Raw genomic sequence first — 487462 nt, 5'->3', positions numbered from 1 at the left:
AGGAAATGTTTATAAGAAACATGAAATAAATCCTTATGTGGATTATTTTTTTTTTTTTGTTCTTTAAGGGCCTTTTGGATTCAAAAACATTGTATGAAATACAGGAACATTAACTGCATCAAGTTGCACCTATTGGGAACTAGTTGTGAAATTACATCTTTCAAGATAATGAAATTGATAACGAGCTGAGTAAATTGTTAAATTCTCATCCAATAATCATGTACAACTTAGAGAACATTCACTTTTTTGTTATTTGCTAAACACAAAGGTTTTTTATTGGTACTTTGTTGTTTTTTTTTAACTATCTAATATCACTTAGTATGTGTTGCCACTTAGGGTTTGAGTATGGGCAATTGGGGAACTGTTAATACACTTAATCCATGACATTTTTGTTCTCGTATATCTATTCTATAGACCAATTTCAATAATAGTTCAGAATTCTTTTTTGGCATAAAAGTCAGAAAATTTAGATGTTTATATCTGTAGATGTTGTATATAGATGTATAGGGATACATCACATGTAAATATATGTATATAGGAAATATATATATTTTTCTATTTGTATATATATTGTTTTAACAATCTTTATTTTTTGGTATGGTTTATAGGAGATGATAATATAATCTTTGTATGATTTCATAGACAAGGAGTGGTATATGAGACTAATTTGGATTTTTGCATTCATGCAGTTATATTGTTTTCCTTGCCCTTTAAGTTTAATGATGGTGGGTGCAGTGATCAGTAACATAGAAAAGTATTTTGTCTATGTCTATGCACCATGTGATTCACTTAGGAGGTGGAGCACTGCAAAGAAAAAAATGTATTTAAATGTGTGCTGACCAGGTGTATGGTGTGTGATCAAGAGCACTAGTTGCTCGAAACGCGTCGCCTGAGAGGTGAATAAAATCTACCTTACTGCAGCCTGGGGTCCGTGTCTTCTGTTGCAGGAGTTTGCGGTATTGAAGACTTGGTTTTCATATATATATATATATATATATATATATATATATATATATATATATATATATATACCAAGAAACTGCACAGCTGAAAGCCGTACTTCGCTTGGACCCTCCCGCAGCAACAGTGGTTCGTGCCGGGCAGCGAGCCCAACAATTCAATCAATCATACTCCAGTCCATTCAATCCTTGGACAGTATGAGGCACGAACGCAAAATAGCGTGTTTAAAGAAATTTAATCAGCCTAGATGGCAAAAAGCAGAAAGCATAACAAACTCGACGCGTTTCGGGGCTCCTCCCCCTTGGTCACGAGTAGTAAACAGAGTAATAGGAAACTGATACATATACTCAAGGTCACATGGTCCATGTAAAATAAACATAAACAAAATACTTTGCGCTTAAGTCGGCGCTGTGATAAATAATATTGATGCATTTAAACATAATCAGAATTCAGGGTTGAATGTTGTTTACACAAAGTACACAGATAAAGACCCAATCCATTATTAGACAGTACAGTAGGAAAAAGGGGTGGTTCTTGCAGGTTTGACATCGTAATGCCTGAGAGTGCTTTCTTTTATGCACATATATTTTTCAATTGGTTTCCCATTTTCTAAAGCAAGCTGAAGGTTGCATTCTGCCCATGTGGGCTACTGCGAATGCAAATTAAATGGAAATCAAAATCAAAACTAGAAAATTCAAACATTTGTTTGTCAAACAGAAATGCCCATGTGGGCAAAAAACAATATTGCATGTCGGGTTCCCAGTTCCAATGTCGTCTCATTGTAAATGTCTCAAAGGGTCGAAAATAGTAGATCAACACAGTTTAACACAACCAAACCCTGAAACAAGAAAAATAAAAAAGTGATCAGTGATAAAGAAAAAAAGGGACCAGTGAATCAAAATAATTCAAACTAGTAAGCTGCCACAGTGAATCCTACCAAACTAAATTGCAAAACAAAAAGAGGTTAAAAACAAACAAGGGCCTAAAATCTTGAACTATACGACATGTTTACATATTGGATCCCCGATAGGAATACTACAGGTCAAAACTACAGAGCGCTCAATGAAATCAGAATCTTGATATCACATTCAACCCAGGTGTACTTCCATCTCTTCATCACAGTTATGTCCATTCGGAACCAGTGTTTTGTGTTGAATAATCATGCGTGACTCAAGTCTCCTTAGTTTCTGTACGCGGTTCCCACCCCTCTCATCAAATTTGACTGTACATAAAACACAGAAACTCAATAGGTTAGCATTTTGGTTATGATGAGTGAAAAAGTGACGTGCTATTGGATAAGATTTATCCATGTTGTTGATAGCACGCATGTGCTCTAGCACTCTCAGTTTGGCAGGTTTAATCGTGCTCCCTATATAGGTCTTATTACAGGGACAGAATAAGGCATAGACTGCATGATCGCTGGTGCATGATGTGTGTTCCTGGATAATCAGAATTTTGGATGCGGATGACAGTCTTACTTTTTTCAAGTTGCGACTGTTCTTGCAAGCTTTGCAATTTCTGCAGGTAAAAAAGCCTCTCACTCCAGTAATCGTGGTTTTCTTTGGAATTACTGCTGAGCACAATTGGTCCTTTAAGGACCTCACTTTCCTGAAAGAGATTTGTGGAACTTCATGGACAAATTTGGCCAAATCTGAGTCGGTTAATAGTACTGGCCAAAATTTGTTCAGACTTTTCCTTAGTGTCCCTGCTTGGCTACTATAAGTGGTTATAAACCGGGTGTTGTTCTCTTCTTTATCTACAGGTTCACTAGGTTTCGGCTGTAAGAGTGATTCTCTAGATCGTTTTTCTACAGCTTTTATTGCATCTGTAATGGTTTTCGTGGAATAACCACGTTCCGAAAATCTTTTAGCCATATTGCATTGTTCCACCAAAAAGGCTTCTTCAGTACTGCAGTTGCGTTTGGCTCGTAACAGTTCCCCTACCGGGATACTTCTGATCAATGAATTGGGGTGACAGCTGCGTGCGTGCAGTATACTGTTCCCCGCTGTCATTTTTCTAAAGAGAACTGTTTCCAATTTGTCATTCTCGACTTTAACATTCAAATCCAGAAACTCAAGGCTTTCTCTAGACCAATTACTTGTGAATTTGAGATTGAAGTTGTTTAGGTTAAGTTCCTGCACAAAAGTATTAGCCTCCTCCTGGGTCCCCTTCCACACAATCAATACATCATCTATATACCGCAGCCACTTAATGACGTGGCTGCGGTACATGGGTGACTTATATGCTACACTCTCCTCCCAGAACCCCATATGGAGACCCGCAAAGCTGGGAGCAAAGCAAGTCCCCATAGAGGTCCCAAGGGTCTGTCTAAAGATCTTATTATCAAACAAATATGTTGATTATTTTTTGCAGCCCCTTGTTCAAAAACTGCCATCTTATGTCAGGGATTCAGGAGATTTCCTGAACAAAATCAGAACAGTGGCATGGGAAGAGGAATTTTCACTTCTTTCATTAGATGTGACTAGTTTGTATACTTCCATTCCCCATCAGTTGGGTCTCGATGCCTGCATGCATTTTCTTTCCACAAGATCTGTGTCGTATCTTCATCACACCAGAATGCTCATCACGATGATGGAACTTTGTCTCAAGCAAAATTATTTTTTGTTTGATAATAAGATCTTTAGACAGACCCTTGGGACCTCTATGGGGACTTGCTTTGCTCCCAGCTTTGCGGGTCTCCATATGGGGTTCTGGGAGGAGAGTGTAGCATATAAGTCACCCATGTACCGCAGCCACGTCATTAAGTGGCTGCGGTATATAGATGATGTATTGATTGTGTGGAAGGGGACCCAGGAGGAGGCTAATACTTTTGTGCAGGAACTTAACCTAAACAACTTCAATCTCAAATTCACAAGTAATTGGTCTAGAGAAAGCCTTGAGTTTCTGGATTTGAATGTTAAAGTCGAGAATGACAAATTGGAAACAGTTCTCTTTAGAAAAATGACAGCGGGGAACAGTATACTGCACGCACGCAGCTGTCACCCCAATTCATTGATCAGAAGTATCCCGGTAGGGGAACTGTTACGAGCCAAACGCAACTGCAGTACTGAAGAAGCCTTTTTGGTGGAACAATGCAATATGGCTAAAAGATTTTCGGAACGTGGTTATTCCACGAAAACCATTACAGATGCAATAAAAGCTGTAGAAAAACGATCTAGAGAATCACTCTTACAGCCGAAACCTAGTGAACCTGTAGATAAAGAAGAGAACAACACCCGGTTTATAACCACTTATAGTAGCCAAGCAGGGACACTAAGGAAAAGTCTGAACAAATTTTGGCCAGTACTATTAACCGACTCAGATGTGGCCAAATTTGTCCATGAAGTTCCACAAATCTCTTTCAGGAAAGTGAGGTCCTTAAAGGACCAATTGTGCTCAGCAGTAATTCCAAAGAAAACCACGATTACTGGAGTGAGAGGCTTTTTTACCTGCAGAAATTGCAAAGCTTGCAAGAACAGTCGCAACTTGAAAAAAGTAAGACTGTCATCCGCATCCAAAATTCTGATTATCCAGGAACACACATCATGCACCAGCGATCATGCAGTCTATGCCTTATTCTGTCCCTGTAATAAGACCTATATAGGGAGCACGATTAAACCTGCCAAACTGAGAGTGCTAGAGCACATGCGTGCTATCAACAACATGGATAAATCTTATCCAATAGCACGTCACTTTTTCACTCATCATAACCAAAATGCTAACCTATTGAGTTTCTGTGTTTTATGTACAGTCAAATTTGATGAGAGGGGTGGGAACCGCGTACAGAAACTAAGGAGACTTGAGTCACGCATGATTATTCAACACAAAACACTGGTTCCGAATGGACATAACTGTGATGAAGAGATGGAAGTACACCTGGGTTGAATGTGATATCAAGATTCTGATTTCATTGAGCGCTCTGTAGTTTTGACCTGTAGTATTCCTATCGGGGATCCAATATGTAAACATGTCGTATAGTTCAAGATTTTAGGCCCTTGTTTGTTTTTAACCTCTTTTTGTTTTGCAATTTAGTTTGGTAGGATTCACTGTGGCAGCTTACTAGTTTGAATTATTTTGATTCACTGGTCCCTTTTTTTCTTTATCACTGATCACTTTTTTATTTTTCTTGTTTCAGGGTTTGGTTGTGTTAAACTGTGTTGATCTACTATTTTCGACCCTTTGAGACATTTACAATGAGACGACATTGGAACTGGGAACCCGACATGCAATATTGTTTTTTGCCCACATGGGCATTTCTGTTTGACAAACAAATGTTTGAATTTTCTAGTTTTGATTTTGATTTCCATTTAATTTGCATTCGCAGTAGCCCACATGGGCAGAATGCAACCTTCAGCTTGCTTTAGAAAATGGGAAACCAATTGAAAAATATATGTGCATAAAAGAAAGCACTCTCAGGCATTACGATGTCAAACCTGCAAGAACCACCCCTTTTTCCTACTGTCTAATAATGGATTGGGTCTTTATCTGTGTACTTTGTGTAAACAACATTCAACCCTGAATTCTGATTATGTTTAAATGCATCAATATTATTTATCACAGCGCCGACTTAAGCGCAAAGTATTTTGTTTATGTTTATTTTACATGGACCATGTGACCTTGAGTATATGTATCAGTTTCCTATTACTCTGTTTACTACTCGTGACCAAGGGGGAGGAGCCCCGAAACGCGTCGAGTTTGTTATGCTTTCTGCTTTTTGCCATCTAGGCTGATTAAATTTCTTTAAACACGCTATTTTGCGTTCGTGCCTCATACTGTCCAAGGATTGAATGGACTGGAGTATGATTGATTGAATATATATATATATATATTTTTCACTGGTGAACACTGACGAAGCCTTCTGGCGAAACGCGTCTGTTGTGGGGCAGGGGCCTGAATTAAACAACTTTGGATACTAATGGTATGGTGTGCTGGTCTTCTGTCTAGCCAGATTGGAGTGGACTGTTTTTGGGATTCGTAAGCGGCTCACCACCGCGAACCAAGCATCCGGGACGAAGAGGAGCGACGGCGGTGAGGACTCTGTTGCACAAATTTTGATGGCCGTTTGCCCCGAAGCGAGGAATATTCAATGATAACGAGGAGCAGAATGGAGTGCTCAATCGTAAGGAAAAACGGAAAGTGAAAACGAGCGCCGCGGAACCCCTGGGCAACGGCGAAGGACTTGGACGCATCTGCTGGGATACGGCGGACGAACCGAGACACCCGCTTTTGACCTAGGTGAGTGAAGCGACGACGAAAAGCACGTTTATTTGTGAATGCGCTTCTGTCCCGATTCCACATACCAATGTGAACATTTCAAAGCCCCGCAAGTGTGTACAAAATCGCAAACACCGCCTCTGAGAAAAGAACTGTGTGCTGTGCATGCTGAGAACATATTAGATACAAACACGAAACACAATGTCTAACACAGGAGACTTGATGCTTGAGAGACAATCTGCGGCAAATATAATGTTCAAAACAAACAAAGAAAAACAAGCTAAAGCTGGGAAAGAAACCACAACTCCGGCACCGATGAGCAATTTAAGAATATTATTTCAAAGACTCGAGAAATTAATGGAAAGAGAAGTAAGAAAGTGGTGGGAAGCCACTTCCCTGCAACGCTATGTGGATTGCTATCGTGTTCCAAGGGGCCTCCGCATATTTACAGTGCCATCTTATGAAAAGGTAAACCCAGCCCTGCTAAAGGAATGGGCTAAGTATACAGCAGAAAGCGCCAAAGGAATGGTGAAGATGTTAACAAAATATGCCTGGATAGACAGAGATGACATTCTAAAAGAGATAGCAGACTTGGAACTAATAATCGCGAATGAAAAAGACACCAAAACTAGTGAAGATCTAAGAGCCACAACGATGAAAAGAGTTAAAGAATATGAACTAGGCATTAGAAAAAGAAAACAAAGTAAATTCTTAAGGGACGAACAAGATTACTTGTCTGGCAGAATTTTGACCTTTGCCCATAAGTTCGATGCGACCAGGAAACGCTTGGCACAAGGGGCTCCTGCAGTTAACGACGGAGAGACTTCGGAATCTGATATTTCGGATGAAGAACGAACAGGGGCTCATGGGAGCAGTATGAGAACCAGCGAAGCACAAGACGAAAATGTTTTTTTCGACGAGTTTCAAGTAATAAAAGAAACCAGACAGAGGCCACAACAACGCAACCACCCTCCAAATCAAAGAGGAAAACGAGGAGGGGCAAGAGGGGGCAATGTGGCCACCGCCTCACCAAGGGTAACGAGGAGTGCTTCCAGACGCACGAATTGGTAGAAGACAAAACCATCATCAACCTCTCTTCAAGAGTATTATCGAGAGATGAGGAAAGGATACTCAAGAAAGGTTTGAACTTCTGCCCTACGAACGATTTCAATTTGGTGGATACCAAAATCGATCTCTTCAAATTTATTAGGAAACTCAAATTCCAGAAAATCTTCGCCTTACATCCCACAGATCCAAACAATGGGACTGACCAAATGCAAAATGAAGTGGACGATAGTGTCACACTTACCCAATTTGTGGAGATACTGAATGATACTGCCCAAAACATGGTGAATGGCCAAGACATGGATGCACAAACTTCATCTAGTGCAGGGAAACAAATAAGAGATCCAAGCAAAATGAAAAAGAAATCGAGGAAACTTCCTAAAACACAATACGATGCAATTGACGTTTTCAATGATGTAGTCCTTATGGACCTTGAAAAACTGGCAAAAGAAAAACTGGATGTGAAAAAATCAAACATAACTAGAAAAGAATGGGAAGCGATAAAATCTTTAAGCAGTGATGAAACTATTGAAATCAAACCCTCCGATAAAGGTGGAAACATCGTCATTTTTTCTAAAGAGAACTATCAGGAGGAGGCCCTGAAACAACTGAGGGATAAAGACTGCTATATAACAATTAGCAGACAGGAATACAACAAAAGCATTTTGGACTTCAACAAATTATTGGTAATTTGGAGGGAGAAAGGGATGCTGAGCATGGACGAACTGTTGTATTTACAATGTGATTCACCTGTCCTTCCAACATTCTACCACTTGCCAAAAGTCCATAAGGACCCAAAGAGACCCCCAGGAAGGCCGATCGTCTCGGCGATTGGCAGTTTGCTGGAGAATGCCTCAAGATTCATTGATGGATATATCGCACCAATTGTCAAAGAACTCCTTTCCTATGTGAGGGATACACAGGACTTCCTTCGATTAATAGATAACATTGCTTGGGAACCTGGTTTTCTATTAATAACTCTGGACGTTGTCAACCTATATACCTGTATTGCCCATGAGAATGGTATTGCTGCAGTAAAATGGTTCCTTGAACGGAAACACGGTCAATATCGGGACCATAATGAAATGCTAATACAATTAACAACTTTTTGCCTCAACAACAACATATTTTTGTTTGCAGGCCAGCTGTATAGACAGGTCAGAGGAACATCTATGGGCTCGTGCTTCTCTCCCAGCTACGCAAATCTCTTTGTCGGCTGGTGGGAGAAGCACGAGGCTTGGGAGGAGGCCAACGACCATTGGACTGACAACATTCTTCTATGGACAAGATACATAGATGACCTGTTTGTGGTCTGGCGCGGCAGCAGATCCTCGGCTGAGGAATATATTGCCGCACTGAACAACAACATTTGGAACCTAAAATTCACCTGTGAAATCAGTAACACTAGTGTATGTTACCTGGACCTGGAGGTTTATGTGGACAATGGGAAGATACAGACCAAGGTATATAGAAAACCGACGGCCGGTAATGCTGTTTTACATGCAGCGAGCCAGCATCCCAAATGTCTCATAGGGAGCATACCTTATGGTGAATTCCTTCGCCTGAAAAGAAACTGCTCGGATGAGGAGGAGTACGCTAGGGCAAAGGAAGAAGCTAAAACAAGGTTCCAGGTCAGAGGATATTCTCAGAACGTATTAACAAGTGCAGAAGAGAAATCCAAAAATATCCAAAGGGACCAACTACTAGTGACCAAAGAGGTGTCGAAAAATGAGGATAATCCTAGAATGATTACCACATTTAATTCTAAATCAGGTAGGATAATGCACATTTTCCAAAAGAACTGGCACATCCTCAAAACAGATCAAATAATGAGCAAAATCCTTCCAGAAAGACCCATTTTAACATATAAACGGAGCCAATCCCTGGGGGACCATCTTGTCCATAGCCATTTTGTGTCAAAGAACAGGAAGTCTGTCCAAATATCAAAATCCAAAGGTTTCTTTCCATGCCGAGCCTGCAAGGCCTGTAAAAATAGCAAGATAACAAAAACTTACCCAGGCAAAACTGATGAAAATGAACCCGAGAGATGTATTAAAAAACTACTCAACTGTAATTCTGAGTACACCATCTACTGCCTCACTTGTCCCTGTGGGAAACGCTATATAGGCAGCACTATCAAGCCTACAAAAATGCGGATCCTCGAACATCTACGGGCAATAGTGAACAGGGATAAGGCGTACCCTGTAGCGAGACACTTCGCTGAGTTCCACAAAAGCGACAGGGACCTGTTAAGCTTTTATTGTATTGATCAGGTGGAACGCAGTGAAAGGGGTGGTGACAGAGAAAAAAGACTTCGTACTTTGGAGTCCAAATACATCATCGGGTTAAAAACCACAATTCCCTGGGGTTTGAATAATAATGAGGAAATGTGGGTACATCTGGATTAACAGCTAGATACTGTGTAACATCATACTACCTCCACATTTCTGAAACAGGCCTTGTTGTTACGCACTCTCATACATACTCTCCCATTTATATACTCTTCTTTTGGCTTATGCCCATCCAGGGCTAAATCAATTGTACTGATACAGTAGATATGTACTAGCCCATCCAGGGCATAAATTCAACTCAGGAGGATTTCCTGTAGGTGTAAACACTGGTATCTCAATACTATGAGATTATACTACACCCATACTGCAACAAGAAGAGTATAAATGTGTTTGACGAAACTCAAGTATGCATGCACTGTAGAGATATTAATTCATTGCTTACCTAATGTTTTTAAGTTGCACTGAGCACTTTATGTATTTAGAACGCCATGGAATGTATAGATTTCTGCGAATTTTGCATATTATAAGATGGCCGCCACGCTATGTATCTTGAAAATGAGAAACCGTCATTGATTTTCATGACGAGTCGGCTTTAAATGGCATTTTGCATTTTTTTCACTGGTGAACACTGACGAAGCCTTCTGGCGAAACGCGTCTGTTGTGGGGCAGGGGCCTGAATTAAACAACTTTGGATACTGATGGTATGGTGTGCTGGTCTTCTGTCTAGCCAGATTGGAGTGGACTGTTTTTGGGATATATATATATATATATATATATATATATATTATATATATATATATATATATATATATATATATATATATATATATATATATATATATATATATATATATATATATATATATATATTTTCCAAAGTGCCCTGAAGCTTTGAGAGGTCACTCAACAGCACTCTCACCATTCGGCATTAGGATGCAGCTCGCCTGAATGTTCCGGTCTTTACCATTTTCGCCGACGCGTTTCGAGGTACATTTCCTCTTCTTCCTGGGCTGGTAAAACAAACGTGCATCACGGCTCACATTTGGACATCTTTTATTTCAATTCCCTGCCCTCAGTGGGCTGTTCTTATTGCAAGGTTCTTACAGTGCATTATGGGGTACATAGTTCCTAATGCGAGTATCAGTGTTACCTCCAGTAGGTTGATGCACATTTGTATTTTAAAAACCAATTATTGTCCTTAGTAGGCACTGGAACATGATAGATGAGCTTACTTTGCATATGGAGTGCTGTGCTGACTCGGTGTGAAACGGTTTCACTCCACAGCCTCACAGGGTTCTTGATGGTGCTCCTCTCCACGGCACAGTCAGCCGTGTAAATGTTTTTTTCCCAAAGTGCCCTGAAGCTTTGAGAGGTCACTCAACAGCACTCTCACCATTCGGCATTAGGATGCAGCTCGCCTGAATGTTCCGGTCTTTACCATTTTCGCCGACGCGTTTCGAGGTACATTTCCTCTTCTTCCTGGGCTGGTAAAACAAACGTGCATCACGGCTCACATTTGGACATCTTTTATTTCAATTCCCTGCCCTCAGTGGGCTGTTCTTATTGCAAGGTTCTTACAGTGCATTATGGGGTACATAGTTCCTAATGCGAGTATCAGTGTTACCTCCAGTAGGTTGATGCACATTTGTATTTTAAAAACCAATTATTGTCCTTAGTAGGCACTGGAACATGATAGATGAGCTTACTTTGCATATGGAGTGCTGTGCTGACTCGGTGTGAAACGGTTTCACTCCACAGCCTCACAGGGTTCTTGATGGTGCTCCTCTCCACGGCACAGGCAGCCGTGTAAATATTTTTTTCCCAAAGTGCCCTTCTTCTTGGGCTATATGTATGTGTGTGTAAATATATATATATATATATATATATGTGTGTGTGTGTATATATATATATATATATATGAGGTATGTTGAGTTCCCAAAGCCGGCAAGCGCAGCGCATACAGCCACACAAACAAGCAGGAACCAGCGAGACCCAGGAAGGTGCAAGTTATTCTTTATTTAGATTTTAGCCCAGCACTATATATATATATATATATATATATATATATATATATATATATATATATTCCATAGGAAGGCTAGAGTAGCCGAAACGCGTAGGCCGTCCGTTTTGTGATGAGCTGCATCCTGCACATGGTGTGTGAATAAAATAAAAAGTTTTTTTAAAAGACTTACCTGCTGCTGTGCTGTGACTTCTGCCAAAAGTGAGTGGCAAGGAGAATCTGGGAAATATATATATATATGTATATATATATATATATATTCTCTCCAAGCTATGCTAATCTCACCATTGGATGGTGGGAGAAACACATAGCTTGGAGAGAAGAGAACGACCCATACACTGCCGATTTAGCACTATGGCTGCCCTTCATCGACGACCTCTTCTTACTATGGAAAGGGTCAAAGGAGAAACTGATTGAATACATAACGGTGCTGAATCAAAATGATGTGGGCCTGAAATTCACATTCAACATACAATGGAGGGAAATTGATTTTCTGGACACTAAAGTGTATATAAAATCCAATAAGATACACACTACAGTCTTCCGCAACAAAACATAGACAAATAGCATTCTCCGTGGAATGTGCTTCCACCCACAGTCTCTAAAACAAAGCATTCCGTACGGAGAATTCCTACGGATGTAAAGAAATCGTTCAGAATCATAAGAAATGGAGAGCAAATTCCTGGAAACTAAGACCCCCTTCGCCAGACGGGGATACAAACACAGTGATATCGTACGTGGAGAGGCGAGAGCAAGACAAAAAACAAGAGCAGAAACCCTCATTGTAAAAAACAGAGTTGACAAAACAACAAACAGGGAAGAAAAACCACGACTGAATATAACCTATTCTAAGTAGAGTTTTAAAATGTGGAAGACTCTTTTGATATACTGGAGTGTGATCAAGAAAGATCCAGACATTGGGCCCACAATAGGAGATCGACCTTTGATCTCATACAAAGAAGCTCCATCACTTTGTGACACACTCGTAAATAGTCATTTTGTAAATAAGAAAACAGAAACATGGCTACAAAAATGACAAATGGGGTTCACCAAATACATGACATGCCAAGCTTGCAAAGTAGGCAAAAATCTCAAAACCATTGAGGATCCCAAGGGTTCTACATTTGAGATCAAAGATACAATCAGGTGTGAAACACAATTTGTGGTGTACCTCATCGAATGTTGTTGTGGCAAATGTTACATAGGTTCTACAATTTGTCCATTGGAAAAAAGAATACTGGAGCACATTTGAGCGATCCAGAACAGAGATACAACCTAAGCTATAGCCAAGCATCTGCAAAATCATACTGGAAAAACATGGCAAGACATCAAATACTCAGGCTTGGCCACTGTCTTTGAACATGAAAGTGGAGGAAATAGAGTTAAAAAACTCAGACGCCAAGAGCCTAAACTAATAATTTGTTTTAAGACCAGAAGTTCTCTAGGCCTGAATGGGGTCGAGCAAATGCATGTACATTTGTAAATATTCTGAACTCTGAACGTTGTTGAACAATGTACAACAGTCACTTTGATTGCTCGTCTGCCATTACTCCTTCATGTACTGCTATTTGAAATCACTGTAAATATGAACACATGAATATGCTGGCAAATCAATGATGATATCAAGTGAAGTGTCACTGATAGTATACTTTTGTCCTCTGTTTACGTTGCTAGAACGACGGGATGTTTAACACTGGTGGCGTCTATAGGCACTAAGCCGAGACTTAGTTGACATTCAGTCAAGAAATTAGCATAGCATTCGTTCTCTATCACGAACCACAGCAATACACGGTTAATGTTTACGCAACAGCATAACATGGAACTGCTTGCCTCAGGCTCATTTACCTATATCACTTAGATTAAATGAGAGCAGACGCCAATACTGTTAGCCCAACACATGCGCTTTTAAAAATTATATTTGCGCGTGGTTTGGAGTGAATATCACTCTTTAAGGGCTTCTTTAAAATCACCTACCACTTAGGTCCATAGGTGACCATTGTAGCACATCCTTGTTGTGGTGGCAGTGCAAAACAGGGGAGTTGTAATCGCAAAATTTGCGCACAATGCAAATGACAAACTACCAAGCCCATAATGTCTCATTGCGGCAAAAGTGGTGTCTAGGGTATGAAAGGGTGAAATCAAAATAGGACTATTGTAACTACCGTGATCAAGAACTAGTAGAGTTCGAAACGCGTAGGTGGAGAGAAGGTGTAGGTCATTAAAATCTGCGTGAAACAATCCAAGACGAGTGCAGCGTTTTTCTTTTAACTTGCTTGAATTAATATATATATATATATATCAATTCCGCTCCAGAAAATGAACAAGTTAAAAGGCCTTATTGAAATGACAACGACGAGACAGCAGACCCAACTCCGGCCCCTCAGACCAAACCACAAAGCTGTGAATGTATTTGGAGGGTGTCAAACCATACCCCCAGAGCTATAATCCTATTCCATTTTAAGGGCATCACCCCTGTTGGCAGCACCCTTCCACTGAAAGATCAAACAGTAATTTCTTGCCTTAAGGTTTCGAGAGATACCCATGCTGGACCTCATGCCAAAATGGAGGATGGTTGGCTTAACCGTCCTGCCACTTATGCCACCAGGGGAATGAGACATTGCTCCACGCGTTATGCATCTGTCCTATACTGGCCCAATGAAGATCTCTATTAAAGACGGGAATTCCTCGACCTGAGAATAAGGTCATGTAGGTCTGCACTGGTGGAGTCTATGGACCCCTGCAACACAATGTTGAACATTAGACTAACCCAGTTGTTGAATATGTAAAAAAAATGATCAGCATATAGGGTGGGTGAAGAGTAATCTGGAGAGGGTTCCCAATTCTAATTTTAGTCGATGATAAATCTGTAGTTTTTAAGTTAAATATCACATAAGTAGGTAATCTCCAAGGACGGGCTGCTAGGGACCGCTGTTATTAGCGATTCCCTATCCCGCCACGCGCAGGTAATCACTTTGTTTATCTTGGCATTTTAATGACGCATAGTTTTGCACACATGCACCTCTACAGGGGGAAAAACCATGACCCATCTAGCACTACACATATACCCGCCTCAGTTTTGCACACGCACTTTAATTATTTATAGCGATTTACTTATGTGAATCCAAGTCGCTCATATGGCAATTTTACACTTTACACATTAAGGAAAGGACCAATCCCTGACCAGCCATTTTTGTCTATTCATTATCTTTATCTGACACCTCTACTTACATACTTAGGAAGAGAAGCTAAAGAAAGTTAAGGACTAGTGACAAGATGATCAGCAGTCAAAATAGACGTATGACAAATCGTTTTTAGTTTTTCTTGTATGCATTTCTAAACGATATGAATTGTAAGATCTTGCTTATGGTTTTAATTGACTAATAAACTATACTTGTCTCATACCCCCAAAGCTACGCCCCTGACCATCCCACCTAGGCCAGGTAGTTCTCCCTGAGAACTCATGACTACTGGCACATACAACACAACAGTTTGGAGTCCCTGACCTGGTATGACTTATTTGAAATGTTTATTCACTGAAATTCACTGCAATTACTCTTCTTTATCTCTGCTATGAGAAGCCTTGATTTTTTTTATTTTTTTTTTTAAATATATCCTTTATTAGTTTCACAGGATTAAAGAAAACATGAATTTCACATTATACAGTATCTTGCATCTCGTGGATGTTTACGTGGGTCTCCGAGCAAATCACATAGTACACTGTTACATCACATTGAATACAATGGCGGAATCATAGCTCAATCATTGCAGCCTCATTAGCATTAAGTAAAGGAAAAGTAATAATAGAAAGAAAGGGGGGGTTACTAAACTTGGAGGTGTGCGTTGCGTGTTGCGGTGGATGCATGTCGAGTCAATTGGGGGCTCAGAGGTGATATCTTGGCCTATCTGTGGCCGCTCTACTAGCTCGGGGAGGGCGGTCCGTCATCAGCGGTGGGCGTACGTCGTGGATGGGGCGGCGGGGTAGGGGGGTGGATCCCACCCTGCCGGTCAGGTGGGATTGTCATCAGCGGGACCACTATTAGCAGTGCCTGGCGTTGCATGTCTGTCCTCGTGTACCCTGCTTGGGGAAGTGTCGCTCGTGGGGGCTCCCTGTATCTGGCATTCCCTATGGAAGAAGTTTAGAACCTCGTCCCAGAGTGTCGCGATGGGGAACTGCCGCAGCCCTGCCGTCTCCTCACTGTGGAGGGAAACGCTTTCCGCCTTTGCCCAGTTGTCCAGGGAGGTGCGCCAGTGTTCTGTCAGGGGCGGTTCTGTGCGTTTCCAGTGCTTGGTGATTAGTCTCTTGGCCGCGATGAGGCCAAGGTCCCAAAAACGGGAAGGGACTTTGTTTCGTTTGGTCCTATGGTAGAGGCCTAATAGGCATGCTTCCCACGTGTGAGGAATTGGCATGGCCGTGCTCCGCTCGAGTATCACTGACCGCCAGTATGTCTGGATCCGCGGACATTGCCACAGTACGTGTAGGAGGTCCGCCCCCTCTAGCGTGCATCTCGGGCCACCTGCCGCGGCTCCTGGGAAGTATTGGTTGATTTTATCCGGGGAGAGGTAAGCCCTGTGTAATATGTAGAACTGGATCTGCTTGAAGCGTGCGTTGCGGGGGATGTTTTTGGGGCTCGCCAGTACCACTGCCCACTCCTTGTCCGTCCATGCTTTCCCTCTGTCAACCACCCACTTATCCCGCAGTGGTTGTAAAGTGCGTTGTGTGTGTGTTAACAGCGCTTGGGTCCACCAGTGCACCACATGTGTGCCATTCCCCATGACATGAAGGTATTGTAGCAGCTGGTGTGTGGGTGGTTCTTCAGTAATGTCTCCCCACTTTTGTGTGAATGCTCTGATTATGGAGGCGTGTTGTAAGAACTGTCCCGCCGGTAGTCCTGTGTCGTTCGCAAGTGTCACGAAAGGGATCAGGGCACCGTCGGCGTATAAATCCGCCATGGTGTCTACTCCCGAGCGTGTCCAGTGCTCCATAGCTGCCTCCGTGACCACGGCCGTAGTCTTGGGGGTGCCTAGGAGTGGGAGTGCAGGAGCATACGGTTTATTAGCTTTGGTAAGCCGTAGGCACCGAGAGTATCATTTAATGGCTACCGCTACATGTATTTGAGTGTGTTTCCTCGCGCTCGTCAGTGGGTGGAATAGTGAGTGTATCTGCAATGAGGATAGCGTAGCCACAGCTGTGGCTGTGTCTTCCTGATGTCTGCCTGATAGCCAAGCCACTACCCATTGTAGTTGTGCCGCCAGGTAATAAAGTTCCAGATTTGGAACCGCGAGGCCTCCATCGTTGACGGGCGTATACAATTTTGTCAGCGCTACTCTGGGTCTCCCCGTGTTCCAGATCAGATCTCTGATCATGGTTTCTAGTCCCCTGAAGGTGCGGACCGGGACGTATGTTGGAATGTTTGCAAAGTAATATAGGAGTCTGGGTAGGACAATCATTTTCGTTAATGTCACTCTGCTCGGCACATTGAGTGGGAGAATCTTCCAAAAGGCGATTTGGGATCTTATAGAAGTGATGGCCCGCGTCAGGTTCCCGTCTAGGATATCTGGGGGGTTCCTATATATATGTATTCCCAGGTATTTGAACGTGGTGTGGTGCCACGGCAACCTCTCACCACTATTCCTGAGCTCAGGGTCTGGGGTGTTGGGAGCAATTGGGTACGCCCCCGATTTGGCCCAGTTGACTTTTAGGCCCGACATGATCTCGAATGATCGGAAGATGTCCGATAATTCCAGTGGCAGATGATTAAGGTCTCTAATGTACAGGAGCAGATCGTCAGCGTATAGTGATACTATGTGTGTGCCGTCTGCTAGTGGGATGCCCCAGTGTGCGCCTATGTTACGCAACATCTCAGCGAGAGGCTCCACCGCCAGCGAGAAGAGCAGTGGGGACAGCGGGCAGCCCTGTCTGGTGCCCCCTTTGACTCTGATGGTGTCAGATAATAGCCTGCCCGTGCGCACTCTCACTTCGGGCCTCCTGTACAGTAATCCGACTAGTTTGATGTATTCATCGCCCAGGTCGAACTTGCGTAGCACTGCCAGGAGGTAGGGCCATTCTACTGAATCGAATGCTTTTTCGAGGTCTAAAATTAAGCAGCCCGATCCCGGCCAATTCTGTATCGCGTATTCCTGCACTCGGAACAGCCTTCTTATATTTTGGGAGGTGCACCTTGTTGGCACAAAGCCGTTCTGGTCATCATGTACCAGGGCAGGTACCAAGGTCGCCAGCCTCCGGGCTAAGGTGGATGCTAGGATCTTGTAGTCCGTGTTCAACAGTGCCAGAGGCCTGTACGAGCCCAGAAGTGTGCCATCTCTGCCCGGCTTAAGGAGAGATACCAAGGTTGCCTCATTCATTGACTTGGGCAAGGACGAGTCCTCTAGTGCCGCCGAGTATACTCTGAGGAGTTCAGGGATTAGGATATCAGAGTAGGCCTTGTAGTATTCGGCCGGCAGCCCATCTGGGCCTGGGGCCTTGCTATTTGAGAGGGCGAAGATGGCGTCACGCATCTCATCTGCCGTTAACGGCGACCCAAGGTCGTCCCGCTGGTCATCAGTCAGGGTAGGGAGCGTTACCTCTTCTAGGTATGTAGCGATATCTGGCTGCGGATTCTGCAGCTGCGACCGATACAGCGCGTTGTAGTGCGCCGCAAAGGCTTCATGAATTTTCGCCTGCGTATACACCACTGGGCCATCAGTTGGACGTATCGCCGTTACTGTTGAAGCACGGTCTTCACGCTGTATTAACCAGGCTAACAGTTTGCCGGGTTTGTCTCCGGTGCGGTGTGTGCGGGCCGAGTGGGCAGCATAATTGACATGTTTTAACCTTTCCACTAGTTTGTCATGCTCCGCCTGTGCTTCCAGTAGTTTGGTGTTTGCGCCCGCAGCTGCTTCCTGTTCTGCTTGCATTAGGTCTGTCTCCAGGTGCCTCAGTTCTGTCTCTATCTGTCGTCGGGAATGAGCCTGTGTGCCTAGACACTGCCCCCTGAGGACTACCTTGAATGCGTCCCATTCTATCTGGGGTGTGGATGCTGTGCCATTGTTTTCTTCGAAATATTGCATTGTTTGCGCGCCTATGGAGCTATCTAACAAAAGGTCAGGCTGTAGCCTCCAGGTGGGCACCGGCTGCCGTAGTTGCTCCCATGCTAGTTCTATAAGGTGTGGATTATGGTCTGAATGTGTGCGGCCCATGTAGTGTGCGTCCCTGACGATTGGTAGAATCTCGTTTGTGACCATGTATCTGTCGAGGCGTACGTGCAGGGCGTGTGCCCCCGAGTAGTATGAGTAGATTTTGGTGTTGGGGTTGCGGCTGCGCCACACGTCTTGTAAGTCCCATTGTGCAGACCAAGCCTGAAGGGCATGTGCAGCGTTCAATGCCTGTGAGTTAGGTGGTGGGGGTGGGATCGGTCTAGGGCAGGATCTAAAGTGCAGTTGTAGTCTCCTCCCAGCACCCACGGGGTGCCATGCCAGGGTGCCAGTGTGTTCGACAATTGCTCTAGGAAGTCCGCCAATCCCGTATTGGGTGCATATACCGAGGCTAGCACCAGTGGGTTCCCGTCTAATCTGGCTTTGACTACTACGTACCTCCCACTGGGGTCTGCATGAGATTCTAGTGCTGCCCATCGGGTGCCCGGCTTTACCCACACCAGCGTCCCCCTAGCGTAAGATGAGTAGTGTGTAGCATATAGTTGTCCCCGCCACCTGCGCCGTAAGGTGTTGATTTCCGACTCACAGAGGTGCGTCTCTTGTAAGAGGGCTATCTGTATGTGATGGCGTTTGAGGTATGAATATATCTGATATCGCCTAGATGGTGTGTGCAGGCCCCTCACATTCCATGTACATATTTTAATCGCAGACATTACAGTTCTTCAGCAGTACCCCATTCCCATCCCCCCCGACCGCCCCCCCGTGAGCTCCACAGTCCCTATCGAGCCATTGATCTCTACAATACTCATCAAGAGTGCATCCAGTCCAGCACACCACAGCATCAGAATGAAGGGGGGGGTAAGGAACATGGCTAATGGAACGGTTAGCCACTGAACGTGATGAACATATTGAATACCAAAAGGTCGGAGGCCAAACGTGCTCCCATCCATGCTCTCGAGGAGAGCAACAAAGTCTAACTCTAAGGGGGCTGCTGTGCTGTGCGCACTATAGCAATAGTTTTCAAGTTAGCAAAGTCATTCTATGAAGGCCCCCCACCTTCCCGGGAGGTATGTCAGTCCAGACCGCACTTGCAATACAGGGGATCTTTCATACATGTATTAAACACCATACATTACGTGTCCTGGCGGGTCGACTGTCGGGCAGGCCATCCCTGGGTTCGCACACGAGTCTTTGAGTTGTCCCCAGGTCGCGTACTCACTGAAAAGGAGTCAGATGTGCGCCCATCCCCCAGGCCCCAGCCAGAACCGGGTGTGCTGCCTGTTGGTGTGAGTTCTTTAGTCGTCCACTGCGCCGTAGCTCAGTCTGGCATCCTCCTCGTGGCCGGCACCGCGCTCCTCGGTGAGCAACTCCGGGGCATCGCATCCTACGGTACAATCAGCTGATGTAGTCCGCTGTCTGAGGTGTGACATCCGGCCCGTCTCCCGAGACCTGGGAGTCCGGCACCCCATAGATGGCCTCGTCATCGCTGGGAAGATCTCGTGTACTGCCTCCTGACGGTTCGCTCTGTGTAGGGGAGCGGCTTAGTTCCATCACGAGGCGGAGGGCATCCTGCTTCTCCTGCTGCGTGGCGCCTGCCGGTGGGGATGTCCCCGCCGCTCCTATCGTGCCTCTCTGCGCCCTCTGGCGAGGTCGACGTCTTCTTCGGTTACCGCCAGTGTGGTGCCTACCAGCGGGGTCCGCGGCCACTCTGGGACCTTGTCTGTGCCACTGTCCAGCCATGCCTCCACCTCGTTTGGGTCAGTGAAGAAGTGTGTCCGTTCGCCGGCCACCACTCTCAGTTTCGCGGGGAACAACAGAGAATATTGCAGGCCCTGTTGTCTCAGGCGTCGTTTCACTGCCAGGAAGGAGTGCCTCTGTCTCTGTACCTGTACTGTATAGTCCGGAAAGAACATCACCGACGCGTTCTCAATCCGCACCTCCTGGAGTTTGCGTGTTTCGCGTAGGATTGAGTCTCTGTCGCTGTAGTTCAATATGCGGAGTAGCATGGGTCTCGGGTTGGAGCCCGTTGTCAAAGGCCTGGTGGGAACTCTGTGGGCACGTTCCACCACGAAATGCGGCGAGAGTGACCCCTCCGGTAGTATATCTTTCAGCCATCGTTCCATGTGCTCTTCTGGATTCTTTCCTTCCCATTTCTCCGGAAGTCCGACCAGGCGCACGTTGTTTCTTCGTGCCCTGCCTTCCGCATCCTCGGCCCTGTCTTCTAGGAATTCCACCCTGTTCAGCAGGTCCTGTATGTGCTTACTCGATTGACCTACTTGGGGCTGTAGCACCTTCACATCACTTTCTAGGGACGTGGTGCGGTCCGTCAGTTTTTTATGATCCGCTCGTAGATGCGTGAGGTCTATGGCCACACTGTCGATTTTGGTGGCTAGGGAGGTACGAGTGAGTTGGATGGACTCCTCCAGTCTTTCCATGGCCGCTAGCATTGTGTCGAGTTTGGCCGCTGTCTGGTCCGGATCGGCGGCCTTACCGGATTTGTCCATCTTGCCCTTGGAGTTTGCGCCTCCGGTCCGTGTCCTGGTCCCGTTAGACATCAGTGCCCTGGCCCGCGTTCAGCCCCTGCAGCGAGATCTGCAGCGATTCGGCCACTGGGGGATGGGTCGGGGGCGTGAGTCCGTGGAGCAGTGGAGGCCGGGTCGGTGACTCTATGGTAGCGGTCAGCTGGCGGCCAGCGGTCTGTGTTTTCTCTCGGGTGTTGGCGAGTGGCAGTGCTCAGCGTTAATTAGCCACTCGTTCTAATCCGTGTGCGCCGTTTGGCCCCTGGGTTGTCTCTCCGGACTGGGAATTGTGCGTGCCGCTTGGCCGTGCTGGTTGGCACTAGTCCCTCCGGTTGCGTCTTGCCTCGTGGCGCTGCCAGTGGTGTGGGCTTCGCTCACCTTATGGCTCCGTTGCCGCCCCGCCTGATCGGCCCCCCGTCGCGGGTACTCCTGTGGCCTCGTCGCACGCCAGTGGCGGTCGGGTGGTCTATCTGCGGTTGCACACGGCGGTGCCGGCCTGCGGTTCGTGCTCCGGGCTCCGGCCCCCCTCACCACCTGGGTTGCCGCCGCTCACCCTCGCCTATTCTGCGCTGCGGGCGCCATATTGCATGTTGCCAGGGGTCCGGCCTCTGGCGCCTGTGCGCGTCGGTTCCGTGTGCGCTGTGTGGCCCCAGTGATCTCACTCCAGATTGGGTGTGTTTGTGCTATCCGATCTTGTGGGCTGCCGTTTGCCCCCTGGGTGGCTTCGTGCCCCGTGTCGTTGCCGATGGTGTGGGTTTCGCGCGCTTCGTGTCGCCTTCGCCACCCCGTCTGATCAGCTCGCAGGCGTCCTCGTGTCTACGCCGCACGGCGATGTCGTCCGGGCATGCTTTACTCGGCTGTGTCTGCCTGTGTCTGCGCGTGGTTCGCGTTCTTGGCCCCGGCCTTTTCCGTCACCCGAGCCTCCACCGCACACCCACCTCCACTCCGCGGTGCGGGCTCCGCGTTGCTCGCTGTCGGGGTCCGGCTCCGGGTGTCCGCTCATGGCTGTCCCGGGCCTCCGGTCTCAGCGTTCCTCTCCTCCGTCTCCTGACTGTCGGGCCCGTCTCAGGTCCCGCTGCACGTAGGGCACAGTGCTCACTCATGAGAGGGGACAGGTTCTGGGCGTACTGTTTGTGGATTCCCTCGTTCCGCAAGCGCTTGTCGCAGGCCGTACCTTTGGGCCCACCACTTCCGCCGGGGCCTCGGGGTGTCCTAGGCGATCACCGGGCCTGGAGGCGACGTGTGCGGCTGCGGCTCCACAGATTACCGTGGTGCGGTTCGACGTCTCCGATTGCCGCCAAAATCGGATGGGTGCTGGGTCTTGGTGTACAGTCACTGCGCCTGTGATTTTCGGTCGGTTGTGCAGGGTAATTTAGCGGATAACTACGCCGGGAAGGGGAGCTCGGCACGGAGCTCTACCCGCAGGCGTCCATTCCAGTCGCGTTCGTAGCCACGCCCCCCCTGCTATGAGAAGCCTTGATGGTAGATTTGCCATGTTTTGCCGTCTTCGCCTTTTACAGATCATTTTATCAATTGACTGATGGCTCTATGTACTAAGCCAGAGTCACATAATAGAGGTGGGCGCACCAGCAAGTTAGTATGACAAGCCGATCAAGAGCAGAGCAAATTATACTTGGTGGATCTCTTTATTTCACTATTATACTCAATACTGGTGCGGGACAAGTAACTGTAATTGCATTTGTATAGCGCTTTATACTCCTGAAGAGGTATCAAAGTGCATTATTATACCAGGATAACACAAAAGGTATTATTAAGGTTTTCTTTCCAGGTTAAATAAATCCCCCACTCCTATTAGCATCATTCCACATCATATTAATACATCTATAAGTGCTCCCACGTAATTCGTAGGTCACAGCATGCCTCATTCCGCAGCGTAACGGGATGGACCCAATGAAGAAGCATGCCACCAAGGGACAACCCTGGTGGGTGAGGGTTATATAAAAATACAAGGGTGTTTTCTTTACCTTGTGGGTGGTTATTTCACAATAAACTGAGTGGCTCCTTATATTTTGGTTATTTAACACAAAAATTAAACAAGTCTCATGCACACTTTATGTTGCTGATGCTGCCTCAATGACTATGGAGACCAGGAGTAGCTAGTGCTATTCCAGGAACACCAAAGATGAAGAAAGGGGTGATGGCCACTATCCATGCTATGTAATACAACAAAAGACCCAGTCCAAAGGCGTCAAAATATGTCAGTGACTCCAGGAAGGGGCAGTCAATATATACTGCTACCTATCACACTCTTATACGTTTTATAAAAAGCTATTGCACTGCACTACCGCCCACGTTGACAGACACACCTGTTATCCCTGACAGCGCCACAGAACAACAACACTAGTGACCTAAATAAGTTAGTCATAAGTGTCCACACAGTTGTGTTGGACTGAATTCTACTTAGAAAAAATGTGTGAGAAACAAGTGACGCCTCACGGAAACACCACCAACGGGGTAACCGGTATGCAATTTCCAGACAAGCCCCTGTCTCATCATCGGTAGTCACTTGCTTCTCAAAGAAAAAGAAGAAAGAAAAGGAGTGTCCAAAACAACAGAAATTGTGACAAACAGTGGACAGCAGTAGTATCTGCTGGTGACTAACACATAACATAAAGAAGTGCGTAAAACCCAGCATAAAGTTCCCTTAACCCACTTTATTTATAGGGAGATGATTATGCTGTGGTATTTAAAAAGGCTGGTAGCTATTCATGCCTACCATTACCTAGTACCAGTGCCGACATGTTTCACTGCTGTAACACTTCAAGCAGTTTCATCAGGGCTGCACTCATATGCCACCACTCCACTTTTGGACACTAGTTCTGTGTTTGCCAGAGTCAGCCACGTTAGTCATACCAGCCGCTCCGGGGTTGAAAAGGTGTCAGGGTACTCCAATCGTGAGCTATCACCTTTACTTATCTTTAAGTTTTCGTGATACCGTCGGGTAGGCGCTTTTCCTTTTAAAAAAAACATAAGACCAGTATAAGTGGGTGTGTTTTACAACATTTCCAAAAATAATTACCCTACTTTCTGTTAAAAAACAACTATTTATGAACAGTTAATGATGACGGGCGGGCATCCAGATAGAAAAGAAGGTTGTACTATTGTGGGAGCCCAACCCCTACATTTACTTACGGTGGCTCAGATCCGGCACCCTTGATTTCAAGTTAGGAGTCACCATCCACCTTGACATCAGGCCAACAAATTAACAGAGTAATTTAATAAATGACTAAGAGCACTAAATAACGGAGTTCTAGATCAATAAAAAGTTAAGGGGTTTTACAAAATCTCAAAATAAACAATACAGAAAATCAGAATGCCATGAAAGCTCAGATACAGCGTACATAATCAGAACCACAATCTCAAAGAGCATATCTAAATCAGCCCATTGCATCTGGGAAATGTGTGTTAATTTGTTCATCTCATACCGTTTTCCTGGATCCTCTCTCAATTTCAGAAAGTTATTAGTAAAGGAACACAACTCCATTCAAGTCAATGGCATATGCAAAAAATTCCCTCCATGACCTTCTCTCAAAGGCAATTCTAAAACTACTTCTTTCCCAACTTCGGAATCACTTGCGACACCTTTTGCCCTATTTTTAGTCCCTTTCTTTCCCTTTATTTGTTGTCCATTTCTGCCATTTTTGTTGATACTACGTCAAGTCATTGCAGTCGCTTGTTGTCTCAATTAAGGGGCCGATTCCAATGCGGTCAAAACATCTCCGACCGTTGGTCGGAGCCTTTCCGACCACATCGGAATCGGCTGTTCGGATTACTTTCCGACCGACCCATTTTGATGGTGTCAGTAGGAAAGGAATTCAAACCAGATTTCCGATTGGCTTGCAACGAGCTCGGAGAGCCCCTCTGCCATTCGGAAATCCTCCATAAATCCCTTGGGCGACTCTTTCAGGCCAAGGGATTACAATGGAGGATTCCCACAAGCTTTCTGTGCCGGTCTCCCTGACACAGAAAAACTGTGGGAATCTCACTTTGGGGGCCCCCAGCAGGGCCCCAAGGGCGCAAGTCTGCTGGATGGTGGCCTAGGGGGCACCTATGGTGCCCCCCCATTGATCCCTGCAGCCCGTGGCAGGCACCAAGGCACCACACTTGGACAGTTCCGAGTCTATGTGCAATTTCGAAATGCACACAGACACTTTATTCCACTGGTTATGTTTTAATAGTGCAAAGATGGCTGGAGATGCTATTAAGCTTGATGAAATAATGCCTACGTTTGCTCTGTGGTGCATGAATAAAGTTGCATGAAAGGCTCCAAAACCAGGCTCGGCAAAATCTTCTTTGCATGTTTTTGACGGGACCCTCTATTCCCATTACCGCCAGGTGCCTGCCACGGGGTGCAGGGATGAACTGCACCTCAGCTCTTTACCAGGAATACATGCTCCCATGGTAAAGAACAGGACTTCTACCGAACAGTGTTCGGTCGCATCCTTCTTCCTTGGTTGGGACTAACAACAGGAGGCCGTTCGGTCTCAGTTCCCAACTGATATTGGACGGACTTCGGTCCGTCCGACATCGGACCGAAGTCTTTAATATGCACTCGCAAAGTGATCAAACTCATCTCCTTAATTTCATCATGTAGCAAATCCATCCTGTAATTTTTTTCATATTCTTGATTTTGCTGATGTCAATCTTTAATTCACCAACTAATAATTTATCATGTGCTTCGTTTGCACATCTGGTTGCTTCTTTAATCAAATATCTAAATTCACCTGCATTGTAACAACAGTCTATTCAAATCAACATTTCCCTAGAGCATCTCAACAAATTCAATTTTTAAGATGGCAATATTAATTTGCATAGGAGCTTTTTCAACCACCACTGTTTTTACAGGTGTGGCAGCTTGAGCCTGTAGTCCAAGTTGTCTGTCTCTGCTTGTGCTAGGCACAACAGCCATCACTATCTCTGCAAGTGCGCTCGGTACTACCACAGTAGTAGTAGAACCCTGAACAACCATGCCATCATCTCCCCCAGCCCCTGTATCAGGTCCTGAGCCAGTCTCACTTGTTTCTTCTGATCATGCTTTGAATGGTGGAGGTCCAGAATCTAAAAGCTAATTAAAAAAATTATCCTCCACATTAGAATACTTATTTTGCTTCTCTTTTTAATTTGTTTCGTCTTTGTCATCATTCTCATGAATTATAGCAAGCAAAGTTTTTACACAGATGCATATTTCCTCCCTCTCGCTCTTCCTGACAATCCATTTTAAACTTAGCTGCTTTCTTTCTCCGTCACCATGTGATCCCATTTATTAAGTGCCTCAAACCATCTAGGTCTAGGCAGCGACATCATATCATATATGTTTTGTCTCAAGAAATCTAGCTTCCTTACCATAAAGGTACCATCTAATGAAAATTATAAAACATCATCCTGAGCAGTGTTTTTATTCCAATCTGAAAATCCAGGTACACGTATAGTACCTAATCTCCTTCATCTTGTAGGCTGGCATTCTTTCTGCAGGACATTTCTGACCCTCACTAGGTACTAGAGTAACCCTTGGTTTTACTTACAAACTTTCCATTATTTTTGGTTAAAAGGAAGTAAAATATCAACTCAAAATCACAACAAAAGAACTAGCGAACAACAACCAATCACAATGTGACTCTGTCAAAGGTCAACCTCTCACAGCACGGCTTTGTCAGCAACCAACAAATTAGTGCACTTATTTGTGATGACGTATCACCACACCCAGCATTGCTCCCTGGCTGACTAACCAATCACAGTATGATTTATCTGTGATCAGGAAAGAATCATAAAGCCTCTTTTATACCAAACTAAATAAAACCTTGTTTGTTAGTGTAGAAAGGAAGAAAAGTCAGTATATCAAGTGTGACAACCCATTCATAAACCATGGAACTACAGAAACAAAATCAATTCATAAACAGAAAACCAGAAATGATGCACAAAGTATTACTATCCACACTATGCAGACTCACGTCCTGTGGTGATTCAGCTAGTCTATGCGATTGGTCCTGTGCACTCAAGAACAAGAATCACTAACGTAAATTAAGTAAACAACCTAGAAAATTGAAACTCATTAGTGCATAATCCCTATTAATATTTAAGCTGTGCCTCGCCCTACACACGAGAATTAGAGACAAGTAAAACTAATAAATCTTTAGATCTTGGATTTAGACGAATCTGACAAACAACTGATAGAACCGATAAAATCAATAGAACTTGAAATGATCTTGAAATGTGTTTACAAATATGAATAATATATCAGTACAACAGTAACCAATCCACCAAATAAACCCACAATCATTATCGCATATCTAAACAATTCATAACAAATACAGAATTCAATTTCTCAAATACATGTCCACCATACATAACAAATGCATACACCACACACTATTTACACTCCAAATTGTTCAGGAATGCTCAACACATCACTTCATGGGAGTCTCCAGCACCACATTTGGCAGAGTTCCAAAAACTCCTTTCTCTCTCACACTGGGTATTAAAGACTCTAATATCACTGGGAAATCTTTAGGGAACCCCTACCAAAGAGGAGGTGCTCTTACATAATGTCATCTGCTACACTTTTTGTGAGAACTGAACCCCATTATTTACCTGCACCTCAATATTTTGATCACAATTACCGTCTGTGGCTCAGCTCTGGGATTCTTGATTTAGAGATAAGTCACCACCTTCCTTGTCAATAGGCCCAACAAACTAGTAGAGTAATATAATGAATGACGATAACCATTCATTACCTGAGCTCTAGATTAATAGGAAGGTACAGGGTTTATTACAAAATCTCAAAATAAACATACAGAAAATTAGAATGCCATGAAGGCTCAAATACAAAGTACATAATCAGAAATCAAAATGATTCAAAGTCCCACTGTGCAGCAAAAAAACCTAAGAGGACTGGACACAGTCCTGGGAGTTACAGGAAAGTCAGCAAATGGACAGTATCCCTAGTAGAACAAGGAAAAGTCTCTTGCCCACCCCCAAAACCATGGCTTTTTATACACATTTTATGATTAGGAAATAAGCAAAAACTGCAAATTCAGCATTACATGACCAGTGGTACCACATATTGGACAAATCAGAAGGATGATCTTCATAAAAATAATTATATAGAATATAATAATAATAATAATATGATTCTTTGCAGCGCGAGTGAGTGAAGGCTTTTGCCAGTGTGCCAGACCTCGGGGGAACTGCTTTTAAAATACCAAAACTGTTACTGCCAATTTTTAAAAAACTGCTACTTACACTGTTTTGGGGGCTATTACGTTTTTAATAAAATAATAAATTGTTACATAGCTTTTTCATTGCTATGATTTTTAAATTAGTGCACTCACTGTTTCATTGCTGACATCTTTGCCACACGCTCCCTCGATGCGCCGGTGTACTCGTCTGTAAGAGCGAGTCACCAGAGCACGGCCATCGTGGGTAGCACTCTAGTTGTTCACCGTCATCCTCCTACTTAATGGAGGCGGTGCAAGCGCGCTGTGCAAGCGCGCCAAAGGCAAGCCCGTCTGCCCCCGCCCGCACCCCGGTAGCACACAGCGCCAGCCATGCTGCCCTAAATGGCCCACTTTTGGTATACTCTAGAGAGGAGCTTGTTTTGTTGCACAACCAGAGCAAAAGGAGCTGTAGTACCGAAGTAGATGATGTGATGGGTAAGAATTCACTTAAGATCTCTACTGATGGGATTATTCGCTGTGGGCTGATTAATGCTAGATCTCTGACAAAACATTACACGGAGATCTGCATCTTGCTGGAAGATTATGATTTTGATGTCCTTTTCTTAACGGAGACCTGGACACAAGCTGACAGGGAAGTGGAGCTAGGCCTTGCCTGTCCTCCAGGCTATAAAATCTGCCATAAGCCAAGAAAGGACGGCACGGGAGGAGGAGTAGGGTATATATACAAGGATGTCTGGAACTTCTCGCCCTTGTGTGTAGAGGATATACCGGGGATTGAAGCATTGGGGTTTACACACAATGGCCCCAATGGTGTTCTCTGTACAGGTCTGCTCTGCTATAGGCCCCCAGGGGGAGCTACCTTTGTTTATCATTCCCTGATAGATATGATATACACGGGGCGTGGCTAGCAGCCGACGGAGATGGTCGCTGCCTAAAGCGGCTCCTGACCTCCGCCCGCTAATCCTGAAATATATCCGTCCCAGACGCGGGGATACCCCCTGGAATTCGGGGGGAGCCCCTGCTGGAGACCCCAGTGCCTGTTCTGCGGCGAGATTTGCCCCGGCGGCCGCCGTGCACCGAAAGTCGACCAACGGAGCGTCGAGGATCCGGGTGCGGGCAAGATGGCGACTCCCCCGATGTCCTAAAGGCCCGCCCGACTGTGCCCACTGCCCAAGACAGCAGCGACGGCGCTGCGGCGGAACCCTCCCCGGACCGAGGAGGCTTGGCTCTACAACTGCACGTCCTGGCCCAGGGCCCACAGAATTGGCTCCCGGCTCCGGGTGAGCCTGCCGCGGCCCCTGTCCGGCGAGACGCGCCTACGGGACACCCCGGCTTCTGGGCCTAGGAGGACAGCGGCTCCGGGGGGCGGCCACCCCCGACGCATCTCCGGAGGGGGGGCGGCGCGTGGCGCCCTGCCCCAGCGGGGCCCGCCCTACCGGCACCGCGGGGGAACTGCCGACGAGGAAGCGACGACCTGCCCTGGCTGTGGGGCGGCCTACTGAGACGCCCGCCTACGCGGCTCCCCGGCTTTGGGCCCGCGAGGGGTCCGGGCCATTCTGACTGGCGGAGCTCCGCTGAGCCCGGCTGGGCCCCCTGCGGAAGCCGGCGGGGCACTGCTAATGCTCCAGCCCAAGCCCGAGTCCTCGCTCTGGCGCCTGCCCGCCCGAGGCCCCCTTATCACCGGACCTACCTCGCTCCCGCGCACGCTGCTGAACGCCGAGGATTAAGGAAAGGCGGCGACTTGGAGTGTGCCGGAGCCCGGTGGGAGTTACAGCACATAACGGGACTCACCCACCGACTACCTAAGAGCACAGGCTGGGCTCTGTGGGCCTGGCCCTCCGAGTGACTCCATCGGGCGGCACGGGTCTCGGGCCCCCCCTCCGCACCAACACCTGCTACTTCCCATAGAACTGAGACTAAGTCACGACAGCAGTGGTCCCCTACAAGCTGCACGTCCTCTTGGTGAACAACGCGCCACCACCCACGCGCCCCGCCACCGATGCCGGCCCAGGGGGCTTGCTTGAACTGAACGGCAGGGGAGCCATGGGAGTGGGTCATCGGCACTGTTGAGGGGGGAACCTGCTGACGGCGACACCGGCCCAGCCCGACCGGGCCCCGTGGGAGAAGGGGAGCGGGAACCTACAAAGGCGAAGCGCCCCAAGTCAAGAACCGGACCAAAGCCTACCACCCTATCACCGACCTGATTGCCCACTGCAGGGAGTGCCTGACGGCTGTGAACCACATCGAGAGTCCAGACCAACCACCCTAAACCACGATGGGGAAGCCCAGGGGTGCGAAGGGGGATGGGAACCCCGCCGCGGAGACGCCCGAGGACGTTTCTCAAACCTCAACGGATCTACAACAGATGCAAGACCGCATCCTGGAAGCCATTGCAGCCACAAAAGATGCACTACACCAAGACATTGTGCAGGTGTCCACGGGGTTGGGGCTCCTCCGGGCAGATCACGTGAAGCTGGCGGACAGAGTCAAATCTGCGGAGATTACCTTGAAGGACATGGTGCCAGCTCACAAATCCATGGAAGGGCGGCTCACAGAAGCGCTGGACCGCATACAAACACTGGAGAGGCGGGCGGAGGACGCCGAAAACTGCAGTCGGCGGAACAATGTGCGCCTGGTGGGCCTTCCGGAGAAAAAAGAGGTCTCAGACATGGTGGGCTTCCTGACTGGCTGAAGACTGCGGTAGCCCCGGAAGGCCTCTGGCCCTTTTTCACCCTGGAACGGGCGCACCGAGTGCCGACCAGGCCCCCAAAACCGGGCCTCCCGCCTCGCCCAGTGGTCATCAAACTGCTACATTATAAGGACAGGGACTGGCTGCTGCAGCGGGCCAGTGAAGTGGGCCCATTTCAGGTGGACAATAGCAGAGTCACGCTATTACCTGATTATACGTTTGAGACCCAAAGGATGCGTGCCTCTTTCCTTTCCATCAAAAAAGAACTGCGAACTGAAGGCATACAGTATTCACTACTCTTCCCGGCCAGACTCCGAATAATGGTGGACGAGAAGTCGCAGTTCTTCGCTACTGCGGCGGAGGCATGGGCTTGGTGGGACACCTATAAGGCGGGCACGTATGGAGCACGGTTCAGAGCAGAGGAGGAACGGCGGGGACAGCCGGTGAGGAAATCGCAGAGGCTCAGGGGGCGCAGACATCGGACCAAGAGGCCAACGGAATCCCAGACGGAGGACGAGAGGCGGGCGGCGTTGCAGGCAGTAATGGACGTTTCGGGCTCGGCGCTTGCCCAATCGGGGAGAGCATCGGGCTCGGAGGAACAAGGAACGGGCTCGAAGACGGAGCTGTCAGAGCTGGGTAGCACGAAGGGGCCGGAAGTCACGCCGCAGACGTCGGAGGAAATCATCGGGAGCTGAGAGCGGGACTTGGTGCTCTCACTAGAGCGGCGGCTGTTGGGGCGGCCACCTTGGACTTTGGAGCTGGCAGATGTTGGACTGGATTACCGTGAGTCAATCTGCGTATTGTGGGGCGGAGGGTAAGGGGACTGTGGGTGAAGTTCTTGAGCCTAGCTCACGCTCCTAAGGGCCCATACGGCCTCCGCAGTGCAGACTGCAGATTAGTATGGTTTGAGAGCACATTTGCTCGCATACGGTTTGGATGGGAGTAACTTTAGCGAAGTTGGGTCCTGTTCTGGGGGGAGGGGCCTAGAGAGGTTGGGGTAACTCAAGGCACGGAGAAGAGAGGGGGGGAAGGGAAGTTTTTGCGGGGGGCGGGAACAGTGTCATGCCTGATGCCTGTATAAAGTGCGCCACAGGACTGAACCGAACACTATGGGACAATGGCTAATGCTGGATCGATAAAATGTGTGTCTTGGAATGTGAGGGGTCTGCATTCTATGGCAAGGAGACACAAGGTTCATGCTTACCTGGTTCGAAGGGGGGTACATATAGCGTTCCTGCAGGAAACCCACCTGACTAAGAAAGAGGGTATAGCGCTACAGCGTAGGTGGAGAGGGCACCTCTACAACACCACATATTCCGCCTTTGCTAGAGGAGTGCTAATCTGGATTAGGGCGGGTACTCCTTTCCAAGTGACCAGGCACATAATAGACCCTGAAGGAAGATTTGTGGCGGTTGAGGGCTCACTTAGAGGCCGGCACATTGTACTCTGTAGTGTCTACGCACCTAACGTAGATCAGGCATCATACTTTGCAAAGCTCTCTGGAGAACTGGCTAGCTATCTCACGGGTCCCGTCTTGATGGGGGGGGGACTTCAATTCTAAAGCAGATACGATGCTAGATAGATTGCATCCACCACTGCATACATCCCCGATACACAGGCTAGCAAGATGCAGATCGGTATGGCAGGGGAAATGGGAACTAGTAGACGCTTGGCGTGCACAACACCCAGCGGAGCGAGATTACTCGTACTACTCCAGCCTGCACGACCTCCATGTCCGACTAGACACCTTCCTGAGCTCCCAGTCAGTGCTTCCTGTGGTGGCCCGGACTGAGTATCTGGCGCGCACAATATCTGATCATAATCCTCTACTCCTGACATTAGACTGGATGACTGAAACATCGAGAATCCCGACGTGGCGGCTACAGCCGGACACGCTAGATGACCCTCCCTTTCGAGAGGTGTTAGCAGAGAGAATCTCACAATACTTTGCAGAAAATGAGGGTACCGGGTCTACCAGAGCAGTGGAGTGGGACACCTTCAAGACTGTAGTGAGAGGGCACTGTATAGGGAAATACGCGGGGTACGCATGACTCTGCTTGATAACATAGAGAAAGCTGAACGCACGCTGAGGGAGGCTGAACTGGCGCCTAACCGGCCCGAGCTTCAGGAGAGGGTCAGCGGGGCGCGGGAGGCTGTGGAAGTGGAACGCCTCCGTAGCTTTGATTATAGAACGTACCTCACGAGGTCACACGCTGAGGGAGATAAAACAGGAAGGCTCCTAGCTTGGTTAGCGAACCCCACGGACAGCCACCCGATCTTGGCCTTAGTGGGGACAGGGAGCCACATCTACAGCACGCAACCAGGTATCTTAGATAGCTTCAAATCATACTATGAGGTATTGTATCAGAGTGCATTGGGGAACCGGGGGGAGGCGATTGATGGTTTTTTAAGTGAATTACAGCTACCGCGGCTGGAACAGGAACAGGCGGACGCCCTGGGTCGTCAGATAGAGTTAGCGGAAATAAGGGGAGCAGTAAAGCGGATGGCGTGCAATAAAACCCCAGGCATAGATGGACTGCCCGTTGAATTCTACGGACGATACTTAGAACAATTGGCCCCACGGCTCCAAATAATGTACAATGAAGCCAAGGACAGGGGGCGACTCCCGCAGTCTATGTGTGAAGCCATAATGATCCCTCTGCTGAAGCCAAGAAGGGAGAGCACCGACCCGGCGTCTTACCGTCCATTGTCCATGTTAACGACAGATTATAAGATTCTGAGTACAGTGTTGGCCTCCAGGTTACTGACACACATGCAAGACCTAGTCCATAGAGACCAATCCGGGTTCATACCCACCCGTAACACGACGCACAACATCCGACGGCTACTCAGACTTATGGGCGACCCACCTCCGGAGGCGAGAGCCCCCCTCGTTTTGGCTGTTGACATAGAAAAGGCCTTTGATAGCTTGGAGTGGGAGTACCTCTTCAGAGTGATGCGGAGTTTCGGTCTAGGCGAGGAATACATAAACTGGACCAAAGTATTGTACTCCTCAGCGAGAACAAGAGTAAGGATCGGGACTCTGGTGTCACACCAATACGAGGTGAGGCGGGGTACCAGACAAGGACGTGCACTCCCTCCCTTGTTGTTCGCGCTAGCGGTGGAACATCTTGCAGTAATGGCTAGGAAAGGAGACTATTATGGGGGGCTGGAATTCAGAGGGACCCAGCACTTTATATCATTATATGCGGATGACATTCTCCTGTTCTTGGAGGATGCGGAGGGAGCAGCAGACGGTGCAGAAAGACTACTGGCGCGCTTCGGCGACTTGTCTGGCCTAAGAGTTAATTGGTCTAAGACCTGTCTCTTCCCCCTACGGAAGGGAGAAGAGCGGCCCCCAACTCGTCCGCAACTAACATGGGAACCTAGCTGCCTGACCTATCTGGGAGTGCATATCTACCACGAGAACGAGAATATGTTAGACGGTAATATAGGTCGCTGTATCCGCGCTCTGCAGGGCAGTATGTCCTTTTGGGCTACCCTGCCTCTGTCGGTGGCGGGCCGTATATCTCTTCTGAAAATGGTAGCCCTACCGAGACTACTATACTACTTCAGGACCCTTCCCATTGGGGTGCCTGGGGCGGTCTTTCGGAAGCTGAGGTCGATGATTATTTCCTTTTTATGGGGAAAGGGCAGACGCAGGATTGCATTAGGTACGCTGACCCGCCCAAAAGACGAGGGAGGCCTAGCAGTCCCGGATTTCTATTACCTGGCTGCCCAACTACAGACCTTTACGCAAGAAATCGCGAGGGTCTACCGCGGACCGGAACAGGAGAGAGACAAGGGTACCCCTCGTCATGTACTGGCTTACATTGCCCTGCAGCAAAGATTAGTGCTCAGAGACCTGTCCCAAGAGGAACGAACATTATGCTGGAACCGTTCGCACAAACGAGCAGGAATACGGCACCCGTATGCGCCCGAACTCCCGCTGGGCATGGTGACAGCACTCCCACACGGCGGAGACTGGACGGGACTATGGGTATGGGAGGAAGCAGGGTTACAGATGATAGGAGATCTATACGACGATGGTGTCATGACCCCGTACCAGACTCTGCAAGAGCGCTATGATCTCCCGAGGGGGGATTACTTGCTGCACGCGGCGGTGGTGAGAGCCATTCAGACGCATTGGGGGGGAAGGACTGATGGAACCGACGACATCACTGGCATGCCAATATGCCATGATGTCGGCGGGTACTTTTAAAGCAGTGACGTGCCTCTACTCGAGAATGCTGAGAGAGACCCTGCAGCCCCTAGCAGCACTGCAGGCCAAGTGGGAAACAGATCTGCAGATGGAGATCCCGGACACCACGTGGTCCCAACTAGTACGGAGGGCTAGAAGTAGCACTAGGAACGCGCGTTTCCAACTAATTCACTTCTATGTCCTACACAGGGCTTGCCTCACCCCGAACAAAATGGCGAAATACTTTGGAGTTGAGGACGCGGCGTGCCCCAGATGCAATAAGATAGGTGCGGATCTGATGATGATATTGGAGGGTTATAGGCAACACACTAAATGACGTGACGGATAGAGACCTGCAGTACGATAAAGCGGTCAGTATACTGCACTGGTTCCCACATACGCCCAGAAATAAAATATCTAGCAAATTCATAGACATGGGCCTACTCTTAGCCAAGAGGGAACTGACCAGGGGATGGAAAGCAAAAACGGGGCCGACACACCGGAGATGGCTGAACGAATTTCAAAAATGGGCAGCGGGTGAGAGCACGATCAGATACCAACTGGCCCGTCGCGGATCGGATGAGCGAGCCCAGGAGGCGGCGATGGCTTGGGAGATGTTGGTGCAGGCACTACGGGATAGCTAGGCTGTGGGGTTTTAGGTTTAAACCTATTATAACTGATAAAACCCCACTGAAAGAGAAATAGCCCTCACCAGTGAAAACATATAAACACTGAAAAAACACCTGCACAACCACAAACTAAATGCCATTCAAAGAAAGGAAAAAGAGAGTGAAAGAGTCATTTATTTCCATCCTGATGGGGCCAATACAATGTAACATTAGCAGTAACAAAGCTTGGACTAACATTATTCTGCTTGAGTTTTGTTGTTTAGGGATGCCACTAAAACATTGTTTCTTCATCCTTTTCCCTTTTTCAGTTTTGTGGTCTTTGGTCTAAAGATGCAGGGTTTAGAAGCATGTTTTAGGTCCCTTTTAATTATTTTATAAATTGTAGAGAATCAGGAAATATCAAAATCATATTTGATATTTTGGCTACGTTTGATTCTTTCACTGATCGGTAAAATGGCTTGTTTCATAAGAATCTTTCCTAATATGTGTAATCACATTTACCCACAGAGAATGGGTAAAAACCGTTAATACATCAGCCCACAGTGTCTAGTGGGTCAATATTGACAGTAGGTGAATTGCCAACACCTCAGGCTTTAAACATTTAATACAAGGTATAGTGACAAGTATATGTATAAAGAGTGTTATCACCAAGCATCTGGGATAGTGATGAAAACATGACACCAGACTTTTTGAAAACATGGAGTGCCATTTGGAAAGCTCATTAAAAAATGTTCTTTCCAAGTTCAACAAGGATTGGAGTGATATTGTTTGTATTTGCAGTGATTCAGCTACATATATGAAAAAGTTGTGTGGTGACCTGTCAAAATTGATTCCTGAGCTGAAGTGATTCCCTGTAGGAGATCCTGGCCACTTGTTAGACGGTATGTTGAAAGCATCTTTGCAGTCTTCAGGGTTAATGAGGGATGCTATTGACTTTTTAGTCCATTCTGGTGCACTGTTTCCTTATGCACAGGAACTAAAACGAAAATATTTATAATTTTGTGCTTTGTGTGGCATCAAAGAAAGAGTCATCTCAACTGTGTCCCTTAGCTGATGGTTCTCACTCCAAGGGGCTATGAATGCTATATTATTATTGTGGCAAGCGTTTACAGAATGTTTGCTGAGTAATGGTGCCAAAGGCAAGAAATATGAGAATCTCTGCATTATTACATTTTTACAGGAAAGCATAACTTCTGTAGTAGACATAATAAAAAAAACTAGAGTTTGAAAACACCCTTGTCTGCCAAGTGTTCAGCATAATTGGTGTAGATGTGAAACCTCTCCTGAGAGTAGGATGGGCGACACCTTTAGTGACTTTGGCACTGCAACCAGTATTGGCAGGGAAAGCTATGTCAGTGGCCAGAGTTAACAAATTGTGTACTGGCTGTTTTGGAGTTGCCCGTCTCAAGTGCCAATGTTGAGAGGGTCTTTTCACAGAAGTTTACATGAGAAGGAAAGGGCGAGCGCACATAACCAAAGACTTACTGAAGAAGTATTGTATGGTGTATTACAATAAGTTTAATTTTCAAAACTCTATTTGGACCTCATATATACTACACGTACATTGTCTATATATCATGTTCTATAAGTGCAGAAAATCAAGCAATAATAAAAGCAAACCGTTCCATAAACACCGGAAAAACACTTTTTCTGTGGTTTTAGTGGAGCGAAAATGTGTAACCACTGACAACAACTGTTTTTTAAGGTATTGAAAACACTGAAAAAACCCCACCAGAATTAACCAAAAATAGAAACTGAAAACAGGAAAGCCTAGGGATAGCTCAGTGGAAGAGGAGGAGGAGGAGGAATCAGAGGAACCTGAGGTCCGCACTGGAATCACCACGGGGACGATACCCTTACCAGACAGACACAGCCAATAAATAGCAAGAAGAAGCCTCTGTCTAACAGTACATAGACATGTTTTTCAGCGCAAGGCGTAGGCGATGACACTTGGGGAGGGAGGGGGGGGGTGTTCCCTGACTGGAACTGAATGAAACTGGATGATACAGCTTAGCGACATAAGGGGTTGGGGAAGTAAACTTAAAAAGCAGAAGGTAGATCAACTCATATCATGATCATAACGGTAAAACAATGTACTGAGGCACCATGAATATCGATGACGCCGCCCGACCTCCGGGATGTGGGCTGAAAGGCTGTGTAAAATGCATGTGAGCGAAGATACGAGGGCGCCGAACCCGTACAAACTGATCCCATACTGAATACTGTAATGAGCGTTTGGTTTCTGCAATAAAAAAAACGTTTAAAAAAAAATAGATATGATATACAGTTTAGCACACTCACATTCCAAACTAGTGATTCTCGGAGACTTCAACCTCTGGGAGAATGGTATTCTTGACACTGCCTTGAAAGAGCTTTGTCAAGCTTGTGCGAGTGTCAACCTTCATCAACTAGTATCACAGGCTACTCACCTGAAGGGACATGTCCTTGACCTTGTCTTTGCAGATGCAAAGGAAACAGCTGTTCAAAACATACTTCCTCAATGTTGGACTGATCACTTTTTGGTCCTCTTCTCTTTGAAGATAGCCAATTGCGGTCAAACAGTTGGCATTCCTTCAGTTGTCCGAATCAGTAGAGAGTGGTCAAGGCTATCTAGGTTAGCGCGCCTCCCCCAGCTTGTTAATGAGAAGTTTGCTATGCATGACTCGGCAGAGGAGAATTATTTGAATCTGTGTGATCAGATTCGCAACTCGATTGATCAGCATGCCCCGCTGAGGAAAGTTAAAACCAGTAAAAAGCCATCTGCCCCATGGTATAATGAGGAGCTGAGACTGTTGAAGTCCAGCTGCAAGCAGGCTGAAAGGAAGTGGAGGAAGTACTATTCTGAGGCAGATAAGGTAGCCTTTAAAAATCTGCTCCATTCCTATAAAGTTCTAATAGGCAAAACCAAGGCTAAGTACCTTGAGGAGATTATCCTTCTCGCCCCGAATAAAACTCAAACCCTTTTTAATCTAGTTAGAGGCTTATCCAATCCGGACTGTACTAAGGCCATTATCCCGAATTCACAAGAATTATGTGACAGCCTGGCAAGCTTTTTTAAGGATAAAATTAGTAACATCCTAATGGGATTGAAACCTGCTGGGGAAGAGGATGGGTATATACAAACTGATAATGTGATCGTATTAAGTAATGAGATAACTAATAAAGAACACACACCATTTCTGGATTATTTCCCGTTGCCTTCATACGAGGACTTCAGCGTAATTGCTGCCGGAGTTTCCTCTGGTTCCCCTAGGGATCCGCTTCCTCATAAGTTCTGGAAGCTGTTGGAAAAAATGCTCCTCCTAACAATGTATTTGATAGAATAATTAGAATTTAGACATCCCTGATGGGAGTCAATTTCCCTTCCGTATCAACAATTACCCATTAGAGGGGAATCGCCCATCCCTCTGTAAGTACTTGGTAAAAAAAGGGTCCCGACCTTCCCTCACAAGGAATGCAAACAAATTATATGCTCTAGGGTTTCTTTATTACATGATAATAGGATGACAAAAGAAAGAAAGAACTAAATATCACAGTGAACATTTATAGCAATCACCAGCACATACATATACATAGAACCTGAAAATAAAAGAGATAGTTAGATACCATAAGTACACCTGGAACACCTCACCATAATCTTAGGAGTCTTGTCATCTGAAGAAGGGTCCGTCTCTCTTCCCCTCTCTGGTTGGGTCAGGACTCTCTGTTGCACAAACACGTCTGCACCGTGATGTATCATCAGACCGCCAAAACACCAGACCAGCATCTCACCATCTCAGCATCTCTCGGACCCCCTTTCTCTAATGTAGAATGCAGCTCTCCATCGAAGTTTCTAGCTAACTCCGCCTACAGTTCTCATGGGAATCCTGTACCACCTCGTACCAAGAGCACAACAAGCAGCTGGCCAAGCGTTTTGCTCTGACTCGGCACGAAGAGAGCACATTCCACTCGATAAGAACCGGTCCTGTCTGGTTCACTACTGGTGGACAACACATGTAATCTAAAATATAACCTCTCACCTACAGAGGCTCAGAAGATGGCTGCAGTTTAGAATATGGAGTTGCTCAAGCATAGGCCTCTACTACTTGGAAAGGCAGAATGATATTAGACCACGTCAAAGCCAATAGGCTAAAGTCATAATTCACCTAACTCAAATAACACTATGCACTTAATCCCTCAGTATCCACTATGGAGCACATGTGTGCACCATCACCAACAACACTGCACCTTGACATCCCATACCTTCTATTCTTTGGCAACATTATTGTAATGCAAGACCATCCTACATTAAGGCTAAAGTAACATAGCACACTAAAGTCAGTTCACAATGGTGGTAATCGAGGGTCATCACAGATCCTCAGACCACTAAAGTGGCTCATTCACTACAAGAAGTCATCATTAGATCCTCATAATCCAGCTAACTACAGGCCCATCTCTTTGCTGCCCTACCCGGTTAAGATTCTAGAAAGGATAGTAACTAAATCCCTCTCCAAGTTTGTTGAAGAAAATCAGTTACTGGACGAGGTCCAATTCGGGTTTCGTCCTGCCCATGGGACCGAGACTGCCCTGGTGGTGGTTCTGGACGACTTGAGAATGCGGGCCGAAAGTGGTCAGGCAGCCTTTTTAGTGCTGCTTGACATGTCGGCCGCGTTCAACACAGTTAATCACCAGATCCTGATCGGGTGGCTGGAGGAATTGGGTATTGAGGGCAAGACCCGAGACTGGATCCATTCTTACCTCTCGGACAGGCAGCAGGCTGTATCTCTGCCTCCTTTTTGCTCGGAATACAGCAAAGTTGAACAAGGGGTTCCTCAGGGCTCGGCTATCAGCCCGATTTTGTTCAACCTATACCTTCGCCCCCTCATTGTTCTGATAAAACCGCTCGGAATTAATGTCATCAATTATGCAGATGACACCCAGCTTGTTTTCTCTGTTGAGGGCAATAATGCAGTGTCCTTGGAAAAGTTTTATGACTGCTTATTCCAAACGGCAGGCTGGTTAAAACTTAACTCCTTAAAATTTAATGGGGACAAAACGGAAGTACTGTACTGCACGACTGGCCGTGTTCAGCGTCTTCTTCCCACAGACTTCTGGCCCGACTCGACGAACAATTCTTTCCTGCCTACCAAAACGGTGCGCAACCTGGGGGTCATGATGGATAGTAATCTCCAGCTCGACTCCCAGGTGAATAAAACTGTACGCACCTGTTTGGCTTTACTTCGAGCTTTACGTAAGATTCTTCCGTTCTTTCCAGTTGCCACTAGGCCCCAAGTGGTCCGGAGCATTGTGCTAAGTAGAATTGATTACTGCAATGCAATGCTCCTGGGCGCCCCAGTCTCTTAAGAAGCTGCAGAGAGTGCAGACTATGGCAGCAAAACTTGCATTAAATCGACCCTGGGATGCGTCATCTTCTCTAGCCCCTAGGGACCTTCATTGGCTGCCAGTTGTTCAAAGGGTACAATTTAAGGCATTATGTATTGTCTTTAGGGCAGTACACAAACTTGGGGCTAGGGCTCTTCAGAGGAAATTTATTTGGTATGTGCCGGTTTAGATCTTTACGTTCTTCCTCCACATACCTTGTTTGTGTTCCTCATGTTAAGAAAGTGCGTACAGGAGGCAGATCTTTTAGCTTTACTGCCTCCAGTCTTTGGAACGCTCTTTCCCAGAGGCTCAGACAGTTGAACACCATGACCAGATTTAGGAAGGAACTGAAAACCAGCCTGTTCCCTAGAGAGTAGATCTGCCTTTTCTTTGCTCCCCGCTGTTCTGTAATCTAAAGCGCCAGGATACCCTTTGGGTGACAGCTGCTCTATACAAGTGTACCTTACATTACATTACATAACACAAACCCAGTTTGCAAAGGAGAGGAAATCTTCCATTAGCCTCCACAAGGACAACATAATATGAAACATTTTCAAATAAAGAATCATAGCACCAGTGTATTTTTTTCCAGAGTTTTATATAGCGCGAACTTGAATCAAAGGTATTAGAGCGCTTTACATGAGCACCAGTTGCATTATAGACAAACACATTAATTTTGTTAGGCACGGGGAGATTAAAATGATTTGCCCAGAATCACAGGATGTTGAGCGTCTCTACCGAGTCTCGAACCCAGTTCTCCAGCTTAGAGGTCAACTGATCTAGCCATAAGGCCTACATCAGGACTTCCAGCGGAAGTGTCCTGCAGAAAGTTACATTAAGACGACAAAGAAAGTTTCATTCACTATACAGTGTCTCTAAGGAAACTAACCAATTTAGTCAATCAATCAAAATAACTTTATTCGGTTTTCATGTGTAAAACCATAAACGTTTCCAATATTAAAAACAATACTTAATAGAATTTCCTAGAATCTTTGTCCAAATCATCACATGCAAAAACCAGACCTTGTTGAGATCTCAGGCAAATCATAGGCAAAGTACAATACAAAATACTTGGTCCCCTAAAGTAAAAATTAAAATAAAACAATGGATGGCTGACTCCCGGAATCCTATCCAGTAATTATGTCTAATTTGGGGGACTAGATTGAGGGTGGGCCCTCACAGATACTACCATTTAATCTAGGTAGGCTCTAAGCTTCACTGAAGACTTAAGGAAATTGAGGACAAATAGAGTAGAATCTTCATGCAACAACTGTAAATAAAATAAGAGCTGGGCGAGCCTGGCTGAATTTCATCCTCCTTAAGAGAGGGGCCATAATTTTCTTTTCGGGAGATCACATAAAACCTACAAAATTATATAAAATAAAGCAGGTCCTGTGGAGACTTAGCATCAAAGCCGCAAGGTGCTACAATCTGTCCTCTACTGCTTCTGCTTGGGAAAGCCAGCAGGAGTTGAAAAAAACCCATGCGAAACCTAGAAAAAAGGTGCATACGTACTAAAAGATCCCAGAAGGTATGGCTCGGTAGATAATAAATTTTTCAGTATTAAAATTTTTCGAACACTAGGGGCCCCATTAGGATGGCGGGCGGATCGCCCCCGCCGGGACGATCCACCCGCCATCCATGTTGCAAAGACCTCCCCCGCCATATTAGGATGCTCGGGGGTCCGTAGCGGACGGAAAAACCTTCCGCCGCTTTTCTGCCGGGTCGCAAGTCGACCGGGCGGAAAAGGGTTCAATATGGTGGCGGTGTCTGTTAGACACCGCCAGCCATATTACAATGGGGGCGGAAATATGCTGCCGCCACGGAAAGTCATGCAGAGTTTACTTGCAGGGGCCCGTTGCGGGCCCCCAGGGACGGTCCCTGGGTGGTGGGGGATGCAGATGAGGGGTACCTGTGAAACCCCCTTGCATTTCAATGAACAACGTGGCAGGCACCACGTGGTCCCTGTCACATTGTGCGTTGAAAGGCACGATCTGCCTTTGTGGCATTGCTGCAATGTTTCAAATGCGCTATGCGCCTGCCAGTGTTGTGGGCGCATCCTAATTGAGGGTGCAGGACCGCCGCTAGCATTGCGGGTGGTCCCGATTCCCGGGGGTATGGCGGGCTGACAAAGTACGCCTGCCATACTAATGACCCCATAGCTTTTTTTTAATTTCAGCTCTTCCCTCTCCAATTTCCTTAGACTGCAAAATCCTTTTCAGATACGAATTCTGGGTTAGTATATAATTCTGCTCTATATAGTCTTTCAAAGCTACTTTTTATGTATCTAAGCCAAGGTATGTGATGGGCATAATCAAGGGTCGTACACTCTGAAAATCAATTGCGTCAACGACAATTCTTTATTCTGCCATATTTTTAACCAAAATGTTAGTGGACGGAGAGCCAATGTATCACACGGACACGGTACCCCCAGTTCTTTGTGTACCACCATGTTAGAAGTTCCACTGGGCACACCTAATAGACGCTTCAGAAACGTATATCTTTAAAAGTGCCACTATTGGTCTTTGTCTAATTTAGAAGCAACATTAAATATGGCCAATTGAGTCACTGTCTTCTGTGCTCTGTGAAGTCTGTGGGAAGAGAAGACATGCAGGGGGGCATTGATTTGGAGGGGTAATGATCAGGAGCAAGACAAACAGAACACAAAAACAGCATCTCCTTTAATAAAATTGTGTCAGTATAGAATTGTGGCATAGCTAATCTATGTAAATAAACACACTTCTAAACTACTAAATAAAATTGTATCAAGTACAGCATTATTAATTCATTGGTAGCAACTATATTCATTAAAAAAATCAATAGTATTCAAATATAATTTGGCAACGAAAATTGCATATTTAAAAAAGTCTTCCACACTATGAGGCCAACAAGAGAGAGACAGACAGTGAATGGAGAAAAAAAATTCTCACTAGGGTGCCTGCTTTTTGAACGAATCATAAATGTGTGTGATTCTTTAATTAGAACATCTGATAGGCTGCTGAACTTTAAATGATGGAGTCAATTCAATTTTCATAATCTTTTTTCGATTTTAAAAATAAAATCATAAAAGCAACATCTTTAAAATATACAGATCATTTTCAAGAATTCCATACTTATTTTACAACTCTGGCACCGATAGGTGTCGATCCGATTTTAATTAACTTTCTGTATGATCTGCATAAATATCTTTCAGCCAGTGTTAGGTTTGGTCCTAACGGGGAATGCACAGAGCACTTTCAGCTGCGGTGTGGAGTCTTGCAAGGCTGTATTTTAGCTCCCTTTTTATTTATTTTTAAAATCAATCAAATTTAGCAAGCCTTGATAGAGCCTGAGTGCCAGATGTGGATGCCCCTAAAGTGGGAGGCTGCTCCATACCGGCCCTGCTTTACGCAGATGATACAAAAAAAATAATGATGGACTCATTTTAGGCTTCTTGGTGACAAAGACTTATTCATTTTGAGAGGTGAAGTAAGGGTGTTACCAGCAGATTTCTGGAGTGTGTCATGGTAATGGAAACTTGTTTTTTGTCTGTGGCTGCCTACCTTACACTGTGTGTAATACAATTTTTAAATATTGACTTGATAGTGCTTTAGGTTGTAGGCTGTGACTTTGTAGGACTATAAATACATGTCACCCACTGCCCCAACCAGGATTCAGTTCCGTGACTATCTGGTTACACACACAGACACCTGTCGTGATCGCATTAACCTATGGAACTTTTCTCATGTAAAAGAGTGCATTTGCCACTGACTACTTTAACTTGCATTTATTTTTCATTTAAAGTCTGTACGTTCTATTTTATATGTATTTACCGGAAGGTGAAAGGCTGACAAAATACTTGCAGGTATTTTGTTCTTTTCAGCCACGTCCCTGGTCCCACTCCACACACAGAGACCCAGCACTTTTGGTCTAAGGATCACAGTCTCCATACTTTTTTATGCACTTTAACTGCTTAATACAACAGTACTTAAGTGAACCTTTTCAAACGGCGTCATATATTTTTGAAAGAGATATCAAACAACGGTTTGTCACTGCAAAACATGGCCAAGGAGGAAACATTTTAGTCAGATTAACAAAGATTTGCAGTCCATTTGTTTATCATTGTGTTTTGGAAAGAACTCCACATACTTGTTCATTACAGTTTGGATAGGCAAGACTCACTCTGTAGCAACAATACAGAGCAAGGAGAAACCTGAGGTATACCTCAGGTGATAACATTTTGCTAGTGAAATTCATCCATCTTTGGATTGCCAAACCTCTGACACAGAGTACCTGAAACGGGGCCTAAAAGAAGTCTCTGCCAGGGCTGTGTTTGAGGGAAGTAGGGTTGGTCCTGTGATCCGAAGATATCAAGAGGACAGAAGCAAAGGATGAATCGCATGGATGGAGCAGCACTGGGCCGTAGCCTTCTGTGTAGCAGGGCAGTTTGGCACACATCAGGACTGTCTGTTTATGCAATGCTTAATTTGCACTGGTGTTTGCCAAAAGGGGAACTAGTACTTATTTCGTTGGACAGCAGTTTATTAGTCTTGACCCTCGGAACGGTCCAACCAAAGCTGCCATGTCAAGTGCTCCCTGAACCCGAACACAAGCAACCCAAGATCGGTTTCGCTTTCATTAGGGCTCCTCAGTCGCATATAGCTTGGTTCCAGTGGCACACTATGTACTTAATCCATGTCTGGATATACCCGACACACTTAAAGCATCATTCTGAAGTATACAAAAAATTGATGAATGGAATGCATCAATTATTCTCAGACACTGGTGATTTGGACTGGCCTGTTCCTTTTGGAACAGTGTCGAGACTGTGCAAAATGACGGTGGAATGGGATGTGACAATGCGTAATTACCAGTGGCTGAGATTAATTCAAGCAACTTATTTACTACATCACAGTGCTGCTGTGCAGTATGTTAAAAAAGCACCAGGGGTGGCAGGCTACACGAGGGAGGTGCGGGAGAGAAGGGAGGGAGCAGCAACAATAGACAGCGAGATTGCAGAAGCAACACCACAGAGGGGTGGGTAAAGAGGGTGGGAGCAGCAACAATGGCAGGGGGAAAAGCATCCCGAGGCAGGTGTGGGGGAAGAGGGAACAGCAATAATAGACAGCTGTAGGAAGGGGGTATGGGGAAAACAAAATGAGGGAGATGCAGGGGAGGATGCATGGATGGGGCAGCAACACGGAGAAAGGATGGGTGGGAGTTGAAAAAAGCCCCCCACGCATGGTGAGAGGAAGGTGGGAAGAAGAAATAGTACTTTAAGCACAGCACGGGCAGCAGGCAGGTACTAATTAAGCAGAATCAATCTGTGCTTGGTCCAGGCTCCATAGAACGGAAGTGATGCTTGGCATGCGCTGGCCAAGTAGGAGTCAGCAAAGAAGAGTGACAATAAGGCCAATGAATGATAAGCAATGAGTGGGCTTCAAGCCTTTTATTGTAAACAATATGTCTCACAGGTAAGAACTTGTGCAGTGCATGTGCTTTTGCAGGTTCAACCGAAAACCTGTGAGATATAAAAAAAATGGTTCTGTTGGATTCAGACTTATGCCAAATCAAAAAGTCTATGATTGCACAAATGCTCATAAAATAAACTCAAACATGGAAATTAATCCAAAAAACAAGTATGCCCAATAAAAATAAATGTCATATTTATCATAATTGCATGACAATGAAACATTTAGTACAACCATAAGGTGCTCCATAAGTGTTGATTGCAAATGTGCTCATGCAGTGAAACAAAAAATGACTGTACATATACATAAAATCACAAGATGATTCAGGTTCATTTAGCCAGGATGTCCATTATGTCAGAATATTATACTCTCTCTTTAATGGGCCGATAGTCATCAGTCCATAAAAGCCCAACCAGGAGTAGTTACAATGCAGGCAACATCTAGAATCGTCAACGTTTCACCCATTTTAAAGAATGTGTAATTCCATTACATCTAATTGGGTCTCCATCGGACTGGGTATGGAACAATGTAGAGAAGAAAAAACCACAACAAACCACAACGTAACTTTCAAATGTTAATAGATTCCATGGGGCTCAAAAAATGTAGGCAGGATATGCTAGTATCATGTAAGAAACACTTCACTGATGACTCCTAAATGATAAACCAGGTGGACATCTGCCAGCTTAGTAGCATTCAGGGTGGGATTCACTGACAGAGGCCTGGACGTCAGAGGCAGAGTGAGAAATCTTCCACACTGGTAAAATCCAGTGCTTTCAATTTTCCTGTGATCTTGAGGGGGACTTCACTCATAACTCCAAAGGTCACTTTAACTCTTTTATCAAGTTAGCAGCAGCTTGTTCTCTGACCTGCCAAGCTAAAAATTTCCCTGTGAAGTTACTTTCTTCATATATCTTCTGTGATTGTCGTCGAAAGACCTCTTCACTTTGGGCATAATAATTAGTACTGAGTTCCCTTCTTGCCTCGTCTAACTGACGTTGGTTCATGCTAGATGGGTTAAGGTGCCTTAAATTACTTAACACTTGTATTCTTTGCTCAAGAGCCTTCTTCTTAGATCTAACTTCTTTAAGGATAGCTGCATCCTTACCTATAATAATTCCGCGAATGAAAGCTTTTAAAGAATCCCAGATGATATTAAGCAGTGCCGAATCGATATTGCGAAGAACAAATTCTTTGATCTCTATCTTCATAGCACCAACCCATATTTCATCATTAAGATATTTTTTATTAAACAGCCAACGCTTAGGGACTCTCACAGTATTTTCTAAAAAGAACTCAATAACTAACATAGCATGGTTAGAGAATCCATTATTTAAAATCTTCTGATGAAAAAACTTAAGTTGTCTCGAAACCAGAAAAAAATCTATACGTGAAGGTGACTTAAATCTACCCGACCAACATGTAAATTCTGTTTTAGACTGATATTGTAAACACCAGGAATCACAAAGATCGAGAGTTTTTTTATAATTCATAATAATTTTCAGTGATTTTGGCTTAGGCTGTTTTCTTGACAGGGTAGAAGAATCCAGAATAGGGTTAAAAAGAATATTAACATCCCCTCCAATGATCACGTCTCCTATTACAGTCAATAGTGATTGAAACAGCTCTTCATAGGCTCCAGAGTTATCTTCTACTGGCGCTTAGAAGCTTACAAAGGTGACGGGTGTTTGTTTATGTTTAATTTTACATGTCAACCAACACCAACGCCCTGAATTATCACTCTCACGGTGTAAAATTTCTGCATGGATGTTCTTATTTAGAAAAATGGCCACCCTTCTCTTAGATTCCAAAATTGAAGAGAAGCCTCGATACGATGCCCATACCCTAAACATTGAAAACTCAGCCAATTTCATAGAAGAGATATGCGTTTCCTGTAGCAATAATACTGAAGGATTTTCAGCCTTAATCCACATCTCTATAGCCCGCATTTTCTTTTTGTTATTTAACCTATTAACATTAAATGATACTATTTTCAATTGCTCTTTTCTAGACATCTGGAGCATTTACCCAATTTTGATCCAACTCTCTCCCTTCATATTTTCCATTAAACCTGAATCTACGAAAAGGAAAACAAAACGAAGAAAGCACAAAGGACTTCATTTTTTTAATACTTTTCTCCCCTACACCATCCCCTACACCATCCCCTCCATCCTCCAACATGCTCCTGTACCTACCCATGTGCCCACCCATCCCCCCTCCTGTGGCCCTTCCTTCCTCCCCCACGCCAGCCACACAACCCTTCCCCCTAACACTTGGGTGTCCTGTTATTACACCCTTTGGGCCCTGAGACCCCTCTTCCTCACCTCCACCCCCTGTGGTACGTCAGAGTGGCTGCTCCTTTTTCAATCTTCGATGCCTACTAGACTCTTCTGACCAGGCAAACCTTCATCTCCTAGGTAACCATTTCTATGTTGGCGCTCCGTGGTTTTTAGCTCTATTCTATTTTAAGCGGTACAAAAGGGGGTGGTGATGGACGGAGCATCTGAACCAATCAAACACTCACACCCAGTCAAAAGATCAGGGTTTGATCCATCACCGTTCTTTAGCCCACTCTGCCACCCCCGTTCAGACATGGCTATATGCAAATCAGTCTGACCCTGTGCCTCATGGGAACAGTCCAGCCCGAACTGCCAAGCCATGCCTTCCCTGGACTGGAAACAAGCTTCCGAGGACCGGTTTCTGGCATTGCAGCCGTCTTCAGCCCGGCTTGCTTGAATCCAGTGGCAAAGTGAGCAAGGGACTCACGTCTGAGCATACCCTGCCACACTTATGGCAGCCAAAAGCGGTACAAAAGGGGGTGGTGATGGACGGAGCATCTGAACCAATCAAACACTCACACCCAGTCAAAAGATCAGGGTATGATCCATCACCGTTCTTTAGCCACCCATCACCACCCCCTTTTGTACCGCTTTTGGCCACCATAAGTGTGGCAGGGTATGCTCAGACGTGAGTCCCTTGCTCGCTTTGCCACTGGATTCAAGCAAGCCGGGCTGAAGACGGCTGGAATGCCAGAAACCGGTCCTCGGAAGCTTGTTTCCGGTCCAGGGAAGACATGGCTTGACAGTTCGGGCTGGACTGTTCCCATGAGGCACAGGGTCAGACTGATTTGCATATAGCCATGTCTGAACTGGGGTGGCAGAGTGGGCTAAAGAACGGTGATGGATTAAACCCAGATCTTTTTACTGGGTGTGAGTGTTTGATTGATTCAGATGCTCCATCCATCACCACCCCCTTTTGTACCGCTATTCTATTTTAAGGCTTCTCATCTATTTCCCATTCACCCCTATGCCCCTGTGAAATCTCATTCAGTAATTCCTGTGCCTCATCTACATCAGACAGCATATAAAATGTACCCTTTACCAGCACTTTCAATTTGGATTGCTGAGCAATCATGGCCTGGGCACCGTTTTCCTTAAATAAATGAAGGATTTTTACAAATTCCTTCCGCCTTTGCGCTGCTGCTCCGGACGTATACGAGAATATTCTGCACTTAATCGTCTCATTAACTGCAAATTGTCTTTGCTGAATTTCTTTGGATAAAATAGTTTCTTTTATGCGGGAGTCTGAAAAATTCAACAGGAGTGTACGTGGTAGCGTGGAGTTAGGGAAAGGATGGGCTGGTACCCGGTGTGCCCGGGTTATAGTTAAATCTCCTTCATATTCTGGAATTACTTTCTGTTTTAAGAAGGAAGTCACCCACTGAACTGTATTGGATCCCTCCAATCATTCTGGGACTCCAACTATTCGTAGGTTTGATCTTCTTGTATAATTTTCCAGATCGTCCAGTTTTGTTTCAAGCACCCGTCTGCTTTTATCGACCACCTTAACCACTTCTTTAACCTCTATCATCTGATCCTCGAAGGTCGAGATTCGAGTCTCTGCTTCTTGAAGTCTGAGTGGAAAACTTGAGACCCATTGATTTTCTTCAGTCGCTGATGGATCGAAGCTAGTTCAGCTCTTTGGAAACTTTTAAGCTCCCGCACCTCATCCAGGATTAAATTTAGCATATCCTTAACCGTCAACTGAATCTCACCAGCTAACTCAGTATTCATATCCGAAATGGGACTAAATGGATCGATTAAACACGGAGGGTGACCATCGGTATGAACATCGGTGTGAACACCATTAGCTGGTAGTATAGGAACGTTTTTTAATATAGAATGTGACTCTTTCAGTTCCTTTATCTGAATCTGGGTCTGTGTCTGTATTGCAGCTAGGGGGAGCCCGGATTTCAAATCAGAAGTGTTCACAGTTTGATTAGGACCTGATGATGCGGTTATATTTTCTGAACAGACATCCTCTTGCGGCAATGTAGAATGTTCATCATGCTGTAGAGCCAAGGCCGAGAGTAGTATAACCTTCGGCCCAGAATCACCAATCACAGAGCTATTTATAACAGGATCAGATACCACCGGATTAATTAGTGTTGTGGATTTATCTGGCAGTTGAGTAGTCCCTGGCTGAGTAACCCCTGGGTTACCTCCTGAATGCTGCAAATTTTGTGTGGAGAGTTGTAAGATGGGTGTGCGCTGGATTTTTTAGCAAAAAAAGGAAATTGCTTCGACCTTTTAACTGCACCCGCAGTTTTATCTTTTTTAAGACTGTTGAGCCCGGCATTATCTGGCAGCATCACTTCTGAGCTGACGATTGGCATATTCGCCTTATCCGATACCGAAACTGCTGCAGGGCTAGTTTGATTCAGCTGTTCGGTCAACAACACCTCTTGGTCATCTGCGCTCTCAGAAGACTCAGAAATCTCCTTTCCCGCCAGTCTAGCTGCCTCTTTTTTTACTTCTTTCTCCTGAAGCTTTCGGGCATTAGCTCTAATCCGCGCGTTTAGGAGCTTGCCCATTATCGTGTACACCTGGTCACACTTTCTTGTTTCCTTTCTCCCTCCTGATGACCCCACCTTTTGCCTGGGTATCACATGTATCAAGGGGCAAGTGTCCGAAAATTGAAAGTCAGTGTAATCCCCCAGTAGGAAATTCGCTATCAACTGTTTTCAGAAATAGTTTCCAATCAGGTTACAATAGCACTAAGCTCACTTGAAGCATCTGTAATTAATCACAGGTTCAACAATCCATTAACAATCCAACAATCCAACGATATCCATGGCTCTAAAAATAGTTCTGATATAGTTCGCCAAAGGGAGCCCGGAAAAAAAAAAAAACAAGCGGAAAGCCTTAAAATCCGGCACGCCAACAACAGCCGTCGCACAATTCCACGATATAATCAGAGTTTGTCAGACAGTGTGCTTTCTTACTCACTTCCACTACTGCACGAATACTTGACGTCCTTCAGTGAGTGTCTGCATATATCAAATGTGTCCAAGGATAAAGTGAACTGTGCAGGAATGTATCTGTCCAGGTTATTTTTTTTTTTTTAAGGTTAAACATTTTTTTTTTAAAGTTTGTTGCAGTTCCCAACTAGCTTCAAACTGACGATTAAATCAGCAGCTGCACCCTCTTCGCTCCCTTGTCTCCCTCCACTCTCACCTGCTCAACTCTTCCAGCTACCAGGAGAACCAGGGATGCAGGGAAAAACTCAGGGTCGAGCACGGGTGTGTATAACTGCCGCCTCAGACTCTTCACCACGAAACTGCCTCCCTGTTGCGGCTGCCACCGCTGTAAACGCGCTGCATATCGCGGCAAAAACGCGGCCGAAATTGACATCTCCAAAATCCACCAAAGTGCCTCAATTCGGCACTCGAACACCAGCCAGCCTGCACGCCATCCAGAACTCCGGCAGCAGCATCACCAGCAGCCGGCCATCAGCTGGGGGAGGGTGGAGCAAGGAGCTCAGGTGATCACGCGGAGACGTGGAGCTCCGCCGACATCCCCGTCGGCCCTCATTGCCTCTGAGTGTCTCACTCATAACTCCAAAGGTGAGACTTGTGTGATGAATTGTATGTGATGCAACTTTGTTCGAAAACGTTTTAGAAACTAACGTTTTATGAATACGGTTGTATTGATGTACTTGTATACTTATTAGTAGTATATAGTGATACCTTCACTTCAACTCTGGCCTTAATTTTGACAGCTCCGGCCAGGAATCCTGGCCTTAAAAAGTGATGGGTCTAGTCTTAATTATGACAGGCCTAGTCTTAAACTCCTGGCCGGAAATTTAACAGCTCTGGCTGGAAACCCTGGCCTTAAATTTTGACAGGGCCGGGCGCAGGCTGTTGGCCTTAAACAGTCCTGGCCTTAAAAGGGGGGTGACATGTAGGGATATTCCCAAGAAGTAACAGGCTGCAAAACATGTGGTAATTGTGTACATGTTTTAAAAGTGCATATGAAAGTGCGTGCAGGCTGGAAATGTCTGTGCATGTTTAAAACTGGGTGTTGCAGACAGCTGCAGGCTGAACAGCTGCTGAACAGGCCTGAGTCCCCAACCCTGTGTGTTGGGAGATGTTTTTTTTATGTTTGAAAAAAAAAAAAGGGGAGCTTTTAAATTGTAGCTGTTGGGAAACCCATAGTGTGTTTTAAAAAGCACAAGCCATGTTCAGCCACCCTGAGCTTTGAGATGTTGAAAAAGACAGATGTCATGGCAAGGTTTCCCCATGAGAACCTGAAATAGGATGCTAAGTGCTCGGCCGTAATTCACACACCTCCAAAGCCCCAGGGTCGAAACTGGACATGCTGGCCGGAATTGTGACAGTTTAGGCCACGACTTGATGACTCTGGCTGGAAAGATGACATGTGATGGGTTTAGTGATGGGCCAAAGGTCGGTTCCCGGGGGTCTCTACTTCCCAAGATAAGCCATTTTAAAATATGGCCCCAAGCACCCTACTCTTCCCCAAGATAAGCCATGAATGTAAGTAACAGATGTATACAGCGTAAACTGTGCAAGGTGAAAAAGACAGATGTCATGGCAAGTCTTCCCATGAGAACCTGAAGCAGAAGGCCAAGTGCTCTGACGTAATTCACACACCTCCAAAGCCCCAGGGTCGAAACTGGACATGCTGGCCGGAATTGTGACAGTTTAGGCCAGGACTTGATGACTCTGGCTGGAAAGATGACATGTGATGGGTTTAGTGATGGGGCAAAGGTCGGTTCCCGGGGGTCTCTCTTCCCCAAGATAAGCCATGAATGTAAGTAACAGATGTATACAGCGTAAACTGTGCAAGCATAGAAAAAAAGTTCCCATCCAAAGACCCCAAGACATTGTTCTAAACCCCCTCAAGTCATAAGGGGTGTGGGGGCTTCTAATTAGCATGCATGGACAGGTATAAAAAGGCCCCTCATGGAACACTGTCAAACACCCATTCAAAAAACTTCTGGGAGCGACTGCTGTGGATTGCTTTTTTTTTTGTTGCACTTTGAGTATTTCTTCACCAACAAGCCCTTCAACACCCTTGGGGAGCAAGTGGACTGTCTTGGAGTCACAGCGCCAACCCTTGGAACTTAAAGGCAAGAATGGACCCGAGCAACTTTTCCCAGATTGACGCCGCCTGTGAACATGTAGAGAAGGTAAATAAAGCATGGGCGCAAGGATGTATGTTTATGTGGTGTTAAAAGTATACAAAACTGTAGTTTTGAAAATGCTAAAGAGTACTTTGTAAACTGTTAATGTTTAAGGCGATGTGTTGTGTTTAATGTGAATAAAGGTGCCAATGAAGTTTTTTACAAGACGTGAAATGTAAATGTATTTAAAATGAATAAAGGCTGTGTTGAAGGTTTGAGTTTAAAGTTATGTGTGTAGACAATTAATGTTAATAGGGGTGGTGTTGTGGGGGATGGCGCAGAGTTTGCAGGCGTTTTTTTATTTAAGGGCATAATGTTGTAGGTCTTAGGAGGGTACATGCAGAGGGGAAACGTGCATTTTACAGTTCATAGAAACATTTAACTACACTGTAACGGTACCATAGGGGCTTTAAATAATATACATGGCATATAATTAAAAATAAATAATGCCTTGTTGCACTCACCAAACCGCTGTAGAGAGTTGGAGGGGTCCAGGGGGGCTCCGGGGGTCCTTGCTGCTCCTTGGTGGGGTCCTGAGGGCCTTGTATTTAAAAAATAAATAAACCCGGGGGCCAGTTGTCGAGGGGGGGCTCCTGGTGGGTCGCCATAGTCCTTTGGGGTGTTATGGGGCTGTCTCTGTGTGTCCTGGGGGTCTCTGGGTCCCTAGTGCAGCGTTATTTTTAAAACAATGCCCCGAGTCCGCTTCACCATGGCGCTGCTAGGGGTGCCGGTCTCCCGGTGTCCCAGGGCCTCCGTGGCCGTTCTTATTTAAAATAAAATGCCCCGAGCCCGCTTCACCATGGCGCTGCTCGGGGACTCTGGTGCCGGTCCCGGTGTCCCTGGGCCTCCGTGGCCGTTATTTTTTTAAATAAAATGCCCCGAGCCCGCTTCACCATGGCGCTGCTCGGGGACTCTGGTGGCGGACTCCGAGTGTCCCGCGATGCTTGTTTGCCGCCTTTCTTTCTTAAAAATACCCCCGAGCCCGCCTGTGTCTGGCGCTGCTCGGGGGACTCTAGGGGGGGGGGGGGGGGGGGGGCTCCGGGTGCCCGGTGGGGCTCCGGAGCCCGTGTGCATAATTGGGCCGTTTTTTAAAATATATCCCCGAGCCCGCTTGCATCGGGGCGCTGCTCGGGGGACTCTGGGGGGCGGACTCCGGTGTCCTTGGTGCTGTGAGGGGTCCTGTGGGCATTTTCCCACGGCCCCACGTGGATCCAGCAGCGGCAGCATGGCGGCATGAGCTTCTCCGGGGCTGCAGGGTTAGGGCCGCCCCCACCAGTGATGAGCTGGTGACATCACTGAAGGGGCGGGCCAAGCCTGCAGGCCCGGTGTGTGTTTTTTTATTTTATTTATTGAGAGATAGCGCGAACACGAAGGTGTTAGAGCGCTTCACAATAGGAACAGAACTGCTACATGAGAACATTACAAGTGAGCAAAATACAAAGGCAAACGTTACATTAAATGAAGCAAAATTACAATTGTGCGCCAACAGAGTATAAGAGGTAGTAAACGGTGCATTACAAAAGTGACAATCGTGAGTCAACAAAATACAAGAGGTAGCAAACGATGCATTGCAGGCGGAAAAAGTGACGTGTGCAGGTTACAAAAAGCGTACAAAATAAATATAGAGGTATAATACTGCAATATATGTGAGACTGAGAGTTAGCATTGGAATGTGTCAAAGCGCTTTACACAAGAGCCTTATGTAAAACATAAGGTCTAAGAATTACAGGTGTTACATAAAAGATACAAACAGAAAAAATACTGGTTGTTAGCGCAAATTACAAGAGCAGGCGATAAGTTACATGGACAAAAATTTCAATGGTGAGCAAACAAAATACAGGCGTTATCAAACGGGGCATTACATGAGGAAAAAAAAAGTGCAATGTGTGCAGGTTACAGGTAGAGGTATAATACTGCAATACGTGGTAGACAATGTGGCGTAATCAAGAGGGGCGCAAGCAGGGTGTTACAAGAGAAAAGAGGCGTGTACATGTTACAAAAGAGTGCCCAGCACTTAGGCGCAATGGTCGCAAGGTAGGATGTTGGTGGTACATTAAGTCATGTACCCAGAATTACAGGATATGGCGTAGGGTGCTTCTATTTATTTTAAAATGTTTGCTAACGCTATCCCCAAGGGTGCATAACTATTACAATACATGCTTTGCCGCTGTACAGTAACCCCTTTTTTTTAAAATGGTCGCCTAGCGTGTCACAGATAGAGGTTTTTTAAAAAATTGTGTGTTGTTGCACCCACCCTTGTAAATGTGTACCTGAATTGTTTGAAGTTGTGATACTTTTGTTTAAGAAAAGCGTTTACTAAAACCGTTTTTATTTCTTTTTTTAATTTAATGTTTAATGCAGATGCAAGACCCTGCAAATGCAACCGTCACCAATGTGCCCCCGCCGCTGGACCCAGCTGTAATAACTAGCAACGCTGGTCACCTGTCGGCCCCACAGCCAGGTATATATATATATATATTTAGAGTTATGTAGTTCTACGTAGTTTTGTACACCAGTCTCTCAGAAGTTCTCTTTTTCTAATGGGCTCTCATGTATGTATGCTTTTACAGCTTATGACCCTGACCTACAACAAGCTTTTGACGAGCTTATGGAGTACATCGAGGCTCAAGACGCTCTGAACAGTGTGCAAAACACTTCAGTTCCTACATGTAATTAAAAAGCCCCTGTTATTTTAAACTGTCTAAGACGCTGGGGAGTTGGCGGGGTAGGCCACAGTCCTGACCCTGATGGTGTATAGTGGGACTCCTCAGAAATATGACTAAGGCGGGGTATTATTTTTTCTTTACAGGCACCCCCACGTTATGCCCGAACGGCGTCGAGGTACAAGAGGCGTCGCGAGAATCAAAAGAAAGCCCTTTGAAGAGGAAAGCTTTACCTTCTAAAGTGGGACCACCGTCAAAGAAAGGAGTTGCAAAAAGACCTCTATCAGGTGTGTTTGTTACAAAGGGTGTGAAAAGTACTATCAGTGTTACAGACTCTCAAGCAGAAGGGTACAACGACTTGTAGCAAGGCCTATATAAAAAGGTGGCGGTGTAGAACTTAGGATTGTGTGTGTTCTTTTTATACTTTCTCTAACATATATATTTTTTCTGTTTATATTTTAGAAGCGGCTCAGAAACATGCTGCTGAAGAGAGGTCGGCGCAGCCCTTAAGGGACATAACAGCAACCGTCCAGAACAACAGAAGCGCTACAAAAGGTGTGAGTAGGCGTGTACGCCACGAAAAAGTCTCCGCGCACTACACACCAAACATGATGAACAATCCTCTACACCAATCTATTCTGCACAGGGGTGGAGTCAGCACTGGCGGAGTCTTGACAAACACAGATAACACAGGGCAGGGTCTGTGTAAAACAGCTACAGTGGGTCTGGGCCCTCTCATCGTATCAAAAGGGAAAGGTGTCTCAATCACTGCCGCCCTTAAGAAGAAACATAAGGACTCAGAGAACCTTCCCAACCCTTTAAAACGTGTGAAGTCCTCCAAGGTATTCACAGAGCCCCAAGCAGAACCCTTAAACTTAAAGAAGACGGCTCCGATGCTCCCAGAGGTCCAGGCAAAGCCCTTAAGCCCCGAGAAGAAGAAACCTAGGACCCCTGAACCCCATGATAGCCCCTTAGACCTATCTGTAAAAAAGACTGTTAAACCTTTGAATGAGGCCTATACACCCGTGAGCCCCAAGGAGGCGGTAGTTGTAGCTGTGGATGTAGAAGAGATGGCGCTGCCACAGCCCCCTAAAACATCGCGCCTCTCAAGAAAACATCTGAAGCTGAAACCGGGGGTCCCTAAGCTACAGATAGCAGCGTCCCTCAGCAACCATAATGCAACGCTGGATCCATCCAGCATCCTGAAACCCCAGACAGTACCAAATAAAATAACTGTACATGTAGAGGTACACGCCCCTGAGCAGCCCCCAAAGCCGGTTGTAAGTGTTCAGGCACAGCCTAGGGTCTCAACGGGTAATAACACGCAACCCCTAGAAGGGCCTTCTATCGTGAACACCCCAGCTCTTGAGCTGATTAGGGGGGTGGTAGACAGCCTAGGTAGAACCCCTGAAGCGGTGTCCCAGGGGTCTTTGAGCACAGCGGGTTTACAGAACCCAGCTAACAGGTCAGCACACCCTGACACAGGCATTTCAGCTAGGACCCCTGATTATAACGACAGCTCCTCACAATCCTCATACCCATTGTCCCCTAGTACCCCTCCGGGGGCATACGACCCCACCAGCCCTGCTGCCAGCCCCGCGCCCAGCCCCGCGTCCAGCCCAGCTGCCAGCCCCGTGTACAGTCCCGTGTCCAGTCCCGCGTCCAGCCCACCTGCCAGCCCCGTGTACAGGCCTGTGTCCAGCCCCGCTGCCAGCCACGTGTACAGTCCCGGGTCCAGCCCCGCGGCCGTCGTAAGCCCCACACAGCCCTCAGCAATAAGTGTGGATGACAAGACCACGGGGGCCCAGGGGGTACAGCCGCTTTTTCCATACAAAGTTTGCAATGTTCCATTCCTGTCCGCACCAGGGCGTTCGCCGGGGGGTCCTATTTCTAGAACACTATCGGAACAGGCTTTACAGAATGGTGCTAAGGCTGTTAGCAGTATAGATGGTCCTAAGACGTTGCAGCCATTTATAAGGCCTCGCAAGGTGGGGCCCTCTAAGCAGGCGCAAGAGGGGTCTGTAAACACATATGAGGTATTTGCGGGTCATGTAAAAGAGATGCAGATGGCTGTTCGAAAACTAAAACGCCAGGCGCTCGCCGCAAACCTAAAATGGGGGGTGGGGGTGAACAAGCCCCTGTACACAAGTATGGCCCATCAGAAGATCGTGGAAAGGGTTGGGGTGTGTAAAAAAGTGATCATCCAGGAGTGTCAGGCGGCTGTGGCAGACATACATGCTATACGGGCGTGACTATGGCAACACCGGCCCCTAAAGACCCCCACAGCCAGTGGTGCTCATAAGAGGCCCCCAAAATATACCCGTAAGGTCCAGAGGTTAGTGACAAAGTCTGCACGCTTCTTAAGACTGCTCAAGCAGCGTACATCTGATGCCTCACAACCCTTCAAACAAGAAACATCTGTTTCCCTCGACCCCTTCAAACAAGGGCCCATAGTTTCAAGAACAGCTCCTGAAACATATAAACCAACACTTTACCGCCGACAATACATAGGTGCAGGGTCAAACATACCGAGGGTCGGCCATTTGAAGGGGGTAGGGGGGCGGACTTTAAAACTCCAAACACAGCAACATTCAGAAGGACCTAGGGGTGGAACTGTAGCAGCGGCCTCCATGAACAAGGCGTACAATGACACCAACCAACCTGTTCAGATAGGCTGGGGCATGGTATCTCGAAAAGCCTGGGGTCGTAAAAGAAAAAAAAAGTGGCTTAATAGTACAAAGCAACGCAGGCGCTTAATAAATAAGCTGAAGAAGGCTAGAATATGCGCTACCCGCAGGTTTACAAGGACTCCTGAGACAGGTCCCACCAGGACCCCCCAAAATGACACAACAGAGAACACCTCCGCAATTCACACTCCTACTGCTGAGGGCCCAGAGCCCTTGTGTTTAGAGAGTGTTAGAAGTTACACTCGCAATGTAGAGAGGTTTAGGGCCGTAGAACACTATGAGGAGTTTAGATTTATTAACATCCATCAAATAACATCATCCGATCAGGGTGTTCTGGCTATACATCAGGCTGTGCAGGAGCTCATAGAAAGGTTGTTACACAATGTGGGGCCTAATGACTTTTTCCAACTCCGCTTCCAGGGGCAGGGTTTTGACACTCCGTTGTTCACCAGGCGGAAGGCCCGAGATGTTTTTGACGCTGTGCAATTTTTAGAAAACCTCTCAAGGCTTTTACAGAGTAAGGCAGAACTAGTCGCCTATGGCACTTTTAGTGTCATAGCCCTCATTGTACGGGGGCGTGAGGGTGGTGTTTCCAGACCTTTAAAGAGCATACTCTACAGTCAAATAATTGGTAAGAAACAGAGGTGGCTGCTCAACTTTAACAGCCCCTCTGCCAACACATGTCTGGCGGCCAGCATCGTGGGGCTGCTGATGGCTCGCAAGACCCCTGACGCTGTCATCATGTCTAGAGCTGCTGAAGCCCATGAGGTTCTTGAAATACCTCCTGACCGAATGGTCGGCTTTGGCGATATAGGTCTTTTTGAGAACTATTTCGCCGTGACGGTGAAAGTTCTTCATCACAACGGTTCCTGGAAGTACTTTACAACAGGGGGCCCTGTGAGAAACAAGACCGTATATGTCCTCCACGCCGAAAATCATTTTTACGGCATCTTGAACCTTAAAGGTTTTTTGGGTGTCAGGAATGTGTGCGCCCACTGTGACCATATATACAGCAATAAAACATACCACCAATGTGAAATGCATTGCAAGATGTGTCAGAGGGACGGCTGTATAGAAGACGCTACCCTGAAGGTGAGGTGCGGCACGTGTAGGATGTTTTGTCGCTCGCAAAACTGCTTGAGCATACACGAGAAATCTTTCACATGCGTCCCTAAAAAGGACTGCAGTGAGTGTGGGCGGTATGTGGCAACGGATCACAAGTGCAAAGGCATGATATGTCCCCGTTGTCATGTGTCTTACGAGGCAGGCACCAGCCATCAGTGTTATATGGTTAAAGGTCTACCTCAGACCAAGACCGAGGACTATATAGTGTTTGATATAGAGTGCACACAAGAGACGGGGGTACACCAACCTAACTATATTTACGCCCACCATCTAACTTCCGACGACAGCTGGGAGTTTGAGGGACGAACGTGCGTTGGTGATTTCCTGAGCACTTTCATTCAAGCCAAATTCCAAGGATATACCATGCTCGCCCACAACTCGAAAGCCTATGACTCCTTCTTTATTCTACGAGACATGATTCGTGAAAAGATACCGGTGGAACTCATAACACAGGGGTCTAAACTGATGTTGATGACGGTATGCCCTTTAAAAATACGCTTCATGGACACCCTGAATTTCCTACCCATGAAATTGAGCAAGCTGCCAAAGGCCTTTGGGTTCCCTGGGTGTAAAGGTTATTTTCCACACTTTTTTAACACCTGGGCTAATCAGAATTATGTGGGACCCATGCCTCCTACCGACAGCTACGGGGTGGAATACATGATGCCTGATGAGAAAGTGAGCTTTCTACAATGGTACTCTGAAAACCGTGAAAAGGCGTTTCACTTTCAAACAGAGTTGAAAGCTTATTGTCAGGCTGATGTAATGATCCTGCGGCAAGCTTGTAACATCTTCAGAGATGCTGTGGTGTCTATGACTAAAGAAGTAACGGTGTTGAAATCCAAAACCCCTGAAACGCGGCATGCGGTCGAATACATAGACCCATTTCAAAACGTCACTCTGGCATCCATGTGTATGTCCATCTACAAACACATGTTTTTAAGGCCCGAAACTATAGCTCTAGTACCGCCAGACCTCTATAACGGTAAACAAAAACGTTATTCAACCCCCTCTATCCAGTGGCTCATGCACGTCTCTGAGAAGGAAGACATACAAATTCAACATGCCTTACAGGGTGGTGAATACCGCCTGGGGCCCTATTACCTGGACGGGTTCTCTGTAATTAACGGTGTGCCGACGGCCTTTGAATTCAACGGTTGTTTTTACCACGGATGCCCCAAGTGTTACAAGCCCCACGAGTATAACAAAATGCTGGGGTCCAAATTTGAACACTTATACAGACGTACTCTGACAAAGGCACAGTATGTTGAAAACCAGGGCTTTGCTATGCGAGTTCTTTGGGAGCACGAGTGGTTAGACATGTTAAAAACCGACACAGACCTCTGCTCTTTTCTTAAGACCCGTGATTTACCCACACCTCTGGAACCCCGCGATGCCTTATTTGGGGGGCGCACAAATGCCATACAACTGTACAAGGCCGCTGGTGAGGGTGAGAAAATACACTACTATGATTTCACCAGTCTGTACCCTTTTGTGAACAAGATGAAGTTGTACCCGCTGGGTCATCCCACCATCATCTATAGAGATTTTAAGCCCCTATCCGAATACTTTGGGCTTATCAAATGTGAAATCTATCCTCCTAAGCAGCTTTACTTCCCGGTGTTACCATGCAGAGTCGATGGCAAGCTGATGTTCCCCCTCTGTCGAACATGTGCGATGCTTAAAGAAGTTGACGGTTGCAGACACACCGATGAACAAAGGATGCTCACAGGGACCTGGTGTAGCATCGAGGTACAAGCTGCCTTAGAGAAAGGGTACAGGCTAGGTAGAGTGCACGAAGTGTGGCATTTTAAGAGCACTACAACACAACTCTTTGCCCCCTACATTAATTTGTTTCTCAGAGACAAACAGGAGGCCTCAGGGTATCCTGAATGGTGTACTAGTCAGGATGCAAAACAGAAATACATCGACGACTACTACGCTCACGAGGGTATCCGTTTACGCCCCCAGCTGATAGAGGTCAATCCTGCACGCCGCCAGTTAGCCAAACTCTGTCTCAACTCCTTATGGGGAAAATTTGCACAGCGCACAAACCTTTCAAATACTACCTTAATATCAGATCCTGATGAACTGTTCAAGTACCTGTTTGCCCCATGCTACGAGGTGTCCAGCTGCGACTTTATCGATGACGATACCGCGGCTTTGTGTTGGAAATACGCCCAAGAGTACCCCACATCGAGTAACAACATAAACATTTTCATAGCCTGCTTCACGACTGCCCACGCTCGTCTAGAGCTTTACGGGGTTATGGATAAGCTCCAGGATCGCTGCTTGTATCACGATACAGATTCTGTGATTTTTCTGAGCAAGCCGGGGGATGAAGACCCCCCTCTGGGAGATTATCTGGGTAATCTAACCAGTGAGCTAGATAAGGATGAGTTTATAAAAGAATTTACGTCCTCCGGACCTAAAACATACAGCTACCGTACCAACAAGAACAAGGTGTGTATGAAGGTCAAAGGGATAACATTAAATGTCAGCAACACCCTAAAAATCAATTTTGATAGTTTGAAGAATCTGGTGCATGAATACGCTACAGCAGACGATTCTGAGAATGCTAAAACCATAGTCGTGAACCAGCCCTGCATAGTCAGATCCAAAAAGAAGTGGGAAATCACAACCCAGCCTCTACATAAAACATTGCGAGTTGTTTTTGATAAAAGGGTCCTGACCACCGACTATAAAACACTGCCTTATGGTTACTAGACCCATTAGAGAGACAGCCGCCACAGCATGGACACTAGGTTACAGCATCCGTTCTCCTGCGTGCTAGCAGGCCCCTCAAACTGCGGGAAAAGCTACTTTATAAAAAAGCTCTTAGAAAATGCCGGCTCTGCTTTATCACAAACCCCTAACAACATTGTGTGGCTTTATTCATGCTGGCAGCCTCTTTATACAGATTTGGGCCGCCGGTTCCCACATATCAAATTTATAGAGGGTATACCGGATAACCTCAACGATGATGAGCTACTACCCCCAACCCTTGTAAATATGATAATTGTTGATGATCTGATGCGTGAAGGTGGTGATCATCCCGAGTTAGAGAGAGCTTTTACCCAATATTCCCATCATCGTAATCTAAGCATCTGCTACATTGTGCAGAACTTGTTTTACAAAGGCAAGAACAGTAGGTCTATAGCTCTCAACGCTTCATACCTTGTTTTATTTAAAAACCCTCGTGACAAACAACAAATATCCGTCATAGCTAAACAGATGTACCCAGGAAACACACACTTCTTCACGGAGGCCTTTAACGACGCTACAGCAAAACCCCACGGGTACCTGTTGGTAGACTTAAAAAATGAAACTCTAGAAGACTATAGACTAAGGGCTGATATTTTTCCCCCAGAGCTACCAGTAGTTTACACCCCAAAGCCCAAGACCAGGACCTATAAAAAGCAACACTGATGTATTTTAGAACCATTTACAGCCACGCCCTTATAACGCACAGTGGTGACCATGTCTGCACACCTACGCCGCAATTTAGCCCTCCTGAAAATGCTTGTTAAAGCCAGTCCCCAACATCGAAAGGCCATCCTGGGCACCGCTTCTGACGATTTAGTGGCTGCCATTTCAGAAATAGCCCTAAACACCCTAAAAGGCAACGTCCCTATATCAAAGCGGCAGTTACAGGTTCTGAAGAAGAAGAAGGGGCTTATCAAGAAGCTCAGTAATAAAAGGGGCTCACTCATAACAAAGAAGAAACTGGTGAAACAGTCTGGAGGTTTTATAGGTAGCTTGCTGGGGATAGCTATACCTGTAATTACAAGCCTCCTCACGGGTGAGTGATGGACCACGCCACAAAAATGTATCTGGTTCCTAGGCAGCAGATGGAGCAAATGGGGTCCACCAATGACAACGCCTGGGATATCCGTAGAAATGAGACTCTACGCCTGGATACTGAAATTAAAGACATTTTGAGCAGGACTGATCTAAACCCCTATGACAAGGCTAACCTTTACAACAGCACTCTCAAAAAATTCTTAAATTACTACACCCAGTGGAATACCGAGAAGAACAAGTTGACTCTATATACCCCAGACTCTGAACAACCAGCTGCTCAGGCCCCCGATCCGCAGCCCCTACAACCGCCTCCCGATGGTGCGACAGCCTCAGATACCTTTGTTGGAGACCTCCTAAAAAATATAGGTCAAAGGCACAGAGGGGCTGCAGTCCCTTTGATGCTTGCCTGTTATCGAAACCAGTCCCTGATATTCCCTGATGTAATGCCCTGCTGCAAAACTGGGGGTGTAGGGTTTTGCAGGAATCACATTGCCCTCGTGGACCAGCGCCGCGTAGTTGATGTTGTAGTGTTTAAAATTGAAGGGGTTTGAGGCATAGGTGCCACTAAAAGCTGTATTGTCCACAAACCCTATGATGATGAGCTTTGGTAGCTGTCCCAGAAATAGATTCTGCTGTTGTGTTAAGCGGGTACCTGCAGGGATGCTGAATACCTTCAGAGCTACTCTTTCCACAGCGTACTTGGCGTTGGATATTTGCAAAGCTTCGGCGTGCGCTAGCCTGACGCTCGGGGACACTTTCACTCTCTTTACAAACAGGCTCGCGGACAGTATGTTCAGCTTGTACTGTTCCGCATCCCCGTTGATGAGGCAGAATGAGTCCTTGTTACGATTGAGCTTGATCTTAAGATCAATTCCGTTGATGAGCAGTTTATCTTGGAAGAAGAGGTCCGAATGTATGCGCCCCAGGAGGTCAAAGGTACGGCTGGCTGTAGCATGCCCCGCTCTTTTTATAAAGCCCTTATTATCACCATCCAGAGCTGTGCTTTCAAACTGTCCGTGTGTATCCCTGTGAAAGAGACCCGCTGAAAGTTGTGTGTCAAGGGCATCGCTACTGTAATTTAGAATACTCTCTATGTAGGCTCTGTAGGCGTACATGTTATCGTTCTGGGTGATGAGTCGGTCGCCCAGGGTGATGTCCACTTGATTAAACATGGTAGCTACAGGGTAAGCGATTGGTGCCACCTTAGAACCGTCGTCAATGTCGGTCCCATCCGCTTTTACGATTTTACACATAAGATGCAGCAGAGTGTTGTTGAGATCCAAATACATATCCGTGGCCCCTGACACATAAAACTCTATAGGTGCCAACGGTGTCAATGCTGCTAAAGGCGACACCTCCATGAAGAAGCTGTTTTCGATGCTTGTCTGTGTGGGCTTTAGACTAAACAAGTCCAACTCTGATTTGGCGCACTCTCCAGATCCACAATGTACGAAGGCCATGGCTGTGCTTACAAGGCTTTAAAAAATATTTACTTTAGAGCCGGTTCGCTTCTTTGCAGCTCTCTTCCGTCTTGGAGCTCTTCTTTTCTGAGGACGTTTTGAAGCGGTCCTCCTTTTTTTATAGGGGGCTGGGGGACCCCGGCGTCTGGAAACACCCCGTTTCCTTTTGACACTAGCGCGTGGCTTATACATCAAACCAGCTCCTTCTTGAGGCTGCTTGTTCATGCGCTCTGCAACCGCCGAGGTAACAGACCCCACCACCTCCTGGGCAATGTTCGAGGCAGCCGCCTTAACATGAGGTTTTGCAATTTCATAGCCTCTTCTCAGGAAAGGCATAGCTCTTCTAAACAGACTCCTAAAGAATCCTCCTAATCCAGCCCCGTACATAACGGGTGAACCTTGAAAGTACGGTGGTCCTCCATAACCGGCTTGACTTCTGTAATAGTCTCTGTACATAGACGGATCTCCGTAGGTTTTCATAACCACCATGATGGCTGCCTAATACCCTCTGTCGTGTCTAGGCCTTAAATGAAGCTTGACAATAACTTTCCCGTATTTAAAGGCCACCGGCTCAGACTGATCATCGTAGATCATAATTGAAATAGTGTCAAAATGGTTTTTAGAAACTGCGACGTAGTCGGGTTTGTTAAATTGTATGTTGACCATGGTATTATTATCACCCTGTACATGCACCCACCTTAACAATGGCGAGTAACTATCACCTATCCTCTGAGACTCTACAATATCGCTGTACACGTAGAGCGTGTAGAACCCCCCATTAATATCGGGGCACGTTTGATCTTGTTCCACGGGGCTTTTCACATGTTGTACTGTCCCTAAAATCCTTTTTAATTTACCTGAGCAGTTAAACAGGGTGTTTCGATTTATGGATTTAAGAAACACCTTCCTTCTCACATTATCTAGGGCCAGATGAATATTCGGATGTGGTTCTATAGCGGCTATGGATTTGTTGATGGCTTCGATAATGCTTGTAATGTTTGGGTAGTAGCCGGCGGGAAGGATGTGTGTATGCCCATGGGGTCCTGCTCCCTCTTGATGTGAAACTTGGCTTCGGCCGCTGTAAATGTATTCCATGTTCTAGGGTATTGTATTTCTGTTAGGGCAACCTCCCAGTCCCCCTTCAGGTCCACAGCCTTAGCCAATTTGACGGTGTAATTAGAAATCTGATTGCTGGGGAACATGTCCTTAGAAGCGTTGGATGGTAAGGTTATATAAAAGGGTGTAGTCTCCATCGTAGCAGCGGCTTTTAGCTCACACACCCTTCAGGGAGCTGGCCAACACCCAACTGTTAAATTTCTCAGGCCAGCCGCGCCATTTGACATATGCCTGGCTCTTAGCACCTGTACCTTGCCTTTTCAGAACCTTTTCAACCCTATACACACGGTTTGGATCATTGGGCACCTTTTGTAACTCTTCCTTGTAAAAGGATCCCGACACCGTTTCCCCATCGTAGTCCTTTAACCTGTAAATATACAGCCCTTCCTTAAGCTCCACACTTTCCACTATAAATATTTCATCACTAAAGGTCTGTTGGTAACCCTTTGTGAAGACTCCTTTCAGTTTTGAAATCCTAACGTGATCACCATTTTTAAATATAGACTTCTTCACCTTTGTCCCAAAGTTAGGACCATACAAGTTTCTCCAAGCAGTTAACGAATTACTAGATGTTACCTCTTCAGGTGCCATTTTGATGGTCCTATGATAACTGGCATTATATACAGCTAAAAAAGCCTGTAGAACATCCACGTATCTGTACGTATTGTTGGCCGTAAAATACCGCCACATCTTAGACTTTAAAGTTCTGTTAAACCTTTCTACAACCGCTGCTTTTACCTCGGTGTGTGTTACAAAATGTTGAACATTGTGCTGCTTTAATAATTTCTGAAATGACTTGTTTAAGAATTCTTTTCCTGCGTCTGTTTGTAGTTTTTGAGGAATACGTCCCTTATCGAAGATGGCTTTAAAAGCGGCCGTGACGCTAGCTCCACTTTTATCACGCAGCGCCTCTGCGTACGCGTATTTGGACAACACATCTATGACTGTTAATATATAACAGGCGCCGTCGTTATGTTTTGCAGTATCTTGAAGGCTGATTATGTCCGCCTGCCACTGATAATCTATACACGCATTAACGATTGTAGGACGCCTCTTAAAGCGTCTTCTGGCTGGTTTATGTAGTGAATACGCCTCCTCTCCTGATAACCATGTCTTCACAGCTTCTCTGCTTACCGACTTCTTTTCAGCCACAGCCCTTCTATATAGAGCGGCGCCGCTTCCAAAGCTGCCAACCCCTCTTGTATCATAATAAAGTTTTCTTAACAGGCCTTCCGACATGTTAGCAGTCATTAGAGTACAGGAAATGAAAGACGCTTGTTTTGTGTAAGAACATTTTATTAAAAATAATGAGTATTACCAAATCACAAAACAAAAAGGGGTTTCATATCTTTTCACAGTATGCGTAGTAAGTACGGTTTAACACATATACTTTTTTTGGGTGTAACATTCTACTACTTTACTTTTAAATACACGCTAGCACTTAGCAATACATCAGGACTTATCTATTATAAAATAGCCTTTGTGGTGCGATGGCCACTACTTTTCTGCTTTTTAGATACACATTACACATGCGCCTTTCTATAAGTCTTTCTATCATTTTTCTGTCACAGCACGCACAGGCGTTTGGCATGCCTCTTAGTTTTGCGCAGGGGTCGTTGGCATAGCGTATCTCCTTTACTGTCGCCATCAAGATCTTCAACATGTTAGGGTGGACAAAATTATTTTCATCACTCAGGCCGTGCACCACCCTTAGCAGCTTATACATCTTGTACGGATCAAGCAAACTACATATGTGCCGTATCATTCGGTCTCTGTATGATTCGGCTAGACACTCGTGCGCCTCCTGTTGAGGGTCCCTAATACGGTGGCCGAAACACATGTTGTAATAGTCCCGTTTGACACACGCGCGTACAACTATAGCTGCGAAACCTTTGACACCAGCTATAGTGTCTCTGGGGAACCACGCCGTTGCTTTTACAAACTCATCGTTCTTAGAACCATCTTCACATTCCATGGGCAGCGGTGAACTCGGCTTTGTGGAACTTCCAGTCTGGTTTGCACAGCATATACAGGACAGATTCAAGCTGCGACCTTTTGCAGTCTGCCCCTGGGCCTCAGTTCTTTTCGGTGTTTCATCCTAGGTTCAAAAGACAAATATTGACACCCCGTTAGCGGTAGAAAGACAACAAACTTTCAAGTAAAGGGTCTACGCCTAACATTTTTTACTTACCCACACACTTTCACCACCCTCTGCAGCGCCTCTGAAATCTTGAGAGTCGGTAACATCCATTGGGGACCCTTCATCTTCAACGCTTGTATCAGGCTGTTGCACAACTACCTTCGTAGGACTCATAGCCTTCTGAACATCCATGGTTTCATAGATGTGGGTATTAGGAGGGGGCATCGTTTCATTTTCTTTGTGCATTATGAAGTAAGTGCACCCCACTGGTTCTGCTCTCTAGAGGGTCACAAACAAAAACGAAATATTAGCGTTCGATAGTTGTAGAAATAAAATACATCCTTATGATAAATGGCTGCTCATAACATTTTAACTCACCCCCACATTTTCACCACCCTCGGCTGCGGCTCTGCCATCTTGAGAGTTGTTAATATCCTGCGATGCCCCATCAGCCGCGGTTCTGACATTTTGAGAGGCGGGAATAACATCCGATGCTCCCTCAGCTTCCACGTTTGCATCAAGTTTTTGAACAGGGACATTCTCAGGAAAAAGACTCTCGCGAAAACCCACGTCTTCATAGACGGGTGTATTAGGCGGAACTATGGTGTCCTCCGCATCCTCCGACTCCAAGAGCATGCTTTGCTCAACCGTCAAGTCGCCACTCGAACCCTCGCTAGAGCCGCTGCTGCTATCGCTCTTAATCGGGGACAGCGGACACCGCCAATCCTTGAAACCAGGGGCGCCAAAGCGCTTAGCAAACCCACAGCCAAAAGCAGTAACGTCGCAATCCATATCCTTAGGTTCTTCTGATTGAGCATTCTCGTCCATTACCAAAGGGCTTATGGTTCTGTAATAGCTAATGAAGGGGGTCTGTGAGCCACCAACCCCGTGTTTTCTCGCAAATGGGTTGTAGCTCTTCTTTTCTGCCATGGCGCTCCTTCACGTAGTCCAGCGGTTGCTTGCTTGCTATATCAGGCTCCTGACACCGGCTTATATGTATTCTGACGGCTCCGCCACGCCTATGTCTCCAAAACAAAACTACACACCCCCCTATGACTCAGCCGCCCCCCTTTTAAGGCCCGGCCCTGTTAAATTTAAGGCCAGGGTTTCCAGCCAGAGCAGTCAAATTTCCGGCCAGGAGTTTAAGACTAGGCCTGTCATAATTAAGATGCAGCCTGTTACTTCTTGGGAATATCCCTACATGTCACCCCCCTTTTAAGGCCAGGACTGTTTAAGGCCAACAGCCTGCGCCCGGCCCTGTCAAAATTTAAGGCCAGGGTTTCCAGCCAGAGCTGTTAAATTTCCGGCCAGGAGTTTAAGACTAGGCCTGTCATAATTAAGACTAGACCCATCACTTTTTAAGGCCAGGATTCCTGGCCGGAGCTGTCAAAATTAAGGCCAGAGTTGAAGTGAAGGTATCACTATATACTACTCTTATTTATTGACAATTTTAGGACATTTTTATCTGTCATATGTGTTGAAACTAAAAGTGTGCTATGGTTCTGTAAGAATGTATTTCTTGGAAATAAAAGAACTTGATTACATTTCCGTTTTGTCCTTGTGCAATAGCAAATGATTCTGATTAATACATTTTTTTCGGTTTTTGCTAAGCAATTGTAAACATAGAACGCAGTTGACTCAGCCAAACGTCAATTTTCTAGTTAATCTGAGTATCACGTTAAATCCAGAAGACTAGATGAGGTGAGCAAGAGGGGACATATACCTTAATTAAAAGTGGAGGCAGAATAGATCCCTGGGGTATGCTGCAATCCAAGGTTCTAATGGAAGAGCAGGAAGAGGAAAATGAAACTTGAAAAGTAGCTTAACTTAAAACAAAACAAAACAAAAACCTGGAAATCAGGTGAAGGCAGTGCTTTCTACGCTAATTTTTTACAGTATCGATGGATAAAAATGTGACTAACCACATCAAATGCCGCTTAAAGGTCTATAAGAATCACAGTGGCGGAAAGATGGTAATCCATGCCATGGTGCAATTTGTCCAGAAAGAATACTATTCCGACGTCTTTACTGAGGCCAGAGTGGCAGCCTACTAGGCTGGGCTGAAGGGTGGGGTGTTGAGTCACAATCATGTAGCTGATTAAAAACCGTCCAATGAACCAGTTTAGGTAGGAAAGGCAATGGAGAAATAGAACATTTTGCAATATGTCAGAGCTGTAGAGAGTTTTTTTCATGTCACCACAGCATTTTTCAGTCTCCACCGGATGTTCCCTGATAGTAGGTAGGAGTTCACAATGGCTGTTGAGATTCAGTCCTCTGATAATATGAGTTTTTTTATGGAAGTTGGCTGAAAGAGAGTCTAAAACAGAGTAACAGACCCTGACAAATATTTGAGGGCACTGACAGTCAATTAGAGAGAACTGCTGTCCGGGGGGAGCAAAGAAGCCAAATAGTCCCAGTAAGCAGAATTTGGAGAAGCCTCGCTGGGTCGCAGTTTATCATTCTGAAAGTTTGGTAGGGATCTAGTAATCATTGTTATATAAAAAAAAAAGAAACGTGTTTAATTTATCATCGGATGTAGTCTCCCTCCTGAAAATATTTTGGGGGATTTTGACATTTATTAATCACATTGAAAACAGCTTTGGAGATATTTGGCACATTAAAGATCTTCAAAGAGAAGTGGCCTCTGCTTTTTTTTTATAGAATCTTATAGTTCTGATTAAAGGTAACCCATTCTACATTTAAAGCTGGTGAGTAGTTTTGTAACCAGTGACGTTCAGCTGTACACAAAGACCCACTTTCTTTGCTAGAGAATCATGTGGTAGAAGAGTGAGAGCGCTTCAAAACAATGATTTTTTACGGGGCTGTACTGTCCAGTACAGACATTATCCTCGAATTGGAACTGTGGCTAGGTAGCGAAGACAAATGCTGCCCAACAGTTACCTTCCTCCAGGTTCGGGTTTCCATGAACAATTTTGTAGTAGTAGTAAGTAGGGCTTTTTGTATTAATCAAATGATTACAATAAAAAAATGAATCATCGCATATAGCATAAACAAATCTCATAGAATAAAAAAGTTCTAAAATTAAAACCTACAAATCTGGCTTACAATAATCAAATTAAATACATACACCTCCAAGTTTAAGATTCTGTTTCTGTTCCAACTTCAACATTAATATGCATACATTGTTCAACCATCTACCACTGTATTTACGACCATCTTTAACTCAGTCTATTACCTTTTACTGATATGATAACGTGCTAATATGCCAAGTGTGCAAAGTGAATACAATCTAATTTACCACGATCAAATTCGATACATACATCTCCAAGTATAAGATACTGTTTGTTTTCCAACTGCTACAGTAACTTACATACATTGTTGAACCATCTACCACTACATTTATGACCTTCATTAACTGAGTCTATTGCATTTTTACCAGTATGATAAATTGCTGGCGTGCCAGATGTGCAAAGCGCATACAATTCATTGCATTTGTGCAACCAGCTCGTTGTCTCCAAAGGAAGGTCCAATACTCTATTGAATACAATCTATATTGCTACCCTTTAAGGTTACTGGCAATCACGCAGATAATGCTTTATAGGCCTGATCTAAAAACGTTATTATTATTGCACTGCCTTCTCCGTGCCTAAAACATTATTTAACAGCATCCGCAGTTGTTCTTATTTTAGCATTTTTAAACAAGGAGAGTAAATGCATTTTCCTTATAGACAACAGTTTAGGACTAATATATATAATATGTATAAGAGATTTGACTGCAGCGCCACAGAGATGACAGGCTGTATTTCCTTTAAGAACTGGGTTCCATTTCCCTTCAAGCTCCCAGATAAGAATATACGACAGTCTAAATTTTATAAATGTCTTTCTACATACAATTTTGTATGTGTAGTAGTTTTGCTACCATGAGCAAGTTGAAATTGAAATAGAAAAGATATCTCCAAATTATCAGATCAGGGGAGTGGTAAAGTCAAGGAAGTCTGGTATTAGCACAAATTATATTGAAAGAATGTGCCGCACAGTGGGTGGGAAAAAGAGAATTTAGAGTTAACCCAAAGAAGAAAAATATTTTTGAAACTTTCTGGATTAAAGGAAGGTCAACCTTCTCAACATTCAAGTTTAAATCACCTAGAAGCATTAGATGCAGTATCTGATGCTGCATAGAAAAGTCCTGAGGAAAGTTACTTGTGGCCCACAGCTGCTTCCGGGGCAGGTAAAAGACAATAAGAGGGACCAGAAACTACCCAAAAGCCTTTTTGGGTTTCACATGCACAGCTCTTGCAGTTTGCTTGAGAAATCCATTGTATTCAATATAAACTTAAAAGGGGCTACCCCCTGCCCCTTTGCTTTTCATTGGTCCCTGTGCTTTTTGCTTACTTTAATCCATTTCTATTGGCTGTAGCATAGTTTCCTTTTACCAATGCTTGTTCCTCACCTGCTTCTCTTATCAGTTTCCCATCACAAAATTACTGTTTTCTTCCACTGTTGTGGCACTTTTCCTAGCTGCATGCATTTGGCTCGTATTTTATTTAAACGTTTTGGGCATGCATTTCAGGCGCGCTTCTGAACCCACACGAGACTCGAACCTTGCTCCATAGCTCCAAGGTCGGCAGTTCTGGCCCTCACGCCACATCCTCTGTCTGGCCCCTCTACTCTATTTTTTTTAATTTAATCGGTAGCACTCCAAGCAAGTCCATGTTTTTGCAGGCCGTTCTCCCCCATTGCGACCCCCAAAGTTGCTGGCATCTGTCTCCAGCTGCCTCCCCCCTGCCCTGGTCATTACTTTCACCCGCCACCCCTGCACCATCATTGCTTGTTTATCTAGCATACTTATTGCTACCGAGGGCCGCGCTCTAATACTAATATCACAGAGTGAAGAATTGCACTGACTTTGATCATCATGAGTTGACACAAGGGAAATTGATATTATTTGCTACAAATAACAACAAAAATATTAAGAATCACATAGGCGAGCCCTAATGCATTTACCAATGCTTGTGTTGATATGTGAAGGTTTCAGCAGCCTTACAACAACTGGAATCAAGCTTAGTGCTTTTCACTGTACTTTCAATGATTGTCATTAAACCACCTACTTTTTTCTAGAGCAATCCAAAGTGTTAACAAAATGTGGGGGAGTAAGGTCTTTAATAACATCATACATTTCATCAGAACACCACGTTTCATTTAAGCTAAGGATAGCTGCGTTAAGGCATTCAGCCAGATGATCCAGATCTAGAACAATAGAGCAGTTTTTTACTGCAGACGCGACATTGATAAGTAGTCTGGTAAGGGTTAAAAATGTAGATAAGGCAACAAAAGGAGAGACTGGTAAGGTGTTACTAATATTTTTAGATTTAGTAGTTCATTATAGGTCGGCTGTGCTTAGCAGTAAAAGGTGAATACAGTTTTGACAACATTTCCTTAGAAATGTGTCACATAGAGCAGTAATCCCCAACCTTTTTAGAGCCACAACCCACTTTTTAAAACAGCAAACTTTCGCTACCCAACTAGCTGTAATGGAAATGAGGTGGGCAATTTTTTTTAATGTAACTAAAGAATTCTTTGTAAACACCAATCCCTATGTTAAAAAAACAGCAATTTGTCAGACAACATAAAGTGACATTTGACCTCTGTCTTTGAAGCAAATGTGGCCAGATACATTCAGAATTTAAAAGTTTTTTATTTATTGTTTGGACTTTCACAACCTACCAAAAACTTGGCTTGTGACACTCACAGGTTGGGAAACACTGACAGAGTGTTCCTTACTGGATCGATTGCCAGTCATGCATCATTCTAGTCTGAAGGGCGCAGTCCGGGCATTGACTGTTGCAGAGAGGCTTGCCTTTGGTATCATTTTTCCATTGTTATTTCTATAATCGCACATTAAATATAGTAAGAGTGATGGATTATTTATTTAATTTCAATTTTCACTTTGGGTCCATAACACACCTTTGAGTCTGTACACTACTTGTCTCGAGCATGTGTGCTCCTACTAACCCACCCATACGCCTTTGTGCTACTTCATCATCCTCAAGCCTGTGTGCTACTAGCTCCCTCTTAAACCTGTGTGCCACTTGCCTGAAGCCTATATACTACTTGCCACTGTGGAACCAGTGTGCTGCTTGCACCCCCTGAGCATGTAAACCATCAATCCACCCTTAAACCTGTGTGCTCCTTGCCCACACTCGAGCCTGTTGCCTACCTCCCTGGAGCCTGTGTACTACTTGCCTCCCCCCAAGACTGAGGACTTCTTTCCTACTCTTGAGCCTGTGAACTTGCCCACCCGAGCCTGTGAACTTGCCCACCCGAGCCTGTGAACTTGCCCACCCATCCCTGAGTCTGCGTGTTTATGGCTCACCAATAGATACCTGTAAATCTAATGCATGTGTTGAAGAAAAAAACAGCAATAATCAGGGTTCAATGGGCCCCAGGCATCTTGGCCCTGGTTCCACTTCACCTGCTGCACCAATGAAGACTAGGCCCACTGATTATTGCTGTATTCTTTCATTCCTGTCTTGCCCTGGGAAGAATGACTGGTGATTTATTTGGGCCGGCGCTGTCAGGGTTTATTGAGAGGGAGAGAACCTGCACTTCTCTGCAGAGGTGCAATATTTTTAATTAGAGACTAACTGCATTTCTGATAAACAAACAGGTACTCTGGCATAGGGTAGCTTCTACTGCCAGTTCTTAATTTGAGCCAGTGGTTGCAGGTGGGGCCCACCACAACTCATGTTTTGGGTACAAGCACTTATTTTTCTTCATCATTAAGATCCAGAATAAGAATGGGAAATTCACACAAGGGGGGAAAAAGCAGGAAGAGGAAGACAGAAAATAATGTGACAGTGAGATAAAGCAGTGGTGAAAATAGAGCATGCAAGAATGAGAAAGATGCAAGGAGTGCCTGGTGGTGAATTAAAGAGGTCTGAGAGGTAGAATCAAGACTAGGTAGACTTAGTATTCGGCACACCGACATATAATAGCACTGGCCAAGGGCTTCTCAGCATAATTTAGGGCCTGCCACATATTCTTTTATAAATTAAGCACTGGCTTGCACTTCTCTATGATCGCTCTTCTGTGAATAGGATTTGAAGTATTTATGTTTATAGGGTACTTCTTTTGGATCTGTAGAGATTTTCCAGCCTATGTGTGTGATGTAAAAAGCCAAATGTTACATGCATCACTTCTTGTGATAGCACTAAGTCAAAGGTCATACAATGTTGCTTTCTTTGATTTGATGGGGATCCAAAGGGCTGGTGATGTCATTTCCTGTGATGTCACCCGGTCAAAGTGTGTGTTATGTCATTTGCTGTAAAACACACAAGATGATGGACGGAATGTTGCACAATGGCAAAACATTCACCCCAGACACAGCTCTGGGTTTAATCCATCGTTATTTTGCTCACCAAGCCTCCACAGTTCAGACATGGCCATATGCAAATCAGTCTTGGCCATGTGCCCCATGGAACAGTCCAGTTCGCACTGCCAAGCCATGTCTTCCCTGGACCGGAATCAAGGACCAGTTTCTGGCTATCAGTCGTCTTCAGCCAGGATAGCTTGACTCCAGTGGCGTAGTGAGCACGGGACCCACGTCTGGGCATACCCTTCCCACAGAGGGTGAACAGCCAAACACACAAGATGATGGACAGAATGTTGCACAATGGCAAAACATTCACCCCCAGTCACAGATCTGGGTTTAATCCATTGTTATTTTGCTCACCAAGCCACCCCAGTTCAGACATGGCCATATGGAAATCAGTCTTGGCCATGTGCCTCACACATGATGGACGGAATGTTGCACAATGGTAAAACATTCACCCCCAGTCACAGATCTGGGTTTAAACTTGCTGTGACATCATCAGGGTGGGTCAAAAGTTCGATGATGTCACTTCCTGTGATGTCACCAGGTCAAAGTGTGTGATGTCACTTCCTGTGTGTAATGAAGCAGGTACACTGGATATTGAATGAAATGTAATTATTTATTCAAATTAGCAATTCAGGTATCAACGTCCTATCCACACAGTGTGAGTAGCAGAAACTGTCCTGTGAGAAACCTAAACTGTAGAACCCTTAGAACAAAAACATTATGACACACAGGTCATTACACACCTTCCCCCTTTTAACCAAAAAATAAAACCAGATGGGAAAAAGTAGAACAGAGAGAGAGAGAGAGAGAGAGAGAGAGAGAGAGAGAGAGAGAGAGAGAGAGAGAGAGAGAAGAAATACAATCACACAACAATATCAATGAAGTACAAAATCATGCAGTTTTGCTGGAATCTTCCCAGTGCGAGAACTCGTTCGCAACACCAGTAAAGTTTTTTGAGCGATCACTCAATACAGGGTATGTTTTTTTTTGCATGGGAGCAATTATGTTCAAGTTCCAGATACGACCATCCTCTTACTTAACAGCATTCTGGAAAACGTTTTTTTACAACATAAGGAGAAGAAAACTTAGAGACACCCACACTCCTCCAAACAAGTCGTACACGCACCATGTCTCCTACTTTCACACGAGTGTGAGTAACGGCATGTCTTGAATCAAAATATTCTTTCCTCTTCACAATCTTTAAACTTTGCTCCTCATCAGGACCTGTCTCAGAAGGAACTATATTTGAACCTGGAGTAGGACATACATCAGCATCATCAGTTTTACTTTTGTTCCTCATCCAAGCTTGGAACATGTGTTAGGCTTCAGCCCACGAAAAAGCTCAAACGGGTCTTTGTTCGTGGTAGAATGAGAGGTGAGACGATATATATACACACGTTCTGTCACTCCAGACATCCAGTCTCTATTTTGAGATTTAGCAAGTTGAATGGATTCTTTTAACACCCAGTTAAGCCTTTCCACCATCCTGTTAGTTTTGGGATGGTAGAGGGCGCATCATTTGTGTTTTATACTCTTCTCGAACAAAAATTCTTCCATTTCTCTCGAGACCAGTTGAACTCCATTATAGGTAAGGAGACAGTCAGGGAAACCCTCTCGAGAGAAATCTCAACAAGAAATTTAGTGACATCTTTAGTTTCGATGCTGCGAGTGATCTTCATCTCTGGCCACTAAGAAAACATGTCCATAAGAACAAGAACATATGACTTGCCTGAGCTACTAGAAATAGGGTCCCAAAGATGTAGTGCATTCTCTTGCCATCATACAAAGTTGAAGGTCCCTGTTATAGTTGTGGCAGACTAGGATCGCTGAGAGAGAGCTAAAAGGGGTTTTGTTGTTTAGGTTTTTTAACTATTTATCAGTTAAACAAGGGATTAAACAAGGCAAACTACAGAGCTAAATGTAAACAAATTACTAAAGTACACAAGAGTAAATGGCACTGCTGCAAGGAATGTAAAAATATACAACATTTATTTTAAACCTCCCATCTGGGTCACAATCTAAAATATAATACAAAACCATTTAAAATACCATCTGTGGTGGCAACGTAATAAAATAAACAAATATACAGTCAAAGTTAAAAAAAAAGGTCGACGCGGCGTTTCGGTGCTAATCAATCTTGACACCTTCATCAGGACAAAAAAGACATTTGACTCCGTATCTGTATATTAAGTTGGGAGAGCTTTTCAATTGTTATCCCACTCGATGAACGCTTTTCGAATAGTTATCACCGTTGTATTTATAAAAAAGAGAACAAGTCTTCATATTAGAACTCAAACTTATCTATTTGCACGGAGGAACCACCGTTGATGATAAAAGAGGATCCTTTTTGGACAGTTTTGCTCATTCGCAAAGATTCTTTTCTTAGTGACCAGCTTGGTATGGGTTTGGTCTCTAGCTGCGGTTGAGATAATCTTCCCCGCCCATCCGGATACTTTTCATAGTCCGGAAATTCGATATCTTAAGCTTTGGAATCGGCCTCCCTGTTCCTCCGTGCTGTTCTCCTCCTCTCGATCAGAGACTTAGGTGCAACCTCTTGCCAACATCGAACTGGGGCCTCATGTACTACCATGGGTTGAGTTCTAGTTTTATAAATCTTATCAGAGGTGTTACACTCAGCGCAGTCTTTCACCATACGTTCAACTAGGAGATCAATTCCGGGCAACCAAAAGTGTGATCAAATTCTTTCTTTTGTCTTAGAGACACCTTGATGACCTCAATGTGCCTGTTCTTAGATGTAATAGAAAGGGGTGGAATGAGTTTAGTACCTCTCCAAAGTAACCCAGAAGAGACAGAAAGTTCATGCAGCACATTCCAAAATGTATGTGTCTCCTCATTCAAACTCTTAATGCCACTCTCCCAACCTTTAATCACCAATTTGCAAAGACCAATAATGACAGGATCGCTTTCAATGGCTGATTTCCAATCACCTTCACTCAGAACTCCCGCAGTAATCTCGCACATTTTATAATCATCATCCTCCCACAATCCTTCAGAGACATCTAGAGAGTGAGTGGGATCATTATTGACTAAACGAGAAAGACAATCAGAAACTTTGTTTTGAATACCAGGGATGTGAGGTACAACAAAGTCAAGTCTTGCAGTGCAGCAATCCACCTTGTGATTCTCGAACACACAGCATCAAGACCTTTTTTTAGTGAATAAATCCTTTAACAGTTTGTGGTCAGAGTGTACAGTGAAAGAACTTCCCCATAAAAATTCTGTACGTTTCTTAATCGCCCAGAAAATACAAAGTTTCTGTTTCCATAACTGAGTATTTTTTTCTGGACCCACCAAAGCTCATGACAAAAACATGATAGTGATTTCCTGACCATCTTTCACCTGTTTGAGAACAGCCTGAGGATCTTCGAGCTAGCATCAGTCATGAGGATGGATTTAGCAGAAGTATCAAAACTCTTCAGAGAGGGAGCTTTACTCAAAGCCACCTTAATATCATCAAATTCAGATTGACAATGAGGTGACCATGAGAACTTTACACCCTTCTTTAAGAGCGAGAAGCAAATTGTGGAACAAACTTGTTATAATATTCGGCCATACCGAGAAAAGTAACTAACTCATCCCTGGATTGAGGCACAGGAAGTTTCTCAATAGTTGACACTAAGTTGTCTCTAGGTTTAACACCCTCTTTGGATAACTTGTGGCCCAAATAATCAATTTCCGTGAGATTGAATTTACACTTATTCTCAAGTATAGTTAAACCTAGAGATTTGAAACGCTCTAGGACTGCTCTGAGCCTCTCATCATGTAATTCTTGTGAAGAACCATATATCAGAACATTGTCCTCATAAATACTGACGCCAGATAACCTTTGTAAAACATCATCCATAGCTCTCTGGAACACAGAGAATGCAGAATTGAGCCAAAAAGGGAGTCTGATAAATTTGAAAGTACCAAAAGTTGTTATAAATGCAGTGAGGTTCATAGAATCTGGGTGGATCTTAATCTGGCGATACGCGGCTCTAAGGTCCAGAGTAGAGAAGACCTTAGCTCCATCAAATTGTGTCAACCTTTCTGCAATGTTTGGGAGAGGATATTTATCAGCCACCACAGAACGATTGAGTGCGCGTAAGTTCACACAAAGCCACACCTCACCCGAGGCCTTGCGTGCAAGTACAATGGGAGCCAACCATTCACTAGCTTCAGTCTTGACAATTATTCCTTCATCAAGTAATTTCTGCAGTTCTTTCTCCATGGACTCTCTCATTGCCAATGGTACTCCACGTACTTTGCAAGATACTGGGACAGCTCCAGGTTTCAATGAAATCTTATGCATATAACCGGACAAACAACCACGTTTTTCACTAAAGACTTGTTCAAATTCAGTTCTTAGATCGTTGACATGAACAATGTTAGATAGTTCAGGTGTACTAGAATTGAAGGATGGTAAACACAGATTTTCCCTTATTACGATACAAGGATCTCCGCCAGGAACAAGCACGATTCCTAAATCTGCTTGATGGACCCAACTTATCAAACTGTCGCCTTTGGATGAGATATACATTTTCCCTGCAGTAAATTTATTCTTGTATTCTATGTAGCCCTCGAAATATCCAAACAACTTGATGGGTTGGCCTCCATAAGCAAGAGGCCTAATGTCGGGTTTAAATACCTTCACTTTACCTAATAAGGCAGAGTCATAAAAACACTTTGGAATCAGTTATCTTAGCCCCGTAATCAACAAGCATTTTGACTGGATGACCATTAATTTGAACAGTCTCAATTGGATTTTTACAGACATTTTTTGAAGATGAGGTTAAGATTTCCCCACAATGTAATTCTTCTTGGTCTAAGTCAGACTCATTCTGAATCCACACTTCTTTCACACGTTTGTTCTTCTTGAACATAGACACTCTGCACGCTTTAGATAGGTGACCTACCTTACCACATTTAGAACACTTAGCATATAAGGCAGGACAGGGCTTGTCATTGGCTAGATGACTGGGACTGTCACAGCGGTAACACTTTCTAGTACAATATTTTTTTGACCCAGAAGCTTGAGAGTCATTTTGTTTAAACGATTTAGATTGAGATTCTCTTTGTTTAAAAGTCTTAGGATTAGTTACCACATGAACCTTATCGTTATTTGTGTTAAGATTTAACATTTTCCTTTTTTATGACTTCTACGCAAGCAAGGGAATGTTCAATCCGTTTGGCAATCAAAAGAACTTCATCAAGTTTAGGGTCGTCCTTTTGCCTCAGTTCACCCTTTACCTTTTCAATTGCACAGCCGAGCATAAACTGGTCACGTATACTTTCTTTGAGTGCCGCCTCAAATTTACAGGTGGAGGCCAGTTTGCGTAGGTGAGTAACATAAACTTCAACGGATTCTTTTGGTTCTTGTAATCGTTTCCCAAAGTGATAACATTCTAAAATAGTGCTCACTTTGGGAAGATAATGTTTATCAAGTTTCATTAAACAGATTTCAAATTCGTTGAGATTGTTGGAGTCTGAGTCATCGAGGTCGGGTAAATGTTCGAAAACTTCTTGTGCCTCAGAGCCCAAACAGCAGTGTAAAAGCAAAGCTGACTTCCGTTCGGCACTTAATGATACTCAACACACCCTAGCGTCATTTAGGAAAACCTTCTTCCATTTTGACCATCATATGGAAGGCTCGCCTGCAATTTGTAAGAAAAATGGAGGAGGAGTGATGTTCTGCATTGTGATCAGCAAGAGGAATTTTAGAAAACAATACGATAAGTTGTATATGAAGGGATCACAAGTAAATTAAAAGAAATGAAAAGCTGTGTCCATCAGCGAAAGGATAGGCAAAATTGACAAGAAGCGCAAGACTTAGATTTTAAGTTTTTTTTTGTGTCTATTGGCGAAATCTCTCCTTTTAATTTGTATTGGAGATGGAGAGTAGGCTGACACACAGAGAAAATTGCTGTGTGTATCAGCGAAGAAATTGCAGCTCAATAAACGGCAAGGAACAGCTGAGTGTGTCCGCGAAGTAAATTGAAATACCCAAATCGAAGACTTGGCAGACACACAGGAAAAATTGCTGTGTGTATCAGCGAGGTATTTGTAGCTCAATAAATGGCAAGGAAAGGCTGAGTGCGTCAGCGAAGTAATTGTAGCTCAATAAATGGCAAGGAACAGCTGAGTGTGTCATTGAAGTAAATGGAAACACCCAAATTGAAGAGTTGACTGACACACAGGAGAGATTGCTGTGTGTATCAGCGAAGTAATTTCAGGTCAATAAATGAAAGAAACAGCTGAGTGTGTCAGTGAAGAAAATATAAACACTCAAGTCTGCACGCATTGCTGTGCGTGTCAGCGTAAAGAAATGACAACTTATTCTCATGGATTATTCTCCTGGATTTGTAGGTTGACAAAATAGAAGTATCAACAAGCAGGAAAGCTGTGCGTGTCAGCGCAGAGACTGGAAATAAAGTTTCTGCTTCTAATTTCCAATGGCTGCAGCGCAAATGCTGAGTACGTCAGCAAAAGCACGTTGTCAAGGAAACAGAGAAACAAAGCAGGAGAGACTGCGTTGAGCGACTTTGCTCACGTAGTGGGTTGCATGTCAGGAAAGTATACTTCATAAGCCTTAGTGATGAATGGTAGCCGTGACGAAGGATTCCTCGTGAAGGAGCGCGAGGTAAGTGAAGTTTAAAAAAAATAAAAACTCTCTTGCGGTGGCTGATTAAAACAATAATATGCCTAGATTCAAATGTCAACATAGGAGCAAGGAGTTGAAGTTCAATTTTAAAATCTTGAGCAGTAATAGTTTTTCCAAGCCTCGAGTAGTGACCGTAGAGAAAGCGCTCGTGAATTCCTTCTTAAAGAGATTAAATTGGGAATTCAGGAGGTATTGGCCAAAGAATAGTAGGGGAAATAACATAAATCACAGTACCTTGTATTTGTTTTTTTTAATATCTTTATTCACATTTATACACAAACCCACCCCTCCCCCTAAGACCAAGGTATTCTTCCATACAGTACAGGCAAAAGCATAAACAAAGAAGAAGAAAGAGAAGAAAAAATAAAAAAAACAAAGAGAAAAAAAAAAGTAAGAGCGCCCAATGAAAAATGAGAATACATGGAGAATATACATTAGATATATCCATAAATACATCACGATCTAGGTATTAACACACTACTAAATCTACTGAATCCAACAGATAAAGCTCCATCTCTAGGTGTGGTCTTGTACCCACTGTAGTAGTGGGCCCCAAATCTGAATACATCTTTTCTTTTTATTAATCCCCTTGGTTTTATATATGGCCACCTCGAGGCTACATATCGCTAGTAATCTTGCCCTCCACTGAGCAAAAGCCGGTGGATTTTGGTCAAGTCAAGATGAGGCTATGCAGAGTCAGTGAACAGCCATGGCCACGAAGATCAATCCCTGCATATGAAAAGGCCGCTGGTTTTTGGCTACTCCTAGCATTATTTCTTTGGTTGAAATAGACATTTTAACATGAAAAACCCCTGATAAAAAGTCAGATATTTCAATTAACAGATTAGATAATGTCTTTCATGAAGCAAACATGTGGATACTGTTGGCTGCATACAGTGAGCAACGCGGGCATGTTGTTCCCTTTCCTGATGCCCATTTTGCAATCTTATAAGGTGTATAATAAAGGGAAAAGAATGTTTTGTAGAATTGTGCCTGCAGTTTTATTGACATTAGACAAGTTTGTGATAATTCATGCGCAAGCTCGGGGGTTGATGGTTGTGTTCCTAATTTGGACTGCCAATCAGCTAGTTGTTTGTCCATGTCATCTGGGAAAGATTTACTTAGTGTTTCATACATTTCTCCGATTTCAGGGGTATTTTGCCTGCATATGGTTTCTATTGTGGTGGTATTTTGGAACTTTTCCCGTCCCCCCCACTTTCTTTAGCAAGAAATCCCTAATCTGCAAGTATTTAAAGTCCCTATGGCTGATGTCATATTCAGAGTGCATTTCTGAGAAGCTTTTCAGGCCATTTGGTGTATAAAAACAGCCTAGTTGGTTGATACCTGCCTCTATCCACCTAGTCATACAACTATCCTGAAAGATCGCTGGCAGATCATTGTTGTGGTTAACTGGTGTATAGCATTGGTATCGGCCCAACCCTATCAATTTTCAGACATTGCTCCAGACTTTAAAAATGCTAGAAATGCTCTTAAGTTTCACTTTTTTAAAGTAGTTCTCATTGACATGTCGCCATAAGCAACCCTCACACCCCGCCCCCAGGATAATTTCTTGCGGTGTTGGAATAGGGTCGTTGCTATGTTGTTTAGCTATAAGCATCGTACAGTATTTAATCACTGTTGCCCAGTAGTATAATTTAAAGTTGGGCATAGCTAGTCCCCCTCTTTCCTTAGGCAGCGTAATCCATTTAAGTGCACGGCGAGGTCTCTTGAAGCCCGAAATAAATCTGGAAAACATTGTCTCAATGGTTTTAAACTGCTGAGGAGTAAACTCCAGACATATTGCGCGGAAGAAGTACAAAAATCTAGGCAGAAATAGCATTTTGATGACGTTGCATCTTCCGCCGATTGTGAGATGTAGATTATCCAGTCTGGTCAGTTCTTTTCCAGTGCGGTTGATCAATGGATCAAGGTTTATACTCACAATGCTGTCTACCTTTGCACTTATATTGACTCCGAGGTATTCTGCATGATCTGTTACCCTGTTATCCCTCATCCTGAGTTTATCATTGATGACAATCTGGGTTTTCCCTGAGTTCAGCTTATATCCTGATACACTTCCGAATCTATGGGCCTCCTCCTCAATCACTTCCATAGCCTTATTGGGATCGCAGGTGACCAGCGCAAAATCATCTGCATATGCTAGGACTTTTGTGTCATGATCGAATACGCGAATAGGGGGGCAATGAGGGGTGATTTTCAAGTTTACGGATGAAAGCATCAATGTAAACCGCAAATTGGCGCGGTGAACAGGGACACCCAAGAAACCGCTAGGTGTTAGTGCGCTCTATAAATTGTTTCCAACTTCAACTTGTTCCCCCTAGTAATCGTAAATTTCTCAGACAGAGTCCTGTTAATCATGACGCTAGCTCCTGGGTCAACATATAATCCTTGGGTGGCTTTAATAAAGCCTCCAGTAATCCCGCACCTTATCATAGCTGCCCATAGAAACTTCCAGGAGACCATATCGAACGCCTTTTCTGCGTCGAGTAGAATTAGTGCCATAGGGTCTCCTGTTGTTTCCGTGAAGTCAAATAGCGAGATTACTCTTTGTACACGATCCGTTGTTGATCTCCCTGGGAGAAACCCATGTTGGCGTGCTGAGACAATTTTATGGATAATTGGCGCTAGTCGTGCAGCCAGGAGTTTCGAGTAAATTTTGGAGTCCCCATTTATCAGTGTAATGGGTCGGTAAGAGCCCATTTCAATGGGGTCCTTGTTTTTTTCAGAAAAACCATGATTTTCGCGGCTGACCATGAAGGAGGTGGATTCCTGCCCCGGAATATAGAGCTAAATAGTTCTAGCATAACTATTCTAAGCTGGTCCGAGTACTTATCATAAAATTCCGTAGGAATCCCATCTATCCCGGCTGCTTTGCCATTTGCCAATGAATTCAGGGAGAGCAAAATTTCATCCCACCTTAGGGGATTATCTAGACCGACCTGATCCTCTTCATCCAGACAGATACCCTCGCATTGGTCTAGATATTCCTCCGGGTTCTCCTGGTCTCTGTCAGGCTCTCTATATAGATCTTGATAGAACTGCTTAAATGCTAATTTCGGATGCTTCGGTTCTCAGCCCACCATCTATATCTTTAATGCATTTTATGATATTAGCTGTCAACTCCTCTCTTGTACGAACCGTTAGCTGGTGCCCAACTTGTTCGCTAAGCTCATAAGATTTCTCCTTGTAGATTGTAACTTTAGTAATAGCTTTCTCTATAAAGAACTCTGATACCAGGTTCCTAGGAACGGCCACCCGTGCCAGTTCGTCTGTTACCTGCCCGTTATGTGTAGCATTGATTAGGTCTGCCTCTGCATTGCTCAGGTTCTGTTGTAGCCTAGCTAATTGTGCTTTTCCTTCTCGGCTGGTCCGGACTGAAAACTGAAGTGTTTCTCCTATGATACCTGCCTTCATTGCGTCCCAGACCATCTCAATCGGGGCGCTACCCATATTTATTGCCAAAAATGATGTAATCCACTCCCTCATATGTTTACAGTAATTTTAATTTTTTTTAAAAAGCCCTTTCGAACGTCCAAGTCCTCAGTATGGAGTTACTTCTATTACATACTATATTTAGTTCAATTGGGTTATGGTCCGATAATACCCTTGGTAGCTTATTTATAGTGCAAATATCCTTCATAGAGTTAGAGATGAGCATATAATCCAGTCGCATATGGCGTGAATGTGGATAGGAGAAGAAAGTGAATCCATGGTCTCCCGGGTGTTTTGATTGCCAACTATCAATCAGCCCATGTAAGGCACACAGATCCGTAAATGCCCTGAAGACCCTAGGTTTCCTCCCTTGATATTTATATGTAGGGTCCGTAGACCAATCCCCTGGTAGATGTAAGTTGAATTCCCCACAGACGATTAGGGGTAAAGGACAGTGTACCAATTCATTAGTGATACTAATCAGGCCTTCTGGATCATCTCCCACATTGCCAAATACCGTACAAATCGTCATCTTATTTTCGCCGTTATTGTATTGGCATTCCGTGATGGCCCATCTTCCGAATTTCTCAGATACTGCTCTTGTAAATTGAAGGCCTCCCCCTTTCGCTAAGATAGCTACCCCTTTAGTTCTAGTACCCTGAGAAGAGGCAATTATAAGTTTATACCCAGAGTTTTTAAGATATTGTTGCCCCCCCTCTATATGTGTCTCCTATAAGCAGATTATGTTAGCTTCCATTGCTTGCAGCCCCATAGCTACCTTCTACCTTTTCTTTATGTCATTCAGACCACATATATTCACTGTTACAACTCTTAGCCTAGCCATCCTGTTGGTTGATCCTTCTTCGTATTTTTCCTATAGACATATTTTTGACACCTACTCTTCTTTTCTACCATCTTGTTAGAACTGGCTATTTCTGGTAGGCTAAGGCTGACGCCAAAGCCAGGCAGAAACCACCATTCTAGTCAGGGCAAAGGAGTCACACGCCAAGATAACCCCTGCTCACCCCCTTGGTAGCTTGGCACGAGCAGTAAGGGTAAACTCGGAGGCAATGTGTAAAGCATTTGCGCCAGCACAAAACAGCAACAACATCCTAGGCACACCACAAAAGGAACTCCACACAAGGTTATGTAAAAATAACTTCTGTATTGTCAAAATCACATCAGATAGAAATCACACATGTACATTGTGCCAACTGGCACAGGCAATATTCACAAGGGATTATTTACAAGACAGGGCCACATGGGCCACTGTCAGGATCAATACTTTTAGAAATAGAAATACTGTCAGAAATTAGAATAAAAGGATATAAAATCACTGTAGCACAAATTAGCAAGTATAGCACACAACCAGTAACTACTGGTAACAGGTAAGTACCACCTACGCAACCCTAACCACCTTAGGAAAATGTCACGCAGGGGACCAGGACCTCACTAGGACCACCTGTACTGGAAAGAACAACCACCTAACAATAAAATACATTTAGGGGTATCAGCAAGAACACATTACACATGATGCATCACAACATTCAGAGGTGTAGGGAAAAATGTAAACACATGATGCGGTGTAATAATAAGGCACATGATGCATCATAAACACATTCAGAGGTGCAGGGAAGGAAAAACACATGATGCATAAACCAACACATTCAGAGGTGTAAAATCAAGGAAGACACATGATGCATAAAAACATTCAGAGGTGCCAGACCATAACTCAATAGCGAAAAAAAAACATGATGCCCAAAAACATTCAGAGGTGTAAGATCAAGGTGCGTAATCATATTAAATGCATTACATTTCCTAGCACCATATCACATTGCACAAAACTCACATTAGGCAATAACCATCACATAGATAATCAAATTGCGCCTGAATAAAATCACATACCAGCCCCCATCTAATAAAAGGACTTAAAGAGCCCTGTGTCCAGAATGTCAGGGCGCACTGCCAATGCAGCGCCAGTCAGGGGTGCGCCACTGGCGCAAAACCTAAACGTTGCAGGTGCCCACTACTTGCTGGGCACCTGGGAACCACCAACATGACCTAAACGGTGCAGCTGCCCACTAATTGCTGGGCAGCTGTGAATCAAAACTGCGACAGGGTCCTCACTGACCCTAGAACAGAACTGCGCCAACTGTTGGAGCCACACAGGCTCTGAAAACACTTGTGTCACCTTGCGCAGACCGTTGGAGCCACACAGGCTCTTAAAACACTTGTGTCCCCCAAGAGCCTCACTGGACTCTAAACATAACACTCGCAGACAGGAGGGGCGGGCACCGGCAATGTGCCCCGACGCCCCCTCTAACTAAAAATGGCCCCCAGCGTCTTCTCAGGGCACTACAACAACCACGTAGACAGGGAGCCTCGGGGCTCTAAACAGAGAAATGCACCACAAGCCTCTCTGGGCTCGCAACACAATGCCCCCAAAACTGGAGCCACGCACGGGCTCTGTAACTAATTAATAAGACGTGGGGGCGACCCACTGCCACTCGGGGCCGCCCACGATGCACCAACACTGTTGGAGTGGCCCGCTGCCAAGTGGGGCACTCTTAGAACCAACACCCCCGAGCCCTCTCCTTACCGGGCTCCAGCGCGGGGAATTCTCTTCCCCATGCGTAGGGGACACAGGCGGCGGTCGCTGCGGGGCTCTCTCACCCACGAGAGTCCCATCTTCTCTGCCTGCTCATCTTCACCCGGTCCCCCATCTCGGGACCGGGACTTCAAGAGGGGGGGAAGCCAGCGAGTCTCCAGGCTGCCGCCTCCGTGCACCTTGTCATCCGCGGCGGGGGCCAGGCACTGGCAATGTGCCTTGGGCCCCCTACTGCTGCCATCACCACACTTGCGGGGCTCTCCACGCTCCTCTTCTTCTCTGGGGCTCCCTCCCTCACGGGAGCCCCAGAGCTTTCCTGACCGCACTGGCCAATCAGAGCGCGGCAGCAGGCGGGACTTCCTCCGAGAACCGGAAGTCCCACCCCACATCAGGCACTACGGTGCTGACTTCCTGGTCGCGGCGCGAGGGCCGCGGCGGTGATAACAAGGGGCAAAATGAGGGGTGGGCACCCTCGGTTGGCAAAATAAGAATAGAAACGGGGTGAGCACCCGTTAGGCAATTAAATAAATGGGGTGGCACCCATGAATAAAAATAATTAAATAAAGGTGCCGGGTGGGCACTGGCACTCGTACATAAAGCGCTCCCAAGCGCTAAAGGCCAATCCACAGCGCTCCTAGCGCTAGAACAGCAACCAAGCCCTTCCAGGCGCTTTAGGCTATAAGCCCTGGCAAAAGCAAGAAAAAGTTCTCTGAAGGGAAATGCAGCTTCTCCATGCTGCCAAAGGTCCCAGAGATTCCAAGGGGCAAAGCAAAGTCCCCCCAATCAGCCCAGGCAAGGCAGAGGGGTCCCCCAGAAGTCCTCCAGGCATCCAGGAAAGTCCATCAGGTGTCCAGGGGCTGGGCAGGGCCCAGGGATTCCCCTGGGCCCAAGCAGCAGCACGCCCCTGGCAGATTCAAGTCCAAAAACAAGAACATTTTGGAAGGGGACACAGCCCCTTTTTATACAGAGAAATCCTTTGTCTAAAGGGTGCAGGCAGTGTGAGAACCAGCTAGAACTGGTTATAGGGAATTCCTTTCAGTATCAGGGACAGAGGTGACAGTCGCCCAGCGGGGAGGTGGCGCCAGCATTGTGGCAGGCAGGCACAGCCTCATTCACTCCCAGGTGCTATCTCCTCCCACTTCCCTGGCAGCATATGCAGCCTTTCATCCACGGCCTGACTCAGACAACCTCCTGGGGGCTCTCCAGCCCCTGTCACCCTCAAACCAGACAGTCAATCCACAAGCAGGCCCAGGAACTCTTGGGCCCGGCTCACCAGCCAATCACACGCCAGGCACAAATTACACAAATATGCCAACCTCTAAAAGTGGCACTTCTACACTAGACACAATCATGCCGCATATACCATTACGCATCATTCAATCTCACGAGCTCGTACATACCAAACTCGACCCTGCACTCCCCACACATCCGGAACTACCATGGGCATACATATTCCCCATTCATTCCTATGGGAGGGCAGGCCACTCACCACACATACACAGAGAGCACACGCACTTTACACTGTACCACAGTGAAAAAGTGCGCAAAGGCCTAAAATCACCAACACCAGGTTCCAGAACAGGCTAGGAAAAAGCAAAAAGTTTCGGGGTGAACCTGCCAAAAGGGCCAGGTCCAACACATCTCCTTTCTATTGTGTCTCTTTTGATCCATTTCCCCCTTAACTGTTACCCACCTTGTTCTGATATTTATCCTACTTTGGTCTTCCCACTCTCCCCCCCAAGGACCCCCCAGGCCTCCCCCCCACACTCCACCAGTTTTTAAGCCGCCAAGCTCAATCCTGAGCTTGTGTGATAGCGTCTGACCGACCTCACTCCACCCTCCACACCCCTCCTTCACTCCTGTCTTTACATAAGAACCAATCATGCCCTGCCCAAAACCCTGTGTGAAGTATACATTAGATATGAAGACCAAAAAATCATTATACAAAAAAACATAAATCATAACAATATCCAAGTCCTCCTATTGAATTAAATCAATTGAGGAGTCTTCTAAGTCCTGAAGTTTGATAGTCTCACATAGTCTGAAAGGTCCAGGGTGAAAGATCCAAAAAACAAAGCTAGCAAAAGAAAAGCAACACGCTGGGGTTTAAGAAGAAAATGTTTTATTGCTTTCCGCTACCCCCGATCCCTCTGAGATTATATTCTTCAGAGCCTGTTCGGCCTGTATCTCTGAGGAGAAAAACATTGTACGACTGTGCGAAATTATCTTCAGTTTTGCCGGATTTTGTAGATAGGCAAGAACCACTGCCTTCTGGTTTTGCAAAAAAGGAGAATCCCTCCCAGTTCCTTTTTTTGTTTGGTCGGGCCAAATCCTAAACTGCTTGTCGCAACAAAAAGTTACCAAAGAAAATCAGGATAACTCTAGGAAAAGTTTGTTCCTTGCGGGGCTGTTTGGGTAGTGAGAGCGGAAATCTGTGCACCTGTTGTATCTCCTTGTCCCAATCCTACTGTGTTAGCTCTGGAAAGGCGTTTTTGAACAACTTGATAATAAAGGTACGGATATCACTGCCTTTGCTATTTTCTGGGATCCCAAGAATACGGAGGTTGTTCCGTCGTTGGCGATTTTCAGCCTCTTCAAGCTTCCACATGATATCGGTGACGGTCTTTTCTTGTGATGAAACCTGGATTTTCAAGGTGTCCACTGTAGCTTCCAGTATTTCTGTTTGGGTCTCTACCATAGTAATTTTTTCAGCAATCTCCGTACATGTTTTGCCAATTTTGCGCATAGATCCTTGAAGCTTCTTTGCTGCCACTCGGGCAACCCGGTTCTCGGACGTGACCTTATTGTGGAATGTACTCAGAGATTGTAAGATTGTAGCTAGAGTTGACTCGGGTGCTTGTAGAGGCTCCTTCTGTTTTTTCTGTTTGCCTGCCCCTTCTAAACCTTCATGCCCCTCCATTGGCAGTAACTGTGCTTCAGAATAATCCCAGCGGGGATCGGTTTCATCCTCGGTATCAGTCTTCTGTGCAGGTTTCCTTCTGTCAGAAAACCTTCTTTGCTTTTTAGGAGTTTTCTTGCCTTCATGCATACTGCTTGCTGAAGTATCAACTTCCTCATCATCACTACTGCTAGGTAGCCCCGAGGATTCGGAGCTGAATGACTCCTCATTTATCGAGAACATTTCTTCCGTGGGGGTAGGAGACTGATATCCTAGCTCTGTGGCTTCATGAAGGGTCGACTGTATGTCTTTAAATTGCTGTCCCATTTGGCCCTCTGAGGCACCTTTATCTCTGCGATCCTTACTCAAGTGTGCTCAGAGTATCTTTGGCCATCTTGTGCTCTGTCTGCTCCTCGGTCTTTTCCGGGGTTGTGCTTCCCAGGTCAGTACACACTACTGTCGTATCGCTACTTGCCCCCCATGATACGCACACCTCCCGGCTTGTTGTGTTATCCTCAAGCATCAGATTTTTAGAAATAAGCTCAATCAAGTCATGAGGATCACTTAAATCATCACCCTCCAAGCCTTCTGCTGCACTTGCCTTTACCAAGGGTTCTGGTGAAGGGGCTGCCGCCCAGTCCACATTGTGCTTTTTAGAAAATATTTTAGAAATGACCGGTTGCTTTTTGTCTGACATTGCCGAGCCCTTAGCCTGCTGGGATTTAGCAATTTCCCCCCGGATCTTTTGCAGTCTTACCGGGGTTGGCGCCAGGTTTCTGTTTCTCCTGCCCCGGCTTGGTGTTGTCCCTCTTCTCATGCCGGGTGACTGCTGTGGGGCCGGGCACCGTACTGCGATCCTTCTGCTGGGCTCCACCACGTGCTGCTGCCATTGTGCACGCTTCTGCCGGCTCCTTCTCCTTGGCTTCGTGGTTGCTTAGCAACCAGGACCGGGCTCCGACACTAACGCTCTCACGCTTGCTGGCAAGTGCAGTAAGCAGCAGTCTTGCGAGTGCCTCCCAGCACGATCCTTCCTCCGGCCAGCAGCCGATTCTCAACCCGCCTGCTTCGTCGACCTGGCTTCGTGACTTGAAGTGCCGGTGCTGCGTGATGCTATGGCCCCGATCCACGATCACTGCGCGCATCTCTCGGATGTCAGGACTTCAGAGCTCCGGAGCGATGTGGAGGTGAGTGACTCAGGTCCTACTCAGCCGCCATCTTGGCTTTCACAAAACCTTGATTTGGAAGAACGAGGCAATCCAACAAAACCGTAGGAATCCAAAACCTGAGGAATCCAAGTGTGTTAGGACGTCCTGAAATCGCAGAATGGAAAACGTTGCAGCCAAAGATTCTTCACAGCAGAGGGTTCGGCTCAGAATCGTCGCAAGTGTAATGAAGCAGGTACACTGGATATTGAATGAAATGTAATTATTTATTCAAATTAGCAATTCAGGATAATAACTATCAACGTCCTATCAACACAGTGTGAGTAGCAGCAACTGCCCTGTGAGAAACCTAAACTCTAGAACCCTTAGAACAAGAACATAATGACACACAGGTCATTACACTGTGACATCATCGAATAGGGTCAAATGGCATGTGATCTCAAATCTGCTACTCCCAGCATTTTGATGAATCGACGTCCATGCCTGAGAGCAGTGAGATGATTCACCCAGCAAGGAACCGTCGATATCAGTAGATGAAGTTGACATGGTGAGTAGGTATCTCTTGAAAACAAACAGATCAAGAACCCCTCGACTACGATTAATCAAATATTCCACAGCTAGAAGCAAAAGTTGTTTAGATACACAGTGATATGTGGTCATATGTATGAAAAGTATTCTACCTTAAAATGTTAGTATACTTTATATATGGGATAAAGTTCCATCTACTCTACATTATAAGGATATTGCAAGTTACCAATATGTGACGATGGGGTGGGACCCTATCTGAATTTGAGAATGACTAGCTATTGCCTTAGGTTGTTAACTTATTTTAGACTGAATTTATTCCATCAGCTGTTACTTCCTAAGGGACGCTGGACCAAAGTGTCTGAGTTACAAGCTTGTACTTGTGATAATATTTCCATTCCCCAGTACTCTATACATCGATTTGATTTGCCCCGATGCAATTGCTTACGCTATAGGCATGTCCGTCTACTACTCTTACCCTTGAACTTTAGACAGGCGAAACCTGCACTCCTGTTGTTACTATTGTTACAATCACTTAGGATATGCTACATGGTGTCTCGCTTTCTCTTTGGCATATTTCATTGGCGTTGAGTGTTCTTATGTGACGTTTAGACTGTAGTAGTATGAAGTCAATAACTTAGTGTTAGCTTTGTGGCACTTTGTTTCACAACATTTTACTATGTTTGCGCATATGCACGTTACCCTGATTTTATGTACTTGTAATCAGATATTGGTAGTATCTGTTTTTATTTCTCTCTTTGTATGTGGTTTTATTGTACTGCATGACCTTTAATGATTTTAAGAAAACATGTAATAAAGTTAATACTGACTGACTGGAAGGCAAATAATAAAAAGTATTTAAAGGGAAGACAAGAGTATTGCTCAGAAAGGAAGTAACTATTTGTTTTAATGGTTAATTGTCTGCACTGATTTGTCATCTAAAGAAAGATTTCAAAGTAGAACACTAGTAAATCAAATTTGGATGGAGGGTCATCAAAACCTCACAGAAGAAATTGCAGAGAACCACCAGTCAATCTTCTCTTATTTCCTAACCTCTGATTACAGGAAACAGTGCATCTATAAGGTGAGACTAAAGTACAATGTTTTCAAGATAAATGTCAAGTAGCTGCATATAACTTAACAGGGATACAAATGAAGCTGGGAGGAGAAGAGGGTGGGACCAGGAGCCAATATTTAAACAGGTCCTGCGATCATGACTCCAAGAAGGAACATGTGTACCAAGGGAAAGCAGTTCCTAAGGAAGAGGTGGGAAAGACAATTCTTTTGTCTTGTTGCCCTCACACACCCCGAGAGTTGTCATGCTTCATCATTGGGTCTTGCTCCTCATCGGGCCGGCGCTGCAATGCTCGACGGGCTCACCGTTTCCGGGGCACTTTATTGGAGATCTTTTTTTGTAGAAGCCGTATGGTGCGTGAGGGTAAGGGGCCAATGTGGGAAGTGGTGCACGTGGAAAAGTGGTCTAAAAAAGGTCTGGCTCAGTCCTAGGTGCAATCTATTTTAATTGATCAGCTAGATCCTGCCTGGTTAAAAGAATAGGAAGCCCTTGATGGATTGCAATGATCCAACCGGGCAATTACTGCTGTGGGGTCGACATGTTTCGTGCCCAATGTTCCTAGGGAATCGTTGGCACTTCTTCAGGACCTATCAGTGGAGTTTATAAAATGTATGTGCACGACGTAAGTGGACAAAACATAGAAAAGCAGGTGACAGAAATTTTCTGCGGGGACCTGGAGCACGAGTAGGCGAGACGGCAAGTTGCTGCGAGTCTTATAGTAACGGAGCAACATTGTGCTCCTGCTAGACCCCCGTCAGGCTGTAGCGCCTGTTACCGCGGGTTGAACATAGCCCGGTACAGGACTACTAGGCTTCATTGCAGGTCATATCCAGAAAATTTCTGTCACCTGCTTTTCTATTTTCTTTTCTATGTTTTGTCCATTTAAGTCGTGCACATACGTTTTATAAACTCCACTGATAGATCCTAAATAAGTGCCAACGATTCCCTAGGAACATTGGGCACGAAACATGTCGACCCCACAACATTGATTGCCCGGTTGGATCATTGCAATCCATCAAGGGCTTCCTATTCTTTTAACCAGGCAGGATCTACCTGATCAATTAAAGTAGATTGCACCCAGGACCGACCCTGACCTTTTTTAGACCACTTTTCCACGTGCACCACTTCCCACATTGGCCCCTTACCCTCACGCACCATACGGCTTCTACAAAAAAAATCTCCGATTAAGTGCCCCGGAAACGGTGAGCCCGTCAAGCATTGCAGCGCCGGCCCGACGAGGAGCAAGGCCCAATGATGAAGCATGACACCTCTCAGGGTGTGTGAGGCCAACAAGACAAAATAATTGTCTTTCCCACCCCTTCCTTAGGAACTGCTTTCCCTTGGTACACATACAAATGAAGCTGTCAGGGGTAACTAACATTAGTCGACGAGGACGAGACCAATGGCAACTTTCACAATATCTTCATGTGTAAACATAATAAAGATAACCCATTTACACATTATGTACGTATCCTCAAAACCATTCATGGACTTTTCCCTTGTGAATAAAAGTTGAGTATGCTGAAGTCTCCGTTTGGGAGGGGGGGGGGGGTCTCCTTAGTTAAGTGGAAGGACAACTGCCTTATTCCAGTATGTTTCTTTATGGAATGTTCTTTTCTTACATCCTCTGCATGTATGCCTTCTGTGTAGCATTCTAGTTGTGTCAGTTCAATAGCTCCCTCTCCTGTGTGAGATGTGGTGTTGTAACTTACATTATGGAATGAACCTACCATTTTAGCTTACCTTGGAAGTGACTTGGATGTTCCACTGGTGACAAGTTGTTTACAGGAGAGGGATCCAGATGTCTTCTTCAGACACTATCAGTGAAGGGTGCGCCTAGAGAAAAGCCATCACCAAAAGAGACCTACAGTGTAGTCTGGGAGAGCACTAAAGTCTGTCGCCCTATTTATTCACGGGTGGGTGTGGTCATACCTACCATTTTAGCTTACCTTGGAAGTGACTTGGATGTTCCACTGGTGACAAGTTGTTTACAGGAGAGGGATCCAGATGTCTTCTTCAGACACTATCAGTGAAGGGTGCGCCTAGAGAAAAGCCATCACCAAAAGAGACCTACAGTGTAGTCTGGGAGAGCACTAAAGTCTGTCGCCCTATTTATTCACCGGTGGGTGTGGTCATAAGCTATGTAGCATCTTGTTTTTGCTCCAGGGAGACACAGGAACGTTTCGATGATGTGCGATCTCATAATATGGTGTGGTGGCTGGTGATTGTTTCCCTGATTGCACTATTTGGTACAGTTGTTGTCAAAGTGAGCGTCCCATCGGAGTCATATATTCATGCTGAAGTTATAAGCGTGGCTGGCCCGCGCTCTCATCTTACGTGAACATGTGTTGTGAAGATCATTGTTCCAGGGTGTGCCTTCACCACCTGAGAACGCCACAAGCACCAAATTTTCATGCTGGTGCTCTTTGTTGCGCAAATGCCACGAAAACACAACGCTATCAGGACAAAGGCTATACCGTGTATCAGCTCAAGTCTAAGCCACATTTACTGTTTTTTTTGCTGTGGTGACATTATGAAATTGCCATTTTGAGTCACAAACACCTACACTGCTGGATAATTGGAGGCACAATGTTTATGTAAAGGTCTTAGGCACAATTAAGATTGAAACTTAATACTTACAATTCCAAGACACATTTTCATGGCCATACCTTTTAACAGTTTTGTCATCCTTCCACATTTATATATAACTTTTAAAAACATAAAATACAGAGAATCAATTCATTTATCTTATAGACTAGAGATTAATTCTCACCTCCATTCCCTAATATTGTTAGTGCATCTTAATATATAAGCAATATCTGCACCTCCCACTTTCTTGCATCCTGGACTGGAATGAGTAGAAGGAGGGCTTTGATGCATGCAATGAAGGTGTTGAGGGAGGAGGGACAAATCCACAGCCAAACGCAAATTCTCAAGCACAGTTTGGAGCTAGAAAGGAGGAGAGTTCTCAAACATTTACCTACTCCGGTTGCTGAAGAGGAAGAAGATGATGAAGGTGATTTGGATGCATTTGAAGAAGGCATAAAGAAATCAGATGCGAACTATGAAAAGAAGGTCACTGAAGTGGTAACCAGACACAGGTTTCTAGGATCGGGATATTTGCCAAGGGAATTTATTGATAACTATGTAACAAACATATTTGTGTTAGCTTTTAATAGCAATTATGGTGCTTTTCAAGAAACAATTATGAGATATCAGATGGTATATAGAACTAATAAATTGAGAGTTCAGATGAAGTTGTTGTTAATAAAGAAACTAACATGAGACAAGTGTAGTTGGGCATCTTGAGGAAACTGATTAGTGTAAATGAATAAGCGGGGAAAACCAAGTGAACGTGCAACAGATCAGTAAAGTAAATAAAATGGTGTAAACATTAATAGGCAGAAAATAAAAAACATGCACAGGAAAAAGAGATACCACGGCGGAGAATAAGTACACATGCTTTGGATGTGGTTTGAGTGGCAGTTTTGCAGAAAATGCAGAGGATAGGGACACTGCTAGAATTTGTAAGGTTATGGAATGAAAAGGCAGCGATAGCGGTGATGCTAAAATCAGAGAAGCAAGTGTGGATAGTGGCCTAAAAGGTGAGTTTATCTTAAAATCACACCAGTCTGGAAAACTCAAAAGAAAGATTTATATTGTGAACTTAAAATCAGACAGGGTTGTAGTGCCTGTCATGGTAGATTCAGGTGCACAATACTCACTGATTGGAGACATGTACATGGACAAATTCAAAGACAAAGAATTACTCCCTCTGGACATTAAGTTGAAAGGTTACAGAAACAAACTCACTAATGTGTTGGGGTATTTCAATAGCATTCTGCAGTATCAGGGAAAGAACGTTAATCCCAGAAAATATGTGACACAGGAAGGTTTGTGCCTGTTAAACTGGCCTTAACAAAGAGACACTTTATTCCAATCACCCCAAGAAGGTGTTGGGGTATGAGGATACTGTAAGGATAGTCATGGAGAGTAAGGAGGTGTGAGATTGGGAAAATAACTTTCAGGGTGTGTTTAAGGACAATCCGGGCTTTGTAAGGGTCTCACATTAAATTATCCTCCGAAAGGGTGTAATTCCCAAAGTTCACATGGTGAGAAATGTTCTTCTACTTGTGTGAAAGGCTTAAAAAGCAATTGCATACTTTGTTCAAAAAGGGGGGAATGGTGGCGATGGGATCTTGAGAGTAGTTTTGGTCTGGGCCCATGCGGAAAATACAGACTTTGTGTTGATTTGCAGGGCCCAAACAAGTGTGTCTGGGTAGATCGCCCATCCTGACTAAATATTGGTAAAATGTGGTCCAAGCCTGAGAGGGGTGGGGGGAAGGGGTGATGTGGGGGCTGAGCTATTTAGTACACTAGATTTATCATCAGTATACCATCAGATAGCATTGCACAATGAATCTAAAGCTATAACATGGTTTATTAGCCTGAAGGTGCATTTAGATACAAGGGAATGCTGACTGGGTTAATATCCGCTTCAGCTGTTTTGCCAAAGAGTTGTGCATCAGTTACTTAAGATCACACTGAATGTGTTGTAATTCCAAGATTATATCTATGTTTATGGAAAGGACAAGGAAGAACACAATGCTATGCTGCATAAGGTACTGTCTATATTGGAGAATGATCTGATGATAAACAAATGTGTACGATTGCTCGATACAGTGTGCAGTGTTTGGGTCACACTATCGGGAAGAAAGATGTAGCACCCAAAGCCACTTTGGTACAGGCTATAGTAGATGCACCAAATCGACAAGGGACAGCTGAGGTCTTTCATGGGGTTAGAGGATTAATATCTGAGATATATGTCCAACTTTTCTGATAAGACTGTAAACATGAGGAGGTTGGCAAACAAAAAAACGAAATCAATGAACTACTCTGGAGCAAAGCATGTCAGAATTAATTTACAGTGCTAAAGATGAGAAATGTGGCTATTGCTTCAAGGTTGTAAAGAGTTCCAGAGCTTTAATATGAAACAATTGAGAAAGATACCCTGGCATCTTATTGAGGAACTGAACATTATCGGCAGTATGTGTGGGGAACTATGTTTTGTGCTTATGGATCACAGTCCTGTATTTTTCGTTCATGGGGAACAGTAACACCAAGAATTGCGAAGTGGGAATTCAGGATGGAGGACTTCGATTCTGAATTTTCATATGTGACCGCTTTTAAGAATGTGATAGCTGATTGTTTGTCACGTCTGTCAGTTGATAAAGAGATACATGTTTTGCATAAGTTAGAGGATAAATGGGCGCTAATGTGTTTGAAGTTACGTTGAGGGGGATCATTAAAGATGAGTGCTTTGAGAGGCATGTGATGGGTTAGGTCGCTCAAGGGCGGTCAAGTGAAAGAGTATGAATAAAGCGGTTGGAAATTATACTAGTGTTATGAATTAGAAATGTTTATGATGGCTTGTTCTAGTTAAGAGCCCAATAGTCGACTAGAACCCTCTTCTTAAACAAAGATCACTTAGAAATGGTCTTCGATCTTAAACTCAATTGAGGCAAGTCCTGTTTATTCCTCGTCGAGGAAGGGTTTCAATTTCCTAAGGTAGCTCAGGTGGAATCTGGCTGATTTGGCCATTGAGTTGATGTGGTCATGCATGTTCAGCTGCTGTTGAGAGGGATTCCCAGGGAATTGGCCGAATCCACGATGGTCAGTGGGAAATTCAAGGCTGTGATAGCCTTAACCCATGACTTAATCTCAAGGTTGGTATTGGGCTGGGCAATGAGGAGAAATTCAGTTTTCTTTGCATTAAGTTTGAGTTGATTGGATGCGAGCCATTGGACGGTGTGTTCCAAGGCATCGTTCAGGAAGAGGATGTCTTCGAGAGATGAGATTTTGATGTAGATCGGAGTGTCATCAGCGTACATATAATAGGAGATATTAGCAGTGTGTAGTACTTTGGCTAGGGGTTCCAGGTAAAGGTTGAAGAGGATGGGGGACAGTGTTGAACCTTGAGGGACTCCAACCGTGACCCGGGATGGTGCCTATAGGTTGTCGTTGACGAGGAATCTCTGGGACCGGTTTTGGAGGAAGGATCTGAACCATTCTAGAACAGTGCCATCTAAGCCCCTCCTGAGTTTGAGGCATTCGAGTAGTTTTACATGGTTGACTGTGTCGAAAGCCGAGGTTAGGTCCAGGAGGATGAGGAGACAGGTTTTGCCTTGGTCAAGAGCTTGGAGAGCATCATCAACGATGTGGAGCATAGTGGTTTCAGTGCTGTGCCCTGGTCTGAATCCGGATTGGAAGTCATCAAGTAGGTGGAAGTTGTTGATGTGTTGACTTAGCTGCTGCTGCACACATTTCTCCATCACTTTGGCCAAGAGGGGGATGTTGGAGATGGGTCTGAAGTTGTCAGGGGAGGCTGGATCCAGCTACAGCTTTTTCAGAATGGGAAGGACTTGACCGGCTTTTAGAGGGTCGGGCATCGTTCCCTGTCGGAGAGAGGCGTTAATGATTGTAGTCCAGCTACGAATAAGGGATTGGGCGATGGCAGTTGGAAGGGAGCGGCTCATTAAAATGGTTATTGGGTTTTAAGGAAGATAGGATTTTGGACACCGAGTCGTCGTCGTAGAGTTTGAAGTCCATCCAGTGAGCATGGTTTTTGGGTGAAGTCTATAGGGGCGACGTGGCTGGAGGAGGCGGGTAGAGAGGTGTTTGAGGGTATGTGATGGATTTGAGTTGGTTTCCAAGGGCTGTGATTTTATCAGCTAAGAAGGAGGAGAATTCCTCTGAGGATATAAGAGACTTAGGGGTTTCTTTTGAAGTTTTGGCCAATTTTATATATTGGTGTTTGACCAGATCGAAGAGCTTTTGGGGTCTATTCTTGGCCTTCTCTAGTGCAGTTCTGATGAACTCTTTTTTAGACTTGAGTATGTTCCTGTTGTAGGCATTTCTGGCCTGGTGGAGGAGTTTTAGATGTACGGTAGAGGGGTGCTGCCTCTAGGATCTTTCAGCTTGTCGTAAGGTTCTCCACTCATTGTTAAGGGATCCAGTGAACCAGGTGTTTCTGTCTTTGATTTGGGTCCTTTTCAGGTTTAGTGGGGCAAGGTCGTCCAGGATGTTCGAAATGGTTACAGAGTAGTGCTCGTTGAGGCCGCTGACTGCTGTGATATGCGGGGGGTGGGGGTCTGATTTGCAGCGAGCCTCGAGTTCCCTGCGGTCAAGATTCTTAGTGTCTCTGATCCAGCGTTTCGGAATCACCGGTTGCGGTGCCCATGTCTTGTGGGTGTCAGGTAGGAGGAAGGTGATGGCGTGGTGGCCAGACCATTCGCATGGGTCTATAAAGATAAGCTTGACTGTTGCTTCTTTGGAGATAATCCAGACAAGAGTGGCCCCTTTTGCGTGAGTTGGTAGTGAGCAGGCTTGGGTCAGGGCTTGATCGGCCAGGAGGTCCTTGATGACATCTGAATCCTTTGGATCGTTCCAGTGCAGGTTAAAGTCACTGAGGGAAATATCATTGGCATTATTGGAACTCTTAGCTGTGTTTATTTCCATGAGGTGGTCAGTGAAGGAGTCGTTCATGTCTGGAGGGTGGTAAAAGATGTGCAGGCTGCACAGAGGGGTGGAGTTGCTGCGAATAGCGAGGGCGAGGTATTCGCAGGATTCAGTGGTGTCCGCCCGAAATTCCGTGACCAGAAGGTTAGAGCAGTATATGCAGGTGATGCCTCCTCCTTTCTTGCTAGATTGTCTGACTAGCCTTGTGATGTTGTAGTTAGGAGGGACTAGGAGGTCCAGGTAAGTCAACATTACTTTGCCAACTCCAATTGTTGAAAAGGTGCCAATGGTGGTGCCTAGACATACATTTAAAATATTGAACACTATGCTGCTTGGTGTGGGTTGGGGGTGGTGTAACATAGTGCTACCTAAACTACAGCTGCCAATATCTATGGGTAGTCTGAACATCCCTATGAGTATTATTAAACAGCATTTCAATTGCAATATGAGGCCAGGTTATATACGGACTGTTGCAAAGTCATCCTGTGCCCTGGGCAGCCCCCAACGTTTTGCTGACCGATGCTGGTGGTAACTGATTTTGACTGACCCTGGGCTCTGCCTAACCAGGCCCAGGGCCAGTGCGGAGCTGAAAGGAACACATTAGAATATAGATAAAACACCCAACATACACTAGGGTACACTATGGTATGGTGGGGTACCCATGTAATTGGCATGATCTACCCCATAGTTCCCTAGTATGTTATAGGGCAGGGTATTGAAACTACCTAGAAGTCCACAGTACCCTGAGGCATGGCAGTTTAGAGGCCAGTAGCTTTTTCTGCACTAGTATGCGTGCACTGCTGAGGCCTGAGGTCAGTTTAAAAGCAGCACTGGGTGCCAGGACTGCTTTTAAACAGTAAATTGTGCCCAAACCTGACTTTGGTGGTAGGGGCACTTACAAATGAAACACCTACAATGTTCTGGCACATTAGGGACCCCCAGGGTCTCACCTAGGTATCCCGGTGGGGGGTGGGGGGGTGTCAGTTATCTATAAGGTGCAACCTTATAAAATGAGTTTTTATGTGTCTGGGTAAAGTGACATTTCACTCCACACATTGTGTTAAAGTGCTGCTCAAATTCGACTTTGATGCTAGGAGCACTGGGTAAGGAGGATCTGCAATATTTCTGCAGCTTCAGAACCCCTAAAGTCTCCCCTAGTTGCACAGGGGGGCAGTGGTCCTGTAGAAATTAAGGAAAGTACTTATAACTGGTGCTAGAAAACTGGCCCAAGTCATGTTCCCCATTGCAAACCCCAATGCCCATCGGTTAACATGGTAGGAAGTTATTGATTAATAAATATTGATAGGAGAGGACTAGCCGGACCATTCAAAGACTTCCCAGAATGGTAGTAGTCAATCCAACAATATTCTATTGTTGAATTTATCCTAAAGTGTACATACAAGAAGGTATAAGACTTTCTTGTTTGTAAGTCCAAATTCAGCCTTTCAGTGGTCTGCCCTGATTGGTCAGAGTTAAGTGGATTAGCCAGGCTAGGGGGTGGACTCGTAAACCATGCTCTTCAAAGGCAGAGGGGAGGCCTGGGTTTCAGTTTCATTCTTACACTCTTGACCCAGAGTCAGGGCTAGGCTTAAGGAAGGGATATATGATTAAATAACTACTTAGTAAACCACGAATTCCCTTACCACGTAGGCTAAACACCGAACAATGCCAAACCACTATGTTTTTTACGACGAGTACCTAAACCACGAAAAAAATAAAATTGTGATTTGCTAATAGATGGCACTATTGCAATAACAATACTTCTGTGTGTGAAGTAAAATGTCCAATTGAGAAGAACTAATGAGAAGAAGGCAGCCCACACACTGACATAAATCCAACACACAAATTGACTTGTCAGACGGACCCATCTGGCACTGCCATATTGCCCAATACGCCTGTCTGACCTTGGCCCCAAACTGAACGGATGGCAGCAGCCAAAGTATCAAAGAAGGGGCCACTACTGCGCCATTACTTCCGTTGTCAGTAGGTCTTCTGCAACTGTTTTTTTAAAACATATTTTATTAACTTTTTGGTCACGGTCAATACAGTTTGGTATTATGAAGTGCAATAGCAGTTTTGCAATTCGGATTTACATATATATAATTTCCATATAACATCCAGGGTACCAGACAGACAATTTCCTCTGATATTTGTGATGCATTGATTCTTCGCACTGCACCATTATTTTGCCAGTTTTTTTGTCAAATGCTTTTTCTCTGCCCTCCTCCTCTAATTGACACCAGGGTGTTTATGGTAATAAGAACAAAGTCGCCACAGTTTAACTGTTAGCAGTTAAGCCCATCCAATGATACGGTAAAAGTACAAAGGTAGAAGGGTTCATCTTGGTTTAATACACAACCAAAATGTAATACCAGGAAAGCCAACTGTGACCTCCTGCACTCTTTCTCAGTGCACTTCAAAGGCTAATTATCAATTATGTTCTGGTGACAGGCGCTCCCGTGCCAGTTCAAAGCATAGATCACGCACAATAATTGCTCTGCTTCCAATGCCATGACCTTCGAGGAGGGGAGAGACTCGTTGTTAAGGAACGTCGTGGTTTAGAATTGTCGTTGTTAAGGCTTAGTCGTGGTTCAGGATTCGTTGCTCAGGTAAGTCGTTAAAAAAACTTCGTTGTTAAGGGTGTTTCCCTTAAGGAAGGTATGTGCAGATGGTAAGGGGAGAGTACATGGAAATAAGCCATTCCAGGGGGTGTGTTTAGCCAGCTCTTACCTCCTTGCTGGAAAATCAGCCATTATGGATTTGGAAGATTTGATGCACGCTGGGACAAAATAATGCCACACTCTACAGGATGTGGTCATAACTATGAGGAGTTACCCCGCTCTCATTGGTCAGAAGTGACCTGTTGCTTGACCCAGAGAATTTTGAATAAGTATCAGAGAGGGGTAGAGCCCTCCAGATCTGCTGCTGGAAATTTACTGAAGCAAGAAGTGCCCTGTTGAGAAGTTTTGCTGTCCAAAGATTTCCAAGTCCTGACCTCTGAAGACTGCACCAACTGAAACTGCAGCCCTTGCTGCAAAAGGAGTAAAGAGTGGACTCCCTGCAAGCTACAGGTTAACAGTGCTCACTTGGACATCCCCACAAAGAATTCCCAGCCTGGAGTACCAGTGTATTTGAAAGGGTTGTGTTCAAGTGGATTGCGGATTTGAAGTTTCACACTTTCAAGGACCCTCTTAGAGATTCCAGAACCTTGGATTGTGTGTTGGATACTTTGGGACCCGCAAGCAGAACTTCAGGAAGGAGTTCTAACTGGACCCCGCCTGCTGGAGAAGGCGTACAACATTGGTGAGATTCTCCAGAACCATTTCTAAAGGTGTCATTGTCAGAGAAAACAAAATGACTAAAAGCGGCACTGTTGGTTTCTAAGCACTAGAAAGTGACAAATCTTTAAAAATTCATATCTCTGGTTCCCTACAGTGGATTGTTTTCGTGTCATTTGAAAGATACAAATATTACCTATTTTTATAAATTGGTGTTAGATTTTTATTTTGTGTTGTGTCTTGATTATTTACTGAAATGGTGTTTTCAAATGCTTTACATACCTGTTTTGGAAGTTAAGCCTACCTGCTCGCAGCCACTTTACCAAGGGTTGAGCATAGGAATAATTTTCTAAGACCTATTCTGAGTCCTACCATGTGTCAGTGGCCTTATTGCCAGTGGCAGACCTACATTTGCCCCTGCCAATAACCCACTTTCCAACATGGACCCTCAGGCATAGGAACCCAAACACATAGCGGACATAGTGGAGGAAGTCAGATGGTACCAGACATGCTAAACAGGAATACTAAGTGAAGAGGTCTATCTAGACAATTAGCAGCAGCAAAGAAAAGCTGGAGTAAATACTTCTCCAAAACAAAGACTGTGGTGCCCTATGCACCAGAGACCCGTGGCTCTAGCTAAAATTCCAGAAAATGAATAAGCATGCTAAACCTGAATCATGGACAAGAGCTGATGTGGTCAGCCTTGGAGACAAATATGCCGATCCTACATTATTGGCATTTGAGGAAATGAGTCAGTCACGTAGCTTGCTAGCAGGCCAGTTTCTGATTTATCGTACTGCCTTTCGGGTTCTTAAAAATCTCAGGAAGGGTGGGGCTACCAAGCCAGATATGCATAAGGCATTGCAGGTGGTGTTAAAACTAGGAAAAGGCCAAAGGGCATCTATGAAACTATACAGTGCGATGGCTGAACAAACCAAATGCAGTCTTGCTGTGATACGTGAGCGGTGGAAGACAGACCTGATAAGACAACTCTCCAATAAGGAATGGGTGCAAATCCTTGAATACCCCTCGAACATCTCCAGAAATGCAACATTTAAATTAATCCAATATAAGGTGCTGCATAGAGCCTTACTCTCCACAGATTACACAGAATCTGTTAATAATTGCCAGAGATGCTACTGGTCACCAGCTGACTTAATTCAAGTTTTGCGGCTGTTCAGCCCTTAAGTGGGCATTGAAAGAGATTGCTGGTGAACTTCTTGTGATAACTAGAATAACCGGAGAGTTGACGCCTGAGAATTATATTCTGAAACTAATACCCAAAGCCTAAAAATACGAAGTTAGTGACTAGATTCACTGATCTGGCCCTGTTGATAGCCAGCCACAAACTTCCATGGCCTGGAAATCTGTGTATGCACATACACGTGAACTGTAGTTAAGAGAAGTGTACGAACTGACAACAATGCATTGCTTTCTGCCTTGGTGAAAGTACACACAGGCCCACAAATCGATTGAGGATTCTACACTATGGATACAACCTGAGATCAAAAAATGATGACTGGCCCCCTATGTTGATGGATCTCCACTTCACTATATATTGTAAGTATGCCTGTGTACCCTTATTCGGCACTGTGAGGGATCCGACTCATCGCATGCCTCCTCTTATGAATGTGTGGTGAGCAGAGTGACTTGCACTATGAATGGAAACATGTGCCCATAGCTCCTAGCCATGCAGTTTTGTAACCTTTGTAGAAGGTAAACTCTTGTTTTGTTCATTTGTGTGATTGTTAAGCCTGACTCATTAGAAACGTAACCTCGAAACTTCATGTCCGAGTTAATGTTTTTAATCTATTTTGACCAGGTGCTGAACCGATATACCTTGTGAAACTTGATGAGGAGTAATGCTCAATGGTCCCTTTATTTGATCAGTTTATGTCCTGAATATTGACGCTAATAAAAGTAATATAAAAACAAAATATGTTCAGTTTCTGTTATTTACCAGTGCTAATTGTGGAGATTTGTTTTCACATTGAAACAAATTATTTACTTGTTTTGCACCTGTTTTAACTGATAAGGCCTGCGATAACATGTGTTCTTTTAGTTTATGATCAATATTTTCAAACTTTTTCTGGAGTAACTGTCCCTACCCAACGTTCATTGTTATAATGTAATGATGTTTCAAAACATAAAAGGCAGGCATGTTTTGTGTAACAAAATATATATATTTTAAATGTATTTTAAATTCAAATCTCTTATAAATGTTTGTTTTCCTAGGCTTTTCTTCATTACAGCACTTCAACAAAACAGTTGTTGTCTAAAGAGGAAATGAAGGTTCAGACATTAGTCTGTGTGGGTTCCTCAGAAAGAGGCTAGAAGATATAGAATTCAAGCTTACCAGTTTGGTCGTGTTCAGAAGAGTCTGCTTTGTGACTTCCATTCGTTTAATAGCACTGGAGACTTTCATTAGAAAAGATCAGAGAGAACATAAGTTCTACAGAAACTAACATTATTGCCTGCTCAGAGTTGATCCAGGGAGCAGCTGTTCATAGGGGGAACAAATAGAAGTCAGGACACCCCACAATGTTTGTGTGTAGAAACGAATGGGACTATAGGACTTCATCTGCCTACCATGTATTAAGTCTGTTTCAGTGACCACCATACACAGCCTTCACGCAATCCACTCTTCAGTTCAGAAGACAACATCGTCTGATGTAATAAAACCTGAAAGTCTATTGAGACCTTTGGTCTACTATGCCCTTAGCTTGCGGGATCATAGTCTAAGTCACCATCTTGAACTGTTCCTCACTTAAGAAGTTATTAAGGTCTGTAAGTATGTACATGTGTTTGTGTTGCAGAGAGCAAGCCTACCTCGAGAGCAATGGAGCGCAGAACACAGACCATGGCTGTCCTAAAAATAATGATTGGGTTACGGTCAAGGGAAGCCTGTTGGGTCAGGGGCAATGCTCCTTGAAACTCCTATCATCTGACTCCCAACACAAATTCAAGAAGGGGTACCTGAAATGCCCGTGTGAGGATTCATTGGGCAGCAAGACACTTGTTGATGGCAGCCCTTAGACGGCCTAGTGGTGGTGTTCCCACAGAGACAGATCTGGTGTGCGTGGTGGCCTGCATTTTTGGTGACCACAGCAGGGACCAGGACTCCTCGGTCCAGGTGATGGCACGAATGAACGCAGGGCAAAAGTACTGCCATGACTATTAGGTTTGCAGAAAAAATGGGGTGTTTCAACAGGCAGACACTCTGGTGCAAAAGAAGCATATGGAAGGTCATACTGAGCACTTGCACTGGCCGCTCCATTATTTGAATTTTTATGGAAAATGATTTGAAGCAACACCAAAGAGACTTCCTGCAAGACGTGCTGTAAAATGTTCACGTGCCGGGACACTCTATCGAGTAGCTGAGCGTAATCTAAATGTATTTAAAATAACATAACATCTAACCCCCGGCAATGCATCCTGGTGTGCCTTCTGAGGAAGACTCCAGACCACAATGAACATGTAACCACATCAACAGTCTGGAGTTCTGCCAGCAAAATATGTTTGGAAGGCTCGTGAGGCACCCGCAACCATACATCTGAGGTCTACATATGATCTGGTAGACATATCATTTCCCCACAGGCTATTTCTACAACTTAAAGGTTCAACAGGCCAAATGGCAGGAGACATCTGTAGATCTGCAAGGCTGACTGAAGTAAGAAGAACAGGAAAAGCGGAGGGTTTAGGCTTTGCTGAGGGCAGGTGCACCATGAGGAAGGAGTAGTTTCTGTCCTGTAACTCCAGTTCTGTAGTAGGGGTATCTCAGTTATAGTCATAATCTAGTGAATAGTCCCGCCCATGTGCGTGGACCCCGGAGCAATCAAAAATAATCTCTTAAATTGTCAAAAAATGCAAACCTGCACAGACACTTAAGAGAGAATTTAAAGACAGATAATGCAGCCTATATCCACAGGCTACACTGTCCAGTACTTCAACTAGAAATTCCACCCAAAAAACAACAAACAGCACAGCCTGTCCAGCTTTCTTCCCAAAGAAAAGCTTTCCTTTAACAGCAAAAGCCTCTGGAATGATAGAGAGGAAGGAGTGGACAGACAGGCCCCATAGGCTGCCATTATGTGGCTCAGAACAGGATACTGTGCCTTTAAGAGAACTTTCCAGAACCCCCTCAGTATCCCAGAATGGACAGCAGGTCCCTTTTACTTTCAGTTCTTTTTGAAGGCGTAATACGCCAGACCTGTAGCATTCCTCACATGAATATCTTTCTCCACCGGGGAGGAGGGCGGGCGCTTATGACTATAACAGAGATACCCCTACTACAGAACTGGAGTTACAGGACAGAAACGACTCCTTCTGTAGTAGGGGATCTCGGTGTATAGTCATAACCTAGTGAATAGAATGGCAAGCCCATCCCCACACCAAAGCGGCGGTGGAGAGAAGAGAAATAACACAACTACTGTGCGAACAGATTTCGCAGCGAAGCCTGCCCAACCTGAGCGTCTGTCCTGGCATCAGTGTCCAGACAGTAATGCTTAGCAAAGGTATGACTTCCAAGTGGCCGCCTTGCAGATTTCCGCAATAGGAACATTACGAAGCAAAGCAGTCGTGGCAGCTTTGCCCCTGGTGGAATGAGCCTTAGGGTTACCCCCAAAGGTCTTATTAGCCTTCTGGTAACACAATTGTATGCAGGACACAATCCACCTGAAGATGGACTGTTTTGAGGTAGCAAGACCGGTCCTGACTGGTCCATAATTGATAAACAATTGGTCTGACCTACGAATATCTTTAGTTTTATCCAGATAAAATTCCAACACCCTCCTAACATCCAGGGAATGCAGAGACCTTTCCGCTGGAGATGTAGGATTCTGAAAAAACGTAGGTAACGTTATGGTCTGGTTAACATGAGAATCCGAGATAACCTTTGGAAGAAATTTAGGGTGAGTACGCATAACAACCTTAGCAGCATGAAATACAGTATAAGGTTCTTGGCAACACAACGCCTGAATTTCACTCACCCTGCGGGACGATTTAATGGCCACGAGGAACGCCGCCTTCCAGGACAGGTGCTGCAACGAAGCCTTATGAATAAGTTCAAAAGGTTCCTTCATCAATCTGGACAGCACCACATTCAATTCCCATGAAGGCGAAAGAAGCCGGACAGGAGGGAACACTTTCTTCAAGCCTTCCAAAAAATCCTTGATCACAGGGATCTGGAAAAAGGAAGTCTGTGAAGGGCATTTCCTGTAGGGAGTCAGCGCAGCGAGATGAACCTTAATGGAATGGACATTAACCCCTTCGCTGCGGGGGTTATTTTCCAGCTGTGCTGGGGGGGCGGGGCGCACAGCGCCCGCATGCTCATGACGAGCTGAGCTCGTCATGAGGCCCGGCGCTCCTGTGCTCATGACGAGCTCAGCTCGTCACAGGTGCATTACCTGCCGTGGAACGCTCAGCACAGCAGGGGAATTATCCCCGCATGCGAGCGTTCCACGGCTCATGATGAGCTGAGCTCGTCATGAGCACCGGAGCGCCGTGGCTCATGACGAGCTCAGCTCGTCATGAGCATGGAAGAGGTTAAGGCCAGACTGCGCCAAATGTAGAAGATATGGAAGGATGACATCTTCCTTACACGTCGTAGGATCAAAGTTCTTGGACTTGCACCAGATGCAGAATCTCTTCCACTTGTAAGCATAGGAAGTCCTAGTGGAAGGTCGCTTAGCCTCCTTCAGTATGTCCATACAGTCTTCTGGTAGATACAAATGGCAACACTGCACTATCTCAGGAGCCATGCCGCCAAACTCAAAGACGAGAGGTTGGGGTGAACCATCTGCCCCCCGAACTTCGTGAGAAGGTCCGACCGGCACGGCAGCCGTATGTGAGGAAGGAGAGATCAGTGAAGCAGATCCGTGAACCACCACTGCCTGGGCCATTCCGGGGCAATCAGGATCATCCGCGCCCGGGACTGGGCCAGCTTGATGAGCACCGCCGGAATCAGGGGAATGGGTGGAAAAGCGTACAGAAAGCTGTTTGACCAGTTGATCCATAGCGCATTCCCCAGCGTCCCCTGCTGGTAGTACCTGGAGGCGATGTCGCGGCATTTGCTGTTTTCGGTGGTGGCGAACAGATCTACGTCTGGAGTCCCCCACCTTGCGAAGACATCTCCTAGTACTTCGTCGTTTATGACCCATTCATGGTTTTTCTGATTCAGTCTGTACATCTGGCAGATGGGTAGCCGTTATCGTCAGTCCTCTGGCTAGAAGCCAGTGCCAGATCGCCTGAGCCTCCTGCGACAGGGTGCGCGATCTCGAGCCCCCCTGCTTGTTGAGGTAATACATCGTGGTCGTATTGTCCGTCTGTACAAGCAGAGAGTTGGTCCGGAAGGACGGATGAAAGGCCTTCAGTGCCAAGTGAACAGCTCTGAGCTCCAGGAAATTGATGTGATACGTGGACTCCGTCAGGGACCACGTTCCTTGTATCTGTAAGTCTCCGGAATGCCCTACCCAGACTTAGAGAGACGCACCCGTCACGATAGTCTGTGTGGGAATGTCCTTGTGGAAGGGAACCCCTCTGAGGAGATTCTCCGCTGAACACCACCACTTCAGAGACTGAAGAGCATGCAAAGACAGTTGTATCTTGTCTTCCCAAGACCCTTCCTCTGATCCCACTGATCCTCCAAGCACTCCTGCAATGGTCCCATGTGCAGCCGTGCGTGTGGTGTGAGGAAGATACAAGAGGCCATCGACCCCAGTAGAGAAGACACCGTCCTCACTGTTGTAGATGGAGCGGTCATAAGAGCCTGAGCCTTCCGAAGGAATGATAATCGTCTCTCCTCCGAAGGAAACATGCTTGCTGACAGCGTATTGATGGAGGCTCCCAAGTACTGTATGCACTGGACCGGAGTCAGGACAGACTTGGACATGTTGATGTGCAACCCTATCCTGTTCAAGAGAACGCACGCTTTCTGGAAGTGCGCTTGAGCTTCCGAGAAGGAGGAGGCCGTGATCAACCAATCGTCCAGGTACGGGTAGACACACACCTTGTTCTTCAGCAGGTGTGCCGCTACCACTGCCATGTACTTCGAGAACATTCTGGGCGCAGACTTCAGCCCGAATGGCAGTACTGTGTACTGATAATGATTGGCGCCGACTTGGAATCGCAGGAACTTCCTGTGTTTGTGTGCAATGGGCACATGGAAGTACGCATCCTGTAGGTCTATAGCACATAGCCAGTCTCCCTGTTGCAGCTGAGGATAAATCTGATGCAACGACAGCATGCGAAATTTCTCCCTGCGAATCCACTTGTTTGCTTGTCGCAAATCCAGAATGGGCCTGAACTCGTTCTTGTCCTTCTTGCGAACCAGAAAGAACCTTGAGTACAGACCTCTTCCCCTTTGAGACAGAGGTACGTCTTCTATCGGCCTTTTCCTTAACAGGATATCGGCCTCCGCCTGGAGCTCGCGCAGTTGAAACTGCGAGCTGACTGGTGGAATTGCTGGAGGCGGGCTGGTGAACCGAAGACTGTATCCATTGCAAACAATATTCAGCACCCACTTGTCCTGAGTAATTTTTCTCCACTCTGCCAGAAAAAATTGAACGCTTCCCCCCACAGGAGTGGGTAACGGATGCAGGGGAAGTAACCGCCTCTGCCCTTTTGGCGCTTCTGGAAGGGCCTCCGGAACTGCTGCTGCTGTTGTTGTTGCTGCTGTCCCAAAGCCTGGCCTCGCCCTCTGCCTTGTGCCCCACACCGCCACTGGAACAAGCGGTAGGTCTTCTTCTCCTTGGGCTTCTCCAACCCGACAGCCGTCAGGGTCTCGGCCTCCGCTTTCATGCGGGCCATCTCATCGTCCGATGCTTGCCAAACAGGGTTTCCCCCGAGAAAGGAAGGTTGACCACCTGCTGTTGAGCCTCTGGCTTGAGGGATGTAAGGCGAAGCCAGGCGTGCCGCCGTTGGTTGACACCATGCAGTACCCATGTGCCGCCAGAAGAGACACATCAGCAGCCGCGCTGATGAGTTGGTTTGACACCAACATCCCTGTAGTAGCTTGGGTTTGTTTAAGAATTCTATCTTCTAGAATGTGTGTTACTGCATTCTCTGCTAAGGGGTTCTCTTTGTGGCAGTTGCCAGATTCACTTTGTAGCTACAGTTGCCCTGCTCTGATGGTCCAGCTAATCTACAATAAATCAACGAACTGGCTTTGATCTCGTCTCTTCATTATTCAACTATTACATAATTTTGGGCGACGGATGCTGGGCCATCACATTGAACCCACAAGCGGCGAAATTCGAGTCAAGAAACGAAAAGAGAAAACGTAAGAGGAAATCCTTAAACATTTGAGAGCCACAGACGACGAGTAAAGTAAGGAAAACGTTTTATTTTACTTGCGGTTGGCTTCGTTGTGAAAGAGAGCAGGGCGGAGGCATTTTAACCTTAAACAAACGAAAATCGGGAGCTGGAACGCACGCAGGGGAGTTTCATTACGCATGCGTTCCACTACAACGTGCTTTGCGATAGAGATTGTGAGCGTTATGAGGTCATCTCGTCAAAAGCGTCCTTTTGCGGTCCAAAAGTGAAACGCAGCTCCATTTTCTTGACGTAACAATAGTCTTGGTTTTCTGAAGGATCAGAAGTTTCAACAAAGAAGATTCCAAGTGCGTCACAAAGGGAGCGGCAATTGTCACTGCAAGTACATTTATCTTGTGGAAAAGTTGGTCAATTGAAGCTTAATGAAGCTTAATGTGAAGTGCACTACATTATTCACTCATGTGAACAACACGCTGATGTGCACAGCATTATGTTCTATGGATGGTCCTAATAGCACGCTGATGTGCACAGCATAGTATATTATTTATCTCTTAACTACACGCTGATGTGCACAGCATTGCACATTTTGCTTAAATAAGTAAAATTATTTTCTTAAGTATTACGCTGATGTGCACAGCCATAATTACGATCTTTTTTTTGTTTGTAACTTTTTATTATATAAAACAAGGAAACAACACATCAAACATACAATCAAGGCGATACAGCAGCAATACAATCATTAGGCCTGCGCTCAATGAGGACGGGAGATACATGACAACAGGAGAAAAGATGTTTTGGATACAGATGAGGGGAGGGTGCCAGAGGTAGGATTGCATATAAACAGCACAATATACCAAAGCTAGAAGGAATGTAGGTCAGGGCGACTGGGAAGGGCTAGGAATCATAATGAGTGGGGGCGTACAAATATCTCCACGATATGAGTTCCATAGGAGTCCTTTTCGACGACCAGCTAAATTTTATGCCACACGCCAACCAAATTTCTTCCTCAGCCTTCCACAAACTGCGGCTTATAAAAAAAATCCTGCCTTTCCTGCCGGAAAGTGCCGGCAAAACACTGGTTAGTTCCCTTGTATTGTCGACCCTAGATTACTGCAATGCACTGTTTCTAGGTGCCCAGGAGAGAGTGCTTTGGAAAATGCAGGCCATTCAGAATTCTGCTGCCAGGCTTCTAGGGCGCATCCCCAAACATCACTCGGCCGCATCCACTATAAGACAGCTGCACTGGCTGCCAGTAAGAAGGAGAGTCATGTTTAAGTCCCTCTGCCTGGTTTACAAGGCTTTGAACAACGTGGGACCGGCGTTCTTTGTCCAAAACCTTATTCCTTACCGTCCCTCAAGAATGCTACGTTCATCTTCCCAGCATGACTTAGTGGTACCCCGAACCAAACTCGTTTCTTGGGGGGACAGAAGATTCATGGTAGCTGCACCCAAATTGTGGAATACTTTACCAGAGTCGATCAGAACTAGCCCCTCCCTCTGGATCTTCCGCAAGCAATTAAAAACATGGCTCTTCAACCAATGATCTCCTGTCTGATGAGGCTCAACACATTGCAGTAACTCTAGCGCCGAGATGCCCAAGGGCCTTCGTTCGCGCTCTATAAATGTTTTTATAAATAAATAAATAAATAAATCTTCCCCCATTTTTGGGGTCTGCCTCTTGCCATATACACTGTCTTCTCTCTGAACATGCACCAGTCCAGACTCTCCTTCCAAGCAGTCACTGTAGGCGGCCTCGGGGACCCCCACAACTGTGCAACATCCCTCTTCCCAACCATATTAGCAAGAGTCACCCACCGAAGCTGCGACACGTCATAATCATTCGGACCCCACACATTCAAAAAACATTGTCGGGCTTCCGGCATCATCACAACACCCGTTACTTCATCCATCACCTCATGTATACGTTTCCAAAATCGCACCACCTCAGGGCATTCCCATATGATATGGAGATAGGTGCCAAGGAGACCACACCCACGCCTACACATGCCATCCGTGGAGTAGCCCATATGGGTCAGACGGGGACCGGTGACATAGATTCTGTGGAGGATCTTGAGTTGGACCAGACAGAGGCGGGCCGGAATCGCCACTTTCCTGGGAGAAGAGATCGCGGACTGCCAGTCCTCATCATCCAATTCAATACCGTCAGCCATCCAAGCTTCACGAAGGCGCTTAAGCAGACTCGATCGGTCATTAATCATTTTCTTATAGAACAATGAGATAGTACTATCTGGCACATAACCGTCTAGTATATGATCCTCGAGGGGGGAGGATTCTGGAATATCACTACCCACTGGCAACACAGAGTGCAGAGCATGGCGTACCTGGACATAACGACATTTTTCCCTGTCACTCAGCTTATACTCTACTTGCAGATCCGAGAAGGTCTTCACATCTCCTTTAACCCAGAGATCACGCACTTTACTAATACCGATCGTGTCCCATTTATCAAAGCCCTTCGTCTTCCATAGGCCACCCAACTTCGCAGAGGCATAGAGCGGAGTTGCACCAGTTAGTTTATCCCTCCAGCCCATAGCCGCCGTTGCGCTATGCCATACCCGCACGGCTATAGCGGTAGGACCCGAGAGTTGTGAACGCGAGGGTCCCGAATAAAGCGTCCTGTAATAATCACCACCCGGGAGTAGCCACTTATCCATTTCAAATGCTGGATTCAACGGCAGGCCATACATCCCGTGGTTGATGGCAGCAAGGTGGGAGGCCCAATAATACCTACGAATATCCGGGAGCGCTATACCGCCATCATACCAGGGAAGTGTCAAATTTGGAAGAGCGATGCGTGAGCGTCCGTCCCATATTAATTGCCTCTGCAACGATTCTACTTCCCGAAAATATTTCGACGGGATGACATCAAAACTATTCTGAAGTGCATATAGGAACCGTGGTAAGGACATCATTTTAAAAAGGGTCGCGCGCCCCAGGGGAGATAGTGGTAATTTACGCCAACGCGCTACATCGGAGGGCAACCTTTGGAGTGGGGGGAGTAAATTGCGTTCATAGCGAACCGCCGGATCCAACGAGATAAACACACCCAAGTACTTAAAGCTAGACTGCGACAACTGGATGGGACAGCCCCGCGGCAAACGAGGGACATCACCCGCAAGGACATAAATGTAAGATTTCGACCAATTAATGATAAGGCCCGAGTTCTTCCCGAAGGAGTTAAGTACGTCAAACAATACGTTGAGCGATTTTTGGGGAGATGTAAGGTACAATAAAATATCATCCGCGTATAAGGAAATGCGATCTTCAAATTCCGGCGTCCAGCGTATACCCTTCATCGAAGGTTCCCACCGTAGCCAAGCGGCGAGTGGCTCCAACGCCAACGCAAAGAGGTGCGGGGGACAACGGACAGCCCTGCCGCGTGCCCCTCCCAAGAGTAAAAGGCACGGAGACACGGCCATTCACCACCACCTGTGCCAGTGGCGTTTCATACAGGAGTTTGACCCAACCAATAAAACCAGCGCCGAATCCAAATTTGGCGAGTACCGCCCAGAAATAAGACCATTCGATGGTATCAAAGGCCATCGTGGCGTCCATTGATGCCAAGATGGCCGGTTCACGCAGCGTCGGGGCCCTCGCTAGAACACCATGCAAACGTCGCAAATTTAATGCCGTGTTACGGTGCGGGATAAAACCCGATTGATCCGGATGAATCAGGTCGCTAATAACCGTAATCAGACGATTAGCAAGCAGTTTGGCGAGGATCTTAGGCTTCGCATTTAAGAGCGAAATGGGTCTATAAGACGAGCAACGATCCCGTGGTTTACCCTCCTTATGGATCACCACAATGGTAGCAAGACGCTGATCTCTGGGGAGGGAGCCATTGTCTCGCGCAGCTAAAAACATATCACGGAGATAGGGAGCTAGAGTATCAGGGCGTAATTTATACAGTTAAACTGGAAGGCCATTGGGACCCAGAGCCTTGCCGGAACGAATGGAGCGTAGCGCGAGAGCCACCTCATCCACCGAGGGCGTGGCATCCAAACAGTCCCGATCCGATTCCGACAAACATGGAAGTGCTATATCTCGAAGCAACAACTGCGAATCCTCCTCGGGCCTGTCGGACACCGAGGTATAGACCTCTCGAAAATAATCAGCAAAGCAATCAACAGTTCCAACAGGGTCCGTCACACGCACACCACCACATGTCTCAATCACCGGAACCACTCGACTCGCTCTCTCCCTTCTGTCCAGCCAGGCAATCAATTTATCACCCACATCATATAGCCGTCCCTGCTGTTCCCTACTCATTATCTTTGCCGCATCAGTAACCAAAGTTTTATATTCTAATTGTTTAAGGCGGAGGACATGAAATGCTTCTCTAGACACCTCTCGTTCCAATGCAGTCTCTAGGTCTGTGATTTCAGTCTCGAGCTGAACAATTGCCTCGTTCTTACATTTCTTAGCACACCCCACCAATGACAATGCCTGCCCCCTGATCACAGTCTTAAAAGCTTCCCATAACGAAACAGGCGAGAATACAGAACCAGCATTCTCAGTAAAATACAGATCAAATGATTTAATCAATTCAGTGTGAGTCTTAGGGTTAAGAAGATACCAGGGGTTAATCGGGGCCACCCTCCCTTCGGCGCCGATGCCAAGATTAAAATGAAACCAAATAGGGGAATGGTCTGATATACCCCGGGCCAAGTGTCTAACCTCTCCAATCGAAGGGGACAGGGCAGCCGGTATCAGGACATAATCCAATCTAGAAAGACTGCCATGAGCTCCCGAATGGAAAGTAAACTGTGTTTGCTCTGGATGCATTAGTCTCCAACAATCTATAAGTCCCAATGTGTCCAGGAAGTCACCCAACCAGGATTGCGCAGCAGGAAGATCTCGGGGCGGATAGCGGTCTATTCTGCCAGAAATGACGGAGTTAAAATCACCACCCAGTATCAAAACAGCCTCAGGGAGACCCAGAACCATCCGCCCCAGGTCCGTAAATGTCGTGGATTGTAGGCCCGGAGGGACATACACCGACACCAACGAAATTGGTTTTCCCTCCCACCGCCCAACAAGTGCAACATATCGACCTCTGGCATCAAGGATCACATCGTCAATCTCGAGGGGGAGGGATACCCTAAGCAAGATACCCACTCCTCTGGAACTAGATGTAAATCCAGAATGGGCAGCAAGACGATGACCCCGTCGATTAAGAGCGTGACAAGTGTTTCCTATCAAGTGTGTCTCTTGTAGCAAAACGACATCAGGCGAAAGGCGCCGCAACAGCTGCATAACCACCCCTCTCTTTATCCGATCACCCAACCCATTCACATTCCAGCATAACACCCTCAACCCTCTACCCCCATCCAGATCCACAATGAACTCCCATCGCAAAAAGAGCATCACACCAGTGTCAAAGATAATGTAAGTACCGTGCCTTGAAAAAGAAAAACAAACAATCCCAAAACATGGCCCTCCCTCCCCCCAAGGTTGCCAACACAACTCCCCCCCACCCTGCACCCCTGCACCGACTCAAAAGCCACCCCAATTTGCAGTGTGCCCGTCGCCCTAACAATTACAAACAAAGAACTAGTCTACACAAAGAAAACCCCAGAGGAGGAAAGGGGTCCCGCCATCCCCGCTACCTCCCAAGATACGAATGGAATGATCAAAGAAGTCAGTGAGCCGCAGCTGGACACGTTGAATAGTGTTCCGGACACAGGCATCATAATCATTCTTGGTCCATCAGTCCCCCCTCAGCACCACCAGCCTGTTCCTGGCCAGCACGGCAAGCCGGCAAAGTGTCCAACCAATCACTTGCTTCCTCAGGGCTAACAAAGAAGAATGTTCGATTGTCATATTCCACACGCAGTCGGGCCGGGAATAACATAGCGTATTTTAGTTCCATGTCTCTCAGTCGCCGTTTCACCCCTTGAAATCCCATCCGCTGTTTCTGGACTGATTGAGAAAAGTCCGGGTAAAAGTTCACAGCCGCGTTCTCGAACTGCGTAGGGCCGCTGGTCCGTGCCGCCTGCAAAATGGCGTCGCGATCTCTGAAGTTGAAGATCCGTGCAATAATCGGACGGGGGGGGAAACCGGGCTTCGCCTGTCCCCCTGGAACTCTGTGCGCACGTTCGATGGCAAAGAATTTGCTCAGGCCCTTGGGTGCAAGATGATTAAGAATGAGGTCCTCCACTTGAAGATCAGTGGCGAGTGAACTAGAATCTTCCGGGACCCCAATGATACGCATATTATTGCGCCGTGCACGGCCTTCAAACTCCTCCAAGCGACGAGCAAAAAAGCCATTAGCAGATCTAAGATTGCGCACTTCTGTTTGCAAGTCGGACACATCCGTGGTAAGGCTGGATGTCTTTAGGTCCAATGACTTCACCTTCTCGTTCGTCTTGGCCAAATCAGTGCGAATGAGATTGACATCAATAGCCACCGTGTCCAACTTCAGAGCCAGAGCTTCATACTGTTGGCCAATAGAAGACTGAATACCCGCAATGGCGCCCACTAACCAAGTGACCTGGAATGGACTACACTCCGTTGAATTCTCTCTTCCGGGAGGAGTCCCTCAAGGCTCGGCACTGTCACCAACTCTATTCAATCTATATGTCACTCCCCTAGCTGCCCTGATTAGATCCCATGGCCTACAATTGGTGTCGTACGCCGACGACACACAAATTATTGTGTCCATCTCACAATCCATTGATGCCACGGCGGAGTGTTTTAGGAACTGCCTGTCTCAGGTTAAGAACTGGATGAGCAACAACTTTTTAAGATTAAACACAGACAAAACTGAAGTCATCGAGTTCGGCCATAAACCTTCTGTCTGGAACGACCTATGGTGGCCCCCCGAAGCAGGAGCCTGCCCTCTCCCCGTAGACAAGGTCAGAAACCTTGGCTTTTTATTAGATAAAGAACTCTCATGTAAAGCCCAGGTGAACCAGGTGACTTCCACCTGCTTCCATAACATCAAATTGCTCAGGAAAATCCTACCTTTCATCCCAGACACGCTAAGAAAAACGGTGATGGGAGCCCTTGTCATGTCCTGGATAGACTACTGTAACTCCCTCTATCTGGGAGCAGGAGAAAAACAGCTGTACAAACTTCAGGCAATCCAAAATGCGGCGGCCAGAGCCTTACTGAACATCCCCAGACGCCACCCCACGTCCAAAGCCATTCGGGAGCTACATTGGCTCCCGGTCAGACGTTGCATTCAATTTAAAGCGCTCTGCCTGGTTCACAGATCTCTGTACGGCAAAGGACCCGACGACTTCAACAATCTACTGTCCCGATATGTGCCCTCACGCACATTGAGGTCAGCCACCCACGACCTAGTTTGCCAACCCAGAATAAACAGAGCCCGCTGGGGGGGAAAGTCCTTTTCCTACCAGGCGGCAAAAATCTGGAACTCGTTACCCCAGCACTTCGTGCCCAAAAATCTAAAACAAGCTTCAGAAAAGACCTAAAGACCTGGCTCTTTACCTAAATCGATCTGCCCCACTGCCTCCCTCTCCTCTCTGTATCTTTTAGCGCCAAGACGCCCCGGCATTCGTGCGCTCTACAAATATTTCAGTCAGTCAGTCAGTCATCACGTCCTTTAGCGTTAATTCCGCCAGTACAGCAGGATCGTCGACCGCCTCCTCCCGGGCCTTAGGCGCGCCACCAGGGGATCCTTTAGAAAGTGTGTAGCGATCCATGACATTTGTCTGGGTTGAACCTCCACGGATAGTGGTCTTGACTTTCCATTTTTCACCCTCGGGCTTGCCCGTCATGGCGAGCCGGGTGCCCCGGAGGGAGGCTTGGGATCTGGTCCAAATGGCTCCTTAAAAGTCACACACAGGAATACAGGAGGCGAAGTTGGGCCAATTTGAGTCCACAGCCAAACAGTCGCTAGTTCGAAGCTCAATGAGCTGGCATTCGAGCTCGTCCGATCAACAGACACACCGCAGATAGAAGACAGTGCGCTGGAGAAACGAAACCGAAAGTGAAGTGAGGCTGTGGTCTGATCCCCTCAAGCCGTTGTTGTTAAATTACGACCTGGGCACTGCTATAACTCAAGGTCCAGGCTGTTCCATGGAGAAGGCCGCAAATTTCAGGACGGCAGAACTCGGGGACCCTGCGTCCGATTCAGACCCAAAAACCTGCTAATACATCAGCCGGGTTGTGTCTTCAATGATCTTCCATCAAATCAGGATATTATACAGGATAAATGCGGGAGGCAGCGAGGGTCCTCAGGAGCCCTGTGCTCACGCGGCCATCTCGGATGCGCGCGTAGCTCCTCCCCATAATTACGATCTTAAATTGAAATGCTCCATTTTTTTTTTGCAAGACTCTTTGGTAGTTCTTTCCACGACATATTTATATTCATACTGTTTTGAGTTAAACATTTTGGTGTATAGTGTATCTATTTAAAACATTATTCCTAAAACGACACTGTTACACACAACATATTTAAAGCCTCTACTTATATTTAATGCCACACTGACATCTAGTGGATCTTTTTGGTAGTACCTTTATAAATTTATAATACAATAGCTTTTGTCCCGTTCTTGCCATAAAAATGCAGAGTGTAGCACCACCTTCACCATTTTTGGAGACACCTGGTGAACCACCTATAAAGTGGAGACAGTGGTATGACGGATTTGAGACTTATTTGGGTGCAATCGGTGCGTCAAGGTTTAGACCAGAAAGGAGGAAATATTTACTATTGTACTCATTAGGGTATGAAGGTAGAGAAATTCTTAAACATCTTCCTACTATTACTGTTGATGAAAATAATCCTTTGGATGAATACCAAGAGACTTTAAAAAAACTTGAAACAAGGTTTGACGTGCAACCCAGTATAGTTATGCTCCGTCACAAATTTTTCAAACGCAAACAACAAGCTGGAGAGAATGTAGACACTTGTATGACAGCACTTAGGAGATTGATTTCTGAATGTCAATTTGAAAATTTTACAGATCAATTAGTTAGGGACCAATTTATTTGTAATTGTGTTGATAAAAACATCAAACAGAAACTTTTATCACTTGGGAATTTAACATTAGAGGAATCTATAAAGGTGGATAAGAGTATCGAGACATCTCAGTTATCAACGAAGGAGTTGGAGGAAGAGAAGAAAGAATCTGTTTCTATAGTTAAAACAAGAGACAGTAAAACACAAGACAATAAAGTTTCGGAAAACAGGGGTTCTGATAGACAGAATGCATGGAACAATACTAACCCATTTTTTTCAAGAACCAATATTTGCTTTAGATGTGGTTTTAAACCACATTTTGGTGGTGCAAGGTGTCCAGCAGAGTCAGTTGTATGTAAAAATTGCAATAAGTTATGCCATTTTGCTAAAGTTTGCCAAACATTTAGGTACAGTACGCGTTCTAAACCTGTTCAGGTAAAATGTGTCACTGAGCAGAATATCCAAAGTGAAGAAGAAGACTGTGTTACGAGAGAGTTAAGCAACATGGTGGTTGTTGTCAGAGATGATGGTGTAATTGTGGGTAATCCAGAGTTATGTGTTGATCCCTATGTCGACATTTTGGTTGGAGATCGATACTTATATCTACTTGTTGACTCTGGTGCTCGTATTACAATGATTACTTTGGAATTATTTAAAACAACATGGCCCAATAGATCTTTGTTACCACCGGATAGAAAGGCAATAAATTATGAAGGTCGTGAAATCAACCTATCGGGATACATTGAAGACATCCTTGAGTTTAAGGGGCGCAGAATAGCTGGAAAGATTTATTTAGCCCACAAAGGTTTGAATATCTTGGGTTGGTTCCACAAGGGGTTGTTTGGGATGGTACTTAGACCAGGAGCAAAAAAACAAGTTCTGGCTATAAGGGACCATCCTGATCTGGATGGCCTTGTAAACCAGTATACTCATGTTTTCTCTGGGGAATTGGGTAAGATAAAAGGCTTCCAACATGAAAATATTGTAAAGGAAGGTGCATCTCCAGTTAAACATAAACTAAGGAATGTTCCTTTTAGTATAAGACAAGATCTAAAAAAAGAATTGGATTCTTTGTGTTCTAAAGGAATAATTGAACCAGTGGAGTCCTCTTTATGGTTGTCCCCTTTGGTTGTGGCTCGTAAACAAAATGGTGAGCTGAGAGTCTGTGTTGACCTTCGTTGCCTGAATAAGGAGATATGGGTAGATTCTCATCCTCTCCCAAACATTAATGAAATGTTGGCCACACTTAAGGATACTAAGGTTTTTACAAAATTAGATTTAGCTTCGGCCTACCATCAGGTTGAGCTTGCTCCTCATTCAAGAAATCTCACGGCATTTGTTTCACCATTTGGGACTTTTCAGTACGTACGCATGCCCTTTGGTCTCTCTTCGGCAGCGTCGGTATTCCAACGCCTAATGCCAGAGATGCTGAAGGGGATCGAAGGTCTTTCTGTGTTTCAAGATGATGTTCTCATCTTTGCTCATGACCATGCAACACATGACAAGATTTTGAATGCAGTGTTGTCCAGATGTCAAGAGAATGGTGTGGTGCTACGTAGAGATAAGTGCGTTTTCAGGGTTAAAGAGGTTGAGTATCTGGGACATTTGGTGAATGAGAGTGGTATTTTCCCAAAAGTGAGTTTAGTAGACTCAATCGTCAAATCTAAAGCTCCTTCAGAAAAAACTTCTCTCAAGTCTTTTCTTGGTATATGTGAATTTTACTCTCGTTTTGTGACAGATTTTGCGAGCAAATTGAGACCTCTCTCATGTATGCTAAAGAGAGGTGTGGTGTTTGAATGGAATAAAGAGTGGCAAGTTGTGTTTGAGTGGGTTAAACAACAGTTAACATCTCCTAAAGTTCTCAAACATTATGATCCATCTCTTTTGTGTACTCTTACGGTGGATGCTAGCAATGTAGGGTTGGGTGCAGTTTTGACTCAAAAGAAAAATGGAGAAGTTAGAACAATTGGTTATGCATCCAGGGTATTGTCTGCATCAGAAATTAAATATTCGGTCATTGAAAAAGAATTACTAGCATGCTGGTGGGCTGTTATGACATTTAGAAATTTCATTTGGGGACGGAGGTTCTGTCTCCAAACCGATCATAAACCCCTAATTTTTATTCTTAGTGGCAAGAATGTGAGGGCGTCCACACCTAGAATATCAAGACTTTCTTCAAAACTACTTCAATTTGATTTTTCAGCTGAATACATCCCTGGTTCAAAGAATGGGTGTGCAGATTTTTTATCCCGTTCTTCTGATATAATTGAAATTGAGACAGATCTTAAGGAAGAAGATAAAGAAGATTTTATTGTTGCAGCTGTAGATGTTCCTTATTTGTGTGCAGTGTCTGAAGAGGTGTGGCGCAAGACTCTTGCAGATGATTGTTCTTTAGCTAAGGTGATGAAGTTTGTAGAAAGTGGTTGGCCTAAAGAAAGGAACTTATCTTTTGAATTCAAAACTTTCTTGCAAGTCGCAGATGAGTTAACAATCGAATATGGGTTGTTGCTTAGGGGGGACAAGTTAGTTCCTCCGGCTACACTAAGGGCAGATTTGGTCAAGAATTCTCATGAAGGACATTTAGGAGCAATTTTGGCTAAAAAAAGAGTGCGTTATTCTTTTTGGTGGCATTCTATGGATAGTTTTGTTGATGAGTATGTAAAATCATGTGTTATTTGCTCCAGTTGTGATAAGGTTACTAAGTTACGCACTTCTCCACTGACTCCCATAGTGTTGCCGTCAGCCCCATGGGTTAAGTTAGGGTTGGACATTGTTGGTCCTTTTCAGGCGCTGGATTCTTCGTCAAGATTTGGTTTGGTCCTCATGGACTATTATTCGAAGTGGCCAGAAATAAAATTTGTGAAGGAGGTCTCTTCAAATACAGTTATTGTTTTTCTTAACGATGTGTTTTTAAAAGAGGGTTATCCTGAGTTTTTGATTACAGACAACGGAACACAATTTACTAGCTTGGAGTTTGAAACTTTTCTCAAAGGTTGTAGTATAAAACACTTAAAGAGCTCAGTCTATCACCCACAAACCAATGGTTTGGTTGAGCGTATGAATAGAGTGTTAGGCGATTGTATCCAATGGGCGTTATCTAATAAATGCATAGTTGCCAATTCAGTGAGGAGTATGCTGTGGTTTTACCGTACTACTCCTCATTCAACTACAGGTGTGTCACCCTTTGAATTACTTCAAGGACGAAAAGCTGCAACTTTATCGTGTCCTGTGTGGATGTCTAAGTGGGTGAAAGGGAATGTGTGGACTGATGAGAGTGTTAGAAGTCAGGTCGAATCGGTTCAGAATAAACAAAAATTGTACTTTGATGACAGAATGCGTGTGAAAGATATTTTTGTTAAACCAGGTGATGTTGTGTGTGTCAAGAAACCGATTCATGTTCTAAAAGGCCTTCCCAAAGTTGGTTCTCCATCTAAGGTCTTGGATGTGAAAGGTAATGCTGTAAAACTCAGCAATGGTCAATGGTGGAATAAGTCTCTTGTGATTAAAAAATCATCTCATTCATTTCCTGTGAGTCATGGTGTTCAACCAACAAGTTCAAATTTTACTCACTCAACTCTTGTGAATAATGGGGCTCATTCTGATAGTTCAAAGTCTTGTATAGATGGTGACAAATTGAGGCGCAACATGCGCGTTGTACGTATTCCTCTCAGATACAGAAAGTGATGTATACTTTTCTTACATTTTAGATACAGGTAGAGATGTATGTTTTTTTTAATTCTTTCTTCATCTTTAGTTGTGTTTTTTTTTTTTTGGACAATATGTAATTTTTCACATTTTTGTTGTTTTATTGCTTATGTTAAGTTTCCTTTTTGTTAGTATGTAAAGGTAGACCCATGTAGTAGCTTGAGGTTGTTCAAGGGTCTTATTTATTATAAAGGAAGACCCATGTAGTAGCTTGGGTTTGTTTAAGAATCCTATCTTCTAGAATGTGTGTTACTGCATTCTCTGCTGAGTGTTCTCTTTGTGGCAGTTGCCAGATTCACTTTGTAGCTACAGTTGCCCTGCTCTGATGGTCCAGCTAATCTACAATAAATCAACGAACTGGCTTTGATCTCGTCTCTTCATTATTCAACTATTACAATCCCCTCATTCAGGATCTCCTGAAAGTCCTCTTTCTTCTCTCGAGGAAGGAGCTCAGCGAACTGCTGGAGGGAATCCCATAGGGCCCGATCGTATCGCCCTAGCAAAGCCGTGGCACTTGCAGCCTTCATCGCAGTAGACGCCGTCCTACAGACCTTCCTACCCGCCGAGTCTAACCAGCGGCTCTCCTTATCAGGAGGTACTGTAGACGACGGGGGGGTGGCATGCTGCTTCCAAGCCGCTGTCACTATGAGTGAGTCCGGTATCTAATCCATCCTGAGAAACGCAGGGTCAGAATCTGGCGCCCGGTACTTCTTCAGGAGCCTGGAGGGAGCCGCCTTCGTCACCGCCGGAGTGAGAAACAACTTCTTGGCGGGCTCTACTAATCCCGGTACTAGAGGCAGCAACGGTCGAGACAGGTGCTTCTTATGGAGCGTCTCGAAAATCACGGACGTTGTGGGCGTGGGCACGGTCACCGTGATGCCCAGCTTAGCTGCACCCCTCAGTAGAACATCTTGGAATGAGACAATGTCGTCCACTGGTGACACCCTCGTCCCCGGGGATTCCGACAAAGTCGGCGAGTATTCCCTGGTCCTAGAAGAATCCGTGTGGGATCTAGACCTGTGCCACCTGTGGCGTCGTCTTGATCTTCTTGACGACCGATGACGACTCCGCGATCTACCCCTCCGGCCGGAGCGAGAGCGTGATCTCCTCGGCTTTGGACGCTCCACAGGTCTCAAAGGAGCAGGTGACTGCGGCCTGGCCGGGCGCCTCGGCTGATGAGTCCCCTTAGGCGGCGTCGGGTACCGTGGTAGTGAAGCCGTCCTGGGCGGAATCACAGGTGGACCAGGAGGAGGGTGCAGAGGATGGGAGTGCGGAGGAGGTGGTGGTGGAAGCGGAGGCGGAGGGGGAGTCCGCGGCGGAGGTTCCTTGGGCAAGGGCGGAGGAGGAGGAGTTGACCTCGGCTTAGGAGGTGTATATACCTCGGAGTACACAGAGCCCTGTGACCCCTTCTTCTTCTTAGGTGGAGGCGATGGAAAGCCTAACGGCGAATGTCGCTGGCGCGCCCCAGCGGACCCAGAGAAATCCCTGGCATCAGAACTCCTTCTGCACTTCCTTGGCATCGAAGAACGTCGTCTCGACGCGAGGAACGTCGCCTCGACGTCGACCGGCGCCGTCGTCTCGACGTTGAGCCTCGCCTGGACGTTGAACGTCTCCTCCGTGACGGCGAACGTCATCCTCTCGACGCCGAGCGTCTCCTTCTTGACGGCGACCGTCTCATCCTTGACGGCGAACGCCGTCTGGACGCCGAGCGTCTCCTCGATGTCGAACGCTTGCGAGTCCTTGCCGTCCTCCTTGACGTCAAGGATCCCCTCGACGCCGACCTCATCCTTTTCGCCGCCGTCGAACGGCGGTGTCGCCTTGACAGCGAGCGCCGACGCCGGGCCGAACTCTCTCCACGTCGATGACTCGACGACGCCGATGACTCCGTCGACGGCGATCTCGACGGCGGCCTGTTCAGTCCCCTCGACGTCGAACGTCGACGGCGCTTCGACCCAGAGCCCTGGGGAGACGGGGAACAGACTGCTGTCATCCCCCTCGACGCCGTCGTCGATGCTATCGATGCCGGCGGAGGATGGTGACGCTTGCTGGTCTTCCTGCCCCTGGGGAGCCCCCCAGAGGCCTCAGCATGGGCAGATGAAACATGCCCAGACCCACCTTGTGCCTGCAGTCTTCTATCTTCCAGGCCTTGGAGCCTGATCTTCATCCTCTCTCTCAGGGTCCTTGGAGAGAAGCCCTGGAAAAAATGTCACACTCCTCTGGGACACTCCTCTGGGACACCTCATGTGGGTCAGACTTGGCCTTCTTCCTCGAACACTCTGGGCATTTTTCAAACAAAGCAGGCATTTTGACAAATAAAAGAGCACTCAGAGACACACACAAGGAAGAAAACACTAAAGTACTTCAAATGAAAGCACTCAAACACTTGAAAAAGTGAAAAATCTCTAAATAAACCCTTAAAAAGGGAGAGCTCAATGCTCCAGGGTTCTGCTAGCAGGAGCCGGAAAAAAAAACTGAAAGTATAAGGTGGAATTTCTAGTTGAAGTACTGGACAGTGTAGCCTGTGGATATAGGCTGCATTATCTGTCTTTAAATTCTCTCTTAAGTGTCTGTGCAGGTTTGCATTTTTTGACAACTTAAGAAATTATTTTTGATTGCTCCGGGGTCCACGCACATGGGCGAGACTATTCACTAGATTATGACTATACACAGAGATCCCCTACTACAGAAACACGGGTCACTTGTTGCCAGAAAATAATTCATTGCTCTTCTCTTACCAAGAAAACAGAATATGCCTTCTCCCACATCACTGAGATCGGTTCTGCTATTAACTTGTTAAAGAGAGAAATGGGATCAGAGAACAGGCAGTAGTATCTTGCTCAGCTACTGCACTTTAAGCTCTACAACCTGGACTAGAATTACCAAAACATGAGGGCCTTATACAGTACAAAGAAAAACAAAGAGGCATATAGAGTTTGAAAGGAATACTCTTGTAAATTGTCTGAGCTACTTACATTTATACATAAGTGTTCATCAATCAACTGTAATTGATTCCTGTATTGCTTTGTCTCATATAGCTCAACAGGTTTTTATTTCATCCCAGGGCCAGTGTTAGAATTGAATGTGCCATTGCCCCATTCTCTGTGCCATATACTGTGTTATGTTAGCATTCATGTAGCTATTCTATATTGATCATTATTGCAAATGTGTGTGTCCAGCCCTTCTTACATTGTGTAGGCTAAAGTTAGTATCTGAGACACAATTTTCCTGCTATGAACCCACCATGTTGCGCTGTGATCGAAGCCCGACCTCTGTGCCCCCGCTCTCTGCTTGCCTCAGCAAAAGCTACTGTTCAGTAATTTGCTCCTATCGTATTCAAGGTTGAAACCCAGATGTACTAAATGAATAGTTTATTCAGCTTTGCATCCCTATCCCTGGACATAGTTATGCTCCCACACTAGAGAGGGCAGAGACTGAGCAAGATGACCTTGGAAGCCTGATAACATGTACCCATTCTGCAGGTGGTATCTCATCCCTCTCCCTTCTTCGTTCAATCTATGCCCAAGCTGTATTTTTCCACCAGGGGCAGGACTTCGGATGTGTTGGAAGGCTTATGTTGTGTTAACAAGTGTTCTGAAGTCAGTCCCTCTACAGCTATCTCATGAGGCTGGTCAGACCGGACTCCAATACAGTGTACTTTTCAATAAAGTGTTAGATTGTATTCGCTGCTGTCGTCCTAACTCTATATTTCTGGGAAGTCCAAGAGGTGATCGTGAGTGACCCGGGTGGCCCATTTCGGGTCACTTCCTTCAGCAGCACCTCCAATGCTTCAAATCACATTTCATAACATAGTTTACAGCAAGAGCTGCAATCTGTAAGGAGGCACTATGTAAGGTGGCACCACCATAGTTACGTATACAATTGAGGCCTGCGTATGCATTAAAAAGAGGAAGCAAGGGGGAGGAGCTTCGCGCGCATCCGAGATGGCCGCGTGAGCACAGGGCTCCCGAGACCCTCGCCATCTCCCGCATCTATCCTGAATCATATCCTGATTACGAGGACGGGTTATTGGAGATGCAACCCAGCTGATATGACAGCTGCTTTCAGAAATTGATTTGGACTACGGGAACTGCAACTACGACACTTTGAACTTTTGCGGCCTGCCCCATGGAGTAACCCGGGACTCGAGTTGTTAAAGTGCCCAGGCAGTAATTCAACAACAACGGCCGGCGGGGTTCCGATCACAGCCTCCAGTTGACTTTCGGTTTCGTTTTTGGGTCTTTGCCTTATTCTATCTTGAGACTGACCCAGTGGCCTGAGGTGCAATCGGACCCCGTGGATCCAATGTATGCTGATGGCAGCGTGTGTATGACTGCTGCGATACGACCGCTGAAATCTGCTTTTGGAGACACCGGTGAGGGAATTGGACGAATCATTTTCACCAGGTCTCAAACGCTCCTTGGGGATATATTGCCTAAAATGGCGAGCAAACCCGATAGCGATAAATGCAAAACCAAGACCCCTCACCGGAGGGGTGCTACTCAAACGAATGTTATGGATCGCTATACCCAACCCAAGGGGTCCCCCGGTGGTGCGAACAGGGCTCGGGAGAGGCAAGTGACGACCCTGCCGCGTTGGCTGATTTAACACTGCAGGACGTCATGGGCGCCATTGCTGGTATGAAGACTTCCATTGGCCAGCAATATGAGGCTCTTGCCCTTAAGCTCGACACTGTAGCCATCGACGTCAACTTAATTAAAAAGACTAACGAGAAGGTCCAATCCTTAGATTTGAAGACCTCCAGGCTCACGACTGATGTGTCTGATTTACAGACGGAGGTTTGCAATCTACGATCCTCCAACGATCTCTTTCCTCGTCGGCTGGAGGATTTTGAGAGTCGGGCAAGACGCAACAATGTACGCATTATTGGGGTCCCTGAAAATTCCAAAGAATCCCCTACAGATCTCCTTGTTGTAGACCTCATCCTAACCCACCTTGCCCCCAAAGGCCTGAGTAAATTCTTTACGGTGGAACGTGCGCACAGAGCGCCGGGAGGGAAGCCGAAGCCGGGTGCCCCACCGCGGCCGATCATCGCCAGAATTTTTAACTTCAGAGATAGAGACGCTATCCTGCAGGCATCGCGGGCGGGCGGCCCTATGAAGTTTGAGAACACCACGGTTAGTTTTTACCCGGACTTCACCCAGTTCGTCCAGAAGCAAAGGATGGGGTTTCAGGGGGTGAAGCGGAGACTGAGGGACATGGATTTGAAATACGCAATGCTTTTCCCGACCCGGCTACGTGTTGAATATGAGGATCGGACATTTTTCTTTGACTGCCCGAGAGGGTGAGTGACTGGCTTGATACTTTGCTTACGCGGCGAGATCGCACTGAACATTCTGGTGGAGCTGAAGGCGGCCTATCGGAGCAAGAATGAGAAGTGGTTTCCGGACATTGTGTACAACATATCACTGTGGTTCGATGACTTTTATATTTGCGAGATTTATGGTGGATACCTGGGGGTGGCGGAGGGAGTGGGACTCTTTCCTCCTCTGGGTTTCTTTTTGTAGACTAGTTTAATGTAAGGGCGACAGGCACACTGCAAGTTGGAGTGGCTTTCAAGTCTAACACAGGGGTGCAGGGTGGGGGGAGTTGTATTGGGGTTCTGTTGGGGGATGGAGGGGGGTGTTTGGGGGTGTTTCGTTTTCTCTCAAGGCAACGTACTGTTTTACTGCTGGATTTGGGTGTTGTGTTCGCTATGGGGTGGGTTCTGCATTCATTGCAGGGATGGGGGTAGGGGGTTGAAACTTTTATGTTGGAATGTTAACGGGTTGGGGGATAGGATAAAACGGGGAGTAGTGTTACATCTGTTGAGACGCCTCTCCCCGGATATAGTGTTATTGCAAGAGACACACTTGATTGGAAACACTTGTTACGCTATGAATTGGCGAGGATATCGCCTTGCTGTACACTCTGGTTTCACCACTGGTTCCAGAGGGGTGGGTATTCTAGTTAAGAACTCTCTTCCCCTGGAGGTAGACGACATAATCCTTGATGACAGGGGGCGTTATGCTGCCCTCACTGGTAGGTGGGAGGGGAAGACTATCTTGCTGTTTTCTGTATATGTCCCTCCTGGTCTGCAGACCACGACCTTTGCTGATTTGGAACGGGTAGTTCTGGGGCTTCCAGATGGTATCCTGGTGATGGGTGGAGATTTTAATTCTGTTGTCTCCGGTAGGGACGACCGTCATCCCCCCAGGGATCTTGCGAGATCACAGTCATGGTTGAGTGGCTTTCTAGAGACGCTGGGATTGATAGACTGTTGGAGGTTGATGCATCCAGGACAGGCGCAATACACCTTCCACTCGGGTGCTCACGGTAGTCTTTCCAGACTGGACTATGTCTTGATGCCGGCAGCGCATGCCTCGTCAATTAGGAAAGTTAGTCATCTGGCTCGGGGTATTTCGGACCTCTCCCCTCTGTGGCTTCATATGGATGCGAGTACGGGTGCTGAGGGACGGGTGGCCCCGATCAATCCCTGGTATCTCCGCAACCCCAAACCCCGTGCCGGGCTGGTCAGGTCTCTGGATCAATACTTTGCTGAGAATGAGGGGTCAGTGTCTTCTTCTGTTTCACTGTGGGAGGCATTTAAGATGGTTATCCGTGGACAGGCCTTATCCTTAATTGTTGGTGCTAAGAAAAGCAAAAATGAGGCGGTGGTCCGACTCCAGACCGAAATTACTGAGCTGGAAAGGGATTTGGATCTGGGTGTTACTCGTGACAAGGTTCATGTCCTCAGTCTCAAACAACTTAATTATAGGGTGTTGGTAACAGACGCTGCTAAAATAGAGAGCAGCAGGGACGGCTGTATGATGTGGGGGATAAAGCTGGGAAACTGATTGCGTGGTTGGATAGAAAGGAGAGTGCGAGTCGTGTAGTCCCAGTGATTGAGAGACCTGACCCTGTTGAGATTGTTGAGTGTTTTGCTGAACATTTTCGGGATGTGTATTCCCCAGTGTCCGACAGACCTGAGGAAGACTCCCATCTGCTGTTGCGAGACATTGCGTTGCCATGTCTGTCGGATTCAGATAGGGAATTGATGGACGCGGCACTTTGGGTTGAAGAGGTGGCTCTCGCTGTTCGCTCTCTCCGTTCAGGAAAAGCTATGGGCCCTAACGGTCTTCCCATCGAGCTTTACAAGTTAAGTCCTGACAAAATGGCGCCGTATCTTCGTGATATGTTCCTAGAATCGCAAGACATTGGCTCCCTTCCTCGTGATCAGCGTCTTGCAACCATCCTGGTGATTCACAAGGAAGGGAAGCAGCGGGATTGCTGTGCGTCCTATAGGCCTATCTCGCTTCTGAATGCAGAGCCGAAGATTCTCGTGAAGTTGCTAGCAAACCGTTTGATAAAGGTAGTCAGTGACTTGATTCATCCGGATCAATCCGGGTTCATCCCACATCGCAATACAGCACTGAACTTGAGGCGCTTGCATGGCGTTCACACCAGTTTGCACGCCAATCAAATAATAAATAGAATAAGCTTGTAAAACAGTTAAATCATGGTGTGCTTCCCATTCCCATTAATGATGTATTAGCAAAGAGCCCGTTTTTGGAATAGCACCGTCCAAGAAAAAAGTGAATTAACAGCAGAAACAATAGATCGTACTTCGTTCCACATGGTCGGGGAAAAACCGGAGTTCGTCTGAAAAGTCAGTGCTGGATTTTTATTGGAATTGAATTTCATAAACAGTGACGACGTCAAGACTGTAAAGGTGTTCTCATCACGATAATCATAATTTTTCTCACAAAGACTTTTGTGCAACACAAATCATGAACGATGAGCTCGAGTTTCCACCTGCTTATTCTAAATGCATTATGGGAAATGAAGTGTTTAGCATTTGAATAGCAGTCTCTACAGCATTCCCATTGGTGGGCAAGTGGTTAAAGGTTAACCGGGAAGGAAGAGGGCGGGAAAATTTGGTTTAAGTAAGGAGGGGGTAGTATGTGAATGACTTCCTGCTGGAACAGAGATTCGGATGGTTGATTTTAAACGCTCCTGGCAGGTACGGAAAAGGAATGCGTGGCTGATAGCTTGTTGAAGGTCGGAAGAAGAGCGGGTGATTGAAGTATAGCATGTGAATATATGAATCTGAGGTTATAAACGCCTTTAAGTGGGTAGTCAGAGGGTAAGATCAGAGGAGAGAGTTCGTCCGTGTTAAAGTTGGTGGGTAGGAATGTTGTTCAAAATAAGGGTGAAGGATGGAGGGTAAGTAAAGGAAAGGATTGGAGGGTAATATAAATGAGGGAGCTTCACTTTCAGAAGGGAAAAGACGATTGTGTTTTCACAAGTATAGGGAACATCTGGTGTAAAGAACTTGAAAAATATTGGTTTGTCAAGTGAATGATGGGTGGCTATTTAACATGGTTGATGTAGTGTTTGATTGAGGGCACATGTGAGAAAAACGTGATGGAAAGTGGTCATATGAGAAATGCAATTAGTAATATATGATGAATAACGCTTAATGTTAATAAGTTATAATTCAGTAATTAAAATCACTGTGTTATTGTTATTTCAGTGACCCCTGAGGAAGGGCGATTGTAGCCCGAAATGCATTGGGTATTGTGAATAAGCACTGCCTTCGACGAATTTTGCCTAAGTCGTGTTCATGTAAAGAGGTCCGGATGGACACATTCTGAGCATTAGAAATTTGGAAAAATGCAACTGTGTGGAAGGATGAAAAATATGAAGGAAGTGATAAAGAAGAGGAAAAGTAGCGAAGGAATACAAGAAATAGATTGATGAACGTCGTGAACAATGAATGCCAGGATGGCGCAGTTCGGTTGTGCAATTGGTCTGTGGCGAAAATACGCCACTTTATGATGTTCTCGCGAGAGCGGCATCTCTTCGTGAGCCGGCCATCTTGGCTTCCTTGGACGCTACGATGGCCTTCGACACTGTGGAATGGTCGTACCTTTGGGCCGCTCTTGCGAAATTTGGTTTTGGCCCTGGCTTCATTGGCTGGGTGAAACTTCTGTACGAGGAACCATTGGCGCAGGTTGTGGTGAATGGTCGGGTGTCCAAGCCCTTTGTTCTTGGGAGGGGTACGCGGCAGGGATGCCCGTTGTCTCCGCTTCTCTTTGCCCTTGCCTTGGAACCTCTGGCTGCATGGTTGCACTGGGAGCCATCGATGAAGGGTATTCAGTGGACCCCGGAATTTGAGGATCGCATGTCGCTCTATGCAGACGACATTTTGTTGTACCTCACGTCGCCTCAAAAGTCGCTGAATGTATTGTTTGATGTGCTTAACTCGTTCGGACGAAACTCGGGCCTTGTGATCAATTGGGCCAAGTCCTGCATATATGTGCTGACAGGTGGCATCCCTCCACTACCGCGCAGATGTCCCATTCAGGTGACGTAGATGGGATTCAAGTATCTGGGAGTTTTTATAACGTTGGACCCCGCGGTTAGATATGATCGTAATCTGCTCCCTCCGCTCCACCGGTTACGATCTGACGTTGTGGGATGGCGCAGGTTGGCACTATCCCCCCTCGGGCGTGCGGGTCTTTTTAAAATGATGTCCTTGCCGCGGTTTTTATACGCGCTCCAGAATACGTTTGACGTAATTCCGGCGAATTATTTCCCGGAGGTGGAGAGTTTGCAGAGGCAGTTGATATGGGATGGGCGTTCCCGTATCGCTCTCCCCAAGCTAAAGGTATATGTGGCGCGGGGCAGACCTAAGATATGGGGTAAAATTTGGGGTCAATGGAACACCTATCGAGGAGATATATGCACACCCTCCTTACAGAGATTCTAGATGTTCCTCTTCCCCCCTGACCTGGCATTCCAAGAATTGTTTAGCTTTTATGTTATTAGACTCTGGTTTCTCCCCTGCCGACCCCCCCCCCTCCCTTTGTATTAATGATTTTTCGTATTATATTGTACTACACGTTCCTTCCTCCCTGACCACGCATCTAACTGTATCGTTTCTATGCCTTGTCTGTTTGTTTTTTCTTTTACAATAAAAAAATTATAATAAAAAAAAAAAAGAGGAAGCAACTTGTCTCTCTTCTTGCTGGACTCTGTATTATCCTGGTGGTATGTAAGTTCTGGCATCTTTGAAATAATAAGACCTACAACTAGGGGATAACAAGCTTAAGGCCTGTGGTCTAGAAACATTCTCATCCCAATTCTCTGTTATGTTACCTTATGGGTATTTGTAGAGCACTCATATCGCTCGGGGCTATCCTAGCGCCTAAGCAGGAGCAACATGGTCAGACCTAGGGTTAAGAAAGAGGGGCCTATTCGTGGAGACACATCTTCAACTTTTTGTGGATCTTGAGACTTGAAGAAGCAGGTTGTTCCAGGCTCTATGAGCGATGTAGAAGGCCTGTCTTCCAGCCCTGCTTCTGTGGATGTCAGGGGTGTGCACAAGTGGGATCCCAGGTAAGGAGAGGTGACTGACGGGTTTGTGAAAAGTGATGCAGTTGTACTAATAGGCTGGGCCTGTGTTGTGTAAGTCTTTGAAAGTGTGTGATAGGAGTAAGACGTGAGCTTGTTTGTCTAAAGGCACCCAATATTGCTAAATGAGGTGTGGTAAGATGTGCATGTGTTGTGGAACGTAGTGTGTGATCTGAGTTCTGTATGGTCTGGAATCAACTGGCTAGTTCTGTGCTGATTCCAGCGTCGAGGATGTTTCCGTAGCCCAGTTTGCTTTGATGAGGGCTTGAGTGATTGTTCTGCGAGTGATGGTGGGGAGCTGTATGAATATCTTTTTCAGCATCTTTATGGTGTCGAAGCAGGAGGCGGTGACTGCCTTGAAAAGGGTGGTCACGTTGAGTTGGCTGTTGATGATAATGCCTAAGTTCTTGGCGTGAGCGGTGGAGGTAGGGCAGAGTTCGGCTGGCCACCAGGTGGAGTCCCACGGTTATGTTTCCTGCAAAAGATCACAAGTTCTGTCTTGTCTGTGTTTAGTTTGAGACAGTTGGCTTTCATCCAGTTGGCAATGTCGATCATGAAGGCGTCAAACTTGGTCCTGGTGGTCAGAGTTTATCAGCGAGGAAGAGTATGAGCTGAGTGTCGTTGGAGTAGGATAGGACGTGAATTCTCTGTGTCCAGATGATGCTGACGAGTGGGACATGTACAAGTTGAAGAGGGTCCAGCAGAGAGAAGACTCTTGCCGTACTCCACAAATGAAGCTGTGGGCTGCATGGGGCCAGACTGACTGCATTTGGCTTGACAGGAAGGAGCGGGTCCAATGGAGTGTGGGTCCTCGAATGCCGGTTTCTTGGAGTCGTTTGTCTCTTGGATAAAATAGGGCCAGACTTACAGATGCATACCAGGTATATGAAATGGACCAATGATATTTTGGCAAGAGCTTTGCAGCAGGCCAAGTAGGAGGTAAAGCTCAACAACCTGACACCCTCAAAGCTAGAAAAAAGCAGTAATGCCATGCATTAATTTAATGATAATGGCCTTAGGAAATGGGTGTGACTTTTCTTTACATTTTAGCAGAGTAACCACTGTAATGCTTGATTCTTTAAGTTTCACCTTGTTGGCAGAGGGAAGGGAATGCTTACCTTCAGCTTCACAAAGGCTTCTTAAAAGAGAAAGAGGTAAAAGGCGCGGACACCCTAGAAAACTCCAGCTGTCAGTGAATGTCCTAAACACACCAGAGTAGAGCCTGGGTAAGAAAGGCTAATGAGAAAGCATTATACTTTTATTATGATGCAGAGTGACTTCAACCTGGTGCCATATCTCCTCAGCTGTGTTGCAAGGTGAATGACTTCTCTATTGTTGATCCAAATGCTGGGGTAAATTAAACCCGGAGGAAGTCTCTTCACAATGCAATATGTGTCACTTTTACTTTCAGGCTCGGGTGCCCAGGTTAAGCAGGAGTCAAAACCCCAGAACTGAAGTATGGCCCAAAACATTAGAGGCACCTTGAGTGAGTGTTTTTGGCACAATGCTCTGATGCTTGCAGTCTTGTAAGGTTTCAACCCAGGTGTGACCATGGTGCCCAATCAAACATTCTCAGAAAAACTGACATTTTTTAAAACAAAATGGCCCAAAACAGAACTGCCTTTGCAGGTCCACTCCTGAAGTCGTACTCGTGCCCAGAGAATGTCATTTCTAAATGTTCAGATTCCAGTATGACACTTTGGCTTATTACTTTCATTAGCTAAGAAACCTGTGAGAACAAGTATTAATTAGAAATAACAGACACCAAACACTGAAGGGTGCAGATGGAATGTAAAAAGCAACTCAGTAAATCTGTAACATATTAGCTCTAAAAAACCAGAAGAAAAACCCAAAGACATGAGCTGAACTCTAAAACGAGAATATATTGTATTATTTGTGTCTACCGAAGTGCTGGTCTTCCCCCATGTCTTTCCCATACAGACGTTCCTGCATCCATCAGATAGTAACAGTAATTATTGCCAAAAGGAATGCGCTCTTTGGCTGGCCTGGTTAGGACTTCTGCGCCAGTAAGGTGGTGAGTTTGATCTTGCCGTCCATCGAGGCGGTGAGGCAAGTTCCACAGTCCATGGCCGTGCTCCAGTCTACCGTGACCACCGGGGCTCGGTGACCACCGAGTGAAAGGCAGGGCTCCAGGGCTTTCCCGTCACTGCTCAGCTACGGAGGAGACAAGGGACATCTTTTTAGAAGCATTCCCTTCTCAAGCATAAGTCTGCCACAGCAGGCGTGCACAGGCTCTGTAATGGCGCCGCCTGAACTGCTGCATTGTAATACTGAATATAACATTATAGGCAGAATGACAGAACCAGATCACAGTGTTTCTTTCCATCTATGATTCTAAAATGACATCTTTACAATAGTGACACAGCCAATGCTGAAGTGTCTCATATGAATGTGCTTTTAACTGAAGTACCACAGGTTGCGACCAAGGGACACTGGACAAGGGCTCCACACACTCCTTCGTCACCAACCCATCTAGCGCTCTGAACTGAATGTAAGGCACCATGCAGCGCTGTACAAAACTCAAATACCTGCTGTTCATGTAAAACATGCTTGAGACCAGATGTAAGCGTAGCTATGCGCGAGCTGAACTAATCACACAAGCTCTTGAATTTTAAGTTGGTTAACTTGACTTTAAGCGTCTTCATCTGACGAGGAGCATGGTATAAAGATGGAAGCTGCACTACAGAAGGAGCCAGCTTTGTTAGTGCAGTCATTAGTTCTATCTTATAGGTGCATAGTGGTACTGCTAGAAGAATTCTAACAAGAAAATGGGTCTTATGATCGAAGTGAGAAACCACATCACATATTCTACCGTTCTGCAAAGAGTGCTAAATAGCTGTCAGAACGCCACACTTATCCTTTCCTATTTTTGTGCAAAAAGGATTAGTTACTTACCTGTAATCCTAGTTCTCTTCCAGGGGTATCCTCATCAAAGTCATAATCAATAGAATATTCCCGCCCATGCGCGGGACCCCGGAAACACTATATCATATGTGCCCCACATATATATAGTCATATATATATATATATACATATATATATAAAAACATGCAATAGCAGCCAAATCACACCAGAGCTGGAATATGCTGTGAAGAATTTCCACCATACATGAATAAAATGCATTAGAAACATGAGAAATAACACAAAAGATTGTTTAGAAACTGTTTTAATGCTTAGGCAGCAGTAGAAATTCTTATAACACCCCCTGAAAGCATAGAAAGCTCCCAGGCTGCATTGCAAATACATAGTCTAAAAAGACTGAAAAGCTAACCTGTAGCTGTATACAAAAAAATGACACCGTGCCTTTAAGGCACCCATGAGCCCCGGTATCCCATCATGCCTCGGGGTGACAGTTAGGTCAGTTGTTCTTTTCGGAGACTGATGTGGTTCTGAAATTCTGGACCGTACCATTGTCCCGGTATCGAGGTCCAATACCCGTGTCCCGAAACATCAACGTACCATGACGAATTTGGTGTCGACGAACCGATAATGATTAGGACATCATTCCTATGCATTTGCGTCATGATCGCGGCATGCTAACACCCCTGAATCGTAGTTTCCGTCCCGACCCCCCAGACTCCATTTTGTAAACGGTATCCATCTTGTGTCTTGCCCTCATGATAAGTCAATTAAAGGTCGAGCTTGATCTAAAAGGACACGTCCACCTTCCCTGACTTCCCCCTGACCTGTCCCAACTGACTCCCTTGCCTCCAGCCAAACCTGTTTAGGCAGCTCCTCGCCCAGTGGCCAAACACGATAGCATCAATGCACAACATACCACAAACCATTCACCACATACAGATCATGTTTTCTACACACATACACACCTGTCCACGCTCCCTGTTTATGGCCAGTTTTATGACTAGGAGGTGCCTTCTTTTATTGGGGCTTCACCGATATCTGATGGGAATTCCGGGCCTGGCTAGGTAATCTATCACGAATTGGACATCTAAAATACGGGCTTGCCTACATGACTTCGCTCTTTTGTATTATTGTAAAAATATGTATTTAGCCATATCATAAACTCAAGAATTCTTGCTTGCAGCTATTATTTTTGTATATAAGGAGAAGGCTGGTTCTGTAAAAACGAACAGTCTCCTGAGAACACATGACCCGTGCTTGTCGTGCTTCTAGGACACCTGTTACTTGGTAGCTATCAATAAAACTTGATCTCTGACTGCGACTAGAAGACTCCGTGTTTCTGTGGTCCGAAACAAGGGGGAACTCAGAGGTCTTCGGGTGTTATCCCCTGACACCACCGGGTTCTTAAAAACCCGGCACCTCAGTTGGCGCCCAAGGTGGGGCGGTATCAAGCGGCGACGGTCCAAGCCAGATGTTCGTGAGGAGCTTCGTGTGAAAATTCCGGAGGACGGCCAGCCACTTCAGCGACCCCTGTATGTCGACGTGGTTCCGAAGGTCTTTGCTGCGAGGCTCCCCGCGTCCCGACGGCTACGAAGGACTGCTGCCCTGACTATCGCCTTGTTTTGGACCCAGTGATCCTTGGTAGAGCGAAACGATAGATGAGTCTTCTAGCGACGTCACCGATCTTCAAATACTTCAGTTAAGTATAAGTGGAGCATCTCCCAGTCCTTAGTTTGTCCTTAGTTTTTGGTATCCTTGAGATACGCTTTGATTTGGTACTTGCAAGCCCCAAAGCCGAAGGACTTGTGTATTCACGAGAAATATCGTAACAGATAATCCTTTGAAGTTTGAAGCTAGACTAGTGAGCAAAGATGCCTGGTTTTAGCAGACTTGGAAACTTGTTTTGTCTTGGTTATAGTAAGGACTCCCGATTAGAGGATTCCTGTCCGGTTCCTCCGATTGGAACTCCAACATATGAGCTCTATGTAAAGCACGGCGTAGGTCCTATCACATACAATGAAGTGTGGATAAAATACACCCGCAAGGATGGTGTTTTAAAATGGCCCCAATATGGTAGTTTCGACTCAGAAATATTAGATAACTTAGAGGTCAAATTATTCAAGAGAAAAGCCCGGCCGGCGATGTTTGACTCTTTCCGCTTATGGCGCAAAGAAGCCAAACAGAAGGAAATAAAATTAGCAAAAAAGAATAAAAGAGGTATGTCAATGGTGCAAGCTGCCGTTGCATACAGGGATAACGAGGAAGAGCAGGAAAACGAACAAATACTTCGGAGCAAGAAACTAGCAGTAGATAAATGCTACCCGATCTTACCAAATAAGGGACAAGGTCAAGAGGAGAGATCCGAGAAAGATCCATTAATGTCCCACTTATTAAGCTCACCTCCACCGTATGCGTTAGACGCTACTACAACGCCAAAGCGTTTTTCTATACCACGCCCCGGCGCACGAAACACAGCTCTTGCACACACGCCAGCTACTCTTCAGCTGGTTCCTACTTCTCCGGCGCAGCCTTCTCAAAGGCCGCCATCTTTGCTACATACTCCATCTACTTCTACGACTTTGCCTACAGCTCCAGCTATTGTCTATGATACTACGTCTGCGACTACTTCAACTTCCTCTACTATTGCCTCTACTTCTTCTTTGCCTCAGCCTGTTTTTTCTGATGCGTTTGCCCCTCTGCAAGCTTCTCCTTCTATTAGACAAAGAGTGACAGGTACCGTCACTGGTCTGCTTTCACCTTTCTTCGGGTCGCCTAAAACGACCCCTAAAACAGAACATAGACAGTTACGTAGTCAACTGCCTGATTACGAGGAAAGAAAAGTGCTGAATGAACTAGCCCGTAAATGGATTACGGATACTGTTAGATATGATGTTCAGTCTGTTATGGAAGTTTTCCGTCAATGGAATGCACCCACCCAGAGATACGTATTCGAAGAAATGTGTGTATATCTGGGCGAAGATGTGAAGACAAATGATCCCACATACACAATGAACGAACTATGGCGTACACGCTTTAAGTTCTATGAAGGTATGATTATAGGTGCAGATGTTGAGAAAGCGATAGAGTTATTGCTCTCTTATAGGAGTACGGGAAACGTCTCTAGATCATGTCACGAAGACGATGCATCAGGCGGGAAAAGAGCGAGACAGTACCCCATGAGAGAGGTTCCTCCGGTTTGGAGGGAAGGTGATGCGAATGCGAATCCGCCAATTTTGCCTCATTTCCAGCGTGTATGGGTACATGTCCCCTGGAAAAGATCCGATGTCTTAGCACTCAAGCAGACATTGCCTGATCCTCGTAAAAACCCGACTGGGTATTATAAGGAGTTATCGCAAACTGCAAGCTCATGTATAATGAATTTAGCGGATATAGACATGCTGTTTGGGAACGTTGTTCCACACCCTCTATGGAGCAAAATACGTCATACGAACCATGACCAAGAACTAGGTGACTCATGGGCGAACATTGCCGCTATAGATGCTAGACAAATTGGTGGTTCTAAACCTGAGCCGTTAATAGCTGAACTTCCCGGAAGAATTATCGCGTACATGAAAACGATAATGCCTGAAGTACGAATAAACTGGGACAAGCTATCTGCGTGCAAGCAGAAGAAAGATGAGAATGTGTCTGACTTTTTCACAAGATTTGAGGAGACTTTCACCGATCATAGTGGTCAGGATATGGCTACCGAGGGTGGTCAAAGATTGTTTGTAGACAAATTCGTACATAATTTAATACCTGAACTGTGTAATAAACTGAAAGATTCAGAGAGTGCTTGGGCTGTCTCTACGTCAGCTCAAATTCTAGCTACAGCCCAGTACTATGAAAATAGGCGCAAAGACGAGCTAGATAAAGTCGACAAAAAGACAAAAGATTTAAAAACTAAAGTTCTTCTCCAGCAAGCTTATCCGCCTCGTACGGCTAGTCAGCCCAATTATCAACCACAACAGCAGTATTCGAGAAACGCGCAAGGAAACGAGTTTTCCCATCAGCGTATTGCTTATGGCCCGAATCAATGTGCGTATTGCAAGGAAGAGGGTCACTTTAAAGGTAATTGTCCGGCTCTTGCGCGACGTTTGAGCGGTGCTTCAGGTGTAAGGGGAAGAGGTGTTCAACATGCCCCTAAAGGTAGGGGCCGTGGAAATTTCACCCAGAATACCACTTCTTTTCCGCCTCAGAATTCGATGAACAGCTTTGACCAACAGAATAATGCGTCGTCCAGGTCAGCTCAGTACTATGCTGACGACTATTACCCCGAACACGAAAATGAGGGTAACGATTGCTAGGACAGCCATGGACAAAGAGAGGGAGTTGTTTCAGTTCCAGTAGATCAGAATGGACCTTATGTCAAGGTAATTACGTCAGGAGTGTCAGAACCATTTCTGCTGGATACTGGTGCTACAAAAAGTTCTATCATGCACTTGAAACTTCCTGGCGCACCTTTGTCTGGCGAAATGAATGTTTCAGTAGGTTTCTCTGGCGCCCCTGTTAGAAACCCGATCTCCAGTCCTGTATCTCTTTCTATTGGCCCATGCGAATTAGAAGCACCCCTCATTTTGACAACAGGTTGCGGTGAAAATTTGTTAGGCTTGGATTTGCTAAAAAGGTTATATGTGACTTTGTACTGTTCACCATTGGGAGTACAACTTACTTTAGGTAAGAAAGTCATTTCTCCAATGTATGTGTCAAAAGAAAATATTGCAACTGAATTGTCGTGTCTTCCTGATGTACTCTGGGCAAACGGTTCTAATGATGTAGGTCGCTTGGAGATAGCACCGTATGTCATAACATTGAAAGCCAACGTTAGGTTGCCACGCATTCCCCAATACAAAATATCTAGCGAATGTGAAAAGGCGTTATTGACGATTGTTTATGACCTGATTGATAAGGACGTCATTGAAGAAACAACAGGAAATGTTTGTAACAGTCCAGTCTTACCGGTTTTGAAACGTACGGATCCTTCACAGCCCCCTGTGTATAGGTTCGTGATCGACCTAAGAGAAGTAAACAAGATAGTTATCCCACAGTTTCCAGTTGTCCCCGACATTACTGCTTTATTGACGATGGTTCCAGCGTCAGCAAATTGGTTCTCGGTGATTGACCTGAAGAACGCTTTCTTCAGCATCCCGATTGCTGAGGAGAGTAGAGATATTTTCGGATTTAATTTAGGAGGACGAAGTTTCCGCTTCAAGTGCGCTCCTCAAGGCTACTGCGAAAGCCCATCAATATTCAGTCAGGCCCTGAAAACACAACTAGACACGATTGTTCTACCGAATGGTTCAACTCTGATTCAGTACGTAGATGATCTGCTGATCGCTGCAGACACTGAAGAGATTTGCAAGAAAGCTACGTTATCATTATTACGTAACTTATGTGACATGAAGCACAAAGTCTCTCTTTCCAAACTACAATTTTGCCGACAAGAAGTAACCTACCTAGGTCACATCTTGTCGAAGGAGGGAAGGAGACTGACACCAGAAAGAATACAGGCAATTGCAGAACTGAGTGCCCCAAGAACACAGAGAGAGGTTCGAGCCTTCTTGGGCATTACATCGTACTGTAGATAATGGATGCCGAATTTCTCACTACTAGCTAAACCCTTGCTGGCACTACTCTGTAAAGACACGCCAAATCCTATGCCTTGGTCTGAAGATTGCCAGACGAGTTTCCACGAGTTGCGTGATGCATTGTGTTCGGCTCCTGTGTTGGGAAACCCCAACTACAGTAAGCCTTTTACATTATATGTCCATGAGAAGGAAGGTTGTGCCTTATCAGTTTTAACACAACATTTTGGGGACAGACAGCGCCCATGCGCGTATTTTTCGGCAACTCTAGACCCTGTGGCTAAAGCCCTACCAAGTTGTCTGAGGGCTACCGCCGCAGCAGCTGTCTGCATCCGACAATCCGCTGGATTAGTCATGAAAAATACTCTGATCGTTATGGTTCCGCATGCAGTAGACATTTTACTAAACAGGACGAAGACACAACACCTTACCAGCGCTCGACTATCCAGTTACGAACTTACGCTGCTAGCAAGTCACATCCACATAAAGAGGTGCGATACACTGAATCCCGCAACGTTATTACCCACTCCGACAGAAACAGACAAGATTGATAACCATGACTGCTGTTTTAGGACAGAAGAAGAGACAAAAGGGAGAGTAGACTTACAGGACACTCCCCTTCCTGAATGCAACGATACTTTATGGGTTGATGGTTCATGTTTCAAGCTGCCGAATGGTGATACCACTGCAGCATATGCCGTAACGACATTACACACCATTATAGAGACCGCGCGCATTTCCCATAATTCCGCACAAGCTGCAGAGCTAATTGCGCTTACCAGAGCATGTGTGTTAGCGAAAGGAAAGCGAGTGAATGTGTACACTGACAGCCAATACGCCTTTGGTGTGGCACAGTTTTGGGAGACTGTGGCGTGAACGTGGGTTTCTTACGTCACATGGTGCAAAGATACAACATGGTCAGCTAGTTAATGAACTCCTCCAGTCACTGACCTTGCCACTACAAGTTGCCATTGTAAAATGCAGTGCACACAAAACGATTCAGGATGATGTTGGCCGAGGGAATGCATTTGCAGACGAGGTTGCAAAAGAGACTGCAAGGAACACAATGAGTCGAATGTATGTTGTAGGTCCCGCTAGATGGATTACTGATGTAGGAATGTGTGAGGACACCATCGAAAGCGTGAAATCTATACAAGCCGAGGCAACTGAGAAAGAGGTGAATGAATGGAGAGAAAGTAAGGGTAGGTTAGATGCGAATGGTTGTTGGGTCGAATTGTCAGAACACCAGCGATGGCTACTACCGAACGCATATGTACTTGCAGTAGTAACAATGGCTCATGGATTTGCGCACATCAGTTCGAAAGGAATCTGTAAAGTATTGGCCCCAGTATGGCAAAACAGCAATATCCCGAAATATGCAGAGAATGTGGTCAGAAACTGTATGGTGTGTTTGAAGTACAATCCCGGTAGGGGAACCCCAACTCCAGCTGGTCATTTTGCGCCTCCAACGTATCCGTTCGAGGTTTTGCAGCTCGATTTCATTCACATGGAGAGATGCAACAATCTGAAGTATGTGCTCGTTGTTGTTTGCGCTTTCTCCAGGTGGGTGGAAGCGTACCCCCTTAAAGACAATACTGCCTTGTCAACTGCCAAAGCCCTTGTCAAAGAGTTCTTCCCGAGATTTGGCATGCCTAGAATCGTCTGGAGTGATAATGGAAGTGAATTCGTAGGACGCGTGATGAAGAGAGTGTGTGAATGTTTAGGCATACAACAAAAATTCCACTCTGCGAATCACCCCCAATCAGCTGGATTGGTAGAGTGCTACAATGGCACTTTAAAGCTCAAATTAGCCAAGATCCAACCCTGTACAGGTCTTAAATGGCCTGACGCCTTGCCCCTAGCACTCTTGTCAACCAGAATGTCAGTCCATTCCAGATTAGGACTTAGCCCCCATGAGATAGTGTTTGGCCGCCCAGCCAACGTCTGGGGCGTGCCAAGGCCAAACAAACTCAGCGAAATAGAGCACCCCGTACTGCTTGACTATTTGTGCGAATTGACAACTAAACTGCGTGTTTTACACCAACAGGTTCACAGTTCCTCTCCACCAGCCTCTGACGATCCAGGTCACTCCATCACACCCGGCACGTGGGTCTTGGTGCGGAATTTCCAGCGCACAAACAACGGACAGCCGAGGTGGACCGGACCTTACCTGGTACTTCTTTCCACGAGATCAGCGGTTCGGGTGGAAGGCAAAAAGAACTGGATGCACGGGACCCATTGTAAACGGGTCCCTCTGCCCCTTCCATACGACCGGTGGGTCAACGAAGGAATTGCCGACTCCGAGACAGAATCCATACCTCGTTTCATCCCTTTCAGCGATGCACGTTTAAAAGAAACTGGTACCGAAAAGGAGAGTGATCATATTTTACAAGGATTTGTGCCACAGTCTATGCAGTTGGACACTACCGAACCTGAGACATTGTTTGAAGACCACACCGTACCTGGGAAACAACAATATAATCTAAGGTCAAGATAAAGAGACTAATAAAAAAAAGAACAAACGAATGTGATTTTCCCTTCCCCCAAGAACTATTTTTGATTTTTCAGCTCTCTCACTCTCAGGAAACTTGCTCATTTTTGATTTTCGAACCGCCATCCGGTTCTGCTGCTAGGGTCGCGGTTGAAGGCTGGGGAGTGCAACTGGGGACGTTTAGGTCAACGGTTCTGGTTGGTCCAAGGGAGTTACCCCGGACTGAACAGAGCGCACTCCCTGGCAGAACCAACCTACCACCGCGGGCAGCAACTAGAGGATGGAGTTTCCTAGGGTAAAGAGACCTACCACACTCACGAACGTTGAAAGACAACTATGCACTGTACTGGCCAAAAGAAAGTTTTTGATAACATGTACTTTAATGTTGTGTAGCATAACGATGTTTTTGACTGGTTATACTCTATTCGTATTCCAAGTTACCTTTTCAAATGACACCCGGCCACAGCCTCCTCCTACTATCTCTCCACACTACTTTCACCCTCTACCCGAACACGAATCTGCCAGAAGACTCGAATTTGTAAATAACTCATTCATTCAACTCCTACACCAACACCAGTCCATCATGAACACATCGAACTGTTGGATATGTGGACTCATGCCACACACAACGGATAAGGGTATCCCATACTTCATCCTGCCATTCAGTTATTATGGTTCTCTGTGGGCTTTCCAGACCATGTTCCTATTCGCCCTAGAACCATACCCGACACGTTCTACTGAAAGTGATTCCAGTAACAAGGCACTAATAGCAGGGATAAGAAATATGAGTAGAGAGTTCGACACCTATCTTACGATTCCCAAAGATGAACTCACTCCGTACACTCGTTGGAACGTAACTAAATATGGGGTTTACCTGAGTAAGAGCCAGACAGCAAAGAAATCCCGCCCGGTTTGGATAGTACCCAACCGAGGTCACTTATGTTTACAAGGTATCGGCAGAGATCCCAAAGCACAATTAGGAAAGAGTATATGCACGGAAACCTATGTGTTCGCTTCCCGAACTTCCCCTATACTATTAGCAGCCAAAGGCACGTATTTCGTCTGCCATGACCAAGCTTACACCTGGTTGCCCCCTGACTTCTCAGGTACATGCTTTATCGCATTTCTGCTGCCTCCCACCTACACGGCCAGAGCAGATTACCATCGGACAAGGACAGCTAGAGGTGTCGTGAGTAAAGACGACACCGCGGGTCAGGAATTCGCTGACTTCGCAAAGGGTTTTCTGCCATTCTGGGGGCCTATGGTGAACAGCAGGAATATTCGCCAGTTATCGAGGATAGTTGAATCCGCTGTGATTACAACGGCCGGAGCTCTTGGCAATTTGACGACCGAACTTCAGTCGGATCGACTTATGACCCTTCAGAACCGAGTTGCCCTAGATATCATACTCGCCGATCGTGGTGGTGTGTGTAGAGTGATCCAATCCAGTTGTTGCATTTTCATCCCTGATAACGCACCGACGGTGTACCAGGCCATCTCTAAGTTACACAAGATATCTGGTTCCCTTCACGTAGAAAAAGGGGACTGGTCCTTGCTAGGGTGGTTCTGGGGACTGATCGCTACATGGGGATGGAAAACATTGATCTTCATTGGGATGATCTTAGCACTTCTGTTTATGTTTTGCCTGTGTGTACAGTGCGCTCCTGCACTGTGTGGCCTCTGTGCTACGTCATGTGTACGGAAGCCTGTGTCAAGGGACGAACTGAGCAACAGAATGATGCTACTACAGCATCTCCACGAATTCCTTCATACAGATTTAGACTCGGATTAACATGAATTATTGCCTTATATGAGGGCAAAAGGAGGGTCTGTGGTTCTGAAATTCTGGACCCTACCATTGTCCCGGTATCGAGGTCCAATACCCGTGTCCCGAAACATCAACGTACCATGACGAATTTGGTGTCGACGAACCGATAATGATTAGGACATCATTCCTATGCATTTGCGTCATGATCGAGGCATGCTAGCGCTGTACAAAACTCAAATACCTGCTGTTCATGTAAAACATGCTTGAGACCAGATGTAAGCGTAGCTATGCGCGAGCTGAACTAATCACACAAGCTCTTGAATTTTAAGTTGGTTAACTTGACTTTAAGCGTCTTCATCTGACGAGGAGCATGGTATAAAGATGGAAGCTGCACTACAGAAGGAGCCAGCTTTGTTAGTGCAGTCATTAGTTCTATCTTATAGGTGCATAGTGGTACTGCTAGAAGAATTCTAACAAGAAAATGGGTCTTATGATCGAAGTGAGAAACCACATCACATATTCTACCGTTCTGCAAAGAGTGCTAAATAGCTGTCAGAACGCCACACTTATCCTTTCCTATTTTTGTGCAAAAAGGATTAGTTACTTACCTGTAATCCTAGTTCTCTTCCAGGGGTATCCTCATCAAAGTCATAATCAATAGAATATTCCCGCCCATGCGCGGGACCCCGGAAACACTATATCATATGTGCCCCACATATATATAGTCATATATATATATATACATATATATATAAAAACATGCAATAGCAGCCAAATCACACCAGAGCTGGAATATGCTGTGAAGAATTTCCACCATACATGAATAAAATGCATTAGAAACATGAGAAACAACACAAAAGATTGTTTAGAAACTGTTTTAATGCTTAGGCAGCAGTAGAAATTCTTATAACACCCCCTGAAAGCATAGAAAGCTCCCAGGCTGCATTGCAAATACATAGTCTAAAAAGACTGAAAAGCTAACCTGTAGCTGTATACAAAAAAATGACACCGTGCCTTTAAGGCACCCATGACCCCCGGTATCCCATCATGCCTCAGGGGTGACAGTTAGGTCAGTTGTTCTTTTCGGAGACTGATGTGGTTCTGAAATTCTGGACCCTACCATTGTCCCGGTATCGAGGTCCAATACCCGTGTCCCGAAACATCAACGTACCATGACGAATTTGGTGTCGACGAACCGATAATGATTAGGACATCATTCCTATGCATTTGCGTCATGATCGAGGCATGCTAACACCCCTGAATCGTAGTTTCCGTCCCGACCCCCCAGACTCCATTTTGTAAACGGTATCCATCTTGTGTCTTGCCCTCATGATAAGTCAATTAAAGGTCGAGCTTGATCTAAAAGGACACGTCCACCTTCCCTGACTTCCCCCTGACCTGTCCCAACTGACTCCCTTGCCTCCAGCCAAACCTGTTTAGGCAGCTCCTCGCCCAGTGGCCAAACACGATAGCATCAATGCACAACATACCACAAACCATTCACCACATACAGATCATGTTTTCTACACACATACACACCTGTCCACGCTCCCTGTTTATGGCCAGTTTTATGACTAGGAGGTACCTTCTTTTATTGGGGCTTCACCGATATCTGATGGGAATTCCGGGCCTGGCTAGGTAATCTATCACGAATTGGACATCTAAAATACGGGCTTGCCTACATGACTTCGCTCTTTTGTATTATTGTAAAAATATGTATATAGCCATATCATAAACTCAAGAATTCTTGCTTGCAGCTATTATTTTTGTATATAAGGAGAAGGCTGGTTCTGTAAAAACGAACAGTCTCCTGAGAACACATGACCCGTGCTTGTCGTGCTTCTAGGACACCTGTTACTTGGTAGCTATCAATAAAACTTGATCTCTGACTGCGACTAGAAGACTCCGTGTTTCTGTGGTCCGAAACAAGGGGGAACTCAGAGGTCTTCGGGTGTTATCCCCTGACACCACCGGGTTCTTAAAAACCCGGCACCTCACTGAAACAAACCCAGTAACAAAATAGGTTAACAATATCTCCTTATTAAAGAATATCCTTTGCCCGGGGAGGCGGGAGGGTGGCTTATGACTTTGATGAGGATACCCCTGGAAGAGAACTAGGATTACAGGTAAGTAACTAATCCTTCTCTTCCAGGGGATCCTCATCAATAGTCATAAGCATTAGAATAGAATAGCGAGCCTCTCCTCATCCCTGCAGGCAAAGGAATGATAAGACAGTAATCTCATCAACAAGCCTGAGCAGGCTATAGGCTACCCAAACAGATTTCTCAAGGAGGCTTGCCCTACTTGAGTATCGGCCCTGGAATCAGATTTGAGACAGTAATGTCTCGTAAAGGTATGAACTGATGTCCAGGTTGCAGCCTTGCATATTTCTGACATCGGAATGTCATGTAAGAAAGCTACTGTAGCGGCTTTCCCTCTAGTGGAATGCGCTTTGGGTGACACCAATAAAGGCTTGCCTGCAAGCTGATAGGCCAATTTAATGCAAGAGACAATCCATCTGGAGATGGACCTCTTGGCCGCTGGAAAACCCGTCCTCATTGAACCATAGTTTACAAACAGTTGATCCGTTTTCCTGATCCCTTTAGTCTTTTCCAAATAAAACGTGAGCACTCTCTTAAGATCCAAAGAGTTCAGTGACCGCTCGGCTGGGGTCGTAGGATTTGGAAAAAACGATGGGAGGGAAATGGACTGATTTATATGAAAATCAGAAACCACTTTAGGCAAGAAAGATGGATGAGCCTTTAGGACTACTCTATTGTGGTGAAAAACAGTATATGGTTCCTTCGCACAGAGCGCTTGTATCTCGCTTACTCTGCGCGCTGAGGTAATCGCCACCAAAAAGGCCGCCTTCCAAGAGAGATGTTGTAAAGAGGCCTTGTGGATGGGCTCGAAAGGAGGTGACATTAACCTGGATAGAACCAGGTTCAATTCCCAAGGAGGAGAAGGATTTCGCACAGGGGGACACACTTTTTTCAACCCCTGGAGGAAGTCCTTAACCACCGGAACCTGAAAGAAAGAGATCTGATCAGGTGATTTCCTGTATGCCACTATGGCTGACAAATGCACTCTAATGGAAGCATATTTCAAACCAGAAGTTGCCAAAGAAAGGAGGTATGGCAGGATTACCTCCTCCTGCCCTTTAGTCGGATCTAAGTGATGATCCCTACACCATATGTAGAACCTTTTCCACTTGAACGCATAAGACGCTCTCGTGGACGGCCTCTTAGCCTCCTTTAAAATGTGCATACATTCGGGAGGCAGATTCAAATGCCCATATTGCAGGACCTCAGGTGCCATGCTGTCAGGTTCAGTGATGAGAGGTTGGGATGTAGTATCCTCCCGTTCATCTTGCTCAACAGGTCCGGTTTGCAAGGAAGACGTCTGTGTGGACACACAGACAGATGCAGCAGGTCCGGGTACCACCACAGTCGTGGCCAATCCGGAGCTATCAAGATCCTCTCCATGTCCGACCTGAGGAGCTTGGAAACTACCTTCGGAATCAGAGGCAGGGGAGGAAACGCGTAAGCAAATGTTCCCGACCAATCCATCAGGAGAGCGTTCCCCTGCGTCCCTGGCCGGTGGAATCTGGACGCGAAGGCGTGGCATTTTGCGTTTTCTTCGTCCGCAAACAAGTCTATGGCTGGACGACCCCAACAACGAAAAAGCTCTTCTACCACTTCGTCGTTTAGCACCCAGTCTGGCTGATCTTCGAAGTGCCTGCTGAGTGCGTCTGCTTTGATGTTTAACTCGCCTGGAAGGTGCACCGCCACCACTGAAAGGTTTAGAGAGAGAAGCCAGTGCCAGACGGTTTGAGCCTCCCGGGAGAGAGGGCGAGATCGTGTGCCTCCTTGTTTGTTCAGATAGAACATGGTAGTTGTATTGTCTGTCTGAACTAAGACTGAGTTGGACTCGATCGCTGGAAGTAAAGCTTTGAGAGCTAGAAACACCGCTCAGAGCTCCAGCATGTTTATGTGGTACGTCTGCTCCTGTGCAGACCACTGACCCTGAATCTGTAGGGGACCCATGTGCGCTCCCCAGCCTTGTAGAGAGGCATCTGTCACTATAGACTGGGTGGGTAGTGGCTGATGAAAAGGTACTCCCACCAGCACATTCCTCGTCCGAGTCCACCATTTGATGGCATCCTTTGCTGTCTGTGAAAGAGTGATACGATCTTCCCAACGCCCTGTCGCCTGGTCCCACTGGTCTTTGAGAGCCTGTTGTATAGGGCGCATTCTCAGCCTGGCGATCGGGATGAGAAAAATGCAGGACGCCATGGAACCCAGCAGGGAGGTTACCTGTCGGACTGTCGGAAGCCGAGACTCTAATAGAATCCCACACTTCTGCCTCATGGAAAAAAGTCTCTCCTCCGAAGGAAACTCTTTTCCCAATCTTGTGTCCAGAACAGAGCCTAGGTAGTGGATGGACTGTGTCGGCCGCTGGACTGACTTCTCCAGGTTCACATGGAGACCGAGCCTGTGCAACTGGTGTAGACAAAGTTGCAGATCGTGCGTCACCTGTACCGGAGACGGGCCCTTTAGGAGCCAGTCGTCCAGGTATGGGTAAATGAAGAGTCCCTTTTTGTGAAGAAAAACCGCCACCACTGCCATGCATTTGGTGAAGACTCGAGGTGCGGACTTGAGCCCGAAGGGTAGCACCTTGTACTGGTAGTGTTTGCTTCCTACGACAAACCTCAAGTACTTGCGATGCTGCAGAGCAATGGGAATGTGAAAGTATGCATCTTGCAGATCCACCGAACACATCCGATCTCCGGCTTGAAGATGTGGGCATATTTGGTGAAGAGCTAACATGCCGAACTTTTCTCTGACTATGACTTTGTTTAGGAGACGCAGATCTAGTATAGGCCTGAACTTGTCCTCCTGATCTTTTTTGGGGACAAGAAAATATCTTGAGTAGACTCCCTTTCCTCTTTGAGAGGGAGGAACTTCCTCTACAGCTCTTTTTTGTAGGAGGACTGTCACTTCTCTGCGGAGCAAGCTCAGCTGGTGAGGGCAAGAGGTCTTTGGAGGAATGCTTTTCGGGAGCGCACGGAAACGTAGCCTGTATCCATTGCGCAGTATATTCAGCACCCACTGATCTTTTGTGATGCTGACCCACTCTGTCAGGTGTTTTGAAGCACTTCCTCCCACTGGAGTGGGCAACGGCGCCAGAGGAAGCCACTGATCAAGCCTTTCCTCCTCTCGTGGTGGTAGAGGACTGCTGGTGACCTCCTCTACCTCTGTTGGATTTGCCTCGGAACTGGGATTTTCCTTGGTTCTTATTCTGGGACCACTGAGGGGTTTGAACCCTCTGTTGAGCCCCTCTCCCCCTGTTGGTCTTAAAGCAGCGTTTGAACTCTTTTTTCTTTTCCAAACCCACCGCTTTCACCGTATCCAGTTCAGTCTTCATACGGGTCATCTCTTCGTCAGCATGTTTTCCGAAGAGAGAGGAACCCGAAAAGGGAAGATTAAGGATGCGATGCTGAGCATCCGGCTTCAGCCCTGTGAGGCGCAACCAAGCCGACCTTCTGGCACAAACCCCATGTGAGTAGGAATGTGCCGCAAGCACTGCACCATCCGCTGCTGTGCTTATCAACTGGTTCGCCACCAAACATCCTTCCGTCATAGTTTCTTCGAAGTCCTTCTGGTCTTCCTTTGGCAGTTTGGACTTGAACCTCTCCATGGAGTCCCATAAGGGTCTGTCGTATCTACCCAGCAGTGCGGCTGCACTGGAGACCTTCAGCGAGGATGCAGCTGAATTGCAAACTTTGCGACCCCATGAATCCTGAGATTTGCTGTCCTTATCTGGTGGGACTGAAGAGGAAGCAGCAACTGCATGCGTCTTCCTCGCCGCTGCCACTCTCACAGAGCCTGCTGGAGGGTCAGATTTTACAAAAACTGGGTCAGAAGAAGCCGGTTTGTATTTCTTCTGTATGCGGGCTGGCACCGCTCTGATGGCTGCCGGGGTTAGGACAACGTCCTTGACCGGATCCATAATTCCCAGGACTAAAGGCAGCAGTGGACGAGAGATAGATTTTTTGTGCAAAGTTTCAAAAATGACTGTCGTAGTAACCTGGGGGACAGACATTTCAATGCTCAGCTTCTGAGCTCTTCTTTGCAGGACATCCAGATAAGTGCCGATGCCATCAACTGGAGAGGATCTGGAAGTAGGACTATCCGTCAACGTGGGAGAGTAATCCCTCTTGGAAGACCTGGTCGAAGAAGTAGAGGAAGTAGACGGAGTTCTTCGATGTTTACGGTGAGCACCGTGCCTCCTCTCACGTGACCTTCTTGGGTGCTCTTCCCTTCTAGGAGAGCGAGATCTAACCGGATCCTGTCTTCTTGGAGAACGAGATCTGACAGGATCTTCCCTGGGAGATCGGGATCTCACCGGATTTTCACTTCTGGGAGAGTGAGATCTGAATGGTCTTCTCACAGGTGATTTTCTGGGAGGACTACGCCTGTCCACTTCATCCACCAGTCTCTGGAGAGGAGATCTGTGCTGCGGACTGGCGTACTCATACATACGTTTGGTAGCTCCTGAATCTCGCCAATGGTCCAATGACTTATACCATCTGGGAGACAGTCTGACCTCCGCAGCCGAAGGATCTGGCTGACGCACAGGAGATCCGAGGACAGGACTTCTGGACCTTGAAGATGTTGTTGAGGAGCCAGAAGACTGTGAAGTAGAATGGCGAGAAGCTGACTCCGTAACCATGATCACAGAGTTGTTTGACGACGATCAAGCCCTTTCCGAATGCCTCGACGTCGAACGTTCTGGCGTCGTACGTTATTCTCTCGACGCCGAATGCTTTCGGGGAGTCGCCGGATCCAGCAATCTCGACCTCGAATGCCTCGACGGCGATCGATGCGAGGATCTATGGTCTCTCGACGTCGAGTGGTGATGACCAGTCGTCGGCGGAGCCCTCTGTCTCGACGTCGAACGGCGATGACCAGCCGTCGACGAAGCCCTCTGTCTCGACGTCGAATGTCTGTGCGACGACTGCGGAGGGGTAATGGTCACCCTCGACGCCGAACGTTGACGAAACGTCGACGGAGACTGCGTCCTCGACGCCGATCAACGTTTTGCTGTCGACGGTGGAGGGGTCTTGGTCCTCGACGCCGAACGTCGTTTTTTAAGTCGTCAACGTACCTGGTCTTCTTTTCGACGGACGGTAGTTTTGAAGATGAATGACCCACCGGTGGCTCTTTCCTCAGCGCCAAGCCTGATGCTGAAGCTGAAGGGTGAGAAGACTTCTCTTTTGAAGATGTTCTAGCCTTCTTGGAGCCCTTCTTCACCGGAGACCTTCCTCTGGATGACCTGTGAGCCAGGCCATAGATGCAAATTCTCTCCCTGTCTTTGAGAGTTCTTCCTGACAGGTGCTCGCAGTGAGGACAGGTGCCGGGATCATGTTCTTCAGGCAGACACAGGATACAAACGTCGTGGTTGTCTGATTTTGCCTTCTTGTTGCCACAAGAAGGGCATTTGTCAAAAAGTGAAGGCATTCTCAGCTGAAAATGCTCACTAAACTCACTAAAAAGTACAGTTTATTACTTGACTTGATGTAAAATGTCAAAGTAATAGAAAAAGTTGTTAAGAATGAAGTAATTTTCTGTCAGAAAACAGAAAAATAGTGGAGCTGTGTTACCAGGATCCTTCCTGAAGGAGCCGGAAAGAACAACTGACCTAACTGTCACCCTTGAGGCATGATGGGATACCGGGGGTCATGGGTGCCTTAAAGGCACGGTGTCAGTTTTTTTGTATACAGCTACAGGTTAGCTTTTCAGTCTTTTTAGACTGTGTATTTGCAATGCAGCCTGGGAGCTTTCTATGCTTTCAGGGTGTTATAAGAATTTCTACTGCTGCCTAAGCATTAAAACAGTTTCTAAACAATCTTTTGTGTTGTTTCTCATGTTTCTAATGCATTTTATTCATGTATGGTGGAAATTCTTCACAGCATATTCCAGCTCTGGTGTGATTTGGCTGCTATTGCATATATATATATATATATATATATATATATATATATATATATATATATATATATATATATATATATATATGAGTATATATATGTGGGGCACATATACTATAGTGTTTCCGGGATCCCGCGCATGGGCGGGAATATTCTAATGCTTATGACTATTGATGAGGATCCCCTGGAAGAGAAATAAGCTTTACAGAAGGAGCATGCGGACACTCTATGAACAGGAACTATTTGTGCATGTAAAAGCAACGCTGACCAACAAGGGCTTCGTCCTACCACCTTTGCTGATCATGGACCTATTCCAGATCCAACTTCCCCATCTCCAATCAGTTGCTCGTGTCACAGTTATTTCCCATTCCCAACACTGGCTCTTCGAATCAGCCACTTTCAAACCTAGTTTTGTATAGATAAAAAATTGGTTCCCACTCTATTCCAGCCAGATGTGTAGAACTGTCTCACTAAAGGCGGTTCACAGAACATGAGGCAATATTCACAGAATTGCTGCGATTAATTAAAGGGAAGCAGTCTGTGTCACAGTTTGCTGCTGGCCTGCTCCCTCCACGCCTCGTTCACCGGGTGCTGCAGCAGACGCCCCTACAACATATTCACCATCCCCACACACAGGAGGCACTGCACACTGGAAGATGTGTCGTGTATTTCTATAGGTTCTGATTCGATCCCCCTATTCCTGACCCTATTCTGGTTAAACTTACTAGCTAGTTAACTAACAGTCAGCCCATGAGGCAAGAAAACCCCCATGATGCAGATACCGTTATCTGACGCAGTCACACTACGGCACAGGAACGTGTTATCTGATTAGGTCATAACGCTTGAGATCTAATTAGACAAGCGACATTCCTCCAGCCCCTGATAAGGCATACGACGTTCTCATAACAAATCAAACCTATGACAACCTGGATAATCCGTGCGGCCATTGTTTTGATTTCACAGAGAACTTTAGTAAAGAATGTGCTAACGAGCAAGTCGTATGACATCTTTATTGACGTACCTATGTCCATCCTTACGTCAATCTCGGCACCTTTAAGGTATAAATATTGCCGACCTTGCCCTATGCAAACACACGCGTGGTGACAAGACGGAGCAGCCATACTTGCCGAAGCCGAGAGCAGAAGCAGACCCCGCAGGCAGCAGCCCCGCCTTCCTGACGCGCTGAGAGACGCGCTGCTATCTCAAGCCGAGAGACCCAGCACCGGCGCTTCTGGGCAGCCCTCGCAGGCAGCCTGGAATATCGAGAGCAGAGAAAGAGATACCATTCCTCATTCATCCTAAATTCCAGGTACAGAACTGAATAACCCCTCCTAGAGAATTCTTTAGTTATTCACTTGGCAAAAACAAACTTAACTTAAACTGTAACTTTCTATTCCCGCCCACGCATTAGACTTAGGTCAGGTACACGGGGTAGGCGTATTTAGAAACACCAGTTGAGTACGTTTAGTCAAAATGTATATGTATATGTAAATATATTTTAATCATTTTAAACATCATATGGCTCAGAAACCATATCAATGTTTTTACAGTATTATTTTATACTATTGCTTCTAATGTATGCACTTTACTTAACTATAAGTATTGCAATAATATCGATCCATTTCTCTTGTACGAGAAAAGAGACTGATCAATAAATAACATCTTTTATTGAACACGCCCGTCTCTTCCTTTTCTCTACATTCTGATGAGACTAAGAATGCACGTACTGACTGAGTAAAATAATTGCCTTGTGCTCACACGACTCTCGAGATTGACTCTTGATTAGGGGAGAGCAAAGTTGTCATGTTCTATGGTTGTCAGAAACTAAATCCCTTCTTGTCTAATCAGGGGAGTTAATCCTTCCTTGAACATTCGAGAAAGTTTCTAGCGAACTCTGAGCTTAGCTGGCAAACCCAAAAATTAAGTCTAGTATCGACAGTAGTAGACCTAGTTAACGTCTGGCCTAGGCCTTTACTGCTGTAGGTACTATTCCAATGCGCAGAGCCTATTGGGAAAATAGGAGCTACACTACATGGCGCCCAACGCGTTTGGAAAGGGCGATAAAACTAACGTAAGACATTTAGAGTAACTCAGTCGTGCTTTCTCACTCAGACCCCTTTTCCCAAATACTCCAAAGACGTCTGGAGTGGGTGAAAGGTTATAATATCCTCCAAAACCTCGCAGGAGGGAACTCCTATGTATGGTTCTTGGTCTAGTCAACGTTGAAGGATAAAACAGTTCCAGAATATTGTGCACCTAATCTCTGTTTCCATAAAGAAACCTGATCTGCAAACAAAAATAATACCATCCTGTCAGTAAAATGGGAGACAGCGATGGAGAAAGAGAGGCAATTAGATTAGCTACTGAAATAGCAGATGCTGATGCTACCATGCAAGCAGCAGACGCGGATATAATACTTATTCCGGTCATTAAAAGGAGATCTATAACCTTAAAACTTATAGAAAATGGACTGACACCTAGAGGTGGCACAGTCATATTCGTAATTGAGGCACACGAATATCGGCAGACAGAGGTATACTATACATGGATACATTTTCCAGCAGCAAATGCTGTAACAAAGTACTTCCACTATTACAAAGTAGAGGAACCTCCTGAAACGTACACTCCTTTCGAGGAGGTGGAAGTACCACTCAAATTCCAAGAGCATTTGCTCTTATTTGATGGCGCCCTAATACATAACAATCACATTACAAGGCTCGGTCCTTTAGGAAGACCAGGAGCAACGTGGCCGGTCCTAGCCGGATACACACCACATCCAGACATCGAAAGAATGCCTGCAGCAGAGCTGTTAATACAGCTAAAACAACTACTAAAAATCCACAGACAATTAGTTCAGTATGTAATGCGGACTTCAACAATTCAGCCAGCGATTAAACTTCCACAGCTGACCCCTCACCAGGGGAACACAAATAAAATTACACCACAGAACATCCAATCCTGCCTAGGTAAAGTTCCAGCTAAACGGGAACAAATACCATTCTGGTTGGCACAGAAAATTACCCAAATAGAGGCGGTGTTTCCTGACACCACCCCGCTGGAAAAACACAGGATTCTGACTATATGTCTCCCAATGGGAATCGCACCACACATTGAGGACTGTGACACTTGGGGTACAGTCTTTGCTTCCATCTATACAAAAACGCACGGTGTTCCATCCATTTCGGTAATACCAGATGTGCTAAAACAAATTCAAGATGAATACGGTCCAGAACCTGCTTTAACTCTTGGTATGAAATTACTGAAAGACTTCAAGCAAGTCTCGGCTATATTATTAGCCAACATAAAAGGTGAAGCAGCAAACGTGGCGATCCGCCAGAGGTTAAAAGAGACAGATATAGCAGACCAACCAGCTGAAATTGCCAGAATCATAGAAAAATCCTATGAAGAACTAGGCAGAGATAGTCTAGGTGGAATACCAGTAAAACCGCAACTGACTACAAGTCCAGAAAAAATATTTTTTAATAATAATTCACCAAAAAAGAACTGGGATGGAAATAAACAATCCAATCCTAAAGAAAAGAAATTCCAGTCCAGAGGAAGGTCTCCTAGGCGAAGAGAGAAATCTCCAAACCCGAGACAAAGGTCACCTCAGAGTGAACCCTCTGGGAATAGATATAACCTTAGAAATAGGGATAATATTAAAAAACCTGATAGATATCAAGACATTGATACACGTCCCTCTCAATCCTTTCAGAATTCCTCGCAGAAATCGGAAAGAAGAGGACGATCAGAAGAGCACGCCAAGTCCAAAGACAAGGAACCTGCTCAACTGAAAAAGAAATCACAATTTCCAAAAAAGAAGGTAGCCAGTATCAAGGTAGTTAACAATGCCGAGAATACTGAGGACACAACTGAAAAACGGAGAATGGGCTCAGACAATGCTAGACAGCGCAGCAGAGGTGAGCATAGCTCGCAAAGTCCTTATGAATCATCTGGAGACAGTGGACACGAATGAATACCTTCAAGTGGAAACTGCAGATACCAGAGTTAGCAAGCCCCACAAAATATACGAGATAACATTACGTATAGAGGGAGATAAGACTAGGAAAATAAGGGGACTATTTTGGGATAACCTATCCAAGGGCTATGACATCCTTCTAGCTGAAAAAGACTGGCCACCGGAGTTTGTCAGGGAGTGCCCTCATGGCGAAGAAGTAATTATGCCTGCCTTCTCGAATCAAATACCGATTCATAAAAAATATACACTTGCTAGAAAGTGGGCAGTGGCCTTAGCACCTGCTTTATATAAAAATCATGTAGGATGGGATGAGGATTCTCCTCCTCACAAAGTCCAGTTAAAATCACAACCTACTGCACAAAGGCAGTACCCAATTAAGCAAGAAGCTAAAAAACAAGTAAATGAAATACTAGATCAGCTAGAATACCAAGGGGTGATTGAAACTTGCACCTCACAAATGAACAATCCTTTGTTTCCGGTCTCCAAACCAGACAATTCATATCGTCTAGTTTTGGATTACCGACACCTTAACACATGTTGCAAAACTTTTGCAGTGCAAAACTCACACAGTGCTGCACTAATGAATAACATAGTGCGCAAAAAATACAAAACAACCTTGGACATCTCCAATGGATTCTTTTGTCAAAACATAGCACCAGAGAGCAGATATTTAACAGCTTTCTCAGTAAATGGCACTCAAAAACAATTCTGTCGGTTAGCCCAGGGGTACAAGAATAGCCCGGGGGTATTCTCAGCGAGAGTAACAGAATTACTACAACTATATGATGATGAAGCATTATCTTATGTCGATGACATTTACTTAACAGATGATGACTTGGAGACTCACTTGAAAAGAGTGAACACCATAATACTTGGTTTCGCTGCAGAGGGTTACAAATTCAACTTCAAAAAGTCCAGAATTGCCCATCTGACGGTCCTATTCTTAGGATATGAGTTATCAAGTGAAGGCAAAAGCCTGGCAGACAATTTCCTAGAGAAATGTGCCGTAATCCAAGCTCCTAAAACACTAAAAAACCTACAGTCAATTCTAGGCTTCCTAAATTTCGGAAGAACATATATTGCAAATTACGCAGAAAGGGTCAAACCCCTTTACGATCTAATTAAACCAGACTTTAAAAGATCCAGTTGGACTCAAGCACACACAGAAATTTTGAGATCCTTACAAACAGACATGCTAATTAAAACAAAATTAGAAACCCGTGATAATACACGCAACCTTGTGATCCGAGTCATCCCAGGGAGATACGGATTCACATACCTAACCTCTAATGAGGGAGATAAGGTACCAATTGCATTCAAATCACATTTGTACACAAAAGCTGAACAGAGATTCAACAACAAAGGAAAAATTGTTCAAGCAGTTCAAACCGCAATAGCTAGAGAAAAAGACATAGCTGACGGTAGACATATCACAGTCAGAACAGCAGAATCAGCCTTTGAGGCATTAACAACACCGTGTAATTTACCAACAACAACATTGGATCCAGAATGGTTACAATGGGTAAATTCAATCACAACGGACAAAGTATATTACTTCTTTGATCCAGAACTAGAAGAATTAAAAAATCTAAAATATGAAAAAACGTATCCTCTGCCAATCGACATTCTGCCTCTACGACATTACGCCTGTGTAATCTATACAGACGGACATGCTCAACCCTCCGTTTGGGGAGAACATGCATACAATCCCACATGTGAGATTACAAAAGAAGTGTGGCACGGAGGTAAACTAAGACCTCTATTAACAAAATCACACTCAGTAGAAACTAATTCAGAACTACAAACTGAAATAATAGCTTTGAAAATGGCGCTAGATAATGCGGATCGCGAATTCCCGACACTTATAGTGTCAGATTCATATTTCTGCGTCAAAGCATATAACAAGGATTTGCAGACATGGATTCAGAACGGTTACAAAGATGACACAGATGCACCAATAAAGCAGAGATTGCTCTGGGAACAGGTAGCTCTTTTGAAAAAAGAACTACCAAAGACTCACGTGACACACTCACTGAGTCATCAGCGTGATGGCGTTCACGTTGTAGGGAATTCATTGGCTGAAACAGCCGCAGCGGCAGCCAGTAAACCGGCTCCCGTAGATCGAAAAAAGCGTACATTAAAATACATTGACGGCGAAACATTGCTGGCAGTAAAAACGTCATCAAAAGGCGACTGCTCGGCGTTACCGATCAACTATCCACTCAATTACACATACATCATAGATGCAAACTCCATTCCTTTTGCTCGAATCCCTGGAGTGGGGGATAGAGTGATTCCAAACATGGACAGGAGAAACTTGTTAATCGCAGACGCACACATGGGCGAGGGTCTCAGACACCTTAAATTAAAAGATTCTCTGGAAGAATTACAATCACGGTACTGGTGGCCAGGCATGAGCCTGCACTTCACCATGTTTGTAAAAAACTGCCCAAACTGCAACAGAGATCGCAGTGGGGAGAGAAGCAGTTTAATACCTCGTCGTATCAAGGCAGATAACATCACCACTAAAAAGAATGGCTTGCGATTAACATATACAGGCTAGTTCCCACTTATAATGTAGATCCACAGCACTCGGCTGACGTCCGGACTGTTATACAAGATTTGCGAGTCTAATTGGCATATACGCTAAGAGCATGCTACGTTCGACCATTTTTTTTTCCTTTTCTCAGGCAATCCAGCCTGGGGGGGGAAAGAATGGCCAAATGAGCACAGCCCAGCGGGAATCTTCTCACTTCCTTCCTGAGGGTATGGGATGGTGTAAAGAAAAAACCAAGACAGAAAGCAATCTATAATAGAAAGGATATTAGGTTCGGGAGCTGGGTGGGTCAAACATCTAATAAGTGTCCAACGTAGTCTAAATAACTTGCCAAGAAATTCTCTGAAGGGATTCAGTCCGTACGAATTATTATTCGGAACTAGGATGTTGATCTCTGACCTTGATAGTCAGACTTCAGTGGTAACAGAAAAAAGCTTTGATGTCAAAGACCGCTTGGCTATTTTGCAGGACTTAAACAAAACAAGAAAAGACCTGAGCAACATACAGTTGAAAGAACAGCCAACGACCACTGAAGAATCACCACCTGTCCCAGCAAGACCTGTCTGGATTCCAAAAGTCGGGGATCTAGTCAGGGAGAAGATCGCGGTAAAGAAGGAATTTGGGCCTTCTTACAGAAAAGCAGTTCCTGTATTGTCTGTCAACGGGACAAGATCAGTTGTACTACCGCCACTTGCTGGAAAAAAGGAGAACCGAGTTGTATCCATCGACCTGGTAAAACCACAACATGTGGCCGATAACCAACAGTAGGCCAAGTGGACTCCCAATAAGTAGCAGAACACCAAGGTTTGCTACCAGTACAGAGGTCCTATCAAAGAGGCTCATCACATTCGAAACGCCTACAGAAGAACAACAAGGACTATGCAACAATGCAATAGAACTTAGACCTCTGAAAACCCAAATAAAGACATTTAGCAGAGACACACCAATCTATACAGAAGTACCAAGTGAAAATGCGAGAAACAAAAATCCTGAACCAATTGGAACAATTGACAGAACTGCATCCGGTTACTTCATCAACTTCGATGATTCCTCTGAAGGCTTCAGCGAACAAAAGACACAGCCATCATCAAAATCCTTTAAAGACAAAGCTAAGGAACTTTTGAAACAACTGAAAGAAACATATCTAGTTTCTCCATGGATTGAATTTTGGGTGGGTTTTGGTGCATTTATCCTCATACTTTGGCTCATCATGGTATTTACCTTGGGACGCTTCATTGAGGGAAAATATGCTAAAATGGACACAGCAAGTCAGAACATCAACTTGGTCCTCAAACCACACACATCTTCACACGTCGAGAAAAGAGAACTTTCTTCAGAACTTTCTTCAGCCAACTTCACAGCAATTCCAATATCTGGTGGGGTAGCCTGGGACAACACTGACTATGAAATTTATGGTCCGGTCGAGATCCTGAAATATCCACACCAAATCAAGATCTCCTTGAGTGACTTTGCAAAACCAAACTCATTTGCTGATGATTGGGACTTTGAAAGTATAAACAATATGATGTCTGACTTAGTAATGTCTGCTAAATTTACAAAACATGATTATTTGCAGGGTTCTACAAATTATGACAGCATGTACTGCTATAACCATTATGGTAACCATTTCTTGAATAAATCTGCACAACCTAGAAATGTTTTAAATTTTAATCAATGGGAACATTGTGCTACACCTCCAAAAGGGAGCTCTAGAACCGTGTATGGCAAATATTCATATTTTTCAGGTTTTAACATAACTAATGCTGAAACATTTTATTACAAATTGTCAAACAAGACAGGGATGAAAACCATGATAACCAACACAAAATTGATATATTCAGATTCTTTCTTTGAAAAAATGAATACTTTTGGATTTGATTATTGGGACAAACATGTTGATTTGAAAAGTGTTTGGGGTACAAAAGAATGGCAAGTACAGGGTATAGAAGCTTTGTTTAGAGCCTGCATGATCCCAGAACAAATGATATTTTTAAATGACACCGTTCAACAAACCACCTGTCTTGGCTTAGCCAAAATCAAAGATTTAAATAACCTGTCTATTCCAAAGCCAATAATGTTTAGCAATAACTCTGAAACAGATGAAGAAATAGACATAAACCATATACTTAACCAAAACAGAACACATCCTGATTGGAAACAATGGTTGATCTGGCCCACAGATACAAATAACTGTCAAGATAGATTCCTGAATAAAACACAGGGTTTCAAAATGACCAGGCCAGACCCTAGATATCCTCAAAGACATCACCCAGGGATAATAACAACCTACAGTGTGGGCAAATTATGCCTTCAATGGCTACAAACTTCCACACTGCCTGAAATTAAGCAACACCTAACTTTACTTACTGATGGTGCTGACTTGCGTGATTTCATAATGGGACCACGCAAACAGCGTCAAAAGCGTTTCATAGCAGCCTCTGTATATGCAGCATACAATGAGGCCTGGAAGGTTACTCAAATTGAGACAGCAGAGAGAATACGGGAAATTGACCGTATTAATTTGGAAAAATCACTTTCTGTAGTGGACAATGGGTTAATGACTCTGTCCTCCAGAATTTTTTCATTGGACAGCATTGTGTCTTCAGCAATCGATATATTATCGCAAGACTTACTGTTATTACAACATGGTCAGTCACAATTGCGTTCTATTGTACAGCTTGGCTGGACGTTACAAAATCTACGTTCAGGCTATGTGCCTTGGCGTTTAATCAACACAACGTCACTATTCCAAATCTTTAACCTTACTGATAGACAAATCGGTATGGCGCAGAAGGGTGCTGATTATACAATCTTGAGCATTGAAAAACTAGAAAGATTACCGTTGACAATGTCAGAACGACCTGTCAGTGAATGGATAATCCACGGAATCATAAATATTCCAATCTCAACCTTCAGGTTTCAATACTGCCAAAAATATATACAGGCTGGCATGTACGAGAAATTGGGAAAGGGGTACCTTAAAACAACATGGAACCCGCCCTATTCACATGCATGTGTCAGTAACAAAGGACAGAAAGTGTTTCTTAGTGGCAACAATTGTGCTATGTCACTAAGCGGCACGCTTCTGTGTAACGGTATTAGTTTGCACGGAGCCTGTGAAGGGAATTCATACAACCTTTCATGTCACCAGCAAGGCGCACCTGCAACTGAAATAGAACCATTCTTTCAAAGACTCTATAATGGGAGTTACATTCTTATTGTAGACCGCAGATGCTGTAGTCTTATGCCCGGGACTCCTTATCTCGTCACTACGACGGCGAAGGTCAAGTGCTGTGGACGTTCTTTGTTTCCCAGCTCCTTTCCAGACAGGGAGGCAAGGGCATGGCCCGGTTTGAAAATTACTTCTATTCGAATAGACACTTTAAGCAGAATGAAAACAGTGCTTCTTCAGACGCCTACAAGGCTCACGTCATCTAAAGAAACGTATGATCTACAAGTCGCAAGGACGACTGCAGAGATACATACATTATTATCAACTAATTCCCCCGTACATTTCGCGGAAATTCTGAGCGAAATCTTAAATATTTCTGATACCACTGGGGTCTCAAAGGTATTTAAGACAGTATTTTCGATGGCATTAACACCATTCAAAGCCATACTGGGTATTTTTCCAGATTTCGTCCATTCGATTTTTGGCGGACTTCCCTTGATCCTGGGACTAATTGCAGGAATCCTATTCCTAGTCCTTATTTTTCGTTATGGCAACCCATGTCACAGATCAAACTCTCGCGACAATGGAAGATACGATCCTAGCCATTGGATACCGGGACCGGATATCAAAAATCCTGGGACTATCCCGGCTTAGAGACCTAAACATGACTTGGTTTCTATCATTTCGACCAATGTGGCAAAGGTGTGTTTTACCTGTACTAAGGTGTCTGCTATGCGGAGAAGAATGCGTGTTAGACACCTGTCTGACGCTACAATCGGATGCGCCGGTGGATGCAGATACACTGTTGGTTCCTACCAAGGTTCACGCACTGTGCTGCCCTCAAAGGCTGCCAATTCTGATGACGGCATTCCTGGAATCTTCACCACTGCGATTGAAGAGTAGTGAAGTTCAAGATGAAAGCAGCATCGAACAGGTACGACCTTCTGTCAGCAATGCAAATCAGAATGTCAATGGAGACAATCATGCGCATGAATGCATGGTTACCCCTATTTCCGACTTAGAGGAACTTTCCCATGAAGCTGTTGACAGTTTTTTCGAAAGCCTGAATGATATGATGTTCTCTCCGGAACAGAAATAGAGACTTTTGAGTAAACTCGCACACGGCGTTCCCTGAATTCGGCCTTCAACTTTAAAAATAAAGTCACATGAACAATTACAATCCAGTTCACGGACAGCAACTTTTTTCAGCAAGCCCCTAAAATATTTTTCTATATATTTTTTCCCGGGACACTGATTTTCTGCTTAAAGTAAGAGACTATTCCTAGAGAACTAAGATTTCTATTTTAGATACTTTATAGACTTTATAGACTTTAGCTGCCCGCTGGTATGTTCGCAATAGATTTTATGTGATGAAATGGTTTCGACTTTTTTTCTGTATAGCCATATTAAGAGCCATTTCATGTGTATTTCTCATATACCAACAAGCAATAATGCATAACAATGCGTGTTTACTTTTGCATTTAATTCATAGCTTAAGTGCATACAATATATATGACTGCAATTTTTCAGTATATTTGAAAATTTCGAAATGCATTTATGTATTTTGGGGTGGTAAGGTATACACTATACTCTATAGTATGTTGTACTATGTTATACTATGCATAGATTAGTAGATATGACCATAGTTAGCGTGGAGTGGGTGTCGTGTATTTCTATAGGTTCTGATTCGATCCCCCTATTCCTGACCCTATTCTGGTTAAACTTACTAGCTAGTTAACTAACAGTCAGCCCATGAGGCAAGAAAACCCCCATGATGCAGATACCGTTATCTGACGCAGTCACACTACGGCACAGGAACGTGTTATCTGATTAGGTCATAACGCTTGAGATCTAATTAGACAAGCGACATTCCTCCAGCCCCTGATAAGGCATACGACGTTCTCATAACAAATCAAACCTATGACAACCTGGATAATCCGTGCGGCCATTGTTTTGATTTCACAGAGAACTTTAGTAAAGAATGTGCTAACGAGCAAGTCGTATGACATCTTTATTGACGTACCTATGTCCATCCTTACGTCAATCTCGGCACCTTTAAGGTATAAATATTGCCGACCTTGCCCTATGCAAACACACGCGTGGTGACAAGACGGAGCAGCCATACTTGCCGAAGCCGAGAGCAGAAGCAGACCCCGCAGGCAGCAGCCCCGCCTTCCTGACGCGCTGAGAGACGCGCTGCTATCTCAAGCCGAGAGACCCAGCACCGGCGCTTCTGGGCAGCCCTCGCAGGCAGCCTGGAATATCGAGAGCAGAGAAAGAGATACCATTCCTCATTCATCCTAAATTCCAGGTACAGAACTGAATAACCCCTCCTAGAGAATTCTTTAGTTATTCACTTGGCAAAAACAAACTTAACTTAAACTGTAACTTTCTATTCCCGCCCACGCATTAGACTTAGGTCAGGTACACGGGGTAGGCGTATTTAGAAACACCAGTTGAGTACGTTTAGTCAAAATGTATATGTATATGTAAATATATTTTAATCATTTTAAACATCATATGGCTCAGAAACCATATCAATGTTTTTACAGTATTATTTTATACTATTGCTTCTAATGTATGCACTTTACTTAACTATAAGTATTGCAATAATATCGATCCATTTCTCTTGTACGAGAAAAGAGACTGATCAATAAATAACATCTTTTATTGAACACGCCCGTCTCTTCCTTTTCTCTACATTCTGATGAGACTAAGAATGCACGTACTGACTGAGTAAAATAATTGCCTTGTGCTCACACGACTCTCGAGATTGACTCTTGATTAGGGGAGAGCAAAGTTGTCATGTTCTATGGTTGTCAGAAACTAAATCCCTTCTTGTCTAATCAGGGGAGTTAATCCTTCCTTGAACATTCGAGAAAGTTTCTAGCGAACTCTGAGCTTAGCTGGCAAACCCAAAAATTAAGTCTAGTATCGACAGTAGTAGACCTAGTTAACGTCTGGCCTAGGCCTTTACTGCTGTAGGTACTATTCCAATGCGCAGAGCCTATTGGGAAAATAGGAGCTACACTACAGATGAAAGCAACAAGATGGAACGGTTGGGCTTTATGGATGCAAGAGTGGGTGACCATCGTCAGTTCCAAACTCAATATGCTAAAAATCAATTGAACTCAGGGCGTCCACCCACCATCACCACTGGTCAAGCAGAGCGAGACGTGCAGCAGACACACTCGATCACTCTTCTGGCGGCTCCATCCTCACAATGGATGTAGAACTCAGGGCACCCACAACACATCAGCTCCGGGTCGAGTGAGACACAGGGAATAATCCCCACAAACACAGAGGCACGAGCAAAGCTGCCTCCACACATTGTCCACCATGGAGGTTGGCAACTGCAGCGACACTCCCTGGTCACTGACGGCTCTCCATCCTTTACCAGTCTTTTCCTTTTACTATTATATTTTCTACTGTATGCATGTATGTATGTGTGTACATACATAGGTATCTATGTATGTATGGTGTATAGTGTGAACTTAGCCAAAAGGCAGTGAAGTCTCTTCTACCTGTGTTGGGCGCCAGGTCTCATTTTCCACCCTCAAAAACACCATTGCTTTCCCTCAGTACACCAAAGTATACAAACGAGTGGATGGATGGAATGATTGAATTATTCTCAGAATCTGGTAGTTACTCGTTACTGCATCCCAGTTCATTGTTATTTTACACACCACACCATCTCAGTTTGAACCCAGCCATATGGAAATCAGTCTAGACCCTACTCCAAAGGGAACAGTCCAGCCCAAACTACCAGGCCAGGTCCTCCTTGAACCAGAACACAAGTAACCCATGCCCTTATTAGAGCTCATCAGCCGGGTAAAACTCTGTCCAGTGCACAGGACCCATATCTGGCCATCCCACTTACGGTGACACACTGAGATAGACAAACAAGTGATGGATAGAATGCTTGCATTAATCTCGACCACAGTACACCCAGACATGTGTTTCAAATGTTGGTTGATTTTTCTATATTATTTTTCTGTTTAGGTGATGACAAAACCAAAGTTGTGTGAGTTGTTTGACACATGAGGCTAAATTTACCTATACATCAAGTATAAAGCTTCAGAAGGATATCCAGAAGTTCTCAACTGAGAAAGTCTACCCATATCTTAAATCTGACTACCAGGCAACGACCACAGGTTACTCTTCAGATGAGGGGTCCACGTCCTCACGTAGAGGATCATCATCCAACAGTGACTCCAGCTCTGGTAGCTGGAACAATAGGAGGAATCGGCAGTTTCAACCTCCGAGGTATCCACCATATGGCACCCCCCATTACCAGGAACCCCCCTACCGTTAATACCCGATGTACCAACAAGGCCCTCCACCCTTCTTTCCTCCCAGGTCTGAACTCCCTTTTTTAGACAGAGGTTGGGGCAGAGGAAGAGGGCGCAAAAGAGTACAATGGCAAGACCAACCAACACGGAAAGTGGAAACCAAGAGCACCACCAGGGGAAAAAAAAATAGTCATAAACCATTCCCCTAGAGCTCTGACTGCCATTGAAGAAAGGGTACTACAGAAGGGCCTAGGCTTCGTCCCCACCCCCAAGAATGACACCTTTCGTGATGTGTGCGAGATTCAAGGTTTCTTCCGGAAAATTCGGCTCCAAGCCTTTTTCCAAGACCAGGCCCCCCCGACATCAATGACTCTGGGCTACATAAACCCTCCACCTTCACCCCTACAAATAGCATGGTCCCGAACGAGGTCCTGACTTTTGAACAAGCGGTATTAAAAGACCTCAACAGCTTGACGACCACCACTACTTTCCACAACCTGTCCAATGAGACTGCAGCCATTAAATCTCTGGCTAATGATTCCAATATCACTATCAAGCAGGCGTACAAGGGCGGTGCCACGGTAATCATGTCTACGCTAGATTACAATACAGAATGCCAGAGACAATTGAGTGATAGGAAGTACTACACGCCTATCACAGAAGATCCTACACCCAGGCTGAGCAAAGTCATCTCCACCATGGTCTTTGCTGCCGGGTTGGATCACTAAGAAGGAAGGGGACTTCCTGGTCACAAATGAACCTATAACTCCTTACTTTTACTGCCTTCCCAAAATCCACAAACAGACGTCCCCCATACCAGGACGTCCCATTGTTTCAGGGATTGGTTCTCTACTAGAACCACTATCTAAATTTGTGGACCACTTCATCCAGCCTTTGGCCAAAAAAAACCTGGATGAGATTCAATTCATTCAAATTATGCACTAATCAAGAGTAATATGGTGCCTGAAAAAAAAAGTTATAACATCCTGGAAAAAGCAAACACCCACAGGAAATGTAAGATTAAGTAAAGCATGTGAAATGTAAGAAGGAACAACATGGTAACCTAATGCTTTTACGCTCATTATTCAGAAATCAATGAGTGTTTTTGCCTGACAAATCAAGAACATGACCTCAGGGCCCGGTAGGGACAAGTTCCAATGACCGTGGCTTAAATGCATACAAAACGTAAGCAGTATGGTTTAAAAAGACCACATCCCTGAATACAGAGCCACAGTACACATTTTATAAACTAAAATAAGGAAAACAGCAGGTAATGATCACATTAAACATTTTCCACTCCACCCATCAACCAGGTATTGCAGTACCTCCAGGAACGGTGCACTTCCCCACCAAGGGAAAACAATGTTGCTCAAAGAAAGACGAGAAAACGAAAGCAGCTCTTTACTGGAAAACTCTGTAAAGTGGTGCTAATGTGTTTGGGTGTAAATAAAACCAATCTTGTCACTTTGCGACCATTCTGTCTTGCTTTATTTAGTTATTTTTCGTATTTTGAACCTATTTTTCTCTCCGTCCTTGCACTTTGGAATAGAAAATAGCAGAACAAGATGACATTTCCAGCAAAAGTGTTTGTCTTTTAGGGATCCATTTCACGGGGGAACAAATGAAGGAAAGGAAGAGAGGGTAAGAGCAGTTTCTTGAAGTCACGTTTTTCATTCAGCAAGTGAGAAGGAGTAAAACAGACAGAAAGAGAGGGAATAAGAGGAAGGTAAAAGAAAGAGAGCAGGCGGCAGCTGGCAGCGGCAGAGCAAGAGGCATGGACACTGCCCTTGTCTTCTCAGGGCAAGAAGGAAGAGACAGAGTCCGTTTCCTTCTCTGCCCACCCTGCCCAACCCCAAATGGCAATGACCGGCTGAGCCTTAACTATAGGCTCTGGCTATTTTTGGAGTCCTGGGATGCACTTTAAAATAAAAAAAGTAGGGGGACAGATTCTATTAAACTGAAAAAGTAAGGGCACGCTGTGCCCTGCCAATCCCGCTTACGTTGACCACTGGTTTTACTGAGCCAAAATATGGACTCATTATAGCATAGGGAATTAATATGCCAGCTGCAAAGCACAATATGTAAAGTGCAGATCACAGATTTGCATCTTATGTAGATTGATAAGTGGTTTATTGCTTTAAAGTCCTAACCACTGCAATACATTTTTGATCCTGAGGAAATGCTCTACCCCTCGTGTCTATTAGAGGGTCTGCGCGAAGGCCAGTATCGGTGCAGTTTTTCCTTTAGATAGGGAGGCATATTACCCATCAAGGACTTGCAGGTGAGAAAACAAATCTTACACAAGATACGATTTTCATGTCATTCCTGTCCTTGACCTGTTGTTGCTTGTTTGCATAATCGCTTCCTACAAGTGGTTTATTCTACAAGGCTTGCTATGAACAGGCGCATAATCACTTTCCTATGGAGAATCTTTTCCACTGGTGAGAGACAAAAAATAAGTCTCACACATGGCAACATGTGTAACTCTGTGACCCAAGAAGGTCACTGAGTGAGGTGGCGGTAACCTTGGTTATGCACCCTTCCAAGTGCTAGTGTCTCTACTCATGTGGGAAACATCAACTGTGCATATGTATGTAAGTAACAAGAGTCCCCACCTCTGCTGGGATGTCTGCCGTTTAAAGGTGCAAAGATTTACCGAGGACTTACAACACTAGTAGGAAATAAAAAGCTGTAATAACCCATCCATGTGGGAGTTTAATCAGGGATGCTGTAATGCACTGGGTCTGAGGATGCAGTTTTGTAGTGGTAGAAATATTTTTCTATTAAGGACACAGAGGCAAGCATTTTGCTTATCTTCTTACTTTACTACAGGCAGCAGTCATAATACCCATATGCTAACTAACTAAAAGTCAGGTACTGTAGGTTTCTATCCCAGACCATGAAGGTGATAACATTTGGACACAGATTTAGAGGGTGAGATTGTCTTGGCAACAGAGTTGTCAAGAATATATATTACAAAAGGTGTGACCATCCCAGGCCCTGTGAGTGTCACCTGCAGACACACAGCAGAGGTGTGAGGGTCACTTCCCCTAGGACACCAGCAATGCACGGCCACAGAACGGGTGATGGTCCTGACCCATACAGGTGGTACCTGTAATGCACTGGTTCAGAATGTCTGGTTGAGGGGCCTGGGTCCCATACAATGATATGACTCCTGCACAGGAATAGAGGTCTTTATGTCTATCCTTTAGCAGATTTAAAGTGTGTCTCGGATTTCAACACCTTCAACACCTCCTCTCCCCTCACCATCGCGTCACTCTGGCCCTGGACACCTTACCTTGTAAATGATGCCTCCAGTAGATGAGCATGTCAGCATGTAGTTTCCCTCTGAGTCAAAAGCAAAGAGGCGCCCTCGAGGGGTCTGGACCTGCTTGTACCCGCTGTAACCAGACAGTACGAAGGGACCCGTGGCATCTGACGGCAGAAAATAATCCGACACTTTCTGCCCACTTTTGTGAATGTTCCACTGGATGAACTAGGATAGAAAATAACAGGTACATGTTAAAGTGGATTCGATTCCAAGTTTCACAAACTCCACCGAAGCCGCTGTACCCAAAGCTTGTCTTATTTCAAATATCACCCAAAGTGCATCCTCCAGCCCTCAGTAATGTACCTTTCCGTCTTCTCCAATGCTGTATACGGTGTTCTCATCATAGCTGAACTCCACGGAGTAGACCTCCCCATCATGTGCCTGCCAGCTCATGGCACACTGGTGCTGCTGCATATCTGAGGGGAAGAGGATAGCCACAAGAGGGAAAGGGTGAATGATGAAAGGAGGGGACACTTGAGGAGGAGTCAGCATTTCTCATTATGTGGATCTGGAACTTTAAATATCTATCTGTTTCCCACAGTAGCCCCAATTCAGGCAACTGTACTTTACATCTACTGATCATACCCCGAAGGCATAAGCATCGATTTGGAAAAATGTATTGGCTTAATGTTGAAGGGGCATGGAACCAGGGGCAAGGGGACCAGGGTACTCCTACATGTAGCAGTTGAAATGGACATGTGGAAAGTATTTAAAAGCCCAATCTGGAATGTAGTTTGCTCTAACTAAATACATACCCCCTATCAAAGTAGATGGGATCACATCAGGAAATGAGCTCAGAAACAGTAAAAAAGCTGCCTTAATGCTCTCGTGGACTGATCACCATAAGATAATGCTTTCAAAGTCTATGTCCCTCAGACGGTTTCAAGAGGAATCCTTATTTTACCAACAGTTTCAATCTGAAAAATGTTTAGAATTTTCAAACAGTGGCCAGAGAAGATTACTTTGTTTATGTGTGTTAACTTTATATAATCTTTTACTCTGGCATTTGGATTTAACTTTGAAATGGTTGTTAACATATACAATAAGTCCACACAAATCTATGAATGCTGAAACATTGTGAACCTAACAATAAAATAAAAGCTAAGAGCGGAGAATGTATTCCTTTTCAATCCAATTTTTATTATAGCAAAAACTTGCGAAACCCATTTTTTCACAATTCTCATATGGCCATAAAGGACCACAGCGGGATCCACATTATCACCATCACTGGAGCAGGAATGCCTTAACTTAGCAATGCCCGCAAAGCATGTCATCACCACCTTCAATTGCGAATATCTCAGAAATGCATCAGTGTTTAACGATAGTGCTTGCTTTAGAAGTTGCAGCTACAGAAAGGAGGTTAAGCATCTTGTGAAGTCTAACTAAGTTGGACATGTATTACAGTTTATTTAAAGCGGTGGCACCATGAAACAATTTAACGGAGGATCGTGTACGGATGGGCACTGAAGTGTCCGATGTTCTCAAAATGGCTGCTGGTACTCTTTTCTCAAAAAAGAGAAACCAGAATGAATTATATGATGACTTCTAAATAAATACAGGAACATCCAGTCAACAATTTCGCTAAACGAATAAAACTATTTTTGTATTACTCACCACCGTGAGCTGCAAAAAGTTTAATGATTTGGGGCTCTCGATGGAGGGTTTGCTTATGGGGATGAGAGTTCACAGCATTTGACACTTTGGTTTAAACAGACCTATCAGATGCTCTTTGCACCCTCTTCTCGCTGATTTACCTCTTCTATCGATCCCCTGAGGAATCGAGCATATTGAAGTTGGCTATATTTAAGCTGGGAAATCATCTGTCACAGATGTTTGGGAGTTATGACTATAGCACAGGAGTAAAGTGTTGAAGTCCCTTTTGAGTCCCCCACTAACTGCACTAATGAGCCACGCTTGCATTAAATATTTGTACTATGTGGCACTGTTTTTCATGTATTAATAGAGTAAAACACCTTAATAGTATTTCAGAAATACATCTAAAATTAGTCCGAGTAGGGCAAGACAAGTTTAGAGTTTTTCACATTATTCATTAACATTTTAATTGTGAGAACGAATACTTGATTTCCACTTTTGAAGAAGAAGCTCTAACCCTTAATCCAGAGCTCTGTGCTCATCATCTGCCGGTCCATCTTTATAGCCACAAGTGAGCCCGTCTGCTTCTTGAGGTCTGACCTCGGCGTCATCTTTGTGGGGATAAAGTAAGGTTACCTAGCAGCTGAGGTATCACTACAGATGTTCAGCAATAGAGCTCTCTCCGCAATTATCAGGTGTAATATGTACAAAGGCGATTGTAACTGCTATATGCTCTACAACCATTCAACCACTGGTCTTTATGCAAAAGAATATTTTGGGGTGAAGGAAGAGTTCAAACTATTTGTCCAAAGGATCTTGGGATTTTCATGGAAGATTAATGTATTTAGATCTGAAATGGGGGAGGGGGTAATGGAACATTGAGTGTAAGTCTATGATCAGGCTTTGGACATTATATGCAGCAGACTTCCAGTGACAGAAACTTCTTACCAAAGAGTCGGATCACTCCATCAGCCGCACCAGTGACCAGAAGGTTCCCGTTGTGGTTGAAGGCCGTGCAATTGATGGCAATGGGTTCTGGTTCAAGGGAAAAGTGAAGCTGTGAGAGAGAAAAGGAAAATACATGCTTAAAGGTTTCTATTTAAACTGTACGTCCTCACCAACCCAAAGCAAAATCTCATGAGCCTCTGTCATGCTTGCATTCCGATTTCAATGATCTTATCTGTACAGATGAGACTATCAGATAGATTCATCAATCATTTTTGCGAGTGCAAACGGTGCGAATCGCAAAAATCGGCCGTTTGCGCCCGCAAAAATGGCATTTGGAATTCATCAATGGGTCATGAACTCGCAATTAGAAAAATCGCAAATAATTGCGATTTCTCAAATTGCGATCGCATTTAAGGAATCTCAATTTGAGATTCCTTAAATGCTATTCATGAACCTTTTAAAATGTGCGATTTCGCAATTTCTGGCCGCTATTTACCGCGAAGTCTGACTTCGTGGTAAATAGCGAAAACTTAGAAAAATGCACTTTAGTGCATTTTTCTAAGTGGTATGTTACACACATACATGTCCTTTGAACAGGTGTGTGCGCAACATCAGGCTACATTTCCATTTCAGGGGTGCTACAGGGTGTCCTTTGGACACCCCTGGCACCCTTGAAATCGCGTTCTTATTTGCGATTAGCAAATTGCTAATCGCAAATAAGGATTGACTCCCCATTCATTCCTTTAGGCCCATAGGAATGAATGGGGAGTTATTCCTTATTTGCGATTAGCAATTTGCTAATCGCAAATAAGGAGGCTGTAGGAATCGCAATTTATTTTGCAATTTCTACATGAATCCCGATTTGCGAGTCCTTAATAGCGATTCCTTAATAATCGCTATTAAGGACTCGCAAATCGGGACAATGATGAATCTGGGGGTATGTTGCTATAAAAGGGAAGGCCACTGGTTCAGTACAAACAGAGCAGACAAAAAGCAGAGTCTGGAAAACTACTGGCCCATTCACAAAGCTGTCTCCAACCTTGGGGTGACTAACTCCTGGAAATCCAGGAATACGTCAAGAGTAAGTCCTACACACTGTAAGGATAAACATATGTATCCCACCTCCCCAAACTCTTTTCTCAGACATCTAAAAGCACCTGGGCTGGCTCAGAGAGATAACACCTGCTGCCTATGTTATTTACTAGTGGCCAGGATCATGTTCAGATAACACTGAGCACAAAGAGATTTCTTACCCATTTGTCTGGCATGTTCGATCCTCTATGATACAGGGCCTTCAACATCACAAGTGTATCCGCGTTGTTATATGAGGCACAAAACACCCACCACAACTCACAACACCCACCACGTTTACATTTTGCTCAACTGCCTTTTTTCCAGTGCCCTTTGCAAATGGGTATTTTGTGTATGACAGGCATTGCGGGTTTGGCGAGCACTGTGTTTTTCGCATACCATAACGGATGAATTTCAGAACCATAACTCAGTTTAACTTTTTTCAGTGAATATATAATGCATACATTTCCAGAGGAGGAAGCTGTGTGCTGGGAGCAGCTTGACATTCATAAGCCAGGGGTCGCAGAATGGCTTACATAGCACTATCTATCCTGCAGCCGCAGACAAGTTATGAGCTGGGGAGGTTCACGGACTGGACTCAAAAAATACTCCCAATGGAGGGAGACTCTGCATACATATACACACAATTCGCAATGAATTGAAATTTAAGGCGATATACTTCAGCCTCTACCAAATGTATAGCTTCTATGGACCATTTGGACGATGGTCTTCCATAGGAACATCATCCTACTACCTACCATCTGTCCACCTCACCACTGGAAGACTCAGCAAGGCGTTAGCCTTTTGAGTAACGTAAGCATTTCCGTCGCATGGTCGGCAGCCCACTAAGAAAACTAATGACCACAACCTGCACCTTTCAAATTAGGACTAGGTCTTGAGGTCTAGGATGTGGACACCATGTGTACAGTATGCAAATCTGTAATTCCAATACACATCAAATAGTACAAACTGTTCATATAATCCTAAATCATACTCTTCTAACAAACACCAAGAATTTCACAACTGACCAGTGGTTAGATAGAGTATCCACCAGAAAGAGTATTATGGAATGTAAGTATCTTGTTCTTCTGATGGACACTTCTTTCTGTAGACTCCCCTTGAGAAAACAAACCTCCCCTTCTGAATTGATTTGAAAGCAGCATCTCCCCAGATTATGGGTTTGTGCAATAGCACTTGAAAACTGCCAGGAGCGAGCGGGTAAAATACCCTTACGCCGGACCTGGCTATCAAGGCAGTAGTGCTGCATGAATATATGGAGTGAGACCCAAATTCCAGCCTGACATTTGTCTAGAACATATAGCTCTACAATAATGGGGTAGACCCAGAGGCGTCACTAAGACCTGGGTGAGATACGGTACAGAAAGGGGAGTGGTCCCAGTGGGAATACAGTGTCAAATAAACGTCAACATCACCTGAGTAACAATAAACAGTAGGGCAGTGAACAGTATATACATCAAATGTGTACAGGAGGCCTGAGCTCCACGCGAGACGAAAAGCGTCTCTGAGCGAGAGCCACCTTGGAAACTCCAGCACGCAAACTGCTGATATTGCGCATTCTCTGCAGTGACAAACAGATCTATTGAAGTCTCTCCCCACTGTTGAAAAAGACCTTACACCACCTCCGGATGGAGACGCCGTTTGTGATCTGCTAGGGCATCTTCAGCTGAGTTAGTCCACTCTGGCATTCAAAGAACCCACAAGACATTGAACCACCAGGGATATGCCCTTCTGTTCCAGCCATGTCCAGAGATACCGGGCCTCTTGAAATAGAGTTGATGATCCTACCCCGCCCAGCGTATTGCAGTACCACATGGTGGTGGTGTTGTCTGTGAACGTTTGCATTGGCCTTTTCTGATGGAGGATAGAAAGACCTTCAATGCCAATCGGATCGATGGAGCTCCAACAGGTTGATGTGGAGACCAGATTCTGCTAGAGACCAGAGTCCTCTAATCTCCACCTCTCCTAGAAGGCTGCCCCTTCCCAGAATCTGTCACTACTGCCAGATCTGGTTGTGGAAGGGAGAGGGGTCTCACTGCAGAGCCTGCATATGCCAACTATTTTGCATGTAGCCAGGTTCTGAACTGGGATGGTGCAGTGAGCTAAAAAACGGTGATGGATCAAGCCCTGATCTTTTGACTGGGTAGGAGTGTTCTGCTTAATTCAGATACTCTGTCCATCACCACCCCCCTTTTTGAATCGTTTTGGCCACCACAAGTGTGGAAGGGTATGCTCAGATGTGAGTCCCTTGCTCACTGCACCATCAGGATTCAAGCAAGCCGGGCCGAAGACGGCTGTAATGCCAGAAACCGGTCCCCGGAAGCTTGTTTCCTTTCCAGTAAAGAATTGGCTTGGTAGTTTGGTCTGCCCTGTTCCCATGATGCACTGGGCCAGGGACAGACTAATTTGCATGTAGCCAGGTTCTGAACTGGGATGGTGCAGTGAGCTAAAAAATGGTGATGGATCAAGCCCTGATCTTTTGACTGGGTAGGAGTGTTCTGCTTAATTCAGATACTCTGTCCATCACCACCCCCCTTTTTGAATTGCATATGCCAACTGGCATGTGTCACAAGCAGGATGCAGGAGGCCATGAGACCCAGCAGCTCAGAGTCAGTCTCACCGATAACTAGGAGGCTGAAACATCATTATCATAGCCCAAATATCCTGGACTTGCCGTTTGGGAGGATAGGCCCTAAACTGCACTGCCAGAACAGCTCCAATTAAAGGGAGCATCTGAGAGGGAGTCAGGTATGACTTTGGGACGTTGACAGAGAACCCGAGGGAATGCAGGAGGTCTGCCGTAGTCTGAAGGTGGGAGACGACAGCCAGGGACAAGCACACCTTCAATAGCCAGCCACCGTGAACCGCAGGTGACGCCTGTGGACAGGTAGAACGAGAATGTGAAAGTAGGCGTGAAAGTCCAACATTAAGATCCAGTATCTAGGGTCCAGTGCAGATAGGACCTGTGTCAGAGTGAGCATCTTGAATTCTCCTTCTTGAAGAAGAAATTGAGAGAGCATAGGTCGAGGATAGGACAAAGGCCTCAATCCTTCTTGGGCACCAGAAAGTAGCAGGAATAGCAACCACGACCTACATCTTGACCCTGCACTCTCTCTATGGCTCCTTTGGCCAAAACAACCACCACTTCCTGGCAGAGAAGAAATAGGTGGTCCACCCTCCACCGTCAGCCTTATGAAAGTGGGTGGCATGGAGAGAGGGATAGTCTCGAAGGGGAGAGAGTAGCCCCTTCGGACAGTCTGCCAAACCCACCTGTCCCATGTTATGGGCTGCCAGTGTGGCAGATAATGGCAAATCCTGCCTCTGACTGGGTATCCATGATGATAAGTAGGCAGACTAGGAGGGTTTGGGGGTGGTGGGGGGGATATGTTGGGGGACTTACCCTTCCTATTCTTGTGTTTGTTCTGCCTATGGAGTATTTTGGTTTCACCCATGAGTTGCAGAGAGCTTGAGCTTTCCTGTGGACTGTGTAACTGTGCCAGGAAAAGTGTGATAGAGGGTATATAGGGAAATGCACTTTTGGAGTCTTTTGCGTGCACAGACAAGCACATCATCATGTAAGCACAGATACATGCACCCACAAACACAACACAATTACACGCATTGTTAACTCCTTCCGTGCTCATGATGGCTCCCGGCCGTCATGAGTCATGGTAGGCATGTGCTCATGATGGCCGGGAGCCGTCAGAACGTTGCCGCTCCACCCACGTGCGATTAATTCCCCGCCTGTGTGGGCAAATTAATCAGTGGGTGGAGTTCTGATGGCTCCCGGCCGTCATGAGCACACACCCACCATAATTTATGACGTCCGGGAACCGTCATGAGCACCACGGCGCCACGCAGACACCACCCCCCGCAACGCGGCGGAATTCGCGCCGCGGAGAAGAGGTTAAATGTGCACACATACACTTCACAGCCTCTGCAAATACACAAAGGTGCAAAACCCCCTCATTCTTCCTGGCATATTTCGCCAAAACTGAGGCACTTATGTTCCTGCAGAGAAGAAGTACAGATGCAGTAATCACTGTACTATGTAGAACATAGGGGAAAAGTTATTATAGGGCCAATAGTTATTCTTGTTGCTTTTGCTTCTGTAAATTGAGACATTGAGGTCTTATTAAATAACTGCAGTTCAAAGTGTTATGATTGACATGAGTTGACACATTACTTGTCTCATTATGTTTTGTGGGTAGGAGTGTAAGTAAAAAATATAAAATATTATACAAATAATTCAAAATGTACGTAAAAACAATTTTTAATCAGTTCATTTGTTTAATTAAAACTGAAACAATAGAATTTCAAAAATGAATAACAGAAGCCAGTCTCTTTTAATATTTTAATAATTTCAGCCTAGGAGCACAAAAGGAGCGTTCTGTGCACATTTTCAAACATATCATTGTTCTTTATAATTTCAGCGCTAAGAGCTTCTCTAGCCCTTATAGAACATCAAGGCAGCTAGAAGAGGGCACCCGTTTGTGGTAAAGTGGACTCTGTGACTTTAAACAGCCAGGAGACTACTTTAAATAAAAGCCAAAGTGCTTTGACAAACACAGATCTGGGACACCATAAACACCATTTTGGGAAAACAGCAATTCATTGTAGACCATTCACAACGTGGACATGGTTAAATATATGTGATATGTATACACTTGAATTTTGTGAAGAGTGCCCGGCTATTGTGTTTATGTTGTTCTAGAGCGATCAAGAGATTTGTTTTTCTCTTGTTTCTCCATTTGGGACATAGGGGATTGTGTCCTAAGCCCATTTGCACCTTTTTTCGCTGAATATTACTGGTTAGGACTTTAGGACTGGTGCAGGTATTATGGCATTTTTGTGTGCTTTACAGATCTGGGACACATAGCTATCTCATCGAAAACAAGCCTTGGCAAAGCCAATAGGGCCTACCTTTATAATGTGATTTGCTGAGATGTTGGCTTTGCCAAATTTTGTCTGTAATGTATTGTTAAAAAAAGTAAAGAAAAGATAAATCTCAAAATACTGGAGGAAAAACTAACAGATTTCGGATTGTTTCTCAAAAACTGTACATTGAATTAAGTACTTTCAATCTTTATAAATGGCATGGTTTATTTTTCAAAACCATTTCACTCAGGAAACTCTTAAAACATTTTAAAAAGAATCAGAAAATGTGTAAATTAAAAGGTAACATTTTAATTTATTTTCTACAGGATTCAGCCACTTGATCCTCTGTTTAAGCCCAGAGAGCAGATTTATGGACCTCCAGGAGAAGCGTTATGCTAAGTACGTCTTCTGCCTCAGATACCATCTGAGTGCAGCAGATGGCTCTTCTCCCAACGCCATAAGTCTGCTGGTACTGTATAGATATTGCAAAGGGTTTTAAAAAATAAGATGCGCTGGTATTGTTTGTTTAGCACATGTTTGGCATGCATACAATCAGCTGTTTACAAACTGTTGGATTTGTCGCATCTGAGAAGTGATGGGATTGCTGTGGACTGCGGCGCTATATTACAGAGAATAAATCTTTCTACTGACTTGCACTGTAAACCACAAGAAAAAGTGACTGCGATCACTGATGCGATTCTTCAACTGGCGTAAGGTTTGTAACTGCTTATATATTATGTGGCCATTTTTAAAATAGTGAGACATATTGCTTTGCCAAGTCTTGTTAACTATGATTTTTAAACAAATTGTTCAGTTTTGGGGTTTTCAACTGCCTAAAACCTAGTAATGATGACCTGAACTGCACATCACTAGAGTTACGACCGCTCATTCGAGCAGTGGCTACCAGCTGGTTTCTTGCACAGAGAGTCTTTGATCCTGTCAATATCTACAAGTCAGAGTTCAATATGTACAGTTATACACTACCTCATTCGAATTGTGAATGTTTACAAAATTGTAATTTGTGGCCAGGCAAAGCATATGAGAGACTTACCATCACCTATGGCCATAATAAAGCAATAGGGGACAGGGATGTTAGCATCCACCAGATATACTTCACTGTCTCTCATAAGTTCGCCAGACAGAAACAAGAGGTAATGGTGTTGGGCTATGAGAAGAACTAGTTTGCAGTATTAGGGAAATGTCTGGGAGGGCTGTTTCTTATAATACAAACATGTTATATACAAATCAGGTGCAATACTGTGATAAACATGAGACACACTAATGCTTTAGAGTTTGTTTGTGGCCCAGAAAACTACAAGTATTGGACGGTGATGATCACTAAGAGTGGACATGATCTCCAAATTATTTTAGCAAACAAATCAACAGTTGTGCTAACAAAGATTATAAACACTCAGCAGAGAGGACTCTTCCATTTTATTGTCTAGCAAGCTGTCTGTTGGTGATTAAAGTTGGTAGTCCACCCGGCCTCGCACAGAACAGATTTGTAAGGCCGAAGGAATCAAAGTTGAAAACATTTGTTACTTTTCAGGCATGTTTCTGATACAGATATGAAAGACTGCTCAACAACCCAATCCCTCGTCCTCTTCTCCCAATAGCAAATCACTGGAGAGAAGGAATTAAGGGACAAAGGATTTGGAAGAGACGGGCACACAGACTGATTACTTGAAGGAAGATGCAGAGAGCGATTATCCAACTGGAGGCGCATTCGCTTTCAAAGGTTTGTAGGGACAAGTACATGGTTTGGAACAAATAGTTAGAGAAATTACTAATAATACAGCCAACATAATAACCATCATATACATAGGTAATAGGTAGGGGGTTAGATTAATTTATTACAACTAGTAGGGATGAGTGATGTAAAATGCTTTGTTTTTTCCCACTCTTCATTTTATTCTAAATAATATCTGCTACGATTACCATAAATATTACCATTATTCTGATGCCTACGGTTTACATTCAAATTGTACATAGAAGTTACCTGTAAAATCTCAACAGCTGTGAATGTCTATAATTTCCGTAGTTCAATTTGTATACATTTATATATAATTCCTGTGAAGAAAAGTTTCACTGACCGGGTTTTCAGACTCGTACAACTCAGAATCTGGATATGCCCAACTACTCATAGACAAGAGTGGGAGACATTGGTCTGTTATCCCTTTCTCTGAAGGGGGTGTGAAAACCACTACAGCTTGTTGCCAAGGAGATCTTAGTACTCCCAAATGGGGAGGCTAAAAACATTTCAAATATTCAAACAAATAATCTGGATACAAATGTAAATCAGACTGATCAATCCAAGATCGATAGTCTGAAGACCCAATTTTAAAAATATTGTTTCATTCCGACTGTAAAGATACAATTACGAGATGGAAAAATGTGGCCTAGAGGACAATGAGAGTATTGCACTCTGCCACGCACATTACCCTGCATATTGCAAATGGAACTGGTATTAGGCGACGTCTTTACAGCAGATCAAAACCAACATCAGTACACCAAGGGCTTCAATAAGCGTCATGTCCTTTAGGCTAGTCCTGTCATGTATGCTCCCTTTTTACATCAATTGTCCCATCCACATGACAAGAATAGTTCTGAATAGGTGACATTTTACCTAGTAGTTTGCTCCTGTCTCTTCGACACCAGGCTCTTAGTATTATATCATAATCCCTGTACCTGACGTACATAAACATGTCCTCAGGTACTACATAACTATTCTGTATACGGGTCAACACTTTTTTCATCCTTGGCCAACAGGCCTGCTTTGCGAGATCAAATTGTTTAGAAAAACATTTATGATTGTTTTTAAAACATATAGATTCTAGAAGAAACCCTAATGTAAACACTCTAGTATATAAGACCCTTATCCACCCCCTGCAAATTAGAGGAGAATTCCTTCCACGCTTAAACAGGGTCCAGCATGCTGAATCTTCGACACGCAGTGGTCTGACATCCCTTGCGGGGTGTCTTCCTTGGAGCATAGACAGGGTCCTTCAATCCCTACCATCAGGTGAGGGGGGTTGGCTCTTCCCTAAGGGATTCTTGGCTATATAATATCATACATATATAGCTATACAAATATACATGCTACACCTACATATCTAGGCTAGGTACATTTTGTAAAATTTCGTAGAGCGCACATTATAGGAGTATGCAAGTGCTACTGGCTTATCTGAACTGTATATGTTCATCTTCGTAGCACTATGGTAGAAATTCATCTACTGTTTACTATATTAGTACTTGCGATTTCTATCGTATGCTACTGTCTCCTGATTGTCGCAGCAAATAAGTTTTACACAAGATTGACGCTGGATCAATAAATACTTATTGAAACGTCCTAACCGCCATCCTTTGTATTTTCTGAGGAAAAGTAAGCATGAGTGACTGAGCAAAAAGAACTGTACTGTTTTCCAAGATCCCTGAAGAATTGGGGTTGCCATGTTCAGTGGTTGCCAGACACTACCTACACTACTGTAAGATCCAGGAGGGTGGGAGTGGCAATGTAGAGCTAGCTGGTCTACTGGCTGACGTATCCCGTGGGGGTGTCCCAAGTCGGTTTGGAAACCAAGTCCTCAGTTTAAGTCATCCAAAATGTGCAAAGTCCTGGGGATTCCTAGGAACTATACGACATAAGCCAACTCATTAATAGTGTCTATGCTAATATGGTCCGAGCTAAGAATATTTAACAAGTATGTACCTATCTCTAGAGCAACGGAGCATTTACCAGAGACCCTAAGGCAGAGCGCAGTAATACCCATGAAGATTTCTTCCTTATTGAAGGCTCCACTTCACTGCAGTTGGGGGTTTTGGGACCTGATTTTTATCACTTGGGAATAGTGGGAGAGGTGTGGAGCAGCGGCTGGAGCAGCTGTCTCTGGAGGGTGGGGCTCACGGTTTGATCCCCAGCGGCATCTCAGCACCAGGTGACTCTGGGCAATAGCTCACTTAATCTCTCAGACGGCCCCCAGCGCCTTAATATAATTAAATAGTGGAATTTTTTTTATAGCAGATAAACTGGACTGACACAGTACAAAGGCAAAGTGCCATGTTCTATAACGGAGGAAAGCGGCTCTTAGAAAGCAAATATACTATACCTGTTGTTTCATGGTCTTCGTGTCCCAGAGTAACAGCTTTCCAGGTACCAGATTACTACCCCGCTCCCTAAAATCAGGTGCTGATAAGTCTAGTTGCGTAATCAGACTCGGAGATGCAGCAGAGCAGATGAATGAGGCACCAGTTGGACTGCACGCTAGCGACAGTATCCTATCCAGAAATAAACAGACTGTAAGCAAATGGTAGAAAGGAAAGCCCTCTCGAAGAACTGCACGCAACACTGGTAAGAAACAAAAGTCTATCAAAAGACAATGTAAACACAGTTATCAAAACAAACAAGCAACAAGTGAGCATACACGTGTCAACATGGATATATATATATATATATATATATATATATACAGATATAGATACAGATATATATAGATATAGATATATATCCAACCTTCTTTTGTACACCTTACTCTGTAAACTAGTATGGCACTAGAGGCCTGAGACTAAGTACATAATAGTTTAGAATAATATGAAGCATCATTAATGCCATCACAGATACAAGTCCCTTAGGCATAGCAAGTATGTGTTATGTGCAACATTGACCCTATACCATACACTTCACGAGTAGCCTAGGTCAAAATAAAAATCAACCACAGATATATGGGAAACCCTCATTGCACACAGTGTTCAATACATATACAACTGTTCAGAGAAAGCCAATTTCCTCAAGATACTCCACATCTGCTAAAAAATAATGCCCTACTACGGACAGCTTTTACCTGTATCATACCCCCTCACAGACACTGAACCTACATTGAGAAATGAAGTGGATATTAGAAGAAAAGAACGTACTATAAACAGGGTTTACTCTATGGATAGAGTAGACTCTTTACCACACTCTTTGAAGACAGTAGAATTCTCATGACACTATTCGATTAAAATAACTAAGGTCTGAAGGTGCTAAAGATACTACCTGCAGCCTTCATGCTGTGATGAAAACATTACAGATAGCCCATCTTCAGAAGCAAATGAAGTTCATGAATATAGGTTAGCAGTACCTGCTACACAAAGTCTTCCATGGTATGTAGAATTGTCATGCTGAGACTATTCAGTCTAATCACTCAAGGCTGTTTAGCATACTTAGTATTTACTACACAGAATGTTTGCCCTGTTGGAAACATTTTCTGCAGAACCAAAAAACTTGTGTGGAGCATACTGGACACAAGTCGTCAACTATCATCTGTACACAGAAAATTACTCTTCAATACGAAAATGTAGTGTTCAATACCTCTACATTAGAAACATGTGTTTTGCAAACACTTACACCCATTAACTGGACTCAGGCTGTACAAAATTAGGTATAAAAGTTATAAACCATAAAACAAACTAACACACTCATTAGATGATGTCATCAGTGAAGTCATCTGAGGTATCATCAGTGATGTCATAAATGATGTCAGAGAACATGTCATGAGTGATGTAATATGTGAGGCTATAAGCAGTGCATGTAGGGGGGGAGTTAAAGTTAGCGCTGCTAACTATAACTGGTGAATTTCTGTGTGATTTTTCAGTTCAAAACGTCAATGTTGTCACTGACATTCACCTTACTATAATGTTACCTTAACCTTTGTTTTGTCTAGAGAATATATATATATATATATATATATATATATATATATATATATATATATATATATATATATATATATATCCAGCTCACGGTTTCCATCAGACTTCCACGAAGGAAAGAAACCACGCACTCCGGGGGTCGTTTTCAGTTAGTTTAATTTCTGGTTTGCAACAGACGCGTTTCGGCGCTCCGCCTTCCTCAATGTTACAAACATTGATGGCGGGCGCCATGTTTTTAATAGCGTTCACTCGTGATCAGTGGGCGAAACAAACAAGGGACAACAAATCATTACACCATATTGGAAGGTGTTCACAGTCAACGACACGTTGTGAATTACTGTACAAAGTGAGGGCTATCCTACTTAATTAAGCCCCAGTAAATTAATTTAAACATATTATTGACGTTAGTGGTTTAAGCAAAACTTTGATTGCGCACAAATTCACTTTCACATTTCATGGTATTTCGCCGTGTATCGGCCTAAAGATCTCATTATGCTGGCAACCCATCAGCCATATTGAAGCGGCATGACATCATATTATTAAATCACCTAGTCAATGAATTACAACCCATTGTGTTAAGACACAACCATGCCGATAAAAAAGCATTTCGCCGTGGATCGGCAAGTCACCCTTGATTCATTTTTATGTTCCGTCCCATTGCTGAACAATAGTCATCCATATCATTAAATATTCTCAAAATTCACACTGTGGAAGTTCTACAAAAGAGCAAAGTTTAAACGAAACAGAATACTACTAAGTGAACCCATTATATCTGACTCCTAATTTTCTTAAAAAGGCTGCACAGATTATTCTCATCTACACGACGTTATCATTGTTTGTGAAAATTCGCAGGGACTCGAGCTGGATATATATATATATATATATATATATATACTAGCTTACCCGTCGCGCGTTGCTGCGATCTCCGAAGAAAGGAAATTCAAGGAAAATCGTTATGATAACATTCAATTTACATTGTGTCATTTTTATTGAAACTTATTCATTTTAATATGGAAAACATTTCAAAGTGTCGTTTTACTTCTATTTATTTATTCGAAGTGCTTGTGGATACACGATTTTTTGTTTTTCCGTCTGGTTGCGTACAGCAGTATTCGAAAGATTATGAGGGCCCTGGAAGGCCCATATTTAAAAACAATTTATGCCAGAAACCTTCGCTGGAGTGTACTCAACAACTTCCCAAAGTTTCCTGGTGATCGGATGAATGCTGTTTTAATTCTATTTATTTATTCGAGTGCATGTGGATACACGATTTTTTTGTTTTTCCGTATTGTGAGTACATCAGTATTCGAAAGATTAAGAGGGCCCTGGAGGGCCGATATTTAAAAACAATTTATGCCAGAAACCTTTGCGAGAGTGTACTCTACAACTTCCCAAAGTTTCCTAGTGATCGGATGAATGCTGTTTTAATTTATTTATTTATTTGAGTGCTTGTGGATACACGATTTTTTTGTTTTTCCGTCTGGTGCGTACATCAGTATTCGAAAAATGATGAGGGCCCTGGGGGGCCGATATTTAAAAAAAAATATGCCAGAAACCTTCGCGGGAGTGTACTCAACAACTTCCCAAAGTTTCATGGCGATCGGATGAATGGTGTAGTAATGCATAAAGGACAAACAGACAGACAGACAGACAGACATACATTCGTTTTTATATATATATAAATATATACACACACACGCACACACACACACACACACACACACACACACAGTAGACATTATTGCAGTTCACAGTTTTTCTTAGAATTCTCCTTATTTATAGGGGTAGGTTAAACTCACAGGGGGAATTCAGCACATTGCACTGCACACACTGATTATTTGCAGTGGGAGCTTGTTCCGCGTTGTAAAATCAACGTGAATGGCAGCATGCAGTGCTCCAGAGGGTGCTGCTCCTTTCTGCCGCTCGGTTAGATGTTCTACTCAAGTGACAGCTTTCTCAACATAAAAGGACGTGACTTAAAACGAACCGGCGCAACCTGCTGTGATTGTCCGAGTTAGGGGATTCTGAGAAAATCGTTCTAGGGGACGCAAATTCTGGCTCGCCAACTTAACGTTGGTGAGCTGTGCACGAGAAAAAAAACTCTGCAAAAACAAAAAGTTTATTGCCCATCCCTATGTATTTATAAAGTGCACATACAACATATCTTTTTTACTAAAGGACAAGTAAAAATCAGTTTTTCATGATTAATACTACAGTTGAGTGCTAGCATACCAAGATAGTGAGTGCTAAATTTGCTATCAATCAAGGCCTGTTAACCCCCCTGCGGTAGGGGCACAGGCTGAGGCAGGTTAATGCTCTCCCTCCTGATATAGATATTATCTCTTCTGCGAAATTGTTGGACCTGTTTATTTCTCTTGCTTTTAAAGTTATCTTGTCATGTTGGAAAGATAATTCCAAAATTTCTACTCACACTTGGTGGAACTTTGTTTGTGATGAACATAGGATTGCTATTGCTTCGTCCTATTCTGTCCCCTTGAAGATCAAATCTGATCTCCTCTGGCTTCCCTTTACCACTTATCTTTCCTCCACATCTCTTCTTGATTGATTCTCAGTTTTCCCACTTCTCTTTCCCTACTCCTTCTTCTCTCTTCCCTTTCCTTCTCTTGCCTCTTTCTTTCCTTTTGTTCTTTCCTCTATCCTCTCTTCTTTTCCTCTTCTCTCTCCCCTTTCTCCTTTCTGTCTTCTTTCTCGGTTCCTTTCATTCTTTATTTTATTACTCATTGCATATGTTTTAGTACTTCTTTTTTGATATTATCTTATTTCACCTTTCGTATGACATATGTATTGTATTTCTTCTAAAATGCTAATAAAAATTTCTTAAACAAAAAAAAAAATGCTCTCCCTCCTGCGATCAGTCCCATTCTTGGGACAACTTCAGTCTTTTCGGCCATCTGAAAAATCAGACCAGATCTCCTTAAGTTCAGAGGCAAACCAGAGGAAATTACACTGTTCCTGAGCAAGTAAAGTGTATTTATTTATTTATTTAATGAGTTTTATAGAGCGCTGGCTAGACCCGGATTGCTGTTGTACTCAGCAGATGAGCCTGGAAAGGAAATACAGCTGCACCAGACCTATGAGGTTTTAATAGGCATAACTGAGGGTGTACCAGGCAGAATGAGGCAATAGAGGGCAGACCTGGTGCTGCTGTCGATATGAAAGTGGTCAAGTGGAGGCTCTGGTATATGAAGCACTACTGAACCTCTGAGACTGAACTTGTGAATATGATGACAGTCCTAAGCGTATTGCCCAGGCAAGGCACAATGTGCCTAGACAATAACCCGTTCCCTAAACATATAACGTTGTACTGGGAATGCCAGGCTCCTCTTGAGCTATCCTGGGGTCCTGGCCCTAAGTATGAAGCACTTCAAACCCTCAGACAAGTCATTTCCTGAGCTACAGTGGTGGAATTAAGATGTTAATGGCCTGTGTGTTTGATAGCTGACATAGTGATAAACTACAAGATGTGGGGGATTAGCAGTTGGATAACAACATTTCCTAAAGAAGCAGGAAATACAAATGTTACTTCAAAGTGCTTTGGTAAGGAAGGACACTCAAAAATTATACGGGATGAACTACAGAAGTTACCTAAGGACATCAACTAACGTGTCAGGATACTTAAAGGTATCTTGGAAGGATTTGCCATGTTTACCTGGGCATGTCGTCATCAATGTTGATCTCACAAAGATTCTTTTTGGCTTCTGTGTCATAGAGGCGGACTGTACCAACACCACTGCCCAGTAAAAGCTTGAAAATGGGAAGAAAAAAGCAAAGATCAAGTAGAGACTATTAAAATAACACTGTTTTAAGGATGATCTTAAACTGCAAGATGAGCCTTAGGTAGCCCAATAGGGAAGGCACAAGGTAAAATGAGCAATGTAAGTGAAAGAATTAGTTAATATGCAAAAGACAGTATACAATTTTAGATCATTAGGGACAGAGAAGAAAAATCCTGTGAGGAATGGTTTTCAAAAGAAGCATGCAATTGATGCCACATAAAGGAAGATGTGGAGTTAAAAAAGGAGAAAATGGACATTGTACGGAAATACATGGGAGGTTCAGTTTACTGATTAAATGTTTTTATTCAAAACATACAGTATAAAAATGCCACAAGCCTCAACATGCTGGCAGGGTGAAATTGAACATAACAATATTTTACAGATTTTTATGCCCCAACTAACACCCACCGTCGACATTTTCGATCTGGCACATCCCTAATAAAGGAACACAATAGGTGGAGAAAAGAAAGTGGGATTTGGAAAGGAATAGTACTGAAAGGAAAACGAATTAAAAGGAGGCTTAGGGTGGTAATGTGGGGTTGAGAAACAGACACCACTGATAGCAGACCCCCTAAAAATAGAAATACAGTGATCCACAAGCTCCACCACACACTGGATGTGTCAAGGGCCAGATTCAGACAATATGCTAGTCACAGAGATCTGCATGCAACCCAATTTTCCCAGCAGAGTAGAATGCAGTTAGTCTTTTCTTTATTCTCCTTCAGACAGGCTACTATTTTCAGGATATTTTCATGCCAGTCAGAGTTTCAGGGAGTCTTTATGATGTATGAATGTGCTTCGGTGTGGCTCTATGAGCTGTTCTCGAAAGCATTTCAGCAGATGAAGTGAATCGGTCTGGAGTCTGCCTTGGAGATAATGGTGTTGCCTCAATATTACTTAGACTTCAACACTGAGCGAGTTCTGACATTTTTCGGCCTAGTGATATTGCTTGCCAATTTGTGCGAGTGATCGCTCACAGGAGATCTTATGGTGTCAACATAGGATACTGTCCAGTTTCTACAATACATGTTGCATTGGTTGCCCAAGTATATGCTGTGTTATGCCATTATTTCAGGTCTTGAGCGCATATTAATGTTTTCCTTAAATGCATGCTTAGTTTACATTCAAGTCTTGAATGCTAAGTTTTCGTACACTTTGAGTTCTTAATATTGCACAAGGTTTGCAGTGTGTGGGAATCTCGACTGTGTTCCTGCTGTGTTGATTTATGTACATTGTAGGTGTCTTTTCCTACTGAGCGCTGATTTCCTTAACGTGTTGTTGCTGCTGTGGTGACATATTTATTTCTGGTGTGAGAAATGTATTTCTGGTGTGCAAGTTCTCTGTAAGTGAGTATCGGCATTTATTTTTCTGTCATCTCTGATTACTACATTTCTGCATTTTTCACTACATGCCCTTACACGACAGTTTACTGAATGGGGTGTGTCACCTATTTCTACATTTAGCACTTCATGCTTACACAAGGGATTACTGTATAGGTGAAAATCACCCATTTCTATATTTTAGTCTACATGCCCTTACATGGAGGATTGCTTTATGGGTGGAAGTCACTAATTTCTACATTATACGCTACAGGCCCTTACAGGAGGTATGGCTGCATGGGTGAAAGTCACCCATATTTACGTTGTACGCTACAGGTGCTTACGTGAGGAAAAGCTGCATCGGTGTTATCCACCCATTTATACATGGTTTGCTACATGTCCTTAAAAGTAGGATGACTGGATGGGTTGGGAGTCAGCCATTTCTACACTTTACGCTTTATGCCCTTACTTGAGGGATGGTGGTTTGGGGTGGATGTCACGCGTTGATACGCATTACACTATTTGCCCTTGCTGGGGGGTGTTTGGTCGGGTATATTTAACCCATTACTTGTGTGTGATGATGTGTTTTCATTGATTTAGTTATTTTACTTGCAGTTTTCTTTCTGTTGTGCCATACTGTGTCATGCCACTTGTCGTGTTTGTCCGGCCAATTGGTGTGGTTGAAGGTGGTGGTAGTAATAGGAGTGACATTGTTTTTTTAAAGATTTGTATGGTGTTGTAGGAGGTTCTTTTTCCGTTTTTTTGTTCAGCAACTGGTGACTTTAAAAGTTAATGCTGTTTGACCAGTTTTCTTCGGCTAAATATTATGTGTTTTATAAAGAGAGAGGATGTGAGATATCTTATGTATTTATTAATGCATCTTCTCTATTTTATCATTGCATGTTCATCCATGTAATGTTTCATACTATCTTGCATTCGTTGATTTTTATATATTTTTATAGAGGGGGAGAATATATTATATCTAGCGTATACAGCTATACATCTTCGCTGTTGCTTTGGCTCTTGCCGCTCAGCCAGTGGGAACGTGCTGTGTGGAATGTTGGAATGGTGATGATGAAAGAAAGGTTTGGGTGCCTGTGTGGTGAGGTGTGACCGTTGGAGTATGGGCTGAGCAGCAGGCAGGCTGCTCCTGGTGGGGCTGTTCTAGGGACAACCCTGGACAAAGCTATGGATGTAGTAACCTGCAACTAAGACTCAATCAATCATCTGAAACTACACCTCGGCTACCAGACGTTTATTACAAAAAATTCCATATGCTGTCTTCTGCAAAAAGAAATAATGAAAGGGAGGAGGAGTCATAATGTAATATGAAAGAGGTTGCATCAAGCCGATTTTCTCCAGAACATAACATTAGCAGTTCCATCACTTGAAGATTAACTGCATCTTGTACGTCATCAAAATCCTCCATTCTGTTTTCACAACCACAATAGCCTTCATCATCTGATGCCTGAAGTCTGAAAAATCCTGAAAATGTGACTCCAGTGGCAGTCTTATTTTCAGTCTCCTGTAGCCTCTGTTCAATCTAAGACATCGATAAATTGGCACCTGTCATTCCAGGTTGCATCATTTCTAAACTTTTTCCTAATAGACATCAACAGATCAAGCAGGTCTAACACTTCCATTATCTCGCGCGCTCCTTGTAGCAGGTCTCCAGAGAGGACATCTCAGTTCTCTTCCCTTCCTCCTCTGCCTCCTTGACATAGGCTGAAAACAATTGTGAGCTCATGTTGCGACTGCTTCCCTGTCATTTCTCTGTTTCAGGAGCGCCCAACCCCATCACTCACCAGTGCAGACTAGCCAGGTCCAATATGAGCACCACTCTGGTAGGGGAGCCCTACGTCTGTCGCAGGTATCAATAGATCTGTATTGGTCTGGGTTTAATCATCACATAATACTGTCATCATAGGGTACTTTCTTCTTCATTTCTGGATGGTACCACAGCAGGACAGACAATCGTGGGACAGGCCCACTCGCAGCTCTAGCCTGTACCTCTGGAGCCTCAATTTGCTCCATCTGCCATGTTTCTCTAGCCACAAGCTGAGGGGGTTCCCCTCTGCCGCCTCTATCCAAGAAGTGTACCTCCTCCGACCCTCTGAGTAGCAGCCGCTACCACCCCAATGAAAAATTGAGAAAGGTGGGCCTGCTTGCAGGAGCCTAAGAAAGAGTGGTTATGTTGTGCACACCCAGGCCCCATCCCTTGAGAGGAATACCATTTAAAAGTAGCAGCATGAGAGGGACAGTTTAAACTAATGAACATGAAATACAGTGTGTAAATAAAGACAATGATGAACAGCGTAAAAATCAAATGACTGAAAAAAACACTATTTGAATCTGGATGATATTGTGAAAGACAGTAAAAATAAATCTCTAGCACAAGATGGATATTATAAACTAAAGCAGTGCCTAAAGACCTTCATTATACTGAAGCACAAAAAAGACTATTTTAAAAGACCGGGTACAAAGTAGAATACACAATAGAAACATGAATGACAATGTTTAGATGTGTATTATAAAGTGGCGTAATGCAAAAAAACAGTAATCTAAGGATGCAGCATGCAAACGACCCCCACAAATACATTATTGTTGAATAATAATGAGGTTGTCCAAGGCCAATACTGATAAGGTCTTCTGTAAACAATGGTGTTGGGGTTTAAATAGACCAATTGGCCACTACACTGTTCAAACTGTCACCCACAATCTTATTAAAAAAAAGGCTGATTCATTCTGACTAGTATGACTGAACAGCCTGCCCTGAACTGTGCAGGAATAATAAGGACTTAAAATTGAAATGTAATTGATTCTGACTTGGAAAAGATTTTAAACTTTTTAAAGAAATCTGGCATTTTGTCTTCCCGCAAACACTACCAAAGAAAAAACACAAACCCCCTCTCCACCCCCCAAGGCCAAACAAGGACTTGGTGCTTGTGACTTTGAGAGGGTTCCACACATTGTGTAATGAGGATATTTGCCAGGGACAGGCGATTTGGCGGTGATTGTCCTCTTTAAGAACTATGAACAAACCATGGGCAGTGAAGAACGTTTTGTTGCTGTGAGGAAATCAGAAGAGTTATTATTTATTTATTTTTGGAACTTGTAGAGTGCGCGGCTACCCCCAAAGGGGGTGTCCCGGCGCTGAGACTGTAAGCTAGAAAGGGAGTTGAGCCTATGACAATGAAAATAGCCAAGTTTTGAGACGGCTACGAAAGAGTGTTTCAGAGGAAGCAAATCTGAGATCTAAGGGGAGGCTATTCCATAATTTAGCCGTCATAACTGCAAAGGCTCTGCCGCCCATTCTGGAGCGACGGAACCGAGGGACAACAATGAGGCGCAGATTGTTGGACCGCAAAGATCGGACTGAGTGGGATAATACTAATCTCTTACGTAAATAGTCCGGTCCTATCCCATTGAGGGCCCGAAAAGCAAGAGTTAGCATTTTGAACTTGATGCGACTGGCGATTGGGAGCCAGTGAAGTTCTTTGCGATATGCTGCAACTGAATGTCGAAAAGGGATATTGCCAATCAGCCTCGCTGCCGCGTTCTGAACGATCTGTAGGCGTTCAATTTGATATTGGGGGGCCCCGGCATAGAGGCTGTTGGCATAGTCCAGATGTGATGTGATTAAGGCCTGCGTGACCGTTCTGCGAGCATCTAATGGCAAAAAAGGAAAGATCTTTCGCATCATCCGCAGTTTCCCAAAACAGGCAGCAGTGACCTTGTTAATTTGGGGACTACACGACAGAGCATCGTCAAACTGAAAACCCAGATTGCGAGCAGTGTGAACAGGAATGGGGGGAGGATTCAGTACAGTCGGCCACCACAAGGTAGAGGGAATTGTAATTTTTTAATTAAAAAACAAAACCTCCGTCTTGTCAGTATTGAGTCGGAGATGGTTAGATGCCATCCAGGAACATGCTTCGCCCAGGCAGTGGCGAAAACTGGCGAGGCTGGAGTCAGAGTGATTTCTAAAAGAAAACATGAGCTGTGTGTCATCAGCATAAGAGATCACTCTGACCCCAAATGACTCGACCACCTTAGCCAGAGGGGCCAAATAAACATTAAAAAACAATGGGCTCAAAGCGGAGCCCTGCGGCACTCCACAGACAAGGGGCTTACATTCCGATTGGAAAGGTCTAAGAAGGACCCTCTGCGTTCGACCTTGAAGAAAGGAGCTAATCCACGACAGAGCAGAACCGCCCAATACAGTCTGCTCCAATCGATCTAAAAGTATCTTGAGGGATACCGTATCGAAAGCGGCGGATAGGTCGAGGAGGACCAACATGGCCTCCTCTCCCCTATCCACACACTCTCGAATGGTCTCCGAGACTTCCAAAAGTGCTGTTTCTGTACTAAAGCCAGTGCGGAAAACTGATTGGGAATCATGAAGTATAACATTAGTCTCCAGATATTCCGCGAGCTGAAGTTGAACGGCCTTTGCTAAAACCTTAGCTGGTTTAGGAAGGAGGGAAATGGGGCGGTAATTACAAAATTGCGTAGGGTCTGCATTTGTCTTTTTCAAGATAGGAACTAGCATGGCTTCTTTCCAGGCAGTAGGAAATTGGCCCAACTGTAGTGAGGCATTCCAGATAGAGATGAGTGGCTCTATCAGGAGGGGAGCTAGGTCACTCATAACTTTGGGGGGAGCAGGGTCTAAAGGAGAACCCGATTTACACTGAGTAAGCAGTTTAAGTGCAGAGTCAGTAGTAAGAACTGCCCAGCAATGAAAGAAACAGGCCCTGGAAAGGAAGGAAGAAATGACAGGATCCAGATGAGTGGAGTGCGGCGGGAGTTCACCTAAAGTGAATGTGCCATCCTAAGCCCACAAGATCCTTGCAGATGAGAATCAAAGCTCAATGATCTACAAAGATCATCATCACAGATTTCTATACGAAGTTATACACCTCTAGCTCCTCCTACGAAACAAACACACTAAATGATTATTGGGACACAATACAACTTGTCCGGTTAGACAGGGCACACAGAGCTTATCTGGATGTATAATTTACCGCGGACTATGTCATATAAGCAATTCAAGGTATGCCAGTTGAAGGCGATAAAGCTTCAGGCTTGATGGCCTCACAACCTCATTGTTTAAATCATACGCTCTGCTATTGGCCCCACAATTACTTAAAGTCGATCAGGAAGCCCTCGAGAAAGGTACACTCCTCCCGTCTATGTGTAAGGCGTTAATAATTACATTTCTTAAGGCTGGCAAGCCTGAAAATAAATGTGATTCTTACCGCCCACTATCCTTGATAAATGTAGATAATAAAATATATGCAAAACTGCTGGCTTCCACACTACAGCCACTTCTACACCTAATAATTCAGCCGGACCAATCCGGTTTCATACCTGGACGGTCTACTTCTCACAACCTAGGCACACTATTTGCAGTGTTACACTACTTGCATCCTCAGGTGTCCACACTCGCCTCCCTGTTAGATGCTACAAAGGCCTTTGACACCTTGGAGTGGTAATATTTATTTGCACTATATGCCCGTACTGGGCTCAGCTCACAAGTCATATGTCAAATATGCCTGCTGTACACAGGCCCCGTGGCACAGATCAGGTTTAACAATGTCGTATCAAGACGATTCGCAATTTCCCATGGTACGCGACAGGGGTGCCCATTGTCACCCCTGTTTGCTATAGCAATGGAACCCTTTGATGCAAGACTCCGCCACCACCACGCACACTGAGGCTTGGGATTTATGACCAGAGGACTGGTGGCATCCCTATATTCAGACGACATTACACTATACGTTAGTAATCCAAAAGACAACTTAAATCCCATGATATGAGAACGGTTAAAAATTGGTCAGTTCTCAGGGATCTAAATCAACTGGTCCAAGTGTTTATTGCTTCCCCTCACAGACAACGCAGACATTTATGTTAGACTACCCACTACAGTAAGCCAACAGCCCAGTTAAATACCTGGGCATCTGGATCAGCAGACACATAAAATAACTATGAGAGACTAACCATGGCTGAGTGATAACGTGGCTAGAGCAGAGAATTCCCATATGAACAAAACGGCCCATTTCAATGGCGGGTCGAATAGGAATTGCAAAAAGGATTGTTCTGACTAAGCTGTTGTATTTGTTTGTTAATTTGCCCATACCCTTAACCCTGGCATTTTTTTTAAATGACTCAGATCCAACATAATTACCTTGGTCAGGGTGGGAAAGCAACCTAGATAGCCTGGGAAGTTCTGACACTACCACTTCATAAAGGGAGGCTGGGAGCAACAGACTTCACCCTGTACGCGTATTGTGCACAAGACCAGTTTCTGCCCCATTGGTTATTCCCAACTGCATTCAAACCTGTCGCTACAGAACGGGATAGCGCTGCCCCACTCCCACTTTGCACTGCCCTATACCAGGAATAAAAGCACCTGGAAAGGGAGGTAAATACGGTGGAGACTATGAGGTGGGTGTGGAATGGATTGAGGAAGAGAGCGGGCCTCCCCAGTTTAAATGCCCCATCCATCTCACTCGCACGAAATCCCCCCTTCCCGATGATATAGGATAATGGTGCAATCAGGTGGCCAAGCAACCTTAACATCACTAAACTTGCAGATCTCTACCCAGACGATAAAATTAATGGCTCCCCCTGAACCCAGAGACGCTGCATGCCGCAATATATCCGATACTATTCTTTATTACCAACTGCAGGCCACTTGCTGTAAATACATAACACATTCCACACCCTCACTCACTACATTGGAACATATACTGTCAGAGCAATTACCACACAAATTAATCACACAACTATACACTGTTATGCAGCAAGCGCATCCGATAATTTATCCACGAGCAATAGAAGCTTGGAGCTCTGATATCACATTCCTAGTCACAGCCGAATAGTGGCTCTACTGCTGTGGCCAATTGGAATTTCTGTCCCCCAATTGCAGACTACGACTCATCCATTTCAAGTTCCGACACCAAATGTAAAGAACGCCTTTGCAGATCTTTGACATGGTTCTAAGGGCAGACATCAACTCTTGGAAATGTAAGTTGCTCCCTGGTCACTTAGCCACTATCCCTAAAATCCACTGGGTCAGAATCGATGGAAGATCATGCTCATATCTTGGTGCTAAAACCTGGAATCAACTTCCACTGGCACTTCAGGCTACCTCGGAACTCGAAATCATCAGGAAGAAACTAAAAACCTGGTTATTTAGGAAATGAAGTATTCCGTCCAGTCTTGGTGTGCAGTCAACCTGATAGCGCCAGGACACTCCTCTGATTAGCCGTGCACTCTACAAATGCAGTTTCATTCATGCCAGATGCCACATTTCTCCATCTGGCATGGTACTGCCCACTAATAGCAAGACACTTGGTCAAAGTGTTCAACACTGTGCGAGATATTACAGGGGTGGATATCGATCACACACCATTAGTGGGACTCCTGGGATATGTCAAAGAAATTGCCCCCACTGATCGCTGGCTGGTCGCAATGCTACTGCTGTTGGCCAAATGCAGACTAGCAGTATACTGGGGGAAAGACATTGGCACCTTCACTGACTCCTGGATTAAAGATGTCGCATTTTGTCAAGAACAATCCTCATTTTGGGAACACATGCCCCCGTGTCTAGCCCCAGGAAATTTGGGCTCCATTTGTGGCTTGGCTCAGACAGAAAGAATCAGCCACTTCCACCCCGCCAGCATCCCCTGGAGGCATATCTGGTCAACGCACCCCCAGTCTAGGCGACCCTGTAGTGCTGCTTATTTCATAATTTATAACCCTCCTGTCCTCTAAAAGTGGAAGGTGTTGGTAGCTGCCAGGACGACTAGTACTGTCTGTACCATCAACTTGATATTATGTGTAATGTACACAGATGTTACTGTGTTGTGCCATGCGCCCAACAATTTGTAAACTATGCAGTGGCGTCTAGGACCTGGTAAAAAGGATGTCCATAATTCCCGCTACACAATTGTTGTTTTTGTTTCTTCAGTTCTTTAAGTCATACAGTTAAAGTGGCCCTGTAACAATGTGTAGTACAATGTGACTTTAAAATACCAATAAATAAACGTATAAAAAATTATCTGCAAAGATACTTTCCAAGAAGACCTCAGAGATGAGACTGCATAATGCCCAACGTCTCTGTAACATTGATGCCCATCATGTTTTCTCTTCACCCTAAGCTTTATGATAATGTTTCGCTGGCAGAAGCCACTTGCCCTCAATGTACAACAGTTTGAATAGTCTCTCTGAACCTTATAGATCTGGATATAATATTGTCGAAATAAGGCCAGTGGGTGTTGGCACTTCTGTGGATTCCTCTCCAACTGGAAATTGGAAAACTTAAAAACTAATCCCCTTATATTCACTATCTGTAGGAACACTTCTGTGTATGTGTATTCACTGTAGCTTTTGTCCTGAATCAAAAAGACTAAGGGGCTGTGGTTCCTTGTTACTTTTACAGGAAATGGATTGCTGTTCACTTAAAGCCCTGTTCACAGTTTGGGAGGTGGGTTTGGGAGGTGGGTTTGTGGTTAAAGTTTTTTTCTTTTCACTAGGAACTTAGTTTAATTTTGAATACAATAGACAATCGGCCCATGTAGCAACTATCTGGGATACTTTTAAAGCTTGCTTCAGGGGCGAAGTACTGAGTTTTGGTTTGCATCAGGTGAAAATCACTAAATTAGAGCTACAGGAACTATACTCTAACTTGAGATCGGCTGAAGAAAAATTGACTCAGGGGATAGCACAACGAGGAAATATTCTGGACCTTGAGAATGAGGTGGCTAGATGCCGGGCCAAAATTAATGGGGTATGGAATAGGGAGAAAGCGAGAAAATATTTGGTATATAAAAAACAATGTCATGAGTATGGGGAAGCAGTTGGTCGCTGTCTAGCGCTACGGCTGCGTATGATAGAAGCCTCCCAACGTATATTGGAGTTAAAGGATAATTTAGGTGTACCATGTCAAGACCCTCAAGGGATTTTGGCAATTTTCACCAGTTTACAGAGAATTATATACACATCAACAAGCGGTGGATGAGCGCAATTATATATTTATAGGGGGGGATATACCACAATTAGACCTAGATGAGGTGGAGCATTTGGATCGCTCAATCACTATGGAGGAATTGGAAATGGCGGTTAATAGTCTGGCGATGGGGAAAGTCGCGGGTCCCGATAGTCTCCCGGGAGAGATCTACAAGGTATTTTTCAATCAGATTAAAACTGAAATGTTGGCCACTTTTAGGGCAGCACAGAATGGGAAAGCTCCCAAATCATGGGCACTATTGTGGTCTTTAGGAAGAAGGGGAAAGCACCTGATTTGCCTGGATCATATCGTCCAATATCTCTGCTGAATTTTGATGACAAAATGTATTCGAAAATCTTGTCCAATCGTTTGACAAAGATTATCTGCCCCTTAGTGTCAGTGAATCAGCATGGGTTTATACCTGCCCGTGGGACGGTTACTCATGTGAATAAGGTGGTGACGCTTTTTGATATAGCCCAGGCTGAAAGGCGGGCACTATGGCTAATTTTATTGGATGCTGAAAAAGCATATGACCGCGTGCAGTGGGATTATTTGTGGAAACTGATGTATCAGTTAGGATTTGGTAAGGGGTTTATGACTGCTCTGCAGGTGTTGTATACTACACCGGTCGCTAAAATTGCTGCAATGGGCTTGGCCTCAGAGCCAGTGAGGATTACTAGAGGAACTCGACAAGGATGTCCTTGTTCCCCACTGTTGTTTCCTCTCTACATAAACCCGTTCGCAAATATGCAGGGAAATAGCCCCTTAATTAAACCTTTTATTGTACAAGAGATCCCACATTCCGTTTTCGCATATGCGGATAATATAGCTATTACTACGGTTGACCCAATCCCTGCACTTCAGGAGATCGAGCGCCTAGCCAATGAATTTGGTCAAGTATCTGGTTATAAACTCAATGTTACTAAAACGCAAATGCTATGTACGGGCAATATCGTGTCAAATGATACTAGAATCGTAAAAGAAGTCACTTATTTGGGTATCAAAATTAGAACATCGATGTCAGAGTTGGTTGAGGCTAATTGGATGGTTATATTAAGTAGCATTACAGAATCGTTAGAAAGATGGGGGCGATTACATTTAACAACGGTTGGCAGAGGTAACATCATAAAATTGAATATTTTACCGAGGGTGCTTTATTTGTTCCGATCCATCCCCCTTGAAGTGATGAGGGCCCAACTTCAACAATTACAATCTTTGTGTGCTAAATTTCTTTGGGCCCCAGGCAAACCCAGGCGTGCTACAAGATTTATGACATTAACAAAAGAGAGAGGGGAGGGTTGGGTGATACCCGATTTTATTCTTTACTATTATGGTTTTTTTTTAAATTAAAGATGCGAGTATTATTGACCGAGGAGGATGCTAGCAATACAGCAGAGGCTCCTTCAATATTTCAGTTGATGTTGGGTTCGGAAGCAAGAAATTGTTTATTTAAGGAAATTGATGGCAGCTATTTCAAGCGGACACACAGGTGTGGAGAAACACACGGAAGCTACTTTTGATGGAAGGGTTAACATATTATACCCCCACGAATGCATTAAAGATTCTTCCACCCATTTTTTGGGATAGGGTGGCATTAAGCTGGAGGAATAAGGAAATTTTACAGATAGGAGATTTTTATGAGGCTTGTGGGTTATTTCCAACGTATGAAGACTTAGACAATATAATTTGCCTAAAATGCAATTTTTTTAATTTCTCCAAATCCGTGATTTTCTTGGTTGGAAAAATTTGAAATTGACATCAATCCCACTCATTGAGGCTGTAAGACGGCAGGAGAAAATTGGGGTGCTATATAAGATGCTATTATCTTTTAGAATGGATGATTTGGCAGGGGTACTTGGGGAACATAATATCTCTATAGAAAAAGCTATTGCAATGTCCAGGGAAACTCTCCTTTCTGCCAATTTGAAATCTCAGTGCTTTAAAACTGTTTTTAACTTATATTATACTCCGGCACGGATGCTTAAATGGGGGAGGGAGGCATGATGGCAAATGTTTTCGTTGTGGGTGGGATAAGGCGGATAGTCTACATATTTATTTTTAGATGTTGTACATTTTTGAGATATGTGTTGGATATTGAAACATTTTTGTCAATGATTATCCGGATATCTATTAAAGTCACTCCAGCTATAATGTTATTAGGCATCGGGCAGGATTTAGAAAAGGGGTCCCCTATGTTTAAACATTTAAACATTTTATTGCAATGGCTGTTGTTCGATTATGTATTGCTGCTGACTGGCTTCAATTTGACCCTCCTGAGCGATGGCGTGCAAAAATGTATAATTTATTTCGCTTAAAATTTAGTTTGTATTCGGTAATAAGGGGCAAAGGAAACTGAAGATTGGTATGCTGATCTGGGGGGGGGGGTTTGTGATCATATGAATGTATGAAACAATTTTGTCGTAATGTTTTGTTTTGATACTGTGAAACGAGCTCAGGTTTGAGACCCTGCAACTAAGAAACAAAGACAACAGGACACAGGTCAGACACATCATATCCATTTTAACTGTGTATCATCTATGTTCCACTGCAATTTAGTTACTAACATTGTAGTGACAATCTCTTAAACCAGATTTAAGTCCTGAGTCATAGACTTGCAATAAAGTAACCTGCTTTGCCTTGAAAAGAACACCTGCCACAGGAACTGGTGCAATTTGTTTCTGTAGAACCTAGTTCTTAAATGCTGATAATTCATCAGGGTTTTATTGCGAACCCAGAAAATGCTATAACCTTTTTAGTTTGTGCCATAGTTTTAAATACCCTGCCTATTATTAAAGTCTAGTTCTACATATAACATACACACTGAGTATTGGTGTTATCATGTGATATTTCTGTTTTAGACCCTGTAAGCTCGGGCAAGAGTAAGCCCTGAATACCTAACTCACTACCCTTGAAAAGGTAAGCATCCAAGTGAAGTAACTTGGTTATCATATCTATCCAAAGGCCACAAGGGCATTTAGGATACTGGCCATCAAGCCCAGGACCCCGGAAAATGCCTTATGGGGACTTGTGAAGAGAACCACCAACCCTTCTAAAAGTCACATGCAGAAAAAAAGCTTACTTTGTAAATCTTAAAATGAAATTGTTAATAAGGTTATTGCTTCTCAATAGGATTAAGGTGTCCTAAGGTCACAAGAAGACACTACAGTCACCTAATCTTGATATAGGATTTTTAACAAGTAAGGCAGACAATCTTAACTTCTTAGCTTAAAATTGATCATGGTGAAGACTAGAAAAGCCAAAAGCACTGCTATTTAAAGCATGTGGGGATCATAGCTACGTACCTTACTTATTGTGCAAGGCTATCGCACCAACTGAATGAGGCTCACAGGATGAACAAATTATTTATTTATTTACTTCATTTGTAAAGCGCTCTGTCACCTAACAGGCATCCTGGCGCTGGCAAACTCAGAGTACAGTATAGGAGCGTGCGAAGAGAGGCAGAAGGCCACCTAGACTTTGGGGAACAGCCAAGTTTTTAGTCTCCTCCTAAAAAGAAGGAGATCACTGACTTGTCTCAGTTCCAGTGGCAGTCCATTCCAAAGACTAGCAGCTGCTACCTCAAAGGTTCTACCACCCGCTTTAACTTTCCTGAACCTCGGAGTCTTAACTAACCTCGCCGAAGAGGAACGAAGGCTTCTAACTGGAACGTGCCACTCAAACTTCCTCTGTAAAGAAACAGATCCCGGCCCATGCAGGGCTTTAAACACTAAGCAGAGGGACTTAAACTGAATTCTCTGTCCCAGCGGGAGCCAATGCAACTCTGCCAGGGCCCGAGAGGAAGAAGACCTTCTAGGCCAGCCAGCCCAAGGCCAGTTTGGCTGCCGTGGACTGAATCCTAAGAAGCCTATCCAAAAGAAATTTTGGAGACTCTAACAGAAGGGCATTGCAAAAATCTAATCTACTTAGAATAGTGCTCTGTGCCACTAGAGCACCCGCCTGAGGAGGCAGCAGGGGAAAAAATTTCCACAGAGATCTGATAATAGCTAGACAGCTGCCCACCGTTCTAGTAACCTGAGCCTCCATTGTCAACTTATTGTTAAACATGATGCCCAAGTTACAAACCGCATCAACTGGTCTAACCACAGTTGACGTATCGCTTGGCCAGAAGTTACTGGGCAACACAGAAGGAACCCTATCAGCCAAGCAGTACAGTACCTCAGTCTTGCCTACATTAAACTGCAGTGAATTTCCCTTCAGCCACATAGCCGTATCACGCAAGCAGCAATGGAACTCTTCCAATGAAGTTGACTGCTCTCCCTCCAAGGAGAGAATAAGCTGCGTGTCATCAGCATAATTTACGATGTTAATATTATGCTCTTTGATGACCGCAATCAGGGGTTTCATGTAGATGTTAAATAAAATAGGGCTGATTGCCGAGCCCTGTGGCACGCCATGTGTGATGTTAGTAAAGGCAGATTGATATGGGGGGAGGGACACTGCCTGGTCTCTATCCGAGAAAAAAGACTGGAACCACTCAAGAGCACAGCCCATTACCCCCACCTCCCTCAGCCTACTCAACAGAGTTCCATGGTTAACCGTGTCGAAGGCGGCAGACAGGTCAAGCAGAATAAGAACAGCTGCCTGATCCCTGTCTGCCCGCATCCGAAGCTTGTCCATCACAGTCACCAAGGCCGTCTCCGTACCACGAGCAGGCCGAAAACTAAACTGAGCCTCCTCCAGCAATTTATACTGCTCCAGAAGATTAGAGAGAGTCCTACTGACCACTCGTTCTGTAATTGTGTCCGGAAAAGGTAGAAGAGAGATAGGCCTATAATTCTTAGGACATTCCGGGTCAAGAGAAGGCTTTTTTAGTTCACACATTCTGAAACCTACTGGAGCTATGCAAACACATGAAAACCTAAAGATAAAAGTAAAGAGCTTATTGAAGTTGTGTGCTGTTGCCATACTCACCAGCCTGTCCCGCTTCGATGCCCATTCCAGTGAAAGAAGTGGCGATTTAGAGATGGCGGAGGCTTTCGTCTGCATTAGTGGATTTAGGGACCAGACTTTTATAACTCCATCAGAATCCACACTGGCCACCCTCCTTCCTGAGCAATCAACCCTAGTAAAGGAGGACACCAATCAGCAAACAGTGAGGAAGGAAGTATTCTAGCATATAGTGCCATGGCATACTCTCTTGAGAGTAGCCTTTCCTTAAAGTGAAAATTAATGAATTAAACTTCAAAGCAATAGAAACTAAAGCTCAGTACGCATCCCTTCTAATACAAAAAAGTGCAAAATATATTGACTAACTTCCTGGTACAACATACAATATATTCCTTTCAATCTCCATTCATTTTCCAGTCTGTGAGAGAATCTTCAAATTTACAGGCGCAAGGACTGTGGAATTAGGCTGCATTAGAAGGGAATTCTCTAAGGCATATAAAGAATCAATCCCTCAATTGTGGTTGCAAGATAAAGTTACCTTATCCAGAGTCCTGTGCTATTAACTCTGGGTTTACAGCTGTGGCCATCTCATGGGAACCCAGGGCCACCAGGAGTCGGAACCGAACTTTGTTTCTTAATCTGTTCAAAAATGTGCTGGCCTGTAGTTGTCACAGTGCCAACCCATGTATGTGTTTGGCCAGTTCCATTCCCAATCGTAAGTAGCAAACAAGTTTTGTTTAAAAAAGATACAAAAGAAATTAAAAGGAGAAAGCGAGCGATTTAAAAGAAATTAGGAATAAATGTAAAGGTATCTAGGCCCACCTCTATATTACTTTCAACTGATCGAAACAGATTGTCCAGCAAAAAAATTAAATTGAAGAAGGAATTAAATAAAGCATTCATTTTAGTAGCTGCATCCAAAACCTAATGCATGTAGAGTGAACAATGGTGAACATCAGAATTCAAGTAGCTCTGCTAGAGTGAAGTCCAGTGATCATCATCATCTGAGGAGTAGAATAGTGAAGTTATATGCATGAATAATGACTTTAAGAGCCTATCCATGTTGTGATAGCAGTTTGTGATGCTGACATACTGGGATCCATCTCACCATGCATGGTAAAGCGGTGGGAGTTAGCCTATGAAAAGACCTGCTTCTGAATTTCAATTCTAGTAAGACATCTAGATTATGAATACACATACGTCAAACATAAATGAGATCTGAGGAAATATGAGCAAATGCCTTTTATTTACACAAATGTCAAGAGAAGAAAACAGCATAAAGATCAGAGGAAGAAATGGCAGGTTTCAACTGGCTCACTTCAATTTCTTACATCGCATGTTTCTGACACTGGTGATACTACCCAAAATATATCCAAACAGATCGCTCAATTGCCCTACATGCTCAGAACTGGACGCCTCACTTATACACATGATGTGGGCATGTCGAATAATAGCAAAATACTGGGGATAGTACCAACTGTGCAATCCACAACTGGGCTAAAACTAAAAGAAACCATTATACACCGTTTGCGGAGTCTTTTACCGAAACCCAATAACAGAAAAAAATTACTTAGATTTGCGGCACTAAGACTGTTATTAGCAAAACATCATATAGCAGTCTGCTGTTGATAAGGCAGAAGGCTCACTAGGAAGTACTAGCAGGCAGATATGAAGGAATGGGCCCTAGCAGAATGAGAGATATTACAACAGAGGAGAAGGCTGCTGAAGAGCTGTTGGATTGGGCGTAAAGGCTATCTAGAATGGTTGGTACACAGACAATATACAAGCCATGCAGGGCAATGAACAATTCATTTTAGGGAGATCACGAATGTGATCGCACATCTTGGAATAGACATCCTGGTGATACTGGAGAATCGATCCAAATGGTCCAGAAAGCATGTAATGGGGAGTGATGCTAAATGAAGGGCATATTGAGGTGGCGGATAAAAATACTGATTAGCTATGGAATCTCACGGAGGAATGCTTGAGAGCCCAAGGTCTCAAAAGGTTTTCTACGAATACATTGATTGTCATTTGATCTTGAAAATCCCATATAAATAAAATTGTTTAAAAAAACAAAACAAAAAAAATAATCAGAGTAAGAGACCCTTCAGCTCACTGACTCTCCTGGAGATGACGAGACTCACAAAGAGAGTTTCTGTGACAAAGGCCAAGCAAACCTACACTACTGTCCCTTTAAAGACAAAGATTTACTCATAAGAGATAAGTTCAAATTCAAGTTCTAGTATTTGTATAGCGCACTACTCACCCAGTGGGTCTCAAGGCGCTTGGGGAGGGGGTTTATTATTTGTCGAATAGCCAGGTTTTAAGTTCTTTTCTGAATGAGATGTGGTTTTGAGTAAGGCGGAGGTGAGAGGGGAGTGAGTTCCAGGTATTGGCAGCCAGGAAGGAGAAGGATCTGCCACCCATGGTGGATTTTCGGATGCGCGGGACTGTGGCGAGGGCTTGATTGAACGATCTTAGTTGGCGGGTGGGTTTGTAGAAGGATAGTCGAGTGTTGAGGCATTCGGGTCCTAGGTTGTAGAGGGCCTTGTGTGCGTGGGTGAGAAGACGGAACGTAATTCTTTTGTTGACGGGAAGCCAGTGGAGGTCCTTTAGGTGTCCGGTGATGTGATCTCGGCGAGGGATGTCCAAAATGAGTCTCGCTGATGAGTTTTGGATGCGTTGGAGTTTTTTCTGTAATTTTGCTGTGATTCCGGCGTATAGTGTGTTACCATAATCCAGCCGACTCGTGACCAGTGCGTGGGTCACAGTCTTTCTCGTTTCGAGGGGGATCCAGCGGAAGATCTTTTTGAGGATGCGAAGTACGTTGAAGCAGGAGGATGAGACTGCGTTAACTTTTCTGGACATCGAGAGAGAGGAGTCTAGGATGAAGCCAAGGTTACGTGCGTGGTCTGTGGGAGTGGGTGCTGTGCCCAGAGCGGAAGGCCACCAAGAGTCGTCCCAGGCCGAGGGTGAGGATCCTAGGATGAGCACTTCAGTTTTGTCTGAATTGAGTTTTAGGCGGCTCTGTTTCATCCATTCGGCTACTTCTTTCATGCCGTCGTGAAGATTGGTTTTGGCGGTGTTCGGGTCTTTGGTGAGGGAAAGGATTAATTGGGTGTCGTCGGCGTAAGAGATGATGTTGAGGTTGTGTTGGCGTGCGATGGATGCGAGTGGGCTCATGTAAACGTTGAAGAGGGTGGGACTGAGCGATGATCCTTGTGGTACTCCGCAAATTACTTCTGTGGCTTCTGAGTTGAATGGGGGAAGTCGGACTCTGAGTTCTCCCGGCGAGGAACGAGATGATCCAGTCCAAGGCTTTTCCTTGTATGCCGATGTTGCTGAGGCGATGTATAAGGGTGCTGTGGCAGACTGTGTCGAAAGCGGCGGAGAGGTCGAGTAGAATAAGGGCCGCGGTTTCTCCGTTATCCAGTAGTGTTCGGATGTCGTCTGTCGCTGCAATGAGGGCGGTTTCGGTGCTGTGTTTGGCTCGAAATCCGGATTGAGATGGATCGAGGGAGTTGTTGGATTCAAGGAAGGCGGCGAGCTGGCTGTTGACGGCTTTCTCAATGGCTTTGGCGGGGAAAGGGAGGAGAGATATGGGTCGGTAGTTTTTAAGTTCAGAGGGGTCTGCTGTGGGTTTTTTCAAGAGGGCGCTGAGTTCGGCGTGTTTCCAGCTTTCTGGGAAGGTGGCAGAGTTGAACGAGCAGTTGATGACATCACGAAGATGGGGTGCGATGATGGAGTCAGCTTTGTTGAAGATGTGGTGGGGGCAGGGGTCGGTTGGCGAGCCAGAATGGATTGAGTTCATTAAGCGGATGGTGTCTTCAGTGGTAATTGTGTTCCAGGCGCTAAGGTAGTTCGTTGGCGGAGTGGTGTCTGAGGGGTGTGGGGAGGGTTGATCGTTGGGAGTGTTCTCGAAGCTGTTGTGGATGTCGGCGATTTTGTTGTAGAAGAAGGAGGATAACGCGTCGCAGAGGTCTTGGGAGGGGGTGATGTCGTTGGATGCTGCGGTGGGGTTGGTGAATTCTTTGACGATGTTGAAAAGTTCCTTTCTGTTGTGGGTGTTGTTGTCGAGACGATCCTTGAATGCTGATTTCTTGGCGGATCGAATCAGTTGGTGGTGGTTGCGGGTGGCTGCCTTGAGGGTGGCCATGTTGTCGGTGGTTTGGTTTTTTCTCCATGTTTTCTCTAGGGTGCGGCATAGTTTCTTGGATTTTTTGAGATCATCATTGAACCAGGAAGCTTTTTTGCTGGCTGATTTGGTCTGGTGCTTTTTCAGGGGAGCTAATTCGTCAGCACTGTGGGTGATCCATTGTTTGAGATCGGTGGCCCCTTGGTTAGGGTCCAATGAGAGGGTGGGAGGATTTTGGTTGAGTGATGAGAGGAGTTGGTCGGAGGTGATTTTGTTCCAGTTTCTCCGAGGAATGGGATGTGGACGGTTGTCGGTCAGGGTGGTTTTGTATCTGAAGTGAACACAGCTGTGGTCCGTCCAATGGAGAGCTGTGGTGCGATCGAAGGAAATGTGCTTGCTGGAGGTGAAGATAGGGTCGAGCGTGTGTCCGGCTACATGAGTGGGGGTGTCAACAAGTTGTTTGAGTCCAAGATTGGCCAGGTTATCCAGAAGGGTGGAGGTGTTGCTGTCGTCTTTTTTTTCAAGGTGGAAGTTGAGGTCTCCCAGCAGGATGTAGTTCTCGGAGGGGAGGGCATGTGGGCTGACGAAGTCGGTGATGTCATCGCTGAATTGAGAGCGTGTTCCTGGAGGCCTGTAGATGAGGGTGCCTCTAAGTGTGATAACTTAACTAAGATACATAACAAGCATTTGAAATGCAATAGGTCTCTCATTCACGGGAGTTTGAGCTATTGGCATTGTAAATGACAATGCCTTTTATTTATGTTTTGGGTTTTAAAACATAAATAAAAGACATTGTCCTTTACAATATTAATAGCTTAAACTCTCACAAATGCGAGACCTATTGCATTGCAATAAAGGGCTTTCTCGACCGCTTGTTAGATTGTAAATATCAGAGGAAGTAGTGATAAATAGTGCAGTGAAGAAAATATGTAAGTGTTGTAAATTTCACAGACACAAAGTGTGAAGTGAGAGTTACATATGATGCGAGCTATAAACACTATCAAAGCACTCTAACACCTTTCGCTCTGTGATTACACTGTCGTGTCTCAGGAGGATGAGTGGGAGGGGGCAAGTCCCTGCCCTCTCCGTGGTTTGAGTGTGCAGTGTGGCATTGTGCAGTGTGGCATTGCGATCTTTGGCTTAATAAAAAACACTCCAGCTGTAGAAGGGCCCTGACTTCACCTCCTGGTGCAGGGCGGGTTGTGCTTTATGGCAGACATGGAGAGAGGGATGGTCTTGGCTGAAGCTCCCGCTTTGAACAGTGCCCCTGCTATTACCAGTGAGCGAGAGGCGCTGAGGGGGTGATATTGGTATTGGTGGTGGTGGTAGTATTGGTATTGGTGGTGGCATTGGTGGTATTGGTAGTATTGGTGGTAGTAGTATTGGTGGTGGTGGTGGTGGTATTGGTGGTGGTGGTATTGGTAGTGGTGGTACTGGTATTGATGGTGGTGGTACTGGTATTGGTGATGGTGGTACTGGTATTGGTGGTGGTGGTATTGGGGGTAGTGGTATTGGTGGTGGCATTGGTGGTATTTGTGGTGGTGGTATTGGTGGTAGTGGTGGAGGTAGTGGTGGTGGTAGTGGTGGTGCTGGTATTGGTGGTGGGATTGGTGGAGGTGGGGGTATTGGTGGTGGTGGAGGTATTGGTGGTGGTGGGGGTATTGGTGGTGGTGGGGGAGGTATTGGTGGTGGTGGGGGTATTGGTGGTGGTGGGGGTATTGGTGGTCATGGTGGTATTGGTGGTGGTAGTGGAATTGGTGGTGGTGGTATTGGTAGTGGTGGTGTTATTGGTAGTGGTGGTATTGGTGGTGGTGGCGGAGATAGTGGTGGTATTGGTGGTGGTGGTGGTATTGGTGGTGGTGGTATTGGTGCCATTGTTGGTGGTGGTATTGGTGGTGGTGCCATTGTTGGTAGTGGTATTGGTGGTGATATTGGTGGTGGTATTGGTGGTGGTATTGGTGTTGTTGGTATTGGTGTTGTTGGTATTGGTGTTGTTGGTGGTGGTAGTGTTGGTGGTGGTGGTATTGGTGGTGGTGGTGGTATTGGTGGTGGTGGTGGTACTCGTGTGATAGTGGTATTGGTGGTGGTATTGGTAGTGGTGGTGTTGGTATTGATGGTGGGGGTATTGGTGATGGTGGTGGTGGTATTGGTGGTGGTAGTATGGGTGGTGGTGGTACTGGTATTGGTGGTGGTACTGGTATTGGTGGTAGTATTGCTGGTGGGTATTGGTGGTGGCGGGATTGGCGGTGGCGGGATTGGCAGTGGTGGGATTGGCGGTGGTGGGATTGGTAGTGGGATTGTTGGTGCTATTAGTGGTGGAGGGATTGTTGGTGGTATTGGTGGTGGAATTGGTGGTGGTATTGGTGGTGGTAGTGGTATTGGTGGTGGTATTGGTAGTGGTGGTTGTATTGGTGGTGGTGCCATAGTTGGTGGTGTTATTGGTGGTGGTGCCATTGTTGGTGGTGGTATTGGTGGTAGTGATGGTGGTGGTATTGGTGGCGGTATTGGTGTTTGTGGTATTGGTGCTGGCAGTGGTATTGGTGCTGGCGGTATTGGTACTGGTGGTATTAGTGGTGGTATTGGCATTGGTGGTGGTGGTATTGGTGATGGTGGCATTGGTGGTGGGGGTGGTGGTATTGGTGGTGGTGGTATTGGTGGTGATGGTGGTATTGGTTGTGGTGGTGGTATTGGTGGTGGCTGAGGTGGTGGTATTGATGGAGATGGTATTGGTGGTGGTATTAGTGCTAATGGTGGTGGTACTGGTGGTAGTATTGGTGGTGGCATTGGTGGTGGTGCTGGTGGTATTGGTGGTGGAGGTGGTGGTATTGGTGGTGGTGGTATTGGTGGTGTTGATGGTGGTGGTGTTGGTGGTGGTATTGGTGGAGGTGGTGGCATTGATGGTGTTGTTGTCAATAAAACAGGCTTTTGAAAACAATCGGTCAGGTGGCTTTAGTACAGATGACATGTAACACAGAGGTGCTGTTGTCAGCTTCAGCAGATTAGCACAGGATTATGTGCTACCTCGAAATCACTTGACTTTCGCTAATCATTTCTTAATCCATTATACTTGGGGTGGGGGGGTGGTTTTGAAACAGACACGAGATAATGCCGGGTTAAAGTGATTGAAAGGAGGCACCCCTGTTCCGGAAGCGGCCCTGCTGTTTAAAAAAACACAATCGGTTTCAGCTGAAGCAGAGCATGTCCGGCCAAAGTAAGAGAAACTCAGTAAAATAAATGGTGCTTACAGAACAAATAACAGGTCCCGTGTAACAACAGAAGTCAAAGGGCCAGTCGTCATGGGAGGGTTCAAATGAAGACAAGGCTGTACTAAGGAGGGACTAACAAGCCTATTAATGGTATTGGTGGTGGAACTGGTGTTGGTGGTATTGGTGTTGGTGGTATTAGTTGTGATGGTATTGGTGGTGGTATTGGCAATGGCGGTGGTATTGGTGGTGGTGGTGGTATTGGTGGTATTTGTGCTGGTGGTATTTGTGGTGGTATTGGTAATGGTGGTGGTGGTATTAGTAATGGTGGTGGTGGTGGTATTGGTGGTGGTGGTGGTATTGATGGTGATGGTGGTGGTATTAGTGGTGGTGGTATCTTTAGTACCCATGCCCTGGTACCCGGAGTTCCATTTACTAGGGACTTACAGGGGTGCTTAAGTCCTTAGTCAGTTGTAGCCCAATTAGGCTTTACCTTGTTTTAGGGAAGGAGCAATGGCACGAAGGTCTGGTTAGCAGGACTCAGTGCACTGTCAAATTAAAAAATCTAGTAGTTACTTTAGAGGGGTAAAAGTGGGGAGAGGGGGTAACTGCAACAAAGGTGCAGTTCTCTACATACAGCCACTGGCTCAGAGAGCAGGATGGATTGACAGAGGCTGTCGGGAACTAGGAGACCTCTGTGTAGGGGAAACCTACTTTACATCTGACGAGGTAGAATAAAAAGTAGCCGCGAGTCTGGGACGGCTCCTGACGTATGCCTGAATAATTGCAGTGGTGCGTAAATGCTGGTCCGGGTGTCCGGGGCATCCACTGGAATAGCACAGACTATATGCTTTAATGGACTTACAAACAGGAGTTAGATATATTTCTAAAATATACTGCGCTCTGATATGGGATAGGGTGCATCCCCCTTGGCGGTGTGGGCTAAAATGGGAGTGGGAAATGGGGGTCCACTTCACTGACTCAGAATGGGATAGAATACTGGAATATCAAACAAAAAATTGTAACTAGTAATGCCTGATTCCGGCTGATACAAGTCAAGATGTTGCACAGAGTTTATTTTACCCCTCTTGCTCTTAGCAAAATCTGCCCAACAGATTCTAGGGAAATGCTCACATTGTAGACAGCCAGTGCCGGATCTGCTGCACATGTTATGGTCCTGTCCAGCAATGACACAATAACTGGGGTAAGGTTACAGGCTCTTTAGCTTTTTTCCCCAGGGTTGAGAGTAGAGTGCTCCATGAAACACTGTGTGTTGTGGCTACATCCTACACAAACAAAGGGGGAAATAAGATATACATTTGTGTAGCTGTTAATTCTGTTAGCAAAGTGTAGAATAATGATACACCGGTCACACCCGGGAGGTCCCCACATCACAGTGGTTCGAGGATGTCAGGGAATGGTTGGTGGCTTCCTCTTGTAATGGCTCATATGGATAATAGGGATCAAGAGGATATCCAGACCTGGCGGATGATAATGGACATGCTGCTAGACCTGGAGTTCGATTTAGGGACAAGGACTCCCCAGTGTGTGGAGTCCCAGCGAAACTGATCACTCCGTCTGCGATGGCGGCACTAGTGGGATAGTCACAGACACATGGGCAAGAAATAAGAAATTGTTATGGAGACCAATGTGATGGTCTAACTGCTGTTAATGAACTGATGGAGCAGATTTCATCTGCAGTAAGGCATTGTTTTATTTTTGTGCTTCAGACAGACTGCATTTAAATTGCCACGCACATTTTGGTGCAAGTTAAAAACATGGCACATGAAAAATATGAAAGTGAGGCCTAAGTCAGTCTGAAATGCTTGTGGTGAATTAACATGTTTTTGTGGTGTAGAGAAAAGTGGCCTTTTTAGCTTTGAAGATTAATAAAATGTGTTTCTCTCTTCCCAGCTCATCCATTGTAATCTAAATTCACTATTCCTGTCTTAAGAGACTTTGGCTTGTTGCATATTTTGATAAACATTATCAGTTAATAACACCTCTTTTTATAATGTGTGTGAATTAATCATGCACCAAACACTACACATGGGGATAAAGGTTTTTTGCATCAAAAGCTATCTAAAACACTAAAGCATGTTGCTGTGTGTGCTGTATTAACTGTGTGCACTGTATCAACTGTGTGTGCTTTTAAAATTTACACTAAATGCATAATAATGCTATGTTGCACATTTATTTTGTATGTTGTCATAAATAATAGAAAAGCTGCTTGAAAATAATAGCTTGGCTAGGTAAACATTTATGAGGGGTATTAGTATGAGGGAGGGAAACATAATGGGCTGATTTACATGAAATTAATATTCTCTTTGTGTTTGCTTTGATTTTAGGCCTAAGAAAAAATGGCTGCCTGTGAATCCAGCAAGGCTATGACTTGCATTTTCAGAGAAGAGTGCATGTGCAGACTGTGGCAGCTTTCCTCCAACCACGCAGGAGTCAAGGCCATTTTGAACTGTACATTCTTGTGACTGTGCCAATGTACCAGTATTAGTTAAAGTATACGTCCTGCTGCGCTGTGACAGGAAAGAAGAATTAGAATTAAACATTTTTCCTAGTAAATGTTGCCAAAACAATATAAATGTATTTACTCATTGTGGGCGTGGGAAGGGAGGAGGAGATGGGCGCGGTAACAGTAACAGGCTGAAGACCAGAGGATTTCTTCAAACTGGGTTTTATTTTTAAGGTTCGACGGGTTCGAAAGGTGAGACTCTCTCTTGCAAAGTCTAGTTTGTCCGTGGTGGCGGTTTTGTCTGGCCGATTTAGCTCCTGGCGGATTTCTTCTCCTCCCGCTCGGGTATGACGTCTCCGGACTGAGAAAGCCACACTCCTCCCTCGGGAGTGTGGCACGGCGGTTCACGGGGTCGTTGGCCTCCTGGCTCTCCTCCGCTCTTGTTTTTCTCGTCTTCTCCTCGCTTTTCCTTCGGTTCCTCTTCTCCGCCTCCTTCTCCAACCTCCGGGGTGATGTCACACCTCGCATACAGGACTTCCTGCCCTTTCACCAATCTGGAGCCTCCGACGTCAGCAGGGGCGGAGTCTCGTCTCGGTCGCCATACGCCCAGTTAAAGGCGCCGGAGTCCTATTCATCGTCCTGTTCAAGAAGGCTTTCACATTCTGCCCTCAGAGAGTCAGTCTGCAGGGAAGGAGGGGAGTTAGGGTCACTGGTCCACCAGTGCTCAAGACCTCCCGGCCCGACCCTGTTACACTCATGTATGCTTCTTTTGTTAAAACTGGTATAGTCCGGATTTTAGAATGAGTCAGGATTCTGAGACCTCTTGCCATCATGACTGACCAATCACGTACAAGTTTTACTGAACATGGAAACATTTTTGTGTAGTCTGAAGAATTAGAGTATAAATAATGACCTTTCTGGAAGCGGGGTTGGCTTCTTGCTCATTTTGGCTACTAGGCTCATTAATCTTCAGGGGGGCGTGTGCGCTCTTGAGAGAAGGAACAGATTAGACCAGACATTCTATGGGTTAGGTACGAGATAGTCACGTGTGCAGCCTTGGGCGTCTGAGGAGAGTCAGGTGGGGGGTTCCCTGGTGATTTCTTTTTTTCAAAGAGTCCTTGCACGTCATATTTGGGCACTGCAGGCCACATTCTTTTGAGGTCTGGTGGAGGGGCTGCTTGCTCGTTAGACACAGAGAGATGCAGAAGAGCAGCAACAGATAGAAAGGCGTTTTAGATTTAGATGCTAAAATCTAAGTTTATGCTTTGACTAATTAATTAGGTCTGAAAAGATTTATTTGACTTATGCATTTATTTCTCTTAATGGGAGATTTTTGCAAACTATTTAATTATTGATTAGCCTTGCAAGACTATTTTTTCTTAGAAACTCTTTAAGAATTTTGCGCCACGTTTTCTTTCCTACATGTAATGCTTATATGCAGACTGTAATGTGTTCTGTATTAATGCTATTTTTCTGTTTTCCAAATTCTGTAACCTGATTGATTTTACTAATGAATAAAGAGAAAAATTAACTTTTGACTAGAAAATAAAACCCTTTAAAATACTCAACAACTCTCTTCATTGGCTTAAATAATAATTGCATTTTTGACTGTTCAGGTTTATTTAAATCTCCTTAAGGTAATACATGGTGTGAAGGGCCCAACACCTTTTCAGCGGTAAAATAGAGGTAGCATGAGGGTTTTGCATTGAGAAATTACCAGAAGAAAGTACCGTTCCATCAGTTTTGGTAAGCAGAGGATGGTCATTATTGATTCGTTTGGTGATTAATGATTATTGATTTCACCATCAACTATTCAACTAATGGATCATTGACCTTAAGAGGGAAGTAAAATAATTGCCCAAGTTAGATAAATGTCCAAGTCCTGATTCCTGACTCCATTGCTCAGAACCTGAAGACTGGCAAAGAAGTACTGGAAGGTGATGCAAGAAGTGGTGTGAGTATCAATAGGGTTGTGAAATGTTGTAAATGTGCTAGGATGTATTTTTAAAGTGTTGAAAATATTAAGGGTTTTTTTTTTACTATTGGTGAAATTTTGCTCATTTTGACTTGGTGGTATTGATTATGTTGGTAATTTCATACGACATAATTTTTTGGGGTTATTGATTACATGTTTTAACTCTTCATGTTAAGTAAGTGTCTTGTTCTATGTTGTCTGGAAACACAGGTATGCACACCTGTGGGAGACTCCTGGGAAGGAATAGCGGGTGATAAATGGAAGCCACACTGCACTGAGGTTACTCGTCTGTTGGAATAACACTGAGAACTAGGTAGGGCTGGCAGTGTTAAATTAGGGATTATTTTCTGTGTAAAAGTGTGAGCGATTGATAGCAAAGAGTTCGCTGCTAGAATTTAGTGTGATATCACCTAGAAAGGGTCACACTGAAGGAGTAGCAATTTCTTCTGAGCTTGAGTGACAGCAAAGAGTTCGCTGGTGAAACTTTGGTCTGATATCACCTAGAAAGGGTCACACCGAAGGAGTAGCAGGTTCTTCTGAGCTTGATTGAAAGCAAAAGGGTTCGCTGGTGAAACTTTGGCCTAAAATATATCCCAGAAGGGATAAGTCCAAAGGAGTTGCAGGCTCTTCTGAGCTTGAGTGAAAGGTAAGCGGAAGGGATTTAAAAGTGGTGTTTAAAGAGTAAACGGAAGGTCTTACTTTGTGAAGGGTAAGCGGAATGTGTTACTCGCAGTGAATATAAATCTATCCTTTATTTAGCACAACAGACAGAGTAGCAAATGTATTTATGTTGTTACTAACAGAATTGTGATTAAGAACAAATTCTGAAATATTGCAGTAAGATTTTGAGGAGGGTCAGTGGTAGGAGTAAAACTGACTAAAATTGAGGCTGACAGCTTTGGAAAAAAGAAAGTGCATTGAACTATTGCAAAAATGAAAATGTTTGATGGTGTAAAGAAGCTGTTAGGAGGTAAAGTGAAAAATTCGTTTTTTATTGGTGATGCTCCTGAAGGAACACCTGTGCGTTTTATGTCTACCAATTTGGGACAAAACACATGTATGTGGGTTCACCAATGGTGCAAGATTACTGAAAAAGAAGGTGCTTTGAGGTTTCCAAAAGATGGTACTTTTGAATTGCAAATTATTAACAAATTAAGGGAAGTCTAATGTGAAATAAAGACACCATCTAAAGTAGCACAATTTGAGGCCTTAAGCATGTGGGGAAAAGCAGCAAGAGAGAAAGCAAGTGAGGATAAAAAGGTAAAGCACCAAATGCAGGAGAAGGGAATTAATGATGATAAAGAGCTTCAAATAAATAATAATTCAGGGGATGAAATAATGGATGAATTGTTAACTGAGTGTCCACCACTTTATGTAGTTCCCATTTAAAATACTGTAAATAGTGCACCAGTAAGTACTATAGTGGCTACTGCTTCTGTTGAACAGGCAGACAAACAGATTGAGAGAACTGTGCAGACATTTTATATTGGCATACTACCTATTGATTCAGCACTGACAGTGATACCTCCAGGTGTTACTGCTTCAAATGTGCCTGATTCAGCCCAAGAATTGCTAACTGCAGATGCACAGAAAATGCCTAAACAAATTATTACTGTCCCAATTAATATGATCCCTAATGAAAAAGTTCAAAGAGCTGCAGAAGGAGTGATTTTGCCAGGGCGTATTTCAGAAACTCAGAATACACAGACTATTGAACAGAAATTACCCCAAGCACTAAAAGGTGAGGGAAAAATGGTATTTACAACATCTGCAGCCCAGGATAAAATGAATGTAATTGAAAATGGGATTTTTCAAACCTGCTTAGAGGAAGCAGCAGTGTTTAACCCCTTGGACGCTCATGACGAGCTCAGCTCGTCATGGAGTTTCCATTGATTTCAATGGAAATTACATGGAAGCAGCGCAAGTAGCTTAGCATCCAAGTGGTTAAAAAGATAGAGAACATGGGGGAACATATTAACACAGGCCATGAAAAAGAGAAACAGCTTAGTGTTTTAAATGGAACATGTGAACATGAAGAAATTAACAGTCCCTGCTGTTTAAACAATGAACATATGAACCAATGTCAGGAAAAAAGAATTAATTTCCCTGAGTAAGGAAACAGCTGCATGTGCATTAACTACACATAATAGACTGACAGATTTGGTTCATAAATATGATACTGATGGTTCAGGAAGTTTTCCATTTCAGAAAGGTTTTAGGGTACACATGGATGATGAAGCAAATGAGAAAATGTGTTCTTCAGGAATGCATTTGCACACTGCAGAAATAAAATATATTTTTAAATGCAATGGGTTTGAGCAATTAGGAGACATGTGGGCAAGAAAACATGAGAAGAAAAAGAAACCACCAGACCCAGCAAGGAAAATGGATAAGGAAAAGAAGCCACTAGATTTAGTTGAGAAAAATAATAAGCAGAATGAGGGAAAAGCTTTTGCTTACTCGTTGAGAAAAAAGGTGGGAGAAATGTATGTGCATATGCCACAGAATAAAAGGGAACTTGCAGCATTTCTGAACACATTCCCACAATTGAGAGACAGACATATGCTGTGGTACCCACAAGTTGATGGCTTTGATGAAATATTAAAAGAGTTGTGCATTAATTTGGAAATGTTCTTTTACATTGCCATGCAAACAAAATTGTGGTTTGAACCTAAAGTTGTTGTTCAAAGGCCAGGTGAGGAGACAGTGAAAAGGGTTTGCATGAATGCATCATCATTTTCTGTTGTTATGGAGAAAAACATAGCAGTGATTACTTTCCTGAAGGGCAGAGTGCCAGCAAAGGATATTGATTGGGTACAGATTAAAAGAACACAGGATGGAAGTAAATGTGTTTTGGTTTGTGCAAATTCAGGTATTGATGTTGTACTGCTGGAAAATGTGTCCTTTTGCCATCTTTATAACAGATTTGAGCATTGGAAGAAAAATAACTTTAAACATGATGCACAAAAACATGGAGAAATGCAGATGCAAAATATGCCAGTTAAGCAAATGCAAATGTCAGTTCAGAAACAGGTACCTATGGCAGGAATTGTTCAAGCACAGATGGTCCCACAACATATGGAAAATGCTAACATTTATTTAAATAAGTTGTACAGAGCAAATGTGAATTATTTCCAGAGACAAAAACAGAACCCAGTTCAACAGGTTGCTCTGTTTGCAAATGAGAGTTTTAACCCTCACAATTCTGAATTTACCAAGTCCATTGTGAAGGCAGTGGAAAGTCCAGATTTAGTTGCAGGAGTTTTAAACAAAGAAATTACAAACTCGGTTTTAGAAGAATTTGCATAAAAAATAGGCCCATTTGAGGAAAATTGCAAAACTGTTGTCTGTGACTGTGGCCTAGCAGGAAAACAATTGTTTTGCAAATTAAACAGCATAGATTACTGTACACCAGATCATGTTCATTTTCAGATTCCTGATGAGGATGTACATTTTAAAATGGCCCAACAAGAGACAGCTGTAGCATTGTTTTCAGAAAAGACAGTTGAAAAATGACCTTCTGCTTTGGAAAAAATAATAACCACAGAAATAAGAAAGTTCACAGAGAAGGGTGCCAGATTAATAAAATGTGCAGAACAAATCTTATTAAAATTAGAACAAGATGACATGTATTCAGAAACACCATCAGTTGCAGGAATATTACCAATAAAAGGATTTTCGATGGAATTGATTGGAAGTTTGTGTAACTTTCTGATCACAGGTTCACAGAAAATAAATGAAAAGAAGAGAATAGTGCAGGAGATTAAAAGCATATTTTTTCCATTTTGTCCTGTGGTACCCAATCCAGCCAATATATTTTTTCACATTCCATGTGCTGAAGAATGGCTTACACTTATTGATTTTTGCCAAGTTCATGTTACAGTGCAATTGCAAGAGAATAGTCAGGAGTACTGTCAAAAGGAAGATGAATGTCTGGGACACAAAATTGGAAAGGGAGGTAGAAAGGTGTCACCAGAGAAGGTGGAAATAATTTCCAAGATGAATCCACCTCAAATTCAGAAAGAAGTCAGGAAATCTTTGGGAATGGTTAGCTGCTGTAGAGAGTGGTTACTAAACCTTTCCCTAGTGGCTAAGCCTTTACTGAGGCTGACACACAAAGGTGTGTCTGATCCGCTTCCATTGGACAACAATTGCACAAAAGCATTCCTAGAGTTGAAAGAGAAAAAATGTCACGCCCCAGCACTCGGAATGAAAGTTTATTTGAAAGAAAATACACCAATTTGCAGTGAGAGGGAGGGCTGCGCTCTCTCATTGCCTATTCAAAAAGATGAATGTTTTCAAAGGTCTGTGATGTATTGCCCAATGACCTTTGACCCTAACTTCACAGAAATGTCAGCAAATGAATTGGATTGTGATGAAACTGAATATGAGTGTCTAAATATCATGAAAATATGCATAAAGCCAAATTCAGACTTTAAGGATGAACGTCAGAGTCAGTCCAACAATGTCCATTTTGTAGATGGCTTACGTTTGAAAGGTGATACATTAAAAGCAGCACATGCTGTGCTCCTCATACATTATGTTGTCAAAGGTTCATGGCTTTCAGTAGTTACCTCAGCCCAAAATTCGAAATTGATTCTCCTTACCATAACATGCAGTATATCTGCTCAAATGAGAGTCACTGTTGTCATGGGAGAGAGAAATGCTAATTCAGTTGCACAAAATTGTGTTCTGTTAGCATATACATTCAATGGAATCTTCACAGTTGAATTAAAAGGTGCTCAAGAAAATGTTTCAGAAGCAGAACAACAGGGTTGTTTCAGAACTGTTTTTGAGAAAAGTGACAACTGAATAGTGGCAAAAGTGTTATTGCAAAGACTGACGCCCAGGTATAGATTGCCAGTTTCTCTGAAATTAGATCATAATGAGGTCTCAAAGATAATGAGTACAGAACAACAGATTGGACAAGGAGTGGATTGTAGCTATTTGCCTGAAGGCAGCACAGAGTTACCTCTTGCAAAAGACTGTTTTTCAGCATCACCAAAGTGGCTTGAAAATGCATATGCAAATTCACTTGATGAGAACACTAGCCATTGCTGTGTAGATCTGGTTGATGTACAGTGTGCAGTTTCTCACCAGATTGCAGCTGCTACACAAGATCTGCATAATGGATGGTGGCACAAATTTGATCTGATAGATGCTGTGGTGAAACATCCGAATCTGATCAAAGTGAAAATAAGAGTGAAAGGCCTAGTTTGAAAAAAAGTGCAAAGGATTGATGGTGCTATTTCAGAGTTTCTCAGCACCTAAGTAGTCTAATTTGCATGGAAAAAGGTACAGAATGACACTCTGATGAGCCATTCTGATGGCAAGGTGATGACAAAGAGCAAAGAAATGCTAAAACTGTCCTGCTGAATTCTCCTTTTATTATTTTAGTTACTTATTTTAACCCCTTCCACGCTCGTGACGGAACCATTCCGTCACGAGCCACGGTGGGGCTGTGCTGGTGACGGAATGGTTCCGTCACACGCACAGCGCCACCGCGGCTCGTGACGGAGTGGTTTCGTCACGAGCATGGCGGCGCCGTGTGCCCCCCCCCCCCCGAGTGGTTTCGTCACGAGCATGGCGGCGCCGTGTGCCCCCCCCCACGGCGGAATTACCGCCGCGGCCAAGGGGTTAAAGAAGACTAACTGTTCCAAGAAGCTACTTACAGAACTCTGCACTACAACATTTGAGCTTGGCTATATATGATCTAATTACAGACCAAACTTGTGTTTGCCTTAGAAATACAAGTAAAATTGTTATATGTTCAGCTTTTGCAATAAGAAATGTCACTAGTGAAATGAAATATGTGTGATTAATTATAAATCATTTGATTATGATTTAAATCATCAGAAGGGTAGATTGATGGAGCAGATTTCATCTGCAGTCAAGCATTGTTTTATTTTTGTGCTTCAGACAGACTGCATTTAAATTGCCACGCACATTTTGGTGCAAGTTAAAAATATGGCACATGAAAAATATGAAAGTGAGGCCTAAGTCAGTCTCAAATGCTTGTGGTGAATTAACATGTTTTTGTAGTGTAGAGAAAAGTGGCCTTTTTAGCTTTGAAGATTATTAGAATGTGTTTCTCTCTTCCCAGCTCATCCCTTGTAATCTAAATTCACTATTCCTGTTTTAAGAGACTTTGGCTTGTTGCATATTTTTATAGACATTATCAGTTAATAACACCTCTTTTTATAATGTGTGTGAATTAATAATGCACCAAACACTTCACATCGGGCTAAATGCTTTTTGCATGAAAAGCTATCTAAAACACTAAAGCATGTTGCTGTGTGTGCTGTATTAACTGTGTGCACTGTATTAACTGTGTGCGCTGTATTAACTGTGTGCGCTGTATTAACTGTGTGCTTGTAAAATTTACACTAAATGCATAATAATGCTATGTTGCACATTGCACATTTATTTTGCATGTTGTCATAAATAATAGAAAAGCTGCTTGAAAATAATAGCTTGGCTAGGTAAACATTTATAAGGGGTATTAGTATGAGGGAGGGACACATAATGGTTTGACTTACATGAAATTAATATTTTTGTGTTTGCTTTGATTTTGGGCATAAGAAGAAATGGCTCCCTGTGAATCCAGCAAGGCTATGACTTTCATTTTCAGAGAAGAGTGTATGCGTAGACTGTGGCAGCTTTCCTCAAACCACGAAGAAGTCAAGGCCATTTTGAACTGTACATTCTTGTAACTGTGCCAATGTAAAAGTATTAGTTAAAGTATCCGTCCTGATGCGCTGTGACAGGAAGGGAGAATTAGAATGAAACATTGTTCCTAGTAAATGTTGCAAAAACAATATTAATGTATTTACTCATGTATGCTTCTTTTGTTAAAACTGGTATAGTCAGGATTTTAGAATGAGTCAGGATTCTGAGACCTCTTGCCATCATGACTGACCAATCACGTACAAGTTTCCCTGAACAATGAAACATTTTTGTGCAGTCTGCCAAGAATTAGAGTATAAATAATGACCTCTCTGGAGGCGGGGTTGGCTTTTTGCTCATTTTGGCTACTAGGCTCATTAGGCTTCAGGGGGCGTGTGAGCTCTTGAGAGAAGGAACAGATTAGACCAGACATTCTATGGGTTAGGTACGAGATCATCACGGGTGAAGCCTTGGGCGTCCGAGTCAGGTGGGGGGTTCCCTGGTGATTTTTTTTTTCTTCAAAGAGTCCTTGCACGTCATATTTTGGCACGGCAGGCCACATTCCTTTGAGGTCTGGTGAAGGAGGGGCTGCTTGCTCTTTAGACACAGAGAGATGCAGAAGAGCAGCAACAGATAGAAAGGCTTTTTAGATTTAGATGCTAAATTTAAGTTTATGCTTTGACTAATTAATTAGGTCTGAAAAGATTTATTTGACTTATGCATTTATTTCTCTTAATGGGAGATTTTTCCAAACTATTTAATTATTGATTAGCCTTGCAAGACTATTTGTTCTTAGAAACTCTTTAAGAATTTTGCGCCACATTTTCTTTCCTATATGTAATGCTTATATGCAGACTGTAATGTGTTCTGTATTAATGCTATTTTTCCTGTTTTCGAAATTCTGTAACCTGATTGATTTTACTAATGAATAAAGGGTCAGAGAGAAAAATTTACTTTTGACTAGGAAATAAAACCCTTTAAAATACTCAACAACTCTCTTCATTGGCTTAAATAATAATTGCATTTTTGACTGTTCAGGTTTATTTAAATCTCCTGAAGGTAATAAATGGTGTGAAGGGCCCAACACCTTTTCAGCGGTAAAATAGAGATAGCATGAGGGTTTTGCATTGAGAAATTATCAGAAGAAATTACCGCTACATCAGAACGATGGGGTTGTCAGTGAGCACTGCACTTGTGGCATTTATTGTTTAATAATACTAATAAAAATGGATTGATACAATTGAAAGCTTTGTTTTGTATTGTAGACCTGTACAAACTAAATTAAAATTGCATCATTGCCACCCAGGAGGGGTCTTTTAGCTTGACACACACATTTTTATCTAGGGAACAAACAGAGAAATCGGTCTAATGACACATACAGATGTCATGGCTGAGCTTTAACTGAGATCATGAAAGATCTTTGTCAGTAGATGTTTCTGCTCAGCTACTGCATTTGTTTTTCCCAGAACACATCTTTATTCTTCAAGGGAATTTGTTTGGAAGCTATCTGAATATCCATCTAATTAATAACAGAAATAGGGGTCGTTTATGGAAGTGCTCGCATTTTTATGTGCCTGTCGGAGTGGAAGACTGGCAACTTACGAGACGCCAGCTTACAATGTTCTATTAAGTCTTAGAATCTCTATGAAAGGTGCAAGAAGAGGCCAAAGGATTCTCTTTAATGAGGGCCACTTTCTCTACTAGTGAGATGTATTACAACCGCTTTGCTGATGCTTAAACGATTCCAACCTATGCATTTGGAAATAAACCATACAATACATTTCGAAAATAGGAGCATCACCTTCAAAATCAATAGTGGATTAAGGCTGTTATACTATGCTACAAGTGTGAAATGTTCTCAGGGTTAGGGTATTCTTCATGAAACATTTTCCTGCAGGGAGCTATATCTCCCTCTCACTAACTCTCATGCCTCCCAACCCTCAGTGCACATCGTTTAATCTACCCATTTTGTGCAGCTGTCAATAAAAAAGTAACGCTCTACAGTCAGCCCAACCTCAGAGGGCACCTTCTGAAATTCCCATTGCTACCAGTGCATAATGGATTCCACCCACACTTCACACCCTTCCAGTTATAGTCAATGGATATTGAATTACTGATGCCCTACTCCATTTGTGTACTTAAAGGTCTTCTCTCTGCATACATTTGAGGCTTTCACAAGGCCAGCTATGCGGCATTAACAGTCACTAAGATGCTTTCCTGAATAAGACATTGCTTACAATACACTAGAGAAGTAATGACTCACATAATCAGTGCACATCCTGTACTGTTTCTATTATACGTAGTAGACAATGAGCAATAGATGCATTCCACACTGATGTATGGCTATTACAGTGTTCATTTTACCTGCAATGCACAATGGATGAGTGATGCTCTCCGTACTCCTCCTGGCTCAGTACAATAAACGGCTGTTCTGGTTTCACCCCTCCACCATCAGAAGCGACACCGGGTGTTCTCGTCACTGGCTCGACTGGTTCGCTTTGGGTTTCAGGTGTGTTGTCTGACTCTATGCCAGTTCCATTGGCCTTCTTCTCAATGCTCTGTCTCCAAGGAAGGCACAATCAGACTACAAAAATACAACTGTGCTAAAAAGCTCAACAGGCGAATTGTACAACTTCCACTTCTAGACACGCCCATATTATAGTAGAGTGACTAAAGCACAGAAAATGTCATTTACTGGCTAATAGCCACCTAGTGATGTGCTAGAGGGGAACAGAACTGAAAAACAAAAGTACATTCAAATCCTATGGTTTTAGAATGAGGCGTTACTATAAGGGGGCCTATTTGTGTGATGTAAAGATTAAACCATTTAAACAATTAAAGCCCTCAGGCATACATTTAAAAAGTATTATCTGCACAACCAAATATCATTTCACTTAATAGTACACTACTTATATTTTTGTCTCATTTGATTTAGTATGCCATTTTAAGCTTCAGTAGTATTCACCAAAATTATGAGGTCAATAGTAGATCGTAAAGATTTACTATTGAAGTTGGATTTGTACTATTTTTGAAAGGTGTGTTTGTTTTGAAAAGTCACCTTTGCCCTGCCTGAAGTCCCTAGAAACTGGATCTGCATTTTGCTCTCTCCCATGCAGTAATAAGCATTTCAATGGGAGTGAGTGAGGTGTGAACTTCCACCTAGGACAAAAGCAAAAGACCTTGGGTGTGGGGAGGTGGTGTTGTGCCCAACAGAATGGCCTGTGGGCTGCGGCCAAGGACATGATCAACTTCAAAGAGGCCTAGCCTGTCACAAGCAGATGTAGCCAACACCCAGGACTGAACCCTTTTGTTGTCTCTCCAGCCGGACCAACCTCCATCACAGTGGGCCTCTTGTGGACATCGCAGAGTCAGATCCAGCTGGAGACTCAAGACCTGCTGGACAGGTCTGCTATTATCTTTCATATAACATTGGGGGCACACTTCAAAGGAGGAAAACAGAATACCAAAACAATTTGGGCGTGTCCACTGTCTGGTTGCTGAATGCTCAGCCTTATCCTACCAGACGTCTGTCTCAGGGTTTGTTGGGGATACAGGGACTGCCTAAAACTGGGTGCAAGAGTAGAGATGCAACCCACATACCAGCTTTACCATCAGCACATTGGGATTGATGGTTTTCAAGGCTATTTAACTCTAGTCACAAGACCATCCCACAGCTTTGTTTTAACAAGGATGAGACTAGACCTTGTTCATCACCTAGTACAATTCCCTATTATGAAACAGAGATCAGCCTCCCTGTGCCCATGTGACGGGCACATTAAACAAAGCACATTGCACTTTTTACTTTTATTCGATTTGTACCGGAACTTGAGAACTGCCTATCTCAAACCACTGTTTAAGAAAAATAATGTAGTTGGTATTAATGCTGCAATGAGTCTATTGTTTACATTAAGAGAGCCCGAGATCTGTTTTTATACTGCTACATACATTTTAAAATCAATTTACGCCCGGAAAAGTATGGTCTTTTAATGATATTATAATGTGATTGAATCTTCAATATTTTGTTGTGCTTAACTTTCTAAGATCAATTTGTGCTCAAATTTATATATTATTTTTAATGTCAATAAGTTTTGCGACTGCATTTTATGTTTTTTTCATTTGATTTTATCAATTGTGTATGTATACCTGCTTTTATGGTTGATATTTCTTAACCGAATAAAGCTTATTGAACTGAACTGGGTGAAAGAGTTAGATACAGATCAACTTCCCCCCTCACACACACATCCAGCTCTCAGAGCCAAAGTCTATTGTAGTTGAAGACTAATGCCATCTTGAAAATGCCCAAAGTGGGTAGGGTTAGCCATGGTTACCTTTACCCCATTGGTTAAGGTGTCCCCATAGGCCATTCCCACCCACTAACTTGCACCAGGCATAAATGCTGCATCTCCATGTACTCAGTCTTTGGCCTGTTGATGATCATAAATGGACTGATCTTACTGTTTGTCTTCTAAAAAAATACTGGACCTGCTCTACCTCTGGTACCCAGGATAAAGAGGTGGACACCAAGGGTCATAACACTCGTCTCCAGTTAAAGCTACAGAGACCCAACAAGCTACAAGAGGCCTTCACCTGCAACTGACCAGAGGTACTAAGACTGAACCCTACTGTTGGCCTCTGCACGCCACCCTGTGAGCCTCTAAGTGCCTCCCCTGAGGGGCTTCAAAAGTGTACTCCTATGGCGGATTTCTTTGAGCAGGACATACCTGGTTAATGCATCTGTCCCGCGCTCCATCGAGGTCAGCATCAAATCACAAATAAGTCCTGTCCTACTGTGACCACTGGCTATCTTTGGCACTTTGTGCTTCTTGGAGAGATTTCTGCTTAAAACCTTTAAAAATCATATCTAAGGTTGTCCATATTGGATTATTGTCATTTTGGTGTAATTTTGTTTATAAAATTGTTTCTATTTTGTAAAATTGTTTAGGGTTTTTATTATTTAGCATTTCAACTTTACTACTGTGTTAGTACTGTATACATTAATTACACATTACCTCTAAGTTAAGCGTGTGTGCTCTGTGCCATACCTACCGTGGGGAGGGGGGGGGGGAGGTTTGAGCAGAGGTTAATGTAGTGACTAAAGGTTTCACCAAACACAGATTATGGTTATTACTTGAGGTGGGCACATACCCTTCTCAACTAATAACCTAATTGCTAACACCAACAAATCAGGTGATCTGAAAAATATGTTGAAAATACACAGAACCTGTAAATTACCTCTGAATAGGTTTGAAGATATTTTACCCAGAGCATGGATGCCTATAAAAACACAGATATTTTAGCAGATTATTTTTTCTGAGGTAAAGGGAAGAAACGAGATTTATAAAAAATATTGGTGGCATAAAATAAGTTACTTACCTGGAGCAAAACCTTCTGTATTAGTTGTTCCACTGCCCTCTGTTGTCAATGTGATTTTATTGCAAGTTTGGTAAAGTAAAAAGTGCCATCCATAGATAGTGAGGCCGGAGATATATTTCTTCATGTCCACGTACTCCTTTCATTCATCCACATCATGCCTCCAGTTGGGGATCCTAACAATTGCTGCAGAATGATATCCTGACAGAGACACAGCTAATGGTGTAGTAGGAAATGAGGAGCTTTTGAATCAACAATAGAGATATTACTAGAACAGGGCCTATTGTATAGTTCTCCCCCCTGCTCAATAACTGTGAATATCACAAGGCAGAAAACAATTGGGTGAATGACAACAGCAAGCGCCATTGTAAACGGTGTGAAAGGATTTAGGAAGTCCACCAACTAAGCATCTTCCATGCCGTTAATATAAAAAAGCAGTGTTTGAATGAAACACTCGGCAGAAGTACACTTGGAGATTCTGGGGGGAAAATAGCTAATAAACTGGTGCACTTAGCACACAAGCTACAACTATTAAACTCTGCAATTGGTATTGGGGCATGGGCAACATAAAAAGGAAGCAAAGGCTGTAACTCGGTTCTTAGACTTAACACTGTTGCAGGTCAACAACACGATGTAGATGTCCAACATTCATTGAGAGAGTGGTAAACATAAAAAGATGGGCCAAAAGAGAGACACCTGCTTTATCCAAAGGCAGACTACCACTGGCTTACGAGGGTTGTAGATAAATATGGAGATATTGGTGGAACTCCCACCATATTCTACTGATGAGAAGGCGAGCCCACACTCCAAAATTAAGGACTGGGATATTAAGCTATTGACGCTGCTTCACGCAGTTGGCCGAGTGCCAAGTGGAAGAACAGTGATGTTAACGCAATACACCTGCATAACCACTGAACTGTGCATAATGAACAAAGTTGTTAATTGAGGGAGATTCTGCACTGTTTCACTATTTTAAAATATAATAACGAAATGTAAAAATAAAAAATGGGAGGTAGTTTAACTGATATGCCTTGACATTTTATTAATAGCTACATTTCTTGAGTAAGAAACAAAATTACTTTAATGGATGGCATAAACTTGGTAGATTTCAGAGACTATTTTCTCAAATGGGCAATAGTTTGCTTGGAAGCACAACATCCTACCACGTAACATTTCTCCATTAAGTGATAAAAATATATGCAGAGACTTAACTTCTAAGTTAGGAAGAAAGCATTGTGCCCTTGAAGTGTAGTACACCAAGAAAGAAGTGCAACTGAATTTGAGCATAATAGTTTGTTGTGGATGAATGGAGGATTGGTCCCCAAGTACTCACTAGCTTTGCCGATTTCTTTTCATGGCTTTAACACCAAAACATGATTTAAATACTGGATGAAGTTCACAGTACCCTAAACAGGCCGCCATCCATATATCCAGTTGAATGACACTTGTTGTGAAAGGGTAAAATGCGGGGTCCCAATTTGTTGGCACCAAATTTCAGATGCACAGCTAGATACACAGAGCTCCAATGCCAAAGCCAATCACAGGTCTAGCTGTCTGCCTTATTTGACAGAACTAAATGAACAAGTTACTTACCTTTGGTAATGCACTTTCTGGTACAGACTAATTACCTGCAGATTCCTCACCTTTTGAATATACCCCATGTGTCTGATTGGATCTGGAAACTTTTCAGCAGTACTTTTGCACACCTGAAAGTGATGACTTGTGGCTCAGTACGGAAGCTGCTTTGCTACAGAAATGGCACACGGGTCTATGTAGGAGCCACTTTCAAGCAGTGATGTCAGTTGCATTTGAGACTGTCCGCGCCCGCAGACGCAGCGCCCCAAAAGCAAATTGGTAGACAGAGTGCAGATTTCTAGACTTGGGATCATATTAATCGAGAAAGACGAATCACAGAATGCGGAGGATGGGAGGGTTGGTGAGGAATATGTCCTAGAGAGAGTCTATACCAGAGAGTTACCAATCAGACGTTATCAGAAGTATATTGCTCTTGTGATAGAGATTTCCAGCCACAGATTAATCACCTTTTGAAAAGACACCACGGCAGTATCTATTTGTAGCTTAGTCTGTGGATGGGCTCAAACCAGAGAGTTCTTCAGGACCAAGCGGGCAAACTGCTTCTCTCCACAAAACTGACTATCCAGACAATAGTGCTTTGTGAACGTATGGAGGGACGGCATATAACCGCCTGGTAAATGTCTAGGATAGGGACTCTGGGTGTCAACGTGTTGGTAGCAGCTTTGGTCCTGGTAGAATGAGCAGGCAGACCTTCTGGAGGCTGCTTTTCGGCCAATGCATGCAGATCTTTGGGCAGAGCATGATCCAGAAGAAAATGTACCTTTTGTCTGCACCGCTTTGCCTTTATTTACTGCAGAGAACCCCACAAAGAGCTCATGGTCCACCCTGTGGTCTTTGGTATGATCTATGTAGAAGCTCCATGCTCTCTTGGAGGGTTGAGGTGGAATATAAAAGACCGGCAAGGTGATGGTTTAATCGACTTGGAACAGCATCACAACTTTCAGCAGAAAGGATGCCAAAGTCTGCAGAAGCAGTTTGTGTGGGTACAACAGAGTGTATGGGGGATTGGCATAAATAGCTTGAAGCTCACTCCCTCACTATGCCGAGGCAGTGAAGAAGAGGAATGCAGCCTTAATGGTAAGAAGCCGTAAGGGAGAACAGTGAAGCAGCTCTGACGTAGTGCACATCATGTAAGTCAAGACCATATTAAGGTTCCAATGGGGCAAGACCAAGGGAGAAGGGGGAAACATGTGTTGTAGCCCCTTTAAAAATCACATCACAACTGGTGACTTAAGCAATGAGTGCTGATCTGCAACCGTAAGAAGATAAAAGGGCCAAAAGATGACCTTTAACTGTGCCCAAAGCAAAGCCTTGCCAGGCAAGAAAAAGCACAAACAGGACGCCAGATACCTTAGCCTGGAGGAGGTCAATCTGGTGTGTGCTGCACCAAGCCACAAATTTGTCCCAATGACAGGCGTATACAGGTTTAGTTGAGGGATGCCTGGTTGCCAAGATTACATCAACCAACTCTGAAAGAAGGTGTACAGCTGTTGCCACTCAATCTTGAAGCATGAAGTGGGACAGTGCAAAAGCCTTAGTGCAGAACCATGCCCTGTTGCAGCGACAGCAGGTCCTACCGGAAGGGCAGCCTAATTGGAGGACATATGCTCAAGCACAGGAGTTCTGGATACCATTGCCTCCGTGCCCAAGCTAGAGCCACTAGGATGATTTGGCCTCGTCTCTCCTGATCTTCTTGAGAACTTGGGCAGAAGTGATATTGGTGGAAAGGCATACAGAAGTCCAGAGTTCCACTCGAGGCAGAAAGGATTTCCGAGAGAGAGACGCCTTGAAAACTCTAACATGCAGAAGTACTGGCGTTGTGCGTTCCAAGTGGTGGCAAACAGATCAAGCTACGGTTCTGCCTAATTACACAGGATACCTTGCACCACATGAGGGTGTAACAACCATTCGTGATACGCTAGGTGACGATGGCTGAGCTCGTCCGCCCCAGCATTCAATGATTCTGCCAGGCGGTTCACCAACAGGAAAATTCCTAGGTGGTCCAGCCGTTTCCAGAGGCGCAAGGCCTCCTGGCACAGGGTCTGTGATCCCACACCAACCGGTTTCTTGAAGTACCACATGGCAGTGGTGTTGTCCAGGAGCCCCTATAACAGCTTCCCTTGGATGGATGGCAGTAAGGCTTTTAACGTCAAGCGGATGGCCCGGCAGGACGGAAATGGGCCGGTAGGATGGGAATACGAAAATAGGCATCCTGTAGGTCCAACACCACAATCCAGTTTCCAGGGCAGACAAGACCTTGGCCTGGGTGAGCAATATGAATTCCTCCTTCTGGAGGAAGGCATTGAGAGGGCACGGATCTAGAATAGACTAAAAGCCTCCATCCTTTTAGGGCACTAGAAAGGAGCGGGAATAATAACCAAGTTCTACGTCTGTTGCCATCACTCGCTCGACAGCTCCTTTGGCCAAAAGGGCTTGTACTTCCTGGCGCAAAAAGGAGAGATGGTCCTCCATCAGTAGCTAGGGAGATGGTGGAAGGTACAGAGGGGAAGAAAGGAATGGTACGGCATAATCCTTGCAAACTATCTGTACGGCCCAGCTGACGACTGCTGGGACCCATGGCGTGGCTGGACAGGCTGTAGGTAAGGGGATGCCCTGGCCAAAACCGCAAAAGGAGCATTGCAACTGCTGCAATCGGCAAGGAGGGGCATAGAGGCCCAGAGGGCAGGCGATAGACCTGCTCTCCCTATAACACTGGAGAGCAGAATCAGTATTGTCCTCAAAGGTGCGCGTCCCTTCAAAGGGCATGTCCATGAAGGAGTACTCGACTTTCCCGGAGAACGTAGTCGATTGCAGTCACACATGGCGGCGAATGACAACACTGGAGCCAATGGCCTGGCCAAAGGAATCAGTGGTTTCCAAGCGACAATCAATTGTGTACTTGGCCGCATCATGACCATCTTGGGTTGCTTGTGCTCGGATGGGTCCAAGGTTGCCAGGCACACCAGAAAGAACTTGTGCCAAGGTCGTGGGAGTAACGCCCAACAAGTACATGGCTGGGGGGCGCTAGAGGGCGCACTGCAGCATGGCCGCACTGCCGTGAGGCTCCTGCAGCCCGGAGCCTTCATCCGCTTAGAAATCCTGCCTGACCGTCGCCTTTCCCTGCCCTGATCCCGGATTCTGCTCGGGTTGGCCACGGACTGCCCTCGGCTGAAATCCTGTCCCGATCGGAGGTTCCTTGCCGACGCTGGAGGGTCCGGAGATTTCACCGCCGCACGCTCTGGAGAGCGGACGCTCTGCGGCCCGGTGTGCCAGCCCACTTTGGTCCGCGGCTGCACACGTGGGAGAGGGCCTGTCCCCCTCCCCCCTCGGTGCTTCTCCGTGCCTGCTTGACTGGTGGCGATCGGTTGCTGCCCCTTTGGCCCGTGGACGGCAGCGCTGGGTGAGTGACGCTGGTGCGGGTGGCGCCTGGGATTGTGGCAGCAGAACTGAAGTAGAGGCTGCGGTCTATCCCTGGAGCCGGACGCGGCCATTGCACGGAGGGGAGTGGCGGGGCATGTACGCCTGCTCGTGCCCCCCATATGCGGAGCTGCTGAGGCCGATTGAACTCTGCGTGGGGTGAGCAAGAGTGCGCTATACATCGGACTGAGGTTTATGTGTGGCATTATTTAGCGTAGCACGGCAGTCTTAGACTTTTTCCATTTGGCGCCCTTTTTCACTGCTGCAGTCGCCATATTGCGGAGCCTGCCGAGACGGTCTTCACGGCGGGACCCTCCGCTGGATGTTGCGGCGCTGGCACCATCTGCCTGCCATAGTCCACGGTTGCCCCCTACTGCGCCTGCTCTGCCTGGCGATCCTGGATTGCACCGCCCTGTACCCTGCGAGACGTTACTGGAGCTGACTCCTGCACGCTGTCCCTGTTCGGGGGCTGTGAGTGGCACTACCCTTTCTACTCTGTGGTGTGGTGGACAGGGTCTTTCCTGTGCCCTATTGGACTACGTCCTATTATCGTCAGTACGGCTGCCCTGTTGGCGGCGTCGGCCTGCTGTGTCTGCACTGAGGGTGCTGGCGGTGCGGTGCGGAGGTGGGCATTCTACGACCCGCTTTTGAAACTTTTTTGCGTCGCGTTTCCTGTTGAGGGCATTGCCGGGTTGACCGTGGACTTGTTCTCGAAGATCACCCCCTTGCCTCCCTATTCACGCCATTAGTGCAAGCTGTGTGTGTATCACCATGGGCAAACCTGACAATAAGCAACCTAAGCTCTCCTTTGACTCTACGGCTTCTAGAAGGGGCGCACGCCTGGTACAGGAGGCTGGGACCTCACGATCTCCACCTCCGCCTGTCGCTGATGCTGTCTCGCAGCCGGCCACCCCTGATTTCCAGCAGATGATGCAGGAGATGCGGCAGGGCTTCGCCACCATAGTGGACAAAGTGGACAAACTATCCTCCCGCATGGACGCGGTAGTACAGAAACTTGATGTCCATGAAGAGCGCCTGACTACGGCGGAACAGCGAATCTCGGATCACGACGACACTGCGGCCACTCATACCACTCAATTGGCGAGGATGGACAATATCCTACGAGTGATAGCCGCCAAGAATGAGGAGTTGGAGGCGAGAAGTCGACGCAACAACATTCGCGTAGTGGGTGTGCCGGAGACGACGAATGTTGGGAAGATGGAAACGTATGTGGAAAGACTCTTGGTTGGAGCAGTTGGGGCGGAGGCCTTTTCTACCCAGTTTATTGTGGAGCGGGCACACCGTTCGCTCGGACCGCGACCGGCCACCGGTGCGGCTCCGCGCCCTATCATTGCTCGCCTCCTGAACTATCGGGATCGTGATGCGGCTCTTCATATTATTAATATATTTATTATGCAGCTCGCACTTCCCGCTCACTTTCCTTCGAGGGGGTCAACTTCACCATCTACCCGGACTTCACTCCGATGGTGCAGGAGCAACGGCGTAAATTTTTGGCGGTTAAGAAGAAGCTTAGGGACCTCCAAGTGGACTACGCCTTGCTCTACCCTGCAAAATTGAGGATCACTCATCAGGCGAAGCAGACTTTTTTCACGAATCCGCAGCAGGCGGAAGACTTTGTGAAGCGGCTGAAGAGGGAACGGGCTGCTGCTGACCGCCAGGATGGACTGGGTCAGAATGATCACCAATCGGCGGGAGAGGAAGAGGACGCCTGACCAGGTTTTTGATAGCATGATGACTGTGTTGAACACTTCTTACTGTTACTGCTACACCTGCCGCTAGCGGCTGTTTTTCCACAGACATGTGTTTTTGTGGGCGGATGGGTGGACCTCCGGACCGCTCCGAGAGGCCGTATGTTGTGACTATTGGGGAGGCGAAGGTTGGGTTTTTTCTTTTTTTTTTCCTTTATTCTTTGCTCCGGGTCCCCACCCCAGCACTGTGCCGGCCTCGTATCTTTGCCTAATCGGCTGGAAGGGCGTCATAGTGTGATGGGGTGGTGGGTGGTGAAGTGCACCTCTGGTGGGCACCCCCAACGGGAATACCCCTTCAATGTTTACACTTTACTTTGTTGTGCGACTGATTTTCTGGACGGATGGATGGATGTCTGTGGTGTGGGGAGGGGGGGTGGTAGGGGGTCCTGACGGGTTGGGGTTGGTCAGGTGGGTGGTGGGGGGAGGGGACGCTTTGGTACTTTTTCATTCACTTGCTGGATGTGCTGCAGGCGGATTGTTCTCGTGTGGTATTGCGTGCCTGTTGCACGGTTGTGCTCTGTTTGGTTCTGGGAGGGGGGGGGTTGGTTCTGGGTTTGGAAGACGGCATGGAATGCTGTGATTTTCGTGTTACTAGGTGGAGTGAGTGTGCGGCGGCTACGGCCTACTGCTTTGGCTCGTGTGGTGTGCCTGTTGCGGGGTTTCGGGGTTCCCTGGCACGTATTCCTTGTGAGTAATGTCGGTCGAAGAGTTGGATAGGATATCGATTCTTTCTTGGAATGTGCGTGGGCTCAATGATGCCAGGAAATGTCGTAATGTGCTGCAATATCTGGACCGACATGCCATACAGGTGGCGCTTCTGCAGGAAACACATCTGCGCCGGTCACCGGCACATGCGTTTGGAGGGAGGTGGGCCACTGTGAGGAAATTTTCATCGTACTCCTCTTATGCAAGGGGGGTTGCAATATTGATTAAGAAATCACTCACCTTCCAGGAGTTGGGATCACACTTAGACTCTGACGGGAGATATGTACTGTTGTGGGGGAGGATTGGGCAGATCACTGTGCTATTTGTGAATTGTTATGCACCGAATGTTGATACTCCTGCTTTTTTTCTTGCACTGTGGGGTCATGTACTTGCTGTAGACGCTTCCCATATTGTGTGGGGGGGGGATTTTAATCTGGCAATGGGGGCTCTTGAGGACAGATCGGAGGGGAGTCATCAGTACAACGTTCAGGCCAGGGATGTCATGCGGGGCATTGTGGAGGAGGCAGGGCTGGTAGATAGCTGGCGGCATGTACACCCCACTGTTAAGGAGGGCACGCATTTCACGACGCAGGCCCGTACCTGGGCGAGGTTGGATTATATCTTCCTTTCCAGAGGACTAGTGGCTGGATTGCGTGGGGTGACACACCTCCCCAGGACATACTCTGACCACTGTCCAGTTAGGGTTGTGGTATCGGTGCCTGGATTGCACCGACCGCGACCGCCTTGGAGGCTCTTCCCATCGGCCCTTCTGGACCCCATCTTTAAGGCGGAGCTGGGCGAGGAAATAGAGGCTTTCTTCCCGAGGAATAGGGGATCTGTGGACAGTGTGGAGGTGATATGGGAGGCATTCAAAGTTACGATCCGGGGGTTCACAATCTCCAAGAGTTGTGGGGTACTCAGGACTATTGTTCGTACACTTGCTGGCTTAGAAGCCGACCTACGACGCCTAGAGCGTAGACTGCTTGATGGCTCTGACCCTGATCTCATGCACCAGTTTAGAGGTAAACTTTCGGAATACGAGGAAGAAGCGGCCAGGGAAGCGAAGCATAGGGGAAAATACTGGGTGGCTAGACGGTATTGTGAAGGTGAGAGACCGGGGAAGGTGCTTGCTGCTCTTACAAGACACCAGAGGCATGGTTCGGATGTCTTGGAACTGGTCTTGGCTGATGGTACGCACTGTACGGACACGACGACTATTCGGGACACGTTTCTGCAACACTACACACACTTATACACTTCCCAGCATTCAGGAGATGTGAGATATGGGGGGTTTCTGGACGAGTTGTCACTTTGCTGGCTCTCTGACGATCATAGGGCTTTTCTGGGTAGGCCCCTGGAGGTCGATGAGGTCAGGAGTGCCATCATGTCTCTTAATAATGGCAAGGCTACAGGCCTTGATGGTCTCCCCGCCGAATTTTATAAATGTTACGTGGATATTATGGCTCCGGTGTTGCGGGAGGTTTTCGAGGAATCCCTTGAGGTAGGGCGCCTACCAGGGACTATGAGGGAAGTTGCTATCACCTCTTTGCTCAAACCTGGAAAAGATCCCCTTGACGTGGGTTCCTATAGGCCTCTTTCATTGCTCAACTGCGATGTTAAAATTCTGGCCAAGGTGTTGGCGATGCGTCTCTCTGAGCTTATGCCCATTATAGTGCTGCCTGACCAGTCAGGATTTGTGCCTGGACGAGCGACGTCCCATAATCTTCGTACATTATTCTCCTTGATTCCAACCATTGCCCCGGAGCTCCCGGTGGCTGCTATTTTTCTAGACGCGACAAAAGCGTTTGACTCGGTGGAATGGGGTTATTTAATAGACGTTCTATGCAGGATGGGCTTTCCCAGAATGTTTATATCATGGGTTAAATTACTTTACACTGACCCTATGGCCAGGGTTGTTGTGAATGGTGTGTTGTCCTCCCCTTTCCCGATCACGTGAGGGACCAGGCAGGGGTGTCCACTCTCTCCCCTCTTGTTTGCCATTGCTATAGAGCCTCTTGCATGTAGGATTCGGCAATTGCATCAACAGAGTGCGTTTAATTGTCTTCGGCGGCAGATTGGCACATCCCTGTACGCTGATGATGTTACCCTTTATGTGAAGGATCCGCAGTTGCATCTTAACGCGCTGCTACGTGAGTTTGTTGTCTTTGGTGGTATATCTGGAGTTCATATCAATTGGCAGAAATCCCAATTCTTTCCACTCACTGCAGCGGTTCATCGTTTCCCACTTGATTACCCCCTGGAGTGGTGTGACTCGGAGCTGCGGTATCTGGGTATTGTTGTGTCATTGCTCAAGGAGGAGACGCTACGGCTCAATTACGGTGTGGCTATAACTAAGTTAGCGGATAGCATAACGAGGTGGATGTCTTTACCATTGTCTATGGCAGGTAGAGCATCTCTCATTAAAATGGTGGTGTTACCCCGCTTCTTATATTTGTTTCAAAACATTCCGTATTATCCTGGGGCTTATTTTTTCACTCGTCTCCGCTCGGAGTTGCTTCGGCTGTTCTGGGGAGGCAAACAGCCACGAGTGGCGTGGGCTACGCTGACGCTGCCTTATGCCGATGGGGGCTTCGACGTCCCTGATTTTGAACAGTATTATGTCAGCGCTCAAGCGCACTACGCCTACCACTGGATGCGCCCCACGCCGTTTATGCCTCAGTTGGCCGCTGAACAGTGGGTTGCTCATCCTCTCTCATTGGAGGGCATGGTCCTGGGTAATGTTGGGGACATTGACACACACCAAACGACGGTTACCTGCACTGTTGATGCATGGAAGCGTATCGCAAAGGCGCTGGATGTCGCTTTTCTCTACTCGCCTGCGTTGCCTCTGATATATCACCCTGCTCTGTCTCTTCTGCAGGAAACTGGGTTTCAGCGCCTGTGCAGTCGTCTTGCGATACTTACCTGGGGTGACCTGTTTCGTGAGGGCACCTTCCGTACCCTGGAGCAGTTTTTTGGGGGTGGGGCGTACTCCCCGCTTGAAATATTTTATTATGTCCGGCTGCGACAGGGCCTGAGGTCGCTGTTACCTGAGTTCCCAGGGGAGCCTGGTGTGACCCTACCGCTTCATGTGCTGTTACTTTCTGATGGACGTCACTTGGTGTCTAGATTGTATGGTGCCATCAGGACACAACGTGCTGTCTCGCCTGGGCGGGCGCGAGCCCAGTGGGATGCTGAGCTTGGAATTTCCATCTCTGATGACCAGTGGAAGTATTGTTGTGGTGTGACCGCCAATATCTCCTCTAGCTGCCGCCTAAAGATCATACACTACAAATTCATACAGCGTTTTTACTACACCCCGGCTAGGAAGCTCAGGTTCCGGCTAGCGGAGGATGATAGGTGTGCTCGTTGTCATATGCCGGGTGCCGATTTTCTTCATTTGGCGTGGGAGTGTGGGGTAGTTTCGGAGTACTGGGTGCAAGTCCATGATGCTCTCCAGGTTATGACCGACAATGGAGTGCCACTCGACCCTATGGTCCTGTTGTTGGGTTATACCAAGGAGGTGCCAGCGTTATATCGTAGGTTTGTGGATGTAGCTCTGCTGCTGGCAAAGAGGCGTGTGGCCTGTTGCTGGGGAAGGGGCAGAATACCGCAGTTCGAGGACTGGTTGAAAGATGTCGTTTATTGTCAGGACCAATATAATGTCTACGCAGAAATGATGCCTGTGCGCTGTAGGCCCAGGGACTTTTGGAGCCCACTGCAGGTGTACCTCCTCAGCAGGTCTGTGCAGGATTCTGATTCGGACAGTGCAGATCGGGTGGGGGTGGGTTAATGGGGCTTCATTTGTTGGACTTACATGTTTCTTAGCCACTTGTCCAGTTTACACGATGTGAGGGTCTGTCTATTTGCACCACTGCTTATTTCGATGTATGGGGTATGCTCTGTTCATCGGCGGGGGAGCGGGGATTTACGGCCCTCTCCCTTGTGGTGCTGTTTATGATGCCTTACCTCAGGGACTGCTGCACTGCGAGTACGTACCCGCGGCCCTGCCGCTGCTCTCCTCCTTGGAAAGGTATATGCTTGTTATTCGCATTATTGATGTGTTTATATGCTCTGTACTGATGTGTAACGTCGCATGCCACTGCTGTTACCATGACTTCATTTCTGCCCGCTGTGCTCCCCCTTCTGGATATGTCACCTGGACACTTCATATATGCCGCTGCACTGCACTACACCTGAATCTTTGTATGCTTTGTATATGCGTCATTGATGGTCTCTTGCTTGTCTTCCACTTCTTATTGCGAATAAAGGTTTAAAAAAAAAAACAAAAAAAAAAAAACAAGTACATGGCTAGATCGGAGGGCAAGGTGGTGGAAGAGACGCCTCTGTGAGGGCCAGTGGTAGGGAACATATTCGGATTGGATCTGCTTGTAAAGGATTGCACTACATGGCTGTCAGGAGAAGGATGCTATAAGAGGAAAGCAGGATCGCCTGGAGCAGGGCGATGGCGTCTGGCAATGTGTCGACTGACTCAGGTTTTGCCTTGGCTCCAAGTAAGGTGTCCGTTAGTGGCTCAAATAATGGAAGAAGGAGTTCAAAAGAAGTCTGTCCTGGTTGAAGGACTTAGGAAAGGAAATTCGTCTTGACCTGCAAGGTGGGGAGCTGGCAGTCGAGAACTTCGGCCAGGCCAATGCATGACCATAGGATAGAAGGCAGATACCACTGTGGCTAGTCCAGGGGAATAAAAAGAGCAGTCTGGCCCCTAGCCGCCTGTAAGCCCTAGTACCAATTGCCATCAAGTTAGGGTTAATGAAACTCATCGACTGAGGCATAGTCATCGTCATAATTTGTGTCAAAGAGTGAATGCAGAGTGGATTGCCTCACTTACACCAGAAATCTAGACAGAATCAAGTGCAACTTCAGTTGTGGTTGGATCTTCATCAACTCGATATATGCGAGAACTATCTGGTCCTCCTCCTCTGCATCAAAGGGGTTGGAATTGGTGTTGAAGGACCAGGGCCGGCACAGTTCACTGGGTGCGAAAAGGAGTTGGAGGCATGACAGGCTCAGGGCGAACTAGTCATCGGTACTCCAGATAGAGGGCATCTTGGTTTCTTGGGGCCTGAAGTCACGTAAGACGGGCGGGAGGAATCCGAAAAGCCAGAGCATGGCTGCACGGAACACTTTGTACTGAAGCATAGTGCCAATTTTGACCCCGGAAACTCTGGTTGTTTCGGCACAAGTTGCAGGATCGGCTCACAGCTGACTTCAGGAATGAGATTGAGAAGGAAGGCACCACCCCAGCGCCTACTCAGGCAAACAAGAGTGGCGCGAGTGAGCAGAACCTCGCTTTGATTTCTTGTATTTCTTTTTTGATTTACCTGAAGACTTGGAGTGTGATGCAGACTGGCCGCTAGAACCTTGGACGTGGATGGTGAATTTGAGCATCTCCAAGGAGTCGTTTTATCCTTGGGACGTAAAGCTATGCCTTGCGTTCCCTGATGTCCTTCTGGTACATCAGCGTGCAGTCGCCGCTGACCCTGGAACTGTGGCTCAACCCCAGACACCACAGGCATACCTGGTGGGGATCTGTCACACATATTTGTTTGCGACAGTCCCTACAGGGCTTAAAACAAAATGTTTTTGGAGGTGAAATTCCTTGCACAGAATTTTAGAGGTAAATGTCTGTGAAAACACTAAGGCAGCTACAGATCCAAGGCTGGTGGCATTTAAAGAATGGAAATGCGGTGCGGTAGCGGTACCAATATAGGCCATGCATGTCATTTTTGGAGTGGAATGGCGTTCGTGCAGAGCCGCATGGCAGCACCTTAGGGTGTGCAGGGGAAACATTTACGGATCCAGTCTTATACCTGGGGAATATTCAAAATGTGAGGAATCTGTGGCATGAATTATCAATCAGAACTCGTGTGCAGGGGATCATTAGGTGTTAAGTGATGAAAGTACATTAAGCAAGAATCATGTGGACTGCCTGCAGTCTGGCAGGTGTAGTAAGGAATTTCAAGAACGGTGCCAGAGTATAATTTTACTAGCCGCTTATGAGTCTAAAAAGTAAGTTTGGTTCGTCCTGCACACAAATGTAAGTTATTTAACAGAATTGTTGCTATCTGTTAGCTTTCTTTAACTCTAAATTATAGTGACATGAGGGAAGGGATGGAAGAGGAAATTCCACTCCTGAAAGAAGTATAGAATCTTGCCCTTGACCAAAAACAAAATACCCTGAAACCAAATGTGCCTCATTCGATGGCGGATGTGTTGATTTGAGAGCCCCCCAAAGCTGTCAATACAAACTATAGGGAGAGTTTGAAAAATATACTACTAAGGGTGCAGGCACAGGCATGGGTTGAGACCATTACTAATCAAGGAACCAAATCAATGAGCAAATCTAAAGAAGTGAAGAAAACAAATACCAAAATGAATGACTCAACGCAAACTAAAACAAAGTAAATTGATAGTGAGAGAACACAAGGAACAAGAACTATCTGGGAAAACATTTATTTCACCCGTAAATTATGTAGCAGTAAAGAAAAGGCAGCACTTTGCTAGCCAATCTGTCACCAACAAAATAAATACAGAAAGCCCTGGGGATTGGAAAGAAAAGCTTAATTGTCCCAAACACCTTAACAAATCAGATTAAGTGGAATTTTTTGGGTTAAATTGTCTCTGGTCGCCAAGATAAGTTCTAATTACACGTGGAGAACTTTCAGACAGGACAGGAGGTACAGGTACATTCCAGACAATGGTAAAGGAGTATGCATGATAAGAAGAAAAAGAAAATCCAGAGGTAAAAGTAGAGACAATACCCATAATTAAGAATGAGGAACTGGTTATTTCAATTAAGGAATCTAAGGCTGAGAGATTCCTGGAGCATGCCCTGAGCCCAAACGAGATAATCCAGACTCAGGAATAGGCAGTAGTAGAGAAAGAATAAACTGTCTCAGAAACAATGCCCACAGTAACAGTAGAAAAGTTTCCATCCAAGAAAACACAGACTTCGGGTAACATAATCTAATGAAAACTGAGGTGTAAGGTGGGAAGAAATCCTATTGCAACTCCATCAAAGGTAGATCAGCAAATCTGAATGCAGATTTAGGAAGGGGGCTCCTATATATCTGCAAGTAGTTCAAAGACAACAGCAGGAGAATACAGAGACAGAATTGTTTTAGCACTTTGTAAAAGCCTGGGATAAACAAATTACAATAAACCTCAGCTAACTGTGATTGAGACAGTAACTAAAGTAACTGAAAGACCATCCTGTGTCCTATCCTGTTATTTTGATTCCAGAATCTATGTGCAAAATCTGGCAACTCTGTCATGTTGGCTGCACCTTATAATGGATAGGGGCATGGTCTCACCTGTCGCAGAATCATTATCAAAGACTGGATGAGCATCCGTCCCTTATAAGTAAATCTTGAAAAGCATCAATGATCTTCCTAGCATTCTTAGTTCCTACTAGGCTAACTTCTTCACCGGAAACATTGGAATCCAATTGGTTGCCAGCATGAGGTCACCACCCCTATCACCAAAGCGAGGGTACAACAGCTGAAGCCTGAAATATGTGACTAAACCTTCTCTTCGACACTGCCAAATTCCTGAACAATACCTTGGTCAACCTCACCTGGAATACATCCACCTCCTTGTACCACCACCATGTTGTCTGAATATCGACCAAATGCAGAACATTTTTTAAGCTCATCTTTGTCTTTAAAGCAATGCTTGGCATGTCACCTCCTTACAAAGAATATCACCCACTATGTCTCCCAGAGCCACTCTTGCTACATCTTTTAATGAACATGGCATTCTACAAGGCTCAATCACCTTAACACCTTCAGACTAATCTGTTTTCTATCTATGTTCTCAGAATTACTTGTACCTCTCAACTGGAAAGTTATCCGCACCAAATAGGAGTTCAAAGTCTTGCTTCCTCCATTGATGATTACCATCGATCCTAATCATGTCTCATGGACTTCACAAATGAATTGAGGTTAAGAAAAAGCACATTTATATCTGACAAGAAGGGGTACCACGAGGATTCCTAAGCTTTGCCTAGCTAATATGCACACGAAGAATGTCTGAATAGTAATACCTTTTGGAGCCCTCTCTGTGCCTCTGATGTAGCTTGCTACATCTGGAAATGACACATCTCTTACTTCTGAACCCGTGCCAAGAAAGAATTAACCATAGCCATGATTAACTGGTAGATGTGAACTGAGCGGCTGTCTATCTGCTCGATGAAACAGAGCATTAAACAGAGTATTAAGGTGATGGGGCCGTGTCTGTCGAAGACCACCCTCAACTCCAGCATCTTTGAATGGAGTAGATGATTTTGAGCACAAGGCCATGTCTTTCACCGGTGCTTCAAGCTCATTGGATTTATAGACTGAAGAGAAACACTCTTTATTAGCTATGTTACAGAGTCCGCAAGGTTACAATTCTGCAAGATTATATCTGTCCCAAGGGTCAACAGCTGAAGTTACCATGTTCTCATTTGAGTCAGGCAGTTCCTCATCTTTAACAAGGATTGTCCAGCATGACCGCATAATATCAATTAATGCTCACAGAATAATCCTCACTACCAAGAAAGCTGCAGATTAACCAAGAATTATTTTGTTTCCTACCTGCACTGAGTTTGGCATGGATCTATTTGGAATAAATTTCACACACTTATTACAAAATGGGAAATGTTTTTGCTGCCATTAGTTCCATTGTATGAAGTCTGGGAGTAAAGGTCTGAACGTTTTCTTATTGTCACTGCAATAGCTACCAATCGTGTGGTTTCAAAACAATGGGCTGTGAAGGAAATTTTGCATGTTGCTGTGTTTTTCTACTTGTTTTGTAGAACCAATAGTCAAAGCTAATTACTTTTGTGAAGGGTTGGATCTAATTATTAACATACTCAAGCAGTTTACATACAACTGATGACTATCTGAGACAGTAGGCCTATAAAATGGGCCCTTAATTTTCACTATATGATCACTGAAATTCCTTATGGGTTACCAGCTTCCTAGCATCTTGTAATAGTTGAGAATGTATCCCTTACTATAAACCAGTGAGAGAGGAGAGCAAGGAAGCATCTCCACATTTGAAGAAAAGGCTACAATTATTTGAAACCATGAAAACTGTGGTATAAGGACAGAGTTTGGGGTATCCATTTGTCCTTTCATTTAATGAGGAAATACAGTACAAATCCCACAAGTGCAGTAAAGGAAACAGACGAGGTTTACGATTCAGCGATTTTTGAGGAGGATGGACACAGCATTGAGTGTTAAGTAAAATACTTAATTTGCAGCTAGGGTTTTCCTAGAGACTGAGATCAATGAGGGTTTGAATTGACTGGAACCCAGGGCATCGACCATGAATTTACAAAAGAAAACTATAGCCCACTCGTTTTCCGAATATCTATATTCTTCATTGTCTCATGAAATTCACTACATCCAATTAGGGCATCTAACAATGTAACATAAATGGAAGATATATCATTATTTGCTGTGTCTAAGTAATAAGAGAATTATGGATAAGTAATTTCATCAATCTAGAGACCACTCTATTTTTTAAATTCCTTTAAGAAAAGTCTGTCAGTAAAACTAAATACAACGAGCTTGCAAAAATGTGTATTGTGGCAAATATGTCACTTAATCTGCCACTTTATCTTTTACATTGCCCCAAAATGTTGCAGCATTTGATGCTCTTAATGTGAACATACTGGTGGTGCATTTCGTCCCAATCTTCTATCTGCACTCTTTGTCCAGAGCAAAACTAGAACTCAAACACGTAGCCTCTGCTGCTTAACCTTTTCAGCGCGACCGCGATTCCCCCTCCGGTGCTGGGCCCTAATAAAAACGGGCGTGGTCATGACGGAACGGTTCCGTCATGAGCACAGCTCAACCGTAGCTCATGACGGAACCGTTCCGTCATGAGCATCGAAGGGGTTAATAAGAACAAAATACTCTGTGAATGGATGAACACAGATAGACGGAAGGACGGATTCCAGACAGAACCAAAATCAGCCCTGGTAACATTGTTAAACCACACAGCACAGCAGGAGGCTTTTACCCGAGTTTGGGGCTCTAGAGATTTGATCATGGCACGCCATCCAACCCTGAAAGCTGCCCGTAGCCTGCAGCCTAATGGGAAATGCTAGAATGGAGTCTGTCCTGTTCAGTCCTGATTCCGTAGCTTAGCATTCCATGCCTGGTCTAATGAGAGGTTCAGCGAGGCTGGAGCTAGACACACCTTTATTCGGACCATGACAATGTCCAACAGATACCACTAACTTTCCTCCAGTTATCCCCAATTTCAGTATGATTCGCCCATGCCCATTTCCTCTATCTGCTTTAATATGCAGGAAGTGAAGTTGACTATTAAATTCACCCAAATCATTCAAGCAAAAGAAAGCACTAAAAGACAACTCTCTACTAACCTGAATCCAGCTGGCTCCAGCAAGATGGCGCTCTGCCACAGTAGGCGCTGAAATTTCGCGGCCAGCTTGGCAGTCACTTGAGGTCTGAGAAAAATTATCAAGAAATCATTTGACTACCCAGCCACAGAGTGGGTTACGAAATGTAAATATTAAGATAAGAAACGAAGTCAGGATCAAACTCTTGGTGAATCTTTCCTGACCCTTCACTGGCTACCACAACACTACATCACTTACGCAATCAGACACCAGCAAACAGAAACAGAAGATAGCAGGTAGAGAGGTTTGGCTTGCAGTTCTTCCTGCAGACTGAAACCTCCCATGAATTTTCTTCAAATACTTCTGGGTAGGATTTCTACACCGTGTGCCTGGAGGCTGTTGAGCCTCTGTTTATACCTTCCCATGTTGGAGGTCCGTGTGGGCATGGCACTTTCTCTTTTTCACTATCTGGCATGAGATGCTTAAAAGTTGCAGGAGTTGACTATGTTGTTAATATAGATAGAGGAGAGAAGAATCTCAGGTACTCACTCACCGGCTAGTGATGTGAGGTGCTCACTCACCGGCTGGTGATGTGAGGGAAAGATTGAAACTTAACATGTGGATAGAGGCGGCAGAAGTGGAAACTGAGTTAAGGTGACTGTGAACCTAAAGACCCCCAAATGAGGTGAGGAAGACAAACAGCATTTTCCTATACCCTTAATCCTCTAGCCCACTACAAAGCTGGCCCTTCTGGAGATATTCAATCACCATTAGAATATGTCAAGGGAGCCACAGATTTCACTACATAGATGATAGAATGAAGCAGATTTTGTTAGTTCCAAAGCAGTTTACGGGATGCGGAAAGAGGAACTGGGCCTAGACATGATACTGAAACCTGTCTTACAGGATGATGTCTGGGATGATTTAAATAAATAGTATCAGTAATAAAAATATATAAACCTCCATGCACAAGAAATGGGATGAACACAAAGAAGCCCCCAGAATAAAGTGTATTAGTCTTGGTTCAAAGAAAGTTACACCATAAAGAAGCAAGAACCACACAGACAAGAAAACCTATCATTTAGCAGTTGACCAACTGACAAAGCCACATTTAGAATTAAGCACAATGTTTTTGATGAGGGCTGATCAAATACTAGCTGACATATAAAGAAGGATGTACGACAGAAAAATAACCTAGATTAAGTACAAAACTTTTAAAATACAGAACACTCAAGAAAAGGAGGAGGACAATCTTTCAGAAAGTACAGAAGGAAAAATTACAAATCCTGCAGGCAGTGGTATCTGGGTCTGTATCATGACCCACAAATTCATGAGGTACACAGTTACGAATGATGGTAACCTATATGTAGGTACTTTGGACTGTGTTGCAGCATTTAACCAAATCCATAAAAAATGTATGTGGTAAAAATTAACGTGAATGCCCACCTGTTAGCTTTAGGTACAGAGTTCTACAAAAAAGAAGATGGATTGTTGTCAGAAATGAAAGTTCAAACCAAAGTATGAAGAAATGCTATTTGAAGTCCTTTATACACACCACAGATGGAAAGGTGAAAGAGTTTTACATCTGCTATACGCAGGTATCACTGTCCTGGTAGCAGAGACAATAAATATTTATTTATTTAAAGATTTTATATAGCGCTGGCTAGACCCGGAGGTATCAGAGCGCTTTACATGAGAATCAACAATGTAACAAAGTTCAACAATTACACATTAAATCCCCCCAAAGAAATAGGCAATACAATTAGGAGAGGAGAGAGGGGAAAGAGAAAAGTAGTGGAGGGGGCAGGGGAGGTGACAAAGGGAGGATAAGGGAAGAGACAATACGGAGAGATGAAAAGAAAGTCTGTCTAAAGACCGACTGGGTAGGTGAGGACCCAGGAGGGAATCCACGGCCCATGTCACCTATAGCTAAACCAGGAAGCTCCATTGGGCATCAGACAAAAAAGTTCAGTCTCAATACTTTGAGAGAGGGGAGAAGGAGAGACATAAATAGAGGGAGGATGCGGGAGGAGACGACAGGAGGGATGAAGGGAAGTGTAACAATGTGGTTTAACAGTGTAACAGAAAAAGATCAACAATTACAACATTACATCAGACAATCAGCAATACATTAGGAGAGGAGAGAAAGGAGAGAGAAAGGAAGTGGGGGGTAGGTGAGGTGAGAACGTGAGGATAATCGAAGGGACAACCGTAGAGACGAGAAGAAGACTGTCTAAAGACCGACTGGGTAGGTGACGACCAAGGAGGGGATCCACGGTCCATCTCCCCTATAGCTAAACCAGGTAGCTCCATCGGGCATCAGACAAAGTAGTTCGGTCTCAAGTGTCAAGGGGAGAGGATCGCATAAAAACAGGATGGGAGGGAGATACGGCAGAAAGACGAAGGAAAGTCTGTCCACAGACCGGCTGGGTAGGTGACGGTCAAGGTGGAAATCCCAAAACCCATCTCCTCTATAGCGATCATGTAGCTTCACCGGGCTTTACTAGGTCTCAATGAGAAACATTAAATAACATGGAGGGCAAAATAAATGAAGCGTAGAGGGGAGGGAACAGGGAAGGTGAGAAAGGGAGGATATGGGAAGAGACAACAAGGAGAGACGAGATGAAATCTGTCTAAAGGCCAACTGTGTAGGTGACGACCAAGGAGGGAATCCATGGTCCATCTCCCCTATAGCTAAACCAGGTAGCTTCATTGGGCATCAGACAAAAAAGTTCAGTCTCAATACATTGAGAGAGGGGAGAAGTAGAGATATAAATAGAGGGGAGAAGCGGGAAGAGACGACAGGAGAGACGAAAGGAAGTCTGGCTAAAGACCGACTAGGTAGGTGACGTCCAAGGAGGGAATCCCCGACCTGTCTCCCCTATAGCTAAACCAGGTAGCTCCATCGGGCATCAGACAAAATAGCTAGCTCTCAAATGACGCAGGAAATTCACAGGTAAACAGAGTGGGGATTAGGGCAAGGACAAGTGGGGACAAAGGTTAATATCAGAAAAGAGGAGAGGAGTAGAGCAGGGAGGGGAAGGGGGTAGGTAGTTCGGTAAAAAGTTCCCATGCATCTGCTGCAAGGCATTCAAAAAGCAGGTCCGTCAGCTTGTAGTTTGGCGGTGATCATGTCAGACGGCTGGTCAGGTCCGATCTCAATTGGTCAATGGAGGATTTAATGTCCTGACAGAGCTCAGTGCGTAGTTCAGTTTTAAAGTCTTTAAGCATGGTCATAAGATCCGTCTTCGTGAGAGCCATGGCTGCCTCGCCCGTGTCTCCCCTTAGTGTCGGGCGCTTGTCGAGTGTTGAAAAGAAATCCGATACCTTGCTGGTCATCTTGCCCGTCCCCTTCTTTGGCGGCATAGGGATGAGGCCTTACAAGTCATTCGCGGCTCTGACTAATATGTTTCTCTTCACTTTGAGTGTAGCCTCAATAAATACTTTAAATACATTGTCCATTACAATAGATAATTATTGCAGAACACTTCAAGTAATTCATAACAAATCAAAACCATAATTCAGGAAAGATAAAACAGCATCAAAAATATTTTAGGGGAAAATACTGGAGAAGGTCTTGAAATGTACCTATTAAGAAAGAGTACATAGTTCACTGAGGGGAAACAACCATTACAACGCAACTTTTACAACGCACTACCATTACAACGAAACTTTTACAACGCAAAAACCATTACAACGCATGTATTTACAACGCATGTTTTTACAACGCAGGTACCTTTACAACGCATACCATTACAACGTAAGTATATAATTATATTTTAAATTTTATATGTTTGGTTTTTTTTAAGGGGTATTTTTAGGGTTGAGGGTCAGTTTTCAATTTTATGGGTAAAGGGGTATTTTTAGAGTTGAGGGTCAGTTTTCAGTTTTTGGGTAAAGGGGTATTTTTAGGGTTCAGGGTCAGTTTTCAGTTTTTGGGTAAAGGGGTATTTTTAGGGTTGAGGGTCAGTTTTCAGTTTTTGGGTAAAGGGGTATTTTTAGGGTTCAGGGTCATTTTTCAGTTTTTGGGTAAAGGGGCATTTTTAGGGTTCAGGGTCAGTTTTTGGGTAAAGGGGTATTTTTAGGGTTCAGGGTCAGTTTTCAGTTTTTGGGTAAAGGGGTATTTTTAGGGTTCAGGGTCAGTTTTTGGGTAAAGGGGTATTTTTAGGGTTCAGGGTCAGTTTTCAGTTTTTGGCTAAAGGGGCAATTTTAAGGTTCAGGGTCAGTTTTCAGTTTTTGGGTAAAGGGGTATTTTTAGGGTTCAGGGTCAGTTTTCAGTTTTTGGGTAAAGGGGTATTTTTAGGGTTCAGGGTCAGTTTTCAGTTTTTGGGTAAAGGGGTATTTTTAGGGTTCAGGGTCAGTTTTTGGGTAAAGGGGTATTTTTAGGGTTCAGGGTCAGTTTTCAGTTTTTGGCTAAAGGGGCAATTTTAAGGTTCAGGGTCAGTTTTCAGTTTTTGGGTAAAGGGGTATTTTTAGGGTTCAGGGTCAGTTTTCAGTTTTTGGGTAAAGGGGTATTTTTAGGGTTCAGGGTCAGTTTTCAGTTTTTGGGTAAAGGGGTATTTTTAGGGTTCAGGGTCAGTTTTGGGTTTTTGGGTTAAGGAGTATTTTTAGGGTTTAGGGTCAGTTTTGGGTTTTTGGGGTACAGGGGTATTTTTAGGGTTCAGGGTCAGTTTTGGGTTTTTGGGGTACAGGGGTATTTTTAGGGTTCAGGGTCAGTTTTGGGTTTTTGGAGTACAGGGGTATTTTTAGGGTTCAGGGTCAGTTTTGGGTTTTTGGGGTACAGGGGTATAAGGTAAAAATAAAATAAAATTAAATTTTAATTTAATCAATTAAAAAAATTAAATTAAATTAAATTAAATTATATTATTTTCAATTATTTTAAATTAAAAAAAAATAATATATACTTACCAATACTTACGTTGTAATGGTATGCGTTGTAAAGGTACCTGCGTTGTAAAAACATGCGTTGTAAATACATGCGTTGTAAAAGTTTTTGCGTTGTAAAAAATTTGTTGTAATGGCATGCGTTGTAAAAGTATGAGTTGTAACGTCATACATCCTTCACTGAGTATTGGATTTAAAAGCTAGTACAAGTGATAGAAAAGGACAAAGTGGGAGCAGGAGGATTGCACCACTTTGCAAAAAGGCATGTCTCAAAGTGACAAGCAACATCAAGTCAAGTCAAGTCAATACAAGCTTTATTCGATTAATTAAAATCATAAAAGCAATTCCATCACAAATATACAATTGGCAATTCATATGTTAAAAACAATTCATATTAACAGTTGGATTTAAAAACATTTGAGAGAACAATTTCATATATTTACATGGGATAGTGCAATTCATCGGTACAACTAATGGTCAGTAATTTAGATCACATATCAAGGAACATTTAACTTCATTTGTTTAGACTTAATACGCATAGCAGCAACCAAAAAACTTGCGACCCCAAATATTACTCCGATGCTACTTAGAAGCTGTAGGTAACGGAGAGCGGGACGGACTTGTTTGAACCCTGCTTCTCTCAAAATAGGTAATAAAAACTGTTTCCTACATTCCTCATAATGGCCACAAAACATAATAAAGTGCATCAGGGTCTGTTCAGAGAAATTATCACAGCTACAGGGAATAGATGGATCTGACTTGCCCCATGCTGGATAATTCCCCAAGGAATATTGAATGATATTAAGTCTAAATCTCGCAAGGAGATTACGATGGAAGGGCCTAGTCACAATAATCAAGTAGGGTTCCAATTTCGGTGTAGTCTGAAGTATGTAATTAGCTCTTACTCCCGGTTTTTGGAGCTCTACTTCCTCCCGTTCCATCTCCCTACGTCCCAAGAAATTGTTCTTAATTCATAATACATCACCTCTCTTGATGGTATTCGGGGCGAAGTATAGTTCGGGCCTACCCAGTTTGTAGAACATATTTTTAATGTAGGCCAACCATGGGATTTTGTTGACTTTGTCCAGTGCCAAACAGTCTGTGAGAATAGAATGGTTTAAACTGATTTCTGGATTCAGCCAGGTCTTTGCCCAACAGATCAGAGGTGCTAGCTGTAATTGGTCACTGATGAAGCCAAGGCCCAGCTCTGTATGAACTGAGAGTACTGGAGTTGATTGGGGGACCACTAACAAGGATCTAAGAAACTTATTTTCCACCACCTGGAGTTTGTCTTGTGGTAGGTAGCCCCATAGGGAGGCACCATACCTAGCTATTGAAAGGCTTTTTGACTTGTAAACTGTCAGCAATGCTTCTACTGGGAGCGATCCTAAACGTTTCGCAAAGCTCAGTAGAGCAGAAGTTGATCTGGTGACAGCTAGGCCTATAGCATTTAATTGTGGCTTCCAGGTGCCCCTTTCATCGAACAAAACACTCAAATAGGTAAAAACCGGGACCTTGGCGATTTCTTCACCGTTGCATAGAAAGTTTTTTGCCTTTACACTTTTTAAACGTTTCCCTGCAACCATTACATGTGATTTTTTATTATTAATCTGTAGATCCAAGGAGGACATAAAAACCCCAAAACCGTCCAAGAGTTTCTGTAGCCCCACCCCAGTACGGGCTAGCAATACTGCGTCGTCCGCGTAGAGGAGTACCGGAACTGTGTACTACCCCACGCGGGGGACGTCGGATGTGGACCCCTTCAAGGCTGATTCGAGGGAATTTATATATAAGGTGAATAGGAGGGGTGCCAAAATGCACCCCTGCCTTACTCCCCGTTTTGATCTAAAAAAGCTAGTAGTTCCACCCTCTCTATTGGTTCTAATAGAGGCACGAAGATCTTGATGCAGTGCCGCTAGGTAATTCACCAAAGGCGGGTCTATCCCTATGTTAATTAAAATCGCCCAGAGTTTGGACCGATTGACCAAGTCGAAAGCCGACGATACATCCATAAAGGCCATATATAATTGACCCTCCTTAGCCAAGGTGTATTTACTAATTAGCATGTGGAGGTTTAGGCATTGATCTAGAGTGCCCCTTTTGGCCCTAAACCTGTATTGTAATTCAGAAAGGACCCTCCTCTCTTCCAGATGTTCACCTAGTCTCTGCAGAATGACCCTGCCCAAGATTTTAACAGCAGAGTCAATCAGAGAGATCGGCCTGTAACAGGCAGGGTCATTTCTTGAGCCTTTTTTAAAAACGGGTATTATAGATGATGTAGCCCAGGACAAAGGGAACCCCGAAGTAATTGTGGAGTTGAATACGTTTGTGAGTGTTTTAGTCCAAAACTCCAAGGGGGTCCTATAAAGGTCTGCGGGCACACCATCTGGGCCCGGAGCCTTATTTTTTGTCATCTCTACGATGGCCCTTTGTACCTCCAGTTCCTTGAAACATAAAGGAGGGGCTGCTCCATCTTCTGTGGGATTCACTGTTAAAATATAATCCTCTGCGCTATTGTATATTTTACTGAAGTGTGCGACCCATATCTCATCAGGGATCACGGAATCCAGCACCGTGTTATTTGTACCAGAAAAGTAAGGGTGGTTAATTACAGCCCAGAATTTTGAGCTATCTCTAAGTACATCAATCGACATGAGGTTTTCCCAAGCCTCCTTTTTTATGCATTTTTTACGATTAGCCGTGGCTAATTTGTAATTTTTCCAAAGTGCAGCCACCAGCTCCCGATTTCTTGGATTTTGTTTTAGTGCATGAATAAGTTCTTTATGGGCTTTTGAACACGTCTCATCAAACCACCTTGGTTGGTCGGGACCATCCCCCTTCTTATTACGCTTCAGTTGAAGTTTAACTTGAGCACAGATACTGGTAAAAGAATTTAAAACCACTTTCCCATCCGCCTGATTGTCTAGGCATATTGCCATATCTTCCTTTACTTTGTTCTCTAGTTCCTGCATAAACGTGTCTGGGACCACCTTGGCCCAATTCAGCCCTCCTCCCCTGGTCTTTAGAAATAAGTTTATCAGAATTACATTCCTCGTTGTCCCTTTGATTGTCTACGTCCTGAGGAAAATGATATTTTGCCTGATCAAATATGTCCTCTACATATACCCTATGTTACATGTCATGTGCATGTCACCCATGCATATTTCCCGTAGTGGCCTGAATCACTAGGCCCCTGCAATCATGCCCTGCATTAGAAATGCCAGTCATCAAGTCTCCCAAACGTTAAGTTAGCATAAGGCCCATGTATTTGCATTTTGCATTGTACACCTCTAATAAATATCGTACTGGTTGAGCCTGAAACCACTTTCTGAATTAAGGTTTTCATGACTCCTGACACACTGAAGCTGCAGTTACGTCCCTCTGACCTCGCATACTTCTAGCTCAGCCGCAAGAAGCCCAGTAATGGGTTGCCAAGACAGTATATTTTGCTTAACAGTTATCTGCCTGCCCGGTGAGGAAAAGTAAACAGAACCCGTCCGAGGGAGATAGGCCTAGCCATTCTGTCTCCATTGAAGTAAATCACAGTGCTTGCACCCATAGAAAGCTCATGCAATGAACGAATAAATATGCCCTCTCTGTCTTTTAGTGACGAACAACCTTTTCTTCAGATAATACATCCCCTGACTCTAGATATCAGTTGTACTAGATGTGCTGGTCGCCTTGACATAAGAGATCTCTCTGCTAGGTTGTAAGTCAGCATCCACCCAGTTACACGTCAATTGCACGTCATGTTCAAAGTTGCACAATTAGGGCACAGTTCGAGCTGGTCATGCAAACTCCTCCTCTGTGTACCACCCACCCATGACACCTACCTATCACACACCTATGACTCATCAAGTGTACACCCACATGTTCTTATCTCATTTTCTGTCTTGCGCCTGCTCCTATGTACAAGGAGTAAAAAGTATATATATGATGTTTTGTTATTAAATGTTAGAAGACTCTTCCTGAACCTCTGTGGTGATGGAACATATTCTCCCTTTGACTCGAGTTATTGGAATAAAGCCCATTTTAACTCAGATACCACGGACTCTGCCTCTCACTTGATGCATGATACTTTGTTAATGCCTAGAAATTCTGCCAGGGTAATATTTTATTTACCACAGTCCCACCCCTTATGTAGGGACAGAATCAGGGGGTTGTGGTCGCTGAAAACTGAGGTTGGGACCTCAATGGAGGAACACACATGGACTATGCCGGGGGAGACGAAAATATAATCGATTACAGTCTCCGCCTCTCTACCTACAAAGGTCAGAGCCCTTTCCTCCCCTCCACTTCCCTCCACTTCATATAAATTAATATTTGCAAGGAGTTCTTCCAACAACTCACCCTGAGGCGAGTGTTCGAAGAGAGTAGAAATTGAGCCAGGTGGGCCTATATTTAGTTTGGCCAGACAGTCCCAGGCACAGGGGTGTATATTAAAATCTCCCATTAGGATTATGTCGAATAAAGCATTTTGTGTTGACTTGTAATATTCTAAGAAAGAGGTCAGTGTACTCAGGTGTGTGTGTTGTGTATCCTTCTCTGGCGCATTATAAAAATTCAAAATTAAGATCTTTGGATATTTAGGACGACTCCATTCTAGTCCTTCTAAGTTAGCTGACAGAGTTCCCAGATCAGTAAATGAACCTGGGAGTCTAAGTGAGGTTAAAATACATAGACCACCTTTAGGTCTCCCTCCCAAGCCGGGGGTAGCCTTAACTTGGAAGCTACAATAACCATCCAGGTAAAAGAGATCGCTAGTAACCCAGGTCTCGTGTAGGGTTATGATCTCATGTTGTTTCACGTATTGTAACCAACTATCATCCTTCACTTTCTTGCCTAGCCCAGCCACGTTCCAGCTAATTATTTTAAGCAAGGAAGGGGATTGCGGTTGAATAATCTGGCCAATACTAGATGTGTTAACATTATCAATGGGTAGTTGTCAATCGTCTAGACTAGATAGAACAGAAAATCTATTTGTTAGTGTTATATCCGAATTGACTCCTATGCCACTCATGTCGGTCGTGCCTGTTTTTGCTGCCTTCAGGGATGCCGGTTGTACTTGGTACGAATAGCTTTTGGTTTTGTTAGCATTCAGTGTAAAACCACAAGTCGGGGGAACTGTGTGCTGACCTGCTAAGGGTTGTGGGTAGGGAGGTGGGTAAAAATAACCCAAAGGAAGTGGCCTGATGCCTTGTCCATCAAGCTCAGAGCCGTCCCACAGCAAAGTGTCCCCAATGTTTGCTCTACTGAAATTTACTACCACACAATCTCCTGGAATGGTCTTTTTCAGTTTCCTCACCCACTCAACCCTTCTTGCCGCGATGATACTTGTGGCAATATCAAAGCTCCCACTACTGAACTGTGAGCACCACTTTTTAGTTCTGTCTAGAAGATCATTCTCATTTTCCACAACGCCATTTTTTAAAGAAGGAATTCCAGACAGAACCACCACTAGAGGGGCAGCTTGTGGGGGAAGGTGTAATCTGGGTAATTTTGTGGTTCGGTGATATGGGGTGTGTCGATCTTTAGCTAGGGTCCTTGCATGCGTAACCTCTTTGGGTAAGGGATGGCGTTGAACCCCCGAGGTAGAATCTGACGTCATTGCTTGTTTTTTGGGGCTTCCTAAATTAGTCTGCGAGGCCTCCCCCAAGGGGGTCTCTATGTCTATATCTGTATCCTTACTGGGCACCCTAGCTTGATTTACACATAAGGCATTACCATCAGTGGAACATATCAGGTGGACCCTTAGGTCCTTCAGGAAATTGTCGATATTTTCACATTTCTTGACGATATTTGCGACACAAAGGTTCAGGGAGTCCACAATGTCCTTGCCAATGTTCACAAGCACAGGCTCCAAATGAGATTCAATTAGTTCCTCCATCAACTCCGAAAAAATGTTTGGTAGCCCAAGGTTCGATGTATTAGCCACGACCCCTTTGGTCTGGTTTGGGGGTTTGTTCCTTTTGGTATCTATCTTAGTAATTTTTATACTTTCATCGCACGGCCTTGTCACCCTCAAGCTAGCTGATTCAGAAGTGTCCACAGAGACCGGGTTATCCTGGGCACCCTGGAGCGAATTAGCTACAATAATGTCTGGCTCTAGAGGGATGGAGGGTGCAGTACCTGGAGACATTTCTGCATTCAGAGTGGACACAGCGTCTGTAAGTAAATCAAGTCCCAATTCCTTCTCATCATTTGCAATTTGATCAGTTAAAGCCCCTACGGCAGAGGTTAAATAAGAAATGATCGACTCCGATTTTCGAGGCACCTTGGCCTTCTTACCTTCCCCCTCTCTGGTGTTTAGTTTACGCTTCCCCATCCTGGAGCCAAGGGGGGTGGCCCGACCCGACCACTGCTGACCCCTGATGGCCCGCCCTCTACCCGGGCTCAGCCCGGCGCTGCCCGCGCGCGTCCCGCAACGCGGGAGGAGCGTCTGGTCTTTTAGCGCCGCCGGGCGCGGGAAAGTGACGGTGCAGGCAGCGTCCCGGCGTCCAAGCAGGGGGCGCTGGTAAATGTAGGCAGGTTGCTGTGTGGACGCTCCCCCCTCTCGGCGGCCACGGTTGCAGATGCGGCGGCGGGGGAGAGCAGTGGAGTGCGGGCGCGATATCCTGCAGCGCCGACAAGTAGGTACAGCTTCCTTATATGCCCCCTGGTACTTGAGAGCAAAAGCTGAGAGTAATCTTAGCGAAGCTTAAACCTTAGACATGTCAAAGCAGGCACAAAATATAAGTGGACGATAGCGCACATTCGGAAAGAAACTTTCCGAGAATTCCACGCCTATGCATTAATAGCTCTGGAACCAATGCTCGCTCGCTTATTAAAAATAATATCGTTTTTAAGGAGCTTGTTTTAGATAAAACACCATCCTGGGTTTTTATCACGGAGACTTGGGCCAAAGATTCCTCAGGCCCTGATCTGGTCGAAGCGGTCCCTGAGGGTTATTGCCTAACCCGATATGACAGATTAGGCCGTGTTGGTGGTGGCCTGGCTATTTTGTATCAGGACAAATTCCACTGCCATACTATACCCCTTTCTGACCCCAAGGGTGTATTTCAGGTCTTATACTTTTCCCTATCTGATTCTGTTAACCCTGCATTCAACGGAATCTTGGTTTATCGCCCCCCTGGCCCAAGAGCAGGATTTGGGCTGAAACTGATGCAGGTTCTGGAACCCTACTTTGGCCGACAAAATCTTACCAATCTAGGCGATTTTAATTTCCACCTAGAGCTATTGGAGGCGCACGACACTATCTCCTTGGTGGAAATAATGTCAGCCTGTGGACTCACCCAACTGGTGAATGGTCCCACCCACCGAGCGGGGCATACGCTCGATGGCATCTTTTCTAACGATCTAAGGCTGACAGTTACCAACCCTTTCCATCTTTCTTGGTCGGACCATCTGGCCGTCCCTTTCAATATGACCTATCTGACACGGGACTCTGTCAGAAGGGTCTCGAGCACTATGGAAGTGAGAAGGAACCTTAAAAAGATTAGGGAAGACTCTTTCCATCCATGGACATCTAGTCTGTCCATCCCTCGGGTGGTGGACACCTCCACAGCGGTTTCTATATACGAAAACATCATTTCGGAGGCCCTAGAGGAGTTGGCTCCAGCTAGGTCTTGCTATTCTGCTAGGAAAAGACCTTCAGCTCCCTGGTTCTCTGAACAACTACGGCTTCGTAGACAGGAAGTAAGGAGGCAGGAACGCCTATGGCACTCTAGCTGGGCCCCTAAGGATAGAGAAGCTCATAGGGTCCTGCTTAAAAACTACAAATTGGAAGTAATTAAGACCAAGCAGGAATATTTCACGGCACTCACTTCCTCACTTTCATCTCCTAGAGAACTTTTTAGGATTGTTGATTCCCTTACTTCCCTCCAGACCCCGGATCCTGTGGTTGCCTCTCAGGACCTGTGCAACAAGATAGCTGCCTTCTTTCAGTCAAAGATCGCCGACATCTACACTGCTCTGGAGGCCCAAAAATCCTTGACCGCCGTACCCTTGCTGTCTGCTCTTTCTGAGCCTGGTGATGCTGAACCATCTCAACATCAGGATCTGGTATCCTTTCCTCCTCTCTCCTGTCAGGATCTTGAAATCCTGCTTGATAAAACCAAATCTGGCTCTCCGCTGGATGTTAGCCCGCTAAAGATCCTCAAGCAGTGCAGAGAATCTCTCCTTCCCCCTCTGGTTGACATCATGAACAGGGCGATGAAGGAAGGCATTTTTCCCCAGCAGTGGAAAAATGCTGTAGTAAAGCCTTTGCTTAAAAAGCCTTCTCTGGATCCTGGGGTGTTAAAAAACTTTCGCCCCATCTCACTGCTCCCGGCTCCCGCAAAGATGCTAGAAGCCCATCTGAACAAACATCTGGCTGCATTCGTAGAGAGCTCGGGCTGTTTGGATCTTTCCCAGCATGGTTTCAGGAGGGAGCATAGCACCGAGTCTGCCCTCACCATAGTGCTGGATAATATCCGCACCAGGGTTGATGAGGGTCAGACCTCCCTCCTGATCCTTCTAGATCTCACAGCGGCCTTCGATACCCTATCTCCCGCGGTGTTAACATCTCGCCTGAGGGAGATTGGGGTCCGCGGGTCTGCTCTGGGACTCCTCTCCTCTTTTCTCGACCACAGAGAACAAAGGGTTATGCTGGGATCGTTTCTATCTCCATCCTTGTCTGTGCAATGTGGGGTCCCTCAAGGGTCAGCGCTTAGTCCTACCCTTTTCAATATCTATGTGACCCCCCTTGCCAGACTTATTAGATCTTTTGGGATGGAGGTAGTCTCCTACGCGGACGACACCCAGATCTTAGTCTCTCTCTCCCAGTCAGTTACGTCAACTGCCGCCAATTTTAGATCTTGTATGGAGGCAGTTGGCCAGTGGATGATTCACAACTCACTAAAACTGAATGGAGAGAAGACGGAGGTGATGGTTTTTGGAGGAAAGGAAACGATCTGGTCGGCTGAATGGTGGCCGAACTTGCTGGGCTTATGTCCTGTGCCCACCCTGTCTGCAAAAAATCTGGGAGTCATGATCGACCCCACCCTTAGTATGTGCCAACAGGTCAACAGGACTGTATCGACCTGCTGGGGGATCATCCACATTCTAAGGAAAATCAGGCACTATTTGTCACTCCAGGCAAGAAAGCAACTTGCTGTCGCACTCCTGGGCTCGCGACTGGATTATTGCAATGCGCTGTATGCAGGACTGAATAAGAGTCAGCTACAGCGCTTGCAGGTGGTCCAGAATGCGGCAGCGAGATTTGTTCTTGACCTACCTAAACGTGCCTCTGCCACCGAAGCCCGAAAGCAGCTTCACTGGCTCCCCGTTGAGGACCGTATCCTTTTTAAATCCATGTGTATGGTGTACAAAGCCATAGCTAGATCCAGCCCTACAGGCATAGGATCTATTTTATCTCAGCACAACCCCGGCAGGAATCTTCGCTCTAGTCACAAACTTCTTCTCTCTGTACCTCGTGTTAGAAAAGCAAGATGGGGAGGTAAGGCCTTCTCTAACTTGGCACCTAAATGGTGGAATGCCCTCCCTTTGGAAGTAAGGTCCCGCCCCACTCTACAAGCCTTTAGATCTGCTCTAAAGACCCACCTTTTTACACGTGCATACCCTTAGTGGTGCTCTGCAAACTTTTTGATTGGTTTTATAGGCGCCTTGACACCTTCGGGTTTAGTTTGCGCGATACAAGTTGCCTAATAAATAAATAATAAATAACCAAACAACGGATATGCATCCATGAAAATACTCGTTAAACTTAGTAAAGCGTAGATGAACAACCAAGCAAAAAAAACACACAAAAAAACTTAAGTGAGAGGAGCAAGAAATTTACAAAGTTAGGAGTAAACTGAGCACCCAAAGCCAGTCATTGTTGCAGGACACAAGAAAGTCACTTCATAGAAGCACTTTTAACGCAGGATGACACCCAACGAGAGACTAATTCCAATAAAGTAAAATTACTTCTTGTGCATGTTTTGTCTTAAACTAGACAACGACGACGAAGGAGACTGGTACATTATTCACAGCCCTTCGCTAACCGAGTGAGGAAGTGAGCCCCAGCCTACATGAAAACCTGTCATGGGCATTCCGTTTTGCCTTCTTAATAAACCCCATTGCGTGCGTTCAATCATTCATTCATTATAAATGCATTATTTCATTTTTTGTATTTATTATATAAACTGATGCTTTGACATAGGTTGATTGTGCATCTATTGCTCATAAGCTATGTATTTAATGGCTTGATTTATAAAAGCACAAAATATTTATGTAAACATGTAAAATTACGCATTTGTGTTTAACACCATACATCACAGACGACAAGGCCGGTGTATCTCATAATAATTTTGAGAGATTGTATACAAGTTGGATGCTTGGATATTTTAGTGGCGGGAGAATATTCAGACTCGTGAGGGAGAACTGAAGGTGCAAGCAACTGCTTTAAAACCAAGCACTGGCCCAGGTTGGTGCAAGCTGTTAATCTGAGTTAAAGCGCAACAAAACATGCAACCATGCTGCCGGAAGCAAGCTGCAAACTGAAAAACATTGTTTATGTCATTAGGATATTCATTTACTGCCGCGTCTAATTCTAATTTACTCATTAGCTAGGGGATAGCAGAGGCAGATCCTGATGCAGCTTTATTCAATAAATGATTTAACGATCACCATCAGATATGCTGCCATTTTTCTTGTATTTCTTGCATTTTTGCTTTTTACTATTATTTTTATTTCTGTAATAACGCATGTTCATTTAATCTCCAGTACAACCGGGCTTCAATATTTAATAAAGCCTTTTAAAATATAGTGTGGATTTCTTGTGTTAATCCAGCTTTTGGTGGAAAAGAGTTCCAGAGCTCATCAACTAATAAATATAATCCTGGCATTTATAACAGGAATGATCATTATCCAATAAGCATGATCTCCAGATGGGGGGAGGTGCGTGGGTCACATCCTTTCTTTCCTGCTTGAGCTGGCAAGTTGATTGAGCCATATCTGCGCCAGGGGACTCTAAACAAGTATCTGGGCCATATTTACAATACAACTTTTAAAAACAAATCAAGGCAAGGCCTATACTGATATGGAATCAACTCAAAGTTCTAACCTGCCAAATGGACTTTTAGATGAAAAACAAGAGAAGAACGGTTGACTCAAACTCTTGATAGGTCCTCTTCAGACTTCTAAAAACTATACACTCTAATCCCAAAAATAGAGCTTAAGACGAGTAAAAACTGATTGGCCTCAACTCCAAGGAGAAACAGTCTATGTATTCTGGGGAAGTCAAAAAAGAGAGTTATATATCCATCATACCTCCTCCACCATTGTCCATTTAATAGTTTCCACCAGGGTGAACTGCTAATTTTCAAGAAAAAGCACCACATAAACCTCTTTCTTTCTTGAACAACCCGGAAGCTTTTCATCTACATTTCAGATCTTACACAACCATCAGCCATGGCACTATCTGAAGGCAAGCCACTAAGTGCCACACGTATCGATAAAGAGTATCACTTTTTATCAGAAGAAAAGATCAATAGGACACAAACCGCTACAGCCAGGGTTATTGCAACCACTGGTTCTGTGCAAAACAAATATGAAAGATGTGTCTGGACAAACCCCATCCCAAAGAATTTTGGTAGGTCGCCTAGACCAAGCTCTATCTTCCTCATCATGCTCAAGTCTTCACTCCATTCCATGAGTTATATGTGTTTGGCTGGGAAAGTAGCACTGCCATAGACTGGTGTTAAGAAATAGAAGCAGCAATAGCTAGAATCCCAGCCAAGAAATAAATGACAGCCAACAAAAGATTACACGATTTTCTGAAAAAAATACTCTGCATTCAGTAAACAGCAAACAATCTTTTGTGATATCAGAAAGCAAAGCTTGACATCTACATTTTCGTTTTGCAGATCACAACAAGATGCCTTAAATCCCAGTGTTGGTTGCTCTCTGCGCATGAGTTAATGACCTCTTAAAGTTAGCAAGGTCTATGTCAGCAATACAGAATAGTGAAATAGAATTACCAGTCCGAGAGCTGCCAATGATGCTGTCTTAGGCAACAGCAGTCCTATAAAGCTACTAAAAATGCAGTTTCACATTAAGGTGAAATTCCTTAAGCTGGGTCTTTTATTTTTGCTGAGCTCCAACCATTTCACAAGTAGCATTAAGGATGGGATTTGTTTAGAATACCTAATGCCTAAATTGAATCAGTCAGGGTTGACTCTTCAATAACGATATTTTTGGCTGCCAACTGATTGTCCAGAAAAGCAAAATAAGTGGCTCATTGCTAGCGTAGAGTTTTAACAAAATGCCATCTCACCTATTGTGGTAGAAAACCTTGTAGCAGCCTCGAGTCTATTATAGCTGCAAACTAAAAGGATGCACCTCAGTGTGGTACAAATAGCCATCTAACCTATAATGAGCACTTTCTCGTTAAGTGCAATCTGTTTAAGGTTACAAGTCCAATGGCAGAAAGCACAGTACACATCTATGTGTTATTCATCTACCATTGTTGTGAGGTTCTAGAAATGGGAATTTTGTACCGTCCGATACATCTAGATTTATTTCCAAGACAAGCAGTTTTAATGTCTATTTTGACTGAGCGACAACTAAACATGAAATTACGGTAAACTAAGGACATAAGTGCTACACCCTCATGTTCACAGCAAATCAAGTAATCAGGAGCCGATGTCTTCAATTTGTGAAATGTGTGATGCATATGATAAGCCGAAAGCCCATGATTACAGTTACTATTTTTGATTGGCTGAAGCAAGCGTGAGAGTCAGTCAGGAAAATAGAATATTTACCCAATATTATACATTGTGGTTAAGTGGAGCTCTGTCCGAAGTTTGGTGCCCTTAATTAACAGCTGCTTCTTTTTTTGAAAACAGCCAACATATTCACAAGGATAATGCATTGAGTGTTAACACCAGGTCAATATCTGGAACATTTACCTTAAATAGAGAACTGCAAAAAGCCATGACAATGTTTTAATGCATAGGGTATTGATGGAGCAGAGGAGAGACAAACATTTTTGTGTACCCCTTGTAAAGTCAGTCTCTCATAACAGTAATATTCATTAAATGAGTGGAGCATGAGAATTAATCAACCAAGTACACATAGAATAGAATTAAACGCGGGAATTTTTTTTTCTGATTTGCAAAAAACTAATTTACTAATTAATCAAAGAGTCATACTAATATAGAGCTGTGGTATTTTAAAATTATTCGGATAAAAGTGTGTATTTGTGCTTATGTTAAAAGTTTGTGTGGCAAAAACAATTAAATTGGTAAGTAAATGACGCATATGTGTACGCTTTTGCTAGGTAACCTCTAACAGGGAAAATTAGAATGGTGGGAGGTAAACGAAAGGGCTAAAATTCTATATCTAACGTCTGTTGTGTTTGTTTTCATATTAGTTCCCATTGTGGCCCTTGCGGCCTAGTTCGAAAATGGCTGTTTAAGTGAGACTTCAGGAGAGATGGCCCCTACGCATGCGCGAGACATGCTAGTATTGAATGAATGGCCTGTGCTCGGAGCAAAAGATGTCAAGGTCAGCCTGACCTAAGAGCAAGAAACGTGCCAAATGATGCTTGCATTTGGAAGCCTGGGAAACAAGCGTGATGTAACCTTAGGATGTACATAAGATACAAGGACGGAATGACAATTGCCAAGTGGGCAATTTCTCCATGAGAAAATAATTGAGAATGACATAGCAAAACTAGAACTGGTTTGATCAAGGAGGACATGAGGTGACCATCACCACACCCCTCTAATGGACCAATGAGAAATGAGTGTGTACCCTAAAAGTTTCAATTTTGAGTTAGATAGTTAGGAAAAAGTGTATAAAAGAGCTTGTGTGAAAGAGGGAAAAAGTTGGTTCCGTGGATTTTATTGCGCACCATGACATGCTGTCTGTTTGAACAATTTTTGGTGCAACAAGACTTTAAATTATTTTTGGACTTTAAATTTTGATGGGGCAAAAGATCGAATGTGGAGTCCTGTTGGGAGGTAGACAACGAGGAGGTTAGAAAGACAGTCAGCTTGGGAACCTGTTCACTGCAGTTTTGTCATCGCCTATGGCAATGTGGTAATATGCTTTCTAATTTTGGAAATTTTCTTGACTGTATTAATTAATGCTAAAATTTGACCTTGAAAGGTTATTTGTCTTCTCTATTTGAATTTAGATAAAGGATTCTATAAAATATAATCTGAGTTTGTGTTTATTTAGAATAAAAGTCATGACAAATTAAATATTAAAGTAATGGGAATATTGTGATTGAGCTGGTCTTAATCGCCATCAACTGACTTCTACTAGCTGGTCCATCGACCAAACAGCGGAGTACCTTGATGTTATTTCCTTATGTCTGTTGAGGGAAAGTGATATGTACATATATGTATATAATGTATAGAATTCAGAATCTAGATTAATGAGGTATCCCGCTATCCAGCAGCTCGCCTTCTGTATTTCACTGATCTCAGGAGCTGTGTGATGTGTGAATGTTGCAGTGTTATGGGCCCCACCAATGAGTAAATAAGTTAGCTCCTGGGTTTAAGTGAGATGAGTTGTAAGGGTTGTTTGGGAGCGGCGCTGTGTCAGATTTCTTGGTAGCAGAGGTCTGGTTGCTATAGGTTGGTTTGGAAATTAGTAATGGGTTTTTTGATTAGTTGAGTGAGTATATATAACACCCCTATGTTCAAAGGTTTATGTTTAACATTTTATGTTGAGTTTGTATTATGTAGTCGGAATTTTGAAGCTTCCGGGAAGTAGGAAGTTTGTTCCCCTGTATGCAGACAGGGAAAATCTGTAACAAGGTAGTTACATGGAATTGTACATTGTCTAGTTTCAAAGGATAACACAGGAAGGTGTTATTTTAGGGAATTCTTGTATGAGTTGCGTTGAGTGAGTCGCATTAGGTATCCCCGTGAAACTCTGGCCTTAATTCTCAGGAGGAGTAGTCTCAACATGTGTTTTATCACCAGAGAAACGGGCTTGCTTTTTGCAGGATAGAAGGGTAAGGTAGAGGGAAGTGCTATTTTAATCGGCGAAACGAAATTCTATGGTAGGTCAGAGGTAAGAGCTGCCTACTGGAAATACAGAAAACTTGTGCCTTTGGGTAAACTATCTCTTTGGTTTTAGTGAAATAGACAATGGAAATGTGTTTGTGTCGTAACTAACTGATTTAAGTTGTAAAAAATAAGAAAATACAGTGCCAATACATTTTGTAAAGGAGGGGTCAGTAGAAGCCGGAGTAGAACTGACATCAGCAAGAGTTGCGCTGGGATAGGTCCCCGTGACTGTGATGCGAGCCATTCTAATTGGTGCAGTAACAAGGACTGCGCAGGAATAGGTCAATGTGATTGTGATGTGATCTATTCTGATTGGTGCGTTAGTGTGAACCGCGCTGGGATAGGTCAGAATATTGGAACAGACTGAGAAAGAGTGTACGATTGTTTTGAAGTAAAGGAATCTGTGAAAACATTGATTAATATTATGAGCATGACAGGGAGAAACCTTCATGGTTCAAGAAAATTAAGAATCTAAAAAAAAGGACAAGGAAATAGTTATCAGAGAGGGAAAAGTACTTCCTCCACCAAAAACGCCAGCATCGAACATGATGGCGAAATATAGCTATCATACCTGCATTTGGCTAGAGAATTGGGCAAAATATACTAAAAATGATGGAGTATTGGCATTTCCAGAAGTAGGTTTGTTTAGCGCAGCAGTATTACGAAATTTGAGAGAGAAAATGGTAAGGCTTGAACCAAGACCTAGACCTACACAATTTGAAGATTTAATAGAATGGGAAGATGAGATGCATGAAAAGAGAAAGAGAGATTTAGAGAAGTAAAAGAAAATCGCTGTAGTCCAAGAGGATTGTAGGGAACTACACATGAGAGTAGAATGAAAAGATGGAGAAATGCTGATATGTGGGATGGGATGTATCCAATGCAAACAGTTGATGAGACTGTAGGGAGAAAATGTATTAGAAAAGAGAAGTTGTGGAAACAGTGACACTGAGGACGAGGTGCTGGAGGATATTCTAAATAGAAGAAACCCTTCATATCAGCCAACTTCTGCAGTGGTGACACCAAATGCACAGCCAATGGAGATTGGATTGACAGGAACCCCAAAACGATATTCTGAAGTAAAAAGTACCCCGGAAAAACACGAGTTAAAACAAGTTGAAAATCCTAGTACTCCTGAATTAGCAAGATCGACAAATGAATTGGCTGAGAAAATCCAAGAATTTACAAGAAATATAGAAGCTGTAACTGTACCAGTAACTAGATGTCCTGTAATACCAGTTTTTGAAAATCAATGAATAAATGAGCCTTTGTTAACCATTCCATTAAATCTGCATTTGCAAAAAGTAAAGGAAAAGATTTATCCAGACTTAAATGAAACAAGGAATACAATTAGAACAACACCACCTGATTTAACTATAAATCAAAGTCCAATATATAGAATTCCTATGGGAGCAGAATCAGCATCTGAGACTCCAGAGAGAAGTATAGATAAAATATATTTGACAAAAACTCCGATAGGGCTAACAGCAGAAGAATTAAATGATTGGGTTACAACCTTACAACAGAAAGATTTGGAACCTAAACTTTTAGACATGGTTAGATTGAAAACAGATATGGAAGAACGGATTATTGGAACTATTGGAACTGAGAGACTAAAAACATATCAGGATGAAGAGCTCATGTTCACGTGTAAAAATATAAATTGGAGAGCTAAAAATGTACATGATAAATTTAAAGAAACGGTGAACGAATTAGGAGTAGAATTTGCAACAAAAAAAATGTTACAGAAACCCTACAGAGTAGATTTTACTGAAAAGGATATAGATAATTTGAATACAACAGGAAGATTGACCCAGATAAAAGAATACATTTTATTACTGAGAAAATGGGGAGATGTAGACCGATGGAGAAGCAGATGGATAAAGAAAAAGGAAGAAGCCAATGATAACACATCCTTAGCATTCCCGGGTAAAGAAAAGGAACCAGTAGTGACTGAATTTCCCATGAGAGAAATACCAGGAGGAGGTTATGTACATGTACCATGGACTTGACAGGATATATTGTCATTTACAAATGATTTCCCAAGATTAAGAGAAAAACCAGTAGAATGGTATAGACAGGTAGATAGGTTTGTGAAAGTTTCAAAAGTGTTGTGGGAAGATTTAGATGGATTATTTGATATAGTTGTACCTGTGTATTTGTGGACGGAATGTAAAATTACAGTTGATTGACCAAAAGAAGAACATCCAAGAGATGGTAAAACAGGTGCTCCAGGTTGAGGAAATATGATCAAGTTATAAACATTTTGAAGAAAAAAAAATCCTCCAATAGAAACAGATTGGGTAAAAATTGACAGAACTCTTCAAGAACCTAAAGAAGCTGTACATGCTTACTACGAAAGATTGCTTCTAGTTTTTAAACAATATAGTGGATATGAAACCTTGAGTGATAAGGATATGAGTCATTTTGTATATAGGTTTGTGTTTGGTTTAAGACCTGAAATAGGTGAAATGATGAAGCACCACATGATGTGTTGGCAGTCCAGTTCAGTGGACGACGTGCTACGATATGCAAAGTATTGTTGTGATGAAATTGACGCCAAACAGTGAAAATTTAAAAAAAGGCTATGTGGGCACAAGTGAAAGTCTCAGAACAACAGGAAGAGCAGTTAAATAATCAAAATAATGAATCCAGTCAAGCACAAATGAAGAGCAATATGAATAAAGAGAAAGGGCAAATGAATTTAGATGAAGCTAAAAATAAATGGCTGTGTCATAATTGCGGCAAGATAGGGCATTGGAGGAACGAGTGTAAGTTACCCCCAAAAGTTAATCCGGAAAATAAATCATTGAATCCACAGGTGCAGAATGAGGTAAATCCACAATCATCGCCACAGCAACAGGTAGTTACTCAACAGAGTCAGGTGCCAGTACCCACATAGTGTTAATCTTCAGAAATACAGTGCAGAGACAGGGTTCTACAGAGGAGAGCAGGTAAAATCAATCAATCAATCAATCATGGCATTTATATAGCGCGCTACTCACCCGGGAGGGTCTCAAGGCGCTGGGGGTGAGGGGTATGTTACTGCTCGAACAGCCAGGTCTTGAGTTGCTTCCTGAAGGAGAGATGGTCTTGAGTTCGCCGAAGGTGGGTGGGGAGGGAGTTCCAAGTCTTGGCTGCCAGGTAGGAGAAGGATCTTCCTCCGGCGGTGGCTTTGCGGATGCGTGGTACGGTGGCGAGTGCGAGGCTGGTAGATCGTAGCTGGCGGGTGGGCGTGTAGAGGGTCATGCGGTCGTTGAGGTACTTGGGGCCCAGGTCGTGGAGGGCCTTGTGTGCGTGGGTGAGGAGTCGGAACGTGATCCTCTTGCTGACGGGGAGCCAGTGCAGGTCTCTCAGGTGTCCAGTGATGTGGCTGTGTCAGGCGATGTCCAGGATGAGTCGTGCGGAGGCGTTCTGGATGCGTTGGAGTCTTCTCTGGAGTTTGTCTGTGGTTCCGGCGTAGAGGGCGTTCCCGTAGTCCAGTCGGCTGGTGACGAGTGCCTGGGTGACGGTCTTCCTGGTTTCAGTGGGGATCCATCTGAAGATCTTGCGGAGCATGCGCAGGGTGTTGAAGCACGAGGAAGAAACGGCGTTGACTTGTCTGGTCATTGACAGGGAGGAGTCCAGGATGAAGCCCAGGTTGCGTGCGTGGTCCGTTGGTTTGGGAGCGGTGCCCAGGGCCGGGGCCCACCAGGAGTCGTCCCAGGCGGAGGGTGATGATCCCAGGATGAGGACTTCTGTCTTGTCTGAGTTCAGTTTAAGGCGGCTGTTCCTCATCCAGTCGGCGACGTCTTTCATCCCTTCGTGTAGGTTGGCTTTGGCGGTGGTGGGGTCATTGGTGAGGGAGAGGATCAGTTGGGTGTCGTCAGCATAGGAGATGATGTTGAGGTTGTGTTGGCGTGAGATGGCTGCGAGGGGGCTCATGTAGACAATTGAAGATCTGCACATGCAGCTGCAATTCCGCAGTTTAGGTGGTGGTCAGATGGAAATGAGACTGAGGAGAGTTATTGACAGTGCCTAAGAGAGGAAGTGAAGTGTGTGCTTGACCCCCACTCTGGAGGTAGATCATTCTGGTCCTTTTGTGAATGGAAAGGTGAATGGTGTAAATATTACTTTCCTAGTGGATTCAGGTGCTACCCATTCTACAGTCAGATCAGTAGAAATTCTAAACCTTGACATCATTGCATTGCTGAATCATTTGGCCGAAGGAGGACATAAAGTGTCTCCATCAAAATTAAAGTTCTGTCAGCAAGAAGTACAATATCTAGGTAATAAGATTGGGAAAGGGACGAGAAAAGTGACCTCAGAGAGAATCAAAATTATCAGAGGAATGACCCCCCCCAAAAACACAGAAGCAAGTGAGAATGTTTCTGGGAATGGTTGGTTATTGTCGACAGTGGATAAGTGGATTTTCATTAATTGCAAAACCCTTACAGCGTTTAACAGAAGGAGATGTAACAGACCCTATTGTGCTGAATGAAAAAGAGATGGAAGCATTTGAGCAATTGAAGACTAGCTTGTGTGAAGCACCAGCGTTAGGCATGCCTGATTATGAAAAAGAGTTTGACCTATATTGCAGTGAAAGAGATGGGTGTGCATTATCAGTTCTGATTCAGAGGCACGGAAGAATAAGCAGACCAATTGCCTATTTTTCTGCAGTTTTGGATCCAGTAGCTAGAGCATTGCCTGGATGTTTGAAAGCAGTTGCTGCCACAAGTGTGAGTTTGGAACAGAATAAAGGTATAGTGATGGGGTACCCAGTGAAGGTGTATGTGCCACACTCGGTTGAAATCCTCCTCACTAGAACAAAAACACAGTACATGACAAACAGTCGGTTGACCAGATACGAAAAAGCAATTCTGGATGAAGACAATCTGACAGTTGCAAGGTGTGTAAATGTAAATCCTTCCACTTTGTTGCCTGATGCATTGGATGTGGAAGTCAAAAATTACATTGATCATAAATGTTTGGATGTGCTGGAGTACTGTACCAAACCAAGACCTCAAATTAAGGATGAACCTTTGGAAGAATCAGACTATGTGATGTTTGTGGACGGTTCATGCCTGAGAACAGATGAAGGTGTTTTGGAGTGCTGCATATGCTGTATGTACAGTGGCAGATGTCATGGAAGCATCTTGTTTGAAAGGAATACGTTCCGCCAAAGTTGCTGAGCTGATTGCTTTGATTCGAGCATGTAAATTGGGAAAAGATGTCCTAATTTGGAGTTGGCCATGATTATGGGCAACTGTGGTCTTAAAGAGGATATATGACTTCTGCAGGATCACCTATCGGTAATGCTGAGATTGTGAGAATGTTACTTGAGGCGATACAGCTGCCCAAGAAGATTGCTGCAGTGAAGTGTGCAGCTCACAAAAATGGAGATGACTATGTTACAGAAGGTAACCGATTTGCTGATACAATTGCTCAGTACTGTGCTAAAAACAACGCCTCTATAAATCGTGACAGAGAAAAAGAACACGTTTCAAGTCTTTTGACGCGTACTATCATAGTTGAGACTTGGCAGTAAGTGAGACAATTGCAAGAAGGGGCAAGTGATGAGGAAAAAGATACATGGATAAAAGCAGGTTGCAGGCAAAGGGAAGAAGGCGAAATTTGGGTGTACAGAGATGAAAGACCAGTAATGCCTGATAGCATGATCTCTAACATGGCCCGAATGTACCATCGTCAAGCACACATTGGTCGAGATACAATGATTAGACTTTTTTGACAAACTTGGTATAATCCCAAGTTCCGCATGATTGCCGAGAGCTTATGTCAAAGATGTTTAGTGTGTCAACAATTGAATCCAAGATGAAAAACTGTTGTAAGTCTGGGAACCATAGGACGGGAGGGAGGTCCTTTTACCAGAATGCAGTTAGACTTCACAGAGATGCCACCATGTAACCGTCTGAGATACTTACTAGTAATCATTTGTTTGTTTTCACAATGGGTTGTGGCGTTTCCCATAAGAAGGAAAGATGGAGTTACTGTAGCAAAGCTTCTGCTAAGGGAAATAATCCCCAGATTCGGTTTTCCAGTGACAATTGAGACAGACAAAGGAAGTCACTTCCAAAATTAACTGATACAATTGATATGTGAAGCACTGTACATTCGTCAGAAATTGCATTGTGCTTATAGACCAGAGGTTTCTGGGGTAGTTGAACAAGTAAATGGAAAAATCAAAATCAGACTGGCAAACATGTGTTTGGCCACAGGACTAAAATGGCCTGATGCTTTGCCACTTGTTCGAATGAGCTTAAGGAGCATACCAGACAGGAAAACGGGGTTGAGTCCTCATGAAATACTGTTGGGACGAGTAATGAGACAAGCATTTGTACCAGTTGACAAACTGTTAACTATAAATGATGATATCATACTGGATTAATGCAAGAGTCTGTCTGACGTGGTGACTTCTCTATTTCACCAGGTTGGGATTGATGAGAGTACAAATGAAAATCATCCAGCTCATGACCTGAGTCCTGGAGACTGGGTTCGGATAAAAGTGCACAGAAGGAGAAACTGCTTAGTTCCAAGCTGGGATAGACCACAACAAGTAATCCTGGTCAGTACCACAGCAGTGAAGTGTGCTGGTGTGAAGAGGTAGGTACATGCTAGCCACACCATTCGAGTACCAGAACCTGAAAATTCAGACTCTGACACAGAGGGTGAAACAGACCAAACTCCACATCTGAAAGCTCGACTTGTACGTCGACATCTGGAGATATCAAGTTCAGCATCTGAAGCAGAAAATGAGATAATTGAGATTTCAGATCTTGAAGATCGACCTGAAAGTCGACATCTGGAAGTACCAAGTACTAATTTGGACAAGGAAAAAGAGCAAAATAAAACTGGTAGAAGAGAGAACACTGGAGAGCAGAGAATTCTGAGGACAGGAACGTAAATCTTGAAACTGGTGAAAAGGAAATAACTCATGATGAGGATGAGATGCCAAGTACCAGTCATGGAGATGTTCCTTGTGAAAGAACTGAACAAAAGAAAACCAAAATTCAGTTGATGAACCAGAGATGATAACATTCAAAATAAGGAGTAGTGAAATAAAGTCTGAAACAGAGTCTGATGACAGTGAAGGAGAAATAACTCAATGAAAAAGTCCTAGAAAAAAAGAGCTTGGAAAATTGCACGGGGAATTGTAGAGCCTGAAATAAAAAAGACAAGAAAAGGAGATAATTGGCCTAAAGATATTAAAGGACTGAAGTTCAAATTGATAAACTTAAATAAAAATCAAGAATAACAAGTGAATGAAATAACAAGTCAAAAGGATCAAATAAAAGAAAAGATTGAAATAGTGCAAAGGCCAAAAAGAGTAAGGAGACCAAATCTGAAATATAAATCTCCTGAATGGTCTTATTTCGCATTACCTGATATACAAGAAGTCGAAAGCAGCCAAGAAAAACAAGGCAATCTTGGAGAGTGAAAAAGTGATTAGAGACAGATTGTGCTTAAACTGGAAATGCAAAGGATGACAAATTAAAGAAAGCTGGATAACTAGAAAAGAAAGGTGACATCACAGAAAAGAAAGATTTTTGAGGACTAATTTTTTTCAATTGTAAGAGGTAAAGAGATATTAGAAAGAAAGGGATTAAAGGACATTTCTTATAGTGTGGAAAGCGCTTTGTAAAAAAAAAAAAATGTCTGAACAATATTAGAAGATCAAAATGTTCTATTTTTCATAAATGGTGTCGAATGTGGTTAATCTGTACAGTTTATTAATGTTTGTATGGCTTATTTTAGCATAGTGATTCCCTTTAGACCAAATTTCGAACATGGAGAACATAATAATAGTAAAAGTGAAAAGATTTATGATTTAAAGAATGATATGAAACTTGTGGATAACACTGAATTTCATAGAGATAGATCTATTAATGATTTTTCATAGAATGCTTTTACTAGACTTTTGTATGAGTATGTAGAAACAATAGATATCAGGGACTGCATGCAGTTACCCGCATCTGTATCAGAGGGAGTAATGTACCATAACCTTCCTTTGACTTATGGAATAACTTGTAGTGTATTAGCTAGTTTATTTTACAAAACAGGTAAATTAGAATATTATTTTTCTGATTCAGATGACACTTTTGCAACTTTGACAGTTACACATGGACTGAACAAAATGAAAATGGGTAAAGTTTTTGGTGAATATTTTCTGGAAACACAAGAATTAACCTTGGAATATGCTTTTATAAACAATTTAACATGTAGAATGTGTAAGGAAGAAAAGGTCTTCCTGGACATGGTAGAAGAAAGGAGAATCAGATATCAAAGAAAGGCAACTGAAAGTAAATCAAAATCAACAATGTGGAACTTTGAAGATGAAAACCTTTATAAGAGTAATGTAAATGTAGCAATAGGTATAGATATGCCACAACAAGGGAAACTGTGTATTCGTAGAGACAATACTATGTATGACAATTATTTTGTAGGTGCAAGTGAATGTAAAGACACGTACATAATCACAGGGGGATGGGGATTTAAAGGTGAAAATGATCCTGTTTTTCCTGGAATTTATTTTATATGTGGAAACAAAGCTTATTATAGTTTACCAGACCACTGGTACGGGACTTGCTACATAGGTTTGGTCTTTCCAAAAATATTTAATGTAGATAGAGGAACTAATGGAATTCATGAGATAGGTAAACCATTAACACGTAGAAGAAAGGAAAGTTTTTTAGAAATAGTAGGTGACATTTTAGGAGCATTGATACCAGCAGTGTGTATATCATTTATGCAAATAAAATTTGGAAATTGTAAACAATAGTGGATCGTTTGTCAACAAATACTGCCAGAGGACTTTAATGGTAAATACTGAAATGGTTGCTATGAGAGCTACGGTGATGCAAAATCGACTTGCTCTTGACATTTTATTGGCAAAAGAAGGAGGAGTCTGCAGAGTTTTAAAAGTACAACACTGTTGCATGATTATACCTGACAAAAGTCAGAACATTCAAAGATACATTAAAAATATTAGTGAATTACATAAAGAAATTACTCCACCCTAGGTTGATGGTGTTCTAGAGAAACATGGTAAGAGTTTTTCTGCTGTAAAGAAGTGGTTTGTAGAAATAGGTAGGTCAACAATAGGGAAAGTATTAATTCCACTGACAATAGTAATTCTTATAGCATTAGTATTAAGATTAGTGTGCAAGTGTGTTAGAAAAAGAAAAACTGAAAAATTGATAAAGGAGAAAATAGAGATAAATAGGGAAAGAGAACGTGAAATGGGAGAAATAGAGTTGGAAGAATATAAAGAAAAGATGTATAAAGATTCCAAAAGACAAAATATAGAGGATACTAGAGTTTAAGCTATAACACAAGAAAAGAACCTGAAACATGTTTTTATTGAAATTTAGTTGGGGTGATTGGTGGTGATAAAATCACCAAAGGGGGGAGTTGATGGAGCACGGGAGAGACACAAATTGTGTATCCCTTGTAAAGTCAGTCTTTCATAACAGTAATACTCATTAAATGTGTGGAGCATGAGAATTAATCAACCAAGTACACATAGAATAAAATTAGACGCGGGAAAACTAATTTGCTGGTTTGCAAAAAACAAATTTACTAATTAATCAAAGAGTCATACTAATATAGAGCTGTGATATTTTAAAATTAGTCAGATAAATGTGTGTATTTGTGCTTATGTTCAAAGTTTGCGTGGCGAAAACAAAAAAATTGATAAGTACATGACGCATATGTGTACGGTTTTACTAGGTAACCTCTAACAGGGAAAATTAAAATGGTGGGAGGTAAACAGAAGGGCTAAAATTCTATATCTAACGTCTATTGTGTTTGTTTTCATATTAGTTCCCATTGTGGCCCGCACGGCATAGTTCGAAAATGGATGTTTAAGTGAGACTTCGGGAAAGATGGCCACTACACGTGCGCAAGACATGCTAGTATTGAATGAATGGCCTGTGTTCGGAGCAAAAGATGTCAAGGTCAGCCTGACCTAAGAGCAAGAAACGTACCTAAGGATGCTTGCATTTGGAAGCCTGAGAAACAAGTGTGATGTAGCCTTAGGATGTACAAAAGATACAAGGACGGAATGACATGTGCCAACTGGGCAATTTCTCCATGAGAAAATAATTGATAATGACATAGCAAAACTAGAACTGGTTTGAGCAAAGAGGACATGAGGTGACCATCACCACCCCTATAATGGACCAATGAGAAATGAGTGTGTACCCTAAAAGTTTCAATTTTGAGTTAGATAGTTAGGAAAAAGGGTATAAAAGAGCTTGCATGAAAGAGGGAAAAAGTTGGTTCCGTGGATTTTATTGCACACCATGACATGCTATCAGTTCGAACGATTTTTGGTGCAACAAGACTTTGAATTATTTTTGGACTTTAAATTTTGATGGGGCAAAAGATCGAATGTGGAGTCCTGCTGGGAGGTAGACATCGAGGATGTCAGAAAGACAGTCAGCTTGGGAACAAGTTCACTGCAGTTTTGTCATCGCCTATGGCAACGTGGTAATATGCTTTCTAATTTTGAAATTTTCTTGAATGTATTAATAAATGTTAAAATTTGTGCTTGAAAGGGTATTTTCTTCTCTATCTGAATTTAGATAAAAGATTCTATAAAATATAATCTGAGTTTGTGTTTATTTAGAATAAAAGTCATAACAAATTAAATAATAAAGTAATGAGAATATTGTGATTGAGCTGGTCTTAATCGCCATCAACTGACTTCTACTAGCTGGTCCATCGACCAAACAGCGGAGTACCTTGTTGTGATTTCCTTATGTCTGTTGAGGGAAAGTGATATGTACATATATGTATATAATTTATAGAATTCAGAATCTAGATTAATGAGGTACCCCGCTAACCAGCAGCTCGCCTTTTGTTTTTCAATGATCTCAGGAGCTGTGCGGTGTGTGACTAGCGGTGTTATGGACCCCACCAATGAGTAAATAAGTTAGCTCCTGGGGTAAGTGAGATCAGATGTGAGGGTTGTTTGGGAGCCGCGCTGTGTCAGTATAACAAATGCCTATTAAAAATGGTTCTGGAGAACTTAAGTGTGATGAGTCTGAAGTTGTTCTATTCTTCTTTTGGCTTGTTGTACCCATATTAATGAGGCCTAGATATCAGCAAAGCTTAAACATGCTTTGCATTCAGACTGTGTCTCTTAGTGTTTTGACTTTGATTTGGTTTCTTGTCCTACTGCTTTTAATGTTCTAGGACACCTATATCTCACAATGGTGTGGACATGTAAAAAGGAAAACAGAGTGCCAACTTTATCCCCCAAGCAGGTAGGACTGAAGCTAGTCCTCTGTTCAAAACATACTGCATGCGAAGCAGGTAAATGCAAGCAAAAGGTCCTGGTAGAAGCAACTAAACCAGGAATAATTAACATTGAGGTGCTCTCAGTAGAAGCGCTGAGTAAGATACCAACCAGGGAACAAAATTAATGCATTTATATCGAGTGCTTTACAGCGACCATCTGCTCTGGTCAGAAACCACAAAGGGATCAGAACTGACCCATGCCCTGCACCACAAACCCTACACGACTGGCTACATTTAATATCCTTTGTGGCGGTTACATTGAACACGAGCGGAGATTGGCATTCATGGAGCTAGGTGGATAATTTTGGGGTGGATTGATTTCGATAAAGAGAAGGAGTCGAGTATTTAACGCACAAGGTTGATATATTCAGGCGGATTGATTCGACGTCTTGGAAACGCTGTAGAAGCTGGGTACAGACAGTACCTTTTCCAGGGTCCTTTATCAGAATCATTCACAGAGTACATTGGGCAGGCTCGTACATTCCTTCATTGGGCTCATCATCTGAATTGATCAGGTTCCGCGATTATTGTCTACTCTCATGGCGTCAGAGCAGCACCTCGCCGTTGATCAGCAAAAAATTGTTTTTCCTTGTTCCCACGAAGAAGGGATCTTCAGATCCCGAAATGCATTGGGATCGACGACGGAACTGACATTTGTGTATTTTTACATTTTGTACTTCATAAATTTATGTGATTTGCTTTGTTGGATGCAATAACAGTCAAAATATGACACCAAGAACGAGTATGAACTCGAAAAATAAAATTTTATTCAAAGTATTGAAATTGTTTTGTTAAAAAAGATTCAGAAAACTATATTGAAATGTACTAGGACATGAAACTGTGGAATTAATTTCAGCAAACTGTTAGTTTTCAAAGGCAGTGTGTTGTATATTGATTCTTCTTGTAATATGGCTGGCAGTAGTCATTAGCCCTTCCTTAGTGTTTTCACCTTCTCAGCCTCCCAGAATACCTGTAAGTGTTCTAACCTGTACCACGCTGTTCTACCTGTGTCAGTTGATAGTCTGGTCAGCTGGCGAGGTTTGTACTCAGAAGTTCTACAATAAATCTACATGTAATCAACCAGAAGTATCCGGTCATCTATCACCATCTAATTTACAACATTTTGGCGACGTTTTCTGCTAACCAGACCAGAGAAGAAACCATCAAACACAGCTTGAGCTACACCCCGCAAAAGAACCCACAACAGTCCATCTATCTGCTGCTAGTAATATCATCAAAGGAAGATTGAAACTGGATGAATGATGGAAAAGTGTAAGGAAATTAAAGCAAGTAAAGAACCGCGAGTCAATTTTTCATCCCTGGCAGCAGTGCGCAACAAGAAGTAAACCCAACTGCGGTTAGAAGTAAGGGGTGGAGAAACTAAGCTGTCAAGTAACAAGAAATCTTTGAAGCACTGTGAAAAATTAAGAAACCAGCCCCAAGTATTTTAAGCGCCTTGAAAAGTTAAGAAACCAGTCTCAAGTGGCAGCAAAAGTCAAACAAAACTACATCTCAAACAGCTGCATATAAAACCTAGGAGAAAAAGACTTGCCATGCTGTGAAACCCTTCTTAAGAATGAAAAGAAACCAGTAACTTTAAGAAATTGGTCCAAAGAATTTCTTCTCTGCTGCTAGTAATGTTACAAATGGAGTGTTAGAGCCAAGAAACGGCACAGATTACAGCCAAGTACTTTTAACATTCAAGCCACAGTTGTGTAAAGTAGACACACCGTAAATGCTTGAAGGTGTTACTTTATTAGTTGTAAATACGACACACCGGGCAGCGCTCCGGTCACCAGCTCAATCACATTGACAGCTGCAACTGTCCTTATCAGCAAGACTAACTGTCAGATAAGGCAACACGCCATCTGACGTAAGGTATGCTAATAGGGTCGCGCGGCAGGGACGGGAACATGCAAGGGACAATAATAAGAGGGAAGGGTACCTACGTCACTCGCATGCAAATGGGGTCGCGCGGCAGGGACGGGGACAAGGAAGGATAGATGCAGATTTGGAAAAGTGCCAATGTAACACATCTCCTTCCGAAGGAAGAAAAATTAGAAACACATATAACAGTTGTAACCAGAGGTTCTTGTACTACAAGAGTCTGTTCATAAAATGGCCATGTCGTCAAGGATAAATGGTTACATTCCACGTAGTCATTATCTGCGTTTAGTCCAAACGCAAACATATAGTTCACACCAATTTCAATTCACAAGTAGTTGTTACTGTAAACGGGGTTAGTTTGTTCCGTGTGGGCCAATACCAAGTTTAGTCCATTCCCCAACGTGGATGAATGAACTTCACAAAAGGATGCAGTTGAGTCAACTGATAACCTGAACTTGTGCTCAAGCGCAATTCCAAAATGCAACAAGTCACTCCCTAAGTATCCTTAATGGTGTGGGCATTGTATGGGTTTGGATACCCTCTTATTCTCTTCCTCTAATTCCTCAGAGTGCCACTAGCCACTGCAATCCGTTTCACTATTGTTCTAGTCCACAATTACTTGTTCCACTTCTCCACCTAGGTGTGTGGCAACAGCCTTAGAATCCTTTTTCTTTGGAAATTTCCTGGACCAAGTTACGCTGCTTCTACCCCTACTCATACAACCGGTTTCCTTCTCATCATCATGATCAGCGTTGGGTCTAACATCAGTTCTCTTGTTGTACTCTGTACCAGAGCCACTTGTAAATCCTACGGCACATGCCTCATCAAAGACCAGTCTTTCTTCCGATTCCTTCAAGCGAGTTCTACTGGAGAATGTGGTTGAGTCTTCTGTGTCTCCGAACACATATTCTCTCCTGCCTTCTATAAGCAACCTGTTCCTTCCTAACGGAACTTTGAAATGCGAACATCGTACGTTATTGTGCGCCTCCTCACTTTCCATATCAGACACTTCGCTATATAACCAGTCCAAGTACTCTCCTTGCTTGTTACACTTTGATTTAATCAGACTCTGACCATCTATTCCTACTAGGTCAATGTCATCAGCACATTTCTCCCTTGTCATAGGTTTGGACTCGGCCAGTGCAGTAGAGCGCCACGCTTTCTCATTTTTGAGGCGGGTAGACTTACAAAGGTCCTTCTCTGCCCTCATGGTTAGTGTTTCCACACCTGTTCCCTTATAAACCAGTTCCTCTTTTTCCACAACATCATCCTCACTGGTCATTTCACCGAAACTTTTCCTTATATTTTCTTCAACATCTTTTCCCAAGGATGTTTTTAGATTTCTTTTGAATTTGTCAACTGCTGCTTTTCTTATCCACTCATTCCTCTCAACAGCCCTTGTCCATCCGACATAGACCATAGATGGTGGTGTTCTCACACTTAACATCTCCAACTTTGTAATTTGTCTACTGTTGTCTATGGTCATCCTACTCATGGGGTCTGTACTTGTGGGATTTTTTGTTAATCCTAATTTCATTTGTTCGTCCCATCCTAGTACAGAGAACTCTTCTTCTGTAATATAAACTTTACTCCATGTACTTCTCTTCATGTAACTCAATTTCATCTCTCTACATCCAGTCAAGATAATGTTTTCACCAGTGTATGTTTCCAGGGACGTGTCTGCTTCTTCCAATTCATTCCCTAGAGTTACAGCCAATTTATTCTTCCATATTCTTTTGCTTACAACCGTACAATGTGACCCAGAGTCAACGTTAATGTCAATATCTACTCCACCCATGTTGATGGTATACTCATTTTTAGTTTCATTTTTGTTCACTACTATTTTGATATCTCCATCTTCACTGTATATTATGTTCCTTTGTGCATAGCCATTCATTACTTGCTTATAATGTTCATCTAAAACATGCATGACATTCTCAAATACATTCCTGTCTGTTCCCCTATAGGTTTCCTTTTCAATGTTATAGTACACTTTCCGTCCACCGGCTCCTAAACTGTGTAACAATATTCCTACCTTCTCCTCTGGTTTTAAAGGTTCTTCCTCCTCGTCAAAAATGGATATATAATTGTTAAAATATTCCTTCCACTCCTCCCATTCTGCAATATTAGCACCATCTCCTTTCATAAATGGCTCAGGTGGCGGTAAATTATACATAATGTTTTTATCCATGTTAATATCGCAATCAATCACAGCTTATATATAAATAAAAAAATGTTGTATGTTTTAACAGTACGTTTATCTCTTCCTGTTTTGTATTTGTTCAACTTAAAGGATACAGTCTTTGTACTCTTCCTGTAGGACCTGCTCCAAAACGAAAAATTTCCTTTTGACAAGCTGTAGATGATGCGCTTAGTTCTGTTGTTCCTTCTCGCAATATGAAGCACAATTCGCATTCTTCTCACATAGCTCATTTTGTTTATTTTCCTCAAAATTTTTTACTTAGAAGTGAGTGTTCAGATTTTTCACTTAACTGGGTTGTGTTTTTTTTTTCCTTTAAGTTTCATTCTATCTGCCTTTTATTTTTTTTTTGTGTATCATATAAACTTTTCCTAAAACCCCTTTTTTTTTCCTGAAGTGCTGCTCGTAAGGTCACCAAAGGGGTTGCTGCTCTTATTTACTCTTAATTTCTCTAACACGCTTTAAATGGAATTTATTTGCTGTACCACTCGATTTAATTATTGCCAGGGATTCTCGTGTGAAGATGCAATTGCGGCATTCAGCAGTAAGGTGGCGCCACTACGTGATGTGCGTTGCTCTCCCTTTCGCGCCACAAAGCTGAGGAAAGTGCTGCGCACGTTGAGCGCCGCCAGAAACTTCTAGCCGCATCTACCCCACGTTCCAGAATCTGCTGCTTCAAGGTCAAATACCACTACGGTGTAGTTAAGTTTCTTCTCTTCGCGCTGAGGAGAGTCAGACTTATTTCATTCAGACAGTTTAAACGTTCGAGGGATTCCGCCACTCTAAATGCGCCTCACTTTCACTTAAAGCACGGCTAAATTGTCATCCGCTGCTCTATTCTTAAGAGTTACTTAAATTCAAGCATAGACGCTGCGGAGAATCTCACTTCACACACTTATACTTTATGACGTTATCTTTGGTTGCACACTGGAGATCTGAGGAGAATTTCACTTAGAACGCGCCTTCGGCCTGGTCGCCCCCACGCTCCTCACCTCTCCTGCTCCTGAGCCTCCTGCTGCCTGAGCACATCGCCGCTGAGAGCCGACGCCGATTGCAGCGCCCCAGCCGCCGCTGGGCCGGCCGCTTGCCTGCACCCGTTTTTTCCCGCCGCTGCCTGCCTGCGGCCCTATCCCCACGCCAGACGATTGGCTACCACGATCCCGCCTCCCAGCTGACCCGCCCTCGCGGCTCCCTTCTTATGACACCCCCTCAGCGACCGTGCAGCGGACGCGCGCAGCGGGAGCACCGACTGAGCGCTGAAGGTGCGCCAAAGGTAAGCCCGTCTGCGCCCGTCCGCGCCTGGACCGCGCCCAGTGCCAGGACCCCTGGCCCCCGCAGACTCCAGCCCTCCCGCCGGACCTACGACGCCACCGAACTCTACGCACTCAATGCCGGCTGAACCCCGGGTTGCTACCGAGCCACCCCGAGACGCACCCACGGACCCTTCTGCTGCCACTCCTGCAAGTTCACCTGCATCCGGACCTGCACTACTCCTGCACCGACCAAGACCAAGACGAGCAACAGCAGCAGCCACCTGAAATGCATCCTGCTCAACACCCGCTCCGTCCACAGACACGCCGTCGAGCTCTGGAACCTGCTCGACACTACTTCACCAGACGTCGCCTTCCTCACGGAAACCTGGATGAACGCCTCTTCAGCGCCCGACATCGCCATCGCCATCCCAGACGGCTATAAGATCATCCGAAGGGACCGCATCAACCAGACCGGAGGAGGCATCGCCATCATCCACAGGAACACCCTCCGCATCACGACCAACACCGACGACACCCTCGCACCCGCCGAGCACCTCCACTTCCAGGTCCACATCAACCCCAAGACCACCCTCAGAGGCACCCTCATCTACAGACCCCCGGGACCACGCACACAATTCAGCGAAGACATCACCGACTTCATCAGCCCGCACGCCCTCCCCTCCGCTGACTACATCCTCCTCGGGGACCTCAACTTCCACCTGGAGAACAACAACGACCGCAACACCACCACCCTGCTGGACAACCTCGCAAACCTCGGACTCAAGCAGCTGGTGACCACCCCCACCCACTACGCCGGACACACACTCGACCCAGTCTTCTCATCCAGCAAGGACATCGCCTTCAGCCACGCCACCGGACTCCACTGGACGGACCACAGCTGCATCCACTTCAGCTTCAAAAGGACCACGATCCACCACCAACAGCAATAGGTTGCACGCAGAAGCTGGAACAAGATCACAGCCGACCAGCTCGCGACTTCCCTGAGCAAGAACCCACCCACCAGTGCAACGAACCCCAGCCAAGCGGCCACCAACCTCACGAAGTGGATCAGCGACTGTGCAGACGACCTCGCCCCCCTGAGGACCCCGCCTAGCAGACCCGGCAGCAAGAAAGCCCCATGGTTCACCGACGAACTCAAGAGCTCCAAGAAGAACTGCCGAGCCCTCGAGAGAACCTGGCGCAGAGACGCAACACATGACAACATGACTGCCCTCAAGCTCGCCACCCGAAAACACCACCAACTCATCCACGCAACCAAGAAAACTGCATTCAAGGAACGACTGGACAACAACGCACACAACAGCAAGGAACTCTTCAACATCGTCAAAGAGCTCTCCAACCCCAACGCCGGAAACAGCGACATCACCCCTTCGCAAGACCTCTGCAACTCCCTCGCCTCCTACTTCCACAACAAGATCGCGGACATACACAACAGCTTCAGCACTCAACCGACGCACACCTCGACCGAACCACCGCCCCCCACCACCACCCTCCGCGCCTGGACCCCGATCAGCACCGAGGATACCGTCCGCACGATGAACTCCATCCACTCCGGATCTCCGACCGACCCCTGCCCTCACCACGTCTTCAACAAGGCCGACGCTGTCATCGCACCCCACCTGCGGGACATCATCAACACCTCCTTCGACACCGCGACCTTCCCGGAGAGCTGGAAGCACGCCGAACTCAGCGCTCTACTAAAGAAGCCATCAGCCGACCCCACCGACCTCAAGAACTACCGCCCCATCTCGCTGCTCCCGTTCCCTGCAAAAGTCATCGAGAAGACCGTCAACAAGCAGCTGGCCGCCTTCCTCGAGACGAACGGATCCCTCGACCCCTCGCAGTCTGGCTTCCGAGCCAACCACAGCACCGAGACCGCCCCGATCGCAGCCACCGATGACATCCGAGCACTGCTTGACAACGGAGAAACAGCGGCCCTCATCCTCCTAAACCTCTCCGCGGCCTTCGACACTGTCTGCCACCGTACACTAGTGCAGCGACTCAGCAACGTCGGAATCCAGGAGAAGGCACTGGAATGGATCATCTCCTTCCTCGCCGGAAGGACACAGAGAGTCCGCCTCCCCCCGTTCAGATCTGAAGCCACCGAAGTCATCTGCGGCGTTCCTCAAAGGTCCTCGCTCAGTCCAACCCTCTTCAACGTCTACATGAGCCCCCTCGCAGACATCGCACGCCAGCACAACCTCAACATCATCTCCTACGCCGACGACACCCAGCTGATCCTCTCCCTCACCAACGACCCCGCCACCGCCAGAGCCAACCTTCACGAAGGGATGAAAGAGGTAGCCGAATGGATGAAGACCAGTCGCCTGAAACTGAACTCGGACAAGACGGAAGTCCTCATCCTGGGATCCTCACCCTCCGCCTGGGACGACTCCTGGTGGCCCCCCGCCCTAGGCAGCGCACCCCAACCAACAGACCACGCACGCAACCTGGGCTTCATCCTGGACTCCTCCCTCTCCATGACCAGACAAGTCAACGCAGTCTCCTCGTCGTGCTTCAACATCCTGCGCATGCTACCTAAGATCTTCCGGTGGATCCCCACCGAGACCAGGAAGACGGTCACCCAGGCCCTCGTCACCAGCCGTCTGGACTACGGCAACTCCCTCTACGCCGGAACCGCCGCCAAACTCCAGAAGAGACTCCAGCGGATCCAGAACGCCTCAGCACGACTCATCCTGGACATCCCCCGTCGCAGCCACATCTCCGGACACCTGAGAGACCTGCACTGGCTCCCGGTCAACAAGAGAATCACCTTCCGTCTCCTCACCCACGCACACAAAGCCCTACACAACCAAGGCCCAGGATACCTCAACAGCCGCCTCAACTTCAACGCTCCCAAACGCTAGCTTCGATCGACCGGCCACGCCCTCGCCACCGTCCCCCGCATCCGAAGAGCCACCACAGGGGGACGGTCCTTCTCCTACCTCGCCGCCAAGACATGGAACTCCCTCCCGACCCACCTCCGCCTGACCCAGGACCACCGCGCCTTCAGGAAACAACTCAAGACCTGGCTGTTCGAGCAGTAGCGGACCCCCCTCCCCTAGCGCCTTGAGACCCTCTGGGTGATTAGTGCGCTATATAAATGCCCTGATTGGTTGATTGATTGAACGCTGTTTGCGCGCTGATTTACCTCAAATTCTAGATTACAGAGAACACTGCGTTCCCTGCCTCATTCACTTCTCCTCAAATTAGTCACCAAGGCTCTTCACATAATTCTAGCGCAGATTCCAGTTTAAAGCAACCAGGGTTCCTTATCATCACCTTTTCTTTTCTCACGATAAACCAAAGTCCACTTTTAATTCACTGGTCACACTTCTTATGGAACACATCCACGGCCCACTTTATCAACTTCAAAAACGCGGTGACAGAGATTTAAAATCGTTCCCTGCTCCGCTCAAATCTCCTCACTTAGCTTAAACTGCTCACCTCATGAACTTGCGCAGATTCCAGTTTTCATCAACTTGGGTCTTACTTTTCTTTAATATATTTAAGGTTCACAAAAACGCCCAAGGTTTATTCAGAATTCACTGGTCAAAATACTCCGCAGTAAGTCCAAGGGAATTTATATCACCTCACTCAAATATCAAAATATGCCGGAAATTGCGGAGGCTGCTTTTTTTTCCTCAACTCATAAATTCTTCGTGTGTGGAAATACACGTTTCACGATGTCATCTTTTAAAATATTCTTACGTGGTGGGTTCTCCGGCATCCCATCCTCGTCGCCAAAATTGTAAAGTAGACACACCGTAAATGCTTGAAGGTGTTACTTTATTAGTTGTAAATACGACACACCGGGCAGCGCTCCGGTCACCAGCTCAATCACATTGACAGTGGCAACTGTCCTTATCAACAAGACTAACTGTCAGATAAGGCAACACGCCATCTGACGTAAGGTATGCTAATAGGGTCGCGCGGCAGGGACGGGGACAAGGAAGGATAGATGCAGATTTGGAAAAGTGCCAACGTAACAAGTTGCTGCCATAAACAAGAGAATCTCATGAAAAGTGGACACACATGCTGCCAAAAACAAGAGAACTGCATGGAAAAGCGGACGCACATGCTGCCAAAAACGAGGGAATCACAAGAAAAAAACTGACATATGCTGCCAAAGACGAGCGAATTACAGACATATACGGGGAAAGGAAAAGAAGAAACAGTATTCATGTTCTTCTACCGTGAGTCAGTTGTGTGGTGAAATTTCCGTTTGCCTGTTAAGGTCGTATGATTGCCTCCGTGCTGACCTGCTCTTCATCAAAACATATTTCATAATGATGACGTAGTTGTATTTCTGTTGGTCTCAGCGGAGGCGCAGCGTCATTGTTGACGTTGAGTGTCCAGCGTCACTTAAGAGTGGAGAGGTAACCATTCCTTGCTGCCTGCCTGAGTCATCCCGCAATGTCGCGCAACGTGAAACGTCACTGCGTGAGGTTAAGCATCCATTTTATATTCTCCGTGTACTTTTGATCCCACGGCAACGGAGTTACGGGAGCTCAATGAAATGTAATAGACTTGTGTGTGTGTGGCGTGGTGAGAAAGAGCAAAGAGCAAGGGTTTCTCTTCACGCTCAATCTCATTTTCTTGTCACTTTCGTGGGACAGCGCACGTTGCTAGATGACATTGCTGCGCTCCAAAGTTCTTGCTGAAAGTATAGGTGAGCAAAGAAATTGTCATGTTTTCCAACCTTGGCATTGTTCATCAAATTTTATTTGTTGGAATGTGTTCTCACCCAACAACGTTCAACACAGAAGTCTGCACTCATTTTTGTGTATTCGAAGACAGTTTATGTGTGGAATCCTTTGCAGCAGGCCATCTAGTGGCCTTTTTAAGTAATCTCATTTACATTCCAGGGCAAACTATCCTTTTATTTCAGCAAACCATATCCATTGTGGTTTTGTGAGGACATTTCAGCCCAGAATTGTGCATGAGGAACTAGTATACTGACAGAGAACCTATGGACAAATGTTTATTAACTACCGGTGTATAGGACCTGCAAGAAATAAATGTTTTCGCTTCTGTAAGTCGAAGAGCAGGGCAAAGCTAGGCCATGGGTGCGCCGTCAGACTCTAACTATAACTGGAAGCTAGTACTTAACCACGACTAAGAAGCAGAAAGGAGACTTTGGTCCCAGGAGCAGTAGGAGGGCAAAGGCCTTGGACATTATTCCACAATCTAGAAGGGACACATGTCCCAGAACCATGAGGGAACAAAGTTCCCAGACCACTGAGAGAACAAAGGTAGACCAGCAAAATGACCAAGTGTCCAGGATCAAGAAAGAGAAGCACAAAGTCCAGGAACAAGTGTGGTCCAAGAGGGGACAAACGATGTTAAAAAAAACAACAACATTGAATGGGGAATGGCCGTGCAAGAGGAGCGGAATTTCATTGTACCAACATGGAAAGTTTGGACGTAAAGTCCACAATGGGGACAAGGTCCCAGGTCGGAGTCTGGTCAGGAAGTCCACAACGGGGACAAATGTCCCAGGTCGGAGTCTGGACAGAAAGTCCACAAAAGCGACAAAGGTCTCAAGTCAGAGTCTGGGCAGAAAGTCTACAACGGTGACAAAGGTCCCAAGACGGAGGCTGGACGGAAAGTCCAAAACGGGGACAAAGGTCCCAGGTCAGAGTCTGGACAGTAAGTCCACAAAGGAGGCAAAGGTCTGAAAGCCTGAATTTGGGACAAAGGTTCCAGGATTAACACCGAGAATGGACAGTCTAATCTGTTGACTTTTAGGAAGGGCCTTAAAACCTGGCTTTTTGCTCTTTAGTGCGCTCTTCTTTTCTGTTGTTGGGGCCTCTTATTTTTTTTTTGTGTTGTGTTATCTGTTACAGGTTTACAATAAAAGCGCCGGGACACTCCATGGAATAGCCGTGCGCTATAAAAGACTTACTTAACATAACATAACAGTGGTCCAGATTGCGTCTAAGTTAGTCGCATCTAGGACTATGTATCCATCTTTTGAAGTGAAAGCTTCAAGCAAAAAAAAAAAAAAGAATCACTTTACATCGCTTGTGATACTGCACTTAGTAATCTTGAAGAGTACCTATGTTTGGAATCTTCAAATTGTATCTAAGACTGTGGTATTTGTAAAGCACGAAGGCGTATGTTGAACTGTCTATCTTCAACTCAGAGCGTAAAGTGTTGATGGACGGAAACAGATTTTAGGGAGTGGACTGTCTCTTCTTGTTTTGCTGGTCAAAGACGGATTGGAGAGAGTGGACTATCTTTTCTTGTTTGGTCAGTCTAAGGGGAGTAGGTAGTGGTGATGCCTATTAGTTGTTTTGAGTGTTGTGTCTCACCTCACACTTCACTTTTACACTCATTGCCCCAAAATGCTCTTTTGCCTTCATTAACTAAAATTAGTTCAAGTCGTCTTAGACCTCCTTTCTGTCTTTAATATCATTGTTGCTGTCTCCCATACTTTAAGCTTTATTTTTATGTTTGTTTCATTTCTTTTCTGTAAAGGAGGAAGATGTGTTGTATATTGATTCTTCTTGTAATATGGCTGACAGTAGTCATTAGCCCTTCCTTAGTGTTTTGACCTTCTCAGCCTCCCAGAATACCTGTAAGTGTTCTAACCTGCACCACGGTGTTCTACCTGTGTCAGTTGATGGTGTGGTCAGCTGGCGAGGTTTGTACTCAGCTGTGTCCTACAATAAATCTACATGTAATCAACCAGAAGTATCCTGTCATCTATCACCATCTAATTTACAACACAGTGCAGGCAGGGTCAAGTGTTCATGCTGACTCTTGCTGCAAATACTACATTTAATATATGGCATATCTTCTCCTGCTTCATAGCAATCTCCTGAACCATTTCCAGCCATGTGTGACCTATTCCATTCTCTTTCACTCAATCAATCAATCAATCCTCTCCACCATCCCTCCAGGTCCAACTTCTGTCTCTTTTTGTCCCTGTCTAAAGCCAACTGCTTTTCTTTTAGTTCCCTGTCTAGCCTCCCCCTCTCTCCCCATTATTGTCCAATTCCATTGTTTATTTTATTTTATTTTGAAAGTTTTATATAGCGCGAACAAGATCTTTGCAGATATCAGAGCGCTTTACAAACGAAGGTCATAGCATGTGAGTACATAACAATTGGGGTGGGGAAGGTACATGTGGGAGCATAGTCAGACTCAACAGCATAGTCAGATCAGACAGATACATCAATTATGATACAAGTACAAATAAGTTACATGTGGGAGCATAGTCAGACTCAACAGCATAGTCAGATCAGACAGATACATCAATTATGATACAAGTACAAATAAGTAATAGCGTAAACAATCAGGAAGGTCAATGATACGAGTCATACAAAAATGCAAAAGATCAGTACAACTGAATGGTACATTGACTGTAAATATCATACCCAATAATAATTCAGGTGTATTTAGCCATGAGGATAGCTTTTACTTCTTTCTTAAAAAGTATGGTGGAGGAGATGAGCCTGGTTTCGGGGGGGAGTGAGTTCCAGATCCTGGGTGCCATTCCTGAGAAGGAGCGTTTATAGGTTTTTTCCTTGCGAAATCTTTGGGGCTTTAGCAAGAGATTGTTAGTGCCTCTGGTGTTCCTGGAGCCTCCAGAAATCGTCAGCTTCTGAGCGAGGTATCCAGGTGAGCTCAGGTGGACAGCCTTGTGCGTCATGCAGGCGATTTTCAGATGTATTCTGGCTTCAAAAGGCAGCCAGTTCAGGGATTTCAGATCAGGGGAGATGTGTGAATGTTTTTTTGATCCAGTGATGAGTCTCGCTGCGGCGTTTAGAGAAGCTCTTATGGGTGCCGTAGTAGTTAGGGGGAGACCGCAGAGGGCGATGCTGCCGTAGTCTATTCGAGGGATGACTAGTGCTTGTACCGCAGTATGGAAATCTTTGGCTGGGAGGAAGGGTTTGAGTTTCCTTAAGGTATTGATCTGGTAGTTCGCACCCTTAGTTGCTTTGTTAATGTTTTACTGCATGTTGAGGTTGGTGTCGAGTGTTATGCCTAAAGATTTTGCTGAGTCCACGATGGTAGGATGAACATTGAGTGCCGTTAGGTGTTTAAGCCAAATTTGAGCGGTAGTGATTTTCGCGGGAGGTGAGATCAGGAGGAACTCTGTTTTAAGGGCATTGAGTTTGAGATGATTAGCGGCCAGCCATGATTGGGTGCTTCTGATCGTTGAATTCAAGAGCATAATGTCTTTGGGTGATTGTAGTTTGAGATAAAGTTGGGTGTCATCGGCGTGCATGTGGAAGTGAACATTGGATGCTTGTAGCAAGGTGGTGAGCGGCTCCATAACTAGGTTAAACAAAGTAGGGGATAGTGAGGATCCTTGTGGGACGCCTAGCGATACAGGTATTGGCGAAGACATCAGGTTGTTACTCTTGAATTTCTGCGATCTGTTGTGTAGAAAGGACGTGAACCACTTGAGCACAGTTCCAGATAGACCCATTCTTGTGTTTAATAGATCGAGTAGATTCTCATGTTTGACGGTGTCGAATGCAGAAGAGAGATCAAGAAGGATGAGGAGGCAGGTATCGTTTTGATCTAGGATTTGGAGGGCGTCGTCAATTATGTGAGTCATAGCAGTTTCTGTACTGTGGTCTGCATTAAAGCCTGATTGATGAGGGTTGAGTAGATCAAACTGATTGATGTGTTTAGTCAATTGTATTTGTGCGCATTTTTCCAACAGTTTGGCAAGAGTCGGAATATTGGTAATGGGACGGTAATTATTTAGATCAGAGGGGTCGGCTGAAGGTTTCTTTAGTAGAGGTGTGACTTGTCCAACTTTGAGGGAGTCGGGGATGGTCCCTTGTTGGAGTGAACTGTTGATGTCCAGAGTGGGAGGAGCGACGGGATAAGGTCTTTGACAGCATTGGCAGGAAGGGGGTCCGAGAGGTGATTGGCTGGTTTCACAGTGCTGAGCAGTCTACCAATTTCTTCTTCCGAATAGGTGACAAAGGATGACCATGTAGCATTGTTTTTTGGTTCAGTGGGAGCTGTGCAGTGGAGTTTGGGGTAAAGACTTACGTCAATGAGGAGATCGTTCTTTATGTTGTCGGTTTTTTGAGTAAAGAAAGAGGCGAAGTCTTCACAGGTGGGTGCCCAAAGTGCTGAGTGGTTGAGGTTGTTCCTTGGACTGTGTTCTGATTAGCTCAAACAGCTTTCTCGGACGATTTTTGGCTTGGTCGAGCTGACGGCTGAAGAAGTCTGATTTTGAGCGTTTTATTTTCCTGAAGTAGGCATTTCTTTTTTTCTTCAGCGTTTTTAAATGCAGTGCGGAGGGGGCTGATCTCCAGGTGCGCTCTGCCACTCGCATGGTCCGTCTATTGTCATTGAGCCTCCCGTCGTACCAAGGATTGGACATTTTTGTGGAGGCTATTTTTAGCTGCATGGGTGCAGCTTCATTAACTATAGAGGTTATAGCGTTGAGATAGTGATCCGTCAAGGATTGGACATCCGTAGCGCCGGTAGGAGGAAGTAGAAGGTTGCAGCTGTTGGGGGATAGAGAATTTGAGTTGAGTTTTTTCAGGTCTCTTTTCCAGACTTTGGGCTTGAAGGATTGAGCCGGGTTGAATTTGACTTTTTCATTGATGAAGAATGTGACAATATGATGATCTGACCAGTCACAGGGTTGAATAGATTCGAGTTGGATAGAGTCCTCTTTGGAGATGATAAGGTCAAGGATAATACAAGCTCCTATGTGGAATTGGGGTGTGTGTGTAAAACCCTGCACTCTGTCGCGGGCACCCCACTGTGCCTGCCACACAGTGCAGGGTTTTTTAGTGGTGTCCCTTAGGTACCTCCTTTGCCCCCAACCAGAGGTCACAGGATGAAGGAGGCTCTGCTAAGGGCCCCCAAAGTCACTTTCCAACAGCATTTTCTTGTCACCAGGCAGCCGAACAGAGGCTGTTGGAAATCTGCATTGTAATCCTGAGTTCAAAAATGCTTTCCATAGGGGTGTATGATGCGGTTCCGTCAGACACGGATACTCCGAAAGCCAGTCGGAACTGATTTGGATTGACCGGACAGTTTACCTTCCGACCGCGAACATCGTAATCGGTCGGGTGGATTGTAAACCGACCGAGTCTGTCGGAAGGGCTCCAACGCGGTTAAGGAGAATCCGACTGTCGGGAGGCGGCCTTCCGTCCAACATCGTAATTGGCCCCTTAGTGTGAAGGGAGTCTCCCTGAGCTCTGCTCAGTTTTTCTTCATGTAGAGTCTGGATTAATTCCTAAATAACTTCTACCATGTCTGAAACATTGAAATAAGGCCTCTTCAGATCCTGCAGAAGCTGCGGAAAGAAAAGGCTGCATGCGGATGTCCCACATAATGATTATCTTTACTGCCTCTACCTTCAGAATAATGGAAAGAAGTGTAAAATGTCCCATACTTTTTTGCCCAAAACCTTGAAGGGCAAAGAGGGGAGGATCCTTCTGTGGCTACAGAAGGCCAAACAAACACAAGGTGAGCAAAAAAACGATGGATTGAGGCCCAGATCTCTGTACTGGGGTGAATGTATGACATTGTTCTGCATTCTGTCCATCAATTGTTCTTTTTAAATTTGTCACCCGAGTGGGACGGGTATGCCCGGACGTGGGTCCCGTGCTCTCCATGCCACTGGAGTCAAGCTATCCTGGCTGATGAGTGCTGAAAGCCCGAAACCGGTCCTAGGATGCTTGTTTCCAGTCAAGGGAGGACCTGGGTCACAAGGGTACCCTGGACTATCACACTCAAACCCTGGAGGAAGGGAACCCTAAGGTGACTCTGAATAGGGGGTTTGGCCTTCTGTATAAAGAACAATTGATGGAAAAAATGCAGAACAATGTCATACATACACCCTAGTACAGAGATCTGGGCCTAAATCCATCGTTTTTTTGCTCACCATGCCATTCCAGTTTGGACCCAGCCACATGCAAATCAGTCATGACCCTGCGCCCAATGGGAGCAGTCCAGCCCCCCGCCACAGGGCGAGGAGCCAACTGGCGCTCTCGCCCTCCCCCCCCCAGTAGCTGCTTCCTTTCCGTTTCCGGCCCCCAATTTAGTGTGGATGGATTATACCGACCCTGTCTTCCATATCCCTGGAGACTACTGCAAATAACCGTTTTTTGCACTCGCCCCAATCTGTTATTGTTGGCTAATTTATGGGGCATGCAATCCTGCTGCAATGCATATGTTTTATATCCCTTGATGGAGGCACCCGCTCCCAAACTGCCCCCTGCTGCTTATCGGCGACCCTTTTAACCTCTTAATCATTCCTCTCTCTTCTCTGGCCCCCTGCCCAACTCTAGCCCACATGTAACCACAGAGCAATCAGTGGCTTCCATTGTGATGCCATTACCGTTGGTGTGGGAGTGGGTGTGAGTGAGGGTGTGTGTTAGTGTCCCCTCCATCCCAGCTACTTTCCTGGGTCTTTTCTCGTCTTGTAAATTCCCTAGCATTTCTACTTATCCCCACCTCCATTTCTCCTCATGTTATCTACCTAGCACTCACCCGTCACTTTTTTCTTATTGCTGCCCATGGTGTCTTCCTCTGTACTGAGTCATTAGATGTACTTTCGGGACAAAAAAAGCACATTATCTTTGCACGGTTCAATGTAAAACTGACTTACAAGTCCCTTTGTATGTTTGGTTTCTGCAATGCCAACCTTGCACCCAGGTCCATAACATGCCCCAGCTTTCGCCTTAATCACTCTCCAGCAAAGGAATGTTTCTAGCATAGTAAAGAACTTGCTTGTGGCTTTTTTTTCCATCAGGCCATTAGTACTCTTATTGGTTTGAGATTTCTCCTGCCCGTCTCCTGTGTGCATTCCTGGGCTCCTGTCTACACTATAACGTGCCTGATTCAAGAAATGGTAGTTTGGGAGATTAATTTATTTTCACCTTACTGGTAAGCAAGCAGTATTTGGGCCAAACCACACACTAGACATGATACGTTGTTCTGCTGGAGGGCTATCTTAGGTTTCTGTCAGACATGGAAGTTCCAAGACACACTCTGGACAGTGATCCCGCGCCTAGACACCCTCGGGTAATAGTGTGCGTCACAAATCTACATTTCATTTCATTGTATTTCATGTGCATTTTTTCACAGGCAACACAGTTCTCACTGGAGAATGACTAAAATGAAAGTGGTAATTGCTGATGAATCATGCAAGCAACCAACAAAAATGGGGTTGAATTGTCCATGTAAATTAACTACAGCTCTCCCTCAGGTGGAATCACTGTGTTAGATTTGCTGCAGAAGTCAAATTCTGCCACAGCATTTTGGAAACTATTAGTAGTGAAACCTCATAGCTGCAACTGTTTCGAAGGCACTGGCATCTTTTCAGATATTATGTCCATGGAGATAACGCATAATTCATTCAGCAGTACACCATAAGCATACCAAGGCTTTTTCACAGATTTCCTTGCAGTTTGTACTATAGAACATCAAAAGCTTGCTGGGACCAACAAGATCCATAAGAGAAGGAGTTTCACTTACTTGGCCTAAATAGCAGCTACTACCATGAGTTTAGCCATTTTAGATGCAACCACTGATGCACAACCTGCATCGGATTTGCCAAATTAGCACAAGCAAGGCAAACTGCTCTGGAATCTACTCAAGCCATCCCAGACTCTCATTGAGCACTCTCCTTTGGGATGGTCCTGAAGCACTCTGTGTGCCTCAGTAACAAAAATTAGGCCCTAGGTCTGTAGATGATCCTACCGACTCCTCATCCAAGTATCATTGTAGACTTTTGACTTTTTTGGGACTGCTGGTAAGACTGCCATATGTTAGAAATAAACCTGCCTCCCCCGCCACTTGCCCAACCGTTGACCTGTGCTGCTGTATAGCAACGAGATGTATATATTGCCATTATGTGTTGCAATGTACAGCCTCCAAATGAGAATCATGAAAACCCTGTGAGATGGGAACAGGTAAGTTGGAATGAAATCTGTGGAGCCATCGTCTACGTAAAAATGAGTCGTCACTCCGGCCCTTCCCTTATGAGTTGGAAGCCATCCTTCACTGTGACAAATAAAATAGAGTTCAACTTGAGACACACTCAAGAATAACATGCACGTCCATCTCTGATGTAGAGGTGGATCACGGATGTTTTTTTTAGATACCAGCTTGAGTATGAAATGTTTGTTACTGCAGGTTATTTGCCAATACCTTATACATAATGTACATGTAATACTAATTTGCCATTACAATGCAACTATGTAAATGCATAAAGCTTCACTTTGTAAAGCCAACAGTGCCATAGTCGTCACTGCATAAAACAGGTACATTTTTGGGATTTATGCAACAGGTTGGGCAAGTTGACTTCTCTGCACGGCCAGCAGATTTCTATAGCATGTTGCCTCATGGACAAATAGATTTTTAAACAATTCGACATCCCTGGGTTCATGAGCATTGGAGTTCTAAAAGGCATAAATGTACCTCCATTTGCACCACAATTCAGTGCCTGAAATAGATATAACTGAATCATATAACTCCCCTTTTTCGCACCAACACAGCAGCTGCAATATTCCCCCTGCATACATATTCTTTAAAAGCTTTAGCAGTACTCAACACTGACAAGATAAGTGATGGGAGCACAAGTATTCTCCTCATTACCTGCGCAGGTGTCTTAGATAACAGCTCCTTTCTTTCCTTCCCATGGTCCTGTAACCGCCGTTGTCGTGGATGAACCACACCTGCTTCAGTTGTTACTGTTCCAATTACAGGACTCTTCCCCTCTCTAGGTGCCATCACCACCTCCTTTGCTTTGGTGTTCTGAGAAACAAAAAATAATATATCCAATTGCTGTCATACTACTCTCAACTCATTCCAGGACTTGAGACCTTTTAGTAGATATAAATAGTAAGTGTGAAACTTTAGACTATAATGGCTATTGCTAAATGCAATGCCACTGGACTCTAATTTCAAGAGGTGAGAGAAATCAGACTGCATCTAATAGATGTGCCAAGTACATTAGCAGGCGATTCATTGCAAGACTTGTCTGCCTCAATTCTGTAAATGTACTTCATATTATTTTAACTACCTGGGTGTTCTGAGGCTCCTTCCTCAAGACTGGAGTAGCCACACTCATGGTGGGAGAAAGCCCTGACCCCTGAGTTGTCTTGGGTGTGGCCTTCTTGCTCTGTGGTAGCAAGGAAGATAAAAAAGACCCTCGGGTCTGTAGAGTCAGAGAGGGATTCCTCTGGACACTTGTCATCGCCCTATGGAAAAGAAAAAAATCATGTCAAACTAAAATATTACCTGACCCCTTGGAAGCACAGACAGGAAAAAAACAGGAAGATGGTGCTTTTCTTGGGCTTAAGGGAGTTTGAGATACTACATGCAACTTTGGGAAGACAGAGTGACAAACTACTCTACTAGGAGATATGGGGGGTGGCCGCATAGGCAATACGTCATTAGATAGGAATAGAATAAGGCCATGAAAGACAAAACATATTCAATCAGAACCAGGAAATGATTCACTACAGAAGCACGCAGTGCCTTGCAAATTACCCTAGTTAGCTTAACATAACTCACATTAAATTATTAGCAAATTATATTAAGCTGATGTCTGACATGCCTGTAGTACTAGTGCGAGACTAACTTGCTTGCACAATGGTACCCTCAGAACCATTAGGAATGATGTGCTGATGGTAAGAGCCCTAAGTAAGTATAGGGTTAATTAGCATCTGAGCAGTCATGTGATCATCTAATGTTGTGGCCATTCCACGCCATGATAAAATAAGTATTATCATCAAAGACAAAGAACCATATGTTTGGCAACTGTGTCATAATTGGCAAAGATATAATTATTGCAAATTCATGCTGCCCGTCAGTGCTACATGTGGCAGTTCCCAGAGGTCGTGCGAGATTACTTCAACTCCCTATGGCTGTTCCCCTCAAAGAAATCAAGAGGGCGCCTCATGGCACATATCCCGCCTGATGTCTGCGGTCAGAGTTCTCCTGCTTCCAGCCACTCACAGTTCGGAGTCCATCAGGCGGTCCATATTGGAGACATACGCAGGTAGCTTGTGGTGCATGGGCTCCTCTTCCTCCTCTTTTTTGAGCCGGCAGGCCTCTGCCTGCAATGAGAAGAGCTGCAAAAGGTAAAAAAAAAAAAATTTCAGCAACTCAGTATATATTCAACAACTTTTTATTTCGGTCTATTGTGTGATCGATTTCTTTTTTTGTATCTGCACTAAAATAATAAAATACAATAATACATTAAAAAAAAAACATTTAATGAATGCCTATGGCATTCCTGATACAACACAAGCATTCATTGCCCATGGGAGATTTTGATACCAACATATATCATACCAGGACTATGATGAAATTTAAAAAAAACAACTGTTTTCTGTTCCAAAACCTGTCTGTATGTGATCAAATTATGCAAAGTCTTCCTGATGGGCAGAATTGTATTTTAGTTTAGTTTATTATACTGAGTGTGCTTTGAGAGATTTATATTATACATATTACAGATCTTACAAATTACACAAACACCACTCGCTTTCTTCTCATTTTGGAAAAACATCTACTAACCCATTCAAAGTACCACAAGAAAAGAAAATGAACCATAATTAACACATGTGCACAGGCAATAAAACTGGCCAATTCGGGAAAAGGTTTCCCCCAATTTGTTACAAGTGCACATAGTTTTTTTTTAAAACATTCAATTAAATCCCAGATGTAAATCCTTTCTTGGTATAATACACTGCCGGAACAATTTTTGCCCAACTGAACACAAATTCAATCTAAGGTATTAAAAGTAAATTTTGGCTGAGGAACTGTTGCTAAAATCATTATGATGAGAAACATATATTAGCTTGACAGCCAAACGTAATGATTGGCTTACCAGCTATAACGTAAATATTGTCCCTCCCCAAAGCTTTCTATGTCTGGCCTTTAGCACCACTGTGATGTTATGGCTTTCAGATTTGTCCCTGCTGCTCCTGAGGCACAGACCTGACAGTTTTCTTCCTGGTTGGGGGAAACATTTAGTAGGCAGCAAAGATACTTCATCCTGTCTAAGGTTAAGTGTTATCCATTTCTGGATGTATTTTTGGGGAAAAGACAGTTAGGCAGGAGTGAACTGAACAGCCACCCAAATGGCTAGCAAGGAGCATATGAAGAGAGAAGTGCAGAAAACCGCAGAGCAGTGAAGCAGCTGTCTTGGTCCAGTATCATAGCAGGTATGAACAATGGTAGAAAAGTGGAGTATGGCAAGTCTAGAAGGGAACTTTGGAGGCGCCTAGAACAGCTGTTCTACGCAGCAATATCCTTTGCTATTAGACAAACAGGTTAGTTACCTACCTAAGGTGAATCGTCTAGTCAACCGCAGATCCCTCACTCTAGTATATCTCCCAGGTGCAGACAGATTCCGGAGAATTGTAGCAGTGCTACTGCACGAAGCTAGGAGGTGGTGTGTGGCTCTTCATTGGCCTTGTACATCAGTTTCTTTTCAGTGCCCTCAGACGTGGTGCGTAAACAATTGTTGTAATGGACTGCTAAATGCTAAACACTTTAGATGCTAAAGAGAAGCCACTCAACAGAATGGAAGGGCAGTGTGGAATCTGTGGTTAGATTGAGTATCCACCAGAAAGAGCATTCATGAAGGAAAGTAACCTGTTCTTCTGATGGATACTTCAAACCGCAGAGTTCCGACCTTAGAACAGATTGCAAAGTAGTAGCTCCGCAAGGTGGAGTGTCTGTGGAGTGGACTCTAACCAAAAAGTCTTCTAGAGTAGTGTGCGCAAAGCATCCTTCCTGTCAGACAAGGTTGTCAAGGCAACAGCATTATGTGAACATATGCACCAACATCACAGCAGAACAGGCACCATTGTGTCAGCAAAAAAAAGTGGATTTGTAAATTTGCACGTGAAATGCCTGCAGTTCACTCACATTACCGGCTGATGTAACCGCAATGAAGAACACAGTCAAGTTCTGGAGTATGCATAGACTGAAAGGCATACACAAGAAATATTAAGATTAAATTAGTGTCCCACTGTGGCATCAAAACGATTTGGGAGGGAACATGTGTGTCAAACCTTTAATAAATATCACAACAAGCAATGTGAACAAAGAAGGTCGGTCATTCAAATATATAAGTCAAAAGGGCCGACAAATACCCTTACAGAGTGCCCAATTTATGGCCTTGCTGGGTTAAGGACATTAACAAAAAGACGTCAGACAACTTTGCTTGTAAGGGGTGAGTCTCTAGGGCACTACATCAGGGTACAAACTTGTCCAAGAATAGATGATTCCGTGGAGGGACTTCTGGTTGCAAGGAGGACATCTATCACATCAGGTGGCAGATCAAAAGCAGTTAATTGCATCTGCTCAATCTCCATGCATGGAGATGTAAATTATGTAAATTTGTGTGCGGCACCATGCCCCACTGCTGAGACAGGAGGTCCTACCAAAGTAGTAGTGTGATCAAAACAACAGGTGGTCGTGCTCAGGATCTCCATGTACCAGCCCAATCCGGAGCCACCAGGATGACATGGGCACAGTCGTTCTTTTCCAGATCTTGGGGCTTGAGAGGTGGTAGCGGAAAGGTATTTCGTTACAACTGGAATGCATCTCCTAACAAGTGTTCTTGAGAATACTAAAGCATGTAAAACTGATGGCACTGTGTAATCTTGATGGTGGGAAAAGATCTAATCAGGCCCTCCCCCCACCCAACCTTTTGAAGACGTAATGCACAACCTTGGCATGTAGCCGCCAGTTGTGATCAGCCAGACATCATCTCAGTTCGTCTGCTCTGGCATTAAGGGGCCTTTGCCAAGTGGTTGGCAAGCAGAGAGATGTCTTTGCACTCTATCCACCTTCAGAGAAACAAAGCCTCTTGGCACAGAACCCAGGATCCCACTTTGCCCTGCTTGTACCACATGATGAAGGTGGTGTCCACGGGAACCTGCACCAGCCCCCCTTGATAGATGGCAATAGGGCCTCCAGTAGGTTGAAGTGGCACTAGAGTCCTCTGATCTATACCTCCCCCAAGGGACCACTCCCCTGAACCCAGTAGTGATGCATCCGTTATCACTATCAGCTTGGGGTGGGGCAGGGAGAGGGGTCTGCCACAGGGTAAATGGTGATGGGTCGGCCACCACAGTTGATCGTGAGCTTTCACCTCCAAGACCTGAACTGTGTTGGAAAGGCAACCTTGATGTCGTGGCCACTGAGATTCCAGATTCCACTGCAGGGTTAGCATGGGGCACCTGGTGTAGTTGACGAACAAGTTACTTACCTTTGGTATCGCCTAAACTGGTAGAGACTATCTAGCCACAGATATCTTACCTTTGAATTATCCCCAGGCATCAGACTGGATACAGAAGTTTTTTCGTGAGCAGTGACCCTGAGCGCCAAAAGGTGGCGTCGTTCAGCTCCACATGGTCTCGTTGGCATTGTACGCAACGGAAGTGACGTGCGCCGTGCCTATATAGATGCCACCCAGGAGCACTGATGTCAGTTAATTTTTGCAACTCTCCACGCTAGAAGCACGGAGCCCAAAAGTACACTGACCACTGTTGTGGAAAACTAGGGTCCTGAAAGAGGAGAGCCCTGTCCTTTGCTATCCTTTTGCAGGGTGGATGAGTGTGTAGGTAAGGAATCTACGGCGTTATAGGCTCTCCACCAGATAAGGCGTGACCGAAGGATGTATGACATTACAACGCATGCTTTTACATCGCATGCCTTTACAACGCAAGTATTACAACGCAGTCCATTACAATGCATAGTGCTTTGGGGTGCTGGATAGTGAATAGTTTAATTTACTATTCCAACTCCAGTCCCCGTGGACACTAGGGAAGGTTATTGGATAGTAAATTAACCTATTCCCTACCCTAGAGCGCCCCTCAGAGCAATGCTTTGTAATAGTTTGCGTTGTAATGGTTGCTTTGTAAAGGCTCTGCGATGTAAAAGTTGCGTTGTAAAGGTTGTTTACCGTGACCGAAGGTTAGTAACTTGTTCATCTGATTGAGACGTCTAGCCGCAGATACCTTTCCTTAGATCTGATACCCAAGCAATACCTCACCGGAGATTGTTCTGTGGAGCAATTGGAGATGGGTCTGTGAACCAATTTCACACGAGGAAGTCCTACAGAACGGAACAGGCAAGGTGCCCACCCCTACAGACCTCACAGTAGTGTTTGGTAAACAAGTGCAGGGAAGCCCATTTTGCTACCTGGCAGATGCACAGGACTGGAACCACGCAAGCGAATGCAGTTGTTGCAGCTTTACCTCTGGAGGAATGAGAACGCTATCACTCAGGAGGTTGCTTTTTAACCAATGCAAAGCAGAGTCCAACGATTCAGAAGTTTGGTATTCTTCGGGGTCAAGCAATTCCTCCCATTCTTCCCCGAGTCCTAGCCCATAGGAGTAGAGTGTAGGCTCTGGACTGGAAGGCATGGCTCCAGTTGGCGCAGGAGTCTGCGTCAGATGATTGCCCTCGGTTCAAAGTTGGAGTCGGGATGTAAATGGGGATGGTACTGCCGGTGGAAGCCGAAAGCATCAGCCTCCGGACCGGCATTAGGCAAGGTCGACATGGCACAACTGGTGCCGATCCGGATCCATCTGTGGATTCCTGGGGCCTGACCGGTGCTAGAGCCATGGGCATGGAACCAGCAGGGGCCCCTCTGGAACCCACTAGCCTGAAGGCGCGCCAGAAAGAACAGGACACTCAATTGAAGTTGAGGGGGGTTGCCCTAGGTCCTGGAAACACAGGGTGGCACTGAGTCGGACCAGGTGATAGCTCGACCGCGGAATGAGGCCTCAAGTTGCACACCCGTGTCTTGTCGGCCGACGGACAAGGTGAAGTCGAAGCACGCTTTGACTTCTTTTTCTTTTTGTGGGGGAGGGACTTACCCGAATGGCTCAACAACTTGGAGTGCGACGACGACCTCAGACTCTGCAACAGCTCCCAGGACCTTACTCTCAACCGGGACCTCAAGCGTTGCGGCATCGTACGTTGAGACACCAGGAGCTTCAGGGATCGCTCTCTCAAGGCCTTCAGAAGCATGGCGCTGCAAGACGGAGCAGGCGTTTGTTTAATGTTCTTATTCGAGGCACCACAGGCAAAGAAGGTGTGGGTCTGTCACCGACATCTGTCGGTGAAAGGCGTCACAGGGCTTGAAGCCCGCCTTCTTGGATGATATTTCTGCCACACTAGGAGGTAAGACCTCAAACAAACTTTGACAAAACATTGAAAAAAGCTTATAACAAAGGACTAAGGGGTAGCTCTTCCCGGATCTGCGCTGACTGTCACGGAAAGAAAAGAACTGACGTCCGAGTTGCACCTATATAGGCACGACAAATGTCCCTTCCGGCGCAGATGATACCAACATCGCCACGCAGAGTAGAATGCTGCCACCTACCGGCCTGCAGTGGAATAGCTCTCAAAAACATTTCCTAATCCATTCTGATGCCTGGGGATCATTCAATGGTAAGGAATTTGCAGTTAGAAGTCACTATCAGATAAGAAGGGTGCTAGAGTCTAAGAGGCCAAGAAGTATCAGAGCCACCTTCGCCTTGATCCAAGATTCAGTGTGAAACATATGGATCATAGCCTGAATGTCCTCCAGGATAGCCTGAGGTAATGGAAGAATTTGTGATGGAATCAGGTGGGACGTAGGGTCATTTATGGTAATCCTCATCGATGTCAGGTGCTCTGCCATTTTCAGCATGTGGGCAACGACTGCCTGCGGTGAGCCCGCCTTTAGCAGTCAATCGTCAGGGAATACAAGAACCCCTGACCTCCAAAGATGATCACCATTTTCACGAACACTGGAGTCGCGCTGTTGAAGACATAGGGGTGCAGACAGATATAACTTGCTTCTGGTCCACCTTGAATTGCAGCTAAAGCCTGTGTGAGAGAAGGAGAGGTATAAAAAAATGTATGTCCTGCAAGTCCACGGACACCTCCCACTCTCCCAGGTCCAGCGCAGATAGGATCTGAAGAATATGCACAATTTGGACTTGTCTTTCTGTGTCAGACTTCCAAAATAGTCCTAAGAACCCCGTCTATTTTCAGGTCCAGGAAATAACAGGAATAACAACTTCGTCTTTTCCAAAGCCTAGTAGCTTCTCTATGACACCTTTGCAGACCAATAGATGTTCAGCATGAAGAATGGTTGGACAGATGGTCTGCTGACATTCGTTCTGGTGTGAGAAAGATATTGGGTGGGGAAGAGAGTGAAAGATCTGAACAATAAACTGGACAATTTGCAAAACGTATCTGTTAGACGTGATAAATTGTCAACCCAAGAGGAAATGCTGAATCCTACCCCCTGCATGTGCCTATGAGGGCAAACTAAACAGTTTGTTTCCCACTGTGGGAAGAGGATTAGAAAGTGATTGCCGTGCAAAGCCTGGCAGACCCTTGTCTGTGTGTATGAAAGGCTGCGCTGTCTGCATCATCACTGGCTGGGAAGGCTGTGACTGCCTAGGCACCTGCCCTGGAATAAAACTTAAATATCCTGGTGTGGAAATTGCTTGGCAGAGGTGAATAACTGCAAAGAAAGCTGTAGCTCTGCTTTTTTTTTTTTTTTTAAGCATTCCAAAGCGGAGCCGCCTTTTCACTGCAGGGGTGAGACTCATCAAAGGGCATATTCGTCAGCAAAGCATGTACATCGCTGGAGAATCCAGTGGAACTAATTCAGGCATACCTACGAAGGAAAACACTGATACCCACAGCCCTGCCAATGCAATCTATGGTATCCAAACCATTGCAGATAAAATACTTGGCTGCATCCTGCCCATCATGTATCGTTTGAGCCAGAGAGGCCACAAACTCCTTCTGGAAAGCTGGCAACATCTCACTGGCAATGTCCCAAAGAGCATGCCAGTATCAGCCCCACAGATAGAATGCATTTATGGATCGTAGATGGAAGAGGAAAACATAAGTTTGCCAAAGGCAATTAATCGTTTTGGTTTCTCGATCTGAAGGATTGGTTTGAAATGAGTTAGAGTTCTTCTTACTGTCTGTGGAGTAGGGTGCTTGGTGATAAAATCTGAATTGCTGGAAGATGTCTGTCAACTAACAGGCAGAGAAGAACATGGTTTCAGACAGGTAGCCATCACAATATCTGTGAGGGCAGCATTAAAAGGGAGCAATGCCTCAGGCAATGCCAGCAATCGCAGGCTGCAGAATGTCTGTCAAAACATTCGTTTTAGCCACAATGGAGGCCAGCTGTAATTCTAGCACATTGGCTACTCTCCATCACTACTGCAAAGGTACTTTCTTCCATTGGTTGTACATGTGGCAAGTCAGTTTGTGCCTCATGGGAGGTATCCAGCCCGCTGGTGTTATGTAAATCAAGGTTTAAGGCATCTTCAGGGTAATGAGGGGAAGTTAGCTATCCTCCTCTCCACACTCATCATCAATATGCTGGAGTTCACACCCTGCACTGGTTTCACTTGATATGCAAAATTTCTGAAATGTCATAATTATTTGCCTTTTGCAGTAAAGATTTACTGGAAATGCGCAAAATGTGTCCTTGCATCAAGAGTTGACATGTGAAATAACGGATTCACATGTTGAGTAATTTTGATTAACTTTGCCAACATTTCACAGAATTAGGCAAAAGCAAATTACCAGAATTTCACACACCTCTCATTATATTTAGGGTGAATGACAATCAGTTGTGCTCGTGTAAGCTCATACTTTGACACTAGGTGAGTTAGAGCTGACATCAGTTCAGGATCCAATATGGATGCTGGCATAGGATCATCCAACGGGGAGGGACCCACCTGTGGTAAACCGACTGAAAGCCCCTGGAGTTTGTGGGGCCCAAAAACATGCCAGAAGGAGGCAAAAGCACACTTTAAATTTGCAGCATGGGCTCATTCTGTTATGTTGTTGAGAATGGCCCGGGAAACTCAGGGAGTGTCACAACCAATGAAGGAACCAGCTCCAGGGCGGGTGACACTGATGTGGTGCACCTGATGTCTTGATGCCCTTGCGCCTTCTTTTTAGCGTCAGAGTGGCGTGCTAGAGTTAAGTCTCACTTAGCTTTTCTATGCTTTCACTTGAACTTGGACATACCAGAGGACTTGACAAAGCACAAGAAAGGGTAGTGGTGGTACATAGAGTAGCACATCAATTTTCGAACAGTATGTTATTTCAATATTATCTATTATCAGTATAGGTGCCATCGTTGACAACTGGGAGGCTATATGGATAGGACCTCCGTGGGACTATTAGCGCAAATTAACATCTATGTAACATGATATTTGTCTCTGCCTTACACCTTGACAACTAGGTCTCCACATTTGGAATGTAACAGTGTTAGCTGATATTAAATTGATTTTTTCGCAAGTATTTTTCTGTTGGACTATTTTCCTGAGAAGAGCTATATTGTTGAACCTTATAACGGACTATAGTTTTCGAAATTGTGTTAAAAAAACTTAGAGAGTGCCGAGGTACAGTTGTTCTGTTAATACCAGAGGACTTCAAGGGGTCGTGGGAACTGCCTCAACTACTACTTCTTTTTGACAACATACCACTTTTCCTACAGGCTTCGGATCGCCTTTAAAAACATTTTGGTACATATACCACGTAACCGAGTCGGGTACTGAATCCAGGCACCAAAAGTACACTATGGAAAAGCTTTAGTCATCCAAAAATCAAGAAGTAGGGAGAGGAGCTACAGATTCATAGTGGAAGTTGTGCAAAGGAAGAAAATTACGTCAGTCCAGAGCGGTAGTGCTTATATGTGGCTCTGCTCTGTCACTTCTGGGGTAGTATGGAGTCAGCACACAGTCACACGATACCACAAACAGGTACGCAGGAGTACTGCTACACATTTTTCTGGGTCCAGTCTAGCGCCTGGAGGATATTCTGAGAGAGGAAACTTCAGTTCGAAGTATCTGGTAGAATTGCCAGTTGGCAGGAGACAGCAAGGTCAGGCAAGACTCAAAGGACACCTCTGATTTATCATCTTGCATTGAAAGTGGCACAACAAGCTAGGGTTCTAACTGCATTCAGTTCTGTATTGCAGAAGTCCGTTTGCAAAAACTTCTACCTCTCAAACAATGGTGTCATGGCAGACAGACATTTCCTAAATAATTTAAGTCAAAACAAATAAAAGTACATGCAAAGAAAGTACAGCCACAAACCATATTAGAGAACCCACTGGTAGTTTGCTCACCTTCTGGCGCAAAGCTTCATTTTCCTCCTGCAGGAGAGCGATTTTCTGACACTCCGCCTCAAAATTCAGAATAACTGGGACAGGTACGAAATGTTAAGGAGATAAATGCATTTGCCCAGGTGTACGTTGGCTAGACTGTGAAGAAAATAGGACATTTCTTGCTGCTGTGTGTGTGTGTATTTGCATACCACGCAGAAGTAATGAATTGATTCACAACCCACACAATAAGGATACAATTATATTTCATAAAGCACAGCAAGCTTTTTGGGGTGCTGGTAACTTGGTGAGTTCACCTGAATTGCCCACGATCAGCACAAGGTATGTTGCATATGAAGTGCTTCCCTGTCCCTCTTGGGTAGCTTTAAGTCTACACGACAGGGGAGATCAGAGAGGTGGAAATTGTGTGGGGGGCCTTGTGTGCCTTCTCCAACTCCTACAACCACATGTAAGGACAGTGGCGGAGCTAGTCCTTTTGCCGCCCATGGTGGCTGTAAGATCAGGGGAGGTGGAGGGCTGGCGATCAATTCCTGATTTTGACGCCCACCGCCGCCCCGAAAACTCCGCACCCCTCCTTGCTACCCCACTGTAAGGAATTATTGGCGATATGGAACACCACTAGCATACTAAACACCACAAATGAGACGTTGATGAGAATGCAGGTGTATAGGTTTCCCTCCAGGCATGTTGAACTGCATTGCTGCCTACCAACTAGTATCATTTTGAACCTGGTGGAATAGATGGGAACTGCTCTTCGCTACTACGCGGCAACCCTGACATACTGTGTGAAATCTCTACATTTCTGAAAAACAACCCTGATTTAATGACGGACACCAGAGGCATGCTGATGGGATCCCCCCTTGACATACTGATGAAGGTTCCTGGTATACTGAGTGGCATACTCAACATATTGTACTACATCTCGGCAACATAAATGAGGCATATGGAAGGGAAAGTCAACAATATTAAAGATGTACTGCTGGCATACTGACAAACATCCCTAATTAGTGTACATTTTAGCTCCATGAACATCATGATTGTACGTGATTTCATAGAGAATTAATTATTGGAATACCATTACTTAGAAACCATTTTATCTAAACGGTTTAATTGAATTTTCAGGCAGAATGGCATTTACAATTTCATAGAAACCAATTCATAAAATGTTTTTTCCCCGAAATTGGCTTCTCCATACTTAATTTTTAAGGTGTAAATGTAATGGTTGCAGAAACTATTTTGTGGAAGGTATTTACTTCAAGCCTTTATATCAGGGGACATTATTTCGGATTTATATCTTTCACATTATAAAACAACTAGCAGCCCGTCCCGACGTTGTCCGGGGATGAAATAGAATGTGTGCAATGGTTGTAATAGGCAAGGTACATTTATTTTAAGATTTCACGGTATACAACATTTTTTGTTTCATTAGAATGTGGACGGAGAATAAATTGGTACTCTGTGTATGAAAGCAGTTGTTTGTAGTGATTAGAGAAATGTAAACCGTGACGTATGCAGCATTAGGTAAGTATCACAAAAGGTAAGATGAATTTGATGCGTTGTTTATTATTGAGCTTACATGTCGCCTTTTACCTGGCTTGTGAAGTTTGTCATACACGGTAACGTTACTTGGTGATTTGTGTGCAATATGGTCGTCCGCTTGTGCATGCACTGTTAGGAAGAGCCCTTGTGATCTGTGCCTCCTCAGCGCTAACGATTGCAGGTTGTGGGTGGTGTGGAGTCCGTTGGTTATAGAATCCTGAACAGCGTTGTGTCCGACGTTGTGTGGCTGTTGTAAATCCGTGTACGCTGCGAGTGCAGTGCGTGAGAGCGTGCAAAATATCAGTTTGTGAAAGTTTTGTAATGGGCGGTGGTACGATGATTCGCCTTAAGCACCGCCTGAGCCTCGGAGGAATTTGTGAAAGCGTGTGGCGTCTCTATCTGCGAGCGTCTTTGTCCGTTGTACTTGAGGGCAGTGTTAAATGCGGTGTGTGTTATCCCCGCTGTTAGGCTGAGTGGCTTGAGCCCCCACTTGAGAAGCGGAGGAAGAAGTCCGCTGGTAGGCGGAGTAGCTTGAGCCCCCGCATGAGCAGCGGAGGAAGAAGTTAATTCGTGAGTGTGTGTTTCCGCTGTAGTTCTGGGCCGTTAAATCGGTAAGTGGTGAGGCTGCCTCGCTTCGGTAAGTGGTGAGGCTGCCTCGCTTTAACCCCCGCCTTGCTTTCTTGGAAGTATTTCCGCGCTACATTTAGCAGTAATGCCGCGTGAATGCTGCGCCCCGTGAATGCTGCGCCCATTGCCACGCCCCTCTCACAACGCCCATTGTTTTTGCTTTTATTTAGCAGTAATGCGGTGTGAATGCCGCGCCCCGTGAATGCCGCGCCTATTGCCCCGCCCCTCTGTCAACGCCCATTGTTTTGGCTTTTATCAGTAATGCTGCGTGAATGCTGCGCACCGTGAATGCCGCGCACCGTGAATGCCGCGCCCATTGCTGTTTGCTGTTTGGTCACGCCCCTCTCACAATGCCCACAAGGGAGTACTGTATTGCCGCGCCCATCACTGACTGCACAACGCACACGCCCAGAGGGACTACTTTACCCCTAAGGTTATTTTACTTTGTAATGTATATGGTGAGCAGCTGTATAGCCTATGTCCATCTGCTGCAACTGTCCTTTCCAATGCTGTATTGGGTGTCGTGATTGGTGCTGTACTTCTGGAGCTTACCCGCCTCAAAGGTTTGGGCTCTCTCTTTATTATATTAGTATGGATTACTTTTGATGTTTTTAATTCGCTGAACACTCACCACCTTTAAACACCATCCATCTCTGATCCTTCAAAATGCCTCCCCCCAAAAAACTACACTCATCCCTGATCCCAAGTTCCACTGATCCCTGAACCTTAAAAGACCTTTCTAACCCTAAACTCCACCCATACCTGAACATTAAAAATCCTTAACTACACCTGAACTTCACCCATCTATGAACACTAATCCCCTCCAATCCCTGAACTCTGACAACTCTTACAGCCCTTTTTACCCCTAAACTCCACCCATCTCTTATCCTAAAACATCCTCACTACCTCTAAACGCCACCCATTCCTGAACCCTAAAAACCCTCCAACACCTAAACCTCACCCATCCCAGAGTCCTTAAAATCCCACAATACCCCTAAACTCCATCTATCCATCTTAACACGAAGAAAACCCTTACCACCCTTGAAAACCACCCATTCATGACTCCTAAACTCCCTCACTACCCTTAAACTCCTGCATACCTAAACCTTAAAAACCCTTTCTACATATAAACTCCATCTATCCCTGAACACTTAACACTCCACACCACTCTAAACTCAACCCATTCCTGAACACTAAAAACCCTTTACTACCCCAAACTCTACCATCAAAGAACCTTAAAAATACTCACAGGCCCTAAACTCCACCTAAAAAAACTCAACACCCCTACATGCCACCCATCCCTAAGCGCTTAAATCCTTTCACGACCCCTGAACTCCAACAATCCGTGAACGCTAAACACCCGTCACCATCCCAACTCTACTCATGCATGAACCCTAAAAAACCCTCATCGCCCCTAAACACTACCCACCCATGAATTTAAAAAAAAATTCACTACCGCTAATCTTCACCCAAGGGTATGATTTTGGATGCTACCAAAAAAACTATCTTTCCTTCAAAATGTTTCCTTTAATTTTCGATTTATTTGTATTTACTTAAAAGTAGCATCCCTTCAAGAAATAATTCCACAAATTGGTTTCCTCCAATGTGGTTTCTCAGTCTTCATTTTTCCTTTAATTCACAAACCACTGAATAGGATACCTGGCATGCTGGATACACCCCTGGTGCACTGAGTCGCACCCCTGGTATTCGTGACACTGCAGGTACACCAAGTAACAATAGAGATGATTAGAGTGGTTGCAATGTGGGACATCTAGGACTTGAAATGCACCTTGGATCATTGACTATCATACTGCATGTAGACAGACGCCTCTCTGGCCCCTTCACTCACGCCCAAGGAGCATACAGTGATGTCACTGACACCTTCAGAGCTTCAATGCCTGCATTGTTGCTCCTCTGCTTCAATGAGTGGCACCCTTGCACACTAGATGGCAAACCTAGCTGTTAAAATGGCAGAAACAATAGCCAATAGAATGGTTTCCCTTGTGAACAGGGAGACATACATCTGGTATAGAGTGGCATTCCAAGGGAAATAAGTGGCCCCTGTGGTGAATATATATGCAGATCTGTGCAATACCACACTTCTGGCACACTAATCGACACTCAGTTAACGGCACATCTGTGACAACATGACATTTCTGGTGCACTGAACAGCACCACTTACATAGTGAGAGACAGCATGCCACATCCATGGGCACCACGTTGAATACTTGGAGCACCTTCAATGACATTTAAGTCTTAAAGAGAACCTCCCTTCGGACACTGCATTACTCTTGTAGCATATTTAGTCATACACCGAGAAGACCCCTGACCAACCATAACCAAATGACACGGACACCACCAGTCTGGCTAACCTGACCATAAATGCAAGACCTGGCCTACTGTGGGTAATCACAGCTGCCCACTCTACAACTCTACAACGTCATCATCCTTCGCAGTGATTCTAGATCCATCATATCCTAAACATCTCCACTACAGCTACAGAAGTGAGTTGGGCAACTAGATGTAGTGTTCCTATACTGCCCTATCTGTCCCAGATGCCCAGATGTTTTGAACTGTTTTATTGATTCCTTCCAATTAAGGATCTGAATAATGAAGTAAATTCTTTCACTTCATTATTTTCACAGTCATTGAAACCTCAGAGTACCTTGCCATTGGAATACCCATCACCAAAAGCCGCTTCAGCTGATATTTCACAAGCTACTCTATGCAATAAAGCCAAAAAATTTATTTCTGAATCTTCAAACTCTTAGGAAAGATACAGGCAGAAGCTTTATGCTGCTCTTGTACAGAGACAGAGTTCAAAAAGATCCAAGAAAACCTTTTGTTGCACCAGGAAGATTACTTATATGGTGCTTTCTTAAAATAGAAAAGAGACACCCTTTAAGTCCATGTAGCTAATTACAATTGTGGGAGTCATCCTAAGTAAAGCCCTCTTCTTTTCAGATTTTAGTCACTGAGACGCCTCTGTCCCCGAGGCTTTGAGCAAGGTGTGGTTATCTACCTTGATATCCCTAAGCCACAAAGACTTTCAAACCTGAGGTTATCAGAATATGCAACATAGTGGGTATCGACACAGTGAGAACTTCTTGATATGCCTACGGATTATGTCCACTTTTGCTTTTCATAATGTCATGATGAAATTCTAAATTCAAGGACTCGATGGCATTCTTAAACACAACAGGTGAATTTCCTTTTGAAGCCTCTTGAATTCGTTCGTTCGTTCGTTCAAATAACTTTATTTCGATTTCTCAAAGGAAATCATAAAAGTATGCAAGTTAAAATATAACAACATTAAATCATAATACATTTCCAAAAAAGAAGAAGACATCATAATACATTGTTACACAATTCTGATTTACACGATACAAATCAATAACGGTTTCTGATGACAAGTGCCGCTCTAATGAAGCTTAATACAGCATTACAGATCTTTTCCGTAGATAATGATAACAAATATGCATAGCCTTCTTTGTAATAAGGCGTTCCAAGGGATAATAATAGTGGTTTAATAAAGGAATTTCTTGGATCTTTGTACAAAGTACAAAATAAAATTAAATGTAGAGTGTTTTGTGACACTTTATTATTACAGGGACAACAGGGTAAAGTCACCCACAACCCCCCTGCTCTGGGAAAGCAAAAAGGAAGTGTAAGGTTCCAAGACGAAACCTAGTTAAATAAAAGCGTCCTTGCATTTTCAAAATATATGTTAAATAAAATGGGCGCACTAATTTTCCCTGAACACGTAGTACCTGTTCATTACCACACAAGGATCCCAATTTTTGGCTATATGCTTTTTTAATGATAGCTTTAGAGTCCTTTTTCAAGATATCACGGTTTTTAAACATAATATCTAACCCGATTTTATCAAGGGTATCTCTAACATATCGGAGCCAAGGGATTTCATCAAAGTGCTCTAGTTTAAGACAATCTGTGAGAATATCTTTCGTCAATTTCAAATCATCAGATTGCCAAACTTTAGACCATAGTACTAAGGGTGCAATGTGAATAGTATCACAAACAAACTCAATTCCAACCTCACTATGACAAAAAGAATTTGATGTACCCGAAGGAACGCATAATAGGCGTTTTAAAAATTTGTTCTCTGCAATCTGTATTTTGTTGCAGTTCTGTGACCCCCAAACACCAGCACCATATGTTATAACAGAAACACATTTAGCCTGATACATGGATATCATTTCGGCAATGCGTCGTTGTCCCAGTTTACAGGCAAAACGAAAAAGAGCCTCATTTAGCTGTGAAACCTTCTGAACCCGGTTTAACAACAACGGTTCCCAATTCAGTTTTTTATTAAAAAGGTTGCCCAGATAATTGAAATTATCAACTTTGTCTATGCCAAACTCCCTCACCTTGAAGTTGCGGGTTTTCGCATTCTTCTTTTGACCACACATCATGGTGAAGGATTTGCTAAAATTGACCCCAAGATCTAAGTTTCCCATGAATAAATCAAAGGCATTCAGACAAGTCTGCATGCTATTGGGAGTAAGGGTCATTAGCACAGCCTCTTGAATTCCGTAAGTGAACATAAAGTATGACCCTAAAAGAAAATGTAAGTATTGGCTCTATGTAGAGGACTGAAAAAAGGATATGCATACACTGGAACAGGACACTCAAAAAGTTGTGCAGTGACACCAGGAACGTATCTGCCCATTGTCTAGAGAAATATGGAGCAAAAGCAGGATTGGAGTCTGGCGTGGGCAGGAATGGCAGCAGGAACCAGTCCTTCCACTCAGACTGGTTCTGAAGCTCAGAGGCCTGCTTCTGAAAGAACTCCTGAGCCTTATCAATCCGGTTTGTCTACAATACAAGAAAACAAGTTCATTTACATTTAGTCTAATTGCAAGGATCTTCTAGATACTTATAGATACAGTGAAAGTGTTAAAGACTACTTCCAAATCTAACTAAAAATGAAACTGTAAAACAACTATAAGGAGTCTAGTGTACAACAGAGCACAAAACCATTGAAGAGAAAATCTGGATTGGGGACAAAATCAAAACATGAACAAGAACAGGAAATAAAAAGTGAACTAAGTCAGAATGAAAATGGTATAAGAATCATTCCTCCTAATTTTCAATATTGCGGTACCTTGAAGGCATTTTACACACCACAGTATCGAGCTCCCCAATGGGTGGTGCTGAGTACAAACCTGTATGGTGTACACGAGGTAGAAGCGGTATAGGCTGGTCTTCAGCTTGCTGACTGTGGGCCGGTAGACATCTTCCAGCCGACTGAAGAGGCGCCGGTCCAGGTAAACCCAATAATCCCGGAGACCGCTGAGATCAAAGCTCTGGATAAACTGCTGCAGCTGTTCCACAATCTTATCGACCTGAAGATTATTAATAAACAAAAGAGAACATCTTCATTCTAAAATGTGAATAAAAAATAATGGTATAACATGATGTAGGATTCCAAATCACATAACAGTTATACATTTGCTTTACATTCATCTATATTTAATTTTATATGAAAAGAGATGTTCTTTTCCTTGACCTACATTCGGGTTGTTCTTCATTCAGTGTGCCACCATTACAATCTTTAACAGACCAAGGGATTTCAGACAGGGGTGTGGAATCCTTATAGCCCAATGCCCATTGGGGTCAAGAACAATACGTTTTTATGTGTATTTCGCCCGTGGAAGAATTATGCCCAACCCCTTGCAGCAGAAACCCTTTGGCTGGCAGTTACAGTACCACATTATAGATCAGGAAAAGGCATTGTCTGCAGATACGGTAATATTTGTGTCCATATGTTAAAACTGTTCGACCTTGCATTTATTGTTTAATAATGCAAAAACGTCCTAATTAGGATCAGCGCTCCAAGGAAAATGTTATACGTTCGGACTGCACTAGTGACAGAGGTTCCAGTATAGAACTGTGTACACACGTTTGTAAAGTTTAACTTTATGAGAATATGTATACTGCTCCCAGAATGCTCTCTGATTAGATACAAATCTACAGGAGGTTGAAAGCAAGATCGTATATTCTTTGCTTTAAAAAAAAAAAAAAAGTTTAAAATGCAACTAGGAAAAAACTTAACCGATTAACCCCGGTGGCTATTCCGTTGCGGTGCGGTGGTTTAGCGGAGTAGGCGGGGCCGCGTCAGCCAACGGACGTTCGCAGCACTACGGAGGTAGTGCTTGCGACGGCCGTTGGCCGACAAACGCAGCTAAGGGGTTAACTACTGTGAAATTGTAGGTACTATTTCTTTGAAGCATCATTTACTAAAATGTGTTGATGCATGCAAGTATTTCCCAAAAATATTCATAATGGAAAATCCGTGAAGCCAGTTTCAACAAGTTTATGGAAAATATGAAAATAATCAACCTTTGCAAAGGGTTTAGGTGTTGTCAAGGTGTATCTTGTTTTCACATTCTTTTTGTAAAATGCTATTGTTCTGGAAGCTGCCGACCCCCACCATTATAAAAAACATTGTCAAAAAGCAAAAATATTTTTTGGTCTCAAAAAGCACACATTGCCACAGTAGTCCTTGGCAATGAACAATACCACTGTGTGGCAATATGCTCATTGTGAAAGTGCAGAATGCTGTCACTCACAGTGAAGCCAGCTGATCGATAGAGAGCTGAATTTTTAATAAAAAACAAAGGTCTTGCTTAACGTCAGACCCAATTAGGGGCCCAATTCTTATAGAAAGACACAAAAGTGCGACCCAGGTATATGTTCGTAAGGTAGTACAGATTTACGGCTTTAATGAAAATATATCTGTGAACTGCAGTTTAGCACGAGCAAATGTGCATGTGTAGATTTGCTCATGTGGAAATCTTTTGAGCATTTACAGGTTTACTTTCCCTCAAACCACATTTTTCCCAACCCCGGGAGAAATTTTACTTCTGCCCTAGCTAGGAATACACTTCCAACCTCAGTATGGGAAAAGATTAGAGAAGAGCTGGTGAACCGCCTAAAACAAGCAAGTTAGTAGGTTTGTACAGACTCAAAAGGACATTCCAACCCTGGAACTATTGTTTACTGTTACCCCCAGTATGTAGATCTGCAGAAAGGTTGCAAAATAAGAGAAATGCTAGTATTCAAACCCTACTGTAATAGGAGCCCTGGCATAATAAAAGAGACTATTGTCTCAGCTCTTCTATAATGAGATGGCTGCCATAATTTGGCACTACCTGGTAACAAAGCGACAAGTTGATATTTTTACAGGACAGGCAGATTTCTGAAGCAGCCTGTCCCATGGATAAGTAGATATTTAATTACATTCAACATCTCTTTGCAGGACTTAAAGAAACTGTACAAGAAGAAAAGTTCCATCAGACTCTTTCCTAGCCTGCCAAGAGTCCTCAAATTATATCTATGTTCCAGAATTTGTAAAATGCAACTGACACCCCCTGATGAGAGGCTTCCTGGAACTAATACACCAATAAACAAAAATTGGCAAAGGCAATAGTTTGGACGTTTCTTTGGGGACTGTACAAATGCACTTGACATGGGTCTTCTCACCCAAGACCTTCATTTAATGTATGCAGGAATTATAGCTTGAGACCTGAATGCTATAAATGTACAATGTTGAAGAAGCTCCTCAAACAAATCATCCATCTTATCCAAAATAAATTAGCTTGCAGTGTTAGAAATGTCTTTCTTTTGAAAGTGGCAGGGTGGGTCAAATTGCAGCCCAACAACCAAAGGCAGAAAATATTCCCATGTCAGTAGGGTTGCAACCTGTCTCGGGAAAAGGTACCCTCTCTGTGTTTACATTTTGCTACTCTAGAAAGTACAAGAGCTGGTAGGTCAAAAAGAATGGGCAAAAAAACTCAGTATTTTTGGGAACATGGCAATTACTCCATTATTTGCTTTAATAATCAGGTAGAAATAATTTAGCTACCTAATAAATTGTAAGCAATTTCTTCAAGTTTTTCTGTTTTATGCATTGATTTCACAAGGGAAAAAATAACCAATTTCACTGCATATCCCAATAGTTTTACAATCATGGACATAAAATTACTATCCAGGCCAGTAAGCTACTTGCCAGGCCCATAAACACCAGCCAACGTGCCACCCTATGACTCATCCTGTTGAGTTTTTCTATGCATTTAATCATTTCTGACCATAGTACCTTTCAGTGCAGACTAAAAGCCAGGCATTAATATATGTAGTGCATTTTTACAGTCATCCTATTATAAAGAATATTCACAAACCACTGCAAATGGTTTCAGAAACTTTTTTTTTATTTAGCATTTGCGTATTGTGGGTGTTGGCATTTAAATTAACCATAGTTTGGAAAGTGTCTATTCTGGTGGTTGGACATGAAAAATCTGTTTATTGATTCAATCAATCAATCAAGTTTCTGATAAAGTGCGACTACTCACCCATTAGGGTCTCAAGGTGCTGAATATTACATTTAATGCGTAGATTGGAACAATACAGTGTTGGCAACTGAATTGAAGCAAACACAATAAGATATGGTCTAGAGCACTGAAACCTCACCCCAGTTGAGACCCTGCCATATGCAAACCAGTCTTGACCCTGTTCCTCATGGGACAGTCTAGTAGGATTTGCCAAGCCAGGTCTTCCCTGACTGGAAAAAATCATCCTGAGATCAGTTTCGGGGTAACACACCTCATCAGCCAGGCTAGCTTGAATCCAGTGGCAAAGTTCACAAGGGACCCACGTCTGGGTATACCCTGCCAATTTAGGGGAAACAAGCAAACACAATAAGATGATGGACGGAGCGTTGACATTTTTCAGACATTCACCCCCAGTCACTGTTACATCTGAGTTGAATACATAATAATTCTTTTGCTCACTTCGCCAACCCAGTTCAGACCCAGCCATATGCAAATCAACCTTGACCCTGTTGTTCATGGGAAAAGCCCCAACTGCCAAGTCAGGTCTTCCCTGGACCAGAAACAAGCATCCTGGGACCAGTTTTGAGGTAACAATCTGAGCAAGCATAAAGATCAATAATGGCTGGTCTAAGGAAAGCTTCATTCCAGTAAATGGCTATGTTCTGCAATGTTCTTAATCTTTTTATGAACATTAAGGAATCTATTCACAAAGTATGTAGTATATATAGTAGTTCTACAAAAGTATTAATAATCTACTATAAAATGCTAATCACGAAACTATGCGCACAGATCACTGCCTCTACCTCTCTTATCTCTTATGTACGGACCAAAGTGGCTTTCCCATACATTCCCTGGCTTACAATCAGCACATCTATAGTTATTTCAATCAAAAAGAACTGAGAACAGTCATACTCCTGCTCAGATCTGAAGAAAGTCCAACACCGCCCCATGGCCACTGAAGGTATTGCAAAACCCTTCCATAGAAAATAATGGAGGTAGGTAATTAAAATAAAGCAATAACAAACAAAGAATTTGTGTCTTACGGAAATTAAAGACCTACCTCGGGTTCAATCCCCAATACCAACATTTGGACAAACAAGAAAACCCCGGTGGTCTAATATAACCAGTCTCTACCAGTCTAAGTGGAGTATAACCGTGGTGATCATGAACCAATATCTACTAAAACAGAATTACAGAGTGAAAAAAGACCCTAATGAGTGGTTGGATTCCCATCAAACACACAACCGTTTTCAAACTAATCATCTGGGTTTCCATCCTTCCATCCACTTGTCCTCTAGATCATAGAGGGGTAAATAGTGGATTATATCATAAAAAAGGGGTCTAAGGAAGAAACCAACAGAAAAAGGAAAGAAACGATCGGGTATAAACGGACCCTATAGAAGTGGTCCTTCAGAGTGGTGTTATGTGGGAATATTGAGTGCAGTGCGAAGATGTGAGTGAAAGTAAAAAGGATTTACACCAGAGAAATACTTTTATTAAGGTATCTGTTGTAATCCTGGTTAAAAACAGTGCAATAAGGCAGTTTCATACATCACTGCCTAGCAATATGGTCGACATGTTTCAGCCCTCGGGACCGTTAGTCCCTGGCTTTCATCAGGACCTTCTTAATAATTTGCAACTGCATATGTATTCAATATGTGATACGTGCAACAGAATGAAGGAAAGAAAATTCAAATTCAAAAAGTAAATGAGGATTGGAATAAATACAACCTCACATACCAAGTATGTATCCTCTGTCTCCACAGGATATAAATGCACCCGTAGTGTACGAGGAATGGCCCTCACCTCAACTGGTATCAACTTGGGTCTAAGAGGCCGCTCTATCCGTCGTTGCCCCGAGCTCCGCCAGTTATAGCTCCGCACTTACAGCTCTGGCGGAGCTCAGGGCAACGACGGATAGAGCGGGGCCTCTTAGACCCCCGGGATTTTCTGGTTTGTTAACTTAAAATACAGCCCCATGAGAAATGTTAGAATAAATTAATGTATTTAAACTTTTTCAGAAATATATATACATGTATTTTAATATTAAAAATACAATTTGGATTGTAAAAAAATGTTTATGCTATTAAAAATATTGTAATGACCGTTTTCAATTTAAAAATAAATGTAACTTCTCAAAGAAATAAATGAATTTCATTCTACACATAACTTTTAATAACCATTAATACATAATGTAAACATTTCACTAAAAGTGGGTATTAGTTAAAGAAAATCTTTAAAAAAATATTTTTCTTTTAAAAAACTTAATTTAATTACATTTCATTTAAAATCTAGTTAATAGTGCTGTACTAATTTTTGTTAAAAATATTCATCATTTAAAATTCATATAGTGAATTCATTTACATTGGCATTATAAATTATTTTTTAAAACTTCCCGAGTCATTTTTCAAAATGTCCTTGTACCATATGGAGATCTCCGCCCTGATTGCAGAATATTAAATACAGTTGTAAAGTAAACTTTATGGTCCTATGGGACACTTTTACTGCCTCTACCTCATATTTCAGGGGGTGGGACAAGTAAATCTACACTTTTGAGAAACTTTACAATAGTAACTGTTTAATAAAAAAAATAAGATATAAAGTTATGCATCAAACAACCATAACCCTAAGACACCCATGTTGTACAGTAGCCAACAGCATAATGTAAGTGAAAATATGTACATTATCACCAATCCAACCATTAATGAACACAAATCTTGCATGCCCAAGTCCTCCGACCATCCCCCTTCCAATATGATCCCATGTCAGCCTAAGGTCTGCACCAATGCAAGAATATCAATCCTCAACAGTCCTCTCCACATTTAGGGGATTGTGTCCAAGTCTGCCTCCAAATTTTGAAACTATCCACCAACTCACTCAATGTTTGCAGGTTATCCTGCACTCTTTCAACCCTTCTAGTCAGTTTGATTTGTTTTTTCTCCACCCTTACAGATTCCAATACATCTCTGCACCGTTGAAGTAGATGGTGGATACGAGTACTCATCCACCCCATTGCCAATCCCCTTCTCACAAGTCCCAATGCCAATCTAATAAACTTATGATGCACATTTTTATTTTTTGCTCTGGGAATTACCCTAATATGCTTGGTTCAGGCCTGGGCTCCAAGGTAATACCCGTGGCAGGCCATTAATGTAGTGAAGACTGTCGACCAATACTGACGTAGTGTGGGGCAATCCCAAGCTGTGTGCAAAAAGATGGCCTAGGGCGACTGACATCTGGGACAGGTAGCAGCTTAATCGGGATATATGTTACTCAGAATTACCAGGGCTATGTATGTTCTATGAAGGAAGTTGCATAGGATCTATTTAAATCGAGAATTACTGGAGACCTCGCTGATTTTCATACATGCTGTGTCCCATAGCCTGTCAATGAACTGGTCTCCAAGATCATTTTTCAACGCTCCCTTGCCCTTATGTTGTGTATAGGAGCCATTCTGCTGTTAGAATTGGGGTTCTGATTGGTAGAAGTATGCAAAAGGAACAAATGATGGACGGAATGCTGAACATTGCAAACATTCACCCACAGTCACAAGGATCTGGGTTTAATCTATTGTTCTTTTGCTTACCTGGACCTGAAACAAGCATCCTGGGACTGGTTTCAGGGCATCACCCTTCATCAGCCAGGCTAGCTTGAATCCAGTGGCGTAGTGAGCACGGGACCCACATCTGGGCATACCCTTTCCACTTACAACGACAAAAGCAAAAGGAACCAATGATGGACAGAATGCTGAACAATGCAAACATTCACACCCAGTCACAAGGATCTGGGTTTAAGCCATCCTTATGTTGTGTGTAGGAGTCATCCTGCATGTTAGAATTGGGGTTGTGATTGGTAGAAGTATGCACCCTGTCCAAGCAGGGACCGCAATCCTAGTCTGGGTAAGTAATAACACAATCTAGTAGCTTGGCACAGAGCAGTCAGATTTACCTTAAGAGGCAATGTGTACAGTATTTGCACAACTCTTCAAACAGTAACGCAGTGAATACACCACACAAAAATCCCAGGTCCGAATAATAAAGAATAGTATTATAGATAAAACAAGACCAAAATGATAAACATCCAAAAAGTAGAAGTCGAGATATGAATGTTTCAAGAATAAAGGAACAATAGCGTTTAGAAGCAATAAGTGCTTAAATGGAATATCTAGTCGCGCTGGACTGGGGCAATGTTGATCCAAAATGTATCGCCATCGACAAAGATGCAAGGTGCAGCCGAAGCAATGCGTTATCTAATTTCTCTGCGCAACTGAGGCAATGTAGCGGTACCGGGTGCAAAAATGCTGATTCCGAATGTGATGCACAGCTGCCGCTCCTACAATAGATGATATGCGCTGGGTAAGCTCCACGCAACAACGAGTATTTACTGATACCGACTTACACAAAGACGAAGAAGCGTTGTTTTGATGGACAGGTGTGGGTTCTGGAGGAAGAGCACTTTATATCCACTTCCAATGGCCCAGAATTGGGTTGGCACCCCTTGGCAGAGCAAGAGTTTTAGAAAGCAAAATCCAGGTGCTGTAGCTGGATGAGTTGAAGTCGTTGATGTCCTGGAGACATAGAACAGGAGGCAAGCCAGCAAGCACTTGGAGTCGCTCTGGGTTCAAGTGATGCAAGTCCAGTCCTTCTCACTCATGCAGGAGAAGAGCACGCAGTAGGGCAGCTCAACAAGTTCAGCAAAGCAGCAGTCCAGCAGAGAGGCAGTCCTTTCAGCAGCACAGCAGTTCTTCGTCCTGGCAGAGGATTCACAGGCCAAGAAGTGTACTACAGTCATGGTGTCAGGGGTCTAGTACTAATACCCAGTTGTGCCTTTGAAGTGGGGGAGACTTCAAAGAAAGCTTTGAACTGCACATAGGTCCTTCCTTCCTGCTCTGGCTCTAGACTCACTATATGGGGGTATGCAGCCCTTTGTGTGTGGACAGGACACAGCCTATACAGGTGTATGCGTAAAGTTGTGCCCAGCTCCTCCCTCCCATCTCCCAGGAAGGCCTATCATGACACACCTAAGCTCCCTTTGTGTGCAGCTTTCTAGAGGAAATACACAAAGCCCAGCAGTCACCCAATCCAGATTGAACAAATACAGGCAGCAGGCACTAAGTGGCTAAAGTAAGTGCCACCTTTCTAAAATTGGTGTTTGCCAAACTGTAATTTAAAATCCAACTTCACCATAAACTGTGGTTTTAAATTGTGAGTCCAGTGACACCAAACTTGAAAAGTCTCTCTCTTCACAATTTAAAATATGAAATAAGGTAATCCCAATGTTATCCAATGGGACAGATAAGCCTTGCAGTAGTGAAACACGAAATTGGGAGTTTATTACCTAAACATGTAAAACTTGAAATACTCCGCCCAGATTTCCCTTGCCGTTTTCACTAATTTGGAATAGTAAAGGAACTGTCCTGGACACACCATGAATGCCTCTTGGGCTACTTGAAATGTAATAAATGTGTCCCCTGGAAAAAGTTCCCCCAAGGTATTACAGCCTCCATCACACCATCTGTTCATGGCCATCACCTTGGATATTTGGTGAATGTGCTCCCAGACCACCCCCTTCTGTCGAACTATGTATGGGAAATTTCTTGTCATAAGCAGAGCTCCGAGTGAGTCACGCCCAAATGCCCCTTTAAGTAGTCTCTTTTCCCAAGTGTCGACCACTGCCACCCAAATAGGCGCATGTTGTTTATGTGCTGCACTGTAATAAGTTTCCAGGTCCGGGATTCCTAATCCTCCTTCTTCCACAGGTTTTCTTAAGAAGGGGTAGGGACACCCTGCTCCACACAAACCAATTTAACCAACAAACTGTCTAGTTGTTTAAATGTAGACACCGACAGAGGGCTCAGCAAGGTTTGTAACATATAAAGGCAACAAATTAAAAACTACCATCTTTGCAATAGCCACCCTGCCCATCAGTGAAAGGGTTAACAAGAATCAGAACTCAATCGAGGTTTGCAGGCCTCGTATTCCCGATCCTATATTATATTCATATTTCTGTCAACTGCATGTGTCACCATAATGCCTAGGAATCAAAACTTGCCTGCTTCCCATCGCAGTCTGACTTCCGGCAAATCCCCTGGAGTTTTGGTTGATAGTTTCCCGATGTTCCCGTGTGCTCATGACGAGCTGAGCTCATCATGACCGTTGGAACGCTCACACGCGGGCTAATTCCCCTGCTGTGCTGAGCGTTCCATGGAAACGGGTGTGGCCATGACGAGCTCAGCTCGTCATGAGCACACGAGAACCGTGGCTCATGACGAGCTGAGCTCGTCATGAGCACCGGGGCGCTTTGCGCGCCCCTCCCCTCCCCCCAGCACAGCAGGGGAATGTGCCCCGCAGCCAAGGGGTTAAGGTTAACCTGCAGTCCCGAGACCACACCAAAACTATGTAGTTGCTCTAAGAGCAGTGGGACAGACTCCTGTGGGAGTCTTAAATAACACAACGTGTCGTCCTCATATGGAGAGACAAGGTGGGATGCATCTCTGATGGAGATTCCCCACTCAACCATTTCTGAATGAAGTGTATCCATTGGGGGCTGTACGGCCAGGTAAAAAACAGTGTAGAGAGTGGGCAGACCTTTCATGTTCCCCATTGAACTGAGCAGCTTTTTGTCACTACTTTACCTGGCCGGACCCCGACAGTGGGCTCCTCATAAAATAATTTTACCCATTTGCAAAATTCTGTGCCAAACCCCATGCGGCATAGGACCTCCCACAGATATTCCCAGCTGAGTGTATCAAATGCCTTCTCCAGATTTATGGCCACTAAAGCCATGTTTTCTTGTCTATTATGTACAGAGAAGTACGCTGGCGTCAGGGATCTACTATTCATTGTGTTACGCCCAAGAACAAACGGATAGTCTGGAAATATCCGCACCGTCGCCCCCTCACAGTGGATTTCCAAACGTTCCTTTGCTTTACGTAGAATTAAGTCCGTCTCTGTAGTTCAGAGTTTTGGCAATGATTGGTAAAGGAGAGGCTGAGGTGGTGGGGGGGGGGGGTTGGAGGGGGTAATATCAGTGCTTTGTGTTCCCTTTCCACAACAAAACATGGGAACAAATAAATTGGCTGGAGAGGTGTCTTTATCCAGGTTTCTAAGAATTGTTCAGGGTACCTGCCCTTCACCCCTCTGAAAGGACAACAAATCGCAGATTACAACGCCGTATTCGACCATCTGCGTCCTCTACACCATTATCAAGGTGGTGGGCCAGGAATGATAATGAACGTATCTTTTTTTGCGGTTCGACCACCTCTATTTTCAACCCTTGCACGGTTTCCTCCATTTGGTTAGCCCTGTCACTAATCTTATAAAGATCTGAACTTTGGAAATGTACATCAAGAGAAAGTGTCAATTTTTGTTTCTAGTGCTTGGCTAGCCTTTTTGATTGCTGCTAAAATCTGTGTCCCCAAATATCCATCCATGGCGTCCCAAATAAAGCCCTACCTCCCCTCCAAGGTCAGATGCATATTGATCTAGCCTTGTTTGTAGCGACGTACATGCCCCTTTGTGTTTTACCATGATCGAAAAACTCCACAGAGAAGCTTACTGCGTAGAAAATCAAGATGCCTCTGGAGGGCAATGTTCACGAGTGTCCAAGGAACTATTGCAGGGTGTTAGACACCTTGCAAAAAAATCACGCTCACGGCAAGGCTACTACTCTCCAAAACTATCCAGTCGCAGAACACATGATCACTCCAGAGTTCCCAAGTACCAGCCTTCAATGAATACCACAGTCTCAATGTTATCACCCTTTACTTGCACGGGCTCTTCATACAGTTCCCTCATGCACAGCACTCCTTCAGCCTATATCCAGGCCCCAAGGCCATGCACCTGTATCCTGCTATCTTACAGGTCGTTCTGCTGTTAGTGCCACCTTGAGACGTGGGCCCAGCTTGTAGGAGACTTAATCACCTCCCGAGCTCCGGTTCCTCCAGCCTGCTACTCCTGGAGGATTATGAGAGCAACACTATCATGTGAGTGTCTGCAGTCTATGCTTAAATTGGCCCCACCAATCACCACAGGCACACCAGGCCCAGTTGAAATCCTCCTACCAGTGCTGTGGATCCGCCTCTGCCCCCATCTGCTCGCAATGTCACCTCAACAAGGGTCGGTGCTCGTCGGGAACCATGAGAGCTGAAGGCCTAGCTCTGACGTCTCTCCTTCCCGCCCTCTTGCTCCTCAACCTCCACTCAACCCCCCCACATGTCAGAGGGCAGACACAGAGCAGACAGCACAAAGTCCTCTCTCCAGGCGAGCTCCTAGGGCACCACAGTAGTAGAGCTCCAAGTCTGGCCCAGTCGGCTATAGTCAGAGAGGCAATCTGGCTGGAGCACGCGGCCTACCGCTCTTTCCCCAGCTGAGTCCGCTCAGGCCTTTGAGCTGTCAGGAAGGCAGTACATTCCCTCTCCAGTCAACACTCCACAATGTAGCAAGGATTTATGTGCTCTGTGAATGAACCGGTACCGTCTCCGTGGCAGAATCATGCAGGATATTTGGGCCGATAGACAGAGCTGAAAGCAGCTATGTCTTGTTTGGAATATTGCCAGGCCATGCCCCACAGATTTGTTCACATTTGTAAATGGTTAATAGACAAAAGTACTAACGATACTCAAAAGTTAAAGAGTGAACTTGCATGTGTAGATTCACTCACCTGTAAGTTTACCTTTGTGAATAGGCCCCAATGTTCCTAACTCAAATTCACACTAGCCTTAGAGCCAATTCTATATGCAATGTATTCTATAAAAGAATGTTCTCAATGAGTTCACCATGGTGTTATTTGAGAATATGTGCCTTACATCCGGTCTCCTTAAGTGGACATTTTTATCTAGAAGTATTTTTTCTTTATGCTTACTCACCCGAAATCCCTTCTCCTTGTTTGCCTTTACGTCGGCGTCAAATTGCTTTAGCGTGCTGGTGAATCCCCGGAAGATGAGATACTCGCGTACTAGTTCATCAGTCCGTTCCACGGCCGCCCCCATTGTGGATCCCTAAACACTGCAGCCAAAAAAAGAATAACATATACTGTAACATTAAAATAAATAAGGGATTCCTGGACCCCAAGTGGACGCACAGACCTAAGTCCCAGTCTCTACACACATTCCGTATGTTAAAGGTTTTCCACTGTCAAGCTAAGAATCCCTTCTTCGTGTTCTATTTTAATGAGGCATCTAGAGATCCCATATATTTTCCTCTCATTTTATGAACAATGATTTTCTATAAAGAATGTACTTTTTCATACCAATGTTTCTAAACATTCTGGCAGACAGGTATTTTGTTTCCAATACCATTGTATTTGGCCAAAATACCACCAGACTGACATTCCATTCTAGTGAATCCATCTTTTAGTCTAATGAGTCGGAGATGGCCTCTCATGGCCCATGGTGTAGATATACCAGACACCTCAGAAGCTGTAATGCCCAGCCTGGAAAGAGTAGTTGTGGGATATATTACTTCAATGCCCTAGCTTGTTTACAGCATTCCATAGCCAACCTTTCCACGAAGGAGGTGTTGTGGTACAATTCTGAATGCAGCCAAAAGTTCAGCTGAAGAAAGCACTTACAAGACCACTGCTATGGGAACTCTATGCTGGAGAATTTTATATCTCCAATATTAGTGGCACAAAAGTGCTATCTACTTAACTTACTTACCCTCTACGCACTAAACAGAAAACAAGCACTTGAAATGCTGATAGGTCGGGCAAATTAAATGGTGTCTTCAGTCATTGATGGGTTTGAGACACTCAATAAGTCAGACATGGTTACACGCACGCTTAACATATGCATGACAGGCATATGTTTGCAATAACAATTGAAATTAATAAACAGTGAAGCGGGTGGCAGTCTGGCAATGGTACTGTACATAATGGATTGTGGGTTTAAAGCTCCAACATAACCCGCAAATTCAGAATCAACATGTGGGCCATCTTGGAAAGGTAGAACAATGCTACACCATGAGAAATACCAATCCATGAGGATTGCCTTGTTTAGTGGAAGTGGACGCATGGGCTGCGGCAAATTGCAAATCAAAGGAGGGGCAAGCAAGCTTTCCATTAGCACTGTCCGGGAAGCTGTAGCATGCTCTGAAAATGCACACAAAAAGAGAAGAAGGAAACAAATGAAAGAGGACTTTTAAAAGGAGGAAATGGAAAACTAAAGGACTAGCCAACAAGACCTTACTTTTAAGCATGCACATGTGATGAGACCAATGTTGTCATTTAATGGTCTAGAGATTAAAATGCTGACCCATGCTCTAATGGATGGAAGCATTGTGTAAACAATAGTCATACAGACCAATGGCAGAAAAGTAAGTATATATATATACTTACTTTTCTGCCATTGGTCTGTATGACTATTGTTTACACTCTGCTTCCATCCATTAGAGCATGGGTCAGCATTTTAATCTCTAGACCATTAAATGACAACATTGGTCTCATCACATGTGCATGCTTAAAAGTAAGGTCTTGTTGGCTAGTCCTTTAGTTTTCCATTTCCTCCTTTTAAAAGTCCTCTTTCAGTATATATATATATATATATATATATATATATATATATATATATATATATATATATATATATATATATATATATCCCTTTTGACCTATATTGCCAAAAAGGGTATTGGGTATTGCTAAAGTAAGGTACAGGTGACATTTACATACCACAAGCAAGGCCAAAGGTCGAATGGTTTATAAATGTCACCTGAACCCCTAAGTGCCAACATAGGACCATATTATATGTTAGGTGTTATGTAGTTTTTCTAATAAGTGATTTACTATTTAATTTTAGTACTCTATAATGATTGAGATCATTTGAGCATCAACAGTTTAGTATTCATTATTTGCTAAAGACTACAGGCGTGTCTGTTTTGAGGAATGTGAGTTTTTGTTGTGAATAATGTGCAAATATTTAAAATGGGTTTTATGCAACAATGTTTATTATTAAAATGTAAGTTTAATTGCAAAACACATTGTAAGGAAATTAAAAACATGCTTTCTAAAATGTGATTTTCTTTTGTAGTACACAGACACTATAAGGTAGATTTAACTTTACAAAAAAGAAAAGTCCAATATCAGAGAGTTTTTGGATTTACAATCTGGTAGATGCTTTCATCAAGGATTGGCCTGCAAGGGTAAGCGTGTCATGTGTGCGGAATAATGGTCTAAAAGCAGCAATGTCATAATTAAAGTGTTTTTTGTTTTTACCACCATTGAAAGAAAGACTAAATGCGATGGATGTGGTGGTGGAGGTGTATGTTTTTTGTGGTTTTTTTTAATAATCTGTTTATTGGCATTTTGAAAACAAAAAAGTACAGGAATCAGCAGGCCATAACACAAACATTAACATTATTTCGAGTGTACAACACGAGCCCCTCAACACGGCCACATCGGGCCGGGTTTATAAGGAATTTTGACAGCAGAATTCAGTGCAGTAAAGGAGCAGTGGAATGGCCGTTTCTCAGAGGAAGGTGGGTTAGGAACATAACAACCCTAAACGGAGGATGGGTCGCCGTGAAATATATGTGTGACGATGCCTTGTCTGGGTGGTCAATGTGCACAGGCTGCTCGGTTTAGGGTGTTGGCAAAGATCAGGACGTGACGGGAACGGTGCTAGTCGAGTGGGGGTCATAGGTGCCTTAAATGTCAGTGGGAGTCTCTTCAATGAGAGGGTTTAGTCAAACAGGTTGAGTGCTATGAGCCTAGGAGGAGTAAAGCACAAGTGTTCCAAGTGGGTGAAGTAAATTATCAGAGGCTGTAATGTGTGTGTACATTTCTGGTCAGAGTTGGACAGCAGTTCCATGGCCAGTATGTGCAAGAGGTGCTGGAATCACTGGGTTATCGAGAGGCCGAGGCGTTTCTCCAGTGAAGGGCTATTAGCTGTAAGGCTGCCCCCAGCATGTGAGCTATGAGCCGCCAGTTGGCGTGTGTCATAGTAATAATAATAATAATAATCCAAATTTGTAAAGCGCACAATCACCCGTAAGGGTCTCTAGGCGCTGGGGGCCGTCGGGAAGATTAAGCAAGCTATTGCCCAGAGTCACATGGTGCTGGGCTAACCTGCCGCCGGAGCCGGGGATCGAACCCTGATCCCCAGATTCCAGCGTCATAGCTTGTAGTGTGAGAGGGCAAATGCCCAGGATCACCGTACGGAATGAGTCAGGGAGTGGGTTGGCCACCACCCCTATGATGTGGCTCAGGATCTCCTTCCAGTTAGTTGCTATGAGGGGGGGGGAGACCCCCCAGATGTGAAGGAAATCACCCGTCAATGAACTGCACTTCCAGCGTAGCGGAGAGGCCGTTGGGTAGATGCGCAAGTGAGCCGGGTTATAATAGCACTGCGTCATCAGTTCATATGCGGTCTCACGTTGGAATACGCTCCTATACAGTTCTGGAATCTTGCCAAAGCTGGTCCCTTTGCTTTTGATTTATTCCCTAAGTAGTAGCTGCATATCATTGGGTGCGGTAGGGGTGTGTCTTGGGCAGGGGTGTTAATATTGTAGTCTAGCTGACTCCGGAATCCTAAAGTCGTGTTTGAATTGCTCGAAGGTTTTGATCTGGACGCCTTCAATTAAGTCTCGGTGGATGCAACAGTCCCCTTCCCTTCAATCAGCAAAGGAGTGGGCCTGTAGCACTTAGGCGAAATCTCGGTCGCGAGCTAGAGGAGTGTTGGGAGAGGGGAAGGTGGTGAGATCCCTCTTGAGAGCAGTTTTGTCCCAGATTTCGAGGACCGTTTTGGTGGGGATAGCTATGTAGGCGCTTCGGGACAAGTGTGTTTAGGAAGCCATGCCTAGTCCCAGGAGTCTACAGGCCACCCCACAGTCCATGTGGAACCAGTGCTTCTTGCTCTCTCTCGGACCACCCACTCCGAGACATAGTGCAAGTGGGCCACCCAATAATATTCAAGAAGATTGGGGCATGCCAGGCCTCCAGGTCCCTAGGGAGCATCAGTATAGAGTTAAAGAGCATCGGGCGTTCCCCCTACTCAGATAAAGTTGCGGATATACTATTGAAGATTAAGGATGGCATCCTGGGTGTTAGAAATGGGGATCTCTAATTGGCAGAGGTATGTACATTTGTCCAAATAGGGACCCTTGCTTCTAGTCAGGGTAAGGGGATACACACTTTAAATAACCACTGCTCACCCCCTTGGTAGCTTGGCACAAGCAGACAGACTTATCCCAAAGGCAATGAGTAAAGTATTTGTACTAAAGACACACAGTTACACAGTAAGAACACCACAAACGGACACCACACCAGTTTAGAAAAATAAAATGTCTATCTAAACCAAACAAGACCAAAACGACAAAAATCCAACAAACATATCAAAATAGCACTTAAAAAAACAGTTACTTGCAGAAATAGCACTTGTAGAAACAAATAGATCCACCTGGAGCTATTACGATGTTGTGACAGACATAAATCCAAAGTACTGCACCGACCGCAAGGAGCGCAGCTTCGGGCACGGAGTCACATCAGTACCTTGGAAAATGAAGTCTACGTATGGACGATGCACTGCGTCGTGGAGGTGAGGAGTCGGTGCCGAGGTCAAGGCCGATTCTCTGGTTGCCATGGGGGAGGCGAGGCATCGTGTCTGCGAGGAGGCGACGTGTTGAGTCCAGGACAGGGGAAGACAGTAGTGTCAGCGGTGAGACAGCAGTTCCAGTGAGGCGATGCATAGTGAAGTGACACTTGTCAGTAATCGGCTTCCAGATAACGGATGAAGGCGTTGGTGCGAGAGCTGGAATAGGGAAGGCCGATAACTGCAGCAGTTGGCAGTCATAGGAGCTGCGATGCAGGCGGGACGATGTGTTGTGCACTATACGAACGGTGCCCCTGGCCTCTGTTCAAGTCGCTGCGACACTGGCGGCATTGCTGGCGGCATCTTCTTTCTTGCTTTCTTTAGGTTTCTTCCAGCACCCAACAGCAGGAACAACCTCCAGAGGCCCAGATCTGGGAGAGGTACATCCTGGCAGGTCAGAACTCCCATCAGTGGAGTTCAGGGGAGTTATGGGGTGTTGGTGGTGAAGTCTTGTGTCCCTGAAACCTCAGAACAGGAGGCCAGCACACACAAGCCCTGGGAGAATCTTCCTCAAGCAGGTTCACAGCAAAGTTCCAGTCTTTGTCCTCTCCCTTGGCAGAAACAGCAGCTGCAGGCCAACCCAGCAAAGCACACAGCAAATGGGCAGAACTACTCCTTACGACTCTCCAGCTCTTCTCCTTGGCAAAAAGTTCCTCTTGATTTCAGAAGTAATCTTATTCACTGGGATTTAAGGTCCACTACTTATACCCCATTTTGTCTTTGTTCTCCTTGTGGCAAGGGTCTTTGAGCCCAGTCCAAACCAGTTCTGTCCTCTGGTGCAGCATCACTACAAGAGGTGGAGACAGCATTGTGTATAGGAGCAGTGGCGTCACTAGGGTTGGTGTCACCCGGTGCTGGTAACTCTTGGTGTCACCCCCTCACGACTTACCGCATGGACCTCCTCCGCTCCGAGTCCGCCAGTGGACACAGATGGCATAGGGGGCACTTGGCCACACTGCAACTCAATTCCATATTTGTGCCAAAACTCCCTGATCTGTGACTACAAACAAGATGGCAGATGCATTGCCAAGTGACCTAGACAAGTTAGCCTCATGTCCCCATGACATTTGTGACACTTAAGCCATATTCTTCGTAGAGGACACAGGTGAGACAATGACCATGCTAGAAACAGATCTGTGCTTCCCTGGCCTAGGGGCCATATGGACTGTTGACACAATATATGCCTGTGCATCTGTAAAGTGGAATGGTGATGGAGAATGGTGGATGAGAAGGGCCATGAGGGAGTTGGAGAGAAGTGATGGAGAGGAAATGGGCAAGTGAAGAAGTGGAGCACGGTGGACAGGAGACAAGAGTGAGGCAATGACAACTGGAAAAGGAAGAAGGGCCAGGAAGCGAGTTGGTTGGTTATGAAGGAATGGTCATGGTGGGTGGGCAACGAGTTTGCTGGTGAGAGAGAGGCACAAGCAAAGTGAAGAAGGTAGGCCGACATATTCATGCGTTAGATCTTCCAAATACACAGTGCTGCCTTGGGCCCACCATCTTTTTTTCATTCTATATCTGATTTATCCGAGGCGATTCCCTAAGCAGAAGAAACCCTGGAGCACATACGATAATAGATTAGATACAATTAAGCTAGGTGCTGCTACCGACACAGATGCTTCATATAGCAATAGCGAACACCAGGCAGCTCTGAAAATAAATCGCTCCTTGAGACGTCTTTAAAGCTTCCTTCCTTTTTTAGGTCTCGCGCCTGCGATTGCAGGGGCGAAAGCCCCTGCTGTCGCAAAGCGAGACTATTGTAATCATTTCAGTCCTTTCTGCTTTCAAGGACTAGGCAGAGGAGACAACAGACTGTCACGCGCACGCAGCCAGCCGGAATGGGATCAGGTCGCGCGCGTGAACACGCGCTCCGATTCCGTCCGGCTCTTCAGTCACCATGGATCACGCACGCACACAGAGACACACACACGAGCGCACACATACAGACACACACCACACCACACCTCCCCAGCCCCCCCCTGCCGCCGCCCCCCCCACACACACACGAGCGCACACACACACAAACAATTCAATTCCCCCCCCGCCGCCGCCCACGCACACACATACAGAGAGACCCCCCCCCCCAACTAACCCCACTCACCGCATAGCCGGACTATGCAGCCTGCGCGGGGCTCTCCCTCGGACATGGGAGCCCCGCGTCACCACTCCTCTGGCCAGGCACTCCGTGTGCGCGGGCTTTTGAAGACGGAAGTCCCGCCGCAGACCAGGTTTCAGTTTCGCTCATCTTCAAGCGTCTCTGTAGCTGCTGTGGGAGAATGCAGACGACCTACTCGGACCCCGAGAGGCACCAGCGCGCCAAAAGCAGGGTAAGCAGCGGAGCCGGGATTCGTGGCACTGAGGCGGGAGAAGTCCAGGCTGGAGCCGGGCGGGGGCTTCAGGGGTAGCCCTGTGTCCTTTGTGTGTGGCGAGGAGGCAGCTGGGCCCCGCCAGCCCCGGGGGTCGGGGTAAATGATCAGGTTTTACCCCGGGGGCGTTTGCAGTGTTCAGTCAGGGGGTAACACGCTCTGTGGAGTTGCGGTGTCCCCCCTGTACAAAGGCATCTCCCTGTGAGGCGCAATGCCCCTTCATACACAGAGCCTGCTGTACTTTGGTGGTATCTGGTTTCTGGGCGGTAGGGGATGTCTGTCAAGACCCTTTCTGAAGTCATGACTTGTTTCACTGAGGCTGGACTTTGTGATGTGCTGTGTCCTGCTAGTGCTCAGGTGTTCATGATGCATCTCTCTTCTTGAGCGGTAACGCACGCTGGCTGCATGAGATCCGGTGTCCCTCGGTCTCGAACGCATTTGTTACTTTCTGAGCGACAGCTTTAGAGTAGGCGCTACCCCCACCCCCGTGATGGCATTCGCTGGGTGTGATGTCCTCCGGGGAGTTGCAGTCTCGCCTTCTGGTATCTTGGTGGATGTTACTCTGGGGAGGGCAGCCCCGGGCGAGGCTCTGAGCCCCGGGCGAGGCTCTGAGCCCCGACAGGTTACTCTGGCGAGGGCTGGGTAGTGGGAGGGGCCAGTTTCCTCCACCCACCTGAACTCCGTTCTATATCGCCTGCTCTTGGTGTTTCTATGAAATCCATAGAATGGATTGGTCCATATATTGCTTAAAACAAGCCTTGACCCGTTGTGCATGCTTCCAACTTGGCAGAAAAGTGAAATGAGGCACAGAGAGATACATTGATATGCTCAAGATTACATGTAGTAAAGTGCGTAGCCGGTATAAGAAATCACAAATACTGAGCCCAGATATTAATGCAAACAGGTCAGGTCAGGTCAGGTGGCATTATACTGAGCTGGACTGGACTACTGGGGAGATCAGAGTCTAGAGTAGAATTGACTATATCTAGGTGGGACGGTTATTGTGGCACGTAAGAGAGTATGATGGCGCACCTGCAATTCCATATTCACTGAAGCCATAAGACATTTGGGTCACTGAAATGTATTCCTCCACGGAGGAGTGTGCAGCATCTCGGAGCAACCACCCCCTCACCCTCACACCCCCTCACCCTCAAACACCCTCACTCCCTCTCGCACTCACACACCCTCACTCACCCTTACACCCTCACCCTTACACCCTCCCTCACCCTCACACACCCCCTCACCCTCACACACACCCCACACCCTCACCCCCCCACACCCCCTCACCCTCCCTCACACCCCCTCTCACCCTCACACCCCCTCTCTCACCCTCACACACCCTCACACACCCTCTCTCACCCTCACACACCCTCTCTCACCCTCACACACCCTCTCTCACCCTCACACACCCTCTCTCACCCTCACACACCCTCTCACCCTCACACACCCTCTCTCACCCTCACACACCCTCTCTCACCCTCACACACCCTCACTCACTCACCCTCACTCACTCACCCTCACCAGCATAGCATCACAAAACATAGCATAGCATAACAACAAAAAACACAGGATAGCAAAAGATAGCATATCCTAATTATTCCCAACTCTCCTTATTATTAAGCAACATCTGACAGTTTGCAAATCCTTTTATACACTAATTCAGAGTTTTCAAAAAAATGTATGCAACGCATTATCATACACAATGCCAATAACTCCCACTTTAATGCTGCGAGACCTATTGAATTGTAAATGCTTGTTATAGCACTGTGACTGTCTTGAAACGGCCTTGGGGACTGGGAGTCTAATGCGATTGCGATGCGATGTGTTTGTGTGCCACATTTCTAAACTTCATCATGATATAAATGATATATTTCTCACCTCGGCCTCCGGACCCCAGTCAGTCCCAAATTACCGGATGAAGGGAGACGATGGCGCAGCGCTCGCGATATCAAAGGCAAGCCGTTAGAAGGTGACAATTCTTATTCTAGCAGTGCACGCAAACTCCCCTGGCCTGCCGAGACTGTCTCTCCTCCGTCCGACGTGATGCTGGCATGCGATGGCCACGACGCGCCAGAGGAGCACAGCGCGCGGGGGCTGTCCCAGGGCCGTCATTGGTAGCGCTAAAGATTGACGGCCCTGGGACCCACAAACTGGGTACGCCGCCGTGCATCGCACCATCATCACATCACCACTATAGTCAGTCAGTGGTGTGTGCGTGCGTGCGCCGGTGCGTGCTGACGTGCACTGCACTGAGCAGTCAGTATTTTAATTTGTAAGCAGGTGCGCACTGGTGACTGTGCGCTTGCACTATAATAAAGCAAAGCAGCAGAGGTGAGGCTGCACTGTCTGTCTGCACAGCAGTGCAGAGCTGTAGCTGTGTTTGTGTTACACAGCGAGCCAGCGTAACCAGATTGGTGTCACCCCAGGATGGGGTGACACCCGGTGCAGTCCGCACCCCCCGCACCTCCCTAGTGACGCCACTGTATAGGAGACACTACCTATTCAGGTACAAGTGAAACTCCTCCCACCACTCTAAATGCAGTCACAGTATATTCAGCTCAGCTCTGAGTCATCCAGGAAAGGCATGACACACCTCAACCCCTCAGTGACTGTTTACAGTGAATACACATCGTCAGCCCCTGTCACTCCAAAACCAGACAGTCAATACACAAACAGCAGAGGCACTCAGAATGGTTAAATAAGAAAATGGCTACTTTCTAAAGGTTACACAAAAATACACAATTGGTTCTGTCGGTGATTATTTCTTCAAACAACTGACTTGATCAAGAGTCCATACATAACAGAGACCAATTAATCATGACACAAACAAAGATCATTGATGGTATTATATGAGCTTTTATAAATTACATCATTCATAAATACCCCCAAAAAACAATTCGTAAGGCTGTCAAAACTACATATGTAAGAAATATAGTGTGTAAAATGGTGACATTTTGTGCTCAGTGATTTAGTGGTGGTGTCAAATATATACAAAGTGATTAGGGGAAGGGGGGGTGGGGGGGAGTGGGTGGGTGGAAGGTAAAGGCCAGAAATGCAAGTTTTTAAATAGAGCTGCGGACTGGTTAAGTGAATTTCATCTTCACAATTGTGAGGCTTGTATCCAGAAAAGAAGGTCTCCATGTTTAAGATCAACCTTCCATGGGGGCCGAGGTTCAGGTTGATTATAATTCGATATGGTTAGGTCCTGAATTGTTTTCCACTGCAGAGTGATTCAACAAGCCGGTTCTTATTAAATGATTTCCAGCTTGTGAAGAGGGCTCCGTATTAGTCTTGCCACACTGGCAGGAGGGCTCCGTATTAGTCTTGCCACACTGGCAAGACTAATACGGAGCCCTTCATTTCTGGATACAAGCCTCACCATTGTGAAGACTTTTATATGGTGTAACTTTCTTTGAATCAGTCTGGGTTTCTTTAGGCTGTCTTCCATTGCCCCAGTCCTGATGAAGACCTGCACTGACCGTACAGTAGTGTAGTACTAGCAGAGCAAAACGGTACTTATCTGAAGGGCCGAGCAGGAAAGAAAGAGGAAGGTTATAGGCAGCAATGCGATCTCATGGATGGAGAGACCCTTAGGAACAACTGCAATGTTGGGACTTGTAGTTTTTTTCATGAAAAGTTGAAGTGCTGAGTTATGGAAATAAAGAAAATATAAGCATAATCCTCGACTCCGGTACTGCCATAGAATAAGGCTCTATTTTAAAACTTGCATTTCTGACCGTTACCATTACCCCCCCCCCCCTTCCCCTAATCACTTTGTATATATTTGACACCACCACTAAATCACTGAGCACAAAATATCACCATTTTGCACACTATATTTCTTACATATGTTGTTTTGACAGCCTTACGAACATTTATTTTGGGTATTTATGAATGATGCAATTTATAAAAGCTCATATAATACCATTGATGATCTTTGTTTGTATTGTTATGATTAATTTGTCTCTTTTATGAATGGACTCTTGATCAAGTCAATTGTTTGAAGAAACAATCACCGGACAGAACCAATTGTGTATTTTTTGTTTAACTGCCCAGGTTCTGAGGGGCACTGGGTTACCCCATTGTTACTAAACTACTTTCTTAAGGTGGCATTTTCAAACATACAATTTAAAAACCATCTCCCTAAAAAGATGTGTTATTAAACTCTGAGTTCAGAGAGCCAAAACTCAATTTCTCTACCTGGTCCCAGTGGAAAGTTATACTTTTAAGATTTTACAAAGTAACTTCCATGTTAGCCTACGGGACAGAAAGTCTTTCAATAGTGAGAAATGAAGTACACAGTATTTCACTATCAGGACATGTCACACACACCAGTACATGTCCGACACTGCACCCTGCCCAGGGGGTACTTTGGGCCTGCCATAGGGGTGCCTTACTTGTAAGGGAAGGGAATGTTAGGGCCTGGCAAGTGGGTGCACTTGCCAGGTCGACATGGCAGTTGGATACCGTGCACGCAGACACTGCAGTGGCAGGTCTGAATTACATTTGGAAGGCTACTTGTGTGGGTGGCACAGTCAGTGCTGCAGGCCCACTACTAGCATTTGATTTACAAGCCCTGGGCACACTCAGTGCACTTTACAAGGGGCTTATCAGTAAATCCAATAAGTCAATCATGGATAACCAATCATGATAACAGTTTACACAGGGAGCACTTGCACTTTGACACTAATCAGCAGTGGCAAAGTGCCCAAAGCATCTAAGCCAGCAAAAACGAAATCCAGTACAGCATAGAAAATACAGGCAGTAGATGCAAAATGTCTGGGGAAAACCACACCAAGGATGCCAAGTCTAACATTGGGTGAGAGGGGTGGTGAGCATCTAGAACAGGTAGAGGATTTTGGGCAAGATGGACATTTTGACTGTGCCGAGTCGGACCAGCCAGCAGACCAGTAGCGGTTTCTATCAGCGAAGGTCTTCCAGAACCGTGCGCCGATATTCCGGCCAGTTGGCACTCGTACATGAGGCTAGGTTAGGGGTAAGGTTCAGTCCTAAATATTTTATGGATTTTGGAGCCCATTGGAAAGGAGTGAGGGTCATTAAGTCAGGGACACTTTAGGAATAGTCAGGTTGAAGGCCAGTGGTATAGCCATATTGATTTTGAAGCCAGGGATTTCTTCAAAGGCAGTTAGCACAAAAACCAGAGCAGGGAGGGAAGAGTCAGGGCAAGTGAGGGTCAGCAAGAGGTCATCTGTAAAGAGGGCTACCTTATGCTTGTGCCCCCTAAAGGAGATGATAGTGATGCACCCGGCCTGGGGAATACAAAACTTGAGGGACTCTACTGCCAGTGCGAAGAGTAAAGGCGATAACGAGCAGCCGTCTAGTGCCCCTTGCCAGGTGGAATGGTGGCGAGAAGTGTTCATTGACACGGATAGTGGCAGTGGGCACAGTATAAGCCACCATGATTTTGGAGATCAGGCTAGGGCCCAGTACGGTCTTCACAAGGGTTCTCCAGTCAACTTGGGGAGAGGATGCGGTCTCGAGGCTAGACTGCCGACTAAGTAGCTGGGAAACCAAGGTTCGAGCCTTGGGCAAATCACTTAAGCTCCCCGTGCCTACCAAAAAAAAATGAATGTGTCCTTGTGTAACATAACTGGTGCTCATGTAAAGTGCTCCAATACCTTCGGGTCGAATTCACGCTATATACATCAGCAAAAAAACAAACTGGCCCACATCTAATGAGAGAAGGCAAGCAGAGATGGTGTACCCGTGGGCTTTTTCTACCAAGTGTGCAAGGCGGCGGACATTATCCGCTCCATGTCACTGCCGGATAAATGCCACCTGGTCAATGAGGCCAGGTAGATAGGGCTCCGGTAGATCGGCAAGGATCTTGGTGTGGATCTTGGCGTCCGTGTCCAGAAGAGCGAAAGGGAGGTAAGATGCATACAAAGTAGGGTCCTTACCAGGTATGGGTATAAACACAATCTCCACCCCCGCCCCTGTGGGTGTTAGGCCCTTGTCTGCCTTGAAGGAGTTGAAAAGAGCCGACAAGTGCTCCTGGAGCGGAGGGGAAAATCTGCAGTAAAACGACACCGAGAGGCCACCCGGGCGGGGAGTTTTGCCCACAGGGAGATCGCTAAGATCTCAATGGAGTTCCGCCAAGGTGATAGGAGCATCCAGGAACTCTGAGTGTAGAGGGTCCAGGGGTTTCCATGCGCAGTCATTAGGGTACGTATCTATGTTCTTCTAGGACGTGTTGTTCCCTGCATAGAGAGACTGGTAGAAGCTATGCAATGCCTGTTGTTTTGCCGTCTCCTTAATAGCCCATGTTCCGTCTCCCAACCTAGTTTGAAATATGTGTGCTGATGCTGTTTATTGGCGGAGTCTGGGGGTAAGGAGAGAACCCACCTTGCCACCCTTCTCATAGTACTTCTGCTTCAGGGCCAGCAACAATCACTCTGCCTTAATTGTCCAGAGCACTCGCAATTGACCCCTGAGTGTGGCTAGTCGCCGTTTGGTGTATCTAGATGGAGCGGAGTGGTCAAGGCGCTCCATGGCTTTAATGGCTGCCGTGAGACCGGATTTAACCAATCGGGCTCCTGTACATGAGCAATGGCGATAGAGGATAGGGTCCCCCATTGTATAGCCATGAAGCTATCCCACAGGGTATGGCCCGAGATCTCGGGGAGGCTGTTGGTTTCAAAATACGCAACTATTTCTTTTTGGATTCCAGCGACAGGGTCCCTAAGTAAATGAGGTGGAAGTCGCCAGCATGGGCATGCAAGTGCTGAAGAGCTTGGTTTGGCTTGAATAATTTCTAGGTAGGCATGGTCGGAGATGGAGATGTCCGTGAGGCAAGCAGAGTCTAAGCTCAGTAGTAATATGGGGGTAAGGAAAAGAGAATCGGTGCAAGAGTACGAGGAGTGGACATGGAATTGAGAGGAGTAATTGCGGACCCTGGAGTATCCAGCCGCCCACCAGTCCTAAGTCTGTACGGTCCCATTTGAGGATGGTAGAAAGCGGCACTGTGATCTTGTTCAGGGTCCCAGACAAGATTAAAGTCGCCCCCATTGAGCTGTGGTGCATGGTCCCACAGGGTGGTTCTGAGGTATGCATCTTGGGCTTGGTTAGGGACATAAATATTGAGGAGGGCAAGAGTTAGGGCCCCGTTGTACGGTGAGTTTTAGGTAACATCATGGTCATCTCTCACACTTTTAGTGTCTTTGAGCAAAAGGAGGCCTTACATAAGATAGCAACTCCAGCAGTTTTAGTCTTGGCGTGTGCCTTGTAGCTGAGAGGATATTTTGGGTGGGATATGCGGGGAGCGTCCCAGTGAAGTAGGTGGGTTTCCTGCAAGAAATAACGTTGGGGTCCTGCATAAGGAGGCAGTGCCATCTGGCGAAGTTTGTTAGGAGCATTGAGCCCCCGTGTGGTAAGGGATAAAAGTTTGATATGTGGGTTAGCAGTTATGGGGGAAAGAAAAGGTGTGTGCCTTCAGAGTGCATGACCAAGCGAAGCGTATGTCGCGAAGGGAGGTATGAACCATCCCAGAAACCCTAGGGATCAAAGATTGCCAGGTCCCGTCCCGAAGGAGGAAAGAAGGGCAGTTATTGCAGCACCAGGGTTGGGTATCTAGAGGCAGACTCTTGCTGGCCAACCTGTGGCACTCGCATAGGGGGTGTAACTGAGGAAGGGGCACGGCACAACTTCCCGGTGTTCTAGACGACCTAAGAGATAGAAAAAGGAATATAGAAAAGAACACACGTGGCCAACAAACCCAAACAACTCCATTCAAGTCCTCGGATGGCCTGTGCACCCGCAGGGGAGCCACTTAAGAGAAGTACCTCTCCAACAGATTGAATTAACAGGGGTCGTGTGGAAAGATGGAGATTCAAAGGCTGTCAGTTCTGCTGCAGACTGTGGCAGGGTGTAGAGAACAGCCAAGGAGGGGCCCTTGCGGTCCTGGGGTGGCAAGTTAGGGTGGTGCATCACCAGGGGAAGTGCTGAAAGTCCAGTGGGAGCTCCAGCAGAATCCGGTCCAATAACTGACAGCAGCGGCAGGCATCACAAGTCAAGCCACAGTGGTGTTTCGGCGAGGGTAGCCAAGTAGTCCCTGGGGGTGTATCCAGCTGGCCGTCTTCGATTTAGGTGAGGTGGGGATCTGCGTTAGACAGAGTCAGAGGTCAAGTGGCCAGGGGAGGGGCCCCTTTTCAGGTTGCGGATGTGCTGGATGATAAGATAATTGGGTCTATGCCCGTCGCTCCCCGTGGGAGGCCCGAGGTTCGATTGCTGTTCCTACTACTCCTGCTTTCCAAGTCTTCTTGCTTTAGTTGCAATTCGATTTCCTGTTCATCCAGGGCCGTAATGCTGTGCCAAAGCATTTCCCGTTCCTCCGAGCGGGCATCAACAAAACCTCCAATCTCAGTGACTTCACGATGAGTTTGTGAATGCAGGTCTTAGCCTCCGACTTGAGTGAGCCTATTTCAGATTGGATTTCTTGCAGAAAGTTATGCATGTAGGCCTGTGTGAAGGGCGCTGGAGGAGCTTCACCTGAGCTGGGCCCCGAAGGGGCTCTAGAGGGGTCCATATTGGCAGCGGCTGACTTCTGCCACATCGAAGTGACTGGGCTTTTCGTTTCTTTGGCTGCTGGAGGTATCTTTTGCTGATCTGCCTCATGTCATGGCGAGGGGAGCAGCGTTCTGCTGGGTGCTTGGACTCGGGGGCCCAGAGGCTGAGAAGAGGTTCGAGCAGTGCGGAGAACTCGTGAAGCGCAGAGGACACAGTGGTCAGGATCCATGCTCCGTCACCCAACTGAGGCGTGTACCAAAACGGTGGATGGACACCCCAACAGAATGTCCTCCGATCATTTAGAAATGGAGGTTCCACAATTCGTAAGCTGCAGTGAGGAGCCTCTCTCTGAGAAGGGTCCCAGATTGCCAGAGAGGCTCAGTCACATATTTGGAGGTAGGACTCCCAATGCTGCAGTATTGTCCCCTCCAGGCAATAGGTCGATGAAGGCCCAGATAGCAAGACCAATTAGGCCCCGGGACACCAGACAGGTCCGGTCAACAAGCAGCATAGGGAGTGCCAATTGCAAGTAGGCAGTGTCTCCCAAATGCCCCTTCTCTCCTGTTGGTCTTGTAGCAGCGGATGATAGCCCGGTGTCAGGGTCTGCAGGGATCATAAGTCCAGCTTAAGATGACTGCCGAGGGCCCTATGACCAGGAGCTGCCAGCAATTGAAAATGGTGGTATAATCATCAGGGGGCCAGTCGAAGAGTTGAGGGCAAGTTTGGGGCCTACCGGCAGTATCTGGAGGTCCTGTGTGTCTTCTGCAAGCGTCACTGGGCCTGCCCACTGCCCCCGCGCTGTAGCATGGCACCTGCAGCCCACCCAGGCCTGGGAAGGGTGGAGGGATAAGGTCCCAATCAGATTGGGGGTCCATGCCCGCTGCAGGACTGCAATCAGGCCTTGGATGGCTGTACAAAGGAGATCACTCAGTAGAGGTTCACCTGTAGACTCCAGCTCACCCTAAGAGTCATGCAGAGTAGCAGCTAGGCCTGTAGGGGCTGGCCCTGGTGTCCAGCGGTGCCGTCAGAAGGTCAAAAAGATGGGGAAATCGTCCCGGGGGTCCGGGCCTCCACCGGCCACACCAGTCTTGTCCAGAAATGGGCAGTGTCCCCTGCAGGAGCGGCAGAGTTTGACACTGCTCCTACTCTGCAGCGTGGCATCTGTGGCACACTGCCGCCCGAAGGAGAGGGCTATGGGGCCTTAGGTACAGTGTCTGTTCCCACAGGTAGCAGGACCACAATAAGGCCCCGGGTCGTGCTGGAGAGGTCTCAGGATTGGAGATCGTCTTCAGTTCCCAGGCCAACACCAAGTCGATCAGGAACGATGTAGGGCCTAAGGAGGCCAGCCTAGATTTTGGGTGCCCCGCTACCAGACCCGAAGGTGGCGGATGGGACTCGGCAGCCCTCCCGCCTGGGATAGACGGGGCCACCCCAGGTCTTCTCTGCAGGTCAGCTTTCAAACGTTTGCTCTGAAAGGTGCCCCTGGACCTTAGCATCTAGTAGTGCTGGTAATTGTCGGACAAAAGTGTGCAATAATGGTGATCCGGAGCGAGGAATTTCCTATCCATCCCACACCAGGCCATGCCCCTAGTAGCAGTGTATGTATTTAATGATTGTTTTATTACCCTAACAGACAACTAAGCTCATCAGTCCTTCCAACGGGATTTGTACAAGATTAATTACAGTGCAAATGTTCTGCATCTAGGATTTGTCAAAGGGGGTAACCTACATCAGAATCCTTGCATACAGTGGTAATCACTGAGACTTCATGTAATGAAATGTATGTTTGCAGGCTTTAATACAGTGCTTACCTTAAAGCCTAATGGCTTTAAGATAAGAATTTCATAATATCTCAATCAGGTCTATTACCTTTGTTGTACCTTTTCATAATAAACAGATGAGACTCATTACATCTGATTTTTTTTTTACCAATGAACGAATCGGCCTATAGTCTTCATCTTTGGTCTGTCTCAATAACCAACTCAGACCTACTCTATTGAGCATAAGCATTCACACAACTTCACTATCAAGTATATTATTATAAAATTACAAATAAGGTCAAAATTACAGCAGTCAAACCAAACCTGTAGAAAATCCCTCCTAAGAGGTCCTAATAAAGGTTATCATAGTGTAAATCTTCAAAACCAACAGTTTGAGTGTGTCACCAAGATGACAATTTCAAGTTAATTGTAAAGAGTTAACTTTGTAGGGAATCACATTGCTCCGACTCACATCTGCATATTTCAGGGAAGCATTCAAACATGTTTCGCAACCTTCAGTAATATCTGCATGTCTCAATATCATATTGTGACGGGGGGGTCCCTGACTCTGGCCCCCCCGATGTTCTCACTCATGTATCTCCTCTCTTCACACAGCAAACGGATACATGGAAGACTACCGACATCGTATGCAGTCCAGGGTTCGACAAGGACGAGGACTGTTTCTTTAAGTGGGCGGATCCGGATGACAGACCGGCCCCCTGGAACGTGGTAAAACAACCCCAGGACCTGAGACAGGTGTGTGATACACCCGGAGGAGGCGAGTGGAGACTGGAGAGCGAAGGCGGAGCGGAGAGGAAGACGAGCGTGGACGGAGAGGACTGGAGATTTCGAGAGGACGGTGCGGAGGAGGACGCGACGAAGAAGGAGGACGAAGGCGAGTGGAGGGGAGCCGAGGTTCGGAGCTGGAGAGGAGACCCGGCGGACCGTGAAGGATCGAGACCCGACAACGGAGCAGAGGAGCTGGAGAGAGACACCCGCGACAAGCCAGGAGGCCAACGGGAAGGCGAATCGCCCAGCCACGCTTCACCTGAAGTGTGGCTAGGACAGGTACGGTCACGATTCCTGGGATGGGCAGGGAGAAGGAGGGACAACCACTAGGACCTATCCGTGCACGGGCAACCCCGATTCACCCCCTCACACCTTGCACATCCACGAAGCGGGGTATTAAGAGCACCTGTGTTCCCTCACCCCCCCTCCTTGTGTGGCATTAAGAGTAGCGGACGGCCAATTAATAGGGTCTCCCTTTTTCTTTGTTTTTTTTCCTTGGGAACCGGCTCGTGAGCCACAACGGCGGAAACAAGGACTACATCTCCCAGACGACATCGGGAGCTGAGGAGGCGGGGTCTGGAAAGGGAGGCGACGGAAAACGCAGCAAATCCCCTTCCTTTTTATCGTATACCGGTCCAACAACGTAAACTGTACAAAACAATAAAACCATCTTTACCCTCTATCCAGGTGTCTGTGGATCTATTAGGAAACCCTCCCGAAGTCCCACACATATGTAGATTTTTGTGTCCGAGGGTTTTACTACTCACGTTTATTAATTTAGAAGTTCTTGGACTCGTTTTAGTGGGCACTCAGGAAACTGTCACCTTTGTGGTAGAAAGGAGAACTTTTTTCTCATACACTGTATGTTTATGGCCTATGCTTTCTGATTCATTTATTTACCATCTAAAGCTGTTAATAAATGAGGCAGGAAAATTTCTCTTGTGAAGGCTGTTAGGCATGGAGAAATTTACAGAGTGCATAAATCAGCTATTAAAATCATTTTGGGGCTAAAGTTGTTAATACTAACGATGTATAATTTTATTTTATGAACTCTGTGCAATGAATACACTGGCATTTTAAGAGATGGTTTCGAACGCTTTTTAAAAGCACATTTTTTAGATTTGTCACATGTGGTGTTTAATGGAATTCTGTAATTAATTAACAATAAATAATTCAGACTAAGTTGACGAAGACTACACATAAGCAAAACAAATATAATTGTACAAAAACTAAGGCTGTGTGCTATTGTCATAATAATTCTATTTTATGGGGATTAGTGTCTCAAATATCCTCTCTAAAGGACCACAGCAGGGTGTTGTTTTTTTATTTAAATTAGACCTCTGTTGTTTGTACACTAATTTCTAATGAAGTTTGGGCGAGACCTCCACCTTTAGTGAAGTGAAGAGAGAGATTACAATGTTGTTCACTTGAGATACGGTCTGGCTCTTTGAAAGATGGATCATTTAAGGAATCCATGGGATTGAATGACCTTTACAAGATAGGATTTTTGTGGAGTGATCATGGAGCAGAAGTGAGGTGTATCACCGTCCTCAAAAATCTACCAAGAATTTAAATTAAATTATGATGTCAAAAAATGAAAAGTGCACACAAAGTGTGATAAATTTGACCTTAATATGGCCACCAAAGTACGCCAGTATAAAGATGACACCAAACAAAGTCAATCCACTTGCATTCATTAAAGACAGCTCCCTCTACTTCAAAATTGACATGGTACAGGAGAACCCGGCATCCTGAAACTAGCTTCCATTCCTCAGTGAATAAAATTCTACTACCATGAATTGGAGCACAAAACCATCATTCATTTCATTGTCCTCTTTCACTTGAAAGGTGGCACTGGACCCCTGCAATAAACAGCTGGCTATATGACACTGCTAGTGTGATCAAAGATAAAGTCATTAATTTAGCTGCTTTGGCCATTAACTCCTGTATAATCCTGCATCTTGGAACTACAGTGGAAACATGACAAAAAATAAACACATTAAAGATATCTTACATTTAAAGTGTTCTGGAATGTGTGGCAAATCATTCTAAATGGCTGGTGGCCTGAAGAGAGAATGGCCAGCGACTGCTGTGTAATGTTTTAAGGCATGGAATGACAGTACAATTAACGGATTCAGATAGCACAGTGTGGAATGATGAGATCATAGAAGGTCAGATGTTGGAAAGCAAAGACATTCATGGCATGACCAAGTATGGGTCAAAAGAGTCTTGAATGCAATTTCGGCTTCCACCCAACACCAATGAAGATTGGCGAGCACCTATAACAAACAAGGAAGCTGCACTCCATACAGCTTTTAGCTACTGTACTGTTTTTTTGGGTGGGTAGGTGGGTGGGCTGGAGAAATAGGAGCATGTCATCCCACCATGAAGGAACTAATCAACCTACACCTGCAAGCAAGCACCACTGTAAATACCATCTGGATGGGCTACAAAAAGGCTGCAACCAAAGCACCATACCCCTACCATAGCTTACCATCTCAGAATGTTAATGCCACACAAAAAGCTATGTTTCCATTAACACAGAACTCCAGAAATACAATAAAGAAAAAGGACAGAAAACCAGGCTATGCAGTCACACACCAAAGAGGTGTACATTACAGTACAAATTGGGTTCACCCAAATGTTCCTTCAGAAAATTAATTAAACCTCACCTCTTTAGGAAACACATCAATCTACACATAAAAGCCATCTCCTTCAGTCAAAAAGCCTGAATCCATAGGTACCTTCCACAATAGCTATTCTTACCGTATATTCCTGTGTGACATAAGAGATTACTAATTTTCTTCATTCATATGTTGACTTCACTGTAAACCCTTGTTAGAAATGGGGGTCTCTAGTTGGCAATGGCTGGCCACTGTCCAAGTAGAGACTCTTCTTCCTAAGTCAGAGTAAGGGGCTACACCCTTTGATAACCCCTGCTCAACCCTGTGGTAACATAGCACGAGCAGCTAGGCTTATCTCAGAGGCAGTTTGTAAAGCATTTATGATCAGACACAGTAACACAGTGAAGGACACTACAAAGGGACACCACACAAGTAGTTATAAAAAAAAGTATCTTTATATATAGACTTAACACAAGACCAATAACGGTAAAAAGCCAAAATACGTAAAAATAGGGGTACTCTTGAAAGGCTGTAAAAATAGTTCAAAGTGTTCAAATAGGGGTTCAGTTCAAAGCAGTGGTCTCTGCGACCCTTTTACTTACAAAGTACCTGGATTTTGTAGCAAAACAAGAAAAATGTCGCAAACGGGATGTAGGGATGATTTTGATCATGCGAGGCCGGCGATGCGTTGAATCCTTGCCGCAAGGGAGGATGATGCGCCTATCTGCGGGTGCATGCGGGACAAAGCGACATCCTTCTTCACGCTAGGCCAGCGATGCGTTGAATCCTGTCCGCAAGGGAGGGTGATGCGCTGGTCCGGTTGCATGTGCGACCTTATTGTGATGAAAGAAAATGGCAACCCGCGAGGGAGCGACGATCCGGATGCGATGCGATGAAAATGGCGGATGCACGGCACCCGCACTGCGTGATGCGTTGATCTCAATGCGATGATCCGGGGTTAGCGAGCACTCGACAGCCCGCAAGCGTGCGATGATCTTGGGTTTGCGAGTGCTCGGTGGCAGGAGTATGAGGATTTTTCTTACGCTCTTCAGGTGCGGCGGCTCGCAAACAGGCGTTAGCGAAGAATTTAGCACTCTCTTTTTTGTAGTAGAACTAGAGGACCTGGAACTGACAGGGGCCTCACCTGCAGATAGAATTCTTTCGCTGGGAGGAATCAGGAGGCTGGTGGAGGAGTTAGATGTGCCTGTGAGTCCAGCAGGAGGCTAGCTCTCGTCTAGCCCTTGGGTGATTGTTGTAGCAAAATAAAAGTTCTCTTAAAAGTACTTTTCCCTCTACTTCCAAGTCCAGGGGAAACTACTGCGGGCCAATCCAAGAAATAGCACACAAGGACAGTTCCCTTCTGCAGAGCCCTTCAGTGAAACGGACAGAGGTTCTTCTTGACATCCAGGAGCAATACCAAAATCAGGGATTTGGTCACAGATATTTATACCCCAAACGTCTTTGTTCTCAAAAGTCTCTAGTCACTGAACCCAGCCAGAACCAGGTCTGCTCAGGCCTGGAGCACTTTATTTACCAGGCTGCATCCTTCCTTTCAGAAAGAGGGGGTCTGCCATCAGACGCACAGTGGGAGGTGGAGCCAGCATTCACCTTGCCAGGCACAGCCCTATTCAGGTCAAGGAGCTACCCGTCTCCAGTACTCATTGCAGATCTCTCTATTCAACCCAGGTCTGACTCAGCCTGCCTTCCCCCTCTAAACCCAGACAGTCAATATACATACACAGCGGAGCACACTGGAAGGCTTGGGCAAGAAAATACCTACTTTCTGAAAGTGGTATTTTCAAACACAGAATATTAAAACCAACTTTGCTAAAATATGTATTTTATTATTCTGAGCTCAGGCATACTTAACGCAAATTTTTACCATGTTCAGTGGGACAGTTAGGACTATAATATGTAATAGCCAGACTATCCATTCTAACCTATGGAGAACAGTGAAAAACCAAAATGGAGGGTAATTCACTACCAGGACATGCTACACATATTAAGCCATGTCCTGCCTTACACACACAATGCACCTACCATAGGGGTGACTGACATGATGCCAACGGAAGGTTCAGGGGCTGGGAAGTGTGGGCACTTCAAAGCCAAGATGGCAGTTCTGGACTGCACACAGACACTGCAGCGGCAGGTATGAGGTACCATTTAACAGCTGCTTCTGTGGGTGGCACAAACCAGCGCTGCAGGCCCACCAGCAGCATTTGGGTTACCAGCCCTGGGCACCCACAGGCCACACTACTAGGGACTAACAGGTAACCCAAATAAGCCAATCAGGGATATACCAATTCACAGTTACAATTACACAGGGAGCATTCGCGCTGTGGCACTGAATGGCAGTGGCACAGCGCCCAGAGCATCTAATACCAGCAAAAACAGAGGGGACAACAGCGAAACATGGAAGGGAGACCCACGCCAATGGTGCCAGGTCTAACAACCCTAATCTGTTTTCAATTCTGATTAAGCACAAAACGAATGAAGATATCTGGTTCCAACCTGACGTCATTTTACACAGACACAAAAAAGAGCTGATGTGCGTTTAGGCAAGAATTAACAAAAGGTTTAGGGAGCTCAGTGGTTTTAGACACTGAAATCTCTGCAAAAAGTTTTAACGTGTAAGAGAAAGTTGCTTATCTTGTGTACAATGGGTGTAAGGGAGAGGACCACTAGCTAGGTCCTGTGCCCATTCTGAAACACTGCACATAACGTACGGGTGCAGACTGTGCACGTGCCAACAGATCACAACTGAAATCTGTGCCAAATAGTTACTGAGAGCTGGGCACTGGGAAAAGGACCATTCCATGGCCATTACCTGTGCCCAGCGCACACCAGGCATAGACCTGTCCAGTGATTACCGCATTCAAGGGTAGTTTGGCTATAGGGCATCATGTCTGAATTGCATTACCTGTGAATTTGGTGGTGCCATGGTTCCAGAGTGAACCAAAAATTGTAAAAACAGTGGGGGGTTTTTAAATTTTGGTTCATAAATATAAGCACTTTTGGCAATGGTTTCAGACCCCATATATTAAAATAACTATGCCATACTTTTGAATTATTTATTTTAGAACATGACATTTCCCTGGGAATAACAGACTTCAACAAATGGTAAGGCAAAAATGCAGTATAGTATTAAGTAAGACTATTTTCAGTATGCATTTTCTCATTTAAAAAAGAAATTGTAACATAAAAAAAAAACATATCAGAAAGCCAGTTCTTGTGACAACCAAATACCTCTCTGGGTGGTTATCATGCCACAACAACCTCATACTGGTAATATAGAACTAAGAACTTGCACATTAAAAGCTTTTTTCACAACACCCTAGTCCAAATCCCATCCTCCAAATGTACTACAAGAAATGGGGTTGCAGGAAATGATTTTCTACATGGTCTCTCAGGGTTGACAGTGCAGAGTTTTACAACTTAGAATTTCCTTTGGAGATGCACGCATAGTAACACATGTTTGTTGGACAGCACTGAATGAGGATTCACATTTCATTGTTAAATCAAGAAATGCCAAACCAGAAGATGTTGCTTTAAGAAGATGTATTCAAGGACCTTAAAGTAGATTTCTGATACAAGTTCCAAAGTAGCACCTCAATAAGAGCTGTTGTGTCTCACATTGCTCTTTCTACTGTAAGGTCTCTACAGCCCCTGGTGGACTCTCTGTTCGCTCACATTAAAACTTACTTAACACTTTCCATAGAACAGTCACACAAAAAAAAGAAATAGGACAGATCACAGGACCACCGAAGACAGGAAAAAACAATCACCATTAACTCACAATAATTTGTATCTGATCTACCCACACTCCGTGGGCACATATTATCGACTTGCCCTAAGTCTACATTAATAAGTGGTATAAATCTGTTACACCACTTGCCAAAAAACACTTTAAATATGTTTAAGGCATATCAATAATGTGGCTGTGCAGAAATAACTCATTCATACTCAATAAGTGTCTTAAAACAATAGGTGGGCATAACTCTGAATCACCATTACCAATTCAAGCTCTGCAAGTTTGATTACTATCAGGTCAAAATGAAATAGTCATTCTTCGAAAAAGCTTGTATACCATCCACATCATTATCCAAGAACATCTTCTCTGAATGACATGATGGTATTCGGGCCGGACCTTTCCATGTTGACTACTAAATACACCAGGGCGAAGGAGGGGGCGGTCTATTTGGCCTTCATGGTCCTAAACTCAGCCTTGGACCGAGTCAATTGAGCAAAGCTCGAGTCCATGGGGGACGAACCGGCCCTGCTCTCCTTTTTACATGCGCTACATAATGATCTCTCCGCATCGGTTAGATATGGTCTATGCCCAAGTTACGTTACCATCCACGCTGCCAAGGAACACGTGGCTACCACCTAAGCCTTTAGGCGTTCACATCTGTGGCGGTTGCAATGTAGGCCAATTTGGCTCAAATAAGTAAAGTAAAGTAAAGTAAGTATACTTGTAAAGCGCACTGTTACTCCATCTCGGAGTGTCCTGGCGCTGTATACCGCGGGGGAACCCGTCCTGGCTTTCCCTGTGAGATGGTCCCTCCTGGGCACCTCCAAGGTGAAGCCAGGCATCCCCGGCGCTGATGGGGCTCTTGTGGAGATTAAGCAAGCTATTGCCCAGAGTTGCAGAGTGGGACCCATGGTTAGCGTAGGCACCTCGGCGAGAATTATCGAGTCCGCGGACATTGACTCAAGACCCTGCCGCGTCGGGAATTCAACCCTGGTCCCGAGCCGTTCTCTGCTTCAGTGTCTGCCGCTTCTAACCAGCGAGCCACACTTCTCCATGAACTTTAAATTTAACACATCACTGGTACATGTGATCAGACACTTCATTAACTGTAACACACGTTTCACGATTTACATCATCGATTGCAGTTGCAATATGATTTATGTGGGCAGTACAACATTCACTCTTAAGACACACATTCAGGAGCACTGAAGGGCCCTCATCAACATGGATTCCAGATATCTCATGACTAATCACTAAAGGGCAATGCATCCGGAAGATCCAAGTTTTTGTATGTTAGGAATTGATCTTGTGATCGAGAATGCACGTGGAGGTGACCGTGAGTTACAAATGGAAGCTTGGTGGATTTGCCACTTGTTGGCCATGAGACATGGTCACAACACGGAAGATGAGTACCATTATTTCCTTGCACAATAATGATAACACTTGGAACCTATTATTTTATGGTTTGTTGGCATTACTGCTACATACAGTAATTACCTTTCTGCATTTGTCACGTGTGGTTTTATGACTCAGAGTGCACTGTTTTGGTGGGCACTGCCCGTTTGCCACCTCAGGTAGGCGTGGGTCCCCTTGGGGGGGGGGAATTGTTGAAGTTGGGATGCTTTCTTTTAGCTCACCGGCATGTGTGCATTCAGTTTGATTTATTGGAGAGGTGGAACGGGTGTCATACATCCGTGGTTGGACGTTTGAGATGACACGGTGTGGTGTGCACTAGCTGCTCGAGCTTGATTTCTGCTTAGATCCCTAGTGGGGGCCTGACGACATCTGGATGCTTACGGGCTCGCGCACACATATACAGTCCGTATCATTAATTTGAGATGGGGCACGGATGGTACAGACATGACGCTCTGTGCGTCACTTTAATGTCTTTTTTTAATATCCTTTACCACCGGACCGCCATTTTGAATTTTGATAAAAATTAGGTGCCAAATGTTGAGTGCTTTTCCCACATTCCCCCTGGATATTACAATATGGCCGTTCCACGATCGGCCGCCAGGCTATGACTTTTTCGAAACTGACGAGGCACGGCTGTCCTTCTCTATTACGCATGATTGGTTAAAAGTATAAAAGGGTCACACCTAATGCGCGTTTGAATAGAGGGAATCCCGCAGAGGGCAATGTACCCGTATTACCGGTAAGGGGCTTTTGGGTTTGCTTTCATTACAGTCTCTAAGTTTACTGCCGCATTGCGCCCGACTGCCTAAAGGATATAGATTGTTATTCTCTTGTCTACAACGTGGTTTGCTTTTATGTCAATTATTTAAGTTTAATACTGCATTGTGCTTTACTGCTCGCATGGCATTGACGGCTATCTCTTTGCTTCTGATTTTGCCTCTCGCTTTTAACACATCGCGCAGTTAACGAGTACTAGCGATTTTTGGGTTTGTCATGTTTTTATCAATTAAGCTTGCTGCCACATTGAGCTCGCCTCCCTACAGGGCATTGCCTCTTTATCATTATTATGCTTGACCACTGACAGCTAGTTATTATTTATTTAGCTGCATGCCGCACCATTACCTTCCCACACATCTCTCACTCCTGTGTTTATTTTTGACCCAATTAAGACTGCCGTTACAGTTTTTTTGTGCTCTACTTCGTTTGTAAGCGCTATGTATTTTTCCATGAGTCTCCCCCCCCCCTTTTTTTGTCGTCAGGATAGCTTTTATGTCCCATTTGACGTGAATTTGGATTTTTTTTGGCATCTTAAACTATTGGGTAATATGACTGCAGGTCTAGGTTTAACTTTGGAGTTGGCTTTCATACATAGACATGATTACAGAAGTTACAAGTGGCAACGACAGACTGAGGGGAGTACATTAAGTTTGTTTTCACTGACAGTTTTATTTGTGGCTAAATAACGCATGACAGTGGAGAGATCTTGGACTATGGGTAATAGAGGAGGGAAGTTATGTTGTCTATAGTTATCAACTGATATATTGGGGCATTACATTATTAAGTATTGTTAAAGCTATCAAGGATTTGCCTCATCTTTGTCCTCCTCCATCTTGTTCGATACCCCCTTTTGATATACATCAATAGGGAAATTATATGGGAGTACATTCCCGATTCATGTGCACATGAAGCATTTCTGTGGCACAGGTGACATGGATTTGGAAGAGGATATTGGATATTACCTCTAAGGAACACACGTCAATTAATCATATGAGGTGGGGGAAACACCAGTTGATTTAATTGACGCTGGGGTAATAACAACTCAAGACGACATGATATGCTAAACATGACGCCTGAATGTTATCATTTAGGGCTCTATTTATAAAAAATCACTTAGCAGTTCTGGGCATACTCCATGGGCAGGAGAATGCGTTGTTAATGTTCTGTTATTCATGTCGTATAGTGATTACTGCTGTCACTCTATTACGTTCTGTCCATTGTGATGTGCATGCCCATGTATATTTTAACTTTTATGTTATTATGTATTTTCTATTTTGTTCACACTGTTTGTGAGTTCTGTGGCAGTTTTTAAACCTATGAAACACAAGTGACTGTATCATTATTTGTGATATTATGTCGTTGACATCTATGGTGTACTGTAAAGTTTTGTTTACATAGTTATGTTTGTTGTTTTTTTCTTTGTTATATGTTGTTTACAGCCCTAAGGAAGTTCAGAAAAATTGTTTTTCCTGAACGAAACACGTTGGCTGGACGACTTGTGTTTTATATTTTCTATGAAGAAGAAGAAAATAAAGAAATTCATTTGTTACCATAAAGACGCCTTGTTTTGAATCTTATTGGAAAGTGGATTATCTTCCTGGTGCACCATTCCATTTCAAACAAAATGGTCTGGAGGTGGAATGTACAATGCCCTTGGGGATGAAGAGAGAGAGGGGTGCACCAGGGGTTCATCCTGGCCCCCTCTTCTTTTCACTCTTTACATTAATAATAATAATCTTTATTTGGATATAAAAAAAAGATATCCTTAAAAGCACTTCACAGTAATTCCCACAATCAACACGTTAGTAAATTAAATAAGGAGCATGTTTTAACAACAATTGATCAATGAGAGTCGTCCGGATCGTGTTGTTCAATTTTCTGTTACCTATTAAAGGTTAAAACATTGTATGCCAAACGACAAAAAGGCATAACATTAGGACAAATGGGGTTTGATCTGCTGACAGTTAACGACATTCAACTTGTAAAAAACAGTCCATATTCAAGCAATTACTACTAGTTATGATAAAATGCTGTCGAATTAAAATAGAACACTAGTCAGTAACAACAATTATAATAAAATGCAACCGATTATAAACAATTTTAAAACTTAAAAGTAAAATACGTTTTAAATTAGACAGTTAGATAGGGGAGGGAGGGATTTACTGGTCCTTCCGGCGTTAGCGTGAAGATACGGTATGCGTCCCGTATGTAGTTTGTGAAGGCTATGTTTAAAACTATATTTTCTGGGCTCAAAGATGTAATGATTGCCTGTCTGCAAGTCCGAACACCCAGCCTATTCCACTCTACTTTAAGTTTGCATCTGCGTTGGGACATGAGGGCAGGGCATAAGCAGAATTCGTGCTCCAATGTTTCAGCTGTCTTACTGCACCCTCTGCACATTGAGTCTTCCGTGGTACGCCGCCAAGGGGGCAGATCTTTTAGAAATCGCCAGTCCCCCATTCTAATGGCCAAAAAACTGCGTTTTAGATACAGTGAATAAGTACAAGAGAGATAGGTAGCGGGGGATATCCGCTCATAGGAATTCATAACTGACCATGCATGACTGCGTTTGGAAAAATGAGCTTTATCGATAATAAGGGAGCTCATTCTGATGCCTTTTTTAATACAGGTTTTAAATGCTGTCGTGCTAGGGTTAAGGGCCCATAGGTCACCCGCCGACATTTCGCGAATAGAATCCGTAAGAAGGCGGCCGTACGAGCCCCCTGGGTTTTTCTGACTGATCTCTAACCAAACTAAAGACTCTAAAGTGCCTATATCTGCTTTTCTGAGTTTGTGACAGAAATTTAAGTATGTGCCGATGTTGGAGGCCTCATAGTTTAGTAAGCCCAATTCTAGCCTGATCTGGGCAGCGGAGGCAGATTTAGGCAAATGGAGGACTTTTTTATAGATTTTGGTCGCGAGTTGATTTAAGGTGGTATTTAGTTTACCCCTGAATATCTCGATGCCGTACGCCAGGGTGGGCCCGATTATTGCTCTGAAAACTTCCAATAGGAATGATAAAGTTGGACCAGACAGCTTTTTTTAGAGCTTAGATAGGGTCACCTGTAAGGTCGTTGCTTTTACTGCGATCTCGTTGCGCTGTCTGGTGAAATTACCCCTAGAGTCAAAATGGACCCCTACGTATTTATATGTACTTCCTGTTGCTAAGCTTGTGTTGTTATATGACCACCCACCACCGACGTTGCGTTTCCTTCCAAAGGTTACCACTTGGGTTTTCTTTAAATTTACCTCTAGTTGGTTCTTAGTGGTATAGCTGTATAGCTTGTCCAAAAGCCTTTGCAGCCCGACCCGTGTGAGGCTGAAGAGAACCAGACTTATTGCTAAACCTCCTACCTTAGGGGGGTGACTGTTTGTTTCATCCACTGTGACCGACAAGTCAGCTATAAACAGGTTAAAGAGAAGGGGGGCCAGCACGCATCCGTTTGACACCTCTGGTTGTCATGATTTTCCGCGAGAGATGCGTGCCAGACCCCAGCTTCACCTGAACCCATGTACGTGAATACAGTTGTATAATCGCCTCCAGGAGTTTTTCAGGGATCCCCCATTTTTTTTTGTTTTTCCCATAGTGCTGCCCTTGGAACCCGATCAAACGCAGCTTTAAAGTCAACAAAACAGCAGTGCACAGCCCTGGATGTTGAAAGCGCTTTGTCGATGATTATGGATAATGTCAGTAAATTGGTCATAGTCCCGGAGTTGGCAGTAAAACCAGTTTGATTCATTGGGATCAGTTCGCGCAGCTCTGCCCATGACCTCAGCTCCTTCAAAAGAATTCCTGCATAATGCTTGGCCTCGATGTCTAGGAGGGCAAATAGTCTGTAATTGCTTGGAGAGGCGAGGGAGCCTGATTTGTGGATTGGGTGGATTATTGCACCGCGCCAAGAGTCCGGAACTATTGAGGTTCTTAGTGCAAAATTGAAAAGGTTGGTTAAGTGCCCCGACCAGAGAGCTACATTTGATTTGAACAGACTCTCATGTAAGCCGTTTGGGCACGAAGCACCATCTGATCTTGCTTTTGACACAGCCTTGGGGACCTAAAATGATCAGTCAGGAAGGTGGCCCAATCGGATTCTTGTATGTTTGCAGACCCGAAGCTTGATGCACGGGAGTTAGAGCGGTTGATTAAAGCCCAGAATTTTCTTGTGTTGCGGCTTTTACTCTCCCATAGTAATTTGGCCCAAAATTGATTTTGGTGTGTTCGTTTGTCTTTTTGTGCGGCCATTCTGAATTATTTTTGTGCTGATTGGTACACATACAAGAGCTCATTGTTTCCTGGAGATTTTACATTAATGTTCTGGACATGGCCCTGCTGGATCCAGGAGTGAATGCCCCGACGGTAGGCGGTCGTCCTCTGCTTGTTCTTTATACGAGGATGACCCGCACTCATGTCTCGGCCAGCTAAGTGTTTGCAGTGGCTGTTAGCTCTTTTTTTCATTTACATGGATGGGCTAGATCTTAGTACTAATTACTTTAAATCCAACATTATGGTGGTGGGCCCTGGGAACACTAGATCTAAAAGGTACGTGGTCAAGGGTCACTCCATTTCCAGGGTTAAGCACTTTCTGTATTTAGGGATCCTTTTGGATTCCAGATTCTCTTGGCGACCCATGTTGAAGACAAAAAGCATACCATAACGTGTGTATTTGTAAAGCACACATTCACATGTAGGCATCTTGGCGCTGAATAACAGATTTTCATTGGTACCAAACTCAATGGTACTCATTTTATCGACCTCAGATGAATGAAAGGCTGAGTGGACCCACAGGATTTGAATTTGTGATCATGAGGTCGAATGCAGGCTCCTGCATTGGACACATTAGTCCGCTGAGCCACCAGACCCGGCTAAATACCATGAGATTTAAAGCGGCAATCAATGGAGTTGGTCTTTTGGCAAGGTGCATGGGTCATACAAATGTAGAGGCAGCGCTTAAAGTGTTTACGGCCAAGTGTGTCTCAATGGCAAGTTATGGCTGTAGAACTTGAGGTTAAGTGTCTCGCCCTCAGCTTCAGGTCACAGAAAACGCTTTTTTGAGATGTCTTCTAAAAAGTACCAGTGAACACTCCCTCCGAGATGCTTACCAAGGAAGTGGGATCAGAGTATAATTGATATGATTGTTTGGTTCTCAGTGCCTTCGACGGATTATCAGTCGCCCCCCTAACCCTCCTGCGCCTTGAGACCCTTACTGGTGAGCAGTCACACTTTACAAATAGCTTGATTGATTGATGGTTGAAAAAGATTTTGTCTTTTAATAGGCTTATCATTCGTGATTGCATGGCCCTGGAAGGTATGCTGAGCGTTCCATGGTTAGCATACATCAGGAGAACTTTTAACTGTCTCGGCCGTCTTGATTTGTTCACGGACCCAGAAGGTATAGTTAGGAGAAATATTCAATGGCTCAAACAGTCCGTTTTTTAAATAGTGGTAGTGGAACACAAGGCAGTGAAGCTTCATAAACGCTCCATGCGTCATTTTATCATGGTGAAACTGTACATGGAATGGAGCCCTATTTGTCGCTGTAGTTGTCAAATTATCATTGAAGGCTCGTGACATATTTTTGGTTTACCATGTTTTATCAACTTCTGTTAACAAAGGGGTCCTGGTGCAAAGTCTCAGACCTTCCGCCTTACCACTACGATGGCGTTTCTCTTTCTTACTCTCTCCATATTGCCCAGATATGCCCTAGATTAAACCACCTGCGGTTTAAATTTATCAGCCCATTCCTCTTGCCAATGAATTTAAAAAAAAGATAGGTCTGCCATCTCTTTCTGCAAATGTTAAAATGGCATAACATTTGTTTTTATCTGACTCGTTTAATATCTGGGGTTATTAATGGTAGGTGTATGTTAGCATCTGTGCTTTTTTTTTTTTTTAAACGAGTGGGTTTTTAGACTATCATAGAAGCTTTGTTGTTTCCAATATTTATTATTTCTAATAGAGGCATGCTAGTGTCAATGACTCCCATGCTATGTATTTTATGCTTTTTTTATGTACACTTTTGTCATTTTCGTGAAAAATGGAATAGCGTTTTACTACTACTTACTATCACGTCATTATCTAGAGCACATGGAATGGAGCTGAGCCTAATCAAATATGGAACCAATTTAAAGAATGTACATAGAGATAAATAAATCCAGAGTAATTCTAACAAATGTACAGTTGAACCTACAAATAAACAATTGAAGCAACTAATATATGTTTGGACCAATGAATGTACAATCTGCACAGTACCAGCACAGCACATCACATTTACAGGATAAAACGTAACAAGGAGCAAGTGAACAGAATGTATAAGACACCTTATGTAGTAAACTAATAATGCTTGCAGATGCCCTCTACTAAATATACATAGAAGAAACACATTAAAACTGGGCAACTCCATACTGTACACTACACAGATCTACAGTCTGTGCTTATTTTGACTATGGAAATATTGCCAGCTAGGAAACCCAGTCACTGTACCACCTGATGTAACCACAGATTTAGGACTATATGGACATTGCCCACCTCAAATGACCAGCTACCAGGTGGTCATAAATTCAGCATTTAGAAACACAAGAAGTAAGAGGCAAATGAAAAACATAAAATCAAATCCAAGGTTCTTTCAAAAGACTGCAACCAGTCTGTTTGTGCTTGATTGTTCTTTCATTTCTTTTCTTTCGTCTCAAGAATAGAACAAACATTTGCAGTCAACGCGTTTCGCTCAAGCATGGGCTTCTTCAGGGCAGTTTTGTTCTCATAGCAGTAGTATTACAGTTGATATATGACAATGTCCTACCGAAGTCCTACGTTGTCCATTCCACGCTAATTATATACAAATAGAAGCTAGAAAAAAATCAGCAAGGATAGGTTGACCTTGGAGTTATAAATCCAACAGAGTAATCCCTATCTGAGGTATAATTATTCCAAAGAGCAAAGTACCATGTTTGGCAAAGCCGTTTGGCCCGCTGTGTCCAGGTCCACAATAGGGTTTGCTGCACGTGGACATGGATGCGGCGGGCCAGACAGCTTTGCCGAACATGGTACTTTGCTCTTTTCAAATAATTATACCTGAGATAAGGATTACTCTGTTGGATTCGTGACTCACGGGACAACATATCTTTGCTGATTTTTCTAACTTCTATTTATATATAATTAGCCTGGAACGGACAACTTAAGACTCTGGTAGGACGTTGTCATTTATCAACGTTAATTCTGCTGCTAGAACAATACTGCCCTGAAGAAGCCCATGCTTGGGCGAAACGTGTTGACTGCGAATGTTTGTTTTTGATCATTAGACATTAACCCAGAACATGAGAGAGAAGGCAGCAAATGGGAAAGGGTAGAAAGGAGGAGGAGAAATACAGAAAAACTGTGGAAAATAGAGATAGCATGAATGAAAAAGAACGTGCAAGAGTGAGTTAAAGAGGCAGGTAGAGTATGCTTGTGGATGAAAGGATCTGAGGTGAAATTAAAACAAGGGACCCTTGGTATTTGGCAACCCTGACATTCGGCATGCAGCACCCGCGGCCTTTTTTTTTTTTTAACATGCTTTATTACATTTTTATACAAGAACACATTAGCATTTCCGTTACAGGTTTTGCAACGATTCGTCCACTCGCTTTTAGTCTATATAATTCTATGCATTCCCTACCTGTCATAACAGTCAAGAAGCGCAAACGATCAACAACAGAACCCTGCCGGTACTAAATAGAAGAAGGTCCCAAGGAGGGATCCTAGGATTTAGAAGGGGAAACAATATATAGTTTCAAAGCCAAACAACACATTATCGTCTTTAAGTTTTACATTTATTGATTATTTTATTCATTTTTTTTGGGTTTCATGATTTTCAAATTTGGTGAATAACATTACACACATTAAAATCTATGCACGTTTTGAATAAATACAACTGATAAAGTCCCACAAAATCCACATCAATCACACACTCAGAATCACAACCATATCAATTCAACTGTCTATCATTCAAACAATCTTTCATATCTTCATACAGGAAAAAATAAATAAGAACGGTACATCAATGCCGATCAATGATATCAAGCAGGCGGTCAATATGGGGGCCTGAATTCGCCCTCTGGGTCCAAAATCGCTCGTTCTGTAGATAAAATACGTCCCGGATTTAAAAGCGGGTGATTGGGTGGCTGCAAGGCAGCGCAGTCATACGGGGGTGGGGGTCTGATGCACACGGATGCGTCTGTATCCTGAGAAGGAAGCCAGCCAGCTGGATTCTTTTATTCATATTTTTTTTTGTTTCATGATTTTTCAAATTTGGTGAATAATATTACACACATTAAAATCAGCCAGCTGGCTTCCTTCTCAGGATACAGACACATCCGTGTGCATCAGACCCCCCCGTATGACGCGCTGTCTTGCAGCCCCCCGATCGCCCGCTTTTAAATACGGGACGTATTTTATCTACAGAACGAGCGATTTTGGAACCCGAGGGCGAATTCAAGCCCCCATATTGACCGCCTGCAAGGTCCCATGATTTGACACGACTATCAAGCCGCGAGGCAAGTGACCGCTTTTTTACAGCTATCTTCAAGTCTTTTCTTCACTCCCTCACTTGGCGACTTTATTAAGGTTGCCCCTTCCCTGTGAAATCTATAGAAAACTAGGCGAGTGCTGTACGATTACTCTCGAATATCTGTGAAAGGAAGCCAGTCCTTGATTCCAGTCCACCCACTTAGAGGGTGGTTTGACTAATTAGAAGTTGAAGTTAGTTATGCCTCTGTGTCCCCTTTTCCACGGTACTTCATCGCCCTGACGAAGGTGTGGCATGTGTGGGCCTGTACACCGAAACGCGCGTCGGCGCGGTTCTTGTTGGTGGCAGGATTAATCTCTCATCCCATGACCTTGTCTTTCATCGTTTACCTGCCCCGCACCCCTCTTTGTTAATGATTAATTGACCATCTTGATGTCATTGATAGGCATTGATGTACCGTTCTTATTTATTTTTTCCTGTATGAAGATATGAAAGATTGTTTGAATGATAGACAGTTGAATTGATATGGTTGTGATTCTGAGTGTGTGATTGATGTGGATTTTGTGGGACTTTATCAGTTGTATCTATTCAAAACGTGCATAGATTTTAATGTGTGTCATGTTATTCACCAAATTTGCAAAATCATGAAACCAAAAAAAATATGAATAAAGTAATCAATAAATGTAAAACTTAAAGACGATAACATGTTGTTTGGCTTTGAAACTATATATTGTTGCCCCTTCTAAATCCTAGGATCCCTCCTTGGGACCTTCTTCTATTTAGTACCGGCAGGGTTCTGTTGTTGATCGTTTGCGCTGTTAACCCCCCTTGCCTGCCGTCATTTCTAGCCCAACTGGGAACCACCTTCTATAACAGTTAAGAAGGACAGGAAAATAGAAAGGAGCATAAAAGCAAGGGGTGAAAGGAGCATAAAAGCAAGGGGTGAAAGAAGAGATAGAGGACAGGCACTTGAGATTTATATTGCTTATACATTAAAGATTTGAGCCACAGCACTTATTCTTTTTACAAATTTAGCATTGGATGTACTTAGGCCCGGACATTCATTTAATATAAAGTTTTCAACATGAGTTAAGAGTACCATGCGGACAGATAAAGGCATTTAAAATTATGTCTCATGTAAGAAAAGATACCCGGGAATCTGGGCTGTACCATGCACTCATATCAGGCATCATTGGATGAAGCGGTTAGGGGAAAAAAAACATGCATGAGCCCTAAAACGGCCATCAAGTGAGGGGAAAAAAGCAGTTTGTGCGAGTGTTTTTTTCTGTCTTTGAAACAGGAAGGTAAAGGTCTCGGATCTTCGAAACGGTCTATAACATTTTAACCCCCCTATGTTCTTCAAGTCCCTGTAAGAGCAAAGATATGACGATGTGTATATTAACCAGCAACTAGCAGATCAAAATAGAAAATAAATGGAAACTACAAGTTGTATTCGCGTCAGAAAAAGCACAATGTAACAGCATCTCAAACAAAAGCATCCCTACAGTAACTCGCTACTGAGGACCAGACATTATAAATGCATGCAATCACTTCCGTTGTTTACTCAGCATGTAATAATCACTGAAGTGTGTATTCACTAAACTGGAACTGCATAGTGGAAAGGAGGGCACACACTAACCGTTCACAATTACCACCTCACCCTCCTCTGACATGACCAACTCTCCCTCTGAATACTAGAGCTCCCGTGGCTCAGACAACCAGAAACTTCCCTCTTTCGTCCCCTAATTTAACATTACCGGCGATCCTTCTTAATTCACCAGCACCCTCCTTGTAATATGTCACAAGGCTGCTACAAACAGACCCTTCTATCATAAATTATGACTCCCGAAAATGCACTGACTGCTCCCCAAAACGCACCAGTAGTGTACCTACCCAAGTGCGCTCTTCGGGATCTTCTTTCTACCACCAGGTTTCCTTGCCTGTCATATGACAGACGTCAGTTCAAACGTCACGTGAACCCTTCGAGCTCCCGGCTCAGCAAGAAGGGAGGACACTCATTGAAAGCAAAGACGGGCTTGCCTGAAGACGACCTAAGCCGTTTTAAACATGAGATTGAGCTGTATGGATAGTAAATAGCCCAAGGATTTAGCTCTGACCCGTTAAAAAAATGATAAAAGCTGAGTGTGTTATTGTTGTTTTGTAAAACTCCTTTTGTCACACTACAGTTATTTATTGTGCATTTTATTTTACTTGTTTAATTTGTGAAACAGGACCACGTGATCATACAGAGTGTTTTCCAATTGCTCACATTAGTTATATTTCTCAATATCCTGGAAGATGCCTTCATGTGTTTAGTTTTACGCTGAAAAGAAAAGCGGTTTTGCTAGATTTATCGGCAACGTCAGCAATACAGAAAAACGTTAGGCTCGCGTTTAAGATGGAAGCAGTTTTGTTATGAGCCAGCGCGGATTGTCCTTTCTTTATGTTCATTCCCACTGTCAAGTTTCAGCGCTGAAACATTATATGAAATGTTCTGCCACCGTCAAGAGGAAGCGAAACCGCTTTCGTTTCCCTAAAGTCAATGCTTCCTCCTTGTTTCACTCACAGCAGGATCTGCGCCCTCCCCCCCCCCCCCCGGCGGTATTTTGAAACCCTGTTTCGCCATCTAAATAACCTCGCTTCATCTACAGCTAGCCGTTTTGTACTTGGTGCATGCTTGTGCATTAGTGGCTCGAGGCGTACTCCCAGTGACTGGACTGGGGTGAGCAGAACTGGGAAACGCTTTCATCTGCATTGATTTAAGAGGGCCTACCCTACAAAACCACTCTATCGCAACCTCTTTGGACACTAACAAGTCTGCGATACTTCATGAACCAGAGGCAAACATGTAGATCACTTTTACCCAGGCTATGTCTTATTGACTGGACCCTAGTACTCTCAGAAGCAGTCCAGCAAAGTAACTACGTTTTTGATTGGACAAGCGCGAGGTAGACCTTAGAGTCAGTTGATGAAAGATTATGCTGTGGTGAGTAGTTCTTTTAGTAGTCTTTATGTTTAGTATTTGCACTTTCTGCAATGTATGATACCATTCCTGTTCTGGTCGAGGAGTGTCTGTAGAGCTAGGGTCCTTCCCATTTACGTTTTACGCTTCCAGACAACCCGTCTACCTGTATTTCACTTTTATCACTGGTTTCAATTCCTTATCTTTCTCCTTCTTTCCCCATACTGTGTTTTTTCTCTCTCGTTCTGGATTAAAGCATGTTGAGGAACAATTATTGTCGGTCTCCAAGAATGTGTGCCGCACCTGCATCATATTAAGCACTTACAGTACCTATTCAGTTGTTTTAAAAAACGGGTTTCCCGGATTGTCAATAATTTACATGCTAGGTGATGTTTGACATATTTGCAACCTGGTTCATTGTTGCAATATTACTACGCCTTAAAATAGGAAACCAATCTCCAATCCTCTTTGTTAATTATTGATCAACTAATATAGCACACAAACCAGCAGATGCCATTCATCCATTCCATTAGATGAACACAGCGTTGTAGTACTCCATTCCAGAACAATGAATCCCACAGAATGTTTCTGTCAAGGCAGCAACTATCTGTGCAGTAGGTGCAGTGGCACCAGGGTCAATGGGTGTGCACGTCCCACTGCACAGCATTCATGGGTATCTTTCAATATCCATCCGGGAGGCAAACAAGCCAATTTTATTGCTTGCATTAGGGTCCATGTTACCTTTTCTACATTACCGGTATTCAGAATTATCAGATGCTCCCTAGTGTCTATTACTTTACTTTAAAAGAGCATTGTCCTCTAGGCGGTATATAATTTGCAACAACAGATTGTGTTAAAGAAAATGGCAATTTCTTATCTAAAAATGCCTGATCAGCTTTCAGTTACTCCCTCAATCTATCAGGAAAATTCCAGGTTAAACCCCGCCCCATTAGTGGACACATGCACCTGTTTCTAAATTCATAGACTTCCATGCAGTTCAGGTCCCAATTCATAAAGCCCTTTTTACAGAGAACATTCATTTACTGAAAAAATTACCCCAAGTTTGGCGGGAAATTGATTGTTTGGTGTGGAGAAAAGTTTTTCCAGTGGATGAAAAAATAATAGTTTGCGCCAGTGCTATTTTTGGGTCATGGCTCTGCACAGGACATGTTCTGTCTCAAAGAGACATGTAAATACTTTGTAGGCTTCAACTAGTCCAAAGGGCTTCCCATTTGCTGGCTCAATCGTCACTCTCATTCTTTCTCCCCATTTGTCCATGACATGCATGCATCATGCCTCTTCCTGTGTTTAGCCCTTCCTGAGAGCATGGACCAATTACGACTAGCCATCCACTGCTCTCATTTTAGAAACTGTTTTAGGAACCACTTTTTTTATTTGTTTATGAGCACTTCACACAAGCGTTAGTGTTTTCACTCACTCCAAGCTCCATTTGTAAACAGGCTTGTAAATATTTCCTGTTTAGAGTTACGGTTGTTGCAAACGACTGAGGGAAAACCGGCTCGTCTCCATAGTAAGGGCGTAGAGTTAGTGAATGCTGCGATAATGAGTGCCATTGCCACGGAGTGGTTTTAACACTGGTGACATTCACAAGCTGGTGTTTGCTGGTCGGGACTATTCATATGGCTTGGAGCATGATTAGATGCACTGAGTATCTTTGAGCTAGCAGTTTGCTTGTAGATTTTGCACTGAATGTTTTTTTAATGATTTATTTCACATAGAGTTCTTCCTACTCTTTCTTTCCAGTAGTGTCTGATTTTCTCAGTCATTGATCAATATTTCCTTCATGTTAGTAATAGAGTACTATTGTATCCACAGTTACCCCTGACGAAAGGTGGTATCACACGAAATGCATTGGGGGTCATTCTGCAAGGTGTGACTTCAAAAGTTTTCTACTTGTTAAAAAATAGTTGTTCCAATTAATGTGATGTAACATTGTTTGAAAGTCAACGTAACACATTGTGCATAACTTTTTGTTTATGTGACAGAAAATTTGAAATTTTGAATATTTGTGTGAAATATTTGATTGTAATTTCACAGTTTGGATAAAAATGTAGCCTACAGGCTCCCATCGTAGTGCACTTTGATTCTAGGAAAACTTTGGGTTGACTAGGTTTGTACTTATTCACTTATGGAGATTGTAACGTTCTTAACAGTCTTAGCTGTCAACTGCTTGTCCACAAATTCATAGTGGCTCTTCAGTGGACCAGCATGTGTTCCTTTGAGTAATAAACCTGTGCTGCCACTTTTTGATTACTGGGTTGGAAGAATGATAGTTTGCTCGAGAATAGAATAGCTTTATGTCTCTGTGTGATATACTCGGACAGTGTGGTTGATGGATCAAATGTTTCCTCAGAAAAATCTGTACATTCGGCCTATGCGAGCCATTGGTGTGGCTACCATGCCTTGTAAAGAAGTCAGTACCTAATTTCTGGAATATTGATGCGGTAGTCTGGTATAGTGACTTTGGAATGCATGTAGGGGCCGACCCTTTGTTCTTTTGATAAATCTAAGAACTAAATTGTTGTCCCTGCTGTTGGTGGTCTGCTGGTCCATGGGTCAATTAATGCACTTATAGCCTTTTAGGCTGATAGGGTCCTAGCCTAGCCACACATGAGTCTGTGTCTCTAGGTGCAAACAAGCTTGATCAGAGGCTCTGACTTAGTTTGTCTTTCAGGGCAATGTGATGTGGAGTGAGCCTGTGGCTTCCCTCTTGTGCTATGTATGTGAGCCCTTCTCATTCCAAGGAGTGGGTTTTAAGTTCGTAAATTATCAGCACTTTAATAAATTCAATAGTCTGCAAAACATAGTTTTTTTATACGAATATGCCCAAGATATTGCTGGGATGCTGAATTAAGGCCTACTAAGAAGTCCGCAGTGCAATCGCCTGTTAACAGAGGGCACCTGATATCAAGTCTATCTGAAGGGGAGACAGCAAAGACCATTGAAGGCAAATATAGAACAAGTTCCAGAGGTGGCCTGCAAGTGCTCAGCATGGCAAATGTGTTAGCCCAGGGAACTGAAGGTTGCGTTAGAGCAGTGCTGGGAGCCCTAAGGAAATTTGGACTTTTGAATAAAAGAACAACAAAGAGGTCTGAGGTACCCTTCTACTCACTTTCCATGTCCTGCAAGATGTTGTATATTTTTTATCGTGAACAGGGTTGCCCTTGGCAGGGAGCTTTAGTACATCACATACCAAATGATTTGAAACTTAAATGCACCAAAGACAACACAGACGTTTGTACTCTATGGCATCTTTCTCTCTCCAGATACAATTTAAAAGAGCTGGTTTGGAAAAGGCCCCTTCTGCCAACTCAACAGAAGAAGAATCACTGCTCAGAGATCAACTTCATGATCTGAAAGACACCACCTCCAATATAAAACAAGCATTTACAATGCAACGGTTTCGCCTTTGTAAAAGTTAGAGCTATTGGCATTGTAAATGACAAATTTTGTATTTATGTGTTGGTTTTGAAAACAGATAAATAAATGGCATTGTCATTTACAATGCTAATAGCTTAATCTCTCACAAATGCGAAACCTATTGCATTTGCACACACACACAGAGCACAAACACACACACAGAGCCACACACACGCACACACACACGCGCGCAGGAGGCAAGCATGACTGACAACATGGGCGCGCAGGAGGCAAGCATGACTGACAACATGGGCACGCAGGAGGCAAGCATGACTGACAAAATGGGCACGCAGGGGGCAAGCATGACTGACAACATGGGCACGCAGGGAGCAAGCATGACTGACAACATGGGCACGCAGGGGGCAAGCATGACTGACAACATGGGCACGCAGGGGGCAAGCATGACTGACAACATGGGCGCGCAGGGGGCAAGCATGACTGACAACATGGGCGCGCAGAGGGCAAGCATGACTGACAACATGGGCGCGCAGGGGGCAAGCATGACTGACAACATGGGCTCGCAGGGGGCAAGCATGACAGACAACATGGGCGCGCAGGGGGCAAGCATGACAGACAACATGGGCGCGCAGGGGGCAAGCATGACAGACAACATGGGCGCGCAGGGGGCACACAGGACTGACAACATGGACACGCAGGGGGCGTGAAGGAGGCAAGCATGACAGACAACAGGGGCGCGCAGGGGGCGCGCTCGGCATCACACGTCAATCACCACAAACTGTTACCACGTGCAGGCGGCTGGAGTACCAGATCAATCAAAGGCAAAGAAACCATATGAAAGATATTGCGCGCACAAAATCATCTGAGCCGTCTTTAATTAACAGGTTCTCATTAATTTGGGATCAAATGCCATTCCCTTAATGAAGCCGCGAACGGCCAATGTGATCTCCTAAAGTGAGGCGTATGTACTGCTGTCCTCGCGCCTCGTGGCGCCGTTAGGCGCAGAGGTGACCGTTAGGGCCGCCTAACATTGAGTCAAGGACAGTTAATGGATGCCCGAGCACAAACATGGGCGCTCCGAGCATGTCAGTCAAGGCTAACCTGAGGCGAAAACATCAGAATGCAGCTTGGAGTTTTGACATTCCTGCAGGCTCTAAACGCCTCGCCAGTGAATTTTTAAAGTCTATACCCCCACTGCTGGGGAACACTTTCCGTCTGATGAGTGCGAATAATGCGGCTCTGATTGAACCGCGGCTGCAGCGCGACTTAAAAGGCGGCTTTGCATGAGCGTTCTCTCTTTTTTTAAGCGTGTCTTTTCTCTGTGATAACACCAAAGGCATTTTCTCTGCATACACCGTGACATGGTTTTTATTCAGACATTCACAGTTGTTCAACTGTAGGTGTCCATATTCCCTATTAGCATTTCTAGAGGTGACCTTGCCCAAAGCTGTAACCTACTGTACTGCATCTCCTGCCTCCCAGCTGCTTTCTTAGTTAGCTCTATATGGGTCAAATAATAACATGTGGACACATTGCCAGGTCGCATGAGGTGTCCACCCAGGCAGCTAGATGTGAGCAGCAAAATAGAGTGAATCGTGCCGTGTCAGCATAGTTTTTACAAGGGCAACATAATATATGTTGAGAAATGCAGAAGTATGGTAAGTGAATAACAAGTATTTCAAGCATGGACATTATACCTGTCAACTCATCCGCAATTGTCGGCTGCCACCCACTTTTTACTTCTATTCACCCATGTGATAAACAAAATGCCTCCATTGACTAATGGGTCATCCGCTTTTCTTTTAAACCTATGGCAATGCCAATAGGTCTGGGTTAAAGGAATGTAGCATTACAAGTAAATAGCATATGTATTTGTATGAAAGACCAGAACTGTAGAATATATGTGTAGGTTAAAAGGTCAAGTGACAGTTGCACTGTCAAGCCAGACCTAAAAATCCATATAGGTTAATGACTGCTCTCCTCCAATTGGTGCTGCTACCAGAGAAAGACAAATACCATAAATTATCTAGTTATCAAGGACACTTTTACAACATTACAATGTCAAATGTGCATCCCTAAAAGTTCAAGCTTAGTGAGCTGGATAAATAAACAAAATGAGCACAGCTGGTGACGGGTAAGCACTTTTTATGTGGAAGCACATCATTTCTGCCCCAACATATAATCCTAACTTTCAACAAGTGGGCGGAGCTAACCCTCTCTCTAGTGGTACTCACATTATTGTCTTGCTGCAGCTGCACTGCAAGCCATGCAAATAAAGTGTTCCTAGAGGACAGGATACTGGTGGGGTTTGGCACCCTCTGGTCAATGTGATATTTCTAAGCAGTGGAAAGCCCCCAACGAGCCATCCATCACGAGCTGGAAGAAGGGTATTTAGTGGTGTGTTAAAAAGGAACAATTTATACAGCACGTAGCTGCCCCCACAACTATGAGGTTTGGAGCAAATGATCTGGGTGGCTGAGACATACAGGGACAACAACGACAGCCCTGGACACGATTCTTACATGATCATCAAGTGTGCTGCGTTTTGTAAAAGAAAAATGTGTCTTTGAAGTGCGATATATAAAAACCTTTATTGTACTATGAAAAAGTGTAAATTCTCCATTTACCTTGATGGGATCGCTCTCTTAAAAAGTCTGACTTCACCCATATTATTGAGTTACATATTTCACGGCACTTTTTAAACGAGAAACTTTCAAAACAAATATTTCAACAGCGTCAGTCATGACACTAAAATAAACAACTTCTCTCATTACCATACAACACCCAATATTGGGAGAGGGTGTGGTCTCGCGGCTAGACTGCCGACCTTGGTGCCTCGAGTCCACATATTGTGATTCTGGGCAAATCATTTAATCTCACCGTGCCTACCAAAAAAAAAAAAATCGAATGTGTGATTGTGTAACATAACAAGAGCTCATGTAAAGCACTCCAATACCTATGCTATATAAAATCTGCAACAACAAAAAAATAATCCCCCTCTTCACTCTACTCTCAACAGCCTTTTACTCTCGACGCACCCTTCCCTTCTTTCCCTGGACTGTACTTCTAAACCGAGTACGCCACATTAATTTAAACGTAACACCCTGTTCTAAAAAAAAAAACAAGCACTGCCCAGCACTGATTTATCTGCAGTAGCGTTTTGGAAAGGAAGTGATAAGGCGTAAAGAATAAGTGTTTCTACTATGGTCACTGTCCCGCACGGACTAAAGATACGATAAGCAGACACGGAAACACACAGATAAACCTTTTTCCTCTCCCGACTTAACGGGTCGCATGGTTATACAGCGACACAAGCCCATTTTCATGACCAACATTTCTGGGAAAAAACTGACGTTACAGATAATATAAATAACTTGATATCTAAAATAAATAAAACGATCAAATGGCCAAATCTCTTGTGCCCCTCCTCAGGACTTTCTGGTCAACAGAAATCCTCACATATTGGCCGGCAAGGGTTTCATGTGTCAATCTTACAAACTTCTTAAGTGAGGGAGTAAATCAGATACATTTATGTACATCTTCCTCCCTCTCCAGAAGTAATCCGGCTGCCCACGAAGCCCAAAGGACCAGAAACATTCGGAATTAACTGACCAAACTTTCTGGAAACTAACCGACAATGCCGAAAAAACACAGATTTATGCAGCTGGATTTCATTGCACTAAAGCTATTCATTTATTGCCCTCATCAGTCTTACACACCTCGGCACCCGCTGGTCAAGCAGTCACAATAGCCCTAGGCTTATCCTGCCACCCACCAATCACAGAACAGTGTGCTACAATAACACAGCCTACAAGGTATGCAGGGGTAGGAGGACAATGAGAAGGCCTGCAGCCGGGACACCTACACACGCGTGAACAGGAAGAAGCCGCAAGTACTCCTTGGGGGCTCAGGAATCCAAACGGAAACAGGGGATGCGGTAGGGTGCCACTTACCGGCAGGGTACTTGTTTAGAGCAGGGCAGGCAGCAGTAGCACTTCCACCGTCTCCTCCCCGATCCACTCACTAAACCATCCAGCCTGCAGCCGCCAGAGCTGCAGCTGCAGTCTGTAAGGAAGCCGCTGATTCGTGCGCTTCAGGCCTGTTAGCATTGGCCGCTGAGCAGCCCATTCTGATTGGCTTTGGCTCTATTCCTTTGCGTTTGGTTTTGTAATTACTTAGCTTTCTATTTCAATATCTTAAACCCAGACGGGCGCACCGAAAATGTGCGACTATTTCCTATAAATATAAACATTGCTTACTGGTGTGATAACGTTAGTCATTTTGTTCGTGGTAAATACATACCTGTTAACTTTGCTTACATTTGCCGCGGTCGTTCAGTTTTCCACAATATTTACGAAAACTGTTATTGTGTCAGTTTCTCCCATCATCATACGACAAATAAGCAGAAAAGACCCACAATAAACAGCGCATTTAAATGTCCATCAGTGGATCTGACTGTCCAGCTGTTTCTAACTACCTTCTAATAATGGTTTTAGCAAAGTTTGTCATGACACATTACTTATGCAAAGTTTTTGAAGTCACAGGTTTTTTTTGGCTAGCTTCACTAAGGTGCTGTAATTGGATTTATCAGGACACAAGTCGTATAAACAAGCGGCAATCTCCCGATTTTTGAAGCCACAAATTGCAGAGGCAGTCAGGTCCCGGGCCGGCCAGCCAATCACAGCGCGGCCCGGGAATGACGTCACGGGGGTGTCCCGGGCCGGCAGCCAATGGCAGCGCGGCCCAGGACAAAGGGGCGGGGCTTAAAAAAAGCACCAGAAACGCCCCCGAATCGCGTTTTCAGGAGAAAGCGCGATTGACAGCCTCTGCCTCCCAATGGCTAGCCTCCATTTATGGAGCTAGCCAATTGGAAACAGAGGCTGTCCTAACCTCACTATTAGAAACAACAGATTTCGATCTGGGAGTGGCTTCGCCCCTCGCCAGGTTACGAAACCTAAAAAGATTCCCTCATTTAAGTTAAGTTTGGAGGAGTTAAAGATGAGTCGACCCAAACATAGGTGAAAGTGAGAAAAAACGAATAGCAAACATTGAGGTTTTAGGGCTGGATGAAGGATTATGGTGAGGCCCTGGAACAACAAGAGACATGTAGAGGCTGCTTGATGTAGAGATGTTTGATAATGTAATCATCTCTGCCAGGCTGAGAGTTCTTGGAATTAGCAGTTGTCCAATTCAGATGACATACATGCTTGGTGAGTGGAAGTGCTCAGCCTGGATTCCTGTGAAGACCCCTGGTGTAGGATTACTCCTAGTTGACCTGTTGACCTCAATACAGCATAAGGCAGCAATTCCTGCTGATTTAAGAAAACAGAGGTTTGTTATTCAGAGGGAGCAATGTGGCAATATTTCAAGACATGAGCAAGACCATCCAAAATTGTTGGCAGCGGTTCACTGTGCTTTTTTTTGGTACCTCCAAAACGTAAACTAATCGGTAATGAGAGAGCTTTTTTTTTTTTTTACAGAGTTGGCGAGAAACTTTCTAGACTGCAAGAGAGAAGACTGCAATATCAAAGGACTAGGAACAATTCAGGAAATGTACTGAACTGTAACATTGATGGGCTGCTTGATGTTCTGACCAATTGGCTCAGGTAATGGAGGGGGCTGTAGATACAGTTGTGCGGCGCTCGTTGACATTTCTGAAGTCTCTCCATTTCTCCCATCCCACCCTCAATTTTGTTTAACCTTTTATCTGTAAGTTGTCCAGAGTAAATACAAAATGCTTTGTTCGTTATATAGGTTAGATTTCACTGAAGCCTCTTGTTTGTGCTAAATGAATTCTCTACTTGGGAGGCATCAGCTGGTCTGCATCTCTTTTAGTAATGCACTACATATGCATGGATGTTTAAGTCAGAAGACAAACTGTTAGAACTGCAGGTTAGTGAGGTTTTCATCATAACCTCTTTGGTATAGCTACTTTGGAAACACACCCCATCTCAATGAACCACAACATTAATCCCTCTTCTTAACATACTTACAGTGGTTGGTGAAAGTCACAGGACCTGCTTCATCACCAGTATTTCTACGGGGATAGCTAGCAGGCGGAGGTGGCTGTTGAGGAGAGGAAATGTTCTATCCTTGTTTCTTTTTAATTTCGCACCCCTAAGAGATGGCACCCTAATCCTGCTGTTTTATCTCACATGAGAGGCAGAATTTACATGGAGAGTGAGAGCAAAAGAGCTCTTCTCAGGTTTAAGAAATACAAATGGAAATCAACCACTTTGAACAAGATAGTACATTCATTAATTAGTTAAAAGTACAACAATCAAACAGCGCCAAGGTGCTATTGAAAACAGTGACCATTGCACTATGTAATAACTCTTTAACATAGCTTTTACTTTGATCTTCTCTCCTTTTCAGAGATTTGTATGAAGTCTTCCTGTGTGTCTTTGCTATTGATAATGAACATTTATATAATGTGCATCTCAAATTGTGTCACTGCAGCTTACATATGTATTGTCTATTTCATTATTAATCCTACAAGAAGATGTCCTCCTGTTGTTCGCATTTTTGTCTGCTTTTTCTCGCCAGATGGAAATGTCCGAGTCCAAGGCAAAGAAAAGGATGCTCCCTCAATGGATGAGCGAGACGAAGGCTGATGGGAAAGAGCATCTTTCAAAGCGAGTGAAGAAGAAGAAGAGGCCATTGATGAGGTAATATTTTGAGAGGATAACAATTTGTTGCATTGTTCCTTATAGACATCTTTGGTATCTGTCGCAGACAGCATTGTAACCAATATTTTAGCATGCACTTTGAATGGATTGTGCATCTGTCCCTTGCTCGTGATTGAATCGCTGTCTTGTCCATTTCATTTCCCACTTTCAATTTTTAAGTTGAGCCTAGAGTTAGCGCGCAAACGTTGCTCTGGCGAAGATCGTGGTAGTGCAGTATAGGAGAAAAGCCCTGCCCTTATTTTTCATTGGCTTTTGTGTTTGTCTTTTGTAAATGCTGTCTTCTGATTCATTATGAGACTTGTTAGTCCCTCCTTAGTACAACCATGTCGTCATTTGTAACCTTCCATGTCTACTGGCCCCTTTACTTGGTTGTTACACCGCATGTGTTCTATTTCCTTTATTGAGTTTCTCCTACGGCGCTGAAGATTCACTGGCCCTGAGCAGTCCCCTGCAGGTCTGCACCCAAGAAAACTCACTGAGAGCGATCAATCCAATAAGGCTTTAATTAGGAACTTAGCACCATGTCTCCCCTTTCGGTGAAGTAAACTCGTCTCTCCTCCGTGAGTTCGGAAGCATATGCTCTGCGCACAGTGTGTGAATAAGGCACGTCTCTCTTTCCCTCCACCACAGAGCCCGGTCCCCCCAGTTCTGTCTGGCGTGTTCCCTCCCTGGGATCTCACATCCCCTCCCTCTCCCCTCATAGCACGCAGTCAGCCCAAGTTTTTGACGGAATTCTTTCTGAGGGGAGAGCAGACACCGCTGGATGGGAACTGTGCATGCGTGTTTTCTTTTTCCTATTTCTTTCACTGCCTGTCGCAAGGAACTGTTATTTTCTTCACTGGTCAGGGTGGATGTGAATCGTGGGGTTTTCACCCGTTTTGGTGCTTTGGCTTAGCCTGGTTTAGTTGCGGTGGCATTTCTCAGAGTGATTGACCGGAGTCAGAAGAATACACCGGATGTTGGCGCGGGCCCTTCAGCTCAGGGGTCTCTGGAAGAAGTTTCGGGCTCAGGTCTGATCTGCCCTGAGATGGGTTTGGAGGCCGCCCCCGGTAAACTGCAGAGCTGCCCCTGAGGGCTCCAGACTCTCGGGTTTCATCTGGGCCTTCCTGGTCCTCACCATATGTTGTGCAAAGGCGCAGGAGTTGAGCCAGCGTGGAAGGAACGTATGCAAATCAGCAGGGTAGGTCAATATGCACATTTTGCGCGTGGAGCGGGTATGTTGTATATTATGTATTGTACTTGCAAATGGCGTTATGTGTACTTGGTATTCAGGATGGCTCTATACTTAATTGGGCTTGCATAGATAGGGGGAATAGTTTGCATTCTGTTCTTCCCAATTGAATGATTCTCATTGAATGGGGAGAGGATGTAGCCTAACGGCTAGAGCTGCCAACTTTGGAGCTGGGAACCAGTTTCGAGCCTCGGCGTTGGCTCAACATCCTGTGATTCTGGCAAATCACTTAATCTCCTCGTGCCTACCAAAAATGAATGTGTCCTTGTGTAGCACAACTGGTGCTCATGTAATAGTATCAAAAACAATGGTCCAAAACTAATGATCAAGACTGAATTCAATGCATACTTCCAATCATTATTTATATAACTTGGTGAGCCTCCAAAATGATTGGCTCTGCGTCTCAATCTACTCAGTTGTTTTAAAACAAGTGCACCGACCGGACAAAAAACAAGTAAGGAGTTTAATGAATCACTCCATCGTGTTATCTATTTTGTATTCATATCTCATCATACATTTTACGGTACAAAGGAACGTCGTACTTCTAAGAATGTGCAAAGAAGGAGCGTGCAGTGGGTGATGGAAGGGTGATGTGATGATTATTAAAAAAAGGTGCCAAAACCCGACCCCACTTTGGGCTCAGGGGTGAGTGGAGACCGCAGCCTGCGGGTCTTCTTCAGGACTGTAGGGGCAACCTGGGTACTTCTTGAGACAACGCGCTACCCTTTACAATCGGATAAGGACGCCGCTCCAGTGAGATTCCCTCACCCGCGAGACCCTGTAACTCCAGACAAGCCCGAAGAGGCTCCTTTTGAACCACTAGGAGGACGAGGCCTTCCCACGAGCTCTCATGGGCATGTGACATTGCCACACCCAGGGTACCCAGGTTGCCCCTACCGTCCTGAAGAAGACTCGCAGGCTGAGGTCCCCACTCACCCCTGAGCCTAAAGTCGGGTCGAAACGTCGACGCCTTTCCAAATACATCTGGACCACCTTTCGTTGAATTATTGATAAATGTCACTTAGGAAATTGTGTTTGGACTGTATAAATGAAAATCAGTGATATCAAAGTGTGGCCAGTTGCTGATAGAGCTGGTACTACATGACCAGCTTTTTCAAATTGTTCAAATAATTGTTTGGCACCTTTTTTAATAATCATCACATCACCTTCCATCACCCACTGCACGCTCCTTCTTTGTACATTCTTAGAAGTACGACGCTCCTTTGTACCGTAAAATGTATGATGAGATATGAATACAAAATAGATAACACGATGGAGTGATTCATTAAACTCCTTCTGTTTATTACTTGTTTTTTGTCAGGTTGGTGCACATGTTTTAAAACAACTGAGTAGATTGAGACGCAGAGCCAATCATTTTGGAGGCTCACTAAGGTATATAAATAATGATTGGAAGTATGCATTGAATTCAGTCTTGATCATTAGTTTTGGACCATTGTTTTTGATACTATACGCAACCCAGGTCCACGACCATATTTGGTCACCCCTTTTTAGGTTTTGCTTGGCAATGCGTACGAAGTACGCATGCGCTAGCAAAATCTTATATCTTACAGTGGGGAACAGGGACTCGCCCCCTGCTCCCATTGGCTAGCTCCATAAATGGAGGCTAGCCATTGGGAGCCGGATCTGTCCGTCAAGGCCGGACCAGATTCGGGGGCGTTCCCGAGAATTTTTCCCTTTTGGCCACGTCATGCTGCGGTGGGCGGGGCTTTTTTTTGGGCTCGTCGAGGTTTGTTTATGCCATTTGGCGGCCGACCGCCAGCCGAGGAAGAGGTTTTGCCCTAAAACCGTGTAAGAATGCCGTTTTAATTACCCCATCTACCGTCTTGCCGCCATCGAAGAGTGCCCAGCAGAGGAAAGCCGGCCCCTGCCGGGGCAGGGAAAGTCGGAACATGTCGGACGGAGGCCGAGGTTGAGAGAGGCAGGCATGACCCCCAGCTCCCCAGCCAGCATGTGAAGGAGAAGGCCACCGGCAGCCGGCGCCGAACGCAGCGATAAGGTACGGTCTCCAAGAGCGAGATGGGGCGGCGTGCCATGCCACTTTCTCCTAGAACTGTGTGGGAAAGTGAGGTTATGGTGCGGAAATAGTTACAGCTATTCCTAATAGCTAGAGGCTACTTAAATGTCGCTGCCGCCATTGGTATTCTAAGAGGACCCCTGAAAGGCCTCTGTACACAAGTAGGTTCGAGGCAATTCGGAATTATTGTGGCCAGGAAGATCTGTGATGAGATTTGATCCTAAGCGTGTCTGTAAGCAGCCGAGTTCACCGGGCCCGCCATGGCACTCCTCCCCCCAGCCTCCAATGATCTGCCTTTATGTTCTTGGCAGGGCTCCAGCGTTTGCAAATATTGATAGCCAGCTTGAAGTTTTAATTTAATTGCTTCCCTGGTGCAGGACAGAATATCCCTGGTGTTTTAAGAATGTCTTATTTTCCGGGATCGTGTCACTCTGACGCTACTGAATGCAACAGATAACGGACTAGGAAAGCATGAAATAGAATAATGCTTGTAAATATGTTCTGTTAATTCGCGACACTGGTGTATAAAACACGGAGATTTAATTTCTCGGAAGCTCGTGCTCTTTCATTTAAGTGTCGCTTATTTCTCTTACGGTGACTCAGATTTCCTGTTCTAGTTGCGAGATAGCTCACAGACTTACTTTAGTGAGCGCATAAGGTGGTTATGTGAGGCAAATTTTCAAGAAGTGTTTGAATTGTAAACGAGTGCCTCGGCGTTATCAAATCTGTGTGACAACATCTTCCTCTAGGCAGCTGACCTGGCATTCAAGTAAACATCAAAAGAGGGACCAAGCCAGGCAGTTAAACATTTAACAAAGAAAATTCTTTAATTTTTCCCCTTCTCATTGAGGCCATTAAATTCCTGTCGGGAACAAGAAAAGCGAAGTTAATGGTAACTGTGTCACACAGCGGTCTTGTGCGCAGATTCCAACTGCCCCACTCATGTCATTGCATGCAAATATCCTTCATTGTCCCTTTCGTCCCTCGCAAAGGCCAGATGAGGTTGGTTTCTCTCTTGGCCTCTTTCCCGTAGTTGTGCAAGCAGCAAGTGTTGCACTGCACCACAGTTGTTCCCTCTGAATAAACTATTCACAGCCTCGCATGCCTAAGAACCCCACTGCAGTGCAGGTGGCTAAGGCGGAAGAATGTGTGCTTAGGCATTCACTGAAACGGCACCTTGCAAAGCCATAAACGACAACAGAGCATGCAAAGAATCAACTAGCTTGGTTTTGGTCGTCAGGGAGTGCACGTGATGAAAGGTAGAAATAGATTGTTTCTACACGTGATGAAAGGTGACCAAGGGGTAGAAGTTATAGCCTTGCGTGCAGCGCTCCGAGCTTTAGAAATGCAAGGCCAATGCTTGACTCTCGGCTCCAGGGGCAGAGTCGGCGCAACATCCGGTGATTCTGAGTGCATCGCAATCTCTCCCTGCCTACAAAAGATTAAAGTGCCCTGTGGAAAAAAGGTGGTTTTAGTGCGCTGCCTGATATAAATAAGCCTTTCATCTGACCTAAATAAAGCATGCTCAGAGACAGAAATTAACGCATTTCCGTTTGTTGGTTTCTATTGTATTACTTCTATGATGATACTTTGTGAATGTTTGTGCCTTGAATGACAGTTTGGGAGTTCCTATAGCTTAAGCGGGAATAGGAGGGGCACGAGGACAGAAGGCAGAATTTTAAAAACCGCTATAGCGTGAAAGATGTGCGATTCGGAAGCAGATGAGGAGGCAGTTGTTAGTACCCGTTTCCCACTATAGAGCGCAGACAAAGGGAAAAAATGCACAGATGCCACCGACACCCTAAAGAAAAAATATGGTCAAATCACTATCCCCAGTGCCTAACGTAGAAGGCCCCCAGCATGTAACACAACCGGGGCTCATGTAAAGCGCTACGGAATCTTGAGGCCTAGTAAATTACGAAAGTGACATTCCTATCAGTTGAGACCGAACACGCCCTGGCTTCACGCATGCTGCTGCTCAGCTCAGGGCCGGCTCTGGGGGGGACCGACCGCACCGGGTACTGATCTGTCATGGGGGTGCCTGTTCTGCCACTATATATGGGAACAAAAGGCCCTGCTGCCACTTCCATATCCAGAAATTTGTGGGGAACAATGTTCAGGGAACAGTGATTAACATTACGCCTGTCTAGAGCAGAGGCTTGTCTAATAAAGACTTTGACTCTGGAAGTTTCTATTCGTGGTATGCAGCACTGAGGGTTAAGATGCCTGCTGCAAAGAACAGGTAACATGCAGACAGATCCGTCTTCATGTTAGTAGCGATTAACAAGCAACGAACTGCGTGCCCCCTCGCATTACACTTTGGATTCAGAGTTTGGGGCTCCGCCAGAACAAGCACCCTTACTAGGGCAGCTTTAAATGATGGGGGAGCAACTCAATGTATTGACAAGGGCCTGACAATGCCATTTATTTATGTTAAAAAAAACATAAATAAAAATAATGTCGAGCTATGCCAATAGCTCTAACTTTAACAAAGGCAAAACCATTGCATTGTAAATGCTTGTTTTATAATGGTGCTCATGTAAAGCGCACCAAAACTTTTGGATCATGTTCGCGCTATATAAATCTGAAAGAAAAAAAATGCACATAGAAGTCGGTGCGCTTGGTGTTAAATGGGAGCTCCGTATGCTGAGTGTGCACTACTAGTGCCCCTGATCTTGAAACACCATATGCAGGAGGTCAGTGTACTGTATATGTGGTAGGGTCTGTATAATGAGTGTGCACCTTGGGGGTATACTAAGTGTACCAGGGGTCTACAGACTAAAAGCATGTACCAGGATCTGCACACTGACTTGTCTGTATACTAAAAATGTGTCATTGTCTGCATACTGAATGTCTAGGGAGGCTATATACTCAGCGTGCACAGGAAAATGTGCACCTTCTTTGAGATGGGGTCCCTTGTGCAGAGTATGCGCCTTATTCTGTGTACAAAGGCTTCTTTGCGTTTGGACACCATATTTATGCATGCAAATAGTGAATTTGAACAGTAATATTCACAATACTTGTTTATGCGCAGGATATGGTTACTAATTAAGGAGGCGACCCCTGTGATAAATGCGCACAGCACACCGTACGCAGTATATGCACGGATGTCCGTATATCGAGTGTGCACAGAGCCTGCATGTCGAGTGTGCAAGTGGATCTGTGTGTTGAATGTAATGTGTTGTGTATAGTGTGTGTTTGGATGTATATCCATGTAGAGTTCACAGGCGAATCTGTATACTGAAGGTACATGGGAGACCATACAATGAGCACTCACACGGTCCATAAACTAAATTAACTATGTGTCAGTATACTGGCTTTTATTGAATGTACATAGGGGTATTGTACTAGGGACGGTGCACTAAGGGGATCTGCTGGGCGTGGCCAGCGTGAGAGGAAGTCCGTATTTGAAGTGTGCATGCGGGTATGTTTTTCTTAGTGTTTCAAGATGTTTGCTGATCGTCTTCACGTCTGTATTCTAATATCAGTCACTCAGTTTGTATATTGATTTGGACGATGTTCAGTATACTTACTGGATAAACAACACTCTACACTACCCTAAGTGTCTGATGGGGATGTATGTACAGAGGGCTCTGGATGCTTTTAAAGCATGTGCTCGATGCCGTGGATGGATTTCTATAAAATATAGTGAGTGTTCACAACGATCGGCATATACTTAATGTCAGAATATAGAGTGTTTTGAATATGCCGAGTCTGTGGATGGAATGTGAATGGGGGCTCTACATTTAGAGGGCGGAGTGTTCGTATTTACACAAAGCACGAGTGTGTGTTCTCCTTCTCGTGCACAGTATTACCGTGTGAAGAAGTCCGACTGTGGCATTCTTTTGGATCTCAGGCCCACTTTAATGACTTGTAGAGCAGAATGTGTCTGTTCTAAGTAAGCCTCAAAACCCAATCCTTTCAATATATAAGTGTAAGTTATGAAAATGGACAGAAATCGCAAGATTGTGTATTTTGAAAAGAAAAACATGAACCACAAACGTTTAATCGGAGCTTCCTCCCAAAATCGTGATACAAACTGTCGCCATGTACACTTGAGTTAAACAATAAACACTTTTTAGGTCGAGCCTGGCGGCAGCGAGCATGCTCTGCTCGCTCTGCGAGACTGCTATAGTAGAGTTGGGGAGAGAAACCACGCCCACTCTCCGCCCACATTTTCATTGGCTTGTATCATTGTCTTTCGTAAATGCTGCCTTCGGATTCGTTACTAGGCTTGTTAGTCCCGCCTTAGTATGGCCTTGTCTTCATTTGTAACCTCACATGGCGGCTGGCCCTTTTACTTTGGTTGTTACACGGGACCTGTTGTTTAGTCTATTTACTATATTGAGTTGCTCTTACTGCAGGCCGGACATGTGCTTCTTCAGCTGAAACCGTTTGTGATTTTTTTTTTTTGGCAGCACGGCTGCTACCGTAACACAAGTGCCAGCTTTCAATCACTTTTTTCTGCCATTATCTGTGTCTGTTTCAACCCCCCCAAGTAAAAAAGATTTAGAAATGATTAGCAAATTAAGTCATGTGAATTTCAGGTAGCACATAATCATGTTCTGTTGGACTGAAGATGACAACAGCACATCTGGGTTACATATCATCTGTACTAAAGCCACCTGATGGGTTGTTTTCAAAAGCCTGTTTTAGTAACAACACCACCACCACCACCAATACCACCACCACCTCCACCACCATCAATACCACCACCAATATCACCACCACCAATCCAATACCACTACAACCAATACCCCACCACCACCACCAATACAAGTACCGCTACCAATACCAATACCACAAGCACTACCAATAACACCACCACCACCAATCCAATACCACTATCACCAATACTAATACCACTATCGCCAATACCAATACTGCCACCAATACCACCACCACCAATACAAGTACCACCACCAATACCACTACCACAATACCAATAACACAAGCACTACCAATACCACAACCAACCCAATACCACTCTCACCAGTACCACTACCACCACCAATACTGCCACCAATATCGCCAACACCAATTCCACCAATACCAGCACCACCACCAGCACCACCAATACCACCACCACCACCAATACCACCACCACCACCAATACAAGTACCGCTACCAATACTACCACCAATACCATCACCACCACCAATAACATCAATACAACCACAACCACAACCAATACCACCACCATCACCAATACCACCAATGTTTTAAAACCCAAAACACAAATAAAAGGCAATGTCATTTACAATGTCAATAGCTCAAACCCGCGTCAATGCGAGACCTATTGCATTGCAAATTCTTGTTTAGCTTTCCTCCCTATTTCTGTGTGTGTCCTGCCACTGTAGCATTTTGGCTTTGCCACTTCCCCCCCCTCCACACCCCCACCCGTCGTCAAATTTATCACATTCCTATTGCTGCTTTATTGCTTGTTTCTCTCTCAGGGGATGGCATTTTTGCTTTGCCCCAGCTCCAGAGTGTGTCTATTCACCAATCACTGCTCAGTAACTGCAGGCGTTGGACAGACTCGCATCTTAAGCATTGCATTTTGTCCTGTAACCTGCGGGAACTAATTGGGAAGGTAAATGTACAAGTGTACATTTTCTACTAAGTACAGACTGACATGAGCCAAGATTGAACCTGCTACAACAAGATTTCCTAATAGTAACTTTTCACATGTAGGTGGAGGTCTCCGCCACTGGGAAGAAGATTTCCCAATGGTGAAGTATATTAAGAAGTAATAAAGTATAATAGTTACTTAAAAAAAAATTCAAACTATTTTAAAGCAAAATAAAAGTGTAAATACATTTAAAATAATTAACCTAGAACTAAAAAAGTTAAATGTTATAGCACATTAACTCATCAAATGAAATAATTAAATACATCTAACAAATAAATAAATGTGTTATGTGTATTTGTAAAGCACACTATCGCTCGGGATGGTATCCTGGCACAGACCAGGTGTATGGTATGTTCCGTGCTTTGCCTATGGCAAATAGGCAATGTAATATATATATATATATACAATATATTACATTCCGATTAAACATTTTTTTAAAAATAAATTCAATATATCACATTAATTTAGAATTATTTCAAATACGTTTTACAAAATCCTACCGCCACTTTCGTTATTATATTCAATCATGTAATAACTTTTTTAATTAAAATATTAATTTATTTAATTTAATAAAATTAGTTTTAACTTTAACACTTTAAAATTTTAATTTAAAACTCAAAATAATGTATTTTATCTAATATTATTTCCAATGTGGTGTTATTTTAAGTCCCTGCTTCCATTATTAACTACATACCTGTTAATAGCTATGTGTGGTGCTTGACTTACAGTAAAGCTGGGCTGGAGTACATATACAGCTGTTATTTATATCCTTTTTGACTGTAATAATTTTAGAAGTGCAGTTTGTAAATAGCAATGGGCTTATTGTTTTGTGGGTAGGTGTTTTATTTGCATGTCCCTCCCTAAATCCCTCCTCCCCCCCTCCTTCAGCCCCTCTCATTCCCTATTTTTCAGGCAATCCTTCAGGTTTCGCCCACATTTACTACTAAAACTTTTACCTACATGTTTGGAGACTTTTGCAACTGGGGTGGCCATCTCTACATAGAAAGACTAAAAGGTGGAAACAGAGGTCTTTGCATAAAGGTCTGTAAATGGCATTTTATAGTGCGTGAGTCATACTATTGTAATACTACTAGAAAGTACAGTTTATGAATAGGCCCATGTGTGTTTATCTTTGGCATAGTGTCACATGTTGTTATGGCTCAGATTAAGCACATTACAAGATGTGCTCACAGCTATACTTTCACCTAACTCAAGAATGACTTTTTTTTTTATTTATTTTTTTATTTCAATCCATAGCAGGAATAAATAAGTGCATACAGCATAAATTCATGACATCTAATACCACACATACATATCAGGGCTAATAAAAAGGGGAGGTTCACAGTCACGCTAAAAGCCGATTGACTATATACAATGAAATACATGCCTGGACATAAAAAGCGTTAGTAATAAAATTTCAGTCTTTCATGTGCTCTATCATTGGGCCCCATATATGCATACCAAATTTCAGCCTTCATAGCCCTTTAACTGAATAAAGGCTATACTCCAAATTAAATATACTATAAAATCTGTCCCTTCACATCTCAAAAGAAAGGGCTTCCTGCTGTAATCACATGGACGAGATGTAGAGCCGAGCCACTGCTGTGGCTACAATGACCAAATAACGAAATGTATGGGTCGGTAGCCCCTGCATCAGGCCTTCCCCAATTCCTAAGAGTATTATTGTTGTCAAGATCTTTATCCCGGCCCCTGTTATCTCTCGGAGAAATCTCTCAAAATGTCCCCCCAACTGTATCAATTTCTCACATGTATAAAAAATATGTACTATATCTGCCATATCTGTTCCACAGTGGAAATATTTCCCATCATTTACTCCACCCCATTTCAACATCTTGCGGGGGCATGAACAAATTAAATTGCGTCTTAAAGTGCTGAGCTTTTAACTTAGCCGAAATTAAGATATTCCCAGCTATATCGATCAACTGTTCCACGGAGAGAGCTTGTCTCCCCCCCCCCCCCCCCCCCCCGGCACTCTCCCATTTGATATTTTGCATGTTGAGGTCGTCCCTCCTTGTCTCCAATAGGCAATTATTTAATACCCCGATCGTAGCCCTGCGTCTGATAGCTTCTTCTACTGGATTTGATTCTATCACCCTCTGACGTTTATCTAAAAAGTCACAAATTTGTAAAAACGTAAAAAAATTGTTTTTTGGGTAGGTGGTATTTATTAGCCAATATTGCGAAGGAGGAACAAAGACCCCCTTCATTATAGAAATCACCTATTTATGTAATCCCTTTACATCTTTTACTGTCAACCGTGCGATCCCAGAAAACAGCAGGCAATAAGGTTGTAGCAGATGTGGGTGTGTAGTACGAAACCCCTTCGATCTGGAAACTCTTTCGCACCGCCTTCTAAACCCTGAAAGCCGTGACTAAGACCTTTTTAAAGCATTTTCTTTTTAAATAATAACTGCCTTCCAACATTTTGAATAACCAGTTCTAAGCTGCTGCACCCAAAACCATCTTTATATAGACGGGGCCTCGGCGATGGTACCAACCTCTTCTCCTGTTAACAGTATCCGCCTGTTTTGTAATATGCAGGCATAATAATATAGTGTGAAGTCTGGAACTGACCACCCACCTTTCTCCCGTGGGAGAGTCATAAACGCATTCCTCTAAGCTGTTTCCCCGGGGCCCATAAAAAAATCGAGCACAGATTGATTGCTGCTGTTGTAGCTGATCGCAGGAAATGTCTAGCGGAACTGATCTAAAAAAATATAAAACTTTAGGCAAATTGTTCATTTTCAAGATGTTACATCTTCCAACCAGCGAAAGATGTAAACATTCCCACCTCTCCAGAAGTTGTTTCACGTTGGCCCCCCAGTTGACCTCAACTAACTCTCTTAGACACGTCCTAATCCTAATTCCCAAATATGTAGCCTCCTAGACAATTCTAGGATCATTATTACAGGTTTGATTCACACAGATAATCTGGGTTTTAGTAACGTTGAGTTTGTAACCTGAGACGGAACCAAAACCATGTGCAAGTTGTTCAATTTCTAGCATAGCTACAGCAGGGTCAGATGTTACGACCGCTATGTCAGCATAAGCCAAAACACGAAATTTATCTTGTCTAGAAATAATAGGTTTGATCCTAGAGCTCTGCTCCAACTTATTTGCCGCCACCATAGCACCCGAGCTACACCGGACCATCACCTCCTCCTTCGAAACTGGCATCTTCCCCAGCATCTGGAAAAGGGCCGAGGTGAAGCCCTTCCTCAAGAAGCCCACAGCCGACCCCTCAGATCTGAAGAACTATCGACCCATCTCCCTCCTGCCTTTCCCGGCCAAAGTCACAGAGAGACTCGTCAACACCCAACGAAGCAAACTCGATCCTGGACGCCTTTCAGTCCGGCTTCCGCAAGAACCACAGCACCGAGACTGCCCTCCTCGCCGCCACCGATGACTTCCGCAGGCTACTGGACCATGGACAGACCGCAGCCCTCATCCTACTGGACCTCTCAGCGGCCTTCGACACTGTCTCGCATCACACTCTGGCATCCAGACTCTACGACGCCGGAGTCCAGGACAACGCCCTCGACTGGATCAGATCCTTCCTGACGGGCCGAACTCAAAGGATCAGACTCCCATTGTTCCTCTCCAAACCCACCGACGTCATCTGCGGGGTACCCCAGGGGTCATTTCTGAGCCCGACCCCCTTCAACATATACATGGCCGCCATCGTACGTCGACACGGACTCAACATTGTCTCGTACGCCGATGACGCACAGCTTATCCTCTCCCTCACTCATAACCCCGAGGACACCAGACGCAATTTCCAAGAAGGAATGAGGAACGTGGCTGAATGGATGAAGGACAACTGCCTGAAACTGAACTCTTAAAAAAAAAAAAACTGATTTTCCCTTGGCACACTGTTTGAATTACTATCATACAACCATAAACCTACCAAATTAGGCAATAAGTAAATTAAAACACTTTATTATCACAAAACAATAATATTCGAGCTCATTATACACAATATTGCATCATAAAATACATTATACAAATAATCACATTAAAAACATTCCTAATATGACAAGATAAAAAACTTAAAATGTTCATAAGTTTCATACCATTTCATGATGCCACAAACAATCAATTATAACTAACAGATTAAAGACAACACAACATGTAAGACCTAACTAATCGTCAATTACAAACGCACATCTATTCTTTCTTCTTTAACACGTGTGTTAATACATTGTAAACATCAGTATTTCACTATTCACGTGTCAATTTTCAGATTGTGCCTGAAACTGAGCGTCGAAGCATTTCGGTGGTTTTCATGTAATTGCATCCACCTTTATCAAGACTGTAAGAATTTCCTTGTCTTAATACTTTCAAGATTGTTGTATCTCTCCACCTTATTAATAAAACATATTCAATAGGGAACAGTCCTTATATACTTGTGAAACAGAAACTTTACTCTTTTTCTATAAAGCACCTCATTTATGTCTATGCCTTAAGGAGTGTTAAATCTACACCTGTGTGGGGGAGACTCCACCTCCCTCCATCACCCTTGGAGCACTAATGTTCTGCCTATTTTAAAGAGCTTTTGCCTGCCACTCATTGTTTGTTTTATGGTTCAGACATTGCCCTCCGATTCACAACCAGCCTCCTTGTTAAAACATGACCCTATGCACAGGGGCTGTTATCCTTTGGTAGCAGTGATAGAACTAATAAGACACTTTTTTTGATTAATTATACTACAAGTTTGCTGGTTCATAATTCCTTATCTATAGTGCTCTCCATCAGTTACGGGTCTATCTAACCCCCTCTAGGGAATTGCGGCTGGTAAATTTGCTACACTTTTTATATGTCCCGTCTATCATATGGGGGGGTATACACTGATCAAACATCTTTTAAGACATTAAGTTGCTGGTATCTCTCCACATAATTTGTCTCACCTCGTTATAATGAAGGCCCACTTTCCGGACAGAATTCTTATTTCTCCATTAATTTAAACGTGCCTTGTTATCGTTATATTCTGGCTACTTCCTAGTCATAGGCAAGGGGAGATTTCAATTAGACCCCCAAAACCAACCGTATTCATTGGTAATACACCTCCCCCCCATTGGATTTCAAAAGGCCATTTACCTGCCGCTTCTCCGTATCGCTCTTATATGAACTCTGACAAGACCGAGATCCTCATCCTCGGACCCTGCCAGTCAGCCTGGGACCACACCTGGTGGCCCGTCTCCCTCGGTACGCCGCCCACCGTCACCGACCACGCTCGAAACCTAGGCATTATCTTCGACTCCTCCCTCTCCATGCGTCGCCAAATTAACTCTGTGGCCTCCACCACCTTCAACTGTCTTCGCATCCTCCGTAAGACATTCAAGTGGATCCCCGCGGACTGCAGGTTAGACCGTCCCCCACACACTTGTCACCAGCAGACTGGACTACGGCAGCACACTTTACGCCGGGACTAACAAAACCCTGATCCACAAACTACAAACCATCCAGAACGCCGCCGCCAGACTAGTGCTTGGTGCGCACCGTCGCGAACACATGACCCCACACCTCCGCACACTCCACTGGCTGCCCGTGGAAGATAGGATCACTTTCAAGCTCCTCACCCATGCATACAAGAGCCTCAACGATGCCGGACCAACATACCTCAACGAACGACTCTCCTTCCATGTGCCCGAAAGAAACCTCCGGTCAAAGGACCTCGCCCTGGCAGAAGTTCCTCGCATCCGCAGAACCAGAACAGGCGGGAGGGCTTTCTCCTTCATCGCGCCGAAGACATGGAACACGCTCCCTGTGAGCATCAGACGCTCCCCTAACCTAGAAACCTTCAGGAAAGACCTCAAGACCTGGCTCTTCAAGTGACACGGAGCAGCGAATCTCCCCTCCCTCTAGCGCCTTGAGACCCTCACGGGTGAGTAGCGCGCTTTAAGCCCACTGATTGATTGATTGATTGATTGATTGATTTAAAAAAGGATTAATATATAAGGCAAACAACAGTGGGGAGCAGGGACATCCCTGTCTCATACCTCTAGTAATACGTACTGGTTCAGTTTCTAGGCCCAATATACAAATTCTAGCCGTGGAGGATTGCTACAGAGCCTGAATAGCTTCACAAAACCAGGGCCGAACCCCAGCTGTTCAAAACCATCCACAAAAAGTCCCAGGCAACCCGGTCAAAAGCCTTTTCAGCATCTAATAGAATCGGCCCAAAACGTGCTGCCTTGAATATTTGCCATATCAAGCCGGGTCATAACCCTATTGATATGATTAACAGTACCCCTAGTGGGTATAAACCCATGTTGCCTTTTTGGAACTAACTGGGAAATTACTTTGGCCAGCTGGGTTGCTAAAATGTTAGCATAGAATTTGCTGTCACAATTTACTAGGGATATTGGTCTATAGGATCCCGGGAGGTCTGCTGGTTTATCTTTTTTTTAAATTTTAAACAATGAGATTTGCCTGGTCCTAGGATACCCGTGCCACCCCGCGTTGCGCTACTTGAAAAACCACTAGCATATCCACCTGTAGCTCCTGAAAAAAGGTCTTATAGACCTCAAAAGGTAACTTATCAGGCCTGGCCGCCCTACCACCAGCTAATAAATTTATGGCTTCTTCCAATTCCTCCATAGTGATGGGTCTGTCTAAAGTAGCTACCTCATCCTGACCCAGCCGCTCATTGACTTAGTTTTGCAACACTATCTCACTTGCCTGCCCCCAGCGTCTTCTTCTGTATATAGATCCTCAAAAAAGGTACAAAAGACTTTTAAGATCTCCAGAGGCGTGTCCAACCAGTTGTCCTGTATATCTCTCATTTCAATTCTTTGAGACGCTTCTTTGGAGCGAAGTATTTGTGTGAGACAGTGCTCCATGGTCTCACCATATTCATAACCGTTCTCCTTATTAAGCTGATATTTAAGGGCATTGTCCCTGCTGCAATGTAGGTTAACGTTGGCTTTACCTCAGGCAAAGTCGGTTTGTAATCCTGTGATGTCTCTACCTGCTAATATTCCCTGCGCTAGCTTATCTTTAGCTATTTTAAGTTATGTGTATAAATCTTGAACCACTAGCTTTAATTGCCTCTGCTTGTGTAATCCGTAACTGAGAGCTTTCCCCCCTAAACCCAGTTTTTAAGGCATCCCACACATACCCATATGAGGTTGATTCGCGATTAATTTCCCAAAAATACTTAATCTAATTATTCATATTGTCAATGAACACAGCATCCAACAAAAGCTTTCTATCAAGTGAAAAAGTTCTCTGAGCTGTACAGGTGCTGAGAGCTAAAATATCCACCACTACAAGGCCATGATCTGAAGTGATCCTAGGAAAAACGTGAATCATGGCTTCTGCTAGTAATGCTGGTGGTATAAAAAAACAGTCTAGCCTAACTAACCTTTTGTGTGGATGGGAATAGAACGTATATCCTGGGTCTGGGTCCCGCGCCACCCATACATTGACCAATCTGTGATCGGTCAACAGGTGATGTAGTGCCTTAAACACCTTAGGTTTCCTACCCTTGTAGTTCTGTGGGCTTGGCTGTAAATCCCGACAAGCCAGGTGTATATTAAAATCCCCACATAAAATAAGTGGGGTGGGCCATGATGCCAATTCCACATTCTGCCCCTCCAGCACTAACACCTCATCAAAATTAGAACCATACACTGTGCATAAAAAAAATTACCCACACCGGTAATGCATTCCATGATAGCCCATCGACCTTGTTTGTCAACCAGCACTCGGCCTGATCCCTGGATTTCCTCGCTTAGCTAACACTGCAACCCCCCGGGTCATTGTAGATGGTTGTGTACATGACAATACCGTATACCCTAACTCTACTAGGCTCCTCCGCTTTCCCCACGGTATATGTGTTTCCTGCAAGCAAACCAGGTCAGGTGCATCACACGTAGCTCTGCAGCCGCTCTTTGTCTTTTCGTATTATTATTTAGCCCGCAAACATTAAAGAAACAGATGAACAATCCTGAATTAATCATCCTATCCCCCATTGAATGAAGCTGCCTTCCCCCGCTCATGACTCCTGTCATGTGGCCACATAATCTTTGCTTTTTCATCCTCATTTTGCTTATCATGCCATGGATTGCTTTTTCTTTGCCCCCTTTTCCTGACCCCTCCTGCCACCCCCATGAGCCCCTCCACACCCCCTGTCCTGCCCCCCACACACATCCTCCCAATGACCCAACCCGACCTCCCCCGCATCCCCCTTAGTGAGGAATTAGGCCCGATGGTCCCTGGTATGACAAGCCCCCGCTACCCGGATGATCCCCCAACATGCACTCAAAATAGTATTATCACACCAAGCACCCCCACCACCTATACAGTATAAAAAACAATCCCTAAAAAGATAAGATAAAAAGAAGAAGAAAAAAAACAAAGACCCCGGAAAGCTAGGACAGTATACCTGTGCTTCGTCACCCACGCAAATATCAGCAGCCTGCCCTTATCTTAGATAGCTTGTAAATACTCCTTGACCTATACCTCCGAGGTGAAAAACCGAGTATGCTCCTTATATATAACCTTTAGTTTAGCTGGGTTAAGGAGAAAGGCTAGAGCGCCTTTGCCCTGAAACCGAGCAATGAGCTGACGTAGCTGCCAACTTTTCTCCACCGTCTTGTCTGACAAAAAAATTCTATCCTTTTACCAGTCCTCTTTCTATATGGGAGTGCAAGTTCAAATACAGCCTGGCGGGCCAAAAATGTATTGAATGAGATTAGTATTGCCCTAGGTCTAGGAACCGCCTGTCCAGGTTCGACTCGAAGAGTAAACGGAAATCGATGCGCTCTTTGGATCTCTCGCTGCCAGTCCCATTGCGTGAGTTCGGGGAAAAGCTTCCTAAAATAGCTCGATGATATATTTGCGGGGATCCTGGCCGCCTGAGCCCTCTGGGATCTGCAAAACTCTCAAAATATTTCTCCGGAGGCGGTTTTCTAAGTGTATCAACTTCCACTGTGTATCCTCCTTTATTGAAGCCTCTGTTGCCGCCTTCTGAGCTGCCAACTCGTCCTCCAGACATGAGATCCGAGCTTCTGCTTTGTTGAACCTCTCAGTGAAATCAGAGCATGACTTCGCAGTGCGACGGACAGAGTTTTGAAGTTTGCGGCAAGCACCTTGGGTCTGTTGACTCTCAGTGCGCGTCTCTTCCATATGGGTCATTATAGTCTGATATATCAGAGCGAATGAAATCTCTTTAGGTTTTTCTACCATGCTCTCCTTGTTGAACTCAGGGATGCGCCCACTATCAACCCCCAGTTCCGCTGAGAAAGAGTAATCCATAGCAGGGCATCATTGCCCATCGCCTACATAGCCCCATCTCCCAGATCATGTCTCTTGTGCACTGTCCGAGGGCTTGCTTCCAGGGTATCGGGTCATCCAGGGCTTTCTTCAGTACCCATGTCATCAGGGTGCCTGCTGCTTAGCTCACTGTGCCCAATGACATGAGAACCACCCCTTGCACCCAATTTTAGAACTGACTCAATCTCATTGTCAGAAGGGCCCGAGTGGCCTGATAGAGAGTAGAAGTTATCCCTGGAATCTATTTCCTTACTTGCGGTCTGGATATAATTTTTACTTCTTGCACCTAGGTTTTCTGGGTTTGAAAGAGTGTCTTTCGGTCCATCCTTTCCACGGCTTTATCTCGCAGACCTTTACCCACCACATTGGGTCCTGTATTGGTTTTAACCGGGTTGACTATAACGGGTAAAGTAATGCCGTGGCTTCCCCCCATCCTACCCTTCCAGCCCTTGCCAACATCAGATCTTCACCCTCTGATAATTGCACAGTACTGCAAGGATCAGTTTAATTCATAGCTTTCATGTGTTACAGAAAGATTTACAGATTTACCCACCTCTACCGCCAGTCCAGTACTATCACTCTCCGGTGTGTGCAACAAGTTATGCTGTGTCTTTGTCTTCTCTCTTCCAGAGGTAAATAAAAGGGGAATAATAAGCGTACCCAGGCTTTCTCTTTGAGTCCCCTCGCGTTTCTCTCCAAAAGTATCTCCATTACTGCTGCTCTTGCCACCTTTACTCAATATTGCATTGATTGCAACATTTTTAATGGATCCTTCGTATCCGCGAGGGCACTGGATTTCCCTCTCCCATCTTTGGGAAGCATCGCCAGGTCACCTCCACCCTCTCCCTTCATGCAGCTGTCTACCGTCGCGGCAGCCACACAGCACAGGCACCGATACCACGGCGGCCTCCAGAGCAGTCCCAAGAGCCACAGGAGCCTGCTCCGCAGCATTGCCGGATTACTTCTATTCATGCTGGGTTGGCAGCCCGAGACAGGTAAGTGTGCCCAAGTCCACGCGAACATTACCGGGGTTTTCAGGTGCATTCCCCTGTGCAGGCGGGTAGGACTGGGAGAGCCAGCTCACACGTCCGACAGCACGGTCGCCATCTTGCCAATGGCCGCTCATATCAGTTTACTCTGGTAAAAACGAATTAAGAATGACTGTTTTAATGCCTTTATAATTGTGTTTTGACAGTAGTAGACAGGCTCTATGCTATAGTCACAGTACATATCCTGAGCTCTGCAAACGAAAAATACATGAAAATAGTAGGGTAATAGAGGCACACCCTTTCAAGATATCGGCAACCACAGGACCAAACACCACAGATGTTCTAGTGGCCAGAGAAGGCCCACATCCATATCAAATACTAGAAATAAAAATTAATTAAATCACTTGAAAATAGCAGTGACAGATGTTTCTAGCGTTTAGGAACTTTCAGTACGGTAAAAATTTCTAGCTGACACTGAAAACTGTTTGAGTCAACATAATTACTGGTGAGGTGGGAACACCTCTGCATTGACAGGCGGCGTCCGACTCTTTGGGTAAGTGTGACAACAGAGCGACATCCCCTTTGGTTTCCAGGATTAGGCAATTTTCTCCCTTGTACCCGGAGCGTTGATCTCCAGAGTACAGTTTATCTTATTTTATCTTACATTTGCTATGTTGGTTTGTTTTATGAAAATTTAGTATCTAACTTACAATAGTTATGGGTGACATAGAGGAAAGCAGACTTTATGGCTATTTAACTCCTAAATGTCGGGTTTGTAGCACTTAATTAACAAGAGACTGTAGGGTCCTGAAGAAGGCTGCTAACCTTATCAGGCATATCTGTCGGCTAAAGCATGTTGACCATATAAGGGATGACCGAGATACTAAATCCCTCTAATTCATCCCTGTGTTTATACATATTTATAATCCTGTCAGGGCATCCACTAATAAATTAGTATATTGGAATAGTTCTAGGCAGTTTAAATATTTTTATTTCTTCAGTATCTCTGGATAACGTGGAGTATATACTTAACTCTTAAAAACAGTTCCTAAAATACCCATGCTCCAACACCTCGTGTGGTAAAGTCCACCTTGGACTCGTCTGGGTCCAGGGTGTGGGAAGCCCGATGATGAAGCATGCCACATCTCGATGTGGGTGAGGGCCCTGCTTTTTCCAGAGAGAGCTGTCTGTGGAGTAACAACAATATTTGTGAGATAACTGGGGCACCTTTTTGATGTGTGTACACTCATCATGATTACTACCTTTTTTCTTATTTATAAATGGATTTGTTAATGACGCCTGTATAACGTTTAACAGTTATTTGCCCTAACAACTTAAGAAAGTTCTTCAATCTTATCATCAATGGTGGGCATTGATGTTCAGTAGTGGGTAGGCGGAACTCGCGGAGCTTCAGTCTGTGGAAGTCCGCAGAGTTAAGATTAAGCGCAGTTCCACGACGGGCAAAATTCAGCACGTCGCACTGCTTGTGCTGATTTTTAGCGCCGGGAGCTTGTTCTGCGTGAACGGCACCAAGCGGTGTGTCCGAGTGCGCTGCTCTTTCTGCTGCTCAAGTAGATTTTCTATTCGAGCAGCAGCTTTCTCAATGGGAACGGTCTCAAACTGCTGTGACCGTCTGTGTTGCTAAATCTTGCCGGCAGGAGTGCTAGTGCCTGACAATCACGATAGGGGATGCAAATTCTCGATCTCACTTGCCAACTTAACATTAGCGAGCCGCGCTCTAGAAAAAACTCTGCCACTTGTCGGTTGGCTGAGTTTTGCTAGCACTCCGCGCTCCAAGTGAAAACCGGACTGGGCAAAACTCGGCGAACTCCGCTGGCGAACTGAAAGTTTTCACCCTCCCTTTTGTGCTATTCTTCTTGTAGAAGGAGTCATACCATAAGATTGTGGGAGTGCCCATTAAATCCCTCTTTAAGAAGGAATATATATATACTAGCAAGGACATTTCAGCTTAAAGGCTGTGCTGTCATCATATGGAAAGATTATATCTGGGTATCATGGAAGCATTTTTAATACTGGAACAGTAGCTAAGACATTCTTCTGTTTACTAAAACAGGTTTTAAAAAGGGAGTGTTAAAATGTACAATGTGGTATAGTTTGTCACCCTAGTAAACCTTGTAACAGGGAGTGAGGCACAATGACTTCTCTTCATTCTGCAATAATAGACTCCACAAGCCTGTTATTGCTGTAGCATGAAGTGGGACCGTGCCACTTTTCTTCATTAGTGGATTTCACAATTCTTTCTCATAAAAAGTTTTGTTTGTGAAGAAAGATGCGGAATTGGGGAGTGTGAAGAAAGATGCAGGATTGGGGAGCACCCCACAGACTGATGAGTTTCATATGTGATCTTTATCACTATGATCCCCTGTGGCGGGATCGAGGGAAACACGAACTGGGGTGGTACTGGTAATGCAGGTTTTATTGTTTTTAACAAACGCTTGCGCCGCGGTTGGTTTCTATAGTAGGGAAGAGGCGGCTCTGATACTCGACGTGCCGGTGACCTCTTCTCCTTCCAGTAATCTCCGCCTGGTTTTCCTCCCTCCCGTGGACTTCTGGGGGCTGTAGGCGCGTCTGTGTTGTCAGCCGGTCGCAGGATACATAAAACAAAAGAGAAACGGACTCAGCAAAGAGCTCTGATTCACTGAGAGCTTAGGGGAAAGGGTGTGGGGAGTTACACTCGTGCACACAGGGTTCTGCGACGTGTCGGTAGTGAAGCAGGGGAGGGTTCAGTGAAGGGATGTCTGTGGCGGGTGCACTGCGGAGGTCTAAAACCTCTTCTACCCGCCCAGCCCACGATACGGTCCCGTACATGGGTTAGCCACACTTCCCTTGAAGTGCGGCGGGGCGAAGCGCCTTGTCGTTGGCCTCCTGGCACTGCAACGGCTGGGCCCGCCTCCTCCGTTTCTCCTTCTTCCAGCACACTCTCGTCCCCGTCTCTCCGTCCTCCACTCTGTACGGCTCCTTCCTCCCTCCTCGACTCCTCGTCTCCTCCGGGTGATGAACACACCTCCCTCTCGGAAGACTCGGCTTTTAGTTCCGGCGTCCCAGCTGACCAGGGGGTGTGGCCGGGATCAAACTCCGTCCAATTAAAGAAACAGCGCCCTTCCTCGTCCCGAGAGTTGGATGAGTCCCAAGGCGTTGTCTTGTGCCAGACCTCTGGCTGCTGTAGGGATGACAAAGAGGGGAACAGACATCGAGGGGGTGTTGGAGAAGGGGCAAGCCACTCCGCCCCCAGGTCACATCCCCCTTTTACAGTCCAGCGATAAGCCTGATAGCCGCATTCTCTGCTCTAGTAACAATTAATTTGTTAGCATTTTTTTGTATTTGCAATAAAAAGATATCTTGACAGAATCAAATGTAAACTTGGGTATCATCTGCATGCAACTGGAAGCTTGCCTGCTTGCCCTTAAAAAAAAGGTTGGAGGACCATATAGATTGAATTATGATTACCTCCTCTCGCTCATTTCCATTACATCGTGAGGCTCCTGTGCCTCGTAGACACACCCCCGCCCTTATAAAAAATGTTATCCCCTCACTTCTCCTGTTTTTTTTGGGTCTGTAGTCAAGTATGGGTGAGTGTGGTGCACTCGCTCCAGAGCGGGTTAATTAGAGCTGGTTCTTCTGTCTTACCGGCTCCTTTTCTTTGACGGCATTTCTTCTGACCTGGATTCTTTCTTGGTCTGTCTGAAGGCTTCCCTCCTCTGTGAGTATTTTGGAAAGGGCGGAGACTCAGGAAGTAGCATGGCTTCCTCGAGGCCGGTCTGCCTACGTCCGAGCTGTGCTCTTATTCCGGTGCAGAGAAGTGGTGCAGGAATTGGCCTGGCCGTGAGGCCTGTCCCGTATGGACACCTTGGGCTAGGGATCTCCAGAAGGCTGGTCGGGGCATTTCAGAGCGGTGCTTAGTCTGTCCCTCTGACAAGATGGGGCAAAGGCAGCTTGATGCTGCATACTTTCAGCCCTTCCTAGTGGAGTAGAGATGGCAAATTGGGGGGATTCCGGGAGTGAGCTGGAGGCTGGGCAGGCTATACAGTCTGTTGGTGGTGCTGGCTTGCCTTCAGCTACTGAGGTGCAGGCCATGATCAATGAGGCGGTTGCCAAGGCGTTGGCAGCTAAGAAAAAGTCTAAAGCTAAGCAGTTGGTCACACCCGGAGAGTCTGACTCGGACTCTGATTCGTCTTCCTCTAAGCCTAAGGCTGCGGGTGGGAAGTATGTTTCCCATGAGGAGTTGTCTCTTATATTGGACCACATTAGGGTGAATCTTGGTTCAGAGCTATATGCAGTGCCTGATCAGGGGGAAATGTTTCACCAGTATTCCAATCCTGCTGGGGTGGCTTTGCCTCTTCACCCTCTTATTAAGGAGTCTATTTTTCGCTGGTGAAATGATCCTGCCCATTTCCAGGTCCCCAGATTCATGATGAAGGTTTATGTCTTGGAACAGTGGGAGGAATTGCCACATTCAGTGAAGGTGGATACTATCCTGGCTCCGCTGATTGGGCATTCTTCTTTGAGTGCGGAGAACTGTTCCCCGTCGGATCAAGTGGACAGGAAGATTGATGGAAGCTTGAATTAATCTTCTTCAGCTGCTAATTTGGCTTTCATAGCAGCATCTTACGCAGCCCTGACTTCTCAGTCTTTGGTTAAGGATTTTGAGATTTTGTCTAATGCCCTGCAGGAGCGTTCGGACATTTCTGATCACAGCTGGTGAGCGTGGAGCTGGAGGCAAAGCTGTTGTCTCCCCATGAGGCACAGGGTCAAGACTGATTTGCATATTGCCAGGTCTCCTCCTCCTCTGTCTCTCTGGATGAGATCATTCATCAAGAACTGGTATGGTGGCTGCAGCTGGGGAACTTGGAGAAGGGGGTTTCTCTGTGTCAGTTGGATCCTTTAGTCGTAGCTACCAATGCCAGCGAAAGAGGTTGGCGAGCTTGGTTGGGGAGCTTGGTTGGAGTCCTGGGGTCCTGGGGTTCTGGTCTCCAGTCCAGACTTGTCGCTTCTCCAATTGGAGGGAGCTTCAGGCCGTGTGGCTGGCTCTTCTGCATTTTTCAGATCTTGTATGGGGGAGGTCAGTGTTGGTAGGTACGGACAGCATGACCCCAAAGCCTATCTCAATCGACGGGGTGACGGGAGCCTTGCCTTTATCAGTTATCTCGGATCTGATTTTTGCTTGGGCACGGGGGACAGTTTTTTTCCTGAAGGCAATGTACATTCTGGGGTGTCTCAATGTGTAAGCTGATCAGTTGAGCAGGATGATTCTGTCCTCCCAGGATTATTGTCTGGCTTCTCAGGTCTTTGCCCAGATTTGCATTTGGTGGGGGGACCCCTTTCTGGATCTTTTTGCTTCAGTCCAGAATTCTCTTCTTCCATGGTTCTGTTCCAGGGGCTGGAAGTTGGGGGGCTTGGGCCATGGAGGTGGTCTCCTGTCCATGGCCAAGGAGGATCCTGTATGCTTTTTCCCTGTTCCCTCTCTTACAACGGTTTCTTCTTCGGGTTCAGAGGGAGAGGGCTTGGGTGGTCCTGTTTGCTCCTCTATGGCCCCGCTCCTCTTGGTTTCATCTGCTAGTGGAGATGAGGGTGAGCCAGGAGTGGATGTCCCAGCTTGTTCCTTCTCCTCGGAGGTTTCCGGTTCTTCCCTTGGAATCCCTTGGCAGGCTCCGGTTGGCGGCCTGGCACTTGAACCGGAAGGTTTAAGGGCGCAGGGGGTGTCGGATTCTGTGGCGCTCTTGTAGGAGACTGTCTACCTGGACTTCCTATGCTTGTCATTGGGCTATGTGTGGAAAGTCGTGTGACGGGTGTCATTGTGGGCCTTTGCATGCTCCTCTTGCTCTGGTTCTAGAGTTCCTGCAGGATGGGTTTGCTCTAGGTTTAAGTGTTTCCACTTTAAAGGTTCAATGGGCTGCCATTCGTGCTTTCCGTGATCCCAGGAATAATCTGTACGACTCTTTGGGATTGGTGGTTAAACTCTTTAAGGGTTTGGGAATTTGTGTGTTCCTCCTGTACGGATTTGTCCTTCCTGGGATCTTCTGTTTGTTCTGAAGGCGTTGAGGTATCCTCCCTTTGTGCCCCTGGAGTTGGTGGATCTCCAGGTTTCGACTCTGAAGGTTTTTATCTTGGTGGCGAGTACCTCTGCTAGACTCCTAGGGGAGTTGGGTTATTTGTCCTGCAGGGCTCCTTTTCTTTGAATTTTTGAAGATCGGTTGGGTCTGTGGTTGGGGCCTGGGTTTGTGCCTAAGGTCAATTATGCTTTTCCTTTACAGAAGTCCTCCTCCTGGAGTTCTTTCCTGATCCTCAGTCTCCGGTAGAGGTTGAGTCGCATGCGCTGGATGTGCGGCGTGCTGTTCTAATTGATCAATCTAGAGTTCAGGATTTCCAGCTGGTGTCCTCTCTGTTTGTTAATTTTGGTCTGGCTACAAAGGGTTTGAAGCCATCTTTGCAAACTTTGTCTAGATGTCTTTAGTGACTTTGGCTATAAGCCGTTTGGTCTCCCGTCTCCTCTGGGGCTCATGGGAAGGTCCAGCAGGGGGATGCAGGCACCCTGAATCTCAGATTCAGGGTGCTTCTTTATCTGAGATTTGCACTGCTGCCACTTGGGCCACACCTAACACCTTTATTTCTCCCTATCGGGTGGTTCACGGTCTAGATGTTGGGGAGGTTTTTAGCTCGAAAGTTTTGTCCTCTGTATTATGTCTGGGATATCTTTTCTTGTTTGTTTGACGATAAAATTTGCCTTTTTTGGTTCTGGCTGTGCAGAATATGGTGCAGTAGTCCTGGTTTTCGTTTTGGCTTGGTGTGTCTCACGATGTAATGGAAATGAGCGAGAGGGACGAGGAGGTAATGCGTCTATTACTAATCAGTAATTGCATTACTCGGAGTGCTACTCTCGCTCATTTCCATTACTGCCCTCCCTCCCGGTTGTCAGGCCAACTGTGTCTATGGCAGCCTTGGACGAACCGGAGATGTGAGGGGGGTGTGAACATTTTATAAGGGTAGGGGGTGAGTAATAGAAGCATTGATTCACGACAGTTGGAGATGACCACGGTCACTGCAGCCAGGAATGTCATGATTGGCGTTTTTCCTCTGTCAAAAATATGTCTAGTAGTCTCTCGCAAGAAAACAATGAATGCAGCTCATAGACTCGCACCATTGATTGGTTTACGGTGTTCAACTTTGGTTAAGGTGAAGTAAAGCCAATTTTGACCCTAGAAAAGCATTAGCATGGAGACTGCTCCTTGGATTAAGATAATTTGTCCCGGTTGAACCTTGAGCTGTTGGGGTTTACCACAGTTCTTTTCAGATTCAACTCTCTCCACTGCCCCCACTCATGGATACAATATACACAGGGGAAATGAGGTGAAACTGTAAGTTGTACCCTACATCCTTCAGAAATGGAAAACACGGAAAAAGCAGTTCTCATGTTTAATTCCTTTTACCATTCATTAATAATCATCCGGTGCATTAATTTATCTGGAGCATGTGCTGCAACCCACATACATCTTACTTATGGTGTGGCTCAGATATTGGGGTGCGTGAGTAGACCGGGAAGCTATCCTGTGAATGTCGTCCCTCATTCTGAATCTACATTGTTCTGGTTATCTTCCCTAAGTGAGAATGTTCAAACAGAGATCAGTTGAGTGCTGTTTTAGACACTGTCAGTGAAGATAGATCACCAAGTCACTAAGGGCATAGAATCACCTTTACTGGTTCCAGGGCATATACATCATAACACAGAGTGGTGTGAATGATGAAACAGCTGTACATTATGAGCTTAATATTACTTCATCATCAGGTGTCAGCAAGAATTAAAGGATGCATCAATATTTGGGGCGTGTCAGAAAAGCATGTCTTAGTAAGATCTTCAGCTGGCTTGAGCTTTATATATGTCCATCTGAGCACGGCTCCGTGACACCAGCTACATTATGGGAGGATGTTCTCTAGAGAAGTATGCAAGAAGCATTTCTGTGCTGCTGACAGTGTGCACTCCTGTTTGACTGATCTGTTGGTGCCTGCTGGAAAGAAGGCCTGTTGTTCCATCTGTGAGATATGTAAACTGGGGAAGGAACAGCCATACATGCCTATAACAGTAAATCCAGAGAATCAAATGTAGTATGTTTTCTACTATGCATACAGACTTTTTTTGTTGGGGCTTGGGTTGACTGGCCCCTTAACGAGAGAACTTATAGAGGCTATCATAATGAGATGGAAACAAGTTTGCATATACTCGTGTGTTGTAATAGAGCTAGGGGGATGTTGGAGGGTTTTTCATATATTTGGTTAATCCTGAAGTTTTATTACATCTGCACTGCGTCTTCTAATGAGTGAGTAAAGTTGGAAGCATCCGGGTGTTTTAAATATGTGGTGATTGCTTGTTAATTGAGAACTGGCCCTGGAAGTTAGACATCACCTGTGCCATCTGTTGTAATTCGAAGATCATGAGTTGAATTGCAGCACGGTCACCTTTTAACCTCTGAGTACCATTAGATGTAAAACCAGTCATTTTCATCACTTATGAACCACAGAGATACAATGTGCAGCACTAAAATAAATAAACAAGTTTATATGTTAATGTTGGGATTTTCTTTTTATTTCTTTGTGTAATTTGACCAGTTTCCTGCCATTTTCTCACCTCTTGAAAACAGGTCTCCAAAGAAGCGAGTGGTGTATTGTATGAACGAAGCAGAGCTGGTGGAGGCAGCACTTGAAGTTCTAAGTAGGGTAAGTAACTGCTGTGCCCATGCTTTGTGGAAATTCGTACCCCTTGCGCAGTATAATTATTTTAATATGCGGTTATGTGTCCTGCTGATAAAACTAGATACGTTCTTTGATTAGAATGTAATAACGGTGATCAAAGCATACCATTAGTCTCCAAGAAAAATGATCTCTAACATCATTGCTCAATCATGGGTATTTTAATTAAATTCATAAGCATTAGAATATATCTCCACCTGTTCAGGATCCCAGGATTGTGCCAGTTATCGGGCTCCTAAAGGCAATAGTGCACTTTTTTTCTTTAATTGACGTGCTACGCTTATCACAACAGTTACTTTCATTTTCTCCTTTGAAGTAGAGAAAATTGAAAGTACTGAAGGAGTAATGCACCTCCATTACGTTTTAAGAAAAATTCACATTTTTACTGGTATTTTTTGCTCGTATTTTTTTAAAAGATAACAAAAAAGTAAAAAAAAAAATGTTGCCTCTGTGTGCATTGTTTGTTTATGGCTATTTACGCCTGAGAGCCCTTGCCTGTCAATTGGCCAAACAGATTTTGGTGGGACTTTGAAAGATAACTGCAACCCCACATACAAGAACTGTCCAGTCAAGGGTTACGGGCCGACCTATGTGTCAGCGATTACAATAAAACGAATCTAATCTGCCACAGTGAGCCTGCTCCTGTGCTGAAGTCTGAGACTCTGTTACTCTGTATAGTGAACACCGTAGTCCAGTAGTGCCACTACTTCTTTAAGTATCATATTGCATATTTGTGTGAATAAAGTACTTCTCTTAAAAGAAAAACAATGGACTGGACATTTGCTTGTTGCATCTGTTGTTTGATTGCTTGAGTTCTGAGTCTCTGTCTCCCACACTACCTCCTCTCTTACTGTTTGCCCTGGCTGCACTGAGACCCAAGATTGGTAGGGGTGCACTTGGCCCAGTTTGCAGTGCCATAGATGGACGTACACCAGGACACCAGTGTCAAACAGCCCCAACCACCACCGTTTAGGCCCAGTAGCTCAAAAATTCTCAAAGTATTTTAAACGAGCATTGCTAAAGGTAGCCTGTCTTGAATTATTTACTCGAAATAGAGCAACACTACAAACTTTTATTCGTCCTTCGTCCTTTATACATCAGTACATACCTCTCAATCTTTTAGGGCTCCAAGGATGGTGAGAAAATTCCATTGACATTTATGGAGAGTAAAACAACTTGTGACGGTGAACACAGATTTCAGAGTGGATGAGCTCACTGACGTCTTTGGAAGGCATTTCGGTTGTTTGGAGGGTGAAGACGAGTCAATTCAGGGTGACACCTTCCAAATAATTGGAGCTTTCAGAAGTATAATTGATGCCTATCTCTGTGTGTATCCCTCTGTGCTTTTGTATCTTTGGTCATGTATTTATACTCATTTTTATTTAAGACTGACTGAATCTTCTTGTGTGAGAGTCTATGTATTTGTAAATCCATATTTGTAAAGCGCAAACTCCTCACCCTTACGGGTCTCAATACGCTGGGGGCTGTCTTGGAAATTAAGTGAGCTATTGCCCAGAGTCACATGGTGCTGAGCTGAGATGCCGCCGGAGCCGGGGATCAAACCGTAAACCCTGTGCTCCGAAGTCAGCTGCCCGGCCGCTGCATCACACCTCTCCACTAATTGCTTGTATATGTGTGTCTTTGTCAAAGTGTATGTATGTTCCTATCTTGTTCTATATGTGTTTACATTTTGGTGACTATAAAATGTCTGCTTCTGCATGTATGAATGTGCGATCACTTGGAGGTATTTTTATTTTATTTATTTTCCTTTAAATCAAAGTTACATTTGTCTGCTAATGGTTAGAAAATATGTTTCCTACAACAGTTGTTTAATGTCACTAACAAGCTGCACTGACCTAAAGCACACTTGGTGCTGTGATGTTGTATGAAGTTGATGATCTCCAGCTCGATACTGAGTTGGCTATGTGGGGGAGCAGTAGGGTGTACATTGGTAGTAATGGCTGAGAATTCATACAGCGACAACGGAATGATGGCTATCCAGCTGCAGCACCCCATTTTACCTTCAAGCAGAAAGACCCCAAGTCAAAATCAACCTGGCAACAAAAAGCATGCAGGCCTCAAAATCTACTCGCCCACTCGCTATTGTGAGTTAGATGTTATCAGGACAAGCAATTTTTTAACACCTACTCGTCCGTACTGACGAGTGAACTTAAGCTGGAAGGAACAGGTGTTCTCATTCAGAAAGTGAATGAGCAATAAAGACACCTTAACATCTTTTTATATTGACACATTTGCTATCTAAGGACAGACTTCAAATGTCAGTTTGTCTTCTTAAAAACTGTTGATCTACCAACTGGCTGTTGTAGAAAAATGTTGGATGGACAAATCTACTCAAACCTAACTCGTAATCACAGTCCATGGTCTCCCATCGTCTGGAGTGATTGTTTAGGGATGTCTTCGGTGGTAGTTAAAAACAGTAGCCATCTCAGTTTCATCATGGATAAAAAAACGTAACTGCCTCCATCAAATAAATGCTTTTGTCTCAATGCCTTCTGCAATTGAAACTGCTTCGTAAACTTTGGGCTGTGGTGGTTAATGCAACCATCCATTCACGGTTGGACTGTGTGAATGCTTATTATTTGAGGCTTCCTGAGAATACTATCAAAAAGCTTCAGCGGGTCTAAAATGCGACTTTGAAAGTTATTTTCAACCTACATACATTTGACTTAGACCCTGCGCTCCGCAGATCACAAACTGAGTTCCACTTGATGAAGAATTACAATTCAAACCCTCGCTTTGGTGCCTCAAAGCAATTTATGATAAAAAATAGTCTTCCATACTTTACTTGCTACGAAAGCACAAGGGTTGTGAAAACGAAGAGCAGAGAAAAGAGTTTCTTGGATCCACTCTTGGGTGAATTCATTATGAAACCAGAATAAAGGTAGCCATTTTGTTATCCAAACTTCTCTTGATGGGACTCAAACTTGTGCAGCATATTTGACAGGACATATTCTAGTACGACTGACGCCTTCCTTTTTACTTGATCTCTTCTACATTGTTTTGTGAACTGCTAGCTGTTGATCTACCAAAAGTAAATGAAAATTGCATAGAAGGTTTTGGTTATTTATTTGTAAATTGCTAAAATTCTATGAAAGTTTAAGAAATTTAGGAGTTGGTTGAAAACAATTACAGTATGAGAGTTCCAGTACTTGCCGGTACTCTTGTTATTTTGCCCCATCTCCTCTTCCAAGTCCTTACATGATGATGTGTTTTCAGTCTCTGAAGACTGGCATCCCACTGCCAACCTAAAAGAAAAAAGTTACATTTATCCCACCCTGGATTTGTTTATAAAAGGCTTACATCCTTATGAGTAGACTCCCAAACACCCCAACAAACTACATTTGTAGCTAGGGAGACAGTAGAGAGGATGAGACGTTTCAGGGACTAAACAAAGAAGAATCAGAGTAATGGTATTGCTGACTAGTAATCAATGCATGTCCTCCTCCTATCTTCCGAGACATTCAACAAGAATAGATACATGTCCAGCCACAAAGGAGGATTAACTGAAAGAATTGACCCTGCTTTGTGAAACTGGAGGGCTACAAAAGTGAAAGTCATCTCCCAGCCAACAAACCACTTGCACACAGCCGGCTACATGGGAATAGAAAGCAGGAGGGACCACAAAGTAGCAGCACAAAGACCAGAAGTCGAGCTCACCTGTGCCTCGGGAGAGAGCAGATTCAAACAGCCTAGGACAAATTGTAACATAAGTGAAAGGCTACCTCCAAACTCATTAAATGGTTGGAGGAAGAACAAAGAAAGCTACACAATAGGGAAACAATCCAAGACTAGAGGCCACAGCACCCACAAAACCAACACAAGTATCTCTAAGTGGCAAGTCTTCAATATGCTGGTGCCGCTCCTCCACTAAGGCGGAGGAGCATCACCCTACTGCTTTATGAGCAGTGCAGAGGAAAAATAAAAGGATAATAACAAAGCGTTATTTTTTTATTTTTCCTTCCGAGGGGCGGGGCTGGCCAGAGCAGGAGCCAGGGGGAGGAATGGTGAGCACACTCAAAATGTGCATGAGTGTTTGAACGGCCGTCTTGGGCCACCCAAACATTCATGCGCACTTTGCATGTTCCCCAACGGGCTCCGATACACAGCGTGGTGGGGAACATGCACAGGCTCCCTGTCCCCGTCTGAGCGCCGAACCACTGCTACAATGCAGCATTGTGATTTGCTTAGGGGAACCAATTTCAACACTGCATTGCAGTATTGTCATTGGATTAGAGAGCCTGGGAGCCCAGGTGTTTCCTGCGAAAAGGAGAGGCGGGCACCTGGCACGCGACCGGCAGGTAAGTTTGCTCTAGTCTTTCTTTTTTCTTTTCTCGGACACCCCCACCACCGTTTTCTACCAGCTGTCACTGCCAATATGACACTCTGTCCACCATAAGTACACTAGCCCAAGCCAGACAATAATTGAAAACAAAAGGGAACATTTAGTAGCAATGACAGCAGCCAAGCACAAGACAACAGAACAATGTCCAAATGGCAATACAGGGACCACCAAGAACCAGTGGCAAGACGCAACAAGAAAACCTCCAAGAAGGCACCAAGGGAAGCCTCTCATAAAAAGCCAGGACACAGGCATGGCCATTAAAGTGCTGTACCCCAAGACAACAAGCTGACATAGAGGGGGATCAGAGAACTTGAAGCAATGTGCCTTGAGCAGGTTTAAGCTCCATGGCGAACAGGTAGCAGAATGAGGAGCCCTCCACACCAAAGGATAGATGGAAATGAGGCAGCAGAAAGCCCCAACGCAAACAAGTTCAAGAGCAGGCAAAGCCCAACCAGGAATGAACAGCCCCCAATGTTTAAGGCCAGTAGGCAGCACCATTGGGGAAACTATACAAAAGTTGGAAAGTGAGTAAAAAAGCCCAATAACAAAAAATTTACCAACCGGAGAAAGCACACTCGGAGCACTTAATGCCCTAAGTCACAGTTGCAGGAGGAAACCATGACCACAGTGCGAACACTAGAAACTCCCAAGCAAAGGACCAACAGGGAATGCCATACCCAGCAAATGCTTACAAGGAATTATGGCGCAAGACAAAAGAGGTGCAGGGTTACCGAACATAAAACCCGCAAAGAGCAAATATGCATAAAAGGTATGAACCAAGCACAGTTGATATGGGGCTTATGCTAATAACCCAGAGCTAGCCAGTTTCTCTAGGAGAAAGACTCTGCTGACTCTCAGAACTCCCTCGTTCCTGCAAGGCAATTCCAAAATGGCGGGGTGAAAACAAAAGAGTGGGCCAAAGAAGCAGCTGGGAGCCAACACACTTGGGCCTTGGCTGACCTGAGCAGGAACAACAGTACACCCAAAATGGAAGCTTAGGTGTGTCCATTCTCCTCATCTAAGCCACAGTCCCATATGCAGAAACTGTAAAAACGCAGAGCGAAAATTTGAAGGAAGAAGAGGAGTAGGTACAATGTCCCAGCGAGGCAACCAGGAGGTGTCCGTGCACCCCAACACCAACAGGACTCAAGCATCCCAACCTTTAAAAGGCTCAGTTCTAACATGGAGCATTGGGGCAACCCACCACCAACCCCTATGCTAAGGTCAATGGTTGAGGCAGATAAAAGAATTAAAAAAGACAATCCAATGAGACAGCACCAACAGCAAATATAAAATGAGCAACAAGATCCAGGTAGAGGCACCAAGGACCACAGGGTTCACAACCCAAAGACCCACCAGGAAGGGAAGATGATCACATTCAGAGGAAACGTTGGTACAAGTAATCCAAACCAAAACATGCCAAATGTGCAAGGAAGGTGAAAATTTCAGCTCCTACCCTAAAGCCCACAAAATGTGAAGACCATCACAAAATTCTCCGCCACTAAAAGAGGAGCCAGGAGATCAAGCAGGAAGGTTACATATACTCTTATCTACATCAAAGTCGGAGGGAGACCACCTCATATAAGAAAACACCAGGGTGAATTGTGCTGTCTTATCAACAGTGTAGTGAGATGGGCTCTTTCCTATAGGTGCTCCCTCCTCCCATTTATGGACTCCTGCATAAAAAGGCAAAACGTCATCACTCATGATGACTGATAATTCAATCTCTAAATTGCTGTCCTATGGGCTGACACAAAATTTGAATAGTATATCCAACCGAGCATGGGCTGATTAATGACCCCTTTCTAAGTATATTGTGTTTTATTTACAAAGGTTCGAGATTGCACACCGCACTGCCAAGGGAGAGCATCTCCTTCCAACCTGAGAAGTGGGCCATGGGATGGCTTGTCACACAACACAATCAGCACTGTTTCTGCCTTCCAGGGAGGCATGGTGTTTACATAGCTAGCAGAAACCAGGACACCAGCAAGGCAGAGGACCAAGAAGTCAACGCTCAGCAGAAAGTTTAGACGTGATGACAAATGAAAAAGAGATACTGCCAATCATATAAGCAAAAACTCCAGTTATAGAGGCAGGAAACACAGGGCGACTGGTTCCCCCCCCCCCCCGCCCTTGCTACCCCCACCCCACCCCCAGAAGAGCAAGACAAAACAGGAGGATTCTGGGTAGACGCGATCCTTCATAGGTTAAATGTGAGGATGTTCAGTACAAATCTCATTAGTTAAGAACTGGGACGAGGAAGAGAAAAGGAGGTAATACATTTAGACAGGCAAAAGTGTTTGAGTAATATGGAACGAACCTAAACAGATCCTGAAGTGCACTCCTACTCTCTCATTATCAATTCATGTTCTAATGTAGGTTTTCTTGCTGCAAATTCTCACAGCACATGTATTTCTTTGTCTGGTTTCAGAGCTACAAGAAGGAAGATACAGTTGAGGACATGTTGAAAGTAGAGAGTGATCCAGAAAGCCCATCAAGGCCGACTGAGTTGCAGGAGTCATCTCGAACAAATAAGGACACCACACACCTCCCTATTGAAAACAGTCCAAGCAGCCCTTTGGAATCAGATCTACAGAGCTCAGAGAGCAGAGACCCACCGGACGAAGATGATGATCCACTCAAATTTGTTAGAGAGATTTTCTTTAACTGACAGACTAGTACACGGACACATGTAGACACTCTTGGGTTGCCTGGTGTTCAAGACAGAAGTTATGAAAGGGTAGATATAACCATCTTCATTTTTAACATGCTGCAGACTGTGATCGGTTGTGCCCTTCACTTGCACGATAAAACATTGCATCTGCTATGGACGGCCTTCTGGTGGGATCCTCACCCGGGAATAAGATTCATGCTGTTTTGACATTGGAAACATAAATGCAAATGTAATGATCTTTTTCTGAAAGGTACTCTCTTGTTGCAATACAAAAACACAGTAGTGAATGGCTGAATGCTTGTTTGCATCTGTGTGTATATTATATATAGAATTACATCCAAGAAACGTGTAGTAATATGGTTCTGAGTCCAAAGATACACTGTGGGGGTATTATACACCACCATCGTGAAATCACTCTATCTGCTACATTTACATCCAAATCCTGTACAATTCAAACTCGTTTGGAATCACTACTGCAAGACTACCAGAGAGCTTTGTACACCACTGTGGTATCTAGTTTTCAGTGCTATGCATCTTTCCTGTTCATTGCCTTGCTGCTCAGCCAGAGTGCATGTTCCGTGGAATGGTGGTGTGTGTAAGATAGTGGAATGTTGGGATGCCTGGTGGACGAGTGTCAGTTGGGAGTATAGGCTGAGCAGCAAGGGAGCTGCTCCTGGTGGGGCTCACCTTATGATCTAAAATAAACCTTCATCATCTATCTACACCTCAGTTACATACACCAACTCGATTGTGTGAGAGAATGTTGGGATGTGGAATGTTGGAGTGCCTGAGTCAGTTGGTGTATGGGCTGAGCAGCAGGGTGGCTGCTCCTGGTGGGGCTCTTTCCATGTAACCTGCTACTCAAATAAGTCTTCAATGCAAAATTATTTGGACTCAACTTCTTTCAGTATACTACATTTGGTACCATGAGTGGGGTGTCTACTGTCTGAAAAGAAGAGGCTGAAGAAACTAGAAACCACAATCAAGCTAAAGGATTTTCTTTCAATTCAATACAGAGTTTTTCTATTAAACTGGCACCTACGAGCCTCACCAGTGACCACTCCATCGGTCGCCCCAACACGTAAGTGCCAGTTCCTGTTTTACTTCTCTCCTTCTCCAGCTCCTTTGGGACATTGTCCCTTTCCTGCCACTTTGGGGCAGTGCCTTCACAAAGTGCAGTTCCCTGTAGAGCGAACCTTCTGCCTGCTTCTGCTCGTCTACTGTTTTAATGAACTGTTCCTGTCTTACTGCTTATTCTGTTACTGTGGAAAACAGTGTTCCTGTCCAGCTACCTGCCTGTCTGTTTGCCTCCTTCTCCTGCTGCTTTGATATTGGTGTCACCATTTTGCTGCCCGTGCTTATGGTGTCAACTGGATTGTTGGGAGTTTCTGGCTGCCAATTCCAGTTTATCACAAACTCTACTTTACGTTCACACAACTTGTTTGCACTGCTCTAATTGCAGTTTGGTTGTTTCCTCTACTGCACATTGTTGTTGCACACAGCTCGGTACTAGTAAACACTTTCTACATCTTTCCTGTGAGCTATTTTCGATTTTGTTTGGGTCAATACTAACTCTCAACTTGTGCCGGTTCAACTGCTCGAGCTGCCCGCTTCACGTATTCACTGGACACGCGCTGCCTTACCTGTTTCTAACGAGTCTTTCATGGATCCTCTGTGACGTCTGCTCTTTGACGATTATGGCTGTTCTGGACGTTTTGGTGCACACGCGCACTGAGAGGCATCCTGCAATCACATCATTTGCGTGCCTCCATCTTGAGGTTGGACCTGCCTCTTATGTTTTCCATGTCCTCTGCCTTCCAGCCAACCACGTCTTCATTGGTGGTGCGGCGTTGACCACGAGTGGGGGCCTGTATTCTCTCGTCGTCTCTTCACGCATTGTATTCAGGTTTTTTTTCTGTCATCAATGCTATTGGAATTTCCTCTGAGTTTTCCCGGATTACTGCAGCATACAGCAGTTACATTTTGTGAATCTTCAGCTTTGGGAGCAATGTATTCTCAGCATCTGCGAGTTTTCAGCATATTCGTCATCATTACATCTTTGTTCTTGGACTGTTGGAATAATTTCATCAGTGCGATGCAGTTAAGATTTAGAAGCTTCTCTAAGACGTTCTGCATTGTGTTTTCTGTCGCCAAGGATGTCTATGTTTTCTTGTTATGGTGAACATTTTACTTTACTGGGCTCAGTGCGCCATCTTCTGGGCTTATTCTGAAACTGTTTACTTTTTAATTCTTAACATGTTTTCCTTTTATCCTTATGTATGCCTAATGTGTGCCTTATTTTTTGCTTCTTTTGCATTTTTCTGTCATGATGATATACTGACTTGCATATTTCTATTTCCTACCGTTTAGTGCTGTATTGTTTGCCGGTTCTTGAGTCCTTATTTTTCATACAACTGTGAGTAGGGTGTTTCCTATTGGTACCGTGTGGTTATTTTCCACACCTCCAGTTGCAAAGTTTTTGCTGTTGCAAAGTTTTTGCTGTTGTTGTGTCGTGTGGCGGGCCCCACTCCCAGTTTTACAGTTCCTGCATTTTACATTATTACAAGTGGTATTTTACCCCATACCTTGCGTTTTTACTGTATGGTATTTTACTCCATACCTTGTGTTAAACTGTGTGATATTTTACTCCACACCTAGTTTTACGTTTCTGTATAGCATTGTACTATGTGGTTATTTCCCACACCTTGTTTTTAGTTCGTACATATTTCATTGTACTGTGTGGTATAGTCCACCACACCTACTTCTGTTGTTTTCATTTACATATTGCAATGTACCGTGTGGTATTCTTCCCCATGCCTTGCTCTTTATTGCACTGTCCCGTGTGGTACTTTCCACCACACATACTTCTGCATTTCTGTTTTTGCATTGTACTGTGTGGCATTTTCTGCCATACCTAGGATTTGCTGTCCTTTTGGGGATTTTTCTCCATACTCTTGCTTGAGTTATAGGCAACTGTTCTTTTGCTTGTTCTGGCTATAGCTGTCTTCCACCCTTTCACTGTTTTTTGCTTCTGTCTTTTGTTCTCTCCTTCACCTTTTTTTATGCCCTTGTATATTTTTGTGTTTGCCTGGCCAGCTGTCATATATTTGTACTTGGGTTTTGTTTTGTTATTTAGGTTATTTATATTTATGGCGGCCGCTCTTTACGTTGCAGAGCGCCCATTCTTTGGAACGCACTCCCTGTGCAGATTCGTGGCCTTAGCAACTATTTAGAATTCAGGAAGGCCATTAAGACTCACCTTTTCCCTGCACCATAGTCCTGTGTCTACTCCATCTGCTCATGTCAGTCTTTCTTGGTACCATTGTCGGGACGCCCCTTTGCTGGGGCAGCCATAGCGCTTTATAAGTCACAGTAACATAACATAACATAACGTGAGGGAGGATGTGGGTTTGTCTTTCTGTGAGAAAGGGTGTTGGTTCCATGCTTTTTTCCAGTGTATTTTCTTTTCTATTTTCTTGCTTATTTTCAGATGTATTTTAATACTTCCTTCTTACCATTGTAAAGGAGGGAGGTATGTGGTATCCTGCTGCTCAGCCAGAATGATTGCGTGAGAGAATGTTGGGATGTGGAATGTTGGAGTGCCTGAGTCAGTTGGTGTATGGGCTGAGCAGCAGGGTGGCTGCTCCTGGTGGGGCTCTTTCCAGGTAACCTGCTACTCAAATAAATCTTCATGGAAAATTATTTGAACTCAACTTCTTTCAGTATACCACAACCACTTTGTAAAGACATGAGGCAGGCAGGTAGGTAATGCAGCATACTGCTTTGATACTTGCACAAGAGTACTACTAGTTTCTTGCCTCACATGGAAGGAAGGAACTTGGAGCTCCTGCTGGAGGAGTGTTAATGCGTTCACGACCATGCCCCATACCCATGCATCTGCAAGACCATCATCTCTTAATTTCCTCACCATTTCCTTCAATTGATTTGATTCACCTGTATTTGCACTCCCCAGAGAGCATCCTAAGAACATGCTGCAGTTACATTATATTCTTTTTGTACTGAGTGCTTGGTTCCAGCCCAGTGGCTTCCTTCTCTGAAATTCTGCACTCCTAACGAAAAGTACCTAGAAAAAAGCTGCATAATGAGAATTACGTTTATTGCTCTAACACTAGACCTAACTGAATAGAATATTTACTTGATTATTTCTTACGCCAGCTGTCAACTAAAATTGAGTGTAACAAAGTCATACAGTGTCACAGGGAGGGGCTTATTGTATTTTGTGTTGTCTCTTCCTTGGTAGGTATCAACAGTGTCAATGTTCTGTGTTGTGATTATGTAAATGTGCTTCATGGCGCACTGATGGCAAGCCATGAAAGCCCCACTTGGATCCTGTGCCAAGAATGACAACATTGCTGGTCTTGGTGAGGGTGTCGTCTACATTGAACGTGTGCATCAATGACTTGCCTAAAATAACATGACTTGTTCCTGTGCACTATTTCTTTGCTTGTGAGTGGGACCCTTCCACTTAAAATGAGGGAAGCTGAGCTTAAGGCATGATACTGGTCATGGAGAACAACAGTGCACTCTCAGTGCCTTATACCATCTCTGAGCCCCACTAAGCTCCCTCAGCTGAGTAGGGAAGAATTAAGAAGTGTGGTTGCCTTTGACGTAAGAGAGCTGCCTTTCACCATGACCGTGCACCTGTCAAGGGGAAACTTTAAGCTACTACTGTGTGGGGTTCAGGGATGGAATTGTGAATGTTGGGGATGTGGCAGTCTGTGGGTTGCAGTTGCTGCCTGGTGGTCATGGCTGACAGTCAGTAAAGCTCTTACCTGAAAAACCATTGGCTCCTTGCGTCCTTTCAGTGGCGATGAGTGACCGCCAGTCTGTCCAGCTCTTCGGTGCTGCATGCGCCCTCCCTGGAACCTGTTTTTGCTTGACTGGAGTGCCGTTCCCTCTGCTATCACGTCTGTGCTGCAGCGTTGTTGTCTTCTGGCTCTCCCTCCTCTCCTGTGCTATGGGGTTCCTGGCTGTTTGTTCTGCTGAGTCCATTGCCAAGGAATTGGTGGCCATCCGGGACCGCAGTGACATTTGGAGGTGCATCTTTATGCTCGTGTGCACGGCGCATGATCGAGCTCGTGTGGCAATGAGTTTTTGCGTGGCTGTGTGCACTCAACTTCTGTGAGCAGTTTCTGGAGCACGACGTCGTCAAGCCACGCAGTATGTACGGCAGTCCTTTTCAAATGGTATTGTGTTTACGGTGACAGGCACACCATAAATATTGCCTGTCTTGTTAGCTGCATTTGCGCATGCCTGTCTAGTTAGCAATTGCGCTTCAGCTGCTTCTGCAGCAACTAGATAGTTGCTCATCACGCTGATACGCACAGCTCTCCTAGTATGCAGCAATGTGTTTGAAGTAATATTGGCTACGATTGCTTCGTGTGTTGCTTATAAGAGGATGCACACAGCTTACTCTTGTATTCATTGTAGTGAATTTCAACCCTATTTCCTTCGATGATGTGCACAGCTTATGATTAATGTGCACAATTTACTGCATTTCACTTATTTTGGATGTTTTTTACTTATGCTCTGCTGGTTCAGTTTTTGTTTTGTCTTTTTAGTGCATCTGCATTTCTTGCTGATGCGCACGGCTCATTCCAGCGCACAATTTGCTTTTCTACATGTATGAATTAAATTTTCTCTAACTCTGTGGAATAGATTGGCAGTCAGTGACTTCTATCTAGTTAATATTTATTTCGGTAGCAACTCACTTTGCGCGCATTTTAATATTTATGGAAGGATTATCTCCACCACCTCCTTTCCTGGCAAATACCGGTTCTCCTCCGTTGAATAGGATGCAATGGAGTGAGGCTTTCGAAGCATATCTTGATGCTAAAGATGGCGATACGTTCACATCAAGAAATAGAAAGCACTATTAGTGTACAACTTAGGTCATGAGGGCAGGTCAATTTAAAAAAATGTTACACATTGAAACTGTGCACGTTCTTCCTAGCGGTGAGGGAGACGCTGAGCCTATTGTTGATGAATATGCATTGTTTATCCAAACCTTGACTAAAAGACTTTCTCCTAAAAAAGAATGTGGTTTTGGAAAGACACGGTTTTTGCAACGTGCACAACTTCCTGGAGAATCCATTGATGATTTTGTCTCAGCTTCACGTACTTTGTCCTTGAACTTTAATTATTGGGACTTGAAGGAAGAAATAATCCAGGATCAACTAATTGAGAAAACGTGTAATAGGAGAATCCAAGAACGGTTATTGGCTACTGAGGATCCTGGTTTGGAGCTTGTATTGAAAATTGCAAGGAGTATTGAACAATCTGATATTTGCATGAAAGAGTTGGCTCCAAGTTGCTCTAAATCTGAATCCAAGGAAGTTAATGTCATACAGAAAAGTGAGGGTGATATACCTAAAAGTCAGAATTTTAAGTTTGTAAAAAAACCAGTGGGTTCCTCAATGAATACCAATAAGGATTGTGTTTGCTTCAGATGTGGTAGTAGGTCACATTTAGTACATTTCAAACAATGTCCGGCTTTAAATCAAACTTGCTTTAAATGTGTCCGCAAAGGTCATTTTTCTCGCATTTGTAGAGCAAGTAGTCAAAGAAGACAAGCTGTTAGTTCTGTGTGCGAGGATGACGTTGATGCTGACACTGTAAGTATGAGTGGGGAAGATTATCTTTTAATGATTGGTGAAAAAGTCTGTTCAATCTGATACGAATTGTGCAGATATCAAACAAATTGGTAAAAGAAAACCTCCTTTGTGTGACCTTTCAATTAACGCCCATAATGTAAGGATTATGACAGATTCTGGTTCTCCTGTTACTCTTCTTTGTGAAAATGAGTTTGCCAAATTTCATGATGTCGTATTAGAGTCATCTGATATTAAGCTATTTGCTTATGGGGCAAAAAAGTGGAAGTCGACAGCAAGTTCAAGGCCGATCTAAAGTCTTGTGATAATTCTATCAATGCCAGTGTATTTGTGGTAAAAAATGGATTGAATTTATTGGGTTGGGACGACATAGGTGATCTCAACATATTTTTAGATCCCAATCATCCTTATTTAGTATTAACGAGAGATCGTTTAATGAATTCAAGTTTAAATGCTGTTGGAGGGGTGCGAGATGTTGGTGCCTCAAAATGGATTAGTGAATTCAATGAAGTATTTTGTGACCGTTTGGGCAAGTTGCGCAATTTCAAACATTGCATCATCTTATAGATTAATGCAATTCCTGTGGTCTGTGTGTCTCAGACAAGAGTTGTAGAAAGAGCTTGATAAATTGTGTGCCATGTCAATTATTGAACCCATTGAAGCTTCAGAATGGTGGTCCCCGATTGTTGTGGCCCGTAAGGCTGACAAATCTTTGTATTTTTGTGTGGCTCTTCTCAATCTAAATCGCAATATTAGGGTGGGTCGTCAACCTTTACTGAACATTAACGAAATGTTGGCCACTTTAGATCATGCTGCGGTATTTACGTTTCTTGACATGTCAGCAGCATACCACCAAGTGGAGTTGGACCATGATTCCAGACACTTAACCTAGTTTATCACACCAGAAGGTGCCTTCCGCTATATCTGCATACCTTTCGGTTTGGCGTCTGCATCTTCTGTGTTTCAAAGTGTGATGGACATTTTGTTCAAAGGTATGAAAGGTGTTGCCTGTTTTGAGGATGATATTTTGATATATGGCAAAGATAACCAAGAGCATGATATGAGAGTGAAAATGGTTTTAGAAGTTTTGAGGAAAAACTGCATGACTTTAAGAAGAGACAAATGTAAATTTGCCCAGTCTGGTGTTGACTATTTGGGACATCACGTGTCTGCTGATGGAGTTAGACCTAAATTGAAAATTTTGAAAGCTATTGAGAATGCGCCATATCTCTGAGATAAGGATCAACTCCAATCTTTTTTAGGTTTAGTTGAGTTTTATGACAAATTTGTTCCGCAATTTGACAGTAGGACTGCGGTGTTACGCAAACTTCTAAAGAAGAATGCTAGATATGAGTGGACGAATGAATGTGAATGGGTTTTTAAAGAAATTATGAAATGTATAGTTTCTACACATCCCTTAAAGTCTTTTGACACAGAAGATCTAAGCATTTTAATGACTGATGACTGATGCTGGCAGTGTGGGTTTGGGAGCGGTACTATTACAGAAGCGCTCGAATGGTAGTGAAGAGATTGTGGCTTTTGCGTACCGAACTTTACACGGGGCTGAATCCACTTACTCTACTATTGAGAGGGAGGCCCTAGCCATGTGTTTGGGAACTGAGTATTTCAAAACTTACTTGTGGGGGAGAGAGTTTGTTCTTCACACAGACCATAAACTTTTGGTAGATTTATTGTGTCCTCGTGGTGGTGGAAGAGCTACTCCCCGCATTGCCAATGGGCAGTATTGTATGCAAGAATTTCAGTACAAGGTAGAGCATGTGTCATTGAAAAGAAATGTTACTGCCGACTGTTTGTCCCGGTTACCTGTCCCGGACGATTGTAACCTGGACATCTGCGAAGATGAGGATTTGATTATGGTTTGTGTAATGAGTTCCTTGGATAAGGTTTTGGATGGGGCTTTGTGTCAGAAAGAGTGCTTGGATGCTGTGGAGAAAGATGATGTTTTAACAAGTGTGAAAAGGTACATGATTCAGAGATGGCCTAGAGTCAAAAATTTACATGAAAGTTTTGCTGCCTTTAAGAGAGCGAGTGATTAATTATCTTTTGTCAATTGTGTTTTGCGTAGAGGTAGTCTACTTGTTGTTCCAGAGGGTCTTAAAGGTAAAATTCTTAATCTTGCACATATTGGCCTTGGTGGTATCTGGGCGCTTAAACGTAGAATCAGAGAAGACTTCTAGTGGCTGACAGAATGGCAGAACACTTTGTCGAAGACTCTGTGATGCTTGTGTTATTAGTGATAAATCCCAGGTTACCATTCCGTCTCCTGTTGTACCTGTGGAACCACCGTCCATGCCTTGGAACACATTGGCTTTGGATATTTCTGGACCGTTTGCTGTGTTAGGCAGCACACCCAAATTTGCTTTGGTGCTTATTGATTATGTGTCCAGGTGGCCTTAAGTAAAGATGGTTGAATGTGTTTCCACCTCTGTTGTGTTGGACTTCCTCAGCAAGGTTTTTGCCAGAGAATGGCATCCTGAGGAGTTGGTTACCGATAATGTTACCCAATTTGAATCTTTGGAAATGACAGAATTTTTCAAAAAGAATAGTATTTGCCATATCAGAACGTCTCTTTATCATCCAAGGAGTAATGGTTTGGTTTTGAGATTTAATTGAGTGGTGAAAGATCAGTTGCAGTTAGCTTTAGTGAATAATCTTAATTGGAAAAAAGTGTTGACGGACATGTTGTGGGCATATAGAACTACTCTACGTAGTGTAACTGGAGTTTCCCCTTTAACCCTGATGAGAGGAAGAGTAGCTGGAACTAATTTGAACAGAGGTTGGGTGGATCAAAAAATGAACAGTGATGTTCTTGGAAAAGTGTTGGATGTGCCGAAGGCTGTATCTGGTAAATTAAGTGTGAAAACCCCCGGGAGGACCTTGTCGGTCAGGCCTGGTGATTGGGTTCGCATTAAAAAACGCGGTTTTGTGAGGAAGGGTTGTTCCAAATTTTCCTCTCCTAAGAGGGTGGTTGGTGTTCGTGATCATGTGATTGTGGTAGAGTGTGGAGTAAGTGAATGATTTCTGTTATTCCCGAGAACAAAAACTCTGTTGTGAATGACAGATTGGGTACAAGGATGTTCAAGGACGGTGGGTCTCAGTCTTTTGGTTATCCTGTCAATGATGCCATTGTTTCGAGAGGGAATAGCGGTGGTGGTATTGTGGCCGAGAGTACTGTCAGGAACAGGAAACCTATTGTGGCTGAGAGTACTGCCAGGAACAGGAAACTTCCAGCACGTTTTGATGATTGTCATGCATTAATCTCTGCCATTTATTTTCTGTAGTTGGATCTCATTGGTCTGGTTGTGGTTAATTTCATGTTATTGTAATGCACATGTAATTTGCATTTTCTTATTTTGTTTTGTATTTTTCACAAATTGTTGTATTTTGTTTTTATTTATGGTGGTTTTTTATTCTTCTTTATTCTGTAAGAAGGGATATGTGTGCGGTTCTGAGATGGAATTGTGAATTTTGGGGATGTGGCATTCTGTGGGTGGCAGGTGCTGCCTGGTGGTCATGGCTGACGGTCAGTAAAGCTCTTACCTGAAAAACCACTGGCTCCTTGCGTCCTTTCATGCTGTGTGGCAAATATGAACCCTATTTGAGTTATTGTTCAACATTGGCATGTACGTCTCCTGTTTTTATGCCTTGTGCATGAGAGAGCATGACCTCACAAGTGCAAGGTGCTGGTATGTCCTGTTTTTTTAAAGTGTTTACCTCAATGGTTTCAAATCCACTACTCAGAGAGAAAGAGAGTTTTTTTGCGGAAGCATTTATGGACTCTTTGTGGTATGAGCTCTGCTCTTCTCTGAGGCTCATGTGTTCAGTCATTGTGTTTCGCATTTTGTATTACACTTTGGAATCTGTTATGATGAGAAGAGAGGCAGTATAAACTGGAAGCTGTGAATGGAGGTTGGAGTTCTTACTGATAGAATACACTTCACTTTTGTTTACCTACTTGCTGTAATCTTGGATTACAGTCCTCTTGGATTACACCACAAATTGGCATCGAGTGGAAAACTACATCCATCTTCTTTTGGATTCCAACTCCAACTCTCCTTATTCTGTGCATAACATTAGGGTACTGTGATTCCCATCGGATTGGTTCCTACCCACTTCCTACCCTTCATCTTTGCCATATTATTGGTGTTTAAATAATGATTTATAACCTCCGCCATTTGTTCTTGTGACTGTTTAACTGTGTGCTCCTTCTCAGTGCCAGTCCCTCTTTCAGTCCCATTCTACTCTATCTGCACGAGCTATCTGCCTCTTGCTGCTTCTCTGACGCACTATAAGACTCTGCCCACGCTGTGATGCAGTCACTGCCCTGCACATTAAGGGGGCCTCTAACAACACACGGATTCCTTTACACCAGTGACTGCCTCCCTTTCGATTTTTTTGTGAATAAAAGGATGAACTGTGCTCTGGAAACTGTGTGACATCCCACCCCGTCTCCATCTGGCATGTCTGATGATTTTCTTAAGTGATTACAGGACCAACGCTCATTCTCCAACTTCTCAGTTTTCTTCAGTCCGTTGATGTCTTTTCCAGCATCGTTTCTGATGATTGTATCACACTGCCACCTAGTGGGTTTTGGACGCCGCACGCTGTCCAATAGAACTGTCTAATGGAGAATTACATTTTCACCTTCTGTAATCTGAATTTTAAATATAAGTATTTCTGTTGTTTTATTTTATATGTTGTTACAGGTGTATGAGGATGTCGGGTATCAGACCTGATACCGGGGTCACTTATTTATAAATTGTACTCCTTAGCACACGTTAGGTAAAGTTGTGAAAGTTCACATGTGTTTCCACCATGCATCAATCATACATAAACAATAAATTCAGTTCCTAGTATTCAGGTTTGTTGATGTTGTAGTTTATTTCTGGAGACGTCACAGCCGACACGTGTTTCGTCGTTGAGGGAATGTAACCCACGACTTTTTCGAGGCTATTCTCCAAATTGTCTATATTTATTTGTTGAGGTGATACTTCCAACCCTCAGTGGGGTTCTGCTTTGGGACTTTGTTTCTGATTATCTTAATCGTAAGACCGGAGTGCCGGTCGATGTATCTCACGATGATTTCAGCTCATTGTGTAGCTCCCATTAGTCCCTCATTCTCACTCGAGTTAATTGTGTCTATGGATGTGGAGCTGGAACCAACTGAGATGGTTTCACTTTGAGTTTGGGTTTTAGATTTCGGGACCAGGTGATCATATTTTTTGGCAAAGGTGAACACCCTGCCTTCCAAGTAGTCTCTTTCATCTCTCTTAAGCTTCCTGGTTTTTCTTAATTTGATGTCTGTGATATGTCGTTGTAATATATCATTAAGTATTACATAGTTTTTGCTTGTTACATCTGGTTGGTTGAGTTCTTTAATTTCCAGCTCCAATTTGTCTATGTCAAGTTGTAGTTTGGCCACTTTCCTCTCGCAGTTTTCAATTAATATCATCATTAGATTGTTCGAATTATTCGTTAGTTCTTTTTCCCAAGCTAATAAGAGATCTGGTTCGAGGTCCTCATATGTCGGGATAATTTGTGATCTGAGGCCTCTTGGGACTCGTTTTACCTTTATATATTGTTTTAAAGTAGCTGCGTCCCACCATCTAGATGTTTCACTGATCTTTAGTTTCTCTAATTTTACAAATTTTTCTTTGAGTCCTTCTGTTCTGGGAGGTTGTCCCCCTGATCCAGACGAAGTACTTGGTTGTTGAGCGCCTATGTTATTGAATAGGTCTTGGGCTTCCTTATCTCTATTGGACCTTTCACTGTTGAAGGTAGTCATGGTGTTCCTATGGTCTGCCCCTAGTTACGAAGTCACTGTATATACTGGGTTAGTGGTATTTGGGCTAGGTTATGGCGCCTCAGAGGAATGTACACCTTGCTATTACTGGTAAGATTAAGAGATACATCGACCGGCACTCCGGTCTTACGATTAACATAATCAGAAACAAAGTCCCAAAGCAGAACCCCACTGAGGGTTGGAAGTATCACCTCAACAAATAAATATCGACAATTTGGAGAATAGCCTCGAAAAAGTCGTGGGTTACATTCCCTCAACGACGAAACACGTGTCGGCTGTGACGTCTCCATAAATAAACTACAACATCAACAAACCTGAATACTAGGAACTGAATTTATTGTTTATGTATGATTGATGCATGGTGGAAACACATGTGAACTTTCACAACTTTACCTAACGTGTGCTAAGGAGTACAATATATGCTGTGGCTTCGGCCAAACCAGAAGAGTAAAGTGGTTCTCTTTTCCTTTTAGCACCGTATCTTATATTAGCAATCTTAACAGTAATAGCAAGGTGTACATTCCTCTGAGGCGCCATAACCTAGCCCAAATACCACTAACCCAGTATATACAGTCACTTATTTATAATTTAAAGGATTAATTGTATTTTTGTGCTTCTATTTGTGTATTACTATTATGCAGAATATTTCTCCTTCTGCTGACACCTGCTGAACAACTTAATTTATCAAAAATAAATTAAGTAAGTTGTGTTACGAAGGTGTCATGCAGGTGGAGGCTATCATATGGTTGGCACCTATTGTAATAGCCTGTCAACCCAATAATGAGATCTGGTTTTGCATTGATTTGAGGGAACTTAACAAGAAGGATGTGGACTACAGGTTTCTGCTTCCTAATATTTTGGAAATGGTGGGAGCCCTTTTGGGTGCAAGATGGTTCCCCACATTAGATCTTACATCAGCCCACTTTGAGGGTGAACTCACTAAATGATCCAAGGATCTCACCAGTTCCATAACACCGATTGGTACTTACAGATTTAATCGCATGCACTTTGGTCTGTGTTTGACCGCCTCGGTCTTTCAGAGAACATGGAAAGAGTTTGAAAAGTGCTCAGTATTTTGAATAAGTATAGAGTCGTACTTAAGTCCTAGAAGTGTAAATTTGTCCACGAAGAGAAAGATTATCTGCGGCATGTGATTTCTGAGGAAGGTGTTAAGCCAAAGGATGACTTGATTACCACTATACAAAGATTGTCAAGGCTTGAAAGTAAGGAGTATATCCAGACATTTCTAGGAATGACAGAGTTTTATTCTCGTTTTGTTCCGACTTTTGCTAGCAGGAGGTGAAGTTAGTGCAAACTATTAAAGAAAGAGTTGAGTTTAATTGGAGTGTACAATGTGAGGATAAGTTCATGGATATTAAAGAAACTTTGTGAAAGGCACACAGTCGTAGTAGTTTTGTACCATGCCTTCCTTTTTTCCATCTCCTCTGATGCCAGTGATAGTGGTATTGTATAGGGTTGGGCGTAGTTCACAGATTATTGCTACACGGAACTCCGCGAAGTTACAAAATAGCTCCGCCAAGTTCCGCGAGTGGCGGTGTGGAGCGTCGACTGCAGTTTATGCTGGTATTTCTGCCGCTCGGGTAGAAATTCTACCCGAGCGGCAGATGGCGCTTGCGAACTTACTGTTCGTGATTGCGAACGTACTGTTCGCGATCGCGAGCAGGGAAAAACTCCGCTGCACATCGTGAAGCGGAGTTTTCTGCACTCCGCGACCTCCACGGAGTGCAGAAAACTCCGCAAACTCTGCGAACGGCACAAAGTACACCGCCCAAACCTAGTATTGGAGCAATTTTGAGATGGGTCCAAGTTTGTAGTGCTGTGACCAGAACCTTTGCTTCTAGAGCACTGAGGGGGCCAGAATCCAAGTATTAGATGAATGAAAAAAAACGCTGGCTGTTTACTGAGCCATAAAAAAATTCTATACGTTTTTATGGGACGAAGATTTGATGTGCATTCAGTGCACAAACCTTTGCATTAAATTTTTGAGAAACAAAAGGGTTGGATTCTGTTTCGAGTCTCATCTGTAAGTGGATTGCACCTTTTCAGGAGTTTTAGTTTAATGTTAAATACATCGCTTGTGCTATAAACAAGGCTCAAGGCTGTCTTTCAAGATTGGTGAAAAAGGTTTTTTGTTCGGATGTTGCTGAAGACTTTTAGGTGGATGAGGAGATCAGCGTGTGTAAAGTCGCAAAGGGTTATATTTTGGTACATGAATGCCTGGAAGAATTGGAAAAATGAATGATTGGTTCTTATATAGTGCACTGCTACTCAATGAGGATGATGTTCTTACAACGTTCATTCTGTGTCATTGAGAGAAAGATTGATAAAACTGGCGTATGTTGATCATCAGGCATGAGTAAGACTAAAGAGAGATTGAGATGTGACTATTGGTAGCCGGGAATGGACATTGAAGTGGAACAGATTTTCAGAGAATGTATTGATCGTTGTCAGTGACCAGATAATAAAGGTAAAAACGCCACTTTTAAAGTGTAGAGAACTGCCCAAGGGACCCTGGGAAGAAGAGGCGTTGGACATGGATATGCTTTCCAGGTGGCCAGAAGTGGCTGAAATTCCCACAGTATCTGTGCTTAAGTTCTTGGAAAGAATTTTTAGTAAAGAAAGTAAGTAAATCTCTTTTATTTCAGCTACCAAGCCATACAACGTTTACAGGCATAAAATCCAATAGCAACAAATCCCATTATAGTAAAGAAAGTAATTCTTGTACCTTTCTCACCGATAATGAGGTACAGTTCACGTCTCAAATGATGGAGAGGTTTCTGAAGGAGAGGGGTATAAGACATACAAAATGTTGTTTATATCATCCCCAAACAAATGGCATGGTGGAGAAATTCAAAATCATGTTAAAGAAAGGTTTACAAATTTCTAAGGCTTTTGGGGGGAAATTGAAGCATATAGACCCCACATGCCAGCACTGTCCACTGAGAAAACACCATTTGAGGTATTTTGTAGAAGACACACAATACTAATGTTGCCCTCTGAGGATGAAGAGGAATGTTGAGAGTGAAATTACTTGGGTTAAATCTAACCAAAGGATTACCGATAACTGTTGGAAGAGAAAGACCAACAGCTCTGGGTGAATGCTTATTATGATCCATGTAAAGGTGTGATGGATGTTTAAATGGCAGTTGGATAAATGGTTTTTGTGAAGTCACCTGTACGTTGTCGCAACAACTCACAACTCCTAAGTTAAAGCAAGCCCCTCAAAGTAGTTACATTGTTTCAGGGTTCTGTAAAGTTGCAAAATGGCCATATTCGGAATTGAAAACATTGATGTGATTAAAATAGAATATGTTTAATATTTCTTAGTTGCAGGATGAACGTATTTGGAATTTAAACATATTGCTGTGATTAAGAAATTATATGTATAATTTGTTCTGCTCATCTTGTTTTGTGTTCTATCAAATCAAATCAATTATCTTTATTTAGATATAGCACATATAGCTTTAAAAGAAAGTTACAAAATTCACATTGTGTATCCATAAATAAGATAAATATCAGTTAAGAATAAAAGCGTGGTCATTTAACAGTCATTATAAAAGCAGGAATTGTCTTCTCTTAAGCCTCTTTAAATAAAATAGAATAGCTTGAAGCATAATGTACAGGGGAAAAAGTCGTCTCTTCCACCCATTTATGTTATACTCGGCAGTGATAGTATCCTACTTTTAGGAAGTAACCGACGTTCCTGAGGCTACAGCTCATTTTATTTTAGCCTCCCTAAGAGTTGACAAATGGGAGGGACACTTTAACAGGGCCTCTTTTGATTGAAGTTGCGGTATGCTTGCAGAATGAAGTTTGTGAGACTTATGTTTAACGAGGTGTTCTCCGGGTTCAGAGCTACCATGATAGCTTGCCTGCAGGTCCTGACACCCAGCCTATTCCATTCTGGTTTAAGTCTCCGCCTGCGCTCTGAATTAAAAGCTGGACACAGGCAGACCACATGCGACGGAGTTTCAGCTGTTTTGCCACATCCTCTGCAAGTTAAATCTTCCGCGGTGCATCGCCAGGGGGGTAGATCTTTCAGGAATCGCCAGTCGCCCATTCTAATGGCGATAAGGCTGCGTTTTAGATGGAGTGAATATGTGCAGGCCAGATAGGAGGCGGGGGCTAGCCGTCTATAAGAGTTTACAAGAGCCCAGGCATGACTGCGTTTCAAAAGGAGTGATTTGTCGGTGATACTTGATGTCATTCTCACACCCTTTTTGATCCCTATTTTGAATGCTGTCTGACTAGGATTCAGGGACCACAAATCACTTGCTGACATTTGGTGGATGGCGTCTTTAAAGAAACGGCCGTATGTTCCACCTGGGTTTTTCTGGGTTATTTCCTGCCAGACTAGGGATTCTTATGTATTGGGGTCCGCTTGTCTTAGTTTGTGGCAGAAATGAAGATATGCCCTGATGTTAGAGGCATCGTAGTTTCAGCCCCATCTCCAGTCTTATCTGTGCAGCAGATGCGGATTTTGGCAGCTGGAGAACCTTTTTGTAAATTTTGGTCGTGTGCTGGTTTAAGGCTGTATTCATTTTCCCCCCTCTCCTTTTTCCTGTAATTGTATTTTATCTTTCCCTGCAACTATGTGTTGTGTTTGTTAGTTATATGTTTTCGGAGGAAGATGTGTGGTATCTACTCTGCGCTCATGCGTTATGTCTTTGTGTACTGCATTCTATATTCTATGTTGGAATCTGTTATGATAAGAAGAGAGGAGTTGGAACTGGAAGCTGTGAATGGAGGTTTGAGTTCTTACTAATGGGATAAACTTTACTTTTGTTTACTTCTTGCCTGTAGTTTTGGGTTACTGTCATCCTGGATTACACCACATTCTTCACATGTCCCATTCTGCCATGCTGTGGGACTGCCTTGCACTAAATGAATGGACAGGTTGCTCTTAAGCTTCATTTGGGGTTAGATTTGGTCTTCTTTATAGTGTCTAGTCTTATTTTGCCTTGGGGATCCAATACTCTGGGATTCACGGGAGGCTGTGTGTTCTGATATTGTGTTCCCATATTAGAATGGTTTATACACTGTGGAATGTGAAGATGTCACTGTTATTTGATTGTGGCAGATGAACCAAAGTAGGAAACTCGTTCCTAATGGGGTGTGACATCATTGTATCCTGTAACTGCTGAATAATGAAAACATTCACTGGATAACCACTCTTCCTTGAAAAAAAAAAGCCTAGTTGCTTTTCTGATTCAATGTGTATGATTTGACAGTTATTTGTATAGGCCTTGTTCTGGTCTTGTGCTGGAAACCAAACAAGGCTCTTCTCCTCTGTTATTCTGCTTGTGGTGAAGAATCTACATTGAACACTCTGACACGATAGGTTACTGGTTCCTGTTGGGCTACTCTCCTGAGGTGATGGGTTGCAGCCACATGACGGTGCATTAGACTGAAGATTCTAGGAAGAGTGAATCCTGCAGTATATCTTTATGTGACACAGTCTGGGAGCCTCATGCTCTGTTAGAGGAGGACTTCTACGTACTGGAGTATAAATGTGGCAACAGTTATCACACTCTTAGATGGCATACAAAGTGCACTTGTCCCCCACCACCATTCCCCATCTCATAGAAACGCCTTGAGTCAGTTTTGGTCTTCACAGTGTAAACGTTTATTAACTTACAGCTCCGGCCAATTACTCCATTGGCCTCTATTTACTTATTTGTGACCATCCTTTAATATATTTTGCTTCAAAACACCACAGCACTCCAAATAACTGTAAAGATTATACATTTTCATGCTTGACCTTCGGGCTGTGCCAGCAGGCCACAACCAAGATAGCCTGCTCTCCTTAGGCTGACCGCCCCCTGGTCAACAGGTAAATAATCTGCCACCTCTTGTGACAACCACTGGCTTCCTGGGTAGAGCCAGAGAGTCCGGAGCCACCAGCAGGTCAGCACCCCTCTCTCGCCAGCCCGGAGCCGTGATAGACTTACTTCAAGACCTGTTCTGGGGCCAAAAGAGCCACCGACAAACGGAGTCCCTGTCATTTCTCCTGCCCAGGACCCCGCCACAGGGCGAGGCGCTCACTGGCGGACTCGACCTCCCCTCCCCCCCTCCGCAATGTATCACCTCTGCGATGGCTCCCATCACTGTCTGTATAAACAACTCACTACCTGCCTTGGACAAGTGTACCCCATCCGCCGCATACAATTCTACCCTTGATGTTTGTATCAACGTGTGCCTGATAGTCCGGATGCTGGATCTCTTCAGAATTTCCGCCACTGACTGATTCAGCCTCCTCACTGACTTATAATTGCCATTACCACTGACATGCTGTCAGACCAAAACACGATATGCCTGTAAGCCAGAATGTCCCCCAACAAATGCAAAGCCACAATGATTGGGAACAATTCTAAAAAGGTAATATTCCGTGTGAGACCTGACAGTGCCCATTCCTCCGGCCAGTGCTGCATGCACCACCTGTGCCCCAACACAGCCCCAAAACCAACACTGCCCGCTGCATCTGTGAACAATTCCAACTCTACGTTGGGGCGACTCTGCATTTGCCAGACCACTGTCCCATTAAAATTTTCCAGGAAATCTTTCCAAATAGTTAAGTCGTTCCTTACTTCCGCTGAGAGCCTAGTATGATGATGTTTTGCGCGCAGCCCTGACATTGCCCTTGCTATACTCCTAGAAAAAGCCCTGCCCATTGGTATAACTCAGTGCGAAGTTCAACTGCCCCACCAAAACTTGTAATTGATGCAGCGTCACCTTCCGGGCCAACAAACAGGCCTCAATGGCTGACTTAAAAGCTGCCACTTTCTCCTGTGGGAGCCTACATACCCCTTCTCTAGTGTCTATCTCGATGCCTAGGAATATTAAACGAGTAGTTGGCCCCTCCGTCTTCTCTGTGGCCAGTGGCACACCCAGTGCTCTTGCCAGATGCTGGAAGCCCAGCAGGGCCTTCCTGTATGCTTAGGAGCCCTGCGGTCCCAATAACAAGAAATCATCTAGGTAGTGTACCACCTCATATGATGCAATCGAAGTTAGGAATTGCTGAACTGCCCACTCCAAGAATCTGCTGAAAGTCTCAAATACTGCGCATGCGATCGAGCAGCCCAATGGCATGCAAAGGTCGATGAAATACTCCTCCCTGAAGGTGAAACCTAAGAACTTGGTGTCCTCAGGGTGTACTGGCAGGAGACGGAAGGCTGCTTCGATGTCTGATTTAGCCATCAACGCTCATTCACCCAGCGCCTGTTCCCTCTGGATTGCGGTGTCAAAGGTGGTGTAGCGCACCGTGCACAGATCTGGGTCGAGTTTGTCATTGACGGATAAACCGTGTGGGCTTGATAAGTTGTGAATCAAACGGAATTTCCCTTTCTCCTTTTTTGGTACCAACCCCAATGGTGAGCATACTAGATCGGGCCTCGGCAACTGTTTGAACGGTCCAGCCACCCTCCCTAACGCAACCTCACTCGCAATTTTTTGTTTCGTCACTTCAATGTTCTGTAGCACTGAGCGTTGGTTGCGCGGGGGAGCAGTAGCTGGGGTAGCCGCAGATGGGATGCGAAAGCCGGACAGAAAACCATTATGTAAAAACTGGGTATCTTGCAATTTGTCATACTTGCTAAGGAGGTGTGTTAACACGTGCAGTCTAATGGGCATCGGCAAGCTTCTAGGGTGCTTGTGGGGGCCGTCCTTTAACTTGGGTAGGGGCAGGCTGCTCTTTTGGCCTTCCCAATTTCTTAAAACATCTAATTTCTGGGTGTGCCGGTCCGCCACAAAAGGAGCAACAGTGCTTGAATCTGCATGCTGTCCCACGGGTGCACTCATTCTTATTGAACTGCCAGCAGGCCAGTTTTTTATCTCCTGCCCCCCGTCACCTCGAAAGGACTGATTGGGAAAAGGGTGACTGGACTTAATAGCGGGTACTGTAGAGTAAAATACTGTGCGCCATACATTAATTTCGCGCTGTTCCCATGCTACCTCTGGGTGCACTGCCTTCATTTGTCTAAACTTGGTGTCCTATTGAAGCTATCTTGTCCCTGGGAATTCAGACGCCGCCCCATGAATTAAGGCTATGTAGCTAATTAATTGGGGTGCCACTGCAGGGTACCTCTCAGCAATGATAGCCATGTATATTGCGAACCCTGTAATCCAGTTCTTGATCGACCAGTCTAACCATATCTTCTTCTGCTTATACTCCCCTTCCTTTCCTACCTTGGTTTTCCCCGGGACAACCCCAGCATTTATGAGATAAAAGACATCTATAAACTCACCCTTCAAAATCTTCTCCTTGGTCTCCATGGGCACATGCCATGTGATCCCAGCCGAGGGCGACAACGCCATGGACGCGGACCCATAGATTAAAGGGCTGTATGCTAATGTTGGCTGCCCCATCACCACTGGCCCCACCGCCCCAGGATAGGAACTCGCGGGGGCCCCTGCGCTTGTTGCGCAATTGCTGAGCGTTTCCCCATGTGCCGTCGCCGCTACCACCATTGGGGATTGACCCATAGCTACTGGCCCTGACGCCCCAGGATAGGCCATTGCGGGAACCATTGAACCTGCTGCGAAATTACTAGGTGCCTGCCCCTGCGACGTTGCTGCTACTACCCCTGGGGATTGCGCCACACCCCCTGACTAAACCCACACTTGCGCTATACCACTGCCTGGATGTGCAACCACTGGTGGCGTGGCTTGCGGGACAATTTGCATCATCGGCATTCCCACGGTTGTGACGGGTACCCCCCCCCCACCTGTGAAACATTGTTTGTTGTGTTGGCTCCCCAGCACAGAGAAGTCACTGGTGGAAGGAAATGATGTGGCGACTGAGCTTTTAATAGTGCTTTAATACAAAACTTTATTCTGTACAATTTGTGTTTAAATTATGCTGCTTGCTGAGGTTGCGTCGTTGCTGGATTTTCATGTATCCGTGTTGTTGAAGATGCTTACACCAGTTAACGTAAGAAGAAAAGATGGCTGCAGGCTTCCCGGAATGCATGCATTAGAGATCCTAGTAGTTGATAGATAAACTGTTTGGTTGGGCTGCATGGCTGTGTTCTGTTCCCCATGTGTGAAATGGAGCATACAAACTCGTGGACATAGCTGGATTCTGCCATTAATTCCCCTACATGTTTCTGGCTTCGATCGGCCCTTGCTCAAAGAAAGGGATGGCAAGTTGGGAGGGGCTAACATATACAGTAATTAAAGGAGGGTTCGAGGGACAGTTTAAAGACCTGAGCACAGTTATTATCCCCCTAACAGACTATGAGAAAGAAAAAAAAAGAGAAAAAAAGACGTGAAGATGGTTTGCAGCTATGATAATGGATATATTTAAATAGGAATAGAGCAGATTCTGTGAACAAAATGGAACGATACGATGTGAACCACAATTCCCATGATTCACAGCAGTTCGACTTGAACTCTGTTGACCAATGACATTACTGCACAGAACCAATAAGGAAGTAGGCAACACGGGCCGCGGTACCTCCCCAAACAGCCCGGCAGGCTGACTGGAGTACCGACGGAAAGGTAAGGGTTAGCAGGCACCAAGTTAAGATTGATATGATATGTAACACGCGCTGACCAGGGACGTGCGCGATGTAAAAGAGGTGATCTAACTTTAACTGTGACTCGAGATCCCTGTGAAAAGTCTCTGAGTTTGGTTAAAATACTGGTCACTCGTAGAAGTCTCCATTGACGTATTGCATGAGAGACAGGGAGCTTCTAACTGAGGCAGTTTTATTGAGACGTTATGTATAATCGGAAAACGAACATGTAATGCGCTATGCGCGCTGCCAAAGAAAGTTCGCAAAGACTAAGATGCGGACATCCCGTAAATTGAGAAATGTGCAGCGACTCACTTTACTCTGACTAGGGTGAGAAAACAAAGTGGGGCACCAAAGTCTATTTTACAACCGTTCGTCTGGACTGTGGCCCGAGTACCTCTCGGGTTACCGCGAGTTCACACGATATAACGAGGCATAAGGTGCGGCCATGCCGTTAATCGAGAAATGTGCAGTGTTTCTCTGTACTTTGACTAGGGTGAGAAAACAGAGTGGGGCACTAAAGTCTATTCTACAGCCGCTCGCCCGGGTACTTCTCGGTCTACCACGAGTTAACACGATACAACGAGGCATGTAAATAATGAACATTTGCAAACTAGTTGACATAAAATCGAGGCTCACTAATGGAGTGTTTCGAAGCAGTGAGTCTCACATTGCAGAGTAGTCATAGATCTCTTCACAACTATTTTTATTTACTTTATCTTTATTATTTTCTATACTATAGAGCGGTGCTTCGAATTCCTGAGCTGTTTGCCAGGTGAGGCGAGGCATTTTCCCCTTACAAATTAAGGTGAGCCCATATGGGATACATATAACAGGTCATTAGACCATATATGTTAGGTATAACAATTGATTAATGTGTATTGATAGCCCTTACTAATGAAGGTGTGTTATCCTTTTCTCTATGTGTGTGTATGTTGGCGGCTCTACATTGGGATCCTCTGACTCATTCAGGAGGAGAATCAGAAGTGAACAGGTGACATGTAGCATTTTTGTTCACGAGTGTCCTTTGTAAATATATTTTTTCACGTTTAAGCAGTAGCAATTAAGTTAATGGGTCCTGAGGAAGCGGCAGGTACAAGCTTTGCCCTTTTAATGTCCGCAAAAAAATGTTGACCAGATTACCCAGTCAGAAGTTATTTCTTTGAATCATCTGACTTTTTTGCACTCTATTGTTTTTAGCGTTGGAGGTGCATGACTACAGAATAAAGTTACATTGCATGCACTATCCAATTTTACTATATACACATTTATTATTTTTTCACATATCACTAATGCACTGCTTTCAGTTACATCTACCAGACATCCATTTTTTAACACCCATCTCCCGTTATTACCTGTGGAGATACCAAAAGGACTACCTACTGTGAAGTAGACCAAATGATGTACTGGGCGATACAGAATACGTAACTGATGGACATATTTTCATAATGGGTGATTGTCCTTTAGTCTGTTTTCACTCTACACTCTAAAACAGACCCATAGCCAGCCACACTCACATAGATTGGTGTTTTCAGACCCACAGTTATAAGTTGGGAGGAGCAGCATGCAAGTAGCTTTTAAATTGTTCCAAAGCCTCGCCTCCTGGGCGTGTCCGTGCAATGCTTGCTGGTACTAGTAGTGTCAGGATATAAGTATCCTTGCGTCGATACAGCTGCCAGTTCTCCTCAAAAGTTTTTTAAATTACACAGTGGTTTGCTATGTGGCATGAGACTTGCTGCTGCACTGTATTTTCACTGACGAAAACCACACGTTGTTCCATTTGCGCTGTTCCAGTAACGGCGCTGGACCCGCACGTCAGCGGTGGGGGTTCTCCGCGACCTGGATGGGCCGCCATATATTCCACCTGTAGAGCACCCAAATTTGGAGACCCACACACAGTGTGTCTTCAATTCTTTATTTTTGCCAGGCAGTGCCGCATACAAACTCGTAGACATAGCTGGATTCTGCCATTAATTCCCCTACATGTTTCTGGCTTCCATCGGCCCTTGCTCACAGGGATGGCTGGTTGGCAGGGGCAGCACGCAAGTAGCTTTTAAATTGTTTCAAAGCCTCACCTCCTTGGCGTGTCAGTGCAATGCCTCCTGGTACTAGTAGTGTCAGGATATAAGTATCCGAAAATAAAGAATTGAATACACGCTGTGTGTGGGTCTCCAAATTTGGGTGCTCTACAGGTGTAATATATATATATATATATATATATATATATATATATATATAAAAAAATTAACAGTTTTATATAGCACGAACTTGACCCAAAGGTATCGAGTATCAGAGTGCTTTACATAGCAGCAGTTATGTTACAAAAGGACACATTCATTTTTTGTTAGGCACGGGTAGATTAAGTGATTTGCCCAGAATCACAGGATGTTCAGCGTCGTTGCCGAAACTCAAATCCAGTTCCCCAGATTCTGATTGGCTGACCCGTGTTGATTGAGTGTATGGCTGCTGTCTGCCCTGAATGCATGTACTGTTGTTCTCTGAAGATAATGGGGGACCTGTCTTGGGTAGGGTGTATGAGTGTATGCAGTGATGCTCCCCGGTGAAGGATTGGAGGACAGGGTGGGACATATGACTGATATTTCACAAGGGCATTGAGAATGGATGGAGTTGTCTACAATAAAGTTTCTCATGGGCAATTAGTGGACTCCTATTGAGGTCTGCTCCAAGTTTGAGATATGATCCCTTTGAGTAACTGGATTATGTGCATGGGTGGAGTGTGAGGCTGCAGTCTTTTTTACTCAATAGTATGGTCTCTGGACTGTACCGTTGTATCTGTACTGCCACAGTGTCTTTGTCTATCTTTAAATGAGTGAGTCTAGTGCGATCTCTTCCCTAGTGGAAGTGTAGTATGATGTTATTCCATGTTTTTAAGTGTGTTCCAGGCAACACTGACATCATACACAATAGAGCATGTAAATTGGGTCAAATAGGACAACTTTGCTTCTGATGAGCTGCCTGCTACTTGGAACGTATATGTGAATTAATAAGCCTAACTTGTTCAGGTGTACTTTTTCAATCAGTACATATGACAAACTGCAGGCTGGCTTTAACACCAGCAGTATGTGTTGTATTAATAAAAAAATACCACTCTCTAACAAACTTTGCATACTAGAGGTACACCAAGTAAAACCTAAAACAACCGCCTAATACCAGCTGCGGAACTGTGATTCAGATGACTGATGGAATTGTGACAAACCACAGTCCAGGGCCATTTGGTTTGAAGATAGACTTCTGTACCTTTCTTTCTGTGAATATAGAGACAATTAGGATTAATGAAATCACATAAGCATATTTTTAGGTTCTAGGTTGACTGTAAAATAATAATCTAGAGCAGTGTTTACCAAACTCTGGGTTACGACCCACTAATGGTTCGCCAGCGGAATTAGGATGGGTCGCCAAACCCCAAGTAATAAATAAAGATGCCTTTAAATTCTGTAATTATCTTGACACATTTGCCGCGCTTCAATGCCAGAGGTCAAACATCGGGATGTGTTTTCTGTAGCTTATTTTTTAAGATGAGGACTGGTGTTTACAAACTCCTCACTTTGCAGCCAGAAAAAAGAAAATTACGTGAATAATGCGATAGTTGCGCTGGGATACATGAAGTCTAGAAGAAAAGAAAGGTTGTATCATGTCATTCTTATGGTTAAACTTGTGTTTACCAAGGGTTGTTGGTTCTTAACCCGTGGAATGTGTTAGGGGTTGCCATAGTTCCCCACTGGCAGGAAGTTTCCACGTTTAGCAGTTGGAGCTCTCCAGGCAAGTGAGAGCAGCGGTGGCTCGTTGATGTGGAATAAACAGATCGTAAACTGGACTTACCATGTCCTGTCGTCTTTGATGCGCATTGGAATACAACACATTTTTGGCAATGACTGGATGAGCCACCGCAAGAACCTACGTGAGACACTGTCTATCCATAGCCATGAAGATCCTCTGTGTTGCGAGTTGAACTGTTTGGCAAAGGGCCAAGACAAGATAAGAAGTTAACAAATGTACTCTTGTATGCGCAGGAAAGTGTTTAAATAAAAGGGAAAAAAGAAGCATTGAAAACAAAAATGGAAAAACACTAGTACAGCAACAGACGAGTCAGAGGGCGAAGAGGCTGACATCTTGAAGTGATGCTTCAGGAACCAAGTAGAGAGCGCAAAGTAAAGCGGATACTGTCAGCCAATAAAAATAAGTCTGTTGTGCTAGCTGTCTGAGAAGTAAGCAGCACGATCTGTGTCAGGGTGTAAGGCGCACCTGGCACCGTCAGTTTATGACACAAAAGTCTTTGATAACCACCATTTGCTTTGAATCGGTAGGCAGTTGGCATTCTAGTGGTTCTCCATACGAAGTAAGCCTGCCGTGTTTGTCCGACAACCGTAACACGTACACCACAGATTGGGTTTTTAGAGCGTGTCACACAACAGTGCGGTGATACCCTCTTCTATTTTCAAAGCGCAGTGTACAAGGTGAAACTAGAGTGTATGTTCAACGATGGTGACACGCACACCAGATTGGGTAAGTGACATGTTTTATACCTGGCATGTCACAGTCTATTTTGGTGACAAGCACACCTTAAGTTTTTTTGAACAGTTTGTTGTACTAAGTTGGTGTTACACTGATACTTATAAAGGCATATCTGACAGCATTGCGGTGATAAACACATCTTTTGGCGCTTGTTTCAGTTCATTTGACGATCAGAGATCAAAGTTGTGGTTTGCGAAGATACTATGTAGGACAGTTTGGATTTTATGGCAAGACCGGAGGCTCCTATTATGCTTTTCTTATCTTGCTTTATTCCAACAGCAGCCACGATAAGTGAGAAAAACTACAGTTCCCAGGGGCCCAAGCGAACAAACTGGCCAATGGGAACAGAGAAAAAACGACATCTATTGACCAATCATAAGTACAGTAATAAGAGTCACCTCTGACTGTGCAGCTTCCTTGCCGGTTCTGGGTTGATTTTAGCCAGTTTCAGTCGAAGGGCTGGTTTCTCCCTTACACGCTCCCGCAAAACGTTTACTGCTGCCTTTGCCTGTCCCTGGGCTCGTCTGCCTTCCGGAGCATTCTCTTATTCTGAGACACCCCCCTGGGTGTGGTTTTGGCCTTCTGTCACTCCTTCAAGCTCTTGTTAACCCTCAGCTGCCTTCTCCTTTCCAAAGGATTTTCATTATGGAAGTAGATAGTTCTCCAGAGCTAGTTCAAGATACTGAAGAAGGTGAAGCCTTCAAAAAGGATCTAAATAAATTTATAAATACTTCTGTAGGAAACGCTGTTGAAGTATCTATGAGACGCATGTCTAAGAGTATGGAAAATACAATGATAAGCCTAGTGTCCAAGGCTCTGGCCCTGTCTACGGGGGAAAGCAGAAAATGAAAGGTGGTTTCCTCTGCTTCTATACGTGCTTCAAAACTTGCTTCTGGGTTGACTAGCCAGGTTCCCTCGCATCTGATTGAGGACAGAGTGCCTCCCAGGCATCCTGTAGTGGAGGGGTTTGTTGGTACCGAGGGCAAGCGAAAAGTGAAGCATGCAGAGTCGTAAAAAAAGAAATAGGTTATTTCCACCATTTTGGACACTGATGACGATGATGATATGTCTGACGCAGATGACTTATTTAATGTTTTTGATTTTTCTGACCCCCCCTCACAAAAAAGCCAAGTCTGATTTCTTCACATTCGAACCTGTTTTTGATTCAGAAGGGCTCCCTATGTTTGACCCCTCATCCATTCGCCTTCCAAATTCTACTGAATGGTTGTCCTCTTCCCATGTGGGAGAATATATTTCGCCCAGACTTCGCCTTCCTTTAGAGACCGCTGTTAGGTCAAGGTTTAAATCTGAATGCCCTTTGCCGGAAAAAATTACTTTTGTTCCCGCCATTGATCAACCACTGCTCACTTTCTTTTCAAAGTTTGGAAAAGATCTTCGGAGGGGGGTAGACAAGGCCTGGTCTACTTGCCAGGACAAACTACTGGACGTGGTGGGTCCACTAGCGCGCATTTTGGATATGGCCGAGTCGGCCCGCCTAGATGGTTCTGACCTCTCAGCGGAGGATGTGTCCATGTGGGCTCAACGTGCCTTCTGCTTATTGGGAAATGCCAATGCTGCTATCACGCAGGAACGGCGCAAAGGCCTCCTCATTAAATTGGATCCCAAATTAGCCAATCTTGCCCCTTTGGACCCAGGCTCCAAGGCTAATGTACTCCTGTTGGGAGAGAATCTTATCCATGACCTCAGTAGATTCGTTTCCACTTTTCCATCATTAGATAAGGTACAACAATCTATCATGAAAGCCTTCGCTCCTCTGGTTTTTGGACGGGCCGTCAGAGGCAGGGGTCGCTCTTCCGGCCGTCCCTACAACAACCAAGGCTCCAGAGGATCCTACAACAATTCCCAGGACTACAAACCCCAGTTCTACCCTCAGCGGGGTAGAGGCTTCTGATGTAGAGGGCGGAAGAACTACCGTAACAACAACTCCAACCAACAAGGTAAGCCTTTCTCCTCCTCCTCCTCCAGCAGGGGGTCGGTTAAAACTGTTCTTGCCAAAATGGCGGACTATCACCACAGATCCATGGGTTCTCAACACGGTTCAGGGTTATCTTATAGAGCTCTATTCGCCGCCTTTTCAGACTTCTTTTCCCCCTCATCTAGTTTTCTCCTCAGACATGGCTCTTCTAATCTCAAGTTGTCATGACGGAAAGTCTTAATTTTATTAAAGACACGGAGGTGAGTATTATCTCACCGCTACACTTCTAACTTGTGTTCTCCCTCCCTTCAGCGAATCCGGCCCTGCCGCCTGTTTCTTCGTAGGAAGACCTCTCTCTACCACCTTCGATCTTCACCTCAATGGATCTTCCCTCCTCTCTGCCTGGGTCCATCACCTAGGACTCACGTTGGAGGTTTCTCCTGGATTCCTCTGATTCCAGAAGTTTGTTCCTGGACTTTGGCATTCTCTCTTGTTGTTGCAATTGTTCCTTTATTTTCTGATTTTATCTGATCTGCTCATCAGCGAAAAGAGGAAGCTGCGCAGTCAGAGGTGACTCTTATTACTGTACTTGGTTATGATTGGTTAGTAGGTATAATTTTTTTCTCTGTTCCCATTGGCCAGTTTGTTCGCTTGGGCCCCTGGGAACTGTAGTTTTTCTTACTTATCTTGGCTGCTGTTGGAATAAAGCAAGATAAGAAAAGCATAATACTCGCCTCCGTGTCTTTAATAAAATTAAGACTTTTCATCATAACAACTAGGAAAATCTACATTTTCTTTTTCACTTCGTTTGTACTCTGTTCTTATTCTGTTTCAGAGGGGGTTGCAAAAATCAGTCAGAGTTTAAAAGGGATTTTTCATAAGTGATGTTTAGCATTTAATGTGTATATAGCATTTCTCTGTAATATTTGTCTGTATTTCAGTAATTTTGTGCTGTGAATCTTACTGTGTTCAATTGTAGACCATGTCCACCATCTGTATTTCTGTAAAGTTAAATTCTACTGGTTTATAATGCAATCTGTAAATCCTTCTCCACCATTTCTGGAAAGTCCAGGTAGTCTCCACATTCAGTGGAGACAATGGTTCGATGCATTTGAGATTTACCTTGCTGCAAATGGTGCATCACGCTTTAGAGCTGAAAGGAAAAAGTGCCTACTTCTACATTCTCTGGGATTTGAGGGCAGAGTGGTATTCAAACACCATCTAGAGCTGGTGATTGAGGAAGGAGAGGAAGTAGACGAGTACCAATAGGCTGTAAAGAAATTAATTGTTAAATTTGATGTACAGCCTAGTTTAGTTGGATTAAGACACATTTTTCAAACGAGCACAGATGCAAAATGAAAATGTTGCCCCATACATCAGTGCATTGCCAAAGCTTTGTGCACAATGTCAATTTGGAGAATTCCAAGATCAGTTAGTAAGAGATCAATGTATTGCTCACTGTTTGGACAAACATATTCAACAAAAACTATTGACCATGGGGAATCCTATGTTAGAAGATGTAATCAAAGTAGTAAAAAAGTGTGGAGTTGGCACAGTTGCCTATCAAGGAACTTAACATAAATAGTGTGGTTAAGGAAAATGTCAATGTTATTGCAGCCACCGTCACTCCACGAAGAGATCAAGAAAATTCAAGATGAGTTTTTTTTTTAAATTAAACAACATTTGTTTTAGGTGTGGTAACGTGCCTATTAGTAGGGAGTGTAAATTGTCGCAAGTGCAGCAAGACTAGCCAATTTTTCTAAAGTGTGCCAGTCAGGTCAGGCAAGGTCTCCCAAGGTCAATTGTGTGGTGGAAGATGAATCTGTGAGCAAATACGATCTGGTCAGGGGTTTATAGGACAGGATTGTGGTTGTGACTGATGTAGATATAGTTGCAGGTGACCCTAACAACTGTGTGGATCCGTATGTTGAAGTGACTTTTGGAGGCGAAAGGCTCATGTTACTGGTGGATTCTGGCACTCGGATCTCTATGATCACTTCAGAGTTGTTCCAAAAGACGTGGAACGAAAGGCTGTTATTCCCCCCTGATAGAGCGCCTGTGTCTTACGAAGAAAGGAAAATAGAACTAGAGGCAGCCGCGCCCCGTGGAGGGAGTTACGGTGGGGCAGGGAGGCGGGGAGGGGGAGGGGCAGGGTGGAGGGTGCTAAAAACCGGCATATGGATAATTGCAGGTAAGTAAACAATTTATTTAATGAAACAAATTTCGTAGCGGGCACTGCATCGCAAAATGCGATGTAGTGCACACTACGAAATTCAATTGTTTACTTACCTGCAATTATCCATATGCCGGTTTTTAGCACCCTCAGGTCACAGTGGGCATCTGCGGAGGACGGCCAGGGGCCGTCCAAACCCCCCGCTCATTAAATCTCCCGCACAGCTGGAGAATTCCTGCAGCGCCAAAGGGGTTAAAGACATGGCGACTTCCGAGGTTTTTGAAAGTGAGTTTCCCCTGGAATTTTCGAATGATCTTGGGAAAATATTGGGATTTAAGCACAGGATAAAGGTTAAGAAAGATGCCACACCCAATAAACATAACGTGAGATCTGTGCCCTTCAGTATTAGAGAAAATCTCAAGTAAGAGTTGGACAGACTACAGTCTAGTGGCGTCATTGAATCCATAGAATCCCGTTTATGGTTGTCCATTAGGGGTCGTAGGCAAACACAATGGTGACATGCGTTTGTATGTCGATTTGAGGAGCATTAACAAAGAGATTTGGGTTTACTCCCATCCTTTACCCAACACTGGTGATCTATTGGAAGAATTGAGGGGAGCGGAGTAGTTTTCAAAGATCGATTTGGCTGCAGCGTACCACATGGTAGTTTTGAAGGAGGAATCTCGTCATTACACTTCTTTTAAAGCGCCATTTGGGTCCTTTCAATTTTGCAGAAGCCATTTGGTCTGGCATCTGCTGCCTCGGTTTTTCAATCAAGGGTTTATATAGCACACTACTAGTTATTGTTTTACACTGTTGGAGGCTAGCTCCTTTTTAAACTGTGTTTCGTAAAATTTGCTCATAATCGTAATGATTGCTTTATAGATCGGATTTCTGCTTGAATATTATTTAGTGACCCCACGCTCGCCCATCTCTCGCATTGCTTGGACCATAATTGAAATTTGAAGCACATCTCACCATTTCGGTGATTCCCTCGCCGCCTCACGCCCGTCCGCCATCTTGGGTGTGGGCTGGAGACGCTGACACCACGTTTTGGGGGTTAGCGGGCTAGTCTTTGCCAGTGTCTTTAGGCAAAGACTATTTAGGAGCTCACTCGGCCAGTGCGCCGATCAGATACAGAACGACTTGCTGCTGCTGTAACCTGGAATTCGTTATTGTTTTACACTGTTGGAGGCTAGCTCCTTTTTAAACTGTGTTTCGTAAAATTTGCTCATAATCGTAATGATTGCTTTATAGATCGGATTTCTGCTTGAATATTATTTAGTGACCCCACGCTCGCCCATCTCTCGCATTGCTTGCACCATAATTGAAATTTGAAGCACATCTCACCATTTCGGTGATTCCCTCGCCGCCTCACGCCCGTCTGCCATCTTGGGTGTGGGCTAGAGACGCTGACACCACGTTTTGGGGGTTAGCGGGCTAGTCTTTGCCAGTGTCTTTAGCCACATACTATAAAACTCCACTAGTATGCAAGCGCGCAGCGATCGCGCGCAGCATTGCGCCGGAGGAGCGCCAGAGGAAAGCCCGTCTGTGCCCATCCGGGCCAGGACGGGCTTAGGGGCCACAAACTCTGTCCAAACCCGCACATACTCGCCTGACGCCCTCTGGGCACTAAAGACAGACTCCATCGGACTAGATGAGGTCACGTTGGTCAACCTGCAAACTGAAGCCCTGGTGCAGATAACGGGTACAGGCTCCAGGACTCTCCCCACACTCACTTCCTGGCAGTCACATGGCTTAAAAATAGTGACACTTAACACGCGCTCTTTGCAAAAGCATCACTTAGAGGTCTTTTCTCTACTGCTTGATGGAGAAATTGATATTCTTGCCCTCTCAGAGACATGGCTTGGCTCAGCATCAACGCCGGACATCCTGGCTGCCCTACCTCCCGAGTATGACGCAATCTGGTATAATCGCCCAAATGACTGTAAAGGGGGGGCTGTGGCCTTTTTGTTCAAAAAATGTCTCGCAGTGAAACAGATAATAGCAGAAAATTTTGCTTGCGCGGTGCTGTTAGGGATTAAAGTTTCACTTAAATCCTCATGTATTGTGATACTGGTAGTATATCGCCCGCCGCAGAGCTCACCGGATTTCAATTATATCCTATTTGAACTTCTGACGGATTTGGCCTCCAGATATAAGTCCCTTCTGGTGGTAGGCGACTTTAATTACCACTGGGACAAGGTACCCAGAGACCCTACTCAGACTGAGTTTGAAGCTAATCTCTCGGTGCTCAACTTACAACAGCTAGTGGTGGGTCCGACTCATGTGAAGGGCCACACATTGGATAATCTTTTTAATGGGATGTGTGTGTGTTCCAAACGTGGACACACATACAATTCGATATGTTTGCCTTTTTGTCTTTTTTGTTAGTAAGTGCTCTCGCGGAGTAAACCATGCTCTTTTAAGTGACATTTTTCTAGGGTATCCCCTCTCTCTAAGTTTGTTGACTAGCATGTAATTCGAAGTCCTTTCTCCTAGAGCAATTACGCCGGATACGCAAGAATTACCCATAGGGCAAGTTGTTCTTAAGGTTGGACGGATGATAACGCTGATAGTGAAGGGAATTTTTCTTATCTGTTGGTTTGGTGTGTAATGTGGTGATTAACCCACCTTGGGATGTTTTTACATTGACATTCAAAAATGGCAGATTATTTTTTGCTGAATTCAAGGCCAAATTTAATGTCAGGGCTACGTTGTTAAACCACCCATGGAATTCTTTAAGCATGAAAAAGGCACCAGACATCATCTATATACCTGAACCATTGATATAGGCAATATAGGGATTGTTTTGATATTGGATACTATAATATTCACTGCACATTAGAATATTGTCCCCTAATGTTTTGTAGGACCTTTGGTTGGTATTGTATTTTTGCCCATAACTGTGCTTGGGGTGGTCCTAGGAGAATGGGATCGCCACCAAATCATTTCAGCGTGATGTGCTCTTTGTGTTCAAGGCATCTGCTTTGTCCTCTCCCTAGGTTAGGGAGGACCTCAAAATCATGACATCTCTCACTGCTTGGCATTTTTCATTTTCATTTTAGCATGTAAAGGTAGAATTATTTATTGTTTAACTAGAGAAGCTTCTTGCTATATTTTTATTTTTGTGAGATGGCTATATGTATTTTAGCATGCAAAGATAATTGTTTGTTTGTTACGTGAGATTTCTGATTAAAACTTTTATTAACACACAGAAGATGATGGACGGAATATTGCACATTGGCAAAACATTCACCCCCAGTCACAGATCTGGGTTTAATCCATCGTTATTTTGCTCAACACGCCACCCCAGTTCAGACATGGCCATATGTAAATCAGTCTTGACTTTGTGCCTTATGGGAACAGTCCAGACCAAACTGCCAAGCCATGTCTTCCCTGGACTGGAATCAAGCATCTTAGGACCAGTTTCGGGCTTTCAGCCAGGATAGCTTGACTCCAGTGGCATAGTTAGCACGGGACCCACGTCTGCCTAAGACAGAAATAACGGAGGTTAGTCCCTGCATTTGGTCGGACCACTTCATGATAAAGTGCTGGGTTCCGGGTGACCCCGTGCTGACTGCCCCAAATAATTCACGGAGGAAAGTTCGACCTTGGAATAAGGTTGAGGCCGACCCTTTAATCGCGGCCCTGCTCTCCTCCACCCCCCCTAAAATGAGTGGCACAAATTTGGACCATGATGCTAGGGTGCTAAAGACCTGGATGCTCGCTGCTCTGGATAAACTGGTCCCTGAGCAGATGGAGAGGACTAGATCCAAAGGGAAGGGAGCACCATGGTATGATGCCTCTTTGAAAGAGAAGAAGCAAGCCCTTCGTAAGGCAGAGACTCCATTACTGTCAAATAGAGGCTGAAACTTTTAAAACCCTACTCTCTAAATATAAGGCAGACATCCTGGAGAGAAAGTCAGCTTTCTATGAGGGAAGAATTAGGGAGGCGATAAACATACAGCGAGAGACCTTTATGATATTAAGGGAACTCACGCAACGAGAAGGGAAAATTTCTATGTGCGATCAACCAGACTGTGATTCCTTCCAAACTTTCTTTCTTCGGAAGGTACAGGATATCATTACTGATATCAACGCACGGCCAGTTACAACCATGCTGCCCAGTCAGACTGCTCAGGTGCCGTCTAGGACTTTGAACAGTTTCCCCTCCATTGACGACAAGTGCTTAGCGGAACTGTTGGACAAATCAAGTCAGGCTCTAATATAGATCCATGCCCCCCAAAAATCTTTAAAATGTCCTTGCCAGGCATCCAGCCCCAGGTGCTGAGTCTATTGAATAACTCACTGAAAGCAGGCTATCTTCCAAATCAGATGAAGGAAGCTAGGAACTCTCCACTTCTAAAGAAAGCAGGAACGGACATGAAAGCCTTAAAAAACTATAGGCCTATCTCGCAGCTACCATTCCTGAGCAAGATCCTAGAAAAACACGTCCTGAGCACATTAGCCGGTCATCTGGAGGAACACCATCTCCTTCATGCCAGGCAGGCTGGGTTTCGGCCCCAACATAGCACAGAATTAGTCATGGCCTCGGTCGCCGATGAGCTCAGAGTCAGGGCAGACAATAAACAGCCATGCGCCCTGATTCTCTTAGACTTATCGGCGGCTTTTGATACGGTCAGCCACACCATCTTGCTGGACCGTATCGCGAAGCTGGGGATCACAGGCCAGGTGCTTAAGTGGCTGGAATCCTTCCTGTCAGGACGAACTCAGAGAGTGCAGTTGGGAGACCAGCTGTCTGGGGTTAGTGCTGTGACTTGGGGGGTGCCCCAGGGGTCGGCATTATCCCCCCTGCTTTTCAATGTTTATTTACAACCGCTGGTGGAGGAGCTCATGCGTATGAACTGCGAAATCTTCAATTACGCAGATGACACCCAGCTATTGGTCCAGCTGGAAGACACTAAAGAGGCCCAGGAATCAGTGAGGAACCTGCTCAGTTTCACGGTCAACTGGATGACTAACAATCTATTGAAATTGAACGCTGATAAAACGGAGGTGCTGGTGATCTGCAACCGAGAGAATCCCTGGAACGATCTGTATTGGCCCCCAGAGTTAGGAGCCACTCCCTCTCCTGGGTCAGTGGTAAAAAGCCTGGGGCTGAAGATCGATGCGGACCTCTCGATGGCTCCTCAAGTTTCAGCTGTGGTCGGATCTTGCATAGGGGTGTTGAGGCAATTACGAAAGCTAGTCTCCATCTTATCTGCCTCCACCCTGCAATCGATCGTATCTGCCACAGTTATCTCGAGACCTGATTATGGCAACGCCTTATATCTCGGCCTGCCACAGAAGCTGTTGAGGAAGCTGCAGGTAGTACAGAACGTCGCTGCAAGGCTGATCTACTCCCTGCCCAGAAACTCGCACGCAACTCCTCTGCTTCAGAAGTTGCATTGGCTTCCAGTGAAATTTCGAGTTCAGTTCAAGTGTCTCTGTGTGGCCCATAAAGCACTCTTTGGGAAAGCCCCAGAGTACATTAAGCAACGTTTGAAGAGGTATGTTCCTGGGAGACCTCTGCGCTCAGGAAGAACTTCCTATTTGATTCAACCCAGGTTCAAACTAAAAACCAGAGGAGGCAGGGCCTTATCTGTGCTCCTCCCGCAATTGTGGAATGAGCTCCCGGCCATTCTGAAGGAAGAATCACAGCAACTACCCTTTAGAAAAAAACTGAAAACCCATCTATTCAGAAAGGCACTGATTCCAGTTTAGGCGGTGGAACAGCTGAGGGTTTCGGGGTACCAGTGTGTTATGTTCTTCTTCTGTTAAGCGCTTAGAGACCGGCGGTGATAGGCGCTATATAAACAATCTATAACATAACATAACTACTCTCCCGTGAGGGTCTCAAGGCGCGGGGGGGACTCCGGATCAGTCGAAGAGCCAGGTCTTGAGGTCCTTCCTTAAGGTGTGCTGGGTTTGAGAGCGTCTGATGTTAATTGGGAGCTCGTTCCAGGTCTTTGCTGCGATGTAGGAGAAGGCACTCCCTCCTGTTTTGCTTCTGTGTAAGCGGGGGATCTCTGCCAGGTTGAGGTCGGCGAAGCTCAGGTTCCTCTTGTGTGTGTGGAAGGATAGTCTCTCGTTGAGTTATTTGGGTCCGATGTGGTTTAGGACTTTGTAGGTGTGGGTGAGGAGTTTGAAGGTCAGCCTATTCTCGACCTGGAGCCAGTGGAGGTCTCAAAGGTGTCCGGTCATGTGTTCGTGGTGTGGGGTCCCGAGGACGAGTCTGGCGGCAGCATTTTGGATAGTCCGTAGTCTGTGTAGGAGAGATCTGTTGATTCCGGCGTGTAGAGCGTTGCCGTAGTCCAGTCTGCTGGTTATGAGCGCGAGGGTGACGGTCTTTCTGCAGTCGGGGGATCCACTTGTCGGTCTTGCGGAGGATACTCAGGCAGTTGAAGCTACGGCGTTGACCTGGCGTTCATGGCGTGGGAAGAGTTGAGGATGATGCAGAGGTTGCGTGCGTGGTCCGTAGGGGTGGGTGGGTTCCATAAGCCGGAGGGCCACGACAAGTTGTCCCAGGCAGAGTTGCAGGGTCCGAGGCCGAGGACTTCGATCTTTTCTGAGTTGAGCTTGAGGCAGCTGTCGTTCATCCAGGTTGCCTCGTTTTTCATACCCTCCTGGAAGCAGAGTCTGGTGTCTATGGGGTTCTTCGTGAGTTAGAGGATGAGTTGGGTGTTGACTGCATTAGATATGATGCTGAGCCCGTGCTGTCTGACAATGGCGGCGAGGAAGGCCATGTAGATGTTGAAGAGCCATGGGCTAAGATGTGAGCCCTGGGGCACTCCGCAGTTGATGTCGGTGGGTTCGGAGAGGAAGGGCGGGAGTCTGATCCTCTGGGTTCTGACGGCAAGAAAAGATCGGATCCAGTCAAGGGCGGCTCCTTGTATCCCGGGGTCATGAAGTCTGGCTGCAAGGGTGCGGTGGGAGACGGTGTTGAAAGCTGTGGAGAGGTCTAGAAGGATGAGGGCCATGGTGTGTCCCTGGTCGAGTATCAGGCAGATGTCTGTGTCGGCGAGGAGAGCGGTCTCGGTGCTGTGGTTGCTGCAGAATCCGAGTTCTCTTTGATGAAGGTGGTCATCTGGGTGTTGACGAGTCTCTCTGTGACTTTGGCTGCGAAAGGGAGGAGGGAGATGGGCCGGTAGTTTTTCAGGTCCATAGGGTCGGCCATGGGCTTTTTGTGAAGGGGTTTAACCTCCGTCCGCTTCCAATTGTCTGGGAAGATACCAGACATGAAGGAGGCATTAATGGTCCGTTCCAGTTCGGGTGCGATGGTGGCGGCAGCCCTGTGGAATATGTGTGGTCTGTGGGGGCTCCTGAGTGGCTGTTGTGTATGGTCGTGGTCGATGGTGGCGGGCTTTCCAGGTCGAGATCGTCAGCTGGTCAGCCGCGAAGGGGGTGGGGGTAATGTCCTGCATTGGTTCGCTGAAGTCGTCGTAGAGGTCCTTGATCTTATGGTGGAAGTATGTGCTGAGCTTGTCGCAGAGTTGCTGGGAGGGTGTAACGTCTGTGGCTTCGCTGGGTGGCTTGGTGAGCTGCTGTATGACGCTGAATAGTTCCTTGGCGTTGTTCGCATTGGCCTGGATTTTGTCCTTCATGAAGGTCCGTTTGACCTCCCCGATGCGCTGGTGGTATTCCTTCAGGGCACTCCTGTGGGTGTTCTGTGCTTCAGCGGTTTTATGGTTCCGCGTCTGCATGAGCATCTGGCTTCCTGTAGTTCCGTGGTGAACCAGGCGGCCTTCAGCGGGTGTTTCTTGGCATGGTGCGGAAGGGGTGTGAGTATATCTGCACAGCGGGCGATGCAGCGGTGGAGTTCTGTGGCTGTGGAGTTAGTGTTGGTCGTGGCACTGGGTGGCTCTTGACGGAGGGTGGTGGTGAGGAGTTCCTTGCTCCAGTTTCCTTGTGGTGGTCGCGGGATGGGCTTGGGTGCGCTGGTGGTATTGAAAGTGAAATGGACGCAGTGGCGGTCTGTCCAGGGCGACTGGTTGGTGTGGCTGAACCGGATGTTGGTCCCCCCGTGAAGATAGGGTCCTGAATGTGGCCAGCCCTGTGCGTGGGTGTGTCAACCAGCTGTTTCAGTCTGAGGTTGGCGAGGCTGTCGAGAAGGGTTATGGAGTGGGGGTCATTGAGGTTGTCAAGGTGGAAATTCAGGTCCCCAAGGAGGATGTAGTCCTTGGAGGCGATTGCGTGGGGTGCAGTAAGTTCGGCTTTGGAGTTTGCGGACTGGGTTCGGGGGCCTGGGGGTCTGTAGATGAGGGTGCCGCGTAGCGTGGTCCTGGGGCTGGTCTGAATCAGGAAGTGGAAGTGTCGGAGTGGGGGGGGGTCCCTCGTGCCGGAAGTGGAGAGTCGGTGGGGGGATCTTGTGTGCTATGGCGAGTCCTCCTCCTGGGCGGGGGGGGCGGTCTCTTCTCTGGACCTTGTAGCCATCAGGGAAGGCAGTGGTGATGTCGGGGCAGGAGGTGGTGTTGGTCCAGGTTTCTGTGAAGAAGGCAACTTCAGGCGAGAGGGTGTCCATCAGGTCCCAGACCTCAATAGCGTGTCAGTGTAGGGATCGCGCGATGAGGAGGAAGCAAGTCAGGGTGTTGGTGGTGTGTGCGTTGGGCGAGCCTTCGGTGGTGATGGGGATGTTGTTGATGATGAAGGATCTGTGGCAAGCTCTGCACGTGAACTCTCCATGGTGGTATTCGGTAAGGCTCTTGCGCAGTCAGTGTGTCTTCCGGCGTTGAGTGTGTTGAGGGTGGCAGATTCATAGTAGAGGGCCCTGGGAGAGCCAGGGTTCCTGGCACTAGTCGCGGACGGGCGCAGACTGGCTTGCCTTAGGCATGTGAGCCAAGCAGCGGTCTGTATTATGTAGGGGCTGGGAGTGACGCTCAGCTGGGAGGCGGGAATACGGGCGCGAGGAGAGGGGAGGTTCCAAGTGGGCAGTGGCAGGAAGCATGGGCTGGGGACGGCGAGAGGGGGCAAGAATCCGGTACAGGCAAGAAAGGTAGGAAAATAAAATACAAACAGGGTCCAAATAACAGCAGAGACACAGAATACAGGGGCAAGCGCAAATTAACAAAAAAATCAGATGGACAATACTTCTGATGGCAGCAGACTTGAACACACAAGGCAGGGGCTCCAGAGGCAGCAACAAATCGCAGGAGCTGTCGGGCAGAGTGCAGGCCTGTGACCGAGGTCCAGATCTTACGAGAGCTCCCCCGCAGTTGTCTGCATTATGTAGAGGAGGGGAGGGACGCTCATCTGGGAGGCGGGAAAATGGGCACGGGGAGAGGGGAGGTGCCGAGTGGGCAGTGGCGGGAAGCGTGGGCTGGGGACGGCGAGAGGGGGCAAGAATCCGGTAGAGGCAAGAAAGGCAAGAAAATAAAATACAGACAGGGTCCAAATAACAGCAGAGAGACAGAATACAGAGGCAAGCGCAAATTAACAAAAAAATCAGATGGACAATACTTCTGCTGGCAGCAGACTTAAATACACAAGGCAGGGGTCCAGAGGAAGCAACGAATCGCAGGAGCTGTCAGGGAGAGTGCAGGCCTGTGACCGAGATCCAGGTCTTACGAGCTCTCCCTCGCAGCGGTCTGCATTATGTAGGGATGGGGAGGGACGCTCAGCTGGGAGGCAGGAAAACCGGTGTTGGGAGAAGGGAGGGGCCGAGTGGGCAGTGGCGGGAAGCTGGGCTGGGGACGGCGAGAGGGGGCAAGTATCAATGCATAATGCAGCAAATCTTGGGAGGTATTAAGAGAGGTGTCTTCTTTCAGGATGATGTTTGGATTTTCTCAAAGTACCTAGAAGATCAGAATAAAACTTTGAAGTTACTTTTTCACACTTCTGACGATAAAGGCAATGTGTGAGTTTTGGAAGAAGGAAATTGAGTTCCTTGGCCATCTTGTCTCATGCAAAGGAGTAAGTCCTAGACCTGCTTTGTTAAGGCTGTTGTCGATTGCCCATGTCCAAAGAACAAAGACGATCTAGGCTTGTTTATGGGGTGGTTTTGAGTTTTGTGCACGCTTTATTCCTGATTGTGCAATGAAGATGAAGGCTTTTTCGAACATGTTGAGAGTGAATGTTCCATTTGTGTGGAGCGACATTTGCCAGAGTCAAGTCAGAGATGCCAAATGTTAAGACTCTTAGTGCCTATGACCCGTGTGTGCCTTGCACTTTAACAGTGGATGCCAGCAACTATGGTTTGGGTGCGTTGTTGAATCAACAGTTGGAAGAAGGTGAGGTGACCATCAGTTATGCATCCAGGGTTTTACCTGACCTAGAACTGAACTACTCAGTGATTGAGAAAGAGTTGCTGGTATGCTATTGGGTTAGTGAGAAATTCAGGAGCTACATTTGAGGCTAGGAAATTTGTGATACAAACCAATCATCAAGCCACTGGTATACATTCTTGGTGGAGACAGGATAAAATATACCACGCCGCGCATAGCACGCCTCACTACGAAATTACTACAGTATAATTTCGCTGTAAAGCACATTCCAGGCAAGGAAAATGTCAGAGCCGATCTACTCTCCAGGTTACCAATGTGTGAAGAAGATGGGCTTGATGCAGAGGAAGATAAGGAGGACTGTTTCATGGCGAATGTTGGCGCTGTGGAAATCAAAGCATGTAGCGAGAGTGAATGGAGAAAGGCTGAGAGCGAGGGTGCTGTGCTGCTGAAGGTCAAGGATTATATTGTTAAAGAGTGTCCTAAGGAAAGGAATGTGCCCTCTGAGATTCAACCTTTTTGTAAGGTTGCGGAGGATTTGTCCATTGAAGATGGTGTGGTTATCAGACATGACAGATGCATTCCCCTGGCCGCCATTCGTGAATCACTGGTAAATTGTGCCCACGAAGGGCACTTGGGCTCCACTATGACAAAGAGGAGGGTCAGAACGCACTATTGGTGGCCGTCCATAGACAAAGATATTGAGTAGGCTGTGAAGGGGCATGTTATTTGGTATGGGGCGGAGAAGGGGTACAAAGTCGTTACTCCACCTCTACAGCCTATATCTTTACCTGAGACTCCATGGTTGAAGGTGGGGGTTGACTTGGTGGGACCATTCAACTTTCTTCCCCACCATTTACGTTTTGCTTTTGTGTTGATGGACTACCACAGTAAGTGGCCTGAGGTTTGATTCTGTGCGTCTCCTACTGCTGGTAGTCAATTTCCTTAAAGAAATTTATATTGGAGAAGGTTTTCCTGAAGCCCTAGTGTCTGAAAATGGTTTGCAATGAGATGAGCATGTTTTTGAGTGAGTCTGGAGTAAATGATTTGAGGAGCTCGATTTGCCACCCGCAAACTAACGGATTAGTGGAAAGGATGAATATGATGGTGGTTGAGTGCATCAAGTGGGCAAAGGGCAACAGCTATGATGCGGAGTATGCGGGTAGGTCCATGCTGTGTCCTACTGCACTACGCCACACTCTCTCACAAAGGCTGCCCCTTTTGTGTCGCTTAGAGGTCGTCTGCCCACCTCTACTCTATACCCTGCGTGATTGCTTAAAATTGTACGCAACAAGGTCCCATGCTGGGTGGATCAAGAGGCCTTGGGGTCAAGGGTGGAAGTGGGCCTAGAGAAAATAAAGAACAGGTATGATCTCAAGAAGTCATTAAGACTGGTATTATTGCGCCCAGGTGACATTTTGCATATTAAAAAGGTGTATTTCATGAGGAAAGGTGGATCGGTGTACAGTGATCCAGTGTGTGTTGAAAGAGCGTGTGGAGTTGCAGGTATGGTACAGGATGGGCACTGGTGGAATGTCAATAAGGTGGTGAAAGTGTCCAACATACCCAGCCAGGTAGGACACCAGGATGTCTCACTCTCGTCCTCCAATGAACAAGTTACCAAGACGAAGCCCAAGAGATCTGTTTGTGAGAAGTATCTGCCTGGAAACTAAGATGAAGGGTATTTGAGTGTTTGGGGTTGTAGTCTATCATTTTGTTTTTTCTTAGGCTGAATTTTCAGCTTTTATTTGTTTTTCTGTTTACCCTTTTCTGTTTTTGTTGGGTTACCCTTTTCTGTTTTTGTTGGGGCCCTTGGGGGGTGGGGGAGGCGTGTTTTGTTGGATTTTGTTTTCATTATAAAAACAAAGAGATAATATGTTGTGTTTACCAAGAGTTGTTGGTTCTTAACATTTTGGAATGTGTTAAGGGTTGCCATAGTTGCCCAGTGGCAGGAGGGTTCCACATTTGGCAGTTTGAGCTCTCCAGGCAAGTGAGAGCAGCGGTGGCCCGTTGATGTGGAATAAACACAGTTTTAAACTAGACTTACCATGTCCTGTCGTCTTTGATGCACATTGGATACAACACCTGAAACTCTTCTCACTTGGCAGTCAGAAGAAAAAAAATTAAAGTGAATAATGCAACTGTCCCGCTGGGATACATGTAATCTAGAAGAAAAAAAAGGCTGTAGTATGTCATTCTCATGTTAAAACAACAACATATCAAATACCTCCAAATGATGTACAGGGGAGCAAAAACGTGGCATTTGTTGGTAATTCTGAAGTGTGATTGAAACAAAGATTTTAATAGGATCAGAACAAATCAAGGCATTTTGCTTGGTGATGCAAAAATAATATTCACTAAAATCCGATTTCCACACATTATCATTTGTGTGCAATATAGTTTTTATTATTAAAACAGTTTGTCCGTGCATATTTAGTAACCATTTCTTTGGAAAAAGGTCTGTCTGTAAACGACAATGTGCTACTACACGATGCTTTAGTTACATCAAAAAACAAGCATTTACAATGCAACGGTCTCGCCTTTGGCAAAGTTAGAGCTATTGGCATTGTAAATGACAACATTTTTATTTATGTGTTGGTTTTGAAAACAGATAAATAAATGGCATTGTCATTTACAATGTCAATAGCCATACAACTTGTAATTACATTACACACACACAGGGTCACACGCACACATACAATCTTACTACCACACACAATTTCTCTCTCACACACAGTCTCTCTCTCTCCCACACAATCTGTCTGTCTCTATCGTGCACACACACTTACAATCTCACACAAACGCTCACACATAATCTCTCGACCACACACACAATAATTATCACTTTCTCACATACACACTCTCACACACAATCTTTCTGACGCAAACACTTGCAATTATTTCCACACACACAAATGATCTCTCTCACGCACACATAATCTGTCTGTCCCATCGGTGCACCCAACAATAACTGGAAATGTGTCAGCGCTGTACAGGAGACCTCTAGCGTGATTTTTTTTTTTATTATTTTTTTACATAGAGACACCGCCTTCCAAATATTGCATTTAAAGAGAATAAAAAAATGGAGAGCATTCTATGAACCTTTGTATCTCTGTTTCTTTGTATCTAGTTTCTTTCAATGCGCAGTATATTAAGCCTTTTCTCGAACAATAAAACTCTGTGGAGGGAAAAAAGCTGGAGGCCTCTCTACACTAAAATAATTGAAAACAAAGGGGCAGGAAAACGATGACAACATTTGGAAATCACCCGTTAAATGTAAATAGATATGCGGTACCCCAAAATGAAATATTCACAGCTTACAAGGGAGGCAGGCCCTTGTACACTCGTAGTACTGTTCATTTACATCTAAGCACAGCAACATGAGGCCCGCGCCATGTTCTAAGTTTTGGCTTTTATTAATAGTAAGAGGTGGCAAACAGTGTGTAACAAGTTTGTAACAGTGTGTAAATAAGTCCCCTTTACCTTTGGTGAAGTGACTTATATACGCTGTATGTATGTACACTGTAGTAATGTTAATTGACTAAACAAAAGATTACAAATAAATTGAACTTTATAAGGGCTTCATCATAACATACTCATTCATTCAATCTTTATTTCGGCCATATGGCCATAAAAGATATGCAGCAACAGTAAAACATGTACAATCATGATAAAATCCACAACAATAACAAAGCAGCACATGCTATACACTATAAAATCATTCCTGAGTATTAAACTACCAGAGTTACATTGTAAAAAAATTTGGGATTAACTCGAGGCCTGTGATTTCAAAATGCGAGTGCGGGTATGCCAGACATTAGTGAGGAATTTTGCCAGTACAAACACAGTTAAACTTGAAGCATCGGTTTTTAGGATTCTATACATTGGCAGGTACTCTCTACAACCAAAGTTCCTTATAAGTGGTAAAAGCCAGTACTGCCTAGCTTTCCTATAGGTTGGACAAAACAGGGCCACGTGTAGATCACTCTCCTCCGCATAAGAGCATGTCGGACACTGCTTAGAAAGGGGCGGGGTTGTCCAGGAGCTGGTAAAAGATCTGAAGGGCAATGTTCCATATCTCCATTGGAGAAACAGCTTCCTGGCCAACACGGGGGACATAGCGTCCAAGACCCTTTCCAGCCTGTAAGAGTCCTTGCTCAGCATGAATACAGATGTTAATGATCCCTCCTTCTGGCCGTCCATGGCAGATGATAATTTCTGGTCGTGGAAGACCTTAACCAAAGTTCTGCGTGGGATGCTTAATGAGGCGTTTGCAGGGTCGGACCAGAGATCGGGGAACCCCAATGTTGTGCATGATTTTTGGATGTATTTTACCCAGGGGATTTGTGAAGCTTTGGGATGGGTTAGAAGTTCACTCAGTTCCGCCCTATAGGCAGATAGTTTTTCACTACTCCACAGTCTTCGCCAGAAGACTATGGGTCTGAGACCTATTTCATCAACTATTGGTCTCAGTCCCAGATCCAGCCTCAGAGGAAGGAGCGGGGTGCTGGCCGGAAGTGCAACTATCTGTCTAATGAAATGGTTCTCAGTTGCCGACAAACTACGAGTTGATGTGTGTCCCCACAGTTCCGCCCCATACATAGTGGCGCCCCTAGCCTGTGCTTTATAAATCTGTATGAGCGGTCCCAAAGGCCGGTATGTCGAGTTCATCATCATCCGCACAATACCCCCAGTGGTCTGCACTAATTTGAGGTTAGCTCTAGTCTGATGTGGCCCCCATGACATAGTCTCATTCAAGGTTACACCTAGATATTCAAAGGTGGAGACTCTCTCAAGCCTTGATGCTCCCAATAGTGGGTTTGGGCGCAATTTCTGACCAGGATTCAGGACCATAAATTTAGTTTTTGTGGCGTTGATTTCTAGACCCCTATCTGTACAAAAAGCCACAAAAGAGTCAAGGATGATCATAACATACATTAAGTAATGCACGAAAAGCAACATCCATCAAAGTTGGAAGTCTGGCGAAAATCCAAATAACTTGGTTTTGCTCTGAAATCTAAGCCCAATCACAGCCCAAGCAGCAATTCAATGGACTATCTCAGCAAAAAGGAAACGGAGGTCGTGAGTGGGTTTTTTACGTCAATCTATGTTTGCAACTTGTGCGGACCATCAATCATTTCACAGTGACAAGAAAATCCAGCTTAAGTTAAAGAACATGGATCAACATATCGGAGTACAATGCGAGCTTCCAATACACCCCAACCACTGATTTCATTAAATTGAACTTAACCTCTCTGTTCATCCAACTTCCTCATTTTTCAGAATATGTAATCATCAAGCACCAGCCTCCATGTTATCATCAAAGCGGTAAGCAGGACTGGCATTAATATGTGCACTGCAAGAAATTCACTGAGACGCGGCCGCAGAAACGATTTCTGGCAGATCCGTTAAACCAATAAATCATCACAAACAATTGCGGGGTAACTCTCACTCGTGATTAGCCAGGGACCTTCAAAACATCCGAGATGGGGCTGTGGCAACAGAACACATCTCTCTGACCACACATACCATCATTCAAGAATCAAAACTACTCACTGCAGTGGGAATGCCTCGCTACGTATTTATGACACGAAGAATTCTGTGAACCAAAGAGGGAAAAACAACATGCCATGGAGCCGACATGGCGCGTTTTCATGTCCGTGGTCAGGAAAAGCATTTTACACCATGGCGTTACAAAGCTGCTGGACCAAAATGTACTTGTCTTGCACTTTTAAAGCGACACTGGCTTTTCTCAAAACAACAAAAACAAGCGTCCGCGAACTTGAAAAACAAGAGCCTCACCGGAAGTCAGGCAAAGTCGCCTGTGACGGGGGCGGCCCTGCGTCTGGACCGGAAGAGAAGGCGGAGTGAAAGCTTCTAGCGACGCCAGAAGGAGAGCGGAGTCCCTCAGAATTCACCTGGTAAGTTGAAAAGGGCTGGGGGGGCCTCGGTTCCCTCGTTGTGTGTGTGTGTGTGTGTGTATGTGTGTATGCATGTGTGCGACGGCGGGGGAGAGGGGGGTGCACTCGTGTGTGTGTGCGCGCGTGTGTGTGTATGTGAGCGGGGGGGTGGGTGTCTGTATGTATGTGCGTGGGCGCTTGTGTGTGTGTATGCGCATGCATGTGTGCTTCCCAGGAGACGGCGCCTGACCACAGCGCTCGTTCGCGTGCGCGTGTCAGTTTGGAATCGCCTCCAAGGCGATGTGCGCGGCCAGGATTATCTCCTGGGATGCACACATGCCGACAAAAGAGCCTCGGCGGAGACGCGCTTCCGCGCGTTCAGCCGAGCCCTAAAAATCACCCTCCTCGTGTCCATTAAAGTAAGGTGGGTCTCAAAAAATTGTAGTACTAAAAAGTGGGTCATGGTTCTAACAAGTTTGGGAAGCACTGCTCTAGAGACACACCACCTAAAAACATCCCATCCATCAAGTAGAACAAAAGCTTCACTTAGTCAATACAATCTGTTACTTCCAACATGCGACAGTAATTACCTTGGTCCGAGCACTATGCCATAAATCCTGAGAACACGCAGATGTAGAGGAAACAATGCTATGATGCTTGAAAACAGAAAACTGAAAATTGTCAACCTCGTTGCAGGAAAGGAAATTTATCTCTAAAAAGTCATTTTTCAGCGCACCTTATTTTGCATCCTAAAAATACACCAGTCTTACAACAAATTTGAAATACTTTTGAAAACATCAAAATGTTATACCCCGTGTCTTCTCACCCCAAGCAGTACTCTTTTATCAAATAACTGTTCTAAATATATTTTAACTAAATACTTATGTCTTTTAACAGCAGATGTGCTGAAGCCCATTGTATACCTACATTATCCTTCAATGCTTTTAAGGAATAGTGTGGTCATTTATAAATAGAGCTAGGCCACAAATGAATTTTTAAGGGATTTCATAGCCGAATGTGGATGTATCCTTGTAATTAAATCCATACGGCCTTATGGATACTATATTGAATTAAAAAAAATATTCAATAAAGCAATTATTAATATTCAAACACATCTTTATCATTAAAAGATTTATAGAATCAGTGTAAACAGAGAAATGGTGAACTCAGACAATTTATAAGTTATTCGCACTGTTGTGACCTGCTCACTTAAGGACATCAGTGTAGAAGTAATAAAGAATATAATCCTGATCCTCAACCCAATTGGATTCATCAGTTGACGCATTCCCCGTCATTGTGATGAAGTTCATAGATATTTCTTCCACACACATCAATTTTAAATCAATCCCTGACACAATGCATGGTTCCAAATATAATTACACATGCAAACAAAACCACTGTAAAGAAAAGCATTGCTTAAACCAACTCAGGTAGAAAATCATTGCCTTATTGCTAACCTTCCTGTGGAGTGTACGAATAAATCCCGACCACACTTGGTGGATTTCCCTGGGCCCTATGGCAAGCGCAGGTATACCGACATACTATTCCGGGCAGAAAAATAGGCAGGAGGTGTCATAAATTTCTATAGAAATTACCAAGAGATGCAACAAATAACAAGCATTGGTAATGCATTGGTTGTGCATATGTGACGAATAATAAGGTGTTTTTATCAATCACTGTCCGGGTCGAAAGAAAGAGCTCCTTCCTTACAAGGATCATGGGAGTGGAAAGGGTGCAGCACAGCGGCCAGAGCTCCTTACTCGAGAGCTGGGGATCCAGGTTTGAGTCTTGGCGGCGCAACATCCTGTGATTCTGAGTAAATCACTTAATATATGGCTGATAAGTTGCTTTATAAATCTGCTGCAAGATTAAATACTATTGTATTTTTCTCGTTGGTCGTGTACTCTACGGTGCTGCGGCTCTTGCCTGTGTCTGACTTCAATTATTTTACTGCTAGTAGATGGTGGTTTCCCTAAAAAAAAAAAAAAAATGTCAGCCCAAAAATGATTTCCGTATGTTGCAAGCTTGTTGGATCTTTTTGGAATCAGCTAAATGAAGGGCATCTAAAGGTATGTGACAACGAGAGAAGGCGCTCTCAAGTGGCTGATAATTTCTCAGTGTTAGAACGGGAAGACACCCGAATTTGAATCCCGTCACGCCATGTGACCAAATTGTGTAATGCTGGACACGCAATTTTAGGGATATATTGAATCCAGCATTGTAAGCAGATTCCGGAAACGCCGTAAGGCTGAGCTTTTCAGACTGTTCTTCGAATAAAATACAGACTTGCCATGAGTGAGCGAGGAATCCTAGATAGGAAACTTGCCCCACATTCAGTTGAACTCCTACTGCCCAACAATAACTGGACTTGTAATTCTTACTGTATAGTGCTCTACAATAACCTGGAGTAGACTTGCAGCACTATATAAATCTCCTAAATAGGTAATGGAGAGATGTGGCACAGCGGAGCGGCCAAAGCTGCTGATTTGAGAGCTAAGGATCCCGGTTCGAGTTTTAACGGCGCAATATCCTGTGATTCTATGCAAATCACCTAATCTCTCCGGGTGATAAATTGCTATATAAAACTGCTGCAAGACTTACAAGCATTGGCATAGCCAATAGGTCTTCCCTTTGGGACCTTATACATGTTTAACCAGAGCTAATAGCTAGTGCTGGTGCAAAGGTGATGCTGAGTGATCTGTTATGATACAGGAGGTATCACACACAACCTGTATATTGGCCAGAAGGTAGTGGTGATTGGACCTGAGGGCACAAGCTTTATTATGTGGAACAATAAGTTGACTCATGATATGCTGTCTGTGGGCATATTTTACTGCTGCTGCTGTACTGGTGCTGAATGATGCTGAGTTGGTGCTTTGCTGAGGTGATGCTGTGCTGATGCAGAGTCATATGCCCGGAAGCAGCTGGGGCAAGAAGGACTCAAGTTCTGAATGGAGTAGTGTGTCAAACTGCATGAAAACTAATGGGAGCTATCAGCTGACGCATTTAACAGTGGCTTCATGGGGAGACCTACAAGGTGCTGCAGGGGATTGCACAGCTGTTCAGTTACTATACACTGGATCATGCAGTCTGTTTCAGGAATACATGCTGCCTCACGAAACATTTATGGACTGTTTCGAGGCTTTTTAATGCACAGACAGAAAGACAAGTGCCTCGGTGCATGTCAACAGCACTATAATATTCTGTGTGTGACTGCATCAGTCGAGAATTGAACAGCCTGAAGAATCAGTGTAAGGGGCAAGTTATGCTTGAAATAATAAGTTGACAGATTGAACACCCCACCTGCTGTAAGCTTGTCACTGAATTTACAAAAGCCCAATTATTTGAGCAGTGCATGAACTTTGCTATATGCAGTTCAGGCTGTCTCTGAAGCACCAGACCAGTAGAGATCTGTTCATGGACGGGGACCCTTTAATGCGTTGCATTGTAGTCTGTTGGGTTCTCTGGAGATGTTCGGGACATGCTTACAGTAAAGAAGGTGCTTGGTTCTAGTTGGACTAATAAACTATGTTAAGTTGTTGGCCCGCCACTAGACAGCGTTATTATATGGGACAACGTATGTGTTCCAGCACTTAAAACTTTAGGGGCTTATTTTTGAGCCCTTGCGTCACTTTTACGTCGCTGGTGCGACACTTTTTGTGACGCACCAGCGGAGTAAAAAAGGTGCCTTGTTGCACCATATTTACAAAGTGACGTATCTACCTAGATGCGTCACTTTGTAAACCCCTGCGCCACATTATATCTGCGCCAGGTATAATGTATGCAAGGGGGGCGTTTTGACACAAGAAAGAGTCATAGAAATGAAGCAGTGAAATCTATAAGATTTCACTGCGCCATTTCTTGGACGCTAATGCGTTAAAATCTAACGTCTGCCTCATGGCAGGCGTAAGACTGACACAGGCACTAACAACATGAGACTTGCCTATGTGAAAGTACACATTGCTGGAGTTGCGTCACTTTTGTGACACACTCCAGCAATGCATCACTTTTGCGCCTACAGATACGTCAGAAATACTGACGTATCTGTAACTCCTTGCGACATGATGCGTCATACTGTAAATATGACGCATCGTTAGTGTCGCAGAGACCGCAGTGAAAAGTGACGCATCGCTGTTTTCACGCAGCGATGCGTCACTTTTTATAAATGAGGCCCACAAAGACCTGTTACGCACTTTACCTTATTTATTAAATGGTAGGCGCTCTGTAGTTGTGACAGTTCAGTCACCCCAGGCTTATAAGCAGGTAGAAATGTAAATCTATTATGCTTGGTGAAATGGGAAAGAATGTGAAAGTGCAGTTAATCCCCGGGCCAACTAAAAGCCCCAGCAAACACCCAAGCAAATGCCATACAGTAGTAGAAGTCAGAGAACACTGCTCCCTTTCTGCACGTGGAAAGTAACCGGCTTGTAACAAATAGTTTTTGTTGTGTGGCTGCAGTTAAACCCCAGGGCGTGTAAACAGTCACCCTACAGCAGAAACATAACTTTGACCACTTATACTATTTTAGAGGAAGCGTGTTGCTGCTGTGGCTGCAAGACCACAAATAATTAGATTGGGAGCGCTCCAGCAGGGAAAATGTATTTTACCTTCATTACCAATATATCTAAAAGCATTGTTAATTTGATAGTTGTAGCATATGATGGTGCATTTTAATCACTTAGGGGTTGGGGGGTGAAACATTTCCCCACTCACACCTCAAAAATAAAGTCAGCCATTATGGTTGTGGATATACATTACTGTAAAACTCCCTGCAAGCAGGAAACAAAATCCATTGCACTTATGGAAGCGAGGTAGTGTGTTATGTTGCAGTCACACATGTAGACCCACTGTAAATTGAAAACTAAATATATTGCAGTTGGGGAAGCATGAGAGCTAGTATAGTGCACTAAGACCCTGTGTTTCATCAGAAACCACCAGAAACATACCCACCGCAAACAGAAAAAAGCGTTTATTATATTTGGCCATGTGAGAGAGTGCTACTCCCTTAGCGAGGGTATGAGCTCATTTGCTTGTAACATTGTATTGTAATTGCATTTATATAGCGCTTACTACCCCTAACGAGCCGTCAAAGCACTTTTTCAGCGAGTAGCATGCAACTCCGGAACCCACAAGATTGTCATTATCTAGTGTGTGTTGTGATGGTGCAGTGAGACCCTAGAGCAGGTGAACAGTGACCCCATACACCCCAATAACATAGAAATTATCTCAGGATTGTGGAAGTTTATTGCTGTTATGGATACAACTCCATAAGTAATTTGAAAGTGACCGCTCCAATAGTGCAAAGTAATTTTTCCAACATTGTGAATAAATGTTATATCATTTTAAATGTAACTGTTTTTGCAGCTGAAACCCAGTGCATAAACTTGGCAATGTAAAATTTTTGTAGCCCACGGAGCTGCTAAAAAACAGAACATAATATTTGGTGCAGCACTTCAAATGGAAACATTGTATCTTATAAAATTGGGATTTGCTATGCAGCGTGTGATGGTGCAGTTACACCCCGGGGCTGGCTGCTAAAGAATCCCCCAGACAGAAAGGTAAATCCATTATGGTTGGTGATACGGGAGAGTGTGTGAAACCAAGAGTTCACGCAAACACAAAAAGACAATGCATTATAGTTGGGGACCTGAGAAAGCACTTGTAACAGAAATATTTGAGGTTCAGGAAAAGTAAGTCAAATCTGGTTTGTAAAGCGGGAGAGAGTGTGAAACTGCAGTTAATACCTCGGTTCCTTCCTAAATTCACAGCAAACCCCAATGACAATGCCTTACGGTTGGTAAAGCGAAAAAGCGCTGCTGATTTAGTGTGTGTAAGAAGTACTGCGCTTGTGAGAAAACTATCAGCTGCTGTGCGTTGAGACGGTGCAGTTAAATGAAAAGGGCAGGCATGTGAAAACTTACCATATTCTGAGAAGTAAAGTTATCAAATGACAATCGGTTTGGGTAAGTGTTTTTAGGTGTGTTGGCTGCAAGACCACAAATACATAACAAGCGTGCGCACCTCATGCTGAAAGAGGAGGAGGCAGCAGGGGCAGGGGGAGAGAAGAGAGGGCCTGCGCCTGTTTCCCTTGCAGGAGCGAGCAGGAACCATCTGTTAATTACAAACAGATGGTTCAAAGCTCGCTCCCGCAAGGGAATCGCCAAACGTGCATGCGTTGCCATTGAAAGCGTGTACGTTTTTGGCAGGAAAAGGGAATCGATTGCTAAAGGTCTTCTATGCAGAGCATGCGCGCTGCGTAGGCGAGACCTAAAAAGCAAAAATAGGCAAAACTTTATGAAAAAATTGTTCCACCAAAGCGGATGTTGACAGTATTTTGACTACAGGAAACTGATAAGAGAAGCAGATGAGAATCAAGCATTGGTAAATGCAGGAAAATATGCTACAACCAATGAAAATGGAGGAAAGGGTGGAGGCCGGATGTAAGCCCTTTTAAGTTTATATTGAAAACAAGTGATTCCTCAAGCACAGCACAAGAGCAGGGCAGGCAAAACATAAAAAGGAAATGTGAACATTGAAGGGTCACAGTGTCCTCAGACGCATCCATTCTGAAGTACATAGTGTCTGTTCTGTTGGACCTGAAGAGCTCTTCAGGTGGGCACAGGGGATAACACCTTCCGAACCAGGTGGTGAAAGGGTCAGATAAATGTACTGAAATTACTACGTATGATTGCGGCAATGTGTCAACGGCCTAGTTATATTTTAAGTTGGTGGGTGTTTACATAACATGTTACTATTATATGTTTAGTTTATGTAGAAGGTACGCAATAGAGGTCTTTCTCGTTTTGAAAGTATTGTTTACATTGCATACAGACAGGTGAGGCTTTTGTCAAATTGAAATTGTTGGTACTGGGGTGTGTTTAAATGTCACACTGCTAAACGGTCACTGGTAAAGGGGCCTCAACAAGCACTGGCCTTGATTTTTGCAGCGAGGTACGTATCTGCCAACTCTTTAAGAGTTAATTGTCTCTAGAAAGCATGTTAACGCCACTTTACTTTATAGCAGACTTTTAAACGGTTTCTCTTCACAGGTTTCCATCCAAAGTGCATGCCATCACAGAAAATCTCCACCTGCTATATTCTTTAAAATCCTGCAGGAAAATTGACAGTGAATTAAACTTTTACTTTTTCGCTAACTTATTAGGTCTGGCATCAAGGCGGCTTAAACACTCTGGTGAGCCTCATGTTTCCAAAAAATATCAAATAAAAATACATACATTCCAATAAACTCTGTTACCATTGTTCTGTTATGATGTCACTCAAATTATTCTCCCTCTCACTATAGCACACAATACAGATTAATGGACCAGCCCTCTCCAGCCATTGGATGCATTCACTATGTGTGACTACATTTTGCTCTTGCACATGTATACATACATCTAAAAAGAATAACTCCCCAAGTATAGAACGTTCAGACACTAGTACTTTCCAGTTACTGCTAGTCCCTGTGTAAATTAGGGTTTTACCAACTATTTCCGTAACTCTTAAAACATTTATTGTAATTAGCAATGTTACGCCCTCACTATAAACCAGCTTTGGTATATTTATTTATCCTACAGAAAATGAGCAGAAGTCATTAGAATATATGCAAATTTCCAGGTTGAAGCCACACTCCCACAGGTTTGTGATTGACATTTCAAGAACTTGTAATAGAGAAAAATCACTCGTAGCTACTTGTGGAACTGTAGCTTCAGGAAATCTTTTTTCAGCTTCAAGAATTAATTGTTTTACTTTGTATTGGTCATCTTATACCAAAGCTTGTCTCCTCTACCTTTCTTCAACTATCACACCACACTTATATCATCCTCCCATTAACTTGTGGCATTTAGCACACCAAGGAGCATATGTACAAGGACTGGCGATAACTATCACTAACGTTAGTTAGCGGCAATTTGATTATCGCCGCGTACTGCCGAAAACCATCGCAATGTAAGCGAAGTATTAAAAAAGCCGTACTACATGGCGATAGTTTCTCATCTCTGTGGAAATTGTCAACGTTAACAACAGCGTTACGGCGATAAAAATCTTGCTGCTAACGTGAAACAAATGGCGGCAGGCCAGTCAGCGGCTAGAAACTGCAGGCTAATTAGCGTGACGCCACTTTTTTATACGTTAGGCGGGAAAAGCGACTAGAAAACGCCTGAACAGACAAACAGAAAAAAAAAATCTGAAGAACCATGGAGAAAGCTGGACCCAGTACAGCAGGAGACAACAACCCCCTGGAGGAGGACCAGTCAGACACCCAGGAGTAGGGGAAGGGGAAGAAGAAAACCGAAACCAGGTTCAGCCAGCAGGAAAACCAGGTCCTGGTTGTTGAGGTGACAGAGGAAAAAAAACAGCTCTTTGTCAGCTCCACTGCGTCATTGGGGACAAAAAATGCAATATGGCAGTTCATCGCAGCCAAGGTGAATGCTATCGGAGAGGTGAGGACGACAGTGACCGACTGCTAAAAGTGGTTGCATGATGCTAAGCGCAAGACCAAGGAGAAACTGTCAACCAATCGCAAGGCAGCACTGTAGAACGAAGGTGGAAGTCCAGCACCACAGGAGGATCTGGATGCATTGGAGGAACAGGTGTCTGCAGTAATTGTGAGGAGTCTGTGGTTAGAGTCCAGGGACAGGATAGTGCTGAACATGACCAGCCACATCAGCAACAGGGTGAGTGACAACCAGGGACTGAGGGGACGAGGTGGATGGGCCCAATGTCACTCATGTACAATTAAGTATCTACCAGTGCACACCCACAATGACTGCAGAACTTGTCCCAGATTCTCTTGTCCCTGGGGTATAGACACACATCACCCTATTTATATATACTGCTCGACACATATTGGTGGCGTCACCCACTTGGAAATCTGCACAGAAAAGTAATTCAAAATATAGCCAAAGATTAAAACAGACCACAATACAAGGGCAACATGAAAGAGCAAAGGGGCACATTGCCTGGAGATGTGGCAGGGTGTCAAAATGGCCCCCTTGCCTCAACCCCACGCATGTACAATTTCTCTGCTTAGGGCTGCATCTCTTTGATGACAATATGAGGATGCACTGTGAACGCTACAGATTATGGGCATAAGTGAGCATGCCACCACCAATGTCAGCACACATGCACCATTGTGCAAGGGTTTCTGAGTTGTGTGCAAGAATGTGTTGGTGCAGTAAGGTCCCCCTTCATGCACATATACAATCTTCAAAACTAGGCCCACTTACACACTACACATGGTGTCAACGTTGCGGATAATGGGTGTTGTCCCTGTCTGTTCAGCCTGCAACAACAATAGAAAGTTAGGCTGCACCATACTCCTTATGGTTAATCCAACAAGAGGGCAGTAAGCAATGCATGCAAGGAAAAACATGACCGACGACAATCACACGAGAAATCACAATAGCTAAAGCAATTTGTCTGTACATGTGTACTGCATTGTGCAGCACACATAGAAACAGCAATTAGTCCATCAATGCCAATGTGCCTGGAGGGTTCCTTCCTCACACATAAACATTCTCCCACCAAACCCATGCATATGTGCACTACCCAGCAAAGCTGTCTGTCTGTGAGCCACACTGACAAGGCAAGTGAAAGGGCATGATGAAATGCATGCCTGCACCATAAACATGTTAACATGGTGCAGGCCACGGTCACTGAAGTGGCTTAGTGGAGTTCATCCTTAAAGGAGCAGGTCACACTCTGTCACTTCCTCGTGTCCAAACAACCCCTGATGTAAGAAAGACACTTGCTGGACAACAATGCACAAGTGTCACAACTGACCAAGACCTATATTTCCTCAAGATTGCAACTTCTCACCATTGGAAATGCACCTAAGTGAAAGGGTCACTGGGTGAACGGGATAAGTGGCAGTAAAACAAAGCGGTACCATACCTGGAGATCAACATGCATCCATTAAGAGGTCACCACTCTCTTTGACTTAACAAATTGAACAAGTATCTACACTGTGTGTATCATGGCAAATCAAGCATACCTCCCTGCCCATATCACAACAACAATCATGTTGCATTGCCAACAGCAAGTTGTGGCACCATGCAATCCAGCCCTCCTAAAAATATCAATCTTGAAAAAGTATCAGGGTGTACTGAGTAGGGGTGACTCTCACACAATGCAGTGCAGAGACACATAAATCTGACCTAATCAACATTGACAACAATGTTGTGCAAACTGCATCACTGTCACTACTGAACAGAGGACACAACTGCTGCTGCATGTGTGTAGAAATTGGTCACTCACATTTGGCATACTTGTAAACTGTGATAATGTACAACTATAACGTCACATCTGTGATGTTGTACAATAAATCACTTCCCGGCATGTAATAGGCATCGCCTCCTAAACATTCTGAATAGACATTGTCATGCAGTCTGGTTGTAAATGTATCCAATGCATGATCATACTTGAAACACACATACAACTGCATCTCCCCTTTACATTGCAGAGGGAGAAACATCACCTCCTGTACAGCAGCCTGTCCCACTCTTCAATTATGAAGATTAAGAGCTTCCAACCATCAACCATGACACCCTCCCAACAGCTGCTCGACTCAATTAGCACCCCATCACCGGAAGCAGGGCCATCCAGCAGCATTGTGGAAACTCCACCCCCTCTACAACCCACCCAGCAGTAAGCACTTACCATCACAGCTGTCTCCCAGGACCGTGAGGACTCACTTCTGGCATTTCAACATCGTGCGGTAGAGGTCCAGCAGGAGATGGCTGGTCAGGTGCGGGTGGGGTTTGACAGCCTGGCGGCCAAATTAGATGGGGTACGCGGGTGTCTCAGTCCCATTCGGGACTACCTACAGACTATCACAGACACCCACAGTTTGCTCCATGCTCTCCAGCATTCCATGGCTGACATCGCTGAAGTACTGACTCGGAGACAAGAACAACTGTCCAGTCACAGTAGCTCCAGTGATGTCAGCAAGGAGTTGCATCATGTGCGAATAATCATGGAGAACATGGAGCGGATGTAAGCCTCACAAATGCTGCCACGGCTGCACACCACAGAGACATTGCTGGAATCTTCCATGCCCTGCAGCTACTCATCACAGCAGTGCTGCCTCAAGGTTTGTCACAGATGAATGCTGCTGCTGCTTCAACATCTACCACCACGCACACGGGAGGCACATGACACATCAGAGGATGAAGATGAGCATGAATTTGCATTATTGCAAAGAAGAAACCAGTAGCATTCATCTATGCCAAATAGACTGTTTCTCCTTGGATCTGTGCTTAGCATCATGCCCGAAACATCAGCTTCCACTGTCCCCAGATTCACTCTGTGGCACTCACCTTGGACCGCAATATGGACTGCCATAATTTGTGTTGTTCCCAATGAGACTGCAATCAGCCTGCTGACTGAACTCTGCCTCTTCCTTTGGACATGTTACCCCCAAAGGACTCTGTCAGGCCCTCCACTGGGCATCTATGGAATGTGGGGTTGTTTGACCAAGTACTGGGCCAGTCTTCACCAAAGTCAAAGCACATGTAAAATAAAAAAGTTAAGTCACACAGATGTGTGTTGCCTATGACCATTCATGTATAGAAGTCTTGAAAAATGTTGAGCCACTGAATCCATCAAAACGTACACCGAGGTAAATATGATAAATGTTCATGTTTAACTGTGTCCCAGATAGGCAGTGAGATGACTGGGTATGTGTGAACCAGCTGTGCCCTCATTGCTCGAATACAATATTCTAGCAAGATTCAAACATTGTCCTACGCATATAATAGGAATAGGCATGTGCAGAAATAAGTCCAAGTCAGTCGCATGCCACAAGTAGTGTCTCCATTTACCATTGCTAACAAGTCTAACTTGGCAGAGCCACTCACACTCAACGGGGTGGACCAAGCTTACTGTGATGGGGGTCTTTGTAGGTCACATACAAATATAGAGCACACCATATGCACGTAGATGAAGATTCATAATGGCACATTTTGACCACCCGCTGTTGGAACCACAATGTCTGTTTCAATGAAGTTGTGGTGGCAATAGAGAATTATCCGAAAGTGCAAGTCCTCAGTCAGCCACTTTCCGTGGCCTAACAATGCATTGTAAATAAGGAACCCTCTCTGTGCTCACTGTGAAAGCATAATCCTGCCATTTAGTGTTGGGATATTTACAAGTTGTTTTTCTTTGAATAAGTCTTTCCTAGTCACAAGGTATGGTGACTCCTCCTTTCAGTGATAGTTCGCATGGTCATCGACTCCGTTGTTAGATTGTTTTCCTGCAAGAGGGTGAGAATGGAGTAAGTAAGTGTAGTATAGAGATGTCCATGCGTATAAATGTACAATGAATAACTGCAACAACTACATGTACCCGGGGAGGCGGGTGGGTGCATGTGCATCTACAGCTCTACATGCCATGAACAGATGCTTACTGGGTACGTAACATTATCCGTTCGAGGCATGTGTGCTATAGATACACATGCTTTGCATAGACTATAAAGCAGTATACTCCAAAAGCGGTGGCTAACCTGTAGATGTTGCAGTTGTTTGAAACAGTGTTTTAAGTTCTGCTTGGCCTACATTATCTTGTTGTCGTGCTAACACATCTACACAATAGTGTTAGGTAAATGTGTATGGTGTAGACCATGTAGCTGCCTTACATATGTCGGCTAGAGGAATGTTACCTAAAAAGGCCACACAAGGCTCTATTTTGCTAGTGGAATGCTCTCTAGGGGGTACGGTTAAAGTTCTTTTAGCTTTAGCATTGCATGTTTGAATGCATTTAACAATCCATCTTGCCATACCAGATTTAGAGATAGGCTTGCCTTTGTGAGGTGGAGCAAATACAAAAAACAGTTGTTTTGCGAAAGTCTTTTGTCCTTTCTATGTAGTACAATAAAGCTTTTTTAAACTCAAGCGTGTGAAGAGCGCGTCTGCTACAGAATCAGGTTGAGGACAAAAGACTGGTAACTCAACTGATTGGTTTATATGAAAAGCAGAAACTACTTTGGGAGCGAATTTAGGGTTGGTGTGATTGGTTTATATATGAAAAGCAGAAACTACTTTGGGAGCGAATTTAGGGTTGGTGCGTAGAACTACCCTGTCTTTGTGTAGCTGAAAGAAGGGTTCTTCTAAGGTTAATGCCTGTAGCTCACCAACTCTCCTCAGTGATGTAATCGCAATGAGGAAAGCAACTTTCCATGAGAGAAATTGCAAAGGGCACGTGTTCTATTGTTCAAAAGGTGGACCAGTGAGCCTTTTGAGAACAATGTTAAGATTCCATACTGGGGCAGGAGGAATCTTTGGTGGTATTACTCTTTTCAATCCCTCCATGAAAGCTTTTATTACTGGAACTCTGAATAGTGACAACTGTTGCCTATTCTGCAGCAGCTACCTCTTCAAGGTGCAATCGAATATATGTATAAGCTAGTCCAGTTTGCTGTAAATGTAACCGGTAACAGATAATGTTTTGTATAGAAGAGTCTAAAGGATTAATTTGTGTTATTGCAGTATACAGAAAATATTTTCCATTTTGCTGCAAAGCAAGCTCTGGTGGTAGGCCTTCTTGCTTCTTTTAGAATATTCATACATTCTGGTGGTAATTTCAAATAACCAAACTCTATGACTTCAGGAGCCAGACCACTAAGTTCAGTTCTTTGGGATTTGGATGTCCGATTTCCCCTTGGTTCTGTGTAAGGAGACTAGAGGTGAGGTGCAGTTTTTGATGTGGAACAGCTCCAACAGGGAGGTGTACCATGGTTGACGGGCCCATGTGGAAGCTACAATAATTAGTGAGAGATGTTTGCCTGAGCTTCCACACACACCGAATGAGCGGGAGAGACAGAAAAAGCTTAGGCAAATATCCCTGACCAGTTCATCCATAAGGCATTGCCCTTTGATAGTGGGCGTGGGAACCTGGAGGCTAAGCTTGGGCATTTTGCATTTTTTGCTGTGGCGAATTAAGTCTATTTGTGGGAATCTCCATTGTTGAAAGTACAGAAGGAAAACTTGGGGATGAAGTTCCCACTCATGAATTTGCTGTCTCCTGTTGAGAAGGTCGGAAATGTAATTGTTTACTCCTGGGTGGTGTTCTACTCAAGATAAATCTTATGATGGATTGCCCAATTCCAAATGACTTGAGCGAGTGTTGACAGTTGGAGAGTGTGTCCCCTCTGCTTTTGCACATAATACATTGCTGTCATGTTATCTGTTTGGACTAGGACAGTTTTGCCTATGAGGTGAGTTTGAAAAGCTTTGAGCGCTAGAATAACTGCTAGAAGCTATAGATAGTTGATGCTCTTCAACATCTACATGGCCCTTCTCGCCGCCATCGTCAGACAGCATGGGCTCAGCATCGTATCCTATGCTGACAACACCCAGCTCATCCCCTCTCTCACGAAGAATCCCAAAGACACCAGACTCTGTTTCCAGGAAGGAATGAAGAACGAGGCCGCCTGGATGAAAGACAGCTGCTTGAAGCTCAACTCCGAGAAGACTGAGGTCCTCATCCTCGGACCCTGCACTTCCGCCTGGGAAAACACCTGCTGACCCTCCGCCCTCGGCAACTGACCCACCTCTACAGACCACGCTCGCAACCTCAACATCATGCTTGACTCCTTCCTCTCCATGAACCTCCAGATCAACGACGTCACTTACACTAGTTTCAACTACCTTTGCATCCTCCGTAAGACCTTCAAATGGATCCCCCCCAACTACAGAAGAACTGTCACCCACGCACTCGTAATCAGCAGACTGGACTACGGCAACACCCTCTACGCCGGAATCAACATGAATCTACTACACAAACTCCAAACTATCCAGAACGCCGCAGCCAGACTTGTCCTCGGGACACCACGTCACAAGCACATGACCCAACACCTATGAGGTCTCCACTGGCTCCCTATCGAGAAGAGGGTCACATTCAAATTCCTCACCCACGCCTACAGCATCTGATCCAAATACCTAAACGACAGACTTTCCTTCCACGTACCCAAGAGGAACCTCCGCTCCGCCTACCTCACCCTGGCAGAGGTCCTCTGCATCCGCAGGAAAAGAACCGGCGGGAGAACTTTCTCCTACCTCGCAGCCAAGACCTGGAACGAGCTCCCTGTGAACATCAGACGCTTCCCGACCCGGCACACCTTCAGGAAGGACCTCAAGACCTGGCTCTTCGACTGATCTGGAGCCGCTTACCGCACCCATCCCCCCAGCACCTTGAGACCCTCACAGGTGAGTACCGCGCTTTACAAACCCTTGATTGATTAATTGATGTGTAGGCTTTTGTACTTGTTGCTCCACAGACCTTGTATTGTGTAATCTTGGAGATGAGCCCCCCAACCTGTTAGAGATGTGTGTGCAGTGAGCATGCTCTGTGGAATAGGGTCGATAAAAGGCCTTCCTTTTGTGGGTTCCACCAGTGCAGAGAGTGATGGGTACAGCCGTCTACCAACACTAAAACGGTTAATTGACCCTGTGACTGATTCCACTGACGTGCCAAGCTTTCTTGTAGGGGATGGATGTGAAGTCTTGCATGGGGTACAATTGTGATGCAAGACGCCATCATTTGCATCACAATTGCATCAGTTGCATGAACACTCTGGCTGGTAAATCTTGGTTGGCTTGAAACTGTAGTATCATAGCCTGAGTATTGCCAATTCTGGCTAAACTAGGAGAGGCTAGAGCCTTGACTGTGTCTAGAGTGGCTCCTGGGTAAAACTGCTTTTGTGATGGATGCAGGTGAGATTTTTGTGCATTGATGGTGAAGCCCAGTTGATGAAATAGATCTATTGTGATCTGTGTGTGTTGTAGACAATTTTGGTAAGTTCTGGCTTTGATGAGCCTGTCGTCTAGATAGGGGAAGACGAGAATATGCTGTCTTCTGAGATGAGCTGCGACTACTGCCAAACATTTGGTAAAATCTCTGGGTGCTGTAGTCACTCCAAAGTGAAGCACTGTGAACTGGTAATGTTTGCCTGCCGTCACAAATCTGAGGAATTTGCAATGAGCCAGATGAATTGGAACATGAAAATATACAGCTTTTAAATTTAGAGTAGACATAAAATCGACCCTTTGTAAAATTGGAAGTGTCTGTTGAAGGGTCACCATGTGAAAGTGTTCTGACAATATATAATGGTTTTACTCTATGAGAAAATACAGACCCCTGAGCCCTGGTACTGTATTGGGCCCAGCTCTATTGCTGCTTTTAGTGGAAGAGATTGTACTTCCTATTCGAGCAATTGTAGGTGTTCTGGAGACAATTTGTGAGATCAAGGTGGAATATTTGGGGGATTGCTGGTAAGCTCCAGGCAATAACAATGTTGGATAATTTGAATCACCCATTTGTCGGTTGCTATAGATTGCCAAATGGGGAGGAATTGTTGAAGTCTTCCCCCGACAGGTGTGATATATTCCGGGTGGAAGCGTGGGCAAGTCATTGTTTATTAGGGGAAGGGGAGTTACAGGGTGTGTTGCCCTTACCTCTACCTTAAAAATTGTTCCCTCTATAACCTCCTCGTGAAAACCCTCTGAAAGGATAGGACTGGGTATTACCTTTATAAGTTGAGGTATTCTGGTCGGGGATGTGGTTTTGACCCCCTCTGTAAAAGGTATGACAAAAGGGGCCTCTGTTTGACGGAGACTGGAGCACTCCCATGGCCTTGGCCACTACAGTGTCCTTTTTCATCTTTTCTAACGCTTGATCTACATCAGGACCAAAAAGATGTTTTTTGACAAATGGTGCGTTTGAAATATCGATTGTTGGACCTTGGGCTTAAACCCAGAGATCCTTAACCAAGCGTGTCTCATGAGCAAAATGCTAGTGTTAACCTCTCTATCCACGGTATCAGCAGCATCTAGAGCACACCTTATGGAGAAATTTCAAATCAGTTTACCTTCATTTACTAAGTCCTGCGCCTTAGCTTTATGCTCATCTGGGAGATATTGAAGCAATTGCTCCATTTCATCCCAGTGTGCCCCGTCATACCTGGCTAAAAGTCTCTGTGTATTTGCAATGTGTCATTGATTTGCAGCTTGACCTGCTATGCTTTCCAGAAGCGTCTATTAACTTCAGCTCTTTATCTGGTGGAGGAGCATCTCCTGATGGTTGGGAATTAGCCCGCTTACAAGCCTTAGACACTACCAATGAATCTAATTGCAACTGGCTCTTGATAAATACTGGGTCTGTTGAGGGAGGCCTTGTACTTTTTGTCAACCCTAGGAGTTAAGATGTGTGCTTGTGCTGGGCCCATTTCATCAGTGTCTCATTATGCCCTTAAGCATAGGTAGTGTTTGTGACAATCTGTGTGTGGCTGGGTAAAGGTCTGGGTCATTATCTGCTGGGAGATTAATTGTATAATCTGTCCATGGATCTATCTGCATATGTGTCCCCCCATCATCAGCCTCATCGTCGTCATGATGAGTTTGTGGAGAATCCGGAGGTGTGATTTGCAGGTGGTGGAGGGGATGATGATGGTAGATGAAAAGGACTGGTGACAACAGATTTCTTTTTTAAAGGGATCTTGTATGAAGTGTCCTCATCAGAAAGCTTATGTTTCTGAAGCAGCTTGGTATGAATATGGCCAGTCTTAGGATTAATATATAGTCTCTTTTGCTTGGGATCCGTTTTCGGTGGGACAGTGTCTAATTTCGGATCCGAAGGGACATCTTTCTGTTTCGGTGCTGGCATCTCTGGTGCCGGCGTGGGCTGGCCTTTCGGCGCAGATTTTGGCTCCGAAGGCTGCTTGGCTTTTGGCATGGAGGATTTTGGCTCTGAGACAGATTTATGTTTGAACCGGAGGGCTTCGGTTCCGACAAGGACTTTTGCCAACTCAGTACTGAGCCGGAAGGCTTGACTAGCTGTTTCAGAGCAAGGCCTGAAGGCGGGGCATCAGAAACATCGTCTCTGTGCCGACCTTGGCCAGAAGGCAGAGGTGGTGCCGAAGCCTTGTGCTTTTTCTGAGTGGTTTGTAGGGGCAAGGGTCTTAGTGACGCACGTCACCTTGTCCCTGCGGCAATTCTTCAGCATTAAGGTCTATCTCAAACTAAGAGTCGGAGTCCTGCCCGGGGAAGGCTCCTTCCTCCTCTGCCACCGATGCCTCGATGTCTTCTTGACTGGAATGTTCACCGAAGATGTCTGGCATGTCTTCGATGCTTTGATGCTGCATCTCTCAACGTCGAGCCCGACGATCGCAAAGCGTTTTCCTTGATCAAAATGATCTGCAAGCGTTGCAGTCTTCTTTGTGCTCCGGAGACTGTGTAAATCAGTGTGTGGATACTTTGCGTGGCACTGAGGGCAGAATTTGAACGGTGTCCGATCTATCGGCAGAGAGCTGACCCAACGCGAGTAGGCCAAAAGGCCGTCCACAAAGCTTTCCGATCGAAAAGTTGATTCCGTTACCGAAACGATATGCAGAGAATTGGGAAACTTATACAAAACAATACAATTGAGGGTAGAGAGGATTGTGCATCAAGGGGAACCCGAATAACGGTTTCAAACCAGAGCACAGCAATACAAATCTGAACCCAATGGCAGAAAAAAACAATCTAACAATGGAGTCGATGACCATGCGCACTATCACCAAAACGAGGAGTCACCTTGTCTCATGACTAGGAAAGACTTCTTTGAAAAAAAACAACTTGGAAATATCCAGACCCAACACTCGATGGCAGGAGTATGCAAAGCATGTGTATCAACAGCACACATTCCTCGAACATATACTTCTCCTCATATGTATCCATAAAGAGATTAGCTAGGTCCAGAGCCGGCTATAGCCCCATGAGCTTTTACACGGGAGGGGAGGAGCGCTTGTAGTTATACACTGTTGGAGACAAAATGTGAAGGAAATGGACTATAAAGTTTAATTGAGAAGCGATACCCTCATTATTTTTGGTTGCTCGTCGTCTTCGGGGATCTGCTGTGCCGTACTCACATTATCAAAGCTGCTTGCTCATCCTAGCTATGCCTCCCGTGGCTCCGATGAACACTGAATGACTGCCCCGGGCCTGTTGAAGTACTTGCATTCATCAGCGTTTTACCCGCATATGCGAGAAAAGCTGCAATGTAAACCCTCTCAAAATGGCCGCCCAATAATGGAACATTGACCCGGCTATACGCGGTTACTTCGGCGTTTCAGTATTAACCGTAGTAGATTCTGCCCTTCTCAGAAAAACAGTATGTATCAATGGGGTTACCCGAAATGCTACCAGACCCGGGTCAGAATTACAGTATAATGAAAAATTGGTCAAACGAAAAACATAAGGAAAGGCATTCACAATATCAATGTAGCTTAGTCTGCAATTAATTTTTAAGACAAATATTCACTTCTGTTTCGGCAATGCAGTTGCTCCTTCATATAACGGCAATTTAAATGTTTCAAGGTGCTTTAATGTTGGGAAAGGAATCAATCAATCAATTAACAAAATTTGTAAAGCGTGCTAGTCACCCGCTAGGGTCTCAAGGCGCTGGGAGGAGGAGACGCTACTGCTCGAACAGCCAGGTCTTGAGTTGCTTCCTGAAGAAGAGATGGTCCTGGGTCAGCTGAAGGTGGGTGGGGAGGGGGTTCCATGTCTTGGCCGCCAGGTAGGAGAAGGATCTTCCTCCGGCGGTGGTTCTGCGGATTCGTGGAACGGAGGCGAGGGCGAGGCTGGCGGATCGAAGCTGGCGGGTGGGGTGCTTGAGGTAACAGTGAATAAGTGAGGGTGGTGGACAAGGGAAAGGTGATGTGACAAACATTCGATTCACATTGTAAGACCAATCCGGCCTAATGCAGGTCAATTGTTCCAGTTATACCGCTTAGCATTTCATAGACACTGATAATTAATTTCAGTTGTCGTGGCTTGTACAGTAGTAGTTCTCTGTCATAATACCAGGCTCTCTTCCTCGCCCGCTTGACAAGCCTTTTGGGGTATCCTCGCTCCATAAGGCGATTGATTAGGTCTTCGGATTCTCTAAAGAAACCCTCTTTCAGCTAGCAATTTCTCCGAATGCCGAGAAATTGCCCAAATGGCAAGCTGTCACAGAGGCCTCTCGAGTGGTGGCTGGAGTATCTCAGTAGTGTGTTGCATTCTGCTGGTTTTCTGTACAGCGTTGTGTACAAATGATCATTCTCTGGTTTAATCGAGATAGCCAGAAAATCAATGGTGTCCTTATCCTGGCTTTATGATCAAATTGCCGTTGGCCATTTCCCTGATGGCTTCTTTTTGTTCTTTCATTGTGTTATGGAAGACATGGTGGTTGTCCGGGTTGTTGTAGTCTATTTCCTTCGTAACTGCTTTTTCAGAAGCAAGTAGCTCTACAGGTAGCATACTGTTGGGGGGTGAACATGGATTTCACTCTGAGTCCTGTGTTGTCCTCTTCTCTGATCTGTGGTTCTTTATCACAAAAAAAAAAGGCTTGAGTTTGGATCTTCTCATGGACTCGTTGACCTCCTTGCACAGTTTGGATTTGTCAAGCTGCTCTGTCGGTACAAAACCCAGACCTTTCTCCATGACACCGGTTTGTGCTGGGGTAAAAACGTTGTTGGTTAAGTTCACACTAGGTGTTCTTTTTTGTCCTGGTGGTCGGCTGGTTGCTCAATGCTCCTGGTTGACACTCCTGCTGTTTCTTCTTCCATGGTCCAATGGACTTAACCGTCCGTCCCCTTCTTGGTCCTGGGTGAGACCCTAAAACAAGGGTTCTGTGGGTAGTATGGGAAATCTTGTTGTGGAAAATCCCATTGGTTATAAGGTACCGGTGGTCCTTTTGTCATTGGCGGTCCATACGGATAGGGAGGCTAAGGTGGGGGTCATTGGTAGGTGCCCCTTCCTCGTAGTTGTCTGAAGTGTGCTCTCCTGCCTGGGTTTTGTCTTCCTTGGTAACCAGATCCACTACGTCTGCTCGAGCCCGAGCTGTTTGACCCTGTGTCTGATGTCTCCCCATCTGTGTTCCGGTCTCGACGAGTAGACGGTGCCACAGTCTTCCCGTATGTAGGTAATGCCTTCTCATGGCTGAAGAGACCTGTGTCCTTCTTTAGTTTAGTATACTTGCTTTGTTTTAAGGACACTCCGAACTCATTCATTGTTGGGTTTGGTTAAGTTCTTCTAACCGTTTCATCAGCACACTTATCGGTTGGTAACTTTTTAGGCTAACTTCTATGGTTTGTATCCCTGAGCAATGCAGGTGGCAGTTTTTATTATCAATATAAGCCAATCCCATGTGCAGTGCCACGAAATTAAAGACCAATCCTTTTTGAATGCCTTGTCATGCTGGAAGATAAACGGTTAGTTTTTTACTATCATGTGGTATGTCTTGTATTTTATGTGACAATTAGGTGCAGCACGGCACCCACTTTAATCAAAAGTTGTTCTGCACATGAGAAAAATATATCACAAAATAGACCTCCCAGAAATTTGGTGATGTGGTCCAAGAATTGCAATATGACTAATGAATCATGTTTTTCTATCCTTACAGAACTAAAACTCGTATGATCATACTAATTAGGTATTGTATCAGTGTATGTTTAACTATAGACACTAACATCTGCAAAATTGAGCAGGCAAAACCACTAGGTTGTTTTTTAACATATTATATTAGGAGCCCATCGTAGCTCATAAACCTCCACTTCCCGCTTTTAATAATACCAGCTACAAGGAGTATTAAAATTTAGTTTTCACACCGTCAGGTATTTTTTTTTTATCCCATTATCTCCACTTAGACCCACCACGCTCACATAGCATCATTTCACTAACAAGTGTTCCCTTGTCATCGTCGGTCGTAGCAGGCCCCGTCCCGCAGCAGGCGGAAGAACCCGATGATGAAGCATGCCACCAAGGAATGAATGTTTGATTGTGTGCTATGTAATTCACTTTGTATATGGCACATATTTATGTATGTAATAGTATATGTTGTTGAACAGTCCTGTGACTTTGCATATTTGTATATGGATTGTTTTATACAATATATCATTTTTAATATATCAGTCACAATTTGAATTAATAACTGCAGTGTCATCTTTTCATCTGTGTGGTATTAAATGTTGACTGTATACCATTGATTGGTTTTCCTAGATGTCAGGATAAATGCAAAATGTTCTGAAGCAATTCTACCTTTCCCGACAGAACCAACCATGTTTGTACTGTTATAGTTCCCAGCTTCTGTGAGATACTGGGTTACCCCATTAATATTTAATGAAGTAGATTAATGGATAGGTAGCATGCTACATAGCAGGAGAAGTGCTCAATTGAAAAAGTGTTTTAAATTGCAGTATGTCCTCCTGCGTAGTATACCGTATGTCCCCTGCCCTGTGCCCAAAGTGAATGAATCTAGGCCTACCCTTGACTTGCAACGGGTCCTGGACTTGAGGGCGCACCAAGCGAGCCCTCATAATAACAGCAAGTGATTGCCTAAGGACATCTTTCTATAGACTATATTAAGCAAGTTTCATTGACAGTAGAGGTGTGCTTGTTCCAGCAGCAGCCAGACCCAGGGGCATTCATGGTGTGCTCTTAGGATGCTGATCGGAGTCTGCCTTGTAAGAATCCTTGGAATTGAATAGTCTTTTGAGGCATGCAGATTTTAAATAAGAAACCTGCTCTCAATCCTAATCCCATCCAGAGCCAGGACATCATTTTACCAGGTCCTATAGTGTTCCTTCCACAAGGCCCTTGTAAGCGGTTAAAATCCTGAAATACAAGAAGCAGTATTTTGAGTTGATAACTATTTGGAGGGACTCTAGAGTCCCCAAGGACTCTGGAGACCACAGATCCAGAAGTAGACTATTGCAGCCAAGCTCGTAATTAATATTTACTCAAACATTTTAACAGCAGAAGAGAATGTCCCTACTGCAGACGTCCCTAGGGTGACAGGGAATCACCTTGCCAACGTATGTGTATTTTGACACAAATGCGGTTCTAGTTTTCGCCCCTGCGCAATTCTACCCAGCATCAGATGCAATAACCATAGCACAGGCTGCTACTCAGGGGTGTTTAGATCAGAGGGTGAAAGGTGATGAACCATGATACTCTGGCCAGAAAACAACTCCAGCGTGATCAGGTCATGGAAGCAGACAGTGAGATGGTTTGCAGCCAAAGTGTGAATTCCTGAGGCTCAAAGGTTTCGCGTCTCCACTGGGAAGATGCTGGATGAGGGACCGACTTTGCTTTTGCATTGAGTACTGCTTGACAAAGACGGGAAGGAGTCCCCAGAGAAAATATTTCTGCAGGGATCAGCTAGAGACTCTTGGACGTCTGATGCAGCAAGTAGCAGCGCCAGACAAGGTGGAAGAAATTTGGACGACCAAGGCAAAAGACTACATTATGGCACACCAAGTATCGCTGCTCTTTGCAGAGGTGCTTTGTAAGTCGAAGAATGCTAGTGGTCTGCCTATGTTCCTCGAAGAGTGTACAATGGTGAGAGGTCAAAAGGAGTCCTCAGATAAAACATATCTACCAGTTTCAGGTTTATTTTGGATGACATGCTCATGGCTCATATCACCAAAAAGAAACCTTCAGTTTTAACCTTTCATAGGATTGCATCTCACACCCAACGGGTAAAGTGCAATAAAGGTGGTTGGCAGGCAATGAAGAGACAGGGTAGATGTGTGCCCTGTCTCCAGACCGTCTGCAAGAGTAATTCCCTTACGAGTAAGACAGAGGTTTTATTACCACACAAAAAACACACTTGCCATAATGCGGCGTCAGTGGAGCTTTTGTCATTGTTAGAGAGGGGTAATTTTTATTTTTAAGACTGGGTCCAAACCAGTAGAAGAGAAAGTTTATGCACCTCAACCCTTGTGGCCAGTTCTCACTGTGTACCACTTCTTTGCACATATGTAAATAGCAGATGAGTAGTAGCTGAGATTTAAAATTACTGAAAATTTAGCAAAAGCTTCAGTGGCACATCTCTTCTTTAGGGCAGGACTGGGACTTGCTCCCAGGAGGGTTGGAGGAGGGTTGGGGGTGCTGGTGGAAAACACTGCTGTTGCGCTTTTGTTACAGGGGGCTGATTTTGTAGCACTGCTGTAAAACCAGCCCCCATTAACAAAAACACCCCCACTGGCCCCCACCCTTCGGGCCCACCAGGAACACTCCCACTGCCCATTACGGACAGTCCAGCCCTGCTCTTCAAGGCATTCTGCTTTCCTTTGCCATTATAATCTCTTCCCTACAGAACAGATACGGCTACTGAGGTAAAAAAACAACTTAAGAACACAAAGTCGGCCAGCCAAAATTCACAAAGCCATATAAGACCTGTGCATGGCCAAAATTGTCTATGCAGAATGCAGCACACATAGAAACAGCAAAAACTAGGAGAAATTAAACATTTCTCCTCGTTTCACCATGTTAAGACCAGGTTTTCCCTGGTCTGAATTGTGGCGCTGCCGCATATTTACGTCACCCTTGTAAATAGGGGACAGCGTCAAAAACCAATGGGTGTTGCAGTGGAATGCACAACACCCATTTCCCACCCCTTTCACACTAAGTGTAGCACGAAAGGGGGCCTTATTTACAAGGTGACGTTAAGCTTAACGCCACCTTGTAAATAAGGCAAACTGTTTATCGCCACAGGAACATCGCAAAAAGTGACATTCCTGTGATGATAGGGGCTTGTAAATATGCCCCTTCGTGTCCTGAACCTAGATAGACCAGCAAGAAATCCCTCAATGTGACTGCAGTACATGTGTAACGATCACAGTTTTCACATGTGTAACACTGTGGTGGCAGCATGCTGTGTTTTGTAGTAACTATAGTTTGACCTGGCTGTTTACTGGATCAGGAGAACATGAACCCACTATCTCATTCACTCAAAGTTCTGCTGCGAACGATGACCGTAGAATTCAAGTGCTGAAATCCTGTGTTCCTAGACTTATGCTAGTGTGGTTGGTATGCAGTGAATGAGTGCCCAAGTCCAAAGGGGCACAGGCTTGTGCATTCCATTTTGGAAGCCACTAGCTTGTTCATGTGCACAGGATGGAAGTGAGGGTGCTTTCACAGACAGTGGCAATATAATGCAGACATTCCTGAGATGTAGGGAGGGAACCCTGACGGTGAAGCGAGGAAACAGGAGACAGGCTTCCCCTTAGACATTTGATTAGGTTTCTTCCTATACAAAGGGCTTTTAGGGCTTCCTAAAACAGCCATTTGGTGGATGGCAGGGAATGCCGTAGCTTTGTCAGGTTGCAAAGGTCGATTAGAAGGGGAACAGCACTTTGTCACTCTTCCTGATCACTGTCCAATGCAGACAGCGGACACCTGTCTGGGTGGGTGTGTGGTTGCTCTAAACTGGAGACCGCACTGCTGTGAAGAGCATCGCTCGAGACAAGACTGAGGCCCAGATTAAAAAAGCCCTTACAATGCCATTGCATCACACAAGAGCTTAAGCGAGACTTGTTAACCCATGCAAAGACACTTCGCGTGGCTTATTAAATCCAGGGTGATGCAAGGCAGCACAAGTCGCTGCCTTGTGTTACTCTGTGTTGGGAAGGCATTCCATGGGTGGAACGTGGGTGTTCCCATGCATTCAACCATGGATTTTGGCACACTCCCAGATTTACTAGGACTAGTAAAACTAGGAATGTGGCAAAATGCTACACCTTCCCAACAGAGGTGTAACGAGGAGAAATATGCTTATTTATCCTGGTTATTTCCTGTTTCTACAAGTGCTGTATTCTGTAGCACACATAGAAAGAGAAAAATACCTCTGAGGAAGCTGTGTCTTCCTGCACAAAAAAAAAAAATTCTGAAATGCAGGCACCCTTGCATCATGACGGAAGGGTGCCTGCATTGGCAGTACTGTGTGCACCATTGCAGAAAGAGAGCAGAAATGCACATTAGATTAGCCAATATGCCACGCACTTGACGCCGCACAGCATGTTGTGTGGCATTTCATGCCTTCTTAAAATTTGATGTTCCAAATGTGATATTTAAAAAAAAAGTGATGAGACACCACTTGATTGTCTATGTAAAACTGGCATCACCCATTACATTTCTTCTGCTGTCCTCTAGTGGTACGTTTTAAAATTGCTGCTATCTAGTGGCTCATTGCTGGACTTTTCAGGTTTCTTTTATTCAGTGCTGACCTCACTCATCGGGTTTGGTCAAGCTTTCACTCCAGTCCCGACACAGGGATTAAAACAATAAGAAAAGCACAAATAAAAGTCAGTAACTCATTTAAGATCACACAAGTATAGAATAAAAGCGCAAAATGAATTAAAGAAACAATTAACACCATATGTAAAGGAATAGGAACATGAAAAATATAACCATCCGCAAAATGCCATCCAAGCCCCAGACAGCTAAAGCTATCTTTAGCCAGAACCATAAAAAGGAAGAACGCGCTTCCTCTTTTTGCTGAAGAAATAATGTGAAGATTCACTATGATAATAGTATCAGCCCTTTTATAGCATATGTTATCGAGACATGCAAGCTTCACGGTTTTAAACCATATAGACACATGAATTGTACTTATTTTCATGCATGCGCACCAAGTTTATAGAAGAACAGGTATGAGAGCCTTTGCAGTTATTTGGGTTCAAATTGCCATTTCCCTAGTGGGATCAGTGATATAATTGGAGGTACTTGCCAAGCTGTACCTGAGGATTTAGGGCAGCATCTGTCTCTGGGGATTACTTATTCAAGTCCTTCTAAATTTCTGTCAAAACACCTGGTACAATTGTCTGTTCTATCTTACTAAGAAGGTCTCTGTTCACCTCCCGCTTTACTAAAATGATATTCTCTTCTTGGTTAGATGAGCTTCCTTACCCCGGAGGCCTACATTCTGGCTGGCTGACGACATTCTTATGATACGCAAGCGAATGTAATGAAGCATAAACAACAAGACTCCTACAAGTTTCTTGCATTAGTCAGAGCTGTCAAGTTTCCTGGTCCTTTGTTTTCTGGAACTTCTAGTCCTAAAAATGTCTCTCGTTCAGTACCTGCTGCAGCAGATTGAATCAGCTAGTCTGGTGTGTGAACCCAGAATATTTTCACTACTAAGTGCACTGTGTTACTAATATTGGCATGCTCTGAAAATCACAGGCGTATGCAAACAGCTTCAATTGCAGCATAGAAGAAACGTTTGGAGTAATACTGTTCCACACAAACTGAAAAAGAAAAAAAAATGAAGAAAGCCCCAAAAGACAAGATCCCCTGGAGACAACAGTTCTGACCGTTTTTGAAAGCAGACACAACCATTCAGTTTGTCGATCACTAGTCATTATAATGCATGGAAAATGCTCCTTCTCAAAATATATACATTATGTGCTGATCCAAAGAAGTTTTCAAAACACTAATGATAAAACCGGTACTGCAAATCATTTGTACAGCAATTAAAT

General features: G+C 44.6%; 2 protein-coding genes across 3 annotated transcripts; one reads left to right on the top strand and one right to left on the bottom strand.

Annotated features, from left to right (window-relative positions):
• Positions 1-138951: 138951 nt before the first annotated feature.
• On the bottom strand, positions 138952-367414 carry WDR91 (WD repeat domain 91). Of its 2 annotated transcripts, XM_078670816.1 has the most exons (17): positions 367288-367414; positions 330169-330307; positions 318138-318317; positions 317581-317787; positions 310789-310872; positions 301623-301738; positions 300685-300862; positions 300258-300416; positions 250078-250161; positions 229186-229379; positions 208397-208547; positions 193006-193100; positions 187754-187922; positions 177681-177789; positions 175443-175555; positions 175107-175304; positions 138952-139263 (listed from the first exon to the last, which is right to left on the bottom strand). In XM_078670816.1, the coding sequence occupies exons 2-17, from the start codon at positions 330289-330291 to the stop codon at positions 139099-139101; spliced, it is 2325 nt and encodes a 774-aa protein (XP_078526942.1). In that variant the 5' UTR covers positions 330292-330307; positions 367288-367414; the 3' UTR covers positions 138952-139098. The 2 variants fall into 2 exon arrangements, with proteins under 2 accessions (XP_078526942.1, XP_078527025.1); XM_078670899.1 differs by lacking the exon at positions 250078-250161.
• Positions 367415-367872: 458 nt separating this feature from the next.
• CYREN (cell cycle regulator of NHEJ) lies at positions 367873-418487 on the top strand. The gene is made up of 5 exons (XM_078670696.1): positions 367873-368380; positions 377236-377361; positions 378302-378423; positions 406283-406358; positions 413186-418487. Exons 3-5 carry the CDS (start codon positions 378302-378304, stop codon positions 413423-413425), a joined length of 438 nt encoding a protein of 145 aa, XP_078526822.1. The 5' UTR covers positions 367873-368380; positions 377236-377361; the 3' UTR covers positions 413426-418487.
• Positions 418488-487462: the final 68975 nt, after the last annotated feature.

Source organism: Lissotriton helveticus, chromosome 1_1 (assembly GCF_964261635.1).
Source record: "Lissotriton helveticus chromosome 1_1, aLisHel1.1, whole genome shotgun sequence".
In the NCBI taxonomy this organism is placed as follows: domain Eukaryota; kingdom Metazoa; phylum Chordata; class Amphibia; order Caudata; family Salamandridae; genus Lissotriton; species Lissotriton helveticus.
Note: the sequence above shows the minus strand (reverse complement) of the source record. Positions and strands in the feature narration are given on the sequence as shown.

Coding starts and splice junctions, on each gene's coding strand:
- WDR91 (XM_078670816.1), bottom strand. CDS start 330,291: ATGGGGGCGGCCGTGGAACGGACTGATGAACTAGTACGCGAGTATCTC. Junction 301,739..310,788: donor ATGAAGCTTTGCGCCAGAAG/GTGAGCAAACTA, acceptor TACCTTTTGCAG/CTCTTCTCATTGCAGGCAGA. Junction 177,790..187,753: donor CGAAGACCATGAAACAACAG/GTATAGTATATT, acceptor TCTCTCTCACAG/CTTCACTTTTCCCTTGAACC.
- CYREN (XM_078670696.1), top strand. CDS start 378,302: ATGGAAATGTCCGAGTCCAAGGCAAAGAAAAGGATGCTCCCTCAATGG. Junction 378,424..406,282: donor AAGAAGAGGCCATTGATGAG/GTAATATTTTGA, acceptor TCTTGAAAACAG/GTCTCCAAAGAAGCGAGTGG. Junction 406,359..413,185: donor CACTTGAAGTTCTAAGTAGG/GTAAGTAACTGC, acceptor GTCTGGTTTCAG/AGCTACAAGAAGGAAGATAC.